Source organism: Microplitis demolitor, chromosome 3, assembly GCF_026212275.2.
Source record: "Microplitis demolitor isolate Queensland-Clemson2020A chromosome 3, iyMicDemo2.1a, whole genome shotgun sequence".
Classification (NCBI taxonomy): Eukaryota; Metazoa; Arthropoda; class Insecta; order Hymenoptera; family Braconidae; genus Microplitis; species Microplitis demolitor.
Genome location: NC_068547.1, coordinates 7,965,053 through 8,541,768, shown reverse-complemented (window position 1 = coordinate 8,541,768; position 576,716 = coordinate 7,965,053). Strand labels below are relative to the sequence as shown.

The 576,716-nt window shown below is 29.1% G+C and overlaps 33 protein-coding genes and 3 long non-coding RNA genes across 104 annotated transcripts; 20 read left to right on the top strand and 16 right to left on the bottom strand.

The window, feature by feature from the left end:
- Positions 1 to 102,962: 102,962 nt before the first annotated feature.
- Positions 102,963 to 200,878, bottom strand: LOC106693355 (homeobox protein abdominal-B-like). Of its 5 annotated transcripts, none has more exons than XM_053737145.1 (8): positions 200,411 to 200,878; positions 200,234 to 200,345; positions 181,121 to 181,188; positions 161,422 to 161,631; positions 124,633 to 124,725; positions 124,384 to 124,427; positions 118,341 to 119,366; positions 102,963 to 112,332 (listed from the first exon to the last, which is right to left on the bottom strand). In XM_053737145.1, the coding sequence occupies exons 7-8, from the start codon at positions 119,323 to 119,325 to the stop codon at positions 111,845 to 111,847; spliced, it is 1,473 nt and encodes a 490-aa protein (XP_053593120.1). In that variant the 5' UTR covers positions 119,326 to 119,366; positions 124,384 to 124,427; positions 124,633 to 124,725; positions 161,422 to 161,631; positions 181,121 to 181,188; positions 200,234 to 200,345; positions 200,411 to 200,878; the 3' UTR covers positions 102,963 to 111,844. The 5 variants fall into 5 exon arrangements, with proteins under 5 accessions (XP_053593120.1, XP_053593121.1, XP_053593122.1 ...); XM_053737146.1 differs by having other exon boundaries at positions 200,422 to 200,878; XM_053737147.1 differs by lacking the exon at positions 161,422 to 161,631 and having other exon boundaries at positions 200,234 to 200,878.
- On the top strand, positions 160,227 to 160,989 carry LOC103570385 (uncharacterized). 2 transcript variants are annotated; one of them, XR_008403375.1, is made up of 3 exons: positions 160,227 to 160,438; positions 160,510 to 160,737; positions 160,866 to 160,989. It is a non-coding gene; the product is annotated as an uncharacterized LOC103570385 (long non-coding RNA). The 2 variants fall into 2 exon arrangements; XR_008403376.1 differs by having other exon boundaries at positions 160,507 to 160,737.
- A 31,978-nt stretch (positions 200,879 to 232,856) lies between the features above and the next one.
- Positions 232,857 to 234,430, top strand: LOC103569668 (uncharacterized). 2 transcript variants are annotated; one of them, XR_548934.3, is made up of 8 exons: positions 232,857 to 233,066; positions 233,149 to 233,219; positions 233,295 to 233,403; positions 233,461 to 233,517; positions 233,596 to 233,774; positions 233,878 to 234,039; positions 234,120 to 234,242; positions 234,317 to 234,430. It is a non-coding gene; the product is annotated as an uncharacterized LOC103569668 (long non-coding RNA). The 2 variants fall into 2 exon arrangements; XR_548933.3 differs by having other exon boundaries at positions 233,149 to 233,403.
- A 3,114-nt stretch (positions 234,431 to 237,544) lies between these two features.
- On the bottom strand, positions 237,545 to 244,404 carry LOC103569669 (tissue inhibitor of metalloproteinase). 4 transcript variants are annotated; one of them, XM_053737218.1, is made up of 8 exons: positions 244,085 to 244,404; positions 243,074 to 243,200; positions 242,906 to 242,991; positions 242,591 to 242,805; positions 242,095 to 242,482; positions 238,498 to 238,765; positions 237,930 to 238,158; positions 237,545 to 237,845 (listed from the first exon to the last, which is right to left on the bottom strand). In XM_053737218.1, the coding sequence occupies exons 6-8, from the start codon at positions 238,731 to 238,733 to the stop codon at positions 237,699 to 237,701; spliced, it is 612 nt and encodes a 203-aa protein (XP_053593193.1). In that variant the 5' UTR covers positions 238,734 to 238,765; positions 242,095 to 242,482; positions 242,591 to 242,805; positions 242,906 to 242,991; positions 243,074 to 243,200; positions 244,085 to 244,404; the 3' UTR covers positions 237,545 to 237,698. The 4 variants fall into 4 exon arrangements, with proteins under 4 accessions (XP_053593193.1, XP_008545292.2, XP_008545289.1 ...); XM_008547070.2 differs by lacking the exon at positions 244,085 to 244,404 and adding an exon at positions 243,393 to 243,582; XM_008547067.2 differs by lacking the exons at positions 242,095 to 242,482; positions 244,085 to 244,404 and having other exon boundaries at positions 243,074 to 243,383.
- A 2,517-nt stretch (positions 244,405 to 246,921) lies between these two features.
- LOC103569670 (uncharacterized) lies at positions 246,922 to 256,200 on the top strand. The gene is made up of 7 exons (XM_008547073.3): positions 246,922 to 247,310; positions 248,948 to 249,121; positions 249,184 to 249,386; positions 250,414 to 250,567; positions 251,179 to 251,447; positions 251,523 to 251,738; positions 253,553 to 256,200. Exons 1-7 carry the CDS (start codon positions 247,262 to 247,264, stop codon positions 253,604 to 253,606), a joined length of 1,119 nt encoding a protein of 372 aa, XP_008545295.1. The 5' UTR covers positions 246,922 to 247,261; the 3' UTR covers positions 253,607 to 256,200.
- Positions 256,201 to 264,652: 8,452 nt separating this feature from the next.
- LOC103569671 (protogenin) lies at positions 264,653 to 276,972 on the bottom strand. Of its 3 annotated transcripts, none has more exons than XM_053737337.1 (20): positions 276,159 to 276,972; positions 274,680 to 274,945; positions 273,685 to 273,829; positions 272,954 to 273,110; positions 272,069 to 272,140; positions 271,763 to 271,989; positions 271,542 to 271,687; positions 270,989 to 271,148; positions 270,623 to 270,907; positions 269,715 to 269,879; positions 269,440 to 269,631; positions 269,183 to 269,367; positions 268,524 to 268,665; positions 268,351 to 268,449; positions 268,122 to 268,275; positions 267,093 to 267,223; positions 266,650 to 267,015; positions 266,294 to 266,571; positions 266,116 to 266,220; positions 264,653 to 265,598 (listed from the first exon to the last, which is right to left on the bottom strand). In XM_053737337.1, the coding sequence occupies exons 1-20, from the start codon at positions 276,226 to 276,228 to the stop codon at positions 265,404 to 265,406; spliced, it is 3,540 nt and encodes a 1,179-aa protein (XP_053593312.1). In that variant the 5' UTR covers positions 276,229 to 276,972; the 3' UTR covers positions 264,653 to 265,403. The 3 variants fall into 3 exon arrangements, with proteins under 3 accessions (XP_053593312.1, XP_053593314.1, XP_053593313.1); XM_053737339.1 differs by having other exon boundaries at positions 269,715 to 269,876; XM_053737338.1 differs by having other exon boundaries at positions 272,069 to 272,137.
- A 1,950-nt stretch (positions 276,973 to 278,922) lies between these two features.
- LOC128667437 (E3 ubiquitin-protein ligase RNF8-like) lies at positions 278,923 to 282,861 on the bottom strand. Its single transcript, XM_053737336.1, has 4 exons — positions 282,559 to 282,861; positions 280,875 to 281,745; positions 280,138 to 280,512; positions 278,923 to 279,409 (listed from the first exon to the last, which is right to left on the bottom strand). The coding sequence occupies exons 1-4, from the start codon at positions 282,676 to 282,678 to the stop codon at positions 279,342 to 279,344; spliced, it is 1,434 nt and encodes a 477-aa protein (XP_053593311.1). The 5' UTR covers positions 282,679 to 282,861; the 3' UTR covers positions 278,923 to 279,341.
- A 141-nt stretch (positions 282,862 to 283,002) lies between these two features.
- On the top strand, positions 283,003 to 287,584 carry LOC103569720 (uncharacterized). Its single transcript, XM_014440471.2, has 5 exons — positions 283,003 to 283,183; positions 284,664 to 285,084; positions 286,308 to 286,478; positions 286,801 to 286,976; positions 287,048 to 287,584. The coding sequence occupies exons 1-5, from the start codon at positions 283,108 to 283,110 to the stop codon at positions 287,320 to 287,322; spliced, it is 1,119 nt and encodes a 372-aa protein (XP_014295957.2). The 5' UTR covers positions 283,003 to 283,107; the 3' UTR covers positions 287,323 to 287,584.
- A 5,858-nt stretch (positions 287,585 to 293,442) lies between these two features.
- Positions 293,443 to 298,825, bottom strand: LOC103569721 (uncharacterized). Its single transcript, XM_008547181.1, has 5 exons — positions 298,663 to 298,825; positions 295,539 to 295,703; positions 295,245 to 295,430; positions 293,614 to 293,895; positions 293,443 to 293,540 (listed from the first exon to the last, which is right to left on the bottom strand). Exons 1-5 carry the CDS (start codon positions 298,823 to 298,825, stop codon positions 293,443 to 293,445), a joined length of 894 nt encoding a protein of 297 aa, XP_008545403.1.
- Positions 298,826 to 303,512: 4,687 nt separating this feature from the next.
- Positions 303,513 to 304,427, top strand: LOC103569722 (putative ankyrin repeat protein RF_0381). The gene has a single exon (XM_014442466.2). It carries the CDS (start codon positions 303,513 to 303,515, stop codon positions 304,425 to 304,427), a length of 915 nt encoding a protein of 304 aa, XP_014297952.1.
- A 392-nt stretch (positions 304,428 to 304,819) lies between these two features.
- On the bottom strand, positions 304,820 to 305,930 carry LOC103569674 (uncharacterized). The gene is made up of 3 exons (XR_008403394.1): positions 305,860 to 305,930; positions 305,487 to 305,783; positions 304,820 to 305,032 (listed from the first exon to the last, which is right to left on the bottom strand). It is a non-coding gene; the product is annotated as an uncharacterized LOC103569674 (long non-coding RNA).
- Positions 305,931 to 306,034: 104 nt separating this feature from the next.
- Positions 306,035 to 308,119, top strand: LOC106693340 (uncharacterized). Its single transcript, XM_014440470.2, has 2 exons — positions 306,035 to 306,487; positions 306,591 to 308,119. Exon 2 carries the CDS (start codon positions 306,668 to 306,670, stop codon positions 307,349 to 307,351), a length of 684 nt encoding a protein of 227 aa, XP_014295956.1. The 5' UTR covers positions 306,035 to 306,487; positions 306,591 to 306,667; the 3' UTR covers positions 307,352 to 308,119.
- Positions 308,120 to 309,616: 1,497 nt separating this feature from the next.
- LOC106693357 (putative ankyrin repeat protein RF_0381) lies at positions 309,617 to 314,010 on the top strand. The gene is made up of 2 exons (XM_014440566.2): positions 309,617 to 310,093; positions 310,181 to 314,010. Exon 2 carries the CDS (start codon positions 310,210 to 310,212, stop codon positions 312,376 to 312,378), a length of 2,169 nt encoding a protein of 722 aa, XP_014296052.1. The 5' UTR covers positions 309,617 to 310,093; positions 310,181 to 310,209; the 3' UTR covers positions 312,379 to 314,010.
- A 7,065-nt stretch (positions 314,011 to 321,075) lies between these two features.
- On the top strand, positions 321,076 to 324,433 carry LOC103569675 (ankyrin-1). The gene is made up of 2 exons (XM_053737301.1): positions 321,076 to 321,315; positions 321,396 to 324,433. Exon 2 carries the CDS (start codon positions 321,413 to 321,415, stop codon positions 324,218 to 324,220), a length of 2,808 nt encoding a protein of 935 aa, XP_053593276.1. The 5' UTR covers positions 321,076 to 321,315; positions 321,396 to 321,412; the 3' UTR covers positions 324,221 to 324,433.
- A 1,127-nt stretch (positions 324,434 to 325,560) lies between these two features.
- Positions 325,561 to 327,316, top strand: LOC103569676 (uncharacterized). Its single transcript, XM_008547079.3, has 4 exons — positions 325,561 to 325,780; positions 325,882 to 326,421; positions 326,484 to 326,671; positions 327,065 to 327,316. Exons 1-4 carry the CDS (start codon positions 325,681 to 325,683, stop codon positions 327,113 to 327,115), a joined length of 879 nt encoding a protein of 292 aa, XP_008545301.1. The 5' UTR covers positions 325,561 to 325,680; the 3' UTR covers positions 327,116 to 327,316.
- An 88-nt stretch (positions 327,317 to 327,404) lies between these two features.
- Positions 327,405 to 329,729, bottom strand: LOC103569677 (39S ribosomal protein L4, mitochondrial). The gene is made up of 3 exons (XM_008547081.3): positions 329,294 to 329,729; positions 327,671 to 328,079; positions 327,405 to 327,599 (listed from the first exon to the last, which is right to left on the bottom strand). The coding sequence occupies exons 1-3, from the start codon at positions 329,615 to 329,617 to the stop codon at positions 327,454 to 327,456; spliced, it is 879 nt and encodes a 292-aa protein (XP_008545303.1). The 5' UTR covers positions 329,618 to 329,729; the 3' UTR covers positions 327,405 to 327,453.
- Positions 329,730 to 333,745: 4,016 nt separating this feature from the next.
- On the top strand, positions 333,746 to 349,659 carry LOC103569678 (serine-rich adhesin for platelets). Of its 3 annotated transcripts, none has more exons than XM_008547083.3 (11): positions 333,746 to 333,994; positions 339,243 to 339,480; positions 339,562 to 339,664; positions 339,755 to 340,757; positions 340,842 to 341,320; positions 341,440 to 341,552; positions 343,741 to 343,866; positions 343,940 to 344,050; positions 345,866 to 346,032; positions 346,861 to 346,990; positions 347,640 to 349,659. In XM_008547083.3, the coding sequence occupies exons 1-11, from the start codon at positions 333,986 to 333,988 to the stop codon at positions 349,031 to 349,033; spliced, it is 3,873 nt and encodes a 1,290-aa protein (XP_008545305.1). In that variant the 5' UTR covers positions 333,746 to 333,985; the 3' UTR covers positions 349,034 to 349,659. The 3 variants fall into 3 exon arrangements, with proteins under 3 accessions (XP_008545305.1, XP_008545306.1, XP_008545304.1); XM_008547084.3 differs by lacking the exon at positions 333,746 to 333,994 and adding an exon at positions 338,751 to 338,796; XM_008547082.3 differs by lacking the exon at positions 333,746 to 333,994 and adding an exon at positions 338,967 to 339,175.
- Positions 349,660 to 350,843: 1,184 nt separating this feature from the next.
- LOC103569679 (ribosome biogenesis protein SPATA5) lies at positions 350,844 to 356,592 on the bottom strand. Its single transcript, XM_014440613.1, has 7 exons — positions 356,517 to 356,592; positions 356,095 to 356,296; positions 355,106 to 355,291; positions 352,994 to 354,387; positions 352,051 to 352,311; positions 351,136 to 351,950; positions 350,844 to 351,049 (listed from the first exon to the last, which is right to left on the bottom strand). Exons 2-6 carry the CDS (start codon positions 356,276 to 356,278, stop codon positions 351,630 to 351,632), a joined length of 2,346 nt encoding a protein of 781 aa, XP_014296099.1. The 5' UTR covers positions 356,279 to 356,296; positions 356,517 to 356,592; the 3' UTR covers positions 350,844 to 351,049; positions 351,136 to 351,629.
- A 1,724-nt stretch (positions 356,593 to 358,316) lies between these two features.
- On the top strand, positions 358,317 to 361,264 carry LOC103569680 (uncharacterized). Of its 2 annotated transcripts, none has more exons than XM_008547088.2 (8): positions 358,317 to 358,429; positions 358,607 to 358,723; positions 359,257 to 359,360; positions 360,177 to 360,390; positions 360,472 to 360,525; positions 360,599 to 360,741; positions 360,831 to 360,988; positions 361,167 to 361,264. In XM_008547088.2, exons 1-8 carry the CDS (start codon positions 358,393 to 358,395, stop codon positions 361,222 to 361,224), a joined length of 885 nt encoding a protein of 294 aa, XP_008545310.1. In that variant the 5' UTR covers positions 358,317 to 358,392; the 3' UTR covers positions 361,225 to 361,264. The 2 variants fall into 2 exon arrangements, with proteins under 2 accessions (XP_008545310.1, XP_008545309.1); XM_008547087.2 differs by having other exon boundaries at positions 358,317 to 358,465.
- A 54-nt stretch (positions 361,265 to 361,318) lies between these two features.
- On the bottom strand, positions 361,319 to 362,156 carry LOC103569682 (uncharacterized). The gene is made up of 3 exons (XM_008547089.3): positions 361,977 to 362,156; positions 361,776 to 361,903; positions 361,319 to 361,676 (listed from the first exon to the last, which is right to left on the bottom strand). Exons 1-3 carry the CDS (start codon positions 362,050 to 362,052, stop codon positions 361,530 to 361,532), a joined length of 351 nt encoding a protein of 116 aa, XP_008545311.1. The 5' UTR covers positions 362,053 to 362,156; the 3' UTR covers positions 361,319 to 361,529.
- A 4,543-nt stretch (positions 362,157 to 366,699) lies between these two features.
- LOC103569683 (cell adhesion molecule Dscam2) lies at positions 366,700 to 428,089 on the top strand. 38 transcript variants are annotated; one of them, XM_053737598.1, is made up of 29 exons: positions 366,700 to 366,851; positions 369,834 to 369,944; positions 373,919 to 374,100; positions 374,420 to 374,558; positions 376,255 to 376,416; positions 386,239 to 386,388; positions 390,881 to 391,004; positions 398,711 to 399,147; positions 399,232 to 399,488; positions 399,581 to 399,893; positions 401,775 to 401,861; positions 407,537 to 407,740; positions 413,573 to 413,692; positions 413,838 to 414,011; positions 414,080 to 414,376; positions 414,442 to 414,803; positions 414,863 to 415,234; positions 415,360 to 415,834; positions 415,908 to 416,177; positions 416,428 to 416,659; positions 416,747 to 416,923; positions 417,549 to 417,715; positions 418,073 to 418,315; positions 419,479 to 419,646; positions 420,928 to 421,068; positions 422,295 to 422,485; positions 422,561 to 422,909; positions 423,474 to 423,531; positions 425,269 to 428,089. In XM_053737598.1, exons 2-29 carry the CDS (start codon positions 369,857 to 369,859, stop codon positions 425,351 to 425,353), a joined length of 6,024 nt encoding a protein of 2,007 aa, XP_053593573.1. In that variant the 5' UTR covers positions 366,700 to 366,851; positions 369,834 to 369,856; the 3' UTR covers positions 425,354 to 428,089. The 38 variants fall into 38 exon arrangements, with proteins under 38 accessions (XP_053593573.1, XP_053593537.1, XP_053593540.1 ...); XM_053737562.1 differs by lacking the exons at positions 376,255 to 376,416; positions 390,881 to 391,004; positions 401,775 to 401,861; positions 407,537 to 407,740 and adding exons at positions 382,729 to 382,899; positions 395,368 to 395,491; positions 408,969 to 409,262; XM_053737565.1 differs by lacking the exons at positions 376,255 to 376,416; positions 390,881 to 391,004; positions 401,775 to 401,861; positions 407,537 to 407,740 and adding exons at positions 382,729 to 382,899; positions 392,574 to 392,697; positions 408,969 to 409,262.
- Positions 428,090 to 429,722: 1,633 nt separating this feature from the next.
- Positions 429,723 to 430,490, top strand: LOC103569723 (uncharacterized). The gene is made up of 2 exons (XM_008547184.2): positions 429,723 to 430,013; positions 430,071 to 430,490. Exons 1-2 carry the CDS (start codon positions 429,723 to 429,725, stop codon positions 430,488 to 430,490), a joined length of 711 nt encoding a protein of 236 aa, XP_008545406.1.
- Positions 430,491 to 440,510: 10,020 nt separating this feature from the next.
- Positions 440,511 to 450,942, bottom strand: LOC103569685 (uncharacterized). 2 transcript variants are annotated; one of them, XR_548936.3, is made up of 8 exons: positions 450,242 to 450,942; positions 446,580 to 446,803; positions 446,308 to 446,452; positions 444,801 to 444,923; positions 444,389 to 444,577; positions 443,887 to 444,138; positions 443,639 to 443,683; positions 440,511 to 443,078 (listed from the first exon to the last, which is right to left on the bottom strand). XR_548936.3 is itself a non-coding variant. In XM_008547127.3 (8 exons), exons 1-7 carry the CDS (start codon positions 450,387 to 450,389, stop codon positions 443,644 to 443,646), a joined length of 1,113 nt encoding a protein of 370 aa, XP_008545349.1. In that variant the 5' UTR covers positions 450,390 to 450,942; the 3' UTR covers positions 440,511 to 443,078; positions 443,639 to 443,643. The 2 variants fall into 2 exon arrangements, 1 of the variants encoding a protein (XP_008545349.1); XM_008547127.3 differs by having other exon boundaries at positions 443,887 to 444,130.
- A 2,363-nt stretch (positions 450,943 to 453,305) lies between these two features.
- Positions 453,306 to 456,144, top strand: LOC103569686 (UDP-glucose 4-epimerase). Its single transcript, XM_008547128.3, has 6 exons — positions 453,306 to 453,722; positions 454,140 to 454,390; positions 454,464 to 454,577; positions 454,783 to 454,959; positions 455,027 to 455,207; positions 455,315 to 456,144. Exons 2-6 carry the CDS (start codon positions 454,142 to 454,144, stop codon positions 455,662 to 455,664), a joined length of 1,071 nt encoding a protein of 356 aa, XP_008545350.1. The 5' UTR covers positions 453,306 to 453,722; positions 454,140 to 454,141; the 3' UTR covers positions 455,665 to 456,144.
- Positions 456,145 to 456,971: 827 nt separating this feature from the next.
- LOC103569689 (patj homolog) lies at positions 456,972 to 483,293 on the bottom strand. 4 transcript variants are annotated; one of them, XM_008547133.1, is made up of 16 exons: positions 483,187 to 483,293; positions 482,961 to 483,094; positions 480,068 to 480,447; positions 479,433 to 479,548; positions 476,370 to 476,512; positions 475,921 to 476,159; positions 474,301 to 474,435; positions 473,710 to 473,868; positions 472,034 to 472,207; positions 471,563 to 471,785; positions 469,471 to 469,772; positions 461,697 to 461,915; positions 461,421 to 461,594; positions 458,398 to 458,559; positions 457,654 to 457,887; positions 456,972 to 457,408 (listed from the first exon to the last, which is right to left on the bottom strand). In XM_008547133.1, the coding sequence occupies exons 2-16, from the start codon at positions 483,010 to 483,012 to the stop codon at positions 456,989 to 456,991; spliced, it is 3,132 nt and encodes a 1,043-aa protein (XP_008545355.1). In that variant the 5' UTR covers positions 483,013 to 483,094; positions 483,187 to 483,293; the 3' UTR covers positions 456,972 to 456,988. The 4 variants fall into 4 exon arrangements, with proteins under 4 accessions (XP_008545355.1, XP_008545357.1, XP_053593494.1 ...); XM_008547135.1 differs by having other exon boundaries at positions 482,925 to 483,293; XM_053737519.1 differs by having other exon boundaries at positions 482,961 to 483,293.
- LOC103569688 (uncharacterized) lies at positions 458,566 to 461,077 on the top strand. Its single transcript, XM_008547131.2, has 4 exons — positions 458,566 to 460,376; positions 460,464 to 460,597; positions 460,675 to 460,848; positions 460,921 to 461,077. The coding sequence occupies exons 1-4, from the start codon at positions 460,266 to 460,268 to the stop codon at positions 461,051 to 461,053; spliced, it is 552 nt and encodes a 183-aa protein (XP_008545353.1). The 5' UTR covers positions 458,566 to 460,265; the 3' UTR covers positions 461,054 to 461,077.
- Positions 483,294 to 484,210: 917 nt separating the features above from the next.
- Positions 484,211 to 490,481, top strand: LOC103569690 (TNF receptor-associated factor 6-A). Its single transcript, XM_008547136.3, has 5 exons — positions 484,211 to 484,373; positions 487,918 to 488,048; positions 488,240 to 488,549; positions 488,931 to 489,073; positions 489,798 to 490,481. Exons 2-5 carry the CDS (start codon positions 487,942 to 487,944, stop codon positions 490,375 to 490,377), a joined length of 1,140 nt encoding a protein of 379 aa, XP_008545358.1. The 5' UTR covers positions 484,211 to 484,373; positions 487,918 to 487,941; the 3' UTR covers positions 490,378 to 490,481.
- Positions 490,482 to 490,959: 478 nt separating this feature from the next.
- Positions 490,960 to 503,650, bottom strand: LOC128667232 (homeobox protein SMOX-1-like). 2 transcript variants are annotated; one of them, XM_014440568.2, is made up of 3 exons: positions 503,375 to 503,650; positions 502,505 to 503,296; positions 490,960 to 492,775 (listed from the first exon to the last, which is right to left on the bottom strand). In XM_014440568.2, exons 1-3 carry the CDS (start codon positions 503,397 to 503,399, stop codon positions 492,300 to 492,302), a joined length of 1,293 nt encoding a protein of 430 aa, XP_014296054.1. In that variant the 5' UTR covers positions 503,400 to 503,650; the 3' UTR covers positions 490,960 to 492,299. The 2 variants fall into 2 exon arrangements, with proteins under 2 accessions (XP_014296054.1, XP_014296053.1); XM_014440567.2 differs by having other exon boundaries at positions 502,505 to 503,650.
- A 915-nt stretch (positions 503,651 to 504,565) lies between these two features.
- Positions 504,566 to 516,166, bottom strand: LOC103569692 (coiled-coil domain-containing protein 43). 7 transcript variants are annotated; one of them, XM_014440571.2, is made up of 5 exons: positions 515,179 to 515,591; positions 513,985 to 514,170; positions 513,416 to 513,801; positions 512,883 to 512,990; positions 504,566 to 504,584 (listed from the first exon to the last, which is right to left on the bottom strand). In XM_014440571.2, exons 2-4 carry the CDS (start codon positions 514,147 to 514,149, stop codon positions 512,918 to 512,920), a joined length of 624 nt encoding a protein of 207 aa, XP_014296057.1. In that variant the 5' UTR covers positions 514,150 to 514,170; positions 515,179 to 515,591; the 3' UTR covers positions 504,566 to 504,584; positions 512,883 to 512,917. The 7 variants fall into 7 exon arrangements, with proteins under 7 accessions (XP_014296057.1, XP_053593492.1, XP_008545363.1 ...); XM_053737517.1 differs by lacking the exon at positions 504,566 to 504,584 and having other exon boundaries at positions 512,001 to 512,990; positions 515,179 to 515,206; positions 515,300 to 515,590; XM_008547141.3 differs by lacking the exons at positions 504,566 to 504,584; positions 515,179 to 515,591 and adding an exon at positions 515,893 to 516,166 and having other exon boundaries at positions 512,001 to 512,990.
- Positions 516,167 to 516,300: 134 nt separating this feature from the next.
- Positions 516,301 to 519,947, top strand: LOC103569691 (tRNA pseudouridine synthase Pus10). The gene is made up of 7 exons (XM_008547137.3): positions 516,301 to 516,567; positions 517,575 to 517,688; positions 517,791 to 518,104; positions 518,349 to 518,554; positions 518,612 to 518,737; positions 518,802 to 518,994; positions 519,149 to 519,947. The coding sequence occupies exons 1-7, from the start codon at positions 516,424 to 516,426 to the stop codon at positions 519,597 to 519,599; spliced, it is 1,548 nt and encodes a 515-aa protein (XP_008545359.1). The 5' UTR covers positions 516,301 to 516,423; the 3' UTR covers positions 519,600 to 519,947.
- A 736-nt stretch (positions 519,948 to 520,683) lies between these two features.
- LOC103569693 (cytochrome b-c1 complex subunit Rieske, mitochondrial) lies at positions 520,684 to 523,540 on the top strand. The gene is made up of 4 exons (XM_008547143.3): positions 520,684 to 521,036; positions 521,217 to 521,369; positions 521,465 to 521,642; positions 523,046 to 523,540. The coding sequence occupies exons 1-4, from the start codon at positions 520,829 to 520,831 to the stop codon at positions 523,329 to 523,331; spliced, it is 825 nt and encodes a 274-aa protein (XP_008545365.1). The 5' UTR covers positions 520,684 to 520,828; the 3' UTR covers positions 523,332 to 523,540.
- Positions 523,541 to 523,598: 58 nt separating this feature from the next.
- Positions 523,599 to 529,705, bottom strand: LOC103569694 (protein cueball). Its single transcript, XM_008547144.2, has 6 exons — positions 529,465 to 529,705; positions 527,904 to 528,119; positions 526,999 to 527,800; positions 525,521 to 525,838; positions 525,126 to 525,408; positions 523,599 to 524,815 (listed from the first exon to the last, which is right to left on the bottom strand). Exons 1-6 carry the CDS (start codon positions 529,544 to 529,546, stop codon positions 524,744 to 524,746), a joined length of 1,773 nt encoding a protein of 590 aa, XP_008545366.1. The 5' UTR covers positions 529,547 to 529,705; the 3' UTR covers positions 523,599 to 524,743.
- Positions 529,706 to 531,247: 1,542 nt separating this feature from the next.
- On the top strand, positions 531,248 to 533,382 carry LOC103569695 (anamorsin homolog). Its single transcript, XM_008547145.2, has 5 exons — positions 531,248 to 531,507; positions 531,632 to 531,948; positions 532,708 to 532,849; positions 532,943 to 533,055; positions 533,182 to 533,382. The coding sequence occupies exons 1-5, from the start codon at positions 531,360 to 531,362 to the stop codon at positions 533,287 to 533,289; spliced, it is 828 nt and encodes a 275-aa protein (XP_008545367.1). The 5' UTR covers positions 531,248 to 531,359; the 3' UTR covers positions 533,290 to 533,382.
- Positions 533,383 to 548,585: 15,203 nt separating this feature from the next.
- LOC103569696 (zinc finger protein chinmo) lies at positions 548,586 to 564,840 on the bottom strand. Of its 5 annotated transcripts, XM_008547149.1 has the most exons (8): positions 559,782 to 559,908; positions 559,600 to 559,705; positions 555,557 to 555,770; positions 554,749 to 554,969; positions 553,361 to 553,605; positions 551,610 to 551,857; positions 550,274 to 550,549; positions 548,586 to 549,083 (listed from the first exon to the last, which is right to left on the bottom strand). In XM_008547149.1, the coding sequence occupies exons 3-8, from the start codon at positions 555,675 to 555,677 to the stop codon at positions 548,851 to 548,853; spliced, it is 1,344 nt and encodes a 447-aa protein (XP_008545371.1). In that variant the 5' UTR covers positions 555,678 to 555,770; positions 559,600 to 559,705; positions 559,782 to 559,908; the 3' UTR covers positions 548,586 to 548,850. The 5 variants fall into 5 exon arrangements, with proteins under 5 accessions (XP_008545371.1, XP_008545368.1, XP_008545373.1 ...); XM_008547146.1 differs by lacking the exons at positions 559,600 to 559,705; positions 559,782 to 559,908 and adding an exon at positions 564,541 to 564,840; XM_008547151.1 differs by lacking the exons at positions 559,600 to 559,705; positions 559,782 to 559,908 and adding an exon at positions 563,799 to 563,887.
- Positions 564,841 to 565,835: 995 nt separating this feature from the next.
- Positions 565,836 to 570,652, top strand: LOC103569697 (polyprenol reductase). Of its 3 annotated transcripts, none has more exons than XM_008547154.2 (6): positions 565,836 to 566,377; positions 567,062 to 567,243; positions 567,830 to 567,978; positions 568,203 to 568,391; positions 568,978 to 569,273; positions 569,695 to 570,652. In XM_008547154.2, exons 2-6 carry the CDS (start codon positions 567,062 to 567,064, stop codon positions 569,785 to 569,787), a joined length of 909 nt encoding a protein of 302 aa, XP_008545376.1. In that variant the 5' UTR covers positions 565,836 to 566,377; the 3' UTR covers positions 569,788 to 570,652. The 3 variants fall into 3 exon arrangements, with proteins under 3 accessions (XP_008545376.1, XP_008545375.1, XP_008545374.1); XM_008547153.2 differs by having other exon boundaries at positions 565,836 to 566,400; XM_008547152.2 differs by having other exon boundaries at positions 565,836 to 566,990.
- An 89-nt stretch (positions 570,653 to 570,741) lies between these two features.
- Positions 570,742 to 573,901, bottom strand: LOC103569698 (tumor suppressor candidate 3). Its single transcript, XM_008547155.3, has 8 exons — positions 573,280 to 573,901; positions 572,965 to 573,140; positions 572,724 to 572,841; positions 572,515 to 572,655; positions 572,264 to 572,404; positions 571,580 to 571,730; positions 571,153 to 571,318; positions 570,742 to 570,996 (listed from the first exon to the last, which is right to left on the bottom strand). Exons 1-8 carry the CDS (start codon positions 573,367 to 573,369, stop codon positions 570,981 to 570,983), a joined length of 999 nt encoding a protein of 332 aa, XP_008545377.1. The 5' UTR covers positions 573,370 to 573,901; the 3' UTR covers positions 570,742 to 570,980.
- Between the last annotated feature and the right edge of the window lie 2,815 nt (positions 573,902 to 576,716).

The window sequence follows — 576,716 nt, the reverse complement described above, 5'->3', positions numbered from 1 at the left end:
ATGCGTCGTTTTAACACAAAATAATCAAGCAAAAGAATTTAACTCACGGGATATTTTCACTAAGCAACTTTGTTGCAAAGTATTCAAAATAAGTATATATAAAAGATAATATGTTGAACACGCAGTTAATATACTTCATAAATAACTTTATTGTGTTATTTTGGAAGCTTTGCATACATATATGTTATTATTAAATGACTTTTGCTTAAAAAAAACCTAAACGATCTATAAATTACTGAAATTTTTTCAGAATAAAGAAAACAAAACGCTTCTGGAATACCATTTATAATGCATACATTTATATTTTGCTGACGGGGCTGTGCAAAAATCAAAAACTTTCTCGAGAAAGGAAAGAGGATAAAAATTTTAAATAACTGTAAGTATAAAATTATATCCTGAAGTAACTTGGCATGATATCCACGCCCTACACTGCTTTTTAGCTTATCTTCTCTCTTAATAATTTTTTTCTTCACTTTAATCTTCACTTCTCATTCGCAGAGAGAGTTTAGTCCCCACAATTCGAACAACCGGTCCATGGATGCCCTCGAGGAATCGTGCAGGCCGTACACTCGCCGTTTCTAGAGCCACATGAAGGCTCATAAATATTCTTGCCCGTTTAAACCCATAAAGATACCGCTCGCAGCGTGCAAGGGTTATTTTTATTTTTATTATTTTTTTTTATCCGTCTAGCGGTTTAAAAAAATCGTCTGCATTGGCTTACATATATAGTGAGCCAAAGGACAGAAGACTTGATTGTTCTCATTCTCAATCTTTTAAGTTCATTTAGAATTTTTAACAAACGTTAATTGTGAAAAATATTCAATCACTTTACTGTGTTCCAAATTTGTAATAAATTTCGTGATATTTTTAATTTACTATACAAGGTGGTTAATTTTTTTTGTATATATATTTTATATGGGGGGGGGGGGAAAACTAAATTTTCGGAGACTTAAATATGTTAAATCTTTTTTTTTTTAATTCAAAGTGAACTGAAAAAATTTTCAGCTGCCGCAAAAAAATAAATTTGTTTTTTTGTGGGCAAAATGGGCATCCCCTTAAAAAGGTGAAAACAAATTTCTGGATATTAAATAAATTCGATCAAATTAAATTTTCTGCTAAATAATTTACATGAAGAAAAATTACATTCCACATAATTATTGGATGCGAAGAAAGAAAAAAAAAATTTAATAGTTTTTATCATAAAACAAAAGTTGAAAATTCTTCGACTGACACTCGATTTTTGAAAAAGTTTAACTACTGACTTTAAATTGGTAATTTGATATTTGTTAATCACTTTTTATTATTTACTTCAAAGTAACAGATTTAAGTCAGTTTTAATTTCAAAGGAGATATTTTTGAAAAAGCAATAATATTTTGTTTGAAGTAATAGATTAAAAAATTATTAAAAGTTGATTAAATTTCAAAATTATAAAAATTGTAAATATTGTAGTTAATTACTGAAATATACTTGAAGTTATCTGACACTGTGTTCATTTATTGTAAATCGATAAGAAAAAAAATTCAATTTATTTCAATCCATTTTTTTGCAAAAACAAAATTTTTCGAAAACGGTGGATAAAAAATTCAAAATAATGTCGACTTTATTTACCATACACGGAAAAAAAATTATGGGAATGGTTCCTATAATTTTGTGACATTTCATCCTCTACCAGTATAGGAATGTTACCCATAATTATAGGAATATTTCCTATAATTATGGGAATGGTTCCTATAATTATAGAAAAGGTTCCTAAAATTTATGGGAATACTTCCTATGATATTATAGGAATCATTGCTATAATAATATGCGAATCGTTCCCATACACGCTATAAAAAAGTGGTAATACTTGCCATCTTAACGAAGTAACTATTCCTATCCTTTCATGTTAATGATTCTCATTCTTTTATGTTAACTATTACTATCGAAGATAGTAAGCATTCGTATCTAGATAGTAACCATTCCTATCTGTGATGACAACCATTACTACTTAAGAAGGTAAAATTAAAAATCTTTCAGACATAAGAAATATTACGATCTAGATGGTAACTATTACTATCGGCGGTAGTAATTATTGATATCCAAGAAAAGAATAGTTTACATAAACGCATTATAATGATTATCACATACACGATGGTAATCATTCCCTATCGCAAGATGGCAATAGTTAGCATTTTTTTTTCAGCGTGTACTTTTACAGGAACTATTCCTATAATACTATAGGAATAGTTCCCATAATGGTATAGGAATGGTTCCTATAATTTTCTTTCCGTGCAGTCATTTTGAATCTTCAAAAACCAAACTCTTTTTATAAAATTTCAGGGCTACTCCATTTTGTCCCTCTCTCATTAAACCATTTTTACCACCGCTACACCAGCGTGACTTCATTCTAACACCGTTTTTTTACAATGTAATATAAGCTAATTAAATAGGCTAGTAATAGTTTGACGATGTCATGTTGTTGGTATCGATGACGGCGCTCACAGACGGCAATCGAGACATGAAGGGCAAACGTGACTGCCTTCATTGAGTTTACGATCAGTAAAGCGTAACTTTATAGTTTGTGGGGTCGTTTGCGTCTCTTGACGTGTGTAGATACTTGAAAGAAAACAGTCTGTCATACCGGCTCACTATTTCTTAATGCGTTCACTGTTAGACTTCAGAAGCTATGTCTGCTACAAAATTCAAAATTTCACGTCTTGGTATTTATTTTTAGCTAAATAATTGCTAATACTCCTTACAATATATATTTAACACAAGTTAACATCGTCTAGATGCAAGACCAAAAATACATGCAATTGTTTTTTTTGCGTAGATCATATTAATGGAATATATTCATAGTCATACAAATATGACCATAAGAAATTTCAGATCTCTATTTTTGGTTGCAATAAAGTATAAAAAAAAAATATTTATAAATAAGAAATGACTAAAATTTTTCGACAAAATTCAACGACAGTCGGTTTGAATTTCTTAAGGTTGAATTTTTTTGTCATGTTTAAAAACTCTACCTTCCTGTTTGTAACCAAACCCTTTTACTGTTGGGCAATAAAACTCTGGAACCCAAAGAGTTGAGGGAATACTATCGGTCGTTTCTCAATTATTCTCTATTGACTGATGTGTCCTTCATGCAGCAATACCCTGACAATTACGAAAAATTTTTTTCTTAAAAATATATATAAATTTCTTTGGACAAGAACAAGTGTATAATAATAATGTCTAAAAAAAAATTTATTTTACCTGAAAGGAAGTAACTTTAGTTCGCTTTGATAATGTAATTTTTTTTTAGTATTTTTTTTTTTTTTTTTTTTAATTAATTTGATCGGTATCATGCAATATCAGTGTAAAATATGTTGAATGTAATTATAAATTATAATACTAGTAGAAAGTGTATCATTCATGAAAATCTAATGTTAAATTTTTTTTTCAGCCGGTAATTAAAAAAAGACCCCTTGGACATAAATTAAAATACACGTACTGTGTAAAAAAAATTTTGTTCATCGAAATTTAGATCTGAACAACACGAAACTCAGAATGTGACACAATTATTACTTTTATCATAAATTTGCTACAGCAATTTTTCGTCTAGTAAATCCGTATCGATTCTAAAATTAATTTATTATTTAATTGAATTGGACTTGGGATGACTTTGATAGAAACTTAACTAAATTTCGAAATTCTGTATGAATAGAATTTTTTTTACACGAATCATGTGTATAAAGAGGTGGGGGGGGGGATTATAAAAAAAGACAACGTATTTGAGTCTCCAAAAATTCAATACTTCTTCAAGTGCCCCCCACCCCTATATAAACAAGACTTTTAATTTATAAATTTAAATTTGTTAAAAGAAGAATATTCTTATTATGCGAATTTTTTAAATTTCACGTGAAAGTATATCGCAATTTTAGTAACTAATTATATTAAATAATTGAATAATTATCGGAAGTAATATAGTGTCATTATCAGAAAAATGGTGGCGTTAGTCGATGGAGGCTTAACGCGACTGGTTCTTGAAAGACCAATATAATTGCGGTCTGCATAAACTGGTTTCACCAGCGCAATTCTCTTGAGAAAATAAAACCTGTTGGCAAGGACATTTATACGGAATTTTTCATCACTTTGTTATAATTTGCGTAAATGTTCAAATTGAAAATTCTTCTTATTATTGAATAAATATACTTCGATGAGAATGAATTTCTATCCAAAAAAAATTTTTTCTAATTTTATCATAAATTGTACCATTACTTTTATGTTACTGATTGGATTTGTGATACACAAAAAAAAAGATTTTTCGGTTCAAAAAATTTTTTCGCGCTTCAAGAAAATTTTTAATTGACTCAAGAAATTTTCCGCACTATAAATTAAAACCAGTAATTTTCTTGAAGCGATAAAAGATTTTCTTGTGTCAAAAAAAGTCTTTTTGAGTCAAGAAAAAATTTCTAGCTCTGAGAAAAATTTTTTTTTCAATTCATTATACGAAAAAAAATTCTTATCTCAAAAAAAAAATTTCTTGACCCAAAAAAATTTTCAATTGTCCCAAGAAATAATGTGCACTATAAATTGAGATCAGTAATTTTCTTGGAGCGATTAAAAATTTTCTGGAGTCAAGAAAAATCTTTTTGCGTCTACAAAACATTTTTTTTTCAATTCATTATGCAAAAAATTTCTTACGCCAAGAAATACTTCTCTTTCGCACAGAAAAAAAAATTTCTTGACACAAGAAATTTTTCACTTGCTTCAAAAATTTTTTTTGCACTACAAATTTAAGACAAAAATTACTCCGTAGTCAAACTCTCTCTATTTACTTCACTTGCGAAGTAATAAAAAAAAAAATTCGGAACATCGAATGTCGGAACAAAACCGGATTAAAAATTCACTTTAAATGAACTGCTGATTTTTTACAGCAAATTAATTAATTAATGCCATTGAAGTTTCACTTGCCTGTAAGATTTGACAATTAATTAAAAAATTAACGAGTAAGCCAAAAAAACTGGACACGTATGAATTCGCAAATGTCCACCCAATGTCTGCGTCTGTTTATATATGACGCAATTTTTCCCTGTTTCTATTCGCAGAAAATAATAAAAAATAATTGTATAAGTAATAAAATTGACAAGTATCTCCTAGTTATCTCTACAGATATCTAACACACGTATAGAGCGATTCAGTTCAAAGCAAAAACAAAAAAATCCAGACAGTAATTGAATTCCTCGAATTATCAACCGTCGGGTAGTTTAATCAGACCATCAGTTTCATTAACTCCAGAAAACATTGTCCATGTATAATAATAATAATTGTTTGGTAGTTAAGCACTTGACAGCAAGCCTCAAATCTTCGGCTTACTTCTCTTCAAGTACTTTGGTTAATTTGCTTTGGGCACTAAATTTGTTGGCGGCATCTGCGAGAAATTCCTACTACAAGATAACCAATAAAATAATCAGAATTAATCAACCGCATTATCCCACACAAGTATGGCTCTTATTCACACAAACGAAATATCCTGTGAATATATAATATGTATATATATTTACTGACATTGATCGCAATTTAAGATAACTAAAGTTCTGCAAATTATGATCGAAAATAATCTTATGTATTTTTGTTACTCAAATAGTGCCAAGCAATTATTTTCTTTAATCAAGTAAAGTATAGTTAGTTTATTTGAGTATTTTATTTACTTGCTCAATGCTGAGAAAAAAATTCGAGTTTGTCAAAAAAATATTATTAGATATGACTTTTTTATAAATAAATATTTTTGCCCTCCCTATACAGATAAAAAAGTTGATTTGATTCAAGAGAAAAAATCTTGAACCAAGAATACTATTTTGGAGAAAATGATTTTCTCGAGTCAAGAGAACAAATTCTTAAGCAAGAAATTATTCTTGGTTTAAGGAAATTTGTCTTAGTTCGATAATTTTTTTTCTTGACTCAAGAAAATCATTTTCTTCAGAATGATATTCTTCGTTCAAGATTTTTTTTTAACCAAATCAACTTTTTTATTAGTGTACGATTCAAACCTAGACCAAATACGCGAAACTTATGACCTACACTGAAAATAAGGATTTCTTGGTTCAAAAAAATTTTACTCGCCTCAAGAAATTTTTTACTTGACTCAATAATTTTTTTTGCATTTTGAATTGTAAACAAAAATTTTCTTGAGACAAGAAAAAATCTTAAGCCAAGAAATTTTTTAATTGACCCGAGATTATTTTTGCATCATAAATTAAAAACTAAAATGTTCTCAGGGCGAGAAAAAATTTTCTTGAGCCAAGAAATTTTTTAATTGCCTCAAGAAAATTTTTGTCTTCATTTCTTAATTCAAAATTTTTCTTGCTCCAAGAAATCCTTTTTTTGTGCACGCAGAAAAAACAGTTATCTTGAATCAAGAAAAATATTGTCTTCCGAATTTTTTTCTTGATTCAAAACAAATAAAACACTTGATTCAAAAACTTTTTTTTAGTTCAAGACAGTAAATTCTCTTGTTTCAAAAAAATTTATTTTTGGAACGAAATTGAAAATTTCTTAATTTAAAAACAAAATTTTCTTGCTCCGAATAAATCATTTCTTAAATAAAAACGAAAAAATTCTTAACTGAAAAACAGTTCCTTAGCTAAAGAAAATAAGCGCGTGCAGCCACGGTGGCTTATTGGAAATCATGTTTTTAATAAACTCGTAAGTTATCCATCGATGTTTGTCATTTTAAATATTAATTTACACAACTAAACAATAAAATTTAAATATTTAATAGGTTATAGTAACAGCTCTCGAAAAATTTAATATATTTTATATTGTTACCAATACCAATGAGAAATTTCATTTTGTTACAAAAATAAATTTTTTTTTTAGTGTTATAATTTTTTTCTAATTTTTAATTATATCTTTCTTCAATAACTTTTTTTTATTTAACCAAATAATTGTTTTATTGAAGTTTTCAATTATAATAAATTTGAAAACGTATCAACTAAATTGTAAAAATATTTGCTTACCAAGTATTTGATGCTTCCAGAAATTTATTACTAAAGTGCAGCAATAGTTTTCTTAAAATACCAACTATCAATTTAATCTCTGAAAAAATTACTTATTTCAGTATTTATGGAAACGAGCAAAATAATTACTTGGATTCATTTTTTTTCTTAGTGTAAAAAATTAAAAAACCTCTTCTCAATTTAATAATTTTTTTAACTTCCTCACAATCCCCATTATTTTTTTAACTTTACAGATATCGCGTGCTCTTTAAGATAAAATAAATAAACTTCAAATTTTATTTTATTTTATTTTTGTAATACGCACCGTGTTATCCGTTTTTATTTATGTTTATTTTTGTACTTCGCCCATTCAAAGTGACCTTCTCCATAACATATTTAACTTTACTCGACACTTTCAAATAATCTCATGTTCAACAAATTGACTACACGAAATTCAAAAGGTAAAAGTCAACTCTGAAATAGTTAAAAATTTAAGCTGTGTTTCGAATTAATATATATAAATTTATGTATGCAATTGAAAGAGTCTTACGGATGAATTATTGCCATGAATATATTAAATACTCTTCTCTGATATCCAAGTATATATTACGGGCCACATATTTTAAAATCACCGAGTGCAATACTGTGCAGGAAAATAACAGTTAATCATATGGAAAGTGAGAATACAACCGCAAAGAATTTTGAAACTTGTGGCTACATAATCGATCAGACCTTCGAGATGAATTACGGCAATATGTGGTCGAAAAATTTTTTAAAGAAAGTGACATACTAACATTGTAAAAAATTTACAGAGTAAACGCGAAATAAAACTCCTCGGAAAAAAATCCCAATTTTTTACAGTGAATATATTTCGTCTTCCGAGTAAATATACTCTTGCGTATAGTTTTTGAGAGATTATTTTATGACGATAACAGCATGGCTCAAAATTTTGACGAAAAAGAACAGAGTTCTTTTAAGTCAGCTCTGCTTTATTAGTTCACGTGATGGATATTTCAAGAGAATTTTTAAAAAAATTTTAAAAAAACATATTTGAGAAAATTCTCTAAATTTAACTTAACTTAGTTGCGCTTTTCTAGAACAAGATGACTGACGGAAATGCGGTTGGCTTGAAAAAAAAAGTAACTCGGACGAATGGAATGGGATTTACGATCCCTTTAACCAGACCAGACTTGTCTGCACTCACATGTTATTAGCAGCATATATCCACTCAAGAATATATATATATATATATATATATATATATATATATATATATATATATATATATATATATATATATATATATATATATATATATATATATATATATATATATATATATATATATATATAGTCTTCTCACTCTTTTTATAGTTAAATTTCGCCAGTCTTTGGAATTCATTCAATTTTTTTTTTTTTTTTAACTTAAAAGACAACTTTTTTGAAAAACTAAAGGAAAACTATAAATAGCCATGGACTTAAAAAAATTTGTAAATTCAAATTTGAGTAACAATTTTGAATACATGCATTATATTTTCCTCCAAAATTATGCTTTTGTTTTTTTAAATTTCGTGAAAGATTAATATTAGGGTGTACCCATTTTGCCAGCAAAAAATGAAAATTTTTTCTATTCGCTGTATTTCTACCCCCCCCCCCCCCCCTTCATTTTTCGATATTAAGCAAAACGAGAGGAAAAAGTGTGAGAAGCTTCTAGAATATCAGAGTTAAGTAAAAACTTTTCTCATCTCCCGCTAATCTTTAAAAATACGAAGTTGTTCGAGTGGGTGGACTTTCTTAGTGGAATATAACAGCAAACTTAGATATCAGGAGTGAAGTATGCATGAGTTTTAGTCCGACTATATTTAAGAAAGTTATAAATCCCAGTACGAAGAGTTGTTATGTTTCTTCGAGAAAGTAATTACCCACTATAGAAGCTAATCATACTCTTATTGCACGACTCGGTGCTGCACTACCCTTTTAGAGCTGCCCCTTAATATATAACTTCTCATTGTGTTCTGACTGCTTTCCTCTGTCCTTTTTTTCATGTTATTACTCTAACTTGCAACGTAACTCTGAATATTATCATACTGCAACAAGAGCATGTGATTAAATTTTACAATCCTCTGGATTCTAATCGAGAAACGCCACTGGGAGCCAAGGAAATAAAATGTCTTCTTTATGTATCTTTCGTGTTTGCACAAAAAAAAAAGTTTTAACTTGTCGGAGAAAATGAGACTCGAGAAGCTGCAGGTTGACGCATTTAGTTTAATTTTTCGCGGTATTTATATGCAAATTGTTAATTAAATGTACGGCAACTGTCCAATATACACTGGAAAAAAAAAAATGATATATAATAAAAGAAATCGTGTTTGTTTTGTGAAATAAATTTGGACCAGGTGCAGAAGAATATTTTTATAGACGAAAAAACGAACGAGATGCATTTTCATAACCCGAGAACAAGTTTCAAGTTTTGAAAATAGTAATCAAAAGAAAGTGAAGCTTGGGATATATGAGAAACCCAAATTAAATAGGGGAATACACTATGGGCGGACGATATCGAACAGCTGCGCGCGCAATTTTTAAAAGATGAAAAAAAAATAATACCAAGATCACGATAGGAGAGACGGAGATACTGTTTCCTCCATCTATGAATGTATTCATGATGTGGGTCGCAGCAAAACAATATCATTTTTGAATACTATGTGTGTTGTAAAAAGAAAGTATTGATTTCTTTTTGAAAATTGGAATAATATGAGACATCATTTTTGTGTCCGGGTTTAAGCAAAATTAAATGCCATTTTTGGAATAAAAAATATTTAATTTTTGTAAAAAAATGCATGCTTTTCCAAAAAAAATGGAATGAGTTGATCAGCTGAGATTTTGCAGTCACATAAAAATTTGTAGTACAAAAATTTTTTTTTAGTGATCGTTACTTTATTGGCAACTGGAAAAAACTAAATCTGAGGGAAAATGTAACGATTTTGGAAAACGAAAAAATTTCTTTTTTGTTTAAATTTTCATAATTTCCCGGGTTAAAAAATTCGATCTGTTTTAAATTAAATAAAAATTTTCAGATTGGTTTTGGTCACCTTTAGATCACAATAATACTTTTCTCTTTTAACATTTTGCCAACTCTGTTTTTATCCAGACCAAAATCAGAATTTTTCTGTCTATTATTTTTAATCTGTGTTTGATATTTAGATGAAAAAACAGCTTTAAATTTTCATAAAAATTCAAACACAGATCGACTGGTTCAAAAATAGACCAATTAGTACAAATTCATTCTAGATAACTAAAATCAGAACGAATTTTTCAACCTGGGTATACTGTAAAAAACTGGGAATGAATTTGGGGTGAATACCGATTTTGTTTTAATTCCAATTCACTTCCAATCGGAGTTTCGGAGTTTAAAAAAATCAATCTGTATACAGAAAAAATAGGGATTTTTATCAATTCCATTCACTCCGAAAATAAACTCCTGATTTAATCCGCGTTTACTTTAAAAATTTTAACAATGCAGTTCACAAAAATTGAAGCTCATTTCAACAATCGATTTATATAGCGGTCCATATTACCTCAGAATCAATTTTTTCTACGTTTTAATGAAATAATTTAAATCGCTTTTAAAAAAAATTTTATTGCTGGAAATTGTAAATTGGCTCAATTTTTTTTGTCTCAAAAATTATGTCTCATTTTGCCCCGGTCCCTTATATAATACCGTAAAAAATTCCAACTTTTTTTTTTTAATAAAAAATTGAACATGTGATTTAAAATTTTTGACGAAAGCAGAAAATATTTTTTTTGAATGTCGTCAAAGGAAAATATTTTTACAACCTATCGAAGATATACGACAAAGTCGAGAGAATATTTTATTTCGCTTAAAAAATAACTACATAATAAACTTAAAGACCCTTTCCTAGTTTTATAACTCTTTCCTACGTAAATATCCACCTGGTAAATCCACCCCGAGCCGTCGAGGATCTATTGCCCATCCTTGACAATAAAACTGACCAAAAAGGTTTGTCAAGGACATAGATTAGGTGCAATAAACCGATGCTATGCCTGAGCCAAGTGTTGCAGCAACAGCCACTTCAGCGAGCTATTGATGAAAAAAAGAGTTTTTCCCTTCTTTTCTTTACTCCTTTCGTTTCTATTAAGAAAGGGGTAAGTAAAATTTTACTGTTATCTACGAAGGATCGTACTCAAGGCTAACTGGGAGCCTAGCAGTCGCAACAGTCTTGGCTCGTTACCTCAAGGTTTCAGAAGAAGCTCAGAAATTTATTCCTCAAGGTAAAATTGTTTGAAGTTACTAAAAATCACGTGCTCTGTACAGAATTATTATTTAATATTCAAGTTCGAGGTCAGTATAATTTACTTATTAAGAATATTAATTACCATAAAAATGTAAGAAAAAAAAAGTAATAATTACTGTTCTCTCGAATAGTTGATATTTTTTAAAACGGCTCATAAGTATTTCTGATGTGAATAAACTGAAAAGGGTTATCAGTATGTATGCCGGTGATCCGAGAATGCGAAAACTGAAAACATAAGAGCTGACGTGGGCTGCACTTTTAAGCAGTATGTTGTAGAGAGTCTATGTAATGAAACCCGGAGTTTATTATAACGATTTTAGAGGACAATTTACGCTGTACCATTATCCGCTGTACATAACCACGGAGTACGGGAGCTCATGGTCAGCACGATATGTTGCTCGAGTGTTTTCATACCGATAACTAAAGCCTGTATTCTATATCTTGTAAAATATTTTAACATCTTGGAATTACAAAAAATTTAGTAAAATATGTTCATGAAGGAGAGAAATTTACGGTAACTATTACAGTATATCATAGTAATGGTTACCATAAGTTATTTTGAAATATCAATTGAGGGAATGGCATCTATGCAAATTGTAGTAATAATTTCTAATTGTATGGGTTTTATCCGTCATCATACGATATCGGAATAGTTTCTTTAAAATTCTGAAAAAATTCCTATAATTTGTTATAGTAAAATTTACTGTACTCATACGGTAAATGTTATTATTCATTATGGTAATGATTTTAATAATTTTTAGTAAAAGTTATCATAATATACGGTAATTATTACTATAATAGTACGGTAACTATTACCATAACATGTGGTAATAGTTACTATCTAAAAATTACTCATGGTATGGTAATCATTATTATATCATGGTAATGGTTACCATAGTGTCATAGTAATCGTTACTCTACTATTATGGTGATCTTTATTATCATAGTATGGTAATTTATACTATGATTTGTGGAGGGTATTGGCATAATACATGGTAATGATTATTATAATACTTCGAAATTTATCATATTATGGCCATAGTTATCGTTCTATTACAGTAATCGTTACTATCTTATTATAGTAACCATTACCATAATAGTATGGTAGCTTTTACTAAAAACTATAGAAATCATTGCAGTACAACATGGTAATGACTACCATAACATTTCAAAATTCCTATCATAGTAATCGTCATCATACTATTATAGTAACAATTACCATACACAGTATGATAACTTTTACTATAAATTATAGGAATCATCATTAGAATATATGGTAACGATTACTATATCATGGTCATAATTGCTATACTATCATAGTAATTGTTACCATATTATTATAGTAACCATTACCATAATCGTATGGTAATTTTTACTATAAATTGTAAAAATAATTTCCATAATATATGGGAATAATTTTTATAATATATGGTAATGATTGCCATAGCAGTAGCATGGTAACGATTACCAAAGTATTATGGTAGTTGTTACTATGATGCATAGGGTTAATTCTTCTTGTACGTTTCTAGAAACCGTTCCAATGTGCATATAGAATTTATTATTATGTGACTATGAGAACTATTCCCATAAGTATGAGAATAGTTTCCATAATTATCGACATACATCCCATAATTTCTAGTAGTCATTACCATTTCCTTATGGTCAATATTTTAAATCCATACTAAGAACAGTTACCATATAGTTATTTTCTCTTTATTTTGAATTGAAAATTAAAAATTTCATATCCACAAAATGTGAATATAGAAATTTTTAACGATAAAGCTTTCCAACAATCGATATCATCAATTAATCAAATTCAAATTGTCAGTTATTTTCGATTGTCAAAACAATCATTTAAATTTATCGACTCCTTCGAGGAATAATATTAAGAAATTAAAGCACATGCATGTGGGGAAGTCAAAAGTAAATAATTTTTACGAAAAATTGATATGAATGACTTATATAAATTGTTTGATATATGTAATCATCAGTTGACCTCTTACACACGAAATAAATTCGCATGACCCGAAATATGATTTTGACTGATCACTTATTCTGAAAACTGATATTCGTTAAGTATGAAATCTTTTCTCAGAAAAAGTATCATAAATAATATATAAACATAAAAAAATATATAAGCAGTTTCGTATAAAGATCATCTACAGGAATTACATCACGAAAATAAATTTATAAAATCAAATAGTTATAGATAACTCGTATTAGCTGCGCAGCTCTTAAAATAGATAATACATTTTGCATGTAAAAATAAATCATATATTATATGCTTTTTATACCGTAGAAAAAAATGTTTACGTAATGTAAAATTAAAAAATTTAATTTTAAAATATAATCGTAAAGTAAACATCTTTTTCATGTCTTCACCCAAATATTCGCGAATGCTTTCGATATTACATTAGTAAAACAAGCATGATCGCAAGAATCTCGTGGAAAACAAAGTTGAGAAGTAAAAACTGTGATATGACAAAACAAATAAAATTAACCCTGATGTGAAAGCTTTCTCAGCTATCAGTTTTCTGAGTCATAAATAAAGGATATAAAAATAGTGTATTGGGAAAAATATGTTATTTTGATATTTTTAATTATTTTAACAATAAAATCACAATTCATAACCAAAATTGCATTTTTAAGAATATTTGTAATTTCAATTTAATTAAATTTATCAATTTTACATGTACGGAAAAATTAATTTTGTCTGGAATGTTATAGTAAAGTCAAGCGATGTTGGCCACCTAACGGAAATTGAAGTGAACACATGCAAAAGTTACTGAGACCATAGAAAAGTTTACGATGGCTGTATTACAAATTACTGTGACCATTTTTAAATTTTACTCCCAAAGGTAGTTTTAGAAAATATTAATCATAAAATAACGCAGACTCAAATCGCGGAGCGAATTACTAATACAAAGAGAGGTTAGGTCTTTTAGATTTCGAATTTATATTGTGGACGGAAATAATCACGAGCGCCATCTGCATAAACTCCTGCGAATAATTAAAAAAAATTCTGAGCAATTGTCAATGAAAACTTGCACGCTTGTGAAGTCAAAGAAATAGATTTTTCATTTTGCATCATTAACAAAATTTCACTTAGTCACAAATTATCACATGCCGTATTTCTCATAAAAAATTATTTTTATCAAATACAGAGGAAGGGGGACAAAAGGGGGTAGGGTAGGTAAAACGGGGTACCCCAAAAATTTTATAAAAAAAAATTTTATTTCTTTAATGTTTTTTAAACATTCCACAATCACTTTTGTAAACATTATTGAGTAATATTTTGAATATTTTATGTTAAACTTTTTCAAAAATCGAGTTTCAGTCGAAAAATGTTGATGACTTTTGATTTATGATAAAAACTAATAAAAATTTTTTTTCTTCTTTTACATCCAATAATTGTGTAAAATGTAATGTTTCTTTATGTAAATTGCTCAGAAAAAAATTTGATTTTATTTAATATGCAGAAAATTTTTTTTTAGACTTTTTTAGGGGATACCCTATTTTGCCCGCTTAAGTGAAAACTTTTTTGTTTCAACGGCAACTGAAATTTTTTTTTTACTCCGCATATCATTAAAAACAAAGAGATTTAACGTATTTGAGTCCTTGGAACCATAGTATTTTCCTAAGTACCCCGCTTTGCCCCCCTTCCCCTAAATTTATTTAAGTTTCAAAATTTCAGAGCGGAGTGAATTTGGATTGAAATAAAATCCCGATTCACTCCCAATTTTTTACAATATACTTTCATAAAAAAACCAAAAAAATTCAACTCCAAAAATATTTTTCCTCAAAAATGACCAATTACTTGGCATTAATATTTTTTTACACTAATAATGTTTTATAAACAATATTTTTATTTCTAAATGACTGAATGAATGAAGCCGTTGTTCTACGACCAATAATATCTCGTGTTTTAAAATTTCTCTCTGTTCATTTATATTTAAATTTAAATTCCCATGTTTAATCTACACACTCCTAGAGTTTCAAAACAATATAACGTCCACATGTGAGTAATCGCTATTTAAATAACTTTGTAAAATTAAATATACGATTGCACAGAACATAGTAAATGTTAGTAAATAACAATACGAATTACAAACTGTTTGTTTCATAAATACAATGATAAAAAATTTCAATTTTCAATGCTTATTTGTCACTTCAGGTGTAAAACTTTCAGAAAAAGGAGTTAGTAAACCTTTCATTTATATTCTTCGTATATATATGTATGTATAGTGATATTTATTAAATGAGTAAAATAGAAGACCCTTCAAAAAAAGTTTCGTTATATACTGATGCATTTTTAATATACACTTTGCGTATGAAATTTCAAGACAGTACACAAGAGCAAAATTTACCACGACCTAGCACGTAGACTATTACATATTTATATATACGTACGTACTCATACAGAATATGTATGATCACATTTAAAAAAAAAAAAATCTTTGAATTCAAAAATTCAAAAAAAGTAAAAAAAATTGTCATCGTAATTAAATTTTAATTTAATTAAATACTCAGTGTAAGAATTTTTTTTCAAAATAAATTAATATGAAAATTTTTTTATTAAAAAAAAAAATGGATATCATTGATGGGATTGAATTTATTTAATCAAACAAAGATTGGGCGGATGCTGTGACTGTATTTTTTTGATTAAATTGTCTCCTTGAATTTTCATTTCACTTCAGAAAGAATTTTATCTGAGAAAATTCGATTTGTCTAGAGTATTGAAGAAAAGAAATATCCGAGAATTTCTGAGGTATGACGTCGAATATCGTCCTTTCACGATGTCTGACGAATTGAATAAGTTATTCGGTGGCTTCGTCCATTTTTATTTGGGGTGGAGAAGAGATCTCACGGAACAGACGATTCGACGGAATGAGAAAGAAACTCAGCAAAGCTGATACGTTTGCGTATGCCAAGGGTGTACGCGACTATGATGTATATATAGAATATATGTATACTAAAGAAAAATATACAGAATGTTTAGGCATACAGTGGAGGTTTACTCATGGGAAAAGGTGCTTGCTTTACTCGCTTTATATGTCAGACCGTCGGAAAGAATACACGCCCTCAATAGCCTTCTGTATATGTATATTTTTTTTTTTTTTATTTCTTTTTTTTATATTTACGTAAATACGAATGTGCTTGATATTTATTTCATGGCTTTAACTTCTGTCAAAATAATATAAAAAAAGACGAGATTATAAATATTTAGATTTTGAATTAATTTTTAAAAATTAGTTTGCTGGAGTAAAAGATTTTGAAAGTTTTAATTTTCAAATTTGACATTAAATGAAATTTTAACTGTTGATATTTTTTAACGAATTTTGAATTTTTCCAAAAAGTGAATTTTAATTATTAATTATGGAAGGGTGGGGCCAAAATCAATAAATCCATGAAAAAAAAAAAATGACACGATTTCAATGCAAAAATTCACTATATGATATGATAAGGATTCAATTTTTCAGAGTCCAAATTGATGAAATTTTAATTTTCCAAAATAAAATTGCCTATTATTTAAATTATATAAAAAAAAAATTATCATAATTTTATAATTAAAAAAAAAAAATATGATATATGTTTTTTTATATTCAAAGTTTTCATTTAAATATTAATGAGAATAATTAAAGAACCACGAGATGCGTCATATTAATTATTATCCCCTTATATTATATCACTAATTTTTTCTTATATTAATGATTATTCTAATTAGTTAATTTCATTGGCTGGCTCATTAAAAATAATAATTTATTACAAATATAATATCCCGAAGGATTATTGCATTACATAAAAGAGAGGATGGTTAAATAATAACGAACGCAGGATAAATCCGAATGTCGCCATGTCACAAATTTCCACCCCGCCCATCCGTGTTCTTGACTCATAAGAAATTTTTAATTGATTCAAGTGAGAATATATCAATAGGTTGAAAGCCGAAATTTAAATGTCCACTTCAAAGTATAATTAACAAACTCCTCAAAACTTTCGATCCATTTTTTGGAAAATCAATTTAAGTAATCGATAAATTTCGATTTTATAATCGATAGATTTCAAAGTTCACATCAGTGTTCGGGTCAAAAAATATCAAATCTGACGTTTTTTGACTTGAATGGATACTAAGTAGGTCAAATTAACCAAAAGCAAGCCAGATTCGATTGCATTTTTCATCCATTTTTAACTTCATTTTCGCTAACGACCCACTTAGTATCCATTTAAGTCAAAAATTTCAAATTTGAATTGATCTCAGTTTAGATGACTTTAATTTAAGTCAAAAAAGTCAAACTCCAATTATTATTTTGACCTGGAACAAACTTCTAAATTTGAGACTATTCTGATGTCATAAGTTGACATTTTTTGGACCTCCAAAAAAATTCGACCTAATCTCGTTTTTGAAATTCTAATAAGTCAAAAATTATTCATAGTCGATTTGAAATTTTTTTTTCTTTCAACATTCAAACCAGCAGTATTCTCAAAATCGCATACTCAGATAAAAAAAGGTTTTTACTTATGAATTTTAGTCAAATTTCCAAAAACGCTCAACTCGAAGTTGAGAAGTGTAAGTTCACTGTTATAAATTTTTTTGTACCATTTCCTAATCAATTGTTTTCCACAAGCATTTTTTTGCAAAAAAATGCTTTTAAATAAAATTAGCATAAATATTTGGTAAAAAAATATCAAAAACTATTTGTATATATATAAAATATAGGTAGCAATTTGTTAGCAGAACAAACATGTCAAATATTTTCTTCGAATAGCACGCGAGTATGGAGTATCACTTTTTTTATGTTTTCTTTTCCTAGTCAACTTTATGGTTCAACTATAGTCTAAAATATGATTTTGAAAAAAGCCGACGGCAGGGCTTTCAGTATAAATAATTCAAGACACAGCTGTCAAAATTACTTCTACGAATAAAAAATTCTAAAGTAACAGATAATTAAAAAATAAATTTATAAATAATATTCACTTCCCCTTTTTAAAATTTTTTTATGCCTACAAAAATTCGAGCTTCAGAAATAATTTCTATGTAATTGAGCAATTCAATGAATTCTTGTATTTGATATTTCGCTCGAGTTTTTTTTTAATATAAAGTTGTATAGAATGTACTCATTTTCTCTAGACAATCGGCTGTTTCTTTCAAGTCTTCAAGTGCCTTCATCAACAAAATCAGCCCCATGTGAAGTGAGCCCCTATCGATACTAAAGATACCTTGATTTAATTTACTAAGAAGTTTCTTGAGTCTGAAGTATTTACGAATAAACTGAGGCAGGCTATAAAGAAAGGGAAAAGTAGAATAAACCCATTAAATTTGAAATAGGACTCAACCATGTTTAATTAGAAGCTAACTGCTTAATCTAGATATATTCTACCCTCAAATTTTCAATTTGTAATACTATACATAATATATATCTAATTACATAAGTACCTGGGTCAAAAAAATTGATCTGTTTTAAATCAAATAAGTTTTGTTATTTGTATTCAATTTTACTTTCTTTTTTTTACTTAATTAACATGTGAAATTTGATCTTATGCGCGCAAGATTTCTTATTTATACTATTCTCTAATTTGTTTTCAATAAACAGTGGCTTTGGGTGCCTTTAGATCAAAATCCGACTTTTTCTGTCTATTACACGGAGAAAAATGAGCTCAAGAAATCTACGAATTTTTATTATGCAGTCAACCGAATTTGAAACTGAAAATTTTGACAACTCAACCTTGACAATGCAGGAGCAATTTTCTATAAAAATAGTTTCGATTTTTAAATGCTTTGTAACTTTTGAATATATTTTCTCGAGCAATTGCTGTAAAGTAATTGTTCAAAATTCAAATAAATTTTTTATAATTTTAAATAGGGGTAGGGGGCAAAGCGGGACACTTAAGAAAACACTACGATTCCAAGGACTCAAATACGCTAAATCTTTTGGTTTTAATGATATGCGAAGTAAGTAAATAAAAATTTCAGTTGTCGTTGAAACAAAAAAATTTTCACTTTGGCGGGCAAAATGGGGTATCTCCTAAAAAAAGAGAAAAAAAAAATTTTCTGCATATTTCCTAAAATTAATCAAATTAATTTTTTTTGTGAGCAATTTATATAAAGAACCATTACATTTTATACAATTATTGGATGTAAAAGAAGAAAAAAAAATTTGTACTGGTTTTTATCATAAATCAAAAGCCATCAACATTTTTCGACTAAAACTCGATTTTTGAAAAAGTTTAACATAAAATATTCAAAATATTACTCAATAATGTTTACAAAAGTGATTTTGGAATGTTTAAAAAACATTTAAAAAATAAATTTTTTTTAATAAAATTTTGGGGTCACCCCGTTTTACCTACTCTACCCCCTTTGGCCCCTCTTTTCCCTAAAACCAAAAGATTAAATTTTTTTTCTAAAATTTTGAAGAATATCTAGTTTTTCTAGAAAATTTTTTGAAGAACCATAAGTTAAAATAAAATAGGTCTTTAAGAAAAAAATCCAAAATATTCGAAGTTTCTTTTTTTTTAAACAAACCTCTTAAATTTTAAAACTATTTTGTAACGATAACATCATATTTATACAGATTTTACATGAACTTTCAGTAAATGTTACATAAAACAATAATGTATAATCTCGAGAAAAAATATGTGATTTTTGCATAATTTTATCTGCTAGTCACATTTTTCATTTGTTGAAATAACAGTCATAAATTCACACAAATAGCATCTCTTATCCACAACTATTACAGAAATATAATCACTAAGGATACCTCCAAAGTAACTGACTCTTGTCGCCATCTATCAGAAATCCAGTTAACCCGGTCATGAAGCCCGACTTACACGATGATATCTATAGCACAGGGGCTGAATATACCCCACTTATCTCCTTCTATCATCTTAACTATTTTTTTTATTTTCGCGCTTACATTTTTCTGTGGATTTAAATAAATTCGAGTGTAATGTCTATAAAATAGATTCACAATTCAGAATTTTTATTATTTATTGTATTGTAACAATTTGAGATTGCAACATTTGATTACAATAAAGTAAGTAGCCGTCATGAACGTAATAAAAATGCTCATGAATTTTTTGATGATACTTTAAAGAGTTTGGAGGCATATAAAATTATGGATTTATATATTTTGTGGTATTTAAAAAAAAAAACAATTATTTTGAATGCATAATTGTTCTGAACATGGAGTATAAATTAAATGTTCTCATCATGTGAAAGTAGACAAATTTTCTCCGTGAAAAATTAACGTTAGAATTTGCGTGTATGAATTTTTAGTAAGCAATTGATTATTTGACGAATTTCGTCGGATAAGAAGTGAACAAAACCAAAAGTGTAATGAAGGGAAGGTAGAAAAATTTTTGAATAATTTATAATGTAAAACTACGCGGAGGATCGATCCAAATGGAACCGGCCCTGATGAAGCTGAATGGCGGAGGGGAAAATTTAACGGTGATCGATGCAAACCTGCAGGACTACAACACGGGTCTCGCCTGATCCATCCCACTTTCGACCATTATCTCCCTCCATCGGCACGTTTACCCCTCGAACCCCTTAGAAAAACGGCAGATCTCAAAATCAAGTCGGCTGTCTCGCAAGAGATGGCGCTACGTATCCTGTGAATAGACAAAAACCTTTTGACGGAAAAGTATTGTCCTAGTATTTTTTTCTGCTTGTTTTTTGATATGGAAAATTTTATAATCTGTATAATGTTATTAGAAAAAAAATATTAGCTTAGAAATTGTGATAAGTTATCTTGGTATGGTGACTAAAGAAATTTTAAACAATATTATAATTTGAAAATTCAGTAAATTTTTTAATAAATATCAATATATAAAATCATGGAGCAGAATTCAAAATCTATCGCTTTTCATATTCATTGAATTATTTAAAGGGAAATATAATGAATATATGATAAGTCGTAAAAATTATTATGTGCAAAAATATTCACAGAAAAAAAAAGGTTTTCTCGGTGAAAAAAAAAAATTTCTTATCCAAGAAAATTTTTGCATCATGCATTGAAACCAAAATTTTCTTAGGGTGAATAAAAAATTTCTTGCACAAAGAAAATTTTTGTTTGCAACTCAACAATGCAAAATATTTTTTGAGCCAAGAAATTATTATTTCTGTGTAGTTGGGGCATTTCACGCGAATTATGAACGCACGTAAAGAAATGATTTACAAAAATACGATTCTATTATACTTAATTTTCAAAACAGGATCAATTCCCCAAAAACGTTTTTTGCAGAAACTATTTGTTAGTTTACTTATAGAAAAAAAGAAAAAAAATTTCCAGAAATTCGGTCTGACATTAGAATTTCGATGTCTGTATACTGATCGATAGTTGCGTACGTGCGCGTCCTGACCGTCACACTGTCAGGCAGGAACTTAAAACCAGGCAGCCAAAATTCATAATTTTTAGGTTTCTGTGTTAGAAAATATTTAATTAGTCATAAAATGTCATATGTTACTTTGAACATGAGTTTCTGTCCATAATGTCCATTATAAATTTAGAAGCGTGTCAGGAAATGAATTAAAATGTCCCAATTGTCGTAAAATGTCCTAATTCTCGAATACTAATTTAAAAAACACATTCAAAATTAAACAAAAAATTTTCTTGCGGCAAGAAAAAATTTTTTACGCCGAGCAATCCTTTTTTCCTGGGTACAAAAATATCAACTTCTTTTGTTAACTTTTTTTCCGTTTTTCATTCGTCGCTGTTTTTTTATATGTCGTCTTATTATATTTTATTGGAGTGAGAGGTAATTCCTTTCAAGACGTAACAGAGTGCGATTTTAAAAACTAATCCACAATTCGAAATTTGAAACATCAAATAAAAAGTTTCTTGACCTTTAAAAAACTTTAATTAAAGACAGAATATAGTGACATTTTTATTTAAATTCTAATTTAAGAAATCTCATTTAAGAAAAATTGCTTAAAAAATTACCATCTCTTACATAATGAATATCAATAAGAAACTTGTCATTCGTCTGAACATTATAAAAAAGATAAAATTTACAACACACTAACTATAATTAATTTACATTTATATACTGTAAAAAGAGCGGTGTTAAAAATGAACTCATTTTAACTCCGCCCGGTGTAAAAATGAAATTACACTGGTGTAGAAGGAGTAATTCACCGGTGTTAAAGTGGGGTAACTGGTGTAAAAGCGGGGTAACCGGTGTAAAAGCGGGGTAAACTGCGTCTGCTTGGAGAATGAACTTTAAAGATAATAAAACACCAAAAACGTCAGGTCTTTATGAAAATTAATAAAAAATATCATTTATTAACAAGAATAGTAATCGATAAAGTAAAAATATTTACAAAATAAAATATTTTAACACCCGTAAAGAATATCTACACCGGCGGCGGCGTTATTTTAACACCAGTCTAGAATAATTACACCGGTGCCGGTGTTATTTTAACACTGGAGAATTCGTTTTAACACCGGTACAGAATATTTACACCAGCGGCAGCGTTATTTTTACACCGCTTTCGGTGTTGAAATTTAACACCGCTGATTTTAACACCTACACCGCTTGGACTTACTCCGGTGATTTTTTGCAGTATACTATTGGAATTGGTCGCAAGATTTACGTCACTGATAATCCGATCCACGACAAAAAACACACTATGGTGATTTATTGTTGTAGATGAGAACGTCACAGAAGCGTTGAGATGTGAGTGCAATAAATAAACAAAGTTTTGTCATCGTGTATTTTTCTAATAAGATATTGTCTGATAAAAAAATATCGATATTTTAGTAGTTTTTACAACTATTAGGAAACTTCATAGATTTCGTTCTCATAATAGACTTCTTAATAAATCAATCACTCGAGTGATCGATCTCTAAGAATGCAGTAGTGAAAATCATTCTTTTGCAGTGAATATTCACTTATTGCTAGTGAAAACTATAACATTATTTAAATTAGTGATATTCTTCTCACTACACACTGAAAAAAAAGTCGTAATATCCCCCATCTTAAAAACTATGGCGTTATAGTGATGCCGGACCATGTTGGCCATCTGTCAGAAATTGACATAAACCCATGCAGAAATTACCATGACCATAGTAAAATTCACAATGAGTCTAGTAATTTGTGACATAATCGTTGTAAATTTTACTGTGGCAATAGTAATTTTTGCATGGGTTTATTGCGATTTCCGTCAGGTGGCTAACAAGGTCTAGCTTTACTATGACACCATAGCTTTTCAAATGAGAATATTTTCTCTGTGTAACTTTTTCTATTGGAGATGGTAACTATTTCTAACTGAGATAATAATTATTACTACCTCAGATGGCAAAATTTACAATTATTTTATGTATAATAAATATTACCATGTGTATGGCAATTATTACTTTTAGCAACAGTATATATTACTATACCAAAAAACTAATTAACATATAAGCATGATAACTATTATCACATACACTCATTTTATACTGCAAGGTGGTAATAGTTATCGTTTTTTTCAGTGTGTATCATGCCTATATGTTAACCATTCATTACTCGTCCAGTAATACTTATCATTGCTAATAGTAATAGTTACCATATAAATGGTACTATTTCTTGTATCTAAAAAATTTGTAAATTTATACTATACCCATACATGGAGTGTCAAGTAAATATTCCTAGGGAGCATAATAATGGTTACATTACTCTATAGTTTAGGTCACGCCACTCTCATCTTACTGCTTATACAAACTATAGAGTAATGTAACCATTACTATGCTGCATAGGAATATTTACTTGACGTTTCTCTTCGTGTGTTTATTATATTGACTGGATTACTGTTCTACACATCAATCGTTACTGTTTATTTTTTCATTATGTATGGTAATTATAACCATACGATCTAGTAATTTTTACCGTAATTTTAGGATTGTTCCCATAGTTACGGAAACTTTTCTCAAAAATTATGGAGGCATAGCCCATAATTCCTAGTAATTATTACCGTGACTTTATGATGTGACTCTATAAAGTTCTGCAAATGGTTTGCAAAATATTTTAATAAATTTTCAACTAATACTAATTTTAAAAGAAAATTTAGAAAATAATGTTCAGTTGTGCTAAAATATATTGAGTGCATTCATAAATAACAAAACTATGTCGTTATAACTTCAGAACGTGTTTTCCATTTTCTACTCTCAGGTCGCCCGAACTTTCTATTTTTTTTTTGTCGTCCCCGTAGCATCTGTCCTTTTTCGTCATTATCTTAACATTCTTTCGCACTTCTTTGCTCATCGAAGGCATCAAAGTTTTCTCCACCCAAGCTCTATAACCCAACGACAGAACACACTTCTGCCTTATTCTATTCATGTCAATGGTACTTGCTCGTTCCGGGGATAACGAGAACGGGGAAAAAATACAAGGGTAACCAATCACAATGAAGCTCTTCTCTGACTTCCATCAACTCACGGAAAAGTTGTGACAATGTGTATAAGTCACCTCGATCTTTGTATTTGTATTTTAAACATAGGAAAAAAAAATTTTTTAAAATAACTACACCAAAGCCTTGTCAATTTGAATATTTATCACATTATTAGAAATGAATAATAATTTTTTTTTTTTTTCGAAAGTTGAATTATTAATAAGCTTACCCATAAATTGCCGAGCCATATTGGTCAGACGTCTGCTGAATACCTGTAATATAGAAATAAAAATTTATGAAAATCTTCATTAAGAAAATAACTTACGTAAATAAAATTTAGCTAGTGAAGTAAAAATAAATTAGAATAACACGGAAATCAATAAAAAAAAAATATATATATATATATAATATGTAATAGAACTTGAAAGTGTGTCAATAGTGTCTTGTACTGGGAGATTGCCTGGCAAAAACGAGTTACCGAATGCAATCGATTATACTGACGTTATCAACGGGCACCGATAACTGAAACTCGGCGGTCATATCAAATAATGTAACCGCATAAAAAAGAAGAGTGATTTGTGCTCTATAAAAACTAATAAGTTTATGAAAAAAAAATAATTAATAGAATTGTTTATTGATTTGAATTTTTCTCATTGTAATTGTGTGCCTACAGAAAAAGAATCTTAAATCAAGAAAATATTTTTGAAGACAAACGTTTTCGGGAACCAAGTCAAAATTTTCTTGAGCCAAAAAAATTTGTCTCGATCAAAGAAGATTGCCACTTCATACGAGAAAATTGAGGTTTTCAAAAAAAATTTCTTGTATCAAGAATATTTACCTTCAGTCAAGAATTTTTTTTCTGTGCAAAAAAAAAGGATTTATAGGTACAAAAAACTTTAACTCGCCCCAAGAAATTTTTTGTATTATAAATTGGAAACAAAAATTTTCTTGAGGAGAAAAAAAAATTTGTTGAAGCAAGAACGAATTTTCTTGAAGTAAGAAATAAAGTCTTGAAGTCAAAAAAAATCTCTTGAAGCAAGAAAATTTTCTTGAAGCATGAATAATTTTGTTGAAGCAAGAACGAGAGAAGAATTTTCTTAAAGTAAGAAAAAATGTTTTGAAACAAAAAAAATTTTTTAAAGCAAAAACAATGTTTTTGAAGCAAAAAATTATTTCTAGTCTCAAGAAAATTTGTATTTCCATTTTATAATATAAAATTTTTTTTGCGCCAAGAAGTTTTTTTTTCTATATATACTTGGCATGACTTTTTTTTACAGAGAATTTGTTCTCCATTGGATTAATAATGTCCGTTAATGATAAACAAAACAATCATTAAAGCGCCTTAAACATCAATAATTTTAACAGCTCAATTTTCTACTATAAGCAGAAAAAATCTTGTAATTTTAAAACTAAATTATTTATTATATTTTTTTCATGTTAAGATAAAAAACTCATAATTTATTTTCATGTTTATTATAATTTTTGCACGTTATAATTTAAAGATGAGCAAGAAAGTAATTTTTTTCTATGATATTTTATGTGTCGTAGAGTCAGCCATAATGATACTACGGTCTTCAGCTAGTCTACACCTACTACACCTGCACTCCGCCTTACTAAATTGTAAAAAAAGAGACAGCAACAACAGGTAATGGAACTTTGTAGCCAACTAGTCATTTTTCATTTTGTATTCTTTAAAAGTAAATATCTTGAAATATACTATTATATTTTCACCCTCGATTAATTCTCCATAGGAAGCCACCATATTTTCTATCGTTTTTCCGTTAAAGCAAACGGTAAAATTTAATAAAAAAAAAAATTCTGTCGCAAGTGTTATTTATTTGAGCGATCACAGTTTGGCGATAATTATTTTTTTTAAAGAAATTTTTTATCGATCAATCGTTTCGTTGTTTCTGAACCTGGAAAATGTCAATCATCCCTCAGATAACTCGGAAACGGTTAGAGAAATAACTCCTAACAAGTTACGAGGGAATTTAGTAATAATTCAATTAACTTTAATAATATCACGTCAAATTACCCGTATCATAAAAAAAAAGATGGTCGATCGTCACAAGAAATATATTTATTAAAATGGCGCGAAAAAAGTGACTGTTTTATTTTTTTCAATGTCGAATGAAAATTTATTCGTTTAACACTTTTTGAAAACCCTTTCCAAAACTAAGTTCGATAAAAAATTTTTAAGAAGTTGCTCCTAATTTTGAAAATTTCAAAAATGATCGAAATTTGGATTTTTTTTTTCCTTGTAACAAGAGGAAATTTTTGGCCAGTTTTGGATATTTTAAATATTTAAATAAAATAATTTGCAAAAGATGCAATGACACAACTAATTTTTTTAATTTTTTCGAAAATACTTTTATCACAATGGTAAAAAAAAATTTGATTTTGTACTTTATTATTAATTAATCGAAGTATTAAATGTCCAAAAATGAAGAAGTGGCCACAAATGGTACTTCTACTTTATATCTAAATTTTTAAACTTCGTTAAAGAATTTTTGATATTAATTTATATGTAAAATACTTAGAGTTAAGAAGGTTCAACCGAATCTAATGTGAAAAAGATTTTCCAACTTTAAGACTTGAAACTTAGTATACATGTAAAGAAGAACTTTATCTATGTATTGTCAAAATTTGAATATGATCCACCGTCTAGTTTTTAAAAAAAAAGATTTAAAAATGACGTTTTTAAAGTTCTTGTACACAGGCTCTTATGGCGGACAAGCTTCCGTCATGACTTGTTCGATGATTTTCATTATTAACCTCTCAAGTTTAAGAAATAAAAAACCACATGCCATAAACTTGAATATTTTTGGAATATGATAAGATTTTAACAATATGGTGTTACCGTTGTAATTGTTTAAATAATTCAAGTAAAACTTCATTATTTAATCTCGTTCATCGACAGAGATACATATTATTGAGGGTTTGGCAACGTCGCAAAAGCAGCTGAGTGAAAAAACAAAGATAGAAATACATTAATAAGAGGGACGAGATTGCAAATAAATTTTTCCCGCGTTAATTTGAATATCGGTGTGTAAGAAATTAGAACGCGCGGTTGCCAAATTTTTTTATTAAATCATATGAGTCAAAAATAACCAAGTAATTTCATTACTTTCTTTAATTAAATAAGTATAATAAATATTAATTTATGAATTAGTTATGGTATTATAAATGAAAATAATGAATTTTCATAACTATAAGGAGAACTTAGCAAAAAAAAAATCCAAACACTACTTTGACTCACTAGTATCGGTCGAACCTCCTTAATTTATAGAATTTTTTATAACTCAATTATTATGATTATACTAAAATATAATTTTTTGAAAAATAGAAAAAACCTAAAAAGGAATTAAAAACAAAAGTATGTAAATATCTTATTTTTTTTGTCTTGGTTTCTACTTTTATTTCTTATGATAGAAATTAATGGCAAAAATTCGAAAACGTTCAATATTAAAGGGTCGCAAAAAAAAACATAAAAAAAAGAATGCATAGACGAAAAAAAGGACAAAAAACTATTGCTGGCATGGCCAAGACAAAAATTAGAAAAAGAAATCCAAATTTCGATAATTTGGATTTTTGAAATTTCAAAATTTGGAGCTAGCTCTTAAAAATTTTTTATCGGCTTCATTTTTGGAAAGAAGTGTTATGCGTGATGGATTAAAAACAAAAATTTTGTTAGGATCAGTAAAAATTTTTTGAAGCAAGAAATCCTTTTTTTCTGTGTAATTAAAAAAAATTGGCATTACTGTAAAAATGAATATGTTCTTTAGTCAGATAATTTTATTTTTTAATAATGTGATTAAAAATATTTTTCATACGAATAAAAATAAGAAAATATGTGTACTGTCATCGTGGAATTATCAAGCAATAAAAATATCTACTGAACCAGTCATTCTACAGAGAAACATGAAAATAAATTGGTGCAATTGGGAGGTCTTTCATGTGTTGGGGATAACAGCAGTGGGCTGACGCAGACGCATTTCACTTGGAGTGAAAATTACTCTACAGCATACCTGCTTCCACATTACCGTCACAATAAAAATGTTTTTCTAATTTTACATAAAACAAGTTTACATATAATGGCAAAAGTGACAGCAACATTTTTATCATGATTCAATTAATAATTTTTAGATTTTGCAATTTAAAATCATATCGTAAATCCAATTGATTTTAAAGAGTCAAGAAATATTTTATTGCAATAATAGATTTTTTAAAACGTAGACGAATAAACCTATTAACTTTGAAAGGGTACTGAGATCTGAAGCAAAATAAGTATCATTGTCTAAGGAATTTTCTCAGTTGAACGTAACTGTTGTTGGAATAGCGGCAGGATAAAAAAAATGAAACTGCGAACCGTTAGGTCGACTTCATTGTTTATTTTTTGTCTTGTTTCATCAGTTGTGTTGGTTAAGAAAATGGGTGAAAGCAGACTAAGCGAAATGCGAAACTATTTCTGAGACAAAAGTTTGTTGATTTCGAAATTTTTACAGAGAAAAAAAGGATTTTTTTGTTGCAAGAAATATTTTGCACTGTACATTGATGATAAAAATTTTCTAATGACACAATGAGAATTTTTTTCTTGTAGTAAAAAATTTTTTCTTGTTCCAAGAAAATTTTTGCTTTCAATTTATGATGAGACAAAATTTCTTGAGACGATTAAAAATTATTTTTGCCAAGAAATCCTTTTTTTGTGTAGATACAGTTTGAAGAAAAGAACGGAGCAAGTTGACCAGTCTGATCAATGCGGCAAATTAAAAATTTTCAAACAATTTTTTTTTATCACTATGGATTATTTTACTCCAACATCAACTTTTTCGGCTCTCAACATAATTATTCACTTGACGATTATTTTAGAAACAAATTTTTTTATGGAAAATCTTAAACTGGCTGTAATTGTCCTAGTTGAAAAACTTAACCCATTTTTTATTCAAATCGTGACAACAAATCTTTAAACGAAAAAAAAAAATGTTCCTATTTCAAAAATCTAGCCATTGCTCACAAATATAAAAACCAAACTGTCAGACATCAAATTTTTTAATGCATCTACATGTGTAAAAAAAAGTGTTGACTATCCTAAACTTCAAAACGTGTCAAAACGATGAACTTTTTTTGAACCTTTTTTAAACTTCTGAAAATTCAAGCGAGAAACTAATAAATTTCCTAACACTATTAATAGATGCTAAGACAAAAAATGTTCAGAAATTTTTCAAAATCAGTTTTTTCTGAACGTATTTTGCACTGAAAAAAATAATGGAACCCATCACTTTCAATGTAGGGTCAAGAAAAGCTTACAAATGAGTCGAAAACGTTAAATTGTAGTAATAAGTCACTTGTTTTTTTTTTTTTTTTGTATTTTCAGAAGTTTAGAAATTGTCTTAAAAAAGATCGTGGTTGTGTCTTGTGTCACGTTTTGAAGTGAAAACTGGTCAACATTTTTTCAACGATTGTTTTACCCGGGCATGGTCATGTAAAGTTCTAAGGAGCCATTTTTACACGAAAATTTTTTACAATGAAATTTATGATCTAATATTTACATGATTATTTACTTTAATACTGAATCTCTATTTCAGATACAACTGTTATGAAATACGTAGTGTATGTATAATACAAGAAATAGCTTACCCTGCAGAAAATGAATTCCGGATAAAAAAAAAGTAATACATCGGCGTTGAAAAAAACTCAAGAAAAGTTGAAGAAGTGCTCGACGACGCTGATCAAGCAAACCACTGCACCAACTCGTTGCTGAGCTGAACCTCTTATAAGTCAGTTACGTACCTGTACCGTGTGTGAGCTTTATTACTACCAGATACGCTAGTTATAGACTTTTACGTCGCTTATCGAATAAAGAACAGCATTTTTTTTACCCTAGTTTGAAAAGCCCTCCCACCAACATGCAAAAGTATAATGGTATAAATTTGCTGATGGACCGATTGTTTCATACATATATATATATGAGATAAATAAATAATTAGAGCAGAGTTTCATTGCTGCTTATGATGACTGAACTTTGTTACAATTAATAAATTTTAATTTTTTAATCTACTGCTTCAATTACTTGAGATTGAAATTAATTTTTTTTTTAAATTTGTAAAAGTTAATTAAAATTGTTATTATATATGACACTTGTTAATAAATAAGAATGAATAAATAGAATATTTATAAATATTTATTATTTATTATAATAATAATAATGATAATAAGAACAATATCAAGTATCTGTAGTGGTGTGAGTGGTTAATAATTAACCTGCTTGCCAACGGCAACGACTTGTGCTCAATCGAAAAGTAATTTCTTATCAGTATACAGAAAGCCAATTTAATTGAATTTGTCCAGGCGCAAACGTAAACCTCGTTATTCGTATGTAAGATTATTCAAGACTGTACCATGACCTAAGCATTAATTTTTTCCATTCGACGGTTAGATTTCCTTTTTATTACTAATCTAAATTAAACTTGTTGATTTTAATAAGAAATCTATTTTTAAAAAATATAATCACTCATGATATTATTCACTTTTTTTTTTTGTAAGGAAGAGTAGGGCAAAATAAGCTCCTGTAAAAAAAGGACTTCTGTAAAATGCATGCAAGCCCATTTTGCCCCCATAGGCCCATTTTACCCTTCTCTATACGGAGAGGAAACTATTCCTAGTACGTTTATGAAATATCAACCTATAGGATTGTGGTAATAATTACTGGGAATTTTAGAATATACGCTCATTTTCTGGGAAATTTTTCTATAGATTTGGGAACAATTCCTATTATTACGGCAAAATTTCCTTTCTTGTATGGTAATGATTACCATACTCATAAGAATAATTCCCGTTGGTCAATAACAATAATTCCTATATCCACATTAAAATGATTTTTAGAATTATATGAGAATAACCCCTAAATTTCATGGGAAACATCCTCAGAATATATGTGAAATATTTCTATAATATCATGGTAAAAATTTCCATAATACTACAGTAAACATAACCGTACAGTATAGTAATGATTACCATAATATTTAGAAATTCTTATTTGGACAACAATTACCGTAATAGTATAGTAATGATTATCATGATAATATGGTAATGATTACCACAATAGTACAGTTATGATTACCATGATAGTATGGTAATAACTACTACGATAATACAATATTGATTGCCATTATAGTATGGTAATGATTACTAAGATAATACAGTAATGATTACCATGATAGTATGGTAATAATTAGCATGATAGTATGGTAATAATTAGCATGATAGTATGGTAATAATTACCATTCAATATGGAAATACTTTCTATAATGTCATTATAATAGTAACCATAATATTGTGGGAGTGCTTATTATACGAACACGGTAATAATTACTGTCTTATTATGGTAAGTATTTCTAGAATATGAGGAATAATTACCATATAATACAGGAATAGCTCTTATAATATCATACGAACAATTACCATAATGTTATAGTAATGATTACAATACTATCAAAAAACATTTACCACAAGCACAGTAATGATTACCATAATTCCATAAGTTATCTTTCAAGATTGTATAGAAATGAAATTCATATAAACAGGAGTGATTATCGTAATTAGTATGGGTGTTATTCTTACAATCAGTATTAGAAAAAATGTTCCCATGTAATAGTAACCGTTCTTATAAAGTATTGTAATCATTATAGTAAATTTCTCTCCCTGTAATTAAAAGTTAGAAAAAGTTATTGTATATTACGAAAAAGAATTAATTAGAGAAAAACGTCAGAAATTATTTTACCGGTCTCAAAATATCGAATTATCCTGAAATTACTACCGAAATGAGTAATTTTGATTGTGAAATTATTAAAGGGAAAAAATTAAACTATTTTAGTGACTATTAACAGCGAAGAAAAAAAAAGTATAAATAACAGAACAGAAGGTTAACGACAACAAAATGGTCTCAAATGACCTCGTTAATGAGTTGAACTAAATTTTATTGACGTGCTAAGTGCGATCCTAATGAAAATGTTCTCATAAACACTGTTTTATACTTTTTTTTACATTTACAACTGTAAATATACTTTAACCACAGTAAGCTTTTATCTGAATAATATCTGTTTGTTTACAAAATATTATCTATTTATTATCTTCCAAGTACCATAAATAAAATCTTTATCATTAAAGTGTATTTAATGACAAATGTATTTATATTTATATACCTTTTTAAATACTGCACGATTTACAACTTAATTGCAGTAATAAATCATATATTTGATTTTTATATTATTTAAGTTGATGTCCGCGTAAAAAAATTTACTCAGCAAATGTTCAAAAGTGATGACGATATTGAACTTGAAAACATGCCATAACGAAATTCCTTTGAAATAATTGTGAATTCCTGAAAATGTAATAATCGAAACACAACCCGTGTATGAAACAATCGTCGAAAAAAAGTTGGAAAAATTTTTACTGTTCAAAAATTCGAAACGTGACACAACGACGAACTTTCTTTCAACGTTGTTTAAATTTTTGAAAACTCAAGGGAAAAATTGAGGATTTTCCTGAACATTTTTTGTGCAGAAAAAATGAGAAAATTTAGAATTTTTAATAGCCATTTAAGAATAGACCTTTCCAAAAAAGTTCATAATAAAGAATTTCAAAATTTAAGACAATTCCGAACTTTAATTTGATCATTTTTGATACATTTAAAAAACTCAAGAGCAAAAGAATGTCAATTATTGGATCTGGTCTTGAAAAGTTCTTATAAAGTCAGAAATCCTTTATAATTGAGTTTGAAATCCATTTTTAATTTTTTGAATACCAGCAAAATTTTCGAATTGAGTATTTTCGCTTATAAAATTCAGGAAAACATGCCTGGAAAACAGTCAGTTGGAAGTGTTTTCTACTTTTGAATGTTTTCAAAGATCAAAAAATTTTCAATTCATTAAGAATTGTTTCAAATTTGGAAATTCATGGTAATGTCCATTTTTGGAAAATTTTTTTAATACTTTTTCAAAAAACGTTCGCCATTGTCTCACATTTTGAAATTTAGAATAGCCGCTTTTTCAAAATTTTTTTTTTTTCACAATTATACTTGACTAAAATTTATTTTTTCTTATGTGAATTTTGTTAGTCTCTATTTTCAAAGCACATCCTTGAATTTTGTAAATGCATAAATTTTCCAGAAAAGGTCAATTTTCCCTTTTTCCTGAATATTGTTTCTAAACATGAATTATGAAAATTTTCATTTATTCAAACAATGTTTGCCTAAATTTTTCGGTCTACTACTGTATCTTTTCTTGTCTTTTCTAAAGTACAAAATCATTAAAAAAAATTTTTCATTACGTCACGTCTTCAATTTCAATAGTGATCAATTTTCTAAAATTTTTGAACGACATTATGTACACAAATATTACTAATTACTTTCTACACTAATGTATGCAATAGAGATTCATGTCGAAAAAATTTTGACATTTAAGTAAAAAAAAAAAAAAGTTGAATTTTTGCAAAAAAATGTCAAGTGAAAATTACAGATTTTTTTTTAAATAATAAAGTGAATATTGAAAAAAAAAACTATACATTTACTATGATCTATATACAGAGTAAAAAAATACAAACGAGTCCTTGGAACTGACGAAATGGAAGTCGAGTGTTTACTCCCGTGTTCTTACGTAATATCAGTCGTAATATTGGGCTTGAAATTGAGCTTTGCTCTCTTAGTTCTCCTGGGAAATATGGAGCAATATGTATGGTTTGCTATGAGTGTTCTAGCCAAAGCCATATATCCCGAAAACCGTCTTTTTGTCCACCTGGTATCTTATTCTTCAGTTGACATTTCTCACAGCACACTGATATACACGTGCTTTGTATGTATGACAGTATCAGTTTTATATGACTCGGTTGGATTTAGTTGGATTCGTGATTTCGTCCGTCGGATATTTTTGACGTTGGTATTTCTCAAGACACAAATCTCGTCGCTACTTATACTTATGGGTGACTTATACTTTTATTTAGGTAAAAATACTTTTTATAATATCGGTAATCAATAAGAATTTATACTTCATTAATACTCTAATCATTTTAAAGTGTCTTATTACATTTATTTTAGTCATGTCTGTATTAATTTTCCATTTAAATTCAAAAAATCTAAATGTTGAAATATTAACATATTACAAGCTTGCAAAGGAATCAGCAAAATTTCATTCTAAAGATTTATAAAAATACTGTAACCGAATATTACTTTAGTAGTGATATATATGTATATATACATGTGTGTAAAAAAAAAGTCTGACGTCGAATTTCCAAATGAGACAATTTCGAACTTTTGTCGAATTTCTGTAAAACCTCAGTATTGATAGAGTCATGTGGGATAAGTCTATGCAGTGGGTAAGTGTGCGCAATTTCGGACTGAAATCCATGGGTTTGCGCACACTTGCCCCACATAACTATAAACAAATAAATTATAGAACAGAGCCAGGAAATGGAATCAAATTTTTCCAAAGATATATTTTCAGAAAATTTATTCATTTCTTATTGATCGATCTAAAAGTTTCGAATTTTTTTATTTTTTTGAAATTTTTCGAATTGGAGTCTCAGAAATTATTAAAATTTACAACATTTCAATAAATCTCATGAGTTTAAGTTTGAAAAAATTAAAAAATTTCAAACTTTCACACTGATGTTAATGGAAAAATTTCTTAAAAATTTTAATTTTTGACCAATTTTCGGTGCGATTTTTTTATATTTAAGAAATTTGGTTAAAAATATAGAAATTTTCGGTAAACGTCTTCTTGCAAAATTTTTAATTCATCTTTTAATTCCATCCTCGAATTTTTTCGAATTTTTTTCGAATATTTGTATGTTTGTATTAATACTGAAATATCCTTGAAAATTTTTTATTCCATTTCTCGATTGTATTCTATAGTTTTTTTGCTGGTATTTCTATTAGTGATGAGATTTTACAAAAGTTTGAAAAATTACGACAGAAATCCGGAATTGTTTCAAATTTTGAAGTCCAACATTGAACTTTTTTTTACACTGATATATATGTTGAATAAATCTATACTGATAAAGACAAGATATGCTGGGATTCAAGGCGCCATTTTATCCAAACGTGACCTTCCTTCAAATACGAAAATTTGGACGTGTATACTTTACACAAGTATGAACTTATATTGGATAACTTTTTTATTCGTTTGAGCAAAATTAATCCGAACGATTAAATTACAAATAGAGCATTCGTGTTAATAAACTTTTTGATTTAAAATTATAATAACAAAAGATTGAGTGATATAATTTTTCGTAACATTGATAACTACCACAGATTAATTTTATTACTTTTTACATGATCATTAAATTAATTACAAAGTCGCATACATTGGAAAAATTTGCGGAGTACTTGGATTAAATCCGGTGCGGATTTTATATGAAGTATATGATTTTGTATTTATTTAATCTCCTTTGAGTTGAATTGACTCCGAAGGATTGGAATAAACTTCAAAATCACTCTGCTGAAAAAGAACTTCCTTTTAAAACCCGATTTTTTACACTGATGTCGTAAACTTATTCTTAATATCCTTAGATTAAAAATGAGAAAAAATAATTTTGTTAACGAGTAGATTTTTGTGATAAGAAATTATTTTATTACAAATTTGTAGTAGTCATCGTTTGATACAAGAAACGGTTTTTTAGTTGAAAAACAAATTATTTTAGGAAATAGAACACTTGTAATTTTTTTAAGATTGAAGACATTTTTTGGGCATTAGAATTAATCACTTTTTTAATATAAAAAGTAATTTCTCTGGGTTAAGAAATTAATAATTCATTGATCCAAGACATTTATTTTTTCTTAATGAGCAAAAAAAAAAAGATTATGAAAAATTATAAGTATCAATTTCTTCATATATATAGGTATAGATATATATGTAAATTTTGAATAGTACTCTTGTACTTTTTAATAGACAGCCGCAAATTTTTCAACATAAGTTTTCTGTTCCTACACAATGCAACTCATTTTTCAAAAAATATTTAATGAAATTTTTAGAATTTTTTTCCAAAAAACATAATATTTCTTATCCTCTTTACTAATGTTCTCAAGAGCATCAAACACCGTCGGTTACTGATTTCAAACGAAATTCGGCACGTACCTACTGAATAATTGTCTGAAAATTTTATTTCTTATCTTAATTAAAGTCTGCTCATTAAAAACGCATAATTTTGAAGATAATAGAAAATCACCTCGGAAATTTTCCATGTGAACGAGATATTGTTCAATTTTTTTTTTTGTCTGCTTGGAAATGAAAGTATTTCTTGTACAAATATATATTTTAAAAATAGACATAGATACAAGTTTTCTTTCAGTTAATTCCGAACACTGGATAGTGAAAGTGAGTTATAACAGAAAAGGGTAAAATACCCGTTAGGAGAAAATGTAACTCAAAGGGTTGTGCTCTAGCTGTTGAAGTAAGTCAAGTGTTAGCGGTGAAAGCGGAACCAACTCTCATAAAAATTCATCTTATTTATTTCAAAACTGTATACTTGGAAAATAAGGTGATGTCTACAGCAACTGTAAGTATACGTTTTTGTGGGTTTAATTGCAACTTTTTTTTATGCGCTTCGATAGTAAATGAATGTCAATATAATCTTTACAGAACCCGGGTAATATTTGACTGAAATCATACCATCTTATTCGAAGTCACCTAAATTCGGCCAAAATCACACCGAAATTTGATTATTCGACTGTTTCTAGACCTCATTATCGGCCAAATTTCGGACTGGCTAATTTTCGGCCCCGTGTTGACATCTTGGGTATTTTAGTAGCTTTAAATTTTTTTTACCTGGGAAAGTAGTCGTTCATTTTTGTTAATTATGTTAATATCAAATTCGAATATTGACAAAATATTATATATTATAGTTTGCAACTTATTAATTACCATGAATTATTATATTTTAAATTAATGAGATTATTAAAAGTAATGATTTTATATAAAAATTACAATAATTTTGAGTAAAATTATGGAATATTTGTGTGAACTAAGTAATATCACAAGGACACATGTGTTCACTAAATTGTGGTTACAAAGTGGTATAAAATATGCAGATATATATGTGTATACATAATTCAGTAGATACAAGTGTCTATGAGCTTATTTAAACGTAATGGTAAAGACTTAATGGTATAGCGAAATTTTGACTACGGTAATTATTATCCGCAAAAAAAAAATTTTTTGGCGCGAAAAATTTTTACTTATCCTAAGAAAATTTTTACTCACCCTAAGAAATTTTTATTTACCCAAAAAAATTATTTGCATCATGAATTAATAACAAAAATTTTTTTGAAGTGAGAAAAACTTTTCCGAGGATGAGCAAAATTTTTCGAAGGGTAAGAAAAAATTTTTTAAACAAAAAAGTCATTTTTTTCTTTGTATGGTTGTCAATTTTTCAATAATTTATATATTTATATAAATTTTTGAATGTTATATTCATTTGAATTTCATTGAGTTTGTTATGTTAATTTTGAAAATTAATATTTCATATATTTATTGCTAATTATATGTAAAATAGTCATTATATATTTTATCTTTTGATATAATTTATGTACCAAAAGCCACATCGCGTAGATAAATAAATGAATATGTACAGATATGTGAATTAATTTTAGATGAATTTAAGCAAATCCACATCATGATTTGTAAAATAAATATGCATTAAAAAAATTCGGTATTTTATGTTTTTCTCTAGAGAAGAAAATATGTAATGTAATTTGTGGATATATTCGAGTAATAAAGTTACTACAAACTATTCCAATGATACTAAAAATACGAAAGGTTTTCCTGTAATCCTTTTTTTTGAATCTTGGACAATTTTCCATTATTACTCTGGATAGAAAAATAAAATATAAGATAATAAAATGTAAGATAGCAAAAGTATATTCAGTTAGAATCAAGAAAATGTTGGAGTGGTAAGTGGATTGAAGTCTTTTTCATATTTATTGAACAGAAAAAGAACATAGATATATACATCGATATGGAGGTTGGAAGTCGCAAAAAATAAAAATCAAGTGGAAGAACAAATAAAATGAATTTTTCATACTTATGGTATTTTTTCATAAGGAAAATTATCCCGCGTAAGAAAAAAATGTTCAAAGCTCGAACATCGAAATGTGACACAATTTCGTATATTTTTCGAACATTTAATGATTCGATTTTTTTTGAAAAGAAAATGTTTTATAAAAAACTTTTTGTATTTTTTTTTTTTTTTTCGAACTTTTAGTTTTGATCAATTGATTTTTTGTCTTTTTTGTGCCTTGTAAAAAAATTTCCTTAAAGGCAAAAATTGTCATCAGTATTTTTTAAAAATGTAACTTAGTATTTTTTATTATATGTTCATGCAAAAAAAAAATTAGGCAGCAAAAATTTTTAACACAATCATTTTGATGTTAATTGAAAAACCGTCAAAGTGAAATGGACATAAATAAAAGAAAATTTTGGACTTGGAAAAATTTAAAGAATTAGCAAGAATTAGAAAACTTCTATCTACACGGAAAGAAAATTATAGGAAGTATTCCTATGTATTATGGGAATGGTTCCCTTAATGGTATAGGAATTGTACCCATACTATCATAGAAATGGTTCCTATATATTATAGGAACCATTCCTATACCATTATGGGAACCATTTCCATAATACTTAGGAATACTTCCTATAATTTTCTTTCCATGTAGAAGTAATTTTCACACTTTTCTCTGAATTAATATTTTCATGATAGTATAGGGAGCATTCCCATAATATTATATGAACCATTCCGATAATGGTATGGGTATCATTCCCATAATTATGGTTAACATTCTTATAATTATGGGAACTGCTCCCATAATTTATAGTCGTTATTCCTATACTGGTATAGGATGAAATTTCACAAAATTATAGGAACCATTCCCATAATTTTCTTTCCGTGTATAGAATTATTTCACAATTTTATTCCGGAAAATTTCAATCGACTGATATTTGAAAAATTTATGAGCCCAATAAAATATTATATTTTTAAATTTTATTTAGGCTATGGAAGTTTAAATCACAGCTCTTACTACTTTGCAATCATTTCATCTTTCCAACACTACTTTGAGGGCATGGAGATCAAAATTACAGTTTGACTGCGAGCGGCAAGTCTGATAACAGAAATATTGAAGGTATCTAGTCTCCACATTTCTGATTTCGAGTCAAGATCTCATATATTCATATGAAAACTTGGTCCAAAAATTAGTAGTGAACTTTGCCATTTTTTTTTTTTTTACTTATTAGGGGTGAAAGGGGAAGGTGTTTGGTCAATTAAAAATTTTTTAATCTATTATTAAAGTAAATCCAAAAAATTACACAACTGTCAATCAAAAATCTGAAGAACGTTTTTTCTCTACTTTTCGAAAATTTAAAAAAAAAAACACATCTTAAAAAATGTTAAAAATTTCTGACAAAAAAGAAAATAAAATTTGAATCGAGGAAACAAAATATCAGATTACTATTAATTAGATTCGTAAAATTCTGAATTTGTCGTTAGAAGTAAAAAAATTGTTTTGCCCTTTTGTTATGTTACTAGAACCTTCGGATCAATTAAAAATAAAAATTTGTTATTTTATTCTAACCTTCAATACGAGGAATAGGGGAGACCGGGGCAAGACGGCCCACTTAAGCCGATTATTATTCTTTGTGGTTTTAACCATCAAGTCAATTTACTCTCGTCCAACTTTAACTCAATTCACCAAAATTTTGGTGAAGCTCTTGAAAAAAAAAGTTTTTTTTTGGAGGCAAGACGGCCTCCTCCGAAAAAAATGAAAAAAAAATTTTTTCGTTTTAATTGTAAAAAAATTTCCCGCATTATAAATGTTTATATTTTTTTCTTTAACAACTCTATTTACTTTTATATTACTCGAAATAACCTTTTTTGATATATTACGAGTAATTTGTTCACTTCTGTAGAAAAAAATGAGTGTTTTAATTTTTTTCCAAAGGATTGTTACTGTCTCTCCTGTCATGGACTGTATTCGGAATCAAAAGAATCATAGATTCAATGTCAAAAATGTAAAGAATGGGCTCATGATTCCTGTGCAGGAGTTGACGAATATTTTTCCGATATGTAAATTTGTGAATATTGTGAAGATTAATTTATAATACATTTAAATTAAATTTAATATCTAAAAAATTATTTTTGTAACATTTTAATAATTAATGTTGTTAATTTTATAAATATATTATTCATAATGTTACATATAATAATTATAATTGTTCTGTTGAATTCTATAACAAATTATATGAATAAATTAAAAGTTATTTAATAAAAAATAACTTAATTGATTAATAATTATTTTTCTATTGAATAAAAAATTGATTATCGGTATTTTTAACTTTTTCAAATGCTCTATTTTACTCTAAAGCCATAGAATTAACCAAAAAATGATATTTCTATTAAATTAATCATGACTAGGTTATAATAATATGAAATATATTATTTTTAGAATTTTTGAGTGGTTCATTTTGCCCCTAGTTTCACTTATAGGGCTAAAAATGAGTAAATAATCTGAATTTGTGATAATCAAAAGAAAACAAAAAAAAAAATTTTTAGTTAATTTTTGAGGTGGGCCTTCTTGCCCCGGTCTCCCCTAGTTGACTCTTGATCTGGACTAAAATCATGACTTGGTCGAGACATTTTAGTCACAAAGTTTCTGCCAGAGTGAGAGTATAGAGATGGAGGATGGCTTTCATTCGAGCCAGCACACAACTTTGCTTCGGGCGTTGTCTGTAATATATAATAAGGGTCATGAGAAAAGAGAAGAGATGAAGAGAAGGAGGATCTCATCTCATTCGATACGATCCCCACCTCGTACTCATCTCATTTCTTTCTCTATCTCTTACTCTGATAGTTCTGTTATCCTTCGTCTAAAAAGGGAACAAAACAACAGAAACCAAATTTTATCCATACCCACGAACCAGCCGTCTTGTCAAATTTCATTTCTTTGCGACAGTACTATACATCGTCGTTGCCTCGACAGTACTTTCTTTACTTTAGGACTTTGTAACAAACATGATTTCAAATAATATCTTTGCTTATATACAGTGCAAATAAAATTCGGTTGCTCAACAAATATTTTCGTCTGCCACCAGCTGGTATTAAGCCAAAACATATTGAGGTTTTTTATATATGATGTATGTGAAATTTCTCAGCAATGGATTTAAACTTATAATGGAATCAATAAATTTAAAAAAAAATATGGGAAAAAAAAGAATTAGTAGAGTACTGTTGAAAATTCTACACGAAGAAAGAAATATATATAGGGAACTGTTCAAAATATGAGTTGGAATTACTAGATTTGTACTGTAAACTTAATAAGAACGTTATTGAAATTGTGTAAATTTTATCATTTTCCATATTTTATTTTATTTTAGGGGAGGGGGAGGGTTAAAAGTGTCAGTCGAAAAATGTTTTTCTTTCTTTACATCCAATAATTTAATTCCGTATGATGGAGGGTGGAGTTGGATTTGAAATTTTCGAAAAAATCAAAATATACCTTCGAATAACATCAAAAAGGATATGGCACTCGTTATAAAGGATATAGTGTATTTTTCATGTATATCTTGACATAAAAACAAGAATTTCATATTCATATTTGTTTAAAATATTAATTATTTTTTTATGCGAAACGTAATTTTTCTTTATGTAAATGGCTCTTAAGAAAATTTAATTTAATTAAATTTATTTAATTTCCCGAAATCTTTTTTCTACACCTTTTTTAGGGGGTGCCTATTTTGTCCGCAAAAAATGAATAATTTTTTTTTAAGGGCAGCTGAAAATTTTTTCTATTCAATTTGAATTAAAAAAAAAGTATTAACGTATTCAAGTCACCGAAAATAGTATTTCCTGAAGTATATACCCCCCCCCCTCCTCTATTTAATAATTTTTATTATTTGAGTATAACAATAAATACAAACTACATTATTAAACTTTACTATATGTTTAGTGAAATTGACCATCCAAAATAGTAAATTCTTCTATTCACTTTAATAAATTTAACTATATTAGAATGGAATTAAATAAAATTAAATTTTTCAACTTATTTATTATTATTGTAATTATTTATGGCATGTGTATAAATATTGGTGTCAATTTTAATATTTAAATATCAATTGACTTGACCGAGATTCGAACCCTGATCTCCCGCGTGTGAATTCTGTCCTCAGTCTACTAGTCCGTAATCTCCTTTGAACGAAAGTCTCTGAACTTGTCATACATTTTCGCATACGTTATCGCTACCAATTGTTAATTTTATCGATCTGTTTCGAAAAATTACAAACCTTTTAGTAATTTTTAGTTGCTCTAATATTTAATACTACGATATTCATCTGATTTACAGAAATTACTATAAAAATAGTAACTTTCCATATTGCATAATAATGATTTATAAAATAAATCATGAGTAATAGATTATGGCATGGATTAGTTCTAGTATGAGCCGACAGGTTGCGCTGTGTCACAAGAAAACAAATGAGAATCTTAGCGCTAGAGCGAACCGAGTCTCTAAAATGTTATAATATTTTCGAGACTCCTTTTCTTCGTGTAATGGACTAATATAAGATGAAAAATTTGTAAATTTTGTAAAATTTATGTTGTGGATAAAAATAAGTTCAAGATACAGTCGAAAATTTTGAAAAAAATTTATTATAAAAGATGGGGATTTAGTAGGTTGACAATAGTTATTCACTATGAGGTAATTGGTAAAAGTTTATGGCAACAGGTGGCTAGTGGACCGCGATCGCGTAACTTTATGACAAGATCCAAACGAAATATATACTAGTATTTTATTTGTTGATCTCAATAGCATAAATTATAACTTGAGGTTTGTAAATAATTTAATATAGGTGAGGGCCAGGCAAAATGAGGACGGTAGAGAATCATTTACTTTCTTCATATTAATACGATAGTAGATTACACTTCGATTTCAAGGCCGAATATTTTTAATTAACGTTAACAATAATTTCCATTCCAATAATTCCATATAATTTCCAATAACAATAATTTCCATACCAATAATTCCATATAATTTCCAAAAAAATTCAAATGACAAAAATTTCATAAGAAATATTTTTTGTAAGACAACATTGTTTTTTATATATAAGGAAATGAAGGCGTCAAAAGAAAAATTTTTTTCAAAGCAGTCCTCCAAATTCGGTGAAAAAAAAAAAAATGGTTTTTTTCATCGTCAATTTTTCATAAGTTTCACACATTTTAAAAGTGTTTCAGCATCACTGGCTACCCGAAGCCCGGCGACCCACCGTTACAAGGTGATAAAAAAAAAAATTCTTTTGTAACTTAGTTTTTTTAGGGATTCAAGAAAAAACAGAATATTCAGGATAAAATAAGACATCTTAGAAAATGTAAAAAAAAAAAATAACCGTTTTTTTCTTAAGAATTGTTTAGGGGTTGGCATCATAACCAGCAAATATTTTTTTTTTTTTGAAATTATTGTTAAATTAAATTGAAATGAATACAATTTCAATCCGGTGCTCAAAAAAGATGATAACTTACTTGAGTAGACTATCTTGCCGCGATTCTCTCTAACACTGGACACCTCAGTTCGCTATAAAATAATTAAACCCGTTTTGAAAAAATTAAAAAAAAATCATTAAACTTTTTCGATTTCTCTTTTGCTCGGCTCTTCCTGAGCAGCACTCAATAATTTCAATATAATGTTAAAAAAAAAATTACCATTTATCGAATCGCTTAATTTACGAATACTGATAAGTTTACGAATTCTTATAAGAATTTCCAAATTTACTAACTTTTGAATAAAAATTCAAAACTGAATTCACGGCAGATATTTAAAATTAAGTTTTTTAATTTATTATTAATCTATATGGTAATATAAATTATAATTATCAGACTCTATGCAATTATCCTTTTGTATTATAAAATAAATAACGTATGTTATTTAAGCACGAAGTAGCGGCTAGCCGACTTTAAGAAATAATTTTTTAGCTGCAGCATTTCTTTAAAGTCACGCACATGTCTTATCGATTAAATTTATGCTCATACACGACGACGTAATAACATAAATTTATTCGCGTCTTCAGAGATAAATACATATTTTCTCTTTTATTAATAAATGATAGGACTATACAAGTTTATATGGAGAAAATTAAAAGAAAAGAAGATTTAATTAGCCGGGGTAATAAGGGGCATGTATTGAATGGCAGTAAATTTTTTTTGAGAATTGAAATTCAAAAAAACGGAGGGGGGGGGGCGGTAACCTAATACATTGAATTTTTTTGTTTTGATGATATTCAGAGGGAATAAAAAATTTTTCATTTTCTGAGGGCAAAATGGGGCAACTCTTAATAAAGGTAAAAAAAAAATTTCTGGAAGTTATTTAATTAATTAATTAAATAATAATAATTAGTTGAAAGGGGTAAAGCGAAGTGTTTAAGAAAATACTATGGTTTTAAGGACTCAAATCGAGGACCCTCGTTTATTTTTACTAGGGATTCCCTAAAAAAGACGAAAAAAAAAAATTTTCTGCATATTCAATAAAATTGATCAAATTAAATTTTTGGTGAGCAATTTACATAAAGAAACATTGCATTTTACACATTTATTGGATGCAAAAGAAGAAAACTAAATTTTTACTGGTTTTTATCATAAATCAAAAGCCATCAACATTTTTTGACTGAAACTCGATTTTTGAAAAAGTTTAACAAAAAAAATTCAAAATAATACTCAATTATGTTTACAAAGTTGATTTTGGAATGCTTAAAAAACATTTGAAAAATAATATTGTTTTTATAAAATTTTGGGGGTACCCCGTTCTATCTACCCTACTCCCTTTCGCCTCCCCACCTCTTCCCCTAATTAAATTTCAAAATTATAAAAATTGTAAATATTTTAGTTGATTACTGGAATACATCTGACGTAAATTGATACTGGGAATTCTTTTATTGTAAAGTGATAAGAAAAAAATTCAAATTAATTTCATGCCATTTTTTTGCAAAAATAAATTTTTCGAAAACATTGAAAAAAAAAATTTTAATTTTTTAATTATATTTACAAAAATGATTTTGTAATTTTTATAAAATTTTAGGGGCGCTCCATTTTGCTCCCTCCCCTATCCAGTTTTGCCCCTCCCTTATATTAATATATTATGAATATGCGTATAAAGGCCTTGAATATAAGCAATTCTGCTGATAATAATGGAAATTTCAGCGGTTATAGCACAGCGGCATCTAGAAGCCGATGATTGAAATTGATCGTAGAAAGCAGTTTCGGTTGACTGGTCCATTCTGCTAATGGTAACGACCCAGGGCCAGGTTTGTGTCTCAACTAAGGTTCTCTCTGCACCACAACAAACCAGGCGTGGTTATTCTATTATTCCATACTCAGGGCGCAACGATTCTCGCGCAAGATATTGTGCTACACCATCACTATTTTACTAGCGCATGCGCAGCTGAATGTTTACCCATAGGAAAACTTTCTGACTGGGAAATGAAATTTGTAAAACATAACTAAAATGTCAATAAACTGTGGGGTAGTGGTTGCTATGATCAATTAGACTGATGTAAACATATTTATTTAGATAATCATCAAATATATACTTAAACGTACCATCATGTAGTTAATTTATGAGCGAGCTAATTAAGACGGTTTTTTTTATATAAATAAATATCACAATTTATTGCAAGGGAGCATGTTAGCCCTTATGTATATTGTAGCAATTTTTAAATTTGTAACTTTTTCTGTTATTTTTATATTTATGTTTTTTTTATGATTTTGTTTATTTATAGAAAAAAAATATGACTAAATATTTTAAGAATATGTAGGTCAATTGTTGAAAAGCAATTAATATAGATCACGTTGGTAAGTATGCGTTTAGTAGAATAGTTTTCGAGCTCTTTATTACCGACCAAAATTTATTTGAATTGGTTCCAAATTTTATGAGTAAGAAATTTTAAAAAAAAATTGACAGCATCAATTAAGAGAATGGACTTATCCAATAATATTTTATTATCATTATATTTATTCGCAGAAAATAAAATAAAATTTTCCGGGTCAAATTTTACTGTTTATTTGATGAATTTAATTAACGAGTAAAGTTTAATAGTTTTGTTGGTACAACTTTTTAGTTAGACTATTGTCAGACATGTTTTCAATAATTTTTAGTCTGGTTTTAGATGCGCCTTAAGAAGGTTCTAAAAAAGTTCCGCATGTGGAACTTCAACATGAGACAGATTAGAACTTCGAATGGAACATTTTGAAACGTTAGAAATTTTAATGTTAAAAAAAGCATTTATGAGCAAATTTAGAGCCAAAAAAAGATATTCTTGGAATTTTTCATGGACACTCAAAAAAAATTCCATAATCACAACTTTTGACTTTTTTTTGGAGCTTATAAAGACGTCCTATAAACATTTCAAAATAGTTCCAAAATCACCACTTTTTACTTTCTTATAGACTAAAATTTCATTCCAAAATATTCCAAAATCACTACTTTTGCATCATTTGTAAAACAACGACGTTCTAGAAACATGCTAAGATAATTCAAAAATCACTAATTTTGAATTTTTTATAGAATGACAATAAACGTCCATAAAAAATTCCAAAAAAGTTTTCAGAACGTCCTTTTTCGACTCTAAATTTGCTCATAAATGCTTTTTTTACCATTAAAATTACTGACGTTCCAAAAAAGTTACATTCAAAGTTCTCATCTGTCTCATGTTTAAAAGTTCCACATACAAAACTTTTTTGGAATTTTTTTTTACACGGCATCAAGATCAAAATCAAAATTTTTATTTATAATATTTTGCAAATTTTTGTTTTTATCCAGCCCAAAATCAACACTTTTCGGTCTATTATTTTCAAGCCTATTTTTGATGTCTCTAGATCAAAAATGACTTAAAATTTTTAAAACGGACAGATCAACTATAGTTCAAAAACAGATAATTACAGACCACTACAGTCAAATTTAATTGTCGGATTTCATTAACGCTAAACTTCCTCTCAATTTTCACCCCCACAACGAGCTTCGATGTCTTCCACCCGATGCTCTAAATTAGTATATACAAAATTAAAACTGTCTTAAAGTTGGAAGTTCACTTTTGGCAACCTTTTCAGAGCATGTTTGGACCAAATTTTGTTACACAGAAATGCTCTTAATAAAACATGCGTTTTTGGTTTTTTTTTTTTGTTGTCTGACACATCGAACATAACTTTAATTATTAGAAGTTGTCAAGGATTCTTGAAATGCTTTTCATAATCTGGCCACCATTGAGATTTGTAAAACATTTGGAATTTGTTAAGTCCTTGAAAGATTTACAGGAAAATAAAGAGCAGAGAAAACGTCTACGAAAATAAGATCTTTATAGCTCATGTAAAAAAAATAGGGTAAATTCTTCAAGGAAGGGCAAAAATATGAGAATATTTGTGATATTTTTTTCCAGATGCTGTGACAAAATAAACACTTATAAAAACATAATTGTTTTTAACAAAATATTTTTTCAAAATTAAGAATCTTCAAAATTTATTATCGTCTCATTAAATTAAAAAAAAAAAGCCGACCGATTTTTTAGAATTTTCGTTTGAAAAATTTTTCCAAAATAAATAAATAAAATGCATGCTTTTTTTTTCAAAAAAATGAAATTTCACTTCTGGGCACGCATTTTTTTTTTTTTTTATTTTTTACTCTAATCAAAAAAATGTTTTCATATTTTTGAAATAAAATGAATGAAACGTTCGTATTCCGATATTGCAATCATTCAGATTGAAAATTTCGAGATTTGTCCAAAAAATTAATTAATTTAAGAAAAATATTTTCTGTTGTTCAATAAATTTTTTAAAATAAAAATTATTCATTTATATGTATTAGACTTTTTTCATCTTGAAATATTTTTTGCTTATTTGTTCTGACACCATTTTTTTTTAGTCTCTATTAAGGACTCTCGGTTCATTTGGTTACACTGTAACACGCCCATCTTCTCGTTCATAATCGACCACCCAGCAAAATCTTCTGCAGCCACCTAATCTTCATTATAATAATTACAAAATATATTATAAAAAAATTAAACTTCCGCGGGAACTTAAAAAAATTCGACTTTGTATCATTTTGCCATTAAAAATAAATTTACTTTTTTAATTACAAAATTATACAAAACGTCAACTTTGTAGCATAAATTTGCATTCATTTAATTTTTTATCTAAATAGTATTTTATAACATAAAAACGTAAGTGCACTTTGCGATCACATTAATAATTTATAATCTCCTTTATTTATAAAAAAAAAGTAGTTCAATTTATTCAAGGTAGTAAAAATTTTTCCTCCCCAGAAAATTTTTACTTGCCTTAAGAAATTTTTCGCATTACGAATTGATAACAAAAATTTTTTAGAGGCGGGAAAAAATTTCTTGGCTCAAGAATTTCTTTCTCACCTCAAAAAATTATTTTTTGTTCCAAGAAAATTTTTTCTCGTTCCAAGAAAATTTTTTGTTCTTAATTTATAATGCAAAAAATTTTTGAGGGCAGAAAAAAATTTCTTGGCACAATAATTTCTTTCTCATCTCAAAAAATTATTTCTTGCTTCGAGAAAACTGTTGGTTCTTAATTTGTAGTGCGGAAAATTTCTTAAGCCAAAAAAAAATTTCTTGAACCAAGAAAAAATTTTTTTGAGCGAGAAATCTTTTTTTTCTGTGATAGCTCTGAGATAAAAAAACAAAACAAGTTGGTCCATGTGACGATAAACCAACGATTGCACGTGGGCAAGAAGAGTCGTTGACTTGTGTTTATTACTTTACGGAAGCGCTCTTTAAAAACGCATTGTGCACTTTTATGGGACAACAATTATGCCCTAAACTCTTAGTAACTCCCACTTTACTTTACATACCCAACCAATTATATACTACAGCTAGAATGTGTATCGACATCCCATATATTAACCACATGAATTATGTATTTCATCGTAATCATGTATCCGCACATGCGCTCATTACGCTCATTATTCATTAATATTCCAATGTATTACTATATTTAAACTTTTTATTCGATATAACCTTGAATATAAAATGAGGTTCAGTCAACGATTAAAATATTTCTCTGGATTTTATTAAAATACAGTCCAAGCTCGTTATAAGCAACTTCCCCTATCGCGCGATCAGTAGCAGAATACTAACAAATGGAATGAAAATAAAAATGTCGATCTACTGCTTAAACATTATAAGATTCTATAAAAACTATGTGTTAGTTATTACGGAACTTTAATGTCTTTTGTATTTTTTTTATTAATTCTCCAGGCAAGGTCGAAGGAAAAACATAAAAGTCTTTTTTTATTGCCTACGCACGACACTCTACAGGAAGAAGAAAAAAAAATTGTACAGTTACTTTACAGTACTCAAGAGCCGAAAAATATTTAACCCTTTACGGCAATATTTACAAGGCAACACCGCGAAAAAAGGGTTTTTAAACTCTTAATTTATTGTTGAAATGGCATTGTCGTAAACGACAGCTATAACAACAACACGAAAAGTTTTAAGCGAATGTTCATTCAGACTTGGACAGTCTCCGTGAAAGTATATACCGAGTTTCTTATATTTATATTAATTATACAAGTGCTTTGATAAGTTTTTCCAAAAATCATACTGGAGAGAGGTGGGAAAAATCAGGACATGAGAATTTAAAAATTTTTGGTGTAAAAATGGTCCCGAGGACTTACACCGTGTCCATAGCGTAAATGACGCTGTGAATTTTTTTCGGTGTGAAATATCAAGCGGTGCACTTTTAACACGGTGGAAGTGTTATCTCTTACACCGTTTACGCTGTAAAAAATTTTTGGACTCAGTGTAGTGTAAATGACGGTGTAAAAATTACACCAAATATTGTGTTCAATTTAGCCGGTGTAAATAAAACATTTTAACATCGTCAAGTAACACGGGATGGTGTAAAAAAGCTGATTACACCGTATTAAAATTACACGGATAGATAATTTACACCAAGGATTTTTTACACCACACGGTCGTATAAAAATCTCGAGGATTATTTTTACACCAAATTTTTTGCGTAAAATTTACACCATCAATGGTGTAATCGTTATAATTCGCACGGCCAAAAATTTAACATTATCTGTCATGTAACTTTTCGGTGTTTAAAATTTTTACACCAAATTATTTACCCCACGTGAACTCTGAATTTTTTCTATAATGTATCAGAAATTTATTTTGATCATTCATTTTTTTTTATGATTCAATTTTCGTAAATTGTCGGTGTCAACTTATAAATATATGTAGAACTATAAAAAAAGTAAGTATTGTTTTAAATAAATAGAGTAATAATATTCTATATTATATTTTTGACGTTTACTCCTCAAAAAAATAATTTTGATCCTTTTAACAGAAAAAGTTTTAGCGACTTCCATCATATCCTTTCCTTACTATTTCTTACCATCATCCCCTATGTAATGTTTTCAACACGTCTATACATGGTGGCGTCATCCAATCCATTTTTATCCACCAATGCGGGAAAAGGCATCAGACCGCAGCATAGTTTAATCTATAGAAACGTTAGGGAGGGGTAGTTTAGTCTGGAAAAACGATAAAAGTAACGGAGAATAAAAATACAAAGTGGTAAGATGGATGCGAAAAAATAAAGTTGAGGATATGATGAGAGCAAGTAATGAATGGTGATGGAAGGGTGTGGTTGTTATTTTCATTATATTTACCAACCGGAATTTCATAATGCACTTTTTTACGCATTACATTATTCACTGTCGTTAGTACATAAAATTACGCTTGAATTAAAATTCAACCCTATGTACTCTACATGTTTTATTAATTGCGTCAACATATTTTTTGTCTGCAATTTTTTTTTAATTATAAGGTAAATGACCTAGTACCCAATCAGGAGACTAGTACTAGATCACTACATATATTTGTATATCTATATTTACTAATTTTACTAAATATAAATATACACATACAAATACATGAGTGATGGGTTACTAGTCCCCTGATTGGGTACGGGGTCTCAGATTTTACTTACAATTAATAATTAACAACTTATTTGAATGCATACAGAAAGAAAGGATTTCATGGGGTAAGAAAAATTTTGAGTTACGAAATGAAAACAAAAATTTTCTTAGGACTCCTCTCTAAAAGTGGATTAGCGAAGTTTACTAGCAAATTGTGAATATTCACTAATTCAGTTTTAGAAAGAAGAAAAAGTGTTTTGACGCAAGAAATTTTTTCTCGATCCGAACATTGTTTTCTTGACTCAAGAAAATTTTTTCTTGCCCGAAAAAAATTTTAGTTTTAAATTAATTATGAAAAAAATTTCTTAGGGCAAGTAAAAATTTTCTTGAGGTGAGTAAAAATTTTTTGCTCCGAGAAATTATTTTTTTCTGTGTACTGACTTTTATCTGGAATCATGAAGTTTTTTTTCGGTTAGCTAATTAAGCACGAAAACTATTTTTTTTTCCCATTTAATTTGAATAATTATTATTAAAAATAGTCAGGTTTCAAGACAAAATAATAAATACTAATATCGTTGTACAATATTTTATTATAACTGCATCGAGATAAGAATCAATTGATAAAAAATGAGTATCTTTTGCAACTGGTTTATTATTTTTTTTTCTTTGTTTTTTTTTTTTTTTTTTTTTTTTTTTTTTTAAATCTTGCGTAAAGAAGATTGACGGTTCCAATTTCTTCTCAAGATGGGTGATGACATTTTTATAAAAACTGACACTTCATAAAAAATAATAGACTCTACTCTAAGAGATTACTATAATATACAATAATATTTTCTTATCTTCTTCTCAAATGACTATCATTAAAATATGAAAGAAACAACTTGCGAAATTTTAATACGACATATCCGGGAAAAAAAAAATAATTTAGATGGAATGATATAATTTTATTGACGTAGAGCTGTACTCAGCTTCATGCTGATCATAAATTTTAATTTTAAAGAATCTTTAGTTATACATTGGGTCCCAAAATTTCTTCCAAAATTAAAATAAATGGATTTTTCATACACTGTAACAAAGCTGAGGTAAGTCCAGGTGGTGTAGGCGTTAAAATTTTCGTTGTTAAATGTAAGTCTCTTCCCCCCCCCCATATAGTTAACTTTCATTACTTTTTTTTACAACAATATTTAAAATTTTAATGCTTCTTACCAAAAGAAAACATAAAAACTTGAAATAAATAAAGGCTTAGATTTAAATTTTGATGGGAAATTCAAATTTATAATAAAAAATTTCAAAATTTGTGCGAGTCTATATATATATTATATAATATAATATAATATAATAAAAAAATTATATGGGGGATTGGAAGTATTGACCGTAGTGTCGACGCGCGCATGATTTCCGTGAGAACTAAACACAAGATGATCATCATGGCGGTACCGCAACCCAAATAGAGTAACATGTAAGCCCAGTGACTCAAATCAATTTGCTACATAAATTGACAGGCGTAATTTTACTTAGACTTCGAGACATTCGACCCGCATCCGTCCGCTGCTTCCTCTTTAAGCTCCACCCGGTTTCCCTGTTATTATTTACGATTCAAAAATCTTAGAATGGCTTTTTGTCTTAACTTTTAAAACGTTCCGACGGATCGTGGGATATTTAAATAACATGACAGCTCAATCCATTTTTAGTTTCCTATAATTTACCATTACGAAAATTTGTTTATTTTTCCATCTTTACTCGGATATAAATAAAATATTCGTATTACAAAAATACAAATTTGGAACTTAATGAAGTTTTTTTTTATTTTTTTTTAGAACAAAATTTAAAACGTCTTCCGTAAAATTTTTAAAGAAATAAAAAATATATTTTTTTTTCATAGCTAAAGTTTATTGAAGTTTTTCCTTGGGAAATCTCGTTTTTGCGACCATTCTGTTCTCCTTCTGTAGAGAGTTTTCATATTGGAACCCAACGATCCACAAAATTACATCTCGCGTCTGGGTCGGAGTAGTAGAGAATATTCTCTGCAATTTGTTGTCACTTCTTTTTTCATTACATTGTTTATTTTTACATATATATACATACGATACAAAAATACACGAGTGGATGCTGTAAGAAATGAAAGCTCTGAGTGTATTAACCCGGAGCATGAAAGTCCAATCATAGGGATGATGTTCTTTCGTTTAGATAGAGCTCATTCTTTCTTATATCCTTGTTCTTCATACAGCACTTTCTTGGAGAGTGTATTAGATTGGCTCCGAGATACGTGACCTTGCTTGAAAATCAGCTTCATTTTCAAAAGCTCTCTTACCGTCGAGGTGACGTCGCGAATTCTTATCCACTAAGTTACATTACCTTGGAGAAAGTACATTTCCACTTGAGTATTACATCTGAAATTACGCTCTGCCCGAATAATTTTCATCCTCTTTCGTATAAAATCGGCTTTGTCAGTTTTATTTACTTTTTCACTCCCTTTGCTTCAGACACGGTAATGAGCTTCTCATTATTTGGAATTTTTTTTGTCAACTGTGCAGTCATTTTATGAACAACATTTTCTTGATCAATCATCAGGAATTAGTGCAATTTTTTATATTTTTATATAAAACGGGAGTAAATTGTAACCCTTTCCTTATTTCAAAACGTACCGTGTAAAGAAAATTCTAAAATAACAAAATTTTGTCATTTTCATTTTCACAAAGGACTGAATTGGTCACTAGTTGAAATTCACTGATTAGGACAAGTTTGACAGGTAATAGAAATTTTTTTAATTCAATTTTGGCAGACTTTTCTATTCACAAGAGGCAAAATAATTCAAATGTACATGGAACCATGACCGCAACTATTCAGGGAAAAGTTTTTTACAACTATTTGTTGCAGACCAGTGCAGCCAGATCGTGCGATATTTTTACCCCGTCCTGCCATTACACTCCATGCTGTTTCACCTCGGGAAGGGGTAAAAATATTGCACGATCTAGCTGCATTGGTACAGACGAAGTACAATTTTTTTAGAAAAAGCCCTTCCTTTAAATTTTCGAAATTTATAAATTAAATTACAGAAAATCTATTTTTTCCCGGATAAAACAATTTGGCCGACAATACACCGAAAAGGCTGAATTTAGCCGAAGTCCCCGAAACGACAGGATTTTATTCAAAGAGACCTAAATTTGGCCGAAATCTCGCCGATGCCTTCAAATTTTACTAGAGTTCGAAATTTGGCCGAAAACGTCTCGAAATTTGATTATTCTTAATAAACAGGTCGAAAATCGGTCTATAAATTAAGTCGGCCTATTTTTTTTTTGGCCTAATTATGGGCCATTTTTCGGCCTCGCTAATTTTCAGTCTTGTCTTCACTACCTGAGGCTTTTTTTGGCCGAAGAATAATTTTACTATTAATGTGGCTTGAAAGTTTTTTACCTGGGTTACAGTTGACTAGTATAAAATTTACTAGGTATTGTGATTATAAAGTCCTTTAAGGAACGTTTTGCAACCCCCCTCCCCACCCCCTAACTATTTGTCATCTTATCTATATAATTTAGAGTTGTTTCAATTTTTACTCAATTTGATGTGATTATTTCTCTATAAAAAGTGAAGATTTATTTATTTATTACATAACATTTGTGAGAGAGCAAACGATTTACCAGTTTTTAATCTCAATGACCTTTACTCATGTTTTTGAAGCATAAAATTTTTTTCTCAAGGAATACTAAGAGTACTTTCATTAGTAATAAACACAGTAATGACTGTTACTCCAAATGATTTAAATTTTATCGGCTTGAGTAAATAAATGTTATGTGGTAATTCCGTTTGACGTAATCCCATTAAAATGTCATCGATGTCTTCAAATCATTTTTTTTTTTCTATATCTCTAATTCAAAGCATTACGAGAATGAACTTTACCCCCACCAAAAACTATCTCTATTTATTTTTCCAACCTCAGAAAATATTTAGACCAAAAAAATATTGCGAAAAACAGAAACATGCAAAGGATATTCAAGTTTTAAACTTTTTTATTATTTGTTTTGTAAAATGTAACGAAAAGTTCCATCAATAAAATGAGGAGTTTTATTGAAGCAGTGGTCGTTTGAAAAAATATATGTGTAAAAGTTAGATGTTTATTTCAACTGTGAAAAACAAAAAAACTGCAACATTGTCTCGGACTGGATGACGTCTTACTAAAGCATGTGTAATGTGTAGTAACCGATGCAGATGCATTTTTCCCTGGTCTCATGTCCGAACTGGAGGCCATTCCGATTCCAACGACCTCACCATAAAACGAGTTTACGTAGACCATGTCCAGACGTATTTTCTCGATATTACAGTAAAACGATATTTTTAAAAATTCAAATTATTACATAAATAGAAAATATTTTATTTTTAAATATTTCACTCATTCAATATATAAATCTGTAAAAATATAATGTTATTTATTGGTTGTATTCAAATCCTGATATTTTTTTTCCGCATGGATTTTGCAAAAAATGTTATCAATATTTCGTTCGCGTAATTTTTGATTCGGTTTTAGGAAATTGGTGGGTCCAACTAGATTTACTTTTAGAAAGTAGTACACGGAAAGAAAATTATCGGAATGGTTCCTATAATTTTATGAAATTTTCTCCTATACCAGTATAGAAATAACGACCATAAATTGTGGGAGCAGTTCCTATAATTATAGGAATGTTACCCATAATTATAGGAATAGTTTCTATAATTATGGGAATAATATCCATACCATTATGGAATGGTTCTTATAATTATAAGAATGGTTTCTATTATTTATGGGAATACTTCCTATAATATTACGGGAATCATTCCCATACTATAGGGACGATTCCTATAAATTATAGGAATGGTTCTTATAATTTATAGGAATAGCTCCCATACTATCATGAAAATATTAATTCAAAGAAAAGTGTGAAAATTACTTTTACATGGAAAACAAATTATAGGAAGTATTCCTATGTATTATGGGAATGGTTCCCGTAATGGTATAAGAATTTTACCCATACTATTATAGGAATGGTTCCTATAACATTATGGGAACCATTTCCATGATACATAGGAATACTTCCTATAATTTTCTTTTCACGTATGCACCCCATTTCGCGAAATGAGAGTAGTTTTTTGGTTACCTCATGTTGCCTCTGATAAGAAATCTTCGCTTTAAAACCTTAAAGTCTTATCATAGATTTTTTCAATATAATTATAATTTATGACGTGACAAGACATGAAAAAGACGACTTTAAACAAGAGTAAATCATAATTGGATCACATCTTTTTCAATAAATAATTGGTTTGGTCCAAAATAATTGATGTTGTTTAGACGAGATAAGGAGGAGTAGATTTCGATTTTTGACGTTATTTATTTACTGTACTATTTTTTCTCATCTTTGTTTTTTTATTATCCTTTCGGGTCTTTCATCGAATCCACATTGGTATGATTGGATACCCGACTGCTTCCTTTGGCCCAGAGCCAACTTTCATGATTAGTCCGGTGTTTATGTGTACATTCTTTATATATATGCTACTTCTAATATTGTGAACTTTTATCTACTTCCCGCCTTTGATATCATCTCGCTTTACGAACGTATTACTTGCGTGTTTATACAGGGTGTCATGTACATTTATATCTATATACTGTATATACTGTATAAATGTTGCGTGTACACGGAACATCTGTCTACAAATAACGTGGATAAAGTATATATATTCAAGAAAATTGCATGTTAGATCTTATATGGGATAACGCCTTGATTTTTCTTTAGTGTTATTGTTATTCATTACACCTCTAGTTTAATTATGTCGTGTCTCTGAAATTGATTGCTCTGTCACGTTAACTAGATAATTAAAATTATACAATTATTCATTAACGATAACTTTAGAAAATTCCATTTTTCTAATTACATATATACATTGTTCCTAAATATTTGACTTCAGTTGAATAATTATATGATTTCATCTGTGTCAGACATATTGTCTGTTGCTGGATATATATATATATATATATATATATATATACAAATACAGATACTATATAAACTTTTTTTCTTTTATGACCCGTAGGGGAGTATAGGAAATGAACATTGTCATTCATTTTCGAATAATATCGGTTATGTATTTTGGATTGTCTATTATTGCGATATAATTGATTAGAATTTCAATTAATTATTCACTAAATAACGAACAAAGGTCAATAAAAGGTCGAACAGAATATTAGTTGTTATTTTTTTATTAATTGATGAATATAGAGAGCATTATGGTAATAGAAAAATATTCAGTTGGCGTTAAAAACAAAAAATTCATTTTTGCGGGTAAAATAGGGTACTCCCTAAAAAAGGTGCAAAAAAAATGTGGGATATTTTGAGTCATTTACATAAAGAAACATTTCATTTTACATAATTATGAGATATAAAGAAAGAAAAAACAAATTCGTCGGTTTTATGCCCCGTTCCCTATATATACATAGGGGAAGGGGGGGGGGGACAAAACGGGGTACCCCCAAAATTTTGTAAAAAAAAAAAATTCTACATTTTAAATGGTTTTTTAAACATTCCAAAATCACTTTTGTAAATGTTATTGAGCGTTATTTTGAATTTTTTTTGTTAAACTTTTTCAAAAATCAATTGTCAGTTGAAAAATATTAATGACTTTTGTTTTATGATAGAAACTATTAAAAGTTTGTTTTTCTACTTTTGTAGCCAATAATCCCATAAAATATGATTTTTTTTATGTGAATTCCTTGCAAAAAAGTTTAACTTACTCAATTTCAATTAAAATCCAGAAATTTTTGTTTTGTATCTTTTTTAGGGGGTACCTCATTTTGCCCGCAAAAAAGAAAATTTTTTTTTAACGATAACTGAAAATTTTTCCTTTTCACCTTGAATATTATTAAAAAAAGAGATTGAGCATATTTTAGTCCTCAAAAACTTAGTATTTCCTTAAGTACCCAGTTTTGTACCTCCCTCACCTATATATAGCTTTTTCATATGGATCATACTATGAAACGATTAATAAGTCTAAGAATATTTTGGTGACATTAATTTAATAAATTTTTTTTAAGTAAAAAATATTTAATATATTAAAATTATAAATTAAAAAAGTTCATACTACGGATAAACTTTTAAGAGAAAAAAAAGGAAAAGAACCGGAAGTTCAACGCGAGATAAAGTTTACTTGTCCCCTGACAATTTTGCACTACCTTTTTAAACTTTTCCTCTATTTTCTATGAACTCAATCTTTTAAGGATACGTTCAAGATAAGTTACAAAAAAAAAAAAAATATCTTTGAAAAATAAAATGCTATTGGAATACGATAGCAAATACATTATAAAAGGTTATTTTTTTCTCTATTACTCGTATCAATTTTTTTTTTTTTTTTTTTTTTTTTTTTTTTTTTTTTTTTTTCATGAATTACTATTGATAAAAAAAGTCAAGGGAAACACGATGAATATTTTAAATTTCTTTAACTCAGTAAATATTTGGACTCTGTAGTTTTTTTTTTAAATTTAAAAAGCATTGAAATAAAAATTAAAAAAAAAAATCAAGAGTACTGTGAACTGACGATAATAAATCGTGACAAGAATAATCTCTTGTCCAATAATGTAACAGAGTAATGTATTAAAAAAAAAAAAAAAAAGGCTAAGCCGCTACAAGGCCGAATCTGATTCCACGTGTTTAGAAAAGTTGACCTTTTTTTTTTGCATAGTTCAAAACTCGCCGTCGAGACTTTGACCCTTATGCCCATAGTCCACGAGAAAAACCGTTCGGCGGCCATAAACTTTTTTTGTTTGGACTTTTGCCTGTACTGCTGTTACTTGGAAAACACAGCAAAAAAAAAGGGTTAGTAAGGATTAGGAAAAAAAAAAGAATAATCAGATGGGACAAACTTGAGACTCAAAACATCGTAAATTTTTAAATCTGCTGAATATTGTAAACTGTGAGGAACTAATTCTAGGCACCATAAAATAATTTAGTTCAAGGGTAAATAAAAAAACTAATTCTCTAGAGTACAAATTTTTTTTTCTCAAGTTTCAATGTGTGGAAAGGGTTTATTATTATGTACATAGCAATAAATCATACATAAAATAATAAATATTATATTCTATGAAAAGTGAACAACAAAAATACATGTTGAAACTATTCGATAAATTTTGAAAAAATTCGTATCTATAATGTGATTCCTGATTAAAAACTCTAATAGAATCCGATTGGAAAATCATAATCGGACTTAATTGGAAAGTTCGGAATGAATCGGATTGAAAGTTAATCGAAAATCAGAAAAAAAATGATTATTTTCCGTTTGAATCTAATTAAAAATTTTTAGTCGAATTTAATAGAGAAAATAAAAAATATTTTTGTACGATTGAAATTCAATCAATTAATCGGAACGCTCCCGAACTTTGATTGACTGATTAAATCTGATAGTTTAAATCAGATTCAGTCAGAATTTTTATTCAGAAATTTATGTTTTACTCTAGACAAAAATTGGAACCTTCTTTTAAGGGTTACTCCATTTTTCCCGCAAAAAATAATTTTTTTTTTATTTACTTCAAATATTATTAAAAAAAATTAACTTATCGAATCCTTGAAAACTGAGTATTTTCTTAGGTACCTCGTTTACCGCCCCCTCCCCCCTCAAAAGTAAGTCATTGCTTTAGATGTTACGATATCGTTTAATGTGAATTTTTCGTAAGTACTGACATTTAGCGAATATTCAATTAAAAAAAAAAATTAGTGTATGCTCCGGATTCAGTAAACGTAAACCCATTTTTCTGTTATGGATTCTCAAATAAATAAAATTTTCTACTAATTAAATTTATTTTTAAAATTTACGCGGGTAAATAAAATTATTTAAAAAATTCCAATGGCACATTTGACTCCAAAAAAAAAAAAAAATTAAATATATTTAAATTGAAGTATTTGGTACTTAGCCGTAAGAAAAATAACCAAATTTCGTCTTTTAAGAAATTGTTTAATTATATATTAAATTTATTCATATATTTAATTATTATTTATATATTTAATATATTTAAATTAACACTTGGAATTTTAGCGATTTCACCTGAGATTAGTTTTTAAATTATTTATAAAATGAACATACGCCAAATAAATTTTTTTTACAACTTAATTATCTGAAGATGTCGCCATCGACTTGTTCAATTAGTATAATAATTATAAATTAAATCAAAATCTTAATTAACTTGATTTTTGCGAAATTCAGAAAAGTTCACTTTAATTAATTTTGTCACCAACAATTTTAATTACCGCAAAATTTATCAAAATTTTGTTAATACGCTTCTATAATAACACCCTTATAAAATTATTTTTTCGATATAAAAATTTGGATCTTTAAAAAAAAAAAAAAAAATTATTAAAAGTCGACTCAGTCGAGAATAAAATTTTTTTTTTTATAAAAAAAATAAAATAACATAAATAAAAAAAAATCATAAGCGTTTTACTAACGGACAAATTAAATCATAGCGATAGACGTTGGTTAAAAAATAGGGGTTAATTATTCAAGATTAAAAGTGTCATTACAATAAAATAAATAACATTGATAGTTAATTTATGCATTAAAAAACATAAAAAGTTACAAACCGATATTTAATCCCTACAACGAAGAGACTAAAAGAAACAAAAATTATTAAAATGAAACAAAATTCCGTGGTCATAAAATGTATGAGAATCAGACCTCACAGAAACAAATATAAAATTATGTGACATATATGTCTTGTTTGAATATTCGCTATTTTAAAAAACTTCTGCGAACTTCAGTCCAGAAAACTTTAGCGATCAAAGAAACAATTTTATTCCTGCACACATCAGAGGTAGTTTTTACAATGTATGACCAGTATTCATTGAAATTGATGTCTTCCACTATCGCGACATCTTTAGCAAGTGGGAATTTTTTTTACCCGTCATTTTTATTTTTATTCTGCTTCTGACAACTCGAGCGTTAAAACATTATAACTTTTTTTTCTTAAGGGTGCGGCTTTTTTACCCTCCGGAATTAATGTCACTATTGAAGATATCTTTATTTTAAAATACTTGATATTTATAGAGTTATTAAGTAAAAAGATAAAGTGTATTACAATTTAAAAGACTTTTTTCATTAATACATTTTTGAAGAAAAACTAAAAAGTTTTTAATTCAAAAATAATTTAGCTCACAAAAAAAAAATATTATGTTAAAAACGGTCCATGTTAAATTTTTTGTGTCAATTATCTTGTATTTAATCAATACACTGGTTTGTAAAATTCGATCTGTTTCAAATTGAATAAAAGTTTGAAATTATTTTCATTCAATCTTACTTTGTATTTGAATTTAATTAGCATGTGAAATTACTCAAGCTCTGATTATAGTCTTTCTTCTTTAGACTATTTTCAGGCTTGTTTTCTAGAATATTTTGGTTTTAGTCACCTCTAGCTAGATCAAAATTGGACTTTTTTCTCACAATATATTGCCAACTTTTGATTTTATCCAGACCAAAATTAGACTCGCTGTCGATTATTTTTTCAGCCAGTTTTTAATCATTTTTAGATTAAAGGCAGCTTGGAATTTTGATAGAAACTTGAAGACAGATCGACTCGTTCGAATAAAGCCGAGTTAAACTAAAATTAGATCAAATTTTTTGACCCAGGACATTTCCCTGTATTACTGTGAAATTAACACAAATAGTATGTGTTAAAAAATAACACAAATATTGTTTGAACCCTTCCCCACACACAGATTAGTTTGATTTTAACACAATATTTTTTATCGTGTAGAACTCTGTTGATCTAATCAGATAGCATTGTATTTTTTTACACTGATAAAAAAGTTTACTTAATTCAAGAGCGAAAATTTTGAACCAAAAATTCCATTTTGAAGAAAATGGTTTTCTTGAGTCGAGAAAAAATTCTTGAATCAAGAGAAATTTATGCGATCCAAGAATAATTTCTTGGTTTAAGAATTTTTTCTCTTGAGTCAAAAAAATCATTTTCTTCAAAATGGAATTCTTGGTTCAAGATTTTTTCTCTTGAATCAAGTCAACTTTTTATCAGTGTATAAATACATTAATAGTGAAAATATTGTATTGTAAAATACTATTATCGAAAAAAGTATTAATCACTATTTTAACTTGATATTGTTTATATTGCCGTCATAAAAACAGTGAAGAAAATTAACGAGAAATAAAACTCAGTAAAATGAATAAATTATGAGGGTAATAATTCTGTTAAGACAAATTACTGAAAGAAGCTACCGAACTTTAAAACCTGAATATTTATTACTAATTAAATTTAACATGTAAAAAAAATCAAAACTAAAAATTTTTTTCAAAAAATCAAACTTTACTTTCTATTATTTATTTATTATTTATTTATCATTAATTAATTTTTTTTTTTTTTACAGACAAATGAATTAAATATGAAGAAAAAAAAAATCATTTTTTGTAAAAAATGTAGAAATTTTTATTTATGATCCAGGTCGAGTATCTGTATATGAATATAATGGGATAATTATAAAAATCACGAAATCAGTTTTGATAAACAGCAAGATCGATAATTAACAAATTGTGTAATTCGTTAATATTTTATAATATTAATTTACTTATGTAGTACACGAATAAGATATTAAAATATTTATTAAATTACAGAAGCAACTAGCGGATGACTTCCAAAACTTAAACTATAAAATAAAAATGGTCCCCTCCTGCCTGCACGAGATTTATATCTACATAAGACAAGACGATCCGTCGGGACGGGAATCTGCGCAACCTTAGCTTCAAATATCCACTAGAAATTGACGTTCTCATAAACTTATAAGTTTCTCGTGCTCTAATTTTATCAAGAGTTAAATTTAACTGCAACTAAGAAAATGCATTTGTACAAATAAAGATATAAAACTAAAACTTTTATAAAATTAACGTAAAAATTAACTTTTTTTCAGCTTTCATCTTTTTTCATTGTCATGGAAAACTTAATTATGAACTAATTTGGGATTAATATTTTTTTAATTTTAATAATTAGCGAGTAATTATTTTATTTATCGCAATAATTCCCGGAAATTTACATAAAATCTACGAACGTGAGATCAAAAAAATTTCAATGATTGCAATCACTTAAAAAAGAAAAAAAATGAATATAAGATTTGTGGTAATCTATTTGTGTGATCAATAAATATCATAATTAATATGAAATTAAGAAAATAATGAACCGAGCTGACAAGTAATTTTCGAAAAAGTGCAACCGGATCAGCCATCGTTAGATTTCTGCAATGGCACTGACATTTATTATCAGAAAATGCAATTTTTTAAAACCATTTTTGGTTCCTTTACGAAGTCTCGATCATAAATCGAGTAATTTTTGATGAGGTGTGGTAATGATGAACTAATTAAGTACCCAGACAGCCACATCGACGGAATAAATTTTCTGTGTCAAGGCCTTCATATTGCAGCTGTAAATTGTCGCTAACTTTCTGGGGGCTGACGCCAACTTGCAGCCAATAGTAAGATAGTCAAATGTTACCCTCAACTTGACAGCCCATTGACTGAAACTGTTTTTTTCGTAACTTAATTGCGGAGAACTTGTGGCTTTTTGGATACAGCAATTTAACCTGCTTAAAATAATTTTATTTTTAAAAACCTTTTAACTTCCCATTGTTAATTTTAATAGAGTTGCTGATTTTTTATCTGCTCCGTATAAAGATTAATTTATTTTTTCTAAATTTCATATTTATTTTTAATTTTTTAAATATTTGCTTTTGTTCTTAGGTATCCCTAGTTACCCCCTCTCCTTTAAGTGGCTAAGCGTCCGACTATAAATATTCTGAACAGGTTGTAGATTGGACAATTTAATAATAATTGCATCAAGTTTTACCTTCTTACCGGTATTGCATTAAAGTATTTTTTTTTGCTCATATGAGTCTACGTGTCACAATAAAAAAAAAGTGATCTCACTAGAAAATAAATTATAATGTATATACTGTATATCGCTTCCTTGAACATTTAATAGAATTCCAATAAACCTTATTCTCATATTTTCATTTAATCTTTAATCTTATAAAAAATTTTTCATGTACAAGACATCCTGGTAATTTTATTTTAAGAATACAAGCTTAACAACCAATTGAACATGTTTTGAGACTGGTTGGTACGGTCATATCAAGATAAGCCCTTCGGTTCTCATTCCCGGTTTTTCGCATAAATTCTCCAAGTCCAAAGTAATGGTAACTCGAATATTGCAACATACTCGAGTTAAGAGGAATGCAGGTGGAATGGAATATCATTAAAAAAAAAAAAAGAAAAAAGAGGCAATTGAGGGTCGAGTAAAAATAGAATATAGCCGCAGCACCGCTGCACTGCGACAATTCAAATTTTTTCATAGCTGTCGCTGTACCATGACTGTGAAGAGCAAAAAAATTTACCGATCGCAGCACTATGCAACTGTGACATTTGTAAAAATAAATCCTCGAAATACTTGAAGAAATCTATAAAACCATAACCACTGCACCACAGCTGCACAAAATTAAATAACGATACTTTACAACCTTGTCGCGTCTGAATTTTATGAAGCTCTGTCTTATGCGACCAAGTTTTTTTGGACATCAGTTACCACTTAGGCCTAATGTTGTATCTCGTCATGATTCAACTGAAACGAATACTCTTCTAATTCTATTTGCTCGCACAATAACTTGTCAAAGATCATTCTTAATCACGGGTTACAGTTTTTGAAACTTGTTTCCATTCGAAGTTACGACATCAGAAAACATTAGATGAATTTCGAAGTAAATCCTACTTATATTTGATGAATCTGTAAGAAAACCAGCAAACCCTTAGAAGAGTAAGCTTTAGTATGTGTTGAAATAAGTTAGTGAACGTCTGGAAATTTTGTAGTCGGAAAACTAATTTATATTGTATTTTATTGAGCTTATCCTAATTGCACTTATAAATGACAATAATATGTATATTAGGGTGGCGCAAAAAAACTGACTATTTTTTTTTTTCGATCTCGCATGAAAATTTGTTGGTTTACGATGTTTTAAGAAGCCTCTCCAAAAATCAGCTCGATAAAAAATTTTCAAGAGGTCGCTCACGAATTTTGAAAATATCAAAAATCATCGAGATTCGAATTTTTTATTTCAAAATTTTTTCTTTCTCGTGGCAGCAATAGTTTATGTTTGTAAAATCATGACTATGCTGAAAATTTGAGCCCAAAATTCAAATATTTAAACGGCGCTCAAGAATTTTGAATATTAACTGATAATACATGAAACTAATAGTTCAAATTAGTTGTCGTATTTTTTTATAACTCAATTATTGTCATTTCAGTAAAATATAACTTTTGCATAACCAAAAATATACGGGAAAGTCTTAAACAATAAAATTTGGTTAGTTTTGAATAAGCAAAAAAACCTACAAAGTGAATTAAAAAATAAAAAAGTATGTCAATAACTTATTATTTCTATTTCTCGGGTTATATTTTTATTCATTGTCCTGCTAATTGATGGTGAAAAAATCGAGAAGCTTTATTTTTAATATATAAAGGTCGCTCGAAAACGTCCAACAGACAGCACTCGGAATCATTTAAAATTCTTGAGCGAGATTTAAATATTTTAATTTTGGGCTTAAATTTTCAGCGTAGTCATGATTTTACAAGTATAAACTATTGCTGCCACGAGAAAGAAAAAATTTTGAAATAAAAAATTCGAATTTCGATCATTTTTGATATTTCCAAAATTCGTGAGCGACCTTTTTAAAATTTTGTATCAAGCTGATTTTTGGAGAGGCTTCTGAAAACATTGTAAACCAACAAATTTTCATAAGAGACTCAAAAAAAAAATATTCAAGAAGCAGCCGCTTCATGATCGTAAATGAATAAAGTAATCTAAAATATATTTGCAAAATGAATGCATGCATGCATTTTGCAAATACGCTTCGGTGGTACTGAGAATATATGAGGAAGTGAATACTCAGTATACGACGGGATTTTCCGCCAAACGGCAATGGTGCAGATACCATGCAGCTATGGTGCAGCAATCAATAAGAATTTGTATCTTTTAATTTAAATCCATAAATTTTCATTTTTTCTCGGGGTAACTTTCAGTAAAGATAAATACTGTTTTACCAACCTTAATTCTGGATGTCTATTTCGTAACTTGTCTTGATCAGGAATCCTATAAAATTTGTATCTCAATGATGTTTTAAACTATTAATGAATACATAAGAATTTAACATGTTCATACTAGACGTGTCTATTGATGCAGAACGTAACAAATGTCTTGGATGTGCACTAAAATATCATTAAATTATTGGATCATTATTTATTCCATGAGACACATAGATAAGTTATATTACATATGACCAAATTTACAACGATATTTTATGATATATCAATTAAATGAAAATAATAATTGTAAACTTCTCTAGAATTCCATAGATTTGTTTGAGAAATGTATATGCACTTTTAGTCACAAATTAACATAATAAAAATCACGTGGTCACTCATAACATGGGATACATATGAGAAAAATGAAAGCGCGTGCGCAGAAAAAAACACGGGTATTTGTATAGATGTCACTGCGGTATTTTTAAGCATACGATTCTACATCAAAGTATTATATCTATTGGGATGGTCGGAGGCAAGACGACAGCAAACCAGGTAGTGTCTCTCAGACTGATGATATTTCACTTTTTCTTCTCCCACTGGTCACATGGCTACTTACGAATGCACGCATAAACGTCAAATAGTATTGACTCCACATGATCAGAATCGTAAAGTAGTTGAGGTATAATTTAATATACATTGAGAGCCAAACAAAATGATAGAAATTTTACTTTTTAGTAACCACAAATTAAAAATTCTTATTCTTAAAAAAAAAATTAAAGTTTGATTTTTTTTTATGGACACAGAAAAAAGTATTTCTAAGCGCAATAAATATTTTGCATAAAATATTTTTTTTTTTTTAAGAAAACTAGAAAATTTCAATGAAAAATTATTTTACCCAAAAAAAGATGAATTTCTAGATATTTTTGTTTTTTAGTAAAACTCAAAAAAATTTTAAAAAACTTTATAAAAATCGATTCAGCTGTTTGAGTTCTCCAAAGAGAAACAAACATAAACAGTCACATATATTTATATAGATATACTAAAATATGTACATAAACACATACTCAAAATACACTTCCGTTTTTCTGGCTTTGCTAGAGCGGAATAAAAATAAAAAATGTAAACAAAGGTCGAGTGTAGTAAAAGATGCAAGTAAAAATAGCCAAAGAAGTTCAGCTATTGGATACGAAAGTTGTCTTTATGAGTGACCCAAAAGCTTTGGCGCAGATATCGTGACCCTGGAACTACGTTTTCTATACATATAAAAATAAAGCCACACCGGCTGGTGTAAAGATACTGTCGGCTGATGTTACAGTAGCGCAATGGAAGGGGTTTTATGAGTATGCATCTTATGTACTCCAACGTATCTTCAGGGGAAACCGCTTTTCAAGAAAATCCCACGTGTATAAGCTATTCTTTTTCTTTTATTATATTTTCACAACTAGCTTGTACTTGTTTTTAAATTACCTAACTTCTAACTCATACAACGACAGCTGATAAATATTGTTGTATTTGTAACATGCATGCGTGTGTGTAAACGGAATTAGGTTTCAAAGTTCAGTCTCTTACATAACTTGTAGCAATAGAATTTACTTAGAAGAAAAGAATTTCTTAGCAAAAGAAAATTTTTGCATATTAAAATTAAAACAAAATTTATTTTAGAACTAGAGTATAATTTCTTGGTGCAAGAAATTTTTACTCGTTCCAAGAAATTGAGGACGCGGATTTTCTTGAGGCGAGAAAAATTTTTTTGAAACAAGATATTAATTTTTTGGGGCAAGAAAATATTTTTTACACCAAGGAATTTTTTATTTTATGAATTGAAAACGAAAATTTTCTTGAAGTGAAAAAAATTTTTCTTGAAATAAGAAAAAAATTTCTTGCGCCGAGAAATTTTTTGCATTACGAATGAAAAAGGAAAATTTTCTTGAGGCGAGAAAAAATTTCTTGTATCAAGAAATTTTTTTTTCTGTGTATACAGAACAAAATAATTTCTTGGCGCAAAATTATTTTGTATTATGAATTGAAGACAAAAATTTTTCTTGGCTCAAGAATTTTTCCTCACCTGAAAAATGTTTTTCTTATTCCAAGAAAATTTTTTCTCATCCCAAGAAAATTTTCGTTTTCACTTTATAATGCAAAAAGTTTCTTGGGTCAAACAAATATTTTCTTAGAACAAGAAAAAATTTTTTGCGGCATGAAATCCTTTTTTTCTGTGTAGACACTAATAAAAATCGACCTTAGCAAAAAATGAAATTTACATAAATTTGTATTCTTCTAGTGCAAAATTGGATGCCATTTTCACAGGAAAAAATTTATTCTCTAATCCATAATTTTGTTAATTACGGAATTTTCATATTTTCGATATACATTCAATATGTGAAAACTTGATCCAATTGAATATTTGTAATAAAGATTTAACAGTATAAATTTTAATAATTTAAGATAAAACCTATTTCCAATCTAAAAAAAATAAAATAAAATAAAATATGGGTAATATATATGAAAATAAATTTTATTGCTCGATTAAAGTCGATGCAATTCAAATTATTAATGCAAGCCTGAAATTTTTTTAATGTCTCATCTGCTCTGATATCTCAATGACTTTACCCCCTTAATGTAAAAAATTCATAAACTTATTTTTAAAAAATAATTTTCAGTAAAAAATTACCGTTCAATAACTTTTGTTAGTAAATCAAAGGAAAAACAGGAGCAATTATTTTAAATAATTAATTAATAAATTTGACCTTCAGTAGTTATGCCTTGAAAAGAGTAGAACATTAAGAATACTGTCGGTAAGTCAGTAGACTATTAGAATTATCGACGTACAATCGTATTGGTTTTTTTTTACTACGACAGTTAACCCGCGAAATATTGAAACGCGCGTGCGCTATTCCCTAAATTTAATTTTATCCACAAAAATTTTTTAAAATTATCTTTCAAATTTCAAATAAATTTTAATGTATTTTTTCTCACTCTATATTCATTAATTGTCATTATTTTTAATATTTATTAAAATAACTGTCATCTAGTTTATAATAAAAATACAAAAATTGATCAAATAATAATAATAATAATAATAATAATAATAATAATAATAATAATAATAATAATAATTATGATAATTATAATTAATAAAAATAACAATTGAAAAATAATTAAATTGACAAGATTTGTAAATTAACAATAAATCTGTTGTACCCAAGATATTTGGGATGCTGCAGAAGACCAAAAACTGGAGAAAGAGAGAGAAAGTTGAAGTGGATGGTGGGAGTAATTCTGGAGAGATGTAGGGGAATTCCACAGAGACGGCAGCCATGATACCTCCAGGACCAATTGGAACCTCGTGTTGTACAGTAACATAATAATGGCTGCGAAACCCCGCCCACTGAAAACTCGGAGAACGTAATGCCCATTGGACACAGGGGTGTTAAAAGTTTTATTGTTGCTTACTACAGTAACTCCCCGCTTATTTCCCACCAGGTCTGGACCACGTAAATCGTAAACCGAACTCGGCATGTGCCCTTGCGATTACTTTCTGCTTTGCGTGCCTCCTAGTTGACACCCTTCGAACCTCGTAAAATTATTAAATGTTCGATTGATCACGTGCTAATAATAATTTACATTGTAGAAGAAAAGTAAAGGGGACGTGAACACAATTTAGCACTCGAAAATTTTTAAATTTGCTAATAAATTATTTAGATCATGTATGATACGTTCAACTACTTTTTTTAAAAATTTTATGTTAACCTCTACTCCTAGTGAGGGTTTGTCGAAACTCTGATTTTGGATGAATTTCTATTGAAAAAAATTTAGAAGTAAAAGTGAAGTTTTACAATTTAAAAATTTTGGCAGTGAGGTCATTGAAAGATTGCAATTATTTGAAAGGAAAATAATGATTATTTGTTTCATCGTAATCCTTATAATGCAGTTGACTGCTTTTATTTCCCGAGGAGAAATTTTACTTTGTTTTTCATTAGGTTCGAATCCCTGCGTTCTTAGGAAAGCCTTATTTAGCACACATTCAAAAAATCCAAACCCACATCTAAACAATGCAGCCTATCCGTGAAAAATGGTTGCACATAGAAATTGGCAATATGTATGACGATGAACCCCGATAGGAAAAAACTATAGGTCAAGACTTGGACCAGATGTGGGCAAGTCTTGAAACGAGCCTTGGCTGAGCATTGGTCGAGTGTTGGTTCAAGCATTGGATGATAACAATGGCACTGTTTACGGTAAATAAACGTGCATCTTTGTCGTCTCAATGTACGCAGGTACAAGTCCAGGAGAGGAAAGGCTTCTTTTATGAATGAACTCTGTCTAGTAAAGTATATTCTTTCCTAACATATACAAATATTAATTTTTTCTTTCTTAAATAAAATTTTAAATTTTATTATAACACCATAGTATTTCAAACAAGAATAATTTCTTCATGTACACGGAGAGAAAATTATGGTAACTGTTACAATATATTATGGAAATGGTTCCCATAATGCATGGTAAGAGAGACCGGGGCAAGACGGCCCACCTAAGCCGATTATTATTCTTTTTGGCTTTTAACCATCAAGTCGATTTACTCTCGTCCAACTTTAACTCGATTCACCAAAATTTTGGTGAAGCTCCTGAAAAAATTTTTTTTTTGGGGCAAGACGGCCCCCTCCGGAAAAAAATGAAAAAAAAATTTTTTTTTAATTGTAAAAAAATTTCTCGCGTTATAAATGTTTATATTTTTCTCTTTAACAACTCTATTTACTTTTATATTACTCGGAATAACCTTTTTTGATATAATACGAGTAATTTGTTCACTTCTGTAGAAAGAAATTGAGTGTCTTAATTTTTTTTCCAAACGATTGTTAATGTCTCTCCTGTCATGGACTGTATTCGGAATCAAAAGAATCATGGATTCAATGTCAAAAATGTAAAGAATGGGCTCATGATTCCTATGCAGGAGTTGACGAATATTTTTCCGATATGTACATTTGTGAATAATGTGAAGATTAATTTATAATACACTTAAATTAAATTTAATATCTAAAAAAGTATTTTTGTTACATTTTAATAGTTAATGTTGTTAATTTTATAAATATATTATTCATAATGTTACATATAATAATTATAATTGTTCTGTTGGATTCTATAACAAATTTTATGAATAAATTAAAAGTTATTTAATAAAAAATAACTTAATTGATTAATAATTATTTTTCTATTGAATAAAAAATTGATTATTGTTATTTTTAACTTTTTCAAATGCTCTATTTTACTCCAAATCCATAGAATTAACGAAAAATGATATTTCTATTAAATTAATCATGACTAGGTTATAATAATATGAAATACATTTTTCTTTAGAATTTTTGAGTGGTTCATTTTGCCCCTAGTTTCACGTATAGAGCTAAAAATGAGTAAATAATCTGAATTTGTGATAATCAAAAGAAAACAAGAAAAAAAAAATTTTGTTAATTTTTGAGGTGGGCCTTCTTGCCCCAGGGGGGCCGTTTTGCTCCGGCCTCCCCTATCCGGTTTTTTTGAAATGTTGATAATAGGAACGGCACCTATATATATTATGGTAATCATTCCTATAACTATGGATATAATTCCTGTATGGTATCGAAATATTTTCTATGGAATTATGGTAATCGTTGCCATGTAACTATGATAATGGTTACCATAATATTATAGTAATAACTCCCATACATTATGATAATCGTTATGGGAATAGTTACCATAATATATAGGGTTTATTCCCATATACACTTAGGAACCGTTACAATATGGTTATAGGAGTGGTTCCTATTTGCTTATGGAAACTATTTCTATGAGTGTGGTAATCATTACCATGATTCTTCTACATGCCATATGTTCCCATACTTGTGGGAACTTTTCCCAGAAAGTATAGGTCTGTATCCCATAATCTCAAGTATTCATTACCATAACGGTTTCGGGTGATATTTCATAAACGTACTAACGGTTACCATAATTTTGTCTCCGTGTAATAAATTGAAAACCAAAATTTTCTTGGGTCTATAAAGGATTTTTTGGTGCAAAAACATGATTTTGCGCCACTCAAGAAATTTTTTTGCCCCAAGAAAAAATTTTATTAGGGTGCGAAAAATCCTTTTATTCTGCGTACTCTTCACAAAGAAAAAAAATAATTGACCACGAGACCACTCACAATAGTTTGTAGACTAGAACAATACTAATAGTCATATCGCTGATGAGTCAACAGACTCGCTCTATTTCTTGTAATAGGTTTGACGGTAAATTCCGTTATTATTTTGAAAAGAATAGCAACAGCTAAGATAATCATCACCCATAAAATATGAAAGAAAATTAAGTATCTTGATCACGACAAATAAATTATGTGAAAAAATGACAAATTTCTAGATTCGAAAATATTGAAAAAACTTTCAACTTCTGAATGTCAAATTTTGAAAATATTTATGATCAAAATAACAAAATATTTCGAACAAATAAAAGCGATGATAAGTTATTTCTAGCTGAGAGTGGGCACACTGAACTCTTCGTGCTTTAAGTGCGCAATCATAAAAATAAAAAGTTACAAAGAATAGTCTATTCCCAGTTGATAATTTATACAAACATCCAAGGCAAATGACACTCGTCATATTTTTCAATATTGGATGGATCAGTATATATACAACTTATAACAGCAATTACTTTGATGAGTGTTTACTTACTTTCATTACAGTAGTTCACTTACTAAATTGCATATTTTACTGCCATGTTATTTCTGTACAATTTATTATCTTCCTAATTTTAGTTTTGATGATACGCGATAAACTCACTACAATGATTTGCGCGCCATAGAAACTAACAGGAAAAATACGTACTCCATCATCGGATAACTATTATTTTAGCTGGCACATTCTCTGTGAACCTAACTGTGTCGTGACTGTCTATGCAATAATTTATTACTAAATATATGTACAATATATGAATCATATTTACTCTTGTTACTTTTGTTTGAATAACTTAGTGTCAACAATACCCCCTATCATGTAAAACTTTTTTTTTATGTATTTTTAAAATATACTATTTCATTACTAATGAAGTGAAGGGAGGGGGGTCCAAAATTTTAATAAAAGAGTTTGTTTTTAAAACGTTTCTTTTGTAATTCCAATATCACTTTTATAGGGGTGGGAAGGACACAACGGGGTACTTAAGGAAATACCAAGTTTTCGAGGACTCAAATACATTAAATCTTTTTATTTTAAGATATTCAAAGTAAAAGAAAAAATTTTCAGTTACTGTTGAAGAAAAATTTTTTCATTTTTGCGGGCAAAATGGGATACTCGCTAAAAAGATAAAAAAAAAATTTCTAAATTTTAAATATATTTAATTAAGTTAAACTTTTTTGCAAGTAATTTACCTGAAGAAAGATTATATTTTTCATGATTATCGGATACAAAAAAAGAAAAACAAATTTTTAATAGATTTTATCATAAAACATGTATTTGAAAATCTGAACTGTTTATTTGAAAATCCAAAAGTGAGTATTTTTAATTCTATACGATCGTTATAATGAAATTTCAAACACAATTGTATGTGTTTATTGCGTTATATACAATGTTTTGAAAATTCATACAATTTTTTTAACAGTGTATGGTTACATGGAAATTAAAGACTATTAGGTATATAAAGTAACAAAATCTTCATTGATAAAACTTCAAAATTTTGTAAACTGTCATCAATTCCTTATAAACAACATCATAAATTTTTTTTTTTTTTGATTAACCATTGTTATATTATAATATAATATAGCGGGTAATTATATTTTTATTTCTTAAACGTTTAAAAAAGTAGAAGTTAAACAGATGTTTTAAAGTTAAATCACATTTTAATATTTAAATCACTATAAAACTATATTATGTTTATTAGCATTATGCTATATCATATTTAATACTGTGTACTGTCAATGATGTTCAGTTCAGTCACAAGTTTTATTTACTTTATATTATCGAGGAAATAAAAACTTAACAACAATTAAGTCTGATGTACACCGCTCACATTACTCAAATTTATTATATATTTAACTAATTAGTATTCATACACAATCCTTGATTACTGAACGCGCAGCACGTCACGCGCAGAAATTTCATATACAGATATTTGAATTTTCAAATAAGTATTATGAAATTTCAAATGGAATTATTAAAATTCAATGTGTCTCAGAATTTTCAATATTTGCTTTGAAAATTTAAAAAACAAGTATAAATTTTAAGTACGTTTATTAAAATTCATATTCTTTTTCTTAATTTTAAATACCAGCTTGATTATTAGATTACGTACATTAAATTTGAAGCTTTTTTTATTGAAAATATAATTCAAATATCTAGTTATGAAAATTCATTACCTTTTGTATTGTAATTTTCAAATTATTTTTTAGAATGTAGTACAGTTGAGTGCGAATAGAGAAACAAATGAAAACGCTTCCTAACAAAAAAGATTCAACGTATTTCAATCCCCGAAAACTTAGTATTTCTTTAAGTACCGTGTTTTGCCCGCTCCTCCTCCCTTAGCTACAAAAAACAACAATCGGAATTTCAAACTAGCAAACTTCGCCACGATTTTTTTTATGAACGCTCGTTTGTTGTTTCTTCGATACGACTTCGGAGGGATCTACCAGTAGATATCTTAAACTCTCGCAATTTAGAAATTTTTAAAAATAAAATTTATGATTTTCTATTCAAACTCAAAGACCGTTGTTATTAATTAGTTTATTTCAATATTTGATTTGATGACGACTGTGTAGTACTCAAGTGATAATCTTATGTATAATTCTTGTCACTCGCCTTTCATTGAATATTCACTGGTTTATTTTTAGCGAGTACTCTTATTTTAGTCCTCAAATAAGATGCTCATTATTTATCAAACAATACCACTTTCTCTTCCATAACCAGAATATTTGCAATACTTTTTCGAAATACACCATTTTTGTTAAATTCAACAAAATATTTCCTACGATTATTGTTAAAGAACAATAGTATAGTTGAAATACCAACCGGTATACAAAATAACATTCTTCAATTAGATACTTTGCTCTATAAGCCCCTAATTGGATTGCAACAAAAATTTTGTAACAATGATTCCATTCATAGAACAGAATACACGGATGACTGCAGCAGAACAATCTACGGTTATTATGAATATTAATACGCAATATAATCACTTCAAAATTTGTCAAGTACTGTAGAATCTAGTGATAAACAATGTCTCTCTTCAATATCTCACTTCTCTCACAGAAGAAATTTTGTCTGCATAGATATAGTGTATGAGAGAATGAATAGAACGTTTGAAATCGGTTGTAATCACAGAAATAACTTTCTCTAAAAAAAAGACAGCGTTTGTCTGATGATGCCGTCATCTGTAGCACTATCCAAATTTTAAGCTGTATTCTAATCTGTGTAAAATGTATGGGTCTATTGTATGGCTCCGGCTGTATAATTTGCAGCAGTACGGTAAAAAGTTTGAATAGTTAGTTGATACTATCACCGTGCAAGTACTGTTATTTATAACCAGTAATTATTTCCGTTATCAGATGTTTTCAACTTCCCGCCATGAAATTGAAAATTTTCAAAGAAAGGGAAAGTATCGATTTCTAGCCAACGTTTTGAGGCCCTAGGACGCTTGATACTCATCAAGATTTAGATTTGACTAGATTTCAAAGTCGATCGGTCGATTAGTTCACGAGATGCGAAAAATAAAAAATTTGTTTATGAATTTTTTTTGTATAACTCGTAAATCGCTCAAATTTGAATCAAAGCTAAGCCTCAAAAAGCAGGTTCGATTGCCTCAAAACACGTGCAAATCAGTCAACTTGTCTCAGAGATATCGTCGGACAAAAATTACTTTTTTTCAGCGAAATCGAATTTTTTTTAACTCGAAGAGCCCGAAAATTTACAAATATTCGCATTTTCGAACTCGGAATCAGTGGGAAGTTTTGGGGTTGGCCCACAGAGTCAACCGCTTTTCAAATTTTTTTTTTTACTTGAGAACAGTTTTTAAAAGAAGTTTCGGTCAATTTCCAACTAAGCTACATTGTAATATAAAATAAATATCATAAACTTTCATTAATACAATTATTTAAAAAAAAAACGGACATTTATTAGTTAAAAAAGCTATCACTGAAAACGAATGGAGATAAAATCTAAAAAGTTGCATGGTGATTTCTTTTAATATGCAAACAAAAAGAAATAAAAAGATCAGCATCCACATCAAAATATAGTTTGTTCAGAGTCTTATTGGGTTGGCATTGAATGGCTCATGTATATAAATGGACTTACCACAGTGGAATGCAGTCAATGTAGTAACTTCTTGCGGTGGCCATGTTGCTGCTCAAGTGACTGCGTGCGGTTCTACGCATGATTTAAATTTCATAATATAACCAATCCCGTAATGTCCGAGATCGTCGCACTGTCAATAATTACTTGTTAAAAAAAACACACTATTTTGATTATTATAGATAACATCACTTATCATCTTAGATAAAAGCAGCTTTTTAGTAAAAGCAGCCGGTCCATCGAGCCGTAGGTCAGGACTGGTGAAGTCTTGGTTGAATAAATGTATCCCAGTCGCAGCGCCGCCAGGGCTTGAGGAAGATCCATGATTATTTACGAGTTTCACCCTGGCAGTAGAGGCTCGCGGAAAAGCTAAAGGTGTTGGGATATCGCAGAATAGTGTTGGGAGGTAACCATGTGCTCGGTATGACTCGTGGATATCACTGCGCTTGCGTGTGACCAAACATATCCTGATCCCTGTACATGTATTACACACAAAACAGGAATTTACTTCCCCTCATGTGTTCAGCAACACACAAGAGATGAAATACATCATAAAACGATGTGGAGTCAACTGTTACAACCCCCGCGCAAAGTTACCCGCGGCTACTGTATTGGTGGACCCATCATCAAATGGGAGTCTCTTTACTTTCATGTATGCGACTTCTGTCCAAGTCTTATGTGCATCATAAGTCTTTTCTTGTAGACACTGTCCGTGTCTACCTGTGAAGGTATACATATATTCATGTGTACGTGAACTTGTACGGATGGTTCGTACCAAGGGAGGATGCTCGGGATATTGAAACTTCTTACTTTCCACCAACATCTTTCCCCCTCCAACATCAATGTGACTGAAGAAAATGTCACAGAGGTGTTACATGCGCACTTGGTTCTGTCCAACCTGCACACATTTATTCTCGGAAAAGGAATTCTTGCTTTTATCATAATACAGCTTCCCGGCTGTCGTGATGCTCATTAATGATTTCAAGATTGGAAGTGCAGCATAACGATAACAGCAAATGGGAATAAATGGACCCGATTTAAAATATTGAGCTTCATTTAATCCTGCAATGATGATGAATCTAAATTAGACTTGAATCGGCATCAAGATTAGAACTCATGGGCCAACAGAATTCAACAAGTCATGGGAAATTTTAAGTCTTACAATCATTCTACTCACAGGTAAGTCGCACTGTGTTCCGGGTGGCGCCCAAAATTTTCTGAACGTAGCTTAAAATTGTCTCAATATACTGGTATGGTTATTAACTATATTGGATCTAGATACTAGTACTGTAGATGGTTCCTTAAAGTCTTCTCAGGAAAAGGGGAAGAAACCACGTCTTCTCTTGGACGAATGGTATGTCGATCAATAAATGGAATCGGTCTTATAGGCAAATCCTTTCCAAGCCGACATAAGAAATTCTATGGGTTTGAACTCGGTGGCTGCTGTTTCGGTCCCACACACAAAAGAATCCTAGATCTGATGATTGATCTTTGGGTAACGCTAATAAAGAGCTTATGCCTCATCCTTTCAGAAAAAGGATACTCGCAGCCTGACATGGAATGCCTGCAATAGGTAAGGAAACGGCCTCCTGTAGAAAGGAGATGGACTTCGATCCCGTTACATTAATTAATTACATATGGCTTCGATGGCAAGATTTTTTTCTCTGTTCAGATCCATAACCGGGCTGTTATTGCCAATAAATATTTATAAAAAGTAATTAAAATATAAAAAAATTTCACCGTCAATTCTCAAGTCATTTAATTTCCAAAACTTCCAACCGGAAATTCCAGTCAGCAGGAGTCTGTACATTGTCTCGTCCTCTATACTCCATTCCCTCTTCTTAAGGGAATTCATGGTACTTCAAACACTGGGTTGTGGTATGTATGCATGAGAGAATATCATGTCGCGAGAATCCTGATTTGCATAAGAAATACCTGTGATAGAGACATAAATCCTTTAGGACCATGATCACACATCAGTAGAACCCGCCCAGGTTCCAAGATACAATCAAGAGGAGAACGAAAACGCATCAGCAATCAAATATTAAACCTTTGTGTTGCAGCGTCAATAGAATAATTTAAACATGTCCTTTGTGTGTTTATGAGCATCCAAGTAATTTGGCGCAACTTTGTAACGTTGAAGATTTGATGCACGTCACATCTATCATTCTGCATTACTTTTCTAGACTTGTTTTGAGTTTATACTGGTTACAATCTAACTTGAACGTCTCATCCTTACGATTTTATTCGTATATTAAAGTGTCACTTGTTGATTGGTGCCATAAACTCATAATGTGTACGCGTAAATATTAACACACGAGAACGTGATAAAGTTAATGAAATTGATGTGAGACTAAGAACAAGTTCAATGTCCATATGGTTGTATATAGTACTCGGTTGTTTATTTGTGTGATTCATGAATATTCTGCTTGCATGTGTAGATACAATAAATCAATTTTTTACTTTTAAACATATAGTAGGTACAACTTTATTTTATAACTCATTACTGGATAATTTATTGTAGCGACAATAAAAATTTAATTCATCGTATCTGATTTGGTTCGTTTATCGAAACAAAAATTTATTAATTTGCGCAATTAAATGGTGGATAGAAGGGGGGGGGGGCAAAATCGGCTCTTTGAGGAAAAAATTTCAATATTCTTAATTTTTTTTTCTAGTTAAACTGTTTTTAGTACACGTATTAGTGTTTAGTATCAATGTGAAGTAACGATGACATAAAATAATTGGAGATGTAAATATGGGGCAAAATGAGCTCATTGAAAAAATTTGTAAATGATTATTTTTACTGAATTTTACTTTACATCAGTTGCTAGGCAAAAAGAAATCTCTTTAAGAAAACGAGACTTGGAATTTCTTATGAAGATCAAATTTACTTGATTCGATTCTTTATGTGATGAGATTAATTTTGAAACACGAAGAGAAATTTATGGTAACAGTTTTAATATATTATAGGAATAGTTCCCATAACGTATGGTAACCGATTTCTTTGAAATACCGATTATACGAACGGCACCCTTACAAATTATGGTAACCGTTCCCATCTACAAAGTTTTCATTTCTATATGAGATGGGAATAGTAACTATTACCATGATTTCATAGAAACTATGTCATTATGGTGATAGTTTCTATGTTATTATGGTAATAATTATCATACATTACGGTAACCATCATTATACATAATGATAATGATTAACATACTATCATACTAATCATTACCATACTACTATGGCAATCATCACCTTCATAACAATGTAATCGTTACTAAAGATGATGGTAATGGTTACTATAATATAAGGAATTTCTAATTGCTATGGTAACCATATTACATGCTGAAAAAAAAAATTGTTAACTATTATCATCTTGCAATAGGGAATGATTACCATCTGTATGTGATAATCATTATCATGTCTTTATGTTAACTATTTGTTTTTCGTATAGTAATATTTAGTATTGCCGATAGTAATAGTTACCATCTAGATGGTAATATTTTTTAGCATTGAAAAGTTTTTGATTTTGCCTTCTGAGATAGTAATGATTATCATCACGGATACGAATCGTTACTATCTTGATAAGAATGCTTACCATCTCCGATAGTAATAGTTAACATAAAAGAATGAGAATCATTAAAATGTAAGGATGGGAATAGTTACTTTGTTAAGATGGCAAGTATTACCATTTTTTCTTCAGCGTGTACGGTAACAATCACTATAGTATTTTGGCAATGATTCCTATACATTATGGTAATCATTACCATAATGAATGGTAATATTTACTATAATATTATAGTAACGGTTACCGGGATTGGGGATAGCCCGAATTGCCTGATGACACCCATGGTACCTCTAGAAGTTAAAAAAAATTTAGCAAAGCCTATTTTGTTTCTTATAATTTTTACTGATCAAAAATTCAAGGTCTCTATTTTGTCTTTCCCCTTTCTAAAAATATTAAAATTAGTTCATATGAAACCCGAATATTGAATTTTTTTTTATTTAAGAACGTTGTATACAACAAGTTGAAATTATTTGAAGCATAAAATGCAGAGACAAATATACTGTATCTAAAGAATCTAAGGAAATAATTTTTGAACGGCATCAGTTGACCTACTTTCACTTAAGAAATCCTATCTAAGAATAAATTTTAAGAATGCAAAAAAAAATGGTCTCTGAACCGTCAGCCCTTTTGTGCGGGTTTAACAGAAAGCAAAAGGGGCTGGTGACCACTGCCTATATTTATTTTGGTTTTTAAAATTACTCAGGTATTCTTAAAGATTAACCAAGGGTCACTAGAAGGTTAAGAAAAAAAATTGTATGATAAAAAAAATTTCAATGTCTGAAAGAGAAAGTGGTTTAGAAACTACCACTTTAACATGGTAAATTGTTTGTTACATTCGTCCTGGTTTAGGACAAAAAATTGATGGTTCCACTTGGAAGCAGACTAAATACCGCGTTAAGAGTGAAAGTATTGGTTCTTACAATAATTTCTAATTGATACAAAACGTATTAATATCGCTACTTATTAATCAGTCGATTTATATGTTCCCAGTTTTTTTTTTTTTGAAAATTTTATTTATAAATATTAATTGAAATTAAATTTCTTGTTGTACATCGAGATTTAAAAAAAATGTTTTCGTGTTTTTAAAGTATTAATAATTTTTAATACCTGCTTATTGTGTTAAATTTTAACACAGGCTGCTTGTGTTAGATTTTAATACAGGCTACTTGTGTTAATTTTCAATATATCCTATTTATATTCATTTTTAACACAAAATTCGAGTAATACAAAAAGTAAGTTTAACACTGTTAATTTTTAACATAGACTATTAGTGTTATTTTTTAACACCTGTTACAGAAGGAATATTACCTTTTATATTTTATTTTAGTATCAAATATTCATTAAACGATTTATATATTATGTTGAGATTATCAAATGTGTTAACAATTATTATTTAACATTTAACTATTTTTTGATGGTGAACAATGTTATTATTAGAATCAAAATCTTTAAAATATCACGTAGTATTTCACATTATTATTTAATGAAGATCTGAAATCATAACTACGGCGGAGGGGGGGGGGGGGTAAAATTTTTTGACTGAAACGCTCGATTTTTGAAAAAATTTAATAAACGAAATTCAAAATAATTCTGAATTGTATTTTCAAAAGTGGTTTTATAAAATTTTGGAGGTGCCCTCCTTGCCCTCCCTCTCCCCTATATTTTAGTAAATGCTAAATTTAATATCAATAATTAAAATTTTTAAATTAAATCGAATCATAAAATGTTGGCTTCATTTTGATTCTTCTAACAATTTTTCCCCGATTATCGATTAAATTTTCAACATAAATTTTGTCTTAATTTTAAATTAACACTTTCAAAGTATTAAATAGTAAATCAATTAAAAATTTCCAAGTAACAAAAAATTTAACACCGACCATTTTTAACACAGACACAATATTTTTTGCTGTGTACTGCCCGTAGTGAATTTCTCATCCAAAAATTCTGTATAGAATTGATAAAAAAAAATACTAAACAAATAACGAGGTATTTATAAAGATATATAGAATGCGATTTAAATATATAAAAATATAAAATAATAATTGCTGGCAAAGAGAGACAAGTTTGCGCATGCGGCTGCAGATATTAAGAGATAATACAGTGCAGCAGATACACATCTGGCGATGCGATAGTCAGTAGATCGGAGCGATGGGCGGCCGTTAGCTTTTTTACGATCCGCAGCCCAATCGATACTTGAGGATCCCTTCTCCCAAACTTAAACACTAAAGTTACTTCTGGACCTTTTTCTATCTTACTCATCTTAATAAATTTTTTTTTGTAAAATCTTTATGAAATTGCTCAGCCGACATGACACACGGTAATGATTAATCAATTAACGTCCCATTTACTCAACCCCGTGTACTTAAATAATTATATAAATATTCTATATAATAAATTTTCTAAGCCATACCAATTACGATGTTGAGATTTTTCAGTTTATTAATCGTTAAATATTTTATTTGACACTGAAATAGTTTAAGAAGCTGTTAGAGAACCCCATAAGTATGCCAATCATTTAATTATCTTTTTTATATAACATATAATGTTGCAGTTTTATACTGATACAAGTGGAAAAAAATCATCTGTTGGCAGACATCTTGATAAAATGTCAGCATTAAATTAACTAATTAACTCTTGTCGTTACTAAGTAAACATATTTTTTTTAGTTCGTTAACTTGGCTAAAAATAAATGTATGACTTCCCTATCGAGAATTTGAAGTAGCTGATTGTCAGTGATAATGACAGTAGTCTTTTTTTTTTGCACTTGAAAAAAATAAAGAGACAATCAAGTGAGACTTTAAAAAAATATTGTCTGTATATTTTCTCAGCCGCGCTTATTAACAGTGATACTATTGGCAGATTTTTAAGTGAGATCTTCAAGTTAAAGGGAAAAGGAGCTATAAGGTGAGACGCTTATGACGCGGATTTAATCGTAAGATGAACGGAGGAAATGAATCCTATCTAGCTTACGAGATAAAAAAGTCCACTATAGTGATTTTTTTTTCTGTGAAATATTTAATAAATTGATTTACTAATATTTTGAGAATTTTATGTAAGAAGACGTAATACTCGATTAGGTACTAGTACCTGGTCATTCTATGTATTTGTATATCTATACACTGTCAAAAATAGGGAGTGAATTTGAATTTTATTTAAGTCTTCATCCACTTTAGGAAGAAATCTGTTTTGCGCTCTAAACATGAATTAGTGAATTGAGTGAATATTTACTAATTCAAAATCCGAATCGAGCTACTTTTTGAAATTAGTGGTTCGATTTGCAATTTGAATTAATGAATATTCACTTATTTTCGCTTATTCATATTTAGAGAGTGCATTCACTACAAATTTAATCCGCGTTCACTTCGAAAATTTTTTGCAGTGTATTTACGAATATAGATATATACAAATACATGGAGTAATTAAGTACTAGTCCCTGTTTGGATTTTAGGTATTTTACTTTGCAGAAAAAAAAAAGATTTATCAAAGCATGAAATTTTTCCCGGTTAAAAAAAAAATATAAAATTTGACTTTTTTGATTTTTATGGACACTAAGTAGATCAAGTTAATCAAAATCAAGTGTACTTTTAAGTTGATTTAAAATCGAGTGTACTGCTAAGTTAACTCACTTAGTATTCATTTAAGTAAAAAAAAGTCGAATTTGATTTTTATTTTTTTATTCGAAAATATTTACTCAAAAATTTTTCGATATGTATTAAAATTTGATAACCCCCCGGTCGATTTTTGATAAAATTATATATGGAAGAAGTTTAAATAAGCCTTTCATTAAGATCGTTTTTAGTCAATACCCCTTCCCCTTCAACTGTTATATCGGCACTAGAATTTCATTAATTAATTTAAAAAAATTAAAGCATTAATTGAAAAAAAAATATTAGAGTTGCAATTTTACCTAGATGTAGATTTTAAAAAACTCACACCATTATCAATTAGAAGTCACACAGAATGTAGTAAAAATAAATTTAATTTTAGTAAAATTTTCTATCAATATTTTATATTCCAATTTTCAAATTTTGCAGGCCAAAAATTATTTACCAAATTTCGTTTGACTCCTAATTGAAAACAAATAATTTTTTTTAAATCTCTATCTCGGTGAAATCGCAACCACGGTATCCATTTTTAAATTAATGCTTTAATTAATTAACAAAATTTTACAATTATAACAAACATTTGAAATTTTTTATTTAAAATTTTACAATTTTAACAAAATTGTAAAAAATTTGCTTAATACCCATGACAGTTGTAAGTAATTTTATATTTTCCAAAAGTAGGGTGGAGGGGGGCACTGCCTGACAATGCTTTTAATTATTGATAAATTTTACTGATAACCAGCATACTATTCTCTCCGTGTAAACAAATCATTATTATTATTAACATTATAAAAAATTTAATTAACGATTTTGATCCCATGTTTATTTCGACCAACAAAAAATAAAATAACGCAAAAAAAGGATTTCTTGGTCCAAAAAGTTTTTACTCGCCATAAGTTAATTTTTGTCATTTGAATTGAAGAAGGAAATTTTCTTGAGCCAAAAAAAATTTTTTGAGTTGAGAAAAAATTTATTGCGTCAAGAAATCTTTTTTTCTGCGCTAAATTTGAATATTCGCCAGCTCATATTGTATGCACATATCACTTAATTTTAATCTCAATCAACAACGCCGTCAAAGTACACAAAAAAGTTCCATAAATCTCATTATCTGATGTAATTAGTAAAATAATACAGTACTTAGAGCACGCGATACTCGTTTGTCAACTACAAAATAACAATAATAATAAAAAAAAAAAAAAAAATAATAATAAACACTTACCTCAGCCAAGTGATTTGTCGCGTACCGCTTGCCATTTGGTTTCATTTTACATACACTGACTACCGAGTTACATAAAAAAATCAAAAAACAAACAAACAAAGAACACATTGAAGAAAAAAAAATAATTCCTAACCTCAGACGATCAAATCGATAAAAACACCAGCTGTTTATCAACACTACAATTAAACCGCGAAAGCATCAACGAGATCAATTGTCCACATAATTGAGATTTCAGATCTCGGCAACTAATTGTCAGTTTATCAATACCGCAAGCACGCGAGTGTTTAATCGAACACGTGTCCACATGCACACGTTAAAAAAATAATCTTTCGTTACTCGACCCTCTTTGTTTTTTTTTCTCACACACACGCACACATTCATTTATACTCTCAATACAACAGTCGCTTGATCTCTCTCTCTCTCTCTCTCTCTCTCTCACTCTCACTCAATCTTTCTCTCTGTCTTTCCCTCCCCCTCCCAACGACTCCTTTTGGAGCGGCTGGTATGCAGGACAGTACGAACTCCGAGGATTACAATGATCTCGTGACTGTTAACCGACGTACAACACACGACAACTTGGGTATTCACTTAATAAGGACTCAAGGGTACTCGTGGGTTTTCTCGCGAGTGAATTTAACCATAATGTAATATATGAAAATCCGTGGCGGCTGTATCTTTTTTAAAAGAGATGAGGATGGCAACGTTCGAGTTGGGTTCCATACGCGACGGGTTTGCTATACTATAAGGTAGTAAGTGAGTAAGAGGCCAGACCCCTACCGGCGCAGTCGTACATCTTAGTATTATGGGCAACTCACATTGGAAGATACGCCATCAAGCATAGCCCTAGCGAACCGAGAACCGAGCGGACGAACGAGCCAACGATTGTAAAAGTTTTAGGGACACTTTGCGAACACCCACCCCCACCCTCTCCGCCGACGTATTTACCACCACGGTGATGTTTCTCCCGCTGATACTACGCTGGCGACATGCAGCCCATCTTTTTCCTTTACATCTGACACTGTGCTTTTGTCTGGGTTTTTATTCTCACTCCCTTCTTTAAGCGGTTGCCGCAGTTGCTGCTGATGCTGCTGCTGCTACCGAGGCTGTTAATCGTCGCGACCTCTCCCTTTCTTCCAGACCCTGCGACCGCGCCCTAGCTCTCACCCTTTTACCCTCAATTCTCAACTCATTCTCCTCTGTCTTCATACGGAAATTCGAAGATCTTCATCAATCTAATCAACAGACTTAACATGCAGATGAGATTTTTTGACTAATGAAGAAACGGCGAAGAAAAAAATTTTAATTATCGGTGATTATTTAAAAAATAATTTTTTGAATAATTGTCAGATTTTTTTATTATTAATTGAATAATAACTCGGTTTAGTTTATTAAAGTAATTTTTCGTGCAGGGGACCAGTGATCATTGGAATGATATGAAAATACGCGAAACGATAGGCTTCTGTACGGTGGCGCCCTCAAATATTACTTTGCAAAAATTTTTTACTGCACGTAAAAATTAATGGAATAATACGAGAAAATTTTTATATGACATTTTTACTGTGATCTATACTTATTTTTGTTTTAAAAAATAAGAATTTTTTGGCGCAAAAAATTTTTACATGACCTAAGAAATTTTTTGCACTATAAAATTAAAAATAAAAATATACTAGGGGCGATAAAAAAATTTTTTGAACCAAAAAAGAATTTCTCGCGCCAAGAAATTTATTCTAGTTCTAAGAAATTTTTTCATAATGCAAGATATTTTTTTAAAAAAAATTTTTAACTGAAGGATTAAATTCTTGATTTGAAAAAATTTTCTAGATCGGTAAAAAAAATTCATATTTTGATTTAAGAATTTAATTTTTGAAGCCAAAGAATTTATTATCTTAAAACAAAAACAAATTTCGGATCAAATTTTTTATTGTTTTAAAAAAATTGTGAAAATAATATTTTTCTTGACTCAAATTACTGTTTTTTTTTTTTTTTTGTGTATTTTACAAAAACAATAGAGACATTCTTCGATGTCATGACTCATTTTTAATTCAAATTGACCGTACTACCCCAGGTATTTTTATAACACAACTTAATTGAAGACAAAATTTTCTTAGGATTAGAAAAAATTTTCTGACGTTAGAAATTTTTTTTGCTCCAAGAAAATTTTTGTTTTCAATTCATAATAAAAAAAATTTTTGGGGTGAGTAAAAATTTCTGCGCTGAGAAATTATTTCTTTCAGTCTAGATAAAATTTTTTGCTGTTATTTTAATTTACAATAAATTCTTGATTCTCAAATTTCACAATCTTCTTTATATTTATTGTTCTCAATACACAGAATTCTACAATATAAACGTACGTTTTAGCCAATACGAGTCTCTAATATATCGACTTTAATCCAAAATTATACTTTATTTATTCATACTTTTAAAAGATTACTTCACACTAAAAATATTTTTTATCCACCCAAATTTTTTCACTACAGAGATTATAACTAGAATTTTAATTTAATCTATATAAATACAAAGTATAAAATAATAATAATATTTTAGTCACAACTTATTTTTATGTCAGCCATTAAAAGAATAATTAATTGGCGATTATCGTTTTTTAAATTCATACGAAAAAAAAATTCATGTCGAACGTCGATAAAATTTTCTAAATGAAATTATTACTATTTAATGAGTTACTTAAATAATGCCAAGCAATTATTTTCTTCAATCACATAAAATAATTATTTTATTTACCAGCTATACATTAACTAGTAATATATAGGATTACTTCACATTTATAGTAATGACTTCTAGCCCATTGTGGTACATAAACTGTAGTAACATCTACTAGTGTTATTGATAAAAACAACTCCTTGGTAAATGACAACTGGGTTTCCTACTACTCCACATCATAGTTTATAATTTTTTATCATTAATTTATTTATTAAATATATACCAATTGATATTTATTATTTTTCATGGTATTTAAAAGTTTTAAAAATTTTTGAATTTATTTCATATTGTTCGCACAAAGACTTTTTAAATATATTAAAATAGATTCGTAAATATACTGTCAAAAATTTCCAACAAATTTTACTATGGGTGCATTGTAACCCCGGACCATAAGAAAACTGGTACAAAATTTATAAGTATCCCATAGTAAACGGTATGCGCAGATGACACGATTGGGACCTATGCGCATACGTTTACTATGGGACACTTGTAAATTTTGTACCAGTTTTCTTATGGTCCGGGGTTACAATGCACCCACAGTAAAATTTAATGGGAATTTTTCACAGTGTAGTTAATAAGAAATTTCATGTACTAAATTTTTGAAGTACAAACAATACAAGCACGTGATTATGAAGGTTATAATTCACACATTTAAAGATGGAGTAATTATAACTACAATTGTGGCGCTAGTATAACCACACACTGAGGTAAAAAATGGGAGTAAATTGTACAAATTATGCACACAAAAAAAAATATTGCGCTCACCACTCAACGGTATCGTGATATTCACTCTTATCGGTTGGTTATACATTGTATACGGAAAGTCTTGGTCTATCGGATCGTGATTATCGCGATCCAGGCGAATTCCGAAATCATAAGATCGTTTTGGTATAATAGCGATCCGTTTTGTTATAATAACTATCTTTTAAATCATTCCGTTAACGATATTATGAGTGGTGGCGCTTGAGAAGTAGATCGCGATAATCACGATCCGTTTTGGTACGATATGGATACGTTAACTGACGATCACTATACATTTAAGTATATTCACAATCCGTAGGATCATTATAATAAGTATCTAGTGTATCATTCATATTGGTATATATATTGTGATAGTATCAATAACTCAAATAGCTGATATAAGGATCTTACGTATTTAGCATATCGGTATTTATTATCGTGAAAATTAAGAAACAATTTAGTACTAATCACGATACAACTGTCGTTCTCCGTTGGTGAGCGATAAGCGCAATATTTTTTTTCCGTGTGATATTGTGTACTCCAAAAATAGCAATGCCAACAAATTGTTATAAAACTGTGTGGTTAAAGAAACCATGGGATGAGTTTTCCATATTACATTGAGTTGTAACTGAGCCTACAAATTGTTATCTCAGTCGAATAGTAAATAGAACTACTGCCGTAGAGATCAATCTTACAGTGTCATTTATGCTACTAGATTTATCGATACGATGACTACAAAGTATAGTTTAATAATTACTAGTTGAGTGTGGTAAATTTAACTCCAGCATTTTTTTACGTGAGAGATAAAAAATAATGAAATGTAGAATAAGCCATTTTTGTTTGGTATTATACGTTTAAAATCAAAAGGTTTTTAAACAAACCCAAATTAAATAATAGCCCAAGTGGGATTGGAGCTTGACGTCAGGTCAAAAAAGTTCACAAGGACGATTTGGATGGCTGGTGAAAATATTACAGGCGGTTCTACCCATCCTTCTTTTTATAGACCGCTCCACCTCCTCTCGTCTCACCTTCATCCTCTTCAGATACTGCTCCCATATACTTATCAATTTATGCCTAAATATATTAAATATATGCTGATACTTCGGACAATGTGTGCGATCTCGTGGATACGCTTATTCACTTCTTATTCATTTTATATATATTTATAAAATATGTGTGTATACGTACAAGTTTAAATTTTGAATGTGAGGTACAGATCTACATTGTAAATACTGGTATTTTGTCCGACCTCTTCTAAGAATAGAGGCTTATTCTCAGTAGAGAGGAGTACAAAATTTCTCAAGAGCGTATGGTTAAAACCAGCAGATTATTCAAACGAGATACAGAATGAGAAAAAAACGAGCATACAATAAAATGGAGAAAAATAATATTTTAAGAAACGGATTGTCTGGTTCTTTTTGCTAATCTTTTGTCAAGGTGGAAATTATTTTTATTGTTTTTGAAAGACAACTAATAAAATTTTCGGTTAAATTTATCAATAGCTACGGGGTTTATTTGGATTAAAATATAAAGTTTTTTATTTGGTCTGTCACAAAAATATTCGAACTTCCCATGTAAAAGAAATTCGTTCCAAAAACGTTCCTGACAGTGAGCTTCCGAAATTGAATTCTGAACTTTGAGTTTAACATTTTTTGAACTTTAAATTAATTAGAAGTGTAAAAAATTTTCAACTACACAGTAAAAAATAATTTGAAAATTAAAATACAAAAGGAATTGAATTTTCATAACTAGATATTTGAATTATATTTTCAATAAAAAAAAGCTTCAAATTTAATGTACGTAATTTAATAATCAAACTGGTATTTAAAATTAAGAAAAAGAATATGAATTTTAATAAAAGTACTCAAAATTTATACTTGTTTTTTAAATTTTCAAAGCAAATATTGAAAATTTTAAAGCATATTGAATTTTAATAATTCCATTTGAAATTTTATAATACTTATTTGAAAATTCAAATACTTGTATATGAAATTTCTGCGCGTGACGTGCTGCGCGTTCAGTAATCAAGGATTGCGTATTAATACTAATTAGTTAAATATATAATAAATTTGAGTAATGTGAGCGGTGTACATCAGACTTTATTGTTAGTAAGTTTTTATTTCCTCAATAATATAAAGTAAATAAAACTTGTGACTGAACTGAACATCATTGACAGTACACAGTATTAAATGTGATATAGCATAATGCTAATAAACATAATATAGTTTTATAGTGATTTAAATATTAAAATGTGATTTAACTTTAAAACATTTACTTAACTTCTACTTTTTTAAACGTTTAAGAAAAAAAAATATAATTACCCGCTATATTATATTATAATATAACAATGGTTAATCAAAAAAAAAAAAATTTATGATGTTGTTTATAAGGAATTGATGACAGTTTACAAAATTTTGAAGTTTTATCAATGAAGATTTTGTTACTTTATATACCTAATAGTCTTTAATTTCCATGTAACCATACACTGTTAAAAAATTGTTTGAATTTTCAAAACATTGTATATAACGCAATAAACACATACAATCGTGTTTGAAATTTCATTGTAACGATCGTATAGAATTAAAAATACACGCTTTTGCATTTTCAAATGAACAGTTCAGATTTTCAAATACATGAATTTGAAAATTAAAAAGAAAGTGTCGAAAATTAAAAGCAAAGTATTTGAATATTAAAAAAATTGTATTTAAAAATTCAAAACGAAGTATTTGAATATCCAAAGTGTTCAAAAACATGCATTTTCAATTCTATATGAAATTACCAATGAAATTTCAAGCACAAATGTATGTGTTTATTGCGTTATATACAATGTTTTCAAAAATTCAAACACTTTTTTAACACTACAGTGTAAATTTTTCTACGAGTTCGTATTTTTTTTTTATTTCTTAAGCAAAAATAATTTGGGTTGACAATTTTGTGAGTTCATAATTTTTTTCAATCACTCATTTTTTGACCTATTTTTGAATACGGAAAAATGAAGCGACAGTGCAAATTGCCGATTGCCCTCGCCGACGTTTGTTTTTTATATTTTTTTTTTCATCATGAATTTAAAAAAAAAATTTTTTTACATTTTATTTACAAATCTTATTTTATTTCGGTTTTTACAGATTCAAGAAAACAATTCAAATAGGAAACATATGTAAAAAAAATTTTCTATTTTAAATGTTCAAGTGGCTGCACTACTCGAGATGATCAACTTCCCCATTTTTCTGTGGACACCTAAAATGAGAATTTTTAATAAAAATAATAATTTTTTTTTTTTAATACTGCTTCATATATCACTAGATTTTTTTCGATAAGAATAAGTGCAGTAGTGAGTGAATCATGACTAATGTTGAAATAAGCTGTAAATAGAAAAAAAAGTGATAAAAATTAAATAAAATTCTTCGAAAATGATAGGGTTATTTTTACCACATATTTATCAGTAAAAATGATTGATTGCAGTAATTGTTAATTATTTTATAGCAAGTGCTTGCTGTTTTTTTGTGCAATCGTTAAAATAAAAATAACACAATAATTAATATTTTATATTTGTCACGAAAACGAATTTTTGAAGAGGTTCTGCATCTGAACGCTAACATATATCTATATATAGTTATTACGCTTACAATAATCGGGTGATCAAAATAACTCATTATGAGAATAGAGAGCCACTAAAAATTAGAATGCGATCAATTAATTATTGAAAGTTTTGAAAATAATCATTCCAACTCGTGAAAAAATCATCATGCACGATTATGCAAGTTCTATTTTAAGTTGCATGGAATTTTTCTAAGTCCCAAAAATAGTCTGCTTCAATTGTCGGCAAATTTTTGATCTATTTAATAAGAATAAAAATTTTTCGGCGTAATTTCGGCCAAATATTTTTACCCGAGTTCGTGTATATTTATGATCTAATTATTTAGAATTTTATATTTACGTTGATATTATCAGATCTATTCAAATTAATGTAGATCTTGAATCAAAACATTTTTTCCAATTTTTCACAAGTTTTCGAAATCTCTTTTATAGTGGAAATTGTTGTGATATATAGTTTCATGATTTTTCTTTTTTTACTTTCGGACTACGCAGATCTATATAGATCTCAATGATGTCAAAATTAGATGTAAACAAAATACGGGATTGATCATGCCCTAATTTTTGGAGACTTTATTGAGACAAAAAAATTGACGTGAGAACAACATATTTAAAAAGTAGGGGCATTATTGTCACTTCAAGATATGTATCTAAATATATACGGGAGTTATAGACACCGCGGGGTTCCAAAAAAAAAATTAAGCCATATCGATTTTAATTATTGCCCACAATTTGTTTTTATAGTTTTTTTACTATTTTTTTTTTCTTTTGTAAGTTTAATCACCTCGTTCTATCTTTCTTGGAACATTAATTCTAGGTGACATATATTATTATAAAATACTCAATGCCATGTGACAACATTTTACATGATATACGTAAATTCCATTCTTGTTACTCTCCCTTTATTAAGTCTTGAAATAGTTTTCTGCACACGCGGTCCTCATTTCCATTTATATCTAATCTTAAATCTCTCTTTTTGTCTACACCTTATTCTTTATCTAAACTTGACACAATTTTAGTTCTTAGTATTCGAAAACTAGACGGTCTTTTGTTTCTCTAAGTGAATTATATGTAGAACTCGCTATTATACATTATATATTAAATTTTTTATTTTCCCATTTTTTGAGGGTACCCATTTTGCCCACAAAAAATGAAAATTTTTTTTTTAGCGCAGCTGAAAATTTTTTCTGTTCACTTTGAATTAAAAAAAAAGATTTAACGTATTTGAGTCCGCCAAAATTTAGTATTTTCTTCCCCCACCCCCTCCCCTAAATTAATTTTTAAAAACATCTTTAGTTCAAATTATTGTCTCATACATGTAAATTACTCGAAATATATCATCTTTACCTATTTTTTTCAAAGCTAATATATATATTATATATATTGTAAATATATAGATGAATGCAATTTCTGAAATAGACTTTCGAGCTGTTCATTCTCATTGGCTGGAGTTATTTTATTTTTTTTTTAGTTTATTCTCTTATCTACCTTCTACTAGAATTGCTATCACTACAAGTATATACTGCATATATATATATATATATATATATATATATATATATATATATATATATATATATATATATGAAACGCGCAGACGCATTTTTCAAATGGATCACTGAGGAGTGGGATAACTTAAATAAAAGTAAACGATCCGTTGCTACTCTTTTATACTTTCAACTCCCAAAGAGTAATCGTAGTAGAAATGTGTATGCTTCACTACGTTTTACTCTTGTTGAGTACACCCAATACGTTTACTCGGAGAAAATACACTGAAATGACCCGGCCCCACGGCAAATCGGACAAAAGAGGGGGACTTTAGAGGGTAGCTGCTTACCCTCTTCACCCTTCTCGCCAGCTCAATTTCATCCAATATCAACTTGCCAGTGCAATTCAGTCTGCAAAATAAAATTTAAAAAAACTCACTAGTCTTTTTTTTCTTTGCTTTCATTTCATAAAATTTTCCACCAATGACAAAATCTAATAATACTTTTAGATGAAAAAAATGGAACAGTGAGTCAGTCTTTACGTACATTTTAAGTTGAGGATATCGGCATTTTTTATCCCTGTACGGAAACTACCAGAAGTAAAAATGGTCCGTAATGGTGGCAACTAAATGATATTTTTCCTAAACAGAAAACATGTAATTTATTCAAAGTTTGAAAAAAATGCATGTTTTTTCTACATGATAAAATAAAAAAAGATAGAAACAGATCTTATGGGAACGGTAATTTTTCAATTTTTTTAAATGCTACCATATAGATGTTACTCTTTAAAAATTAGTCGATGAAATTCACTTCGAATTAGTGAATATTCACTGGTTGAATTAGTGGCATACTTATATCTGCAGAAATAGTGACTATCCACTAATTCGCATTAAATTTCACTAATTCATTTATAGAGAGTATCATTAGTAGACTTCCTGATTTTTCATTTTAAGAAAGTAACTTTCTTATAATGAAAAATTATTCTAGTTTAAAATTCTATGGTAGAGGTAAAAAGCCTGACCATGTTGGCCACCTGTAGAAATTTAGATAAATACATGGAAAAATGACTATGGCCATAATAATTTTTTCATGTGTTTATTTAAATTTCTGCAGATGACCAACATGGTCCATATTAGATAAAAAAAAATTTTAATTATAGTTCAGTAATAAATTAACATACGTAAATACATAAAAATTTTAACTGCTTTCATATTCGCAACCTTACATTAATAGTAAATTGTTTGACATGTATAGAGAAAGCGGTGACTTACTCGATAATCATTATGTTGAGACGAAGGTTTATGCACTTGAACTCGCTACGCACCTGCTGTCAGCTTATTAATTATATTTCACATTCATCCTCATGAGAACGCTAATTTTTATCATTTGTTTTCTCATAATTTAAAAAAACTTTCTTCCTTCTGAACAGATATTGTTACTATCAATAGTTGTAATTAATTTATTTATTTTAAACAGTGTCTTCGGCATACCTGCGCCGAAAGTTTCAATTCCTGCCCTGTTTACAAGGAACAACAGTCGTTCTTGTCTTTTATAATAAAACAAATAATAAGAATTAGCGCATTCGCCATTTTTCATAAATAACCAGAGGCAGAAATTTGAACCTTCATTTGCGTGTTTGCCGCACTCACCTTTGGCTCAGGTAACCAATTATACACGCGGGTTGTAATGTCCCACTTTTCGACCTTGGTGTGTAATATACTAATTCTTCCCAAGGGACGAAAGAAATTTTTTTCTGCCTGCTGACTGAAGGCATTCGCAATTTACACGTCTGCTGATATTTGTGCAAGGCATTGTATTGAAATTAGTTTGTTTCGACTGGCTGTAGAGACACTGAAACTTGGAGTTTCGATGCTGATATGAAAAGATTATTGCTAATTGTGAAGATCGTTTATAAAAACATAATAATAATGTTCATCGAATAGAAGTAAAGTATAATTAGAAAATTAACTTTACACTCAGAAAATTAAGTAATTGTGTTTATTATGCTAAATTTTAAATTCCAATCATCTAGAATGATTGGAACGTTTTTCAATGCAAAAATATTTAGTGTTATAATTTTTTTTAATAGAATTAATAATTATTGGATGATACCTTCTGCAATAAATTTCGTAACAGTTACTATCAGGATAGTAACAGCTACCATCAGGATGATAACAGTTACTTTCAGGATGGTAATATTTACTATCAGGATGATAATATTTACTTTTGTAATAAATTTCGTAACAATTACTATCAGAATGTTAAAAATTATAATTTCTGATTGTAACTGTTACCGTCTGGATTACAAATATAACTATTTAGAATAATGATAATAATTAACTCTACACGGAGAGAAAATTATAGTAACAGTTACAATATATTATGGGAATGGTTCCCATACTCCATGGTAACTGGTTTTTTTGAAATGTTGATTATAGGAACGGCACCCATATATATTATGGTAACCATTCCTATAATTATGGATATAATTCCCATACAGTATCGGAATAGTTCCTATGAAATTATGGTAATCGTTACTATGTACCTATGGTAATGGTTACTATAATATTATGGTAATCGTTACCATAATATTATAGGAACAGTTACCATAATATTATGGGAATAGTTACCATAATATTATGGTAATGGTTACTATAATATTATGGGAATGGTTACCATAATATTATGGTAATGGTTACTATAATATTATGGTAATCGTTACCATAATTTTATAGGAACAGTTACCATAATATTATGGGAATGGTTACCATAATATTATAGGAACAGTTACCATAATATTATGGGAATAGTTACCATAATATTATGGTAATGGTTACTATAATATTATGGGAATGGTTACCATAATATTATGGGAATGGTTACCATAATATTATGGTAACCATTACCATATACGCTTAGGAACTGTTACAATGTGGTTATAGGATTGGTTCCTATTTGCTTATGGGAACTATTCCTATGAGTATGGTAATAATTACCATAATTCTTTCACATGCGATATGGGAACTGTTACTATAATGATAGGAATTGTTACCATATTTATGGAAACCTTCCCAAAAAGTATGGGTCTATATCCCATAATCCCAAGTAATCATTACTATAACGGTATGGGATGATATTTCATAAACGTACTAGGAACAGTTCCTTTAATTTTTTCTCCGTGTAGTTAACATACAGGATTGTAACAATTATCATAAGAATGGTAAATATTACCATCTAGATGATTTATACAATCATCTAGATAATACTTACTACTATCTGATTGATGGTAGAAATTTTTACTATAACTCGATAGTAATTCCTATTATTTAATTTTCTGAGCGTAGTTTGCTCTGATGCATATCTAACAATATTAATTACAATCGTATAAGTCATTAAAATTTTATTAGAAAAAAAAATGACATTCATTAAATTTCAACTTTCAAGGAAATTCTTTTGTCAGTAAATTAACTAATTAAAAAAAAAGTATAAATTAATTTTTATTAATCATGTAATTTGTTAAAATTTTGAGATAGTGGATAAAGTTCTCCATTTCTGTCCTTCGTTTATGTGCTTGAGTTACTCAATTGACAAATGGCTCACGCAGGACAAAGGGTATATATTTAAAACTCTCAGGATTGGTCGGTATTGAACTAGACAGGTTTCAAAAGGGGAAATACTCTTATGAATATTTCATTTGTATATTTTTGCATGCTACATTATACACGAACTACTTCACTTTGGGGCCGCCTATCTATTTTTTGCATCCATATATATACGTATTAATATAACTATAATATGATTCAATCACTCGACTCCATATATTTTTCACACGATTGATCCATTTATTATTTTTGTTTTTTTTTCACGTACATTTATATTCAAATGAGCTTAAAAAGGCGGAAACAAAGCTTTTATTCAAATCATATATATAAAATGGATGTTAATCCCGTTTTATTTCAATAACAACATAAATTTCAAAAGGAATTTCCAGAAAAGTCGACAACTGTCGTGGATAGAGCAGATTTAGAAAGCAGCTCTGCGAAGATTTTCCAGTTTTTTTTTCCTCTTGCCAGAAGTAGTTCAGTTGAAAGGATGATGAGCGCAGCTGTGAAAGGGATACTGCTTTAAAATACAAGTGTAGACTACACAGAAACTCTAATATTTGTCATTCGTTTGTCGGTTTTCAGTAGAACGTTTCTAATTTTTTTTTTTTTTTTTTTTTGATAAATGGAAAGCTAAAGGTTCGACGTAAATTTCGACCAAATGAAAAAAATGCATTTTTTTTTTGTAAAATGAATACCAGATGTACAGCCTATACTTGTGTGTATGTTATGACTAACAATATTATTTTATTATTTTTTACAGCTTAAATAAACGAATTACGTTAATTAATTATGCAGAAGATGATAAAATAATTTAGATGCAAGTTTTACTGCAGAGATTATTAAAATTATTTTTAGCTCATCATTAAATAAAGTTTCTACAGAGGTACATTTGGCATAGAAAAATTATAGTACTTATAATTCAATATTAAAATAATGAAAATATTGCCGTCGATTATGGTAGGGGAGACCGGGGCAAGACGGCCCCCCTGGGACAAGAAGGCCCACCTCAAAAATTAACCAAATTTTTTTTTTCTTGTTTTCTTTTGATTATCACAAATTCAGATTATTTTCTCATTTTTAGTCCTATACGTGGAACTAGGGGCAAAATGAACCACTCAAAAATTCTAAAAAAAAATGTATTTCATATTATTATGACCTAATCATGATTAATTTAATAGAAATATCATTTTTTGGTTAATTCTATGGATTTGGAGTAAAATAGAGCATTTGAAAAAGTTAAAAGTACCAATTATCAATTTTTTATTCAATAGAAAAATAATTATTAATCAATTAAGTTATTTTTTATTAAATAACTTTTAATTTATTCATATAATTTGTTATAGAATCCAACAGAACAATTATAATTATTATATGTAACAATATGAATAATATATTTCTAAAATTAACAACATTAACTATTAAAATGTAACAAAAATACTTTTTTAGATATTAAATTTAATTTAAGTGTATTATAAATTAATTCTCACAATATTCACAAATGTACATGTCGGAAAAATATTCGTCAACTCCTGCACAGGAATCACGAGCCCATTCTTTACATTTTTGACATTGATTCCATGATTTTTTCGATTCTGAATACAGTCCATGACAGGGGGAAATTTTTTTACAATTAAAAAAAAAAATCTATTTTCATTTTTCTCGGAGGGGGCCGTCTTGCCCAAAAAAAAAATTTTTTTTCAGGAGCTTCACCAAAATTTTGGTGAGTTGAGTCAAAATCAGACGAGAGTAAATCGACTTGATGGTTAAAAGCCACAAAGAATAATAATCGGCTTAGGTGGGTCGTCTTGCCCCGGTCTCCCCTATAAGACCTTTTTTTCTGTTAACTTAGAGTCTCAAGATTAATTTATTTTTACTTAATTAAGCAGCTTGTTGTATTTTCAGAGTAAGGTAACATTTCAAATTTTTACTCTTTACGCTTAATTTAGAGGTGTGTTATTTGTAGAGATTTGCGAATAGTATCTTAATTGAATAAAATTATTTAAATTCCCGAAAAATTTGAAGTATTTGTAAACTTGAAAATTATTTCAACTGTTCATCAGATCTTGAATTATTTGTCTGGGATTCGAACATTTGGTTCGAACTTTGAACATGATATTTTTATCTAATTTGTGATATACATCATACATATATTATAAAAAATTTTGTACACTGATACACAGATAAATCAGATTTTTCGAACAGTACTTTAGAAATTCAGGATTAATTTGATCATTTCGAAAATTTTTTGATGATTTGAAAAATAATGAGCACAAAAATTGACAGATACTTCAAAAGTTCACGAATTATTCGAAAACTAACGAATGGGAATTTCTACATAAATTTCGAAAATTCACAAATAATTTGAATATTTACGAATAATTAGAAAATTTAAGAATACTTCAGAAACTTGCGAATGCTAAAGTTTGCAAATACTTCGAAAATTCACGAATGATTCAAAACATTCAAAAACTTACGAGTGCAAAAATTTACAGATACACCCGAATAATTAAAATATTTCAGAAATTCGTCAATAAACCGAAAACTTTCAAATACGAAAATCTACAAATATTTAAAAAATTCACAAATAATTCGAAAATTTACGAATAATTTGAACTTTACGATTCGAATATTATTTCAACACGAATAATTCGTAAGCTCAAATTATTTGCACATCCTTTATTATTTGTCATGTAATGTTTCAGAAATTTCAATTTTTAGCCAAAGCTATAAATCTAATGAATAAATAAACATTTATTAAAATTAATTGTCTTATAAAATTACCCTCTAAAAATGAATTAGTAAAATTCACTGCAAATCAATGGATCGTCATTACAGTACTCGCGAGTTTCTTCCGGTCCTCGGGGATGTTCGGAAGAAAATCGAGAAAAGGTTAAAAGGCGTGGTAATTGATAGTGGGGATACGTCTGTCTAAATGTTTCGTGTACTTGTACAAGAATAAAGGATCTTCAAGAACATAGTGTAATATTCTAATATCTAATATTTATCATTTAACTCAACATATCAATATGTGAAATATAGTTACAACTATTTTGATTTGTATCCATTGTAGAATTACTAACATTATTTGAATTATCGTTACAAATATTAATTGAAAATGTCTTTAGATTGTTGCTTTCATCCAAAGTAATATCAAAACTGTTATTAACCATTTTTTCACTACGAATTTCTGAAAAACTCTTCTTTAAAATGTTAATAGCTATTTTATTTGGTCTTTGGGTTTACTTAATAATGCGAAAGTAGCAAGAACACAAGAAATACTTTTTAATTTGTTTTAAATATATCTGTAAATTACTGGAATACGGAAAAATGAAAAATAAAAAAATTGTACGTTGTAAAATAAGTTACATTCTTAATTCCAAAGATTAGTCTGTTAAGATCATAGTTTGTCAATTATTAATATTTTTTTGAATTTTTGAGTACATTGCTTACTATACACTAACACTAACATACTGTACACGGAAAAAAAAATATTGCGCTCACCACTCAACGGTATCGTGATATTCACTCTCCTCGGTTGGTTATACATTGTATACGGAAAGTCTTGGTCTATCGGATCGTGGTTATCGCGATCCAGGCGGATTCCGAAATCATAAGATCATTTTGGTATAGTAGCGATCGGTTTTGTTATAATAACTATCTTTTAAATCATTCCGTTAACGATATTATGAGTGATGGCGCTTAAGAAGTAGATCGCGATAATCACGATCCGTTTTGGTACGATATGGATACGTTAACTGACGATCACTATATACATTTAAGTATATTCACAATCCGTAGGATCCTTATAATAAGTATCTAGTGTATCATTTATATTGATATATATATTGTGATAGTAGCAATAACTCAAATAGCTGATATAAGGATCTTACGTATTTAGCATATCGGTATTTATTATCGTGAAAATCAAGAAACAATTTAGTACTAATCACCATACAACTGTCGCTCTCCGTTGGTGAGCGATAAGCGCAATATTTTTTTTCCGTGTAGGGTAAACCAGTATAAAAAGGGTTCTGCGGGGGGAGCTATAAGGCAGTTAACTTAGTAATGACATAAAAAAAGGGTCAAACGGAAGAAAATCAAAGCGGAAGAAAATCGCGAGCCTACTGTATTTCTACAGCTATAAGTATACCACTAATTCAACCAGTGGTATACTTATCGCTTTTTTCAAGTGAATATTCACTATTTCGAAGTGAATTTCATTGATTCATTTTTGGAGAATATTATTCAAATTTCATCAAAGTTAAAATTATTATTGAATTAATTGACAGTTTTACCCATCTTACGAACACTTAATCCACAAACCTCTTCCAAATATAATTTATACCCTTCTCGTCTACAATTTTTATACATAATCATATATGACAAATTCTTTTATATATGTTACATAAAAACAAATAATTTCTATATTAGATAAATTATGTCAAGTAAATTTTTATCCGTTAAAAAAACTGTTTGTCTATGAAAATGAAATTCCTTAACGTCATTTTTTTTTTGCTGTCGATAGAATAATGCAATTGTATGAACAATTTTTTTCACTAAAAAAAAATTCTGTTATTAAAAAAATAAATGGAGTTGAATAAAACAAAAATATCTTAGCACACATATTCTAGACTAAATAAATATTCGTTAATGTTTTAAGTACTCGATGCTCTGGTTGTTTTATACACCCATCAAACGATGTGGTATCTGCAGAGTATATTCGAATTTATTAGCTAAGTTCCAGAAAAAAAAATTAAAATATTTTTATTCGGTGTCAAAAATAGGATTTTGCATTTTTTTTTTTTTTTTTTTTTTTTTTTTTTTTTTTTTTAATATATATATGATAATTAAATAACACAATTTCAATATTGTTTCTATAAGATCTTCATTAATGCATGAAGAATCGATGAAAAATTTCGAATGACCAAATTGCAGATAAGACTACTGGTGTTCGTCATCGTAGAAATCTAGACCAATCACACTACCGATGACGTCTTCATTTCTCGTAATAAAAAAAAAAGAAAAAGTTTTGATTTTGGTAAAAAAAAAAAAATGTAAATTCTTTTATATCTAAAGAAAAAAAATTATTTTTAAAACTGAAAAAAACGATTATTAATAAAAGTATAGACTTCTTTTCGAAATTTATTTTAAAGAAATTAAAAAATTAAATTATTTTTAAAAAAAAAGTATTTAGATTTTTATAATAAAATGTATACTGTAGCGTAACTTACCTTCCAACTTACGTCAAATAATAACAGGTGTCAGCTGATGATTTTTCCGAAGATTCAGGAGAAATAAATTTGAAAAAAAAATTAATTTTGCTTTATTTAATTTCTTACCCTTTTAATTCTTCTCATAATTATTCAGCAAAAAATCTATATGTTTAATTAGATTTACTATTAATATATCATAGATGAGATAATGCCTTTATTTACAAAGATCCACGTACATTTATACATATACATTATTCAGGAAAAACTAGACAGGCTGATGAATATCTTAAAGACTTAAAGACGCTTATTTATTAATTATTAATTTTTTTTTTATAGAGTACAAAAAAAAACTGGTTTTCGCTTATTTTTCTCTCATTTCTTTTTCTGTTTTTCTTCATTAATATTATTATTTAATTTATTAATTAATTAATTTTGGACATGAGTTAAATGAGTGTACAAACGTTCAAGGTCGATCAAATCAATGTACCGATGCGTGTTTATTTTTTTTATTTTATAAATATACTCGCGTGGCACAATGAAGGTCCGACTCTCGGGTCGTAATTCGTAATATTGCATACGTGTGACGTCAACTAATTTGTCACAAGAATTATTGATGATGACGCAATAAGGTCGCTTGTCAGGAGACTTTTTTTTCTCTACTTCAAGTTCATATTATTTTTATAGTTATTAGTTATTATATATTTAGCTCTCCGTTATTTAACGTGTTGGAGTATTCAGTTCACGGTTAAGTGAAAAGTGCATCAGCCAAATCAAGTATTTTTTTGAAATATCATTTAGATAAACAACTTTTAGATAACTCATTACCGAGAATTTTCAGGACTTGGGAATACTTTTTTTAACTTTAGTTTTTTTTTTATTAGGAACTAAAATGGTGTAATTTTTGAGAACACTGTAAGAAATTCTGAGTTGAAGGTGTGGTGTAAGTTATTTGGTGTAAAGATTTTTAAAATCGCTGGTGTAAAAGTTAAACGATGTAGTATTTAATTTATGGCCATGTGAATTATAATAATCACACTACAAATGGTGTAAACGATAAGACTCACACCGTGTGAAAAGTGAGCAGCTTAATATATATCACCAAAATAATTTCACACCAAAGAAACCGTGAAAAATCCCCGGGAACCATTTTAACACCAAAAATTTTTCACGGTGTAATGAGGAATTTTTTCAGTTCAAAATCTTTGACTATATTTTTTGACAATATATACGATCGGAGTTCACTACATCAAATGGTGTGAAAAATAACACCTACACCGTATTAGAAATACACCGCTTGATGCTTAACACCGAAAAAATTTCACACCGTCCATGCACACCAAAGACATAGTGTAAAGTCCTCAAGACTAAAAATTCAACACACTAAAAATTCAGAACCGTACATTTACACCACGAATGTTATTTTCACACCAAAATTTTTTCACGGTGTAATGAGTAATTTTTTCAGTTAAAAATATTTGACTATATTTTTTGACGATCTATGAGTTTTAAGAACATTACACCAAATGGTGTGAAAAGTAACTCCCAAACTGTTAAAAATACACCGCTTAATGTTTCACACCGCCAATGCACACCAAGGACACGGTGTGGTCCTCGGATCTATTTTCACACCAAAAATTTAACACCGTTAATCTACAACACAGACACCATTTTTACACCAGTAATTTTTTACAGTGTATGTCTCTAATGAAGATATTTAAATAATTTTTATGCATATGTTTTTTTTTATTTTTCGAATTATTGAATTGTTTATTATTATTTTTTCTTATTTTAATAAAAACTAAGCAGATGAGATTCTTAAATATAATTTTTGATGAACTTTCAGAAATAAATACTACATTTCTATACAAAGTTGCGGTCTGCTGCTAATTAATAATTAAAAAATTTTAATTTCAAATCGTGACAAATCGTGGGATTTAATTGATCTCAAGTAAACTACAATAAAACGCATAATTCTTTACTCCGTTTATTTTATTTGTTATTTTGTAATCCATTTTATACTTTATAGTTTTTTAACTTTTTTTTTTTTTTTTTTTTTTTTTTTAAGAGAGAGTAATTTCATTTTTTAAAATCCACGCTTAGGCTGTACTTTGGCACAAATTAAACACATTTTTATTATTATTGCACTTGGATACAAGAGTGTATACGTCTCATTCTTTATTATTTATTTACAAATAGCATCTAAACATCTGTTAATTAATATAACTTTATATAAGCCGAGAGCCAATTAATACAAAGATACTAAGTACCACTTATTGCAAATTGTTACAAATAGGTAAAATTTTTTTTTTCTTAATTTAATCCGCATTTTATAATTATAATTAAATACTTACAATTATTAAAAAATGATAAATCTTTTAGAAAAAAATTTTCTTCAATTCTTATTTTCACTTTATTAAATACTATATATAATTATATATATTCATAGACTTGCCTAAATTCGTATCTAGAGGGTTTTTTTCCTTTTACAAAAAAAGAAGCGTTATGTTTTCCCAATTTTAAAAACAAATGCAGAGAAATTAACTATTAGGATTTAAATATTATTAGGGTACACTGAGAGAAATTTATGGTAACCATTCTTAATACGGTTATGAAATATGAACCATAAGGTGACGGTAATAATTACTTGGAATTATGGGATGTACGTCAATACTTCCTGGGAAATGTTTCCATCTATGGGGAAAAATCCTATGTGCTAAATTTCCTATATTGCATAGTAATGATTACCATACTCATGGGAATAGTTCCCATAGGCAATAGGAACAAATTTTCCGTCCATATTGGAATGATTCCTAAGAACATTTAGAAATAACCCCATAATATATGGTGACGTTTAATATAGTAGTATGGTAATGATTACCATAACATTTAGTAATCCTTTATATTATGAGAACAGTTACCATTATAGTATGGTGACCGTTACCATTCTACCACAGTAATAGTTACTATTATTCTATGGTAGTCATCACCATTATTCTATGGTAATTATTACCATTCTACAATAGTAATCATTACCATACACGATAGTAATCATAACCATTCTACTTTAGTAATTATTACCATTTTAGTATGGTAATCTTTACCATTGTACGATGATAATCATTACTATAGCGTGTAAAAACTATCGCTATAATGTATGGTAACTATTATCATAGTAGTATAGGTATTATTTCTATAATCGATAATTTAAAGAAATCTATTCCTATCTAAAATGGATACCATTCCCATAAAATATTGTAATTGTTACCATAAATTTCTCTTTATGTAGGTACTACAGGAAATTAGGTATGGTACTAGAAGTAGGTATGTGTTAAGTGTTTGAATAGGAGTTATTATTAACATAATAGCTATCAGCGAATGAAAACAGTATACACATTTAATAACACGGTTTTTTTTAATCACCATTATAAGTAAATAATTATTTTTTTATCATCATTCTTATTCAATAATAATTATCACCTTTAATTACTACCGACAATAATTATTTAGGATGATAGGTACATACAAAACAACACACAATTAAAACAATAACATAATATTAACGTGATGTTCACAATAATAATAATTAATAATAAAAATAATATCAATAATAAAAGTAACTAATAATAATAATAATTAATATTAATAATCTTAAAATCTTATTAAACATTGTCCGTAACATAATCATCACTAATTACGATGGTACATAATTATTCATTTAAATTAATTTATATAAAAAGCATCACTCTGACTGATTTATATTAATCCGTCGACTTTAATCAACCATTCATACTATTTTTATAATTATTATATTTTTATTTTCGATGCTTTACACAGAGACAAATTTATGGTAAAAATTACAGTATATTGTAGGAATTATTTCCATAACGTATAGTAACAGTTTTTTTTTTAAATATTGATTATAGAAACGACACCGATACAAATTATGGTAATAGTTCCTACGACATTAGAGTAATCATTCCCACACTATTATGGTTATCTTTACCATGTATGATGGTAATAACTACCATTATATTATAATAACTATTACTATAATATTATAGTAACCATCACCATGTGCTATACTAATCATTACTGTAATGTATGGTAAGAATTACCGTAATAATATGATTATTGTATATTACGGTAATCATTACAATATATATTAATGATACGATTATGGTAATCGTTACCATATATTACAGTAATCACGACTATAATATATGGAAGTCATTACTGTAATAGTATCATTATTGTCTATTATGGTAACTATTACCATAGTGAATGGTAATAATACTATTATGGTAATCATTACTTATATTACAGTAATAATTACTGTAATATATGGTAATCATTACTGTAATAGTATCATTATTATCTTTTATGGTAACTATTACCATAATGTATGGTAATCATTACTATAATATATGGTAATAATTGCCACAATATACGGTAAAGTTTACCATAGTAGTATGGGGACGATAGTCATATGTACTTAGTAACAGTTACAATATGAATATAGAATCTATTCCCATGTAATAATACGAACTATTCACATAAGTATGGTAATCATTACTATAATTCCATTACCATACGATATAGGAACTATTACCATCATTATAAGAATTTTTCCCATAGTCAGAAAACTTTTGCTGTCATTATGGGCGTATGCCCCATAATTCCCAGTAATTATTACCATAACGTTATTAGTTGATATCATACAAACTTACTATAAATGGTTACCATAATTTTCTCTCCGTGTATACAAGGTTTTAAACAGCACCTTTTTGACATATTCATTTTTTTCAGCAACAATTAAAATAATACACTTTAATTAACGTTCATTAATTATTTTTTATTAAATTTCAATACTACCAAAAAAAATTTTCGAAGCACAGACCTTTGAAAAATTTTTCGCGCAATGCAAGTGCAAGGTACTCATTCAACACATATATATAATTATATATAGGCCATAATAATAATAATATCTACATACTCACATAACAAAACAGATCATAATAAAAATAATTTCAACAGGCTCATAATTTTAAGGCCTTTCTTTTGCTAAATTTAAGTTGATCAGCGTTTCGAATTAATTAACTAGTATTTAATTTTTAAAATAAATATTAACAAGCTTACAATCAAAAAAATAAAACATTTTAATTTTTATTTGTTAATTTAGCAATAAATTTAAAAATAATAGTAATTACTATTTCACCGGGATGTTTTAATTATAAATAATGAATTGAAAAATAATAGTGTGATTAGCAAAAAAAAAAAAAATTCATTCGAAACGACGGTCAATTTACAAAATTAATAGAATATTAAAAAAAAAAAAACAGACATTTCATCCTATCAGAGATCTAATGAAGCCGACGAAAAAATTAAATTCTTTTTTTTTATTTCCCAATCATACAACACGTCAGTCACCTCTTAATTTTGGCAATTGTTACAAAGAGAGCTCAAAATTTTGAGACCTAGTTGTAACATTAAGTACAATAATAATTAATCCAACGACCCGTCACGATTCGTTATTTATTTAATGTCATTTTCCAATCTAATATTTTTACATAGATAATAATGTGTCAATAATTGAAATTTTATTTAACAATAATCACACATTCCTTGGTAGATAATGAGTATAGTTTTTTTTTTTAACTGAGTTAATCGAAACACGTGTGTATGTCTCAAGTCATATCTTATTCGCGTATTACACAAAAATACTCAATTTCAATAAAATTATTTATTTTCTTCTCGTGTTCAAACAATGCGTTCCAAGAATATTCCAAAAAAGTTTGACATATTGAACTGCTAAATTCGGAACGGATTTTAACTTCAAGTTGGTGATCCTTCTGGCGAACCTGAATTGCGGTAATTTACGGTAGTTGAAAGTATTACGGTGTTTACGGTTAAGTCTCGTAATTTACGGCGAAAAAGGGCGATTTACGCTAAAAATATAACATTTTACAGCAAAGTACGATATTTTACGGTAAATTTGCAGTAAGATGGGATACTTTACCGTCAAGTGGAATATTGCACTGCAAAAACTGTGAAAATAAAAAACTTGCGGTGCTTGCGGTAAAAATGCCTCAAAATCATGATAATTTACCGTAACTCACTATTAAGTACCGCATATTACCGACATCCCTATAAATTGCCATAAATTGCCGTAAATTATGCTGTATCGACGGTCAATTACGATAAAATGCGGTAAATTACCATAATTTGGAACCGCCAAGGTCTGACCTCAGTAGACAATTACCAATTTTTGAATTTTTTTTCGACAAATTAATTACAAAAAAAAAAAAAAAAAAAACGAAAAAAATACACATGTTGAAACTTTTAAAAACTATGGATACAATTTTTTAAAATATTTCTTTTCTTTTCTGACTTATTGTTTTGAAAAAAAATCATAAATTATTGGACTTTGGCTAATTTCAGTATTTTTCAAAATTTAACTCTTTGGAACTTTTAGGATTTCAATAATAAAAAAGATAGTTAATTTAAAAGTTTTTGCAGGTAAATTTTGAGTCAAATTAGAAGATCCTACCGGAATTCTAAAAACGTATAATATGTCTCTTTTCCTTTTTTTCATAAAGACTTCAAATTAGAAATTTTTGAACTTTTCCTGAACTCAAATATTTTATATTGTTAACATCTAAATTTGAAAAAAGTCAAGATTGAAGTTTTGATCTGTCTCAAATCACGAAGTTCTACATGTCAAACTTTTTGGAATTTTTTTTTGGAACTGAATTTTCTTCGAACGGGCTTACATGAGTGAATGGTTACTCACAATTGAAGGCGGCTGGATGAGATAAGCGATAATTTATCCAAATCCTTAACGGTAACATAGAATCTACAGAATCCCAGTCAATTTTAAATAATTTTTTTTCTCAAGTAAAATTAAAATTTTAAGTAAAAACATCGATTAGTTTTTTTTAGCTTATTAAGACCTTGAAATCCTATAGATCCTTTGTGACCATCAAAGATAAAATTTTCATTTTTAAATTCGAAACTTTTTTTAAATTCCACACAATTCAAATCAACGAGATAATTACATATTTATTTTATAATAAATAGAGTCCAAGTCCTGAATCGATAATCCCTTTATTCATCATCACTTAATTTATTGAGTCATCATTTGCTGAATTTTTTTTTCTACCTTATCAATCTTATGACTTACGGGTCAATATATTTAATATATATGCGCGTTAAAAAATTAATGCACACAAAAGTTTCATTGAGGGACTCAAGGGCTCGATTAGGCAAGACTAATTTTTTTACCTCTATAGTTTATTTATAATTTATTTCCTATTCCATTAACTATATATGTATATGTGGAGAAATACTATCTCGTTACGAATTGGACAGATTTCTCAGTAGGGCCTAGCATATTGTGCTACATAATTGACCCATCCGATATCATTGCAACATTTTTATTCTCTCTTTTATATGCACGGGTCAGAAAATTTTATCTCTTTTTACATCAAATGAGAATTTTAAGCCATTTTTGTTTCTTTTTACTTTTTATTCGTTTCTTATTAACATGCGAAGTTAGTTCATACACAGAAAATAAGGATTTCTTGGCGCAAAAAATTTTTACTAGCTTCAAGGAAATTTTTCTTGTCCTAAGAAATTTTTTGCATTATGGAATGAAAACTAAAATTTTTTTAAGATTACGCAAAATTTCTTGGTTCAAGAAATTTTTTTTATCTCAAGAAAATTTGTTGTTGGCTCAAGAAAATTATTTCTTGCACTAAGAAATTCTTCGGATTATGAGTCGAAAACAAAAATTTTCTTGGGGTAAAAACAAAATTTCTTGAGCCAAGAAGAAATTTTCTTGAGGTAAGAAAAGATTTCTTGAGGCATGAAAAAAATTCTTAAGCCAAGAAATTTTTTTTTATTCTCTAGGAAATATTATTTTTCATTTCATAGATAAAAATTTTTCTTGCGTCAAGAAATCCTTATTTTCTGTATACTCTTCTTTATTTAGACTATTTTCAGACTTGTTGTCAACATTTTTTCGTCTGGTTTCGATCACCTCTAATTCAAAATCAGAGTTAATCCATCAACTATTTTTTCAGCTTGTTACTAATCTTTAGATCAAAAATAGCTCAAAATTTAATAAAATCCCAAAGATTGACTAAAATCCGACTAAATTTTCTGACCCGCGTAAAAACAAAAACAAAAAAAACTTTTTAACAAAATTACGAAAGACAAAAACTTAATAATAAGACAATATCGGCAGGATATACAATTAAATATTGAATTTAAAAAAACAAATTAATAAATAACAAAGCTCAAAGTTCAGCAAAAAAAAAAAAATTACTTTAATAACGAATGTAAATAATTTTGTCTTTCACTTTATTTATAATTCATGCCAATCATACTGATTTATTTCTTATTATACTGTCTCACTTACACATAGTGTATAGCAGTCAAAAAAATTATCTATCATTATTATTATTATCATAATTATAATTATATGTCCACTCGACACAAGTCTCTTGCCTCACTCAGAATAAATATCATCGAGTGTCCGTGTACTATAACTTTAACGTATTAATGACATCGTATATTTATTATTTATATATATTTATATATATATGTACCTGTTTAGTGTAAATGTATACAAGTACTGTCTTATACAAATAACGGATTCTCTGGGAGTTCTTGAGTCCTGACGTTCAAAGTATTAACAACATCACGGTATATTTTAATCCGCTAATTATTTATTTAATGATGATTGTTAATGATCAGCATCTCGGTGGTTAAGCGGCAAGACCATGGGTGGACTGATGGAACAACATTGTGTGCTGATGAGCCGCCATATGAGCCAACTGATGAGGATGATGAGAGTGAACAGCTGGAGATGCGGTAACGGTCGTCGTTGCGTGCGGAGGCAGAGCTGTTGCAAGTTGGGATGCTTGGGTTGGATGGAAACTGTGGCTCTGGCTGACTGCTGCAGCTGCTGCGGCGGCTGCGGCCGCAAGGCCGTGAGTGTTTAGGCTGCCACTGCTGTTGCTGTGGACAGAAGTCGAAGTTTGTTGCGATTGGTGACCAAAGACCCCAGAGAAGGCCACGGGTCACTGATGATGTTTCGCCGAGCCATTTGCATGGTGGGTCTGGCTGACTTGGACGTGATGGCTCGATGGACCATGAGTACTTCCAGGATGATGATGATTACCGCTGGCGGTGCCGTGATGATTCGCATTGTTTGCACTGCTGTTATTGTTGTTGTTATTGTTTTGCTGGGTTTGACGCTGACTATTTTTTTTGTTTTTCATCCGTCGATTTTGGAACCATATTTTGACTTGTCGTTCGGTTAAATTTAAATTACGCGCTAATTCCCATCTTTTTTGTTTTGACACATAGGCATTAAACAAAAATTCTTTTTCTAATTCAAGAGTCTGAAATTTCGAGTACGGTTTACGTTTCTTTCGCACTGTCACTTGGCCAGTCCACTCGTGAAGTGGATTTCCTCCGGTGCAGCTAACGCCCATTCCAGGTACACTCACTGGCATGCCCAATGTACCTGCCGGAAACAAGGAAGATGGGGAAGAACCCCAGATCCCTTGAAACAATTAATTTTGCCTCAATTATATTTATAAATAATTTAGTATTTTAATGCTTTATGTATAGGGGAGGGGGGAGGGCAAGAAGAAGGTACCCATTTTGCCCGCAAAATATGAATTTTTTTTTTTAACGGCAACTGAAAATTTTTTCTATTTACTTTGAATATCATCGAATAAAAAAGATTTTAAAAACAGTATTTTCTTCAGTAACCCGTTCTGCCCCCTTCCCCCTATATATAATAAAAAAATACAACAGGAAGTTAAATATATTTTTAAAATATAAGTAGTCTTTTATTGAACCATTAAATTTTATAGTATTTTTATTTAATTACTTGACAAGTTCCAAGTGTCATTGATATTTATAAATATATATTTAATGTTTGATTTTATTATAAATGGGTAAGTGATTAATTAAATTAATTTGTATTTAATTATTACGAGGAAAATATAATTTTTTTTTCCATTAATACTATTAATAAAAGTAAATTATGCTAAAATGTATTGATGTTGCGTCAAGTCAGTCAAGAATAAAATATGAAATCATTAGACCCGTTTTAATAACCGTTGAATTTTTTCGAATCCTTAGAAAATTTTTGTATCCAATTTGTAATGCATAATTTTTCCCGCGCCACAAAATTAGTTTTATCTGTATAGCATCTACAGAACCCGAATCAATTTTAAACTACAAATATCTCTGTAAATATTGAGTTATTCAAAAAATGACAAGATACCTTTTTTGTAGAAAATTTAACGTTCAACAAAAAAGATATCTTGTAATTTTTTCAAAAACTCAATACTTACAGAGATATTTGTAAAAAACCAATTATACTTTTCTTTCGATAACTGAAATTTCCGATGGAAAATTTGAATTTTTATTTTTAAAATCAAAATTTTGTATATCAATTCTATGTCCGAGTGTTTCCCAACAATTCGCTATCAAATTTAATCGAAAACATTGAAAATCAAGAAAATAATCTATTTTCATACAAATTCGCTTTTTACACTTTTTTTCTCACGCAAATTAAAATGTCAAGTAAAAAATCGATTAGTTTTTTTTCTAGCTGATTAAGGCCCTGAAGTCCTTCAGATCCTTTGTAATCATCAAAGATTAGATTTTTTAATTTTTTAATTTAATGACTACAAGAAAAACATATACTTTTTTTTCTATTAATAAGATTAATAAAAGCAAATTATGCTAAAATGTATGTGCGTTGCGTCAAGTCAGTCAAGAACGAAATGATTGCACGGTCAACTCGCGCTATGATATAATTGGACCGGTTTTACTAACCGTACCGAATATTTCGGCGAGTTGTCTCCCTTTCATCGGACGGTTAGTATCCACATACACATACAAGGCAACAATTTCTATATATACTTTACTAACACTACACTTTATTTTACTCAATCTTATACATTTTATATGTCAAATAAAGCCATGATTATTTTTTTTCCGAATAATTTCCGCGAGGTAATTAAATAAAACCAAAATTATGTTCATGGGATCCTAACTGCAAATTACAAGAGTCAATAATAATTTTTGATTAAAAATTTAATGAAAAAAAAAAGAAGTTAATTAATAAACTTCATTAATCTGGTCAAGTTCGTTAATTAAATGACAGCTTAAATAAAATCATCGTCAATGTCATCAAAGCAAACTTGTCATGTCCATAACAAACTAAACTGTCGTTTTATTTTTTTTTTTGTAATTTCAAAAATTTCTATCCTGCTTTCTCTTGCATGTACGTCAAGTGCGTGGTATTGCTCAAGCGGGATAAATTTATTGCCCAGTAAAACGTGGAAATATGCAAATTAATTGACAAAGGTCAGGATCTTCAAACGAGCTAAATATAGACAAGAGCTAAAAATCAACTGGTCAACAGGTAGGACGGCCTATTCGATAGCTAATGAATTAATTAACGGAAAGTTCATTTCAATTTATGCCAACTGCTGTTTGAGCAAAACCTTTTCTTTAATTTTATAAGATCAATTAAGCTGATAGTTCAATTCAAATACTGATATAAGCTATAGAAGATTTGAATAATTAGCATCTGTTTTATGTTAATAAGCTTTCAAATTTTAATTTGAATTCATTGACGAAATTAGGATTATTTTTAATCATTAACTTTTTTGATAGATGGTTATCTCTATCTGAATATTTATATATGCACATATATATGACTTCGTGTGTACATATCGAAGTTCAGTCACCCTTTAATTTGCAAAATAATCTTTCAAATATTCTAGATAAAAATTTGTTATTTGCGTAAGTGAATAAAAATATGAGTTAAAATTTTAGTAATACACAGAAAAAAAGGATATCGGCGTAAGAAATTTTTTCTTGCCGTAAGAATATTTTTTGCAATTTTGAATGAAAACTTAGTCAGCTTGGAATAAGATTTTTTTTTTATTCAACCGACATAATATATGTTTCTTGAAGTAAGAAATATTTTCTTAAAATGAGAAAAATAAATATTTTGCCCCGATATATAATCAATTGTCCGAAAAGTAAAATATTATTTCTGGAAAAATAATTTATTTTGAAGCGAGATGATTTGTGACTCGAATCAAGAATTAAAAGTATTCGACTCAATGGTAAGAAATATCTTGGCTTAAGTATTTGTTGTGTTGCAGTAAGTAAGCGTGAACGTTTGAACCAACAGCAACTGCGCTCACGGTTCAACGCAAAAATTCTCTTGGGAAAGTTAACTGTACTATACTGAAGTGGCGGTAGTGTAGACTCTACATTGTACAGTGTGCTGACTGGATATGGGTAAAGTGAACAAACTTTCAGGAAATCGTCGGGTAGTATAACTGGTAAAGTTCTCGCGTGATGTCGAATCAGTCTGGGTTCGATTCCTACCATGAGCAAACAATTTATTTTTCTCAATTCGTTCATAAGCCATTTAATCGAGAGAGTTTATTCCTTATGTTCTCTACTGCTGTATTGTGATGTTCTAAATATACGCATACACTTTCCTGCTTGACAACATTTAATATTTATATTAGGTTAAATTCACTGGAAAATATAGGTCGATATATTTTTTCAAGTAGTCATTTATTTTCTTGAATCGAGACTATTTTTTTTTTAAGTCAAGAAAAAAAATCATTAATGGGAGAATTTTATGTCTTCCGTTAAGTAAATATTTGCATGATTCAAGAAAAGTTATGTTATTAAGTTAAGATTATAATTTATTTAAATCAAAATTAAAATTTTCTCATTCCAATAGACCGTTGTCTTGAGTCGATAATGTGGTTTTTTCAAACTGAGAGTAAATGTTCTGCCACGCAAAAAAAGTTTTTGGTTTGAGATGTTGATATATATAGTGACAATTTACTATACTCACCAACCAAGACAGAAAAGTATCTTGTTTTGATAGTTTTTTTTACTTGATTAGAAACGAAATAAATTTGACTTAAAATAAATATTCTTAAACCAAGATTATTTAACTTAAATTAAAATTTATTTTTTTTTGATACAATTTTTTTATAATATTAGTTGAAGAAAATGTTTTCGGATTAAAAAATCCCAATTACTCAGCCCAAGAATAAAAAAATGAAGGCAAAAATTATCTTGGGCCAAGTCAACCTTTTTTTCTGTGTAATTAGTAATTTTTATTATTTGAGTATGCGCATAAATATAAACTGCATTAGTAAACTTGACTGTATGTTTAGTAAAATTTACTATCCGATATAGTAAATTTTACCATATTAGAATGGAATTAAATAAAATTCAATATTTATAGTTTTTCAACTTTTTATTATTATTGTTATTAATTAGGGCATGTGTTTTAGTATTAGTGTTAATTTTAATTTTTGAAAATCACTTGACCGAGATTCGAACCCTGATCTCCCGCGTGAAAATTTTGTCCTCAGACTGCCAGTCCGAGGTCTCCTTTGAGCGAGTCTCTGAACTTGGAATACATTGTCGCATACGTTATCTTTACAAAATGAAAATTGTTAAATCGTGTAATTAAAGTCTTCGTGTGTACATGATTAGATGGTACATACTGGGGCTATACGCGGTGTTTTTTGTTATCATTTGTTAAATCGCAATTACAGTGTAGTCTTTTCAACGTTCAAAACAAAGGACTTGAAATTCCTGGAATCAGTTACAGAATCACGGCAGTAAACGCCAATTATTTTACTTTTTTGTAGAAATGAGAGGATCTAAAGTTTGAGAAATTCCATTATATCTTGAGAAATAAGCAAAATATCAAAAATATACATCAATACATTTTTGTTGTACGTCAACGGATAAACATTTTTTAGTTGCAAATTTTTTCTCTAAAACTAATAACTTCACCGTAATTTCGACTTTAAGAAAAAAAATGTCAAAATTTCGCAGGGTAAATGACAGATTTTTATTCAAAAATGAAAAAATTATTTTGCAAATAAAAAAGTGACTGGATTCCGAACACTGCACATCTTATGTTTAACTTGTCGGTATATATATATATTCAAAGATTAATTTTTTGCAATGAAAAAAAACCCTGTAATTTAATTGTAAAAATTTAAAATGAAAAATCTAATTCTGTGGTTGCTACTAAAAAGTAAGGAAATAAAAGAAAAAAAGGCAACAATAATTTTTAACTTGATTCGAATAAGAAGTAGTGACTCGAAATATTAACATCGAGATAGAAGAGCCAGCATAAGTTGAATGAAACGGTGCTTCTTTACAAGCAGCTCGGTGAATAAACTCATGATATTTCCGACGTAGCGGTACGAGCGTCAGTCCGGCATCATAAATCTTGAAACCGAGAGATTGCAAGCTGCGCAGAAATAATGTTCTTCCCACTTTTCTTTCTCTTTCTCCCTCTCTCAATATTTTTTTATCTTTTTCTCGCAACAGCTAAATATAACACGCATGCGTATTAAACCGCGTAGGACATAAGAAGAGCGCGAAAAGAAAAGGCAGCTGCCATCTGTCGGTATGAAAATAAACCAAAAGAAGTTGCCTACTGCTCTAAATATAAATCTGATGTAAAATTCAATCAATGAAGAAGTGAGATATAAGAAAAAAAAATAATGATAATAAAACTTTTTCATCTTATAACTTGGTCTCGTGAAATGACTTTTTGCTTCTAAGACAAAAGACACTTAGCCAAACAAGTTTGTGTGTTAAATAAATGTCGGTCAAATAAAACATTACTATAAAAATAAGACTGTTAGTAAAAGATAACTGAACCGAGCCTACGGGTCATAGTACGGATCAGCTGATTGAAGGCGCGCGCCCAAGTTTACGAGTTACGGTCGTCAATAAACCTGACGCTGTTGATTGCAGTCTGTGACGTTTCACGAACTAGTTATAGGAATCCCATGAGTCATGAAAAATAGGCCTTCAAATTTTTTTCTATTTATTAATAATACACAAAAAAAAGGATTTTTTGCCTTAAGAAATTTTTACTTGACCCAAGAAATTTCCCGCATTAGAAATTAAAAACAGAAAATTTTCTTGAAGCAAGAAATAATTTTTTGAGGCAAGAAAAAAATTATTGAGCCAAGAAATTTTTTGCACTATGAATTAAAAATTTTCTTGAGGCAAGAAAGAATTTTCTTGCGCCAAGAAATTCCTTTTTTTTTGTGTTAAAAAATTACTTGACTTAAGAATTGTTTTCTTGCCTCAAAAAATTTTTTCTTGCTTCAAGAAAATTTTCTATTTTCAATTTATTACGCAAAAATTTTCTTGAGGCGAGTAAAAATTTCTTGAGTCAAGAAATCCTTTTTTCTGTGTATTAATGATGAGAAAACTATGAAATAAATAAAAAACAAAAGGATATAGGGATAACAGACCAGCAATTACTAATATGACCACCCATGTTCAGACTATTAATCAACGGTCAGATTCTTCATGAAGTACTAGTTTAAGTTATGAGGAGGAAAATCTCAAAGTTTATGACTACGGTTATAAAGCTATTGGTGGCCACGCGACGAGGTATAATCCTGGTTTTCAGTTATGAGCATTAAAACACAAAATAAAAAGGGATAAGAGCAGAGTGTTGATGCTTACCTGGTGTCGTGTAGGGGCTGGATGCAACGGGTTCAGGTGCTCCATAGTTTCTGAGACTTCCGTATCCGTCATGTGGGAATGCACTCTCGGCTGCAACCATAGCTGCCATTCTCCCTCGTTCGTCAGGTGCCGATGAGGTCAGATACGACACGCCAGCTTGGGAATGAGGATGATGGTGGGACGTATCAACAGAATGATGATGCCTGGCACTTGCGTACGGAGAGTAGTTACACCAGCTCTGAGAAAAACTCTGATGGCCAGTTGAAACTGTTGGGTCAGTAGCACCAGCTGTTGAGGCAGCAGAAGAAGTTGCTGCTGTACCTCCGGTACTTGCTGAGTTGTAAGACTTGTAATCAGAGTTCGTCGCACCAGTAGCTGCTGGCCCAGAACTTGCCGTTGCTGGAGACCAGAAGCTCAGAGCACTACTGGACTTGCGACTATCTCTCGACGATCCTATTCCGGAGTCCGCCAGGTTGTAATAAGTTGGGGGGTTAGTACCCCCGTACGCTTGGTGATGATTCAATGCGTCTGCCGTGGCAGCTGACGAGTGGTAAGCCTCTTGAGGGTTGTGAGGACTGTAAGAAGTCCAACCAGCCTGTGAACCTGCTGAAGACGAATGCGAGTGCCTGATGACCCCCGTGGTAGTTCCAGTGACACCGGACCCTTCCACGCAATTTACCTCACCGTAGGTGGTCCCGGCAATGGGCGTTGCGGTCAATCTTTTAGCTGGAATGTGAAGTGGCCCAGTTGCACTGTTGCTGGCAACCGAAGAAGCGCTTGGAGATGTCGAGCTTGCACTGGCTGTTGGGGCAGGAGCTGATGCTGTCACAGAGCTTGGTGCACCAGGTGAACTTGGAGTCGTTGCTTGCTGGTGGGATCCAGGTGTTGATGTTTGCTGTTGGTGTTGCTGGTGGATCGAAATCAATGACGAGGCTGGTGGTGGAATCGGCGGCGGACTTTCTTCGTAGACGCCACCGTTCATCATGGCCCACCAGGTCACCCCGGTGGAATTTCCCGCTCCGGTGGCTGTACCCATCGGTGTAATAGAGCCAGGATGCCCAACGCCGGAGCCGCATAGCGGCGCGGCGTGAACATTGTCGTACAGGGTCGCCGTTGAGCAGGACACGTGTTCGGCGATGGTGCAGATCGTGATTGTAGAATAACGACACAGTTATTCCGACGTTCGCGATTTATTATTGTCGTCGTAAAGGTTAGTTATTTAGTTGCAGAGTATTGTCATCGCCCGAATTCGTATGTTCATTAGTAATCCGAAAAAAATGAAATGTGAGATCGGTTGAGAGGGAAGAAAAGTGACAGAAGAAAAGGATGGATGGGTTGTATAGGAGTGAGAAATATCGAAGGAAAATAAAAAGAGATTATGTGTGGGGAATGAACGTCAAAAAGTAGGGGTACGATCCGATACCCGTCAAGACGCGCGTCCGTGTGCGCGTATGTGTATGCGCAGGAGTAGTATTTGTGTGAGTGACCCCGCGTAGCGCCGCAGTAGACAGGTGGAAGGGTGGCAGTGGAGGGGTGGAAAATCGTAGCCGGGGATAAAAAAACGATTAAAATGGGATAGGAAAGGGTGAATCGAGATTGACAGAACGCGTGGATAATCCCGCCAAGAATACACGGTGATAAAGTATTTGACGTGTTGTCGCCCACGTGTTTTATTTTATTTTATCCGTAACGATTTATTGTTTATTTTTTCAAAGTCGTAGTTGAGATGATCCAGATGAGAAATCCAGTAGATGAAAAGGTTGTAACAGAAAACAAAAACACAGCACACTTTGGCATCAAGTTCTTAACGTAAACTGTTTAGCTTAAAATATGCAATAAATTGTGACAAAAAACACTTGGCAACATCAAATACATTTGATAATTTAATTATTTAAATATTAATTATTCACAATATTCAATATTTATAAACTAATTTATTTAAAACTAAAATACTAAATCCTCTTATAAAAATTACAGAAGTCACGCATGCATGCGTTTCTTCTTTCAGTGATCTATCTTTTGCAAACTTCATCATAAAGTTCACTTTTTTATTATTGCACACCTCGATCACGAAGCGTCACATCAAGTCGTGTTTATTTTATTCTTTTGTATCAATGTCTCACTTTATCACTGACACATTTGAATTTTACCGCAGTTACAACAAAAAAAAAAACCATAAAACCCAACCCTTTTTTTTTAAATATGAAATCCCAGTGACCGAACTTATAAGCGATACTGGGAATTGCTAGTGACCATTTCCACTAAAACCGTAGCCTCTAGTACTGCCCTACTCTTTTTCTCTATTTATGTTTTTTTTTTTTTTTTTTTTTTTTCTATAGGTCCGCTGTATCCCTTTTATGACCTTGTTCTACGGTAAGCAGGTAGAAGACGGTATAAATAACCATGGGGTCTTGTGACCCTAGGGGGTTTTTACAATTTCACCTTCTTAATGTAATTGACAGTAATGCAAAGGAGTCGCGCACACGCGTACGTATAGGCACACATATGCAAGTTAAACCCCCTTTCTTTTCGGGTGGCCGCGCTGAGCCGAACTGAGCGACAACTGAGCTCTGGCAGTCGCGCGGAGCTGACGAACGAACGACCCAAAAAACAACATGAGCGCGATCTCTCGGTAACTCGACAAACTCCTGTCGCTTCACCCCCACCTCCTAGTCGCGGTTCCTCGCCTCCCCTTCGCCCTTGCGAGGTGATACGCGAGAAACGCGGATCGCATGTATAGTGACGCTACACTACGATACTATCCATGCATTTTATCCCCCGCTTCTGGACACGCGGCCAATCTTATACGCGTTTCACCTCGCATACCTGTCTCTCATTCCCGTTCAACGTGACTAACATACGTCGCTCTACTTGGGTTCTATTGACTGTTGTTCTGACGCTTAGAAGTAGTTGCCGGAGGACGTTTTTAAAGCAACATTTAGATACAAAGTTTTTGTATATATTTGGCTATAAAAAAAAAAAACATTAAGATAACAAAAAAAATATTAATTATAATAGATATCTATGACGTTGTGGAAGGTCATTTATTTATACTTAGTATTTTCGATTACTGTCTTAACAAATTTTACATTGCGCTTAATTACTTTCATTATCAAAATATTTATTAAAGGGAGAGGAGGAAATGGGGTATCTCCAAAATTTTATAATAAAATCACTTTTGTAAATATAATTAAGCATTATTTTGAGTTTTTTTTACTTTTTTCAAAAAATTTTGTTTTTGCAAAAAAATGGAATGATATTAATTTGATTTTTTTTCTTATCAATTTACAATAGAAGAACTCAGCGTCAAATTATTTCGTATATATTTCAATCATTAACTAAAATATTTAAAATTCTTGTAATTTTGAAATTGAATTAACTTTTAATAATTTTTTACTTTATTATTATGAACAATGTAGGGGACGGGGGAGGGGGCAAGACGGGGATCCCCGAAATTTTATGAAGATTTTTAAAAAATTCCAAAATCATTTTAGTAAATATAATTGAGCATTATTTTGAATTTTTTTTACTTTTTTCAAAAAATTTTGTTTTTGCAAAAAAATGGAATGGTATTAATGTGATTGTTTTTTTTATCAATTTATAATAGAACAACTCAGCGTCAAATTATTTCGTATGTATTTCAATAATCAACTAAAATATTTAAAATTTTTGTAATTTTGAAATTTAATTAACTTTTAATAATTTTTCAATCTATTACTTTAAATTAAATACAGTTGTTTTTTTTGAAAATATCTTTGGAGTTAAAACTGACTTAAATCTTTTACTTTGAAGTTAATAATTAATAGTGATTAACAAATAAAAAATTACTAATTTAAAGTCGGTAATTAAACTTTTCCAAAAATCGAGTGTCAGTCGAAAAATTTTAATTACTTTTGTCTTATGTTAAAATCTATTAAAAATTTTTTTTCTGCCTTCGCATCCAATAATTATGTGAAATGTATCTTTTCTTTATAAGAAAATTTAATTTTATCAAATTTGTTCAATTTCCAAATTTTTTTTTTTTTATCTTTTTTAGAAGGTGTCCATTTTGCCTGCAAATAATAAAAATTTTGTTTTAACGGCAGCTGAAAATTTTTACTTTCTAAATAGTCCATTTTACCCCACCCCCTATAAAAATAATTCAAGTACTAGGTAATTAAAAAAAATAAAATCATGTTAATTTTGAGTGAGATAAAACTATCAATTGTGATGGCAGACGTTGCATGCTGAACAATACGCATAATATGTAACACTTGTACATGGCAATACATACATAGACGTATTGTGCAGTCTAAATCTCGGTACTTTTATGGGCACTAAAGTAAAACGATCTGACAACAAGTGAGGGCAGCACGCCTTGGTTTGGATCACGCGCGAGCCACGCACACGCAGCCTATAATATTAGTTCAGGTGTAATGTAAAGACATGATATGACAGTTGCAAAATGATATGAGTTACCAAGTCAATTTTACCTCAGCATTGTGTCTATAAGTTTTATAGATTACAAGAAGAATGGAGCCTCGAAAATAGAGCTATAAATTTTTTAATTGATGTTTATAAATAATTCTGAATTGAATGAGAGATAAAGTGTTTTATTCAATATGACGGCAATATTAAATATCTCGACAATAAAAAAATTTATTGAAAAATTTTATTGACTTTTGAAATCCTTCTAACAAGGGTCTAAACTTAATTTTTTACAAATCATTAATAGAAAATTGAAAATTACAATGGAACGGAAAATTTTTTTTTAGCATAAAATTTAACAGAAATTTAGTTTGAGGTTAAAATTTTTTATTTTACAAAATTATTTTTCTGAATGAAGTTTTTGAATAAATTGATACAAGAAATTAGAAAACGAGGTGTTAAACAAAAAAAAAAAATTAATTTATATCAACTCGTTACTAAGCTTGATATGAAAGTGAAATAATCGGGTTTTGTTCCGACATTCTCTAATACTAGTGATTTAAAAAATAAACAAATAAGACTATCGCGTTTAGCGGGTGCTGTTACACAGAAAAAAAAAAGGATTTCTTGGCTCAAAAAATTTTTTCTTGCTCTAAGACAATTTTTACTTGGCTCACGAAATTTTTCGTACTATGAATTCACATCGAAAAATTTCTTGTTGCAAGAGTAAATTTTCTAAGAAAAAGAAAAATTTTTTTGAGCCAAGAAATTTTTAACACGGGCCATTTTTAAAAAAGTTACCCTATATTTTTTACTGTGTATATTAATTTAATATGAAAATGATGAAAAATAAGTCATTTGAAATGTGAATTCGATTTTTATTAGTGGAAACAATTATTTAATTTTTTATCCGGGTGAGTGTGTAAAAGAAAAGGGTGGGGGCAAACAGGCTTATGAAAAAGAAAATCTTAACAGTTTTTTTTTTACTGGTTCTATTTTTTTAGAATCCCCAATGAAGTGTTCGATATCGAAAGGATTCAGCTATGGGCGAATTTAAAATATGGGGAAAAATGGTTCTGTCTTAAAAATTAAAAATTCTCTGTTTCTAATGAATTGCACTTCATTTTAATCACTGGCAAGCATTTGATAACGATATGACTAAGCCATAAAAAAAAATTTAAAAATGTGGGACCACATGAGATCTCTAGAAAAAATTAAGCTCGATAAATTTCCACTTAAAATTTAATTTAGTCTTTTTTCCCACCATAAAAACAAATATAACATAGAAGTTTGTACTGAAAATTATATTCCTTAAAAGTTAATCTTTATAGAGCCCAGATATATTATTCGGTTCAATCTTGTTGATGTCAAATTTTAAATAAAAATTTTTAAGCTAACATCAGAGTTGACGATTTTTCATTCGGAATTTTAATAGGTGGACTAAATTTCCCCTTAACTATGTTGCGCCACAGTTAAAAAAAAAAATTAGGACTCCTAATTCACTTATGGATTTATTTTGCACCCCCTCTCTTTCCCCATATTAAATTAATTTTAATTTATCTAAAAAAATAATTTAAAAATTGCCAAGTATTTTCGTCATATATTTACTGACTGAATATTCAATATTTATACTGACCTTGTATACCAGGCAGGGTTCCTTGGGGAAACACGCCAGACAGCCTAGAAAATGGTTAAATAATTTTACATATAACCTAAAATTACTGATTTAATTATTTTTGTGATTAACTACAGATGAAACTACGAATTAATAACTCGAGACCAAACTTCAGGTTCTACCAAAATCTTTTCTTCTCAGTGATGTTAGTATAAAGTCTAACTAATTTGGTTGTTAACAAAAGCTTACTATGGTAATATAAAAACTTACCTTCTGCAGAGCTCGAATGGGTGAAACGGTTTCTCCACCGTTCCGAACACTTTGAGGCCTTTTGTTCACAAGTTTATAAAATGAAACGTCGGCCTGAAAATATACAAAGAAACAAACATAAGTTAGTCATTTCAATTTTTCAATACTTATATTTACATTTCTAGCATATAGAGGTGAGGGCTAAGGGTTACAAAATAGGCTCCAAAATTTTATAAAACAAGTCTGCTTTTTTAAACTATTTTTCAAATATTGCAAAATCACTACTGTAAATATTATTGAACATTATTGTGAATTTTTTTTTGTTACATTTTTTCAAAAATCAGGTGACAGTGAAAAATGTTAATGACTTTTGTTTTATGGTAAAATTATTAAATTTTTTTTTCTTCCTTTGCATCTTGTAATTACCCGGGAAAAAATGTTTTTATGAAATTTGATATTGAAAATTCAATTTTATAAAATTTTTTAAGACTTTCCAGTGAAATTTTATACAATTTCATCTAATTCAATAAAATTTTACAAAATTATAAATTTTCATAAAATTTTACCAGACCATTTTCAGTGTAAAATTTTATAAAAACATTTTTCCGGGTACGTGAAATGCAATTTTTCTTTATGTAAATTACTTGTAAGACGATTTAATGTCATCATTAAAAAAAAAAAGATTTCGCGTATTTGAGTTGCCAAAAACTATATTTTTTAAGCCCCCCCCCCCCTCCTCCCAAGACACTTTACATAGTAATTTAGTAGTATTCGAATAACGGCTTCAAGTTTGATACATGTAGTAATACTTGCATGTACAATCAAGGGATATAAATTTCTGTATCATATAAAACAGTTTATGGGCTAACATCTTAACGTGAGAACACAAACTCTCCTATGTAATTATCTACCGAATTATCATTAACTTTTTATCAAATTATAAAATTTAAACCGGATGATCATAAAATGTATATCATATTTTTTCACTCATACAATAAATAAAATATGATTTATTGCATGTAGGGGAGACCGGGGCAAGACGGCCTACCTAAGCCGATTATTATTCTTTGTGGCTTTTAACCATCAAGTCGATTTACTCTCATCCAACTTTAACTCAATTCACCAAAATTTTGGTGAAGCTCGTGAAAAAATTTTTTTTTTTGGGGCAAGACGGCCCCCTCCGAAAAAAATGAAAAAAAATTTTTTTTTTAATTGTGAAAAAATTTCCCGCATTATAAATGTTTATATTTTTTTTTTTTAACATCTGTTTTTACTTTTATATTACTCAAAATAACCTTTTTTGATATAATACGAGTAATTTGTTCACTTCTGCAGAAAAAAATTGAGTGTTTTAATTTTTTTCCAAAGGATTGTTACTGTCTCTCCTGTCATGGACTGTATTCGGAATCAAAAGAATCATGGATTCAATGTCAAAAATGTAAAGAATGGGCTCATGATTCCTGTGCAGGAGTTGACGAATATTTTTCCGATATGTACATTTGTGAATATTGTGAAGATTAATTTATAATACACTTAAATTAAATTTAACATCTAAGAAAGTATTTTTGTTATATTTTAATAATTAATGTTGTTAATTTTATAAATATATTATTCATAATGTTACATATAATAATTATAATTGTTCTGTTGGATTCTATAACAAATTATATGAATAAATCAAAAGTTATTTAATAAAAAATAACTTAATTTATTAATAATTATTTTTCTATTGAATAAAAAATTGATTATTGGTATTTTTAACTTTTTCAAATGCTTTATTTTACTCAAAATCCATAGAATTAACCAAAAAATGATATTTCTATTAAATTAATCATGACTAGGTTATAATAATATGAAATACATTTTTTTTTAGAATTTTTGAGTGGTTCATTTTGCCCCTAGTTTCACTTATAGGGCTAAAAATGAGTAAATAATCTGAATTTGTGATAATCAAAAGAAAACAAGAAAAAAAAAATTTCGTTTAATTTTTGAGGTGGGCCTTCTTGCCCCGGTCTCCCCTATAAAACTGTTTTGATTCAAAAAATGCTTAATTTCGAACCATTTTTTATCATAATTAAGTTGAAAAATTTCAATAGAAAAAATTTAATAAAAAAAAGTGTAAAACTTTAAAGTAAAGAAAGCTTCTGCTAATCTTAGCAATACGAAAGTGATTGAATTTTTCAAAGCAGCCCAAAAGTCGCAACCCTCTCTGGGTTAAAACGACTACGGTATCTCTTGAGGGTTTGAATAAATTTATGGGCCACACCCGAAAAGTTTGGGATACTACAAAAGTATAAGCATGGAAAAAGTATAAAAAAAAACATATATTGTCAGAAATGAAAAAATTCTGTATTATAATTTATATGTAAATTTTTTTTTTATTTCAAGATCAAATTTAAGTCATAAAAAATATATTTAAAATTTTTTATCAGCAAAAAAAACATTTGGATTTTTTGACTTTTGGTATTCGCAGTAGAGTAAATATTCGAATCAATAGTAAAAGTAATGAAATTATAATACTCGAATTATGCGGTAGAGACTTTGGTTGGAAAAATTTAACGGTTAACATGCGAAAGCTTTCGGGTATCTGTCCTTTTTTCTGTCAGTATTTTCTTTTACTGCAGACGAGTGGTTGAGAGTAGTTCTATATATTTTATTAATATATATAATTTGGATCCTATTTCATGGAAGCATTAATTGAACTTATCATGCATTATATTACATTTACGTTATTATTATTTTTTTCATAGTTTTAATATTAGAGCAATAAAAAAAAGGTCAATGAACTTCAGTTCTATCAATTTATTGGATTAAACATGAGTCAATATCGAAATACCTATTAATATACCGATGGTCTATTAAAAATTTTAAAAATAATTTATGTCTTCTAGGTTTTTAATTATTACTGAAAAAATATGATATACTTCTTTAGAGTATATTTAAATTATACAATATATTTCTGTTAGGTTTTAGATACTTTTATACAGACTGTAAAAGAAGGTGTTAAAATAGAGTTATTTTAACAAGGGTGTGGTGTTAAGATGAATTTACACAGTGTAGCGATTTTATTGAACCGGTGTTCAAACGGTGTTCATAAGAAGTATACATTAATTCTGATTGGAGTAAAAGAAGTTGAGTAAAAGTGTTTTTAGTTCTACGAAATAGAAAAAAAAAATAACAATAATATTTTATGGAAGCCACTAAATTATTATTAATTGAAATAAAAATTGCAAGAGTTTTTTTCTCGACCATAGAAAAGTTTTCTTTTCAATTCGTTTTCAAAAAATTTTCTGGAGGCAAGTAAGAATTTTTTGTGCTAAAAAATCCTTTATTTTTGTATACAAGAAAAAAAAGAAACATTTTTTTTTCTATGTTGGCATAGTAACCACTACTTTATGGACATAGGAATTTTTACTATGTTAACATAGAGAAATGTCTCACGGAAATGTAGGAAAAATCACTACGTTACACAGGGAATTTTTCTATATTACATAGGAAACGTTTCTATGCTAACATAGTAAAAAATACTGTTTCAACATAGAAAAAATTCCTACGTTAGCGTAGGAACTGTTTCTATATTAGCATGGTAATAATTAGTATGTTAAAATACAAATAGTTCCTATGTTAACATATTACATTTTCCTATGCTACATAGGAAAATTTATTATGTATGCTTTCCTTTAGGAAATTCTACTGTCAACATAGTAAAGTTTGCTATGATACATAGTGCATCTTCCTTTAAGACATTCTACTATGTCAACGTAGTAATAATTCCTTTGTTTCCTTAGGAATTTTCACTATGGTAACATAGGAAAATTTATTGTGTTGACATACAAAGTCGAATTTCTTAAAGGAAAATTTAGTATGAAATGTAGTAAGTTTTCACTTTTTACATAGTATGTTTTCCTTTAGAAAATTCGACTACGTCAATACAATACATTTTCCTATGTTATCGTAGTGAAAATTCCTAAGCAAACAAAGGAATTATTAGTACGTTGACATATTAGAATATCCTAAAGGAAAATGCACTATGTATCATAGGAAAATTTAATACGTTGACATCGCAGAATCTCCTAAAGAAAAATGTAGTTTGTAAAATTGTAAATTTTTCTATGTTACATAGGAAGTTTACCTACGCTACATAGGAAAATTTACTATGTTACTTAATATATTTTCCTTTAAAAAATTGTAATATGACAATATAATAAATTTTCCTATGGTATGATAGTGAAAATTCCTAAACGAACAAAGGAATTAATACTATGTGGACATAGTAGAATGTCCTAAAGGAAAATGCACTATGTATCATAGGAAAATTTAATATGTATAATTGTGGACATCGCAGAATCTCCTCAAGAAAATTGTAGTTTGTAAAATAGTAAATTTTTCTATATTACATAGTAAGTTTATCCATGCTACATAGGAAAATTTACTATGTTACTTAATATGTTTTTCTTTAAAAAATTCTTATATGTCAACATAATAAATTTTTTATGTTAGCAAAGGCAAAATTCCTATCCGAACAAAAGAAATATTACTATGCAACATAAGCAAATTATTTATTTTTTTTGGCGTACCAGTGTTCTTTTAACACCGTTTTCGGAATTAAACTTGACATCTAGGTCACGTATTTTTACACTGTTTTTTTTTAGATTATTGTATATTTGTCTGTTACTATTGTAAATACATGGATATTTTGACTGATATTAAAATCGATTAAAGATTTTGAAAAAAACTCATAAACACGCCTAGACATTTTTGGTAATTGTGAAAAGGTGATGAACGAGTGTCATCATTCAAGTGCCAGTAGAATCGACGAAGAGTGTAAATTTATTGCCGATAAAATCAGCTGGTATTTTACGATCGGTATATATATATATATATATATATATATATATATATATATATATATATATATATATATATATATATATCTGTATATGTTTGTAAGCGAATATCGGTTTCCGCTTCACTTGAAGGATATTAAGAACGTGTCATTAGCAACTTGATAAGTGTGGGAAACGGCAATAGATAATCATATATATGTAATTTTATTTATCTTTTGTGCTATATTTTATTTCTATTAACGGACTAAAAAATTATCAATTCTAACTTCCGTTGCAGAAATTTTAAATTTTCAATCGGACGTAAAAAACTGCTTTTTATATCGTAGATTTTTTTTTTTCAAACAAATACTATTTCTGATAAGGAAAAACAATTCTAAGAAATATTTGTACATTAAAGGATAAAAAAAAAATCTTCTTATTCTCCGTAGGAAAGCAGATAAGTTTCACTTTACTATCTACTGTCTTCTGACAATGAAACGTTAAAGCTTTTTCATCCCCACAACTTTTTTTTTATTCCGCGCGATCTCAATTCGTTTCACGAAAATCAGTAACAATATCCTCGTCAATGTAGTCTTTAATATTTCTGTTTATCGAAAATCTCCACAATCGGCGACCAATAAAATGGGTTTAATTTTGTACCTCTATTATGCGTTTCTTCTTCCAAGTGATTGTAAAATATTTACATAAAATTATTTAAAAAAAAAATTAAATAAAATTTTCTTTGACTTATATTTAGATAGATAAATATAAAAAGTAGCAAGAAAACCCTTTTATATTGACATAAAATAAAAAAAAATCTTATTTCCTGAGTAAAGGGCAGAATTAAAACGTATTCTAGTCAGGAAATGGTACGGGGGTTGTAAGTAGTCTTAAGATTGGACAGCTGAGAGAAGTTAAATGTTCAAAAGAGAAAGAGAGAGAGGAAAACCTGAGAAATACTCTATAACGTAAAAATGTGAGTGTGTTAGTTGAAGAGCAAGAGAGACAGAAGATGATGGAAGCTGGGTCCTAAAAGTTAAGGATATGACGCGTGCCAATTTCAACGGGGCGTTGAGACGTCCAAAGACTCTCCTACTTCTCTTTATCTCTTCTTCTTTTTCTCTCTTTTGTTCGTTACATTTATTATCTCTTACTTGTGCGCACCCTCGAGAACGTGCTTTCTCTACGGCGTCCGGGCCAATCCGAGATCACGATTTCTCAAACCAGGTTTCTATTCCAGCTCAACATGGCAGTATTCTGTGTCTCTATGCTATACTGACACCAACTTAAACATTTGTTATAATAACTTTGGGCCAACATATATAACTTTCATGTAATCAAAGAAATATTCATTACTTAAGCGAAAGAAAAAAAAAATAAAGAATTCTTGAATTACTTGAATTCCTTTAGTGAAATTTATTGTTAGCAGCATTTACTATGAAAAAACGTCCGATAAAAATTACATGGTTTATTTTATGGAATATTTACCTCAAAAATTACTATGGAATTTTTTTATGATTACACTCAAAAAAAAGGAACAATGACTAATGTAATCATGCTGTAACTACAAAAAAATTTATAAATATTTATTTATTTCATTTGATACACAGAAAAAGAAGGTTTTTTGACACCAAAAAATTTTTACTCGACCCAAGAACGCGTTTTCGGAAACCATGTCAAGATTTTCTTGAGACAAGTAAATTTGTCTTGATCTTGAGATTTTTACTTCGTCGTCGAAAATTGAGGTTTTCAAGAATATTTTTTTGAATCAAGAATATTTAAATTCAGTCGATAATTTTTTTTTTGTGTACAGACATGACTGTGATATTTTTTTATCATTTGTCTGCACAGAAAAGAAGGAGTTGTTGGCACAAATAATTTTTACTCGTCTTAAGAAAATTTTGAGTTGCTCCAAGAAATTTTTTGCATTATGAATTTTCTTAATTGAAAACGAAAATTTTCTTGGATCGAGAAAAAATTTTCTTATCTCAAGAAAATTTTCGTTCGCCTCAAAAAAATTTTTATTTGAAATTCATAATGTGAAAAATTTCTTGGAGCAACTCAAAATTTTCTTGAGACTAGTAAATTTTTCGTATCAAGAAATCTCTTATTTCTGTGTAAAAATTTTATTTATTTAAATATCAAGTTGAAGAACTGTCAAAATTCGATAACGAAATTGAAACTCGAATAAAAACTAAACATCCATGAGAAAAATATGACAAATGCCATTAATCGAATGAATATTCACTGTCAGCACACTAAAATCTCCCTGCTTTCAAATATTTTATGTGTGTCATAGAAATAATGTCTGAAATCGTAATATTTTTCTATATATGGATATTATGCTCAGATATTAAGTCCTGTTATCCCTTGACTCGAAATTTTTCCCAAATTATAATTATAAAAATGAGACGAAATCAAAATTTAAATCAAAAAATCCGACACCCAAAAATTAATATAATTTTTTTAAAAAACATCAATCGCTGTATTTATATGAACAAATTTATAAATTTGATATATTTTGTCGATAGGACTTTGAATTCATTCTTTATATTTATCTGTCATCGCTTCTTTGTAAATTTACTTAAATTTTTCAAACCGAAAAAAATACTCAGTATTCTCAGCGATGAGCTGTTTCAACTAAAACTGAAATTTATTTTTCTCAAAAATACTTTACGAAACATATTCTGTGTCGAAGGAAAATTTCTTGGAAAATAATATCTTAAATATGAGAAACAAAAACTCTCATTGAATTATGGGCTACATAATAAAAATAAAGGCACAGGATTTAAAACAACCGTTGGTCGAAACTGTTTTTCCTGAGATGAAAAAAATAAAAAAAACTTAAAGGTCACAAAATTATGGTCCACGCGGTACATACAAATAATCCACATGCTATATAGATGACGGTCTATTTTTTGTGACGTGATTTTTTCGGTATAAACATGGTAGAATCCAAGGGTCTCCTCGGTTGTCATGGGAACCGACATCAGTTATACTGAATTTCAATTTCTTTTGTCTTTTCCTTCAGATGTTATGTCATATTTTTTTTTTCTCTTAGCAACTTCAATTTCTCAGACGATTTCGAAGAAGTGTTTTTTCAAGATTTCTATCTAACAAAATCTGAAGACGGTTGCTTTTATTTACTTATGTTTCATTTTTTTTATTGGGATGACAAATTTGAAAACAAGAGATAAATTACAATAATAATCATCAAGTATCTAAGCAATTAAAAAAAAATTTAATTATTGCTTTACTAATTACAGTACATGAAGAAAAATATACAGGAGACTTTAGTTTAAATTATGAGATAAAATTCCTAAATTTATATTGTAAACTTGAAACACTATTAAAAAGGTGTAATTTTTACTGTCTCGAGAATTTAATTTTTATTTAGGGGTAGGAAAGGCAAACTCTGGTACCCCAAAAATTCTATAAAAAAAAGTTCGTTTGTAAAAATATTTTTTAGAAATTTCCAAATCAATTTTGTAAATGTAATTGAGCATTGTTTTAAACTGTTTTTGTTGAACTTTTTCAAATATCGGGGGAATATACCATTTTGCCCACGAATCAAATTTTTTGTTTAACAGCAACTAAAAATTTTAATTTTGTATTTCCTTCAGTACCCCCCCCCCCTATCCTAAATTTAGTAATTTTTATTATTTAAGTATCCCTTTTGATACACTGTAAAAAATCACCGGGGTAAGTCCAAGCGGTGTAGGTGTTAAAATTAGCGGTGTTAAATTTCAACACCGAAAGCGGTGTAAAAATAACGTAGCCGCCGGTGTAAATATTCTGTATCCGTGTTAAAACGAATTCTCCGGTGTTAAAATAATTCCGTCACTGGTGTAAATATTCTAGACCGGTGTTAAAACAACGCCACCGCCGGTGTAGATATTCTTTACGGGTGTTAAAATATTTTATTTTGTAAATATTTTCACTTCCTCGATTACTATTCTTGTTAATAAATGATATTTTTTATTAATTTTCATAAAGACCTGACATTTTTTGTGTGTTTATAATCTTTAAAGTTAATACTCCAAGCAAACGCAGTTTACCCTGCTTTTACACCGATATTACTCCGCTTTTACACCAGTTACCCCGCTTTTACACCGGTTCTACTCCGTTTTTACACCGGTTACCCCACTTTAACACCGATATTTTTAACACCGGTGAATTACTCCTCCTACACCGGTGTAATTTCATTTTTGGTAAACCAAGTCTAAATCAAGTTTTATTTTTGACCCGGGTATCCACTAAAATATATTTTTCTATCTAGCATAGTAAATTTTCTAAACTATTAGAATGGAATTAAATATTTCTTAGTTTTTCAACCTTTTCATTATTGTTGTTGTTATCTATGGAATGTGCACTAGACTAGTGTTGATGTCAATTTTAGTATTTAAAATTCACTCGACTTGACCGAGATTCGAACCCTGATCTCCCGCGTGCAAGTTTTGCGCTCAGTCTACCGGTCTAAAGTCTCCTTTGATCGAAAGTCTCTGAACTTGTAATACATTTTCGTGTACGCTTTCTTTACTAATTGTTAGTTTTGTCACTCTGCTTTCGAAAAATTACAACTGTTTAGTAATTTTTAGTTGCTGTATAATATTTAATACTACGGTATTCGATTTACAGAAATTACTATACAGATAGTAACTTTTTTATATCGAAAAGTATGTAATACACACTTTTAATTAATTGTTATATTTTTACAAAATGAGAATCATTAAATCGTATAAGAATATGTATAACTCACTTTTTAGTAATAATGAATATTCTTTCAGTAAAAATTGATATTTTATCAATAAAGAATATTTTAATGAAATAGTAATAAAAGTAATGATATAGCAATTTTTCAGATAAACATTTAGTATTAATTACCATCTTGTAATTTTTACCGTATATTTGGTAACAAATAATGAAAATAATGCAATCAATGATTGGTATTAGTATTTCTTAATAAAATATTTTATAAATATTATGATATTTTCGAGACTCGTTTTCTCCAGATGTTTAATTTTTACTATAATCAGTATAATTAACAGAACAAACATGCGTTGTAAGCCACACCTCTGATCATTAAAACAAATCGGAACAACGAAAAGCAATTTTATTAGTCTCTAAATAGAGTCAATTTCCTCTTTAAATTTGATATCAAAGTATCGGTCAATGACCTTTTTTTATCTAACCTTGTTTCAAGTCTATTAAGGAATATTGCGTTCTTTGAGAAATACGTCGCAGTGCTCAAGGTAATTTTAAGACCATTTTATATATGTACATAATATATTTCATATAAGTACATACATTTATGCTGGAAATACATACATATGAAATACTATCTGCAAGTCAAGAGGGATAAAATGTATATCCAATCTAAACAATATCTTCTGTTCGTTTGACAAAAAATTCCATAAATAATTCAACAAAAACATCTTTATGTTTTTAGAAATATAAAAAACAAAGACATGAATTTTTTTTTCTTAGCTGTATTATCTCTTATATATATATATATATATATATATATATATATATATATATATATATATATATATATATATATATATATATATATATATATGTGTGTAGGTGGATATTTTCGTTTTTTTTTTTTTTTATGACGAGTAGTGTACTATTTATATATAAGATAACATTTCTTAGTAAAATATTTAAAATTTTATTTTTTATATTAAATGATTTTTGATTTTTTAGGATTTCGCTCAAAATTTTTGATGACAGGGAAAAGAAGAAAGTTATAAATTTTATTGAGTGTCAGCATTAGAAGCGTTAATTATTTTTAATAATGTTTGTGTTATAGAAAAAAAAATGATTTTTTTTTATAATTTTCTGAATCATTGGACTAGAATTTTTCAATAGATAAAAATTATATTTATTAAAAACCAAAATTAAAAAATTTTGAATATGGACATGTTTAAATTTGATTGTATTTTGGACAAGTGAAAAATTATATGTTAAAATAAAAAAAAAAATACTATTGTTAAGAAAAAATTTTTTTGACAAAACTTATTTTTAGTTATTCTTTTTTTTTTTTTTTTTTTTTTTTTATTGATAATTTTTTAATTAAGACAACAAAATGTTTTAACAAAAAAGACTGATACTTTATTTGACAGCTAAGCTGTTAATTAATTTTCAAGAAACATCTTCAATTATTTTTTTTTTTAGCAAAAGTCTCATTTTTAATCAATTTATGATTTTTATTTGAAATTATAGTATTTTAATTTTTTGTAATTAAAAATTTTTAATTTTGTAAACAAAAATATTTAGTACTATTTCTGATAAATATTTATGTTTCCTAGTAAGATTTCTCTTGAATTTTTTTTTGCTTAAAGAGAAAGTGAAATATTTACGGGGTTGAAAAATATATATAAGTTCAGACAATCCGTCGGTTTCTCTTAAATGCGCGCTCAGTTGATTCACATCTGCCTAAAGTAGAAGTTATCTTAAAATAAATATAGTATTATATTAACAATATATAAAGATATATTTTGCTATTTACATTAAGTTGTGAAATTATTGTATTCTTGATAAAATGCTTGTATCTATAATATATATAATGATCTTAATAATATATGTCATTAAAAATTACATACACTGGAAAAAAAGATAGTTTGGCTTAAAAATGATTTTTTTTCAAGCCAAGACAACCCAGAAATTTCTTAGTTCAAGCAAAAAATTCTTATAGTTCAAGGAATCAATTTTTAGTTCAAGAAAATAAAATTCTAGGGTTCAATGAAATTTTATTGAACCGAGATTTTTTTTCTTGAACTGAGAAAATTTTGTCTTTCCATCTAAACTGCAAGAAATATTATTGAGCCAAAGTTGCCTTTTTTCTGTGTAGAGTTAATTTAAGTGATTGAGTGTAAAAGTATAACATGAAAAAATATAAATATTATCAATCATGAAAAATTCATGATAGTGATGAAAAAATAAGCATCAGAAAATTACAAAAAAAATAGTGTGAAGAAGTGCATGGGCCCCTACAATTCAAAGTTGTAGCAAGAAGCAAACGCCCGTGGGTATCCTTCAAAGATCGACGGGCCGCTATGCGTCCATAAAATGATCATAAAAAGTTAATTTTACGAGTGGCATAATATATTTGCCACTGCTAGAAGAAGTGACGTGAGTTGCAGAGTGTAATTTTGTAAGGGTAATGACACAAATATCATGACTTCTTTGATCCACCAAAATTATGTTCGATTTAAAAATAATTTATATTGAATTCGTTCTATCGAACAAGTTTTTAACAAAGGTAACAATATAATTTATTTGATTTAACGCATACCTATCGTTTTTTTTATACTATCAAAATAAATTTAACGGATTATTTTTTTTATCTTTGCTGATTTTAATTTCAGTGAATTCATTTTATAAAATTTTGTACACTTCAAACGCGAAGTGACGTAAATTCAAGCCAAAAAACTCTGATCCAAATTATTTGTTCGACACTGAGTCTCAAATTTGGGAATTCACTGTATAATAAATGTTTTTTAAATATTTTTGTAACAAGTTTCTTTTGATATTTGTCCCGGGTCGAAATATTTGGTTTGATTATAGTCAATTTAGGCTGTATTCAAACTAATTTGTCTGTTTTTGAACCAATAGATCTGTCTTTAGAATTTTATGAAAATTTTAAGCTATTTTTGATTTAAATCCGATAAAAAACAGGCTAAAATAAATAATAAATATACGAAGAGAATTTTATAGCAAAAATTACCCATAAAGTTTCGTAGTGTAAGGACATCTAGCCAGTAACTAAATTTTTACTATGCTGTTAGTAAAAATTGCACTTCATTTACATGCTATCGAGTAGTCTTTTACAATTTACATGGGCAAAATTTAGATATTTTTTATATGTCCTCACAATATTATATTTTTTGGGTAATTTTTACTAAAAATTTCTATGCGTGTAGAAAAAGTCTGATTTTGATGTAAAGGCGACCAAAACGTGACTAAGAATAGTCTATATAAGAAATAGTACAAACAAAAGTTAAGATTCATATTTGATTTAAAACAGATCAAATTTTTCGACCCGGGGTCGTCAGAAACATATTAGCTGCCCAATTTGAGAACACCGTAACTGACAAAAAAAATTTTTTTGAAATATGTATTGGATCATGTTCACAAGACTCCATTAGAACTAAAGATACCAAATAATCTATTTTTCAAAATTAGTCTCTTACTGTGTTTTGAAATTGGGCAGCCGATACTGCTATAAAACAATGAGCTTCATAATCATATTTTCGCATTTAATACATCCTTAGCTATATTGATGTCTCAACAGCATTGTTAAGTATTTTATGATCAATTAAGGGTAAACGGCATTATATGAAAAGGCATATTATATATAAAAGAACCCGAGTCAAAATTAAAAAAGTAATTTGAGCCTCCAAATGCTACATGAGGGTAAGGAGGTTCAAATCATCTTTTTAGAATATGAAGATCCATGCATTAAAAAGGTGATTTAAACCTATACGTGGTAACTTTGTCCACTTTTACCAAGTTTAGGTTCAAATCACCTTTTTAAAAAGGTAAAACAAGCCTCCAGAGCCTAAATTTATAGATCGAGAGACTCTCATCGGATCGCGTACAATTGGTAAAGAAACAGAAGGGAAAAGGGAGCCACTAATTAGAAATGGCCACCATGATCGAAAAAAATTTGAAATTTAAAAATTCAAAAAATAATTTCTTAGTAATAAATGTTTTGTTGTGAGTTGAAAAATAATAAAATTTAAAATATTAATAATAATAGCTAAGGTTATACAAGTAGGCGTTCGAATAGAATAGTACCGTCATTCGAAATTCGAATTGAATAATTAGAGCCTTTGACTTATTGGTATATGATTAATTAATTATTTTATGTGAACAATAAATGCGAATGATGTATTGGACAACGGAAACTGCCAAAGAAATTTAAAACAACGACTGAAAAATAATCTGCTGCTGCCGGGATTCGAAACCAAGACCTAATGAATATGAAGCACAGCCACTGCCGCACTGCTACTCGGACGCTCACGATCAGTTGGAAATATCTTTACGTATTTAAAACGCAGATATTATTATAACAATTATGTCATGCTAAAGAATTAAGCTCATTCGAAGTTACAGATTAAAAGTATGTAGGGCTTGGAGGGTTAAAACATCTTTTTAAAAAGGTGATCAAGTCCTCCATGCGCTTCGTTTAGGGTATTGAGGACTTGAGTAGCATTTTAAAATATATAGTAGGCCTTAGAGGGTTAAAATACCATTTTAAAAAGGTGATTTACTCCTTCTTAGGCTACTTTTAGGACATCGAGGACTTAAATAACATATTACATTCAGCGGCAAGTCCAACATCAAAAGAACTGAGGCTTTGGAGGCTCAAACTACTGTTTTAATTTTGACTCGGGGAAGGATATAATGATCTCTGGTTACTCAAATACTCTAGTAGGCCGGCATTCTCCTGATCAAATATAATATAGATATATATGTATATATATATATACATGATATATATATTTATAAATCCTGAATATCCAGTACCTGCTGGATAGTAATTATACAGGAATGGTTGAACCAATGAAAAATAATAAAGTTTAGAAGAAAAGGATTGCAGAACTGGCTATAAGGATGACCATTCGGTCTCCGTTGATGGGTGGTCCGGACACGCACGATTCTTGTCATTTGAAATGACCGCCACGTCGACAAGATTGCGGATTGAATACCTTTGCCGATTACGCCTTTTCTATGTTATCTATTATTCGAAGTATACTTTTAAAAATAAATCCTTCATATGTGTACTGACAATGGATATATATACATATATATACTTATATATAAAGTAGTAATTGTAACAACATTTTGTATCAATAAAATTATGCTTTAAATCATAATACAGACTTTCGAAAAATTTCGATGAAAATAAAAAAAAATAAGTGCAAGATTTATTGACTTAACTCTTGACAAGTAAAAGAATATCAATAAGTAATTACTTGTAATTACTTTTCTATTGATAATTGATTTTAAATTAATGGTTCTAACAATAATTAGTGTCATTAATGATCTACAGATAATATTTTTTATTTTTTGTTAATAACCAGCAACAAATAATGTTTTATTTTATATAGTAAGTACAAAAAAAAGCATTGAATTTTTTTAAAATTAATAGATATACCGAAAAAATTTGCGGAGTAAACGCAGACCGAATACGGAGTAAACGAAGGGTGGATCCGAGTTGGATGATTTTTTATTTTTATCTTTTGATCTTATATTGAGTGCAAAAGTAATTACGAGCTCTCTCTGCATTAATAAAAAATTTTTGTTTGTTTTGCATCCAATAATTATGCAAAGTAAAATTTTTTTTGTAAAAATCACTTATAAGAAAATTTAATTTAATTACCAGAAATTTTTTTTTCTCCTTTTTTAAGGAGTGCCCCATTTTGCCCGCAAAAAATAAAAATTACTTTTTTAACGGCAGCTGAAAATTTTTTCTATTCACTTCAAATATTTAAAAAAAAAAACGCAATATTTCCAAAGAACCCCTGCCCCCCCCTCCCCCATCACTATATAGGAGAGTATAAAACGTTGAGGCGTTTTGATAAAAAAAACTTGCTTACAATGTATATCATTAAAATAAACAACAATAAAAAATTATCATGTCAAATCATGTTTTATGTATAAAAAAATATATATGTTCCAATTCACAGATTTTTTATTGTGTGTATATTTATTATATGATTATTAAAATTTTACCATGTAAATGTTAATCATCGAAATCGTTTTACATTTGAGTTACACAAATATGTCTCTTGAAACAGGTGCAACATAAATGCGTAGGTGAGTCTATAGACTGAAAACATTAGCCACTGGTGATCGAGAGTCTTGCGTGAAAGGCCTCTTAAGTATTTTATGGGGTGGTCAACGTAATTTGATGGCCCATAAAATCGTTTAGTTTCGTTTGTTTTTCCTCATTTTTTTTTTCGTCACTTTCAGTTTTGTTTAATGTTATTTATCTCCAGCCTAAATTTTTTAAACTCCATATAGAGGAGTCTGGATTTTTTTCAAGTGTAAATATTGTATCAAATTTTTTTATTGTCTTTTTTTACCACACAGTAATTTAAATGTTTGTTTACTGATGCTACTGGTAGTAACATATATATGTATTTATATAGCTCATAAACGAATCGAGATTTATGAACATTTTTATTGTCTTCTTAATTGTAATATTTTAAAAATAAATATTTTTTTTTCTTGAGTAAAGTTGACATCAAATATGTGTTTGCATATTTAATAATTCTTCAAAAATGACATTGTTTAAAAATTAAAATTTTTTGTGAAATAATGTAGGAAAACTGGGGCAACATGACACCAATTATTAGACAAAAACAAAATTTATTTTTGACATTGCCGCCAATTTTTAATTTTCAGTTAAAAATAATACTTTACGTTCGTTATCTAAATTATTTGATTGAAAACCGCAAAAACGGGATTTGAGGTAAAATGGGCCATTATGAAACTTTTGTTTTTTCATAAATTTCGTTATCGAAATTAGGTTCAATTGTCATAGATCTACGAACAATTTAGCCTACAACTGACTTGTTTAATGGCCCGTTTTACCCCAGTTGAACTTTTCTCGGTTATCAGTAGAATATTTTAAATAACGAACAGAGAAAAAAAATTTTTCAGTGGCTGCATTTTCTAAACTGTCCAACTTGCCCCGCTCTTTTTTACGAACCGTAACTGGAAATTTGTTAACAAAAAAAAAACTTTGGGTTTAAAAAATGGTGTCGCATTTTTCTCCAGTTCGTGTATAAGCAAATAATTTATGCAATTGAATAAAAATGTCAATTTTATGAATATTATGCATATGTTACACTACACATGTTTCATGACCGTTGCAATATCAGTAATGAAATCATGGTGGCATATAGGAGATAGTAAACAGGAAATTCTAGGTAGCGGCCAACGGGAATGTGTGATTCGTCATGATTGAAACAAGGAATCAGCTTGACACAGGAAATGGAAAACGTGGTGGAAATTGGAAATGTAATGGATAACAAGAGACGAAGAGGAAGTAGGTATCAAATGTATGCATGAGAGAGATAAATTGACAAAAATAAGACGAGACCTTTTGTGGTTGGAGTAAGTATATGTATATGTATCTATATATTTATTACTGGTGATATTAGAGGCGTGTCATGAGTAACAGACGGAAATTGCGAGACATTATTAGTCACTCATGTTTTTCGTTTAACGTCAACGTGCTTTTTGAATGAACATATTTTTACCTTTTTCTACTACGGAATCAACGGAGAAATAAAAACAGGGATAACTTCTGATAAAACAGCTAATAAAATATGTTAGTGATGATCTAATTTTAGAAAATGAGAAATAGTTAAATAAATGGCTACTACATTTGTTTTAAATCCAAGTTATTTTGCTCAAAATTAAAAAAATTTAATACAAAGACTACTTTAGCATTCAGCGGGGTTAGAAACTTTGACAATATTATGTGTTGTCGTCATATAGAACGAAGATTCAAAATGTGTTTATAGCTAAATACATATGCATAGCAGTTTACAGCGTATCAGACAGAGTGCTTCGAAGAACTCATTACCCCACGTCGAAGGCATTAGCATATTTAGAGACTCATTTTACCCTGATATATCCTACGATGCCACACCCCTGTACACAAAAGAGAATAGGGCGTATCGTTATTTCCTTAGCCATTTTGAAAACTTAGTATATAATATGCATCTTATATCGTGTATTATAAAACCTCTCGGTAGGAAATTGAGTGGTTAAACATTTATGGATTTCTTCGATAATTTATTCAAGTAATTTTTTCATAAAAAGAATACCCATAAAAAAAGTACACAGTAATGTTGGCAACGAAAATTTTTTTTTTTAATTTTTAATGTGATTTACACTAAAGTTATATGGCTAAGGTTCCGCTTAATGAAAGTTGGGCAAGACTTTTAAAATTAAGAATGAAATGAACCCTTTTCGAAATTGACAATTCAAATGAATGAGAAAATTTTATAAATGTGATGGTCGCATTATTATCTTTGACTTGACGGAACAGAGGATGGCAAGCTACGGCTAAGAGTTTCAGATGGATCTGAGTCATTAACAAAATCTCACCCCAAAAGCGACAATCAAGCTTAATGAATCCACACCCTACTTAATCCTTAAACTTTTACATTTCTCTCTGAGTCATGGTTTTAAATCTTTCGCACAATCTTAAGCTCGACTTTAATCAAATTTGACCCCTGTTTTAATAAATGTTTTTTAAAAATATAATTATAAACTTACACTGTAAAAAATTTTTCTGTAAAAATGTCCCCCAAAAATTTTACATGGTGTACACTGTAAAACCAAGTGTGTAGTCAAAATTTACACACTTATCAAATAACATTAAAACGCCTTAAGCACACAGAAAAAAAAATTGACTTGATTCAAGTGAAATATTCTTGAACCAAGAATACTAGTTTGGAAAATTCTATTTTTTTTGCTTCAAGAAGTTATTCCTTGGCTCAAGGAGTTTTAGGATTCTTAAATCAAGATTTGTAAATGTTTGGTTCAAAAGTATATTTTTTTTACACAATCTATTTCTCAAACCAAGTAACAGATTTACTTGGGCGAAGTTAAAATTTTGACGCCAGGTGGCGCCTCGATAAGTCCAGCGTATTTACTTGTTTTTCTCAATTTTCAGTTAGTTTAGTTGGATTTGAATTGTAAGTTTATAACTATGTCTGAACATCAAAACATAAAACTCGCCGTTAATAGTTATTTGTGTTTAATGGATATAAATATGAATAAATTTCGCTATCATAATACCAAAAGTAGTAAATAATTACTGTGTTCAAACTTTAAATATTTTCACAGTAAATGTACTTAATTGTCAATGTTTATTTACTGGGTAACCTCAAATTTTCTATTATTGAAAATGTAGTCATTGAACGAAAATATTATTTAAATTTTTAGCATAAATAATTTTTATTTTTTTTTAAATAAAAATATGGATTCAATTTCCAAATTAAAAATTAGTAAAAGTAACTATTGTAGTAATAAAATATAATAAAAATAACATCTTGATTTAAAAAATGCGCCATACTCAAACTAAGTTGGTATCATTCTGTGTCAATATTATCGGCCTCAAACCAAGAGAAAAAAATTCTTGGGAAAAATAAATATGTATCTTGTTTGAACACAAAAAACGCTTCTTTCAAGAATAACATTCTTGAAAGAAAAATTTGTATTCTTCATTGAAGAGTTATAATTTATTTATTTAAGATTGAACTTTTTTTTTTAATTGAGAAGTTGAGTTGCTTGAAACAAGAATGATATTTTGAAGAAAATAATTTACTTGAACCAAGTTAATTTTTTTTTCTGTGCAATCTACTCTCTAATATCGAAATAGTGAAAATCACGTGACAATCACTATTTGGCAGTGAATAGTCACTTATTGCTAGTGAAAAGTATACCACTATTTGAATTAGTGATATACTTTTCATTAGCAAACAGTGAATAGTCACTATTTTCACTATTTCAAATTTAAGAGAGTATAGATATTTAATACACCGAGATACGTGTTTCAAATGACTACAAAAAACTATAGATTCGCTTATGGCCTTAAAAATAGAACACATTTAATTTGTGTTAAAATAATACGTTTGTAACACACTTCTCTCTTAAATCTGAAATAGTGAAAATGTGACTATTCACTATTTACTAGTGAAAAGTATATCACTAATTCATATAGTGGTATACTTTGCACTAGCAATAAGTGACTATTCACTACCAAATAGTGATTTTCACTAATTCGTTTTTAGAGAGTTGGTTTTAGACTGATAGTATGAAAAATTCTCGGTGTAGATTTTCCATCCGTGTACTTTTTAAATTTAATGAACGTGTACAAATTTTTGGTTCAATTTTTTTTTTCGCCGCCATTTTGTTATTTTTGCACGTACGTTAAAAATTCTAGTTGAACCGGTTGCTAGTGATCTATTGAATTTAAAAATTCAAAAATTTTCTGTTTCAGATTGTCCATTTTTTAAATTTCAACACCAAGCGCAGATCTACCTACTAATCGAGGCATTGTATTCGAATGATGATTTTGTATGTTAAAAGTGTATAAAGTGCAAAATAAAATTTTTTTAAATGTATATAAATAGTATATTTATTAAGCCTAGCAAACCCTACATGTATATCTTTATTTATAATCTCATTAAAAATTTATAGAAAATAACCTTTTTCTCGAGCGCTCAAAGTTGAATACTGCCTTAATGCAACGATCTAGTATTGCCAAACTAACAGTTTATTCTGCTATGATATACTTAATTGTCTCATTAGCAATACTCTACTCTTAAATTTGAAACAGTGAGAATAGTGACAATTCACTGTTTACTAGTGAAACGTATGTCATTAATTTCAACAGTAGTATACTTTTCACTAAAAATAAGTGACTATTCTCTGCGAAATAGTAATTGTCACGTGATTTTCACTAATTCGTTTTTAGAAATGCTTCTGATAATTACACTCTTTTTCAGTATTGCGTTAAATTAGATTAGTTTACAAATGGTATCAAATTGAATGAATTTCAGGATTTAAGGATTACTTACATTAGTGCAATGTTAAATTCCATTTAACACAAGACCATTTATGCATCACTTCCACCGCACGTTAACTTTAACTTGTAAACAAAGACGAGTGAAAAATTGCTAATCATTATCTATTTCAAAACTCAAATATAGACATAAATTTATCACAATATGCTACAATGATCTCAATTTTAGAACAATAAATTTCAATAATTTGGTACTTTCACACAAATTATTACCACCCGTGGTATTTTCCTTCACTGTCTATTCGAACACTGAATCAGTTGGTTATTTTAAAATGAATTTGTTCTTTTTCTATACATCTTTCAATTGTACGATACTGAACAGTCATCACATAAAAATACATTGAAAGCAATAAAAATTTCTAAAATTTACCCTGCAGGTGTTTTTATTTTTAGTTAATTATTATAAAAAGTAGGGAAAATAATATTTTCAATAACAAATTAACCTGGAGACAATAAAACTGAAATATTTACCAAAAAACAAATAATAATAGATAATGACGCAATGAATCTGAAGGTTGTAATATAAATATAATTTTGATACAGGCTATTAAAAACCAATTACTTAAATTCTAAGTGTCTTCAATAGCTACAGTTTAGTAGATAATTCAATACAGTTCATGATAGCAGGTTAGACGATTAGCTTTTTTGCTTCGCAATCTATATATATATATATATATATATATGTATATATCAGCGAAATAGCTATGAAATGACGTAACAATGTGTTTTCACACTTGTTGCATTTGATTCATGAATATTATTTTTTTTATTTCGTTAAACTCACATTAAAAAGTCATATATTTATCATATTTATTTTTGAGATTCTATACCCCAAATACGCAAATTTTGTAAAAATTTTTAGTACAACTTTTTTTTTAGTGTAATCGTAGTTTGTTTGGATTGAAAGTTCGAAGTGTAAAAAAATTCTATTTTAAAAAAAAAATTTTTTGATATGATTGTGCAATCTATTTTGAAGAGTTGAAAAATAATGTCTTTTTGTAACTTATCTAAAACTTGAGGGGATAATTGATAAAAGCAAGTGAAAATAATCTGGTAAACGATTGACCCTGCAGACCAGCTCGATAAATTTCGTTCGTTTTCGAACTCGAGCTTCCCGCCAAAAAAATATATAAATAATATATATGTTCCATACAGCTAATGCATTGATGCATATATGTCACATATATATTTTTTCGTATGGGTTATAAAATTATATCATTCACGGAAAAGTTATTCTTTATGCAAAAATTACTATGACCATAGTAAAATTACAATAATGACGTAATAGTTATATATTTTACCATATGGTCATGGAAATATTGCATGTGTTTAGTTCGATTTTTTCAAGTGGCTATAACATGGTTCGACTTTACTTTGACACCACAGAATTTCAAAAACGAAAAATTTCTCCGTCGCTTATTTCAAGAGTGAAACTTTTTTCTTTGTCACATTCAAGTCGACGTCATTACCGTCCTTGTTGCACTCGCACGATAAATGAAAATTTTGACTACTTGTTAAACAAATGACCATTTTTTGAAAAATGACAACATAGATTCTTAAACTGGTGTGTAATTTGGGGAAAAGCTGGGACAAAAATTACTGTAGACTCTCTTAAAAAAAAAGTCAAGAGTAAGGTGGGGGAGGGGGTTACTTTTAGGTTCTTATATTTTTTTTAAATCTGATAAAAATTATATGTTTTTATCATTTATTCACAGATATTAAATAAAAGTATACTGATATTTAAAACTGGCAGTTTGTTTTTTATGCTTAAATGTTATCTGAGAAAAAAAATGTTAAAAGTAAACCTTTGCATGAGAATGAAAAACAATAAAAATGAATGTACAATACAAAGGCTTGATATAACATAGGATAAGAATCAAATCTTTGGGAAAAAAATTAAGTTTGAAACCTTAATTTTGAGATGGAATCGTGAGCGGAATAAAAAATAATTTCAACTGTCGGTTTACAGTAAAATATATATCAGGATCATGAACATTAACGTTGGCTGTTTTTTTGTATTTAAATAATAACTCGGAACATATAAATGTATAAAGCAAGAAAAAAAATTTCAAAAAAATAATTGTTGTTCAATTACTATTACTTGATTGTATTTATAAATAGTTACTCATAAAAAAGATAAAAAAGTAAAAGTATAGACAAGAAATTTTTTTTCATTGCAGTTAATAACATAAGTGGTAAATAATTTTGAATCATAAAAATAATATGATATTTATATAGCAGTTACTACCTCAAGGTTTGGGGGGATTAGATTCAGTGTTAGCTCCATCTCTTGTAAAGAGACTAAACCTTTTGCGCACTGTTACATTTTTTATTATGACACTGAAGGTAGAAAGTCAAAACCGTCGGTCGGTAAAATATGAAAACACAAAGATAATCTACTATATTAATTTTTTGAAATTCATTTTGGTAAAATATTCTAATAATATATATAAGTTAATAATGACATGAAAGGATGACTATTGTATTAAAAATCATAATATTTTCCTGGGGTTTTGGAACATCAACATTTTTTAACGCATGCAATTACTGTAAAAAACATAATTTTATGTGATAACATATTTTTTTTTTTTTTTTGCAAATTCGAATTAATTTTTATTGATGCAAAATTATGTTTCGTATATGAATATATGTACATAAAGACAAAAAAAAAAATTATTCATGAACTGAATTTCGAGTCGAATAATTTGTCAATTTTAAAATCCCAGTTTTCGAATTATTTGTAACTTTTTAAATTTCTTGATTATTTTAGTCAGTTATATAAGTATTCGATTGTTATTTAATGCAAGGCAAACTTTTGAAAGTAACAAAAAACAATATTTTCGTAGATTCGTGTCTAAGCTGTATTTACCTCTAACGTAAATTCAAATTATTTGAAAAACAGTTTCAAGTCGGATAAAAGAAAATTTTGAAATTAATCGTAAATTTCCGAATAAATCGAGAATTAACAAAAAATCCAGAAAGTTTCGAATAATTCGATTCGATTTGATGCAAATAATTCATAAGTTTGAACTATTCGCATACCCCCAGTATTCAGTAATTTTGAAAAGTCACTTAGATAAAGATAATTTATAGATATGAGATGATTTAAAAAAAAAAATTTTGTGACAATTTTTAATAAAATTTAAAATTTCACCAGAAAATTTAAGAACAATATTAAATATTGCATAAATTTAAATGTGAACTCGAATAACTTCTGAAAGACTAAAGTCATCAAAAAATGATAAGATACTTTTTTTGTAGAGCGTCCAATTACTTACAAAAGTTTTTTAGTAGTTTGTCTGTATGACATATTATTAGCTAGTTATAGGGATTAGAAGCGAAAAAAATTATTCCTTTAATATTCGCATGGAAAATAGAAAATTAATATGAATATGAAGCTCCCCATTAATATAAATATTAAGCTCAAATTTTAAAAAGGGTATTTTTTATATCTTTTTTTTATATTTTTTATACCTTAATTATAACTTATAACTACATATAGAATATGAAACAAAAAAATTTTCATACATGTAGTGTTTTATGTATTATGCAAAATATTATAGAAAACACATCGTTAATTAGCAGCAGTAAACTTTCAACACTAACTGCAAGCATTCATGTATGGAAATTAATTGTAGTCTTTTGTGTAACTCCATAACAAAGTAGTTATTAGGTACTTTAAGCTTTGTTTTTTTTTTTTTTTTTTTTTTTTTGGCAAAGCTTTAACTTTATTAGTATTTATTATTTTCTCGGGGAAAATTTCCGTAATATTTAAACAGTACTGTTAGTTTAATTAACCCTGTAATTACTGCAGTTATTCATCACTACTCTAAATAATGAGACTTTATGTTCGAGACTTCAGTCTGAGACTCATATATTTTTTTGTGAATTATGATTATTATTATTTACATTTTTTAATCTGTGATTTTAATATGATTTTAGATATTTATGAAACTTATGATTTATTTTAAAGCAGATCTAATTTTTCGAGCCAGAAGTGTCCTAGATAAGTTCTAATAAAGTCTTGAGGTATTTCCTAAAAGATATGTGTCAATGACTTTTTTAATAAAATTTTTAGAGTTCCATAAAAATACAGATCACTGTCCCTGGCAGTTTACGAGCAAAATATTTCTGACCATGAACTCTTCAGAATTATGGATTTTCTTTACAAGGATAAATATTTTAACTTTTCTGTGGCTTATAAAATTTAAGATGAAAATTTAATTATTTTGAAAATTTTATTTAAGTTGAGTTAAAAAAAAAAAATGAACTCCAGAGAAGTTGGCTGTTGTAAGTATATTAATGAAAAAAAGTCATAAAATGTCAAATGGTTCTCCCAATCTAAAGTGATCCGTAGAAATCGTAAAATTTATCTCACTTAAAACTATTTATAAATGCACATTAATTAATCTTTTGTTGCTAAAAATAATTATGTGTTATCAGTGTCTGGTATACAGTACATCGTCCGGTCCTTTATCTTCTTTCTAATTAAAACTTTTTTTTCTTTATTAATGTCCAAGTTTTTTAATTAACCTTATATCCATAAAATTTCTAATAATTTTTTTAAACCGTCAAACTGTACACTAGTACGAATTCGAACCAGCTAAAACTGTGAAAAGTAAAATATTTCTGTTTTTATACTATAAAATTTATAGACAAAGTTTGGCACAATCCACGCTTATTATTATTTTGATGCATTTCATGAAAATACTCCTGTGTTTTTACTATGAGACTTACAGACTTGAACTTTGGCACAAATGTTTCTCACATTCATAAGCCCTTTCAAATTCTAGAATCTGCCATTACTGATATTTTTTTCGAAAATCAATCCTGAGGAAGTCGTACGGCCGTATTAAAGATAAAAATACTCCCATTTTCGTAACTATAAGATCTAGAGGCTTGAACTTTAGTATAAAATTTTTTAGCTTACACACAAGAATTTACCATTAATGGTATTTCTCCAAAAATTATTTCCGAGGAGGGTCACGCGCAGGTCTCAAATTGAAATTTCTGTTTCAGAACTGTAAGGCATACAGACTTGGACCTTGGCACAAATGTTCCTTGCATTCATAAGAAAACGCTATTATGCAGTATTTTTCTGGAAATCAATTCCATGGGTTTTGCGTCAGGGTCAAAAATGAAAACACTCCGATTTTTTCAACTTTAAGACTCACAAACTTGAACTCTGATGTAAAAAAGGTTAGGAAGAAATAGGAAATTAGGAAATTAGGTATCCTGTCCCAGTAAACACATTGACGTAAATTTGACGTCAGAGTGACGTTACGCTATGTCATAATTTATGTAAGATATAAGTCACGAATGAGTCAGGTGTGACTCATTATTTCACACTTTTTTACGTAAGATTATGATGTAAAACTAATGACGTATACATGACGTAAATGTGATGTGTGACATTCCATGACGTCAGTATGACATGTGGGTGATCTCAAAATCATCAATCCGGAAAAAATATGAAAAAAAAAAAAAATTAAATACCGAATTTTTGATTTCATTATTACCGCGTGAACGCATTATAAATTCAGAAACATGAATTGATAGCAGTAAATGATGAAAAAATCCTGGGCGTCTGCTGGGTTCGAACACGGTTCCTCTTGGCTGGCAGTCCTGAACGTTAATCACTGGTCCACATCACGAAAGATCGTCTTGTGCTTAATTGATGTATTTAGAGTGAAATGCCGGTAAAGACCGAGTTCATAAGTTTTCGTGATGGATTTTTACAAAATTAAAAAAAACTCCATGAACTTATATGATATTTTATAAAAACAATATTTGTCGGCCTCGATGATAATTATAAAAAAAAACTACATAAAAATTTATTGTTTCTTCAATTTTTTTAATTTTCTGTTGTGATATGAAATTTAAATAATCTTATATAAAATTTTACGAAACATTAAATAATTTCACAAAATTTTATGAAATTCAATTGATTGAAAAATTGCAATACTACACTTTACAATCTTAATATCAGAAAAGTTCAAACTGTCGTCACATTTTCTTTTTTATCCTCAATGATATTTTCGGTATATCATCTAAAAAAATAAAGTCAATTTTTTTATACTCACGCTAATGTTTTAGTGTAAACGTCTGAAATCTATTATCGAGCTTATCGATTACTTTGGCCCCAAAAATGTTCGACATTTAGTTGTTATTTTTACACATTTACACATTTTTGAAAATTCATTCTATGATTGTTTTATTTTAATAAATAGATGATAAAAACACTATGACTCAGAAATTACATCAGCATTGCATAAAATACTGACTTGTCACTGATGTAAAGATATGATTTAAGAGTGACATCCATATTACATACAACCGTGATTTTGCTACTAACATAAATGTATGATTTTTTAATTACGTCATTATGATATACAATAATGGCTTTATTACTACGTAACAATGTGATGTAAATTTGATGTCAAGCGTACGTAATACATAAGTCATAACTGTGACATACAAGAGTAATCCTTACATCAATCTGACGTCAAGCGTACGTAACACATGTCATAACTGTGACGTCATACAAGAGTCATTCTTACATCAATATGATGTCAAGTTTTTACATCATATTAAAGCCATGTAGAACGTCAGATTGACATAAAATTTACGTAAGATGCCGTGACATTTCTATGACCTACGTATGACGTCAAAGCAAGGTCATGTGTTCACTGGGGTACACTTATAAATATCTATTGCTATTTTTTCTAAAAGCAACTACGAGGGGGTTTGGTCGAAATTTTCAACATTAATATAAATATCGGAATATCACATAATCTACGCAGGTGCAGCTGTGGGTGACGGCCAGTTTAATAGGATTTTATAAATTGCAATTTCAAAAGCTACATTGCCTGTCTCTCTCTCTCATTCAACCCACTAAAAATATCAAACAGATAAAAAAGCAATGCTTATAGATCAATACTTATAAATTTATTTGCCAACTAAAAAAAGAAAATACATAAGTTTAAAATAATTTATTTGTCTGTACCGACTAGTTCTATTCATTTGAAAAAAGTCAGAAAAGGAAACATTGAATTCTTAGCAATTTAAGCTATAAGCTGGTATAGCAGTGAATATAAACTGAGCGAATGTCAGACGGCTGCAACATCAAGTATCAACAATATTGCTTCGGTCCCTCAGGTTTTTTGACACTCAAAAATAAAAAAAGTCAACAAGGTTAGTCTGATCGGCAGTATTGATGCGCATGTGTGAAAACCGACGATACTTCTCGGTTCTCTCTTTGAAGGAATTCAAAATGGCGGTTGGGCTGGACGGTATATTTACATCAGAACAAGCAAGACCAGCTCGGTGGTGTCTCGTAACTTATACGACTTTAGCTCGACATCACGTGCCAGCCATGTTACTTTTAAATGCAAGTGTACATGTGAATATATATAACAATTAACAAGGACGCTTATGCTCTCGATGAACGGCCGTGTGTACAGTATTCCACCTTGTACATTCTCCACGTCCGGGTGCAACGATCGCTAATTGTGTTTCAATATTCAAATATCTTATCGCCATTTTTTTTTTTTTAATAAAATTTTTTTTCTCATATGAGCCCTTTTATACTTTTAATTTTTTATAATGACTATTTCGGAATTTAAATTTATTGCTAAATAATGAACATGGAAGAATATCCAAGGTACTTTTTTTTTTTCATTGCATGAATGAAAAATAAAAAATCAAAGTAGTGGCTGTAAATGCTGGCAACCAGTTTAAACTGGACCCGGTTTTAATCCACGCGAGATACTCGTTCTTCTCGCTGAATGGTAGTCTGGTCTACAGACTTGTTATTTGTGTGCTTGGAAATAGCACACAGCATGGAGCTAGAGACTCGAAGGTATTATACCTCTCCCACTGTAAGGATAAACACGTACGGCATCGACCGACGGCAGCCATACTGCTCACTCGTTTGCTATGTCTACTCTTATATGGGTACCTGATGAGCAAACATTTTTTACTATTTGCTACTGTCTTTAATATTAATGACAAAGTGTATGTGTACATACATACAATTATGTTGATTTAGTATGTTGACGCCTTATTTTTTTTTAACAAAAGTTTCACTGCTCTTGTTGAAGACAAATTAACTGCAGGCCCGTAAACGTTCGAGTGAGTGAATAAATTGTTAATTTTTTTTTAACGTAAAGTTTTTTTAACTTTATCTCTATGTCTGCATATGATTTTAATGAATACTATTTCCCTTTAAAGCTTTCGATGCAAAAGTTGAAAAATTTTCGCTACATAGAGAAAAAGAATTTTTTTACGCAAAAAAATTTTTCCAAAATGAATTGAAAAGAAAAATTGTTATTAAATACCCGCTTATTGATATAAGTAATGAATGAATTTCTTAGTTTCGTCTGACAATGCATGCTTGAACTACTCAAATTTCTCCAAAACTCGATAAACTACTCGAAATAACCACCATATTATTAAGTTTTCCAGGTAAAAAAAAGAAACTTAAATTTCAGTGAATTCGGCCAAAACCACCCGTGTAAAATTAAAATTTATCTGCAAAATTCATAAGATATTCTGCATCATGGACGTTTCGCTTGTGAACCATAGTCAGAAATATTAAACAGTTTTTTTTTAAGAATACGTTAACTCCAGAGAAAAAAGCACAAGTTCTGCAAAAATTATGTATCGCTGGTATGGAAATCATACTGAAATTTTCCGAGGAATTTTCGTAGAATGTGTTTCTTTAAGAAACTATACTTATGGAAGTTTTAAATTATATGAACATTCAATACTATTTCCCTTTACAAGCGCAAAAGACTCTATTAAAAATCATAATAAAATTATGATATGAATTTTCGGGGTATATGCCTTCAAAGAAATATTGGGGTATGATTAAAGTATATTATTAATATAGTATTTGGCATCGAAATCACAGAAAGTTCGAAAAAAATAACAACAAAACTCTCCTATGAGCTTCTATAGAAAATATGTAGATTATAAGCAAAATCTCCACTTGCTAAAAAAGTGATATGATTTTTTCAGAATTTTCGCGGTACTTGTAATTTTTTTTTGAAATTAACGTGTTCTTCAAAAAGACTAGTCAATGATCCCAACATCTTATGGATTCTGCAGCAAAATTTTCAAATTTGACTTTTTTTAACCTAAATGAATACTAGGTAAATCAACCGCCAAAAGCAAGTCAAAAATAAATGAAAAACACATGTTTGACTTCATTTTGGCTAGCTTGACTTACTTAGTTATCCATTTGAATCATAAAAGTCAAATTTAAGATACTGTTTGGGTTGCTATTTGTTGAAAATCTTTGGTACACTGTAAAGTTTTTTTTTATTTATTGAAGGAAAATCGAATATTTTTGGTCCAAATTTTCATGTATGTATATTTTGCCAACGCAAGAAAATAAAAAGGGATACTACGCGAAGAATAAAATGAAAATGAAACACACGTTTCGCAACCGTAAAAATCGCCCACACTACTTTGTATAAACGTGATGATCCTTCGAAACCTTCCACCATTTGTATTTAAAACATAGCAGTATCACATAGCTCTGCTAGCAGAATTCCGCAAGTTAATATAATCCACCTACACAAATACACAGTACTCATATTACTTTTTGCATAAACTTTCGAAGCCACAGGGTATACACTATCTCTGGTATATCATATTGGCTTGAAAAGCGATTTCAAATTTACATCCCGGCACTTTTTAGCCCGACGTTCTCTTTATCACTCTTTTTACTTCACAGTAACGTTACTCCCTATCGTTTTCATAAATTTTAAGCTTCACTCCGTTAGTTGTTTTATTCCTCTTTTTATCGTTAATTTTCCTTGAGTTTTTATTCCGAAATTGAATTTTTTTTTCTCATGTTTACATTAAATATTTATAATCTTTTAGTATTCATATATTGATCCATTAAATATATACTGCTGTAAATATTATATATTTATATTACAAATTTGTACACAAATATTTATTGTCTTAATAGACAGAAGCATCATACGTGACATAAAAAATAACTTAATTTCTAGGAGTCAAAGAAATTTTTTTCTATTTTAATTGGGCTTTTCACAAAAATGCTTAATAATGAATTTATTCTATTATAAATAGAAAAAAATTTTTGGCCAAAGGAAATAATTTGTGATTAAAGAATTTTTTTTGATCGATACGGAAAATCAAAATTTTGTTGCATCAAGTAAAAAATAATTATTTGTTGCAAGAGATATTATTTCTCAATATTAACAGATATTTTTTTGAAGAAAAATATGTAACGTATTTGTAGCAATGTTGAATTTTTTCGTTTGTATAATTCAAATTTTCAGGAATAAGTACCATTTTATCACCGCGGCAATGTCAACATGCTCTAACTACAAAAAAGCTTTTCGAGAGAAAAATTACATATGGAGGGGAGTCACAATGCCGGGCAGTAGTAGCAGTAGTTCAGAGCTCGCCGCAAGATAGCGCCTAATTGTGCGTGCTGTCCCTGGTAAGAAACATACTGTAGAACTATTAAGTGCCAAAACTGAGAGCAACTTTAACGTATCTAAGGGATTTTCTGAACTAGTGTTTCTCTCCAATTTATTACCTGGCTCAAATCGTGTATCTATTTATTACATTAAGCAATTACAAACCAAAACTTAGAAAAAATAATATACAAATATTTTGTTAGGTCTAACAAAAAGACAGAAATAATCTAAAACACAAGCATTAAAATATCTAAAGCGAATATAGTTTGAGTTCAGTAATAAAGTAATTTCCAACTGAAAAATTGAATTTTGATGCATAGAATCCTGAAGGATTTTTAGAAATTTTATATATAATTACCCAACCAATTAACTTATAAACTAGGATTCAATTGAAACACTCAATATGATAAATATAAAAAAAAATAGTCAAGCTTACAATAATATAAATAAAGTTGAAGTGCATCAAATATATATAATTGTATAACCACATATACTATTTCAAAAGATGAAAAAAATATTAATATTGTTTTGCGTAATAACTCTTCTGCTTACACTATTTTAGCGGCGCGAAATTTAGTTCTATTTTCTGTCATATCTGTGATAATAAAGCTTACTCTGCATTCCATCACGACATAGTATCGTTTCGTAAATTTCTCCATCTGAGGGATGAAAAGATTTATCAAAGAATAGATTTTCTTGAAAGAAAAGTCGATTTTTGATTAGAATAGGAATCGACTTTTCCATCCCTACTCCATCTGTAATTGATCCTAAAAGTCGTGACTTAAAATTCTTTATATTTTGTAATGGTTGATCCACAATATAATAGAAATACATTATTGTTTATAGATCAATTAATGGCATGAAATGTGACACACGCAGAGTTCTAGAAAGTGAATCATTAAATGTGAACATGTACACTGAGAGAAAAGTGCTTAGTAACCTGAACTATGCAGCGATAGATATAAAAATATAGTCTCCCTAACCAATTTTTATTGTTACTGGAACTATGTACTAGTGTGAATCAGCACGGAAAAATAGTTACATTAACTAAATTTAAGAAACCATTTTTGCCTTATTATGGTCACTACAAAACTTTAATCATTTTAAAACAAGACTTAGTAGTGAACACAATATAATCTTTATCGTTTGCTCAATTAACATAAAATAGATACAGTAACTACGTTAGCTTAGTGACTGTGTGATAGTTGGTAGAAATAATTTTAATAGATGACACAACTAAGAATTTAGTTGTCGTCTCATACAATATCATTTATTTAGTTCCTTTTACTACTAACAAAAGTATCAACCGTACTATTTCATGTTAGTTCTCTAAACAGTCGATTTCTAGTTAATTTAATAATTATAGAATATTTCTGCTGACTAGTAATCAAATTTAAAAAAAAATTCAAAAGAGAATATCGTTATAAATACCATTAATATTTAGTTTCCCTGCCTCTAAATTGCATTCCTAATGCCAAAAGTGCGTATTGCAAAACATAAGCCAAAGAAGCGTATCAAACATTTTTTTTTGCTTATCAGTTCCGAATCGTTAAACATGTGGAGGTCGATTAAAAAAGTGAAAAAAAAAATTTTTTTATACCAAAAGGGCGTGTAAATATTTTTTGTTACTTAGATAATTCCCTCCAAATATGTGGGGCTTTTGAGCCAAAGTCGTAGCGTATTTCGCCGTACTTGAAGTCGTGGCGTATTTTGGCTCAACTCAAACCAAGTTGACTCACAGGTTTCTTTTTATCAGTGTGTGTAGAGAAACTCAAATTTGAAAGCCGTGTTTATAAGTTTTCATAACGTACAAATAAATAACCTTATGAGTTAAAGAGAAACCCTTTATAGCAAAATAATCAAACAAGATGTTTGAATCGAAGCAGTTTTACGATTTTCATATTATAAAATAATTCCAGCTATTAATATTAATCCTACATATATTTTTAAATTATGTGCTGTTTTTGAGAATTATAAATATACAGAAAAAACAGATAATTTGAATCCTGAAATTTTTTTAAAAATCGATTCGGGAAATCAAAATTTTCTTGCCCTAAATAAATAATTATCTTGAAATTTTTATTTTTAATTCAAATATTTTTTCTCAAGTTAACATATTCTTATGCTTAAAGCGAAGAATTTTTACTTGTTTCAAAAGTTTTTATTTCTTAATATTAGATATTTTTTTGAAGTAAGATATATGAGTTTTTGTAACAATCTGCACTTTTTTGTTTGAAGAATATAAAATTTATCGCAATGAGTACTATTATTTAACGCAAGAATTTTTTATGCTACAACCAAAACAAAAAAGTTGCTTAAACTAAGAGATAAAAGTCACCAGAACAAAGCAACAACAGCGGGAGTAGTTTGGTGCTCGCCACCAGATCGCGCCCACCTTTTGTATAGTGTCCCTGGTAAGAAACTTATTTCAGAAGTATTATATTCCAAGCTTGAGAACGATCCTGGCATAAATACTTCTCTGTTATCCGACAGAGTGACAAGAATCATTTTTGATTGTAATATAGTATATACTAAATTACATTAAGACATTAATATTTAATATTAATGTTTCCTAAAATAATTTTTGTTATAATAAAAAAATATCAAGTACGTTCAATGTGAAAGAAAAAAAATTTCTAAATTTGTCACGCAAATATTAGCTAGTAAATAAAAAAAAATCCAGTAATAATGAACCAAAATCTGCAGTACAGATCGCTAAATAATTTTATTTCTTGCAGTACTAAATCATGGAAATGGTAACTATGAATGTTTAGTTACAATAAGTCAAATCAGTACATTCTCAGAAAGTTCGATTTTCTAGTGTGTACATCTAGACACAAATACTTATTCCTACAATTATAAATGATTTGAAGAAATAAGTGTACATTATTAACATCACTATAATTTCATTGCTCATTGGACTAAGAATAAATTATTTACTACAATATAAATTATAGTTATGTTAACTTTATCTTAGTATATGTAACTGAAAATAGTAAGAATGACTATGTAGTCGAAGATTACTTTACTATGGTGTATTAGTTACTGAAACTGATTTAGTTTAGCTGAGTCGTCTGTGAACTACGATTTCTTAGTTCAGAAAACCGATTTTTTCTCTCAGTGTAAAATATATTAACTTGACCCGCATGCTGGAGCATGTTATCATTAAAGAAAATGATGATGATATTTTTATTAACTCGACTATTCCACATACAATTATAAACCGTTTTCTTAATTTTCTTTTATTAATAATCGGTTAGAACTAATTGCTTTATAAGTTTACGATTTTTTTCAAATTATACTTTCAACTTACACAGAGAAAAATGTTGGCTCAAAACCTACCAGTTTTTATTATGCTGTCGACCAAACTTGAAACAGGAAGGGAAGCATCCAAAAAATTATTATGCTGCATCACAACTATTATAATGTATAGAAGTAATTGTTATTAAATCTAATTGATAAGAGTCTCGTGCGTAGTAAGTATTATGATATAGCATAATAATTTTTCGTATGAGCATAATAATTTTTGGATGCTTCCCTTCCTGTTTCAAGTTTGGTCGACAGCATAATAAAAAAATGTTGGGAAATCCAAAAGTGCACACCTCAATCGCTCATTTTATTTTTACTCATTACATTTATTATATAATATGAATGTACTTTTCTTTATTATGGATTTTTATTCAACTTACAAATTATCAATTTGATTTTTTTATTTTTTATTTTCAGTTTAATATTTTTTTACTAACATTTTTTTTAAATATCCCGCCTTTTGTCTTAGATGTCGCTCTTTTTTCAAACATATTGGTGCGCTAGTGCTGCCACCACTAGGTGATAGAGCGAAACAATGAACAAAATAATAACAACAGTAAAAATAGCAGCTAAATTTTTCACGAATAATCAGTTTTACGTTTTTAATTAATTACAATTAAACCAAAAAGATTCAGATAGTGATTTTCATAAGGGTTCTTATGATAAAAAATACAAAGACAATAAAAAAAAAGTTAGGCCGATTAATGGTGTCTATCGGGAGTTATCGTGTTTACGAAGTTTCATACGTAACAATTCACAGCACTGGTTTCTTGAGTTAAAATAATTTATTTTAAACTAATAAAATAATGAATTGACTTAATGTTAGGTTCAAATTGTTCCTTAATAAATTTTCTCTATGCTAGTGTACAATTTTACCTATCTTGGTGTAATTCAAATAGGGTAGAGAGATTTTTATGTGAGTAAAATAGTCGAATGAAAGAAACCGTTCATAAAGCACCCTCAGCGCTTTCGCGCTTGAGGTGTGCAATTGGTAGGTTTTGAGCCAACATTTTTTTCCGTGTAGTTTTCGTAACTACTAGAATTCTCTTCAATTTTAATTTTTTTTTTTTTTTATAAAAAGATAACGTGAGTTATTAAACGAAATATATTATCTTATCAACTCTGAACGCTGCTATTAAATAATTTCATGTAGACAATATATCAACTGACTTACAAGATTACTTCAAAGATACTACAAAGTTATATCACGAATACTGCAATATATTCAAGACCAAAATACCACAAAAAGTATATTGTATATATACTAATGACAAAGAACCAAAGGTAGATATATCGACTGCTGGTAGCAAGGAGTATAAATGCTGAAGTCGCAGCGTCGGTGACCACAACAAAGTCATAAAAAAGAACCCAAACTTGTCACGTTGCTCGTTGGCTACACGCGTGTCTTGGCCAACTACGTCTCCCGCTTTTTGCAAAAAAAAAAAAATACGCTAACTTTTTATTACGACTTGATAACTTTAAGTTTGCGAGAACAGATAATGTAGCCAACGAAAAAATATTTTACTGATACCTTTATGGCATTATATTTCAAAAAATGTGATAATACTCGAATTCTCTGGGCAGGCTTTTGATACTTTTTGGTGTTCGTGAGTTTTTTGATCTAAATTTAAATTATCAATTTTTTTATCTGTTAACGTTATTTTTTTTATCATAGCAGAGCTATTATCTTGAAGAATGAAGTTGACAATATACGTACATCTCAGTGAAGTAAATTTTAGTAATCATAATATTATGATACGAGTATTACTGACCGAGAACAAAAAAATATCTCATAAGCAAAAATACTGTTTTCTCCACAGCACAAAAAAAAAGTTATCTTGAGTCAAAAAAATATTTTAGAAGTTTTTTCGGGAACCATGTCAAGATTTTCTTGAACCAATAAGAGGTAAATAAAGCAGATTTTTTTTTATTTTCGCCGCTATTTAGTTATTTTTGCATGTACATTAAAAATTCTAGTTCAGCCGGTTGATAATAATATATTGAATCTGAAAATTTACAAATTGTCTGTTTCAGATAGTCCATTTTTTAAATTTTAACACCAAGCGCAAATCCACCTATTGATCGAGGTGTTGTATTCGAATGATGTTTTTGTATGTTAAAAGTGTGTAAAGTGTATAATAAAACTTTTTTAAATGTATTTCATTAGTGTATTTATTAAGCCTAACAAACATGTATATCTTTATTCATAATCTCATTAAAAATTCATAAAAAATAACCTTCTTTTCGAGCGCTCAAAGTAGAATACTGCCTTATTAGAAATAGGGTGATCCAGTAAATGAACACGACTAGTAAATGAACATTATTTAATTTTGACCTCCAATATATAGATATATTTAATTGGAAACTTTTCGAACATCAATCCTTATTTTGTTATATCCTTCTATATTAAAATATTTAAAAATATGACCTTTCATTTACCGACTAAATCACTCTATATATCTTTTATTCAACAAGATTACTTTGATTGCATGTGGCGCGAATGCCAAAGATTTAAATAATAAAAAATGGTCATTGAGTATCTCAAAGTGCAATCGGCAATATAAATGTATATTACAAAAAAGTAACTCACCTTGCGGCTGTATCGATGTCGCAGATGTCGCTGTGAACCAACGAGACAATTTTGACCGTGTCGTTGCTTTCGCCGTCGTTGTTTTGGGTTTATTTCCCAGGAATGTTCAGGAAGAAAAACAAATAGGATTTCGCAATCCAGTTGGTGTCCCTTGAAGTGGGACTCAATAATCCTTGCACAGCTAGTCCATACTCGGTGCCTTTTTATCCACTGAAACAACCAATAATCGTTCGATTCGTGTTCCAAAATAAATGAAAACTTACACGCACGTACGGACATCGATTAGAAGAGCAACTTATCAGTAAAATTGTCAAGTTATTCATCTTTCGTACTCCTTACTTTCTTTAACTCGTAAATAAATGACATAAATATGAAAAAAGTAATACTGCTATTAATTTATTATAATCCTTGCGCTGTCATATTGGTTTATAATTTACAAAAACACGTAACTATGAAGTTGGTTAAAAATAGTTGATAGAACTAGGACACGATGAAGTCTATGTGCGTCCGACGGCCACCGAAGAATTGCAATGTCTTGTTTAAATTAGAAATGTCGCACAATTTAACGCTCTTAACTAGAACACGGCTCATAACTTATGACAAAAGTATGTTACTTTAAATTCAAACATTTGCAACAACATTAAATAAATAATAATAATAATTTAACAAAAAAAAAAAAAAAAAATAATAATAAAATTAAAGCTGCTGTCTGGCAATTTCGTTAGATTTTGATAGCATGTCCTAGCTTATCAGATCTACAAAAACGTCTCTATTGGTTTTCTTGGTCTTTTTATTATCGTCCGTCCATGACAATGCAATGCAAATGTGAATGAAGAGCTGGAACATAAATTTTAGTGTCCTTGGAGACCGTGTCGGAGATTGGTCACTGGTGGGAATAAACACTAGTCGGGTGACATTGTGAAAACCTCACTGTTTTAACGATTCCCTCACTTCTATCGACGATATCTGATGATTATTTAATAAATTTATAACTCAACTAATTGCTTTTGACAGCTAAATAAATAAAAAAATTCTGAAATAAAAACAACACTAAGCACTAGGATTCTCCGAACTTGATCGAATCGGTCTAAGTACACCAGAGTAACGAGTGAACTTGGCGACGATTTAAATCCACGGAGTCACTTATTTTGTCGCGTGCAAAAGACCGTAAGCTTTTGAGCCCCCAATATTGTGACTCCCTTAGAACTGGTTGCCATGCAAGGCAGGCACTACGAGCAGTGAAACAGAAATACACTGGTGGACTACTCACCGTTGGTTGCCAAAGCTTGGCAGCACTACTATACTCGCGACCACTACACGCTAAGGTAGAGAATCGGTTGAGCATGTGAAAGACCGAGTAATAAGTTTGAATAAGAGAGAAGAGAGAAAGAGTTAAAGAGTCAAAGAGTGAGAAAAGAGTATAAGGAAGAGACAAAGAACGACAAAGAAAGAGCTGCCAAACGGCAACCAACGAGAATTACTATGCTGGAACTATACTGAGAGCAAGTAGCGAATGCCTCGATTCGCTTCTTCGAGACACGCAGAGGCGAGTCCAAGCGAAACAAGTGCCAGTAACGTCCTAAGAAATAACTGCCTACGTTTTTTAGTCTTATTCCCTCTCTACCCTTCTTCCGTATATTCTCAGTATAGTATTTTACTTATTCAGTTCTTTTGCTAAAAGAGCGAAAATTCAATTAGACAATGCTATACTACTGGATCACTATTTTTGATCTCGATATCTGGCCACTGAGTGGATTCGCGTTTGATAACGGGGAGGTGTAGGCCGTTTAGCACGAAAACGCATCTTTTTTTGAGAAGGAAATGATGTTGGTTCTGGCGCAAGATGAAAATATTTTAGTATTAATGGAATATTTATTGGAATTTATGTTTATATTTAACGATAAAAAGATATGTTTTAGATGAGGTTTAAAAACTAAGCTAAATTTATTTTCGGTACAGTTGACATGTAGCATTTGAGGGACATAAAATATAAAAATCCTTGAGAGCATAAAGCTGCATGAGACGGATCATGTGTGAAGATACCATAGTGACGGTATTTAAATTGAAAGCTTGGATGGTTTTATACACTGACAGATATAATGTGAAGGCTATGAAAATGATAAGATGAATAAAAAGTTTAATAAATTTGGTAAAAATAATACATATACTGGTGTACGTATGCCAAAATACAAATTATCACAAAATTTATGTTGGAAATTCAAACGATCCCGGGTAAAAATATTTGGCCGAAAAAGCTGAATTTGTCCGAAATCACGCCGAAAACAGCCTAAATTTGGCTGAAATCTCGCTGGTCATATAATTTCATTGAAAAAGGTCAAAAGTTGGCTAAAAACACACCGAAATTTTATTATTCTTAATAAACAGACTGAAAACTGGCTGATAAATTGAGTCAGCCTATTTGCGGTTTTTTTTGGGTCTAATTATCGGCCATTTCTCGATCGAGCTAGCTTTCAGCCTTGTGTTCATTTTCTGGGCCATGTTTCGACCCCTTTTCGGTCGAGAAAAAATTTTATTATTATTTTGGCTTGAAATTTTTTTACAAATAGTCTGTGTTAAAAAATAACACAAATATTGTGTACATTGCTTCTAACACACAGATTACGTTGACTATAACACAATATTTTTTACTATATACAATAAGGTTGTAAAGAATAAGTTAATTCGAAAATTCTAAGCGACTTAATTTCTCAATAACGAACTCGAATCTGTCACTCAAAATTTTATTTTCTCTGTGAAATTGAAGAATTACATTCCGAGTCATATATATATCAATAGTATTGTAGAGTTGTTGGTAAAACGATTCCAGTAAAGAATGTTTTAAGTTTCTCAGCGTTATGAACCTTCATTTTGTATTGGTTTTTTATTGTTGGATACAGTCTAATGCAAAAGAAAACAAAAAAAAAATGTTACACCGGAAAAGAGATATAATCAAACGTAAAATTGAAAACAAAGTAGTTTATATAGTTTTAGTGTCTCAATTTGCTATTTTTTCTTGGAATCATTTCTTTTTCACCTTTACTTTTTCTATATTTGTTAGAAACATAATTGTCTGCAAGTTCTTTCAATTTTTATAGCTCATTGATTTTTATGACAAACAATATTGTCATTCTATATATTTATTTTATTATTAGTATTCATTCTATGAAATTAGTTGACTTTTGTATTATAATCAAGTCCAATTGGTTTTCACACGGAACAATACACGGAGAAATTATTCTTGTTTGAAAAGCTATAGTGACTCAGTGAAGCCGGAACACTTTGGCCTACAGAAATTGAAATAAACATATGCAGAAATCACTAGAGGTCATGGTAATTTTTTCATTCCTGGGAAAAAAATTTCGAGCCAAAATAATATCAAAATTATTTTTTTGTCAAAAAGTGATCGAAAAATGACCCGGGTCGTGAACACAGGACCAAAAACTAGCCAGGCTAAAATTTGGCTGGTAAGTAGATCTAGAAAAATGGTCAAAATTCAACCGACGACTAGGCCTAAAAATGGCTGAAAATTTTCTGTTATACATTGAGTTTCTAGAAATTTTTCCAATTTTTATAGTTTTATTTGAAAAAAAAAACTATGGCCAAAAATAGGCTGACTTAATTTTTTGGCCTCGACCAAAAAAAATTTTACGGTCTCGACCAAATATCGCATTTTCGATGTATTTTTGGTTAAATATTTTTACCCGAGTAATCATTATTTATCAAGTTTTAATGCTTTTTTTTTTTTCACTTTTTATAAAAACTTTATAAACTTGATCTAATTTTGAAATAAGTTTTTCTTCACATATAATTATTATGTATCTTTTAAAAAGCAATCTATTAAAAATTTATAGATCTATCAAAAGAAAAAGATATATCTTTATTTTCGTTAATATACAAATGACTTGTGTTGTAAAAAGAACATAAATTATAAAATTTAAGGAGGGAGATCATTACGATCGTGAGATAGATTTATGGATGTTTATCAACTGAATTTGCAACAAAGTTATATTTTCACCTCTACTGATCTTCGACATTAAATGAAACAAAAAAATTACTCGGTCAAATACTAAAATAATTTTATGCAAATACTTATCGATAAAATTGAGAAACGGATTATCAGAAAAAGCCATAAATTTATTCAACTTGTATTCAAGCCATCGTTTTTCGAAACCTTGTAATATTTGAAATATTTCCAACTTATATATATGTCCCTTAATAAATATGATTGGCCATATTTACGATGAACGATGAGACGTCCCTAATCCAACCAGCAATAATAATCCTCACACCATGTATTTCATACGCACATAAAATAATCCTGTCTACTTTCATTGCTACAAACTAATCTCTTGATATTGTACCTTCCTCATATAACCTTAAGATTTTTCAAGTAATTAAAACACATAAAAAATATAATTAACAAAGATATTACACGAAGAAAACGAGTCTTGAAAATATTATAATATTTAATATATTTTAGTAAAAAATACTAATGCGAAACAATAGTTGCATTATTTTTATTAATTGTTACCAATGTATGGTAAAAATTACAAAACAGTAATTAATACTATATAGAGGTTTATCCGAAAAATTACTATATCATTAATTTCATGACTGTTTCTTTGAATTCGTTTTTGATAAAATATCAATTTATAGAAAGAGAATATTCAATTATTATTAAAAGTTGAGCAATACATTTAATTATAAGATTTAGCGATTTTCGTTTTGTAAAAATATAAAAATTAACTGAAAGTGTGTACGAAATACTTTACAATATGATAAAGTTACTATTTGTATAGTAATTTTTATAAATTAAATACTGTAGTATTAAATATTAAACTGCCCCTAAAAATAATTAAACGGTTTGTAATTTTTCGAAAGCAGATCGATAAAATTAACAATTAGTAGAGATAACGTATGCAAAAATGTATTACAAGTTCAGGGACTTTCGTTCAAAGAAGACTTCAGATTGGCAGACTGAGGACAAGATTCGCACGCTGGAGACCAAGGTGCAACTCTCGGTCAAGTCAAGTGAATTTTGAATACTAAAATTGACACCAACACTAATACACATGCCATGAATAATAACAATCTATATATCCTACAAAAGTGGGTGTTATGTGACTGCTTATAGTCGTCATGGCAAAGGTTGCTATGAATACTGTTGCCATAGCAACGGTAGCTATGGAGACTGTTGCCGTAGCAACAGTTGCTATGGAGGCTATTGATATAGCAACGGTTGCTATGGAGACTACTGGCATGGCAACGGTTGCTATGGGGATGGTTGGTCATGGTAACCGTTGCTATGAAGATTTTTAATAACGACTTTTTCAAGAGAAGCGTGAAAGGTAGTTATCAAAATATAACAAAAGGTAAAAAATAATGGGCACGTGTCAGCGCACAAAAGCCTTCTAGTAATAATAAAAAGTTGAAAAACTTATAAAAATTTAATTTTGATTTAATTTCATTCTAATATAAAAAAAAATTACTAAGCATAGGAAAATTTACTATGTCGGATAGTAAATTTCACTAAACTTATAGTTAAGTTTACTGATGCAGTTTATATTTATTTCCATATTCCATGGATAAAAATTACTGAATATAAAAATCAAATTCTCATGAATTTAAAAATTTTAACTCATATTTTTAACTAAAGTTCCCTACATTTTTTTCTCCGTGTATCGAAATAAGTGATTAAAGTCACGAAAATTGTCACGATAAAGAAGCTAACAAATCTTCAAAGCATAACTTTGTCACTAGCGACTCGAAGTATAGATATCTTTGAAAATTAAAAAAAAAAGCAAACTTATGTATGCTCGGGAGCATTAATTAAGGCCTTTAATTACTTTATTTATGATACTCATTTATTTTCTATTTTTCGTCTTTCTCATAAAAAAATTTCTGGACCAACCCACGATTAAGTCGATATCTTAATTGGTCGAAGTCTCTTCTAAAAGCCGGTTCCATCATGGTCGCCATCAGAGTCTTCCCCTAACCATCGCCCTGTAACACCCTCACATTTACCACTTCGGAATTCTCTCATTTCAATCCTGTTCCGTTCATTCCCATCCTACTCGAACAAAAGAACCAAAAATTTTGACAATCTCATTAACAAAATTCCTCTTCGTCTCTTTTCTCGAATTTATTTAAATAAAAAAAAGTCGATATTTTTTTTACTGAGCATTTGTAATATTCGAATCTTAATGAAGAAATAATGAGATAAATTAATTAATTATATTTTTGAATACTGGATACTTAAAATTTTAATATAAACTAGGCAATATTTATAGTAATTTTATGCTATCGACACACGAGTATATTTTTGAGTTTAAATACTTACATATGTTGGGTTGGAAGTAAAGATTGAATAAAATTAAAATTTGTGTCTGACGACTGCTATAAAATGTAATTTTTATATCTATTAATGTTCTCTCATGAAAACAGCAGAGGCATTGGAAATATTTTAAATAATACATGCATACAAATTGCAGAATCTCACCGATGTCAAGTAATCGATGATATCTATAAAAGATTTATAAAAACTTGATATTTTTACAGCAGTATATCGAGAGAATCTTTTTTTTAAATCTCCACTGGAAATTTTTCTAATATATATGTATTTTATATAAGATTATTTTTTGACAACTCGGCTGCCTAATTTCAAAAGACAGTAAGGAAAAAATTTTTCAAAATCGATTTTTTAGTATTTTTAGTTCCTGCAGTAAAGTTTTCTGAACATGATTCAATACATGTTTAAAATTTCATTTTTAATTTCATTGGTAGTGGCTGTGTTTTGAAATTGGGCACCCGAAACTTATATGGTAAAAAATCGGGAGTGAATACGAATTTTAATTAAACCCGAATTCACTCCGTCATTCGGAATTCCGGAGTCAAAAAAAAACAGTCTACATATGGAATAAAAAAAAAGTTTATTTTTTCAAATGAGTGATTTTTGAGTGATCTGGATTTTATTTCAATCCACATTCACACACAATTTTTTAAAGCCTATACTTATTGGTTTTTTTTCGAAAAATCTTTTATTAAATTTTTTTTCCTCATCTCGTATCAAAATAATTTTTTCCCATTTATGGGTTCTATAGAATATATGTCATTTAAGAATAAAATCTAGTAGCAATTATAATATTAGCGCATAGGGGAGGGGGGGGGCAAAACGGGGTACCTAAAAAAATACTAAGTTTTTGAGGACTAAAATACGCTAATTCTTTTTTTTTTTTTTAATGATATTCAAGGTAAATAGACAAAATTTTTAGCTGCCGTTAAGAAATAAAATTTTTATTTTTGGCGGGCAAAATGGGATACCCTGAATTTTAATTGAATTGTTATCAATTAAAAATTAAAATATTATTTTCGAATATTTTTAGTGGCCAAATTTGCCCCAACTACAGAAAATTAGCCGAAAAATGAATTAACATATTAATTTTTTTTAATTTGACGAAAAAAATTTGATAAAATCAATTTTTCGATTTTTGGGCTGGACCATTTTGCCCAAGGTGTCATGCGTAGAGCTCAAAATGCGCAAATATATCGGATGTATAGCAATTAGGCAATTTTTTTTTTTTTTTTTTTTTTTTTTTTTTTTTATAAAATTTTGGGGGTACCCCGTTTTGCCCCTCCCTTATATTTATTTCTAAAAAATTTATTCGGGATTTTTGAGTTTAAAATTTAATCACCACATAAAAAGATTTATGAATATTATTTATTACTTATAAAGCAATAACACGAAAATGATGGTTAACCAGTGAATAATGAATAATTGTTAAGACACCTCTATTACATTTATAGTGGTAATTCGAAAACCCATATCGATTTGTCTTAGATGCATAACTATACTGTATATGCATAAACCTCTATAAGCAGGTCTACTTTACTCTCTACTGTTTTCGCCCGAGTAGCCGACCGACGATGGATGGTAGCCGTCAAAGCGGGGGAGAACATAAGAGCTCATAAATGCGAATTTAAGAGGTGCAATAAAGGCACGTTGAAATCGAGAGTAAAGAAGCGAGTAAGGTTTTGTGTGCGCGTGCCACTCGTGAAATTTTCACGCTTCCTCGTTAATATCATCTATAAGCTTCAACCCTTTAGATATATAGCAACTATTCCGAAAGCCTTTAACTTTTATTCTTTACTGATATTTATTTTACAATTGCTGTAATCTTCAGTTTCCACTTCCTCTTCCATCGAAATTAAATGTCACCGTGATGGGTGACCTCATAAAATTCAATGCCATTCTTTAGCTACAAACTCTCCCTTTTCGAGGTTATGTCAAAATTCCAACATTTTTCCCTCGGTGTTTATGTTCTATTGTCGATACACGAATTTTTTACCTTGAATTCGTTACATTATAGTTCATAACTTTATTTCCAGTTCACTTAACTCCAACGTTTTCGATAATAAATGGAACTTTTAGAGAATCGAAAATTTTTTCGAGAAAAGTAGAATTCGAGTCTATACCATAGATTTTTACAACTTTATAAATAAAATTGAATCTATTATATGTTGAAATTCATACAAGTAGACATGGATATATATAAGGAAAGGGTGGGCAAAACGGACCATCCTAGAAATGTTTTTTTTTTTCCAAAATTATTTATGACGGTCTATTTAAGATTCTTAGTATAATTTCTATACCATTTTAAGTGGCCCATTTTGCCCACATCCGCTTACAAATCGTACGGATTATTGTAAAACTGAGATCTTCCTGAATTTAATGCGATCGGACTGAGATTTATCTTAGTATGAAATTAATCATTGAAATCTCTATTATATGTTTGCATACATATATTTATAAGTTAATAACTTAATTTTCATTAAATTAAATAATTTAGTGAAATAGAAATAAGTAATTTATATCATTGTACCAGTTTTTTTTCATTTTGATACTCAACAACTCCATTTCACGAAATTGCTTTAGTTGAGTTGGTCATAAAAACTGTGACAATATGAAATGAAATTTCCCTCATAATAATAAACCTCGTCATCAAGGTCATTCGAACAAACAAATAATATCTTTTTGTTGTTTACATACTGAAATAACATAAAATATTCTCGAATAAATATAATTCGACATACTTGTATATATCTCTTATATTAATAAGAGTTTTGACTATTATCATACATTTTATAGAGAAGCCCGAGGTAAAATGAGATGCAGGGGCAAAACGCAATACTATTTAAAGACAAACAAAAGTCAATATTTATGTAGGGTAGAGATCCCGTTTTTGGCCACCTGAAGGTAATTAGTGCCAGTTTTGGAAACTTGAAAAATTTTAATAAAATACTTTGTAAAAGACGTAATGATAATTCATTTTTAAAATGTGTTCAAAGATACTCTGAGCCCACTAGTACAATGGATATCTTATTTAATACTCGACTAATTACTTTTGGATCACCCAGAGTATACATGTGGATTTCATTGGGTTCCAATTGGGCATGCTCGATCGGGAAATCCATATGAGGACCCAATAAAAATCCAAATTGAAAATCCTAATCGAAAAGAAATCAAATTATTGTTTGAGTTTTATCTTATTAGGGCTTGAGTTGGGCTTTAGTGGAAAAACCCAACGTGAAAATTAAAGAAACCATTGTCATTTTTCCCCATTAGGTCTTGGGTAGGACTTAAGAAGGATTGACTTGAAAAAAAATTATTGTCAATTTTTCCCCATTAGGTTTCAAATGCGACCTTAGAGAGAAACCCCGATTTGGAAAAAATTGGGTATTATAATTTTTCATAAATTAAAATAAAGTATTAAAATGTTTGAAAAATGGTGCAGTTGCCACAAATGGTACTTCTATTCTATATTAATTATTTGATTTTGGAAACTGTAAAAAACTGACTTTCAGGTAAAATAGGCTACTTGATAAGAAATAAAATCGGATTGTTACCTCTATTCCATTCTTTCTTACAAACTTTGACTAAGAATTTTTGCGAACAAAAAAAGACTGGTGTTTTTTCAAAATTACTGTCTTCACTTGCTTTGAGATTTTTTTAAGTAAGCTTTCAATAATTGATGATGTGAAAAAAACCCGATCTACGTAAATGATAATTTTTTGAATTATTTATAAAAAAAGCTCATTTTTTCTATATCTTTAAAACAATAAAACTAATAACAATAATATAGCTGTATTTACTTTGTTATGACGGTAGTTTCAAGTAATTAAATAATTGTGAAGATTAGTACAATGCAATAGACTGTTTTATGGTGAATTTTATGATATAATGAATATTATTGTAACTATACTTATACAGTTTAAATGTATATCATTTACAAATTGTAATTATTATATTTTCTACTTATATAAATATAACTTTTATACATATTTTACTGCATACTTCATTATATTTATAACGGTACTCTAGATACGATCCCAAAAATTTGAACTTCGGTATTGATATGAAATAGATGTCTCTTTCAACGACTAATTGATTTTTAACTATATATAGTCAATTAAAGTCTTCAAGGTACCGGATTTTTAAGATGAATATAGTGCTGAATGATGTATCTTTTAAGTAGAATAGTTCAATGTACAACAGCCATCTAAGATAGTAGAGATAATATATAGTGACCAAAAACAAGATGTTCAAAAATTTATGAGCTGCAATCGAGGACAAATTTTTCTACTCGAGATGGGTCAATTCATAGAAAAAATTCTACTATTCCTCGGAGACTAATCCTGAGTAGGTTTACAGCTTGAAAAATATCATCTTGGGATTGACCTTTGGGGATATTTTTATTTTATCTTAAGTACCAACATCAATTTATATTTTTTCTACAAAGCTTCAAATTACTTTTGATCGATTTTACTTATAAGATTATTTTGTGAAATAAATATATTAAGTAATTTATGATGTATCGTTACGTCACTGTTTCTGTGGATTGTCACTATTTTTATAGCTATAAGCAACACTTATTCAACCAGATGGTTTTCAGTAGTGCATATTCACTAGTTGATTTTTAGAGATAATGATCAAAAGAAGCGAATGTCCATTCAATTAGATTGATAACTGTGCTATAATAGTATAATATTATAATCATAAAACTAGCATTAACTACGCCTATATCATGCTCATTGTCATCGTTATAGATAAATTAACTTATTGTGTTCTGTTCAAGTTTTATAACTTGTACATTGCTTTTAATCAATTTCTAATGTTCAACCCATTAGTTATGATTATAGCAGTTATCAAACTTACGGTTGTTTTCAACAATCACACTTTGGTTAATCAAAAACTGACACTCGAGTTTCAAAGTCGATTTCATTAAAGTTAATTATTATTTACGATGACTAATCACAATTAATAATGTGTCAAATTGAACGTTATAAATGTAATAAAGTTTTAAAGGCATGATTAATTTAAATTATAAATAATAATGAGGAATTATTATTGAAAAAAAAAACCATATGAAAATAGCTTTATCAAATTAATATAAAAAATAAAATTTTGATTAGTATCATTAGTCACATCCTTCAACTGACTAACGCGTTTTTTCAATTTTTATAAGAAACAATTTCAAGTAAAAAAATGAAATATATTTATGATTTTTTACTTTAACGTTTGTTTGTTAGATTAAATTTAGATTACGTTAAATTTTTTAATAATTGTTATAATAGGGAAGGGAGCAATACGGGGTACTTAAAAAAATACCAAGTTTTCGAGGACTCAAAAACACTAAATTTTTTTTTTTAATGATATTCAATGAAAATAGAAAAAAATTTTCAGTTACCGTTAAGAAAAAAATTTTTTTATTTTTGCGGGAAAAATGGGGTACCCTCTAAAAAAAAAAAAAAATTTCTGGATGTTAAATGAATTTGATTGTTAAACTTTTTTGCAAGTAATTTACATGAAGAAAAATTATATTTTGAATTATTATTGGATATAAAAGAAGAAAAACAAATTTTTAATATTTTGGAATGTTCAAAAATTATTTAAAATATAAAATTTTTTTTTTTACAAATTTCGGGGTACCCCGTTTTTCCTACCCTACCCTTCTTTCCCCATATGCCATTAAAATAAATTTTAAATTTGTGAAAATGAAATAAAGTGATATATTTTATAAATTATCCTCCAAGTGAATAAACTTATGATAGTTCAATTAATCCTCGGAGTATACATCTCCGAATAGACCGGAGTCCACACGTGGTCAAATCGACCCCACTTCACTTTTGAAGAGTTATACCTCAAAAACTATGCGTTTTATCATAATGCAGGTCATGAAGTTTTTTGTAGGTAAAACAATGCTCTTCCCAATACAACTATCATTATTTCGAATTAACTAATTTTTACCGGTGAAAAAATTAATTAAAATCAAACCCAATTTGAGAAATATTTTAGGATAAAAAAAATTCTAGGGTCAAAATGACCCCCAGTGTACTCCAAGGGTTAATACTGTCTTTGAGCGAGTAAAGGGCCTCTTACGTTGGTCAAGAACTAGTATAGATCACAACGTTTAGTGAGCGACTATGGGTCCACTCACGAGCTTACTTCAGAAATTAATAATAGTTAATTATTAAGATTATTGTCAAAATTAGAATTTTATTCTAACATTTACAACTAAAAAAAAAATAACTATAAAAATAAAACGATTTTTCATTTAATTTACCAATTTATATTGAGTAGTTTAATCTCACTCCAATGAAAAGTGAGCGGGCAATCTATGTAAAAATTTTTCATTGATGAGTAAATAAAAACCACAGAATTCAGAAAATTTTATTCCGGATTTTCATTGATGTTTCCTGCCGGTACCTTAATATTTAAAATACTATCGGAAATGACTAATATTAAGCGGTTATTCTAATGGATATACTGTTGCTGCTATCGAGACAAGATAATTTTGAAATTAAGTTGATGTATAGACACACATAAGTGCACTTTCAAAATATGAGAAAAATAGTCGTCATAAGAAAAATAATTTACTAACAAAACCTTTTAAATTTCCAGCTTCCAAATTTATAAATATGTTGACTACATTACTAATTCTTTGAATTTTTTAATTTATTTTTAAGTGTTTTCTTGAAATATCTTAATTTACTGAATAATAAAATAATGGGTATATCTTAAAAAATAAAAATATATTAGTATTTTTATGAAATGTTATTATTTTTGTTTATTTCCTGTAGCATTAAACATGAAAATAAGAGAAGATTACACTAAAATCAATTTAAAAGCCGGTGAATTTTTAGATTTGTAAGTGAGTAGCGCACTTAGCAGAAGAACTGAGGCGTCTAATGGATGTGAATATATCGTTGTAATAAATTTAAAGCTGCAAAAAGCGCAGTCGGCATACAGGAAATGGAAGGGAAAGCGAGTGGTAGAAAAAAAAACCATTTACTCGTTTACTAAGGCTAAGTTTCAAGACTATAGTAAAGAAAAAAGTATAAAAAGAAAAAGAAACTTGGATTATTTCTCTGGAATAGCAAAGATAAAAAGAAAATCTAAAGGAAAACCTGTATGTTAAAGTCGTCACGTTTCCGGTACATATTGGAAGCCATCTTGGACGTAACCTACCAATCCGAGCAGCGTAAACTTGGATCCCTACGTGGTTGAGCCCCACCCGAGAACCCGGCAGGATCAATACTGGGAAGCAACCCCCGGTTACACCCCCGACCTTCAGCAGTTCTCCCTTCTCTTATTATTTATTCCTGGACAAGGAAGCGAACCCTGGGCAAGGGCAAGGGACGCGTGCCAGAAATTTCGATGCGGGGCAGATATATACCATGCGGGTGAATAGCCCACCCACCCTTTTTATCTGCCTAGCCCTAAAGAGAGTTATGGAGTTTCCCACAGAGCGACGGGTTGAGCTGACTCGGGCTGCAGACAGAGGGATGTGGATTGAGAGGATCATTATTATTCATTGAGGCAAAAGAACCCCTTGGTGCCGTGGTATACATTCTTACAAGTTCCACCAAGTGAAGGTGGAAGCATAAATTCAGATAATCAATAGGATATATTGCTTTTTACACAGTTGTAAAAATAGATTATTTTTGGCTGCAGCATTTTAACTATTCTATAATAATAGACGATACATTGTCGCTGCTTATCTTTCAAAATCGTTCAAATATTTTATCAAAAACAATATAAAAATAATGCACTCTCTAAACATGAATAAGTGAAAATAAGTGAATGTTCACGAATTCACGTTTAGAAGCATGACTAATTTTTTTTAGCGCATAGCAAAAGTGACTTCCTAGATAAAAAAAGTTTTTAGGACTAATGATTGATTTCTATAATTGCTACTATGAATAAACGAGATCAATTTTTCAAATCCAAAAGTTGATATTTGAATTATGACTGTGAGATAAATACAGTATGCATTCGAACAGAAATTATCAGCTAAAACAAATACTAATTTCGATTTTTAAGTATAGAAATTCTAGTTAGGCTTGCCGAAAGACCAATTTGGACCGAATGAGGCTTTCCGAAATATGGCAAGCCTGATTCGGACCTTATTCCGGCCTCATGATAAAAACCAAATTGTGGAAAGCCAAATTCGAACCTTATGGTATTTGCATGAGAAAAACCAAAGCTCGAAATGCCAAAAACATTCCAAACTTGGTTGTTACTGGGAAAAGGTACTTCGGTTTCCGAATTTGTGCCGAATTCGGCTTTTCTAATTATGCAGAGGTATCGAAAGTGCGTTATTTTCGTGATGCGAGCCTTATGCGGTTGCCTCATTTGGCGCGAACTCAGAATTCGGCATGCCTAATCTGAAACTAATAAAAAACGAACTGAAATTTCTGGTCAGGACTTTGGTACTCATTATGAAAATTCACTTATGGTATCTGTAGTCATACTTTGGCAAAAAATATCCAGTAAAATTTGATCAGGATCGCCGTCTGAGAAATTCTACATAAAATCTAGACTCAGTTTTCCGAGTTCAAAAACAGTGGAAAGGTTTGGGGTTTTTCTGCAGGGTTAACTGTTTTCAGATTTTTTTTAAAAAAATTTAAAAAACGCATATTAATCAGTCAAAGTGAGCGACTAATGAAACTGATCGAGTTTATACCCGGGTCAAAAAACAAATTCTAGTTTAGTCCAGTTAGACTGAAATTAGATGAAATTTTTCGACCTGAGTAATTATTCAACAATAATTTGAATGGAAGAACTCATAACAGACAATATAGAACCTGTTGTATATAAAATGTTAAGTATTATATAGACTTATATATAAACATAAGATTTTCAGTGAGTTTTTACATCAACAGAAGTTAATGTTGTTGTTTTTAAAAATAAAAAAATAAAAATTAAAGATTAGATATACGTATGAAAGGAAGCATAAAGAAAAGAGAGGCATGTGGATATTCAAAGTAATGTCGAGGCAGCCGCATATGGGAACCGCTCTTTGATTATCCGCTGGTTCGTATAATAACAAGTTCATAAAGACGTCTGGTGCGCATGTGCGCTTTGAGGCCAGTCTTACTCACACGCATTTGAATAATGCAACCATTTACATACTCAAGATGAAACTGAGTGAGAGGTAAAAAATATCGTAGAACCGAGATCAAGAAGGAAAGAAGAAGGATATGGTCTGTATTCCAACACCGACGCCACAACCAAGGCAGCCATTTCCGTTGCCAAGCTGTCCCTCCAGTACGCCCATACAGCAGAGCTAGATCAGGTCTTTGCCTTCCTGTTGCAGAGCTCTGTAGTAAATATATATATACGTATATATATATGAAGACTTGTGTATACTATATATTTACTGGAAGACATCTTATTTCCAACAATGTTTCCTCTCCGCTTCTCCAGTGGTCCGCCCGTAAATTCTCATTCCAAATCCCGAGACTCGTATAAAATATCTGTATCCCCACTAACAGCAGATCCACCTTTAAATCCTTCGTTTTTCTCAGCCGCTATTGGTGTTCGCTCGATTTCTGCTTACACAGCATGAGAAAAAAAATGTTCGATAGATCGATGAACTTTCAGAATATCCTTACGTTCTTTTTATTTTTTATTTTTTATTTTTTTTTTTTTTTTTTTTCAAGTATTATACCATAGATCTATTTCTATTTTCTTCTGTATGATTTTATCCTGTCAGATCTATGATGCAGACAACAAATTTTTAGTAAACGGGAAAATTTTTATACAACGAAGATCAATGGCAATACATTTTTATATTTAATGTAATAATATTTCAGCAACCACTGAAAAGTGTATAAATGTATGACCCTTATATTTTATTCACTTTTTTTTGAGGCCATAAACACTTTTGAGCCTGCCTTTGTGTGAATTTAAAGAGTGCATTAAATATTTAGCTATAGCTGTTACAAAGTATATACATATTTATGATTTTGGTTTTTATTTACCTCCGATAAAACAAAAATTGAAAATCGATTATTTATAGTGTTGATATATTATTAATTTTCTGATCCAAGTAAAAAAATTTTAAGCCAAAAAAATAATAAAATTTTATATCGGTGGAAAAAAAGCCAAATAAGGTCTAAGAAGTGAACACGATGCCGAAAACTAGGGTCAAAATTTGGCCTATAACTACACCGAAAAAAAAAGGAATTTTTGGCGCGAAAAACTTTTACTCGCCCAATAATCGACCAAAATTCGGTCCGTTTCATAAGAATTCTAAAATTTTGCCGTGTTTTTGGCCAATCCGCCCTGCTCCAATAAAATTTTCTGGCTTCGTCGTGATTTCGGTTTAATTTAAGCCTCTTTCAATAAAATTTTATGATTTCAGCCAAATATTTCTGCCTGCAAAAATCTACAAGTTGTTAAATTTTCATTCAATTTAACTGACAGCAATAGAAAAAGTTACCAATCTTATTTCCTAATCATAAGTTTTTTGAAGATAATCTATACCAATTACATTGTAGACAATTAACTGCGAAATAAATGTAAAACTAAGATCAGGAAAAACTGCATTGTATCAAAAGTGTTGAAAAAAATAAAAAAATCACAAATTTGCCCGTATCGTGATTTTGCAGGGTAATAAATCAAAGAGCAGGAGCCCGCGACACGTGAGTCGTAATATTTAAGTTAATAGCTCAGTATAATAAAGTTAATGGCTTTATGATAGCTGTTGGAGAGATGAGAGTACGGACACATCGCATTCATGCACTTTCTACAACGCTCGGCGCTTCTTGCTCTTTTCCCACTGAATGCTTTATTCTACTTTAACTCTTCCATACAAAGCAAGATATGCTTACATACAACCGCTATAGTGCTCTCTCTTACATATATTTGCCGGGTTACATACAGCCGACGGGTCCAAAGCTATTGTCGGCAGAAAATTTTACCGTTTCGCGCGCTCTCGGAGACCATCTGTACTTTCGTATATAATTTTAGCTATTATATATAATTTCAGCTAAAATATGCTAATTATGTAAAAAGATTAACGCATTTGTTAGTTGGAATCCTTTCTTTTGATACATTTCCGTAATTGTTAAGTTGAAATTTACCAGAGAATTTTCTATTCTGATGCAAAATCCATCAGGTCCAGAGAATTTCTTCAGAACTAAAAAGCTTTTACTGTGAATACATGTCACCTACAGCTTAATTTTTACCATACACTTCATTAAATATATAGTATTTGATCGCATGTATATTACTGAATGCCGTTTTTGCTGAACACATGTTCACCGTATTGTAAGAATCCTGAGTCGAAATTTTAGTCTTCATTTCACACTATTTTTTGGGTTTTGCCCCTCATTTCATCCTCAAAAGAGCAAAATCCATCGAGGATCCATAGCAATTTTGGAAAATTATGAGAATTTATAAGAACCCATATAAAAATTCACAAGAATCTATAACGTGCCAAAAGTCTCCATGGATTCCTATGATCAAGTTCTTCAGCTAAATTTTTATTCATTCGCCCTATAAAACGGATTCCCTAAAATTAGTAGAAATCATTGATGACTTAAGGAATCTGAATTAGGCATTGATAGGAAAATATATAGATCTCCAAAAAGCCATGGACAAATTTATGATTGAAATTATTTTTCATTTCAAATTTCTCATGTGAAAACATGAGAAATCACAACAGACTTGAGTTATATGAATAATTTTCACAATGGGGTAAAGTGAACAGTACATGAATTAACTAAAAATTTTCGAAAACTTCAAATGGATGCTATATTTTTCATTTTCATAATAGAATGATAACATATTTTTCGACATTTTTGGAACTCACAGAGGATGGGATGGAGTCTAATAATCCTGTGTAACCCCTGATTAGAAAAAACGATTTATAACAGTTAGAAATGATTCAAAACAATTCAATTTTAGTACTATTAAGATATACATTCATCATTGAGTAAATCATATCTTCTTTAATCAAAGACATTTTGGAAAAGTCACTACAATTTTTTCTCGTGAGTAAAAATTTTTTGCCAAACTCATTAAGAATTGGGGGTTAGTCATAGTGCGTAGAAAACTCAGGTTTTAATCAGGAATTTGAGATTTCATTCTACCAAATGAGAATGAAAAGTTTCTATTGGTTTCAAAAATATGTCAAATTTCGATTTTTAGAATCAGCAGGAGTTAATAAGTGTATAAAGTATGAAAATTGTATTTTTGGGTCCACTTAAGAAAGTCAAATACTAAAATAGGTCTGTATTCAAGTATGTTTAAGCGAAATTGAATTTCGGCTCGTAACTAAAATAGTTTATCAGAAAGTACACGTTGATATAACTGACTCAATAATGAGGAAAAGAGTAATTAAAATTCCGTCATAAACGAAATTTATAAAAATTCGAACATTAGAAACTCTTGTGGTGAGCCACCCCTTGAACTTTCAGCTAAATCTGAGTTCGACGAAGTTTGAAGATATTATTAAACTCCACGTGTTCTTTTCGTAAAACTTTAAGTACAATAAAGTGCAATAAGTGTACGAATAAGTACCAGTTTTAATAGAAGAGTCATATGAGTAAACATATATTATTGCTGTTCAAATAACGAAGCACACTTTTCACAGCTACTTAACGCGCGTCCAATAAACATGAAATATCACGACAATAAAACATTCTGCTTGGTAAAATGGGGGGAGTATGAACTCTTAATAGCTCTGTACTCATCAGTAACAAATTCGATTTTGAATTATTTAATGAAAGAATAAAAATTTTCCAAATCGTCACAACGTGAGAATGTTATTGTAGAAATATGTATAGTTTTGAACTTGAAATTTTCTCAGTTATTACCCTGCCTTCTTCGTATGACACAATAGTACATAATATTTATTATTCATCAATTTTCAGGGTAGAAGTACTTGTTTTGGCCACTGATCTATTTTTGAACATTTAGTCCATTATTTTAATTAATGAAAAAGTATATGAAAAAACTTCTATTGTATTAGTATAATGAAAGTATTTATCTCTGAACATATTCTAAAAATTAATCATATCATTGCGTATTTTACAAATTACACTGAAAAAAATAATCGATAACCGTTACCGAAAAATCGGTAACTTCAACCGAAAAAAATCGGTAACCGTTACGGATTATTTTTTTCAGTGTATGTGTTATTCAAATTTTTAGTGTCAAAAACTGGGCAAAAATCCTCTACCCTTAATTGAATCTTGAAAGTTTGAATGTAAATCAATTAATGCGAATTAATACATTAATTGATACTTTATCAATGCAGGCTTCCAAAATATATCAAATCGAGAATTTTTAACAATGATTAAATAACGGGTTGTGGGTTTTTGTTTATAGGAAAATTTTGAAAAATCTTACCTTGAAAACATTCTGCTAAGAAGCTGGAAACATGCGATGAAGAACTTCATGTCTGCATACATAAGATCCTGAAACAAAAAAAATTATCATATATCATTTGTTTGTATAGAGGATAAGAATTTGGAAAAAATTTTATACATTATAAATCGAAAACTAAAATTTTTTCGGAACAAGAAATAATTTTTTGGGCCAAGAGAGTAAATTCTTGCGCCAAAAAATCATAATAATCGTATTATTGGTATTTTTTAAAACTAAAAATATATCATTAAGATTAAATTGAACCAAATTGTTCATTTATAAAATTCGTCTAAAATTCACACGTGGAGGAGTTAAAGTTAGTTAATATCAATACCCATAAAATTATACAAAGTATCAGCACAATTGAATTAAAATAAGTATTACAAAGTCTACAAAATGATCATCCGGTAATTTGGTACTTCCTTTATAGGGTTTCTCATTCATATTCGACTAAGTGTGTTTATTAGCAAGACAATGGTTTGAGTACTCGATAAGCAACACCTCGTAAACCATGCTTCGACGAGCGTATATAGACCACTATATACAATACCTCGGTCCAAAGGTACCAGTGTACCATAATGGTTTTAACACAATAATGCACATTTATTACCACCTTGGTGTTCTAATAGTAAAAGGGTAAAATTATTCTACGATTTCGTTAAATTTTCAATTTTCGGGAATCTCATAAAGAAATCCAGGTCAAAGTGAATCACTTGTTTCATTAAGTCTTCGGGATAAAATGAGACCATTTTTGAGGCAAAATAGATTTTCGTTTACTAATGCTTAGTTACCGTTTTGAAAAAATAGGGGCAAGTTGATCAGCCCGAACTGTGTGGGAAATTTCAAATTTTCAGTGAACAAAACATTAGTTTTTTTAGGCGTTTGGTCTCTGAATTATTTTATTGAAAATTGACACTTACACGGAGGTAAAATCAGTCACGATTGTAGAAAAAAAAACGCTATTTACCAAAAATTGTACAGTGGCCGCGATGTGTGGATTGATCAACATTCCCCATTTTTTTTACATTTCGTAATTAAAAATTTTTTTGATAAGGAACGATTTTTAGCCGTTTTAAGAATTTTGGTTCAGACTATCCTATTTAAATGAAATTCAGAACACATTCGAAATTACAGCGCAAAAAAAACAACCCCAACCCCTATTTACTTCGTATTCAAAGAAATGTTTTTTTTTTTGACTCCATAACTCCAGGTAACGAAGTAAATTTGAATTTCAATAAAATCCGAATCCCTCCGAATTCACTCCCGACCTTCAGTCAACAAATGAAATAATTGTTAAAAATGTAACAGATTAAAGATTAGAAATTTAGTAAGAAATTTTTATGAACTCTTCTATTTCATACTTCATTTACGAAAGCCAATAATCTAACTTAACATATTTACTTTATACCCAATTTGTAAATAAATATATTGTAACTACTCATTAATATTTATATTAATATTTTAATTCAAAAATAAATTTTATTTGATTCTGGCCATAGAATAAAAGTTTCAATATTGGTTACAAAACACATTTTTTTACGATGATTGTAAATTTATAAAATTTTATGTTAAATGAATTAAGCTTTTATTTTATTACTTAAATTTACATTTAAATGGTATTGGAAGAAATTTATAACATATGTTGTAAATAATTAGTCAAAGTTGTAGAAAATTGTCTTCATCTTTTTTTTTTTTTCAAGGATGTTCAATAATTATTATGTCTAGATAAATAATTTCTTGCAAGTGTAATTAGAATAAATACTATTACACCAAGAATAATGAGCATGTAATCAATCGAATTAAAAAAAAAGGAATTCTCTGTTTTATAACTTAATTTAATGTGTGAAGTGGTAAAATGTGATGTGTTAAAATAAATTAATTTAGTTAATAATAAATTAATTACTGTAATAATGTTATATGCGCAATAATCAAACGAGTTATTACATCCGCTGAATTTATTTACAAAATATAATATCTTTCTTATTATGCAATACATATGGGGCATTCCACGCCAAATCGGACGTTTTCAAAAATTTATTTTTCCAATTTTCTTAGTTTTTGGGTATTTTTTAGTACCCCTCAAAAGAGGCGAAAAGCGAGTTCGAAAAAGCGACGAAACTGTATGACAAACGTTTTTAATTATTTCCGTGTTCTTTTGAAAATTTTATATTAACGATTGTTTCATGCTTTGCGCTTTTTCGAATAATTGTATGGAATTTTTGAGCTCCTGTAATGGTCTTAGCTGTATTGTATAGCAAGTCTAATGTTTCTTTAGCTTCGAAATAGCTGCTTCTTAATAAATAAAAACGTTAATTATAACTGCTCATCAATAGCATCAACTTTTACTTACTGCTTTTAAATCCCTACTCAGAACGAAAAAATATTGAAATCAATTTATGATATGCAAGAAAAACAAGTATATAGGGTCAAAAATCGGAACTGATAATCATTTATAGCGAAGAAAAAATTATTTCAATTTTTAAAAATCGAAAAATAATAGTAATTATGGAAGACCCACTACCGGACAGGGCTTAAAAGTTAAAGAATGGATAGAAGTTTAAGATAGAAAATTTTCAAGATAATCAAAGGATACATCTTTTTTTTAAAAACACTTAAAAACTTAAAATTCAAAAATCTCATTAAAAACATTTCGTATCTTTGTTTTAGATTTTTTTCTAGACACTCAATTTCTTTCTACAGAAGTAAACAAATTACTCGTAATATATCAAAAAAGGTTATTTCGAGTAATATAAAAGTAAAAACATTTATAATGCGGGAAATTTTTTTACAATTAAAAAAAAAATTTTTTTTTCATTTTTTTCGGAGAGGGCCGTCTTGCCCAAAAAAAAAAATTTTTTCTCAAGAGCTTCACCAAAATTTGGGTGAATTGAGTTAAAGTTGGACGAGAATGAATCGACTTCATAGTTAAAACCACAAAGAATAATAATCGGCTTAGGTGGGCCGTCTTGCCTCGGTCTCCCCTATATGGAGAAATCTAAAGAATATTTATCTACAATTACATGCTAATGTTATTGTATAAAATGTGGGAAACAGATTTTTATGATTAAAGTTTCTTTGCAAACTAAATCAGCAATCAAAATACACCTTTATCTCAATTACCGATAATTTCGTAATTTTAATGGAATATTGCTATCATTAATTTTTCTTCTGTTGATCTCAAAACATAACTTACACTCTCATATTCCAATTAAAGTTTATTTCCCTTCTTATGAACAGCATTTTAATACTGGTTGATTAATGCTGCAGCATGCTACACCGGTGCAAGTTCATTTTAACACCATTTTTCAAAATTTGATTTAATTGTAATCAAATAAAGAATCATAAATTATTTTTGGCACTGCCTATTCGCATCGCGATTTACTCGGTCAAGTATTCGACGGCCGTCGCAAAACGTCAAAGAACCGCAATTTTATCCAAGACCGCCGGACCAAATTATCGAACAATTTGAATTCTAAGATTAAGACAAAATACAACCTTTCATTATTCAAAGGAATCATTTTTTTCATACTTCAATTTATACTTTTTTTTTACTTATTCTTATTGCCCGACTCGTTTTTTAAAAAAGCATTTTTTCAAATGTTCGTATGAATATAAAAAATTTGGTATATAAATTATCACATTTTTGAATTTAATTTTTTCAAAGACATCGGAGATTCAAATTAAGTGTCCGCTCACGGAGACGAAAAACTCGAAACTGATCCGCCAATAACTCCGTTCTATATAGAAACTATAACTTTAAAAATACAGGGGAAACAAAAAAAAATCAAGGATCTCGGGCGATTGTTACAAGTCCTTGGATCTGGATTAGTTCCGACTTGTGTGTTTGTAGGGAAAAAATTGGAGTATTTGCCAGAAGGATTTCTTTTTATTTAAAGTTAAAGCGACAACCGGTTAGATTCCCATGTTTTCACCCAAATTTTAAGGACATAACAAAATAAAATAATATTATATATAATGTATATATATATATATATATACATATATAGTCTTATTACATATTTTTAGTTTTAATTGTTTCAGTAAATATATAAATTTTAGTTACAAGTCAAATTTGAACAAACAATTAATCTCATTAATTTGAAATCCTGTATATTATATATTTATTAATGATCATTTTTTTACTTGAAATTTTTTTTTATAAAAATTATAAGAACACATTAATCAGTTAAATGAGCAAGTTATGGTACAGATCGGGTTGAGAATTTTTGCCTTAAATTTTAATCCAAAAATAATGGAAAATTTCAATTTGTTTGAAATTTCAAAAATATATGACGCAGATCAATTTTCAAAAATTAAAATAATTAAAATATTTGAATGAACTCCAATTGTCTATTTTTTCATAAAATTTTTGAAAAATTGCGGTTGTCCTTTTTTTTTTATTTTTGTTTATATATTTTTTTCAAATGCTCTAGATTTTGACTGAGGAATAAATTGAAGGTTAAAAAAATAGGCTTCTTATTCTTTTATTTACAAAATCTCTGAGTGTTTGTAAAATGACCTGAAAGATGAAAAAAATGAACTATATTTACACAAAAAATCTCTCTTTGCGGCAACACTAATCCTATTTGGTGCAAAGAATCCTTTAAATGACCTCGATTATAAAAGGCTTTGAAAAGGTTTATGAAGGTCATCCGTTTTCCGATTTTACTTGAGACTTTTGTAATATTTAACGAAATATTCATTACATTGTTTTTTTAACGTTCTCAAAAAATATTTTTCTCTGTATATCTAAGAAGCTTTATTTATTTGGTAAGTCTATAATTTATCACCTGGATAAATAAAAGTATTTGTATACATAAGTTAAGTAGATAATTTATGTATCAAATGGATTAATTTTTCATGATAAGTAATGAATTAAAGATTTTGAGGCAAATATTTATAAATTTTTCAAAATAAAGAAGGCTTCGAATTATGAAATTTTTATAAAAATCATTATGTAGAAAATTTTGGACTCTGCAAAGCATAAAAAATTATGTCAAATACAAGCTAATATATATAAGGAATGCGAAATATCTGGGTAGTCGATAAAAATCTTAAAATCGTCATAACTGAAGTTTATTTTATTATCACCATAAAAAGCGAAGGTATTTCGTGATAATTGCATACACAGCACAATCTGGCTATAAGCAATTGCTAAGGGTTGTACGAGAAAAAGTTCTTGTAAATATTCATCCCCTTCTGCCCAATTTTAATTCAGCGATCCCCAAATTTATTTGTTATGTGTGACCCCGAGTAAAAAAACAAATTTTAGTTTGGACCTCAAAAAATTTAATTTCTTTGATCTTTTATTTAAATTTTAACGAAGTTCTCAAAATCCTCAAAAAATAAATGATCGTTTTCTGGACTTTTTCGAGCTGAAAAAAAATCTGAGTACTTACAAAAATTTATATTTTAAAAATTAAGGCCTATATCTAGAGCAATAATTTTTTATATTATGAGGATTTTGAGGTCCCGGCAAAATTTTTTTTATAGACTTACCACTTTAATTAGCCCTTAATTATGTAAAATCGCCCGTAACTACAACATTGAGGCCTAAACTGGAATTACTTTCCACACAGTTCTCATAATCTCCAAAGTCCAACTTGTCCCTCAAATACCTCACGTAGTATTTTGAGGTTTGAGCTGGAATTTGTTTTTTGACTCAGGACGGGTTTATTTTTTGTGCTAATATATATACATAATCTCTTACTATAAATAGTGTTCTTTTCTCTCTATTTTTATATAGTGTATTTATTAATGATGACTAAAGTTCATATAAACATTTCTCCTAAATATAGATTTCTTGAACTTCATTTATAGATTCCATAGTAAATTAAGGGTTCCTTCATTAATCGTACTAGAAATTTTCGAGAATTTTAACTCCATTCATTATATTGAACCGCTTTTTCAGATTTTTTGTTCAAGTTCACTCTTAAAAAAACACGGCTCGCTAACGAAATGATTAATTTGATTGCATACATAACTTTTTACTTGATTGTTTCTTTTAGGTTATCATTAAAAACTTTTAATAATTACATGACATTGGCAATGAAAACATAAAATTTATTTCTTCTGAAATTTCAACTTTATTATTAATATATGACATTTAATAACTCTACTTTATATACATACTTAATGTAACTAATAAAATATATGTAATATTAAAAGTATACTTTATAAACTATAAAGTTTTATTAACTATTACTTTATGGTGGTATAAATTAAAATACTATTTTTTACATTTAATTCATCACATTGTTAGTCATATATACCCTCGTTTTAAATTTCTGGTGCGTGCATTAGATCCATAATCTATAATATTTTTTATAAACATTATTTTTTCTAACAAAAGTTAAGTTATTTTTCACTAAAAAGTTCCCCTAAATTAATTGAATGCTACTGGAACTCAGTAAAAATTTTATAGACTTACAAATGAATTATTTTGGAGCATCGAAAATAAAAAACTCATAGTAAAAAACTTAACAAAAAATTTCTATTAGTGTAATGAAAATTTGTTAACAACAAAATTTTCCATAAAAAAAATGTTTTGTCTAAATGTATGAGAAAAACGTCACTTTATAAAGGGGGAGGGGAGCCTTTAGAAAAAATGATATATATAATATAAACGTATGACCATTTTGCCCCTGAAGGATCCGCTCCCCCATACACGAAGAAATTATTTTTCTCTAAAATGCTATGGCGTCATAGTAAGGCTGAGTCATGTTGGCCACCTGATGGAAATTGAAATAAACACATGCAAAAATTACTATGGCCACAGTAAAATTTACAATGGTTACACTAATTTGTGAAATGATCGTCGTCAATTTTATTATGGTCATAGTAATTTTTTCATGTGTTTCTTCAATTTCCGTCAGGTGGCCAACATGATCCTCACTATAAAATCGTAGCATCTCAAATAATAATAATTGTTCCATACACGGAAAGAAATTTTGTTTAAAAATTACCGTTAACTTCACTGTAATCGTCGGACAAATGGCACGACCTAATCATTTGTCGGTAAGTGAGATAATTATTAATTTTTTTTCAACAAATTTTACCGTCGTCTACTATAAATTTTATGAAGTTTACCACAAAATAAATAAATTTTTTCGTAATTTTTATTTCAAAAATGCTAATAAATACAAGCGCCGCGTGATGTCTCACGATTACAGTAAATTTAACGGTAATTTTTAAAGAAAATTTCTTTCCGTGTATATTTTGTAGAAGAAAATATTTTATATCTGGAAAAACATTCACTCTATGCATGAGTTGTTATCATTACTTTCGATAATGCTTCATTTAATATCACGGTCCACAAGATTTTCATAGTCAATCGGAGTTCAGACAAGGGTTGTTTATTTTTTATCTCAAAACGTAAGTATCGATATATATTCAAACGATTTTATTAAGCATATATACTATAGTACACTTGAAAAATCAAGAAAAATCAGCAATACGTCAAATTATACAAGTTGTTTTATCACCCAGAAATGCAATGGCTTCTTCTCTTTTTCCGTAATGACCACATAATAAATCATCTCATACAATGTCATTATATACTTCCGGAATAGTACTCTAATTTATAGATGGCGCCTTACGTCCCATATTTCGTGTTCCCCTTTTGCATTGACAAATATAAAACTCGCTCATGCTTCGCTACCGGATCTTTTCATTGTCTTGAGAATTTTCTCAGCCGTCATGCTTTGTCGAGAAATTCACCCTTAATGTTATTCTTCAACTAACATGACTGTATATACGTATAGATAGTCTATCAATAATGAATTTTATTTCTTGTCAAATTGTGCACTTTAATCGCGAAGCGTCGAGTAGTTTTTCATTTTCGATATTGATGACCGTAGGTTCAAAAAATAATAAATAAAATATTGAAATCACTCGGATTATTATTGGAATTCACAGGCAACTTCATAACCAATAAAAAAATTCGAGTTTGCTTCAGAAAAAAATTGTCCTGGAATTTTTGTTTATTATGTAAAATATTATAAATGCCAAATTATTCTATCCGTTCGTTTATTTGAGCATAAGAAAGGGGATAGATGCGGCTTCTTCTGAAGCTGTAGGGGTAAAATAGGCAAGTATTTGAAGCATGTTTAAACTTTTCATTCTCGCATTCTTGATCAGCATAATATACGACATCCGGGTGTTGATAGAATATAAATAAAAAATTTCACTTCATTGACAATAAAAGTATGAACCCCGGCGGGAACGGCAGTAAAGTTTTCGGTAAAAAATGTATGCTGTTTTCTCAGAAAAATATGGAATCTGCCTTTTATTCCGTCGCTTACTCACTCAGTGTAGAATTTAATTTGTAATTTGAATTAAACTAAAAGTTTTTAAATAAACCGTTCGAATCTTTGGTTGCATTAATAGACAATTAATATCCTTTTTCCAAACCACCGCCATTTTAGGAAGTTGTGTAGGAAAAATCGGGGGGATGCTCGGCTCTGTAGCCGGAAATGTCATGGATTATAAATTTTCTCTCGTTGCTGGAGACGCCCTTTTCTGTCCCCTATTCTGTGTGGAGCAACATCCTATAGGTCTCGACATTCAAAGCAGAATAAATATAGCAGATATACGCATACGCATACATATCTTTATAAATACAGTGAAGAGATATGGAGAACATGTGAATACAATTATAGCGAAGTTGTTGTAGATGACTCTTGAAAACTTCAACCCCTCGTTGGTCGTATATCAAAATATGATTCGCATTATATGCACTCTCTTCGACAAAAGCATTCATGAATTCCGTTTTTTTTTTCACCTCGGGTTAAACCGAGGAAAAGAAAATGAGTCTGGAAGACGAGGAGAAGCTATGGAATTAAAAAAGGAATAAAAAGTTTAAAAACGAAAAATAAAATAAAGATAAGAGCTCTGAAAGGACAGTGGGCGGAGTGAGGCTCTGTAATGAGCGCTCGAAGGAGAGTGAGGAGCAAGGAAAAGGATGTGAAAGAAGAGGTTAGAAACCATGAGGAAAACTCGTCGAGTCTTGCCTTTGGCGTCTCTCTGGATATAAGCGACGCTCGACGAATATAAGGAGATATGTGATCGTAAAAGTTTAAGCGAACTTCCCTAAGAAAATACGGATTACGGAGTAGCCAAACACTCCGACGGTCCGTAGAATTCGCTTGGAATCTTATTATACAGATATAGGACAGGGTATACTGCTTTTGGTTTAATCAAAATAATTGACCTCACATAAATTAAACAACTAATGTATTACCATTAACAACTAATGTACACCATGCAAAAATTTTTTTGAGGTGAATAAAAATTTTTCGCACCTAGAAATTCTTTTTTTTTGTCTACGATATGTAAGAAATTATTGCATGCATATCTGATTGAAAATTATGTTTTTTTGCAAAGAGTTATGGACATGTCGTTAAAATAAAACTGTATCGAATTCAAATCTTTTAAAAATTCAAATTCACCCTCTCGTATTGTATTAATTATAAACATCCACGATATACTATAAATATATATAAATATATAGCTGAGGGTTACTCAATTTGTGGTTTGAATCCTTTCCCTTGCGACACATCAACCCTAACAATAACTCCTCTGTTGTCGGTAAATATATATGAAGGGACTCAACGGCGACGAGGACGATGGGAGGGCGCGACCATAAAGTTCCTGTATTTAATTTACTGAATAATTGGAATCAAGCCGGCTCATTTGTGTCTGGGCTGGTATTAGTTCCCTGGCGACGCTCTACATTTAAGGTATATATGAAATCCCTGGTGCAATTTCTACAGAAGATATATATAGTCTAGTGCAGTGAAGCTCTCATCCCTCACTATCTCTTGCAACGATTCACAGGCTAGGCGGCTAGTATGCGAACGCTTGATGAGAAGATTTCTACGCCCTCGTAAAACCAACCCCCGCTATTTTGTTCCTGAACATTGCAGATCAGCCCTTCAGTCACTCTTCCCCTTTCTGCACATCAAACGGGAGGGTTGAATCGAGATAGCTAGGTAATGGAAGACCCCGCTTCCAGCTACGAGAAAAGGGATTAATGGAGGATTGCCAAGGAAAGACAGACTATGTGGTAATATATATAAAAAAAATTTATTTTACTCTCATTTGATGAGTCTGTTTGAAATTATCGACCCTACTTTTAAAAACCTTCAAGTAGATAGAATAAAAAATTTAGATCAATTTTTTAGTATAGCATAAAAAAACGATTTGTGCTTTACTTGAATAGTGAGAAAAACAATTTATATATACATGTAATACATGTATATAAAAAAAACCTTTCTTCATTTTTATTTCTAACAAGGAATTCAGATGCATTTGAAAGAATCATCAGCATATATTTTGAAGGGACCAAAATGCAATTTAAACTTTGAAAACGAAGTGAAGGGGAACTAATCCTGGAGATATATAACCACTGGTACCAAGAACGTACATACAAACACATCCATACAAAAAAGGGTGGGGTAAGTTTGTTGGCATACGCAGGCGCTGACCAGAAATCGATGGTCGTTGCTTACTGGTCTGTCCGCTTTGGGTGAAAATTGTCGACGAAAACAACCAAAAGGAGAAGGGAGTATCTGAGAAATCTTCTGACAATTTATATATATATATATATAGGATTCATTTTATATCAACGGAATGCACAATAAAATTTAAGGGCTGGATTCCTTACTGAAAACAAAGAGGAATTGGTGTAACCGAAATACTGAAATCTAAAGAGTTAGAGTCTTATCAGGATGAGGGATTTTACCTCTTTCTATGGCACATCAAAAATGTTACAGTATTTTCAAGTATTTTCGGTTAATTACATCGAAAAATAATTGTAAAAAAACTATGAATTTAATTCTTTACATAAGAATGGACTCGATATTAAAACCTACAGTTAATTGATTGTAGATAATTTTTTTTTTTTTTTTTTTTCTAACACAATTTTCGAAATGTACAGAAAAAGACTAATAGATATACAAAGAGATATTTCCTACAATGGGGATAGATAATCTTACTGGTGGGTAACAAATGCAGGTAACAGTCCGATAGGCCGAGAAGCAGATATACGGAGATGGGGTCCTATAAATAATGAATTGTTGGGTAACAGACTGGCCACCATGTGCACAGTTGGAAAATTACCCTGAGCTTGAAGTAAATGATGGTATCTATGTACATCAGGTAGAGTACTGACAATAACTAACTACGACTGAGCATTTAAATGTTTTGTAGTATTTAATGGGCAATTCATACCATGACCGGATTACTATTTTACACTACAAAATTGCCTTATGATGATGAATGGTTCTTTCAGAAAATTGCGCAAATTAATTTTTCCATAGTCCATCTGACATACCACCCAAAAGCGGAAATATTAAATAAAGAAAAGCTATTAAAATTTAATACAGAAGTAAAATATAAACTGTTTTTAATTTATGCCAGTTAATATTTATAAATCATAATATGATACACTGTTTTAAAAAGAAGGTTAACTCATTGAAAACGGTGGATACCGTACTTTTATGAAATATTATGAATGTATATGTATATGCATTGTAAAAAAGATAATTTGGATATGATAAATTAAATTATTGAGAGGCTGCCGATTCCCTTTTTAAAACACTTCAATAGAATCCAATAAAACCAAAGAATAAGAGAAACTAATAAAAATTAATTAGTTTTTGATGAAATCTTCGGCAATTTTTATTATATTTTATCAGAGATTTTTAATGGAACCGTATAAAGTTAATCATATTTGGCCATACATGAAAATTGGCTATACATGCTCCACATATGATTCATATTTGCCCTTATCTAGAGAATGTATGTTTCATATTTGCTTCTATGTAGAGCATATATGCTTAATTTTTGCCTATATGTAGAGCATGTATGCTTCATATTTGCCCCTATGTAGAACATGCGTACTTTATATTTGCCCATTTAAAAAGAATACATGCTTCAGGGTCGCCCATTTGCAGAGCATGTATATGCTTCATTTTTGCCCATATGTAGAGCATATATGCTTCATATTTGCTTATATATAGAGCATGTATGTTTCATATTTGCCCCTATGTAGAGTATGCATGCTTTATATTTGCCCATATATAAAGAATACATGCTTCATATTTGCCTATTTGCAGAGCATATATGCTTGATTTTTGACCATATGTAGAGCACGTATGCTTTATATTTTCCGATATGCAGAGCATTTATCCCTCATATTTGCCGATATGCAAAGCATGCATGCTTCATTTTTTCCTATATGTAAATCGTGCATGCTTCATATTTGCCCACTATCTGTTCTATGTATAATTCATTCACGGGTAGGGTTATTGACACTCAATCAATTATAAAATCCAAAATTTTGAAAATTATATAGATTCTTTAAAATATATATGATGTAGAACTATTGACTATACATGCCTCGTCTACAATATATCGCTAGGAGATGGAATAAATTTCGAATATCTCTTTGTCCGGTATTTAGGAAAATCAATACTCGACTGCAACGCCACTTGGTACTGACGGGAATTTGATGTAGCTTGTCACCAGAATGACGTTACCGGTACAGAAAGAACATCTAAAAGTTAAGACTAGAGAGTGTCAATTCTTCCTTACCATCCAAGGACTTTACTACTGTTACCCTGATAGCCAAGTTGGCGAGAAACTGATGAGAAACTTGCAGCCGCAACTGGACACCAAGTTGACCGCCAACAGTTGGTACCTCCAATAGTTGATAGACATTTTCTGAGAATGTTGGGGGCAAAAGTTGTAAATCCAAAAATTTGACGGTCACTTTCTGAGAAAGTTGGTGGCAAAAATTGCTTGCAAAAGTTGGCAATCATAAGTTAATGGTAAGTTTCTTTTCAATTTCCTCAGAAACTTGCATTCCAATTGCGGCTCCATACTGGCGCCAACTTTCTGAGAAAGTTGGCGGTAACTTGTAGCCAAAAGTTGCAAAAGCTGACATTGTCGATAACTTGTCGTCAAGTTGGTCGGAAACTAATGAATGACCAACTTTTTCACGATCAACTCGTATTATCAGGGTACTGGAGAAGATAAAATATCCTGTAGGTAATAATAATGTCTAGGTAATAGAAGATAATATCATATGGGCAACTATCCTATGAATTTAAAAAAATTCTCTAAATTATTAACAATATTGTTTTATTAAAGACTTAAATTATTTAAATACTGAACGAAAATTTCTGTACAGTGTGGTTAAAAATTTTGTTAAATACGAAAAATAGTAACATATAAATTATGAAGAAAGTAAAAATTTCAATTACCACAAACGATATTAAATCAAAATCGTATTAATAGCTAATAATATATATAACAGTAATGAAAGTTTAATGGTAATATAATACCGTTAAATTTTGAAATTATGAATGTACGAAACTATTATTCATGACCATGTCGTGTCATTAAAATCAAATATCTGTAGGTAACTGACATCTTATCGCTTAAGTCTCTCATAAACGTTTGTTACCGTTTAGATTTATGAATGATAAAAGGTGTGAATTGTAACAATAAAACGTGTTTATTTGTGATGAAAATCTTATGTAAGTACAATTTATACATTTATTATGCTAACACTTGTTAAAGAAAAGGTAATTTGTGGTTGAGTATCAACAACTCTTGTAGATAACATTGGGCTTTACTGTATCATCATAAAGTATTGAAATATTTTAATACCAGATAAAAATTCCAAAATTTTCAAACGAGGGTAAGTCAATATTTTTTACATAACTTTTATTTTTAAAATTTATGTCATTATATTTTACATGCGACCATTGTTATTTTTTGTAAAATTCAAGACTATTGATGTGTGCAAAATACTGATTGTAATAATTACCATTTTAAGCGTTTTTTTATGAATAATTTAATTCTAAGATCTAGAACTTTTTATTACAGATTTTAAAAAATTTGCAGTTTTCCAAAATATGTTGTGACGATTTAAAATGGGTGATTAAAATCTACTGAATGAAAATTATAATAAAATCTATTAGGACGTAAATTTCAAAACTAATTTCGTGAAGAATTTAAACTTTGTTAATAATTTTGCAAAAATCAAAATCGGCAATACCAAAAAGAAAAGTTGTATCCATGTGTCTGCACACTACCATATTCACCCGGGATGCGTGCGCACTTTTCCATGATGGCCGCGGTATTTCTCCTGGAATATCCGGTTATCGTCCACGTCAACTGGGCGGAGAAAGAGCTCAGATAGTTCGAGGGCAAACCGGTCGGAAACAGGAAGGGATGAACGACTATGGTAACGGGATGCTATTGGCAGAATTTCCATGGGGCGAGGCTGTGTAATCCGAACCATCATGATTACGGCCATCATGGATTCCAATATGGTTGATGAAATTTCTATCAATAAATCTTAGATCTTGGCAAAATTGCGATTTCCAAAATTCTGTTGCAATAAAACCAGATACTGTGACTACTAAACAATAATCAAATTAAGCAGTTTTTTGTATATTTCAGTTACACAAATGTGTACGACTGCATTTATTCTTTTTGTACCTAATTTCGACGTGTTCCTAGATCACGTGATAAGTGTCCATAAAAGGGGAGTTAAAAAGACATCGACCTTTGAACATTAAATGCATAAGCATTTATACTGCCTGGTTGAAATATCAAAAAACTAAATAACTAACAAGCATGAAATAAATTAAATCTGAAGCATGTTCATGTACTGAAATAAAAAGTAAATGGAAGGGTTAAAAATAATTCCTTGCATACTAACTTTATAAACTTATAAGTAGGGCAATCAGAGCACGACGGTCTACTTAAGCGAATAAATTACTTCTTGTGCACAAGAAAAAAAGATACTTTGGCCGAAGAATATTTTTTTTTTTCATGATACCAGGATCGAAACTTGAAGTTTCAGTGTCTCTACAGCTAGTCGAAACAAATTAATTTCAAGCTGATGCTGTAAACAACTGCTAGAAAATTCGTAATTCACAAATCCCTTCACAGCGGGCAGAAACATGCATGTTGCTTCCCTTGGGACGAAACAATTGTTTCTGCCCTGTGCTAGTTATAATATTTAATGTTCATTTGCAGCCTCATTACTCTCATTTGTTTACTTGTCACTTCTGTTTACTCATTTCATTTTTTAAGTGACAGTTTTAATTTACCAAATAAAATTACTAAAAAATGAGTGAAAATAATATTTTTGTATTATTTACTACTTAATAAGTGGCTGTAAATCACATATTTCTCATTCTCTTACAGTTCTCCGCATCATCGGCTTGAAATTAACTTGTTTCTTACTGGTTGCTGACACTGAATTTTGAAGTTCCGATTCAGGTAATCATGAAAAATATAGTGTGTAACTCAGGATAAAACACGATTTCAGACTGTGGGTGATGTCAGCCCTTGCCTGTGGCTCGGGCAGCCAACCTCACCCTAGTCTGAAATTGTCTTGTTTCATCCCTTGTCACACAATATACTATTGACCATCACTACACCAAAAGTTTAAATTCCTGCACTGTTATTTGACGGGGAAAAAAACATTCTTTTCTCTAATGGAAAAAGAAATGATAAAACATTGGCGCATGCGCCATTCTTTCCGTAAATAGAGCCAAAAATTTACACTCTCAGTTGAAGATCTGGTGAAAAATAGTGAACACATCACAGAGGAACGCAGGATGTCCTAATTAGTTTTTGCCGACTTCCCCTTTGATTTGAATAGGCAAATATACACGCGGGCGAAAATGTCCTACATGGAAAAATTATTGTTATTTGAAAAGCTATGGTGTCATAGTAAAGCCGGATCTTGTTGGCCACCTGACGAACACATGCAGCAATTGCTATGACCATAGTCAAATTTGGATTAATGATTACAGTAATTTGTGATATAATTATTCAAGTTAAATGCATTTTTTGAAAATGGTCATTTTAAAACATCTGGAATGTTATTGAAAAAAAATTACACACTTAAATGAGCCATAGAAGAGACAATTTATTTATCTTAGTACGAACAGCAGTTATCGAGATAAATCATACAATTTTTCAATAAAGGTAACTTTTTATATGAAATATTTCAATTTGTAACTTCAAGACAATAACATATCAAGTATTGTATTTTTATTAAAAAACTCGGGTTTCATGAACTTCAATTTTAACTCTATGATTTTATTAAGAAATTAAAAGTGCATCAGTGATTCTTAAGCATACATTAAACTTGAAATAATTTTTCGACGGACTATAAACCATAAATGGGGTAGTTAAGAACGATATATAGGGTATTATTATTAGAATCACTTGACTGTAATAAACATTTAATGTTCCGATACTCGGTAGTAGAAAAGGATTTATTTCTATATTCAATAAAATTTATTTGTGGCAACTAAAATTCTAATAATTCTTTGAGTATTATTCATAAATGCACAGACATTTAAATTCTTCAAAAGTATTTTGTACATATATTTGACTACAAGGTATAAAAGGATCAGTAAATATTTTATCTTATCAAATTAAAACTGACGAATAATTTGTGTCAAATATATAGTACAGTTAATGCGATTGTAAATATATTTTAGTGTAGATATACTTTTTATTGCTGCAAAAATATTATAACTAGAATAATTCTTCATTAAATGAGGGAAGAAAAATCTAGCAAAAATTCCTTACATTGACGAAATATTTTTTCTATAATTTATTTGATAGGTCTCAGAATTTTAAGAAAGTCAGACATCATGGCCGTGACCAAAAATTAAAAAAAAACATTTTTTTGCGATATTATTGCGATTATTCCAAAAATTGAAACACTACTTTCTAAAAACGAATTAGTGACAATCACATGATATTTGACAGTGAATAGTCACTTATTGTCAGTCAAAAGTACTCTGTAAACATGAATAAGTGAAATAGGTGAATATTATCCACTAATTCTAAGTACCAATCGAACCACTTTTTAAAATAGTTAGTAAAAGTTAGTAAATATTCATCGATTTCACTTATTCATGTTTACCAAGTATACCACCATTTGAATTAATGATAAGGTACCGGTGGGTAATAAGGCCTAGTTAACGGAGATTTTGAATAAAATCGAAAATATTGCATTTAATTATCGAATTGTATCATTAACATTTATTTCAATACATTAGCCATAATATGTAATGAAGTAATGGTAATTTTTACCATAAGCAAACAAAAAATTATACTCTTACAAAAACTATTCGAATAGGCCTTATTTTACTACGGTATAGGGTAATAAGGCCTACGGGTTAAACAAACTGGAATAACTTAAATGTGCTTATTAAATTTGGTGTTAGAGATGAATCATCATTTAAAATTAGTAAGAATACTTTTTAAGAATCAGAAGACTAGATTGTTTTCTATAATTTCTTCTGCGCTACGACAGAATATAACGGATGATGAAATATAGAAGACAGGGAACGTGGTATTGGGCCTCTATAAATTTGTCGTAACATCTCTATGTAAGGCCCTTCTTCTAGAGTAGTCTTTAGCGGAGGCGGTTATTTTAAATATCGTTTCTGTCACTTAAGTCTTATTACCCGACAGGCCTTATTACCCGCAGGCACCTTATACTTTTCACTAGTAAACAGTGAATAGTCACTATTTTCACTGTTTCAAATTTCAAAGAGTATACCATTGTAAAATCTGGGACAACGAAAATGAACATCACATCAATTTCAAAAAGGCATGTGTAATGTAAATAAATGACTTTTTTCCCATGATAACGATATTAGATAAATGTCTATACTCTCAAGTATCACAGAAGTGTGAACATATTTAACACTACTAATTTGTATTTCATAGATAAATTGTGCGCTTATATCACTTCCTAACCGCTGAGATTTTGGTAACCTTAAATGAATGTAGACTACTAAAAAAGAACCGGTGTATAAATTCGCGCGATCCCATCAATGTTGAGGTTATCGGAGTTAAATTCAACCTCGTAGCGGTGTTAACATTTTTCTTGGTATTAAGTGGTGTTAAGAAATAGTAGTCTTATTTTTGGAGTATTGTAGAACTCGAATTGTATTCCAAATATACCAAACAAAATTTTTCATTGTTTCAAAAATGAATAAAATGAGAAATTTACTAATTTATTGCGAAATATTTGGGCACAATTATATGTTAATGTTATTGTATAAAATATGGGAAATTGATTTTTATAAATCGAAAGTCTCTTTGCAAACTAAATCATCAGTCAGAAAAATAAAACAAAACTATCAATGATTATTTTATCATCTTTAAATAATTTTTTACCTTATGAAAAAAATAACTATAATATTGTCCCTAAATATTTCATTTGATAACTGATCAAAAATTTCTACAATTTGTTTAGTTTGATAAAAGTCATTGCTTATTTTACGGATAATAAAATCGTTTTTATCTTCTCGGATCAAAATATTTGATCTAATTTTAGTCTAACTAGACTGTATTCGGACCTTGGTTTGTTTTTAAACTAGTACTTGATCTCTTTTAAATTTTATAAAAATTTTAGGCTGTTTTTGATCTCAAGACGATCAAAAACAGGCTCAACAAATAATGGATAGATAAAGTCTAGTTTTGGTCTAGATGGGAGCTAAATTTGGCAAAATATTATAAGAAAAAAGTTCGATTTTAATCTAGAGGCGACCAAAACCAGACAAAATTATTGAAAATCATTTAAATAAGGAAATACACGTCAAATCTCGATTTAATATAAATAAAAAGAAGAACTGAATAAAAATAATTAAAAAATTTTATTTGATTTGAAGCAGATAAAATTTTTTGACTCGGGTCAATTTAACGATAATTCCATAATTCAAATGAAATATTATTATTAAAATACAAACTCACACCCTCATATTCTAATTGGAGTTAATTCACTCCGCAAGTACATCGTTTTAACACCGATTCGATAACACCCTTAACACCACTAAATGATTCCATTTTACCACCGCTTTTTTTGCAGCGTACATATTACTAATCTCAATTTATTATTATTTTAAAAATTCAAACATGTCACCCGGTTTATTGTGTTTAATTATTTAATTTAAATAATTTAACCGATGGCTATATTTTTACAGTTACAACTAAACGTATGCAATAACTACATTTAATAAAATTATATTCTTAACATACCTCATTCTCCCATGGTGTTGACACCTGATCTTGTCGCTCACATCCGTAATTAGCAGAACAAAAAATAATAACTGTCTCACAAAAATATCAACAGCTCATTAAATAAAAATGCCTAGAACCACACAGAAAAATGTCGTTAAGAAATCACTTCTTATTAACAACAATTCAAAAATCTACCATATAATTACGCTCTTCTTCTCCACAATATTGACATTCAATAAATGAATCATCACATCAATTACATCTTGCACCAATTTATTTTACATTAACAATTGTCTCAAAATTCTTCACTATATTCTTAGAAGTTCATTAGTAATTACAAGTAATTAAAACTTTTTTTGAATTCTACTGTAATAAATAATTTTTTCTTTGCAGAAACAAAAAAAAATTTTCTATTATTATTATTTTTATTCAGAGAAAAAAATCTCCGACACTCACTATCGGCAACACGATGGCGGTCATGGGGTTTGACGTAGGGTTCGAACGTGCCGCCAACAATGTGTGCGATAGATACTCTCTGAACGCATAACAATGGACCAAGATTGTAAAAAGGCGCTCATGGTATCTGAATAGTACACGACGAGCACTGAGTCGTCACTTAGTAAAACGCTTGCGACGGCGCATAACACCCTTCTATTTCTTAAAAAAACTCTTGATGCGCCGTCTCCACTACCCCCTCGCGATATAGTCAATTCATTTTATCTGTCCCACTCTGCTCACTTCAACCTCCCACGCTTCGCAGTATTCCATTCGTTTTGCGAATTTGTTCCGCCAGTCGCGTTCGCGAACACGTTTATAAGACCAATCTCTACTAGCTAACAACTCCCCACTTTTTTGTAGACCATTGCGTCATCCTCCCCACTATGTTGCTTGTGAGTTCTCTCATACTGATGCTATACCACTACCACTGCTGCTACATCACATGTGTGCTTCGGTAGAAATGCCTGCATGTCACATTATATGTGGAGGACTAAAGTAAGATCACTACTACTGGCATATACGCCAATGGATTTAGCGGCTCCGATAGTTTTGTTGAATAAAATATGTGTAGGCTACAGGGATGGTTAATATTTCAGAGTTGGTATAAATTTGATGCAAAATTATTTTAATGTACAGGGAAAATTTTTTTTTGGTTAAAAATTTTGATGGTTTGTAGAAAAGTATGGGGTAAGTTGACTTGATCAGAAAGTGCGTTTTAAAATTTTTAATGGAAAAAATTTTTTATTTAAATATCGCAGTCAATTTGACCTTAGTTTCATTTTCTTACAGTTTTGAATAAAAGAAAAAAAAAATTCCCCAAAAATTTGGGAATCGTAACCAAGTGGAAGGAAAGGCAAAATGGACACCGTAAAAAAAAAGTTTGAATGTAGTATTAATGTGAGCAAATTTTGATCCCGACCCCCTACACAACTTGATATTTCACACGAAGAAAATTTAAGACCGAGATACCAAGTCCTCGGGGACCACTTTCACACCAAAATTTTTTTACAGTGTCTTTAAATGTCAAACGTTCAAATTATTCTTATCGTGTAAGCGGAATTAGAGTTGAACGTTTATACACAGAAATAAAAATTTTTTTGGCGCAAAAAAAAAATTTCATTATGAAATGAAGACAAAAATTTTCTTAAGAATGAAAAAAAATTTTTGGCGTAAGAACTTTTTTCTCGCTCCAAAAAGTATTTTCTTGGCTCAAGAAGTTTTTTTCTCGTCCCAAGAAAATTTTTATTTTTAATTTATAATGCAAAAAATTTCTTAGGACAAGAAAAAATTTTTTGCACCAAGAAATTCTTTTTTTTTTATGTAATTTCTTATTAATAATTAAACTCCATAAAATATCGAATAATTAATCTGCATACGGAAAAAAAAGCTATCGAGACAAGTCAAAGTTTTCTTGATCCAAGAGAATTTGCTTTGGTCAAAGAAAATTTCTACTTCATCCAAGAAAATTTAGGTTTTCAAAAAAAATTCCTTGAATCAAGAATATTTACTTTCAGTCGAGAATTTTTTTTTTATGTATGTAATTTGTCCATGCAAATTTACATGTCAATTTAATTTGTATTATAAAAATTCTTCAGAAAATAAAGTATATGACTCGTGTACTCTTCATATAATAAACCTATATAAAAAAAAAAAAAAATAAACATGGAAAGTAAAAGGACGAATTACTTGTTAAGAGAAATCGGTACTCTTCTTGACTTTGTATAAAGGAATCTTCGCCATTAATCTTGAAGAGGCTATCACGAATCATGTGTAAAAGAATTTTATGTTTATAATCGAGTGAATCGCGAGAACGAGCCGATTGAGGTGGGTCATTTCAACATTTACTTGACCTCTTGAAGTGCAAGGTGCGGCTCCCACGCTATATTGCTACATATAACTTGAGAAATGTGTCGAGTATTTTTTTTATACCTCATGAGCCATATACCTTTTAAAATAAATTCAAGTACAAGTTTATTTTGTATAATATCAAAACATATATATTTATCTCATCGTCATGATTTTTTCTAAAAACATTTTTCTCTTTTATTTGATTAGCTTTGAAAGTAAGATTTTTTTTCGTTTAAAAATATTTATGGTGTCGAAAAAAAATGGGGCAAGTTCGTCACCCCGAGAATATCCCGTGTAGAAAAATTAGTTCAAAAAAGATTGCAATAAAGTTCCGCATGTGGAACTTCTAAACATGAGACAGATTAGAATTTCGAATGGAACTTTTTTGGAACGTCAGTAATTTTGATAGTAAAAAAAAAGTTTTTATGAGCAAATTTATAATCAAAAAAGGAGGTTCTTGGAACTTTTTTGGAATTTCTTATGGACACTCCAAAAAAATTCTAGAATCACCACTTTTGACTTTCTTATGAACTAGAAAAATTTTTTCAAAAATATAAATTCCAGAAAAGTTCCATAGTCACCACTTTTGACCTTTTTTTGAGCTAAAAAAGACGTTCCAAACAACAAGCTTTTAAAAGCAGCTAGCATTTGTGAGAACTAAAAGTTAATATGAAGTAGGGGTAAAAGTAACTACTTTCAGGCTAATTTCAATATCATAAAATTAGCCGGCGTCTAATAATTTTTGGGTTTTTTTTTAAAAACGATAAATTAAAAAAAGAAAATTTAATGTTCTACATATGCATATTTTTAGTTTTTTTTTCTTTTAATTTATTTGTTGAAAAAAAAAATTCAAACATTTTTAATTGTCTACTACAGAATCATAATTTAATGATGACTTTTATTCACGATTAGTGATATAGATTTTTAAAAATCGACTAATCATTTATTTTGATCGAAATTAAATCAATTTTTAATGGAATATTCCAAAAAAAAATTTTATAAAAAAATTTACATTTAAGATTTTCACGAGAACCTTTCAGTAAAACTGAGTAAAAATCGATTGGCAGACGAGGTTATTTTCTGGGCTGTGCCCGGGACTCAACGCAAAACTGTCAGCGCGTGAGCAGACTTTTTGCACCATCCCTTTAATTTTATACAATGCATTAAAAGACTAACGTCTACTTTTTATTATTATTATTATCCCATAACAGTCTTTATTAAAGTGTAATAATTAATATTGACACTAATAACAAAATCATCAAGTTAAAAACAGTAATTACTACACATGTCATGTATTACTTTACTAACTGGGCGTTAAAATTCCACTCAATGTTTGATGCAGAACGTCAGTGAACAGAATTAGTAGTAGTGGGTCTAGTCTGAATATACATTGAGAAACATTACGGGGATCCTACGACGGCCTAGAGTCGTTGTTATATTTATCGAGATACTCAAATACATTTTATGATCTATTAAACACTACGTCAAAACGTTTCATACCGGCCCAAAGCAATACAGTAAAAACCTTTGCAGCTACGCTTAATCTTGAGAGTACAACAAATATACAAACAAACTGATTTCATGTCATATCGTGATGACTGATTGAATTTAATCACCCAATAACCATCGAATAAAATTAATTGTCATCGAACGTCATATTTTTATTAATTAATTAAATTTTTACAACTGATCATAACTTTAATAGTAAAAGGTCATTTTTAATTTTGACAATGACATCAATTAGAGCAAAGAATTAGATCTAAAACTCGACGGGATCCCGTGTAAAAAAAAGTTCGAATGTCGAAGTTCGAAATTTGAGACAAATTCAAATTTTTATCAGACTTTTTCGAATTTTCATATCGGTGAAAATTATTAAAAAATTGTATATTTTGATCATTTCTGCAAGTCGATTTTTTTGTAATTCTGAAAAAGTTCGAAAACATCAAAAATTTTGAACTTTCATACCGATGACTCATGGAAAAGTTTCTTGAAAATTGAAAATTCTTATCATTTTTAAAAGTTACTTTTTTATATTTGAGAAATTTCGTGGGAAATTAATAAATTTTCTTAAAATATTCTTGTAAAATTTTCATATCGTCATCTAATTCCATTCCATAATTTTTACATATTTGTAACTCTATTAATATTGAGGTATTGCGAAAGTTTGAAAAATTTCGACGAAAATACGAAATTTTTTCAAACTTTGAAGTTCAACAGAATCTTTTTCGAACTTATTTTTTATACAGTTCGTTTTTTTTATTTTCAAAAGAAGTGTAAATTTTTTTTTATCCATTTGGAAAATTTTAAAAATTGCATATAAAGTATAAAACCCATTATCCGCTCACTTTTCATTGGAGTGAAATTAAACCACTCAATATAAATTGAAAAATGAAAAGAAAAATAATTTTATTTTTATAGTTATTTTTTGTAGTTTTGAATATTAGAATAAAATTTTAATTTTGACAATAATCTTATTAATTAACTATAATTAATTTTTGACGTAAGCTCGTGAGTGTAACCATGGTCGCTCACTAAAAGTTGTGATCTACCATTTCTTGAGCAACACATGACCCGTCACTCGCTCATAGACAATAAAAATTGAACTATCATAAGTTCATTAACTTAGAAAATAATTTATAAAATATATCACTTTATTCAATTTTCATAAATTTAAAATATATATTAAATGATACATAATTATATCAATTAGTGAAGAATTTAACGCAATCTAAATTTAATCCAACGAACGGACGTTAAAGTAAAAAATGGCTGACTATGCGTAATTTTGAAAACAGTCACATAATTCTAGTTTATAATAAATTTAAATACTCTGATCCATTATATTCTAATATATTTAGACTCACAAATAATTATTTATCGATGATCACTTTTTTACTTGAAATTGTTTTTTCAAAAATTATAAAAATGCATTAATCTGTTAAAATGAGCAACTAATGTCACTGATCGGGCTTAGAGTCTTCTACTTGGTGTTCTATTTTAATTTTGCTGAATGATTGTCTTGTCAATAGTTTTGGTCAAAGTATTTTTTCTTTTTTGGCTATAGAGTTTACCCGGAAATGATTTTTAAGCAGACTCAGAACGTTGAAGTTCTACACCTTCATTTTTTGTTTAAACGACCAATTAGAATACGTGCGAACAACCTGTTTAATACCGTTAACTCATGAGTTTGTAGATATAATTCATTGGTCTTGACCAAGAAAGAAATTTAAAATACGGACATCCGACGGATAACGTTCACTTGTCGACCTTCCACCTGTCAATTAACACCAAAAATCTTCTTACAAGTTTAACACTTTTACTATCAGTATTATCAAATATTTTTATAAAATGTTTCATTTTTCACAACAATTAATAACAAAATTTTTAAATCTCAATATAATCACAAACTGAATTATGAAATCTATTTTTTTTTGTTTTGTAATTTTAACTCTTACATAATATTTTTTTTATCTCAAAACCGGCAAAGTATAAAATCATGTCAAAGTGGTCGGTCCTTATGACGATTGAAATTTTTTTAAACCTCAACACTTTGAAGACTTTGCACAATCTGAGGATTTTAGCTCACCACAAACTGATGCTTCCTCATTTCCCATTTTTTTTTCTTTATTTCTATATTTACGCCTTCAAGGATTATTTCAAGGTCAGGGAAACTTTCTGACGGAAATGAACCAAGATGTAAAGCAAAGTATTTTGTGGTCAAGTTGTCGGAAATATTTACCCCGTGGAACTAATTGTCTATTGACACAGATGGTGACAAACAAAAAAAACGAAATCTAGTAAAGAATAGAAATTTAGAGCATATACTTAGGAGCCTAAAACCATGTCGTTGTGTGGACAATATCAATTTATCGAAATTTAGAACGGGTTTTTGTTTTTTTTTTTTTTTTTTCAAATCATGTCATCTAAATTGTGTTTCTATTTTTTGCTAAAAATTTTTTCTTTTAATTATTTATACAAAGAAAAAAAAAGATTTCTTGCCCTAAGAAATTTTTTGTATTTTAAATTAAAATTGAAAAATTTTTTGGGGCAAGAAATCTTTTTTTCCTGTGTATAAAAAATTCAAAGGAATCAGTTACTGTGTTCACTATTTTCATATATGCCCTTGAAAAATGAATCATAACGATGTACAAAAAAATTTTAAAAAACCGTTCATAAAGCACTCTCAGCATCTTCGCGCTTGAGGTGTGCAAAAAAAGGGTAGTTAAAAAAAGGATTTTTATTTTTGAAGGATAAGAAGTCAAATTTTATTTCAATTCGTCCATCTAAAAATAGAAGAGCTCTAAGAAATCAAAACGTCGAAATTTAATGAAGACTCGATTTTCAAAAATCGGATCAAATCCGATGACTTTCCTTTTTTTGAAAATTTACAATTTTCATAGCGGAAAGTTTCAAAATTAATTCGGGTTCGATCATTATTTTTTTCACAGGATAGAAGTGTTTTGTATTAAGCTATGAAGTGAAAACAAAAATTATCTTAAGACTGGAAAATATTTTTTTCTGCCTAAAGAGAATTTTTTCTCAACTCAAAAAAATTTTTATTTTTAATTTATTTTTTCTGTGTGAATTAACTGTTCTTAAAAAAAAAAATTGAAGACTTAATTTATTCTACAGTAAAAATTAACGAATACTTATAACACTAATTATCACATGTCACGTTGAGTCATAAAAAAATAATTATAAAAAAAAAAAATAAAAAAAATTTATTTAAAAAATGTTAATGTCTGAGCTTGATTATGTATTTAAAAACACATAAATACTTAAAATCATTGATATTCACCAATTAAAAAAAAATGCTTTTTACCGTCTCTTGTAAAATTTATTTTTTGAGGGTCATACATTTTGAAACATGTAACAATAATATTTTAAGATGCTTAAAAATAATTTTTGTTCAATCTTCGCTAGTAAATATTCAAAATAAAGTTGTAAATTAATTTTATGTATTCCTAAAAACTTCGAGGTAATTTGATACTCCAAATTAAAAAAATTTTTCGAAAAGAATATTAAATATCATGGTCTTTTGTTTTCATTTTATATATATATATATTTGATATCACTGCGAGATTAATATCAATTTCAACATGAAATTAGTGTCATTAATTTTTATAAACAAGGAGCTTTCACAAACATATAAGTGTAAACCATTTTAAATGTATGAAACGTGTTAAATTAAACATAACATTCTTTATTATGTTTGTAAAGTTTTATGGTAGTTAACTAAATTATATATGTACTAAATAACTATTTAATGGAAGTTAAATGTTATTTATCTATTTATTCATTGCACATAAAATAAAATGGTATAAATTAATTTATTTAAATTATATAAAAAAAAAAAATAAATAAACTTGATTCAACTTTTATTGGCTCCATGCACTGTAAAAAATTTTTGGTGTGAAAATGGTCCCCGAGAATTATATATGGTGTCCTCAGTGTGAAATTTTTTAATGTGAAACATTAAGCAGTCCTGGGTCGAAAAATTTCATCTGTTTTAACCAAATAGAAATTTTAAATGACTTTTATTCAACTTTGCTTTTTATTTCTGTTTAATTAACATGTGAAATTTAACCGAGTTTTGTGCGTACTCCGTTTACTTAAACTGTTTTCAATATCTTTTAGTCTGGTTTTAATCGACTCTACACAGAAGGAAATTTTTTGTGAAATTGGTCCCCGAGGACTTTCCATCGTTTCCTTGGTGTGAAATTTTTTCAGTGCGAAACATCAAGCGGTGTACCTTTAATACGTGTAAATGTTATTTTTCACATCATTCGGTGTTATCAGCTCAAAACTCATACATTGTCTGATCATATGATCTGTAGTTAAAAATGACCCAATGCTGTTTTTAATATTAAAATTGATTAGTTTAACTTTACCTTCAAAAATTTTCAACTAATTTTCCTAATAATGATTGAAAAAAAGTACAATTAATAACTGAACCAATAAAAAATATAATGTCAAGTATTTCCAAGTGAAAAAATTACTCATTACAAGTAATATTGTATTCAAAAATCTAATCAACTATAGAGCATTTTTGGGCTTGGAGAGATTTACTGAATATCTCAATGATACAGACTTTTGTACTGAAGCGGGAGCGTGTATGTTTTCAGACAAACCTATTAAATATAAAGGAATCGAAAACTGCAGGGTTCAGAAAAAAATTTCGTTACAAATATTAGTCAAAAAAAAAAAAAAAATGATTAGTAACAATATGAAAATATCTTGTGTATATATTGAATAAAAAAATATATAATCTTTCACATTGAGAATCATTGTAAAAGTAAAATTTACTATTACTCACTTTGTTCTGTGGAAATTGAAGAATTTTTTTTGAACGTCGTTTTATCCGCTGCTGAAAATTCAGATCTTTAGACACTTAACAGTTAATGAAGAATCTTGAACATACAAGCAATGCTGATAGTGATAGCTAAGAATAGAAACAAAGAAAAGAATATAATCGATTAACAAAATGACAAAATGATGATTAAAATTAGAGTCAATTTTCTAAAAGAAGAATATAATTGGATTTATTTATGGGAATGCAGACTTAAAGATAATTAAATAAAGTCACAGACTCACGTCATGCAAACTGGAAATGGGATGCACGTTAGTAACCAAGCCGACGGATCTGGGGTTTCGCGGTCCCTTGGCGTCCTTTCTAAAGCGTCGGCGTCGTTGAACTTTCCAACCCCTGCGCAATATTTGCAGCGCACAAAACACATCCCTGATGGTCCGGGCTGAATTTTGGGAGTGGATAAAAAATACAGACGATCAATGTCAACATTCGTATTGTAATCTTAAGTTTCACTGTTAATAGAAAAATTTCAGAAAATGACTAAAGGTTTTATATTTTGTACGTGTAGGGGTAAAATGTTTTCCAACATTGGCATCCCCAAATATTACAGAATTTTACGATTTCAAAGAGTGAATTTGTTTTTTACTACTTTAGAAGTAGTAAACTGATCTAAATAAAAAGATTTTTGAAATAATTGTTGTTGGATTAATTACTAAAGCAGTAATTTGATATTAATATACTTGAAATACTGATCACTTTTTATAGTAAACGCATATTTTACTATCCAGGGTCAAAAAATTTGATCTAATTTTAGTCTCACTATACTGTATTCAGACTAATTGGTTCGTTTTTGAACTCGTTGATCTGTCTTTTAAATTTTGGAAAAATTTTAAGCTGCTTTTGATCTAAAGACCGTAAGAAACAGGCTAAAAAATAGAAAGAGTACGATTTAGGTCTGGATGATAACAAAATAAGGCAAAATATTTTGAGAAAAAAAATCTGATTTTGATCTAGAGGCGAACGAAACCAAGCTAAAAATGATTGAAAACGAGTATGAATTAGGAATAGTATACATCTGTGACATACATGAGTATTGTGGTGATCTTATAATAGTTAGTTACTTTAAAAACTATATTATTTACTTTAGGAGCATGATCGATTGATAAGAAAATCGTACGGTCGAGCTATTCGTAACTATTGGATTGATAGATATATTTTGTACGTTCGTCTACAGTTTATAGCACGTGTTTACGGTTTTATGCTTGATCATAAAACGAAGAATATAGTTGGATGAACCAGCGATATGTTGCTTTATATATATATCTACTCTGCTGTACATGCAAGCTTTTGCTTATTCTAGTTACTTCTAAAACAAAATTAAATGACTTTACTAGAGGGGGTGGGAAAATAATTTTTATCACTGTATTTAATTTCATTTACTTTAGATTTTACCAAACCTAAAATATCTTTTACAAATAATGTAAATTTTTAATATTTTATTTTTCAAGAATATTATGTATAGAGACGACCGGGGCATGGTGACCCAAGCCACTAATAATTTTTTTGGACCTTTGAGCACCGACCACAAGTTTTTTTGATCTATCTCGAACAAATCCATTATAATATTCCCATAACTAAAAAAAAAAATCGGGGATACGACAGACCCTTTCCAAAAAATTATAAAAAAAAGTTTTCATTATCAGCTGGTTACATAATTTTTGAAGATCATTTCACGTGTAAATGTAATGTTTGTATTTAAAACCCGGGCTTTTTTTAGTTGAATTCCGGATATAGAATGAAACCAAATTTTCGAAAGTTTTATTGATCAAAGTTTTTAAAAACACTTCTTCTTTGTTAATATTATAAAAAAATATAGACTAAAATTTATAATAGGATGAGAGGTATTTATATATAAATAGAACTGCAAAACGTAAATATGGTCGGTATGTCCAATAGTCGGCTTAAAGATTTACAAGTATATAGCTTTTCGCTTGTGATCATAAAACGTCCATTTTCAGTTTTGACGATCGAGAATTGTACATAACCGACAATGTAGCTGCAATAGCTGTACAAGTATAAGCCTTACAAACTGTAGGAGGCATATAATTTTCCCGTAAATGAATAAGAATAAATTGGATACATGAACCAATGGTATTCTTCAGACCCAAGATGCTGCTAAGCAGTCTCACGAATGACGATGCCAAGAGATCGGTTTCAAAGTACACGAGAAGTTTTATGAAGCCTAATTACAGAGTCCTTCCGACCGCCTCCTGCCAACACCGACGCTCTAGGTGTTCAACAAAGGTTCGACTTGTTTTTTTTTTTGCCATATTTTGCAGCATGACTAAGAACAGGCCCTTTAAAGCACTTAAATATTTATTGAACAGGAATCTCATTTTAAATTTCCACTCAAAATTATTGTTAGTATCATATAATTATACACAAGAAATATATTGGTTCTATAAAAAGAAGCCAATAATCTATAAATTTTTAGTAAATAAGAAATGTATATTAAAAAATACAGTTTATGTATTTTATCAGATATGTTGCCGTATCATGCCATGATTACAAAAAAAATTATAACCTTCTCTTAACAGAAAAAAATTAATGAACACTGCTGAAAATGCATTAGTGCGTTGAATAGTATTCTATTAGTGATCGTTAGTAACCATAAAGACTCTGACTATTGAATCCTATAACACTATTGAATGTTATTAGTGTCGGGTAGTGTTGTATTAGTGATCATTAGTCGAAGTACTAATGGATCTTGCAACACTATTGGAAGTGGTATAGTTAGTTTTGAATAATGTTTTATTAGTGTTCAATAATAGTACTCTCTGGCTAATGAATCTTGCAACATTGTTGGAAGTGATTAGTGTTGTATTTGTGATCTTTAGTACTCTAGTACTGAGTCTGGTATTATTGGAAGTAATTAGTCCTAAATAGCGTTTTTTTGTGTTTATTAGTAGTCTACAGTAAATCTTAGAATATTACTGAAAGTGATAAGTACTGGCCAGACTTCAATAGTGATCATTAGTAATTCGAATAGTCGGTACTACTCTACTGTGAAATTCAATTTAATGACACTAAACGCACTAATTGCACTAAACACACTAATGACACTTAACCATTGGTGCGCGAAAGATTTAAACCATTAGTAATTCTCATTAGTGCTGATGATTAGTTTTTTTCCGTAGTCCATTTCAGCCCCCCCCCCTTCCTTCCACCATATTGTTAACGGGAATTTTGTAATAATCACTTTGAAAAATTTTTTATTCAGCTTAGATATTGAGCATTATCATTAAATTTACTTTTTCTCGTGATTGAAAAAAAAAGGATAACAAAACAACAGGATGTGTGCGTATTACAAGATAATAAACCACGGCATTAATTGGAAATAAAATCTCGAACCTGAAATAGCAAAAGATTCGGCTCTGCATTGTTCGTATTCAAAAGTTTCAGATGCAATGAAATGGCGGATAGTTGAAACTAGTCACGTAGAATAAGGTAAGAAAAATAAGATACAGCGAAAGAGTCAGTATCAGAGTATACTCACTCATGAATAAGGGATGAGCAGACAAGATCCTGGTAGTCATGGCTGAATGACAACGTCTGACTTTGTATCATTCTCTAGTGCAAAATATATATCAGCACTGAAACATATGACAACATTGAAGCTTCGGTCTTCAGGTTATATGTCGTCGTTAAACTAAAATAAAATTTCTTCTGCCTCTTGACTTTCAACATCCTTTTGTTACTGTTTCTGTTTTTTTATACTTTTTAGCCGTAAGACAGACACATACACACACCCGTCATTATAAATCTATATCCGTATGTCAGAGCATGATTCTCAGCCCAGATTCACCGTGTATAATGTCTCAATATGTACTTAAGTATCTGCTGGACAATGAAATGAGTATAAAACAAATTCTCTACACGGATTCTAAAATATACATTTGAACATTAATATTTTTAGAGCCATAGTTGATGTGTGATGTATATTATACAATGTTATTTATGACATATAAAACGGTTTGTCCTGCTTAATAACGCAGGCAGGTAGCAAAAGGAATAAGTATTTCGCCTCAAGGACACGTTATCCTGAGTCACGCAAAGTAATTTCCGTGAGTGGAGTATCTCATACACGAGCAATAATTTTCCGAGTGAATTTTCTTTCGAAATGACATTTAAGTGCTCAAACATCTCTTGTGATTTTATGACTCTTTTTTAGCGACAGTCTTATCAATCAAATAAAGCGCGCCAAGAGGGGGGGGGGGGAGTTTACGTTTTAAGAGAACACAAAAATGACATCGAGTAAATCATGGCATTGCGATGACGTGTACTAAAAAAAACATGATTCTATTAGTGATACCATTAATGACTCTGCTTCACTCTAATATTTATTGAGACATAAAATATTACTTTTTTTTTCATAATATTATCGTTACACAGTTAGAAGATTGGGGTTGAAAAAACGTCAATTATATTTGATATAGACGTTTCTCACTCGTGTTTGCTCGTCAAGGGTAGATCTGGATGAACAAGAGGACGGGCCAAATAAACGACGAGGGTGAATGAGAAAATATTTGTCTGGAAGAGTCTTCGCATGGCCGGATTTGTATATTCAAGGGAAGTTATGATGGCGACTGCGAGACGATGAGGGACATTAGGGGTGTGCCCCGGATATTAGCCAGAGTCACGAGTATCATACTTACGTTACCCTCTTGTGAAAGAGGCGGACTATGACGATGTACCATTTCCCTTTCTCTTCTCCTCGTTTAATGTCCTGATATATACACATATAGATGGACATGTATCCAGTTATATTATACGTACTTGCGAAGACGAGAAATGCCATCATGTCGTTCCTCAACATCCCTTTTTGTTCCGCTTTTATTCTTTCACTTCTTCACCTCACCTCGAGTTTCCAGCTCGATAAATCTCCTGGTGCGTTTATATTTCTTGCTTGCCAGAGAACGCAAGAGAGCAAGCGCTGGCGTTATGGATTTGCGGGGTGGATTCTGTAGAACCTCCATAGTCGTGGTGTAGCAAAAGACCATTCGTAATACACCCAAACGGAGGTACAAGAGTTTACGAGCTATATAGCCGACTGTTATTCATCAAAAATCCCGAAGCAAGAGCAGGTTTCAAAGCATCATTAAATGCTATGAGAAGAACAATTGAATTTTTGAGTTTAGCTTCTTGTGGTTGGAGATTTAAATTTGACAAGTAATATATATATTTTTTTTAGACACGGTGAGAAATTAAGTGACAATATATAGCTCGAACATTGTAGTATAATTTATTCATTGTAAATTTTTAACGACTTTCTACATAACGTTTTATGATTATAAGTATAAAGTTATAATATATCAGAACAAAGTATATAATGTCCAAATATCTTATATATTTTCTATAGAATTTTAAAGATTCTTTCCAATATTTTTTTACCAAGAAAACAGATATACATATCTATACTTATAATATATACGAAAAAATTTTTATTATAACGCATTATTTATGTCATTTCAGATTATATGATATTTAAAATTTTTCATAAGTTGAACACAGACATATCAAATCAATGTTATATTATATATATTCACACACACACTACTCTACAAATAACTCAAACTAATTTTTGATTTGAAAGTTAAATACATATTTTTATTTAAAAAAAAATTTATTTATACTAAAAAATAAAATAATATTTTTGTTTAATCAGCACGTTTTTAATTATAGAAAATTTAAGGTTACCCAGTAAATAAGCATTGACAGGTAAATACATTTACTGTGAAAATTTTTAAAGTTTGAACACAGTAATTATTTACTATTTACTACTTACTACTATCTACTATTTACTACTTTAGGTATTATGATAACGAACTTTGTTCCCATTTGTATACCTTAAACAAAAATAATTTTCAACGGCAAGATTTATGTTTAGATGTTCAAATTGTGAATTTGCAATTCAAAAATAACTACAACTAACCGAGAAAAATAAGTAAATACGTTGTACTCATCGAGGCGCTGCCTGGTGTCAAAATTTTTACTTCACCCAAGTAAATCTGTTACTTGGTTTGAGAATTAGCTTTATTGTGTGAAAAAAAAAATGTACTTTTGAACCAAGTATATACAAATCTTGATTTAAGAATTCTGAAACGCCTTGAGACAAGAAATAAATTATTGAAACAAAAAAAATGGAATTTTCCAAACTAGTATTCTTGGTTCAAGAATGTATCACTTGAATCGAGTCGATTTTTTTTTCTGTGTACACACATGAACGTCTCTATCTGAAAATATAGTCAAAATAGTTTCCTAAGACCTCAAAATTTTCGAAAATCGGACCGAAATAAATAATTTATTTTTTTTGAAAAGTTTCAATTTTTATAGCGAAAAGTTTAAAAAAATGTCTATTAGTATACGCATATATCTCTAAAAGATGTGATTCGAAATTACAATCTTTCATTCGATGTACAATAAGTAGCTTCATATTTCTTATTTTATGAAATCAACATAAATTTCATATCTAAGTTCACTGTGCGTTAAATATGAGAGTTAATCATGTTTGTGATAAGACAAGAGACGAGACATTATTCGCATTCTGGATACATAACTATATATATGTGTGTGTGTTTGTGTGTGTGTGCGGTTTGTGTATATATATATATCAGCACTTTACTACGAGAAAATCTCTCTTATCGATCCAAACTCACCCTGAATTATAATTCTACACAGACATGCACTTACCCTGGAATATTGACATACCTTTAGAACACGGAAATTGTCTCCTCTGAAAGCCGGGTTTATGAGTATCATAAACCATAAAAGTGGCCATTGACAAGTGATTTGAAATGTAAACAGTTGGGTACTAGAAACTAGAAGAGTTCGGGATCTTCAAAAACTCGCTGCCAGAAAATTTTAAAATAGTCTAAAAATTGTACCTATATTTATCTTTAGTCCTTTAAAATCTACTAAATTTTGCTTCTAACATTGAACCCTCTTTGATTTTTCTATTCCACAGTCACTTCAATAGCAGCAACAGATATAAAAATCAACAAAACTTAATATTTAATACTGACGCCTATATATCAATATTTGTATTCATTTGCATGGAAAAATTGTGATTTTTGAAAATGAATTATGATTATGCTTATAATTATAATATTCGTCATTGGAAAAGGGAAAAAAATTGTATCCAAGGAACTTTTGAAATGGGGGTTCAAAAACGATTTTTTACAGAAATAACTCAGTATTTTCTATATTTCGTTTTTTAGAGCAAATATATAATACAGAAAAAATAACTCTGAAAAAACGGAAAGATTCCTCTTGAGTTAAAAAAGAACCCAAGACAGGTCTGTTGACCTTAATTAGTTTATTGCTGTGGATTATGCTATGGTTTACCGTCCATTGTGTGACGTTTTCCTTTTTCTTTTTCAGTAGCATTGTTTGAAGACTATATAGATATACCCTTTATTTATGTTTAGAAACTCGAGTAAAGTTCTTTTGTGTGTAATTCAGCACCTGAATTTTGTGGTTGTGGCATAGATTTACGTGATTTTAGTGACAGGGTGAGTGTTATTGTAACTGTAGCTTGATATGTAGGTCTAATTTTAAAAGCATGTTTTAAAGATCCACGAAAAGATATCAGTTTAGTTTTTTTTCTTTTTTTTTTAATCAATAATATAAATCTATATGATCTGTCTGTAAATTTGATTCAATATTAGGGTGTGCGAATAGTTCGAAATTACGGAATAATTAGTATCAAATCAAATCGAACTATTCGAAATAAACTGTTTTCTCAGTGCACTTATTACAAAAAAGTAATTCCTTGAATTTCTTTAAACAGAAAGATTTAAGGAATGGTCATAAAATATGAGCGCGTGGTGGTTTAATGATTTAACCCTGAAGCCATGGCAGCTCAATATACTTATACAAAAGAGTACAATTTAGCTGCAGAGTTGCATTACGGCTGCAATATATTTACACGTGTATTTACGACTGACCACTTTACTCGTTTTGTTTTACACTATACCTTTGTAACAAAGGAGAAGATAATTCTCAACGTTCTTTGTTACCAACGTACTTTTCACATAATGACCGTTTAAATATACTTGGAAACTCAACTAAAACAATAAATAAAAATAATAATAATAAACAAAATTAGGTACAGTTTAAATGTCATTAATAATCAAATTGTTATTTTTTTTAACTGAAAATTTGAAAATTAATTCAATCTGATACATAAATATATGAATTGACACAATGAAAGACACAGGACACTACAAGCTTATAAAAGTTTGTTTTTTGTTGCTTCTTCTTAATTATTGTCCCAATTGGGCCACCTTATAAAAGTTTTAGAAAAAAAAAAAACTATTGTTTTTATTATTTTTGATCCTTTTTATTTGACATGCTCCTAAATTTTTGGTAATATTTTTATAAAGGCTGTTAGTTTCTGACGCATTTACTATAAAATCTTATTTATTCAATTTAGTATAAAAAGATTTTGTATAATATTCAGTATTTAAAAGGTGAATTATTTTCTTAGCGCCCTCTCTCTCTCCCTTAAATAATAATACTATAAGGACAAAAAGTTAAAAATTCTGTGTTATTTATTAAAGGATTCTTGCAATAAACTTATATTACACAGCATCATATATTCAGGACGACGTACGCAATACACCCTCGTAATTCATGCGTGGCCATAAAAAGCTGTCTGTCACAGGTGCACCCTCTGTACATAAAGGTTCTCATATTCTTCCGAAATCGATACCCATCGCTGCTCGTTTCCGATTTCACGACAGGATTCCCATTCGATGTAAATTAAATGCAAGCACATACATATACATTTATTTCCCGCTGATATATGCACAGACATATATGTATATATTATAAATAACAAAAATACGTAAGAATGCATGCACAAAAAAAAACGAGTCGTGAAAATATCACTTTTAGTAAAAAATAGTAATGCGAAATAAATAATCGCATTATTTTTATTATTTATTATCGAATATATAGAAAAAATCACCAAATGGTAATTTATACTATATGTTTATCTAAAAAATTGCTATATTATAACTTATAATACTATTTCATTGACAAAATATCAATTTATACAAAAAGAATACTTAATTATTACTAAAAGTTGAATAATATATTTCATTATACGATTTATCAATTTTCATTTTGTAGTAATATAAAAATTAATTAAAAGTATGTATTAAATACCTTACCATATGAAAAAGTTACTATTAGTGTAGTAATGTCTGTAAATCAGATGAATATCACCGTATTAAATATTGTACAGCAGCTAAAAATTACTAAACGGTTTGTAATTTTCCAAAAGCAGATTGATAAAATTAACAATTGGTAGAGATAACGTATGCGAAAATGTATTACAAGTTCAGAGACTCGTTCAAACGAGATTTCGGACCGATAGACTGCGGTCAGAATTCGCACGCGGGAGATCAGGGTTCGAATCCCGATCAAGTCGTTGTTTTTAAAAATCAAGATTGCCACCAATTTTAATACCCATGTCATAAATAATAAAGAGATGAATAGATTTTCTGATTTTCGAGTTATTTAAAGTAAATATTATTTATGTTTTTCAATACAGTCAAAGTCTATTAAGTCGAATTTCATTAACTCGGAACTTCCCCTCAATCTTGACCCCCACTATGAAGTACAGCATGCATGTAGATGTCAGAGCGCATGCGTTGTAGTTTACTCTCTAAAGGAGGTGACATTCGATAAGTAGGAATTTCCAGGAAATTTCCACTCTTCCGTAGACTCTGTCCGAGTTAATGGAATTCGACTACTTAAAAATTTACTCGACTAATCAATGTCGCATTAATATGATTTCTGAAGAAGACTAACAGCTTCCTCGTTTATGAAAAATTTAACAATTTTACTATCACTTAAAAAATGCATAATAAATATAAAATTTTCTATAAATGTTCTAAGTTTTTCTACTTAATTTTATGAAGTAGTTTACATCTAAAATAACTTTGAATTTATCTTTCGAAAGTTAAAATAATTTTAGAGATTCTTTATGTTTTTTATCATAACCTTTCAGCAGCACCGCGATTAATATTTCACTTGAGAAATCTCCAAGTGCCATTTAATGGATTTTGTTGCAAAGCGCGAAGCCATTCTCACTAGCTCCTTAAGACTTTATGTATCGTTATAAGGGAATAGATCCTACCATCTTGTGGGAGTACTTCTGGGATAAAATAACGATCCGAAGGAGTATCTCTCCCTTGGAAATGAATCAGGACCAAAAGTAATCTGGGCTTAGAATCCGGCGCGCCACTCCCACGTGTCTGTTAGCTGATGGAGTTTGTATGGCTAAAAAGGAATGATCCCACCTACAGATATTCTCTCAGGTTGGAGCTGTACCCTCACGAGAGAGATTCGAAGACCTGTTTTCCTCTCAGTCAAGAGCACAAATCATTTTTAAACCCGCGTAACGCCACTCCTCTTTAATGGTTTTACCTCATACAGTTGAACATGCAAACGTTTTTAATGCTGAAACCCAACAAGATCAGTTTCATCTTGAATCTACTTATACGTCTTATCTTCCTTCACATCCAATTTAATTTATAAAATACAATCGTCATTTCTTAAAATATATACGACAAAAAGTTTCTTATCTACAGCTTATAGTAACAAGGTCTTTTTTATTTATTTTTTTACTACCAAAATTATAATGTTGACTTTTTTGAAAAAATATTAATTTCTGAGGTAATATATCTATAATCAAGATTTATTGATAAATGTGGGGAAGGATGGGACAAAATGGTCTAGAGAGGGGGGGGGGGTACCTCCAAATTTTACAAAAGAAGTTTGTAAAAATTCTTTTTTCTTTCGCTGCATCCATTAATTAGGAGAGAAGGGGGCAAAATGAGCATCTTTAAATGATTCAAAAATATAAGAAACCCTTGCAAAGTGTTTACGATTGTGGTTTACTTTCAATTCGTCTAAAATAAAAAAATTTTCTGAACTTAAATTTGAAATTGATATTTTTTTCAAAGCTATATTGAGACGAGAAACATGGTAAGGGACTGAAAGAAGTAAAACAATACTTAAAACAAGAATCACTGATAATGTAAGCCCTTTTTTCTTAAGGGGCCTATTTTTACCACTCATTTTTTGTGAAATTTAATTTTTCTTCAGGTACATAACTTATAAAACAATTTGATTTAACTAAACTTATTTGATTTCCAGAAATTTTTCTTTTCGCCTTTTTTAGAGGGTACCCATTTTGCCCGCAAAAATGGAAATTTTTTTTAACGACAGCTGAAACTTTGTTCTATCCATTTTGAATATCATTAAAAAAAGAGGTTTAGTGTATTTTAGTCCTCGAACACTTTGTATTTTCTCAAGTACTCCGATTTGCCCCCCTTTCTACTACGAGGTTATTTTTGAAAATTTTTTTTACAGTATGTAATTTATTTGATAGTTACCCACGTTTAATTATAACCATGACGGTAGTTATTACAAGACGAATGAAATACGTGAAAACCGTAGAAAATGTGAAATGGAGGTAATAAACGGATAAAAAAACAAAGAAAACGACCAGTTAAATGTTTGGAAACTAGCAGTGTTGGTTGTGAGCTGATAATAGGTAGACGGTAAGTGGCCTTCGCGATTCCTTTTATCGGGGATCCAATAGGCACTTTATAGTATCATCACGTATAAATGTAAGATAACGATTCCAGAAGTTTGTTGGAGGGTATACTCTTGAGAGGATCGTCAGACGTTACTTAACGAAAATAAATAAAAAAAAAGTTGTATAGCAAAACGAAAAATACTGATTTTACTTTTTATTATAGTCAATAAAATGAACGGACGCGAAAATTAAACCCATCAAAAGTCACCAAACTCAAATGATATATATAGAATTGTTTTACTAAAAGTGACGTTAACAGAAACTGTGTATTTTATTACTCTTTCGTATATATTTTAAAATAGTATGTTGTGTGACAAGGGATGAAACATAACGATTTCAGAACAAGGTGAAGTTGGCCGCCAGAGCAGTAGGCGGCCGACATCACCTATAGTCTGAAATCGTATGTCATCCAATTTTTCACATACAATATATTTTTCATAATTGGATGCAATGGAACTTAAAGTTTCAGTGTCAGCAGCCAGTCAAAATCAAAAGTTAATGTAAGACTACACGAAAAAAAAAAAAAAACTTAAAAAATCATTGTTCTAAATTGTAACCTGGAACCTACTGGGAGTTCAATATAAGAAATTTTAGCAAAGATCGATCTAGTGTAGATCCAAAGATCTTGAAAAAAAAAAGCTCTTAATAACTTGAACATCAGAGGGAAGTCTTTTAATACTTCATCAAATAAACATTTTTTCAAGCGAGTTAATGAAGGCAAAGAAGCAAGAAAAAATTATCATAATATTTTTCTCCATTTTATTTTTTCTAAAAACATTTTTCTACTTTATATTGATGAAATTGTTCGTTTCTTTTATTTGAGTTTATATTTGCGATGGTCTTCTGCTACTTTGTTATAATACTTCATGCAGTCCCACCCGAACTGAGCTTGGTCGCGACACTGAACAGTGACACTACAATTTCTATACCATTTTCACGAGTCTTGCGCATAATATACTTATTATTCTTCTTCTGGCATTTTTAAAATGTAACTTCCCGGCGAAAAAAATTTATATAAAATTTGATATAAATGCTTAGATAAAATTAGATATGAGTTTTGGTTTGATCTAATTTTACAATGTCATATGTAATTTTATATAATGATTGTATTACATACAAGATTATAAGAAAATAAAACAAAATACATAAGTTACAACTTCATAGATTAGTTTTGATAATGATAATTAACAAATGACATATAATATAAAACCAAAAGAATATATTCCACAGTGTCTAGTCCGCCGGAAAGAAAATGTGTGTCGGCTCTACTCAAAAGACCAAACCAAAGAATTTTTGAACAACAAAATTGATTTAAAGTTAGAGTAATCTCTGCATGAGACTTCGCGAAGCTGCTTTCGAATTTAAGCTAGTCAAATACATTGATGGTGTGAACGAAACAATTTTTTTTTAGGACCTAAAACATACTTTTAGTTTATATAATATGAGAAAAATTAATCAAAGAAACTTTAATATTAAATATTAATGTTTCAATATAATATCGGATCCACTATATTACCATCAAATAAGATACGTGTCATTGCTGGACACCAGAGAAATATAAAACCCACAATTGTTTTAATGTTCGGAATATAATACTTATGAAATGTATTTCTTACCAGGGACACCGCAAGTGGCTGGGCGCGATCTAGCGGCAACCTCCGAACTATTCCCGCAGCTGCTGACTAGAACCAGTGACTTCCCTCTCCTTGATGTATATCTTTTCTCTCAAGAAATTTTTGGTTAGAGCAGGCGAAGCTGGCAAACATGCGAAATGGGACGTCATACCTACCTCCGCGGTGTGTATGCTATTTTTCACCAGATCTGTACCTGAGAGTTTTCATTTTTGCTTCTGTTTTAAGGGCAGGAATTTAAACTTTCTGTGCATATATGGTAAAAAAGAATCAATTTCATATCTATTTATAATCCTAAAATATATATGTGCAATAGTTATTAATAGTTACGACTATTACAAGTGTAAAATTAAAAAAAAATTATTTTTCAAATTTTATAAACTAATTTGTAATTTTCTTGTTTATTATCGAATTTTTAGCCAAATTCGATAGATCATAAAAAAAACAACAGCTTTTATTTTTTACTTTTTTTCAGAATACGATTAAATTGAAGGCTCGGAATTTACAAGATTTTATTGTGCATTAATAATTAAATTTGCTAATTATTTTTTAAAACTCGTATCCATCGAATTATTTTATCTTTCGTGATCAGCAAATATATTTAATATATATTTATAGTATATCCCTCCATCACTATTTCTTTCTATAAAGCCAAAAAAAAAGATAAAATGACAAGAGTCGATATCGTCCATTTTTACAAAACTCCTTACAACCGACTGTAGCATTTATGGCCGCAGAGTGAATATTTATGCTCGAATCACGATTATATATACACATGAGGAGAGAGAATATATATAGACAAGCGAACGTATATCTGTAGATGATGGTTGGCATAATGGCCGCAGGCATATGAATGATGCATATCCAGACTCCCAGTGTACATAAGCCTGTTATTATTGTCCACGACCATCATCATGAATATGCCCGAAACGGGAGATACTGAAACCCGAATCAGGCATACATCAGCATAACAGACCACACTATATAATTGTTGACTGCATGCACTTCTGCCTGCAGAAATCCTTGATGTCAAGGCTGCTATTATATTCCATTCCGGTATCTGATACTCACCTTGCTGACGCAAGTTCACCGCAGAACTGTCTTCAGAGGTTGCCTCAGTGTGCAACGAGACAAAAAACGCAAATGTCCCTCATATAATATCGTGAAACATGGCTAGAGCGAAATGAAACACGTTCATAGCTTACGGATAGGATCTTATAATATAGCATCCCATATAAGCCACGATCCTAAATCACCTTTGACTACCTTAATGGGTGGAGCCACATAAGGATGGGAGAAACAAAAAAAAAATGAAGAGAATCGATGTAGAAGATAAAATAAAATCCCTCTAATAGTAAATCTAGCGACTTGACTTGACTTATTTTATCGCCTTCATTTTTGGTGTCTCAACGAGAAACTGAATGTCAGTTTGACGTATCTTGCAATATTATGTTGCCTTATCCCAAAATTCCTTTTTTTATTACACCTATGATGGCATCCCATTGCTTTATGATAAAGTTCTCTTTTTACCAATAGATCACCTTCATACTTGACATTTTTAACTAATTTTATTTTATTTTATTTTATTAGTTTTTTTTTTCTGTCTATAAAAGTTTTTTAGAAATATATAACGTGACACTTGATAAAACATTTTTTTTTTTTTTTAGTTTTTTAAATAAGAAAAAAAAATAAACTAATACTTCCTTCGTATCCCTTTGACGTGGCCGAAAAAGGTTTTCCGCGTGTCAAGAAGTGAAATCTGTACCAACCATGAATTTTTTACAGCTCCCGAAACCCCTACACTTTCCAGAACAAAATTCCATCACTCTGAATTTTTCTTCACATAAAATCTAGGATGATTTATTACATCCGAGTTACTCTCGTCAGCAATCCGGGTTTACAATGGCATACAGGGGATTTCAATCTCATATATATATTCTCTATTTGTGCTCACCAAGTCTAGCTTGTAAAGAACTAATATAAAATTCAAGTATGACTAATTTATTTTTTTAAAGAATACAGTTAACTAACGCTCTGTTATTTCAAACTTTTACTGGGCATAAATTTTTAATTGATAAAATTTTATAACATGTCCTACATAAAAAAAAAAAAAAAATATTCAACACTGATAAAAAAATTCAATAAGAAATTTTTTTTCAATAAATAAAGGGGTCGGGGGGTGGCCTCCAAAATTTTATAAAAAAAGTTTTTAATTTAAAATGTTTTTGAAATATTTCAAAATCACTTCTGTATAATTGAGCATTATTTTGAGATTTTTTTTTACTGTTTTCAAAAAATTTTGTTTATGTAAAAAAATATGATTCTGGCTAACAGACAATTAGTAATTTTCGGATCTTTTTTTACAAGTAAATTACAAAGAGAAAAAACAAAAATATGCACATGTAGAAAATGTAAAAAACTACAAGTGCAATTTTTTCAAATATTTTTTTTTATAATTTATTGTTTAAAAGAAAAATCAAAAAATTATTAGACGTCGGCTAACTTCAGTATCATAAAAAATAGTATGAAATCAATTTGATTTTTTTTTCTTATTACTTTATTAGTAAAAGAACTCAGTGCGAAATTACTTCAAATGTATTTCAATAATCAACTGGAAAATATTAAAAATTTTTTTGAATTTTAAAATTTGAGTTACTTTTGATAATTTTTAAATCTATTACTTTAAAGAAAATATAATTTATTTTTTAAAAAAAAATTTCTTTGGATTAAAAACTGACTTAAATCTTTTACTTCGAAGTCAATAATGAATAATGATTATAGGGACTGCAAGATTTTGAAATGAATGGTTCAAATGTTTGGTATTACGGCGAAAATATTGGTCTTATTAGAAAAGTTTTCAAACAAAAGTTGTAGGAAATCTAATTTTCTAAAAAAAATATCCCATCAGAATTTTTTATACGGCCAATATTTTCACCGTAATTCCAAAATTAAGATTCATAGTGAATAATTCAAATTTTTGATAATTATGAAAATTTTTAATTTTAAATTACGGCTTTCTTTTTAGTCCTAAAAAAAAATTATATGAGACATTTGTTTTATAAAATTAAATTTCCTACAACTTTCACTCGAATAATTTTTTTATACGGCCAATATTTTTTTCGTAATATCAAAAATTTGACACTATTATTTATTATTGGTTGGTTTTAAATTGAAGCAAAAATCCTGGCCCTAATGATTAGCAAATAAAAAATTACCAATTTAAAGTCGGTAATTAAACTTTTTAAAAAATCGAAACACTCAAAAAATGTTAATGACTTTTGTTTCATGATAAAAACTATTAAATTTTTTTTTCCTTTGCACCCAATTATGTGAGATGTAATTTTTCTGCCCGTAAATTATGTATAAGAAAATTTAATTTAATCAAATTTATTTAATTTCCAAATTTTTTTTTCACCTTTCTAGGGGTCTCCATTTTGCCCGCAAAAAATAAATTTTTTTTTTAACGGCAGCTGAAAATTTTTTCTGTTCGCTAGATTATCATAAAAAAAAAATATGTAACATTTTTGAATCTCTAAAATTTAGTAATTTCTTAAGTACCCCCCCCCCCCTCCCCTCCCTATAACAAATACATTTTGTTTTGTTATTTAATTATGCTCTGAAATGATGACATTAAATTATTATAATGTTTTACAGTTGTAAACTTAACTAGCATTTTACACATGATTAAATGCTCATATTATCTATATAATAGTTGCCATGAAATTTTAATACGTATCTCCAACTAATATTAATGAGTCGTTCTGTTGGTGTTAAAATAAAAATGAAGGGTAACACTTATGTCAAAGACACAATAATATTACGCGACTGACGATTGTAAAAGAAACAGAGGATAAGTTTAAAGTATCAAGAGAGAATAAGAGGGTATATAATATATATGTTACTCGCCGTCGGCGGCTCATGTCTCATTTCACGTGTTAATAAATAGCCACGTTATTACTGGCAAGCTAATTCCTCAGTCACTCTCTTCATTTAACGAAGCCAATTATGACAGACATAAATGTAAGCGTTTTAATAGTTGTGTACATAAGCGCACGCGTGCAAACTTGCCCTCTACTCTGTCTGATGCCATATGAATTAACACAAGTAACCGATTTACACAAAACATAATATTTTGCCGTTTTTACTGGACTTTAAGTGAGTGTCAATGCAGTAAACTACTGTGCGATTTCGGCATAATCAATTATATGTTTGTATGTATAAATTTGCACATATTACATGTTTATATATTAAACATGCATGTTTTGTATACTGAACCCATATATGGGTTACAAAGTAAGTATAACCATATATGGTATACAAAGTCGCCGAGCTTCAAAATTTTCTCATAGATCGGCCGATGCCTGGGTTGCAATAATTGTTCAAAAAATCGCTAATTATACTAGCCCATGCATGGTAAATCATTGACAGCCGTCTTATTGCTTATATGAAAACGGCGCACAATTAACCACCGTTTGTTGGCCAACGGTTTGATCGAGTGCTCTTAATACCAAGCTTTGGCCAATGATTGATTGTCACGATTGGCCAATGCTTGCAACTGCCATGCTTGGCATACCGTTATCATTCGATATTTAGCCGATCTTCGGCCGATGCTTGAAAATTAGCAGCATTTACGACCCAGTAATGGGTCGATTTTTTTTTTTCGTATGGGAATCGCTAAAAAATCTTTTTTTTCTGTGTATAGTTGAACTCTAAAAAAAAATTTTAATCGTAATGAGTTAAGGCTGGTTCAACGAATTTTTAAATTTTACTTTTCTTTTAATTCATTAATCAATTAAAATTTAGGAATTTTTGTAGTTTCCGAAAAAATGTGTAAGACAAACTTTTCGGACGATTTTCATCATTCGAGTGACGTAATTTTTCAAAGCGCAATTAGAAAAATAAAATTCAAAAATTCGGTTAGAACTGCCCACCCTTAAACGGTTTTTGTGGGTTTGAAAGATTAATTTTCGTATAAACACTGTTTCGATCTTTAGAAAATTCAAAGTATTTCTCAATAACACGAAGAAAAATATGAGAGCCGCAGTTTCTCATGGGAATTTCAAAGAATTACTCTGTGAGTTCATAAGACCCGATGAATCCGGATGTATTGGCTGTAATATTTGCTCCCCTGGTTATCGCACTGTCATAGCAAATACCTTCAAACAATCAATGAGATTTAAACTCATATTCTGTATATTTGACTTTTGCTGAACTGAAAAATATATTTAAAAAGGTATATTTTAAAACGTTATATTTAAATAATGACAGTATCCAATTTTACTAAAAGTCAAAATTTCGTTATTTTTAATTTTTCAATTATTATTGACATCTCAATATTTATTATGTTGTTATGACTTATGACAAAAAAATTGTTTTGTTATCAATCATTAGTTATATATATTATACAGAAAATGGAATAACTGATACAAAATAGGAAACTATTTTCGATAATAACAAAATTTGTTTCATTAGAAATCATACATTCATAAACTACCATGGTATGATCATTTATTTAGTTACATCATAATTAATAATTATGTAAATACCATTAGTTAGTGATAGAATTATAATTAGATAATATAGTAATTGTCAGCAAATATCTACTAGAAACCATTTACTTCTTATATAGAATATAGAATATTATTCATTCCTTATAAAAGTCTTGTTATTTCCTGCAGGAATAACTCTGATAGCAGAGTTTTTGGTCAGAAAGTTGTTGTCAATTTGTTGTGATCAAGTTGACGACAACTTCAGCCTTAGTAACTGTTGACTACAAATTGTTGCTACCTTTCCAGACGTCGACAATCTTCTGCCGCACTTGCCACCACTTTTCTGGAAAACTGAAGGCAACTTTCAGTCAACTAATAGGATGTCAACTTTTGCAAGCAACTTTTTCAGAAAGTTGGCGTCCAGTTGTCATCATCTTATGGAAATGCTAATTTTTCCGGCCGACTTGGCGACAAGTTGCAGCATTAGATTGCGCGTCGCTACCTTGCCATCAGCTTTTGGCGATCAAGATAGGGTAGCATCCACCAACATTACCTGCTGAAGGACACTGCAAGACTTTTTGGTATGCTGGTAAAAACAGATTTTCTTTCGCAGCCAGATTCTTTCACAGATGGCAGTGATGTTAAATTATTAAAAACACCTTCACAAAACATATCGAGGGTTTTCTGACGCAACCTCGTATCTCAAAAACTGCTACTTTTCTGGAGAGACAAAAAAAAACGTTTTATAATGAACTTCTAGCTTTTTTTATTAATTTTTTTTTCAAATATAAAAACGATATAATATATAGTTTTTAGAAGTTCATTATAAAACGTTTTTTCGTCTCTCCTGAAAAGTAGTAGTTTTTGAGATACGAGGTTGCGTCAGAAAACCCTCGATATACGAATTTATAAATATTTAAAATGCATTTAAGATAGGAATATACCTAGATATATCTAACTAACTCTAAAAATTTTCATCTATTATTTTTTTTTTCTAAACTAAAACATCTATTTACTATAACATAATAGTACCCTGATAACCAGAGTTTCTGATCGGAAAGTTGGTGTACGTGAGTTGCGACCAACTTGACGATAAGTTGTCGATAACTTTCAGTTCTTGTAACTGTTGACTGCAACTTGACTACAAGTTTCCCAAAAATTTAGCGACGATGTACTGTCGCAACTTGTCGACAACCATCTGAGAAACTTATAGTCAACTCATTATCAGACTCAAATTCAATGTTTGAGTTTATATCAATGTAATAATTATTCAAGCCTTCAATATCCAGGGATAAGTTCATATAAGTATTTTTAGATTTCGTTAGTCCTAGTTTATTGAATTCATTCCATATAATTTTAGAATTATTAGCAATAGCAAACCTATTCAACAAATAATCTGCCTTGTTTCTATTTACCTAAACCCGATGAAAATCAATGCCCTTTTGTGCATAAACCTAATGTGCTGCATCAAGCAAAGAAGTAATTCATTGAGATATTAAGAAATTATTTCACACCAAATTTATATATAAAGATTATAATCTACAAAAAGAAAAAAAAAGGACAACAGGTCAAAAACACTTAGTAATTTTTGAATTTTTATTTAATGAAATCAATATTACAAAAATTGAAAAACTAAACACATGCTCATTTTTTTTATAATTTATAGCCATGTGGCGTCACAAGGTGCTTCTGCACTAATGAGAATTGTCAGAAGCAGTTAATAAACATACGTTATGAAATCTTCAGTACAATTGAGGAAGTTCGAAAAGGAGAAGTTAGAATCCGAGTCGCTACTCTAGTGTACTCTAGTAATCGTACTATCACTGTATTGTACATTATCTATAAACATATAAATAGACTTATATTTAAACTTAGATTTATCGTTTGTAACATAATCATACAATTCAAATCAATAAAATTTTTTCTCATTCTGTCACTTCAAATATGTAATATAGAATATACTGTATTATCATCAAAAGAAGCACTGGCCACTCTGTCGGATGAAAGAGAAGTAGCCGTGTCCGAGTAGTTCTCAAGTTTAGAATATAAAAACTCTGAAATATATATCCAACCAGGGACAGCACAAGAGATTGAGTGCGATCTAGCGGCGAGCACCGAACTACTCCCACTGCTGCTTCTCTTCTTCGAGTTCGATGACTCATGAAAAACCTTTATAAAAAAAATATATTAAAAATACATAAAAACGACATAAATATATATAAAATATATATAAAAAATAAATTTTTAATAGATAACTTTTGTCCGATTATTGTATATATTTAAAATGTAATTTAAATATTTTTAACATATATTTCAAGGTGTATAAGAAATACATGTTTGAAAATATATAAAAATTATATTAACAATATGTTTCAAATACATAAATATATATAATATAGAAAATATAAAAAATATATTTTGAATTTAACCAACAACATAAGAAAAAGAGAATATAATAAAATTATATGTACATGTATTTTTCATATATTCTAAGATATAGGAAAAGGGAAGGCTAAATAAGGTACCCCCAAAATTTTATAAAAAAAAAATTCTATTTTTTAAATGTTTTTTCAACCTTCCAAAATCACTTTTGTAAATATAATTGTCCATTGTTTTGAATTTTTTTTGTTAAACGTTTTCAAAAATTGAAAGTGTCAGTCAAATAATGTTAATGACTTTTGTTTTATGATAAAAACCATTAAAAAATTTTTAATTTTCCCTTGCAGTTAATAATTATATGTGAAATGTAATTTTTTTTTATGCAAATTACTTACATGAAAATTCAATTTAATCGAATTTATTTAGTATCCAGAAATTTTTTTTTTCTTTTTACTTTTTTTAGAAAGTACCCACCCTATTATTTACCCGCAAAAATAAACATTTTTTTTTTAATGGCCTCTAAAAATTTTTCTAATATTTACTTTGGATATCATTAAAAAAAAAAGATTTACTGTATTTGAGTCCTCAATTACTTAGATTTCCTTAAGTACCCCGTTTTGCTTCTCCCATCCTTTTCTTAATATATTTGAGTTACATTTAAAATATATAAAATATTTACGAAAATCAGCTAAAAATTAGCTATTATAAATATATATTTTTTACACATATTTTATATAAATTTATATAATTTTTATGTATTTCTACTATATTTTTTTCATACTAAAAATATATATTTTTTATATTCTAACATTTATTATTTTTATAAATTTTTTTCACAGAGGACGTTTTAGGTAATAAGAAAGTGATTTTTATATTTCATCAATGCGCTTAAATATTCTAAAAATAATAAATTTCGATGAATTTTGTTTTAGTGCTTTCATTAACTCTGGATATACGCAATCAATAAAATATTTAACTTCTTCAATAACAAAAGTACGTTGCAGGTAGCAAATAAGAAGCCATATGAAAATGAAATAAAATTAAATCAGTGGCACTAGTTCATTGTGGCCTGAAGGTATCCAATTAGTTCAAGGTCATTTGTATTATCATTGAGTAAATCATCTGATTGACTCACCACTATGATACACTGAGGAAAATAAAAATTTAGTTAAGACAATCGCATGAAACTTTTCATCGACAACATTTACAAAATCCATTAAAAGAAATCAATGATTTCCATTAAATTAAAACAGTACTTTTTTCAAATTCATACTTGTTTTTATTACATGCATAGATGACTTCAGTACCATCTCTCATTTTTTTACCGTAATCTCACATTTTATTCCATCAAATACATCGTTTTTGACAGAAATATTTCTATAGTAAGTCTAAAACCGTAAAGTCTTTTATTCAAATCTCCCTATGGACTTGTTTCAATTTCCATGTTTTTGAATCAATTGAAATTCAGTTGACTCAAGTGGGGAAAGACCAAATACGCAGCATATTTCAGATGAAAACACGATTTTTTTATCAGTGCACTGATAGAAGAATTTGTTAACATTTAAAAATATTTCTTAATATTTAAGAAATCTTTTCTTGAATATCATTTCTATGTATTTAACAATTTCTTACTATTTAAGAAAAGATTTCTTAATAGTTAAGAAATAATTTTTTAAGATATGATTTGTTAACTATTAAAAAACCATTTTTTATAAATAATTTTAGGTACTAAGAAATCTTTTTATCAGTGTAAGAATCAAAAAACTGAAATATATTTTAAAATCCATGCAATAAATTGTTTGAAATATATTTCATAGTTAAAAAAAAACTTTTGTGTATACTCAGTTTAAAAAAATATTTATATTACAACACTATCTAACCATGACGCCTCATTTTTCTTTTCTAGTTCAGTGTTAAAAATTGAAACGGAATTATTGGACCTGGTCATGGTGCTATATATTATTTAGTATACCAAAAAATGAAGCAGCCAAGCGATTCCAATCACAGCATACAAACTTTAGTGTTACCGTAAAATATTTATTGCACCACTGACCTAATATTATTTGAACGCAACTTATATAAGAAAAGATCGTACCTTTTCTATATTATGCGTGAGTATTTTTATTGCTTTATTACTTTTTCGTGAAGAATTTTAAATTTTCAAAAAAAAAGAAGTGATATTCATGCAAAATTTTTTACTTGACCATAGATGTACATTTATTTACTTTGATTTGAAAACGAGTTAAAAATCCCTTAACGTATACTATGATTCATTTTTTGTAACGAGTTTTCTTAATGAAAAATATTCCACTTCATTTAAATAAATGGTCCAATGGGCGCTAGGACACGGTGGGGCATCACTGTAAAAAAATTAATCAATTTTCTTAACTTTTATTATTTCCGCTGGTTACCGCGTCTGTCATTCTCACTTTTCGAAACAACTCCACGCACAATTTTACATAATAAAAAATAGAATTTTATTCAAATACTGTTTTTTGTAAAATGAATCTAGCATCCGCTTGTTCAAATAAAAACTGTCAACCCAATAAATTTGTCTATTTTTGTTACATCGATGAAAAAAAAAAAATTTAATATGATTATATAGCCATAGAAAAATTACTCATAAATTCATAATAAAATTGTTCCTGTAAAATCTTGAAGTTGTGCAGTAATTCATACTAAAAAAAAGTTCATTAATATTATAAAATGATAATAAAAAAACAATTAATGATTAAAAATGGAATGAGCGATGGAGCTGTGCACTTTTAGAATTCTCGACATTTTTAATAGTCATATCATGACGAAATATTTAATTATCTTTGTTTCAAATACTAAGTGACTTTTTATCTAAAAAAATATGAAATCGATATCATTTAATTAATTTAAACTATTAAAGTATATTGCGACGCCATTACTTTGTCTTTATTCAGTACTGAAGCATATAGGACAACAACGCAAAATATTCAATTTATCATCGAAGTTATAACAAATCAAAGTTAATCCCATGCATGAGGGAAAATGAGTAAGTAAAATTATTCTAAATATTGAAAAATTAATAGCAACCTTACAAATAATAAATGATCGATATGTTTTTTATCCGGCAGATAATTTAATTATTAAATCAATAATAACTCTGGTAATATTCTTCGACATTTCGTTCCTCGATTTTCACTCGGTAAAAATTTCCATAATGAATTTATTATTTTTATCAATTGATTATTTAATTATGTGGTAATTTAAAAATATATAGATTGATAAACGTTCATCGTCAACTAATGGCGTCATAATTGGACCAGATACTCCAGTTTACTTAGACTAGTTCAGACTTTAGACAGATACTAGTTCAACGTTATGTAAACGTAAGTTTTAAGAAATAATTATCATCATTAAATTCTAATAATGTTTTATTTTATTAGAAGTTTGAAGCATCCCCTTCCTACAACTACTATTATAATCCGGAAAAAAATCAAACGGTAAGTATATACTAAATTATATAATTTTTTAAATAAAATAAAATAAACTAAACTCATTATTTTTTTTTTCCTTTATAGACACATTTTTTCCGAGAGTATTGGTAATTATTGATTGGAATAATGGAATTGGAAATAAAACGCAAGAGCAAAATATTCTTAATGAAGTATTGGCGAAATGGAATAAAGTCGATAAATATTTTGAACAACTTGATAATCCCAAAATAAAATTGGATATTGCTGGAGTCGTCATACCGACAGTAAATTATTAAATTTTTTTTATTTTTTATCATTGTTATTTACTATTTCATGGTCATAATTATTAAATGTAGATTATTAAATTTTTTATTGCATTTAATTAAGCGTCAAAATGAACACGTCAAGGAACGTTGAAGACTGTAGATATGACTGTCAAAAAACGAATAATTTTGGTGCTAAAATTGGTTCCAATAATCGTCCACTAGGAAGAGTCATATGAAATAATTATGTTTTTCCGAAAAGCGCAGCCTACATTATCGCTTCAATGTAAGAATTCTGTGTGCAGTATTTAATTTATGTATTTAATAATTTTATTTAGGGATAATTATATTTTTTTTTGTCCTTAGACTGGGAGTTAACAGCGATAGAGAATTAGGATGTGAAAGTGGTCATATAGTGGACGCTAGCCAAGCTCGTGATGATGAAACTAGGTCCGAGTGTTCTAAAAGAGCTTTTAGATCGATGGTCAAGTAAGTGGTTTATTTTTAATTTTTCGATAGAATTTTAGATGTTGAAATTTATTTGAGAACTATTTTTATTGCAGCAACAACAAATACACTTGTTTACATCAAATAATTGATGATGAAGACGATTACGATTTGTAATATGTAATTCAAACTTTTAAATAAAATTTAGTACTTTAAGCAAAATTATATAAATTTTGATGAATAATTATATCCTAATAAAGAGTTAAAAAAAAAAAGTGTTAACTTATCTAAAGCTATCCGTACTTTCTGCGTTGTTGCACTTTCACCTGGAAAAACTATTAGAGAGTCGTCGAAACATCTCAAAGTACAAAAACTGCATTGACCCTAACAGGTAATTGGAACCAATTCGACACTTACCCAGGGTGAAATTTATTTTAATTCCATTCGATATAAATTACTCATTTTTAAAATGTATTATATAAAAAATACAATCATTTTGATTTATATAAACAACAAATATTGAATTGAAAAAAACACTTTTTATGTGAATTGACGCGCGTACAATTAAGAAAGTCAATTTCTTTAATATTCCGTTGAATTTTCGTCGAAAAATTTGTAATATTCTCAACTTATGTTTGATTTTGAAAAATTTTATATTCATTTTTTTTTTTTTTTTTTTTTTTTTTTTAAATCTACACATTTTAACAAATATTGTTTATCCGAAAAAACTTAATTAATAGTTTTATCTCGTTATGAAATATTTAATTACCTTCGTTTCAAATACTAAGCGATTTGTCATCTAAAAAAATATTGAATAGCTATTTAATTAATTTCAATTATTAAAGTATTTTGCTACCCTAGCCTAAGGCTGAGCTCGAGTTGAAATGTCCTTTTTTTCTCCCTTGGTGTTTCATATACTGTTATGCCTCAAGAAAATTCTTTCTCGCTCAACGAAAATTTTTTTTTCCAGACAGTCCATCGGTCAGATTTAAATACTTCAGAAATAATTCAGACAATTGACCTTAAAAACTGACTAGACCCGCATGAAAAAGCTTTATATGTGAAAACATATATGAATATTATAATGTGATATATTGTACAATAGATAAAATAATATTAATATTTTTGCCGTATTAATATATGATAATATATTGAATAAAAATATATTGCTAGAATATATTACCAATATATTTATCAATACATGACTTTTTTATGTATGTTTTACATATATATTTTAATATATCTTTTGTTATATTGATATATTATATTGAAAGTAGTATATTAATTAATATATAGTATTTTTTATATGTTTTCCAGTACATTGCAAAATATATGGTTTCCAGTATATTGTAAAATATATAACACTTTTTTTACTTTTCTTAAGTTATTGCGTTAGTTATTCAGTAAATGCAAGATCAATGAAACAAAAACAATAAACTTGACTTTTTTTTGTGGAGTTGTGTAGAAATTGAAAAAATAAAATTTCAATATATTGCGAAAAATATAAGTTTTAATATATTGGAAAAATATAATTCCAATATACTGCGAACCATATATTTAAACATATAAATTCTTTTATATATAATCAATTATATAACGACCATATACCACTAATTATATGGGTCAAAATATATGGAAGTATATATCAAGTTTATTATATTATACTTATAAATTGTATATATACTATCCATATATGGCAAAAATATATTGACCATTATATGAGATAATACATATAGAAAAATACACAATATTATATATGGGTAAATATATTATTATAAATATATAATTCAATATATGTAAAAAACATATATTTTTCAATATAGATATTCTTGCCGCTATGTATTTATCACATATTCACCATATATTTTTTATATACTTTTAACAATATATAGCTTTTCCATGCGGGAATGTAACTAACTCACAATTAACCCCTTCTCTCTAAATTTGAAATAGTTAAATTTCCACTGTTTTTTCTAGTGATCAATTAATTCACTGGAAAAAAGTGAATTTTATGTATAAATAGTGAAAATTTTAATTTTTACACAGTAGACTTAAAACATTACTTTTTAACAAATAATTATCATTAGAACTATTTACTACTACTAATTACAGCGAATTTCCTTGTTTTCATAAGAGTTGATACTCATCATCAGTTCATTGAGTAAATATCTCTAAGCATTGCAGATATTCCAGAGTACGATTTTGCAAAAATTGGACAGATTTTTATTTAAAATATAAACAAAGTAAATCCGGAGACTAAAATATATAACACTGAAGATTTTAAAATAATCTTCTGAACAAGTAAAATTTGTTATATATTTAGAAATTCATAATATATAATAGCGAGTAGTCATCAGGATCCATTTTTCCTAGAAAAAAATATCCACCACGCCCATCGCAGCCATAGTTTCACTCGAATATAAAGAGTATCCCTAGCAACAACTTCGCAAATAAAATGTTCGGAATGACTTTCTACTCGTTATAGATCCAACCCTCATGCTTTTCACCCTTCGTAAAATAGGATCGAAGAAACATTAGAAAAGAAAGTTTAATTCATGACGGTCCTTTCTGTCAGCATTTCTTAAAAATGATCATATGGTAATTGTTTTTTTTTTATTAATCTCTTGAGAATAATGCGTCATATAACTTCATGATGACATACGATAGTTAGAATTTTTTATTGTGCTATATTTTTGAATTCAAAAGCAAATATATAAATAAATCTTTAATGGCAGTTGTAAATTAAAATGCGAAAATTTCGTTGCGAATACATGACGTAATGAGATATTTAAAATTTGAAAATAATTTAAATGGACTTATTATTCTTATGTTCAAAGCCATTTAATGATTGCCGCCAGAACTGCCTGGGTCGAATTACAAATTGAAAACGACCACATTCTTGGAGCGAGAATAAAATTTCTTAGAACATGAAAAAATTTTTTGATGAAGAACTTGATAAAAGTAAATTTTATGACCACAAAAGTATATTGGGTGGTATAGCGAGATCAATTTCTGGTAGTTTGATTACCTACAGCACTATGTATGGATAAAAAAATTTTTTCATAAAATAAATTTATAAAAATATGGTAAATTTAATCTGACAGAAATGTGGACTTGAATAAAAATTTTATATTTATTTTATCATTTAAATGATGTGAAATTTGTGATTCGCATGGCTGAACCCGGAACAAAGGGAACATATAATAAAGTTATAGGGGCATTTTGGGCCCTTTAAAATTTGAAAATAATTTTAGTATAATTATTGAATGTTAATGTTCCCGAAATTCATAAAAGTTGAGGTAGACAACGAGTTAATAAGTTTTTGTGGTTTAGATTGAATTTTTATTTTCTGTACTCTTTAATTACATCAAACATCTGCACAAACTTGGGATAATTGATTTATGTCAATTACAGAAGATATGCTTTAAATTAAATATGAATATTAAATATATGCTTGACATAATTATTTTTCAGAAAATCATTAAATTATTTGCGATTTTAGCCTGACTGCCCCTGTGCTTGACGGGCGCCTGCAACATAATTACGCCAAATAATGCTCCAAGCTTTGTTCCAGACATCGGAATGAGCTTGATTGAAGTTGGGCTGGCCGCACCTCAGAGTACTGATGAAAACGTCTTGGACAACCTGAAATGTTATTATAAATTCAACGATTAACTTGATTAAAAAGAAAAAAGTTAATGTTATTATTAAATAAATGAATAAACGTACGTCCATATCCTTTTGATTGTATCCGGATGTTGCAGCGAGGTATGGCCATTTTCTCCAGAGATCTACATTACTTATATTCTCCAAAATAATAGAGTGGATAAGATCACTCAATGCATGAGTGTAGTTAAATGATACTTGTCTGAATTCTTTATTATTTAGCAGACAATAATTTGGTATATCCTTAAATCTTCGGTACTGTTCTTTGTACTCTGGATATTTCTCGAATAATCTAAATTCAAAAACCATAAATAAGTTTTTTGTTACCAGGAATTAAGGATAATTTTCAGGGTTTAAAAAGCATGAGGACGAGGTAGAGCGGTAAATTTCTGTTAATTTGAATACCCACATCACTAGGTTTTGATAAAAAAAATTTAACATAAATTTTATGTATATAAATATATGCTATTTTTAATCGGATGCGAATGTGAGCTTGTGGGTACTCAAACCAACGGAAATATGTTGCTTGCAAAAAGTATGACGTTAATTTTACGAATTAATTATAAAGATAATGGCAGTGTGCTGATATAAGGATATTTAGTATATTTTTCAATAAAAAAAAAATATTTACGCCAATAACCAGACGGTACCAAAATCTACTAGTTTGTTGCCTTGGGTGAAAAATCCTGATGATAGAATTATGCTTATTTCAGCAGCAGTTAACCGAGATGGATTTGGTGTAGTGACATTTAGATAGCCATCACTTTGAGATGAGCTAGCACTTTCTGCTGAGCTTTGGGCATTGGTACTTATTAAAGTATTTGCTAAGACTCCAACGAAGAGGACAAATAAGAATCCAGCGTACATTTTTATTTAGTCACGTGACACTGATACGGAAGCTAACAATCAAATTATTAAAATTATTATTATTATTATTAATAATAAAAAAAATGAAAAGATCAAAAACAGATCAAATACTACAATTAGACTAAAATCAGATCAAATTTTTCGGTTCGGGTAGATCAAAAACAGATTAAAATTTTCATAGAAATTCAATAAGAGACCAAGTAGTCCAAATACAGTCCAGTTAGACTAAAATCAGATCAAATTTTTCGACCCGGGAAATTTTCAATCAGCCTTTAAATTTAATTTTGTAATGGTGAAATTTTCAATTAAGAATTTTACAACCCTGCCGACGAAGTTGCGCATTTACTTACATATTGACAAACTTTTCAAAAAACAAACTAAAAATAATAGACATGTGATTTTTCTGCCGAAAAAGACTGTTGTTGGTCTAGAGAAAGACAAAAGTTGGCAAAATATTATGAGAAACAAAATCTGATTTTGATCTAGGTGACTAAAACTAGACTAAAAATTATTGAAAACAAGTTTGAATATAGTCTAAATAAGGAATAAGTACACGCAAAATTCGATTAAATTTTACAAGTTAAATACAAATAAAAAGTGAAATTAAATAAAACCAACTTTTCATTTGATTTAAAATAGATTAAAGTTTTCAGCCATACTTCAAAATATTTGTATTAAAGTTTTAGATATTGTTTAGTTTTGATTTAAAGCCGTTGAAGAATGGAAGCATCGCCCATAAGAAGTTTTTAGAAAACTCGTGATAATATTTTATTTTTACGCAACAATGTATTTCCAAAAATATTTTTTTCATTCATGAATACCAAAATTATGCATGAAAGGCAATGTTACACATGACCGTTAGCTTACACAATATTGTTCTCAACAATTAACCGACGAATTCATCTGAAATTTTATTCTATTCCCGGTTATAAAAATTCCTGTTAGCTTGCAACTTCTTACAGTAGCATTTATATATACTCGGGCAGCAGTAGCTTGATTTACAACGGGGTAATATATGATACCTTGTTACATTTATAAAAGGAACCCGACAGAATGTCTTGAGTCAGCCTAGAGATGGTATATAGTCGAAACGTTCGGCATCATCTCGCGAGTATGCCGTTTTATGATACAGGGAGAAGTTGAAAGATATACGATACGGACGTAGGGCACAGGCCTTGGGATGCTCGTAAAAAAGTTTATTAGAAGCATTGGGGTGAGATTACGATCAGCCAGCCAATGCAACCATTTTGCCAGGGGATATTAAAACATGCCAACCAATCGACGTTTTCTTTTTGACGCACCCCTGCGACCTGCTTTCTACAGAGGGTATCCGTGCACTTTCATCCGCATCATAAGAAATGTAATGGCGGACATTTGTGATCTGCTTCGTTAAATATTAACGACGACTACCTCCAAATTAATCTTGTTAAATAGATCGTTGAGAGCATTACAGACACCGCAGTATAACAGATAACGATTTTATCACGTGATACCACTGACTATATTGTTATATCACAATCCGCTATGACTCTTCTATGGGCCAATTATTGAATGACGGTTCATTTTTTCACTGATACTAAAATTTATTTAATGAAAATAACAAATAACAGTTTTATATTCATTTTATACACAAAACCTATTAGTAACTTTTTTATTTCAAAATATATACATTCTTTATATTCTGTTAATTTACACTTAATAACTACTATTTTCAGAAGAGTAATATAAAAAAAAAAAAAACAACCAAATAAAAAAATAAAATTGAATAGGGAGAAACATGATAAATTTTTAATTTTGAACAAAGTCATAGTAAATCACTGACAATTAATAAAAATAGTATATTACGTGAGAAGGGGTGAAACAAGACGATTTCAGTCGAGAGTTAAATTGACTGATCGAGCCAAAGACGATTATTAGAAGTATTTAAATCCATGCTACTGCATTTCGAATATACGAATTGATTTTTATTAATTTAACAGTTTTTATAACAAAATAAAATTTCTGGTTGGTATTGATTAAAATATAAAATTCCATGCAGGAGCTGCCAAAGTCGAACTAAGGGGCCCTCCTTGTCCTAGCACTGGAGAACTTAGCTTTGGAACGCCTAGACTGGCTCATGCTTGGGTCAAGAATGGTTACTCAATCCTGGCCATTCCCTGACTACGTAAAAAAAAATATAAAATAAATAATAGAGAAAAAATAACTTTTACAAAAAAAAAAATATATTGTTGATCAAAGAAATTAATTTATTGAAAACTTGGGATAAAGTTATTTATTAACTGAAAAAATTACAATTATTTTTTTTATTAATTATGTTTGAAAAAAAAGTTTACTCACAACAATAAAGTGAAATATTTTAAAAAAAATTATGTAATTTTTTATTGAAATTCAAAATCAATAATACGGTAGAAGTACCATTTGTGGCCACTGTTCCATTTTTGGACATTTAATACTTTATTTTAACGACCAAAAAGTAATAAAAAAATCGGTCTATCGGTTGACCCTGCGGGCCAGCCCCAAAACTTCCCAAAAACTGTTGTATGCTATTGTTTTAGGAAAAAACCGTTTTTTAGCATTTATTTCTCTCACGATATCTTACGAACGAATTAACCGATTGAGATAATTGAGGCGGCAATTGACGCGTTTTATTAAGTTCTAGAGCTGATCAAATTTTAGAATTGATCGGATGAGTCGCTTCAAAGATAATCGAAGAAAACCGTTTTACACCATTTCTTTCTCGATCGATTTCTCTCGAACGAATAAACCGATTGAGATGGTTGGGACGGCAATCGACGCGTTTTATTGAGTTCTAAAGCTGATTAGATTTTGAAATTTATCGATCAAGCCATTTCTGAAAAATTTGCAAAAAACTGAAAAAAAATTTTTTTTTTTTGTTTTTCTTCCATATCTTAGAGTCTATTTGATTAATCGATTTGAAATTTTCGGAAAAGTTGACGGCCAACAAACTCCTTTGATTGCCACCTCAAACATGTTAATCGGTCAGTTCATTAAAAAGATATTAAAAGTTTATATCCATACACATACACACACACATACATACAGACACTCGGACATCCTTCTGTAAATAGTCAGAATAGCTTTCTAGGACCTCAAAACGTCGACATCTGATGAAAACTCGATTTTCGAAAATCGGGGTGAAACTAATAACTTCCCGAGTTTTTGAAAATTAATAATTTTCTTAGCGAGAAGTTAAAAATTAAATTGTAATGGTGTATTCAAAATGTCTCCAATGACATTTAAAAAATTAATTATGTCTTTGCGTATTTTACTAATCATATTGTTTAAATTTTTAGTGTCCAAAAAAAAACTGGTTCTGAAGTAGCCAAGACGGTACATCTACCTTATATACGGCTGTAGATTTACGGCAAGCTGGAACGTCCGTTTGATGTTAACATGCAATCAAAGTGGTTATAAGGATGTACATAATCTTAATGTCATATTTACATCACAAATTTGGCGTCCCATTTACATTACAATTTATATCATCAAAATGTAAAATTTGCGTTAAGTTTGTTATGTTACACGTTCTCTACATATGATATCACTTTTACGTACGTTAGTGTGATCACTGGGTAAGTACTGACCATCGTAATTATTAATTATACTTTTTTGATGATAAAGTAGTTTTTTAATGATAAATTGAAGATGGAAGGAGAAAATAATATCACGCGTTATATCACTATCTCCTTTCATATGGTTAGTACCAGTTATTCGTTAGGACAAAATTTCTACAACCAAAAAAAGATCGACTTGATTCTCACTAATCAGAGCAGGAATTTATACTTTTGGTGCAGGTATGATGAAAACAATTTTAAATTAATTGATTGTATCTTTACCTTGAACTACAATTTTTTGGTATAAAATCACGAAGATTTATTGCATCTGAATTTAGTAGTATTGAAAAACATTCACTAATATTTGGCTGTCCATCAATTATACGTCCCCCGATAGTTTCAACTGATCTTCGTGTTAGTGCAATGCTACACATGTCATTAATTGAATATGATGTTATCAAATTAACCTTAAGAGCATCGTTAGCCTTATCAGTAGCCTACAAAATTAATTTTGACTTTAAAAAAAGATTCTTTTTTATTTATGTAACTAAACTTTTATTATTATATGCCACATATTCGTTAATTGTTTATATTTACTTTATAAGTTTCTAAAATCTTGATTTGATATATATGCCTAGACATATGTTCCATATATCCAACATCTTCTACCTCCATTTCAATAACTGCAACAATATAATAATGTTTATATTTCTTTATGAATATTTTTTATCAATACTTCAAATTTATAATAAATATGTAAAATACCAAAATCAGACATGCAAAATATATCAGCCACTGACATCTCCGAACAAGTACATCCATTAACAACTTCAGCATAAAATGTTAGGAAAGTTAATAAAAATAATGCGACAAAATTTAGTGAAAGGTTCATCTGAAAGTTTAGTCCATAGAAAAATTATAATATATATTCGATGACACTTGACTAATCAGAAAGGATTGTATTTTAATTTAAAATTTTGTGAGACGGATTTTATCTATTTAATGGTGTATTCTTCAGTATGAGTTACATGAATTATATATTTTATCCAAAAAAAGTTGTAATAAAATATATAAATTTTTGTACCTTTCAGTTGTAGCTGAGTATTTTTAAGAAATTTACGGAAGTAATAATTATATTTATGACTAATTTTTTTTTTATTATTAAAACTAGATCGCAGAAGAAAATTAAATATGAAATGATCACAGTCCACTTTTGTTATAAGACTGTCAGGACAGTAAAGAAAAAATTTCTTAGAGCGAAATCCCCCTCTACTATGCTTGATAACGTTTTGCGTGTGAACCTTGGAATAAGACTATTGATATTAAACAAACTATTTAAAATATATTTAACGTTTCGTTATTTATTTATTTCATAAGCAGCTAAGAAATTAATTTACGATGATAAAGAATGATATTTATTTTCATTGGTCAATTTCTTACGAGCTGATATTATCAAATCGACACAAGAATATTTAACATTTTGAATAAAGTTATTTAATGTATATGGGACATTCCACGTCAAATCGACGATTTTGGAACCCGACTCCTTTAGATTTAGACGAAAATTTTTTCTCTTTTTCTACCCTATCAAAATCATTTCTCATAATTTTTTCAAATTTTTTCACCCAACCCCAAAAAAGTTACGAATTTTTGAAAAAAATGGCTTTTTTTTTTTTAATAGCTATAACTTTTTCAAAATTCGACTGATAGGGACATTTTTTTTTTCGAAATTTTTGTTTTTAAATGTACATGGAAAAAAAAAATAGAACTGGTTACCATGTCAGATAGTAGTCAGTGCCACCTGTAGAAAAAAAATAAAGATAGCAGTGGGTCTTATCTACGTACTACGTAGTACTGGCTACTCTGTGAATTGTACTCAGCAAGTACTGCAGCAGTAATTAATTATGTCTTACGATATTTACATCCATACTGCATAAGTTTGGGCACCTTGTGATTAATCTTATGAGGTATATACCAATACTCTAGTTACTTTAGTTTGTGGCTTGCCGCTAGTTGACACACGTGAATTTTATGTACCGACTATTGACACCCGCTATTTTTAAATGATAATTAAGATTTATCAGTCTAAATCGATGATTCTGGGGTTATTTAGACTATAAATAACCTGAAACAATTTTTAATGATACTTACATTAGAACTGTATAGGGAAATTCGTTTATAAAAATACGATCTCTCTAAACGAAATTGTTAAGAAATTTTAAACATTCTAACGATGGTGGTCTACTCGGGAAAATAATTTTTTTTCACAGCGAATAGTTTACACCCAGAAATAAAATTGAACGATTTTTCCATTTAAAAATATCGAAAAATTGATAAGAAGTACTGAGCAATATGATAGAATAATCATTCATACAGTTAAGGGAGGGTGGGGCAAAGTGCAAAGCTTCATTCTGATTATCTATAGCTTTAGCTAACGCTGAGGAATACAATCTTGAGCCTTCCCCCAAATAGTTTGTGGCTCCCGAATCAGTTAATATTCAGCTGCTCGAATATCATTGTTTTGAACCGCTGTATATAACGGGTTTCTTCTCCAAAATTTTTTAAAATCAGATATGTTGAAAGCATTTACATTAGCACCACAATTAATTAATTTTTTTACTATTTCGAAATTTCTATAATGAACTGCTGCCAAAAGAGCTGTTTCATGGAAGCAATCTGCCTAAATCTCAGTCATAGCTTTATTTAATATAAGATAATCAACGAATTCTACATCAGACATTAATACCGCTCAATGCAACATCGTTATACACATGTCATTTGTTAGATGTATTAGTGCACTAGGGCAAATAATTCTGCTTTTCACTTTATTGCAGTATTTTTCGTAGATCAATCGGTCATTTAAACATTCACTGGGTAATGGATTAATCCGTAAGTTCTCCATTCTTGTTATCATTGCAAATTAATAAAAGATTATATTTTCTTCAAGATAAGTAGAACAGTGAATTTATATTATTGTTAATAAATGTATAAAACTTTTTTTTAACTCACTGTAACTTTACACAATTTTAACAAAATATTTTTAGCTACTTAGATGATCTTACTTTGACCAGAGACTACAGACGACTGTCCCAGTATAATTTGTCAGCCTTTCGATATGCATAAAATACGAACCATTGTTATCAGATTGTCATTAGGCAGCATAGGTATTAAAATTAATGATCAAAAAATGCTATTTTGCTTAAGCCTATTAGTCGATAGTTAGATATATTATAGCAATTTTGAAATAAAGTATATTACAAGAATAGCTGAATAAATATATTCATAAATATTGTTCTAGGGGCATAGCTACGTCCCTATCCTTCAAATTTTTTCACCCATGATTATAAATGTATTTTTTAAATTAACCTCAGATGTAAATCATATTATATATCTAAGAGGCATTGAAAAAATTTTAACTTCTCACTAAATTTTCCTGAACAAGGGATCAACAAATATCGATTGTTGAGTTAAATTGAACGAAAATTTATCAACATTTTCATGTGCCATTAGATACTTGGGAATTATTTTCAAATCAAAAATTTTTACTACGATAAATGCAGATCTTACGCACTTTTTCAGATATCAAATCTGTTTTTTGGCTGTTAAATTACATATATGGGGGGAGGGGGGAAAAGGGTAGAGTAGGCAAAACGGGGTACCCCCAAAATTTTATAAAAAAAAAAATTTTTTTTTTTTTTAGTCTAATTACTATAGATCCGATATATTTGTGCATTTTTACCCCTACGCATGACACCTGGAGCAAAATGGACCAGCCGAAAATTATGAAAAAATGATTTTTTCATATTTTTATCGTCAAATTAAAAAAAAATTAATGTATTAATCCAGTTTTCGGCTGATTTTCTATATCTGGGGCAAATTAGGCTGATAAAAATATTCAAAAATAATTATTATTTTACTTCTTTTCGCGCCTACGGGTGATGTAGAAACGATTTACGGCGAATAGATCCCCGAGAAAGAAGTTGGAGTCGTATTGACTCAATAGTTCAAAAATTCAACATTTTAGGTGCCCGTAAGTGGCCGAACTGGTGATTTTAAACCATTTTTATCACATGAAGTCCCCTATGTAGGCTTTCTTGTGGTGTTAAATCCTTTCACGGTTTTTTATTTCAACGCAGGAGATCAATTCCCTCGTTTTAAATCGTTCAAAAATTTATTTGCCCGGAAATATCTTAACACTATTTCAGTTTACTTCGTTATCAACTTTCCGAAAGTTTTATCTTCGTATCTTCCGCCTGAAATACTTTACCGCGTGCGCACAAAATATATACAGAACAGAGTGAGTCGCTTGGAAGAGAAAGAGCACCAGACACCATCTGTCTCTTTATATTGGAACGGCTTTCACTTACAAGGACTGACCATATAGAAGTATTACATTTATTAATGTAAGAAAAAATTCAAAAAATTATTAGACGTCGACCAATTTTGGTGTCATTTAAAAAAATCGTTTCAAAAAAATAAAATCATTCATTTTTTGATAATTTAGAGTTTAAATTTTAAATTTTACAATCGAATGAAAAATATCGACAATCGATTGTTCGAGTAATCGATTCCACGTTACAACACTAGTCCAGACTCCAGACTGTATGGTTTCACATCCACATTCACATGTGTTATGTGCGCATACAAGCAAACACACAAATTAAATGTCGACTTACACATTCTTACATCTTATCAAATTTATTGTAAGCCAAAGATCATTTCAACCGAAGTTCAATCATTAACAGTTACTTGCTAAAAAAAACCAACTGTCACATAACATATTTTACTTAATTGTTTTGTTTTGCTCAAACAATTAACATTTAATTGTAATAATATTTAAAGTTTTAACATCAGACAACAATTGTCTGGACTTTAAGTTTTTTTGTCAGTTTACTGTAACGTTTTAAACGCATGCCGATAGTGACATTGTTAAATGATAATTGATAATTCAGAATGGCAACTCCCACAAACAACCGGAAACCTGGAGTTATAATTTTAGGAGGTAATTTATTATCAATTTAACAATACAGTAAATTTTAGTTTTTTTTCTATTGTTAGTGGACGTTCAGGTCTACGTATTTTTATTTGTTTTTATTTATTTAATAATTTTATCGGCCTGAGATTTATGTCCCCTAAAAGCCGCAAATATTTGTATTTGTATAAACAAATTTATTTGTTTAATTATTTGATCGTGGAACTATGTCACAACAACTATAAGAAAAATAAACATCAATTACAAAGTGTCCAATTATAATGTATATATATTTATAAATATTCTGATTGAAAAATCTACTTTATCACTCCATTATTATCAATAATCAAACTGTAATTACATTTATTTAAGCTAAATTTATCAATGAGAAATTAGATATTGAATAAAAACTAAATATTATGATAACGCAATGAAAAAATTATATTACAAGAAAAATTATGTAGCACAATCTGATTTTTCAAGATCTATTAACTGATTATAGCAACATCTCTTAAATTCCGCAAGACTTCCTAGATAGCAAAATGATGTCTTGATGAGTTCTGAATGAGTTAAAGAAGTCTTTAAGAAGTTCTCAAGATGTCGAACGAGCCACCTAGCGAACTCTGTAAAACGCCTTTAAAAAGAGTTCTTTTTTTTGACTTCGCACATAAAACCAGTTTGAATTTACCATAGCGTCTTAAGGAGCTCCTAATTTTGACTTCATAAAGAAGTTTAAAAAAAGAATCGTTTAGTCGTGACAAAACTGACATCTTATTTATAGAGTCTTCAAGAACTCTTAATTAAGAGTTCTTAACAATGACACCTTTAAGAAGTCATTATAAGACTTCTTGAGGACGCCTTCAAAAAGACCAAGTAAAGAAGTCATTCCGACTTGAATGCTGTCTGGGTTGAGGCTGTAGTAATATGCGGCGGTGAGGAGTTCCAGAAAGCTGTGCCCAGAATAAAAAAAGAATGCTGGTATATGGTTGTCCGCGAAATTATATACATATTTATTAGCTCTATACAAATAACAATATAAAAGACATTCGTTAATACATTTATATATGATCATTTTCAAGAAATAATCAGTAACAGGCAGATCTGAATTCTTGATAAGTATTTAGTGCAACCCCTGTCAAGAAAATCCATGTGGGATTGTATGAAAACCCATAGGAATTCATATAGGGAAGTGGATTTATGTAAGAATCTATGGCAACCATGGGTATCTGGATTTCCATATGGGAGCAATGCTTTTTATAACGTGACGCTTTTTGTTAATTTTTCTAATTCCTAATCGGTAGAAAATTCCCATATAGACTTTTGCATGGTGAAGATCCCCATAAGAATCTATATTGGGATCTATGGTGAACTCCTATAGGAAACCATATGGGAATCCATCCGAAAACGACGTGGGAACTCACATAAGAATCTAGGCTAAATTTCTTGATAGGGTGATTTCTGGTGTCTAAATAGAGACTGCTCTGTTGACCTGCTGTAAACTACCAAAAATGATGGCTTATTTTGCCTGGATTTAGCTTAAAAATATTATCAGAACACCATATCTCAATTTTTTCAATGGCACCATCAAGTTTAGCCGCTGTTTGATCTTCTTCAACTGCGTATGTATTAATAACATGATAAACTGGTATTATTTTTTCTTTTTGCAGGATGTGGTTTCATTGGAAGGAACCTCGCGGCTTACCTGATTGAGCAAGAACTAGTTTCATACATTAGAATTGTGGATAAAGTGCCTCCACAGACTGCTTGGCTCAATAAAAAACATCAATTAATATTTGAAAATCCACTAATTGAATTCAAAAGTGCTAATCTAATAAACCCTGGTACAGTATTTTGTTTATTTAATAATTTTATTAAACACATTTATTATTATTAAATTTTTTAGTTTCGTGCCAAAATGCCTTTGTCACTGACAATCCCATTGACTACGTGTTTAATTGTGCGGGAGAAACTAAAAGTGGCCAAACAGATCCAGTTTACCGAGAAGGTATCTATAAATTAAGCATCAATTGCGCTCAACATGCTGTCAAACTTGGAGTCAAACGTTTTGTTGAAATATCATCGGGGAATATGAGTTCATCAGAAAAAGTAATAACATTATTTTTAATAATAATATTTTATAAGTAACGCAGGTTGACAAAAATTTAGGGTTATTATTTAGGTTTACGAATGATTACAGTTATTAAGTTTTGTAGGATTATTTTATTTAATAATTATTTTTCGACCCTGGAATCGAGATTTCCTAAGGGCCGCAATATACAAAAGTTTTACAATGTATAGCATAAAAATTATTATAGTAATCACATAATCATACATAATTCTAAAAGTGCATCTAAATGATATCTTTCTGCAGAAAATAATTATAACACTCTGATCCAAATTCTTTATAAGTTGCCATTGACGCAATAGATGATGGCAAATCATTCCATACTCGGATAGCAGATAATAAAAATGAATGCTCATATGTATATGTACGACAAGTCGGTTGTTACATCAATTTGTCGATGTATATAAGATGTGGAAATTCTTCCGCAATATTTACATAGGAATCTATAGAAATCCATGTAGGAAACTATGAATTTACATTAAGATCCATGGGGATCTGCATGTGAAAGTATGAATTTATATAAAAATCCATGTAGGAAATTATGGATACCTGGTTTCCCACATAGAAAATCCACATGGAAAACTATGGAAATCTGCATTCCCATATAGGAAATTTCTATAAAAATTGTATACCCATGATAAATCATGTATATAAATCCGAATAGGAATCTGAAGTAAGCTCCCATATGGACTTTTGTATGTTGTGGGTTCCCATGAGAAATCATTGTAACAATTCATATAGTAATCTAAAAAATTTCCCAATTGAATTTTTACAATAGTCTGAATTCCCATGGAAACTATGTAAGAATCTACATTAGAAGAAACTACATAGGAATTTATACAGGATTCTTATGGGAATCCATTCGAAAACGCGATGTAGGAACAAAATGTCAAAGCTGCTGACATATCAATATAGTAAAAAATTACTATAAATAATTATTTTTGTCGGACTCTCTCATTCAATTCATTTACTTTTACTTTAATTTGTAATAAATAATTATAATTCTAGGCTCCTCATAAGGAAGATGACCCAACCGATCCATGGACATTTATTGCTAAACATAAATTACAAGTGGAAAATGATTTAAAAAATATTCCAGGACTTAAATATACAATACTCCGTCCAGCGGTTGTTTATGGAGTAGCAGATAAAAGTGGTCTAGGTAAATTGATAACTCATAAGTATTAATATTTTCAGTATATATGCGTACATTAGGAAACTGTTACCCGGTCAGGGAACTCGTACCCGATCAAGGAACAACTACCCAATCGGCTACTAATTCCCTGATCAGGAACTGGGTCTCTTACGTTAGCATTTAAAAAAATTATAAACAAAAAATTATTAAAATAAAGTTCATTTCATAAATGCCCGATGAAAAAAGATTTTATACAATTGTATAAAATTGGATAGAAAAAATGGCCCGATCCAATTGTATACAATCGTACATAATTATATCTAATTGTATACAATCATATACAATTGTATATATTTTGTATATAACTACATACTGTATTCGTATAGATGATATATAATTATATACAATTCTATATAATTTTATACAAATATATACATTTGTATATAATTTTATTATTCTTTTTTGCATTTTTATATAGAATTATATAAGATTGTATATAATTATATAAAACTTATATAATTATGCATCAGCTCTATCCAATTGAATATAATTCATATATAACTGTATACAGTTATGTAAAATGTTCTTTCATCGGGTGATCTACACGTAATCAATTAATTGAGTAAATAATTTATCAGCTCCGCGTCTTGTCGTTGGCGCTGTTTACAAACATTTGGGTGAAATGATGAAATTACTCTGGGGTCCTAATCTTCACATGAATACTGTCCATGTAATTGATGTAGCCCGAGCATTGTGGCATGTAGCTATCAGAGATGATACAGTCGGTCAAGTTTACAATTTAGTTGATGAAGGAGATTCCACACAAGGATCTATAAGTGCCATGGTTTCGGAATTATTCAATATTAATCATGACTATTGGGGTACTGCTCTTTCTACATTAGCCAAAGTAATTTTTCCCCAGTTAAATTTACTCCTAAAAAATTATTACAAGTATGATTTGATAATTTATTGTTATAATTAGACGGACATGAGTACGGTCGTTGAAGAAGTCAACGACAAACACATGGGTCCCTGGGCAGAAGCTTGCACTAAAGATGGTATAGAAAATAGTCCTTTGTCGCCATACATTGATCAGGAATTGTTGTACAACAAACATCTTTATTTATATAATGGAAAGTTACTTAAGATTGGATTTAATTACAACTATCCAAAAGTTACCAAGGAACTATTGAAAGAGGTATTTTTTTATATTTCTGTATATTTCGAATTATTGATGTGTCATTTTTAATAATATTTGGCTCGATATCCAAGTAACACAGAGACAACTTTAAGATGTCAAAAATATGTTTTAAAATGACAAGACTAATTTTTTTATCTCAAAGCTGTTTTCTTCTCAATAAGACGTACAAACTTTGGTCCCAAGAGTCAGAAAAAGAGTCAGAAAATTTGTCTTCATTTTCCCGTCCTAAAAAAGTCATTTCAATTAAAAAATTAACATTTTGTCGTCACTCATGTCAAGTTTTTTAAACAGATATTTCTTCAGTGATAAAAATTTCTGATCGCTTTATTAACATTTTGGTGCCTTATCAATATGTCAAAAAACAGCTTAAAAACTGATATTTTATAGATGTCACAGCTAAGTGTGTTACTTGGGTGGTCACGTTATTTAAGTGAACTTTTTACATTATTTATCATTTATATTAAGCCCTGGTGAATATGAATTACGGTAAATTACCGCAGTTAATAGTATTTGGAAAAATTACAGTATTTTCGGTAAACGTACGGCAAACGTGCGGTATTTTCACCGTTGATTTGCAGTGAAAGGAACGTAATTTACCGGAAAATTGCAGCAAGCTTGCAGTATTTTGCTGTTAAAGTAAGATATAGCACTGAAAAAACCAAAATTAATAAAAACATACAGTACTTCTAACAAAAATATCACGAATTACGATAAATTAACATTACGACGTTACTGTAACTTATCATAAATTGCGACAGCTTTGCAAAAATGGTACTGTACTTTACGATAAAATATAGCGAATTTGAGTCATTACAAAATTTTGCGGTAAAAATGCGGTAATTTGCAGTGGAATTATGCCGCAATTTGCCGTAATTTACGGCAAATTGTGACCCTTTACCGCAAATTACGGTACTAAATTACGGATACCGTAAAGAACGGTAATTACAGTAATTTACCGTGATTCGGATCCACTAGAGAGTGATTGATTAAATTTATAGTACACTGAGAAAAAAAAATACTTTTATTAAGAACATTTATTTGATACAAGAACATATACTTGATAATTTTCAAGAATATATAATGTTGTCTCAAGAATTTCGTAGAATTGAAGAAAATAGTTTTTGTTTACTCATAATATAATATCAAATTCATATAATAATAAAAATAAATTTGATACTCTTTTCTCAAGAAATTGATCATTAATAATAATAAAATAAATATTTTCAACGGATTTCTTGAACCAAGAAATTCTTGTTTGGAAAATAGTATTTTTTTTCTCAGTGTATGCCTGATGATTCCGAATTACGGTAATTACCGTAAAATACGGGGGTTTTACGGTAAATTTGCTGTATTTTACGGTAATCTTTGGCATTATATGGTAATTTATGGAATTTTCCTGCGATTGTCGATAAAATATCATTCTTTTGCCATTAAATACCGTAACTATTCCGAATCTCGTAATTTACCCTAATTCGAATTTGCCAGGGTGACCCTGGTTAAAAATACTGATTGAAAAGAATTAAGAAGCGGTCACTTCATGCAAACTGTATATCTACATATATAAATGAAAGAATTGAAAGAATTGAAAAGAATTTGAATTTCATCATTTTCAATTCTTTTCAATAAAAATTTTTAAACAGGGGATGTATCTTGTACTTGACGAGGAGTGTTTTCAAGATGATAGTATGACAACTTTGTCATAAATTTAAAATGCGCGCGGTTTCTAAAATATAAAACTAACGAATAATATTATATGTGATCCTCTTACCTTTTAATTTTCTATAAATAATTTACCAATTAATTTGTTTCAGATGCTCGATGATTATGTTTCAATGAAAATTTTTCCACATTCATTAATGCTGTAGAAAAAATCCAAGCTGCCAATACTCGACGATGCAATAATGACTAATTCAATAAGGCCTAGAATTATAAATTTTAGACCCTTAAGTCTGTCATAGAGATAAAAATTTTCACCTCGTGCCTAATATTCTTTCGGAATCATATATTAGATTAATGCGTTATGTGTCTCATTGATATTTGGCTATTTATTGACATTTATCCCATAAATTGTAATTATAAAAAAAAAAGTTATTAACTTTAAAAAAGACATCACGTTACTAAAATTTAAAAAATTTCAATTTAACTAATTTTAAATTAGTTAGTTATTGAAAATTAGGTAATGATACATATTTATATATATTAGCAGTCAATTTCCATTGAATAAATACACATTAAAAAAAAGTCTGCTACTGTATTGTGATAAACACAGGAACGCACGTACTTAATAATATTAATTGCCTGAAAATTCGATAGTTTTATTAATTGTAATTAATTGTGACTGGATACTAGTCAGGATATGAGGCCTAAATCAAAGTGAATTCAATTAATTTGATGGTGTAAAATAGACATAACGTTCACTAGGCATAATAATAATATTAGTGTATCTATTTTTTTTTTTAGACAACAATCTACTTTGAATAAGTCGCGCTCCTAATTCCAGGCATATGATGTATGTAGGTCTAGTATTAGATCTAAAAAAAAATATAAATTTTTATTTTTGGGCTCAATCGCTTAGAGATGGTTTGGAATAAATATTTTGATAATAATAAAAATTAAAACGAAAAAGGCCTATAAATATACATCTCTGATTGGGAAATTTGGATCGGAAGGTTCCGTATAAATCCAATTGAAAGTTAATCGGAAATCGGAAATTTAATAGGAAAAATAAAAAATAATTATTTTCTCATGGGATCTGATTAAAAAATTTGTATCTGATAATTGGAAAGCTGCCAAGCAATTCTGATAAAGTGTTTGTTTCCAATGGAATCTGATAGAAATTCAATTGAATCTCAATCGGATTTAATTGAATTTTATTGGAAAGTTAATCGGAAACAAAATTATTATTTTCTGATCGATTCTGATTAAAAAATTTCTGTTAGATTTAATTGAAAAATAAATTTATTATTTTCTGATAAAATCCGATTCAATCTAATTGAAAAATCTTATTCGAATTTAATTGGAAAATTCTAAATGAATCTGATTAGAAGTTAATTAATATTGGAAAAAAATTAATATTTTTTTATTGAATCTAATCTAAAAATTTTAATGGGATTTAATTTAATTGTCATAAAAATTAAACCCGCGAATAGGAATTTAATTACAATGAAAAAAATTAGTCAAAAGAAATTTTGAAATTTTCCAGTGATTTTTGAGTCTGTATTCAAGTGAAAAATGGTCGTATCGTGAATTTAAAAAAAGGCATTTTGTAGGTTAAGATTCTAATTTTCAGATTTTTAGGTTAACAATTTTTGGGAATCACCTGTCGCTTTAGAGTCACGAAATTGATCAAAAACAAAATTTGTTCATACGCCTTTTGTTCATTAACTAAAAAATTGAAAATAAATTAATTCTAAAACGGCATATATTTACTGTTATACGCTATTTTGATAATATTTTGAATTACTTTTGATAAATTTCGTGATTCTAAAGCGATAGGTGAATTTAAAAAAATTATGTCTTTTTGGTATTAGGGGCGCAAAGTGCTTTTTGCACTATTTCTTAAATAGCGTAATAAGAATATACAATGTCTTATTTTTTTTTTAAACTTTTTAAGGATTTTTATAAAGACAGTTTACTTAGCATTCCAATTTTAATATAAAATACTTTTGACGTGATGGAATAGGTTTATTTATGATAGTAGATGGAAAAATTGAGTACAAATAGTATTATAAATGATGATTGAATTGTTACTAAAATAAATTTCGATAACATATTTGCTGTTGTTATACCGCCAAGTGAAGTTGATTACACAATAAATAAAATTGTTATTTTAACAAAATTAATAATTAAATAAGCAATATGCTAATTTTAAATTGTACTGACAGACGATCTTCCTCAATTTAAATTATTCTACTATTTATTAAAAAACTCGTGTTAATATTTTAGGTATGCTACCATATTTTGATATTAAATTTGCTCATAGATAAACTTAATTTTGTGTTTTCTTTTAATACCATTTTTTTTTGTACTAGACCTGCACCGAAAGTTTAAATTCCTGTCCTGTTTGGTGGGAAAAAAGACATTAATTTTCATTGCTATAAAAAATCATAAATAACATAAATAAATAAAATTCTTATAATTAATTAAGAGGTCTTATACCCTTCAAATAAATTGGTCAAAAAACTTTCAGAAAAAAGGAGTTACCCCATGTGGCCTGGGTGAGGTGTGGCCGTTAAGGGTTAAGACATAAATATTTTTTAAAAAAATAACATTTTACGGTCTTATTTTTTTTATTGAATTATCGCAACAATACGGTGTCAACAATATTGTTAAATATTTCGTATATTGTTTTTATTTTAATACTTGTTTTTTTTATTTTATTTTATTATTTTTTATTAAACAATAAGATGATGCAATGAATTATACATGTAATATATTAAAATATATACTTTCAATATTTTGTTACGCTTTTTCACATTACTCAATTATGATCTTAACAGTCGTACATATTTTATATATATATATATATATATTATAGAAATACTAAATTATTTGAATATAAAATAATAATAATAATAATAATAATAATAATAATAATAATAATAATGGAATTATGAAAACAATTATATTAATCAACGGTGAAATAATAGTATATTATGTGACAAGGGATGAAACAAAACGATTTCAGACCAGTGTGACGTTGGCCGCCGAGCCGTAAGGTGCTGACATCACCCGCAGTCTGAAATCGAGTTTCATCCTGTCTCACACCATAAATTTTTCATGATTGCCTGCATTGGAACTTGAAGTTTCAGTGTCGGCATCCAATCAGAAACGAGTTAATTTCCTACCAATGGTGTGATTAACTATTAACGGATTGGAGTAAAATTTGCATGTTTCGGACTGTAAAGACACTGAAACGAAGTTTCGATGTTGGTATCATGAAAATAATTTTTTTTTATTATTAATGTCCGTTTGGTTAACAACTAAAATTAATCGCCGCATAATACATTTATGGCTTAAAATATACTCGGTTGAAAAAATAATATTGAGGTAAAAATGATTTTATTAAAGTCTATTAATAATAATAATTACTATTATTTATCGCTGCTTAGTTATTATTATTTTTAATTAATAATTAAGTAATTAGTATTGACCCCTTTTTTATACTTATATATAAAAAGAGTTATAAAAACATTGTGGAGGTATATTCGTTCGACTAGAGTCGCCGTACGATACAATTAATTATTCGAATATTATAAATAAGTAAATTACCAGGGAGCGTTTTTTAATTATTTTATTTTATTATTTTTTTTTTTTATTTTGTTGCTTATTATCTATTTCTCTTTTTTTAATAGCGCAGTGTTCGATAAATAATCATTAATTAAATGCGATATAAAATTGAATTTAATAAATTACAAATGGTTTTATAAATAGTTATAACTGTATGTATAAAAATGTACAAAAGCTTCACCGTTATGACTTTACTGTCTCGGGTAAAAATATTTGGCCGAAATCTTGCTAGAGCCGTATAATTCTATTAGAGAAGACTAAAAGTTGACCGAAATTGCGTTTAAGCTGTAGAATTTCATTAGAAATAGTCGAAAACTGTCAGAAATTACGTGGAATTTTATTATCAGGAGACACGGTAGTATCTCGCGCCAAGCACACGTTCAAACACATGCGTATGTGTGAAGTGTCATGGCGCGAGCCTACTGTTTCTTAGTAGACAGGCCTAATTGTCGGCTATTTTTAAGCCTAGCTAGTTTTCAGCCTTGTGTTCTCTACCTGGGCCCTTTTTCGGCCGCGAAAAAATTTTAATATTATTTCGGCTTGAAATTTTTTTACCCGGGTTATTACATAGAAATCAAATGTATTCATTATTTTTTTACTACACAAGCTAATTATTATTTTTTAACATAAAAATTGATATGGTTTATTTACAATAACGGTGGTAGGATATTAAATTATTTAGATAAATAAATAATATATAATTTTATTAATTAAAATGCAATAAAAATATATAAAACAGTTTTTAAAAGCAAATAAAAAAAAATTTAAAAAGGTTTATAACTTTTTATTTTTTTTATTGCTTTGTACTTTTGAGTAATGTAACACCTTAGATCCTTAATAAACTATTTTACCATAAATATATTCAACCCGGCGACTCTGTACAATGAGTTGCAAAACAAAAAAAATATTTTAATGAACTATCACATCCCTTATTTAAACAATCCAATGTGTTATCATTCATGTTTATAAAATCTGTTGGTAAATTTATAAAAACTTGAAAAAAAAGAATTATATGCGAACTTAGTGCGAGACACTACCACGTTTTCGTATTAGTACTACGAAATTATATTTCAAAATGATTTTTTTTGATACATAAAAAAAAAGTTTTTATTTTTACAACCCATTGATAAATTTATCAGAACGTAACAAAATGATGCGCATACCTGGCGCGAGATGCTACCGCGTTTTTAGATTTAAACTATGAAATAATATTTTACAATAATTTTTTTGATACATAGAAGAAAGTTATTATTTTTAAACTATATTTTTATAATATGTTGATGAATTTATAAAACCTTGTAACAAAATGATGCGCGTACTTGGCGCGAGATACTACCGCGTTTTTGTATTTGAACTACGAAATTTTGAAATAAAAATTTGAGTATTGGATTATTTAAACAAGGGCAATAAAAATGTTTATGTGTTGAATGATTGATGATTCATTTTTTTTTCTGATGAAATTTAAAATATATTAAATTAAAATATATAATAATTATTATTAAAATAATATTATTTTCACAAACATTTAAACATAAAAAATTTTTTTTTTAAATATGACCTGAGAGTTGTACATCTGGTGTTTTAAATACTACTATTTATACGCAATATATAAAACTACAAAACAATTACGCCGTTACAAATAATACGATTCAAACAGTCTGGTAAGCGTAGAGTGATCTTTTTTTTTTCTTTTTTTTCTCATTAAAACTTGTCATACACTACTGATAACATTCAGAAAATTTCTATACCAACGCATGGTTATTACAGTATGTATAAATCAGACATCAAAGCCATTTTATGTAACTTATGCCCGAAAAAAGGCGCCGCTGTCTAAAGTCAGTATAAAATTTTATATTACAATAGAATCTTTTCTGATTGGTGAAAAGTGTCATATAATATATATTAAACAAATATATTTTAGTGAAATGGGCGGAGTTTATCCCTACTCAATGATTCAAGCCAATAACGAATCTATTACTTGCCCCTTTTATGACATCACTGAATTTAGCTGCCTTATTAACGTGACCAAAATCCCTAGACTGCGCATGCGCGATTTAATTAATCAGCACACGTATGCGCAGAACAGAGCAACGTCGGCTGAATTTAATAACCTTACATATTTCTATTAATTGATACTTTATAAAGTGAATGATATGAAACAAATTATCCAATTCCATAAAGTCTTAATATTTGTTAATAATAATTAAATAAATTATTTTTCTAACTCCAACTGCATGACACTGACTTTAGACATCTTACGCCATTGTTCTTCGTGCATTCATTACATTATTTATTGTTTAGATCTAGTGACATCGAGTATTATACTTTCATGTGTTGGCAACACTCAAGTCGCTTGTGCCAGGAACCCCGCATTCGACTATAATACCGATTACACTAGTATAATATACTACTTTATAATGACTTTCCTAGTGGATCCGAAGAACGGTAAATTACAGTAGTTTGCGGCAAAATTTCTATGTTTTACGTTAATTTACGGCATATTACAGTAGAATGCGGCAATTCGCGGTAAAAATGTGGTAATTTACGGTAGTATTGTGGCATTCCTACCGTAAAACAATGAAATACTTCTTTACGTAAAAATGCCGTAATTGTGCAGTAAATCTGCACATTGACGGTGAAATACCGCAATGTTACTGCAAATTTGCGGTAAAATACAACACTTTTACTAACAAAAATAGCGCACTTTTAGCGAAAAATATCGCAGAATTACCGTTAATTTCCGGTTAATCATCATACCTTTGACGTAGCATACCGCAATTCACCGTAAATACAGTAAGTTACCTCAAAATACCGGATATTACTGTGTTTTCTGCATTTGACGGTAATTTGCGGCAACTTACGGTAGGATACGGCGATTTGCGGTAAAAATGCAGTAATTTGTGGTATTTCTACCATAACACAATGAAATACTTTACTTTACGTCAAAATATCGCAGTATTGCCGCGACTTCAATACCGTAATTTACCGTAATTAGGATCCACCAGGGTTATACGGGTAAAATATATTTTTCTAACATTCGGTTGGTTAAGACGTGGGAGTCTATGACAAGTAAATACGTCAGCGTGAAGAAAAATAAAAAAAAAGCTTGTTTATTATAAAGTAAACACGACTGCATAATCTTTAAAACTTAAATTCATTATTTAACATACTTTACAATATAGTAAAATAAAAAAAAATTTATATTAATATTAATTATTAATAATTAATTTTATCCAAGAGTAACTTTTTTTTTTAATTTTTTGCGTATAAAAATAATTTTGAATTAAACACTCAAATATTCACTGATGAGTTGCTAATTTTTATAACTATAACTATATATAATTATAATAATAGTAATGAGTAATGAGATTGATAATATTGATAGTAATAATAGTAATAATAATAATAAAAAATTAAATAAACGGGTGATTATTATTATTATTATTTATAATTATGATTAATAATGAACAATATTTTGCTGCCGTTATTATTCCAGACTATTTACGACATAGTGACAAGAATAGAAATATGTTAAACGTTATTTAATAACAAAACGTTTATAAAATGAACTACTTTTTTTATCATGTTTGTAACAATTTAATATATTGTTAATAAATTTTGAATCTTTCATTTATTCATTTATTTTTATTTTATTTTATTTTTTTTTTTCAGGTATCTTTTATACTATTCATTAAATAGGAAATTAAAAATCGTTACATAAAAATAATTGAAAGATATCTCTGATTAAAAACTCCAATTAAATCCGATTGAAACTGAATCGAATTTTTCAAAAATTCAATTAGAATTACCCGGGAAAATTTTAAGTATCCAATTAACTTACGATCAGATTTAATCGGAAAATAATAATTTATTTTCAATTGTTATCCAATTGAATCCAATTGAAAAGTTTTTAATCGAATTTTATCAGAAACTAATAATTGTTTTTTCGATTAACTTTCAATTGGTTCCATTCGAACTTATTGATCTAAATCCGATGGAACCTTTTTAATCAGTTTAAGTCGAATTATATCGGCAAATAATAATTTATTCTCAATTGTTTTCTGATTTTAATTTTTTTATTAGATTTAATCGGAAAATGATAACTTTGTTCCGATTTCCGATTAACTTTCTATCTGATCCATTCGGAACTTTCTAATTAAATCCGATTTAAATTTGTCAATTACATTGAATTAGATTTTATCAGAAAATAAAAAAATTATTTTCTAATTGGCTGCCATTAATTCCGATAGAAATATTTTGATCGGATTTTGTCAGAAAACAATAATTATTTTTTTCGATTAACCTTCCAATTTCCGATTATCTTTTAATTGGATTCATTCGGTACTTTCCGATAAAATTTTATTGAAACTTTTCAACCAAATTGAATCAGATTTCATTGGAAAATAATAAATTTATTTTGCGATGAATTTTCAATTCGATTAATTCGGAATTTTCCCACTTTCGATTAGAATTTTCCAATCGGATTCAATCGAAATTTTCAATCAGAAATAGAACTAGAATAAATGATAAAAATTCGTGTAGTTTTAATCATAAATAAATCAGTTATGTTTCTCTATTGTTATAAATAAAAAAAAAATTGATATATAAATAGTATGTATGTTAAATAAATAATCATGTAACATCAGTGCGTTGTTTAAAAAAAAAAATTGTACAAAATAATAATAAGTTTTGTTGATTTAAATGTTATAATGATTATTGGAGTAGTTAAATAACAAAATATGACAATTTAAATAAAATAATCTGTATAAAAAAGTAACTATTGCATTGTATTGTTGAGGATCATTGATAATGAAATATATATCCTGACTCTTATTGTAATATATAAGTCTTTTGTTTTTATGGGAAGAATATTTAGAATGTAACAAGTGGTCTATTGCAATAAATGGATTATTGTAATAATGGAATTAAACAAATTATTCATTGAATGTATCAAGTAATAAATAACAATTGTATCAAAGTATGAATATAACATTGACATTTTTTTTTTAAATGCTTCAAACTCTAGACATCTAAAAGATATAACTTAGTCTATATCAGGTACTGAAATAGGTTTTCTGTCATGGTAACATACGCCAGTCAGGTATGTGGTCTGGGTTCTATCCGTGTAAAAAAAAAGTTCGACACGACCATCTTCGAAATTTGAGACTGTTTCGAAATTTTGGAAAATTTCAGTTCTGATAAAAAAATAAAGAAAGGAATTGGAAGATAAAATGAGAATTTTACAAGGAGGTTTCCAGGAAATTTTGATTTTCTTACTAAATTTTAAAAATTTAAAAGTCATTGTCAAAAATGGTCAGAATTTTAAATTTTCAAGAAATTTTTCCAGGAGTCTTATCAGTTTGGAAGCTTCGGAATTTTCGATTTTTTTTAAGCTTTTTTAGAATTGAAAAAAAATTGGAATTTAGTTCCGGAAATGACCAAAATTTACGACTTTTCAATGAATTTTGTAGACATGAAAGTTTGAAAAAGTTCAATCGTCTCGAGCTTTTTTAGAATTGAAATAAAATTTTATTTGAGTCGAGAAAATGACAAAAATTTATAATTTTTCAATAAATTTTGTTAAACTTAACCTTCGAAATTTTCTGTTTTTTCAAACTTTTTTAGAATTGAAATAAAAAAATTAATTTGAGTCACGGAAATTATCCAAATTGTTCAATTTTTCAATAGTTTTTGGCAATGAAAATTTAAAAAAGTTCAATTTTTTCAGCCTTTCTTCAAACTTTCAAATTCCTAATAACTACATAAATATCGTGAATTTCTATCACTTTTGCAACTCAAAATAGAATTATTTTTCATTCCAAAATTGTTAGAAAAAGTCAAAAATTCAAAATACCAATTAGTAAGTAAATAAATTTCCTAAAAAAAAATTTGAAAAATTTTCATTCCCTTTCCCAATTCTATCCGATAATATCTTTATTGATTTTTCTACTCCTGGATTTTCCAAAAGCGCGAAATTGTCTAAAATTTCAAAGTCCGTCATCAAATTTTTTTTTACACAGATACAAATTATTTCTTCTTTGAATTGTTTATTTTTAAATATTTTGTTTTGTTTTAATTGTTATAGTGGACTAATCAAATGACATTTGAAAACCGTAGGTAATAAAAAACTTAAATTACAAAAAAAAAAATTATCCGACTATGAACGTAAAGAATACTTATTATTTATGTCAAAAATAATGACAAAAGTTAATCTAATTTGTATCAATTTACGTTCTTATTTTTTTTTTAATTATTTATTGTTATTATTATTACTATTATTACTTAGTATGATAATAATAATTTATATCATTAATTACTATTATTATCCAATTATTATTATTTAATATAATTATTAATTTACGTTAATAAAAATACGTTAATTCAAATTCTTTTCGTTCATAGTTATATCCAACTTACTAATAATCACAACTATTAAAAAATTCGATAGTAATAAATTTAAAAAAAAAAAAAAAATATATATATATATATATATATATATATATATATATATATATATATATATATATATATATATATATATATATGTATATAAAATTAAAATATTAATAATTATCTAAGCTAAAAAATTCTAATAAAATTAATTACCATTTAAATTTTGTTCAATTCAAAGAAGTATGTAATTACAAGTGGAATGTAATATTTTTAATAATAATAATAATAATAATAAAAAAAATTAATTAAAAAAAATTATACCGCTAATTATATCGATCGTGAATTAATGAAAAGGACTCTTCGGTGAAATCTACTTATTAACTTTTTTTCTTCTTGTTTATTAAAAATAATGAAGAAAATTTTTAGCTAATTTATCGTTTATCGCAAACAACTCAAGAGATTAACTAAGAAAAAGTAGTGAAGTGAAATTTTCAAGTTGATTTTTAAATTATGAAGGTAATTTTTTAATTTCATTCTTTTTTTTTTTCATTGAAGATCAAGATAAACGTTTTTTGATCAAATTTTATTAATAAATCAATTTTTTTTATAAAATAAGAAAACTGAAAATTTTGATTTTTTTTTAAATTGTAATTTTTTTTAAAGAAATATTTTTTTAAAATTATCAATTATTTTTTGAGCGCAACAAAAAAAGTCACACAGTAAAAAAAGATTTCTTTGTGCTAAAAAATTTTTACTTGCCCTGAGAAATTGAAAACAAGAATTTTCTTCAGGCAAAAAAAAATTCTTTAAGACGAAGCAAAAAATTTCTTGCATCAAAAAACTTTTTCTAGTTTCTAAAAAATTTTTCTAAAAAATTTTTTGTCGTCAATTCATAATCCAAATTTTTATCGTGCAAAATTTTTCTGTGTATAAATGAACGGTTTCAGTTTTTTTGATTTTCCATTAAAAGTCATAAATTTTATTATTTTTTTTCAATGCAAAAAAATAAATCGTTGATTTTTTTTCAAATTTTCAAGTTTAAAAAAAGTTCAGCATTTTTAGATTTTGAAGTAAAAAAATATTCCATCTTAAATAAATTCTTTTGAATTATCAAAAAAATTTTGTATTTAAATAGATATCTTCTAAAATAATTTCTTCAATTATCGAACTACCTTCAGTATTTTTTTTTTTTTTTTTTTTTTTTTTTTTTGTACAAAAAATATATTTTTTCATTACGAATATTCGAAAGTTATTTCTTGTGTACTTGTTCTTAATCAATCTCTTAAATTGTAATATTATGTACATTGTATTTTATTTGTGAATCATTAATAATCTTACTTAATTTTACTTAATTAATCGAACCTCCAATATCTCATTTAAACGTGAGCAATCATCATTTCTTTGTTATTTTGTCAATCATCATTTTTTTTTAAATCAACTTTTCGAGGCACATAGCTCGTAATACACTTGAATTTGTATTCAATTGCGCTTATAAATCCAAGCGCTACCGAATTATTATTTTTTTTTTTTCTTTTCAATGATAATTATATATACGCTTAATAACAACTATAATATATAAGCAATTTGAGATGAAATTTTCAAATTTCACATGATTTTTTTTTCTTATTTTCTCTTTTTTTTAAAAAACTATGATACTCTTTATATGCATGAATAAAATGATTCTTTACATCAGGTGATTTTTTTTTTTTTTTTTTTTTCAATAGATCACGAACATTTTTTTTATACCCAATAATTTTTTGTTTTTTGATTTAATTACTAATGATCGAATCATGTTCTCATACTAATCTTTCCTCAATTTGTAATTTTTTCAGGTAAATAATTTTAGCGTAATTAAAAATATTGTTTGTTTGTTTGTAATAATATTGAACCTACCTTATTATTTTATACAAACTTTAATTAATGTCGCTGTTATTGTTCATTGGTGTTGCGGTTGTTTGAGCTACGTACTAAAAATTGTCTTCATCCATTCGGCTCCAACACAGGAATCACTGGCGGTATTATTTTCTTTGGAGTTGACACTGGACAACCGAGATTGTTATTTAAACTGGTAGAGCTGTTGTTCAGAGTACAGTCGATTGTTGTAAGCTCGGTGATATTCAAATCTTCATCGGACCTGGACTGTTTTTTTAAAACTGGACTATCGCTTTGTTTGTACTGTAAAGAATAAGATAATTAATTAAATCTTAGGGACGATGGGGTGAAATTGGATACCGGAAAAATTGAAAAGAAATTCGTTTTTTTAAACACTTAAAAATGGTGTGCCGTCAACTGATCCCAACAATTTTATACCACGACAAGTAATCCGTTCAAATTGACCCCATCGGCATATAATTAAAAATGATAAAGATAAGAATTTTAAAGATGATGATAATGAAAGTTATGACAATCTTGACGAACCTGATGAATTAAAAAATTCGTTGTCCGTTGAACCAGTTGTCAGTGGGATCAATTGTCTGTGGGATCGATAGTCTGCAAGATTAGTTATTTGTGGGATCAATTGTTTGTGGGATCAGTTGCCTATGGGGTCATTTGTCTGTGGGGTCAGTTGCCTATGAGATCAGTTGTCGATGGGATCAATTTTCATATGATCACTTGTAGGGTATCAGTTGTCTGTGGGATCAATTGTAATGGAACCCATAAAAATGTGTACTTAATGTAAAATAATGATTACTTGTATATTTTCCGTAATATGTAAATCTCGATTTTCTTCATTTGAATTCCAAGAAGTCAAAAGCGGCTCTTTAGCTCCCGTTTCGATACCATTTGCCAGCGTACCCTATTTCAAAACAAGTATTTACATTATTTGAAATTTCAAATTTATTTAATTATCTATTTTTAAGTATTTTTACTTTAGTGTCTAATTGTGGGTTCGTCGAGGTCGGCGATGATGGACAAAGTACCGCCAGTTCAATTTCATTACAACCAATTCGATTGTTGACTTGCTGACTCACTGAAGTCGATGATTGTTCAATACAACACGTAGTACTATTTCTTGAAAAAATACGATTTTTAAATGGCTGAGCACTTTCTCGAAGTGATCGTGAGTGTTCCCATTTTTTACGACAGTATATACTACACAGGCTTATCAGTATAAAGCAAATACTTATACCCACACCTAATATGATACCTAAAATTCATAAATAAAAACATAAATAAATTACAATCATCTGTAACAGGTAAAAATATTTGATGATTTATAATTTACCAAGACTTTGATCCGGTTTTGATTTAGCTGGTGGTTTTTGTTTGTCTGATGAAGTAGAGGTTTTAGACAAACTGACTCCCGTAAATATAAAAATAGGATCAGAACGTCTTCCATATCCAGCCTTAGTTGCTGCTTGTACCATAATATAATAACGTTCTCCCAGTGGTAAATCAGGCAAAATTACAGAAGTTTTGTTTCCAGGTACAGTCATATTACCCCACGTTAATGTGGAATTTATTAAGTCCGATGAATAATAAGATAAAAAATATGATAATATTATTCCATTTGTTTTGCTCGGCTCCTTCCAAACCACACGTATTTTTGTACCATTTTGAAAAACTTGCACTTCTTCAGGTTTACCAGGGACTGAATTTAAATATTTACTTTTAAATTTCAAATAAATTAATGGTGATACTTTTAATTTTGATAGAATAATTACTCACCATCTTCACTTGTATAACACTCGATGCTTTCACTAAACTGACTGCTATTTAAATCTTTTTGTAACATTCTTACTTTGAATCGGTACAATGTAAATGCTTTGAGTTCACCAATAATTGCTTTGGTATCATTCCTGAAATTAAATTTATGTTCAAACCATAAGTCACATAGAATCCATAAACTTCCGGTAATATTAAGCTTCAGATTTTTAAATCTAATTCTTTCAAGTTTAAACTTCAAATATCTCAAAAGCTATCAAAATTTCGAAAAAAAAGTTAGAGACATTTTTTGTAGGAAATTTAACATACTACAAAAAAGGTATCTTGCAATTTTTTCTATAGTTGAATATTTACACAGATAATTGCAAAAAACGATTAACACTTTTTTTTAGAGTGAAAAATTTATTAACTTTTTTACCAAAATAAATAATGAGATATTTTTATTAATTATACGATCAATTATAATCAGTTCCTAATAATTTGCCACAAGATTTAGTTATAACTATTGAAAATTATAATTATTTTAAATAAAAAATGTTTTTTTTTATCGCAAATTAAAAATTGTAAAGAAATCGATCTCTAGAAAATTTATTGTAAAAATATTAATGTTTCATTCCATTTTTACAATGGAAAATAAAAAATTAGGGGATGTTCTTTTATGTGAAAGTTAAAAAAAGTCACATTGTCAAGGTTTTTCTTAAAAATTTTCATAATGTGATTTTTCTTCACATTTTTAGGCTTTTTTTTTTAATTTTTCATGAATTTTATAAAAGAAAATACTAAAAATATAAAGAAAAATTACATTATGAAAATTTTATTGCATATATTTATTATCCGATTAAATCTGATAAAAATTCGATTAAGTTTCATTTAAATTCAATTGAATTTAATCAAAGTTTTTATTATTGTTTTTTTTTTTAATTCGCTGTCAAATATTTTTTATCCTCAAAATTAAGCAGAGCTGTACTTGTGCAGTAACCAAAATTTTAAATAATAATACAACAATTAAAATCTAATAAAATATATACTCACACAAAAACACATTTAGATAAATTATAATCTGGATACTCTACTGGTTCATAACAAACTTGATATTGATCTACACTAGTTTTATTTATTACAGTCCAAGTTAATTGAATTGATGATGGTGATAATGGATTAGCCTCTAAAGCTACAGGAATATTACCTGTAAATAAAATAATTAATCAGTAATTGTACCCACTAACTTATAAACGATGTCAACGAACGTTAATACACTCACCAGATTCATAATAAATGGATTTTATAATTTTTAATATACAATCACTGGACACTCCTTTAGTAACGATACATAAGCCCACTGTATAAGAAATATTTGGTTCTAAAAAATAAATTTTAGTACATGATAATTTATATTAATGAAATTAATAACGGTAATTAAAAATTAAAATTTACCGAGATTCGTAAATAAATACTCTGTAGAATTTTTGTCCAATAACGCAGTAAATAATTTATCACCGTTGACAGATTCGCAATATATTTGCCATGAGTCGAATTTAAATGTTTCAAAATCGGCCTCTTTTATTTGCCATTTCATCTGTTAAAAATAATATCAATTATTTGTTTATTATTTAAAAATTATCGATTAAAAAAAATCTTAGAAAATATTCCCCACTTTTTACAAATATTCAATGACTTTTAACTGTCACATTATTAAAAATTTTATTAATCATTGAAAAAAAATTAAATCATTAATTGAAAAAAAAAAAGACAGAAAAAATTTTACTATATAAATTTGAAAAAAAAATTACTTACAATTTTTATTAATTAGAAGTTAGACGAAATTCGTAAAATTTCAGTGAAATCTTTATTGAAATTTGAAATGTCAAATATTTTGGGCTAAAATATATTTACAAAATTTGATTTTACTCCTAATTAATAAAACTTGTAATTTTTTTTTTTTAATTGATAAATAAAATTTTAATATCACGAGTCATTAAATATTTTTATAAAGGGGGGGTCAGTATTTGAAAATGACCTTAATTTAAAAAATTAATATTATAAACTAGATAATTAGTTGGTAATTTAATTAATCAATAGGTAAATAATAAAACCTTTAAATGAGAAGCATTCATGTTGATCATCTCAACATCCAAAATATTTCTAATGTTGTAATTATCAGTATCAACAGTAGGCATTACGACTGTGTTCCATCCAAGAAGAGATTCACTGATATTCGGCCATCCTTTTTCTGTTCTTGCTAATACTCGTAAATCATATTGTGCTCCTGGTAATAAGTCTGCAATAAAAATAAATAATTTATATAATTAATAACAAACTTAAATTACTTATAAAACAATCATAATAATACCAGTCAATAAATGATGTTCAACATTAGCAGGAACAAAAATTACTCGATACGAAGGATGTTCATGAAGCCTCCATTGAATTTTGTACTCAACGACAGCACCCCTTGCTTCTTTTTTCGTCAAAGGTTGCCACGTTATGTTTAATTTTGTAGAACTTAAAACATCCACAGTTACTTTTGGCGCGGTTTTTGGAACTGAATATTCAAAATGTATTAACAATATTAATTAAAATATTCAGATTATATTTAAGTACATATTTTATTTAGTAAATACAAACCACTTGGCGCAGTAGCACACACAATTGTGGCTGATTGATCACTAGCTCCATGATTATTCCAAACCCTCACGTAAAATGAATAATTCGTGTATGGCTCAAGAAGTTTTGTTACTTCAACGGACGTTGAGTTGCCTGGTTCTGGTGAAACTTCTTCTTTTCCACCTTCTTAAATTTTAGAAAATTTATAAAATAAAGTTCCTATAATTTGAGGTAATAGTTTTGAACAAAAAAAAAAATCATAAAAATACAGTCTAAAAACTGATTAGAAAAATGTTTGAGAAAAAGTTAGTGGGGAATTTGGTTTTTTCTTTTTGAGTAAAAAGAACACGTGCCTCAGGACGGTTATTTTTCGATACAATTGCGGTTTTTTTTAAATATCTTATGAAATATGCAGATTAAAAAAAAAATCATAGGAACAATTTTGTAGAAAATGAAATTCTTGACAGAAAAGCTCATATTTATTTTTTTTTATAAAATGTGTATTTATCAAGATATTTTTAAAAAACATTATTTTTAACATTTGTAATAAGATCTAAAAAAAGTTTTTTTTTAAATATCTTGATAAATACACATTTTATAAAAAAAAGGAATGTGACCTTTTTTGTCAAGAATTTCATTTTCTACAAAATTGTTCTTATGATTTTTTCCTTTAATCTACATATTTCTTGAGATATTTTCAAAAAACTGCGATTGTATTGAAAAATAAACTTTTATCGTCTAGAAACAAGTATTTTTTTTATTTAAAAAGAAAAAACCAAATTCCCCGTACATTGTTTCACTGGAAGTTTTTTATAGGGCGCTTGAGAAAATTTAATTTTTAACGATCGCCCTAATATACATGAATGCTTGGATACTGGTTCTCTTTCCTTAGTACAATTTATTATATATTAAATATATGATTGATATACCTTCAGGACTATAATGAACAGTGTAAGCAGTAATACTAGAAGGTGGCAAAGATTGTGGTGGAATCCATGAGATAGTTATTTTAACTGGTGATGGCGCGTAACATTTTAATTCAGTCGGGGCAGCAGGACTATTACGCGACGCGTTAACTTGTAACCGACCAGCGGCCCAAATTTCTCCGGCAGAATTAACAGCCACACACTGATAATCACCAGAGTCAGATGGTACTGTAGCTGAAATCGCCAGCTCCACTTTATTATTCTCCTTTACATAAATTGTTTTCCGTCCTAAATTAAAAACATTATTTTATATTTCATATTTTAAATTATAAAAATACTATTTGTATTTTTCTTATGTTCAATTCTTACCATTAACTGTAATATTTTCCGCATCTTTGAGCCAATATATAGTTGGAGTTGGTACTCCATCAGCTTGACATTCAAATCTAGCTGTTCTACCATTGGGACAATTTTGATTTATTGGTTTTTTAATAAACGTTGGAGGAACTGTTACATCTACAGTTATATTCTAAAATAAATAAATTAAACATTAATTAGTAAATAGTTTTAATTCAAATATTTGACCAAAAATATGCAGATAAATGTTTATTTTTAATAAATAGGCCATAGTAATTTTTTTCTCTTTAAATAAAATTATAGGACTTGGAAAAATTTTATGATACTAAAGTTAGCCGACGTTTAATAACTTTTGAATTTTTTTTCAAGACGATAAATTATAAAAAAAATTTTTTGGAAAAATTACACGTATAGTTTATTTGATTTTCTTCATGTGCATATTTTTAGTTTTTTTTTTTGTTTGCAATCGATTTGTTGAAAAAAAATCAGAAAATTTTGAATTCCGTTAACTTCAGGATCATGAAATTAAATGCAACTCAAAACATAATATTATTTAAAAATGTACCTGAATCTCCATAGCGCCAGTGACAACATTTTCTACGGAACATAGATAAGTGCCAGCATGAAAAATGCTGACATTTTTTAATTCGAGTATACTGATACCGGTAGTTGAGTTAAGAAGAATGCGAGGTTGCGCTGAATTGGCTCCATCTTAAATATCAACGTACGTTCAATTAATAAAATTATTATTTCTTTTTTCAATTTGAAAGTAATTATTTTGAATACCTGAACGTTGTGGTACAAATGACCACTTTAAAAATGATAATGGATTACCAGATACTGCACAAACGAGAGTAACATTCGATCCATTAATTAAAGAATAATTATAATAACTTTGTGGGAATAATGAGGCTGGAATGTTTGATTCTTGTAATTTTATTTTTGGAATAACTGTCAGTTTTGCCTCTTTGCTTTTTTTGGTTTTTTTAATAAAATCATTTGTAACTATACATCTAAAAAAATATTTTACATTTATTATTTTATTATCAAATCAAAGATAATGTTAATAAAAAAAAACTTCATTTATTTTACCTATATAAGCCAGCGTCAGACTGTTTTGTTGAAGTTATATAAAGAACACCTGGTGGTACCATGATATATCTACTAATAATAATTATTTATTTATAATCAAAATCATAATTCGTAATTATATAGATGTGACGTTTCATCTATTTTTGAATTTCAAAAATCGAACAATTGAAATGTCATCAAAATTTGTTTTTACTCTACTCAGTAGCGGATTAATAAAAAAAAAATTTCTCGGTTATTGTAATTTAAAAATCATAAAAATGATTTATAAATTTTTTATTTAAATAATGGTGGTAATGTAATTTAGTTGTGTATTATTTTGAATACTTTTTATGATAATGAATTTATCCGATGTCTAATACTTTTTGGATTATTTTTTAAAGTGATAAATTTAAAAAAAAAAATATTCGAAAAAATTGTAACTAAAGTTTTTTTAATTTTCTAAATGTGCATTTTAAAAATTTATTTTTTTGTAATTGATTTGTTAAAAAAAAAAAACCAAAAATTGTAGATTGTCAATTTCCGGATCAATTCTTTTTTACACATTAGTTTTTTTTTTTTGTCATTTTTGTTTAAAAAAAAATTTTTACTATTGAATGAGCAAGTAAATTGTGCACGTTCAAATTTTCCAATTTTTTCATACTGCGCATGAAAATCAGAATTAAAAAAAATTCATCGGTCTTACATTTTTTTTTTTATTCAATTATTTTGTTTCAAAAATAATTTAATTAATTCGCCAGAGTAGATTAGATAAAAAAAATTATTACGAAATCTTAATTTTATTTTTTATGACCGAATATCAATAGAACCTCACTTCTATGTAATTGTTTGATAATTAAATCAAATGTATTTATTGATTTTATGAATAAATAGTAAATCGATCCATACTTTGTATTATTGCGATCTGATAATAAAAATCTTCCATTATACTGCCATGTAATATTCGGAGGATACGGTATACTATCAATTAAACAGGATAATCTAGTAATTTCTCCTTCATGTACCGTTATATCATTAGGAGACTTCTTAAAAGTATATGAAAGATCTGAAAATAAATATTTCAATATATATATATATCAAGTTTTAAATATCAAGAATTCTTTGTTAAATAATCAAAGGTTCGGATTTACTTTTTTGGCGTCAAATTTTTTTATTTAATTATTTAAAAATTTAAAAGTTTATCTTCATCTACGTCATTAATGATTTCCGACCCTAATTAAATATCAAATGACAAGAAACTTTAATTAAAATTTTAGCCCTCAGTCTTAATATAAAATCACGTTGACAAGTAAAATATTTTTTTTTATTCAAAAAGTTTTCGTTTTCATGACTTTAAAAATTTTATTTGTGTTCGGATTAAATAAATACGTAAAATTGCGATTTTTACATGCAATTATTTATTATGAAGGTAATTAATAACAGATTTACTCGGAACTGCACTTTTTTTTTTTTTTTTTTTGAGAAAATTAAATAGGATTTGGCGGGAATTCAAAAGTTTAAAATTTTAAAAGAAAAAAATTTCATAATTATAAAAAATTAGTAGTAAAATGTAAACCTTGAGTAATTTAACATAAAATACTTCCTGTGTACTTTATAAATTAAATAAAAATCAATTATACCAGCAATTTGTATGAATACCGGCGAAGATCGTAAAAATCCTCCAGAAGAAGTCCGTCCAATACATCGATACTCGTGTTTTTTATACATATCATTAATCGTTTCGTTTCGTCCAATAGATTTTTGTGCCAATTGCAAATTTTGTTTCTATTACAAATAAAAATTTCATTAGTATAGTTATTAAATAGATTAATATTTTATAATAATAAAAATAAAAAATTTCTATAATTTAATTACACCAATTTTCAAATAAAAATTTTTTAAATCTTTCATAATTTTTTTGTTCAAATCTAGGCAAAAGTGCTAGAGAAAACAAGAATTAGTAGATTACACACCAAGGGAGGAAAGTAGGGCATTCAAAACCGTGTAATTATCTATCCCAGCCGAAGATGAGGGTTGGAAACATGCGGACGTCCTACCTCCCGGGGTGTGCACACGACTTTTCACCAGACCTGCACTTGAAGTTCGAATTTTTAATAATCGTGAAGTTAACAGACAATTAGAAATTTTCTGATTTTTTTTTTTTTTAACAAATCAATCACAAAAAAAAAAACTAGAAATATGCACATGTAGTAAATTGAAAAAACTATAAGTGCAATTTTTCAAAATATTTTTTTTGAATAATTAGCTGTTATAATATTATAATTTTGCCTGTTTGTGGGAAGAATGACGCATTCGTTAATTTTTATCATTCGTTTTCTGATAAAAGAACAGAACGACTTTTTTCCATTTAAACAGGGCAAGAATTTAAACTTCTAGTGCGGGTATGGTAAAAAACATCATACAAAAGACCCGATTATTGACGTAGTATCAATTCATGACAGTGCGTTTTTTAGGGCTCTCTATATTCCAAAGATTGAATAAAAAAACTCTTGGCTTGAAAAGATGTTGAAGGAAGTTAATAAATAATTCAATAGAATACCCTTCAGTAATTGTTACTCTGTTGACAATCGAGTCTTACCTCAAACGGGTATAATTATTTAAAATAAATAAGAACCTTGTAAAAATGAAGTGAGCCATTGTCGAGAATTTCGCATCTTGCAATCCCACATGGTAGTACTGGTTCGCCATTGTAAAGCCAAGATACATCGTGATTATTACTTGGTAAACAATTTAAAGTAACACCCTTTCTTCCCAGCACAACATATCCCCCGGGCTCAATTCTTAAATTTTGGCTCAAACTTTTACTTAAGTTTAAATTCACCCCATCTCGTTTCGATCCATTTTTGTTACCGTTTAAATTATTACCAGTTCCTTTACCACCTAAAAAATATAATTAGTTTATTAGCATTAAATAATATAAAAATTAATTTTTTTTATTACTCTTGATAATTAATTCAGGTAAATAACCGATAAATTGAATTTTATAATTTTCAGTAATTAAAAATATGATCTTTTTATCCACAAAAAAAAAAAAAGAATTTCTTGACAGAAAAATTTTGAGGTCTCAAAAAATTTTTTGCATTAAAAATTGAAAACGAAAATATTCTTGGGGCCAGCAAAAATTTTCTTAAGACTATAAATTTTTTCTAGTTCTCAAAGTTTTTCTTCATACTGAAAAATTTTATGACTATAAAGTAAGCAGACATTTTAAAATTTTTTGATTTTTTTTTAACAAAAATATATATTAAAAAAATATTTTGAAAAATTGCACTTATAATTTATGAAATTTTCGACATGTGCATTTTTTTAGAAATATTTTTTTTTTCATTATTTCTGCTAAAAAGAAAATTTTTTTTAATTTTAAATGTCTGCTAACTTTACGATCATAAAATTTTTATTCGCCCTAAGAAAATTTTTTGCTTTAAGAATAAAAAAGGAAAATTTTCTTGGGACGAGAAAAAATTTTCTTGAGCAAGAAATTTTATCGTCAAATAAAATTTTCATTTTTCTTTATAATTAAAAATTTTTACTCGTTCCAAGAAAATTTCTACTTCTCTCAACAAATTTTTTTCTACTCCAAAAATTTTTTTGCGCCAAAAAATTCTTTTTTTTTTTTTGCATGCGACCCAAACAATTCTTCCGAATTTAATTTCATATAATTACACCTAAAAAATACATTGACTTAAATTACATATAAAAATAATTCAACGACGTACAATAAAGTGAAATTAAAATAAAAAAAAAAAAAAATATGTATACATATATCTGTACAAACAGACGTATTCACGGAACCATAAGTATAAATCAGAATATGTCCGATGAATTTATCCACAAAAAAAAATTCATTGTTTGAATGACAGGTTGTCACCATCATGCTATCGATCGCGGGTGCGTGACGCAAAAATAACCTGCCCCAAAAAAATAAATTACCCATCACATGGATGCTACAAAATCCATGTAATAAAAACCCAATATTTAATAATATTTAAATACAACAATTAAATACCGACAGTAAATTATAAACATGCAAATCAGAGTAATAAAAAATTTAAAAAATTTTTAAAAATTTAAAAACGTGACTTAAAAAACCCACCTGCGGCGCAAACGGGCTCGAGCACTACTTCCGTAAACAAGATGCCGAACAAAAGCACCCGCGCCGCCATAAATCTGGGCTCATTGGCACCCTAATTATATTTTACCAACAAATTTTAATCAACAGGACACTGAAACTCCGCACCTTTATCACTATTTCTCGTGATAATTTACGCCGCATGTTTGACATCACCGTCACTTATTTTACCGATGGTTATTTATTTTTTTTTTTAAATTATTTATTAGCCTCGGTCGTAACTTGTATCGCGACTTTGAAACTCGCGATACTCTAAATCGCCGTTCCGTTCACCAAACACTCGCCCCGCGGACCACTAACGCGACAATCACGCCTCTGTACATTACATTCTTACTGTACTAAAAAATAAGTACATTAATTATATTACGCGACAATAAATAATTCCTTGGATATTTTATTTAGTCCGAGAATATTATTTTAAATTAAACACGTGAGTATGTGATAAAGACACGCGCGAAACTCGGAGAATATAACGCATTCACGACTCACGTTTACGTGTGTAATATAACTAAAAACTAAAACAAGTCGTTGAGTTGTATATAGTCTTTACAATCACACGCGATCGCGCATCTCCGCCTCTTTCCCCTCGGCGGTTCGCGAGTTTGTTCTTTTCTCTTCTTCTTTCTTTTACCCTTCTCCCGTATTCGCCAACATGAGCGCGCATATCGTTTGCGAATAACGTTTGCGTATAAAACAGTTTTCGCGCCAAAATAATGAATTATTTGAAATTCATTTTAACTGTCATTCGTTTTTACCAAAAAAAAAATGATTGTGAATGTAGCAGACGTCAGAAAAATTTAAAACTATTAAGAAATATAGTAAACAATTAGTAAAATAAAATTTTTAAAAAATGCGCATTTAAAAAATTTTAAAATTAATAAAGGCATTTTTTGTAAATACTGTTTTTTAAATTATTTACTCTATTTATTTATAATTTAAAATTTGTCTGATGTCTGCTACTTTCACACTTATGATTCAATGAGTGTGAATGTAGCAGACGTCAGACAAATACAAAATTATTAATAAATAGAGTAAATAATTAATAAAATAGTTATTTTACAAAATGCGCGTTTAAAAAATTTTGGAATTAATATGGGCATTTCTTAAAAATTCTATTATATTAATTATTTACTCTATTTATTAATAATTTAAAATTTGTCTGATGTCTGCTACATTCACATTTATCGGAGTTTGCAGACAATTAATAATTTTTGAATTTTTTATACAACTCAATTACAAAAAAACTAAAAATATACAAACTAAAAAAATAAAAAAAAAACTATAGGTGCAATTTTTTTAAAATATTTTTTTTTCTAATTAAAAAAAAATCCAAAAATTATTAGACGTCGGCTGACTTCAGTGTCATTTAAAATTCGCATTTTAAATATTTTAAAAAAATTATACAATTGACTGATATCTGTTTCCGTCAGCATCATTAATATTTTACGTAAACAAACAAATGATTGTATTATTGATAATTATCATGGATAAATCCATAATAAATTAAAAATTATGAAGAATTTGTTGACTGTAAAAACAACAAATATTATTATTGTACTATTTTATAAATTTAAAATAAAATATGAATATATTACATATAATATTTTTTTAAAACGCAATATTTCTTTAGTGATTCATCAAATTCTCGAGTGAAAATATTTATTATTTTTTAATTCTTATCGACGTATTCTCGTTGAAAAAAATAATTTATACAATTACTCGTTTATATTTTATCATGACATTATTTATATTACTTTTATTTTTATATATGATAAATTATAAGTTAAAAGATTATTCAATCTAAAGTAAATGCTATGTACTCGTTTTATTTTTTAAACAAATAAATATTATTCAATATTCTTTATTGCAGAAACAATAATATTTATTTAGTTTACACAACAGAATAATTTTTGTCTTTAAGCTCAAGAAGAAAAAAAAACAATTTGTAGTCTTTAATTATTATTATTACTAAGTACAGTAATTATTACAAAGCAAAAGATGAACAGAAAACAAAATTTCTCAGGTTTTTTTTTTAACATTTGAAAAAATTAAATGACCTTAAAAAAGAGTTTATTAATTTTCATTAGTAAATAATTATAAATTACTTATTTATTAATCATTTAATCGGTTATTAGAAAATTTTGTTGCAAGGAATAAAACAAAACGATTTAAAACAAGAGGTTAGAAGTCCAAGCTGAACTTGTCCTGGGGAGAGAATGAACTTCAAAGTCCCTCCACTACCGGTTATTTCTAAACTGCGCATGCGCAAGAAAAAGTGGGAGAATATTTAGTATATAGAAAACTCAGAATGGGGATAAAATCTGAAAACACCCGAGGTACACGATCTTGGGATAATTTTACAATTTATCGAAGAGATTTAAATTTTATTTCGTTTAACAAAAAAAATGGATTTTCCTTTTATGGGAAAAATGAAATAAATACGCGCGAGAAAATGTTCCCTCGCATAATGAAAAATTTAAACTTTCCATTGAAGTTATGGTAAAAAATTTATGCGCACCGTAAATAAAGGAAGAATACCCTAAAGTTGTATGTTTTGATAAATTAATTATTTTATATCTTCCATGATGGGATCATTTTAAATATTTCACTTGAAAAACTAAAAAAATATGTTAGTATAAAACTTTTATTCAGCAAATACAAATTGCTTTATTTATTCTAGTAATTATATAAGATGTTTCTTAGATGAACAAGTTTATTTTTTTTTAAAACGTAAAAGACGATAGCCTTCAAAATAAATAAATAAACATGCCGTATAAAATAATAATTATTTTCTCAAGATTTGAGTATTCATATTATTTGGCTTATATTTTAATAACATTAACGATAAACTTTTTTTAAATACATGTTACAAGTTGACTACCTATTAATACTTGTATTTTTTTATAATTTTAATAAATAATAGAACAATATAAAATAAATATTTCAGATAATTGATATTATAAAAATTTTGTCTTTCATAATATTTTTAAATTTAAATAATTTTTTGTTTTATGTCTAAATTAATATCGTCTAAATATTCCAAGAACTATAAATAATTAACTATTAATTACTTAATTGGCTTAATTATAAAATTAAAATGAAAGCTATAAAATTTTTCCTGAGATTTGTTTTGTTTTAATATAAAAATTACGGACGTCCACGCACTGCTTTTTTTCTTGGATTGATATTTCCAAAACCCATTTTACGGCACGCAGCTGAAAAAATGTAAACAAAAATATTAAGTACCCTAACGGATCCAAATTACCATAAATTGCGGCAATTACTGTAATTTGTCATAATTTATGGTATGAAGAATTACGGAATTTCAGGTCAAGTACAGTAATTTAGAGTACAAGTACGGTAATCTACCGTAACTTTGAGGCATTTCTGTGGTCTTTTTCCGTAAATTCCAGTATTTTGCAATGAATTGCGGAAATTTACCGTAATTCGGATCTGTTATGTGGCAGTCCTGATGTATTTTTCCGGGAATTTTCGGTAATCTGCCGTAATTTACGGTATTCTGTGAAAAATTACGGCAAAATACTATACTTTACAATAACGACGTAGTAATTGACCGTAAATTCGTGGCAATCATTTGGTATTTTTCCATGCAATTACGGTCAATTGCGGCACTTTCTATGCTACAGTATTCTAAATTACGGTATTTTACAGTAAATTGTGGTATTTTATACCAAATATGATATTTTGCGATAAGAGCGCGGTAATTTACCACAAATTTGCGACAGCTCCGCGGTATTTTCCGTAAAATTACGGCGTTTTTACCGTAAAGTGAAGTACTTTATTGTATTTGCGATAAAAAAAAAATTACTGCAAATTGCGGTCAAAATACAGTAAATTCCGGTGATTCCCGTAAATTGGATCCATCAGGATAAACAAGAACGTCATATTAAAATTATCAAAAAAAATAAAAGCTAAATTTTACCTTTATGCTGATTTACTAATTCTCTTCTACGTTCTTTGTGATGAGTAGACAGATCATTGACCATTTGTTCAATAAAGTTATCCAACACTAGTGATCTTGAAATTGTTGTAATTACTGCACGACAAATTGGACATTCACGCTTTTTTTTCATCCACATATATATACAATACTGGCAATATGTATGAGAACAGTGAAGAGTTACTGCTGTGACGAAAAGTTCTGAACATATTTGACACGTCAATTGTTCGTCCAATATGTTTCCAACTTTGTCAACTATTGCACTATTTGATTTGGATGAACCCGGTCGAATGTCATCTTTAGTCAGATCAATAGTTTCGAGAGATTCTTCTTGTGCTGCTATTTCAACTACGATAACTAAAAACCAAAAAATTATGATCTTTTCATTTCAATTTTTCGTAATTTGAACTTCAATAAGTGAACTTTTAGATTTAAACTAGACAAGTAAACTTATATAATTAAAAAAAAAAATCAATTCGGATTTTAAAAAATGATATGCTCGCAATTTTATCATTGATAAAAAATTCAAATTTCAAAAATGCAAATAAAGAACTTCCAAAAATTGTGGCAATTTTGTGAGAGCTCAAACTTTGACAGTATTTTTTTTTATTGTCTTGAACAATATTTTGCATATAATTTTGAAAAAATAGTCGATTTTTTTGGCACAGTCTACAATGTACTAATATAATTCTATATACAATAAATAAAAATATATATACCTTGTTGATTTTGTACAGTGTTTTGTAGTTGTTCAGCAAGAACAGTTTTTTCCTGCAAAGCTCTTTCAGCCTCAATCAATCTTTGTTCAAGTAAAGCTTTTTCATCAGCTAATTTTTTCTGGATATCCTTTTCTTTTTTCACCAAGTCATCAACGACAGTAGTCCACTCGGCATTTTGCTTAGCTCTCCATGTCGCCATATCATCCAACATTTTTTTCTCCATAGCTTCTTTTTCCTGTTTAGTCATGTCCAATGTCTGCTGCCATTTAAGTCTTTCAGCATCTAATAGTTGTTCAAATTGTTGTTTCTGAGCTTCAACCGTAGACAAAAGATGATTATAATTTTGTTGAAGTTGTGTTTCAATTTCATTTCCACTTTTTATTTTATCCTCAAGTTGTTTTATCAGCTCATGTTGCTCTTCACTTTTTCCTTCTGCTTCTTGTTGGCATTTTAATAACTCATCTAATCGAGTTTTCAATTCTTCTTGTTCTTTTTGTTTATTCATAAGCTGGTCTTCCATTTCTCTTCTCTTCAATTCCTGTTCTTCTGCAAAAGCTTTCTGTCTCTTAATTTCTTCATTAAAAACAGATTCATCAAGACGTTGTTTTTTAATCTTTGGCCCGTTTTCAATAAATTCTTTAACATAAAACTTAAATTTATTTGATTCACTGAATTTAATAAAGTCTCCTATCTGAAGAACCTGAGGTTTATCTTTATCTAAAATATCATCATTTAGCTTTGTTCCAGTTGAGCTTAAATTTGTAATGCTCCATTGTTCAGTCTCATTATTGAATTTAAGAATACAATGATTTCTTGAAATAAGAACATCAAGAATATGAGCATTGCAATCACGTCCCCTACCAATTTTATACTGTGAAAACAATAATTTTTTTAAAATTTGGTTTAAGAGTTTATCGGAACCAAGATTTTTTTTCTGGGCCTAAGAATATTTTTTGTAACCTTAGAAAAAAATATCAAATTTTCTCAGTTCAAAAAAAAAATGTTAGTTCAATTTTGAATCAAAATTTTTTTCTTGAACTAAGACTTTTTTTCTTGATTCAAGAAAATCTTGACTTAGTTCGAAAAAACGTCTGTCTTCAAAAATATTTTTTTGACTCAAGATTTCTTTTTCAGCGTTATAAAAAATTTCTGATGGTTTTGCCAATATTTTTGTGCCTTATCTATACACAGAAAAAAAAAAGGATTTCTTGGTACAAGAAATATTTTGAACTACGAATTGAAGACAAATATTTTCTTAGGACTGGAAAGAATTTCTTAGCACAAAAAAATTTTTCTCGCCTTAAGAAAATTTTCGTTCACAATTTTCAATGCAAAAAATTTGCATTTTGAGGCAAGTAAAAATTTTGTGAATAAATAAAAAATATTAACAAAAATTAAACTTTTAAAGTTAAAAAAAATTTTTATGCTGAAATGTGTCAAGTTTACGAGTGTAGCAGATATGAGACCGTTTAAAAATGTTAAATAAATAAATAAATATATGAAAATAATGAACTTAAAAAAAATACGCAGACTGATTTTCCAATTATCTAAACACGAATTTTCAATTTTAATCTACTTGTATTTTCTTTATTTCAGAATTTAAAAATTTTTGAAATTGCTAATTGCCAGTGACATTCATACTCATGTCAAATTAAACTTGTGCATATTTATTTAAATTACTCACATTATTTTTGTTGACATAAATATCTTGTAACTCGGAGTTTTCCTTGTCACACTTAACCAGAACGATCATATTTTCTGGTGGTATTTTGTTGTCATCATCGTTAGCTGATGTTGAATCCATTACTTTATATTTAAATTTCAAAAAATTTATGTCATAAATAAAATAATTTGTTTACTGCTCGTTTTTAACTCACGAGTCATAAATTATTTTATAATTTTAAATTATAACAAATAAAATGAAAATTAACTTCAGCGCAGTTTCTTTTTCCACATGTGATTGTTTACACTTTGCTCTGCTCGTAAAAATAACAACTAACTGCCAACAACTAAACAGTTGAACACGAAATTTACGTATTGCGACATCACCCAACAACTAGGAGAGTTATTATATGGAGATTGAATTAATATTTACAGTTGATACTACAGTCGACTTTATCAGCTTCAACTATCGATAATTCCATGATGAAAGCATGGAAATGTTTTGTAATCATAAACATAACCTAAACGCTCTAAAATTTTCAAAAATTATAAAAAAACATTTGTTATAAAAATGGATATTCCATGGAATCAATTGAATTTACAAAGGCCACCAACAAGTTCCTGGAAAACAACATCAGATAAATTTGGTAAAACTTAATTATTCATAAATAGCACGATAATTAAAATAGCAGACAATTTTTTAATTTTTATAAATTACTTGTAAGCAAAACAAAATTTTTCGAATATGCAGCAAAGTATTTTTGTAATCCTAAAGTTCGCAGACAATTCAAAATTTTCTGATTTTTTTTTCAACAAATCAATTACAAAAAAATGAAAACTAAAAATATGCACATGTAGAAAATTAAAAAAACCACAGGTGCAATTTTTTCAAATTTTTTTTTTTTCTTATAATTTATTGTTGAAAAAAAAATTCAAAAATTATTAGTTGTATGTTAACTTTAGGATCATTCAATATCATAGTATTTTTTAGAGTTTTTAATGAGAGTGAATATAGCAGACATTAGACAAGTTTAAAATTATAAAATTTATAAAAAATGTACTCATTAATTTTTTAATTTTTTAAATGCGCATTTTTTAAAAATTATTTACTCTATTTATTAATAATTTAAAATTTATTTGGTATCTGCTACACTCACACTCAGTTTTTAATATGAAATTTTCAGTTGTTTATTTAAAAGAAATAAATTTTTTTACAAAAAAAAGAAAAAAAATGCATAAGTAGAAAATTAAAAGAACTACAGATGCAACTTTTTTAAATATATTTTTTTTTAACAATTTGTCGTTTTTAAAAAGATCAAAAAATTATCCGACTTCGGCTAACTGTAGTATTATAATTTACATTTAAAATTTATTTATTTAACGTCAATCAGCTTTACCCCGATTACACAAAGTGACACAAAAAAAAATATATGAGTAAATAGAAAAAAAAAATGATAAAAGAAAAATATTTTTGTAGTCTTTTAAGATTGGCTGAGAATAAGACAATTGTATTGCCAAAAAATTATTCGACGTCTGCTAACTTTAGTATCATGTTGACTTCAAGATCATAAAAAAGTTCTAAGCAGTAGCAATTAACGTCTTGCTATTCTATGGTGATCCATAAGCTGCGTAATTTTTAGTTGATTTCACGGTACGAAGACATTCCAAGACCAGGTATATCTGATAAGACCACACAGTTCTAGACTAGACTAGATTATGACTTTATAGCAGAAGGTCAAATCCGCAATTTCCTCTCGACTAGAAGTTGTAGACAGCCGACAATTTTTAAATTAACTAAAACTCTATGCTAATGTAAAAAAGTTTGAATAACTCGTATGAGAAACTTCTAAAATTTTTGTATGCATATTTTTAAGAACTTTTATAGTTCGTAATTTGTTTGTAAATTAAAAAACTTAGACCTCATCTTATTTCAGTTGAATTTTTATTAAAAAATTAGGAATTATCAGGACAATTATTTAAAAAATCAACAAAAATTTTATCCGTATGCATGAAAAAATTTGTCTTTTGAAAAATTGTCTGCTAATTTTTTCATCACATAATTTAATATGATAATTAAATTAAAACTAATAATTTATAAGTTGAAAATCAACAACTTTTTTTTTTTAGATACAAGAATTTTTGTAAATACATTAAACAAAATATATAATGACATAAAATCACAAAATATTTTATGCAGTGAAGCAACGATATTAAGTCGGTTAATATACAGAATGAAAACGAAATTCCGAAATGATAAGGGTTTGAAAAATATGGAAAAAGTAAATCGCGCGTTACTTAATTATTTAAAACTGTCACTGGAAAATGAATACAAGTATTTAATTGACAATGTTGTAATTAGTGATACTGTCAGTTTACCTACGAGACAAATGCTCCAGTATGTTTTATCAAGAACTCAAGGATTTGCCAAATTGATGTGTAGAATTGAAAATGTTTCAAAATGTGCAGCGACATTTTTTAGAGCGAGAATTCAAATTGGACATGCGTGGACTCCTTCGACTATAGCTTATGCGGTTCTTTCAAGGATATGGTAGTTTTTAAATCTGTTTAATTATTTAAAATTTGTTCATTAGCGAGTCTACTAAAAGTAAAACTCTACAAAAAAAACAGATTTCTTGACGCGAAAAATTTTACTCTCCCCTAGAAAATTTTTTGCCTCAAGAAAATTTTTTCTAGTCCTAAAAAAATTTTTGTTTTCATTTTATAATGAAAGATTTTTTTTCGCCCCGAGAAAATTTTTTTCTGTTTCAAGGAATTTTTCTTATTATGAATTAAAAACGAAAATTTTTTTAAGACAAGAATTTTTTTGTAATCCTAAGAAATATTTTTCCTTCAATTCAAAATCTGCTGTAATATGTCTAAATAATTTCTTTCAACAAAATCTTGTCCGTTTTTGAAACTCTCTAATAAAAAAGTGACAGCAATAAAATCACTGCTGTATTATCACTTGTATTTGAAATCTTAACCACCGATAGTTCTAAATTTTTGATAAACTCAGAACTGACGATGGTGGTATTTATTTTTGGCAGTAATTTTATTATGATACTGAAGTTAGCCAACGTCTAATAATTTTTAGATTTTTTTGAAATCGACAAATCATAAAAAAAAAATATTCAAAAAAAATTGTACTTATAGTTTTTTAAATTTTTTACATGCGCATTATTTATTATTATTTTTTTTTTTTTTCAAGTGAAATTGTTTAAAAAAAAAATCCGAAAATTGTTAATTGTCTGCTAACCAGAATCATATTTTATTGTACTTATTTTTTACTTCAAGTTTTAAATACTGCAGCAGAATTTTACTTTGTAGTAGTCTCGCTTTTAATCAACGTTTTAGTAAAAATATTAATTTTTTTTTCTAATTAAATTAAATCTAATATTTAATTGATTGAAAATCAATAAAATTATAAACTAGTATTTATTTTTATTGACATTGCAAACAAATAACTAAATAAAATTTATAATAAAGTAGATTCCAAATGAATAATTCAAGTTTTGTCATAAGGAATCTCTGACTTATAATGAATCTCATAAATATTTTAATGGAAAAAATTTTATCATTTTCAACTTTAAAAAAATTACGAATTTCCTATTGGTTTCTCTTTTTTTTCAAACGAATAATTATTTGAAATAGATGAATAATTTAATAGAAAATACCTGGAGTATTATTTTCATTGGCTAAAACAAATTAGAACTTGGATAATTATTTGCATACTTATTTACTTACCCCACATTAAATGACTTTTTTTTTTAGGATACTGTCTAGGCATCTGGTAAATAAATGTTGTATTTGGTACAATAAAATATATCCATTTAATGAAAGATTGGAATTGGTTGGGATTCAGTGGATGCCTTCAAATTATTCTTTGCCAGCAGATTTGAAACAATGGCTGTCTTTATCGTGGACTGATGAGCCGATTCAATGGTAAATTTCAAGAACATTATAAATTTTCCGTGAATAAATTAATTATTAACTTTAATTTTACTGCCGTTTTAAATATTTTTATTCAAGTGGGAATAGAATTAATTGATAGCAAAAATCGATCTTGATAATGACGAGTTTATTTAATTTTATTTCTATTTAAAAGTTATCGTGCACAGAAAAAAAAGAATTTCTTGAATCAGAAAATATTTTTTGCAAAACATTTTTTGGAAAGGGTAAAAATTTTTAGCACCAAGAAATTCTTATTTTCTGTATGCAGTAAAATAAATCGAGTCTTGGATAAAATTATTCATTTTTTTTACAGTTTACCAATAGATGGAAATTCATCTGATTCCATCTTTAGTTTGATTAAACCTCAAGATGAATTAGCCGATGAAAAAACTGATGACTTATCACTCTGTGAAAATAATAACTCTCAAGAGCAACCAAAAGAAGTTCACGAAAATGAAGAGATTTCTTTTCCTGCAAATGATGTTGGTGGTAAGTTTTATTATACATTAAAATTCAAAATATGAGAAACACTAATAGTTATATTTTTATATTTATTTTAGTTCCAATATCACGTGAATCTTTTTTATCAACTCCGGAAGTCAAAAAATCATTGAAGAAATCTAAGAAAATAAATATCAAGAATATTAAAACAGAAGATGATTTAAATTTACTACTGAATCTCGATTCTTATCCAGGAATGGATAAATTACAGTGGAATATCATGAAGAATACGATAAATAAAAAATTAATGAAAATTAAAAAATTTAAAAAAGAAGAGAAAAAAAAACTTTTACTAGAAAAAACAATTCGATTGATAAAAAAAAACTTAATCTGATATATTATTTTTTTTTTTTAATTGAGGTAAACTTTAATTGTTAAATTTTTTACATAGCTTGTAAATATTTATATTAAATTTACTATAGCATAGTAAATAAATAAAGTATATTAAATAAAAATTTATAAAAAGTGGGCGCGCGTTAAAATTTAAACTTTGGCGCACACACTTCGTAGTTTGTTAAAAATTTACTCACAACTTGCTAAAAGAAGTATGACTTAAACAAATAAAATTGCATATATACCGATTAATTTATGTGATCTTTTATTTGTTCAGATGGAAAAATGTTTTTATTAAATTAAAAATAAAAAGTTACATTCAATTGTTTTGAATATTTCATGTTTTTTATTTTTATAACTTAATAATAAACTCTAAAAAATGATAAAATGAATTCATAAATACAATATTCGATGCATTATACATTATTAGATGGAAGCAGAATTCATATTAGACCGTGACAAAAATATCAGTTATAAAGAGTCAGACAATTTATGAATCATAATAAAATTTCGAATGTTCAGTTTCTTCGGATGGTACCAACCAGAGTTTAAATCCCAGGTTCGGTGCTCGTTTTCTTAAATTATTGAAGCAGCATGCACGGAATTGTCGAGTTCCACATATCGGAGTACATTCCCGGCCGCACTGATCACATGTTAGTATCCCGCTACAGTTCCACAGCGCGTACACTAAATTTAAATGAAATTTAAATTTTAATAATTAATTATATCTTGTATATTTTACATATATATGAAAAAAGGGAGGGGGAGTACTTAAGAAATTTCTTTTTTGATATTCAAAGTGAATAAAAAATTTGAGTTGCAGTTAAAATTTCATTTGTTGCGGGCAAAATGGGCACCCCCTAAAAAAATTGAAAAAAAATTTCTGAAAATTAAGTAAATTTGAGGAAATTAAATTTTCTTATAAGAAAAGTTAAATTTCACATAATTATTGAATACAAAGGTAAAAAAAAAAAAATTTTAATAGTTTTTATGATAAAACAAAAGTCATTAATATTTTTCGACTGACACTAGATTTTTGAAAAAATTTAACCGCAGACTTCAAATTGGTAATTTTTTATTTGTTATTAACTCCAAAGTAAAAGATTTAAATCTTTAATTAAGTTTCTTTTAATTCCAAAAAAGATGTTCTTAAATAATCAATCATATTTTGTTTAAAGTAATAAATTAAAAAATTATTACTATTTTCTAGTTGATTATTGAAATACATCTGAAGTAGGGTCAGGATTTTTGCTTTCATTTAAATATAATATTTATTAATTAATTGGGTCAAATTTTTGATATTATGGCAAAAATATTGGTCTTATAAAAAATTTTTTGCAATAAAAGTTGTTTAAAATTTAATTTTATCAAAAAAATTCATTCATTTCAAAATTAAGGCAAAAATTTTGTCCCTAATCTGAAGTAATTTAACACTGAGTTCTTTTATTATAAATAGATAATAAAAAAAATCAAATTGATTTCCTACTATTTTTTTACAAAAAATTTTTCAAAAACGAATACAATTTATCCGATGGATTAAATATCTCCGGACTAAATACTCGATAGCTAAAATATCACCAACAAAATATTTCATAATATAAATACTTTTAATAAGAATAGTACGGTACCCTTTTATCAGAAATGTTTAATATATTTGCACATAAAATTTGAGTGTGTGATATTAAAAATAGATCAACACATTATTTTTTCACTTAAAATATGTTTTTCTGAATAGGATTTATTGACAGGATATTTTGTCACAAATTTTTTGTCTATTGAATATTTAATCCGGGGATATTTTGTCTATCGGATAATTTGTATTCGGATATTTTGAGCTAAAAATCGTGCTACCATTTTACCCACCCTTCTCTTCCCTATAAATTTATATTTTAAAAAATTACTATCAAAATCAAAATTATAAATTTGAATTTATTAGAAATCAATTCTATTATTATTTATAAGACGTTAATATTTAAAAACTCCGAATGAATGAATGCCAATTATGTAATTATAAGTTTTCTCATTTGGTAGTCAAACGTCGCATAAATTTCATTATATTTTCCCGGCACGCTTATAAAGTTATTTCTCTGATCTTAAGGCGCTAACTTTTAATCCGTATCCTCTTTAATTCTTTCATAAAAATACCTCATTAATGTATAGTAAAAACAAAATATTATATTTATATACCATAATAAATTACTTCATTTAAATTCATATATTTTTTAATGAGTAACTAACTTTACTAATAAATTATTTTAATTGAAAAAACTACTTTTTAAAATATCAAATCACTCAATTCAATTTTACATACAAAACACATAAAAAAACAAAATGACGAATTTTTATTTACCAGCAATAAAGATGATCATGTAGAGTCGGCTCATCTTTAGTCTAGTGAAGAGAAACTTTTCGTTGACAAAAATTTGCGTAAGTATCTGAAACATTTAAATTAAAAAAAAGTTAGAAAATCCAACTGTACACAAGTCGTTCATTCAAAAACTAAAAAAAAATATTAATAACAATAAAAATATATATGTATGAAAAAGAAAAACGTATATATTCGTTAGCAATTGAAAAAAAATTGCAGTGTAAAAAAGTAATGAATAGATAGCGCTCTTGTATGCAAGATGGCAGCTAATTTTTTTTATGAACTGCCAGTTTTAACTTTTTATAAATTACAATTAAATAAAATGAATTTGGATGATAATTTTTAAAATAGTTCTTATACTGAAGAATTAAATTGTAAAAAAAAAAAAAAATACTTCAATCTGATGTAAATTTTTCAAGTTATTGTGTTTACTAACGTCCGTACATATCGACGCGCATCACATTTTTTTTCACAACTTTTTTTTTTCAATAATTTTTATTAAAAAATTGACTTCACATTGTTTCCTGTGTTCATTAATAAATTATATATTTTTCAAATGATTCGAATTTCGCTCTACTTGATCATCTCTGAACGAGTAAATATATTTTTTACACGAGGAAATCAACTAGGACCGAGTAAGCGTTAATAGAAAAACATTCATTGCTTCGCGATTGAAGTGTGCAAAAAATAAAACTATAAGATAAAGTAATTTGAAGAGTAAATAAAAGCGATGAAACAGTCATGTTATACTTAAATATAACATTCTAAGTATAAAATAAAATTTATCAGAGCTTACCTGCTCAGACGAAAGTCAAGTTGCGAGTGTCGATGCAGAAGAGATTAACCAGCTCTTCTATCAACTCTTCATAACTTTTTCCCCACTTTCTTATTTATATTCATCCCCTTCTAGCTTCCTATCCGTTGACTTTCCACCTACATGATACAGTTTCCAAGTTATTTAGTGGCTACATTATTTCATCCCTAAACCACTTGATTTTGCGCATTCACAATATCACTGATCGTGTATCATCCATGATGTGCATATCATCTTGTAGATCATTTATTTTTCTTGCTACAATAGCTTTCAAAAGGGAAAAAAAAAATAACATAACAATTGACCGCTAACGCAACTGACAATTTATCATCGCATTTTTAATGAATATGCAACAGGTCTACACTTAGAACTTGGTTTCTTTTAATTTTAAGTTTCAAATTACGAATAATTACACTTTTTATAAAATTAATGTATTACATTTTTATTCAATTTATTATTCTTTTTGACGTCATAATAAAAGTTTTGTTTTGTTTAATAAATCTTGTGCAGTTTCTCTAGGCGCATATTTCTTTACAAATTATATGTTCAAATAATTTTTAAAAAATTAATTCCATAGTTCATTCAATTGTAACTTAATTTCCAAATCGATTATTACAAAATATTAAAATATACTATGAAAAAATAAATCCAAACAAATTATTGATTGAGAAACAGTTTCTTGGTTGAAGAAAAGATGTCAACTCCTAAAAATTAAATTTTTTGAACGAAAAAAAGGTTACTTGGGCCAAAAACAACGAAAAACTTCTTAGCTTAAGAAATGTATTCTCTCTTCGAAAAGTTGATGTATTAATTTTTTTATTTTCTTGTTCTTTATCTGAAGATCTTTTTGTTGTTTTAATTCGAGAAAAATTATTCATGTAACCATTAATATTTAATAATAATTTCATCATGGACTATAGAATATACTTTAGTACAATCAAAAAAGGTACTTGACACTCTGCCAAATGACAGAGGTGTACTTGAATAAAATAGTGTTGAAATTTCGAATATAACCGTTCTGAAATATATTTCTTACCATCGACACCACAAGTGGTTAGGCGCAGTCTCGTGGCGAGCATCGAACTACTTCTAATTCCAGACAGCATTCAAGTCAGAATGACTGTTTTACTTGGTCTTTTTGGAGGCGTCCTTAAGAAGTCTTACAATGACTTCTTAAAGGTGTCATTTTTAAGAACTCTTAATTAAGAGTCCTTGGAGACTCCATACATAAGACGTCAGTTTTGTGACGTCTAAATTTGTTCTTTTTTTTAACTTTTTCATGAAGTCAAAATTAGGAGCTCCTTAAGACGTCATGGTAAATTCATACTAGTCTTATGTGCGAAGTCAGAAAAAAGACGTTTTACTGAATTTGCTAGGTGGCTCATTCGACATCTTAAAGACTTAAAGTCTGGGACGACTTTTGGAACTGATACCAAAAAAAAAGGGTAATTTGGCAGCTAAAATAGGATAGGGTGGCCACAAAAAAATGATTTAAAAATTCCCTGATATTTGCCGGTTCTCCGGTGAAGTTTTTAAAATTTTTCCCTGATTTTGAAATTTTACTCTTATCATTTAGATATTCAAAGTTTTTATTATATTTTCATTTTCAATAATTAAATTTGATAATTAAATCATGCGACAAACCATAAAAAAGGCAATAAAATAAATTAATATTGCCTACTTTGGATTATTCCATGTTAAAAATGTGTAAGTTTAAATATTTAATAAAAAATTTTAGGGTTCAAATAAATTCAAAATTCACTAGTTACAAAAATTAAGGGATACTTAAAAAATTTCAAATTTTTTAGTGATTTTTAACAGTTTGTAACTCGAAGGAAAATGGTCGTACAACAAAAACAAAAAGTCAAACTGTAGCTTCAAGTATCTTGTTTTCTGATATAGTCTTGAAATTTTTTTACTATGCACGGTTCCGGAGCAATCATAAACCAATCATAATTATCGAAAAATATTTATTGAAGCTCGCAGACCGTTTTTGAAGACGAGCAAAAATTTGGTAAATTTATTTTTCGAGAATTTTCTTAGGATTACTCCGGAACCGCACATAAAAAAATTTTAAGACCTGATCAGAAAACTAAACACTTGAAGCTACAATTTGCCTTTTTTCTTTTTGTCGTACGACCATTTTCCTTCGAGTTACAACCTGTTGAAAATCACTTGAAAATTTGAAATTTTTTAAGTATCCCTTAATTTTTCTAACTAGCGTATTATTGAAAATTGTAAAAATTTTTAACTGTCACAATTTAATTACCGGATACTTTTCGAAATTCCCTGACATTTCCATGATATTTCCCGGTTGCATTAAATTCCCTGATAATTCCCGATATTCCCGGTTTGTGGCCACCCTGAAGAAAGTCGATTTTTTGAAAATTTTTAATAAAAATTATTTCTAAATAAACTTAAAAAAAATATTTTTTTTTATGACACGCCCTAATATATATGTATTTAACTATCTATAACGAAAAAAATACGACTCATCTACTCGACTCAATCATTAATCTATATATGTTTTCCAAGCATAACTATAAGACATAAAAAAAAAACATTATTCAATCTGAACACAGCTATTGTTAGTAATTCAAAAGGTTGAATCTAATTTTCAACTAAAAAAGTCATCACCTCATTATATTATATTAACTTGTATATTTTCTATAAACTCTAGATGAATAAAGACAATTACCCTCTGACGCTTGTTTTCCGATCAGATCGATATATCGATTAGACCCATTGCTCAGTGAAACGGAAATACGCCCCGACATTTCACGATTCAGTAGATTATACAGTTTATTGGCTTAAGACTTAAAAAACAATCACAACGTTTTATTTCTGTCCATATATTTTTTATTTATTGCTACAGTAAATTAATTAAAACTATAAATATATTTCTTTATCTCAAATAATTGTCTCTATATTTTTATTTATTAACTATTAAAAAATGTAATTAAAGTCAGTACGTTAATTATTGTTGTTATCAATGACGAAGAATCTTGAACCACAGAATTTTTTTCGAATCCTTTGTCTGCAATTGGATAAAAAAAATTGATAATAATTTTAATTAATGATATTTATTAATATTAAATAAATATACTTACTGTAATAATAAATCAATTTTTCCCGTTTTCTATATCCCGTCCCAGGTATTGTTATTTCGCATTGAATAATTGACGGATTTGAATAATTTGAAACTATGGCTTCTTGTTTTATCCATGGGTACTTTCGATAACTCTCTATACGAATACTCCGGTTGTCTAATTGCTTACCGTCAACTATAATAGTCAAACTAGGACTAGGACGAGCACCTTTCGCAATACATGTCAAATTTATGTGAGTATTGTTGTAATAAACAGCATAAATACTCAATTTATGATCGGGAACTGTAATAATTTATCGAAAATTAACAATTTTATTACTGATTTAAAACTATAATTTACATGGTAAAAATTTGCCGAAATTGAGTAAAAAAAAAAGTGTGTTAAATATTTAACATTTTTTGTGTTAATTTCATACACAGAGAAAAATGTTGGCTCAAAATTTACCAACTTTTATTATGCTGTCGACCAAACTTGAAACAGAAAGTGAGCATCCAAAAATTTATCATGCTCTTATGAAAAATTATTATTCCGCATCACAATTATTATAATGTATGAAAGTAATTGTTATTAAATCTTATCGATAAGTGTCTCGCACATAGTAAGTATTATGATACAGCATAATAAAAATTGGTAAGTTTCGAGCCATCATTTTTCTGTTTTGTGATGTTCGATCAGCTCATTTTCTCTCTAAACATGAATAAGTGAAAATAAGTATTCACTAATTCGTGTTTAGAGTTTAACACAAAAAATGTTAATTGAAAAAAAAGTAACATTTATTCACCCTGATTAAGAAAAATGATTTGCTCTATGTTAAGTGTATATCTATGTATTAGTCGATTCAAATTTTTTAAAATCATTTCAAATTGTTTTGAATCATTCCAAATCATATTTCTTAATCAGGGCAGTATTACTGCGTAGATAACAGTTTTAAATATAAATTTAACACAGAACGCGTGTTAACTCATTAAACACAAAGAATATGGTAAATTAACCATAGTAACTTCTTAAGCTTACGTATAGGGAAGGGGGAGGGGAATCGGGTTACTTGAGCAAATACTTAGTTTTTCGAGACTCAAATACGTTAAATCTTTTTTTTTTATATTCAAAGAAAGTGTCTATAACTATCAAAACAACACAAATAATAATGTTAAAATAATATAAATATTTATATAAAATATTGTGCTCACACAAAGTTTTGTCGCTGATTAAAAAATCTAATTTGAAATGATCTGAAAAATCTAAATTATTTCATATTGTATCATATCATAAAATTATAATTTGAAATAATTCAAATAATTAAAAAGTCTCAACTTCGAATTATTTTAAATCATAAAATTATGAACCAGAAATTGCGATATTATTTTCTAATTTGATTTAATTTGAAATGATTCGAGAGATTAAACCATTTTAAGTAATCTCAAATCAAAAAATAATATTTCGTTGTTTTTTAATTCAATATGATTTAAAATGATTCATTCCAAAATTTATACTCGAAAGCAAAATAATTCAGACAATTTTGAATGATTCAAAATTATTTAGAGTTACGTAATCTCAAATCATTCCAAATTAGATTTCTTAATCAGGGGTGTTAATTTTAACAAAATTTTTACTGTATTTAAAATTAAAATTACCGTAAACTGTCATTTTTTTCGATTCTGTGATATCTTCGAGAATAGTACTAACACTGCAAGTATAGACACCAGTCATAGCAAGATTTACTTTTTTCAATCGGATAATTGAACGTGAATATGGTTTATTAATATTTTCTGGTAAATATTCAGTTAGACCGGAAATTATACCTTTGTCTTCGGGTGGCACTGCACAGTTAAATAATGAAAGTAAACGAAATATTTAATGTAATAAGACATTTTTTATGTCAATATAACAAGAAAGGCCAATTAATATGATAAAAAATAAAAACTGACTTGGTGGGATCCACTGATAAATTTGGTGCAAATCATGGAACCATTTTACAACTAGACCATTTTCTTGTTTTTCTATTTGGTAAACACATAATAATTCTACTGGTCCCGTTCCGTTGTGTATTGCTACAGGTAATTTTAATTTTGTTATTTTTACTGCATTCTTTCCTAAAATAAATTATATCGTTGAGTAAATTATTAATTTATTAACACTATTGTTATTTAATAAATATATAGTTTTATTAATAAACCAGAAATTGTGATGATTATAAAAAATATCCTGGCGATTAAGATTTTCCATGAAAAATACCTCATAGTCAATTGTCGTTAATCACTAAACTGATGGGTTTTTATCGGTAGTTGTTATGATTCTGCGCAATATCATGTTATGTGTTTATAAATTTATAAAATAAGAAATCCGAACGCCGGGTAGATGATTTTTTTATTCCTTCAATTCCCTTTGGAGTGAATTTCACTCCGAAGGGAAGTTTTGGAAAATATAAATTACTCTCTTAAATTTGAAATAGTGAAAATAGTGACTATTCACTGTTTACTAGTGAAAAGTATGCCACTAATTCAAATAGTGGTATGTTTTGCATTGGCAATAAGTGAATATTCACTGTCGAATAGTGATTGTCACGTGGCTTTCTTTAATTCGTTTTTAAAAATCCTCTATAAAGAAGTAGTGTTCTGATCGATTTCAAGAGCTTGACTTTAAAATGGAAATAACTAGAAAATTATGCCGAGTTAGAAAAAACTTTATCAGAAATAATTTGTAGAAAATCAATTTGTCTGCAAAAAAGATTTTATGACATTTTATAAGTCTGATAGTTTCACCGGAAAAGTAAAAATATATCGAAATTTACTGTAAATTTGACTTCAAGCTCCAATAACTTTTGAACAGATGAATTTATTAAAAAATGATAAGAAACTTTTTGATAGAGCTGAGTCTAGATTTTTTATAAAATTTCTATGGAATTTCTTAGACGGCGATCCTGATCAAAATTAAGGCATCCGATGACGTTCTCCCAAAAGACTTCTGATACCCTCGAAGCCTTTAGGCTCCATCAAACGCAATAGTTTTGATTAAGATCTCTGTTTAAGTTAACTTTGTTAAAGTTTGTAGAAATTTTTTCTGTATATTATTGTGTTAAATAAGCTGTGTTAAAATGGACATTTTACAACCCATCAGAGTAGGTATTATTGGTAATAACTAAAACCTCGAAACGTTGGGATTGGAATAAAAACAACAGTAATAACTCATTATTTTTAATGTATTATTTTAAATAATTATTGTTTTTATTTTCCCCATAGTTCATTCAATCCGAATATTCCCAACAGAAGCTATATTACTTTATTATTTATGATTAAATCAAGACTATTTTTAAAAAACATGGTCTCGTACATAAAATTTATTTTTGTCATAGAATAAAATTTTATCTACTCAGAAAACAATTAAAATAATTACGGCTACTAATATATATTTAGTATCCCATTATTAAAGCAACTCAATATCGATAAGCTGGAGTACTATTACAATTAGAAATTATTTTGAATGTGAACTGTTTCAAATTATTTTATCGTTGTCGAACCAATAAATTGTTTTGCTAAATAAAAGATGTTTCCAATTATCAAATTCGTCAATACAATGCTACTAATTACATTATTCAAATTACTATTTGTAACGGAGGTATCATTAGGGGGGATTAGTACCAATGTGCTTATCAATAGATTCATATGTAAGTATGCACACCAAGTATGTTCCATAATTTTTTTTTTTCATTTTTTGATATTATCCAAAAAGTTTATTGTTTAACTTGGCAACATCCCAGTTACTCGATTTTTTGCGATTAGCATATTTTTTGAAGTATTTTTTTTTTATTTTACAAAATATGTTTGACAGAAATATTTGTACAAAATACACACCATAGAAATTACTATACTTACTTCTTATAAATTAAAAATTTTAAAAACAGTTTTTTATTTGTTTATTGATAGTGTACCGAAGATGACCAATGCTGTTCTCAATTTTGTAACTCCCCATTGTATCCTTTGCCCTCAACCTGCTCCTATTCTAATTCACATAAAACTACAATGGATTTCAATAGGATTTCAACATATTGGATGAATTAATTACGGATGGAATTAGTGAAAGTTTTAGATAATATTAAAATTTGTGAAAATTATAGAACCGGTAACCGAAACTATTAAAATTTTTTTTGTTTTATTTTTTTTTTTTTTTACACAAATGAACAATGTTAAGACAACATAAAAATTTATGTAAAATGTTGTTCTAATACATAATTTGTGTTAATTTTTAGGAAATTTTTTTAACTGTGTAATACATCATAAATATGTAATGAATTTTTAAAAAAGTAATTCACTATCAACTAATATTGTTCTTTATACATCGATTATAATTTTAAGAATAAATTATACGCCTGATCAATTGTGTTAATTTATATGTACACTTTGTAAGAAGACTCGCTGTATTATAGTATAATGAGTACTATAAATGAGTACTAGTAAAAGACAACCAACAAGCGAAAGGTCTAGCGTTCGAGTCCAGAATTCGGCTTTGAGCGGGCAAACAATAAATTTGGGGAAAAACTTGAAATAAAAGGGGAATATATGTTGAAAAACAAAAAAGAATTAAGTGGGAAATCATAAAAGAAAGGGTCGAGAAGTGTAATATATAAGAGTGGGCGTTCAAAAGCATACACTGGGATACGAAACAATAACTATTGTTTGTCAATTTCATTCACGAAGAGTAGTAATAAAACAGACTTGTTATAAGTTGGGCAAATTTCATGGAAATTTAAAAATTGTGTGTATATTTTTAAATTAATAGACACAGGATTTTAATATTTTAATCTGATAGAAAAGTCTTTCACATATTCAGTGGTCTATTTTGTAATTTTCTTTTTTATTTTAAATATTAATCCGGGTAATTCCATCGATTCTGAAAACCCTTAACTTTCCTTCAGATATAAGTAAGGTTTGTGTTCTTGTTCAATCTCACAGAATTCACGAAAATTCTCTCTCTTGATCCTCTGACCCGTTTTTGACTTGAGCATCAGCTTTCTTGTATGCAAGAAAATTCACATAGCTGAATTGGTTTTTTAACGTTTGGAATGCTTCATTCCTGACATTGATGAGCTCGTCGCATTTTTCGTTCCATCAGTAACATGGAGGAGAACGTTTCTCCATGTGAACATTATTATTTTCTCTATTTTTGTTACTCCACTTTGGCATTGGGGTAGCTTGGTCAATATACATTCTTCAATCATTGCTACAAACATCGCGTATCTAGCTCTACATCTAAAGGTTCCCAAGCTTTTAAGTAAATGTGTTATAATTATATTAAAGATAATTCATTTGAATAATCATGTTCAAAGTGACACATACAAAAATTTAAAATTAACAAGAAAACTTTTACATTTTGATAATTTCGTGACTTGATACATATTTTTTAATCTATTTTAAAAACTGGTGAGTGAATTTGAATCAATTTCAAAAAAAGAATTTCTTTTCTTAAAGTGTATTAACTGTTTTAAATAGGCATGTACTACAATTGGCTGCTTATGCGATGAAAAAAATTTCATGGACGTATTTAAAAAAAAAAATGATATCATTACTGAAATAAAGGATATCAAAGATGGGCTAAACACGCACTAAATGAAATGTTTAGTGAATTTCCTCTAAATACCTCCGAAATCGATGAAAAATTAGATGTTTATAAAGATGCTCAAAAATCTTGGAGAAATTTTCAAATATTTGTCATCGCTCAAATTAAATCGATTATTAATTGCCCCATCATGTTAAATATTTTGGAAAACAATGAAGAACGTGAATTTTTTAAACTCATTGAAGATAAAAAATACATCAATGAAAAAATAAATGATCACAACAAGCTAAATTAATCGATTGATTGATTAATCAAACTGTCAAAGCATTTTTTGTATTTATAATACAAAACATACACTGAGAAAAAAATTTTCTCCTGACAACTAAATTTTAGTTATGACAAGAAAATGATTTGATTGCCCATCATATATTTGGTCGTTTTAACTAAATATTTTATAATCCACCAACTAAACAATTTATTAGAAACTATAAAATATTAAGTAAAGATAATTACGCGATTAGTAGCAAGCATAAAATAGAATATTTATCTAACAGTTAAATAAATGTTCAGGATAAACATTAATGTCATAGTGGAATATAGGATATCCCTGTATTACTATTGAAAATTTTCATAACCCGTCCCATAAATGCTTCAAGCTGAGAATATAATAATTCTGAAAGAAGTTTCTTACCAGGGACACTACAAGTAGTGGGCGCGATCTAGTGGTGAGCACTGAACTACTCTCGCTGCTGCAGCCTAACATCATAACTTTTAAATCAATAATCATTAGGTTCAAGTATATATTTATCAACCTCGAACAAATATATATATTTATTCTAAATGAATATATTTTTTTGTGTCTAAGTAATATTTATTAGAGTTAATATAATATAATTGCTTTAGATTTTCATAGAAACTGATTTTATGTATAGAAACATCTCAATATTCACCATTGGAGACTCATTCAAGTTTCCTTATTATTCATCACTTTAAACTCAAATTTTTATCGAAGAGATCAAAGAAATGGACCGAACAAAGTATCGATATTCATAATACTTCATATTTTGAAAATATTTTATTTTGTTGTAAGTAAACTTTTTTTTTCAAACCCGTGAAAAATTAATCATACATGGCCATACATGGTCATGCATGACCATACTTGGCTATACCAACTTTTTTAATACAGTCATGCATGTCTATATATGAACCATACAAGGCTATGTATGGCTATACATGGTTTCGTATGACTGTATATGGCCATGCATGACTGTATTAAAAAAGTTTATATGCCCACGTATGACCATATGTGAACCATATACGGCTATGCATGATTCATTTTTCACAGGATGAGCGTTCGAGGCATGCATTCCCGTGAAAAATAAATCATAAATGGTCATGCTCGGCCGTATATGGCTCATATATAAAGCATATATGGCCATACATGAAGCATATATGGACATACATGGACATACAAACTTTTTTAATACAGTCATACATGGCCATATACAGTCATACAAAACCATGTATGGCCTTGTATGGTTCATACATGGCCATGTATGACTGTATTAAAAAAGTTTGTATGTCCATGTGTGGCCATATATGCTTCATATATGAGCCACATACGGCCATGCATGGCCATGTATGATTCATTTTTCACGGGAAGTTTTAAAAATTATACATTTCAGTCAGCTATTTTAAATTTAATACTTCTATTTTCATACTTAATTGTAAAATATAGTACCCAGTAATTTTATAATTTATTATTAAAGAAATATTCTCATAAAAATTTTTTTCAAGCCGAAGTTCATATTTACAAATTTTTTTGAATGTTATTACTTATACTCTATTAAAAGTATGTTTTATTTTCGAGAAAAACAAAGAAAAATAAGTTTTTTAAAATTTAATTCAATTTAATTTCTCGCTACATCTTAATCCCATGTTGAGTTGTTTGTTATAATTTTCAATTAAAGCCAAAAATTCTTGCCCATCTTTATCCCTTAGAATATTCATAACAATATTGCAGTTAAAAATCTTTTTAATTTCAGCGACAACACGTTTTTGCCGAATTATCAAAGTTTCCTGCGCTTTCTCATAACTACCGATTTTATTTGCTATCTCAATGACGTCAGTTTCAGAATTCAAATAAAGTTCGGTGATGATGTCTCTTGAACGTTCCACTGCTTTTAACCCTGTTTGAATTGACTCTTTTTTTTCGTCTAATTTTTCCATAAAGTCTTTTGATTCACAGATGCAATTGGTTACTGTGCATGCCTAATTATAATACAAATAATTAATTAATTATGTCACAAATAAAAACAAAGTTAATTAACACTTCAGCGATTGCGCTGTAAGGTAAACTCACATGTACACAGAAAAAAAGGATTTTGGAGCGCATAAAATATTTTTTGCACTTTAAATTAAAGACAAAAATTTTCTTAGGACTGAAAAAAATTTTTTGAAGCAAGAAATGATTTTTTGAGGCAAGAAAAAAATTTTTCGCCCCATAAAATCTTGTTTTTCTGTGTTTAATTTGATTCCGCAAATAAAAACTCTCTATTCACTCGAATGCGAATGTGATTTATTTTTTAAACTCCAAATTTCCAAATAACGAAGTAAATTCAGACGAAAAATTTATTCCGAATTTATTCCTGATTTTTTATCGTCTACGAAAAGAATTTTTCAAATAAATCGACAAAATTGAATGAGAATAGATCATGTAGATGACTTTCGATACCGTGACCGAGAATATTTGAAAGTTTAGTGCGATGGCAGCAGAATTAAAATATTACTTACCATTTTTATAATAGATAGATAATCCAATAATATTTTTAGATATTCCTGTTTATATTCGCTCAATCTGCACAAATTTGTATGAGAAATGAGACTTGAAAACTAAAATGATGTCGCTTAGGCTCTCGGCCACATTATGTCCCAGGTAAATTTCCTCTTTTTAATTCCTATAACTTATAACGATGTCCCATACCACGTGATGGGAGTGCATCGACGTCATAAGTCCAAATCTCAAAATCCTTAGCCAATGTTCAGTTCTTTCACTTATCATAATTACGACAACTCATTTATAAAAATCTACCGATATCTCCATTATAATTGCATTTTAATGATAAATACTCTTAAAACTAAAGGCTTGAAAATTGAAAATTATCATATAGCTCTCTTCATATTTTTTCATGAATTCGTAATTACTTAATTTTTTTACAAATATATATTACAAAATTAGTGTTTTTGAGCTAAAAAAATTTTAATTCATAATTTTCTTGAATTTTACCTTTCAAATATTTGATAAATTATTATTTCAAATTATTTGGAAATTTGAAAAACTCTTACGATCGCATTATTGTGCCTTTTAGGACAATTAATATTAACCAGTGTCCATCTACAACTCTTATATACGGAAAAAACTGATTCCCTGGTGTCAGAACTTTTTTTTACATTATATTAAAAACAAAAAATTTTTTGAGACAAGTAAATATTTCTTGCGCCAAAAAATGTTTTTTTTTTCTGAGTATTACGGACTCGACCCTGATAAAACTAAACGATTTAACACTTTTGCAATGTTAAATGCCCATAAGAAGGGTGATTAAAAAATATATTCAAAGTGTTCAAAAACATTAAGAAGTATTTGAAATTTTTTTTTTCTAATCCTTTTAAATCGATTCTTTTAATAAGGGCCGCTCGTGCATGTGAATAGGACCAAACTATACAGTAAATGACACATAATTTTACAATAATTTATCTAAAATAAAAGTCATTTTCAATAATAAATTCAATTTTACAAACATTTTTTTTCATTCTCATGATTTTAATCAAATTGTCTGCCTATAATATAGTATATTGCGCGGCAAGGGATGAACTAACGTGATTTTTGACAAAAAGTTGACTTTCCGAGCTGGAAACTTCAATGAATGTCGCAACGCATTCATTTTTTTAAATGGTCATTGTCTATAAAATTTTTCTCAAGTTAAAATTTCATTAAATTTTCAAAAATGATTTTTTCGCGGGAATTATATATCAAAATTTTCATATAATTTAGAAATTGATAAAACTGTAGATCGAATGCGCAGAAATCAATTTACTATAATCCATAATTGTCTATAAGATAAGAAGTATACTAATTAGTAAATTTTAACCTCAAATAAATTTTCCAAGTGAGTCGTTAGTATTCGTTTTACACTTCCATCACTGCACAGCAAAGTGGTAATGTGAGTAAAATATATGGTGATCAATAAGTAATTATATTTTGGGAAAAATAATATTTCTACAAGGCAAAAAATATATAACTAATTATATATCTGAGTAAAAAGTGTATATTTGTCCATAATAAATTAACCATGTCGACAAATAGTTTGAAAAGTCTATTCACTTCTTCTATTCGAACTGGCAATATTGGAAAGTTTCGAAATATAATAAATTCAATAAATATATCTGACCAAATCACATCAACTGGCTGGTATACGGCATTGAAAAGAGCTCTAAAGTACAAACATTTCAAAATAGCCAAATTGCTTCTTGCGAACCACGCCAACGTTTTTAAAACTTCTGATCCACGCTTAAATCCGTTGCTTCATTACACTATAAAAATTGGAAATCTATCAATCGTCAAACTACTTTTGGAACGAGGTGCTGATGTTAATTCCGAAGAATCAAATGGTGTTACTGCACTTCACGTTGCTGTTTTACATCAACATTTGACAATTGTTCAGTGTTTATTGAGAGAAGGTGCGTTGGTCAATTTGAAATGTACTTTGCCTGACAAAGCTGGTTATACAGCACTTCATTTAGCTTGCGAAATTCCCAATGATGACTTTGCCAGAGTATTGTTGGATAGTGGAGCCGATGTCAATTCAAAATCAGTGGACGATATACAGCCAATTCATATCGCTGTTTTATGCGAAAATAAAAAAATTATTCACTTGCTTTTGGGTCGTGGCGCAAATATTAACTCTCATTACCAAGACTATAATATACAAAGTAGATATTTTTATCCACCGACACTATTGAGTTTTGCTGTTCAGACTAAAAATTTAAATGTTGCAAAAATATTGATAAAATATGGAGCTAGTATCTATGCTCAAGATGACAATGGGAAGACTCTATTGATGTATGCAGTTGAAAATAATGACATAGAAATGGTGAAGCTTCTCTTGAGCAACGGAGCTGCTGTTAATGATTTTGACAATGTGGGAAGAACGGTGCTCAATTTACTGACTTGTAATAATACTTTATGTAAATATAACTCTATTTAATCATAATGTTAATTTAAGTCTGATTGTTAAAATGGTACAAAGATTTGAAAAAAAAGAAATCTTTTTGTTTAAAAACTACTATTGTTAATAGATCAATTTATCATATCATGATATAAATATGAATGTAATTCGAGTTTTTAGGAGCCAAAATGAATGGAGATTTATGTAACAAATAGTAATAGAAATTCTTCACTATTTATTTTTTAATTTCTGATACATTATAAATTCGAGTTATTTTATATTAGTATCCTGTATAATTTTTTTTTTCTAAATCAATTTCATATAATATTTGTTCAAAATATTATTGATAATTAAAATATTTGATTTATATTATTTTTTATGTTAAAAATTTACTATAAGAATTTTTTTAATTCAATACCGAAGCTCATTCTCTAATAATTTTTATAATTTAATTTTTTTCGATAATAAATTTGGATTTAATAAAAAAAAATAAAAACTTTAATTTTAAATTAATTCAAACAATGGATTATAATTTTTACTTTATAGCAATAGACAATTTAACGTCAACTGGATAAGCGAGACTGATTATTACATCAGGAACATGTTATATCAGGAACATACACTTGCTGCATTTTCTTGAGGTTCTAAATAAAATTTATGCATTAATTCAGCAGTTAAACTCTTTAATTCGAGCATCGCAAATTTTTGTCCTAATAAAAATAGCCAACAGTAGTTTCATATTCTTAAGATATTACAGAAAATATTTTTTATAATACTTTATCAGGGTAATGCCGCGAGTAAATAACAGTGAATGCTTGAATTTTCAATGTCTAAATCATCGAGCAGAACAATAGTAAATTTCAAATCAGAATTTGTGCATACGCTGATTGTTCCCGCGTCATAAGCCTTAAATTAATTAGATTTTAACTGGCCACTGACATTAAAACTGGGATTTAATTCAAGTAATAATGAAAAATATAGTGTGTAATAGAAGATGAAAGGTTTCAGTCTTCGCGTGGTGCCAGCCAAAACCATCTAAGTATGAAATCATTCCTTGTCATAGAATATGCTATTATTTAATAAATAGAAACAAAATACCTATCCAATTATGTGGGTCTGCACTGAATGAAAAGTACTGGCAAAAGCTGCGTATATTCGAAATGTCCCCTTTCTAAATCTGTAATGATAGCTCTCATTGTTGTTGTTAAAGTATTCATCTGCTCGACGATTTCTTCGAATATCACTAATGTGATATCAGTCAGGTGATAAAAATGCATATTCAAAAGTTCCCAGTTCCAAGCTTCTTCTGATTGTTCGGACTAATCTCAGCAGATTTATTAATTCCAAAATCTCTCGAAACGCCATTAGCGTGTTTTGGGCCGCTGCGTTCTGATCCTGAAAAAAAAAAACGAATAAATTTTCTAATAAATTATAGTTAATTATATATATTGAAAAAAAAAAAATTGGAAACTTTTTAATTGTCGGTTAACTTCAGGATCATTGCTGAGTATGATTATCATAGAAGAATGTACCTATATTAATAATACAATATATGAATATTTTATCAAGAATGAAACCCAATGTTTTGAGTGCTTATCATTAGTTTAAAGTTTACGTCATACAATCGTGATCTCGCATGAGTTATCGTATTACTGTTTATACTTTATACTTCATATCGTAGAATACATAAATACGCTGAGAGTCAAGAGCATAATAAATAATATATAATACAATCATCTGATAAAAAAGTCTACTAAAATTTCTCTCCCAAATCCCCACCATTAATTTTAGTAGAACTCTTTCATTGCCGTAGGATGATTTTTTTTTCTTAATTGTTTTCCCGCAAATTTATGTGTAAAATTGTCCCAACAAAATCGTGTACTTCGGGTAGTTTTGGTTTTTACTCCCACTCTGGGTCTTCTATGTACTAAATATTCTCCCACTTTTCCCTGCGCATGTGCAGTTTAGAAACAACCAGTACTGGGAGAGATTTCCGATGTTCATTGTTCATTTTTTCTCTGGCACAAGTTTATTTACGTAATTCACTTTCGACTTTTTAATCTGCTGTTTTTATTTTAACAATTGAATTAAAAACTAATGTATGTTTACTTAATTAATAAATTAAAATAAATGTTATTTTAGTAATTAATTTTATTTAAATCACGTATTAGTATTGTAAAATAATTGTATTGTATTTTTCAGTTGGGGTCATTGTTGTAATTGTCGGCAATTGTTCGCTTAGTTTCTTTACAATATAAATCATTCATATTTTTATAAAAATGAGCGATGAAAAAAATACAAACCTTACAAAATTTTGTGATGATGGATTACAAAATGGTGGTATTCAAAACTACAAGGCATTTATTTATGACGTAACACTAAAAATTTTATTTGATGGCGAATCAGTTAAAAGTTTTTTCGACGTCAATGAAGCGTCAATGGCTACCATTATCGGACAAATAATTCATAAATATAAGAAATGGGGTATAGCGAGTGAAATAATAATGATTGATCTAATAAAACGGGCTGAAAAATTGCGACCTAATCGAGAATCTTTTCCAAATAAACCACCACCACCACTGAAATGGGAGACTATTCTTCATGCTAAAGGATATTACTGCGGAAAAGAAGTCATTGGAGAACTTCCTATTGTTTATGACTGTCTCTCATACATGGGATTGATGGAACCACTAAAATCTTCGTTGATACCAGAGCCGAAACACTATTCGATGGTATTGAATTACTCGGCAACATTTTTTTTAAGTCCCGCATTGCAAGTCGCCAAACCTTATTATCAAGCCCGCGGATTCATTTATCAAAATGCACCAACATCAAATATTGACTTTCGTAAATTTTGCAATGTTATTGATTATGAAAATCCTTATAATAATAATAAAATATGGGAAGCATCATTGAAACAAATTTTAATTTTAAAAAATCTCAAATATGGACCTCAGCTTTAATAACTCTTTTTTTTTACGTCATTTATGTTTGTAGTTAATTACTATTTAATATAGAGTTTGCATACACAGAAAAAAAAAGATTTCTTGGCACAATAATTATTGTGTATAACAGACATTTTGTTAGAACTAAAAAAAGTCTAAGTCTTGACGCAGAAAAGTTTTCTTTTCAATTCATAATACCAAATATTTTTTTGGACGAGTAAAAATTTTTGCACCAAAAAATTCTTTTTTTTTCTGTGACAAAAATATTTTTTAATGAAACTTTAAATTCGAAATTTAAAGACCAAAAAAATTATATAAAATAAAATTTTACTAAAAGTAAATATTTTCAACATAAAAATATTTAAAAATATAATAGTACATTTTGATGACTAGAAACCAAAGTAGTCTAATATTAAAGTACACAGAAAAAAAGGATTTCTTGGTGCAAGAAATATTTGCATTATAAAACAAAGACAAACTTTTCTTAGGACAAGAAAATTATCGTTTTCAGTTAATGCAAAAAATTTCTTAAGTATAAATTTTCTTGATGTGAATAACGATTTCTTTTGCCAAAAAATCCTTTTTTTCTGTATATTGTGTCTCTGGACTGATACTTTATTATTTAAAAATTTTCTTCTGCGGCAAAAGTAGAGCATTATAAATTAATAATTTTTATAGTCTATTGTTATTATAATTATTTAGAGACTATTCGAAAGCAGTCTCCTCTGATTACATTCTGAAAATAAAAAAAAAACATTAAAACCTCTAATCTATATTATAAAAAATAATATAAAATAATTACTATATTGCTTTGAATTTTTTAACAGTATATGTATTAATAATCTAATTTAAATTTAAAAAAAAAATATGTACTCAAAACTTGATGCTAAAAAATATAATTAGCATGCATATTACGATTATAACTTAATTATAAATGAAAGAATTTCATGTTAAAATACTAAAGTTTTGTAAAAGTAATAATTTTATAAAAGTATTTTCTTATATGTTAATAAATATAATTTTCAAGTATTATTTTAAATAAAAAAAAAATTTTAACGTGTACTTATGAATAAAAAAATTATTACACATATATTTTTTAATGAGTGTAAATGTAGCAGACATCAGACAAATCTAAAATTATAAATAAATAGAGTAAATAATGGATAAAATGAAATTTTAAAAAAATGCGCATTTAAAAAATTAATAAGTGCATTTTTTATAAATAATATTTTGAATTAGCTATTATTTATTAATTAGTTACTCTATTCATTTATAATTTAAAATTTGTCTGATGTCTGCTACATTCACACTCATATTTTTTTATTATAAATTGATACTGTAATCGATGTAAAATTTATGATGCTGACATCTGACAAAGTACCCAACATCTGACAATTTTAGTGTTTTTAATTATTAAGTTAGTAGTCATCCGAAAAATTTATAAAAAATCTACACAAAAAAAATTTTGAAAATTTTTTCCATGCAAATTCTAAAATTTTTGCCTGTCAATATATTTATTTTGTTCATTTTAAAAAATGACACTTATGATAAAATCTGCTATGGGCAGTAGGGACAAATACTGTCAAAAAATCAAAACAAGATTTATAATCCATAACTGTCAATAATTGTAAGTCTAAATTTATACAATAAGGGGCAGTCTTTCAAACTGAGTTAATTTTTATCCGGGTTGTGCTTATCACTGCTAGTATATCTATATATTATTAATATATAGATATACTAGCAATATTAATATAAACCTGAATATAAATAAACTGGGTTTGAAAAACTGGCCCTAACTAAACATTTTTTAACCCTTCAGACCCTGCGTTAGAGCATCGTAAAAAACAGTATACCCTTAAGACAAGAATTTCACACTTCGGCGCATGCCTAATCCCGCGAAAATTTAAAACTTAATAGAAAACATCAAATAAAAAGAAATATGCGCATACCCAGTAATGACGCAATTATAATTTATTTGAATATTTCTAAAAAATTTCACAAACTTAAATGTCACTATAAACTGTATACTTACTTTTATTTTTGAATTTTGTATGCAATGACATATAAAGGCTGAAAAAAATGGCGGTAATGAGATAAAGTTTCATTTCTTAAAAAAATTTTGAATTCAAATCTTAGATTCATGATTTTTTACAGATTTTCTTAGACAGTGGTCTTCATTTTTCATATACTTTCTATAGAAATTTTATATAAATCCTTAGAAATTTTTAAATTCAAAATTTAATTTTTGATTCAAGATCTACGGTCGGTAAGTAGGAACGTCAACTTGATTTGAATCATCAGGATCTGGGAAATTAATTATCTGTATCATCGAGAATCTGAATATTTAAGATCTGAATCATCGGAATCTGGATCATCAATAAATCTGCGTCATCGAGATCTCTATAATAGACATCCGCTTCATTTACTCTTACCCCGATCATCTAAAGTCACATCGGATAGAGCAGCGTAGCCTGTAGTGGGGGTCAAGAATGACATGTTCCGAGTTAATGGAATCAAACTTAGTGGAATTAAACCGTAAAAGGTAGAGTTTTATTAAAAAATACAATAACAAACACACATAAAAAATCAAAATTACTTTTTGTTAATTAATTATTAATTCGTCAACGTCGTTAACAAAAACCCATTGGTGACATTGTATTAAAATACATAATACTTGCAATAACTGAACTGCGTAAATGTTTACAAGTTTTTAATAACAAAAAGTTTAAACTTTAAATAAAAAATATTAAATGCCTCAAAGTGAGTAAAAAAATTACATATCTAATTTTTTTTTATTTGTCTCTTTTTTTTTTAATTTACGCGCCCGTATATTTGTTATGGTTTTAGGTTAAAAAACCTAAAGGAATCATATAAAAATGATGTCATCAAAAGATCCCAAGTGGCGAATGCTAGTTAACGCTGTACACAAAGGAAATGTTAGGCGGGTTAAAGATTTAATTGAATCTTATGGTCTCAATAATATTCCAACTTGTTGCGATGGTTACATTTTACTCCGAGATGCTTTGCAGTACAATCATTCTGACGTTGCTAAGTTGCTTATAGAGAAGGAGGCTAAGATAGAGAGTAAAAGTAAGAAATTATCAAACACTCCGCTTCATTTTGCAGTAATAAATGGAGATCTTGAAGTCGTTAATTTACTTTTGGACAGAGGCGCCAGTATTGTTGCGAAAAATGGAGACGGTAGAGCTCCGCTTCATCATGCTGTTGAAAAACAGGACATAGAAATGATTGAATTGTTGTTAAAACGCAAAGCGTTTATCAATACAAGAGACGATGTAGGTCAGAGTCCACTTTGCATAGCTGCTGAGAAAGGAAATTACCAGATAGTTGATATTCTCTTAAAAAATGGAGCGTTTCCTAATTTTTTACACACCGTTCTATACGGACCCATTGACACTCCGTTGCATTTAGCTGTCGATAGTGGGAGAAAGGACATAGCCGAGTTACTGGTGACAGCAGGAGCCATAGCAGATGTCAGAGAATCTAATGGTTGGACGCCGCTTCACGTTGCGGTTCAAAAAAATAACGAAGAAATCGCGGAAATGCTGCTGTCATTTGGCGCAGATCCTAATGTCGATTGCGACAAGGAACCATATGAAGGCTACACGGCATTACATTTTGCTTGCGACCTGGGAAACCAGGGAATGATCCAAGTTCTGTTGAATGACAGCCGCACGAATGTCAATGCGTTGACTAAAGCAAGAAAGTCTCCGCTTGATTTTGCAATCAGCAAAGGATTTCAAACGATAATTATTAAATTGTTGGACCGTGGATCAAACATTTTCATTGACGGCAGCGTTAGAAAAACGATTCTCGATTTAGCTGTGGAAAGAGGATACAAGAAAATTGTTGAACACATAATCCAACACTGCGTTGATTACAGTACCGGTAGTTCGATTTACTCTAATGTCGTTGATCTCGATGATGACTGCAAGTCGAAGAAAAAATTAAAGATAAAACTTGGGTATACGTTCAAAGATACTCTAGATCGAATGGTTTTCCATTTACTTTACGTTGCAATAGATAAAAATTACTGGGAAATAGCTGAAAGTTTTCTTAAATACTCAATCTCGATAAATAAAATAAGCAATTTGATAACCAGCAAAGGTTTCACTTTATTGCACAAAGCCATTAAAAATAAACAGGAGAAAATTGTTAGCTTGTTGATAAAATATGGCGCCGATGTGAGCGCGAAAGATGAAGACGGCAATACTCCATTGTCGTTTGCTATTCAAAATGACAATGCGCTGCTGACATCTCAGTTACTTCTAAGTCTTAAACTTGATGTAGCATTCAATACTGCTGTGCTAAATGATGCTGTTAGAAGAGGATCTATAAATGTTGTTAAAATATTAATTGAGCAGCATGACGCTAATGTTGATGCAACTGACGTTTATGGACGAACGGCATTGCATTATACTGTTTTGAATGAAAACGGTGGCTGTACTAACCCGAGTCCTGAAGATGATGAAAAAAAATCTGAAATAGCAGCACTGATTTTGTACCAAGGCGCTGATGTCAATGCCAAGACACCGGAAGGTGAAACGACGTTGCATTTTGCTGCATTGAAGGGATACCCGAAAGTTCTTAATGTTTTACTGCAGAATCACGCGGACAAAAATTGCACTGATGAAAGCGACATCACGCCTCTGCATACAGCTACGGAAAATGGACATAAGGATATTGTAGAAATTTTGTCGCGAATGGGAGCTGATCTGGATGTACAAGACGTCGATGGTAGAACGGCTCTACATATTGCTGCTGCTGAAGGACACAAAGAAATCGTTGAAATCCTTTTGAAGTACGGGTCTAATGTTACTATTTTCAATAGTTTGAATGAAACTCCCCTTGACTGCGCTGCTAAACGTATTCCCACTTCTCAAGATAACGATAGTGGGGTTAGTGTTCATAAAGAGATAGTAAGACTTTTAACAGAACATGTTAAGATTAAAACAGAAGTAGAAACTGATGTTGACACTGATGGGTCTGATACTGAAGATTCTTTTATGAAAATGGCGGATTAAAGACTTATATACAGAAAAAAATGATTTCTTGTATCGAAAAATTTTTTCTTACTCCAAGAAAATTTTTTTTCTTTAATTTCTAATAGAAAAAAAAAGTTATAAAAGCGAGTAAAAATTTTTTGCGTCAAGAAATCCTTTTTTTTTTGTATAACGATATAATTAAAATAGACATATTAATAACGATAAAAAAGAGTATTAATGTTAATTGCTAACAGTATATATTATCAAGAGTATAACCGGTTAAATCTTGTAAAAGTTTTATTATTAAATAATTTATAATGAACTTAATATTGATGAACAAACTTAATTTTCATTTTTTATACAGTCGTTAATGATACTTATTTAAATATTAATCATTACTTTGCATATCGGTATTTCATAGAAGCTACTGGAAATAATAATTCGTGATCTCTATTATTAATTAATTAATTAATGAAAAAAAATACCGGTTTTGGATAGAAGTAGTATATTACGCACCGAGGGAGGAAAGTAGGACATGCTGGCGCACATGTAATTGCGTACACAATAAAAATTTATTGGCGTAAGAAATATTTTGCATTATGAAATGAAGAAAAAAATTTTGGTTTCAATTTATAATGCGAACAATTTCTTGGCTCAAGTAAAAGTTTTCTTAGGGCAAAACATTTTTTTTATGTGTACCCAAGAGAGCGAGGTTGGTAAACACGGACTGGGATGTCCTACTTACCTCTGTGGTGTGTATAAAATTTTTCACCAAATTTGTAATTAAAAGTTTAAATTTTTGTCTGTGGAAAGAATCTCGCATGCGCTAATTTTTATCATTTAGTTCCTCATTAAAGAAAAGAAATTCTAAACAGAGCAGAATTTAATATTTCGGTGCAGGTATGGTGAAAAATATATAAAATTTAAACTCTGATCATTACTCGCTAATCAAAAAATTAATATATTGCAGTACATGATGTTACGTATTTAAAAATTTAACGTATCAAACTTTTTTTTTTTTATAAGAAGTCAAAACTATAAATAAAAAACTTCAATTCCATATTTTTTGTTAATTATTTTTTTATATAAATTTTGCAATATTTTTTTTCATAATATAAATCTCTTATGGATTCACATTTAACTTGAAAAAATGTAAATAAAAAATTATTCTTAAAAGAGGATTTAGAGTTAAATAAATTGTTGAGTATTGAAGAACATATTTTTAACTTTATCAATTGAATTATAATTTACAAGACATTGTCAATTAAATAAACCTCATACGTGATCAGTTGTGCCAAAAAAATATTTTTTTAAAACTCGGGTAGTTTTGAATGTACCGAATATCTAATTTATGGTGAATGTTTACCAATTATTATTTTTCAAACTAAAGATTTAAATCTGTACATTTTTTTATTTGAGACCGTAATTTTTTACGACTTCGTGTATTGCAAAATATGTAAACTTTATAGTTGAAATATTTGGCTATCAAAAATGTTATTATTATTATTATTATTTTTTCAAATTAATTTTAAAAATCATAAGTTTAAAAAATAGTTTTTTTTGGCATACTAAAATATATTATTATAAATCTCTCATTATGTATCTAGTTTATGATAATAATGATATTATTTGGTGTAATTATTAGTAATAAGAAAAAACGAACTTGCTCAAAAATACTGTACCATTAAAAATATTCTTGTACACTGAAAAATGAAAATAGAAAAAAATTTTTTGTAAAAACAATATTTTCTTCAGTTCTAAACTAATAATAATTATTATATTATTAATTTGATATCTGAGTTAAAAAATAATTTTCTCGACAGAAGATAATCGAAATTTATCCACATTATTTCAAAAAGAAGAAAGGTCAGCATATTATAACCTGAATTTATTCAATTATTACACAGATCTCGAATATCCACCCAGGAAACCAGAGTTTCAGCTCAGAAATTGAAATAAAGTTTTAAACATCTCGATGACATACAGTATTTTTAAAAAATTTCAGTTTTAAACTTTTTAGGTCTCATATACGTAAAATAACATGTAAATTTAACGTTTCATAAACGCTGCTATTTTATATCAAGCTTATATGTAATTTTACGTGTGGGGGAGTAAAAAATTCAAATGAAATTTTTTCTGTGTATTAGACATCATCGAGATGTTAAATTTTTGAGTTAAAATCTTGATCATCTTGAGAGTTCTTATAGAAGTCAGTTTTTGCAACCTTAATTTTTGATCACACGTTTTCAAGAAATGTCTGCTTTAATTTGACTGTTGGTTGAGCGCAACTGGCAATTTGGGATTTAATGAGTGATAATTCATAATAATTTATATTTGAATTCATAATTTGAAATATTATATATTTCAACTAATAGGTCTAGTTTGTGATTCTCCGCTAGGTGGCCAAAACGACATAACAATCTCGAATGTATAGCGAGCGATAGAGTAAATAAATTCTGTTTCAAAACTAACGATATCATGAAACGATCGAGCTAATACATTGTTTCATGTAATTTAACTTGGACTATTTTATATTCTTCCTCTTCTTCTGTAACATTGCCAAATGTATACTAAAGATACTGCATGTTGGTTTTTAGTGTTTGGACTGATATATACTGCTGTTGGTATCTATATTCTTATGTATTATATAGTACTTGACGCCTATCCTAATTTGTTGGGAAAGAGAAATTAATTAATAGATTGATAAAATAAAAATGATATATTCGGTGGTGGTCAGCAATTAATAAGATGATAAAATAAAACTTATAAATTTAGCGGTGGTCAGCAATAAGGTAAATGTCCCAATACCGGAACGATTTGATAATCATTATATTATATTTCAACTCGTACGCGATGAAACTAAATAAAACTTTCTTCATTTGAAACCTTAATCTTTCAGTTAAAAAATAAGATATAAAATAGATTTTAGAAAATATTTAAAATATGGAAAAAAAAAAATGTTAATTAGAGCAATAGTCTCGGATTCATGACTTTTTCATGTCTCTTAATGGTTTTTCTAAGAAATCAGTCAATGATCTTAAGCTTATAGAAAATGCATAGAATTACTTTTCAATAATTTTTTTTTTGTATATGCATCTTGAATGACATAAAATTCAAGAAAACATATTAAAAATATGAAAAAAATAGTATTATTATATTAATTTTACTGTTCGTCTATTGGTACACCAAAATGAACCCGTGCCCAGTACCGGAACAGTCAATCATATTAATGTTATCGATAGACATTAACGGTGAGTTTTATTGACTGGCTAAATCAAGTACAATATTATTACTGGAGCCCTAATATTTAATGCAGCCCTCGCGGTTTGCGAAATACCGGAATTATACGGTATAAATACTGCATAAATATGGTATTACTCGAGTTATTTTAGCCAGTTTTTTTACCGCATTATTACCAAAAATTTACGAAATAAATTCCTAATATTTACGGTAATAAAACAGAGAAAATACGGTATTTTCACAGAATTAAAACAGTAATTATACAGCATATTCATAGTATATTTTCGGCATTTTTGTAGCATCAAACTGTTCTACCCGTAAAAAAATTTATATATAATTATATAAAATTTTATTCAGTTATATACAAAAAATCATAACTTTGAAACTGCTGCATATTAAAGGCTCAAATTTTCAGAGAATTTTTTTTTCAATAGATGGAAAGACTCCACAAAATTTTAATCAAATCGATGAGGGTCACCCCGTAAAAATAACTTTATTTGGTGAAATGACCCATATATAATATTTTTATCCCTATTAATAAAGATGTTTACACAAAATATATATATATATATATATATATATATATATATATATATATATATATATATATATATCACGTAACGTTACATAGTTTATTATTTTAAAGTTGACAACCGAGGCGTATTATTTTAAAGAAACTTTGAAACTTGAAAGAAACTCGTCCTAGTAATCATCTTTAGGAATACAATTTGAAGCACCCTCTGCATCATCCAAATCTTCAATGAATTGGTTTTCTATGACTTTGTTTGTGCAATTTATGTCGGTGCAGTTTTTGTAGTTTGGTCTAGTTGCACTCATAATAGCATGAGCAATTGAAGTGATTTTTTTAGCAGAAGCTTCTTTATCCCTTTTCTGAGTTAAAACAATTTTTTCTAAAAGCATTATTAGACTTGTTGGAATAACGTCTTTTATGCTATCGCTGCTGAAAAATTCACTTGCTGACGGATAACATTGTAGTTCCTGTTCACTTGCGCGTATGTCTTCACGAATATATTGAGCAGCTAATTTTATGACTTCAGACTTTTGCTCGGCTTCACCTTGAGTTGGCAAATGACTTTTAAAGAAATCCTTTAGAATATTATCGCTAAAACTTTTTTAAGTAACTATTGTTTTGAGTGGACCACGTCTAGTAAATATAATGTTGTCTCTGAACTTGTTAATTAAGATTTCTTTGATCTATTAATTGGATGGTAATGGGTTGCCCATTACTTGTTGAAGATTTTCGAAGCTCCACTGACAATCTTCATTACTTTTAAGAAATTCAAACAATTTTTTAAACTGGGCAGAAAATTTAGACTCTCCATCAGGTTTTGTCTTTTTTTCATATTCTCGTTCTCTGAAGAACCGTTTAGAACAGTCGAGATGGTATTTCGCTCCCACTGAAGATAAATCCTCAATATTAATGATACGTGCTAAAACTTGGGCCGATTCTTCATCACTTTTCTCACAAACGTTCATTAGGCGTTCTCTCATTGGAGAATTTGGCACCATTATACATATCTTACGTCTTCTGTTCACATTTTTTTTTCGATTGTTTGTTCACAAACTAAGCCGCAAATGAAACATAATTTTTTGAAAAAAAAAAAAAAAAAAAAAAAAATTTTTGATGTTGAGGCTTCAGAGTTCAAGGATGTTTCATTAAGTTTTCTTCTTTTTGCTGCTGTAATATTGTTTTTACTAAGATATTTTACATAGCAGCTTTTATGTAGAGTGAGCACTTCCGCATTAAGCCATTCTAAGTGTCTATCATCTTCGATTTCTTGACTGATGCCAATTAATTTTCGGATTCCCAACTTTTTCACGGTTGTTTTAACTTGATCGATTCCATCAAATCCTACACCACACATGTTGCAATTTTCCTCTTCCATTGTTCAGAATATTAGCAATATAATAATATTATACACAAAAGTTTAATTCTCAAACGATTTCAAGTTCTATGTTTGTCTACAAAAGACGATTAATTGAAAAATTATTCAGTTAAGATTAAATGCACAAATATCTAAATTAATATTTCTCGAAATAATATTAAAATTTGTATTACTGTATTATGAAAATTTTAAAAACACGTGGTTTGGTTCACTATAACACAATCAACGATGCAAAGCACATGAAAAAGATACTCAAACTGAACGGTAAGAATCCTAATTGTACAATTATCAAAAACCTGTATTTGTATGAGCGCATGCGTGTAAAGCCAGAGAAACTAGGTTTGCTGCTGGCGTTGATTTCGCTACCTAACTATTCTGAGAAAAAGGGAGCCTCAAGGGCACAGTATCATTTCAACTGAATATAATGCACAGTTGCATTAGATACAATAACTTCTCTAATGAACTAAGCAATTAAGTTGTACTTATATTTTATATTTTACTTGATGACGAATATTTCAACGAATATAGATAATATTAACAAAAGTTAATGAAATATTCACTTAGGATAATAAGTCAAACGAAAAATCAAGCAATTTAAACTCGTGCGAGCACATACGAGGGTCAACGCAGTGGATAACATCAAAGACTTAGAATCGGAAGGATGTCGGTTCGAAACCAACAGCCACCGTGATTTTTTCATCAATTTAATTCATATACAGTTCTTCTAAATGAGACTCCTTATACATTAAATTACAATTCGGATTTAATTAAAATTATATTATTTTTTATCTTTCGCATTTTAATATTTTTTCTATACCAGGGATGCCCTAGTGGGATCACTTGGGGATTTCCCTATTGGAGCCCAATAGGTCTCACCTAAAAATTTCTAGTCGGGCACCGAGCTCAAACAACTGTTAGACTAGCAAAACACAGATTTCACCGAAAAAAAAAAAAAAATGTTTGTCCGACGATATCGTTGGTGGAACGAATGAACCGATTCAAGTGTTCTTGGCGGCAATCAAAAAAGCGCACCAAGCCTTAAAACTGATTACATTCTGAGGCTTCGCGCGAGAGCTATTGGCCTCGAAAATGGCCAAAAGTGGGCGAAAATGCCTATTCTGGCTATTTTTTAGAAAAAAATATAAAATTATGAAGTTATAGGGCGACGATTGCTCAGGTGAGTTAAAGACCACCCTCTGTCCTAGAAAATTTTTATTAGCAAGTTAAGAAAGCCTTAGATTCTAAGTAGGAGAGCTGTGACCTTCGAAAATGAGAGCTGCAGCCCATCTTATGCCAGTTTTTGCCACTTGTAAAGTTTAAAACGAAATAATTTGTAAATTATCGAAGAGGAATCGTCAGTATAGCACCCTCAGCGCTTTCGCACTTGAGGTGCGCAAAAACGCAATGATGTACTTAAGTTTTTGAATGTGTTTGAAGATACTTTTATCAGATTCTTACAATGGAATCTTCTTTAATACGTTTTTCTTGATATTACAATAAAATATTAAAGGTCAAAAATGGAGTAGCTGCCACAAATAGTACCTCTTTTCTATATACAGTCATTGAAAGAAATAACTTTGCGGGTTAATGATGACATTTGTATCATTAAAGTTCAATGATAATCGAAATAAGCAAAAGATTCTAGAGACAACTTTAGAGTAGAGCTAATAAACAATATTAAATTCAAATCATATTCAAAAAATTTGCTGGTACAGTAGGACCTCGTTATAAGACTATTAGTTTCTCTTTCAAACTATCGCCATATCTGTTTTATAAAAAAGACAAAATGATAGTCTTATAGCGAGGTCCGACTGTAATACTCGGGCAGCCACGTAGTGACTGTAGGCTGGTTGTATTATTTTATTAAGTTCGAATGTTATTATTATTTTTTTTACCATAATTTTTACTCTAAAGTAAGTTCAATGTTATTTTTTTCTGTGTAAATAATGAAGTTATTTAAAACTAACATTAATCAATTTATCAAAGCGACGAAAGTAATTTTAAAATATGATATAAATATTGATTACTAATTTTATCAAACTTATTGTGAATTTAACAATGAAATCATTTATAAGTGAATTACAGACGGACCTCGTTATAAGACTATTTGCTGTCTTTTTTATAAGCCAAGTAACACGATCGTTTGATAGAGAATCTAATAGTCTTATAATGAGGTCCTACTGTAATCATAAATTTTTTTCCGAACATATTTTATTATTTTATGAAGTGTTGAAAATTATATTTTTTTTTATTTACTGCGATTACGAATTTAAATTATTAAAGTTTTCAAAGTTTGGAACTATTTATCGGTGAGAATGTAAGTAGCAAATTATTGAAAAATTTTAACTATTGTTGGTAATGAACTGAATATTTCATTTAAAGTTTTAATAATGATTGGAAAGAAATTTAGATAGCAGAATTTTTATGAATTGAAAATGAAAAATATTTTTTTTTTGTCATTGTAATTTCAAATTATTGAAATTTTTATATTTTTCATTTTATTTAATGATCATCATGATTGTTTTTTTATTTTTAAGGAAAATAAAATTGACGATGTGATTTATTCAAATTCAATTGATCGTCAGGATGCCAAAAGTTATGAAAAATATAAACAAAAGTAATTATGTAGGCAATCGAGGCAATTATCATGATTGCGCCAAATCCGTAGACACACCACATTTTAAAAATGTAATGCCAAAATATTATAAAACAGGAAAAGATATCAGATAGATTATAAAAAATATGAAACTATTTTATGATTTGGTTCCATGCTTTCGGAGACTCGGAAATTCAATTTATGCACTCTATGCTTTGCGGTTCATCAGAGAACTTTTTAATTCCTCGCCACCTAGCGGAGATTCGGGTACTAAATTTATAATTTTCATTCAACTATAATAGAAATTAGAAATTACAATGAATTCTGATTTATAAACTGATCAAATTACGGTAAATTTATAATTTTTTGAAATTTATTAGGAAATCATAATTATAAAAATTATATTGAAAGTTTATTAACATGAGTTTCTACATGGGAAAAAAAATAAAAGATAATAGTTTCATAGAGAAAATTTTAAAAATTCTGTAAATAAATCTATAGAAAATTAGGAGTTTTCATTTACTAAGAAAATTTATTGACAATCAGATTCAATTTACCACATAAGAAATTCTATAAAAAAAAAGTCTGTAGAAAATAAGGATTTTTCACCGTCTAAGAAAATCTATAGAAATTCTATAAAAAAGTTTGTAGAAAATTAGGACTCGTCATTTTCCGAGAAAATCCATAGAAAATAAAAAAAATTCCATAAAAAATGTATATAAAAAAACAGAACTTTTCGAAGATTAAGAAAATATATGAAAAAAAATAAAAAATTCTCTAAAAAATAAAGACTTCTGACCACTTCAGAAAATCTGTAGAAATTCTACAAAAAAGTTAACAAAAAAAAAATCTTGAAGTCAATATTTGAATTCACCATTTTCTTTTTAATTTAAGATCTACCGTAGGTAAGTAAGAAAGTCAACCCGCCCAAAATATTCTTAAAATTTTTTTTTTATTATAGATGGCATTATATTCGATTCTATCGATCGAGGATTTACCACTAGAATTATTTCTAATTTTTTCTTTTCTATTATTGTTAACCGAATACTCCTTATTTAGAAGAATAGTTATTATTATTTAAATATCAATATAAATATTAAAAAATATTCGAAACCAAAATTGATAATTCATTATAATAAATCAGCATAAAAATTTTATCTGGATTAATTGATTAAATTATTAAATCAAATGAAATTAATCACAATAAATGATTAACTAAAATTTAAAAAAAAAGTAAGTTCGAATTTCATTATATAAATTTATATATACTCTTACATGAATACTTAAAAAAAAAAAATTTCATATATTTTCAGGTTATTCCAAGACCACAATGTCAGGATATGATTCCACGTGGCGGAATCTATTGACAGCAGTCCAATTGGGTGATTTACCTCGGGTAAGAGAGTTATTGAGAACAGAAGATGAGTTATCTGACTTAAGTACTTGGACAGATAGTTATCTTTTACTTCGCGACGCAATAGCAGATGCAGAACTAGAAATAGTCGAGTGTCTTTTAGAGAACAATGCTACAGTTAATCGCCGAAGTAAAAAAGCAACAGACACACCTCTTCATCTAGCTGTTCACATTGGAGACCCTGATTTACTCAATTCTCTATTAGACAGAGGCGCGAACGTAACTGCAAAAGGTAAATATAAAAAAACTCCAGTGCATATCGCAGCCGAGTATTCAAAAGTTGAAATCCTCGAATTATTAATCAGCAAGGGGGGTAACATTAATGACAAAGATCAGCATGGGTTAACTCCTCTATGCTGGGCTTTAAAAAAAGGGAAATTAGAAATAGTCGATTACATTTTGAACCACGAAAATTACGACGGTAGTTTATTTAATCACTCATCCAAAGAAGCCGACACGCAGTTGCATTTTGCTGTTACCAGCGGCAACGAGGAACTTGTGCGTTATCTTATAAATAAAGGTGCTCAAGTAAATGCTCAAGGGATCGATTCAAAAACTCCGCTTCATATTGCAGTGGAAGAGAATCTCGAAAAAATTGTCGAATGCCTTTTGGACAATGGCGCTGATGTAAATTACACTTGTAGTTATTGTGGGGAGGAAGAATGTACAGCTTTGCATATCGCTGCTGATAAAAGTAACGAAAAAATATTAGAATTACTTTTAAATAAAGGTGCGGACATCAATGCCGTCACTGCTAATGGTATCAATCCACTGCATGTCGCTGCATGTAGAAATAACGTAGAGTGCGTTAAAATTATTTTAAATAACAATAGAGATGTAGATTATTTGAACAGAACGACCGCTGATGAAGGATTCACTCCACTGCACTTTGCTTCTATTTTTGGTTGCAATTATGTAGCCGATTTTATTTTGAATATGAATGCTGATATAAATATTTTGTCATACGATAATTCACTGCCTATTCATTTCGCCGTTTCTAAAGGACATGATAAAGTAGTCGAGCTTCTCTTAAATCACGGCGCTAATGTTGATTCTTTGTTTGACAATACGTTATGCCACAAAACACTTTTATTCACAGCAGTAGTGAACGGAGATTTGAAAATAGTCGAACATCTCCTAAAATTTTCACCTGATATCACTTGCAAATGTAATATTGACTCTTTGAAAGTCGCACTTCGTAGTTTTAGTGACAAGTCTAAGGGAATTGCCGAAGCGCTGTTGGATTACGGATTCAAACTTGACTTTGATGACGTCGATAGCGGGCAGTTGATATACACCGCAGTAGAAAAAGGACTCGTGGGTATTGTCAAAGATATTATCAAAGCCGGTATTGATATCACAGAACTACGAGATTCGACGTTTCTATCTCAAGGATTTACTCTTTTACACAGCGCAGTAATAAACAAACATTTGGAAATAGTTAAGCTGTTGATTGACAAAGTTGACATCAATACCAAAGACGGATTCGGATTGACTCCGATATCTTATGCCGCTGAAAACAATGACATTGATATGGTAAAATTCATTCTAGACTACAATAATCTCGATGATATGTCGAAGTGTCAGTTATTGTTTGGCGCGACGAAGAAATCGAGCAAAGAAATAATCGAATTATCTTTACAGTACGGTATTGATGTAAACATGACTGATGAAAGAGGCAGAACAGCGCTACATGTTATTGATTTGGGTAAATATGAATCCCAAAAAGAAGATTCTGCAAGAGGAGAGATAGCAAAGTTACTTATAAGTAAGGGCGCTAATGTCAATGCCAGGACAAATGACAATGACACGGCACTGGCTTATGCTGTCTTGCATCAAAACCCGTATGTTGTTGAAGCTCTTCTGTTGCACGGGGCAAATATTGATCATTTGAACTCGTTTGGTGATACTTTGTTGCATATGGCGGCAATAAAAGGAAAGATTGAAATAATTCGACTACTTATTCAACATGGAGTTGCAGTTGATAGTCCTAATAATAGAGGGGTTACGCCACTACATTTTGCGGTGGAAAATAACAATGAAGAGGCTGTGATATGTCTGATAGAATATGGCGCTGATGTTAATTGGATTAACAAAAAATCCGGTCGGACGGCACTTCATCTTGCTGTTGAAAAAAATTTATCGACTATCGTAAGAGTTTTATTGAAATGCGGCTCTGATATCAATATTGTCAATTTTCATAATCAGACCCCGTTTTCTTACACCACTAATGCTAGTTGTCTTTTTGAAATTATTCAGGTACTCAGAGAACATGTCATAAAATTAAAATGCGCTAATTTTAAAGTTAATTGTAATGATCTTAATTTAGTTGATACATTTATCGATTCAAGTGATTTCTACAGTGATTGTATGAAAGAAATTGAAAGTATGGGAGTTAAAATTGTTGACAGCAATAAATTGACGTATAGGCATATTTTGAGTAAAAGTATTCAAAAGTTATCAATTTACTCTAAAAATGTTGATATTTCGAAGAGATTGGAATCAGATGATACTAAAAATACATTTCCACTCTATTACGATTTGTTGATAAATCGGTTTAATGAAGGAGTAAAGCGAGAAAAGATATTGCAGACTCTTTATGATCATCTGGATGATTTATTTCCGAGAGTCTCTTATAATTGCATTGATGAAATATTTTGCTATCTCTCTAATGATGATTTGAAACTGTTGAGGAAAGCGTGCAATCCAAATAATCAATTTTAATGCTGGTAATTAAAATTCTATTAATTGAATTAGGATTAATTATTTTTTATAAAAATATAGTAATCCATTTATAAAAATTAATTATAGAATCGAATGTGATTAGTTTATAAAATTTTATATTTTTATATTAATTTGATTTTGGAATAAGATACCACGAAAACACTCGAAAGTTATTGAAATTTTTTGTGATAAACATTTTTATTTTGTTAAGATTTTTTATATCATATATAAATATCATCATATGTATCAGTAATAATCAATTTAACAATAAAAAGTTTTCTTAGTTTATAACAATATTGTATTGTATCATGTTCATATTTATTTATATTATTATTATTACTGATACTAATTAATAATTGGAAAAAAAAAATAGTAATTTTTCAAAACTTTTTCAATGTATTATTCTCTAAACAGAATTGTCTTCTGATAACTGCAGCTTAACCCAAAATAGACTTTTTTTTTGTATTAAATTATTTTCAATAAATTTTTTTAAATAAAAAGTTGACAGGAAGTGTCACCTGAAAGTTATAGACAAAAACCTGAAGAACAAAAGTTACTTTAAAATTGACAAAAAATTATGAGAAAATAAATTTTAAGAACAAAAGTTTGCTTCTAAATTAACGTCAACTATTTGTACATTCAAGTTTTTGAATTTTGCAATCAACCTACGACTAATTTGGCTGTCAGTCCAGATGATCATTTCATCCGCAAATTGAAGTATATTTGACGTCAAAATTCCTACAATTCGTTTGTGTGTGCAACAGTAGACAGTAACTTGTCAAGTTTAATGCAACAATATGATGTCAATTCAGCGCAGGGCAGTAGCAAAAATTTTCCGTCAAAAAGTTAGTGTCAATTAGTTGCGACCAAGTTGATGACAGCTTAACTCTGTAATTGTTCACTACTAATTGTTGCCAACTTTCTGGAATATTCAAAGGCAATTTTCCATCAACTAATAGAATGTCAACCTGTCATAAAATTTTTAAAACAGTTAGCATCCGTTTGTTAACTTGACAACAAGTTGCAGCAGTATACAGAAAAAAAGGATTTCTTGGCGCAAAAAATTTTTACTTGTCCCAAGAAATATTTTCTTCGTAATTTGAAAATTAAAATTTTCTTGGGCCGAGAAAAAATTTTTTGAAGTGAGAAAAAATTTCGTACGTTAAGAATAAATTCTCTTTTTCTTAGGTAGGTTGTTGCTAGCTTACCATCAGCTTGACTATAATCAAAGCGCGCGAATCTCGTTCAAATTTAAATATCAACTGTCGGTCACAAGTCGACATGAAAGGAGAGAAAAAAAAAATACGTTCGGAAGCCGGTAAAATTTATAGAGGGCATTTTAATAGTACGACTGTTATTTTCATACCCATTGAATCAGTTTGACTGTAAACAACAACGTGTTTTATTTTTCCTCAGTAATAAATAAATTTAAAAATATTATTTAAAAAATATATTCAAAGATGCCTCATAAGTCAGACGATCCTCGCCAAGTCCTGGCTGTTTTGAATTCACTGGGATTTGTTGGTATCACAGCAGAACAATTAAAAGCATTCATGAAAGGTAACGGATTCCCAACGTATTTATTAAATGATAAATTTAAAAATAATAATTATACTCTCTGTTGTTTTTTTTTTCTAATCATAAATATTTTAAATTTTTAGATTTAAAACTTTTACGTAAAATAAAAGAACGTGAACGTCGTGAGCAGCAAGAAGAATTAAAGAAAAAAATTTTTTACAAACATCAAAAAGCATTGGGAGTTATGTTAAATGACGTTCCCAATGATAATAATAATTCATCAGATGATTCAATTGTTAAAATAAAAATAAATTATATCTCGGAATCGGATTCTGATGATAATGAAGATGATAAATCATTGCAATTACGTAGAAGGTTTGAGTCTCCAAGTCCTCATAGAAGACAAGAGAAAAGAGTGAATGGAATAAAAAAAATTCAATCAGCGAGATCTGATAATAGAAAAGACCGAACACCTGAAAGACCTAAAGGTTATCGTGAAGAGAAACGTAAACCGAATAAGGAAAATGATTCACTTCCAGAACGAGCTGCCAGTGCACCTGAATTATCTGGACAATTATCACGACGATCAAGATCTAAAAGTGTTGCCTCTGACTCAACTAAAACCACTGGAGGAATTCTAAGAAATTCTTCCAGGAGTTTGTCTCGAACGCGACCTAAAACATGTAAATATTTATTTATTTTTTTTTAATTTTTATTGTGTATTAATTTTTGTTGATGATTTCAGTTATCAGGCCATGGAAATTGCAGTCAGAAGCTTCACGTTTTCCACAAAAATCTAAATCAGATCCTGTGATGCTCTATCACAAGTATCAAAAAGAATGGAAGCAATTTTCGTTTCTTCAAGATAATAAACATGCTAACGTTAGGTGGGCGATACGTGAAAAAATGCTCGGTGCTGATCCAACACCACGGGTAATTTTTTTATTTTTATTATCATTATTTAATGATTCTGAAGTTAGTTGACAGATGACAAGTTTTTTATTTTTTTTTAACAATTGAATTTAAAAATGAAAAAAAAATAATAATGCACATGTAGAAAATTTTAAAAACTATAGGTGCAATTTTTAAAAATATTTTTGAAATTTTTTTTTTCTAACGAACCAATTATAAAAAAACATTAAGTAAAAATATGCACCTGTAGAAACTTAACAAGACTATAAGTGCAACATTTTTTTTTTTATAATCTATCGTTTTTAAAAACAATCAAAACATCATCGGACGTCTGCTGAATTCAGTATCATATTATTTAATATATTTCATATATTGTTAAAATTGTAATTAAAATATAAATTATTTATGTTCTAGCCAATTTTAAAAAAATCCGGAAGTTCCATGAGTGTCAAAAAAAGTCCATGATTTTTACTACAGATCATTGTAATTTAAAATTGAAATTGTTGATGAATTTCGATTTTTTATCTTTAATTACTTAAGATTGTTGAAATATCTTGACAGTATTTAATTTTTTTTTAATTCATTAATTAAATTTAATTTTTAAATCTGTGTAAAAATAGATGCAATAAAATAAACTTTGTATTATAATTTAAATAAGTAATAAAGTAATCACTTCGAAATAAGTAAATAAGTAATCACTTCGAATGCATTCTCAATTTTTTAGTGTGTAGGCAATGAAATTATTATTATAATATCTAGTAAATGAAAATTATTATTATTATCTATAAAATGTTTACAATTGTTTACGCTTGACTTAATTTGAATTTCGCTGCAACAGCCATGTAATCAGGTCTGTTTAAATGGTATAAGATTTTACTTTCAATATGACGAGTAGCACGTTCCGTTAAAACTAACGTCGAGTGTTTCAACATACTATAAACGTTTAATCCTAAAGAAAAAAAATTCTGGTAATTAATAATGAAAAATTAAAAATTAATAAATAATTAAAAGTAATTTTACCGTAAGCTGGCATTAAATTAACGTGCTTAATATTATCAGTAGCAAGAGTGATGTTTTCAGGCATGATGTCTTCAGAATCGACTATAAGTACACTAGGTCCCCAATTACGTTCCTCAATTAATGCTTCGATGTACTTTGGATCGTTTGATGGAATATCAAGATTATTAACGACATAAAGATCATCCTGGGCTAATTTAACAGACAACGCTGTTGTTAATCCATTGACTCGTGTAAAAAATGGAAGCATGTAAAAGTGCGGTGTTGGAGATCTTGGACCATGAGCTACACCGCCGCCTTTGAATAATGGCGAATTAACACTTCCATGACGAGCACGACCTAGTCCTTTTTGAGGCCATGGTTTACGACCACCACCACGTTTTTCAGCTCTGTTTTGTACGTGTGCATAATTCTATAAAAAAAAAATTTAAATTACTCGATACAAATTATTCGTAATTAAGTTTTCACGAGTATTAATTTTATTATGACGCTGGTGGTAGCAGACGAAACTTTTTTTTTTAATGCAAAATTAAATGCTGACAGAAAAAATATATTAAAAATCCATCTAAAGAACTTTTAAAAATTTATCTCAATAACCAGTGATTTGTTAATGAAAACACAAATTTTCAGATGTCAGATACTTTCAGTATCAAATTATTTTGACAGCTGTTAAACTTTCAGACTGACGATGGACAAAGTTATTAGACTTTTCTCTGATTACACGAATAATTTTCTTATTAATTTTCCAAGTTTTGTGATTATGAACAAAAATGAAAACAATTAAAAAAGTAGTTTTAGATAAAAAATAATTAATAATTATTGTAATTAAAATAATGATACTAAAGTTAGCCGACATCTGATAATTTGTGGATTTTTTAAAAAATGTTAAATTATAAAAAAAAACATATTTAAAAAATTGCAGCTATAGTTTTTTTATTACTCAAAAATTTTATGACCCTGAATTTTACAAATTAACCATTTTCGTTTTTTTTTTTTTTAATAAAAATATACACATGTAGAAAATACAAAAAAATTACAGGTGGAATTATTAACAAATTTTTTTTTTTTTTGTATAATTTATCGTTTTACAAAAAATCCAAAAATTATTTGACGTCGGCTAACTTCAATATCACACAATTTTTTTTGCCTCAGGAAAATATTTTTTTTTTCTGTGTAATATTCTACACGTGCGCATTTTTTTTTTTTTTTTGTAATAGAACTGATAGTTCTGAAGTTAACAGACAATTACTAATTATCTTATTTTTTTTTACAAATCAATTACAAAAATTCAAAAAAATGCACTTGCAGAAAATAAAAAAAACTATAGGTGCAATTTTTTAATTTTCTTTTATAATTTATCGTTTAAAAACAAAACATAAAATTATTAAATATCAGCCAACTTCATTATCATAAAATTATGTTAAAAAATTACAAAAATTAAAAATTTTTTACTACTTAAAGAACAATTCGAAATTTCAAATTATTGTCCTTAGAAATCAGAATTTTTTGAACCGGGAAAAAAATTTCTTTTCCAAGTCAATCGCCACTTTGAATTTTATGAACAGAGTCTTATAACGAATGCTAAATAATTTAATTAGTGTAATTAAAAGTAAAATAAATACTCACGACAAATCTATACATCCTCTGCCACCTGACATTTTCAAACAAAGTATCAACTCTTGGCTTTTCAGCAAATACTGCCGGATGCAATGTCATTAATCCTAATTTTTTTTCCTTAATTGTATCTAAATTATCAATCCAAACCTGACGTTTTGTTTGATATATTTGATGTTCATCTTCATAATTAATTGTTGATATTATTGGAGTAATTGGAGTTTCGGTTTTAACTTCAACCTGATTATTATTTGCACTTACAGCAGTACAGAAATTGGATATTTGACCAGGATATTTTTTAAATTTTATCAAAAAATTACGCACAATTAATGACATTTTTATTTATTTATTCAAGTTGAATGTAATTTTATAAACTTGTTAAATTTTTTGATGTTTAACCTAAAAGACAATTTATAAAAATTTATTGATGCGCATGTGTTGTGTAGGTTCAGAACACACTCGGGTAAAATCGTACCAACACAACAACTTCGGGTGTTTTCGGTTTTTACTCCCACTCTGTCTTCTATGTACGAAATTTTGGATTTTTTTTACTTAAAACTTAATGATAGTGAAGTTAGCCGACGTCTAATAATTTTTTGATTTTCTTTATACAGTAAATTAAAAAAAAAAAAAAAAAATTTGAAAAAATTGCACCTGTGGTTTTTAAAATTGTCTACATGTATATATTTTTAGTTTTGATTTTTTTGTAATTGATTTTTTGAAAAAAAAATCCGAAAACTTTGAATTGTCTGCGAACTTTAGGATCATAAAACTTTTCAAAGTCATTTTACAAAAAGAAAAATATTTTATTTAACTATTAGAGATATAAAAAATTTTATTAGTCAAATTATTTTTTAACAATTAACTCACTCGAAGTAATTTTTCAAAATGTTCAAGTGGCAGAAAATTGAGAAAAATAAATTATGATTCAGAAGTTAGTAGACAATTAGCAATATTCAGATTTTTGTTTAAGCAAATTAATTACAAAAAAAAAAAAAAATCTAAAAATATGCACCTGCAGAAAATTTTAAAAACTACAAGTGCGATTTTTTTCAAATATTTTCTTTTCATAATTTATCATTTAAAAACAAATCCAAAAATTTTTAATTGCCTGCTAACTTAAGAATCATAATAAATTAAATTAGTTAACAAAAAAAATTTTTTAGATATATTTGCCATAAAGAAAATCCACAACAACAGTGCGAACAAGAGCTACAGCAGCAACAATAAATTAAGCCATGCTGCATTATTGTCTACGGAATCAGTGGATCCGTAAAATCAACAACCCTTTTCGGTGACGAAGCGAAGAATACACAAGAATTCATACTATGCTGGTTTCCGGATTCCAGTGAAGAAGAGCAACATCCTCTTCACCGGCATATATGTTATTATACTTTGATATTAATATTAAGTACTTCTTGATTGCAATTTTATATTTCCCATCAAAACAACACCAGAACATTTTTCTGTAAATTCCGAATTTCATCACTAATCAGCTAATTATTGTACCAGAAGAGGTCAATACACATTCTTGTTCAAAATCAAGAGCTTTAAAAAAAAAGTCTCTTATCATTTTTTGATAAATTCATTTGTTCAAAAGTTATTGGAGCTTGGACTCAAATTTATAGTAATTTTTTTTAAAAAGTTAAAAATAATATAGTTAACAAGAATATATTTTAAGTACATTATTATATTTCATTACAGTGTCGCAGAATTTTCATTTGAAAAGGGTGTTCATGATTTGGTCCGTTCGTCGACCCCTACGATCAAATTATCTTCAAGTGCCTCATGGGATACCTTTGAGTTGAAGAACGTCATTACTCAGTTTTTAATATTTATCTCGAATATTTCAAATATTATTGCTCTGACCTGTCAAAACTCACTCAAATCTTGATTTTGATCACTGACATTGATTTCTGCCTCGATACATTTATTTCATTAAACATAATCGAGAATAAAAATTTAAAAACCGCTTCTTCATTAACAATTTTCAATTTTTAACTTGTCAAACTTTAGCAAAAAACGCAGCTTGGTAGAGCTTGAAAGGCTCATAAAAAATAATCGCAGTTAATAGCATTTTCGAGCTCGAAAATATCTTCACAGTAATGTTTCGAGTCGATAAAATTTTTTTCCGATTCATTTTTTACGTTCTGTTTTTAATTAAAATTATTAAAAAATTTATGAAAACCTTTTATACAGAAAATTCAATTTTCTACAAATTTATATCGATACATTTTTAACATGTTTTTAACAGTTTAGCCAGAATTTAAATTTCCACGACAAAAGTTTATGAGGATAGTATGCAATTTCGTCTTCATTGAGGTTTCCAAGCAGGTCTCGTGTGTTTTGTGTACTGTTATTCCCGCGTATGCGTGATCATTTTACCCACGTTTAAATATCTATTCACCAACAACGATAGGATTACCACGATGTAATTATATTTTTTTTTCTACTCGTAGAAAGTTTGCGATAGTTCTGGAAAGTGGTTTTTACCCTGGGAATACTATACAAAAGAAATGAAACTTTTATATTTATTTTTATTCATTACAGGTTACAGGCATCATTTTTTAAGCAGTCCAGCCGATGAAAGTTTATTTAAATTATTACATCTTCGAACGCGAAGTGGAGAGTTCGTGTTTTGCAGAATGCTGTCACCAAATTTCTTTTAAATTACGAGAGCGATGAAAATGATTAATCTAGAAGATACAGTAATATATAGATTCAACAAAGGTATGAAGAAACTTTAAATTTGTTTGTTCCAAGGCTACTTACGACATAGTCGTCTACTTAATGCAATCAAAATGTCTAAAAATTACGTTCGTTTTAGGCTTATCAACAAAATTAAATAGCCAACTCAGTCAGTCCACTTTGTTAAGACGTTAATTTTTTAAATTGCCCATATAGTCGTCCTTTATTACAAAGATCATAAAATCAATACTAGATCATAGTTAGCTGCTGTAACCATTAGAAATTTTACTGTAGAAGGGAAAAAAATTTTAAATCTATTGAAATTAATGTGGATTTAAAATTTTGTTTAATCCAATCTTGTAAAATTTAAATGACTTTTTCTCGGTTTAAAATTTCAAATAATTTTTTATAAATTTTATTCTATTAGTTACTACTTAATATAAAATATATTTTATTTATGAACACAAGTTAATTTACAATATATACTAATTAAATAATAACACTTATTCATTTTATTATTAAATTTTAACCTTTTTTTAATAAAATAAATTCTGGTTTAAAATTTTAAGAATTATTTTTTTTCAAAGTATCCAATAAGAAAATGAAATAACAAACGTGTTGAAATATGAAATTGTATATTACATATATTGAAAAAAAATATATTTAAAAAAAATCAACTCAAGTCCTATCTAATCGTATTAATGATTTGAAAAGTTAAAAACAATTAAAATTTAATTTTATATACTAATTTATTTATTTCCGATAACAACGATATCAAGTAAGATAATATGTCTGTAAGTAAGAATAAATTATTTGTCAATGGGAATATAATTATTCTAGGATAGTCATCAATGGCCCACTCACATCGATTGGAATGGCTTAAACATTCTAACCGTGCTTGAACGAGTACTGATAACTATTTCAAATGACTTTGCTGTCCATCATGATATATAATTTAAACTTAAACATTATTTATAGGATTGTCCTTTCGAATTTTTCTTCCGGTCAATGAGTTACGCAAAATATTTTTTGTCTATAATATTTATTCAATGGAACCAGTAAATGGTACGACCGTTATTATAAAATTAATATTCAGGGCTCATTAATGAAACAAATTCATTTCTATCGGCCAAAATTTTAAAAAAGAAATTCAAAGAAAATTATCGTTTCCTTCAATTGTCTTTAGAATTGATAATTGAAAAATTTAAATGACTTTAAAATATTGAACTTTGTATTTACAAAAAAAAAAATTTTTGAATTAAGGAAGTAATTAAGTCAGGTCATCAAGTTATTTTTCTATACATAAGAAGAGAATTTCTTGGCGCAAAAAAAAATTTACATTATGAAATAAAAACAAAAATTTTCTTAGGAGTGAAAAAAATTTTTCTTATTTCAAGAAAATTTTAGAATTTTGAATTAAAGACAAAAATTTTTTAAGAACTTAAAAAAAAATTTCTTTACGCAATTAATCTTTTCTCACCCCAAAAAATTTTTTTTTGTTTTAAGAAAATTTTCGTTTGCAAAAATTTTCTTGAGGCGAGTAAAAATTTTTTCGCTAAAATATTTTTTTTTCTGTGCAAAGTTCAATACTAATAAAATATTTATTTAAATAAATAGTTAATTGTTTACAGTTACTTATGAATAGAAAATGTTAAAATTTATTAACGGAATATTATCAGATACTACAAAGGGAAAAGTGATATAAAACTGGATAAAAGCCCCTTCCTTGGTGGATAGTGACGCCCCCAATGACCGCGCCGTTGATCAATACGGCGCTCAGAACGACGCCGGTTCATCGAATATCCCCAACAAGTAAGTTACTCAGTGCAATTGCTGTTTACTTGCTGTTTTAATAAAAGTCTGAAATAAATATAATAAATGTATAATGAATAACTGTTTATTTTGCTTATATAACTATATATTAAAGTCGATGAGTAATTAAAGTATACACTTGAAATTTAATAAAACAACCCAGCATATTGTGAATAACTATTGCGGAATTGACCCACCCTCAGAATGGCGAAGGTAAGTCTACATTTTATTATTCATTATATTTTAAAATAATATAAAATGTTGATAGTATGTTCGTATATTAATTCAATTAATTTGTTCTTACTAAAATAATTATTCATAATTTTAAAATTAACATTGAATATAAATAAAAAAAAATGTTCATTGACCTGAAGTGCCTGAAAAATTTCCAATGAAATTCGCTTATTACAGTGATTTTGTAATTGTCGAGGCATGCGCGTGTTATTTAATCTGTCAGAAGCTCAACGACACCAAGAAATAAAATAAAAATAATAATAATAATGGTGCTAAAATAAAAGCAAAAATATTGTCAAGTCCAAGCACTGATTATTAAAACTGACAGCTCTTTTATTTATATTTTTTATAATCACGCTATTTGACACATGCAATGGTGCGTATTTTAGTATAATATATATTCAATTAAATATCGCGTCTAGTTAATGTAGTATGTAATATAAGACCAGAAGACAAGAAAGTTTTAAAAATAAGTATTTGTAAAAAATAAAAATTAGCGAATAGGAGTTGGATAGAATGATCGATCGAGCGAACGTGCTGGCGTATCATAGATGACCTATAATGTAGATCTATGAATATATCTATATATCTATATATATAAACCAACATTGCATACATATGACACTTGTGTATGAATGTATTGTATATATTTATATACTCGGAGAAAAAAATATAGGAAACTTTATTCAAAATTACTAAATTTATACTGTTAACAAAAAATTTTATTGGGGTATAACTTTTACATATTTAGTAATTTATATTATTTGAATATACGAATAAATATAAACTGCATTAATAAACTTGACTATAATATATATAAATATATTTAGTGAAATTTATTATCCACAATAACAAATTTTATTATATTAAAATAGAATTAAATCAAATGAAATATTTATTAGTTTTTCAACTTATGATCATTATTTAAGACACGTGTTCTAGCGTTGGCGATATTTTTTTTGTTTAATAATCACTTGACTTTACCGAGATTTGAACCCCGATCTCCCGCGTGCGCATTCTGTCTTCAATCTACCGGTCCAATGTTTCTTTTTAACAAAGTCTATGAACTTGTAATACATTTTCGTAGACCTTATCTCTACGAATTGTTAATTTTATTAATTTGCTTTGGAAAATTTATAAGTTACTTAGAAATTTTCCAGTCACTGTATGATATTTAATACTACGGTAATCTGATTTACAAAAATTACTATATAGATAATAGTTTTTTCATATTATAAAATATTCAATACTTTTGGTTGCATGCATAGACAAAACAAATTTTTTGGAGCAGGAAAAAATTTTTGCACCAATAAATATTTTCTAGTCCTAAGAAAATTTTGTCTCCAATTTATAGTGCAAAATATTTCTTCATGAAATAGTAATAAAAGTAACAATATAACAATATTTCAGATAAAAATGTAAAATTAATTATCATTTTGTGGTTTTTATTATATATTTAGTAGTAAATAATAAAAATAGTGCAATTAGTAATTCGCACTAGTATTTATTACTAAAATCTATTAATATCATTATTTTTGAGACCCGTTTTCTCCATGAAAACTTTGAAATTTTGGTCAACTATAAAAAAGTAGCGCTTTGAGTCGTACTACATCGTGTGATTGCCAAGTCTTTATAAATTACATTAATACTCTGTACTGAGCTTACGCATCGCTGCTTACGATGGAACAAACGGTGTAAGTCGCGGTTAGTAGCGAAGGTCGTGCTGCTACAAACGCTTCGGACACTCGGGCTTCGACATTACTCCTCCAACTACTTAGCGTTAATAACCAAGTACAAGTAGAAATCAGTGTTTACTCGGTGATGGTCAGCCAGTCTAGTCAGTCACATTTAAATCCCGCGGTTTATTTATATTATTCATAATCGATATTTTAAAAATATTTCCTTGAATAAAAGTGTAAAGTTATCGTCCGTGATAATGCACAAGGAGACTTTACATACTGACATATAGATAGACAGTGTCACTGTGAAATAAAATACTCAGTGCAATGCAATGTTGAGGCCAAAAAGCAAAAAACATGTGGTGGTTTTTAACAAGTATATATAATATTAAGTAGTGTAACTCTAGTTGCCGAGTCGACAACACCACGTTTATATTAGTTTATTTGTGAAGATGCGACGTCAGGTCAATTACATAAGCTGGAGCTTCATTAATATAAGTAAATATTTATATATTCATATTTTAATTACTTAATGATTATAATTATCCGTCGATTAATTTGTTTACACAAAGATAATATTGTTATTGTATAATTTTAAATTTTAAATTTCGACCGAGCTTGGTAATATACTTTTGTTTATTTATAGATTATCTATGTTTATATATATAGTAAATGTATATATTTTTTTTATAAGTAATAATTGTACTATAAATTACGAAATTATTTAAGTATGCTAATGCGCTGAGATTCCGAGTGCAAGCGATGTTATGAGTGTGAGTTAAAGGTGGATATTTTAAATATACATATTTTCCTCTCATACTTGTATATTAAAGTTACCGCGGTTGTTGCGGCCATTGCTTGTGCAAGTATCAGAAAGAGCGAGAGAGATAAATTAAACAGGTGGAATAATGTATTGATAAGGTGTAAGATGACATAAAATCATTAGACTTTGGTAGAAATTCATTATAATTGTTGACGTGTCCAAAGTATTTTATTTATCAATGTCTTTCGACATATATTTATTTTTAATTTCTTATCTTTTTATTTTTATATTATGAGTTATTTATTTTAAAAATATTTTGAAAGATAATTTATATTTATAAATGTTCAATTTCTAATAATAATAATAATAATAATAATAATAATAATAATAATAATAATAATAATAATAATAATAATAATAATAATAATAATAATAATAATAATAACATATGTTTTAAGTTTCCGTATTGTTAATTGTAGTTTAATATATTTTCTTAGTGTGTATAATGATTTAAAAAACACAAATTTAAAATGAATAGAATGAAAGACGCGTGCGTGCGAGACGAGTTGAATTAAAACGTGTGTGCGTGCGGATTTACGGACTGATGAACGCACATCAGAATCTCTATGTAATGTGTACTTAATAACATTTTAAATTGAATGTACTGTTGATTGTTAATACATATAGATGTATTTACACGTATATCAAGTCGGTGGATAGTTAGAATTATATCCGGTCAGAAATCATTGTCAATAAAACAAAGTGAGAGTCAAGGCTTTTAATTAGCATCAATAACGTCTTATTATAATTTTTAAATTATTTATCGTATTGACATTTGACTTTTTTTCTTTTTTAAATGACTTTATAATTACTTTTTTTTTCACTGTAAAGAAGGCTACTAAGTAAGAATAATTTAATTATGAAATAATATAAAAAAAATGACATTTGATTGGATACTCTCATAAAAGAAATATATAAATATATATAAAATATGTATAAAAAATATATTTTTAATAGTTATCTTTTGACCAATTTTCGTATATATTTTAAATGTAATTTAAATTATATTAAAGATATATCTTAGAATATATAAAAAATACATATATGAAAATATATAATTTTATTATAATAATAATCATTCTTTATTTCAATGTATAGAATACACGAGTACCTTTTTACATTTATATATATATAATTTTATTATATTATTTTATGTATATTCTTGGTTAAATTAAAATATATTTTTTATACATATTTTATATATATTTACATATTTTTAATATTTTTTTTATAAATTTTTTTATGATCCTGAGGTTAGCAGACAATTAAAATTTTTTGACTTTTTTTTGAACAATCAAATTTTAAGAAAAAAAAATCTAAAAATATGCACATGTAGGAAATTTAAAAAACTATAAATGCAATTTTTTTAAATATTTTTTTTTTTATAATATATCATTTTTTAAAAAATCCTAAAATTATGTGGGCTAATTGTAATCCTGAAGTTAGCAGATAATTAAAAATTTTTGAATTTTTTTTCAACCAATTAGAGATAAGAAAAAAAAACTAAAAATATGCACATGTAGAAAATTAAAAAAATTACAAGTGCAATTTTCTGAAATATTTTTATTTTTATAATTAATCATTTAAAAAAAAATTCAAAAATTAAACGTCTGCTAAATGCAATATCAAATTTTTTCATGGGGGTACCCCTGATAATAATTGTTTGACACATAAGACGGCTCGTTTTTGTGTCAAGCATGATATCTATGATTACAATAGATAAGAACATAAGTAAGCATAAGACACACGAGTAGGCCGATTCATTCGTGTAATACATCACAAGTTAGAATATAACGGAGTAAAATAAGAATAAGAATACAACGTTAGGTAGGCGGAGTGAATTAGCACGAATTACCGCCTGCAATTGAATGAAATCGTGTTAGCTCTCATCATACATTATATACAATATATATGTAGCCTACTTATTATTCATTTAACGATGCGTCTGCTGTTTTAAATTCTTACATACTTTTTTTTTATAAATAAATTTTGAATTTTTCAAAACAACAACAGAATAATCAAAGCGGGGAAATATTTAAATAAAAAAAAAAAAACATGGTAATGCAGGTACTTGTGGCAAACAATAGATTAAATCGGCATGACATAAGCATTATTATCGACCTTGTTTATTTTTAATTCATAGAATTTCACGGCAATGATGCGTGTAAAGTATAATGTAATGTTTACAAGTAATATATATGGTAGGATATGTGATTGTAGAAAGCCGTTAGTCGTGAAACGTCGATTGACGAGGCTAACGGCCGTTGTTTAAATCCATGGTAAATTTATACTGTAACATATTTATATTATATTGGATACCAGATATATAAATATATTCATTTTATATACATCTAATTTGAGTCTAAGTAGAATTAGATAAAGCGCATGCGTTTTATGTGCGCGCGTCGGGAAGTTTAAAGTACAAATGCCCTGAATCGCGTAATATATACCTCCAAGTTAAATTAATCTAAGCCAGTTGGCCAGGTTATCGTGCGAGCAAATGAACTCTACACACGTGACTGCAAATTCGATATATTTATCTTGTAAAAAATTTAACAAACAGGAAGAAAAATTTTAATTTTTATTCAAATATTAGCTCAGTAATTAGTGTTTTTTTTTAATTACTATGATAATTATGTATATCTGATTATGCTGAAGGTGATAGTAATAAAATGGGTCAGTGTTGTTAGTAATTAATGTAATTGTTAATTTTTATAATTTACAGAACACTGGTGAGAGCAGAATACCGGTTTCTCGGGTACCGCGTCCGTCTTTTTTGTTGAAACCCAAGATTGTTGGCCCGTCAAAACATACTCCCATTATAAATCCAGGCCCTGATCACAAGCGAAAATCAATTATCACAGGATGTTTTTCTCCGATTGATCCTGATGAAACTATTTTATTGAGAACACCTAGAACATGGACGAGCGATAATAATTATACATCAACATCATCAGATACAGGTTTTACAAGTTTTTATATTTATTTATTTATTTATTTAATATTTTCATCCTCGAGTATTAATTGGATACTTGTTTTTATAGCGAAACGCTCTGACACAATATTTAAATCACCTGGAGTATGGAATCCTGATAGTAATTTACAACATGATTCACCATCACAACGAAAGGAAGATAAATACTTTAAGTATGTTAATTATCACTTACCAAGATAAATACTGCCATTTTTTTTCATCCGCATAATTAATAGAACTTTCTTTTTCTTTTAAATTTCTAGTAAGTTTTACGATTCATCGAGTATGATCGATGACATCGGAAGTAGTTGTCTAATTGACTCGTCATCGAGTAGTACATTTGATGTTAGTGGATCAAGCTGCTTGAATACATCGCAGCAGTACTTGGTGCTGAACAAGCAAAATTCGTTCGAGCATGACGAGAGCCTGGGAATACTGACGCCTGACCAAATGACCGACTTTACAATAGCATTGGGTTGCTCCCGGACGCCCTCATATGAAAATCTTACTGGTTCTAGAGTTGCTGTAACCTCATCATCTTCGTCACGCGCTTCCAGACCTACAAATATTCCATTTGTGGTTGATGTTGATGTGCCGGGTAATTTTTGCGAACGCTCACCGTCATTAGAAGAATTACCACTTGATGATTCAAAGCCACTCGACGTAAAACTTATTATTGATCACCAAACTGCCAATAACACAACAACAACAGCAACAGCAACCGCAGGAATTTCAAGCGTTGCAGTATCTAATGCCTCTTTGCCAATGAGTTTTGTTACTTCGGTAACAAGTATTACAAGTCTTGAAGCTGGTTATCAAGGTGACGGTGAAAATTCTCGACCCGCAAGCCGTGGTCCAGATCCACCATTAGTTTTACCAGATAATTTACCGGGTTCTTGTCAAGCTTGTCGACTTCAAGACCCTATGACTGATTCTGATTTTTTTACTGAGAGTGACGCAGATGCTCATGAAGATATTGGTAGAGGCGATCGTCGTGCTCAAGTGATTGATGGTACACTTTTCTGTGCACCAGCTGGTCGTCGATGTCCGAGCTTCGCTGGCGAAGAAATGGACTCAAGTGGAATATATTCAGATCTTGATAAGCGGCATGACGAACGTTATAATCTAGAAGAGCCATTAAGTGAAGATCAAACTCCTGATACTGCAAATACTGGTGATACCCCCGATACTCAAGTCTCTCCTAAATCTCGGTTATCACCGATTCTTAAACCTGAAGTACCGCTAATTATCACTAATTACTTGCAGGTCATTATTTTTAATTATTTTTAATTGAAACTAACAACTGTTGATACTATTTATTATTATTATTATTATTATTATTTTAAACAGGTACCAAAGAGTCCAGAAGACATGTCTATAGAAGTAACCCCAGAAAAAAATGAAGTTACGGTGATCCACGTAGCAAATGATAGCGTTGAAAGATCATCGACTCCAAAATTAATAAATAAATCCGATTCAACTGGACTTAAGAAATACAAAATGCCGAAAAAAAATGTTGCATCTAAAATAAAAGCCATGATTGAATGTGGCGTCAAAGAGGACGTTAAAGAACCACGTCGGGTCTCAAGGTCTCCAAGAAAGAGCGGCCGATGGGACGCGGTTATGAGCAAAATTGAAGCCGGTAAAACTGAGCAGCGAACGAGACCACCTCGGAAAGAAATAAAATCGCGAATTTTACAAAATCTTGTAGCAACATCTTCGTCTTCGTCCTCCTCATCTACATCTTCATCTTCTGCTGTCACTGTCGCTTCCGCAAAACGTTCGCCCGGCGATGCAAATAATAACAGCAATGCAAATAAAGACAAAAGGTATTTTATTATAAATATTTATTTTACAACAATACCGTAGACAAATTATTAGTTAAATTACCCCGAGATCAAGGGTCAATAGGTCTCATTAAAATTAATTATCATTATTATTATTTAAGGAGGACAAGAATACGGCAAAGCAATGCATCGCCTACCCAAGAAACTGCTCGTAGTTCAGTTCGGAGTTCAATGAGCGATATCAGCAGTGCTACAAGCAAGGGTACAGCATCCAGTAAGTAAATAAAAAATAAAACCCTGTTACATAACTCGTTAGAAAAATAACACGTTGTCGTTAACTATATAATATCTTGTAAAGTATTTTGCCCTCTCGCGATCCATAAGATATAATATGATGGCTAGTCTCCAAGCCCTTCGGTTCTTCTCGGCGATGCTCGTGATAGCTCGTGGAGTTCCAAGTCTCTTTTGCTGTGCGGTGTTCGGCGGCATGCGCTTGGCTGGTCTGTTCTTTACGTTGAACGATTCAGTCATCCCGAGTTTCCTATCCAGGTCACTCGAGTATTAAATCCTTGGGACTCGGGGATCAATCGAGTTCACTGAGTGCATTGTCACCAATTGACCAGTAAAAAATTTATATTTCACATAAAATATCATACCATCAGTTAAATAAATTTTACTAGTTAAGAAAATGTGAGATCAATTTATTATGGAGACAGAATACAGGCTTGTTCAATAATAGATTGGTGCTCCAGTTGTTTAAATTTGAAATAATAACATAAACTACTACTGTATAGTTTAACGTCACACATACAGTATAAGACGCAAGTGCGAATAGGTCAACGGCATATACACGTTTATTTCCGGCATTGCTCCTTCCCTCAATCTTCCCGTTGGTTCTTTGTTGTTAAATCCTTCTCCACCACCGCTAAACTCTTTACCGTTGGTTTCATACCCGGTCTCTCCCTCCAATTCTCCCTGTCCGGGAGACAGGTGTAGCACCTGGTCGCCACGTGCTTGATCTGCCAAGGCCGACGGGAAAAGGGTGTACCAGAGATAGCATTCAGTTCTGTGGTACCACGGTGTTCACTTCGGTTTTATATCCATACCCACATATGTTCAAAAATAAACTCTAAACTCTGCTATGTTTGTTTATAAAATTTGTAATAATGACAATTAGTTTGGAGTAGTTAAGTATTTGAGTCAAGTGATTTAAATAAAAAAAGAATAAACAAACCGGATATAATGATCTTAGTGTTGATATTTTAATATGATGTTGATGGTGTGGTGCAATGCGACATATGCGAGTTATTCAAACGAAAAGACCAAAAGAAACAGGATGAGAGAAATTTCGTGCCGTGAAACTAAACGAATCTGTCAAGCCATTGGGTGATTGGCCGAGCTAGATACCTGTACAAGAATTTGTCTCAGAATAGGCACCAAGGGCAGCTACAGACAATGTAGGCTATTGCTTGTAAAGCTTCGTGGCATTGGCTCGGAGCAAATTCAACGGTCAAGGCAATTAGATGTCCGATTATTTAAATTTTATCTCAATCTAACATAATTATTTTGTTATTATTGTTAAACTTTCAAAGTTTTTTAATAATATATAAATATTGTTGATGGTCAGTGGATCATTTTTTTATATTAGAGATAATAGTTTTTACCGGTACCGTTATTATGGGACAGCAGGGGTCGAAGGGCAGAAGTGCCCCAGTAAGAGCTGACTTAGTAAGAGAATCAAAAATAGGACTCGGAAGTTTTAAACGAGGTATAAAATATTATAATGTATTTATTTAATTTATGTCGTGATATTTTTTCAAAAAATCTTACGCTATAAACACCGTTATAATATACTTAAGAAGCTAAATATATATATTTATCCGCAATAGAGTAACTTTTCAACAACCTGAAATCTTTCTCATCGAGGTCGTCTATTTTAATATTCTGGCTTACAGTTTAGCTACACACGAGTATCATTCAAATTTCCTGTTTATTTTTCATTGGCACTTAATGCCGGGCTCCTTCTTTTTATCTGTTTAATATTTTTCATCAGATTATTATCGTTATTTTACGGGTTAAATGTTTGGCTCAAAAGACTAAATTTGTCCGAGATAAAACACAGAAAAAAAGAATTTTTTTATCCAAAAAATTTTTACTTCCGCCAAGAAATCCTTTTTTTTCTGGGTGCAATTTAATCTAAAGTGGCGTAAATTTGGCCGTAGAATTTTATTGAAAACAGGCCGATAAATTGAGTCGGTTCATTTTTAGGCACAGTATTTTTATTTTATTTTTTTTAAATAAAATTATAGATTTTGAAAAAAAATTTAAAGCAACTTAATATAGAATAGAAAGTTTTTGGTCATTTTTTGGCCGTCATTGGCTAAATTTCGGCTGATAAAACATTTTACTAATTTTTTAGCTCGAAATTATTTTCCGTTTTTCTTATTTTGAATTTATTTCAGAACGATCACCTGCTAATATTAATCAACAGCGAAGAATTGTTAATGGCCGAGGTAGTCTTAAACAAAATACACTCAACAATGATGCAAAAAAAGCTTGTACACTTGATTTATCACCACTTAATCTTGGTCAGTATTTAAACTTTTATTTTTAAAATAAATTTTATTTTTTATTTTTGAATATTTCTTTGTATATTTATAGATAAAAGCCCAACACCTATTCGTAAATCATCCTCAATAAGAAGAGCAACAACTCTTACTAATGGTGTTGGTGCCAATGAAAAACAACAAAATGGATCTGGATTAATTAAAGGTGTGTAATTAAGTTATTATTATATTAATAAATAAATTTATGTAAATGTGATGGTATAAATTTTGATCGTGGGAGCATCTATTAATCGTGTGAAATATATAATCGTCCTTATTATATTTCCCAGACTAAAAAATTTAAATGCATACATCACATCATACTCTGAGACTCGGTCGGACGTTTTCGGTACAATACGAGTGGGTGGGTAATGGATAATATAGAATATAACAGGGTCGAGTAGGGTAAAGGGGACGTGTTGTACAAGCATGTTAAATTTTATGAAATCTAACCAAGTATATATAATTTTGCTGTTGAGTTAATTCAGTCAAACCGCGTACGCCGTACTACTAACTAACTTTATATATTTATATTATATATGTATATTTTCAATTTATAAATTACACAGAAAAAAAATCTTGTTGCGCAAAAAATTTTCACTTGAGAAATTTTTCTTATAAATTGAAAACAAAAATTTTTTTATGCGAAAAAAAATTTCTTGCGCCAAGAATTTTTCTTTTCAACTCTTAAAGCAAATTAAAACTTTGCACTGAGAAATTTTTACTTAAATCAAAGAACAAAAATTTTCTTGGGGTAAAAAATTTTTTCCAGTCTTAAGAAAATTTTTATTATTAATTCATAATGTAAAAAATTTCTTCTGCCAGGAAATCCATTTTTTCTGTGTATCATTCTGACATACGTTTGCATATAAACGAGTATTGCAACTTTCGATCCTTTTTGTCACGCCATTGCCTTACAGTTACTGAAACATTGCTATGCAATTGATATACTAGTAACAGATTACTTCCGGTAGATGAGTTAGTGTATCCTTATCAATGCAGTACTACGATTTTTTTTTTGATTTATTATTTTATTACTCATAATTATAAATAATAGTTTTTTTATTTTTATATTTATTTACGGTCATTTTAAATTTTGGCCTTGGGTATCGCGTTAAATGAACTGCGAAATTGGTATTTCCGGTTATTAAAATCGACGAGTTGGTGCCTTACAACTTATTTATAAATAACTTTACACAAATTACTTATTTTTATTAATTTTATTATTCATTGTGCAAAAAAAATTTTTGTTTCAAAAATTTTTCCAATTTCTGTTAAAAAAATTTTTTTTTGTATTTATAAAAAAGTGTTTATATTTTACATTTTTAAAACTTTAAATTGAGGAATTTCAAAAAAAAAGTTAAAGATTAAATAAACCGGGAAAAAATATTTAAACTGTTGAAACACGGATACTTTTTGTAACATTTGTAAGTAGATATTTACCATATTAACATGTTTACTTAACGTCTAGTGAGTAATAGGGCGATAGCCTAGTCGTAGATACTGAGGAATTTAATAAAATTTTTTTCTATTATTTACATACGACATATAAACTTTCAATGCAACCTAAATAGCCTATATTTAAAATAATTGTAAGATGATTTCAATGAAATATATAGACGTTGGAAAATTGATTGGTCGGTGCGCTTAAAGTTTAACTACAAATAAGTAGGGATAAGTCTTGCTTTAAATCCGTCCGGGTGTCTTTGTAAATTTGGCAGATTATCAGCAGTTTGTCGCCGTACCGTCGAAGAATAAAATTAAAACGACGTAAAAATGAAACTAAAAGATTTTTTTTTTAAAATCATTTTTTTTTTAAATAATCTATATCGTATGTATTTTAATTAAAATAAACAAATAGATATTTAATATATATATTGAAGTGATTGTTTGTTGTACCAATATATACTATGACCGATGAGTAACGAAAAAATAAGTGACTGCGAGTTATCAGTGATGGCATTTGTTGAAATTATTACAGATCGCATTATTAAGGAAACAACTGCAAGTCCTGTTATTTCACCGAGAGTAAAAAATATTGAAACTCGTCATCAAGAAGCACAAACTACTGACATTAATAATGAAGCGAAACGTACTGATGATATTATTCAAGCTTTATGTATTACCGTACAGTATTTAACGCAACAGGTAATATTTTATTTTTTATTTTTTAAAAGTAAAACTTTAGTTTAATTTTTATCTAATGATTTTTTCTATTGATTATGAAAATTTAAGTTTTTAAAATTAAAAACTGTCGGTTATTGAATCTTAAAGATTACATCAAGGTCTAGATGGAGATAAAATGTTTTTTTTAAGTATCGACCAGATACTAATGACTTTTTTAATTAACGACTTTTGAGGTGTATTGTAAAAACAATTGAATACACTATAGTATGTTTTATTTCCATTAAATATTTAATAGATGGTTGTACTGTTTTCAGTTTAAAATTCTGTGGGATAAGAAATTTTAAAAAGTTTTTAAATTTAAATAATAGAAAAGGTTGTAAAAAAAATATGGATTTATAATAAGACTAAAGTTAGCCGATATCTAATAATTTTTAGAATTTTTTTTAAATAATAAATTATAAAAACAAATATTTGAAAAAATTGCACTTGTAGCTTTGAAAATTTTCTAAATGAGCATATTTTTATTTTTTAACAATTGATTTGTTGAAAAAAAAATCCAAGTGTTAATTGTCTGCTCACTTCGAATTATGGATTTATATCCTTTTAACAAGTTATAATTTATTTTACAACGTAATTAGTGTAATTTTTTTTTTGACTGCAACTCAACAATTTTTTTTTTTTAGTACCGTAATTATTTTAGTCGAAAAAATTAAATTATACAATAAAAAAAAATTTTTTTCGCGCCCAAAAAAATTTTTTCTTGGCTCAAGAAATTTAATTTTTTTTTATGCAACAGTAAAAAAAAAATTTATTTATTTAAATTGTTGATATTTATAATTGTATTTACAGCTTGACGACTATGCAGCGATGACCCAAACAAAATTATATAATTTGAAAAATGCTTATGGAAATTTGGAAGAGACACTTGATAAAGAGCGACGAGACCATGAAAAAGAAATTGATGAACTTCGTATGCGCTGTAAGTATCAAAAAAATAATAATAATATTATAAATGACAGCAAAATTTTTTTTCATTAATTGTCAATTTTAAGTTTTATTAATTACAATTAAGTAAAAAGAATTTTGGTAATTTTCAAAAGAGTTTTTCTGTTCAACAATTCAAGAGTAAAAAAAAAAATTTTTTCATTGTGATATGAAAAACAAATTTTCTTATAACTACAAAAATTTCTCGGTGTAAAAAATTTGTATTTGCTTCAAAAAATTTTTTTCTTGTTTAAAAAAAAATTTTGCTTTCAATTCATACTGCAAAAAATTTCTTAGGGCAAGTAGAATTTTCTTAAAGCGAATTAAAATTTTTCGCGCCAAGAAATTCTCTCTCTCTTTTTTTTTTTTTTTTTTTTTTTTTTTTGCATTGCTTTGCAATTGAGTTGTGCAAAAAAAATCTTTTATACTTTTTAAGTAATATGTTGTATATATATTTTTTCTAATAACATGAATTTGACTATGTTTTAAAAAATAAAAATTTCTTAAAAATTATGAAATTCGAAAAAACAAGAAAAAAGATCTCAATAGTAAAAGAGAAAATTCTGTTTTTAGAAAATATTTTCTGGAAATAATATTATTATTTATTATAATTTGTTTGTTAATTAACATTATATATTTTTTAGTGGAAGGAATTCATAAAGAACGAATAAAAGACCTTGAAAATGTACTGCAAGAAGAACGAGATGAATTTCAAGTTCGGCTTAAAACATCATTAGACAAATTGGCAAGAGAACACGAAGTAATAATAGACAGATTAAAATCCGAGCAAGAGTTGGAAATAAAAGCTAAAGAAAACTATTGGAATAGTAAACAAGCAGCATTAGAATCATTAGATATTAAATCAGAATTAGAGTCATTAAAAAATGAGTATGAATCTCTTAAATTAAGTATTAAACCAGTAATGTCATTTAAAAATACTATGATTAAAAAGTTAAAATGTGAAATTGAAAATTTAAAGCGGCAAGTTAATGATAAAAATAAATTGGAAAAACGTGTTAAAGAACTAGAATATCAAAAGGATAAGGAACTAAAAATATCTAAGGACATCATGATTTATTCAGATAATTCGCCATCGGAAATAGAGAGTACGCCATTGAGTAGCGACCAGGTGGCTGTTCTTCGAGCCGAAATTTGGTCCCTGAGATCTGTTTTAGAATTACGTAGTCAGGAAAATTCATCAATGAGAAGCGAAAATGATATGTTACGCCGTGAAGTCGAAGGTAAAGAAGCACTCGAGCAACGGGTTGAAACTCTCGAAGCTCGATGTGAAGATTTGAAAGCACAATTACAAAGTAAAGAATCTTATGAACGTCAAATCGCTCACGAGAATGAAATATTGTTGGGTTCATTCCATGAAATTTCAAAACAAAATAAACGTGTGACACAAAAAAATGAAGAACTCCAATGGAGATTAAGACAAAAAAGTGAAGTCGTAAGTGTTCTAGCAAACCAATTAGCGACACCAACACAAAGACTATCTAGATCACTTGGTCCAGAGCACATCGAGCACTCGATAACAGCGGAAAAAAATTCACCCGCTACATCAAGTTCCATGATTAAATTTATGGTACACAAAGGAGATTCAGTCTCATGGACACTAGAAATTGATGAGTCTTGTGACCCGTTACCTAACGCTGATTCCCGGCCAGCTGTATCACGACAACATTCACTCAGAAGAACACCAAGAAAGTCACTGGACATCAGAGCACGATCCAAAAGTGTATCGACAACGGACGTTGTTACCAATAGCAGTGACTGGACACCCAATTATAATTCTACCCCACGTTGTGCCCGTAGAAGACCACGCAGTGACCCTTCGTCCAACGCTATCGTTGCTAATCCACCGCTGGTGTCAGCCAATGAGGCTAATACTGGTCCCAGACCTCAAGAAGCCGGTGGCGAGGCCATGATTTCTGAGGAAACTGCTTCTGCTACAAGTAGCGAAGATGAATCATCAGCCAGCAGTGATCTTCCGCGACTACCTATGGGCTTTGATTGGAACGATTCAGTTGAATAAATTATGCACTTAATCTTCCACCAATTCAAAAGAATTTCTTTTTTTTTTAATTTTTCATTCATTTTCTATACAAGAACTGGATTTAAAATTTTTTTATTCGCCCGAGTGCATGTATTTAGTCTATAACTTTTCATTAATTTTTTAAATTGAAAAACCACCGGGAAAAACGGGCAATTTACGGAATAAGTTTTTTTCACATTTTTCATTTTTTTTCTCTATAACATAAAATACGAAAATAATTTAATAAAAAAAAAAAAAAAAAAAAAAAAAAACAAGTTATTTTTTTATCGGGTTTGTATATATATGTCATCAAAAGTTATGTTTAGTTATATTTTATATGTAAATATCACAATAATTTTTATCTTTTATTATTAATTAGTTTATTATTATTATTATTTTATTAATTTTAAGTAAAATAAAATTAAAAAAATATGATAATATATTAATTAAAGTCTAGATGTTGCTCGAATAAAGATATTTATACAAAATAGTAATATATAAATATATATAAACTTTGTCAGCCGTTTATGTTTAAAATTTTTTCGATGTGTATATCAGAGATAAAAATATAAGCAAGCAATTAAGTATAAATATATATATAAATAAATAAATATAAATATAATTTATGAATTTTTCTATGCGTGATAATAATTAATTCTTATTATGATAATAAAACAAATTATATATTGATTTATTATTAATTATAAAATGATCTCTGATCAATTTTTGTCGCTAATAAAATGATAAATTTATGTCGTAAAATTTGGCAGTAATTAAAATATATACATATATAAATATAAAAGAATTTAATATAACAATCAAGCAACAAAAAAAAAAACAAAGTATTAAAAGATGAGAACTTTGTTTTCTCTTGTAAATGTTGAAGTGTAATATAATCAACTTAAAAATAAATAAAAGGAATAAAATAAATATATAAAATATGTTGTTTTTTATTTTATTTTTATTATAACAAAGCATAAAATTATTTTTAAATATCTTTTAATGTCGGTTTTATACTCAAGTGTGGGTTTGGTGGCACGAGCGATCCCTGTCGAATTCAAATTACGGTATTTGGAAGAATTTCGGTAAAATATGCATATACACGGAAAAAAAATATTGCGTTTGTTGCTCACCAACGGAGAGCGACAGTTGTATCGTGATTAGTACTAAATTGTTATTTGATTTTCACGATATGAATGAAACACTAGATATTTATTATAATGATCCTACGGATTGTGAATATACTTAAATGTATAGTGATCGTCAGTTAACGTCATATATGCATATATGTAATACTCCTATATGGTCAGTCTCCATAAGTGGAAGCTATTCCGACGAAAGGAGACAGACAAATCTCGTGCTTTTTATCCTCCGAGTGACTAAGCGTGTTCTGCGCATCGTTTGTGCGCATGAAGGAAAGTACCGCGATTTGAATAAAATATAAATAGTGAGAGTATTACAGATACTAAAAATATTTTGTAAATTAAATAGACAATTAAATAATAAAAAAATTGAAATTTAACAATAATAAAAATATTGATCTTTCATGTATATAAATGTGTATTTTATAATTTATTAAGTATTTTTTACATGATAAAGATTCATTAATGACTGCTAGATTCACACTTATTAAAATATGAATATTTTAATAAGTGATATTGATAATTTTTTTTTCTTTTTGTTTGTTTTAACTTTAATTAGTTATTTGAATATTTTCATCAAGTAAATTTTATTCAATTTTCTTAGAACTATAAGTTCATTTGTAAGTTACAAAATGATTTTTATAAGTGAAGAAATAAAGACCAAAATAAATAATGATAAATGCAACTTTTATTTCTAAATTAACACAAAGATAACACAGCTCCTTAATTTTTTATTGATTATGAAACATTTGATTCACAAATATCATCAGTTCTAAAATGTCTAGAACATATATAAACTCTGTTTAGATCATCGTTTTCCGTTAGTCCACAAGCATTTGACCACTTAGTGCGTAACTCCGCATTTTTTGGAAATCTGAATTTATTAAAATTTAAACGACATTTTTAATATAAAACAATAATTATTGACTTTAAAAACAAATCATAATTGCTTATACTTACTTATGCAATGGAATATTATCAGCTTTAGACGCTTTTCTGTCACATAAATAACACGAGTGGACCATTTTTTAATATATATATTCTTAATAACACAAATGTCACTTAATTATTTCACGTATAAAATTCGAAAAATTTAATTTTCTTTTTAATTTTAATAGTAAATAAAACGTTGAGGAAATTTATAACCGAAAAAATTGTTCTGTGTTTATGTCTTCACTACCGTTATTTTAGAAAATCTTCAAGCATGCGCAGAGCGGTCGAAGTATTACGAAAGAGAGAGAACAAATATTGTCTGTACCGTAATGTTGTGTCACGCTTCCTATACCAACTGACCATATAGGAGTACTACATATATGGCATTCGCGGGAAATATTGCGGTATCTTTACTGGAAATCTGTGATAAAGTCATAAATGACTGATGAAGTTAGAAAATTAATAATTTATTTTATTGCACCATGAGCGTTCGAGGCATGAACGTTTGGATTTTCAAAATTTTAGTTATCAAAATCATCGTACAGCTTAAGAAGTTTTGCAGTAGTACGTGGTTTAACTACTTTTAATCCTTGTTCAAAATGGTCTTTTGTTATTGTTTTAGCATCTAAATTTTCTCGTAACGCACTCCTTGCAGCTTGATTACATACTGCTTGAATTTCTGCACCAGAATAACCCTCAGTTTTTTCTACGAGATAGTTAATCAGGACACTTTCATCTATAGGCATTTTTCTAAATTTGATTTTAAATATTTCTTCACGAGTTTGACTATCTGGCAATGGCACTTTTATAATTTCATCAAATCTTCCTGGTCTTAAGAGTGCCTATAAAATTAATTAAAAAAACATTAATTAAGTATTGATTGAAGCAAAGGAAAATGTTGACAAGTAGATATGTATGGTTATAATTAAGATCGATTATTACCTTATCTATACGATCAAGTCTGTTAGTAGCAGCGAGAAGTGTAACATTTTCTAATTCAGTAACACCATCAAGTTCCGTTAATAATGTTGTTAAGACACGTTCCTGTACATTGCTGCTGGCGTTGTCACTGGATCTTTCACCACCGATAGCATCGATTTCATCAATAAACACAATTGATGGCGCAACTTCTCTTGCTCTACGAAATACTTCCCGTACTGCTTTCTCGGATTCGCCGACCCACTTTGAAAATAATTCTGGACCCTAAAAAAAATTTTTTTTATCCTTTAAATTTTGAATTCAAAAAATCTCAATATAGTGCATAATTTTTAAATAATATAAAATACTTTTAAGTATTACAAAAAAATTTTCTGGCAACTTTTCTAAAGTATTCATACTGGCAAAAAATATTACACTTTTTATTTTTTAAAACTTAAATTTTCAATAGAAAAAGTTTTTTTCTTTTAATTGTAATAAAATATTTGCGATACAAAAAAATACTAGAAATTTAGTAGTTTTTGTAAAAATTTTCTAACTTTAACTGAAAATTTTTGGAACGTGTTTTCAAATTTCATCATGAAATATTTTTCATTTTTTTGAAAAAAACTAGGACAAAAAGTAATTTGGAATTATTTTTGAAAAATTTAGAAAGCTTCGAAAAACTTGATGTTAAAAAATTTCTTAGGATTTAAAATCATTTTTTTTTTGTACTTTCTCAATCGTTCATTTTTCTAAACTTTTTATGAATAAATGAAAAATTCAAAGTAAACTTTGGTAAAACACGCGAAAAAAATTAAGAAAATTATCGAAAAAATTCTTAAACCGGCCAGAGATTCTAGTTTACAATTTTCAAAATTTCTTTCACGAAAGATCTTCCCAATATTTTTGCAACTTTTTTTTTACACGGTAATATTGATGAATAATTTTACATTAAAAAAAAAATAACCTTGACGTTGATAAAATTGAGTTTGCTCTCAGTCGCCAAAGCTTTAGCGATCATCGTCTTCGAACAACCCGGTGGACCATACATCAAAAGACCTTTCGGAGGCTTGATTCCTAATTGTGAAAATGCTTCCGGATGCTTCAGAGGCCACTCAACAGCTTCTCGTAAGCTCTGTTTCAATGATTCTTGACCACCGATGTCAGACCATTTGACATTCGGCACTTCAATAAAAATTTCTTTCATCGCCGATGGTTTGACTGACGTCAACGCGACATGTAAATCACTAGCGCTCATAGTTACATCTGAGTCAATATCAGAAACTTGATGCCGCTCGATAGCGGGGATCTCAGCTTCGGAACAGAGCTCACGCAAATCAGCAGCAACAAAACCATGAGTTACAAATCCTATTTCATTCAACTCATCATCAGTCAAAGTGTTGGGAATTTTCGACAATAGTTTTTTTAATATCTCACAGCGCATGTATGGAGTAGGTGTAGGAATTTTCATTTCACGGCCAAGTCTACCAGCGCGCCTCAATGAACTGTCGACAGAATCAAGTTTCGAAGTAGTCGTCAGCAACAAAGTACTCAGGTCTGACTCTTGCAAATCATCAATTTCTTGTATCAAAGTTTCCAGCAATTTGTCTGCTTCAGACGAACCTTTTTTAGGACACAAGGTATCAATGTCTTCAAGAAATATCACACTTGGAGGTTTAGCTTTTGCTTCGGTGAATAAATCCACTAATTTTCGGCTTCCCTCATTTGAATATTTGCTGTTTATATCACTAGCGTTTAATAAGAATATATTGACGTCATATTCGGACAATATGGCATTGGCTATCGTTGATTTACCGACACCGGCTGCACCACACAGTAAAATTCCCTTATTTCGTCTAACGCCTTTTAAAACTGCCTTTCGCAATACGACATTAAAGATTTTACGCAATTCATCTAAAAATTTGTCATAACCCCCGATGTCAGCAGATGTTATTTTACTTTTTTCTTTTACTGTTAGATTATTATCACTGTCATTCACTAGTGTCCATTTTGTATCAAATAAAGATAAGAAAAATTTTGATTTAGACTCTTCTATACTCATATTGTCTAATTTATTAGCGAGATCGCTGCTGAAGTCATTTAATTCTGACTTTTCATCGCGATCTTGAGTTATGTTGACTATTTTAAATAGTAAATTTTTACCGTAATATGGAATGTGGATACGATTCCCAACACAAAAAACTTTTCTTTCATTAAATTTTCTCAGCATCACTTTCATTGCAGGTGTTAGTTTAGGTTTTGATTGCTCCTTTATATATTCGACTGCTATTTCTTTAGCGAGCAACGGTTGGTGTAATCTTTTTACTTTTACTGGACCACTCACTTGAGATATTGTCATTGCTGTAAAATTATCATAAACAATTAATAACAGTAATAAATTATCAAAGAATATTGAATAGTTCTTATGTAACTCATGCCGAAGAAGACGTCGCTAACTGGCTAAAGTCACCCGCATAAAATTTTATATTAAGATACTCTCTGATTGATCAAAAGTGTCATACATGTTTAATCATGAAATGGACAGAGCATGTCTATACTCGATGATTCAAGACAGTAATGAATCTATTGGCTTTATCACTTGACGACCGTAGATCTTAAATAAAAAAAAGATGGTACATTCAAGAATTTCTACATTTTACGGAACCAAAATCCCTAGACTGCATATACTCATTAAATTAATCAACGCACGTATGTAGCAATGTAACATTAGCTGAATTTTATGACCTTATTATATCTCCATTAATTGATACGACATGACACCAAAGTTGACGTTTTTTTTACTGAGATAAATTTTGTCCAGCGGATGCTATTTAACAAACTATTCAATTCTATAAAGTAGAAATATTTTTGAATAATAATCAAGTAAATTATTTTTCTAATTCTGACTACATGACACTGACTTAAGACATCTAACGGCATTTTTCTCTATGCATTCATTACATAAACTATTGTATAGATTTAGTGCCTCAGTAATAATCCCCTCCTACGATCGCGAAGCTTGAGTATAATACCGATTTCAGAAGATGTATATTTATTGTTTATGGATTATTATATTTACCTTTTTGTGTCAAACATACACTAGTTAAACTTTTGTCATCAGTGGGCCAGGCAGTCTTAACTATTTCATCAATTTTGAAAGTTAAAATTACTTGGTCACCAATTGCAATCTGACATAATTCTAATGCAGAGTGAGACATAAAAACCAGATCATGTAAATCTCGTTCTGTAAGATTTTTTGGAAGCTCTGAAATAACATTTTTTTAATTATTAATGATAATAAAAAAATTAACAAACTGTGTTAATAAAAATAGCCAACAATTGTTTTCTTGTTTTTAAATAGAAAATTTCAATGTCAATAGGAAAAGAATTTCATTTTTTTTGTACTTGATATTATTCAAAAAACATGACATGAAATTCTTCTAAAAATATATGTTTTTTATAATAAACATCAGAGTGCAAAAAAATCGTTTTTTTTTTTTATAATTTGACATTTATGTTATACGCACTTTTTAAATTACCTATAAAAATTATAAAAATTGAAGTTTGTTGAAGTCTCACAAGAATTAAAAATCTTGAAAAAATAAAAGAAAAAAAAACTAAGACTGATCTTTAATTTGCTTTCATGTTACAGAAAAATTTTATCATTGAAAAATTAAATCATCTTTTAAAATATGAATTGATTTTTAAAATATGAATTTAAACAAGTACACAGAAAAAAATTCAGTAATTATGGATTAATTATAAATTAAAATTATAAATAGGGTAAAAAATGAATGATAACTGAAAAAACTTTTTTTTTATAAAATTTTCAACAAAAACATCAAAAATATGTATTTTTGCACTTTATAAATTGGATTTACCAATAGAAAATAAAATTTTCACGAATCAATGAAATCATATTCGTAAATGCGCCGAAAAGTAGAATATTTAAAAAAAAAAAACTTGATAGTCGCATAATTTTTCGATTTTTTATGTCCAAAAATAGGTGGAGCTGTGATTGTAAACAATTACCATGATTTAAATACAATAAAATGTAAATATTTGTACCTTTTGAACAATAAGTACCGATAGTACTGTATAGAATATAATTTTGTATATAACTATGAGCCCAGTTATCATTAGACGGAGGACATTCGGATTCATGGAAACCCGCGTCTTTCTGTGAAACCGTTGATTGACATTTGGAACATGAAACCCAAGGTGTGGATAAACTCCTTCTTGATTTCGACATTTTTACAATTTATAACACCTGTAATTTTAATAAATAATTGAAGTTTCATTCATGTAAATGTAAAAAAATATTTAAATATTAAATTTGTAAGTATAACCTAAAAATTCGAATCGTAGACTAAACTATAAATATTATTACAACATTATTTTATTCGACACATAATCAGATTGACTGTTGCAAAAAAACATTAATTTTTAAAAAATTTAAAAATATTAGAAAATAAAAATTTTTAACATACCTGTCTGTCAAACTTTAAAATATATTCAAATGAAACCAACACGTGGGCAGCGTAGGCTTCAATAACAATAACATTGCCATGTGTTCTAGCATCGAATTCGATTAATCGAGCAATGGATGATTTTGTTTCGATTGTCGATACTTTTTAATCGATTGTAAAGGATTCGATCGATCGATTTTAATTTTTAAAAACGATTTTCAACATCTGTTTTTTTAAAAAATAAATTTCATTTAAGTTTGTTATGAAAATATAAATCTTTTGTTTCAAATTTGGAAATATTATTCTTCGTTCGAGAAAAAAAAATATAGTAGATTAATTACCGTAACATACGGCAAGTAATCGCAATTTGCGGCATTTTTACCGTAAGCGGCGCATGCTTTTTTATTTTTATATTTCTTTCTCCAACGATATCTCTCGAACCAAATGAACCGATTAAGATAGTTCTTGCGGCAGTCGATGCAGTTTATTGAATTCTAGAGCTAATTAGAATTTGGAATCGATTGATCTATAGTTTTCTTGAGAAATTTCAAGAGAAACAGGAAGAACAAATTTTTTTTTTCGAGACACATACAGACATTCGGACGTCAAAACGTCGACATCTGTTGTAAACTCGATTTTTGAAAATCGGGGTGAAAACAATAACCTTCCGAATTTTTTTAAATTTGCAGTTTTTTGCTGCAAGTGCTGTGATGGCTACAAATGCAGTGGCGGAGAAGATTCAGGAAGATAAAAAAGTACACGTTGATGTCAATTGAGTTAACTCTGGTCTCGGAAAATAAAAATAAATAAATTGTATCAAATACATGCATAAATAAATATTATTACACAATAATAAAAAATAAGTAAATTGAACCGTGAAAAAATCTTTTTATTAAAAAGAGCCGCCCAATCGAAAAAATCAATGTACACGGAAAAAAAATATAGGAAACTTTGCTTAAAAACATGAGTTAAAGTTATTAAATTCGTATTGTAAATTTAAAACACTATTAAAATAGTGTAATTTTTACTATCTTGTAAATTTGCGCAAAATATTATTGGAGGTGACAGTTTCATTCCATATGTTAATTCTATTAAATGTATAGGTGTACACTGACAGAAAATCTATCTTGATTCAAGAAAAATTTTTTCTTCAAAATGTGATTCTTGTTTCAAAGTTTTAATTGTTTTAATTCAAGAAATAAATTGTTCAACCAAAAAATTTAAATTCTCGGATAGAGAAAAAAAATTATTCGTTTGAAAATTTTATTCTTCAATGAAGCCTTTTTCATTTTGAAATAAAATACTAATATATTTCGTTTAATAATTTCATGCTCTTGGATTATTTACAGTGTGGCTATCAGGGAAAATTGCTCTCTGTTATGAAGGAAAATCGTGTTACAGAGTGAAGTCAATAAAACGTAGTTTGCTTACAACTCTGTCAGCAATAGCAAGTGTATCCATCTATACTCATAAATTTATTTTCAAACGTAAGATGTTTCGTATACAATAATATTTTTAGCCCTCATTTGTGGCATAACTTTGTACGAACATCAATGGTGTGTTTTACTCTTTTTCCATTCATTTGATTTATAAACGCATATTGATTTCTCTGAATAATCTAGACTTAAACTGCTCGTCATTGGGTATAAATTTCATATTTGAAAGTGGAGTTTCTGGCGCCCTAGCTAATGTGCTCTCAAGCGTTAGCCAATGAGATGTTTGAATCAATGGCGGGAATTTAAAAAAAAGGCTTTCAATTTGTGATGAGTGGCAGCCGGCGATAGTCTAATTGGAGATCGCAGTATGTGAAGGACACTTGTATTCATCCTACAATATTTTTAATGTTTTTTGTTATTATCGATCAATTAAATATTTAAATCGACTCATCGATTAAATTATGACGAATACAACAGGATATTGTTTATTTAATACCGGTTTGTTGATTGTGTACATTATTTATCTTCAATCTGGTTAGTAGTGAGTCATAATTCTTCCAAGTTATTGGCATTGAGCAATGAATTATTAATTATTTTAATTTAAATATCTCTTTTACAATTCTATGTGAATTATTATTTTTTTAAATATTATATTTTTTTTTTATTTACTTTTAGTTATAGCCGAAAGTAAAATAGAAAGTGCAAGTGATTTGGACCGAGAATTCGCAGATAAACCAACGCGTTCTTTCCATTGCTGTGCAAGACATGAAAAAAAAGTTGACGTTGGTTACGGCAAGTATTTGAATTACCAAAAATTTGATTATTTTTTACAATAAAATGATTAAATTTGTTTCAAAATTAAAAAAAAAGAGACGACATTAAGGTGGACCTACTAGCGAAATTTTCGAATTTAAATTTTCTAAGTACGTCTTAAATTATTACGTCGCTCGAACGATGAAAATCTGAAAAATTGAGTCTTTTGCGGGAGCTATAAAAATTTCTGCAATATAATTTGATTATTAAATTAAAAGAAATATAAAATTCTAAAGTTCGGTTAATATGGCCCAGTCTTGATGCGTAGTATAATGTGTCGAAGTTACACTGAAGTTCATATAGATTCATTAAAACCGGATGTATGAAGCTAACAGCTTAACTATCAATATCAAATTACTCAATTGAAGCGTGCGACGTAGCTTTACAACTTGTCGTTGTAAAATTGGTCGTCCGGTTTATTTTAAAACATGTTGCCCTTCTGTATCGACACACACAGTAATGGCCTACTTTTATTAATAATTATTAGCTCATTAGTATTTTAATATTTTTAGGTGTATCAGGTGAAGTAATATCTATTGACTCAGGACAATGTAGGAGAGTTTGTCCTCGTCATGCTTCGGATGACCCTGGGGATGTTAGCAAACCGGCTGTACAGGTATTATTTATTTATATTAATACTATAATTATCGAAATTTGAACTTTTGTTTTTGCCGGTTGAAAATTTTCTTTGCAGTTCAAAGGAATTGATCGAAATTATTGATAAGACGAGATTAGTCATAAATTTTAAAAATTAAAATCACAACTTTTTAAATAATTAAAATTTTGCAAATATCGATTTGTCAATTTTGTAATTTTCCGCTAAGAAAATTAAAAATTTATAAAAAAAGGAAGTTATTAATTTCGGTCCGATTTTCAAAAATTGAGTTTTCATCAGATGTCGATGTTCTGAGGTTCAAGGAAGAGATTAGCCTAATAGATTCCAAATTATTTGAAAAATAAAAAAAATTTCTGTAGGGTTTTCTTGCATAACTCGTTAACTACTCGATCAATTTGTCTTAAATTAATTCAAAGCTAAGTTTCAAAAAGTCTTTTCAGTCGATTCGTTTAAAAATTTTTTTTTTGCGGAAAGTTTTGGGTTTGACCCACAAGGTCAACAGTTTTTTTTTTCACTTCACCACGTGGGTGAGCGGTATAATCTTTTTCTACACTAACTCAGAAATCGGAAATTTTAGCCGAATTTTTCTCTTAAACAAACGAATATTATTAAAAAATTAAAGCGCACTTTCCTAGATTAGACCGTAGTGCATTAATGTGCAGTCTGTAGTTTGTACTTAGAGATGTTGTATCTAAGAAAAACTCTGCCGGAAATATCAGATAATTTCCGTTAAAGTTCAATGACAATTATTTAAAAAAAAAAAAAAAAAAAAAAAAACAAAGTCATAAACAGAACATTTATATTTAAATTTATTAGAGATGTTCACCCCGTTCACAATGTCATGCAAGATCTTCACGAATGGAGAGGATTTCAACACTTCAAGGGGTTAAAATTGTTGAAGTCATAGATAGCTGTGACTGCTGGCATGAATCACGATGCCGACGAATATCTTTTGAACAACTGGTACATGCAGGGACACCTTATCAAGTGGCTATGGATGTTGGCCTTTGTTTGGGAACGTGTTCAAAAGGTTGTATTTTCATTGAAGGATATTATTTTTTTATGTTTATTTATTTACATTTATACTTATGTCTGTTAAATGTTTAACCAGCATTAGGTTGTCGGCCTCTCAAAAATAGTACAATAAGTATAAAAGGACCAAATGGTTAGTGATGATTAGAATTTTAATTTATTGATTAATTTCAAATAATTATTTTATTTATGATGTGAATTGTAAGGGGATGAAGTCTATCAAGTGATCAGTGAGTGTGGGTGTGCTAATAATTGCCATCGAATGGACCGGATTGAAAGTGTTCTCGACTACAGTCAACTTGAAATTAAACGAGGCTCCAATACGAGTGATGTTAAACCAATCGTTAGGGTATAGTTATCATATATTTTATATATTCATGTTATATAAATAAAAATTAACTTTTATGAATATGATATTTATTTAAATTTATATTGTAGCATATAAATGTAGGACACTGTGATGGATCATGTCCAGGAAATCGAACGGAAAAAACTTGTTTGTTACGAGATAAAAAAAATCCTACAAGATGTTTAGCAGGTTTATATTCGAAACAATATAAATGTACACCCGTACGATTTAAAGTACACGAATATAGGTAAATAATTCTTTTTTTTTTTAACAATGTGCAGTGAAAAAAATTTTCGGAGTAAATGATATTCTAATTATTCTATTCCCTTTGGAGTGAAATTTAAATCCTTACTCCTGATTTTTGCAGTAAATGACACATAAAAAAATTTATATTAATAACAATTATGTGTAATTTTTATTTCCAGAACACGAAGAGGCTTAAAGAGAGAAATTATTGAGATTACATCTTGTGCTTGTGTATGAGTATAAATCATCTGTATAATATGATATCTTTTTAAAATATTTATGGTGAAAAGGTATAAAGCTGTACAAACAAGGTCAACTTTTAAACCAAGAGTTATTTTACGTATGAACATTTATTTTGTTTTTTACCTTGTATATAAAAAAACAATTCTCTTGATTGGGTGTAGCAATAATGATAATAATAATTTCGTAACATCATTAAAAGAAATAATAAAGATCATTTCAAATCTCAAGGTCGTCCTCGGGATTGTTCGGAACCACGTCACTATCTTCCTTCTTTTTCGTCAACTCTTTTCTTATTTTTATTAACTTCGCTGTACCACATAGGGACGAGTTTGAGGTATAAAGAAATCTTTATCGTTGGTTGAATCTGTCAAATTTTTAAATTTACTGCCAGCACTCAGATTTTCAATAATCGAATCCTCATGGTCTTCGATCGGTATCACTCCGTTCTAGATAAATAAGAAAATAAATTTTCATTTATATAAATTAATAATATTTATAATAATAAATAAAAGAAAGAAAAAGATAATTTGATATTTAATTTATGCCTCAACAATTTCTTCGTGAAAAGCTTCAGCCAATGCAGGATTTATATTCTGCAATGGTTCGTTTCCGTGTCTTATGTACACTGCAATGTAACCCGGTTTATTATTTAAAATTTGAATTGGTTTTGAATCTGTTGAAATTTAAAAAAATTTAACAACAATTATCAATACACTGAATAAAAAATTATGAATATTAGTATATACTTGTATAGTCACTAAATAAAACAATCGCTATAATTAATAAACTAATTGTTGATAAATTTGTGTTAATCCGAGCCATTTCTGTGGTAAAACTGTAAGCGAGTCACTGAAACTTTTGTTCAGATTCAGCAGACGTTTATATTGCAGACGGGATGACCGGGCTGGTGGCCTTCTCCTTCCATACTCTTGTCCCATATTGCCGGCAAAAGTATTATAACTACCTTTAGGCTTCATTTTATGTTACGTCTATCAAAATCAAGATAAAATAGGAATCACCGGACATCGTAGCCTCTAGGTATATTCAACCTGCATGAATTTTTTATTGATGAGATGATCATTTATTAATCGGCATCCTCATCGGTATTTATAGGATTGACGAATTGCTCATTCAATTTATCATTAATTATAATTATATTCACTTTTTTGATACCTCATTATTTTTTATTGCTCATAATTTTATTTTAATGCTATTTTTTTATCAATTATTTTATTACTTGGAAAAATACAAAATTTTAAAATAATTTTTTTAAGATTCAGTCGAGGAAATTTTTTAATTCTTTTTTAAAGAATTTTTTGAAAGTTTTTTTTTAATTTAATGACATGAGTATTGCAATTTATTGAATTGAATTTGGTCTAGTTAGATGTTATTGAACTTTATTAGATTCATTATTGTTCAAGTAGATATAATAATATATATAGATCTAATGCAATCTAGTAAGATCTACTTGAATCTGACATAATCTGCCTATAGTTATTCAAGTATACCAGGGTAAAAAAAAATTCGATCTAAAAATTTTCCAACAAAAGTTCATTTTGGTGAACTTGCAAATTCGAGACAAAGTATGAACTTTGAGATGGTGATTTTTGGAACTTTGAAAATATTTAGGAACAAAAAAAATTTTCAACTGAGTACTTTTTAGCTTTTTTGGAATTTTTTACGCAAAAATTATTCGACTTGAAAATTTTACTGGTATGAAAACAAAAAAAAAATTGTCAAACGAATTATGAGCTTTTTTTGATGTTTTACAAGAACTTTTGAAGAACAAGATCTGGAAATTTAATTTTTTTAAAGTTCCAAAAAGGATCAACTCAAAGTTCAAAATTATCTCAAATTTGGAAATTGACTGTTGTGAATTTTTTCAGAACGATATTTTTTTATATGGGTACTATATTGAGTTGCACTTCCCCTACCAAATATATTTAATTAACATAATAATTTTAAGACAGATATTAATTTTTAACTTCCCGCTAAGAAAATTGAAAAAAAAATGGGAAAATTCAAAAGTGTACGACTTTTAATGCTCATTTATTATGAAATAATAAAATAATAAAAAAAAAATGGCAGGAAGCACGAATAAATGTAAAATATATACAATTTTCTTTCATTAAAAAATTTTTTTTTATTATATTAGCATGTTTTTTATAATTATAAAAGGACTTACTCAAAATATCTCAATTAATAACAAAAAAACTATATGTAAATAAAAAAAAAAAAATAAAACAAAATTGAATTGAAAAAATTCAGGCTTACCAATTAGCAATAATACAAAAAAAAAACATGCTATTATTCCTACTATGGTGATTTATTATTATTATTATTATTATTATTATTATTATTATTATTATTATTATTATTACTACTATTGCTAACTTTACTATGAATATGATTATTATGAATGAATCTTACTTTTCAGTAATATTATGAGATTGTACGATGCGAGTGTATGTATGCCCGACTGAGTAAAAATTCTTCCCGAACGAAAGAAATCAACGGGAAATGGAAAAAAGGCAAATTTCGTTCCTGACCCTGGTGGAAATTTTTTGTACTTCTGTCTTAAAAACTCAATTCTAGAGTTCTAAAGACTTTTTCAGAGTTCCAATGACTTTTTAAGACAGAAGTCCGAAAAATTTCCACCAGGGGAGTGAATCGTTTAAAGATTTAAAAGATTGAAAGAATTGTGAAAGAGGACGAAATAGACGAAATAATATGAGAGATTAAAATTCTTCTAAGTCTCGAGCGATAAAATCAAAAGGAATTGAAAAATAATAATTTTATCGAATGTAAACGTGAAATGAAAGAAAAAGAATGCGTTTAAGAGTTTAAGTAAATACCAAATACACGGAATTGCGTCGGCCGAGCTAACTACACGATACTTACGCGGGCGCCGATAGAGGGCGACGGAATTTATTCTTTTCGCACTTGCGACGGTTAAGCCAGGTAATAAAAACGATGGGAAAAGCTCGGACATGCAACCAACATTACATTGTATTTGTTGGATTATTCTTTTTCCCTAAATAACACATTCCCTATTCTAGTCAAACTACTTAATTATTTTGTAAAAGGACAAAAGATTTGCACAAAAGTAGATTAGAGTTGGTAAGTGGATGTCGTAAGCCTATGATATAAATAGGTACTGAGAAGGGAGACTTGTTCACCGTAAAATAATACAAGTGCTGCCGTCAAGTGTCAGCATGTAGATTAAAGTTTTATTAACTATAATTGTACTAGTATATATGTGTACGCTTGAAAGATTGATAGCATCATCAAATTTAAGCAAATAAGAAAATTAAAAAAATACAAATAATGAAAAAACCAACCTCGTTGTTTCTCTGTAGCATTATCGCCAATTCTCGCTAAATACCTGATATAAAATAGAATAATGGAAGCAATAGACCTCACTACTGCTAGAACGCGGATGAGAAGTTCCATTTAATTTTTTTGTTTTTTCATTTTATCTTCTTATTATCCTCCGACATAATTTTCGAGGCCCTTTTCAATGTAAAATAATAGAAAATACTGGAGGAAAAAAATTTTTAGTCTTAGAATAATCTCATACCCATGTGTCTGGAGTATGTCAGGGAAGTCTAAGCAATCATTTTTGTATCTTAATACAACTGTATTGAATTAAATAAAATAATAAATTTTGTTCTCCAAAAATATTTTTTAAAACCAACGAAAGGATAACTTTAAAAATAGTTTCGATTATTCCATTCACTGACATAAATGATTTCTGGAGTACTATTTGTTACAAAGGTAGAAATTTCTACTATCTTCCGAGTTAAATATTCCAGTTGGTAATATTTTCAGAGAGGTTAATGTTTTTGAATTCAGTTTTGGAGCAATCATTCCATTATTGATTTAATTTTTTATAGGAAATAAATTACAATAAATAAAACAACAAATATCTAATCTATCATAATTAATGTTGTTAGTTATTCATTATTATGATCATTACATACTACTATATATATTTTTTTTATGAAAAAACTTTAGCAATAAGATATATATATATATATATAACTTTATTATCATATGTATGTCGGCGGCTTAATGTAAGTCAATGACTGTTAAAAAAAAATAGCGATCAATACAACAGCAGTATAACGCACTTATCTTTCGTTGACTTCCCTTCGCCTAAAATAAGCTCTACGTATCACACATGATTCCTTCATCAACACAAATGAATCACCATATACATTTCCTCATATTAATGATATCATCGTCATATTCTGAAACGTGACTTTCATGCGAAATTAACAACCGATCAGACTACAATAGTAATCAGTTATTACTTACATATAAATATAACATAAATTTTCACACGTATTGCAATGTAATTAATGGTAAATTTGTAATCAAAAAAATTACTTGCATATCTGATTTGAATTTTTAGAAATTTGATTTGCTAGAAAAATTGAGTAAAATAGAAAAAGTCATCTGGCATCGAAAATGGAAATAGATTTCTCATTATTTATTTATTTTAAAGTTTTAATACATATATAATTAAATTGAAGATTAATTTTTGATGAAATTCGAGGTCAAAAACCGTCAATGAGTAATGGAATTTTAACTATGATACAGAAATCAATCGTGTAACTTAAAACTTTTAATCAAATTTGAACAATTATCCTAAAATTAATATTTTCTCAGCTTTGACGTTCTTATTAAAAATGAAAATAGAAGCTTGTTTAAAAATTATTAAAAAAAACCAAAAAAGCAAAATTTTTCATTAATTTGAAAATTTGAAATTGCCACCATTTTTTAAAAACTAGACATGTTTTTTAAATTTTTGAACTGGATTACGATAATGGCCAAAAAAATAAGCACGGAAAATTTCATAATCATCTGTCAAAATTTTCACAGATACAATAATAAAATTTTTACCACAACACAAAAATCAGTCATACAACTAAACTTTTATAAAAATTGAAAAAATTGGGTAAAAGATTTACCCAACAAGTCAAAATGTTTCCATTAAAAAGTTATTTAATAAAAAAACCACAGAAGCAAAATTTTTCGTCAATTTCAAAATTTCAAATTGCCACCATTTTTAAACTAGTTCGCGGATTTTGCTCATCTTTGAACTTAACCGGCATAATTCTCTATAGAATAAAACTGCCGAGTTTCATTAAGAATTGTAAGAGCTATTGTCGGAACAAGGCGCCAAATATTGCATTTGAATGAACTTTTGAACTGATGATATTTTTGGAACCTACTCAACTATGAAATTCTTTGAAAATTCCACCATGAGGTCAAATGCAATAGATAGACTTCTATGAAATCTACTGCAAATGATTAGAATGTGAGTATTTGTAGTAAAAAGTATAAATATTAATTATCGTAAGCACTAGGATTTACTCCCACTTCCCACGCGTCGCGACTGCTGACTCCCCAAGCGACTCGAAACGTTGAATCTCGCCTTATTCGAGCGCTGTCGTGCGATCACTACGGTCGTTTGCCCCCGTCGCGGTTATTCATCTCGTTTAAAAAATCTCTGTGGATTTAAAACAATATTACCTAAAACCAATTGCGAATTATCGCTATTATTAACGTGCTATTATTACTAGAGTGGTTTCATCTAAGACTTTGGTCAAAAGGTTTGTTTGTGAAATAATAATATATTTATTATTTTATAAATTTTGTGCTTTATTAAAGAAGATTATTTATAGTGCGTTGTGGGGTGAATACACGTGTGTGAATAATAACCAGTGTGCTTTGCATTTATTATCTGGATGTGCATATAAAATTTAAACTATAATACTGTTCAAGTATTTATTTAATTGATATAAATAATTTTGAGATGAATTTGAAATTTCGATATCAATTAATTTGACATAATATTTTTGAAAAATGTTTTTGAATATTTAACAAAATTAACAATATTTTTCTGTCAAACTTGTCATTATTGATTATCAAAGTCAGTATTAAACCGGCGACTCTGTCATATCAAAATCCGGGCGGGGTGGCCATGTGAGGTAGAACTGCTTTCCAAAAGACGCCCCTACATAAAAAAAAACAGCCAAGGAGCAAAAAAAAGTCTAAGACCTTTAAATATTTGCAGCTGCTCAATAATAACCGTAGAAAAAAATAATATAATTTTTGGGTCCAGCAGACAGGCCTCTTTTTCTACTCTCTCTTTCCATCTTCTCGGCTTCTTTTCATTTTCATCTCGTTTTTTTTACCATCTGTCATTCCCACGAGAGAGTAAATAACTCGTTTCTCGTATACACATATAATATATTATCTCAAGTGTCCTTAAGTAATAAAGTTAAATAAAATTAATTAATACTATTTTACAATAACTAATTGGTGGATTAAAAAATTACTGTTTCCGGTTTAAAACGGAGTATTTTACTGCTAAACATTTAACATTACTCGTTGCTAAATTCAGACACACATAAGTGCCTTTTGTATTTTTGGAGTAAAGAAATTGAACAGTTGCTCGCACGTTGCTTTCAATGTGAAAGAGAGCAGGTAGCAGCAGTACTTCTACTATATATATATATATATATATATACATGTATAGATATATATTGGAGTCTAGTTTTTCAGGTTGCTTTTGTTGAGGGCGGTATTTTGTCCAGTACCGGCCCTGATGTTTTGTACGCCTGCGTCTGAGATTATCTACCCTTGTAAAACTACCCCATTGCAGCTGTCTACTCACAACAATGCCTTTTGACTAAAAAAAAAATTTATATTTTTAAAGCGAACTAAAAATTCATTCTTCTATTGGAACTATTTTTCCATTCAACAAAACGCCGATTTGAGTTTTCGATTTTTGTAAATCGATTAAAGTTTCGTTAGAGCCAGTTATTTTTCGAAATATATTTTGGTTCAACTCTGGTTATTAATAGTAATGTCATATAGTCAGCCTTGATACGGTCCTGAAGAGCACGTCCTATATGACACGGGAGGCAGATGCACGGTTAGCAAGCTCTCGGCGTTGGCGATCAATAAACCCACAGCATGAGCGAGAAACTTCACCGCCGCTCTTTTCGACCCCCTTACGCCCCCACAAGCCCCTTCATCTCGACGGATTCTCTTCTCATCTCATTGCCGAAACCCGCCCCCTTCTTCCGCTCTTATCCTCTGCTCGTTCACGTTGGCCACGTTATCCAACACGTGCACACACCCTCATATGTTATATATATATATATATATGTTACATATTTTATTAAAAAAAATCTAACTCAACATCATCAACTTCGATACCTTCATCTCGTGGATACAACCGATATTTTATTTCCTCTGAAACAATTTTTAGCATAAATAACTTCCCATTGAAAGGAAATGTATAACGGAAAAATTTTCACTCCATTAATATTTATTTTTAAATTAATTTTTAAAACCAACATATTTTTTTTTATTCTTTTACGTTAGAAGATATAATAAATTTCGGAGTAAAAAAAATTAATTTATTGAGTTGAATCATCCAAGGTTAAGATGACGATCTCAAACTCGTAGAAAACTGTGGGACATGACAGAGCGAGAATCACTTTTTCTTTTTTTTTTTTTTTAATATACATGTACAAGACATGAGAAAGATTGGCGACCAAGCATCTTATGCTCGATATAATCACGTCATTCTATCCAACAACATGAAATCATACAAATGTTGTTGGTATATCATGTGGTAACAAGCTGTTAAGATAATTATGGAAAAAAAAACTCAAATCTATTTTATTCCTAAAAAGTTCAAGTAAAAGTTTCATATTTTTGTTCAGATTGAGTTTTGGAATTTTTTTTTTTTTTTTTTTTTTAATAAAGTCTATTATTTCATATAAATTTATTTATGTTGCCTGTGATCACAAATTAAAAATACCTAAAATTTGGAAATTTTCAAAATTCTATTTTGAGTTGCATAAAATTTTTCTGTCCCATAATTTTATTTGAAAAAAAAAAAAACTGTGGTCGAAATTAGACCGATTCAATTTTTAGCTAAATATCGACCTATTTATTAAGAATAAAATTTTTCAGCCAAATATTTTTATCCGGGTACAAATTACAAATTTTTAAGTAAATCAAAATAAAGTTTACAAATAATTCAAATCAAATCTACTATGAAATTTGTCTAATGATGTAAAATTTATAAATAAAAGTAAACTAATAACTGACCTAGAGAGGGTATCAATTTAGGTGATAAAGGCGCCTAGAGCCTAGATATGATAAATTGAAACAATCGAAATTAATTACCGGAAGCAATAAATTTACGTATAATAGACTCCTAATATAACGGATTATTTAAATCACGATATGTCCTATTGAAAAATATAACATTTATTGTTTGATTATATCTATATAGTATATATATGTACGTAAGATATGAAATTTTCTAAACAGCATGGTAGATAATCATTTATAAGAATGATCTACTTTAGCAATATGAGAGTTTGTAATAACAATAATGATAATAAGCAAATGAGTTTAAATGTCAGTCAAGATTAAATGAATGCAAAGCACATAATCTAATAAAGTGCATTATAATTAATATAATTGTGTATTTTTAGTGTTTATTTATTTAAAGTTTGATAAAGTTTTGTGGCAAGTGTTTTTATCACGTGTATTTTGTGCAACTACAGGTGTACTGCTTGCCCAAACTACAATGGGCCTACTCAGGATGTTACGAGAACCACCAGGAGGGCGTGATAGTCTTATCATGTTTCTCATGACTTCTTTTATATTTTTTAACCGTAAGTTTTTTTTATTGACTTTTTTATCACCAAGCAAAAAAATTTCAAGCCAAAAAAATAATGAAAATTTCTCTTGGCCAAAGAAGGCCCACATGGAAAGAAAATTATGGGAAGTTTTATATTTTTTTTTTTTGCAAAATAGTGCAGAAATTTTTTTTTAAATTTGAGATTTTATCGACATTTTAATATTTTTGCTAAATATGAATTTTTTTTTTCAATGTTTGAATTTTTGTTTTTATATTTAATAATATTTCTGTGTATTGTAGAAGTGATTTCCACAATTTTTTTAAAATTAATATTTTCATGTTAGTATGGGAACTATTTCTATAATATTATGGGATTGATTCCCGTAATGATATAGGAACTATTCCAATTACATTATGGGAACCATTCTTATAATTAGAGGAACCATTCCTATAATGTTATGGGTATCGTTCCCATAATTATCGGAACTATTCTTAATAATTATGAATAACATTCCTACAATTATAGGAACAGTTCCCATAACTTATGGTCGTAATTCCTATACTGGTATAGGAAAAAATTTCACAAAATTATGGAAACCATCCTCATAATTTTCTTTCCGTGCAGATAGTAAACATAAGGCCGAAATTTGGCCAATGACTAGACCCTAAAAATGGTCGAAAATTGGCCGACTTAATTTATTAGCCAAATTTCGGAGTATTACCCGGGTGGTTTTAAATATTTTTATAAGATTATTAAAACCAATTTCTATTATGGTGAAGTAATGACTAAAGAATGCAATACCGGGTATATTATTATTATTAAAAAAAAATACATATGTATCTTATTATCTGTCTCGTCTTTTCATATGTTTGTTGTAAGGTCAACAGCTTAGGCTTAACCCCAGCATTTTAAAATACTAATTTTTCATTTCGTTGTACAATAACATTGTTGTCAAGTAAAATAAAATTTAGTTATGGATGTCAATGAAATAAAAATAATCAAAAAACCGTTACTGTGTGAAAATTCAAAATATATGTTTTTGAAGAACAAAAATGAATTCATGTGCGTAGTAGTTTTTTGTGGTTGAATAGGAATTAAAAGACCCTTTAGTTTTGTATGCAGGAAGCATTTCGAGTGTTTTTTTGTTGAAGGAAGATTAGTGTTTTTAGGGGGACGTTACAATACATTACATCAGCGAGGCCCTCTTGCTTTTGACAGTTTTAGTTGCCATTCATTCTGTAGGATGTGATTATCAAAAGTGTATACCGGCATGCACGTGCTTGGATATAATTCTCTTGAAACTGATCGTGATTAGGTCAATGAGAAGAATTAATTATTGATAGTAATTGAATTCATTGTCAAGGATTTCATTTGATTTGCGCGTACATTCACCACATTATTCATCTCGACATTGATTACAACTGGAAATCATGACTCTATAAAATTATAATATTTTTCTACTTGGGTACGCGAAATAATTATTGTTGTTTCAATAAAAAATGAGTGGGGTAATGGGTTTTATTCTTTACTTTTATTTAAAACGATCCACATTTATTATTTGAAAACAAATAATCACTATTCAGACTCTTGACATAAATTTCTAGCACTGCACCATTTCTGGCGCAATTTTTTAAAGAAACTTAAATTAATTGAGTCGAGTTTAATTCTTCAATTAAACCAATTTATGATAGAAAAGACAAAATGACAGATTGACTCATATTTTTCAATAAAATTTTAATAGAACAATAGTTATAAATTTACTACTTTGACATAATTATTGACCGATGATAATTAATACTTGATTATTAACTGAGATGATAAAAATTAGTGTGCTAGTAATTCTCATTAAGAATAATTAATACCTCAATCATTGTTAGAAATTAAAAAATGGATAAAGCGAAAATATGCCGTTTTAGTTTTAATGAGTTGCCGGCAAGTGTCCTAGTTTTTGTGAGCACAATCGTACTTCACTAATTGATTGCTGAATGTTTAAATAATGAATTTTAGACTAATGAGTTTTGTGGATTGTTTTAATAATAATATACTAATTTAAATACAATTTAATATTATTGTCATAGTCGTGAATTTAAAATCGATTATGATTATTGTTTTTATGGTCATCCTCATTTAAAAATTGTTTGTATTAAAACTTTGAATCGTGAATTATAAATTAAAACCACGAATAAGCTTTGACCTCATTCTAAAACCGGTCTTTTCTTTGCATCAGTGCCTTGTTGTACCATTTCTTGTTTTTATTTTAAATTTCATATCATTATCTAAAAAAAAAAAATAATTATATATTAGTTTGTTTACAAGTTATTCCTTTAGAATCAAAAGTTTCTCCTTATTTACTAACATTGTTAAATTATTAAGAAAAAAATTCTTTCGTTTTTTAATACAAAAAAAATTTTTTGAGTTTGCTTGTACTCGAAACTGAATTTTTTTTATTAAAAAAACAATCAAGAGCACAATATTCTAAAAGTTGAAAAAGTTTATTAAAACTCTTGAAAATTCCGAATATTGTTATTTTCAAAATTCTGGATGAGTTATTAAATAATAATATTACTAAAGTGTCTCTTATAACTTTATAACCATAGCTCAAATATCATCTGTTCATTTGACAGTTATGATAATTAGAAGTTTTGATAAGTACATTGCTTGCTAACTTGGAGGAGCACTTTAAAATTTTACCCATTTAAAATACATAAGTCTGGGATGTCTCATACAACTTAAAGTAATACTGTACAGATTAATGCATCGTTAACTAAATTCATAATTTTTCCCCCTACCGTTAAAAAGTAGTATTTTAGATAACTAGTACTCAGTTTAAAATTTTGTGTTCTTGTGTATAAAAATTCAATGTTTAAATATTTTGTGTCAATTATTAGACACCATCAAGTGTAAATTTAACTAAAGTTTAATGTGTTATTTGATCTTAACAAATTTTAAACCTGTATTATAGTTTGACACAAGTATAATGTGTTAAATTAATATAAAAAATTGAGTGGACCGATTGGGAAATATGATTTGTGTTAAATTAAACACAAATTTTTCAACTGTGAATAGTACTCGATGTCATTAATTGTCTACGATATTTTATATAATGATTGCTTAAAATTAAAACGTCGTTTAATTTCTAAAATTGACGTCATGCAGTCATAATTATTCTGATATTTTGTCCCCTGATTAAAAAAAACAATTTGGGATAATTCAAAACGATTTGAAATGTTCTAAAACATTTTGAATCGATTAATATATAGATATATACTTAACATGGTGAAAATCATTTTTTTAAATCAGGGTCTTCATAAAGATCAATGTTTAATCATTTCATCCTAAATACTCTATTTTTTTAAAAGTCACTTTTCATTACCCGAGAAAGAATGCTTATAGATATAATCATATATGATAATATATGATCAACGTGAACTCGTATATGATCTCATATATAATCATACATGAACAGATATGATCATATCTGAACATTTTTCCCCTATTCGGCTACAAATATGACCACACATAATCACACATAACTTCATATATGAGTTCATCTGTAATCATTCATGACGTCATGAATTATATGTACGCTCATATGTGAACAGATATGATCATATCTGAGCATTTTTTCCCGGGTACTTATCATTATACAAAAAAAAATTTTTTGGAGTCTTTCGTGCTTCGGATATCTTGTATCACTTTGAAACTTAGTCAGGATATTAACTTATGAAACTATGACGATTATAAAAAAATTTTTGTTATAAAATTTTTGAGGTGGCCCGCCATGCCCCAGTCTGCCTTATATTGCTATATTTATCATTGCTTTAAAGTTTTCTTCAATAATAGATTTCACAGAGTATACAGAATAATATGATCATTTACAATATATATGTAACAAATCATACAGGTAGATCGTTGACCTATAAGCTCATTTGTTAGATTAAATATTAAATATAAATTGATAATTTGTTATCTCAACAAATTATAAATCGTCGGTCTATTATTTGCAGTGGTACTAGCCGAGGATGAACTAATGGGACCAGTATTTGTGAAGGAACCCCCAAACCGTGTGGACTTTTCTAATGGAACTGGAGCAGAGGTTGAATGTCAAGCGAGAGGAAATCCCCAGCCGGATATTATTTGGGTTCGTGGTGATGGTACTGCTGTTGGAGACGTTCCTGGATTACGACAGGTAATTTGTTGATTTTATAGAGCAAACCGCATATTATTTTTGGTTAAAAAATTAAATAAAAAGAGCTTACAATAAGGAAACTTATTTTAATAATAAAAAATAAAATGGGTCAGTAAATAAATCAGTGGTTAGAAATCTCGGTCGGGTCGTCAACCCGGAAAGAAAACGCGGTGTTGTAGTTCAAGTGGCTGTCGACACTTTGCATCTCTTTGGTGGTCGGTTTATGATCTACAGCCTTAAGCCGCAATTTATTAACATTTGCTGGATAGAGTTGATGAGATACACACGACAATATACTTATATACTTTATTGCTTGCAGGTGTTACCTAATGGAAACCTTGTATTCCCGCCATTCCGAGCTGAAGATTATCGCCAAGAGGTTCATGCTCAAGTTTATAGTTGTCTTGCTACTTCACCCGCTGGATCCGTTCATAGTCGAGATGTTAACGTTCGAGCTGGTAAGATTTTAATTTTCAAAGCATTGTTATTTCAAGCATATAATTAGTTTTTTTTTTAAATTACTCGAGATTATATATCAGACGTATTCTCTTCGATCCGTTATAGAATTATTTTACTGAACAAGTTGTAATTTTTCGTCGTTAAAATCTATAAAAAATCAGAAAAAGTTAAAAGTTGTGTGGAAATATCAAAGGGTGTAGAAATAAAAAATTTTTTCGTCAATATTAAAAATAAACTCTATGCTGGGGTATAATGGTTTGAAAACTATCGGAACGTTAAAAATTGTCCAACAGACACGTTCATCCGTTTAAGATATGATTTTTATTCTATTGCTTATATTTATAGTCTTTTATGTAGAGGAGGGTGGGGGATAAGACACTACTTTTTGAATACAAATTTTTTTTGTAAATGTTTATTTCCATTTTCTAGGAAAAATATGGGGTGAGCCGGTCACGCTAAATATTGACCTCAAATAATTTATCTTGTTTATTATCTGATTTTATTACAAATCGGCAAAAAATTTGACTTGAAAGTAAAATATACTTTAAAAAATATTTTTTTTTTTTAATGTTTATTTGAATAGAAATTTATAATAAAAATTTTATCTCACTTTCAAAAAGTACATTCACTTGACCTCAGGGTTTCAACTGAGTTAGATTACTTTTCTCGATATTACACATTTATGAGAAATTTCCTTTCAGTTTTATTAGTTTCAAAGAAGACCTCATTTTATCTTAGAGCATAGAGTTGGTACTATTTATATATTTTTAAAAGTAGCCTTTACATCCCATGTAAAAATAAAATTTCATCAAAGCTTATTATTTATGTTAGTACATATTTTCACGCAACATTGACCCATCGACGAGGCATATTAAATCTAAGAGAATACGTAAAATATAAATAATTAAATTTTTACAGGATGTTAAACGTTCCTTCATTGTAATCGAGATACTTCCGTCGTGCTCAGACACATAATTCGTATGTGCATTCACGCCGGAAGTACCGATATTGCAGCAAAGACTTGTCAAGTATGCAAGCTATACTTGACTTTCTGTTCATAAAAGTGTTGTTTAATTTATTACATTCAGTCAGGATACAATACAACTATTTATTTACATATCGATTGATTGTATCTCCAATAAATTAAAAAAAAATTAGGGCTAATTATCGTAGTCTTAACGCAATAACGCGATAAATATTTACGGGTTGAATAAATGAAATTTTATTAGCAGATTAAAAAAAAAAACTGACTCGTTCAATGACTCAATAATTCAGTAATTAAATAAATTATAAGGTCATCATTGCGCCGCCACCGCTACTGCTGTTCTTTAGTCACAGTACCTATTTGTAATTATAATGATAAAAGTTTAATTATTTTTTTAGTTTTCCATCAAATGGAGTTTAAAAATAAATTCATAAACTTTTTTAACTCTATTAGCAATGCAATTAATCTTTTAAATAAATATATTGTCGCTGCATTAAAATAAATTAAATTCTTCTGTAGTAAAGTAGTAAAAGTTTTAATTAATCGATACAGTTTAAAATTTTTTTTGTTCAATAACAAATAGGAGGTTTTAATTTGTGTTAAATAAAAGTACTTCTGATTGTGGAGCAATAATTGGAGGTTGACCTATAGTTTATGTTTTTTTGAATTACGACACTAGATTAATTAATTTAAATTTATTAATAAAACAGTGGTGGCGCAATACTACGATACTGATGTTAATAAGGAGTATGCGATCCGTGGAAACAGTGCGATTCTCAAGTGCGTTGTCCCTTCATTCGTTGCTGATTTCGTCAAAGTTTTGTCCTGGCACACAGATCAGGGCGATGAATTCGTTCCAGGAGATGATTATGGTATTTTTAGTTGCCGGATTTTAAATTAAATTTCATGTTATTTACGAAAACAAATATCTTGGGCAGATTGGTTTTGTTTATTACTAATACTAATACTAATATTCATATTTAATTCAAATAAATACAAAATTTGATAAATTTATACCACTTATGATAATCGTGTAAAAAATAAGACGCGAAATCTTGAAAAATTTTTCAAATACTTCTTTTGGCGCGTCGAGAGTAAAATTTAAAGTTACGAAAATGCGCGCGCACCGTAACGAAAATTTGAAAATGGTTTTTTTTTCTATACTGACTCAGAAGCGGCTTAGAATCTGAAATGTTTATACTTTATATTAAATGTAGAAAAGGAAAAAAAATTCTAAAAAATTTTAAGTATTTTGTGGTTGAAGCCATCGAGTAAAATTGTAGAAATGCACGGGAAAAAGAGCAGATAAAAAAATTGAACTCATATCTGTATTTTTTACAGTTTCCTATAGTAGTAAAGCGCTGCGACTCTAAAACTGTAAAAATTACATTTTTATCCTAGGCATAACAAATATTACAGTTTCAAACTCGATATTGTCCAGCTCTCTATAGTAAACAGATTTTATAAACTTAAAATTTATTCTAAAATTAATTAAAATAACATTCTTGATCGTTAGTATTACTATTCTGTATAGAAGTGTTCTTCTTAAGGTATAGAATTTAAAAATTATAGTGTGAGCTGTGATTTTTCTCAGATCACTCATCATTCTCGACAATTGATAATTCACAGTGTAATTTTTATGTTGTGAATAAATAAGAAGTATTATTTCAGAAAGCAAAAAATACATAACCAATAAATCTTAATTTTTATAGTTTCACTTATCAACTATTAATTTTCAAATAAAGCAAGAATTCAAAATAAAAAGTAAATAATGCTTTAAAGATTTATTTAACTAAAATTAAATTCTGAACTGTAAAATTTGCTGCTTAAATTTATATTAATTTTACTACTATAACAAATTTCTAAAATTACAGTTTAAGCTTTAATGTTTAAAGATTTTTGCCCCGAAGGCCTGCTTCACGGTAAAAATGTAATTTTTCAACTGCTCTTTTTTCCGTGTGATTTCATAGAAAATCAAAAATTTTGAGTATTTATCCAATATTTATAGATTACACAGTGATATTAACTTGAATAAAAAAATTAAATGGAAGAGGGGTATAATGAGTCATCTAAAAATTAATTGCTAATTATATATTTTTTATGATTTTATTCACAGTAATTTTTTTTTTATTTTATATGATCGTTTGATATTCACTTGACTAAAGTACCACACTAAAGATCGTAACGCGCAGTGATGAATAATTTTACGATTTTATGCGGCAACTTAAACTCCAAAAAAATTAAAATTTTTTTGAAATTTATTTCTTTTCTAATTTTGATAAAAAATATGAACATTTTTTTACATATCCATATCATTTGCATGCGTAACAAAATTTCTGTCAGTCACGAAAAAAAAAATATAACTTTTAACGTGCATACATAAATACCCATACTCGCTTTTTTTTTATACAGACAATTAAAATTTTTTTTTAATTTTATAAACTGTTTTTTTAAAAAAAGTTTTGATGATGTAAAAAAAAAGTTGAGATAAAAACAAATAACAGAGATGAGTTTCTACCCTTTACTTGTTATATTTATTAGTGTATTAAAGTTCATGCGATTGTATGTCCACTGGAACTGTATGCACGTCTCGCGTTAAGCGTCTCGTTAACATTAGTGTCGTTCCCAGCTCGTTATTTCTGTACCCGTGGTCTATGTACCGGTTGAAATAATTATGTTCATATATATGTGTACATTGACTAAGTGGTGTCGTGTCAATTTTGTAAGCTCAGTTATTATCATTAATATTAGTATTATTATATGAAGAAAAAAATAAAAAGACAATATGAGATCAAGATCATCATATGTGTAGATGTAACGCATGTCATTCAATCTGCCCACGATCCTTGTTCGGATTAAAGACACGATTTATTATCTTTTACTGTTATCAAGCTTGAGAAGCTGTCGTCAACGTCTCATTTAGATTGGTTTATTAAATATTAATTATTATTATTATTATTGATCTAATTTTATTTAATATCTTTGCTACTGTCGTGACGGACTCGGTAAACTTTTCAGAATTTAATAAAAAATTTATTTGCGTGAAAGGCAGCGTAGCCGTGGCTCTGGTAATTGATAACGTTCATCGAGTTAACCTATTTCTCAGGTTCTAGGGCAATTTAATTATTTGTTACTGAAGTTGCCAGGTGTTTCAAGTCTCTAAGCAATTTACTTAAAATTGCCTGGCTAATAGATCTGCCTTTTCAAGTGAAAAGGCTTTGATTATTGAATTTCAGATAAAATTTACAAGATTTCGAATTTAAATTTGTTATTAAAAGCGTATTGTAGAATTTAAAATCAGAGGAAACTAAAAATTATTTTTAAAAAACATTTTATTCCTGAGGATGAAAAAAATTAGAAATAGAGGGGGTAAAATGATTATTTCTAATGGCTGTCTTATTTGGTGCCGCCAAAATATGAAAATTTCAAAAACAATCTTTTTTTTTTCATTTTTTAAAGGAAGCTATCGTGTCCCTCTTTTTCAACTTTGAGCGAGCTACAAAATAAATTGTCAAAAATGTATTTTTTAGTTGATCGTGATAAAATATGTCGGTTTATTTAAATAATAAACTAATAAAATCCTTAGGAGAGCCGTTTTATTTTCTCTCTCTTCAATAAAAATGAATGTCAATTGATTGAATAAAATGAAAAATATCTAAAACACTTGTTATATATAAGTAATTTAATGATCGCGTGTTAAGAGTTTATAAATTGTTTGATTGAAGTCTAGTTAGTCTTTAAACAAAGTCGCTGCGACATCAAATGGTCTGACTATATTTTATATTTTAATTATAATTACAATCTTAACATATATATCATAATGATAATCATACAATTTATTAAATTTTATGATATATGATGACATTAATATGAGATCATTACGTTTATAAACGCGTTGCAGTGGTTCATCAGTATTATCAATCTGAAGTGAACAATGAATATGTAATTCGTGGTAACTCTGCAATCCTCAAGTGCAGTATACCGAGTTTTGTCTCGGAATTTGTTCAAGTAGTAGGCTGGCAAGATGATCAGGGCAATGCGTTTAGTCCTAATGAAGAAAACGGTATATAATACATAAATATATATATGATAAAAAAATTATAAATCGTAATTAGAGCACACTGAGGGCAGCAGCATCAACGTCAACGATTTTTTATAAATTTAAAAAGAATCTAAATATTTAAATTTATTTTAGTTTCACAGAGAGAAATTTATGGTAATAATTACAATATATTATAAGAATTGTTATCGTAACTTATAGTAACCAGTTTTTTTTTAAATATCGATTATAAAAATGATAAATATATAAACTATAGTGACCATTTCTATCTATATACTTTTTATTCCTATAGTATATGATAATAATTACTATACTATAATAGTAACTGTTACTACATGTTATAGTAACCATTGCCATAATAATGTTATAGTAATCTTTACCATATATTATGGTAATAGTTACCGTAATAGTATGGTAATTATTACCATGACATTATGTTGAACATTACTATGGTATTATGGCAATGACTCGTACACGGAGAGAAATGTCAAGTAAATATGCCTATGCACGGTAATAATTACAATACTCTATAGTTTGTGTATAAGAGCGACGTGACACAAACTATAGAGTAATGTAAATATTACTGTGCTGCATAGGCATATTCACTTGACATTTCTCCATCTAGAAGTTATGGGAATCATTGCCATAATATCATGGTAATTATTACCATATAGTATGGTAATAGTTACAATGATATAATGGTGACCATTACCATAATATATTGGAACATTTACCATAATAGTATGGGAACGATTACTATAGTAGTATTACCATAATGTATAGGAATTATTCCCATACGCACCCAGTAACCATTATAATGTAATTATGGGAACTATTCCCATGAGTATGGTAATCAGTTACCATACAACATAGGAATTATTACCATAATTGTAAGAATTGTTCCCATAGTCAGGGAAACTTTTTTCAAAAATTATAGGCGTATAGCTTACATTCCCTAGTAATGGTTACCATAACATTATGGGTTGATATTTAATAAACTTACTAGGAACGGTTACCATAATTTTCTCTCTGTGTACATAATTATCATTATTTAAATTTAAAACTAGTAATAAAGCATAGTTTAAAATAAACAAATGTATACAGTTGTGGTCCAGTACTACGAAGCAGAGGTAGTATCTGAATATGTAATACGTGGAAACGCGGCGATATTAAAGTGCACCATACCAAGCTTCGTTGCCGAGTTCGTGAGTGTAGAATCTTGGGAGGGAAGCGATGGCTCGAGATACAAACCATCTACTGACTATGGTATCTCTTCCGCATACTCACGTAGTGATTTTTTTTTCTTCTTTGGTTCTCCATGCTTTTATTTAAATTTTTAAGTGACAATACCGTTGCTTTGTTAATATAATTATACATATTACCTATAGAGAACGTAAAAGCGGTGGCAGCGACGACTAATATTTGTACAGCATAATGATGACATCTGAAAAATATAAATTAAATCTAACAATCGATTATTTATTATTGAATTATTTATATATTTTGAAATAAATTTTGTTCAGTTGTCGCACAAACTTATCAGCCGGAAATAATGACTGAGTACGTCATTAGAGGAAACAGTGCGATTCTTAAATGTAGCATCCCTAGTTACATCGCCGAATTTGTGAGCATTGAGGCTTGGATTCGCGAAGACGGAGAAGTTTATCTTCCTGAACATCAACAAAATGCTAAAACTGGTCAGACATTACGATTTGTCAGACTCGAATTTATATAATTTTTTAAAAATAATTTTTAATATAAACAGGCCATAAATATCTAGCAAATAAAGTAACCGAATTTGAAATGAACGAGCAGCAGTTCTCATATTAATAATTTAATTAACATTATGCTCGTATGAGCAGTCGTTTCGCAGTTCTTCGTGACGGAGGCCGAGAACGAGTATGTTATACGTGCAAATAGCGCAATAATGAAATGTAAAATTCCAAGTTTCGTATCTGAATTTATCTATGTGGATCAGTGGATAGCTGACGATGGTTCAATTTATCGACACGAGGATAACGATTATGGTAAACCGAGATAATCGACTGATGGAATAAAATATTTCAACAATCCCTAGTGGATCCGAATTACGGTAAATTACCGCAGTTTACCGAAAAATACCGTAATTTACTGCATATTTGCCACTTTTACGTTAAATTACCGAAATTTACGGCACTCTGTCGTAATTTACGGTAAACTATCATATCTTTTACGGTGATTCTTCCTAATATAGTAAATTACGGTAAACCCTACAATTTTACGGCAAATTTGCGGTAGAATACCGCCCTTTCCGGTAAAATACCGAAGTATTGCCGCAAATTTTACCGTGAATTGTCGCAACTTTACTGCAAACTTTCCGTAGAATACGGCATTTCGTCGTAAATTACCATAAATCACGAGGAATTGCGGTAATTTGCGGCAAAGTACTGCTGTAGCTTACGGTAAATTACGGCAATTCGTCCAAATACCGTAAATTACAGTAATTTAGGTAAACTACGATAAGTTACGGTAATTCGGATCTGCTAGGGATCAGTCTATCTTTAATAAAATAAATAACTCAGCAATTACGAAATTTGAAAGAAATCCTTTTCTTTTGTATAAGTTGTTTAAAAAAAATATTAATAACCATGACAGAAAATAATAAGCCGGGCATCGACATCAACGTCTTACCTAAAAGTATTTTTTTTTTAATTTTTCATTTATTTTTATTATTAATTTTTTCAGTTGTTCAGCAGTTTTATGAATCTCGAGTGATTGATGAGTTTGTTTTGCGTGGTAACACGGCAACATTAAAGTGTCTCGTGCCAAGTTTCGTTGGGGATTTTGTTGATGTTATTGAGTGGATTGCTGACGATGGCACTTCTTATAAAACAAATTCTCGGGAAGAGGAGGGTAGGATAGGACAAAATGTTTTTAAATTCTGTACTCATCTTATGAATTATTAATAACGGCGTAATCAGCGGTGGTCAACGATTTTCACTATAAATAATAATTACTGTCGTTAAATTAGTTCGGTACACTGTCAAAGCTGTCAATATAATTATCAATGACTTTTAAATAATCAATTTGTTGTCATTAATTTTATTTAATTAATTATCTGGTGATTTAACAAATAAAATTTCAGTTGTGTCACAATATTTTGAAGTACAAGTGTACGATGTCTTTGCGATTCGTGGTAATGCTGCGATATTCAAGTGTCAGGTACCGTCATTTGTTGCTGATCATGTTGATGTAGCTGGTTGGATAGATTCCGCCGGGGGAAATTATCGGGCAGATGATGAACATATTTCGTACGGTAGGATTTTATGTCGAGGATTTTTTTTTCTTTTTTGTGATGATGAATATCATGTTGAAACACCTTTTGCTTTGAAAATGGTATCGGAAATATTGAGACAGGATACTAGTATACCTGACCGTGATCCTCACAGACCATAACATCATACCCTGATCGAATATTAAAAAAAAAAAAAAGGGAAAATGGTGTCTGGTTACAGTGGTCGGGCAGCGGTACGCAGTGAACGTGATGGATGAACACGTTTTACGGGGCAATGCTGCAATAATCAAGTGTCACATTCCAAGCTTCGTTGCTGAATTTGTAGAGGTCGATTCTTGGGTCGAGGACGAGAGCACGGAAATATATCCTAAGCCTGATTACGGTATTAATATATCATTCAACCAAGACATTTTTACTTTATGATTATATACGCTATATATGGAGAGAAAATTATGGTAACTATTTTCAGTATACATTTTTGGAATGTTAACTTATTACTTTATGGTAATAATTACTTGGAGTTTTGGAATGTATACCCATAATTCCTGAGAAAAATTTTCATGACTGGAAAGAAATCTTATTATTATGGTAATGATGATCATATATTACGGTAATAATTACCATATCTTACAGTAAGCATTACCGTATATTATGGTTATAATTACCATATCTTACGGTAATAATTAGCATATCTTACGATAATAAATATCACGTCTTACGGTAATCATTATTTCAACTTATGATAATAATTACCATCTACTACAGCAATGATTATCATTTATAATGGCAATCATTACTACATCTTATGGTAATGGTTACTGTATATCACAGTAACTATTGCCGTATATTATGGTTATTACTACCACATCTTTTCGAAATCTTTACCGTCTACTACAGTAATTCTTATCTCACCTTATGGTAATCATGACCATTTTTTATAGTAATAATTATCATATCTTTTAGCAATGATTATCATATATTACCATACGTCATATAGTAATCATTACCATTTCTTATAGTAATGATTATCATATATTACGGTAATTATTACTATACACCTTATAAGTAATTATTACCATAAATCTTATAATCATTATCGTCTATTATCGTAATCATTACTATAATGTATGGTAACTGTTACCATAATAGTATGGATGCCATTGCTATAATCGATATTTAAAAAAAACTTGTTACCATACGATATAGGAACCATTGTTATAATATATTGTAATTGTTACCATAAATTTTTCTCCGTGTATTATGTATTGTTATTATTATTATTAGTATTATTGTTATTATGCATCGCGTATCGTCTCAATTTCCGTTCGTGACTGTTATGATAAATAATTCTTCATTTACACGTTATATGAGTTATTATATTACACACTTGTCTTTATTTTTATTAATAACCGAGACTCTTGCTTTCTCTCTTTAATTTCTTTCTCTCTTTGGATTTCTTTAAATTTTTGTTTTATTTTTTTATTCGTTCTTAAAGAGCGTCCGGTCTTGAGGGTTTGACTTTCTGTGTGGGTGTTACTGAGCCGATCGAACAGACTTTAAAATGAAACGGGATGAGTCCAAGAGACCAAGAGAGAAAGAAAAATACGGATAAAATGAATACTTGGTATAAGATGGCTTGTCAGAGCCAGACACTCACGCTTGGATCGATGTCAAGCTTTTCAAATGCAAGCTTAGATAACAATTCACTGATAACATGGTAAATTGAATGTAAAAAACTCAAGGGAGAAAGTATATACTATTTGTTTTTTTTTATCGACAAAAGTAAAAGTTTGTTTATTATTTAAAAAGTATAAATAAATATTTAAAATTTTTATTTTATTGATGTGTGATCTTAGTGAACTGAGATAATACATTCGATCCGGCCGTCCGTCACGCGATGAACTTTGCGCACATTAATCGATAAATATAAAATTAGTTTAAAAATTATAAATGCGATATTTTATTAATCGCCTATTTTCGTAAGACGTTGACTGCCGCTGCTCGCGCTGTTACAAAACCATTTTCCCATTTTTTTTGCTTTTATTCCTGCATAATATAAAAAAAATTCCTTTATTAATTCCTTGCACTTATTGTTGAGTTGTTTGTAAAGTTAAGTAGTGTCGGTTGTAAATGGCACTTACCAATTCAAAGATTGTCTTTAAATAAGTAAACAATTTTTTGTTTTTTAAAGATCAAGTGCCACTTTCAACCAGTTGATGCATGCAAAGAAAAACAATAAATGATTAAACTATATTGACTTTCAAATAGAGAAAATCGATTCACAATTATTATCTTTATTGATTCTATAAGTTTATACCAGCAAGTTTTCTTTTATAAACCAATAAGTAATAGATCCATTACCCGGTCACTTTTCATTGGAATAAGATTAAACTCCACTTAATACATATTTGAAAATGGATGAAACGTCACTTTTTCTATAGTTACTTTTCGTATTTTTTGTGTTAAATATTATAATAAAATTCTAATTTTACGAATAATCTTGATAATTACTTATCATTAATTTTTTAAATAAATTTATTAAGTTGACCCATAGTTAAACACTAAAAGTTGTGATCTATCATTTCTTGACCAACATATAGCTTTTTACTCGCTCAAAGACAATATTAATTGAACTATCATAAGTGTTTTCATTTAAAGAATACCCTATTAAATGAAACGATTTGCATTATTAAATGCCCATAAGAAGAGCGATTCAGAAGTATACGAAGTATTTAAAAGCATTAAAAAGTATTTAAAATATTTTTTTTCTTATCGTTTCTTTTAATAAAGGGTAATTTATAAACTATATTGCTTAATTTTTTTTTTTTTTTTTTTTTTTTTTTTTAATAAAAATTATAAAAACGCGTTAATCAATTAAAGTGAGCGACTAAAGGTACCGATTGGGTTTAGGGTCTTTTACCTTAATTTAATATAATAAAATAATTCCTTTTTATATATCAATTTAAATATGCATTTATTAATATTTAATATTCTTTTTATTGTCAATTCAAAAAATTACAATTTATTAAAAATTGATAAAATTAAAAACAATTAATTCTAAGTATATTTTTGAATAATTGTGAATCGATGTCTAAAATTTGAAACACTTGAAGATAAATAAACTTTGTTGATTAAAAATCAATGTATGACTTGAGTCATAAGATGATTTATTTCTCTTCCTAGTTTATTTGTATCAAATTGCTTGATGGTCTGTTTATCTATAAATAATTGTCGGATTTATTAATATCCTGGACCGACATAACTGCATGCTTTTTTTGCAAGGCTTTGTTGTTTACTTTCATATATACTTAAGAAGTTAATAAACTTTTGACTAATATTTTTTATCTGGGTTTGTAACAGATGGTAAATACTTGGTATTGCCTTCTGGCGAATTGCATATCCGGGATGTGGGACCTGAAGATGGTTACAAAACTTATCAATGCCGAACTAAACATCGTCTTACTGGAGAAACTAGATTGTCAGCTACCAAAGGACGTCTTGTCATCACCGGTGAGTCAGAGTTTTACTCTGCTTTATTTATTCTCTTATTTTTTACCGCAACAACGACTCTGACTAAATATATTTTAAAATTTTATTGATATTTTTTTCATAAAATTATATGCGATCAATGTATGAGAACATGGGCCAAAATAACAAATTTTAAAGATCAAGATAAAAAATTTTTTTGCTTGAATTTTTTGTACTCATTCAATAAATATCAAATTTATTTTGATAATTAAATTAAAAAATCAACAATTAATTAACTTTATTTGTTCGACACTTATGTAGTTTGTGAAAAAATTCATGCAAAAAAATTAATTTGTTTTCCAATACAGGCTCGCTTTATCTCAGTTAGTTTTTGATAAAAATTATGCAGATTAAATTTTTTTTTTTTTGTTATTAAAAATTTTTAAGTGGCTAGAGCCAGAGTTGACCAAGTTGCCCTGTGTTTTTCTATAAACCATAACTAAGAGAATTTCTTTTACCAAAAATAATTTTTTTGTTATAAAAATATTTTTTTATTTTGCTCCAAGTTCTGGTACAGTATAAAAATTATTTTATAAGTACATAAGTACAAAACATACATAATGTCAGAGTCTTTGATGCTTGTATTAGTATAAACACTGTGATACTATAAACCATTAATTTAAAAACTTTATAACAGAAATATCAAAATTATAATTTTAGATTATGAGAAAATAATTTTTTGTCTTAAATTTATAATACAAGATATTTAAACAGTAACTTTGTCTTGTATTTTTAAAAAAAAACATATAGAGTTGGTTTTTAAAAATTTTAATAAATATATATTTACAATATAAATAGTCTCAGTGTTTATACTACAAATGCCGACAATTGGCACGTGTCGACAAAGCGACATCGATTTTATGTGTTATTATGAAGCGACTTTACGCATGAATGCTACAAACGTGAAAAAAATAGATGCATCATCGGACACATGTTTTATTATATATTTTTAAAATCAATACGCTAAGAAATTAAATGACAGTTGAGAAAATTAAATTTATAGATAAATGTCAATGTCAATAAAAAATATCAACATAAATCGATATCGCTTTGTTGTACAAAATTAAATTAGTACATTATAATGATATCATAGTCGACGAGCTTGGATCCGATTGTCAATTATCAAAATTATAAAAATGTTAATTAGGTAATTCAATAAAATTTGATTTATTTATTTACGAGCTATTATGAAAGATAAAATTTTTATAGTAATATTAAATTCAATAAATAAAGAAGATTCTTCCATTGTGATAGTTGAATAGATGAATAGACTGAAAAGAACTTCTTGACATAAGCATCTATTGAGTTCGTACTAGTTGTCTAGTAGTCTAGTAGTCTAGACTATAAGAAAAAAAAAATAAATTGAGTCAATACCGCGATGAATCAGAGCGTGTATTTCGGGTATTTTATAATTTATTTATGGACCAGGCTCGTTGACAATCACCTGAATGCTGGGACAGGGTACCCCTGCGGGCACGCGCCACCGCGCCTGCTTTTATAAAAATTCATTTCTTTTTATACGCGAACGTGTCACTGCGGCTCTCTCGCGATCTCCTGTAATTTATTAAAATATAAATTAAAAACATCTCGAAACTTGTTCTTGCATTCTTATCTTGTTTAATAAACATCCACTCAATATATTATTTATTGTGTAAGGTAAGTTGCGCTCAGAATTATGCCAGGTACATTGGGATATTTAGAAATAGTAGATATATGTAATTCAAATAAAAAAAAAAATATTACACAGAAAAAAAGGATTTCTTGGCGCAAAAAATTTTATCTTGACTCAAGAAAAATTTTTGTTTTATTTTATAATGCAAAAAATTTATTGGGGGCGAGTAAAATTTTCTTGGGGTGAGTAAAAATTTTTTTGCATCAAGAAATTATTTTTTTTTCTGTATACTTTTATAAATTTATTCGCTATTGGAAATGGATAACGGAACAGGAAATTACTAAGAAATATATCAAAAGTATGTAATGTAACTAAAATATATCTAGTGATATTGAAAAAGTGAACGCTATCGTGTGATGCTCGATACAGGGGTTCCCCGTTCCGCCATCAAACAAGTAATTTTTATATTCTATGAGAAAAAAAAAAAAAAATAAGTAAAGGACGTTAGAGAGGAATGAAATTCCTCGATGGTGCGTACAATTTAGAACCACTTGGGAGCGCTAGGCCAAAGTTCCCGACAGTTGATGATTCAAGAAGTTTTCGTACTACCATGGACGGTTCTGTAACGTTGTTATGCCCTGCGCAGGGATTCCCCGTTCCCATACACAAGTAAGTCAATTATTCGACTTCCTTTTTTTTTTATCCCAACGTGATTGTTGTCGCTTCTCAGCTTTTAAATATTATTTATTGATGCTACTTAACCACAATAATCAATTTCCGCTCAAAACTGGTAAGCGGGGCGCAGGACCAAAGTTTATGTCGTGTACAAATATTGACTATAAATGCTTTTGAAAGAAAAAAGTGATGAATATTTAAAAATATACTCTCTAATGGTTTTTATAGACATCAAATAATTATTATTCATTGGGAAAAAATTTCATTCATTTGTTTTTACTGCTTTTTTATTTGGTTGTTTTATATGACGAGACAACCTCGGAACAATGGGTACTATAAAAAAAAAAAAAAAAAAAAAAAGAGATTGTGTATGTAGAGCGTCAAGTCTTGAAAACAATCACTACTATTTTTTTCTCTCTGTTTTCTTTTAAAATAGAACCCGTCGCCAGCACAAAGCCGAAATTCCCGATGACGGAGAATTCGCGTACCTACACGGTTCGCTCGAATGAACCCTTAACACTCTTTTGTCCAGCCCAGGCATTTCCCGTTCCAGCTTTCAGGTATATAAATAGACATTTTATTTCTCATTTGCGAGTGAGAACGAAAAAAAAAAAATACTAAATAAAAATCATCATAAATTCAGGTCACGCCTTAGCATACTTCGTGTGAATGTCTTATTCGTTGCTTCTTGCTTACTCTTGCTTCTTTTTATTATTAAAATACATATATATTTATATCATCTTATAGCTATCTTTCTTGAATTATTATTATTTTTTTTTCACATCGTATTCCTCTGCTTGATTTCATAAATTATTCCGTATAGAACCTGTCGCCAGTGCGAGACCAAAATTTCCGATGACGGATACATCGCGCACATATACAGTTCGTCTTGGCAATAAGCAGACACTTTTTTGTCCGGCTCAAGCATTTCCCGTTCCAGCTTTCAGGTAGGATCATATCTATGACAGATCCCTGAATCCGCTTATCAATTATCATTCAATATCTTATCACTTTATATAGAACCAGTCGCGAGTTCCAAACCAAAATTTACCATGACTGAAAAACTGAGAGCTTACACAGTTAACTTCTATGAACCTCTAACACTCTTCTGTCCAGCCCAAGCTTTTCCTGTTCCAGCTATCAGGTAAAGACTAACGAATTCAAAATAATTCGTATTCTCTTTTTATTTTTCTGGTATTATCAAAACACTACAGAACCTGTAGGAAGTGCTCGGCCGAAATTCCCAATGACTGACACAATGCGTGCATTTAGTGTCCGTCAAGGTCACACGCAGACTCTCTTCTGTCCCGCCCAGGCGTTTCCTGTTCCAGCATTTAGGTAGAAGAATCGATTATTCACATGTCTCTTCGATATTTTTTCTTCAATTACAATACAAGAGAAAACAAAAACAAATTATTTGATGCATGAATTCCGGCCTCATAATATTGTTGCGTGTATTTTATCTTCGACCTTGTTTTCACATCCACATGTCCGTCCGTTCTCTTATATACTTAGTATAGCCTTTATATTGTGTAGAGCCTGTCGCAAGTGCCCGCCCAAAATTTCAAACGTTGGCTGATTTACAAGCATTTCGAGTGTTGCTCGGTGGCGCGATGACCCTCCTCTGTCCAGCTCAAGGATTTCCCGTCCCCTCATACAGGTAAATTAATTATCGTTTATTTAAATCAAGTTTGTTTATTATAAAACCGTGCAGAACCGGCGTCGAGTACCAGGCCACAAATATCCGGTCCGAGTGATCTTCTGCGATTCGCAATTTCTGTGGGAAAAGGCATCACACTTCTTTGTCCCGCTCAAGGCTTTCCAGTGCCTTTATATCGGTAGGTTATAATCATATGCCATCTGGCAATCAATGACGGACTGTGAAATTTTTTAAGGGACCCTCTTCCAGCATCAAATACTTTACCAATTTCTATAACTCTTGTTCACTTTCATTTACTCTCCAGAACCTGCATCGAGTTCGAAACCTAAATTCCCTTCAGTAAATGATATTGGTGTCCGTGTTTACAAGGATTCAAGTTTCACAATGCTTTGTCCTGCACAAGCTTATCCAGTTGCTACATTTAGGTAGGTCGCACTTTCAAGATAACAAAGCCCTGTCCTGGCACGGAATGTATGATATTTATCATTAAAAGTTTTCATTTTAAATTCCTTGGGTATTTATCGCAGAACCCGTCGGTTTAGCCAGACCAAAGTTTTCGACAATAGATAAAAGCCGGACTTTTGAGACGTATGAGGGTCGCGGTGTAACTCTACAATGTCCAGCTCAGGGGTATCCTGTCCCGCTTTTCAAGTAAGTCGAGTCTTAAATTTATCGTTAAATTGACTGCTGTTGATTTTTATCGCTTGCGAAAACTTGGTAATTTATTTACTGTATCGATTCGACATAGAACCCGTATCGAGTACAAAACCAAAACTAACTTCTCTGGATGTTAAGTCAACTAACCCTAGCATCTACGTGTATGCCTCTACAACTCTTCTTTGTCCAGTTCAAGGGTTTCCTGTACCAGCCTTCAGGTAAATTCATAAATAGGTTTTATATTCCTACGGATATCATCAATTTGTTTTTTTTTTTTTAACTTTCGGGTAGAACCTATGGCAAGTACGAAACCGAAATTCTCAGGGGTTTCCGTGAGAACTCTTGAAGTGACTGTTCGTTCAAACGAGGAAATTGCCACGCTTAGCTGCCCTGCGCAGGGGTATCCCGTACCCTCATTCAGGTATGCATTGGCTGGTGGTTAGTCATTAAATTCTTTTATTTTCCTCTTAATCTCAGAGCCTGTAACCAGTGCTAAGCCAAAGTTTCTCAATGCTGATATAAAGGTATTAACGCCAACGTCAATGTCGACTTCAGTATCTTTGACTTGTCCAGCTCAAGGATTCCCGGTGCCGATTACACGGTTCGTGACTCTCTCAATATCCTATAATTAGGGTCTCCCTGTCCCACGAAAAGTCGTCATGCTAGTTTATATTTTTAAATTTATTTAAAATCGTTTCCATATTTACTTAGAACCAGTATCTAGCACGAAACCAAAGTTTACAAATGACGACATTAAAGTTGTGAAACCGACTACAAGATCTTCCGCGGTGGCGTTGACATGCCCGGGTCAAGGATTCCCTGTTCCTATCGCACGGTTGGTAGTTTCAAAATTAATTAACTTTTTAAATGAATTTAGAACCAAGTTCAAGCACTAAACCGAAGTTAACAGTGAATCGTAAAATCGAATTGGTTGAGGCTCGTTTAAGTGGATCAACAACGCTTATGTGCCCAGTACAGGCGTACCCAGTAGCGCAATCGAGGTGAGGCTTTTAAGATTTACCGCCTTCTGATCTTACAGCCGAGCTTGAATAAAAGCGATTACACGGATATCTGGGCATGTAGCCAAAGTATCTGAGACGGGTAGATTGTAGACTGAGCAAAATGTTTTCAGACAAAAGAAAAAGCATAATTTTACTTAAATGCTGTTATTCACACGTCGGTCATTAACTTGTTTCAAACAACTTACTTGTGAGATTTTAAAGATAGTGGCAATGTAGGCTAACAATCGTGTAGAAGACTTTACCCGCTTAAGTATCCCTGTCCCCATTTTTTATTCTTGTCTAAAGAGCATTTTTTTACACACATACATAATCACTGAGTGATCGATAATTTATTTAGAGCCAAGTACCAGCACAAAGCCTAAGCTCCCAGCTAATCGTAAACTTGAATGGTGGGATGTTCATTCAAGTGACACTGCAAGCTTAACATGTCCTCTGCAGGGTTTCCCTGTACCCATTTATAGGTAGGAAATACTTTTAAAAATAATTCTTTGCTATCAATATCTATAAGTGGTCTATCAATTTATTTACTTTAATTATTTAGAACCTGTGGGTCTCAAACCGCCGTCATTTTCCAGTGACGATGATTCGCGTGCTTTTTCTAGACGAAAAGAGACACATGTTGCTCTTATGTGTAATGCTCAGGGTAGTCCGGCTCCATCAACAAGGTAATCTTGTAGTTATGAGTTTTTTTACTTCAATATAAATGTTTAATGGGTTATCCTGTCCTGGACTATAATTTATTTACTTACTCTGCTCATTTTATGATTACTTTCGATATTTTATTAACTTTAATACAGAACCTGTTGGACTAAAGGCGCCAAAGTTCGTTAGTGAGAATTCTCTCAGCGCGTGGACAAAGCGTGCGAAATCACAGATAGCATTAGAATGTTACGCTCAGGGAAGTCCTGTTCCGACAGCGAGGTAACACGTTCGTTGATTATGTAAATAAAATAAAAGTACTCTTTTATAAATTTGTGTGAAAGTAAAGCGTAAAAAAAACTAGTAGAAGTAGGTGTGAAAGTTTATGTCCAGTCCAGCCGTTGTGGGAAACCCTGTCTCTTGCGGTTAATGAATATTCCATAGCTTTATCGATTATTCCCTTTTTTTTTCTTTCGTTTAAACAGAACCTGTTGGTCTGAAAGCTCCGAAATTTTCGAGTGATAGTTCATCAAGTACTTACACAAAACGTCGAAATATTGACATTGCTCTTCAGTGTAATGCTCAAGGCAGCCCTCCTCCAATTTCGAGGTAAAAAAAAAATTTCAAATGTTACTAATTAAAATACTATTGCTGAAACGAATACCCTGTCCTGGTAATTTTTATTTTGAACCGAGGTGTTGAGTTTTTAATGTCTATATAGAACCTGTTGGACTCAAAGCTCCAAAATTTTCGAGTGACCTTTCATTCAGTGGGTACGCAAGGCGTAAGGGTTACGATATTGCTCTTCAATGCAATGCTCAAGGCAGCCCTCCTCCGAGTGCGAGGTAAATAAAAATTTAAAGAACTACTTCAAGATCGAATTAATAAAGTTAATGACATTTAAATCAATACCCTGTCCCGGTAGTTTTTCATTTTGAAACAAATTGCTAAGTTTTGAATGTCTATATAGAACCTGTTGGACTCAAAGCTCCAAAATTTTCGAGCGATAGTTCATTCAGTGGTTACGTAAGACGTAAGGGCTATGATATTTCTCTTCAATGTAATGCTCAAGGCAGCCCTGTTCCTATTTCAAGGTAACTCATTGACGGTATCTTTTGTTAAATAGTCAGTACTTATTGATTGCGCATGGGAATATTTGATTATTAATTAGAAATGATCGTGTATTCAATAGGGACCCTCTGTTCGTCTAATTCTGTCTTAAGTAAATTCAATTACAAACCTATTAAATTCAAATTATGTGTCATTTTCGAGTATCAAAATGAATAAAACAATTTACAGAGCCCGTCGGTGCAAAGTCACCATCTTTGTCGTCAGATGACTTAAGTCGTACAATAGGGAGACATGAGGGTCAAGACACCGCGTTGGTTTGTGCCGCCCAGGGGAGCCCTGTACCTGTTACTAGGTAAATAGGACACTAATTATACACATATGTAGTCATTTTATTTAACGTTCAGAACCAGTTGGAAGTAAAGCTCCTTCCTTCTCTGGCGATCTAAAGATTAATCTGTTAACTCGTGAGAAGAATGAAGCTCTTAGTATTTCCTGTAATGCCCAGGGACATCCAGCTCCAATAACTAGGTACGCTAATTAATAATTAGATTTAATTTTACGATGGGGACAACGGTAGATTTAAATAGTTGATAGATAATAATAGAGCAGGGGGCCGCATGTGACCTTGTTCGACGTCAAGAGGGAAGTGACGGTTCTCAAATACTCATATTTAATTTAGAGCCTGTTGGCAGCAAAGCCCCCACCTTCCTCGGAGATGTCAAGTCATTTTTCTTTATACGGAAGGAAGGCTCGGAAGTCGGTATCTTGTGCAATCCGCAGGGGCATCCGATTCCAATGATCAGGTAGAATATAATATTTTATAAAAAGTAATTGTCGAAAAATATACTTTAGAGCCTGTGGGTAGTAAAGCTCCAGCGATAACAGGAACCTTGAAAGGTGGTTGGATGAATCAAAATTCAAAGTCTAGTATTGTGATGGCGTGTCCTGCTCAGGGATATCCCGTTCCAGCCTTTCGGTATAAATCATTTTATGTATTTCACTTTATATAGCACGTTTTATTGCCGTTATATTTGATCGTGATCGTAAGTTCTTGTATGACCCGATTTTTTAGAACCCGTTGGAAGTAAAGCACCGGCGTTTACGGGAATCATTAAGGGATGGTGGATACAAGAGAGAGAAAAATCGAGCGTAGTGATGTCATGCCCAGCGCAGGGTTATCCTCTTCCTAGTTTTAAGTAATTATTACACTTATTTCTTTTTTTTCGTTATTTTTTGCTTTATTCGTGATGATAGAACCAGTTGGTACCAAAGCGCCAGCATTTACCGGTGAAATGAAGGGATGGATGGTTGAAAAACTCAAAGATTCTATTATCGTAATGCATTGTCCTGCTCAGGCTTACCCTGTACCGGCATTTCGGTAAATATAATTTTTTTAAAGCAATAAATTTTCCTAAGAGCGACCTCGTTGCTATAGTCATTACTTTTGATAGAACCTGTTGGTAGTAAAGCTCCAGCATTTACGGGTGATATGAAAGCGTCATGGTGGTTGGTCAAGCGCGTAAATTCTACTTTAGTGATGCCGTGTCCAGCACAAGGTTATCCGGTACCCGCATTCAGGTAATTAATACAGTTTGTGTTCTAAAAAATCGCTTGTGTTTCATTAGAACCAGTCGGTAGTAAAGCACCAGCTTTCATTGGTGAATTAAGAGGAGGTTGGAAAGCTAAAAGTGCAAATACAAGTGTCGTGATGTCGTGTCCAGCTCAGGGTTACCCAGTCCCTAATTTTCGGTACATATATTTCTTTCTTTATATTTATTTTATTTATTATTCGTAATAATTAGAGCCCGTTGGAAGCAAAGCTCCCTCAATTCAAGGTGAAGAGGGCAGTTCTATGAAGCGACGTGGTGGCATTGACATCGTGATCCCATGCCATGGTCAAGGTTACCCTGTCCCTTTGTTCAGGTAAATCATGTTGCTAACACGCTTCATGAATTTATTAGATCCGGCTGGTCGCGTTTCACCAAAGTTTCCCAAGTCTGCTAAAACAGACTCGTTCGAGGTATTTGGTGGGGTAGAAACAAGTCTTCTGTGTGATGCACAAGCATTCCCTGTACCAGCGTTCAGGTTTGTTCTCAAATGATATTGATGGATCGTAGTAACATTAGAGATTATTAACAGAACCCGTAGGAACTAAAACACCCTCGATTCTCGGAGAAAAGGGCAGTTTGATGGAAAGAAAAATCAATAGCAACATAGTTATATTGTGTCAAGCGCAAGCTTACCCTGTACCAACATTCAGGTAATGATAATTTCGATAATTTGAATGTTCGAACTTTATTAATAGGGCAGCTCTATTTTCGCATTGTTTTCAATACACTTAATTTCGATTATTCGGCATGGGTTTAACGTGTAATTTGCATCATGTTTTATCAGATCCCGCTGGAAGAGTCGCGCCAAAGTTTCCTAAATCAGCCAAGATAAATTCCTTCGAAGTTTTAATCAGCACTGAAATTAGTCTTCTATGTGATGCTCAAGCCTTTCCTACTCCTATTTTTAGGTTTGTTAATAATAACTTTCTACGAGGATACTATATATTCCTAATGTTTTTGTTGATGTGCATGTTATACAGAACCGGTTAACGGCGCGAAGCCACGAGTTGCATCAACCGCCAAATACGATGTCCTTGGAAAGTCCCTCGGGGCGACAGTGACGATGTTATGTCAGGCGCAGGGGCACCCTTTACCAAATTTTAGGTATAGTTTTTATTAATAATATGAATTTCATTAGTTAGTACCTCTTTAGATATTAATTGTATTAGTATAAGAGTAGTTTAATTGAATTTTAACGATCAATACAAACTACTTGATAGAACCGGTCAATGGCGCGGCTCCTCGGGTCTCTGCTACAGCTAAGATAACTGTCTTGACGTCATCCGCAAACTCGTCCGTTACTATGCTTTGTCAAGCTCAAGCGAATCCTCTTCCAACATTCAGGTATGTCTGCAATGACATAATTCAAGATGTTTAATTGCCTTTGATGAATTTTTGTGTATCCTATCCCGGTATTCAGAGACTAAATTGATGTGGAAGTTATCAATTAACTTTTCATTGATAACCAAATTATTGTAGAACCTGTTGGCAGTGGTCCTCCTCGTTTGCCACCTAGATCAAAGTTTGATGAACTACTAAGACCTAAGGGAATAACCGTAACATTACTCTGTGAGGCTCAAGGAAGCCCAGCGCCTTTCTATAGGTGAGCCTTTATCATGTGATTCTAAAGACATCAATTTGTTGATGAATATCGTCGTCTACGCAAAGTTTACTTCTCTCTCGGGTGCAACGGCCGAATATTAAAACCGTAGTTTCTATACTCCGAGTGTGTAGACTAGGAGAAAAATATAGTTTAGTCGTAGTATATCCACTTTCAGACTCTCGACCCTTCTATTTTATGTATAAAATTTATGAGCTTGTGTTGCTATAACTTACTACCACGTAATCTTTAATAGATGATTATATTTCTGTATGTTTTTAATGCAAATATAGAGAGCAATAAACTATCTAGTATCGTAGATTTTCTAATTATTTCCACGTCGGATACACTGATACGCTATTGTCGGATATTTCTGAGCCTAGTGATGGGGTTTCGTTGAATATTCGTGACAAGGAAGTCAATGGGATGAAGAGGATGCTTTCAGAATCACAAACTGTCAAGTTGAAATCTTTCATTAAGAGTTCCCCTGCAGTGTCATTCAGGTTTCTACTGATTTTACTCCCGTGGTATCCTGTCCCATTAAATATGTCCTCGCGTAATTTCTCATTAACATCATTATTATTATTTTATCGATCTATTGCTCGGAAATTTACAGAGCCAAGCAGTAATGTAGCCCCTAGAATAGCAGGGGAACGATATGAGGGTGGTAAACTCATCGACGTACCCAGATCTGGTATTGTGGCATTAGATTGTGCAGTTCAGGGGTCTCCTGTTCCAGTTACAAGGTATATTTATTAGGCAATTTTATCGAATTACGGAGCAGAATTCCCATTAGTTACCCTTCTTACAGAGGGAAATGTCGATATTGCGCCTCGTACCACGGGGAGAAAATTTGAGGGAGGGGAAATTATTCAGACGTTTCAGGGACAAAACGTGGCACTCGGTCATTCGCTTCAGTCACATCCCCCTCCAATCACAAGGTAGTTTTATGCTTTGTTATGTCCTTCCCCTTTTCTTCCGCATTATTATGCTATGTAATACACATCGCTTGAAATTAATTTTTTCTCAGAGCATTGCATGCCTTTTATCTGTTAATTTAATTTGCATACTTATTTTTATTGCCTTGCATGACTGATTTTATTACTCTACTACACTAAAGGATACCATGGTGACTGAGATGACTTCTTGCAAGGTACTGTACTATTTTTAATTTCATCAGAATTAGTCATAAGTTAATGAGCTGAGAGATAGAACTGCAGAAAGTGTAAGTAAATATGATAAAGATTTTTTTAAGATAAGATTTAAAATTAATTCTTAACAAGTTATTTAGTGATAGAGCTGTAAAAAGTTAAGATCATAAAGGGCCAGGAGTAGGTACTCGTAAAGTTATCGGTAAACGAGTTTTGACCCTTTTACTTTCAGAACCATCGGGTCAAACTGCACCAAAGAGTACTGGGGATGGTTTGAATAAGAATCAGGGTGTTAAAGGAGAGCCATTGGCGCTTGCGTGCGCGGCTCAAGGATTTCCTGCACCGATATCTAGGTACACGCGCATCTTATCGCGTGTCGCGTAATTCCTCTCTTTTTATTACCGCATTTTTTATTTATCGCATTTGCTTTATTCATCCATAATACATGATTCCAAAAGTCTTTAATCGTAGTTCAGATTAATGTCATCAAATGATTCGTGTCGTGTATGAAAATGATTCAAATAATAGAATCGTTTTAGGGAAACTGTTTGTCATTAAGATTCGTTTGATATTTAAATTTCATATATCGTAATATTTTGTGTTGCAGATGGTACAAATTTATCGATGGTACAACACGTAGGCAACCAGTTCAGTTGAATGAGCGAGTACGCCAAGTCAGTGGAACTTTGATTATTAGAGAAGCACGTGTTGAAGATTCTGGCAAATATCTCTGCATTGTAAATAATTCCGTTGGTGGGGAAAGCGTCGAAACAGTTCTTACCGTCACTGCACCACTGGCTGCTGAAATTGAACCCAGAGTTCAGACTGTCGATTTTGGCAGACCTGCAACTTTTACTTGCAATGTACGAGGAAATCCTATTAAAACAATTTCGTGGATGAAAGATGGAAAACCTTTTGGTCATGAAGATCCCGTGCTCAGAATTGAAAGCGTTAAGAAGGAAGATAAGGGAATGTATCAATGTTTCGTGCGAAATGATCAAGAAAGTGCTCAAGCGACTGCTGAATTAAAACTTGGAGGACGATGTAAATAAATTATTTAAATTTTTTGGTTGGATTTTCTGCGATTAATTTGTTTATTGATATACTCTGATAAATTTTTGTTAACAGTTGAACCACCTCAGATAAAACAAGCCTTCCAAGAAGAAACTCTTCAACCCGGACCCAGCATGTTTCTCAAGTGTGTTGCAAGCGGAAATCCAACTCCTGAAATTACCTGGGAACTTGACGGCAAGCGGTTATCAAACACGGAAAGACTACAAGTTGGACAATACGTTAAGGTCAACGGTGACGTTGTATCTCATTTAAACATCTCAAGCATTCACACAAACGACGGTGGACTTTATAAATGTATTGCAGCTTCAAAGGTGAAATTTCTTATCGTCATTGATCTTTGCTACATAATTTCTTCTGTACTTCCGGTTGTTAATAATAGATTATTTATTGATAACGACTAAAGGTTGGATCAGCAGAACACTCAGCACGTCTTAATGTTTACGGTCTTCCTTTCATTCGTCACATGGACAAAAAAGCAATCGTCGCGGGAGAAACTCTTCGAGTAACTTGTCCAGTCGCTGGTTATCCAATCGAGAGCATCGTATGGGAACGAGACACCCGCGTACTGCCAATCAACAGAAAACAAAAAGTTTTTCCAAACGGAACACTCATCATCGAAAACGTAGAACGACACAGCGATCAGGCAACTTACACATGTGTTGCACGCAACGCTCAAGGATACAGCGCAAGAGGAACACTCGAAGTTCAAGTCATGGGTAGGCACAATTTTTTATTTTACATTTCTCTACCATTTACTCGGGATTAAAATTAAATTGAAAATTCTAATTAAATTCATAAAAATTTTCTTTATTGATTAATTTAAATTTCAAATTCGAAATTTTTGAAATTTCTTTTAGATTCATTAGAAGTTTTGTAAATGAATTCAAATTATTTTAATTACTGAGTCGGAAAAAACTAATTTTCAAGTTTAATTTTTTATTAATTACCGTAGTATAATTTTCCGAGACAAAAAAATAAATTATTGGTTAATTAGTAACGAACATAAATTATTTATTGTTTATGTACGTTATTAATTAAGCGTCAGACAAATAGATGACAAGAAAGACCGCGAAATGACATTAAAATACGAGAGTTTGACGTTAGTTCTCGTGGCTTCAGGCCATATTGCAGGCGGAGAATCGTACAGTGTATGTTCAGCAACCGAATAATAAAATTGCTGCGGAAACCCACAGAACTCATACAAATAATCTAGAAAACTGTTTCTTTTATGATTACCAAAAAAAAAAAAAAATAAACAAGTTCTTAGAATAATTGTTATGGTTTTTTTTAAACATAAATTCAGTTAACTATGTTTTTCTTGTCATCTATATTTATTAATCTTGTTATTTATTATTCAAATTTTTTCAGCTCTAGGTAAAATTAATTGTTTTATTGATGAAATGTCATATTTTGTGTGTAATTATATTCTATTCCAGCAATCCCTTTAGTAATATGATAAAACTGTTTCAACCGTGGGTTAATATTTAAGCGAGTATAAATAGATGAGTAAAACTCAAACGTAGATCGGTTGAGTACAAAAGCAAGGAAGCGGCAGGTGGGCACGTATTTCTCGTAGCACCTGCCGTGATTTGAGAAGCTGCTTTCCCTTCTTCGTATCCTGTCCATATACCTGCGGGCAGCTGTACTACACATATAGAATTACAGACTCTACAAGTCACAAAGAAAACAACTCGAGAGTGCCACAGGCTCCAGATCGAAAGATTAAATTTTTTCTCGAAAAAATCGATAACTCTATTAGATTTGTTTCATAATATCTAATCGTTTTCTTCAAGGTTCCATTAATTCAATAAATGCTAAGTATTTCTCGCTTATTGATTATAATGAGTTACATGTTATAAATAATTAATGAATTGCATTATCGATGGGAGTAATATAAAGCTATATATATAAAGAAATAATCGTGACACGTACCATATGATCCCTTCAGTGCCACCCACGGTACAACCATTTGCGTTCACCAAGTTACCAATGAATGCCGGAGAGTTCGCGAACCTGCAGTGCATTGTGCCAACTGGTGACTTGCCTTTAACTATACGCTGGAGTTATCCCGGTGAAGAAATGGGCGGTTCATCCGGTGTGATCGCGAAGAAGGTCGCGGATCGTGTTAGCATGCTAATGATATCTTCCCTTACTGCTAAACACGCGGGAGATTATGTTTGTACTGCTGAGAATCTTGCTGGGACATCTTTCTACTCCACACCCCTCACAGTAAACGGTTCGCGGATTCATCTGATCGAAACTATATAATATACATAAAGCTTGTTGTATTATATACTTTTTATTTATTTAGTTTTCTAAAAAAAAATCTCATTTATTGTTTTATTATTTGCTTTCGATCTTATGATTCGAACTCTGCTTGTTATAAATTTTATTTGCACGCATTGAATCCTCAGTTCATTATGCTAGAGTTATTTATTAATAAAGTGATGAAGACGTCGGTTATTACTTCCTTCTGCAGCTGCTTTTCCTGTTATCTTCCTCTAATTTTTTTTTTTTACGATATTCGTTGACTTTTATTATTTTTATTTTTCTTATAATTGATTATCGAATAAATAACTCGACGGTTATATTCGCAGTCGCGCCACAAGTTCTTCAGTTCTCATTCGGTGAAGAACCTCTCAACTCTGGAGAAATGCTTTCAATTTCCTGCACAATCATCAAAGGTGATTTGCCGGTTAAATTTTCGTGGATGATCAACGATCGGCCAGTTAATGACTTCGATAGTAATGACATAACAATTGTTAATAATAAAAGGGTCAGCTTTCTGAGCATCGATAGTGTGTCAGCGAGACATGCTGGAAAATATAAGTGTGTCGCATCAAACGCGGCCGGATCTCACAGTCATATCGCTCTCCTCGCGGTCAATGGTAGATTACACGAATTAAAAAGCTTATATTTTGTAGATTTAATATTTTATGTTGGATTTTCGCTATTTTGTGTTGTCATCGTTGTCTGATTAAATTTATTTTTCCTTTTTATTTGTATTGAATATAAAATCTACAAGCTATGTCGTCAGCGATAAATGTAAATTTAATTATATTTTTCTCGTAGCTTTACTAAATAATTAAGCATGACAACGATGACGTATATTCTATTTTTCTGCAAAAACAATAATTACACTGGTCGCGCGGGGACTTATTGGCTATTTGCATCCTGTAATAATTTATCGAACTCGTCGCTGATTGCCGTATGTAAACGTCTCCGCCGTCCAACACACATTTGAACGAGACGTTTCGAGTTGACGGGAACGATCTCAATGGTTTGTAATTTGAAATACACATCGCTTCGACATTCTTTTAACACACTTATATCCTCTACTTCCTATTTGAATAATAATATCCTTAATGAAATTCCTTACGATAAAATATCGATAATTGCTCGGAAATTACAGTGGCTCCACAGATAGCTCCATTCTCATTCGGTGATGAAGCGGCAAATGCTGGAGAAATGGCGACTGTTCAATGTGCTGTAATAAAAGGTGACCTACCGATAGACATCGTTTGGTCATTGAATGGCATACCAATTGAAAGTGATTCTACAAGCCCCGATAGTAATCATCAGCATCGTGATATTGCGGTGAGAAAAAGTGGCAAAAGAGCTAGTACTTTGACTATTGAATCAGTGGCAGCGCGTCATGCTGGATTATATTCTTGCAGTGCGAGCAATAAAGCTGGATCAACTTCTCATTCAGCTGATTTATCTGTCAATGGTATGCGAGTTGTTCGATAGGATACCTTAGGTCACTTGCATGATGACGTGCAAAGTATAAAACACGCAGAAAATAGCCTGACGGTTCTCCGTGGGTGATGCATGTATTGGTTATCGAGTGCGTGGGCACTTACTTTCCCTTCCTACTCCATCGGTAGCAGGTGGCTAAGCGTAATTGTTATTCCATCGGTATCGAGTAGGTGGCACTGAATTATTTTACTGGTATATTCAAGTTTCCTCATGACATTTTAGTACTCTTTATATTTTTTATTTCTATCTTTATTTATTTATTTGTTATTATTTCCGAATACAAAACAGTTTCACCGCGAATTGCTCCCTTCGAGATGTCTGATAAAGCAGTAAACTGGGGAGAATCTGTCTCAGCTGTATGCACTATCGTAAGTGGTGATGCCCCATTGGAAATATCATGGGCTCTCAATGGTGTAGTTATAACAGATGACAATCCTCACATTTCTGTGACAACTACTAAACGAAATAGTCTTATATCGATTGATTCCGCAAGCCCGAGTCACGCTGGAGAATATACGTGTGTTGCGTCTAATGGAGCTGGTAGTACAAGTTATTCAGCAGAGCTAACGGTCAACGGTAGAGAATATTTCGTTCTTTAATTAAATGCATATATAATATTTCATTACTTTTTCTTTGGTGTCTCCTGTCCAATCCTACCCCGTGTCATCTGAATTATAGTGGCAAAGCTCAGTATTTTTTTTTAGTCTGACAAATAAAATTTTATTGCTCATCAAGATTAACGATATAGATATCTTTCAGTCGCGCCTCAAATTGCACCGTTTACGATGGCTGATGGCCCGGTAAACTGGGGCGAGTCAATAAGTGTCCCATGCTCTGTATTAAAAGGTGATTTACCAATTGAAATAACGTGGGCACATAACGGTGAGCCAATTCGTCGTGATCGCTCTGACATTAATATTGTCGCGACAACAAGAAAGAATAGAATTTTGAGTATCGATTCAGTCGCGGCAGGTCATGCCGGAGAATATACTTGTTCGGCATCCAACATCGCTGGTGGAACCAGTCAATCTGCAACATTAGCAGTTAATGGTACGTGTTCAACACTCGTACCTCCCACAACTTCCTTAATTTAATTCCTTTCCTTTCAAGCAGCCTTGGGGAATCTGACTCTAAAGACGATAATGACGCAAATGAATCGTTAATATTTTGTTTTTTAACTATTTTAACATTTGTTTGAATCTCCTCAATAGTCGCTCCTCAAATAGTGCCCTTTGTTATGGGCGATGAGCCTGCAAATTGGGGTGACGCAGTCACAGCAACCTGTACTGTCTTCAAAGGAGATTTTCCAATTACGATTGAATGGTTTTTGAATGGCAAATTAATTACTAAAAATTATCCTGATATCACAATAAGTGGTACTAGTAAACGTGTCAGTGTGTTGACAATTGACACAGTATCAGCAGATCATGCAGGGGAATATACATGCAGTGCTAGCAATATTGCGGGTGGAACAAGTTATTCAGCATCTCTGGCAATTAATGGTATCTATGATACGTGAAAGCATTTTTGATAATTAGTAAACAGTTCGCCAGGTTATCTACGAAATTTTTCGGCTCTCCATATCCTACCAAATTCACCTTTTCATAATAACTCTATTTATACTACTGTTTATTCCCAGTCGCACCTCAGATAGTACCCTTTGTCATGGGCGACGAACCCGCTAACTGGGGCGATGCGGTCACCGCTACCTGTACGGTTTTTAAGGGAGACTTTCCAATAGACATTGAGTGGTTTCTTAATGGCAAAAAAATAGCTCACGATCATCCGGGTATCACACTTAGTACAACTAAACGAGTTAGTTTGTTAACAATCGATGCAGTCTCAGCAAGTCATGCAGGCGAATATACATGCAGTGCTAGTAACGCTGCTGGTGGAACGAGTTATGCCGCAGCTTTAACTGTTAATGGTACAAATTTCACAGCATATTATTTTTTTGTGCGTCAGGTTTTCTACGAGACATTATCATCCTCCTAGTCTATCCATAATCACCGTTATTATCCCTCTATTTGGCTTATAAATTTATTTATCTTTAGTCGCACCTCAAATTGCTCCTTTTGTAATGGGAGACGAACCCGCGAACTGGGGAGATACGGTGACAGCAACGTGCACTGTCATAAAAGGCGATCGGCCTATTGAAATTGAATGGGCGCTTAATGGTGATCCGATTTCTCATAATAATTTTCCGGACATATCAATCGGGACTGGGAAAAGTGTCAGCCTCTTGACAATTGACGGAGTGACAGCAAGACATGCTGGAGAGTATACTTGTTCCGCAAGTAATGCCGCTGGTGGTACAAGCTATTCTGCATCATTAATAGTTAATGGTACTTAATATATATATCAACGAATAGTAAATATAAATGTGGAGCTATGTCTGTTTTTAAATTATTTTACGACAATATCTACGAAATTTCCTTTCATCCTATCGAAACAGTACGTCAGGATAGTTTTCCATGAATAGGGCATTTACTTTTATTTCAGTCCATTTTTACTTTCACAGTTCAACCGGGAATCGCAGCTTTTACTTTCGGAGATGAACCCGCGAATTGGGGAGAAACCGTTACTGCAACTTGTACTGTTATCAAAGGAGACTATCCAATTTCGATTGAATGGTCGCTAAATGGGGAACCGATTTTTTCAAATAACCCAGATATAACGATAGGCAGTACGGGTAAACGCGTGAGTGTCTTAACAATTGATTCAGTATCAGCGCATCATGCTGGAGACTATACTTGTTCAGCTAGTAATCAAGCCGGTGGAACGAGTTATTCAGCATCGTTAGTTGTTAATGGTATATCTTATTCGACAACTTGACGAAATTTTTATGTGACATTTGTGTATAGGTTTTGAACTAACAAAACGGCTTTATTTTTTTAATATTCCCCGGATTCCTTTAATTTCCATTTAAATCCTATCCATAGTTGCTCCAGAGATCGCTCCGTTTGTATTTGGCGAGAAACCATCAAATGCCGGTGATACAGTGACTGCACCCTGTACAGTATTGAAAGGTGACTTTCCGATAGACATTCAATGGGCATTAAATGGTCAACCAATCGGGCAAGATCATTCAGATATTACGATTGTTAGCACAAGTAAACGGGTTAGTTTGTTGACTATTGATGGACTCTCAGCAAGACATGCAGGAGAATATACTTGCACTGCTAGCAATGCTGCAGGAGGGACAAGTTATTCATCATCATTAGCAGTAAATGGTACAAAAAATCATAATTTCTGTTCCATTTAAAACAATGAGTCTAAGAGTTTATTGGTTAGCACGAGACGTCTCCTTTATCCTCCGCAAAACTTTGAAAATTTATTATATCACTTTTCCTAACTACATCCTTTTATCTTCTTTAATAGAAGTAAAGTAAAAATAATAAATTAATGAGATGAAAAGAACAAAGTAGTTTAAAGTTTTAAAAACAATCGATATCGAAATTGACAAGAGGGATAATAATGCCATCGATACGTCTGTGAACTTTCGTTTCTACAAGCACATATTTTTTCTTTTAGTTCCACCACAAATAGGTACAATAGCATTTACTGATAGTCCAGCGAATTCGGGTGAACCGGTGTCTGCAACTTGTACGGTTTTAAAGGGTGATTTTCCAATGAAAATATTGTGGCAACACAATGGCCAGCCGATCGTTAATGATCAATCAGATATTATAGTAAATACAATAAGTAGGCATATGAGTGTTATCAGCATAGAATCAGCTGTAGCAAGACATACAGGGGAGTACACTTGCATTGCTACAAATGGGGCTGGTGCTGCGCGCCAATCGGCGACTTTAGTAGTCAATGGTAGGTTTTCGGGGATTGTTTATCGAGTCTTACGCCACAACCGCTTTTGAAAATACAAAATTTGCTTTACTTAAATTTTTTTTAATCATATATGTAATGGTATCAGTAATCCAGCGATAGCACGACCGCTTAAACCCTACTCTTCCTCATCATATGGTACTAAAAAAAATTATGTATACATATTCTAATCGTGGTTATCTATATCTTAAAGTTATAATTATCGAGTGATTTTGACTTATGCCTGTTGGATTAAAAGTTTCTCCCCAGATAGCGCCTTTCATAATCAGCGAGGAACCAGCAAATTGGGGAGATACAATTACTGCAACTTGCACGGTACTGAAAGGCGATTACCCAATCGAGATGGAATGGTTTCTCAATGAAAAACCGATAAAACGCGAGCATACTGATATAACCATTGTTAATACAAGCAAACGTGTCAGTTTGTTGACTATTGAAGCTGTTTCTGCACGGCATGCAGGAGAATATACATGCAGCGCCAGTAATATTGCTGGTGGAACGAGTTACTCTGCACCGTTGGCTGTTAATGGTACAACATTCAAAGCGATTCAAAATTTTCGAAGCCTTTAAGAGACGTGTTGCTTCACTTAGTCCTTATAATTCCATATCCTTTGAACAACAATACATCCTACATTATTACTTCTTGAAAACCTCTGATATACTATTACAGTCGCGCCACAGATAGGCCCATTTTCGATGAGTGATGGTCCAGCAAACTGGGGCGATATGGTATCAGCTACATGCTCTATTGTAAAAGGTGATTTCCCCGTGGAAATAGTATGGCGCCATAATGGCAAAGATATAGACTCGAAAAATCCAGATATCGTAATAACAAGAATCAATAAACACATGAGTGCCATCAGCATAGAATCTGTCGCGGCAAGACATGCGGGCGAGTATATTTGCGTCGCTACCAATCGAGCGGGCAACGTCAGTCACTCGACAATCTTGGCGGTTAACGGTATTAGTAAAAAATTTTTTTTTAGTTATTTTTCGTTTGTCATTAACAATTTTGTGTCAACTCTTAAGTTAAATAAAAAAAAAAAGGATGCACGCATCATTATTCGCATCTGCACTTTTTGTGTTTAACCGCTAAATCACATTATCATTTATATCCAATTCCTTTTATTTATATTTTTTAGCGTTTACGTTTTTAGGTGCAGCCATGGACGCAGTAATAATTTTATACGTATATATTTAAGTTATAATCCTCATTCAGCAACGTGCGTTAAGCCAAGCCCTCAGTTGTCCCACAGATCCTCCCATTTACATTCGGTGACGAGCCTTCAAATTCGGGAGACGCGGTATCGGTAACCTGTTCTATTTCTAAGGGTGATCTACCCTTGGATATCGCTTGGGCATTCAACAGTGAACCCTTGAATCAACATCGCACTGACATCACAATCACGGGTGGCAAACGTCATAGTATGTTGGCAATTGACTCTGTAGCTGCAAGACACTCGGGTGAATACACTTGTACTGCATCAAACAAAGCGGGAGCCTCAAGCCACTCTTCTGTGCTGGCTGTCAACGGTATATAGCAGTCAAATGTCTTAGAATACATTTTTATGTTCATGTTATGTCCTTTCTTAATTGTCCTCTCCATATTTCCCTCTTTTCGATCACTATATCGCGTGTTTACGAAAAACGTCTTCCGCGAAACATTCCGACGAAAAACGACTGGTTTATTTTTATTATTTCTATTATACAAATTATTAAATGCCTCCGTGGATTATATTCATTTTCAGTAACTCCGCAAATTGCACCTCTTGCAATTGGTGAAGAACCAGCAAACTGGGGAGAACAGGTATCCGTAATCTGTAGTATCCTGAAAGGTGATCAACCAATAGAAATCCGTTGGAGTCTTAACGGTGAACCCATAACCCGTGAAAATCATCCAGATATAATAATAACTAGAACTGGAAAGAAGATTTCCCTCCTTAGCATTGATGCTATAACCGCACAGCACGCTGGAGAGTACAGTTGCGAAGCGAGTAATCAAGCTGGTTCTACCAGTCACTCCGCAACACTTTCGGTTAATGGTACAGTTGACTATAAATATAAGTGAACCACAACAAAATAGTACGGACGCAAACGATGATGAGATGTTTCCTAAAAATCAATGTAGCATTGACGAACCTACACTTACCTTGAATTCCTTACGTTACTTTCATTAAATTCTTTCATAGTCGCTCCGCAGATTGCGCCTTTCGCCATCGGTGAAGAACCAGCGAATTGGGGAGAACAGGTATCCGCCATGTGTAGTGTCCTGAAAGGTGATCAACCAATAGAAATTCGTTGGAGTCTTAACGGTGAACCCATAACACGTCAAAACCATCCGGATATAATAATAACTAGAACTGGGAAGAAGATTTCCCTTCTTAGCATTGATGCTGTAACTGCACAGCACGCTGGAGAGTACAGTTGCGAAGCGAGCAATCAAGCTGGTTCTACCAGTCACTCCGCAACACTTTCGGTTAATGGTACAGTTGACTATAAATATAAGTGAACCACAACAAAATAGTACGGACGCAAACGATGATGAGATGTTTCCTAAAAATCAATATAGCATTAACGAACCTACACTTACCTCAAATTCCTTACGTTATTTTCATTAAATTCTTCCATAGTCGCTCCGCAGATTGCGCCTTTTGCGATTGGTGAAGAGCCAGCAAGCTGGGGAGAACAGGTATCCGCAACGTGTAGTGTCATGAAAGGCGATCAACCAATAGAAATTCGTTGGAGTCTTAACGGTGAACCCATAACCCGTGAAAACCATCCAGATATACTGATAACTAGAACTGGGAAGAAGATTTCCCTTCTCAGCATTGATGCTGTAACCGCGCAGCATGCTGGAGAGTACAGTTGCGAAGCGAGTAATCAAGCTGGTTCCACCAGTCGCTCTGCAACTCTTTCGGTTAATGGTATAGTTGACTATAGATATTAATGAAACAAACGATGATGAGATGTTTCCTATAAATCAATGTAGCATTGACGCACCTATTCTTACCTTAAATTCCTTACGCTATTATCATTAAAATTGTTTGATAGTCGCTCCGCAGATATTACCCTTGAGTTTTGGCGATGAACCCGTTAATGCCGGAGATTTAGCATCGATTCAGTGTGCAGTGAGCAAAGGCGACTTTCCTTTGGAAATTACCTGGATGTTTAAAGGTCTTCCAATTGGACCAGATCGTTCAGATATCATAGTATCAGGTTCTGGTAAACGAGTAAAACAATTGACAATCGATGCTGTAGCAGCAAGACATGCCGGTGAATATACATGTGTTGCCTCTAATGCTGCTGGTTCCAGTTCTCATTCAGCGATACTGGATGTTAATGGTATTAAAATCATAACGTCTAAATTGATAAATAATTTAATATTTCCATCCTTACTCCCTTCTGTACCATCAATACCTGGAAATACCGAAAATAACTTTTACTTAACGGCGGCAGCAACGGCAAAGGGATAGTTATTAGTTAATTTCCACGCGAATTTCTTGCTATTATTTTTTTAATTACAGTTATTCCAAAATTATTGCCATTTTCATTCGGCGAGGAGCCTCTTAACTCGGGTCAAGTAGTAACGGTGCCGTGTGCAGTGACCGAAGGTGACCCACCTTTGAAGCTTCGTTGGATATTAAACGGTCATACAATATCACCTCACTCAGGAATATCTGTTTTGGATCTTGGCGGACGAGGTGCCATACTGAGCATAGGATCTGTGCAAGCAGCCCATGCTGGGACTTACACGTGTATTGCGGAAAATTCTGCTGGAAGGCATGAACTTTCCGCCGATCTCATAGTCAATGGTGTGCTTTAAACACGCTTCCCTCGATTCTTTAAGTTTATCTCGAAATATCACATCGCATCTCAGTTTATATATTTATCATATTATGCTTTTTTTTATTTATTTACATCCTCCATATTTTTTACATAAATTATTTTACACCTTTTATTTTAATTCCCTTCTTCCAATACTTGAAAAAATTTTGTTATTCGTACAAATGGACCAGAAGTAAAATTCGTAAAAAATATTTTGTTCGGGATATTTCAAATGGATTATAATCGATGTCCACAGTTGTTCCACATCTCCAACCTTTTTCCTTCGATGAAACAAATTCCGGTGACCTGATAATCGTTCACTGCGCGGTGGTAAAAGGCGATACCCCAATATCATTAAAATGGTTATTCGAAGGACGTCATTTAGAAGTTGGTGAAGGTATCAAGATTACTTCATTAGGAGACAGAGTCTCTGCTTTGACAATACCGGCTGTAAAGGGAGAACATGCCGGAGAATATGCTTGCGTCGCGGACAATCCCGCAGGTCGTGCTAGACACAGCGCACATCTTAAAGTCAACGGTATTTAAAATTTTATAAGCAATCGCGATTGTAATTTTGCATTTGATTATATAATAATTGGTGGTAAACTTATATATTAAATCCGTCGTATATTTGCATTGGAATCCCGTATTTTATGTTATACTATTGTAATATAAATATATAAATGTATTATTCTATTAACGAGTGATTGGTAGGTTATTTGTGCTTGTATTTTACACAAACAAACACTATACATAGGATCTTTATCTTTAGTAAACGAATAATACTAATCAAATAGAGAGTTTCCGATATATTTATCTTGATATCATCATTGAATTTATAGCTAGATTAGCAAAACACACGTGGGCAAGATACCATGCGTCCTAGTTCCCGACTCCGTCGTAGATCCTTTTGATTTTAAATTGGCCAAGTAACAAGAATATCAACTATATTTTTGCATATACATATAAAAAAATGAGAAAATATTATTTAAAAATAGAAAAAATTATGATGCCTCTGTGATGATGGCAAACATGTCATCCAAGACATATCTGCATTATATTGAATTGCAGTACTACCTCGGATCAGCCCATTTGACTTTGGGGAGCAGCCAATCTATGAGGGCCAAGCAGCACAGCTCGCGTGTATGGTCCCGGTTGGTGATACACCTATCGAAATAAACTGGACCCTTGATGGAAAACCTCTATCTCCATCATTGCCACACAACATCGGCAAGCTTGGGCCACGAACTAGTATTATGCTGATTGAACCAGTGACATCGCGACATGCCGGCACTTATGCTTGTGTTGCTGCAAATCCCTCAGGAAAAGTCATTCATGAATCTACATTACGTGTTTACGGTTAGGGCGTTGTCTACTGAAAAATATGAAAATCGAATGAAAATACCTAATAATGAAAGAAAAAAAAAAGCTTCTTTTTACATCTGCTTCGTACGTGTTCTCAAGGAACGGAGCTTTCTGGAATCATGATTGAAGCTATAAAATGAAACATTTCGCTTGAAATATTTATCAATTCCTTGACATGTTTAAACTATTGAAAGATGAACTTGTATTCTATATATATATATTTATAATATTGCGGATTAAACCTTTATTATTAAATGAATCAACATGCCCGTTACATAAATTTTTTTATTTCCTGCCTGAGTGCGAAGCTGTAAATCGTTTATTTTGTCTAAATTACCTGCTGATAAATGATCGCCATGTCGCAATATATATTCCCTTGTTTATTATTGTATCGCTCGTATATTTTTAACATTAAAATATATATTCTTTATTTATTTAATTATTATTCTTCCCTGTTGTTTGTCTCTATAATTTTACACGTATTTTACCAGAAGATGACATGGCACAAGCTGCGATACCTATGGCTTTTCGCGACAAGTTCATTGAACGTATCCTGTCTGTAAGGTATTTTGTGCTTTAAGAATTACCAAGTTCGGCTTCTTCACAATTTAAATCTTGATATTTGGCTGTTGCGCGATATCGTAGAATTATTTAAATATAATTACTGTGATTTTATCAGATCATCATTAATCATTATGTCTATATACCATCGTGTCAGGTTAAAAACCAAATATTAAACATTCGTTTGAACAGGTTCATACTTCCATATGCTAGTATTCGAACTGTTTGTTACTAGCGTTGCCACTGCTTTGTTTTTTGCATTTAAATTTTAAAAATGCATTAATTAATATATTAATTTATATATAACTCAGATGACGCTCGTTTTCAATCAGGCTTACATCCGGTTTTTTGCGCTTCTCGTCGTCATACGCGGAGTCGATTCATCCCCTTGTCCTCTTTTACCATTTCATCGATCTTATGTCCTAACAATACACGTTGCATTTCCTTTATTAACCTTCACCCCAACCTTCCACCACACGTCTCATCTTTCGTTTCGTAGATACCTGTCGTAAAATGCATGCTTTTATTTTCATTTATTTATATTATTTTTTTTTTTTTTTATAAAATAAAAAGTATCATAAATTCCTACAGGTGCATTGATAAATACTGCTGCCACGTGTACCAAATATATATAGCTTTTAAATTTAATGCATGGAAACATAGCTCACTCAGAGCTATTTAATTTTAGTCTTTGCGCTATAAATATGATATATTATTTACTAACATTGGTACTCGATGGTTTTCCTAAGTAGAATTCTTGCATGCAAGCAAAATTTTTTAGCGAGAGCAAAATGCTTTGTATGTGCATGTAATTAAAACAATAAGAGCAGCCGACAAGATAAATTATCTGATCATTGATAAAAGAAAAAATTTTTTACATTTTAATCATAATGTCATTTAACTTTCTAAAAGTCGCAACGATCAGAAAATTATAATTCGATGTTAAATGAATAAACATCGAAACTTGTGGACTGCTTGACGTTTAATAGAAATTGTGGTTAATTAAAAGCAATTAAATCTAACAGATTATTTTCTGTAACAGTACCACCCCGTTGGATCCTTGAGCCAACCGACAAAGCATTCGCCCAAGGCTCAGATGCTCGAGTTGAATGTAAAGCTGACGGGTTCCCTAAGCCTCAAGTTACATGGAAAAGGGCTGCTGGTAAAGTCCCACTTTAATCAATCATACAGAATCTTCTTTGTTTAAACCACGTAAAAGCTCTTGAAAGCCAAAGAAGATTCTAACTTTTTTTTGGTTGACGATTATCTTTAAATTCTGATATCTCATGGTAAATTTAATATTTAAGGTGATACACCCGGTGATTACACTGACCTGAAACTCAACAATCCTGATATCAGCGTTGAAGACGGCACTCTATCTATCAATAATATTCAAAAAACTAATGAAGGCTACTATCTTTGTGAAGCTGTCAATGGAATTGGTTCAGGCTTATCTGCTGTCATTCTTATTTCTGTTCAAGGTATGGAATAAAATATTAATCACATGTTGATTAAATAATTTGATTAATTGATTAATGAATGAATTTAGCACCACCACACTTTGAAATCAAATTGCGCAATCAAACTGCACGTCGAGGTGAACCCGCAGTACTACAGTGTGAAGCACAAGGCGAAAAACCAATTGGCATTTTGTGGAACATGAACAACAAACGGCTAGACCCAAAGAGTGACTCTCGCTACACGATCCGCGAAGAAATTCTTGCTAACGGTGTCTTGGCAGATTTGAGTATCAAAAGAACTGAGAGATCTGACTCTGCATTATTTACATGTGTTGCTACAAATGCATTTGGAAGTGATGACACCAGCATCAATATGATCGTTCAAGGTTCGTAATAAAATATTAAAAGAATAAAACCGAATATTAACTATTCGTGATATTTTTATTTTCAGAGGTACCTGAAGTTCCGTATGGTCTTAAAGTATTAGATAAATCAGGACGATCTGTACAACTTTCTTGGGCAGCTCCATACGACGGAAACAGTCCCATCAAACGATACCTTATTGAATATAAAATGAGTAAAGGATCTTGGGAAACTGATATTGATCGTGTTATTGTACCTGCAACTCAGCAAAATGTTGCCGGTGTTTTCAATTTGAGACCAGCTACAACTTATCACCTTCGTATTGTTGCTGAAAATGAAATCGGTAATTCTGAACCATCTGATACCGTAACAATTATTACTGCTGAAGAAGCACCATCTGGCCCACCAAGTTCTGTACGAGTTGATGCTCTTGATCAGCACACACTCAAGGTATATAAATAATATTTTAAAATAAATAGATTCGATTATTTATACTTATAAATTTTTAGGTAACATGGAAACCACCCCCACGCGAAGACTGGAATGGCGAAATTCTTGGTTACTATGTTGGATACAGGCTCTCAACTTCTGAGAAACCTTACATGTTTGAAACTGTTGAGTTTTCAAAAGAAGACGGCAAAGAACACCATTTGCAGATAATGAATCTTAAAACTTATACTCAGTACAGTGTTGTCGTTCAGGCATTCAACAAAGTAGGCTCCGGACCAATGAGCGAAGAACGCAGACAACATACCGCTGAAGGCGTACCAGAACAACCACCTCATGACACCACTTGTACTACCTTAACATCTCAAACTATTAGAGTTTCTTGGGTATCTCCTCCACTTACGGCTGCCAATGGCGTTATTACTGGATACAAAGTAAATTAATCAATACAATACCCTCATAAATAATTATTCTATATAAATTTTTCGAGAACATATTAGAGTATATATTAGTTATATTCTTAATTTAATGATATCGAATTTACTGATTAATTTTTAAGGTTATTTACGGCCCATCTGAAACATGGTACGACGAGAACACAAAAGACACTAAAATTACATCATCAAGTGAAACAATTTTACATGGACTTAAAAAATACACCAACTACAGCATGCAAGTTCTTGCATTCACTTCTGGAGGAGATGGAGTTAAATCAGCACCAATTCATTGCCAAACAGAACAAGACGCACCTGAAGCTCCGATCGCCATCAAAGCGCTAGTTATGTCTGCTGAATCTATTCTTGTATCATGGCGCCCGCCAAGTCAACCCAACGGAGTTATTTCCCAGTACACTGTTTACACTAAAGCTGATAATGTTGAAGAACCAGTCAGTCAAAAGGTACCACCAAATCAATTAACTTACGAAGCTAAAGGATTAGACAAGCAACGGCGCTATGATTTCTGGGTTGCTGCTAGTACTAATATCGGTGAAGGAGAAGCCTCGAAAATTGTTTCATTGGCACCAAACATTCGAGGTAATTATTAAAATTTAAAGATCTACTTAGCTATTTAATATTGTTCTTATATTTAATTATTTTGTTGTTTCAGTTCCAGCAAAGATCGCATCATTTGACGATAAATTTACCGCGACTTACAAAGAAGACGTTAAATTACCGTGTCTGGCTGTTGGTGTTCCTGCTCCAGAAGTTGTTTGGAAAGTTCGGGATGCAAAACTTCAGACAAGTGATCGCCTAAGACAATTACCAGAAGGATCTCTATTTATTAAGGAAGTTGATCGTGCTGATGCTGGAGAGTATTCTTGCTACGTTGAAAATTCATTCGGTCATGATACTGTCACTCATCAATTAATTGTTCACGGTTAAATATTTTAATCATTTAATTATTTTTATTAAGAATTTTTAAAAAATTTTAAGCTCAGTAGCGACTAAACGTCATTAAAAATTAACGACATGTAAATTTCGAATTGAATTATAATACTTGGTAATTTAAAGTTAATTAGTTTCTGTAATTTGAAATATAAAAAAATGAAAGAGTTTTAATAAAAAAATTAAAAAAAAAACTAATAGATTAATTAGTAATTTTGATTGTTTTGTTTAATATCATGCAGCACCGCCGCATTCACCACAAGTTACTCTCACTGCTACAACTACAAACTCATTGACAATGAAACTACGACCACATTCAACAGACAATGCACCAATTCACGGATACACTATTCACTACAAACCCGAATTTGGAGATTGGGAAACAGTTCAAATAAGCTCGACTGCCCAGAAGTATACACTCGAGAATTTATGGTGCGGATCACGTTATCAAATTTATGTGACTGCTTACAATGGGTGTGTAAATTTATAATTAAACTAAATTATTAATCAAATTCAATTACAATCTGAACAATCTGAACTTATTAAATTATTTTTAAACAGCATTGGAACCGGTGATCCATCAGACATTCTCAATACTCGTACTAAAGGATCAAAGCCAATAATTCCCGAAGCCTCAAGATTTATCGAAGTATCAACCAACAGTATAACTCTTCATTTGAACGCTTGGTCTGACGGTGGTTGTCCCATGCTGTACTTTGTCGTCGAGCACAAAAAAAAGTGAGACAGTAAAATAAATAAATATTGGTAGTGGTCTATAAATGGGGCTCCATACATTTTTCAACGTTCCAAGTGCTTACATTAAATTTTCTACCCTTAGTTTTATCTATAACACAAGAGTAAAAAATTTATGAAAATTACATGAAATCCTATAAATTTTCCAAACTTGTAATTATAATTTTTATATAATACCGTACGATGGGCCATGGAATTTTAAAGGTCTAAGAGCTACAATAATTTTGGAGCTCTTGTAATACTTGAAAATCGACATATTTCTGTTATTTTATCATTTTTGTCGGTAGACAATAGCTCGTCTAACATGAATACGCAAGTAGTTTGGACGGTATTGGTCTTATTCTATTACTATGGTGCTTAACGAAGCCCGCAACACAGTTCTAACTCGGTCTGTACTAGTATAAGTTCAGTTCAAGGCAAGAGTACGTTGGCACAGTCTTACTGATGAGTTCGTTAACGTACTTCAAGTGTATAACTATAAGTTATTAGTGCTTACAAAACTCATAATTTGGCGAATATACCTTTAATCTGCCGATACACAATTGCTCCGATTATAGACTATTACCTCCATATTTGAAATAAGTAATTAATTAAATTAAAAATTTATTAGACACCAACAAGAATGGAACCAAGTATCAAACAATGTAAAACCTGGGGGCAATTTTGTTGTTCTTGATCTTGATCCAGCAAACTGGTATCACTTACGTGTAACGGCACATAACAATGCTGGATTTGCTGTTGCTGAATATGAATTTGCGACATTGACTGTAACTGGGGGTAAGTATTGAATGCTTTTGCTTACAACGATTCCAGAAAAAAAAACAATGCATTATTTAAAATGTTTGAATGGAATCGTTGCCTGGTGTTAATGGTGACTGGAAGTATCAATAGCATAAATATTTTTTGTTCCAGGCACCATTGCACCCGCTCGCGAGCTTCCTGATGTTAACGGTGGCAGCAACGACGAGGATCCAATGAAATCGTTTATGACCAACTTAAATTTGGTTGTCCCGGTGGTAGCTGCACTTCTTGTCATAATCGTTGCCGTCATCGTAATTTGTGTGCTCAAAGGCAAAGGCCATGGTTCCGGTGATAAAGGTGTGTAAAAAATAATTGTCTATTATTTTTAAACAGGTACTATTGCACCACCGGTAAGAAATAATGCTGGAACTGAAAATACAGACGTAAGACATCTTTTCCCATGGTTACCGACTTGGTTGAATATCAATGTCATGGTACCAGCTGGTGCTACTATCGTCGTCGTAATTGTCGGTATTATTGTAATTTGTGTTGCGATGTCAAGAAGAACTCGAGGTCCCGAGCAAACTCGGCTTCGGGGTATTCCGTCAGCGGATGAGAAATATTATGAAGGCCAATGTATTAAACTTTTTAATCTCCACTATTTATTACACTACCCAGATAGCAAAATGATGTCTTGATGTTCTGACTGAGTTCCTATTTATGATTTGGACGTCTTATTAACATCTTAAAGAAGTCTTTAAGAAGTTCTCAAGATGTCGAATGAACCACCTAGCGAATTCAGTAAGAGGTCTTGCAATAGTATATTACGACATTAGACCAGAAAGTTGAACTTCCTGGCGGAAATTCGGCTTCGCCTCGGCTTTCATATCACATATGTCAGGGAATTCAGCCTTCTGGTCTAATGTCGTATACTATTTTTCTTGTTCCTCAGCCGAAAGTACGTTGAATTAGTTAACATTGCGAGGCGAAGCCCAGCGGAGAAGGGCGGGGGGAGGCGCCTAACTTTTGCATTTAAAAAATCTGTATGTGCATTTGTTTTAATTTTGACTTTTTTAACTCTCAAATAGTTTGTTTGTTATTGAAAAATCTCTGTATATTTGTTAGATAACTGAGTCATATTAAATAAGCGCACTCCAGTGACAGCTCTCTGGACTGCCAACCTGCCACAAAAACAGCTTTTTCTGGAGTGTAATGCGACCAGAAAGACCGTACTTTCGGTTTAGAGAGCAAGTAAAAGAGTTCTTTTTTCTGACTTCGCAAATAAGACTTCAGTATGAGTTTACCATGACGTTTTAAGGAGCTCCTCATTTTGACTTCATTTTGACTTCAAATAAGTTAAAAAAAAGAACACATTTAGATGTCACAAAACTGACGTCTTATGTATGGAGTCTTCAAGAACTCTTAATTAAGAATTCTTAAAAATGACACCTTTAAGAAGTCACTATAAGATTTCTTGAGGACGTCTTCAAAAAGTCATATAGCAGTCATTCCGACTTGAATGCTGTCTGGGTATTTTTATAATAAATAACTTTGTTCTGGTAATTATACTATTTCACGGCTCCACACATTTTTTAAATTTTAATAAAAAGAATTGAATAAATTTTTATGTGAAATCAGCAATACATTGCCGATAAAATTTATCCAAAAGTAATGCGTACAAAATTTGGTAACTGCTGGTTAAATTTAAGTGGAGCCGGACTTGTGAATAATTGTCACTATTTTTTATTGATACTAAAGAACGAAAAATAATGAACTCTTAAATATAACTTTTCTTCCAGATGACGTCGTTTACCAACAGACTGGTGTAGTAGGTGCGACATTAGACAAACGTAGACCAGACCTCCGAGACGAACTTGGTTACATTGCCCCACCAAACCGAAAACTCCCACCGGTACCTGGTTCTAACTACAACACATGTGATCGTATCAAGCGAGGTACAGTGATAAGTAAGCCATCATTCCTCACATTCCTAGATCATCATGTTCCATTTATCTATTTAGATGTTGTATCGATCGCACGATCGTTTTTTCTTTTAATTCTTTTTATTCAAATTTTTATTTCATCACTAAATTTAATCAATAAGCTGAAATGACAGTTGAAATTTTTTTTTTAATCATGATTTGTTATTTATACACAGAAAAAAAATTTAACTTGAATCAAGATTTTTTTTTTTTTCAAATTTGAATTCCTGTTTTACGTCATTCTGGTTTTTTAATCAGAAAAAATGTTTGCTTGCATCAAAAACAAGAAAATTATATGTGCATTTTATTCTTTGATCAATAGCGCGATATTGTCCCCGTTATTTCCAGCTCTTGGCGGCAACTTTATCATACTAACACATGTACTTTCCTTTTTAAAATAAACAAATGACGTCAAGATGACTCAATTTTTGACACTTCGATTTAATTTTTAAAAAACACTGACTTTGGCGGCATCGAACTCGCGTTTTCAATTGGAAGTCATCTCTGCTATTCAATTTTTTATTCTCTAAGCAAAAAAATTTTTCTTTTTAATTGAACAAAATTATACTCGAGTCAAAAATTCAAGTTTATCAATAGAAGAAATTTTTTCACTAATCAAGAAATCATTTTTAAGAAAAAATAGTTTTGGGTCAAGTAAATTCTTCTTGATTCAAATTAGTTTTTTTTCTGTGTATTGATTAGAATCATTCCTTAAAGTTTATATTGTATATAATGCAAATAAAATAATTGTCAATAATTATGACCATACGGGCATAGGCAACGCGAGGTAAAGTTGTCCTTTTTATGCTGATATACATATTATATGTTATTATCACAATCAAATATAATCCATTCATATATTTGTATAATTTTATTAACGCGCTAGAAATTAGGTGCTTTGCCACCTTAATTTATTTTTGCTGAGTTAAAATCATCACTGCGTTTACCCCAAAGATATGCATTGGCTACTTTTATTTATTTTCTAAGCTTGCTATATCCTTTGCGTGAACCAAGACTTGTCGTTGCTTGATCTTGACGTTTTCATCTCAAAATGAGAGAAGCCAAAAAACGTTAATATTGAATCAAAGATTTTGAAATCTTCCGCGAAATTAATCACTGGCTTTAATCGCTCAGTGCCAGGATTGAGTTCTTGTGCTGAACGACTAAAATCGTGAATATTTATATAAGAACCGGGTCCTTGGGTCTTAACCACTTGGTAAACGCAATTGGATTGTGATAGTCGTTGTGTAGCATATGTTGGTACAGGTGCAACAGGCTCCTTTAGAAGTCATTCAACATGGGATCCAAGAAGACACATGTACGAAGAGTTATCACACTGTGCACCTAACAGAAGGTGTCCGCCACCACCACCACGTATAGGCAGTACGGATGCTCTTTCCCACAGAGGTAGGTAATTCGTTATCGCGTTTCGAAACCGTCGCATCATCTTAAGAGTGCAGTCTTAATAGAGCATCGAATACTAATATTATAGACTAATAATAACAATAATATTTATATATAACTATGTATATTAACGTGCTTGTGCATATATATAATGGAATTTATCATAGAATTAACCCCTATTAGTATTTCTTATAATGTATAATTAAATATTTCAAATTAAAATAACTGAAAGTAATTTAAAAAAAGAAAAAAAATTGATTGTGATGAAATTCGAGTCATTTTCAACTGATCTACTTGCTGACTGATGTTTTACGGAAATCGGAGCAGATACAACACAAGTTCTGTAAGTCCTTAATGTTTTCCGGTGGTCATAACAGTAACTTGTTGCACGTCCGCATGGGCTACTTTTAATTTATTAGTTTTACAACACAATCATTTTCATCTATCACATTCTTCACAATAGTTAGATACCGTAAATACTTTTTTTCTTATACTAAATTTTTTTTAACATTTCTTTGTATCTGAGGTAGGTGATGATTACATAGAACACAAACAACTAACAATTTTCTCCATGTAAATATATAGTTATTGTTATTAATATATTTTTTATTCCATTGTATTATATCATATTTTAATTCTTTTTAAAACAAATTTTTTACATATATCGTAACTAAAATTAAAATGGTCTATAAGATTTTTTTTTACTTTTCAACTGTCTAAAAAAAATAGATAGTTTACATACAGGGAAGGTCGGGATCCGACAGCTCATCTAAGCGAATACATAATATCTTACATTAAACGAATCTCCAATGTCTCAATATTTTTTATACAACAAAAAAATTCACTTCTTTCAAAATTTTATTTCTTTACATTTCTTTTTTTATTACGGATTTTAAATTTCGCTCCTTAATTCCTAATAAACTTTTAAAAAATAATTTATTTTTGTTCTCAAATTTTGGAAGTGAGCCATCATACCCCAGATAGCTCGTATCACATTAAAATTTGGAAAAAAAGTCAAATGTATGAATCCTTGATGATATAAAATTTTTAGCAAATTTAGAGGGTGGGCTGTCATGTCCCGGTTCTCTTCTACACTTTTCTTTTTTTAAATCCAAATTTGTTAGTTTACATATGACCTTTTAGTTTTATCGTTACGTGTAATATATTAAAAACTATAATTAGTGTTGATAAAACCACAGTATCTACCCAGCTTAATAATTTGACTTCAGGTATGGAGGATGAAATTTGCCCGTACGCAACATTCCATTTGCTTGGATTCCGCGAGGAAATGGATCCCACTAAGGCAATGCAATTCCAAACCTTCCCACATCCTGCCAATGGACATTCTGGAACAATGGGACCACCAGCTGGTCATCCTACAAATGTTTCTGCACACAGCCGATCTGGGTCACAATCAATGGTACGAATTAATTAAAAATAAACATCTTCATTGGAGAAAAAATTTGAAAATAAAAGCAAATAATTATTTTTTTAGCCACGACAAAATGGACGTTACTCTCGAGTACCATCACAAGGAGGACAGACAGTATTTTCGCCCGAGTATGATGACCCAGCTAATTGTGCACCTGAAGAAGATCAATACGGTTCTCAATACGGACAATACGGAGCACCATACGATCACTATGGATCTCGTGGTTCTGTTGGACGTCGTAGTGTTGGTTCAGCTCGTAATCTCCCTATGTCTAACTCTCCTGAGCCACCACCACCACCACCAAGAAATCACGACCCAAACAACTCAAGTTTCAATGACAGCAAAGAAAGTAATGAAATAAGCGAAGCAGAATGTGATCGTGATCAATTGCAAATGAATCGTAATTACGGTGGTAAGTTATTGGGTTTTTTTTTATATTGAAAATAATAATTTAATTACTATCGATTTTTAGGTCCATGATCTGTTAATCGATATATTTATATAATTATATATCATACAGAGCTAGTAAGCTCTATTAAATTTTATAATTAATTTAATTTATGTTAATTATTATGATAATTGCACATTCTCATTAAACAAAAATTTTTTATTGTCAAAATATATAAAATTTTCAGGAAATACAATACGGAGGACGTAACTAACAAAACTCACTAACAATTATATGTTTATTAATTTATAATTTTTAAAATTGCATGCATTATACGTGTGAAAAATATATATAATAATTTTATATTATTTATATATAATTAGGTTTTACCAATAACTTTTTAGAGCAAAAGTAAAAAATATTTTATTTTTTATTTTAAATTTAATTTTTACAGAAGAAGACTATAATAATAAAAATATCAGCATTATATGTTTTATAGCTTATCATTAGCATGATATATATGTCATGGTGAAAAATCATTAATCGATTTAATGTGTCAATCGGTTGGTGTGCTTTTTTATTTTACAGTTAATGCTCGTGGCAAGGATGGCATGTCCACTGAAGAGATGCGCAAACTTATCGAGAGGTCAGTAGCGCTCGTCTGGACAAAATTAACCTCAAGAAAAGTCCACCATAAACCGCTTTTTTTCAAAATTTTTCCATTCTATATAATTTGATATCTATGGGGTTTCAAAATACACCCACTGTCGATCATTGGTTTACATAAAGTAGTAAAGCCAAGATGCAACTACTTTATTTTTGATAAACCTTCTAATCAGCTTCAATATCATTGCATTTATCACATGTATATAGTAAAAAATTTTTCATATTTCAATCAACGGTTATAATTATTTTATATTTATTCAATGAAACTAATTCGAGTTACAATTCTCTTAAGGTCATATTCTGATAATCAGTGCTGTTAAAGAGACGTAATCCTCGTGGATCCGAATTACGGTAAATTACCGTATTTTACAATATAACCGCAATTTACTCAAAATTTACCGTAAAATGCAGCCTTTTACCGTACATCCCGGTATTTTGCCGCAAATTACAGCAATGGGACCGCAAATTTTCGGTAAAATACCGCAGTGATGCCACAGTTTTAGGTGCATTGCCTTAATTTAATAATAAATTACCACGATTTGTCGTGAAATGCCGTAATTTACCGTAAAACCCGTACTTAACGGTAATTTCCGGGAAAATTGCGACAGTATCGCGGTATTTTATCGCAATATACTGTAATATACTCCAAATTTTCCTAAAATACGGTATTTTACCGAAAACTACGGTATTTTCTGTAGAATACGGCAGTATTTCCGCAAATTTTGCGGCGAATTGTCGCAAGTTACTGAGAATTACCGTACTTTTTGGTATTTTGCGGTAATTTCCAGTTATATTGCGGAATTCACCGAAAATTGTCGGCGATCCTGCGGTATTTTACCGTAAAATACCGTAATTTACTGTACTAACCAGAATTGTCGTAAAATACGGTATTTTACCGTAAACCACGGTATTTTAAGATTGGTATTTTTTATTCTTATACTTTAAAATGAAAAAATTAATCAGGAATAAAAATATGAGTCCTTGTGGTTCCCCTAAATTTTTAACTGCTTAATTTTATTTGTTTAAAAAAAAAATTAGAATTAAATTATACAGAAAATAAATTTTTTACTGTATACAAGAATACAATCAAGTCAATTAAAATTTTATACTATAATATAACATTTCTATTGTTTCATGACTTTTTTCTCAGGAAGCCGTAAGTCTGCTAACTGACCATAGCATTTAAAAGATATAATTTGATTGGCTTTACATAAAACCATTAAGTAGAAAAACAGCAAATGCTTGTGCGGATGAAATTTTAATTATTTTAAATTAAAAAAATAAAAATCGAAGTATATCTTTTGAATTATAAAACTAAGCTTCTTTATTTTCTTCATCACCATCATCTAGGTTGTGGATTGTGGATAACCCCTAACAAGGAGCGAATGATTCATTGCATGTGTTTATAAATTTCCATATCATGTGTGCACATGGAGTGTGATTAACAAAAATTAATCATAAACATTTTCATCGTAGAATAATTATTAAATTTAGCTATCAGTAAAACCCGTATGCAAATAAATGCTCATTAACTAACGGTCTTGGTGCTGGTGCTGTCGTTCCTGCTGCTATTCATCATTCCCTTCGCTAATTTATTCTTACTCATTAAAAAAAAAACATGAGCCTGTAAAAAGCTAATTCACTATTGGTTCATTCAAACTAGCACTGATATTTAACTAATAAATATTGTTGACATATTGTTTTAAATTTGTTATAGAAACGAAATCCCCAGCCGGCAAGCAGCCGCCACCCACGGGAGTCACGGGGGACTCCTCACACCCTACGATACTGTGGCAGTGTAATCTGTAAATTAACAGCAACAATCAACATCCCAGTGATCTTTCATCGTCTTCAATTAATTCAATCAATCAACAATTCCCTCCTACTGCCATAAATTAAAAAAAAAACACACGCAATTATGAAGAAATGCGTTATCCGGCAGCTAATTATAGCTGTGGTCCCTTTGCAACGACTTAACATTTAAATTATATCCTAATACTCTTACTAGATAGGTTTCGTTATCATGTAAAAATTTATGTACAACGTTTGTGATTGGTATTAACCGCAGTAAACGTGACTATGAGTCTTTACGGTTAAAATTTGATAGTAATAAATGATAGCTTATCATTAAAAAGAAATAAAAAAAAAAACGGGAGGAATTGAAGACAATGAAGAAATGAAAGAATTGAATAAAATATTAATTTCAAAAAGGTAGACTCGTGGTCATGTTGAAAACTAAATGACCGAGCTTTTTTGTGAGATAATAAATTGTTTTATTATTTCCGTCAAGATAAAAAAAAAATAATTAAAGCTCAATAAATGTTGATTGACAACCAAGTTAAATATCAGGATTAAATTACTATGATATTATAAAATATAGTTATTTTATGTTTAAATTTTATAATTTTAATTATACAAACAGTGATGATTAGTTGCTCGTTCATTGAGTCATGGTTGTGCCACACTGCCGCTCCCTGCAGGCAAAAGTAAAAAAAAAATGTATTATGTTTTTTTTTCTTATAATTTTTTTTTTTTTTAATTTTACTGTTGTTATTATTTCCGAAACGAAGGTTGTGTCCCCCAAGGATTGACGTAGACATTAATAGAGTTGCGTCTATAAGAAGTTAACGAAAATCAACGCGGGCGCCCCGTAAGATGATAAAGATAATTTTTAATACAAATTTAAGTAAACTTTTTATTAAAAACTGCTTATTATCGTCGTCTTACCGCACATGTTCTTCCGTTGCATAAAATGTCGTGCATATTATTTAAAAAATTACAAACAATTATATAAATTTAAAGCAGGGAGAATTATTTTATTTCTATGTCGAATGGATCTGGTGTTATTAACATTCTATGAATATATATATATATATTTACGTATTTAATATTAAACTACATACATATGATATATACTATACGTACTAATTCAATATAAAACATAAATATGCAATGTGACGACGATGTATTAGAATTAAGGGCGCAAGCGGTTGAACGCATATACAATGATATTAATATATATGTATTTATATATTAAATCAATGTATGTTGATAGACAGAAATAGAATCCAATCGTGAGGACAGATAGTCGCGAGAGCAAGTACTATTTTACTGTTAATAAAGAAAACCGTACGGCTAAGAAATTATTAAAATTTAATTGTATTATCAAATAATTTATTAAGAATTTTTAAGATAAATACAATTATAAAAAAATTTAATTAATTGGAATAAATAAAATCAGTCGATTCCCATTAACTCGGATGGTTGATTAACGGAGGTGCGGAAATTTCGAGTTATCGAATGCCCCTTCTTTTCTAAAGAGTAAACTACGCGCATGCGCACTTACATCTACGGAACACTAGGTCGGAGTGGGAGTAAAGATTGAGGGGAAGTTTCGGGTTAATGGAATCTGACTTAATGGAATTGGATTGTGAATGTCTTTAAAAAGCCGTGTAATGATGGTGTATAATAGTTCTTCTCTCATAATTCCTTTTAAACAAGATAATTTTTCTTAGAATAACTAAGTCGTACAGTAGAAGTAGATTGCATTTTTTTTCTTACGCCGAAAGTGAGTCGACCGGAAAACTGCTGATGCAGATGATGCCGTTAGACGAATGCCGAGAAATTAGGAATAAAAAGATTAATTATTTTTGTTTTTAATTATTTTCAATCATTAAAAAATAATTTTGTGGTAAAAATGAATAGAAAAATTCCTTATTTCTCGATTCGGTCTTGTCGTACTCTACTCATCAATGTGATTTTAACGCTATGCAAATTTTTTTCCTCGTGTATGTGTTACGATCGTATATCTCAGATATTAGCTATGTCTTTATATTATAAAAATGATAATAATATTAATGATAACAATAATAATAACAATAATTATTATAATTATGACACCATTATAAAACTATTGTAATAATATTAATAATACTAAAATATTTAAATATTATATTATATAATTAAAAAAAAAAAGAAAAAAAAACAAACAAAATATGTAATAGGTATTACAACTTAATCACGTGCGATGCTTGGAAGCTTTTCACTCGTTGTTATTATTATGTTCTTGTGTTATCGTTCGTTCCATATAAATAATCATAAATCGCGAGTTATATAATTAAACAATATATAATATAATATACGTAATAAATATCCTTATGCACGGCTATATAGTTGATTCGAGATCCATTCAATGCAAAATATAAATTAAATATCTTTCATTAATTAAAATAAATAGATGTAAGGTTTAAAACATTGTATTTCCGACTGATTTTTTTCTTATTTTTTTTTTTTTTTAAATATCACACGCTTGCTTCGTATTAATTTTATTAATTAGTAATCTTTTTATACACAAGTACGCTTTGTGCGTATTTTAAATAATAAATTTTATTGTTATAGGTCGCAGTCTCATTTCGTATGTCTTATATATTTGTATACATATTATCGAAAATTGATTCATACATAAATTAATGTAATAATTAATTCCTATTGTTTATTTTACTGTGGCTGCGAAAATTTATTATTCATGTTTACTATATAACCAGTGCCACTATTTTATGTTTTTATACCAAAGTTGTAACGTCTAACTTTACGTTAAATAAATAATACATAAAAAAATATCATGTCTTTTTTTTAATTATTCAGATTATAATTATAGAAGGGACCGAAATTACTTATTCTATTATTATTAATACAGAAATATATATTTTCTGACCATCATTAATAGTTACATGTCATGAATTCATATTTGAAATTCATGAATGACATTCAAAAATTTTTTATTTGAGGTTGACTTTTCAGCATAGTATTAATATTACAGATAAAAATTATCGCTGCTGCAAAAGAAAAAAAACATCCAAATTTCGATTATTTTTTATTTTTAGATATGTTAGTCTTCTGTGGCAATATTGGATTTTTTTTGTTTGAAAAAAATATAATTTTAAGGAATTACTCTCCGTTTCACGCAAGAATTGTTTGCTTTAACCAAAAAAAAAGTTACTTAAACCACGAGAAAAAGTATGTATGGAAGAGGGGAAAGTCGCCATTGCTGGACAGAAGCAGTGGGAGTATAGTTCGATGCTCGCCACTAGATCGCGTCCTGCCACTTGTGGTGTCCCTGGTAAGAAATATACTTCAGAATTGTTATATTCCAAATTTGAACACAATATTGGTATTATTCAATTTCATTATAAATCTCAATTAAATCTTCTTGACACCTGTCAAAATTTGTCATGACGTTTGATAAATTTGATCTCAAATAGCTTATCAAATTATTTTGAGAATGAATCGTAGGGAATGCTTTTTTAACATTTCCACGAATTTCTGTAATTTCACAATTCATAATCTTATAATAATTTTTATAAACTAAAATGAAAAAAAAAATTTTCTGAGTTAAAAAATGGAACGACCGTCGGCAAAGTTTTTCACTTATGAAAATTTATGAATTTTAATTCATCGAGATGAATAATAAATTTTAATAAATAAACCCGACAATCCTTAACGAAATAATTATCATTTTATAAATATCATTTCTGACTTGATAAAATGAAAGGAAATTGGTTAATGTAGTAAAAATTGAAAAATTTTATATTTTAAAATACTTATACGTGTACACGCTAAGTATTTTATGTCAATTATTACTATCTCATGATGGTAAAATTAATTAATTAATTAATGGAAAAGAAAGTTGTGCATCATTTCTCTGTTCGTCATATCAAAAAAAAAAAAAAAAAAAAAAATGATACAATCTCATTATTTCAATATATTGAAAAAATTTGTATTAGGTTTTATTTATAAAGTTCAGTAAATATTGATAATATCATCAAAATACCTATGAATTAAATATTCATGGATTTTGAACTAAGTTAAACCTAATGATCATGGCATTAAAGGGCAGAGTAACAAAAAAACCATAAAAGTATAATTATTGAGTCGGGAAGATCGTCACGGAATAATACAAGATATGAATTATTTATGACTTGGTGAAGAAATAAATAACAATTGTGATAAATTGATATTTTTTAATGATAAGTATGGTTTGAATTATTTAGATACAAATAAAATTTAATTGAAGAATTAATCCTACGTATTTTTATAACTCTTGATTATACATGTCGACTTTCTGCGATTATTAGTTTTTGAATTACCTACGAAGTTAAAGCTTTGTTAAAAATGAGAGTTAAACCAGTGATACTATTACGTGTAATAAAAGTACTTGGCGAAGTATCAGGAATTTGGCCAATTTTTGACTCACAAGTGTCGATAAGAGTTATAAAGGAATTAGTATGGTTTGTGTCGATAGTTAATATCACATTGATAATAATTCCTACGATATTACGTATACATAAAGATATAAACGAAAATCAACCATTAAATGCACTTCATTCTCTAAGTGCACTGCCGGTGTATTCAGAAACATTTGTCAATCTTATAATATGGAAGTATAACAAGAGTCAAATTCAGGTAAGCAACAAACAAAACAATTAGGAAAAAAAAAATGTAATATGTTTTTATTCATAGGGATTATTAGTGGAAATGTTTGATCACATAAAATCAGTAAACGGCAGAGATAAAAATATTTTAAGTAAATCAATAAACCATCACCTGCCTTTGTATATATTTGTGGTAGTATTTTGTACAATAGCGTGTGTTTCTCATCTAAGCGTTCCGATTTTTACGCCTAAAAAATTATTACCTTCCATAGCTTATTATCCATTTTCTATTGAACAATATACAACCACATATTACTTAGTTTACACTCAGCAAGCGATAGCTAATTTACAATGTGGATTACATCACACTGTTCCTCCAATTATAATCGCAATACTATTGTCTTATGTAACAGTAAAACTAAAAGTACTATCATTAGCATTAAAAAATGTTGACAATGTTGATCAGTTCAATAATTGGATACGACAACATCGAGATTGTATACGGTAGAATCAAAAATTGAAAATTAAACATTTAAATTATAGTATATATTGCTCTCTTCAATGTAAACATTTGTCATTACAGATATTTTGAGCAACTCGATAAAACTGTTCGTGTCATTATATTTAAGAGCTTTGTCATTATAACATTATCAGTAATTTTAGGGGGTATTAAGATCGTACACGTAAGTGTTATTGGATCTACAATAAATTATTGAGTTGTCTAGAGTAACTAAAATAATTATAACATTTCAATAGACTTCAAGTATTATAGAAACAACGAAATTTTTATTTATTGTCATTGCTGGTTGTTTAGCAGTTTATGTATACATTCCTCCGGCAGATGATTTACATGAGCTTGTAAGTTAGACATATAATATATGTCTTTATATAAACTACTTCTATTGTACTATTTTTAATGTTTAACATATGATATTTTAGAGTGAAAAAGTATCGTGGTCACTATATGAATCGTCATGGATCGATAAACCAATCGTAATACGGAAATCGATAATTATAATGATGTGTCGATCCCAGAGGCCGCTTACTATTTCTTTCAGAGGTATCATACCTGCTTTGAACAAAAATTTTTATTCTACGGTAAGAATAAATAACAAAGTAGTAATCAATTTTTTCAATGAAAAAAGAGTTGGGGTGATGGCAAATTAGCCTCTAATTTTTCCCATTAACGGTAAAAATAAAGCGACATAGAGGTGTCACAGGGCAACATGAGTCTTTTGGCGTAAGATAGGGCCCCATAAATGTTTTGCTAACCAACAATACATTTTGGAAATATTGAGCCCTTAATTTTTTTTCTATAACATATTACTGAGTACATATTACGGAATCTAAAAACAATAGATTCAGTGGAAAAAAATTCTGGTGATTCGCTTTTTTTCGTAAGAAGCCCATGCGCCCCACCCCTAATAATTACTAATGATTACAAAAAAATCAACATTTATATTTGTATTTTTTCTAGTATTTATCAGCTGCCATGTCATACTATATGACGTTACGTGTTTTATTCAAATAATGGCATTGACACGGGAAATAAAATCTTCCAAAATTGAAGACGGTAAGTTCTTTTTATTATCCGTATCGATATACATTTCTCCTCTCACATAGGTACCATATTATATTTGAATCAATTTCAGGTTAAAGAGCTATAAATTCGTATTTTATGCAGATGACTATACTTATCCTGTAACATCGTTAAAGTTGATCATGGTGTTGCGAAAATAAATAAAATTACTGAAATAATTGTATTATAATGTTTTGAAAATGAACTAAAGTTAGATGCGTCAGAATCCAATGCTGTAATATTTGAAAGTATGCATAAGATAAGTAATGATCTGTATGCGTCAGTTCCTAAAATTGTAATTGGAGTTAGCCTTAATTATTTAACAACGATGAAATATTTGAGTGTAATTCTAGATAGTACGCTTTTATATCTAAAAAAATATCAGATATTTGTAAAGGCAGTATGCCTATATTAGCAATTAAAAATATATGATCAAATTTTCTATACTGAAATTAAAACAAAACTTATTGCTACAAGGAAAGAAAAAAATGGGAATTTTACCAATTTTACATGGGGAAAATTCCTTTGTTAGCATTGTAAATTTTACTTTCCCATCATGTGAATTGTTGCTATGTCACATGGTAAATTTTCCTTTGTAACATAGGAATTATTTCTATATTGACAATGTAAATTTTCCTATATCAACATTGGAAAAATAACTATGTTACGTGAACGAAAAAATTCCCATGTTAACATTGGAATCGTTCCTATGTTAACATTGGATTTGTTCTTATGTCAACATGGAAAAATTTCCCATGTTAACAAAGTAAAAATTACCATGTATATAAAAGTAAAATATTTGAAAACTGATGGTTTCAAATTTTCATAACATTAAATATGGGTCAATCGTTGATCTACAAACCGTATTTAATGGCAAGTTAAATGCATAAATTAAAAAAGAATTTAATTGCAGAACATCAATAATTATGGCACCTTTTTAATTAAAGTGAAGTACAATGATAGTAAAAATATTTCGTAGCTCTTGGATGTAATCTGTTCGAAGTTCATCTGGTTTTAATTTGTAATTTGTTAAGTACAATCAAAATTGATTAATTCGTTGGTGCTACAAAAAAATTTTAATTAAATTACCCAAAATTTTTTCGGAAGCTTTGAAATTATATTTTCGTAAATGTTAAAACCTTCACATATCCCTATTTTATCGCTTTAAAGCTTAAATAATAAAAATAACCAAAATATTTGGTATTTTATCTTCTTGTGGACTTTTCCCATGCAACATAGCAATTTTTCCTATGCTGACATGGGAATTTTTCCTATGTTGACATGGGAATTTTTCCCATGCAGATATGGATATTTTTACCATGTCAGTATAGGACTTTTTCATCTTATCTTATCAACATGGGAAAAATTCCCATGTCAACTTAGAAGAAATTACTCCAGGAGCATGGGAAAAATATCCATGTCAACGTAGGAAAAATTTCTATATTGCATGGAAATTTTTACAATGGCAACATGGAAGATATTCCTATAATATATGGGTAAAATTCCTATAAAATATGGTTATATTTCCATTTTTCCTTGGTAAAATTTACCATGTCGATAAAGCAAATTTTGTCATGTCAACATTGGAATTTCTCCTAAGCGAAATTGGAAAAATTCCCATGTTATTCTTTCAGTATACCCTAATTTTTCCTTTATTTAATTATTGTGAAGTTATGTACACAGGTATTACAAGGAGCACATTGCAATTGTTTGGAGATACGATAGTTTTTTCAGAGCTAGAGCTACCTAGAGGTAATATAAGACAGAAATTACCTTAGATTACCTAGAAGTCATCTTCTTAAATATGAAAGATCATTTACATAGTATCTGTTACATGAGTTTGGAACTTATTAACACCTAATTGTACGAATGTTCAAGCGTTTTGCGAATTCAGTGATGCTCTCTATCGACACTTTATCAAACCCAAAATAATAATGAATGACAGGGATACTTAAATGAAACGAAATTTAAATGTAAGATTTGAGCAGTATATCAGAGTTATCAATAAGAAAACACACACATCGGTCCATATCGTTTGCAGTGAAACAGAATAATTTTAAGTCGGTGAACTATTAATGCATTAATAATCTTTTGCATGCAACGCATGATTTTCGTTTTAAGTCTTACAAATATTTTTAGATCTATTGAAAAACACAATCACAAACCTTCAGGACTATCTGTAAGAACTTCAGAATCTGTATGGAGTTTCAAATCTTCATGAAGCTTAGATAAATTATTTTATACTTTTTAGTCTGTTTAATTTATCCGCAATGACACTAGCAATAGATTTGAATTATTTATGCAGATGATAAAGATTCATATTTTTATTTGTTAAATCTGTCATTAATGATTGTTTTTTTTTTGTTTGTTTCATGGACCATCTATCAAGTCGAATATATCATTAAGACTTCAATCCATTAACTCTCCATATAAACAGCTTGCTACCGATAATTTTATTTCCTGGAGAAAAATATTGTCTTCTCCAAGAAAAAAAGATACAATCTCATTATTTCAGTACACTGACGTAAATGCGTATCAAGTTTTATTTATGAGGTTTAGAAAATATTGATGATATCATCAGAATAATTGTAAATTAAATATTCATGGATTTTAAAATAAGCTTAACCTAATGATCAAGGCATTAAAGGGTGGAGTAACTAAAATCCATAAAAGCATAATTATTGAATCGAAAATATCGTCACGAAATAATACAAGATATGAATTATTTATGAATTGGTGAAGAAATAAATAACAATTGTAATAAATTGATATTTTTTAATGATATAAGTATGGTTTGAATTATTTAGATACAAATAAAATTTAATTGAAGAATTAATCCTACGTATTTTTATAACTCTTGATTATACATGTCGACTTTCTGCGATTATTAGTTTTTGAATTACCTACGAAGTTAAAGCTTTGTTAAAAATGAGAGTTAAACCAGTGATACTATTACGTGTAATAAAAGTACTTGGCGAAGTATCAGGAATTTGGCCAATTTTTGACTCACAAGTGTCGATAAGAGTTATAAAGGAATTAGTATGGTTTGTGTCGATAGTCAATATCACATTGATAATAATTCCTACGATATTACGTATACATAAAGATATAAACGAAAATCAACCATTAAATGCACTTCATTCTCTAAGTGCACTGCCGGTGTATTCAGAAACATTTGTCAATCTTATAATATGGAAGTATAACAAGAGTCAAATTCAGGTAAGCAACAAACAAAACAATTAGGAAAAAAAAAATGTAATATGTTTTTATTCATAGGGATTATTAGTGGAAATGTTTGATCACATAAAATCAGTAAAAGGCAGAGATAAAAATATTTTAATCAAATCATTAAGCCATCATCTACCTTTATATATATTTGTGGTGGTATTTTGTACAATAGCGTGTGTTGCTCATCTATGTGTTCCAATTTTTACGCCTCGAAGACTATTACCTTCTGTAGCTTATTATCCATTTACTATTGAACCATATACAGTCACATATTACTTAGTTTATACCCAGCAAGCCATAGCTATCTTACAAGCTGGATTACATCACACTGTTGTTCCAATTATAATCGCAATACTATTGTCTTATGTAACGGCAAAAATAAAAATACTGTTACTAGCATTAAAAAATGTTGACAATGTTGATGAGTTTAATGATTGGATACAACAACATCGATATTGTATACGGTAAGATCAATAATTGAGAATTTAAATTTAAATTAAAGCATATATTATTTTTTTTTTTTAATATATACATTTATCATTACAGATATTTTGAGCAGCTCGATAAAACTGTACGTTTCATTATTTTTAAAAGCTTCGTTATTATAACGGTGTCAGCAATCTTGACGGGTATCAAGATCGTACATGTAAGTGTTATTGGATCTGCAATAAATTGTTTAGTTGTTTTAAGTAACTAAAATAATTATATCATTTTAATAGACTTCAAGTATTATAGAAACAACAAAATTTTTATTTATTGTTATTACTGGTTGTTTAGCAGTTTATGTATACATTCCTCCGGCAGATGATTTATATGAGCTTGTAAGTTAGACATATAATATATGTCTTTATATAAACTACTTCTATTGTACCATTTTTAATGTTTAACATATGATATTTCAGAGTGAAAAAATATCGTGGTCACTATATGAATCGTCATGGATCGATAAACCAATCGTAATACGGAAATCGATAATTATAATGATGTGTCGATCCCAGAGGCCGCTTACTATTTCTTTCAGAGGTATCATACCTGCTTTGAATAAAAATTTTTATTCTACGGTAAGAATAAATAACAAAGTAGTAATCAATTTTTCCAATAAAAAAAGAAGTGGGGTGGGGACAAATTGGCCTCTGATTTTTTTTTCTAAAGTATAAAAAAAATTGTGAAACTCTTGAGACAAGATAGGCCGCCATAAAAATCTCTATCACCCACATAAATTTGGGACATATTGGGCCCATTTTTTTTTCTCATAACAGTGGAAAAGGCTCAGTCCTTTTACATTTTTAATCGGTTTCGGAAGTTATGTCTGTTTAGCCCCCTTTTTTTTGTAAAAATATCAAAAAATTTGAAGTATTTTTTTCAGTTTTCATTTCTTACAGCTGAGTCTTATAAGTATTGAGTACGTATCCAGAAATCAAAAAATAATTAAATCAGTGACGATAAAATCGCGAGATTTGCTTTTTTCTTGAGAGATCTATTTACCCCCCCCCCCCTTACTTCCCCTATATAATTACTGATAATTACCAATAAATATATGTACAGTACATTCATATTTATACTTTTCTATCATTAAGTTTTTATATTTTTTTTAGTATTTGTCATTTGCCGTATCCTATTATATGACGTTACGTGTTTTATTCAAATAGCACCATTGTAATAGGAGATAAAATTTTCTACAACTGAAGACAGTAAATTCCTCTTATTAATCGTATCGATGTTCATTTCTTCATGTACAGTGTGGTATTATGTAATATTTTAATTAATTGATTTAAGGCTAATTTTCTATATTGTTTTTCTACGCACTGAAAAAAATAAAAATTGCAATACCTTCTATCCTAATAAAGTAAATATTTTCCGCATTACATGTGACAGATTCTTATTCTTATTCTTTTTGAATTGGGTCGTCTATTAGAGGGCTATAAACATTTATTTTATGCAATGTCCTATTGATTTAATTATCATGTATCATCCTTGTACTCGATTCGTATATATAGTACTAGAACCATATTTCGCCGAGGTGATATTCGCGGAGATTACTTTCTGTTGCCAAATAATAGTCTTGTTAAATATGACGAATCTTTCATTGTCACAGCAATTAGAGTATGGAATTTTTTGCAACCAAACTTTGGTAATATGCCGACATTTATTGTTTAAAAAAGCGTTTTTAGATTGTTTACTTGAGCAAGAGATAAACTGATGATTATATATATTATATTTTATTATTTTAATGTCATATATGTTAGATATATATTGTATTATATATATCATTCAATATACCTATAATGTAAACTGATAAATTTGATTCTTGAGAACAGTGTTATTGAAATTGTAGAAAGGAACATAAAATACTAATAATGAACAAAATGTGTATGTTATGCTATATATTTGTATGTAGTTTGGCCTTGATGGCCGCAAGAAGTCATAACTGGCCAAATAAATTATTTTATCTGCCTATCCATCTATCTTTCCTTAAAGTTGATCAGTGTATTTGCGAAACTGAATAAAATTATTTAAAAGATTGTATTATGGTGTATAAGTTTTATTTATAAGGTTCAGTAAATAATGATAGTATTTAGCATAATACTTATGAATTAAATAGTAATGGATTTTGAACTAAGTTTGATCTAATGATCATTAAAGGATGGGGTAACTAAAAACCATAAAAGTATAATTATTAAATCGAGAAGATCGTCACGAAATAATACAAGAGATGAATTATTTATGTCTAGGTGAAGAATTGAATAAAAACTATGATAAATTGGTATCTTAATGACAAGCAGTGTATGAATTATTTAGATACTTATAAAAGTTTAATCAGAAATTTAAAGAATAAAATTTAATTAATGAATAAATGCTGAGTATTTTTATAACTTTAAACTATGCATGTTTACTTTTTGCTATGATATTATTAGTTTTTGAAATACTTTTAAAGTTGAAGGTTTAATTGTTAAAAATGAGAGTTAGGCCGGAATTTCTATTACACGTGATAAAAATACTTGGCGAAGTATCAGGAATTTGGCCAATTTTTGAGTCAAAATTGTGGATAAGAATTATAAAGGAATTATTATGGTTTGTGTCGATAGTTAATATTTCATTGATAATAATTCCTATGGTACTACGTATACGCGGAAACATATACGAAGGTCAACAATTAAATGCACTTCATCCTCTGATTGCACTAACGGTGTATTCAGAACCATTCGTCAATCTTATTATATGGAAGTATAATAAAAATCAAATTCAGGTAAACAACAATCAACAAGATTTTGATAAAAAAAAAATGGAATATGTTTTTATTTATAGGGATTATTAGTGGAAATGTTTGATTACATAAAATTAGTTAAAGGAAAAGACAAAAAAATTTTAAGTAAATCAATAAACGATCATTTGCCTTTATATATGTTTGTGGCTGTGTTTTGTACAATAACATGTGTTTCTCATGTATTCGTTCCAATTTTTACGCCTCAAAAATTTTTACCTTCTGCAGCTCATTATCCATTTTCTATTGAACTTTATACAACCATATATTACTTAGTTTATACCCAGCAAGCTATAGCTAATTTTCAAGCTGGATTACACCACACTGTTGCTCCAATTATAATCGCAATACTATTGTCTTATGTAGTAGCAAAACTAAAAGTACTATCATTAGCATTGAAAAGTGTTGGCGATGTTGATCAGTTCAATGATTGGATACGACAACATCGAGATTGTATACGGTAAGATCAATAATTGAGAATTTAAATTTAAATTATAGCATATATTGTTTTTTTTAATATATACATTTATCATTACAGATATTTTGAGCAGCTCGATAAAACTGTACGTTTCATCATTTTTAAAAGTTTTGTTATTATCACGGTGTCAGTAATCTTAGGGGGTATTAAGATCGTACATGTAAGTGCTAGTGGATCTACAATAAACCATTTCTATTGAGTTTTTTAGAGTAATTAAAGTAATTTTATCATTTTAATAGGCTTCAAGTCTTATAGAAACAACAAAATTTTTATGCATGGTTATTACTGGTTGTTTAGCAGTTTTTGTATACATTCCTCCAGCAGATGATTTATACGAGCTTGTACGTAGGAATATATGTCTTTACATAAACTACTTCTATTGTGTTATTTAATTAATGTTTACTGAATAATATTTTAGAGTGAAAAAGTATCATGGTCACTATATGAGTCGTCATGGGTCGAGAAACCAATCGTCATACGGAAATCAATAATTATAATGATGTGTCGATCCCAGAAGCCGCTTACTATTTCTTTCAGGGGTATTATACCTGCTTTGAACAAAAATTTTTATTCTACGGTAAGCATAAATTACAAAGTAGTAATCAATTTTGACCGATGAAAGGGGAGGTCGGAATCGGACCAAACGAGCCTCTAATTTTATTTTATGACAGTAAAAAAAAAGCGACACACAGTTGTCACAAGGCAACGTGGGCCTTTTGAGATTATAAAAATTTTGCTAACCAACAATCAATTTGGTGTATCTTGGACCTTTTATTTTTTTCATAACAGTGTGAAAAGCTTAGGCAGTAAAGCCAGCATAACATTTTTGTAACAAAATATGTTTTCCTTTTTTTTAATTGTATCCGTCTAGCTCCTTTTATTTCGTATAAAAATAAATACAAGTTTTTTTCAGTTTTCATCTCTTATAGTTGCGTTATATTAGTATGTACTATGTATCAGTACTGAGTACGTATTCAGGAACCACAAAATAATAGAATCATTGAAAAAAAACTCGCGTGATATGCATTTTCTCTCAAGGGGTCCATTTGCTACCCTCCCCTATATAATTACTAATGATTACCAATAAGTATATAAGTACAAATTTATATTTTTCTATCATTAAGTTTTTATATTTGTTCTAGTATTTGTCATTTGCCGTATCGTACTATATGACGTTACGTGTTCTATTCAAATAACACCATTGTAATAGGAGAGGAAACTTCTTACAATTAAAGACACCAAATTCTTCTTATTACCTTTATCGATGTCCAATTTTCCTTGTACAGAGGCATTATGTTATATTTCCATTAATTAATATCTGGATAGATTTTTTGTATTATTATTCTACGCACTGAAAAAATGAAAATTGTAATCTCCTATCTTAATAAAGTAAATATTTTCCTCTTTACACATGAAGAATTCTTATTTTTTATGCCACCTTTTCCTATTGTATTAGAGATGGCAAATGGAGCATCGGAATAGGCGACTTACTTGTTTGGGAAAAGTTGTAATGGTATTGACCTCTCTAATTTCAGTATTGATCATCAAAGCTCAGTAGTTTTCCGTGAGTTCGGGTTATTGAAAGGTGGCGCAGACTGTAATTTCCTCGATTGAGGCAGTTTCAAGTGTCAAAAGATGGAATAGTCTATTTTACCCTTGCTTCTCACTGCTTTATCGTGACCTCACGTCATTGGGAAGTGGTTCAAGCTGTCATTTCTCTTCTATTAAATCGCGATTTATGTGTAGTCATTGCTACAGTCGTATAAATTACCATTTAACTCACTTTTACCTTACCAATTTTATGAACCAATGATGAATACCTATATCTGTCATTAATGAACATTGAGACTAAAAACATAAGTAATATATTTATTGTTCTGAAGATGAAAACTCATACTCAGTATTATGTATTTTTTAAAAATAATAAGATATTAAGACAATACTGTTTTATATTTTAACAAATTATTGTTACATTTTCTGCAAAATCAATGTATCATTGCATACGTATTCTAGTAAGGTTTTATTTGACAATGTATAATTTTAATTTAACAATATTTGGATACATCGGAATGTTTAGTAAACAAGTATAAAATACTCTTTAAACTTTATTTTAAATTTCAAGTCCGTATGATTAAGGTGTATATTTTCTGTCTTACACTCATAAAAATTATCTGTTAATATGTTTGTTTCTTTTATGAAGATATAGTCAAAAATAGTCGATAAAAATGCAATCGTTTATAGTCATATGGACGATTAGATGCACTCAACTGTTCATATTCCAATACTTAATCATCACTTTATATATATATAGAAATATATATATTAAGGATGCTTACGTCTTGCGAATTTTGAATCTATATGAATATTTCGCTGCAGATAATAAAGAAAATTTCTTTTCAAATTTAGGCGCTTAATTTTAATTTCAAAAGGTCGCGATTTATTTGTTAAGTTTTTCCATTTGAAAAACATTAGAACAGCACGTTTTACAAAAAAATACCTACTCTGCCATACTTTTTTGAAAAATCAACTTGTCCTGAGCTTGTAAAAAATTTTGGTTGTTGCTTATTAAAATTTAAGCTATCGATTTCAATGAAAAAATTAAGAGCAAAAATTTTGCACTGCACTCAATACTTTATGAGAAATATATAAGACTTTTCAATAATTCCAACTGCTTTGTTTATTTTTTCAAACGCTTTTTCTTGGAGATTTTAACCACTATCCAATTTTAGCACAATTCGTCACAAATCAAATTCTCTAGAATCTCCATAAAATTTCTGCCTCTCTAAACTTAACAAGATTTTCTTTATAGAGCTAAAAGTCTTTCCCCCACTACAATTTTCCGCGGGGCCAATAGAAAAAATCTCAGTCGTAGAAAATTCAAAATTCTCTAAGTGCACCTTTAATATCATGTACACATAAATCCTAACTTAGATAATGAGCGTTTAAAACTTAAATTTAGGTGATAATCTAATAGATTTTCGAACATTACGCATACTACTGCGCAGACCTGTGCACATAAGAGATGACTGTCGGTACGGTGGGGACAAAGGATGTGTTAAATTTATAGGATGGTCGTGAACAAAACGTTTTGATGGAAATTTTATGATTTTTTGTACTTGGTCTTTTGTTTAATTTGTCAGTTATATTAATGTAGGGTGATATGTTGATGAAGTTTTTCGATTTAATGCATTGATTAAAGTGCCGATAGTCGACGGGTCGCAACTTCTATATTTTTTTTTATTTAATAGCCATTGGATATGTAATATATAAATACTATAAAATTTAGCTGAAAAAGTGTAAATTTTATCTTATATTTATTATATAGAAGATTATGAATCGATAATAGAAATTTAATGCTCACTAAAGCAGTCTTGTATTTGTTATAACATATAAAACTTAGATATGTATTAAATTGTAAGTATTTCTAGTAAAGTCTTAAAGATATTTATTCGTAAGTCGATAGTTTAAATAGTAACGACTCATAATCATGTTTTAATGTCAGATATCTCATAATCTGAAACCGTTAAAAATGCAGCTGCTTAGGACAATTCCGAAGAGAAGCTTAAAGACTGAGCCCTATAACAAGTTGATAATTAAAATCACGGCTGAGTAGAAATATTTTTAATAAAAAAGTAACGTTGTTATAATGTTTTTGAAGCAGGAAAACTTTAGATATAAATTTCGACCTTTTAAAATTTAAATCAAGAGCCCAAATTGGGGGAAAATGTTTTTCTGCATTGTCGACAAATAAACTTTTATATAGACTGAGAAAAAAAACATATTTGTAAAAAAATGCACTAAAATAGGTACATATATATGTATACAATGTATGTCAAAAGTACTAGCCCAAACATTAGAAGTAAATAGAAAATGAAATTTCAGGACAAAACGTCTTTTACCATTTTTTCACCAGACAAACAGGTTATTAATTATTAAATGATACAATTAGCCAATCAGAAGCGTTCTTTAGCAAGAGATTGTAGAGTAGAGGAGATTAATTGCATTAATCATTGCGAGAACCACTGAATCACAGCTAAGTGCGCTCCGTTGATGCTTATTGGTAGCCTCTTTCCCTACTCTACTCATTCTTGGTAAAGCTTCCTCCTGATTGGTTAATTTTACCGATTAATGGCTGATTACTTGCTCACTTAGAGATAAATTTGTAAAGAACATTTTGTCTTGGATTTTTTTCTCAACCTACCTTTAAAGTTTGGGCTGGTACTTTTGGCACAGCCTGTGTATGTATATATTTATATATGATGTAACGAATTATGTTTGCTATAGTATGTTTGGTGAAAATTGATGCATTATCGATTAATATATTTATCACACTAGATAATTATTGTAAGTAAAACAGTCAAATTTTCCATTCAGAGAAACTAGTATTCATTTTGTGGATTATAATGATCTATTTCTACGTCAATGGCGCTGATGATTACCAACAATCGTTCTTCAGCATCTTAAGTAGAACTTGTATCGATTATCCAAAAGGACGGTGAGGGCACATCCGTTCCTTCGTCCACCCTGCAAGCTTAGGTAGGATCTGTCTCTGTAAATCAGAAAAAAATACTTTTAAAACAAAAATATTCGCTTTGTGGTTACAATCAACCCGAATGACTTTGGCTCAATAAGAATGACTTGGTTCAATAAGAGAACACTTGGACACTTTATCAAAATTTTGTTAAGGTTGTTATAAGTTTTTAAATTTAGTACAGTCGAATTCCCTAAACTCAGAACTTTCCCTTAATCTTGATTCTGTCTCTCACTCGATGCTACACATTTGTATGAGTCTGTGTATATTTATGTGGATTATTAATGTAGATATACGAGCGCATGCAATGTAATTTACTTTTTAGTGTCGGAACTTCTAGGAAATTTCTGTTTCTCTCTAGATTAACTGAGTTAATGGAATTCGACTGTAATATGTATAATTTTCGTTAGTGGGTACTTGAAGAGTAAAATAATTAGATATTATTTGACCCCTCAATGGGTCCCAACTTGGACTTTATTAATCAATTAATTGAAAATGATAAATTTTCAGTTTGTCACAGTCATTTTATTAAATAACGAAAATTACTTCCTGTAAAGTCAGAACTATAATCATCTTACCTTAGTTACACGAACCATTCTTCTCGTTGGCTAGATGAAATGTCACTGAAAACCAAATGATTATCTATCAGTAATCAATTCCATGTCTTTATTTTTATTATTGAAATTAAAAATTAGTGTTATCAAATTTGAGTTTATAAAATTGAACAAATGCCACCTGGCAGCCAAAATAAAAAGTCGATTTCTCAAAAAGAGATTTAAAAAAATTTTTGGGGGGAAATTTAAAAGGGAATTCATAATAGACAAACCTGTCTGATCCGTGAATTTTTACTTTGCCTGGCAATAGAGACGAACCCGAACTTCGCTGCGCCCGAGCATGAGGCCTGCAGGGTGTAGCCAGTTTCCCGACCGTGGTAGAGTCGTTACACCCGTTAATCCGATTCCCGTTCCTACATGGTTGAAGTTGATCATGGGATCGAGAATTTTTATTGGCTCCTTTATTTCCGTCATATTCACCGGCACTCCATTGTTTACCCCGTTTGATCCGTACATCTGTTGCACTAGAACATCGTAAAAGACATCAGTCTTGTCACATTTTATTAAAGTTACGTATCAAATTGCGTGAACTATTGTTTAACATATTTTTATTAATGAAACTGTTTTTTAGGATAATCAAACAAAGTTGTAGTTGAATCATAACAATACTATTCAGTCTTTTTTTTTCATCAAAAGTTACATGATACTATTCAACTTTTAATTGATTATACCTAAATGATAAAGTGCGATAATGTATAAATCGTCGTAACTCACATGGGAAGTTAACTGGAGTATGAGCTCTTACGGTGAGTGTATTATGTAGATGTCTCGGTACATCAGTTCGTTTCCGACAATAGTAAAATGTTACTCCACTGATAATACTCAATATGATGATTATGACGATAACAAAAACAGCTGCGAACCACGTTTGTTCGATTCCAAGGATCGTCGCAGTTTTTGTATCTGAATGAACAAAAAATTCTGATTAAAACATAAATATATTAGATTGTTTTAGCTTCACCGCTTAATGAATTCTATTTCTCGAATTTAAAGGTACTCTTGCAAAAAATTTCATCGAGGTTAATTTTTTTTTTAGTCTCTCAGTGTTAAATATTTATAAATGAGATTGACAACTTTTGAAAATGAGAGATCAGTTATAACGTATGTGCATATATAATTTACTCACCGGTACAGAGCGCTGAAGGAGCTTCATCAGATTCATCACCGCAGTGATTAACACCATCACAAACAAGATCCTCGTCAATACAAAATTCATTCATAGAGCATCTAAAATCCTTACAGGTGTGCTCTGAAACATAGAGTACTGTATAAATGGATAGTTACCTCAACACTTACACGTGGTTTAACCCACTCGAAGAAAGTTCCTCAAACAACTCAAGCTTAACATGATAAAGCTAATTTTTCTATATTATAAGTGCAATTTTAACTGAATATCATAGAAATCTAATACTATCTATATTGTTATAAAAATTTTTCTTATGTTGACAAAGAGATTTGTACTATGGCATCACAAAAATTTTCTCTGGTGAACATACGAGAAATTCCCAGTTTTTTTTTCCGCGTGTGCAACTTTATTTGATGTAAGGAAAAATTTTTAACTCTAAATATTTCATATGGAATTTTATGTTCTAAAAAATGACTCAAATGCTTAAGTCACAACAACCAACGATTATAGAGTTATGTCGGTTCAAAGTTACTATTTTTACAGAAACCCACTTTTGAACGCCTTAAATGTTAAATCTATGTTTTTTTTCAACTTCCCGCTAAGAAAATCGACGATTTTCAAAAATTTCGGGAAGTTATTGTTTTCACCCCGATTTTCGAAAATCGAGTTTTCATCAGATGTCGACGTTTTGAGGTCCTAGAAAGCTATTCTGACTATTTTCAGAATGATGTCCGTGTGTGTGTGTGTGTGTGTGTGTGAGTGCGCGTGTGTGTGTAAACTCTTTGTAACTTTTGAACTAATGAATCGATTTGGATGGTTGAGGTGGCAATCAAAAGAGCTTGTTGGCCATCAACTTTCCTGAAAATTTCAGATCATTTGATCGAATAGACTCGAAAATATTTGCGAATTACGAAAAAAAAAAAATTTTTTTTTTAGTTTTTTATTGATTTCTCAGAAACGACTTATACGATCGACTTCAAAATCTAATCAGCTCTAGAACAAAATAGAACGCGTCGATTGCCGCCTTAGCCATCTCAATCGGATAATTCGTTCGAGAGTTATCACGGGAGAAAGAAATGGTGAAAAACAGTTTTTTGCGAATATCTTCAAAACAACTCTACAAAATAATTCCAAAATCTATTCAGATTTAGAATCTATTAAAACGCATCAATTGCCACCTCAAACATCAAAATTGGATTATTTGTTCGAGAGATATCGTGGGAGAAAGAAATGCTAAAAATGGTTTTTTTCGAAAATAATGGTATACAAAAGTATTTTCGAAAGGAACTCGAACACAGCGGGAAGTTTTGGGGCTGGCCCGCAGGGTCAACCGATAGACGAATTTTTTTTATTCGCATTAGTATTATTTGATATGTATTCCTTTTTACTTGTAAAATCTTATTATTTAATACAATTAAACTATTTTTAACAAGTGTTATATTACAAGTGCATTACAAATTTTCTCTTGTAGTCCAAAATCCAAATTAAAAAAAGTTAGTATGCTCACTTGGATCTTTTACTGCTGTGATGACTAGTCGAAAACCATTCGTATCTGTACCCCAAGCATCGGTAACATATTTTAATGTAACGAAATTTGTGCGCGTATAAATAGCACCGACGCTTATATGCGTGTTCCTACACGACAGATCCGCCTGATAATTAAAAGAAAATTAGTAAATACTATGATAAAAAATTCACATCAAATTTTCACAATCGTTCTATAGGATAACTCAAAAGTGATACATTGTCTTAATGTATAAAAAATAGTTTGAATTGTACCTTAAAATTGCTGACAGCATGGGCGCCATCGTATATAAATAGATGGTCGTTGCAATCGAGTTGAAGTTTGTCAAACCTTAACATGAATCGTTGAAGAATACTGTGGGTCTGAAATGTTATCGCACAATTCAAATTGTGTTCATTTTGCGATGTTAGTACAGCACCATCGATTTTTCGGTACAAATCTCGTAAGAAATGATTTTTGCAAATGACGCCAAGTTTATCTGTAATTAATAAAACTTGTTATTTCAAGCAAAAGAAATCATGCGTGGTCGAACATATAATTCAAATCGAATGAAACTCAGACACTTAAAGTTTAATTTGTTGCCTTTGTTTGTGGGAAAAATTACGCATGCGCTAATTTTTATCATTTGTTTTGTCACAAAAGAAAAGAAAGACTTTCTTCCCTCTAAACATGGCAGGAATTTAAAGTTTCAGTGCTGGTATGGTGCAAAATTAATTTGATTAAAGCTTGAAGGTACTATCGGGCTTGATGAGCACAAATATGGGTTGACAATAATGTTTTCAAGCTCAAGCGGTTTTCAGATTTTTATATTTATAAGGAATGAATAATTTACCATATACTAAATACTAATTTCATTAATGATATTTATTTAATCAGTAAAAGTACATTTTTTTTACATTTGTGTTAATTGATTTACATCATATATTTTTGACATTATTCGAAGTATATGTATGAGTTAATAACATTATCTTAAGTAATAAAAATTTTAAAATTTTAATTGTATCATTATTTGAATACAGTACAACCTCGTTATAAGTTACTTCCTCTCTATTTATTTTTGCTCGTGTCAAAATACTACCTCCACTCTAGTTCCACGAACGCAGTTTTTCGGTTGTCGTGAAGAGATTACTTCTGCAGTCCTTTTATAAGTTAATAAAGTATGTGCGTAGATAAATGACAAACAACAACTAACTTATACAAGGACTGCGGATACAAACACGAACACGATGCATACATATGCAGAAACTGAGCGATCCCCGAGTAAATGATAAGAGTAGGGGAAAGCCATTTCCAAGAAATTTTTCTCCTACAGCCCCTAACAGTAACTTTTAATCAGGTTGTACTGTAATTGATGAAATATTATTAAATCACTAAATGAAATATCGTTAGTTAGATTTCAGTAATTGGATCGATTAATCTATCTTGTTAACTGCTGTTGCCTTACTGTCAAAGTTGCCATATCCTCCTGCAAGTATAAGTATTTCCGTTAATAAATGAAGTATTTTGATCAGCATCTGCTATGGTGATGTTTCTGGCGCCATTACCTCTTCCTTGTACCTCAGCGGTAGCCTCTTGATCTATCGGAGAATTTTCATAGTCGGTATTAGAGGGATTAGAACTACTAAAGTTGTTAAGTGTATTATTTTGTTTAGCAATTGCTATATCCATATTGTCCTCGTTGTTGTTTCCGTTTCCTACTCTTGCGATGGCTTTTTGATGGACTAGAGAATTTATCAAGTGGATAGCAGAAGGATTATTGTTTCCAGCCTCATTTCTGTTAATGTACGAATCGTCTTGGTAACCATTCGCTGTGGCCAAATTGTTGTTGCCTTCTGCTGCATCAGTGATCACATTTTGATAGATCGGAGAACTTGCAGTGAAGAACTTCCATAACTATTAATATTGGTGACTCTATTATTTTCGTAACCATCTACTATAGCCGTATTATGAGCATTACGATTTCCTTTTCCTGTTAGAGCGCTAACGTTTTGATACACTTGAGAATTTGAAATCGAGATAGTGTAAGGCCGATAACGAGAATTTATAGCTGACACAGAAACAACTGTAGTAGCTATCAGACAAACAATTATGAAACGCATCTCGATTTCTTTGATTGGTAATGAAATAAATTAATTAATTATAAATCATAAACAAGTTTTTTTTTTTTAAATAATTATTATACTTACAGTGACAATACTGCTTAGATCAAGAAAGATCTATTTTACAATCCAGGATGATTATGAGTCGGTTATGTACTGTCTTGAATAATTTCACGCTCCTTATTTTTACACAGAAGTTAATTGAAACTACAAATATGTTTCAGCAAGCTATGGATTTATGTAAATTCAGATGTGTCAACAAATTTTTTTTGATTAATCAGTTGATTTTTTATTTACCTGCTTATTAAATAGATAAAGGAAGAAGGGGCAAAAACAGAGTACTCCCAAAATTTTATAAAAAAAGTTTGTTTTATAAAATGTCTCTTAAACATTCTGAAATCACACTTGTAAATATAATTGAGTATTATTTAGAATTTTTATTACCGTTTTTGTAAAAAAATTATCATTTTCTCTTATGAGAAAAAAACTAATGCATCCACCGTTTTTCCCGTAAACCCAGAAACAAATTAAAACTTTTGTGTGCATCTAATGAAATATGATATGCACAGCATGGAGAAAGGTAGGGTGCTTTATTTCAGTACTTGAAACCTCCATCTTCTGTTCGGATGAGTAATCACTCACATGGGTAGAATGACCTATTTTCCACCCTTGCTGAGTAATATACTATTTTCTGATTTAAAAAACGAGTTTATACTTTTTATTATATAAATTTAGAATACTATTGAAATAAAAACAATAAATTTGCTGAATAGTTGAAGAGTATATTTCATTTGTTTCATAAAATCGAAGAGTAGAAAAAGTTTGAAGAGTAGAAAATCACCAAGGACAAAAGAAATGGACAATAGCTTGTTCGCAACTGGAGTGATAACTGAAGATGACCATTTTTAGGTTAATAAGACAAAGTCGCGTGTCTTACCATTTTATCTTGGTCGCCCCTTAACCAATAGAGGGAACTAGTGCCACGGACGGACCTCTACAAGCCTACTTCATCTAAGGTCTCTATTTTTGAGATGAAAGAAATGTTAGGCCCACAGAGGTCTGGACTCGTGGTGGCGATGGTTAGACACCACGTCAATAGGGTGAGTTCATTGAACTCACTTCCGTTTAACGTCCACCTTTAGTCACTTGATTATATTTTTTGACTAAGGGTGTCACCTCGGAAAGAAGTAGGGGTATCGTAAAGCCTGTATGCCCAAAATGAGGAAACGGCCGCTATACAACAAAGTGAGCATACAATTAGTTCCATTACATTCATTAATTGTCGAAATTTTTTGTCTTCCACGCACAAACACACACATAAAAAATAGGCCGAATAGCTTGCTAACATCTCAAAACTCTGATGTTTGATGAAATATTGTACTGAAAGTTAAAACCTCACTTTTTTTATTTAAAATTTTCGATTTTTCTGTCGGTATTATAATAAATCGTTTGTAATAAAAAATTCGATTGAAATTTTTCGAAAAATATTGATGGGATTTCATGAAATCAGATCAAAAAAGGGAAATAAAGTGTCATGAAAAAGATAAAGCAATGTTAATTTGCTTATAGTCATAGCTACCGGAAACTATTTTAATATTCTTTTTTCTTCAAACGATTAACTGTAAAAAATGGTTGCTCGGAAATCGCTGATAATTTTCTTGAAAGTTTTAATTAATTTTGAACTTACACAAAAGCTTTAATTTACTTTACCTTTTCCATCACCTAAAAATCTATGTAAAAAAGTAAGCTATGGAAAAATGGCCGATAATAACCGGCCATAAATGTTGATAATTAACAAATACTGCATTAACACTTACATTGCTTTCCATGTTCTCCGGCAACTTCCCACGGTAATATCCAACAAATATAGAAAACTGTGAATATCATAAAAGTTATAACTTTTGAAGACTGCAATATCTTACATGTTCCTATAGAAGATAATTTCATCACTGATATGTTAAACATAGTTTATTTAATTATGTTGCTATTTTTTATTTATCGTTTTGCACTTCAGTGTCGAAAGATAAAAAATCGACTTTAACTACAAATCATCCTGATTTATTTAATCATAACTCCGCTATATTATCACCGTCATTGTTCGTGATTTATTACTATTTTCGACTACCGGTTATATATTACGAATATTTATTTAAATCAAGGCATTGTTTTACCGCAAAGGATTAAGTTTTCATTGATGAATTAAACAACTAGTTGGTTTTAAAACACACGAAAATTTCTAAACTTTTCCTTGCCCTGAATTCGATACTGATCACTTATGGCGTATCATTAAAATTTGATATGTTACGCAGAAAAAATAGAGCTTCATTTTGACTCATTTCTCTTTAATTAATTTTATAATACCACTCATTTCAAAGTATGATATTTATATGAATTTTAAAACGAAGCTAAATTACACGATATAAGTATTCTATGAATGACTAACACACACAATTTATCGTATCCAGCTGAGTTATCGCAACAACCACTAGCAGCTGCGTGCATTTATCGATCCACAAACTTCCACCTCTCTCATTTAAATACGCTATACAACAGAAGATTAGTTTATCACAAAAGCTCTTGGAAAGCCTTAACTTCTAGACTTGCGCAGTTTAATATCGTCATATATATTAGAAAAATTTATACTATAGACAATCATTAATATTTTGTAAACATTAAAAATTCAAACAAATTGACAAAAAAAAACCATAGATTTGAAACTTTTTTTAATCGGTTGCTGAAAGATACTCATATCATTCATTTTCTAACTTTAGTAAATTAAATACTGATTAAATTCACAAAAAAGACCATTTGTCTGCGAAAATAAAAGTAATTTTTTCATTATGTACACGGAGAGAAAATTATGGGTAACAGTTACAATATATTATGGGAATGGTTCCCATACTCCATAGTAACCGGTTTTTTTCAAATGTTGATTATAGGAACGGCACCCATATATATTATGGTAATAATCCCCATACATTATGGTAATCATTACCATAATATTATGGTAATTGTTACTATAATATTTAGAAATTATAATAAATTTTTTTTTTGTAATAAGCGTTTTTTTTGTATACTTAAAATTTTGTAATATACAAAAAAAAACGCTTCTTACAAAAAAATAAATTATTATCATTTCTAAATATTATGGGAATTATTACCATGATATTATGGTAACCATTCCCATACTATTATGGTAACTATTCCCATAATATTATGGTAATCGTTACTACAATATTATGGTAACGATTACCATAATATCATGGTAATAATTTCCTTACATTATGGGAATGATTACCATAATATTATGGTAACCATTACTATAATATGATGGTTATGTTTACCATAATATTATAGGAATAGTTACCATAGGGCTTATTCCCATATACACTTAGGAACCATTACAATGTGGTTATAGGATCGATTACTATTTGCTTGTGGGAACTATTCCTATGAGTATGGTAATCATTACCATGATTCTTTCACATGCGATATGGAAACTGTTACCATAATGATAGGAATTGTTCCCATACTTATGGAAACTTTTCCCAGAAAGTATGGGTCTATATCCCATAATCCCAAGTAATCATTACCATAACGGTATAGGATGATATTTCATAAACGTACTAGGAACAGTTACCATAATTCTCTCTCCGTGTATTCAATAAATACTTGCTAAATGTAAGCGCGACGATAATGATAAAAAATATAACGAAATTTAATGATGTAATTTGATGACCAATTCAGTTATCAAAACTAGGTGTGTACTCTCTTATCAAGAATCCTAAAGCTCTTCTTATTTGCAACAATATTTTTTGCAATACAGGGGATCGGACTCTACTTACCTGAGAAATCGTTGCTCTGTAAATTTAATTTTAGTTTGTTTTTATTCGACTAAATTGAAAAAAATAGTATTTTATCCCATTTTCGAAGGCTTTAGCTCTCTTGAGGATTCTGGAGTTTTCCTTATTTGCAACAATGTGTTTTTTAATGCAGAAGATGGTATTCTACTTACCTGAAAAGTTGTTGTTCTGTAAACCTTACGGTATCATATTTTCGATGATCGTCTTTCAATGTAAAATAGTGATTATCTTATAGAATTAACGTTGTAATTAAAGCTAATTGTCTGTTAAACTCAGTCTTATATTCTCTAGAAGCACGAAATCACAATATTATTTTAGAATTAAAAACGATAAATAAGTATTAAGCTTTTTTGAATCCTCTTTCATTCTCTTAAATTCTCTGCGAGGTAAAAATTATAACATTATTCTAGAATTGAAAAGAACAAATTAGAAATAAACTTCTTCAAATCCTTTTTTATTCTTTTGAATTCTTCGAGAGGACAGAAATTGCAAAATTATTTTAGAATTAAAAAGGATAAATAAGTATTAATCATCATTGAATTTTCTTTCATTCTTTTGAATTCTCCGCGAGAACAGAAATTACAACATTACTTTAGAATTAAAAAGGATAAGTTAGTATTGAAAATATTGAATCCTTGTTTATTCTTTTCAATCCTAAAATAATAATAATTTTTTCGCTTGATGGGGGAGAATTAAAAAGAATTCATTTTTATTTCGATCTGAATTCTCCGAAGAATTAAGAGTATTAAATATGTGTACTTTTTTTGAATCCTTTTTAATTCACTTTTTTAACCAAGAATGGTCAAAACTATATTTATGCAAGTAATGTTTATATTCTAACACGGTATTTTATCATAAGGTAAATTAATACCGTGAACTTTTGCATTAAAAATTTATTTATATGACAATATTTTAAAAGTTAATAGCTACTAGGATTGATGTTCGGAAAAGGAGCGCGTTGATGATCTTATGAAAAGTGGGGATGCACAGAAATCAAATGAAAGTTTTACAGTTATTTGTTGAGTATCGTTAAAGATATCCGAGGAATCTATCAGTTTGGTCATTATTTTAACCTGAAATAATGAACTGAAAATTTTGCCAAAGTTATTAGTTTTTTTTTTTTTGTGTGATTGAAGTAAATATGCATTTTTGATTTTCAAATATTTATTCAACTTATATTACGATTTTATCTCGTTTTTTAATATCCATTGAATTTTACCGGTTTATATGATATTTTTATGTGAAAAAAATTTAAAAAAACTTTACTAAGTGTTTTGGAGTCATCTGTTATGAGTGAAATGAGTTGTGCGTAATCGGAAATTAATTTTCGAGTTTGAAATCGTAAAATAATAAATTTAAGATTCAACAACTTGTTCGAAGGAATTTAACCTTGAGAAACTAGCAGTACCGTTATAGATCTTCAATCAAATTCACGGTAAACGTATAAACCTTATTCTGAGAGAAAAATAAAAAATCACCGGTTCAAAAAATTTAGTATTCCTAATTCTTGTTTCTTAATACAAGAACATTTTAATGCTTCACTTATATTTTCCTGTATGTGTGTGCGCATGAACATATATTTTCCTACTTTACAGCATTATTTATTGTAATATTCATAAAACAACAGAATCAGGCACGTGGCCTTCTTAGGACGGCAGCGAACAAGGAGAAACGTACTTTATCTCAGTCCTAGAAACTAATATAAAATAGTTCTATCAATCGTATAGTAACAGTTTCGGTTTCATTTTCACAAAAATATCTACCTATAATCTGACGTAGCTTTTAACTCTTTACTATTATACAATTTTACCAGTCCCTACTCCGTAATAATTGAGATTCGATAAAATTTCAGAAATGATGATAGATACAGGAGGAACCGTTTTTGTAACTGGAGGTGCAGGCTACATCGCCAGTCATTGTATCGTTGAATTATTAGAAAATAATTATCAAGTTGTTGCGATTGATAATTTTTCAAACAGTGTGTCCAGTAGGATGGGAGAGTCAATAGCACTTCAAAGAGTCGAAAAAATCACTGAGAAAAAAATACATTTCTACAATTGTGATCTTACTGACCGTGAAAAATTACAACAAATATTCAGCAAGGTGACTTTTTATTTCCTTTAATTTTTTTATTACATTCTATATAGATGATTAGTGAAAAATTTTTTTGTTGCAGCATAAGATCGATTGTGTGATTCATTTTGCAGCAATAAAGGCAGTAGGAGAATCGATGCAAATTCCACTCCACTATTATCGAAATAATATTATTGGTGCGATTAATTTACTTGAGGTAAGAAATCAATTATGTTGTTTAGAAAAAAAATAATTTCCCGGAAATAAAGACTGCCAGTTATGAAAATATTTGAATTGTCACGGTCGGGATGCAGCGATACTGCTGCTATATCCCGTTTTTATTCGGAAAATTATACAACTTCTTTCATAAAATTTATGTTGATGTGTGCGACACCTTTTAAATTTTTCTACGATGGTTTTAGGTAATGAAATCAGCACAATGCTTTCAATTAGTATTTTCAAGCTCATGTACAGTTTATGGAGAGCCAAACCATCTACCAATTACAGAAGCCCATCCAACTGGAAATATTACAAATGTTTATGGGCGGACAAAATATTTTATTGAAGAAATGTTGAAAGATATATCTCGAGCAGAAAAAGTACTAATCATATTTTTGTGGCTAATGATGGGAGAATAATGTATTATAAATTTTACACTCTTTATAGACTTGGAATATCATATCGCTGAGGTACTTTAATCCTGTTGGAGCTCACCCAAGTGGGATAATTGGTGAAGATCCTACAAAACCGTATACAAATTTGATGCCTTTTATCGCACAAGTTGCACTGAAACATAAGCCAGTACTCAAAATATTTGGTGGGGATTATTTTACAAAAGATGGAACAGGTAAGAAAATAGAGATTCATAAAAAACCAAGGAACTGCGACCATAATTACCCATGAATGATTTAAAACAGATGAGTGAGAAGACTAAATTTAAATATTTGTTTGTAGGAATTCGTGATTATATTCACGTAATGGATTTAGCTGCTGGTCACCTCGCAGCCATAACGAAATTAAAAAAAGAGCACTTACGACTGAAATTCTATAACTTGGGAACTGGTAAAGGTGTCTCTGTTTTAGAACTAGTAAAAACGTTTGAAAGAGTCACAGGTACAAATATTCCCTATGTCATATGTGGTCGGAGAGACGGAGATATTATATCAATGTATGCAGACGCTGAAGCAGCTAAAGTTGAACTTGGGTGGACAACAAAATATAGCTTAGAACAAATGTGTCAGGATTTTTGGAGGTGGCAATCGATGAATCCAGATGGTTATCGTTCAAATCAAATGAAACCATAAATCATATTTAATTTTTTAATCGACGTAAAAATTTTGATTGTTATTCATGAGAATAATTTATAATTAATATTGTGATATATATTCTTTCAAGAGGCATTTAATACTTACTACAAAGATATGGTTTAATAAATATATTGAATAAGTTATTAAGGGAATTCAATGGTGGCCAGTATAAATTAATTTGCTTATTTACCTGAATATCTTTCAATTTTCCAATACTTTACTACTTTCTTTTATATTTATATCCTTATTGATTTATTTATTCTTAGCACTATCACTTTATTTAAAAGCTGCTAATATTCCACATTTACCATTTTCATTCTTGCTCGAGTGATTTGGGGTGAAGCATAAGATGAAAAATTTACCTGACTAGTCACGTCCGACATGAGCGCCGGAACACTTGAACTCGGTATTGTCCAAAACAAAATTAATGATAAATATTAGACTGGGCCAAAAAAATCGACTATTTTTTTTTCTTTCAATACTGTGAAAATATTATTCCTAATGACCAAAAAAATTATTGTGCAAGTTTGAGCCCTTAATATTGATATTAAGAGGTGTATGGTTATGACTATTCGTTTTTTTAAAAAATTTCATTTTTTACCCAAAACTCGTAAATCATTTATCTGAAAAATTTGAATTAAGTTTATTCTTAAAGGTAATTGAATTCCCTACAAAAAATCTCTCGTAGTAAATTGACGTAAAACGAGCCGTTTTCTTGTAACCGAGCCTTAGATATTGATTTGTTTCTTAAATTCTTTGTTTCTATTTTTGATTTTTGTAACTACTAGAAATATTAAAATTTTTTCTAGTCAAGATACAATTTTTAAAGAAAATTTAATGCTCCACAAAAAAGGCCTCTTAACATTTTTTGATAAATTCACTCCTTCAAAAGTTATTCAAGGTTGAAGTTTAGTCAAAACGACTTAAATAACCTGAATAACTTTCGAAGAAGTGAATTTAGCGAAAAATCTTAAGAGATCTTTTTTGTAGAGCATTCAATTTCCTTTAAGAATATACATTGTTCAAATTTTTCAGATAGATGATTTACGAGTTTTGGGTAAAAAATGAAATTTCTGTCAAAAAACGAATAGTCATAACCACACCTCTTAAAATCAATATTTAGGGCTCAAAGTTGCACAATAATTTTTTTGGTCATCAGGAATAATATTTTCATAGTATCTAAAGAAAAAAATAGTCGATTTTTTTGGCCCAGTCTAATAAATATGATAAAACAATTAAAAAATATATTTAAATTGTGACAAAATACCTGAAAGATTTGAAAAATAAGATAATAATATGTTTAATTCTGTTTATAGTAATCTTATATTGTATTTGAATCAACAAGGTTTTGAAAATCATTTACATTATCGAATACTGTGACATGGATTAATGATTGAGAAGGTTTTGTTTGATTATTATTCATATAATAGTATTTTTTCAATTTTCTGTTAAGGACACTAAAAAATTTTTTGTGTTCGATATCATTCGAGTAAGATCCCGAACTGCTGATATAAAAGTAACAATCAGGTATGCGTGATGGTTTTGCGATGCCTAGCTGAACTTTTCCTTTCGGTGCTTCTTTTAACACTTTCACTGCTTTGTCTAATGTCGCATTCATTAAAAGTACGTTATTTACAAATAATATACGATCCCCAGGTATCAATTGTCCATTTGTTTGCGCCACACCTCCAGGTACTAATGAACGTACGATAATAACAGTTTCATCTTGATTCCTCGGGTCCTGGAAAAAGACAAAAAAAGAGATATATTTACATAAATTTTTTGTCATCTCTATTGTTGGCAATGCAACACTTGATTATTTCTTAAAACCAGTGTTTCTATTTCATATCGTACAATACTTATAATTAATTAAAATCGAGTAATGATTCTTTCAAAACATTGAAAATTTATTCTTGGTGAGAAGATATATTTGACTTTTTCATGGGATCTGTCCCAATTCCTTCATTAATAATATATAATAGATACCTGATAGTCTAAAACTGAAAACCCTAAGCCTTTTTCTCCTTTGATAAGTTCAACAATTTGAGGTTGCGTGTTCCACGTTGCCAATCCGGTTAAAAATTCCAATGAACGGGATTTTATTTTAGTTACATTGTAGTCAACTATAGAAGTAATACTTGTCAATGACCCTTCTGATTTAGCTTTGATAAGACGATCAGACAATGGTACAAGCTGCTGTCGTGAACTAGCAAGAATACTCTGTAACAGAATTATGGAAGAGAGTAAGAATGTATGGTATTCAGACAGTTTAATTTTTGCGAGGTTCTGATCGAAATATTATATAAATTCAGATCTATAACGAGTATTCATATTAATGAACGTTAAATGCCTGGTGCTTCGAATGAATTTATAATCCGGAATTCCATTTTTGGCAGTGATAGAAAATATAGCGACGAGTGGAGGTTGCAATCTAACAGTAAAAAGAATTTAAAAAATTTTTTATCTGTATCAACATTTATTAAAATTCTTTCCTTCTTAAAACTTACTGCAACCTTATCGTTTTTCTTTCAGAATTAGATAAGTGAACATACTAACTATGGTCGAATTGTACAATTTTTTTAATTTTTTAATATTTCAAAACCTTGTAGTCAAATCTGATTAATAACTCTTTTGTAGTCTATCTAAAGGACTTATTTTGAACAGGGACTAATAGTATTTTTAGTGATTTTGATGTCTTGAATATATTTAGTTTAACATTAGAATATTTACCCTTGTTTGAAAAGCTACTTGATCTTGAGCTACGTTAATGGGACATAAAGGTGTTTGCGCTGATCCTTTCCGCCCACAAACCATCTTCACATGTAAAGGTAATTCTTTCAAAATTGATACAACTTCGGTATGATTGGTTCCGAATAGATGGTGTCCATTAACCTGTAACCAAGACAGTTGGGCTTGAAATAAATGGATTTTCAAAAAATCTAACAAACTAATAAATTTGAACTAAGAATTTGATTGTATGTAATCTTCTTTAAAATAGACGGTTATCTATTTGATGTTTTCTGGCATTGTTGTCGCGAGTTCTATAAAAACTAATTTGAAACACCTTCACTCTGTTATTACTGAATTACGCGTAAATCAAGTGTGAATAATAAATAAAATTTATCAGATCACTTTTATGACTCAATTATGATCAACATAACTAAACTCAGAACCAGAATCTCATACTAACATCTCGCTATTTTGTAGAAACTAAGTAAGTTTTTATAGTATGTTTAGACTCTGATGAGTATTAATAATTTTAAATTTTAACATCTCTATATAACGACTAAACATGTCATTTTTTATTGTAACTGACATTTATAAGGTTTATACAGAAGCTGTTTCATAATGGTCTAGAAGTGGGACGTAGACTGGTAATTGGAATAGTAATGCTTATGACTATTGCAACTGTGCACTCACGAACTTAACAGTGGACCTCGAGAGATTATTGTTGGTTTTATTAAATAGCTGCGTACGTTTTGTATTGAAAATTAAGAGAGATGAGCATATATCGCGGCATCAACATCAATTGGGATGGCTAACACCTCATAGTCGCAGGCTACAGCTTATCTCATGCGAATTTTATAAAGCTTTATGTCTTATGCGACCAGGTCTTTTTGGGCACGAATTAGTCCTTAGGTCCAACATTGCATCTCGTCGAAATTTCAACAAGACGGATACTCTTCTAATTCCATTTGCTCGAACAACAACTTACCAGAAGTCATTTTTAACTACGGGCTGTAATTTTTGGAACTCGCTTCCAATCGAAATTACGACATCAGTAACTTTAAATGAATTTCGAAGTAAATGCTATTTGTATTTAATGAATCTAGATAATCAGTAGAGCTTTAATAGATTAAACTATTGTATGTGTTAAAGTGAGTGAGTAAGCGTCTAAATTATATTGTATTTTGTTGTAATTGTTATCGCTAATAATAATAACAAAATAATATGTATTTTGATATTTGATCACAAGGAGCAGCAGCTCCATGATTGTAAATAAATAAACTTAACTAAACTACATACTTTTGTATACAAATTATGTGCTCAATGTATTCTGAAATTCGTGCCCAAAAATTTCTAATAGAATTTAGCAAGGTTTTAAATTTCGACTCGGGGCTTTCCTTCACATTAACTTTCGTTTGAAAAGCTGATGTTATAATCAAAAAACATAAAAACATGATGAAAATAATTGACGTGTATTTACAAATGATTAATATTATTTATTAATTATTCGAAATAAGACGTAATATATCACTGTTATTTATTTATTAATTTATTCGACCTTGACTTAATAAGTGGAAGTTGTTTTTCGGCCATCACAAAAACTTGAAAAAATAAAGTTATACTAAACAAGATTAAAAATAATAATTTATCGTTCACATTTCTTATAAATATGAGAAAAGCTTTTTCTTACAAAATTATTAATAAAAATATTTATATTTTAATCTTATCTCATATTTTTGTTTTGCGTGATATATACAGGTGTGGCCATTAATACCTGGTACATTTAATTTTTAAACAGTCCTGCTGGTATATATACCAGACATTAATAACGACATCTCTATACAAGCTGCCGCAAAATAGTCTATAGCAAAATGCTGCACGGTGTTATTTATTTTTGCATAATTGCTGGAGCTTTTGGTGAATATGTGAGAAATGGTCCTTGCCCTGAGGTGAATGCTGAGGAACCACTTGATATGGACAGAGTATGTACTTTTTTTTTAACCAAAATTATTCTAAACTTATAAATTTGATTTTGAGTAGACAATGTACAATAATTTAATTTTTATCAGATGAGTGGATTATGGATCAGGTATGGAGAGGGCGATTATTATTCGGACAAAGCACAAAAGTGTGGGCAACAATTTTGGTCTTCACCTAACGATGAGGGTGTATCAACAATTGTTTCTACTAGCGTTTCGACTAAGTAATTTCATAATTTCAGCCTATTATTTTAAAATATTTTATTTATGTAAATTATTTTTTTAATATTTCATAAATTAGAACCAACGAGATGTTGAAAATTATAGGCGAGGTATCTTTGATTACCAATAATAAGGTAAGTTTCGATCACCATGTACCAATTTTGGGATTGACCCATCGAGAATGCAATTATATTGGCGTTGATTATGACAAGTACATAGTAGCTTGGACCTGTGTGAATAATGGAACTACGCAGTGAGTTTATAAAAGTGTAAAATAAATTTAAAAATTTTATTTATAAACTAATTGAAAATAATTATATTCCAGTACTGAAACCCCGATGATATTTACACGCGAGAAAAACCCAACTTTTGATGTTTTGAAAGTAGCGAGAGAAGTATACGCTCGCAATGGTCTTGAATTCACGAATGTAATCAGAGATAACCAAGATTGCTTTTAAATTATTGTTATTTAGTAATTTTGTGACTAAGCGTCATTATCACTTATGATCTTTAATTTTAATAAATAATTTTGGAAGTAAAAAAGAATTGTTATTAAAAATAATTATTTTGAGCACTCAGTTTTTTATAATAAATCTAGAATGAAAAATTTTTCAACTTCCCGCTATGGAAACTGGAAATCTTCAAAAAAAAGTTAATAAACTCAGTCCAATTTTCGAAAATCGAGTTTTCATCAGATCTTGATGAAATTCATCTTAATAATTATCAATTTCTAAAAAACTCACATATCAATGGCGATATTATTAACAAAAATACGATTTTTTGTTAATTACTGCGAAATGATAATGAGAATGATTTTTGAGTTACCTCTAAGAGCTCATCTCCAGGTCGAAGAATTCCACTGCCACCTACAGGGCCTTCTGGAAGTATTGACCTAATGTAATGGTGTGGCCGTACTTCTTCCCCATTTTCGACGTCAACTGTACCTTCTAAACTTATTCCAAGACCACTACCTTCTGCAAACTTTGTTATTTGTGCTACCTGTAAAATAACATTGCTAAGTTATGAAACGTTTGCTAGCCTATGAAATTTTATACATTTGTAAAAGTTAGTAAATAATGATAAAAAATGATTTCAACATACGATAATTTCTACATCTGATCCAACGATTCTATTCCATTTAGCTTTTATAGTGTCTTCTTTTTGTGATGTTGGATCACTAGAATCGCTTGAAAACGGCTCTGCAAATAATTCCTTGTCATCAACAGTTAATAATTGATCTTTAATACTATGATGCCTGGAATTATTGATCTTGTTTAATATATTGACTTCCGTTTCAACTTCAGTAAGAGTATCACCATCCTATAACATTATAACCAAATCAATGATTAGTTAGAAAATTATCAAAAAAAAAAACATAGATGTCAGAAGAATATTAGATTTTCAGATTTTTCTATCCTAAACTTTATTTCATAATAACAAGGTGACCCAAAAGTATCAACTTAAGATTCACGGGAAGCTACGTAATAAAACTCCGAAACAATGGTCTCCACAATTTTTGCCTTTGACGCACAGGTGATCAGTTTTTGATAAAAGAAACTAGTTACTTTGAAGTGCGCTTGAGCTGAAAAAAATAAAGTTCAAAATTTTCAAAACGATTAACAATTTCATAAGCCTATTGATAAAAAAATATAAAAGTTTCCATTTTTGGTGCTTTGAAAAACCCACATAAGATTCTATTCTTGACAAAGAATTGAGACCATTGGTTTTCTCGTATTATGAGCAATATTTAATCAAAATTTCAGGTTTGTGAGTCACCTGGTTAAAAATATATAAAATTTTGACATCTTCGCGAACCCCTATAAGAGTCAAGTTTCTAAAAAAGATTTACAACATTGATATTTTCGTATCGTAGATAATATTCATTGAAAATTTCAAGTTCGTAGATCTGTTGGTTGAAAAACGTAAAAATTTTCATTTTTCACACTCCTGCAAACCCCCATAAGAGTTGATTTTCTAAAAAAATTTGTGCCATCGATTTCTCGTATCGTAAATAATGATTTCAGATCTACAAAAGTGGAAAAAAGAACCACTATTTCTGTAATCTGATAGATGCTGCTGCCTAGCGTATTAGTGCAGTTTTTGCTCAGTTTGTGATAAATAAGTACTTTTTCCTCTTTTCATCATAAAATTTTTGAAACAAGAATTTTCACTTTAATGGCTTATGCCTAATTTTTTTATTGCTTTTAAATTCATTGACTTACCTTGATGCTGGAAGTAGATGTTATAGCTGTTAAATGATAATTTTATCTACTTTGCATATGCAAATAAAATCATTGGTTTAACTGATGAAGCGATTTACGCAATGAGTTATATTATCATAAAATAATTGACTATGGTGCGGAAAAATAACTTAGATGTTTATATTCCTTATACCCAAATTGATGATATAATTATATTCCGTCGAACTACAATTACATGTAGAATGTTACACAAAAAAATCTGATATTTTTTACATAAAAATGACTATTTCAGGGAGACAAACTAGAAGTAGCATAGAAATATAGAAATTTGCTTTCCAGTAAGTAAAAATTATAATTGCGTAATCGTATAAATTACTAACCCTCATCGTTTTTTTTTTATTACGGTTGAAGCATGGTAGATTAATGATGATTTTCCAGAAAATTGATAGTCACAACTAAGTCTGAGCATAGAGTTTTAACAAAGAAAAACCGGTGTTCTTGTTTCATTGTATCACTGCATATATATGGTCAATATTTAATATCCCATTGTCATTTCACAGTCGAAACATTGCATTTTAACGGTAGATATTGAGTTCGGATTTTTTATAAACGTATTTTCTACAACCGATTAAAGACGTATTTATCCACTAATAAATGAATATTATTAAAAAAAAAAAAACTAATTACGAAAGGAAAAAATGGATAGGAAAGAGAGTAATGGTCTTATTAAATTTTGTAGATTCTTAATTTAATTATGATTTTTTTATTTATTTAAAGCAAACAAGAAATTTTAGTATTAGAATACATGGAGGAAAAAAAAAATAAAACCTTTATAAATTTAATACGCGTGTTTGGCAAACTATAGAGGTATATGATATGAGACTTACGTCAAAGCTTCTAAGGTGTTTCGGTGCCGCTGCTGAGTTGGTCCACGCCATCATTGTAAAAAAAAAAAACGCAAAACCTCAAGTGGACAAAATAATTTCCAAACCACAGCTTTAACGACAGAGAATTCTTTGCGAGTCACAGCTACTAAGCAAAACACGAAGCTGGTGAACAGCAAAACAATTTTGGTCTCTTGCAAAACGACTATTTGCTTCCACTCTTGTAGTCAGAATGCTTTTTGCAAGTACGTCTGCCCTGATTCAGAAATGTAATTTGGAATAATTAAAACACGATCCAAAACAATTCAAAGTTGGCAAAATTGATTATATATAGGTGTACACGCTAGCATGGATTGAATCATTCCAAATTATATTTCTGAATCAGGGTGGTGACAAGGTGTCCTAGTAATCACAAGGAAGGATTCCCAAAATAAAAGACGGGAAATAAAATCAACTAATCAGGCAGTCGAATAGCAAAAAACACCCTATCACAATAGTACTATATCTTTCAAGTATAACCCAGCATATATAAACTATAATCGAGACCCGCCGTATTTGAAATCATTTAGAGGTCGAAAGCAGTTAGGATTACACGTGAAGCAGTCTTCCGTGCTATTGAAAAAATCTCTCTCAAATAAAATCAGACATAGCCGAAGAACAATTAACAAAGCTGAGATGATTCAATTTGAAGCTAAAAGACAACTTTTTTGGAGTATATATATTTGGAAAATACATATAAATCCTAACTTAAATAAAGGGCAACGGCGTGATTATAAAAAGAACAATGCTACAAATAGCAAGATATCAATTGGTAAAAATATTTTGCAACAGCTAAACCCGGCTTATCTGAAGGTGTCAAAACTACGGTTATGAGTAAAGTAAGCGAAGTTAGTTTTGGATAAAAGAAAATAGAATTTTAATAATTAGTTGAATTTTTACGCGGAGTTTAACCATATTGAAATGTATTCAATATTAAAGTACGCTGAAAGAGGCGTTGTAATTTCACTCAAAGGTGTAAAGCTTCATGAAATTAATCAAGTACTAGAGTATAAGGTTTTTTAAATGAAGAGTTTTAATGTATTTAATTAAAGATTTTTGAAAATCACTAGAAATTTATTTGAATTTCAAGAGCATATCAAGACAGATTGAAAATTTACTAGAGATATGTTCTCATTGTTTCTGAAGTATCGAATTTTAGATGATTGTGAAGTGATTTCTTTCTTCATAGGTTCTATTGTACTAATAACCTTACTTTTCAGTATATTGCAGTTCTTGTTGCGGGTGAGGAATCTGTAACACAAGCATAAAATTAACTAATTTACTATAAGGATATGAAATATATGCATTAGAAAGCCGAGAATACAATCAATATTTTGAAGTCAGTTGTTCAAAACATGTTTTTTTTTTGAGGATCAGACTTTTTTTTTATTTTCTTAAATGTTAATTAAAGAAATGAAAATTAATTAATTAACAATTTGCTGCACGTCATCAGAAAGAGCCTTCTCTCTAATTTTTATAGATGCTATCATAATGCCTAAAATATAATTCTAATCATTACAAAACAGCAGTTGAAGTAAATACTTTCTTGATAGTAAGTATTTGTAGATCGAAATGCTTGTTGCAGCATGGGCAGAAGAACCTTTATTACCTCTATTCTACTAAAGCTATATACAAATTAACAAAATATTACTGAATCACTCACTAACTTATCACGAGATCTTCAAAACTATAGATTTTATTGACTTGAAATTTAACATAAATTCCTCTCATGACACAGACAGCCATTAGAAGAACAGACTCTATGAAACTCCTATTCAAAATGGATTTTTTTACCTAATTACCATATTTCTCTAACGGTTTGTCCGTAGCAATGGTCGCTATATGGCAACGAATTGTCTTTAGGAACGGTTAATATGGCAAGGGTCTGTCTTCAGCCTTCTTTGAACTATATGAGGGTTTACGGAGGCGTAAACAATGAAAATTGTCAAGCTTTGTAACCAATAGACTACAGGCTTGAAACTTGAAATTACCATCACCTTAGATACGAGACAATCAATGGCGTAAACTATTTTTAGGAAATAGACACTTATGGGGGTTTGCGAGTCTAAAAGAAATGAAACTTATTACATTTTTTAGCCAAGAGACCTACAAATTTAAAAATTAAAATAAACGTAATGTTCATTACCTGCAATACGAGAAAATTAATGGCGTTAATTTTTTTCAGAAAATTCACTTTCATAGGGGTTTGCGGGAGCATCAAAAACATAAATTCTTACAAATTTGGACAAAAGGCCGACGAACTTGAATTTTTAAATGAATATTAGCTTACGATATGAATGTTCAAAATTTAAATTTCTATGTAACTTAACCAAGAGATCTGCCGACTCAAAATTTAAAACAAATATTTTCTATGATATGAATGAATGATTTTTTTTTATAAAATTGGTTTCAATGGAAGATCTACGAAAGTTTAAAAAACCTCAATAATTCGAAAAGTTACGTTATTGTTAACTTTTTTAATTTTTCATCATCGATATCTATTGAACTTATCGACCGATTTTGATGTCCGTTGTGGCATTCGACGCAATTTGTCAGCCGCTAACGCTCAAGAAGTTAAAGAATCAATCAGTTTAACCATTAATGGAAAGAAAAATATCGTCAAAATGAGTATCCGTATCGTCTTTCTGGCTATACGCTGGATAGTCAACTTAACGATACGCCGTATAGCCAATTCAGTTATACAGAGTATCCTCACAGTGGATCGTCAAAATGACGATCCGCATCCTTATTTTAGGCATTTCATGAATCACTGACATGACTATTGCGCAAACTCTGTATTTAGGCATACGGCAACCGAGAACGATGAAACACAGCCAATTTAGCTGTACGGATCCTCACACTGGCGATACAGATACCTATATCAACGAAAGTACATATCGTTACAAAGACTATTTGTCGTATTTTTTAATTAAATAAATCAATAATCATTCTAACCTAAATACATATCTTTAAATTAACGATACTATAGATTGTTAAATTAACATGTGAGTATTCTTAAATTAGGTATACGAATCGTTATTCTGACGATACGTCATTTGAGGATACAGTGGATAGTCATTCTGACAATATTTTTTCCTCCGTGTTCTGATGTTATGTAAATATAATCACATGCTGGACGTTTTGAAGTCCATATCTTTGAGATTTAAAGCAATGTTCTCTTTACTTACATACCAAATGTATAAGTTTATATTTTAATCTTGTAATCAATCGATTCACCATGAAAGGGTTTTTTTTTTGTTTACCATAAATTGTTTTATTATTTTATTACTAAATAAATTAGTTATTAATCAGTTATTTATTTCATCATATAATTGTGGTTTGCTAAAACACTAATGGCCGTACCGCTAACACCGTCGAGAGACAGAAAGGCAAACGGCAGTGGTGCCTACGATAGTTACCATTTGCGAGTAAACCAAGTGTCGTTACTTTGAATTGAAGGTGTACATTATTTATATTATGAATATGAGGACGCATTCCAAACATTTCAGTAAATAAAAATATGGCCATTTGCGTTTCTTTAGCGCTCGGAAGAATTCCATAAAATAAAGTAACGACTTTTCAAGTATTTATAATATGCTTTATAAAAATGAATTTCTTAGAAAAAAATCAGCAATAGTTTCCTTAAATAAAATTACATGATTACAGCTGAATTTAGTTAAAGGTCAAAAGAAATGATGCCTGATTCTTCATTGGTTATTTCAAGATTTATACAGCCTAGTATTGTTTACCCAGTAACTTGAAGATATTTATAGATCGATTACAATAGAGAACGAATCTATTAAAGTCGATCATGAAATGATCGATAAGCGTCCATTCGCACGTACAGTAAAGTACTAGTAGAATTGAAATAAGAATTAATGCGAACATAAGATACATCGAAAGAACAAGCCTTCAGGTGGAGGAAAATGGTGATTGAGACTCTCTATTGGAGAGAAGTAATTTAGAATTTTCTTTTTTACACATTTAGTGTACGAACTTACCGTAAACGGTATTGAGAAAAAACAATCTAAATATATATTTAGCTTAAACTGCGACCTTTACGAAATCGAATAATTCTAGCTTACGACCATAGTAAAACAACAGACTTATTTTTTTGTCACATTAAATCGAATTGTAGAGATTATCGAAAACAACATTATATCTGATTAAGGATGATAAACGAACCATAATGATAAGAAGGATAAATATTTAAATCGTTAATAAAATTTTTCAAGAAAGAACAAATCCATTACAAAATTATGAAATAATCGGTGTAATAGATACCTTTTAATTTTGTTTGATGACTTCAGTTTTTAGATTGAGTTCTCGATCTATAAAGACAAAAAAACAATCATTCTTAGTATTTCAATGATAAAGAATATTTTTAACTATCAACTCTGGAAATTGGAAATTTTCGGGAGGAAAAAAAAATATATCTGCGTCAAAGTAATGTTATAGGGCATATGTTGTTAAATATGTTAGTTTAGTTTAATAGATTAATAAATAGATATGATAAAAAAAATAATAATAATAATAATAGTGGATGCGAGCGTCATCTTGCAACAAATTTTCACAGCTTTCATCAAAGGAGACGAACCAATTCCTAGCTGGTTTGTGAAAAGGCGAACCGTGCTCATCCCAAAAAAGGGTGATTGTCTGACCCAAAAAACTGCAGGCCTTTCTGAATGCTATACGTAAGATTTTCACGAAAATCTTGAAAGACTGCATTTTAAAGGTAATAAACCCTGTGTAGCAGCAAATATATGAAGATCGTGGCAGCAGAAGCGGCCTGACAGATTAAAAATAAATCATTTTTTTTAAATATAATTTTGAGAATAACTCAAAACGTGATGTACCGATTAAGCTCAATTCATACAATTAGGAATTGATAAGCCGTTTCGAATACCGCGTCGAAGATCTAAATCGGTCAATCTGTTAAAAAATTATAGATTATTTACATATGTACATACATACACTCGGGATCATCTTGAAATGAGTCAGAATATCTTTCTATGATCTCAAAATTTTTAATTTTCTTAGTAGGAAGTTAAAAATTAGTATTTTAATATACAAGTTGTATCGCTACAGAATTTTTTACTTCTATCTGAAAGTTATAAAAACTTGAGTAAAATAATTTCTTTAGATGGAGATTTTTTTACCTTGAGAAGTAAATAGAAGAAAAAGTTCTTATTAACACAAACCTTATTTTTACGTTTAAGTAACGAAAATTTTAATTAAAAATTTTCAAACTGAAAAAGGAAAATTCTATTCATTTTGATTACGCACATTTGTTGGAATTGTTATCTATTTTGAATGCAAATCATAACATTTCAGTTTTATTTTGGTACTCAATCCCAATGAGATGATTTCGTCATTTCAGACGAATAAATAGCATTTTTCAAATTGATCGCTAGTTTAAAAAACTAGCTGTGTACTAGGAAAATTTATTTTTTTCCAAAGAAAAATTATTTACCCTAAGCCTGAAAGTAACAGTTTGTTAGTTCAAGAAATTTATTGTTACTTTAGAAACGTTTCTATAAGAGAATTAAATTTTCTAAAGACACAGATAAGTGTCCAAACTCTTGTTGCATTAACATGAGAGTTTACATATCATTTTTCATATTCCCATTTTACGTAGCCTACCTTAAAATATATCTATAAAAATAAATATAGCATAGAAGCGCATTCACTTTGCGCAAGTAAATCAAATAAGTATGCATATATATGCATATATGTTGCAATAAATCTTACCGTGCTAAAAGAGAAACTCGGTAAACTTGTAATAGATGGAGAATAAATTTGAGGTAGTTTGATTTCACTAGCAGCTATGGCTTGTTGCAGCTGTTCATATTTAGGCCCTCTGAGATATCTTTCGATGCACAAATGGACTGTGTTCCCTGTGTTTCTTAAAACTTCGACAGCCTCATGATTAGAGTATCCTTGTAGCGAATAGTTGTTAACTTTTACTATGCGGTCATTGATTTGAATTTTATTGCTTAATTCCGCAGCACTTCCTTTACTTATGCTTTTCACAAATATACCTGATAATTCCTCTGAAAAAAAGTGCATCTGTATTGTAACGTCAAAGTACAGAAATAAAGATGTATATATGTATATATAAAATATCACGAAGAGAAAAAAGTAGTTCCAATGGGGTCCCGTTTTGCCAAACTTTTCCGTTTGAGAGCAGCATAATAGTGAATTTGGTCAAGAACAAATTTTTAAATGTCAAATTTAAAAAGACATAAAAAATTTGTTCTAGAGTGACTTAGGAAAAAAAAACCCAAGAAATTTTCAATTTTACAATCAATTATATGATGTTTTCGATAAATAATATAAATCAGACCATAATAAATATACAGTATATTTGTCAGTTAAATATGTGTTTTGGAGTAGCTACTAGTGTCGCGTAATCATCATATATATTCGATATCAAAGAAATTAAAATATTATACAGAATATGGGTAAGTGATATGTTCCTTTTTGTAAATGAAAAGCAACTTTTACTTTTCCCAATGATGGAAAACGTCGGACTCTTTGGGAAAAGACTATAAATGTAAATTTTCGGTCCTCGAAATCACCGAGGTTATGTCTTAACCATTTCGCGAAGGATTTTATTGTTGGAAAAAATGAAAGTTATTACACAGGTAAATAAATAGTTGAGTTATCTTCTTTTAACTGTGCAACATTCCATGTGAGATATTTATTATTGTTTGTATCCATATTGTTAGATAAGTTAAGAAATTATTTTTCAGATCAAATTTTTGCGCGTCATCGAGTGAGCTATGATGCTGCCTCCTGGACCTAGTTTGACAAAAACAGAACTCCATTCCTATGTAGAATGGTAACCATTACTATGTTACATAGAAACGAGGATTTTTTAGCGTCGAGAGCCACTGGACAGAGTAACCCCCCCCCCCCCATTCTACATAGTAACGATGACTATGCTAGCATAAAAATGATTACCATTCTACATTGACGAGAGAGCTATGTAAATGGACAACATCACTACAATGCTACCTAGTAACGTTTACGATTTTTATTTATTTTATTTTTAGTAAATAAGGTTATGATAAAACAAATAACTCAAGTTACTATAAATAGATATATGTAGAAATTTAATTAATCTATTGAAATAATTAATATATTGCTCAAAAAAAATCATTTTGTGATAACAGATATATATTAATGACATAAATTAAAATATTTAATAATATACATCGCACATATACATGCATACACATATACACAGATTACTGTGCAAACGTCCGCGCATGTTAACTTCTTTGTCTCACTTATTAAACTGTAACGACAGCTATTTTAGCATGGAACTGAGTACCATTCTAGATAGCGATTTTTACCATTTTAGTTGTTTCAATGTAACATAGTAATCATTACCAGAAAAATGGTAATGAGTCCTATTTTACATAGCATAATTTACCATTGTACAAAAAATGAGTCTGGTTACTACATAGCATAGTAATCATTACTATTCGTTTCTCTCCGTGTATACTGGATAGTCTAAACTATTTATACTCAAGGAACTTATACAACTTCTGTAAATATCTTATGAGTCCTGTGAGGATACTATAGGATTTCTATAAAGATTTTATACAAGTTCTGTAAGAATCGTATAGAATTCCTGTAATAATTTCAAAGGGTCCCGGTAAGGATTAATTAAAATTATTTATTGTTACTTAGATGAGACATATGATCCCTCGTAAGCTATAAGGAATTAACTACAAACAATTCTCTTGCAGAAATAAACTATTTTTATGATCGAGTGAGATGATTTTAATTTAGCTCTGTTCTATTGAATTTTATTAGAATTTAGTATCATTACCTTTTTCACACACATAACCAGCAATCGTTATTCCGAGTCCACAGATGTCTTTTTTTAACTCGACGTTGAAGCGCTCCGTTTCAGGAAGTGAATTTTTTTCAATTATACTTTCACAAGCTTGTAGGTGACCTGTAGGTTCCTCTAATGTTGCTGATGGAATAAAAGGAGCAGCTTCGATAGGCAAAGGATTGCGAACAACTTCCATAATAAGTCCTGGTCTGGCCTGTAATAATTTCATATTTACAGAATTTGTTTTGCAAGTGTAGATTTTTGAAGAATTAAAGTGATTATTCGGTTTCCATATAATAATATTCAACTAGTTCAATTATTAGTAGATAATTAGCTAATATAATGTACATTCTACCATTAAACTATTTCATTTTAGTTTCTAAACATTTTAATGTTTGCATTAAGTTATCTAACTATATAATTTATATAATTCTTTAGAAGTCTTTGGGTCAAAATACTCACATGAGATTCAAAATCTGATTCTTGCTCGATTATATGCTTGTTGCCACTTCCTAATTGTTTTTGAATGCAGTGAATATTATACGTTTCTGGGACATTACGGAGTAAATGGCGATTCAACTCTTCAGGATCTCCAAGAACTTTTGTAGGGACGATCGGAGCATGACTTTCCAATGCCTGTAATCATAACAATAAAAAAACCTTCTAATAGCTGAAAAATTATTTATTTTTAACTTTAATCACAATTTTATAGAAAGTTTCAATAACTATTTTTTAATTTTGTAAATTTTTCAATTCGTTCCAACTTTTTCGTTTAATAATTTTGTAATGAAAAGTGATATATTTCAAGAACTTGTATATTTATTGAATCAATTATCAATTAATTTTAAAGACCAAGTTTGATATCATTGAGTGTCGGTTATTGCTATTGCATTATTTTTTTGTTGTTTTACACACTAGAGTGTTTTCAGTTTATTACTTACCTACCTGTTTGCGATCGCTTTATATACAAAACTATAATTAAAAGTGGAATTTTTGGTAGCTGTGCACAGTGTTGCAAACTTCTTAGGGAGCAGTGCAAGGCGCTTAATTTTATTCGAATTTAAATATGTTATCCTACACTTCAATCTATGAGGTACGTATGATTTATCGATAGAAAAACATTTTTGAGAGATTAAATTATTTTCAAGTTGCGGTAAAAAAAAGCTAGCTTTAAAGCTTTATATATTTAAAGTCAACATGATCGAATCGAACAAAAAGAAAAAACTTTATAATCAATTTTAAATTAAGACAACATTAACACTGAATTATTTGACTAGACTCGAAATTAGACCCACTTTCAAGGTACTCAGTGACGTTTGGAGTACAAATTGAGGGCCTTGTTGAGTGTCCTCACTATACCAATTTATTATAAATGATGACTAGATCTCAAGTATTCGTGCCGACTTACTCGCCCTTATGTACCCGGAGTTCTTATTACGTTTCATCACTTGACCACATCTGAGCTGCTGCTTGTAATGCTTATAATACTTACCGTGTACGGAGCTTGTGTACGATCAATTTAAAAAGCCCGAAAAGCTGTAACTTATTTCGAATGACGTGAAAATTTTTTTCACTAAAAATTGAGTTTTTGTACTTATTTTTGTGCCTACGAATAATGTAAAACCAAATTAAGGGTCATCGATCCCAAAACAAAAAGGTTGGTGCTGGGTCAGGTTCTAAAATAGTCAATTCTGTATTGCGAGCTAATAAATCTAAGCAGTAGATTAAAATGACAATCTTTCAAATTTGAAATTTCAAAGTTCATAAAAAAGCCTAATTGTTTACAAAGATTTGAGCCCATGGATTATTTTAGAAAAATTAAAACGTTTCATAAAATCTCTTTTGCAATTATTAATATGATTTTTTAGTTAGAACAGAGCAAACAAAATTTCAAAATAAAATATGGAAAAAGAAAAATTTTTTGCTTAAAAAATTTTTTTATCACTATTTTAATATTTTTTATTGAATTACAGCCTCTTTACAAAGTTATCACAAATCTCAAAAAATTTTGATGATTACTTTATCTCGATAAATAGCAGATATCAAAAAGACAAATAGAGATTAATTTCTCAATATAAACTTGAAGTAATTCTTTAGTGCTAAAAAACTATTAAAATAAATTGTTAATTTTTCAAGACCTGATAATCTGGAGATGTAGGTTCAATTGGCCGGGCAACGACAAGCCTCACGTGTGTCCCTGATTGCCGTAATACTGCAGCCACCTGCTCACTTCCCATTCCTCGTAAGTTGACATCTCCTATCTGCAGAATGTGATCGCCACTTTGTAGTCGATTGTCCTATAATTTTTCGACAATGATAAAAATCAAGTTTTTATTATGAGATCTGCTGTAGAATTAACATCAATTAATGAATAATCATTACAAAACAGCTGATTAACTCACGAATCCAATGCATCTGAGCAAGTGTCTTGTTTATAAAAATTGTGTGTTCAAGTTAAGAAGCAATGCATTGCAATAAATGAGATATGAAAGGCGCTATTGTTTCTAATACGCAGCCGATTTTACAAATGATCGCGGTGAGGAAAAAAGTATGAGTAGTCGGTGGAATAATTGAGTTGATAACATTCTGTGTGAGATGTATCGATTATACAAACAAGTAACTTTGCATAAAAAAAATTTTTATGAAAGCTTGAACGTGGTAGTGGTTTACCCAAGGACAAAGCCAGTCATTAGAGTAAATACTATAAAATGCTTGTTATGAATACGTACGCGATCAGCCACACCTCCTGGAAGAATCGTTTTGACAACAACTCCGGTACTTTTTCCTCCAATGATACCGAACCCAAGACCAGTACCATCGTTCACCAGATTCACAACTTCAACCTGTGCCCACTCGGTATTTAACTGAAAAAATAGAGTTGATTTACATTAGCACAACTCACTGATGATAATAAAAAATATCTTTTATATATTTACTTGGTTAATTATGAATCTACTTTATTTGTCTATGTACTGTACATATTTTGAAACCTTAATTCTAGATTAGAGGATTATTTTACCATGTGTTATATATTGTGGTGTCCGCTCAAAATATCACAAAAAAAAATTTCCCATACAAAAATAGACATGCGAAATTACCATAAAATTGAAATATTCAATGACAAAAATAACCATAAAAATGAAAACTATATATTAAAATAACTAGTTAACAATAACTGCATGCATTAATATCCAATCGATATGATATAAATCTGATATGAATAAATGAATGAAAAAAATTGATATGAAATGGTGGCAATAAGTTTTTATTACCAGCTTAGATATTAATTACAATGATATTATTGTGTCTGGTTATTTTTGTATGAAGTTATTTTTGTAAATAGTCATTTTTGTATCAGGTTATTTTTGACGAGTTGTTATTGTGATAGTTATTAAAAACAGGGTATTTAGGACTGTAACCATATATGGTATAATTAACTTTTTTAACCTGGAAAGTTGCTCTGATGGAACATGTTGGCTATGATTTTATAACTTCATGTATCGGTTTATAACAGAGCTAAATAATATTGCACACCTCATAACGCGAAGCGTTGAGGTTGTGCATTACACTCAACATGTCCAACTCAAACAATTTTGCAGACTTCAATTGCCTCTGATGCATTTATTTTGTATTTGTAAGATAATACAAGTACACTATTATCAAGAGAAATGCTTTAACTATCATATTCGATGTATTTGAAACACATATATTTTGTTTAATATTAAAAAAAATCTGATTTTAAAAAATTGTTCGTTGACGTCCGGATGTCTGTACGTGTGGATGTGCCACGATTACGCCCGAAAAACTTAACGTATCAGGACCATTCCTTTTTTATTAGCTTTAGAATTACACCGGATTATTTGCTATTTAAAATGGCGGTTCAATTCAGTGTCGTTTAATTATAATTAATAAAAAAAATATTGAAAAATACTGGTCAAAAAAGGTATATTTCTATGCTTATACGACGTTCAGCTTGGCCGCGTCGGAGCGCTGTTAGCCAGGCTGATAAATATGTACACGCATGCGTTGTATGTTTTTCATCGAACGCCAATACCGCGAAAGATTGAACTCTAAAATTCAAGTAACTAAAAGTAATGATAAAAAAAAGTAATAAAATCAATACCATTTATTTTTTTTTATTTATTTATTTAATTCTAATTTCTTCAGTAGAATATTTAAATATTTAAATAATAAACTACTTTGTATTTTTGAATAACCGTTATGAGGCGTGCACTTTTGGATTTTCCAAACTTTTTTTTCTTACAATCAGAGCACATTTCAATTGCAGAATTTATTTAATATGAATAATGGTAATACGATTATTAAAATATAATTTTTTAAAAACTTACTACCATATCCGAGACGGCTTTTAAAGGTTCAACAAAAACTGATGGACTCTTGTCGATTACATCTAATGGTGGTGCAGTTTTTTTGCTCGCATTTAAATTCACTGAAGATGAATACGACCAGTCATTTTCAGATATTCCACTGCTTTCAAGATGTTCACGGCATAATAATAATTCACTATCGCCAATTACAGCAGTAGAAGCTTCAGATATTTCATCCACACGTATAGAACATTCAACATCTAAAACATAATTATAGAATCTTATGAAAATTCATTAATTGTGATCTTTTTTTAAGAGTGTAAGTTGTTATTCTAGTCCCTAAGCGTGTTAGCTTGTGTAAAAATATATATAATGGAAACTTGATCATGATCACTGGGATTACAGTACTTTATCGTGTAAAATAAATCTGAACAAAAAATATTAAAAAATAAATAAAATAATCAATTTACCTGGAGTATAACAATCGATATTCGATTCTGTATTGCCTCTTACTTTCGTTTGGGCTGATATTGCTTGATTATGAAAAATATTCGAATCCAATAGCTGAACATCATCTGGTAAAATCCGATCAGCTTCTCTCATCTGCTCTTTACTGCAATATAATCATAACATAAATATAAATATCAAAAGTATATTGATAATTTTCATTTTGCATTGAAATATAAATTGGCTTTAGATAGATTTCATATAGATATCTGTCAATTGAAGAATTTTATGCCGCGAATTCTACAGAACTCAGACATAAGTTTTACTCTATCGAGAAATTCCAGAAAATATTATCAAGAAAAAAGTTTATTTATATGTATGACATATTTATCTACAACATGATAAATTGGAAATGGCCTATATTATATCCGATCATCTTTCAACTTTTCACTTAAAAGATTATAAATTTTCAAAAATTTGCCACGTTATTGTTTTAACCCCGATTTTCATAAATCAAGTTTTTAGCAGACGTTTTAGGACCCTAGAAAACTATTCTGACATTTTTAGAGAGGTCTGTACGTGTGTGTTTTTTTAAATTTTACATTTATATAGGGGAAAGTTAAAATAACCATTTTTATTATTACAAGAAATTTTATGATTATCGGTTGGATGAATAAAAAAATATCACGTAAAAAAATAACATTACCACATGATTAATCGACATGACATATGGTCTATCGTTTGCGCAATCGCATGTTTTTACGGTATCCTAGATTTTATCAAAATCGGTCAAGCTGTTCTTGAGTTATTAGAGAACATACGGATAGAGAGACAGACAATAATTGTAAACTTGGTAAAATTAGGATTTGCGGGTTAGAGAAATATTTAAAGCAAAATTAGATGAATTAATCGAATGTAAAAAGAGCCTACAGATTCTTATATGCATGTACTCGCTGTTACCCGTCATTTTATTTAAATTATTGATGTCGAAATCCCAGTAGTGACCTTTTGAACGTAAAATAGATAGAGTAAAAGCCCATTCATATAAACCCTATTAAGCCCCATAAGAGTCGATCTTATAAAAATAAATTTACACTATTGATTTTCTCACGTTACAGCTAATTTATATTCAAAATTTTCGGTCTATGGTTTTATGGCTAAAAAACGTGAAAATTTTGTATTTTAGGTGGCCTCGCAAAACCCCATAAAAACTGATTTTCTAAAAATAATTTATGCAATTGAATCTTTCTCTTGTAGCTAATATTGATTTTTAATTTCATGCATGTAGTTCTTTCGTTTGAAAAATGTAAAAATTTCTATTTTTGACGCTCACGCGAACCTGACTGAAAATCGATTTCTTTAAAAACATTGCCGCTATAGATTTTCTCGTATTGTAGCTAATATTTATTTCAAATTTAAAGTCTGTAAGTCTATTGTATAAAAATTGTAAAAATTTCACATTTTAAAATTTGAAATTTAAAAAGCATATGTACAATAAACTTTTTTTATAATCGTTTAATTTTTTAAAAGTGCAATCAAATTCATAGCAAATGATCTGTTGTTTTTTACCTCTAAGTCAATGTTATTTTCTCTTTATCAGAAGCAAATAATTTTTTTCGTGGCGGAACAGATTGAATCTTTTTGTTTGAAATATTAAGCTGGAGGTTTTGTAAAAATAAAATTTGTTGACATGTGAACTCATTTTTCTATCAATTTTTATAATTTATATGAAGAATCACTAATTTCATACATGGTCATAAAAATAATAAAATACACTTAATACACAAAATAAGTATGATTAAAATAAATTAAGCATTAGGAATGTTTTTAATTATTCTCATTTTGCAAGCTTTTGTCCATGAACTCCGAAATAATATTAACATCACAATGGTATTAAGTAAAAAACCGTAGGACACAATTTTTCGAAGCATGAATTCATTTTTCCGCAAAGTGAACTCATGACAGTTTTTATAGTTACTGACTACGTCGTATTAGAAATAAGCTTATTCGATATCACGCTTAAAACTGAACTTTATTTCGAGTCGCTAAACCTCAATCTTGTGTGGGCATGCGTTATAAAGTTACAGTGTTATCATGGAAACAAGTACCTTGCAAATGAAGGTCACTTTTTATTATTATTCCCACGAATTGTAAAAAAATCTTAAAACTATCTAGCCCTTCAGGCCAGCTTTAAAACTTGCCGCTATTTTTGAGCTCTTGAGTTAAAAAATTGTAGAACGAAGAGAAATAATAAAAAAAAGAAAAACAGAACATTTCCCCGAAAACAAAAAAAAAATTTTTTTTAAAAACAGACTATAATGTACTCTCGTAATTGAACATTCGCGTTGTCATAACAGGTTACAATAACGTTTTCAAAGTACTAATAGTATCGAAAACAATAAAAATGTCATTATTAAATATAAAAGATATCAGCAAAGAACTGATTGCTGCACCTGTAATAGTATCAAATGCGGTGGATCGATTCGCTGTCGCGTGTCATCCATTCAGTTTCCATCTGAATGCCGAACAAAATCTGTAGGTTACAAAGAAAATGGTTTTTCCTGAACCCCAGAAGACGGAAGAATAATTGTCGATGTATCAAATCGGAAAGTGAAAATTTTTGTAAAATCATAATATTTTTACAAATAAAAAAAAAACTATGCATGGCAAAATTATAAATCTGAGTACATTAATTTTATGATAGAAAACATTTATACCCGGAAAAAATCCGCCTGCATGAACCTGCATGACGATTTTTATACTTTATGATGTTTCTCAAGCATCAATTGGTTTCAATTAATGTCGTAAGATTGAAACCCTGTTTTAAAATATTGAATGAAAAGAATTAAAAATGATGAAATTTGAATTCTTTTCAATAATTTAAATTCTTTTGTTTGTATATATAGATACACAGTTTGCATGGAGTGACCACTTCTCAATTCTTTTCAATCAGTATTTTCAACCAGGGACCGTACAAGATAATTTAAAATTTTAAACGTACAACAATCATATTCTTCACCCGAATCTCAGTGTCGAAAAATCACAAATTTTCATAAAAATTTTTGAATTACAAAATTGTTTCTTACCATGCTGATATTTCATTAGGTTGAGTTTCTTGGAGAAAAACGAGGAAATCTTTATTTCCATTGTAAGACGGTCCAACAACTTTAGTATCGAGGCTACTTTCTTCAGGTTGATGAAACTAGAAAAAAATAAAAATTATAAGATTTAAAATTTTATAAAGTAACTCAAGCTCGAGGAGCTCGAAAATATTATTGTAAATATATTTATGAGCTCTTAAATGCATCGATTTTTTCGAGCTCGAAGAGATACGTCTTGCTTTGCACTGCGAAAATTATAAATACCAAAAATAATTTTGAAATTGGGTGAAAAATGAATATAAATAATTGATATAACTTTTGTGACCATATTTTTCCAATAATATCTCATACATACGCAAACAACATTCGCGCACACTTGCATACATAAATTTATACACACAAGGACTTGGGCATGATTTTGAAAATAGTCAAAATAGCTTTCTTGGACCTCAAAACATCGGCATTTGATGAAAATTTTACAGAAAAGTTAAAAAGATACTTGACAAATTTTAAGCTCTGAATATAAATATCAACATAAAATAACGTATTTCAGTCTCAGCGAAATCAGGGGTGACCACCTGAGATACCTTTCTTGTCTGTAAAAAATAGTAAAAATTCACCTCAATAGTAATTACTCCATCAATATCGGCTGAAGGCACTACTGGAACTCGTTGATCATCTACTTCACTGTTTTCTTGGTAAATTTCCTGACATCTAATGTCATTCACAGGTGGTTTTGTTAAATTGGAAATCGATACTTCTAACTGACCATTTGAATTGATGATAAAGTCAGCAGGTAAAATTGATGGATGCTGTAGAAATTGATTGTTCAAATCGTTTAACGAATCAAAAATCACAACAATATCATGGAATACTGGATCTTCAATCAGTGAAATCAGTAATTCAATGTCACTGATAATATTTTTATGCAATAGAACACTGTTTAAATTTTTAACTTGATCACTGATATGTCTCAAAACATGAAGTGCTGTTGAAATATCTATAGAAACAATCAAGATATTCATTAATCACTAAATCGAGTTACTGAAATTAATTTTAACAAGTTTTCAATTGTTAATATTTTTTAATACTCATTATTTCATAAAATTTATTATGATGGAATATACGTTTCAATTTTTTTTTTTTTAGATAATTGATTTGTTAATGTTTGTATTTTTTCTGATGCTTAAAAAAAGCGCACAATGAAAATTAATACTTAGTGTTCAGGCTGTAAATAAAGAAATAATCACTAAATACTTAAATCTAATTATAATTTATTTGATTTCAATGAATAACGACATGAAAAATTTTAGTCTAAAGGAAAAATTACACTTATGATTACTAGAAACCCACTAATAATAAAAATTTTGGACTCCTAGATCTCAAGACTATAATCTTAGGGTTTCAACTTTTTTTTCTGCTCTATGATTTTTCGGGAAATTATGGCTTGTTTAAAATGACCCAAAAACTAGACTTATTATCCTTTAATTTATGCAAGTATGCGAACTCAATGGATTGCCTTTATTTTTATTCTATTATTTTCAGAATTTCGTCTTGTTTAACTCTTTTGCTACTGCATTTCTCATCGTTTTTTCTCTAATTAATAAAAAGTAATAATCATTTGCCATGCAAAAGAAACAATAGTATTGGGATAATACTGTATAATTAATTAAAGTATATTTATTCTACATTAATATACAACCTGATTAAAAAATTCTGATTGCAACTCAATTGATTACAATGCAATCCGATTAATCGGATTTAATCGGTTAACCGAAATGCATTTGGAAGTGTTCCGAAGAATCGATTTAATTAATCAAAAATTCAAAAAATAATAATTATTCTAATATTTCTAATTATGTTTGATTTTTTTCGTAGGTCAATGCAAGACATGTCCATTCTTGAGCTCGAAAATTTATTTACAATACTATTTTCAAGCTCCAGGAGCTTGAAAATACTACAAAGTTTTGAGGTCCCTGATTAAAAGAAACGATTTGCAATGTTAAATACCCATAAGAAGGGCGATTCAAAAGTATTCAAAGTATTCAAAAGCATTAAGAAATATTAAAATTTTTTTTTTCTATTCGTTCAAAATCCTTTCTTTTAATAAGAAGTTAGTGTACAGGGTCAACTGTTTTCTAAATTTTTTTGTCTTAGTTATTGACTTGGTTGTTATGGTCAAAAATGTTATTACCTACGTAAGTATTGATTTCTTTTCTATCTATGTTTATATTTTTTAATTTTTACAAAGTAAAAAACAATTATTTGTAAGAAAAATTTTTCTATCAACATTTACTATCTCTTTAGTAGCGCCTGCGCACTTAGCTTCACTTTAGTTCGCAGACCACACGACTACGCGCTAGTCACAATATACATCCCGGGGGCATTACTTAAAATTTTCTTCGTATCCCTGTTTAGAAAATCTCATAGAATCCAATAGATCCTCATACATTCCTATAGAAATTTTATAAGAATGAATGAGTTCTATGAGAAGTGCTATAGTTAAGTATAGGGCCTTATACATACAGCTATAAGAATCTATCGGATTTTTTAAGCAGGGATGCATCAGTTATCCATTTAGCATAGAGATTAGTAATAGGAAAGCAGATGAAGATGTTTTTAAAACATTTTTATCTATCTACCTTTCACTGATCTCTTACAGAGTTTATACGTCGACACCTAAATAAATTTATAAAAATGAATAATTCAAAATTTCACGAAACTGACGCCTTCCTTTCAAAATCTTAATTTTAACTTGATTTAGAAATTAGTAAAAATACATCGTGTCAAAACACTGACGTCTTATTCATAGTGTTTTCAAAACCTCTTAATTGCATGTTCTTACCCTTAATAAAAGAAAAAATTTAGAACGATTAGAAAAAATAATTTTAAATACTTTTTAATGCTTTTGAATACTTCGAATACTTTTGAATCACCCTTCTCATGGACCTTTAACATTGCAAATTATTTCGAACCTATTCTTTTAATCAGGTTTAAAAATGATATTTTTAAGCCATTATAAGATTTTTTGAAGGCGCCTTCCAGAAGATATTAATCACAAGTAATTTTAATTTAGATTGGATGCTGTCTAGGTAATTGTAACTTATTTATAAATTATTAAATTAATATAATTATGAATTATACTTAAAGTACAAGTCATTAAAAAATTTTATTGTTTTAATAAACAAGTTACTTGTCAATAGAATACAATAAATGTTAGAATATGCAGAAAATGATTTTTTGTTTATTGAAAAGAAACAAACTTTAGAAAAAAATTTTAGATACATCTCAAATTTCTAATGTAATTTTTTTCTTTAAAATCTTATCAACCAAAAAATATTTCTCTGCTGATAAATTAATTAATAATAAAATTTGCATAAAAAATAATACTCTGTATTAGACAACACATGATGATTCATCTAAAAATAATTTCATATATAAAATAAAAAAAAAACGTTAAGATAATATTATAGATACCCTGCATTTATGATATATTATCTAAATTTTATTTACACGGTGCGTACACGCCTGGGTACGAATAGTCTTGTCCTGTCTTATCGATCATAAAAAATATCAAACCTTAGTAATTACATAAGATTATGATTTTTTGAATGAGTTTTAGTATAATACTTTCTGTGAACTGCAACCTTAAACAGCAAGCATAACAACAGTTATAAACCACAAGTATAACAATTTAAACAACTATTCGATACGACACAAATACAATCTTATTCAATACTTGGGGTAGGACGGGTAGGCCACACTTAATATTTGGATAGTAGTTAGTATTAGTCACTTAGTCAGTGTTAGTGATGTTGACCCAACGACCCAACCTCTCTATTAATAACCTCGGGGGGTATGAATTTTTCAGAGAGAAAACCCTCTCACTTTTTAGAGGAAGGTTCATGCAATTTGCCACCAGAGAGCATTCAAAATTGAAATATTCCCTAATAGCACAGTTTGCTTTAGCAAAAGTTTCCTTGAATTTTTCCTCAAATTTCCGTCAACTTCGGACTTTTCCATTTATAACGACAATTTGTATGCAACTTGCTATTGAATTTGACGTAAATTTACTGCCCGAATTAGAATGCAAATTTACTTCAAAAGTTGTCATCAATTCTCAGGCAAATTTTATGTCAATTTATTGTTAATTTGACTTGAAAAATTGTTAAGTATTTTTTTACAGTCAAATTGTAGACAATTTTATGTATAAATTTGCTTACATTCGTAAATGGTTAGAATGAACATCACCGACTTTTTTTTGACGTAAAAAGTTACCTTCAAATTGAAAAAAAATTAACCGCATATTTTTATTTTCAACTCTGGCTGTAAAATTGTCAGCAAATTTGGGCAGCTAATTTTCGGTAATTTCAACATCAAATTAACGTCAATTTCCTTCAATTCAGAGGAAAAGCTGCTACCAACCATGAGATTTTCTGACGTTTGACCATAATTTGAATATAACTTGAACCACAAGTTGGCTTCAGTCTGCTATCACTTTTGGAAGAAGAATTGACAACGAAAAGTGATTTCTGAAAATAGTGGAAGAGAAAAGTTGCTTTTATTTAAAATATTGATCAAAAGTTGACATTAACTAAGTGCACAACATAAAATATTCTATTGCCGTCAAGTTAACGTCAAATTTCGGCAGTAGTTTTCAGTAAATTTGCAGTCAAAGTGGCTGTCAGGAGTTGACATGAAATTAGGATAAAAAAGATTTTACAAATTAATGTAGTGGTTGACTCAGAGATGGCGGATAGATCTTCAAAATGACGTAAAATGCTTATTATGAGGTTTTTAATTAAAAATAAGCAAAATATAACAGTTTACAGTGTTTGGCAAACATTTCAGTGATTTCAGAAGTAGACCTGTTACATGAAAAAAAAATAAATATCTTATTAGCTTCAACTATCTAAAATTAATCAGGTAATTGCAGCAATACTAAAAAATATAATGTAATTATATATTTTTGTAGTTATCGCTGTAAAACAAAGTGATTAATAAATAATTGAATAGTTAGTAAAATAAAAAAAAAATATCAATCTGTCAGTTGACCCTGCGGGCCAGCCCCACATCTCCCTATTTTCGAGCTCGAGGAACTCGGAAATATAGTTGTGAATACATTTTCGAGCTCGAAAATGCGTTTGTATGACATTGTTTTCTGCAACGATATCTCTCGAACGAATAGATCGATTGAGATGGTTAAGGTGGCAATCAACGCATGCTAGTGAGTTTTAGAGCTGATTAGATTTTGGAATTGATTCATCAAGTTGTTTTTGACAAATTTAAAAAAAAATTAAAAAAAAAAAACATTTTTTTTTTAAGTCCTTCGACAACGATTTCTCTTGAACAAAATGAACCGATTTTGAAGACTGAAGTGACATTCGATGCGGTTTATAAAGTTTTAGAGCTGTGAAATTTTAAAATCAATTCATCGAGAACATAACAGGTTATCCAAAAACAGGATGGCCACGAACCGGGAAAATCGAGAATGTCGGAAATTACCAGGGAATTTTATGCAACTGGGAAATATGGAAATGTGAGGGACTTTTGAAAAATATCCGGAATTTTAATTGCAGCAATTGAAAATTAAAAAAATTTTCAATAATGCACTACTCACAAAAATTAATAACTATTAAAAAAATTCCAAATTTTTAAGTGAGGTAAATTCTAGCCCTAAGTGTTTAGTTTTCTGATCTTTAAATTTTTATATTATGCAAGGTCCCGGAGTAATCCTAAGAAAACCATCGAAAAAAAAATTTTGCACATTTTCGCTCATCTTAAAAAAGGTCTACTGGCTTCAATAAATATTTTTTTATAATTGGGATTGATTTTTGATTACTAATAATGAAAAACCGTCCATAATGAAAAAATTTCGAAACTAGACACTTGAAGCTAAAATTTATCTTTTTTGTTTTCATTGTACGACCATTGGAGTTACAGCTTGTTGAAAATCCCTTAAAAATTTGAAATTTTGTTAATATCCCTTCATTTTTGAATCTGGTGTATTTTTAATTTTTTTTTGAATTTTTGAAAAAATTTTATTTTTGGAATATCTCCAAACGCGCCCTATCGATCAATTTCAATTTTTCACATCTTTTAGATATTTACAATTGAAAATCGGTTCATCCGTTCAAAAGTTACAGATATTTACATACGTACGTACATACACTCGTAACATTAAAATGTTAGAATAGCTTCCTAAAAACTCAAAACAACATCTGATAGAAATTCGATTTTTGGAAATCGAACCGAAACCAATAACTTCCTGAATTTTTGAAAATTTTCATTTTTCTTTGCGGAAAGTTAAAAAAATTTTTTTTCGAACGAGGCATAAAAAGTACTGGTTTCTAATGTTTTTTAGGGTGCGTACTGTTGCGTGGATAAATAATGTACGGTGTCAAGGCCTCTCAATTGGCTTCAAATTCGCCTAATCTTAATAATAAGCGAGTTTTTGTGAGTTTATGCTGTCAACAATTAAAAAAATCTGTTTGTCGGTTGATTCTGCAGGCCAGCACTAAAACTTTCCGCTGTTTTCGAGTTCCTTGAGCGTATTACTTTTTGTATGTTTGTTTTAGTGTATATTTCTGTGTCAATCGTATATTTTTAACACATATGTAACAGTGCTATATAGCCTATCGGTATAGGAATAAAGAATGTACCAACACCATGGTGCCGATTGGATTCTCTCTTCTCCGGGACGCTTGTCCGTATTACGCATGCTTAGGAATTCTTTAAATAACAGTAGTAAGGACATCAACTTGGAGAATAATTTCTTAGTTACTCATAGTTTATTCCATTTATTTTTATAAAAGTACTGAAAATAAAAGTAAATGTTAATTATGGATTTTAATTACAGAACAATTTTTTTATCTATTAAATACATTTAAGCACCTATAGTTTATTTGAAATACACTCTATTTTACTGCGTATCCACAAACAATGCGCCGAACGGCGTTGGTCACCCGTAAGAGAAAAGAGCAGGAAACTCCATCTGTATCTTGCTACATATGTTGGAGCGGCTTCCATAGGACCATACAGGAGTCTGATATGATTTTTGTGCTCTTTCTCTTTCTCTTATGAGTCTTTAGCCAATCACGTTACAAATATTAACATTCTAGGATATACCGTACTACATATTAAAAATTGTAAATAGCGCATTAAATTTATAATTAGATAACTCAAAAATTCAAATTTTAGTTTTAATTTCTAGCCCTCCCGAAAATACAAAGTGAAACATTTTTTCTACCTTTTTATCCCTGAGTTCTAGGTAACTTAAGAATAAATTTGACTAAACTAGAGTGATTCTTCACGAACATGTTTAAAGTACAGACGTACTATTGAAAAAATTAATTTTTTGGAATTTTACCTCACTTGACGGTAAAATACAGTAGCAGTACGGAAAACTTAGGTAATTCGGTACATTGCCGTATTTTCCCGATAATACGTTATTTTAAAAATTCTAGGGTATGTAGGGCTGAAAAAATTGAGATTGTAGAAACACCTTGAATGTCAATCCTACGGCCCTCATATATTTCCGAATTTTAGGACCGATAAAAATTGAATATTCTAGCTGTTGTCACGTAAATTCTTACATGCGTGGTATACAATGACACGAAATAATAATTATTTTTCTTACCTGTTTCAAGTTTCTCTTAATAATTTGGTTATTTATTTTTTTGAGTGTTTAAATTTTATCATTGTTTTACCTAATAGTGTGAACAATTAATACACTGAGAGAAAAAACTGGTTTTCTGAACTATGAAAAACATAGTTCAATGAAGCCTCCACTATTACCCTCAGTTTAGATAGCTAATATATAGTTGTAGAATGTGCGATGATATCATAGTTGTTTTAACTGTGTTATATAGTTCAATGAACAATGACAATAACGAACTAACTAAGTAAAAAATAGTATTCTTGTTACAAAAAAATAATGAAGAAAAATCCTTAATTAAATTCGTCGACGACTTAAATGATGCTAAATTAATGAAATTATAATCGTACAATTGCTGAAACATTTGTGATTCTACTGAAGTATGTTCTGATAAATAATATTAAATAGTTACCACAACAAAACAAATGCTTAGTTGAAACTACTACTTTCAAATAGTTTCGGGCACTATGATATAGTTCAAGAAACTATAAACATTAGTTAAGATGGCTATTTTTTCATTCCCATCCCTTTCTAGTTACCACAACCATGCACTTTTCTCTCAGTGTAAAAATATTTTTAATACTAAATCAATGAGATTATATGAAAATTCTACTCCAAAACCAAGTGTATTGTTTTAATACACATCAAAACTATAGTTTTTTTCAGTCACTTAAAACGCACCCATTTCACGGTGTGTTAAATATCTATAGACTGCCTATAGCGTTTCAATGTTATTTAACAAGTGTGTTAATTTCTACTGCACACTTGGTTTTAGAGTATCATTATTAATGATATAAAATCATGCTTGTTTAGAGTTAACAAATTAAGGATAAAAATATGAAACCACGATTCGAGTGTCCGATTTGCTTGTCATGGCTTCAGGATCCAGTTCTTACTTCATGTGGCCATAAGTTTTGCTATAATTGTATACATAATTGGTTGAAGTAAGTTTAAAATTATATTTAATTTATATACTAAAATACATAGAATGTTTCATTTTAATATATTTCATTTTACTTTTAAAACTTGTCGTTATTTGTGCAAGCTTTAAATTATTTGTATTGATTTTGATAACAACTTAAAATTCATAAAAACTTCAAACCATTACATGAAATATAAAAAATAATTTTTACAGACGAGAAGGAGCTCGATGTCCTATCGATAGTCAAGTTTTGGAAGAAAATAAAGACATCTTTAGGGATCATTATACAAGCAGAGAAATATCTCAACAACAAATAAATTGCCTTTACGAGAATTTCGGATGTGATATGAAATTGTCTCCATTATCGATGCAGTCACATGTGATAAATTGCATTCATAAAAAAAATTTTAAAAGTAATGGAACAGTGGAAAATTCTACTGTAGTCAATGAATGTGTTGAAAATTTCCAAGAAAAAGATTCCTGTAACACGCATGTTGATGAAGATAACAATAATTGCTTATCAGTAAGTTATTACTTGTCTGAATTTTGAATTACATGATATAATACATTATTTGTTAAATCAATATTAGTAATCTACGCGCACTTGGAGAAATATGAATAGTTACAGTAACTGTACAGTTGACATGCCATGTTAAACATCCATTAAAAAACCTTACTAAACTACACTTGAGTTAAGGTGTTTCAATTACTGTAACTGAAAATTTCTCAAAATGTTGTTCTGTATAAAACCATATTGCCAACAAAAAATTTACTGAACGAGTCATGTTTAACTAAGTTAACTTTTAATTCAAATAATTTTATTTATATAAATGTGCAAAACTAAATGCCTAGAACACTGAAAAACAATTTAATGTAATAACAAAAATATTGTTTTTTGTTCTAGAAAATTGAAGATAGACTTTCCTCAATTCAAATGAAAACAGAAGAAACAAATGAAACTTTGATCGGGTCAGCTCCTCTCAATAATTATTCTAATAATGGCAACCTTGATTTTGAAAATATAAAAGACTGGAAACGATTAACCAAGTAATATAAACAGTTTTCTTTAATAGTTTAACAAAGAACCATAAGTCAATTTTTATTTTTATACTTGACAGAAAGTGAAGCTATAGAGTTAAGATTTGAATTTGTTTAAAAATTTATAGTTGTATAATTACTATATTTTTCGTTAAGATAATCATTACCTAACAGTAAATATTAGCCGTTCAACTGTAATCTTAATTCTATGGATCACTATTTTTACAATGTCAATTGCTTTTCACTGCACTTTTTCTTATTCTATGTAGTCAATAATTCTATCAATTTTTGATTGGTAACCTATTTTGTACATTTCAATAACTAGGAGTACAGAGTAGGGATATATCACGCCTATCATTGTTGAATATAGGGGAAGAGGGGATGCATTAGTCCTTTGAGAAAAATTAAACGTTGCACCCGACCAATCAGAAACTGCTAGTTTTCAGTGAAAAATTTTTTGAGGCTGATATTACACATTTTATGACGTTTACTTCGAACGTATATTATAGAAAGTTTAAATAGACAGTAAATACATGGTGTTTCTTTGATTACAGAAAATTGAAAAATTAATTCATTTTTTTTTTAACTGTTCATGTATTGCGTTTGATCTATAACTTTAATACAATATAAACAAATACTTTTCTGCAATGGATTTAAAATTATCTGTAATAAAAACTGTATTTTTTTATAATTCAAAACGCAGCATATATTAACTCAGTAAATGAATTTTCAGAAATCTTTATGAGAGGATAGTTACATTAGAACAATCAAATCAAGAACTAAACATCACGATTAAGAATCAATCAGCTGTTATCACATCATTACAAGAAGTAATAAATATGAAAGAACAAGAACTTTCTTCAAATAATCGCCATGGAATATTCATTTGGAAGATAAATTCATTCGAAGAAAAATTAAAAGAGATGCGATCAATGCCTTTGAAAATGTTTTATAGCCCGGAATTTTATACTCATCCGAATGGATATAAAATATGCGCTCGTGTTAATATTTCTTCAAAAAACTCGGAATTTCTATCGATCGTTATACATATGATGCAATCTGATAATAATGATTTTTTGGATTGGCCATTTGAGGGAACGATATCATTTATTCTTGTTCATCCGTTAGATTCAAAAAAATCTATCCGTGAAGAAACTTGTACAAAACCTAATTTAGAAGCATTTAAAAAACCAACTGAGGAATTGAATAAAAGAAGCTTTGGTTACACGGAGTTTGTTCCTATTAATGAATTATCAAATTTTTTTCATAACAATTCCTTAGTGTTCAGAATAGAAATAGCAAAAAACAAATAAATTCAAAATAATATATTATCTTAAATGTCTCATTCCTCGCGATGCTTAAGTATTTCAATGTCTAAGTAGAAAAATAGTCTTAAGGAATTTTATGTTTATAATTCTTTACATTCGTTATTTATTAATGATAATCTATTGATATTTGTTTCAATAATAAAAAAATAATTTTTTCATATAAACATTAATTTTTTTTATATAAACCTCGATTAAAGACTATCTCTAATAATAGAGAAGCATGATTTAAAGCTACTTGAAATAATGAAGTTCTTGGAAATTGTATTGAATTATACCATCATGATTCAAAGTTATACAAAGATTCGGAACTTTCAATTTTTAAATTTAAAAAATCGTGATTTAAAATTATCTCAAGTAATTCGAAATTCTCGAATACAAATACTTTTGAATTTTATAATTTATACCTGAGATTATCTAAACTATTACATTTTATAGTAATTTTTATTTACTAATTTCATAATTATACTTTATTAACTACATATTAAAAAAAATTATGGCCGTAACCAAGATGACGGGGAGCAATAAAATTTATTTTTGTAATGCATTATAAATTTTCAGTTGCAAGTAATAAGTTTAGTATAATAATAATAATTTTATTTAATTGCATGTTCTTACAGAATATTTGCAATTCGGTTACTACATATTTTACAATGCTTTGGTATAACTCCTTAATTTGAAAATCACAGTTGTTCCATTCATTCGTTATGTGTTTACACGTGTCTGCCACCACTCTCGCAACTCACTTTCTTATCCCTTATAATCCTTAATCCTATTTTCTACTAGTTCTCCTTTCAAAGTTTCAACTATCAGCCTATGCATGTCATTTGTCATTTTCCTGCCTATATAAAATTCATCAATAATCATACTATTTATTCATACACGATCATGTACGTGGGTCAGCATAGTAGAAATCAGCAAGGATTTATAATCGGAAGGATCCAGGTTCGACTCCAGCAATCCACCAGTATTGTTACATTTCTATTATATTTGTCCGCAAAAGAATGCTCCTTTCTCCCACTACTTGTCTCCTATGAAGGACATATATTTACACTAGAGCACATGCGCAGTAACGATAATTGTAGAAAAATGGTGGGGAAAAAAGTTACATTTTTTTGCGGACTGAACTATAATACAGCTCTGTAGTATTTATAATCTTACATATGATTGTATGCAATATTTACAGCACACGGACTTTAATTCTATTATACATAAGTTATTGACTACAAAATTACGATGTCAGTTTTACTTTAAGACGTAAATGTACCGGCGTCACTGTTACTTGAAAAACTTTGCATCATTACATCACTGCTTATAAGACATATTCAAATGAAGATTATGATGACGCATATTCGGTATATGAGTTACATCAGACTTTAACGTAAAGAACTGTAAAATAACAATTCACACACGAGTCGCACGTATCATTCGCTTCGTACCATAAAGTGGGGTACTGCGTGACGTCACTTTTACGCATAAGCGTTAACTGGGTAAGGGATAATCACTGGTGATTAATAAAACTTTATCATGGAGGATCATGAAATAATTAACGAGTAAATCAAATCAATAAAAATGAGTCTTCTATTATAATGTCTTTTTAATAAATAAATAAATACTGTAAATAGTGAACTTAAAATTAAATTATCAATTCAAACCTTTTATCAGAAGTGAATCTAGATATACAGATATTTTAAAAGGTTTCTTTTTAATTTTATTACTATGGAACACAAAAAGATAATACAGAAATAGATTCATTTATAGAAAAGTTTAATGGAGTGAATAATAGATTCATTTTTCCAAAGTTTCAACAATTACCAAATGTTTTTGTTTCTTTATTGGTTATCGCCCCACGTGCCACATTATTATACTTGTTCACAATTTTAGTCCTGAGACACTGGAGTTTAAAAATTTCAGACATTTTTATTCAACTCTTGAGACGTGGAAGGCCCAGTATTTTCAAGTCCCTCTAATTCGATAGGTGAGTTAGTATTACTTCGTGCACCACCAAATTGTGGATTTATAGTTGAATTTACATTGAGATTATCACTATGTATAAGTCCTTCTTTAATTCTTTTTTTTTGCTTCATCCGTCGATTTTGAAACCAAATTTTAACTTGTGTTTCATTGAGTTGCAAAGCTGATGCAATCTCAATCCTTCGAGCTCTTGTCAGGTACTTGTTAAAATGAAATTCTTTTTCTAATTCAGTTAACTGTTTGTTTGTAAAATTTGTACGCCCAGTATTGTTGAAATTAGTTAATAAGCCATTAAGTGGTGCATTTAAACAATTTCTAGGAGTGGATGATGGTGAAGTATAAATAGATATGAAAGCTGCACTAGAAGTTTCAACATGTCCGAGTTCAGCTTTATTTTGATTATTTTTTGAAGCTGAAACAGAAATCAAAACGAAAAGTTCAACAATACAAATTAAAGTATTGTTATTATTGCTAAAACATAAGGTCTGGGAACTATCCTTTATAATTAGCATAATGAAACAAATTTTATTATTGTATAGATGATACTACTATTTTTAATTAGTTTCTAAAATAGTTATACCATTTAGTTCATCGTGTCTTATCTTGACTAACTTAATTTATGAAAAAAAAAACCTGATTTTTGTTGGATATGGAACTTGCAAAGCAGAAAAAGAAATACATATACTGCAGACACCCCTTATTAAGAAAAATGATTTAATCCATGCTAAATGTATATTTATATTAGTCAATTCGAGTTGTTTTAAATCATTTCAAATTGTTTTGAATCATTTTAAATCATTTTTCTTAATCAGGGATCTCCTGAACCAATGTGAAATTTCGCATCGATATTTAATCTAATTTAGCTAATTCTTTCATACGTGACAAGTTTAAATAGCTATTTTAACTATTAGTTAAAGAAAATACAGTTACTTTGAACTAAAAAAATCCTTTCATAACAAAAAACCCAAAAAATCATGAAGTTAAATGAAATATCAGATAGTTTACGCCTAAAACTTATTGTAAAATTTCCAATTTATATTTAATATATTCATTATTATCTTTAAAAAATGAAAAAGTAAAACCGACAGCATGACGCCAATCGAAATTCATGAGCCGATGTTAACAGTGATATGTGAAGTCAATTAAAATGTTGACGGGCCAAAAGAACCTGATGCTCTTTATCTTGATAGTTTCTCATATGTCATGTAAGGTACGATAACCATTGCGTATAACTTGTTCTATGAATTAAATTATAACAATTTTATTATTATAAGTTATCAGAAATATATAAACAATCAACAGTTGAAAATGTACTGCAATATTGTAATTTAAAAACTCCTAATTGCTCATACTCGATTTAAATCAACCTGTAGCATATATTGATATATAATCTTATTTTATTTTATTTTATATACATCTTCTGTGATTAATTGATTTCTACGAAAACTACAACCAAAAATTACTATCTCATCAATGGATATTTTTTGTGTTCTAAAGTTTCGATAGTATTGTTTCATTTACTGTATTGATTAGGGGAGACTGGGGCAAGACGGCCCTCCTGGGGCAAGACGGCCCTCCTGGGGCAAGAAGGCCCACCTCAAAAATTAACCAATTTTTTTTTCTTGTTTTCTTTTGATTATCACAAATTCAGATTATTTACTCATTTTTAGCCCTATATGTGAAACTAGGGGCAAAATGAACTACTTAAAAATTCTAAAAAATAATGTATGAAATATTATTATAACCTAGTCATGATTAATTTAATAGAAATATCATTTTTTGGTTAATTTTATGGATTTGGAGTAAAATAGAGCATTTGAAAGTTAAAAATACCCACACTCAATTTTTTTCTACAGAAGTGAACAAATTATTCGTATTATATCAAAAAAGGTTATTTCAAGTAATATAAAAGTAAATACAGTTGTTAAAGAGAAAAATATAAATATTTATAACGCGGAAAATTTTTTTACAATTCAAAAAAAAATTTTTTTGTTCCATTTTTTTCGAAGGGGGCCGTCTTGCCCCAAAAAAAATTTTTTTCAGGAGCTTCACCAAAATTTTGGTGAATTGAGTTAAAGTTAGACGAGAGTAAATCGACTTGATGGTTAAAAGCCACAAAGAATAATAATCGGCTTAGGTGGGCCGTCCTGCCCCGGTCTCCCCTACATTTTATAATCAGTATTACGTTCAAATGATAGCTTCTATAACATTCACTTTATTAGTCGAAGTAATTATTTGATTGTTCTTTAATTGAATATATACTCACACCAAATATATCAAATAGACTAAAACATATAGTAGGCGAGATGATATTAAATTCTAAGACACGAATTATTTTTTATTTTTAACGGAAAAAAAATTTTTCAGGTGTAAAATGGACCCCTGCTCTTGACCACTTTGAGAGGTAATTTTGAAGTTCAATAAACTGACTATCGATATTTTGTTAAGCGACTAAGTGGATGATCATCTATACTTGAAAAATGCACTTTAATAATCCACATTCAAAAGTTTAAATTAATTTTCATGTTTTCAAATGACTAAAATTCAATAAAAGTACTATTGCTTATACATATTTTCGAAGAAGACTATATATTAGTTACAATCGAAAGAGCAGAAGAAAGTAAAAATACACGTGTTTTGGCGTTTGAAAAAAAGGTATACGTTCAATGTAAAGCTAAATAATCAAAAATAAATATTTAAAAAATTTATAAATTAGATTGAATAGTATTTTCATTTATCGGATCATGTGATACAAAAAGAGCTAAATATAATCAAACTAATTTCGAAAGTTTCGTATTTAAAATTCAAAATGGATCGAAAATAATCGGTATTTGTAATAAACATCATCATCAATGTTTTTTTTTTTCGTATTTTAACTGTCGATTTAATCTTATGTTTACCTACGCATTTCTATTGTAATATTATATGATTAAATTTCTCTATTCTAACCATCCTAAACATATATAAATACACCGTTACGTCATCAGTCTAGTTATCATATTTATTGACATACGAATAATATTTGCGCTATGTAATACGATTTGAGTTTTATCTTATTTTATAAAAGAAATTATAAATATATATATATATATATATATATATATATATATATATATACATATATATATATATATATATATATATATATATATATATATACATATATATATATATATATATATATATATATATATATTAAAGTGGCAATAGTTTTTTAACTTTCTTTTTATTTTGAAGGTTTACATAAAAAAATGTTAGTTTAAAAAATTAAAAGAGTCCTCTTCAACTTCCATAACTTTCAACTCTCATAATCAAAAATTTTCTAGAGGTTGCTCTAAAATTAAATTTTTTTTTTTTCAAAATCTTTGGTTCCTCACTATATGGAAACTCAAAAAAAAAAAATTGACAGATTTCTTGTGGCACTCTAATATATATTGAGTAAAATCTAATTATCTCTTCGATATTTATCTCGCGGAGCAAAATTTAAATATACATATAGACATCACAATTTTTCTCGTAGAATTAATGCCCGCAATTACCACGCGATACACGTACTTGTACTATCTATCGTTTTTATTCCAATCCTAAAACTACGGCCGCTTTACTTTTACTTTTCTGAAAATAATATCGTAGTCGTCCTTTTACTATAGATGAAAACAAGGTTCATGATATCATGAATGTATAAGATATTTTACTGGGACTATATACAGTGTATAGCAAATACTTTGCAGTAATCAATAATAATATAAGAATAATACACAAGTAATGAGAACTTATGATAACAAAATATACAAGATAAAGAGGTGCTTGACGCGCATATAGTTCTTAGGAAATTAGTGGTTTCAATAACTTAGCATCCCTAATTATTATTCTCATTTACTATCTCGAGATAATTTTAATAAGTTCAGTCAATATTTATTTAACTTCAAGTTATTTTTAAAATTTTAACTACTGAAGAATGAAGAAAGTAAAAAAATTGTACTGGTCAGTCGGTGGTAAATCCAATTGCTCGCTTGAATCTGAACACGCAACGTGCTTGGAGATCCCCTCGTCAGATAACCGTTGCTTTCACACGCACCTCCGAAAACATTTTTTTTTATTTTACGTAGAGAAACGATACATAGTTATTTTTATGAGGTTGAAAAAGCTTCTTAATTTTTCATTAAGCTCAAAAATATTTGATGATTATTCGATGACTTTAAATTAATTCAAAGGTAGTATTTGGTTTTCTTGATTCGTTTATACTCGATTATATCTATTCTATTACTGGAATAGGAGGGAGTGAGGTCAGAAATAGCAATTATTCCTTATATACATTTACGAAAACTCATCATTGCTGGTATTTTTCTGAAAATCAACTCCGATGGGGTTCACTGAAATTTTCAACAACAATCAAAATATCACATAGTCTACACAGGCGACGGCTAGTGTATACATATAGGAGAAGGAGGGCAAAAAAGAGTAGGGTAGATGAAACGGAGTATTCGCAAAATTTTGTAAAAAAAAAAAAAATTTTGTATTTTAAATGGTTTTTACGCATTCCAAAATCACTTTTGTAAATATAATCGAGCGTTATTTTGAATTTTTTTTGTTAAAATTTTTTAAAAATCAATTGTCTGTTGACAAATATTAATGACCTTTTTTAACTGCAACTGAAATTTTTTTCAATTTACTTTGAGTGCCATTAAAAAAAAAAGATTCAGTGTATTTGAGTCCTCGAAAACTTTGTATTATCTTAATTACCCCGTTTTGCCTCTCTCTTCCCTATATATATATATATATATATATCCAAAAAATTAAAGGAACAAGAAAATTTTATAAATTTTTTAGGGGTTTTTGGAAGGCTGCATTTTCATAAAAAATGATCATATCAAAAAAATAAAAAAAACAAATTGAAGCTCGAAATCTCGCGTATGGAGATCTTCTAGCAAAAAAATTTTTTGAGCCACTGTTTTTGAGTAATCATAAGGAAAAGCTCGAAAAAAAATTTTTCTAAATTGTTTGGTTTTGTTTTTTAGGTCTACGGGGCCGGGATTTTTTTTTTTTTTTTTTAGAAAAATCAATTCATGATTCGTTTAGGAAATTAATTCAGCTACAATTTGCTTTTTTTGTTTCTTTGTACGACATTTTACTGCTGAGATATCAGCCTTTAAATGAAAAAGGATCTTTTCGTCTTTGATTATCGAGATCGCAGCAACTAATGGTCGCACAGTAATTTTGAGGGCAGCTTTAAAAACTTGAATAAATCCCCCACAAGCCTCATTTTCTATTTAAAAAAAAAAAAATTTTTATCCTTAATATTAATTTAAGAAACCTATAAAAAATGGACTTTTTATGTTTTTTTAGATAATCAACCGCTGCTTTACGAATATTGCAAATTGTAGCTGAATTAATTTCCTAAACGAATCATGAATTGATTTTTCTAAAAAAAAAAAAAAAAAAAAAATCCCGGCCCCGTAGACCCACAAAACAAAACCAAACAATTTAGAAAAATTTTTTTTCGAGCTATTCCTTATGATTACGCAAAAACAGTGGCTCAACAAATTTGTTAGCTAGAAGATCTCCATACGCAAGATTTCGAGCTTCAATTTGCTTTTTTTTATTTTTTCAACAAGATCAATTCTCACGAAATTACAGCCTTCCAAAAATCACTAAAAAATTTATAAAACTTTCTTGTTCTTTTAATTTTTTGAATAAGTGTATATATATCTCAATAAAAATACCAAATATCCTATTTGTTGTCAGGTGGAAGATTAAATAAATTTTATTAACCTTGTTCAATTTATTTTTTAGACTTTATTTTGAAATTTCATATCACAATGTATATTATGAAAATATTAATTACTCTATTTATTACAGAAGTGCTACATTTATAATGCTGATCAAAATAATAGATTTTATCGCGATATTACTGTGTTCTGGAGTATCACGATAAGAATTACATTGGTTCCTGAAAGCACAACTGACAGGGTTTTCGAATCCGTCTGGCTTACTCTGTGTAACCACTATAAAACCAATAGTATTTAAAGAGATTACCACCGTAATCTTAGAATAGACAATTGATTATGAGTAAATGATCGTAATTTGATAATATTATTTCTTGAGTGTAAATTCAAATCATAACCCATCATAGTAAAAGTTTTCCACAAAATTATTCCATTTCCAGAATCCGAAACATCGAATGGTTGAAAATTTTCAGTTGTTTCTTTCGATATAATCATCACTTCTACATCCTTATCAGAGGGTTTGACAGCAGCACTTATAGGAACTGGACAATGACCAATCCACGAATCGATCAACAATAAACTTTCGAAAATCAACGTTGGAAAAAAATATGAGTTTTAGCCAAGTTTTGAGGTTATCTGAATAACAGAAATATAAATAATACTTATAACAATATTCAACACTATAGCATTTTGTAGAATAGTATTATAATTTATGTACCTGAAATGAGCTTTTCAATTTTATATGCGATTACACATATTTCGCCTGTGCTGAAAAGGGTTGATTCAACTATTGGATAAAATTTTCCTCATGGTTAAAGATCTTCCTGAATGTATTTTTTGTAGAAATCGATTTTAGTCAGATTTTCTCTAGATACCATACGATAAGCTTTTATAAATATTACTCACCGCTTTGGAGATACTTAAAAACAAGCATTTTTGAATCTCATTAATTTTTTAGCTTGCAAAAAGCCCATTTTTATCCATCAGTGTCAAATACATTCATACTTGCATCTATGGTAGCTTTAAAATTTTCCAGTGTGTAAGCACAAATTCTAACAACTATTTTTATATATGTTTCACCCTGAGTTATCTGATGTCCCCGCAATGTGTTTAATTGCCATACTGACTGTTTTACTTTCCACTTCACCAATATATGAAACAAATCGTAATTTGTTTTCGTGACTTAAAATTTTTCTCCATCAGTAGTTAATTCGTCATTAAGACAAAGCTCTGGTTCGTTAAGTATAGGTTTATAACCGGTGTCTTCTACTATCTTCACTTCCCAAGCTTCAAATGGATTGTACTTCAATATTTCACTATATTCAGTTACACTTATTACAGATATTAATATTTTTTCAAACTGTTCTTTAATTGTATGTTTCTTCATTATTTGAATAATTGTTGAATAATATTCATAAGTTTCACTCTATTTTTTTATTTACGAATAAATATAATAACACAACGTAAAAAACCGACTAAGCTCCAGAGATTATATAGGCCAAAAATTAAAGGAACAGAAAAATTTTAGAAATTTTTTAGTGATTTTTGCATAGCTGTAACTTTGTGAAAATGGATTGCATCGAAATCGTTAAAAAGTATTTTAAAGTTTCGAATATATCTAGTTTGAAGATCTTTTGATCAAAGCTTTTTAGCGCTTCGACTATCGCGCAATAATGAGAAATGCCGCGAGGCGAAAGTTTTCCAAATTTTTCTTTTCCTTTTAAAGAGCCCACGGGCCAAGGACATTTTTTCCAGCTAAACCGATTCGTAGGTCAGTTAGCAAATTTATTTATCTTTAATTTGCTTTTTTTCCAGCCTTTGCATGATAATTTATCACTGAGAAATCAGCATTCAAACGAAAAAGGATCTTTTTGGCTCTAATAATCGATCTCAGCTATACCAACGATCCCATACAAAGTCGCCGAGCTGCTCGAGCTTCAAAATTTTCTGATAGATCAGCCGATGCCTGGATTGCAATGATTGGCCAATAAATGGCTGGCTATACTGTTCTGTGCATGGTGAATTATTGGCAGCCATCTTTTTGCTTATAAAAACGGTGCACAATTAACCGCCGTTCGTTAGCCAACGGTTTGATCGAGTGCTCTTGATATCAAGCTTTGGTCGATGATTGATTGCCACTATTGGCAAATGCTTGCGACTGCCATGCTTGGCATACCGTTATCATCCGATATTTAGCCGATCTTCGGCCGATGCTTGAAAATTGGCAGCCATTCATGACCCAGTAATGGGCCGATTCTGTTTGTTTGTATGGGATATGGATATATTAAAAACTAATGAAAAATTTTGCATATGGATACATAAATGTATATAGGAAAAATATATGTAACCGAAAATTACAGAATTTTATTAAGAGGTTGTTTATATCTTGAATTCATATATATTTCTTTTTTAATTTTGAACATGTATAGCCCGTAACTTTATCCCTAGAGTAGGAATAACTCCTAAACTCAACAACGTCCCTAAAAAATTAATTTTTGACCCACGACGCAGTTTCGGGACAGGGAGGATAGTGAGACGAACAGAGAGGACTTAGATAATATAATATCTTCCATGAAGAATATAATTCTGTCAAATAAATAATTTCGCTTGGTTTAAGAACAATTTTTAAGAAATCTTATTCTTTGGTACAAGATATGCTTTTTTTTGTGTATATAAAAATATAATATATATTTCGAAATACAGTAAACGTATCAACCATCGAAATCGGATAATTTTTTAGGAGATAATATTGTTATCAAAAAAATTGAACTGGCTAGCCTGCAAACTCAACCGATTTTCAGATTTTTTGCCTACCATATTACATAAATATAATAAACATTATAAAATATGTGATAACATTAGCAACATGCAGGACTACGAATTCGTAGAATTATTATCTAATGTCGTGTTTGTCAGGAGCGATATACCATATGTCTCGTTACAGAAACAGTCGAGTATACCCTTGTAGGAGAACAAGTTTTGACGACGGGACCTGTCTTGGCAAAATATTGGGCTACCGAGCCTCAGTTCGCCAGTTTTGGCCCGAGCCAGACAATCTTCGACTATCGAGACTTTTGGTTTACTAGGCTCGGCCTACGAGTCAATTTTCTATCAAATTTGTGCGAGTTCGCTAATAATTTTATTTGTATTTGAGTTCAAATAACTTCAAGCAGTAAATATTATACGGTTTTATATCATTTTAAAATTTCACATATCTTATGATTATAAGAGAGCTAAATAACAAATGGTACATTAAAATCTCCCGCTTCTATATGTATATCCGCGCAATCTAGTGGATTAAAGACTTGCCTAGCAGCCATAATACCAGGTTCGAGACCTAGCAAATGCAAAAAAAAATTATTTCCATTGATCTACTCGATTTCTCTATGTCCAAATTTACCTCCATATTTTTTACCATCACGCACATGTCTAACCATATGATTTTTTTCTTTTTTTTATTTATTTTTAATAAGTATATAGGTGCTTCATTATTTAGCTATAGTCTTGGCACAATACTGGCACTCAATATTGAGCCAATGCTTACACACTGAGAAATTATTCTCGTTTCACGGCAAAACATGATTGACAATAATTGTAGTTCAACTAATTATTTATGTTATGTTCAATAACTAATATCATTTCAATCAGTAAAATTTAGATTTTAATGTTTAAACTGCTATAATTAACAGTTAATCGTTGAAATATACTGCTTGAATATTTAAAATTACTACTTAAACCTTAAAAAACTACAAGACACTTGTCAAAAAAAATGCATCTGTTATATTAATTTTTTACGTTCTACTCAGTAAAATTTACTGAGATCTGGTCTAGAGGCGCTGTTGACGAGAATCTCAGTAGTATTTACTAATATGTTTTTTCCGTGTTGAAATGCTATGGTTTCATATAGTAAAGCCGGATCATGTTGACCACCTATTGGAAATTTAAATAATCACATGCAAAAATTACTATATGGCCATAGTAAAATTGAGAAATATATCAAAAATTAGGTGACCAATATGGTCCGGCTTTACTATAACACCATATCATTTCAAACGAGAATAATTTTTCCGTGTAGATGATGTAGTCTTGGCCCATTACTGATATTCAATATTGGGTCAATATTAAGATGCAGTCTGGGCATAATACTGGAACTTGATATATATTGGGCCAAGATAGAGCATCAGGCCTGACATGAAGTTATCGTCCCAATACTCAAACAAACTTGGCCCAGAATTAATAAGTATTGGACCAAGCCTCGACCCGTCATCATTTCCTACAAGGGTATATAAGTTAATGCGTATTGTTAATGTAACGATACAAAATACCTCTAAAAACGATATTTGTTTTCCGTTTTGAACTGATCAGATTATAACGGTACATTTATTTTCGATTCAAAGATGATAAACTATACATACCAATGGATTTAGAAATATTTCTTTTAACTTGCATCCACTTATAAGTTGGTATATGAGTTGATTGTTGTTGTGGTCTACAACAGAAACGATCTTGAGTTCGGTTAGGATATTGATAGAATACTTGATCATAATTTTTATTTTCTGAATGTTGGTGATTTGGACGAAATAACTTGAAGTCCGAATTTTTATCTTTGTTGTGTCCCATCGGTTGCCCAGAACACTCATTTTGTTTGAACACAGTCGATACCTGAGTACTTAATCGTAAAGTATTTTCTGATGATGAAACGTGATCATCATAATTTGATGGATTTGAAGAACTTATTTGATATCCACTATCAAAATGATAAGATTGACTAGATTGAGAGTGATTAAATGGTTCATAATCTGACTTAGTATTAAAAGGAAGTTGTATGGTGATAGTCTGCTGGTACATTTTTGACGAAATTTGTTGACTATCTTTTTGGTCAAAATTTTCCATTGGATTACAGATTTGATGAAATGAATCATTATGATATAACATATCTTGTTGCTGATGTTGACTATTTGAGTAGTTAGTACAATCTAAATTAGTGTAACTGAGACCATTTTCAGAAGATATTATAGCAGTACCTTCTTCGGGTTGTGTACCAGATGGTGATGCATAGTACATCTGAGATAAAACTTCAGAAGTTGAAATGGATTCCGTATTCATAAAATCATCAGATGACGTTGACGTGTATGGTATAACCGTCGATTGTAAATAATTATGTTGACTTGCTGATTCTGGAGGCTCAATTATCCGAACATTATCATCTGGAGTTGATAGAAGATGAATAGTATTTTGAAAACTATAATAGGAATCGGGCTTGCTATTGTAAGTCCCGTACATACCTAAGTCCATCCTCATCATCCTCATATTTGAATAATGACATTAATATTATTTTTTTTTTCTACTAACTTTTTCAAAGATCGTAAGCGTCTTCTTAAAGTTATTAGTTACACAGTGTATCATTTGATGATATAATTTTTGAAAATAATTATCACTTTTAGTTCACATTTTTAATATTATATATCGCTGTATAACCAATATAAATATAAATGTTTATTCATCACGGATCAGAGTATCGATGAGAACAAAAACAACTTATCATGACCGTTCGGCGTCAGTTCTTGACGTATACTGTAGCCTGGCGCAGGTGAGAACACTGGAGAGGACGGACATTCAAAGAACACCTTTTCGCCATGAATCCCCTTTTTTCATCTTTCTCTTGCTTCTTGGCGCACACTATATCCTTTTTTATCGCACTCCAGAGTAAGGCCCTCATTCCCCTGTGTAAATCAACGAAATAAGGCGTGTCTTGGTCACTACCACGTGATCATAAGTGGGCGTCAACAACCAATGAAAAAAACTGCATGTGTCTCCATTCAATGTGCGCGTGATGGATCGTACGTTCATAATAATTTCATTTCTTTTTATCTTCCATTCTTTAGTTGACACTTTATCGTATAATGTTAGTAACATACGGAAAAAATAATTTTTTAAAGCTGTTTCAGGCAATAGAAACATCTGTCAAAACGTAGAGAAATTACAAAAAAATGGGTAACTGTAATTCACTTGAAAATAAATACAATTACGAGAAGTAATTTTTATTATTCAGATTGGAAATTGGACTAAATAATTTTATGAATCATGGATCCAAGTACTGAAGCCTAGTCACTTTAAAACCAAGTGTAAAGTCAAAATTAACACACCCTTGCCAAATAACAGCGAAACGGCAAACGCACTCTCTAAACATGAATAAGTGAATATTCACTAATTCTGAGAGCCAATCGAACCACTTTTTGAAATTAGTGGTTCGGTTTGCACTTGGAATTAGTGAATGTTCACTTATTTTCACTAATTCATGTTTAGAGAGTATGTTAAAATAATATACTTATAACACACTTGGTCTTAGAGTGTGTATAGTAGATTTCAGTAAGTTGCCATGAAATATGTTTCGGGTCCACTAAGGGCTAACTCAATTTTTCATTCGAGTTTGAGAGATAAAATTTTTTTCTTATTCAATTTTGAGAATTTTCGTCGCTAACCGAAGCGCATTATCTGAAAAAAAATAAAAAATAATTTTCAAATTATTATTTATAAAATACAGTGTAAGGATTTCTTTTAGCGATATATTCGGATGCATTAAATACGATCAATGAATATGTTAATTCTATTCAGAAGTTGACTCAAGATACTTTTGTCATACCATGTCATGTCCCGGATCGATCATTTTCTATAAGTTTTAATAATGTCGGAATCGATATCGAAAGTAATTGTGGTTTTTTTTCATACTACGCTTTTCCCTTATTTCGGTCCTATATCAGACACCTATACAATCACAGAACGTAGGGGAAGTCCTCATGCATTTCTGCCAATACTACAATAGAGTCATCGATCATTTATACGAAAAGCTCTTGATTGGTATTCGAACTGAAAGAACTATAAGAAGTGGACACAACTGAACATGAAATAAAATAGATATCAAGATAGGAAAATGAAAAGAAAAATGAATCAATCAAAAAAAAAATAAAATAAACTGAAAGGCGTATTGAAAAGGAAGGATAAAAAGGAATATGTTAAATTTTTCAAAAAGTCAAATTTAAAAATAAACCATTTGGCTTCCGAAATATAGATTAGATTTAGCGTAAATTTAGAAATTTAAGATCTAAAGATATAAAAAATATCATAATGCATTATACACCGAGTTTCGAACAGATCTCAAAGTTTTGAAGTAAATTGTTTGGTATTTATAGAATTTTTTTAGAAAAAAAAGTATGAAGCTTATGTAGGATATGAAATTTACTACACACTCTCTAAATCTGAAACAGTGACTATTCACTGTTTCACAATTATAAGTATACTAAGTGGTATACTTATAGCTGTAAAATAGTGCATATACACTGTTTTTCAGTGGTTTTCACTGTTTCAGATATAGAGAGCAGAAAAAAAGAATTTCTTGGCGCAAGAAATATTTTGTATTATAAATTGAAGACAAAAATTTTTCTTAGTTCAAGAATTTTTTTCTCGCCTAAATTTTTTTTTCTTGTTTCAAAAAAATTTTTTCGTACCCAAAGAAAATTTGTTTTCGCTTTATAATACAAAAAATTTCTTGGGTCAAGTAAAAATAATCTTAGAACAAGAAATAATTTTTTGCGCCCAGAAATCCTTTTTTTCTATGTACAGAAAAGTTCTAATTAGAGTCAAATGCATGCAACCAATAATTCTCAAGTTACAGAGTTTGAAAAATAAACTTCAATAAAAAAAAAAAAAAATTGGCATAAAGTTGTCTTCAACACATCAATAGTTAATTCTGTCTACTTTCAACTGTAAACTTCGTGTCAAGTTCTCTTTTCAAGCTCAATGACTTAAGAATTATTGCCGCGACAAAAAATTGTGATGGTTGCTATACAATAACAACTGTAGTTGCACTCAAAAAAATCTGGTATGAGCGACTAGAAAAAAAATACCTCAACTGTATTTCTAGGTTGACAATACTAGTCGCTGCCTAGTAAAATCAACCATTCGAACTCAGTTCTGTTGACTGTACTATAGTTGATGCAACTAAGTTAAGATAGTTCACGAAACCCTTTTTTTCTCTGAGTGTGTATGCAACTATACTAAGAAATGCCAAATCCACCTTAGAGCAATCTCTACCACACGTAACGTGTAGTAAGACCAACTACCCTGATTAAACATCTGAATTCGAATTAAAAATTTTAATTCTGCTCAATTCTGTTATAATCTGTTAAATTCGGTAAGATAGAATTTAAAAGAATTCAAGAATTATTTTTGAATCAAACAGAATAAAACCGATTTAAAATTTTCGAATTAGTTTCAATTCTGAGTCCGAACCAGAAATTAGAGAATTATTTTCGAATTAAACCGAAAAGAATTATTTAAATTCGTTTCAATTCGGATAAATTCTGAATTAGACAGAATTCTTTTTTAAGTTAGGTACCGAATTAACAGAATTTATCTGAATTATATAGAATTAAAAATTCAGTTCTGTTTAATTCGATCGAATTCAGTTGTTTAATCAGGATACAATCATCAACCCTTACTACAATATCCCTAGTAGCTATCTCAGTCAAGATCTTGAAATCACAGTATATATAGATATAATATTTCCTCTGTATTTTCCTTGACTCTCTAAAGATTTGCTCCAGAATTGATCAATATTGCCACTACAGATATTAAGTTTTTAGTGTTGTTATTTATGTAGTAGTACATACCCTTTACTACATATATTAGAGTATAACCACTCTACTACACACTGTTTTATTACAATATCGTGGTGGTGGGAGAGAACTACAATTTCTTTTCTATGCAGGCGACTTTTCTTACACAGTAACCTCTTCAATATTTTCACATAGTGTATCTTTGAAAAACACTACGGAAATATTACGAGATAATATTTCTATAATATTTATTACGATAATTGACAATTAATGCTTTTATGAGATTCTATAAAATGATGTTTATTACAATTACATCAATTACGAATTTTCTATAAAAAATTCACAAAATATATACATATAACTTGTGCAGCATTTGATAATATTCCATCAAATATCCTCTGAAATACTTAAAATTGTCAGTTAGCTTTTGAAAGGAAATGTTTTCTATTTAAAGTTATTCGATATAGTTGCATTTTTTTAAATTTCTGTGTTATCTTCAATGACAAGAGTATTGCTCAAGTATTTAAATGTCGTGTATACATCTTTTCAAAAGTTGGATCCTTTGGAAAAATAGATATTTCTACTACTGTTGTCCATTGATCGTGTAGAACAAGTTACTTTTACTTAAACTTGTTTGTTCGATGAACAATACATTCCCGCCTTCTTCTGTGGCTTACAGTTTGCCTGCGCATCACAATACAAATACTAGTAGAAAAATTCTTCTTAGAATCTATGTTAAAGATAGCTTTCCAATAGAACTAAAGACAAAATAAGACTGGATCAAATCCCTAGTGGATTCATAATATAAGCAATACTAAGGAAAATAAAAATTTCCACAAAATTGACTCGTCTTATGCATTTTGATGTTTTGACAGTAGATGAAAGATACTACCAGACCATTTTTAAATGTATACACATAAAGGTCATTCCAACAAATTAAATTTTTTTTTTTTAAGTATGATCCGCGTGAATCTTTTTTAGAGTCTGTCGAGTTATTCTTCGCATCAAAATATAGTGATTCGCACTGAGGACTTGTCTCTTTTTAATATTAGGTTTTTTTGCAGCAGTGATTTTTTAAACTTTGACCATTTTAATGTGTAACCGTATTGTAAGATAATCCAAGTACTTCATCCGTCATAACTTCTCTGTAAAATCAATTTTGAATTTTGGTTTAGTGTTAAGCTGTTTTTTTTGCGGTATGCATTTTTATAAGTGACAAAATATTTTCAGTTTAGAGCTGTTTTTTTTTTTTTTTGTAAGATATAAGATAAGAGGCAGTACCCGATCACTTATGTATTTGCGCCAAGAAATTATTTCTACAGTCCTCAGAAAATTTTTGTTGTCATTTCTTGAAAAATTTTTCTTGCGCCAAGAAATGCTTTTTTCTGTGTACAATTACAACCACCAAAGCAGAGCAATTAAATTGAATTATTATATAATTAAATAATTTTTTTAAGTTACTATGTTTACATGTCAATTCTTCTATAAAATTTGGTAGTGAAACTACTGGAAATTCGCCGTGTACAGTAAACATTGAGATCGACGAACATATAAGTTACAACAATATAGTTATTATACATTGTTTTGTATTTCACTTCGCTTCAGAATTCTCATCCGTAACGAGAAGGTTTTCCCTAGGGAAAAATACATCAAGTGAGCAACATGTCTCAGTGACAAAAGAGAAACTGTACTGGGACCAGCAACCATGCTCGGTAATACATTTTTGTTTAAAGATCTGTATAAATGTTGTACAAGTTTGTAGTTACATTTTTTTACAAAACTCTATAATTCTTTGAGTTAAAATTTCTACAAGCTATAACTTTGTTCTGCTAATTTATTTGAGTATTCGAAAGAGTTTGAATATTTTTGTATAAAAAGATACATGACAAAAAGCTTTTTCCTCAATGGCAATAACACATATTATCTGTGTGGACACTTCCATGTCCATACTAATGCATAGTCATGAAATACGAAATACGCACGAAACAGAGGATGAGTAGTAGACTAATCCATCAAAACTGTCTATCAGAATTCATTATAATATTTTCTGAGGTTATAATGCTCATGTTTTTATAACATTATTTAGATACAACCCTAAGAAATTCGGTTATAACAAAAAATTATGGAAAATATACCTGGTATTTGAGTATGACTTCAGTATGTTTTTGGTATAATTTTGAAAGTATACTCCAACTGCTCCAACTATACTCAACCATACTTATAATTTTCTTGATTAAACAACTGAATTCAACGGCATTCGAAATTTTAATTCTGTTATATTCTGTCAAATTCTGCAAAACAGAATTCAACTAAATTGAAAATTTGAATTTGAATTAAACAGAATAAAACTGATTTAAAAATTTCAAATTCGTTTTAATTCAGCTTAATTCGGATTCAGAACCAGAAATTGGAGAATTATTTTCGAATTAATCAGAATTAATCCGAATAGAATTATTCAAATTCGTTTTAATTTGGACAAATTCTGGTTTTCCTGCCGAATTAGACAGAATTCTTTTTTAAGTTAGGTACCGAATTAACAGAATTTATCTGAATTAAATAGAATTAAAAATTTAATTCGGTTTAATTAGATCGCATTCAGTTGTTTAATCAGGATTGGCTACGTTTTAGAACTATCGATACCGAAATTCTTTGATTTATTAAAACTTTTTCAGAATTTTACAGACAAAGTCAAGCTTTTAAAATTTATATTCTAAAATGTAAACTAATTATCCCGAATTTTTGAAGATGACAAATATTCCCATTAGGTTTGGTACATCAATCAATTCAACTGTGTAAAATTACATTGAAAGCACTGTTCATTAATTGATTGTTGCTTTCTGTAGAAAGCAGTACTTTTAGTTATCACAATTCCAGCATTTGGATGTAATTATAATTCGTATTATTGCTTATAACTTGTTCACGTCAATACTAGATTTATTATGATTTCAATTTCAATTGTATTGTACATAAATAAAAATAATTAAAAATTCACAACAAATCTAACACTGTACATGTTAGTACCAGTTCGTACTGGGTCCCACATGTTTATAGACGCACTTTATTAGTGAGTTGTCTGACGAGCCTCATAACAATCCTGTCATAATTATCGTACCAGTCTCGCACAGCCTATTGTATTTTACTTTAACTTTATTAAGAGTTTTTTTTATGAAAAAATATTGACTTGACATGCAAATAGATACGATAATTACAATAGATGAAAAAATGATAGCTAATTTTTCAAAATTTTATCTATTTTGTAATTATATTGATGAAAATCTAAAGATTCGAGACAAAATTGAAATTTAAATATAGTATATACATTAGGGTGCTTCATTTGAAACGAACATTTTTTTTTCTTGGGACACAAAAAAAATTTTGTTATTTATGTTGAAAGAAAAATTCCCTAGAAATTTCAGCTCTTAATTTTAATTTCGAAAACTAAAACTTAAATCGAATAACTTTTCTTTTAAATTACTATATAACTTAGCCCGATTTTGAGCTATCATTTTGAAACTAGTTTTTATTGTAGAGTAACTGCTGCTTTTTAAAAGTGTATAAAATAGTTTTAGTCTAACTCGATCCATGTCGATTGTATCAGCTCCGAAAGTCAATTTTTTAGTTTTTTAATTTATTTTTATTAATAATGCCCAAACGGCTCATCTTACGAAAAATATGCAGAGGACCAATTTTTTAGGAAATTATGTCCTTTACAGAATTGCTCGTAACACTTATATTGCTAAAGTGCACTGTTCATGAGATACATGCATTTTAACATCTTACAGTAAAAAAAATTATAAGCTTAATATAGTACTAATCTTCACTATTAACAAAAATAAAAGAAAAAGTGAAAAATTAACTTTCGGAACTAATACAATCGACATGGATCGAGTTAGACCAAAACCGTTTTATACACTTTTTAAAAGCAAAAATTACTCTACAAATAAAAACTGGCTTCAAAACGATAGCTTAAAACCGGGCTAAATTATAGTAATTTAAAAGGAAATTTATTCGATTTACATGATTTTTAAATGGGAAAACTTCGATGCTCGAGAGGAAGTACTTAAAATTAAAATTAAGAGCTGAAATTTTCAGGGAATTTTTCTCTCAACATAATAACAAAATTTCCTTGTGTTCACTAAAGAAAAAAAATGTTCGTTTCAAATCAAGTACCCTAATATGGTGAAAATAAATAATTGGAGGATTTGAATTTATTAGCAATTGAACTTTTGTAAAAACTTTACCTCGAAATGATAATCCAGATCTAATTAGATCTGAAGGTCAACGCAAATGTATTTATTTCAAAGTTTAGACACCTTTATTAAAACTAATAAATCCGTTTAGATCTACTTAGACTCATGTAAATTAAATTTAATCTCAAATATTTTTGATTTTTTTTTTAAATCAAAGTGGTGACTTAAATCGTATTTTTTGGGCTAGTTACCACATAAAGATAAAATGAAAATTTTACTTTGAAAATTAAATTTATAAAAACCCCATAACCTTTTTAACGAGAACAAAAGGATATTTATATATCATATTCGCATTCAATGAGATAAAAATAAATGACATATTTTTTCTTTGACTGAGAATAATTTTCATAGAATATAGTAACACTTTACACTTATAATTTAAAATTTATATTGTAAAATTATCGAAGGTGTCAATAAATAAACAAATACTTAAATAAATAAATGAATAAATAAATAAATAATTGTTAAAGTATCAAGTTAAAATAAATTTTAAAATATTTCTATTTATGAATAATTATAAAAAGTAATTATTTTAAAAGAATACTAATTAGAAATATTAATAAGTGAAATATTAAAAATTCATTATATACTTATGAAAAGAAAACGCCATACGGCTTCTGAAGTAGAAGGTACATTCCTCAAACGAAATTTAAAAAATTTTTAACCCTCATCAAAGCAGTAAAATTCATTATATAAAATATTAACAAGAAATATTACTATTACTACATTTCTTTTTTTATACTTTCCCATTGCTGAAATATACTCAAGATTCTCCAATGTTTATCTCTGTAAAATTTTCCATCAGCATTTGTTCAATGATGATTGATGTTGATACTTGATGAAAGCATTCATCGGCCTCATACTCATTGTGTAGGTCGTAATAAATTACGAGAGAAAAGTTTAGATTCGATGCTTAGGGTACAATTTATTTATCTATTCATTTATTTATTTTTTCATTTATTTATTAAAAATTGTTCATTAGAGTACATAAACATTTCACATGGCTACGAATAATCGTAAAACAAATTAAAAGTTTTCCATAATTACAGACAAAATTTCTGTTAACATTAGTATACTAATTATAATTCGTATATATATAAGATTTACAATAATTATAATTTTTCTTATTAGAATGATCAGAAATTGTTTATAAAATTATAATATTGTAAACTGCTCGCAAAAATCGCAAATCATAATGCAATTTAAGATTCAATAAAAATAATGTATTTTTCCAAACTAGACTGATCTAAAATTGTTTGTAAAATTAAAATACTTTGTTTTTATATTACTAAAATTTGTATTGTAAAATCAAAATACTTGCAATGTAAAAATGATAAGCTAACTCTCGAAAAATATTTAGTGATATTACTATAATTATTTTGTACTATTCTAAGTCAAATACCGTAATGTTGTGTGTCTAAAACAAATACCGTAAAGTGTTGTGTAATAACTGTACCCAATTAGAATTATAGTCCTGACGATAAAAAAAAAAAAAAAAACGAAAGATTCTCATAGCTGAATCTACAAGGCCTTGACTATAGCACTTGATCGTAAAACTGATATGAGAATTTATGAGAACCTAATTGATTCTAAGACATTTTCTATAAACAGGGAGCTTAATATTTTACCTATTAGCTTTCAACTCATTTCTGGTAAAATTGCAACCGAAATTTTTAACATTAGACTTTCGTGTGTAAAGTCCCGGGTTCGAATCCAACTAAAGCCTGTGTGGTTTTTGATAAAAATTTCTAGTTCAATTGTAAATAACATTATTTGCATATCTGATAATCAGTAATCGGTTAACATTAATAAAAAAAAAATTCCACCTACTAATTTCTTCTAAAATTCCTCTAGCTGTCAAATGCATATCTACAATTATAATACAACAAAAAATCCACATGATATTACATATAGCGATGCTCGCTTACATGATTTCCAGATTATTGTGAATCCTTTTCAGATGTTACCTCCGTCGCTCTCCTTTCTGAGTTTTACGTTTTTCTTTCTTTTCATCTTTTAACTGCTTTTGTTTTTCTCTGTAAACAAGGTATATATTAATTCCAGCAGCATCGCTATGTTTTAAATCTATATACTAAAAAAATTTGAATTACATAGTTGGAAAAATGGTAGCGAATTACACATTCAAACATATATATGTGCAGGTCTGCAACGTCTGCGCGAGACAACCTCAAAAATAGTTATATCTCTTTGACTTAACGGAAAATTCAAGAAATCAAATATAATCAGGAAAATTAGGATAATTATTATTTTTTTAATTTTTCTTCGTCGATACCTTTTAATCTTTTAAACTAATCAACCAATTTTGATGTTTAACGCATCGCCCAGCGCAGTTTTTCGACCTCTAACATTTTTTAATGATTCTTAAAAAAAATTTCTGACAAAACGTAAGGGACTTAAGATGGTTTCTTTCTAACGAATGTGGAAAAGTATATTATCTTACCGATCTTCTTTGTCTTTATCTTTCTTTTTTTGGCTGTCTAATTTGGCTTTTTCTCTTTTGTCTCTTTCTTGTTGAGCAATATTAGCTGCGTTCATATTTTTTTCTAGGCCATCGTCACTTATAACAACAGTTTCTTGGTCTTCATCATCACTTTTTTCATCAACAGACATTTGACTGTATTGCGCCAAAACAGCTTCACGTATTCGTCGTTCCTCATCAGTATAAATTCTCTGAGTAGTTGTTGCTATACTTTGTGATTCTAACATTCGAGCTAATCTTACATCAACATCTTCTATGGGAGTGACTGTTTTAACCATGTCTTGTGTTGGAAGCCATTTAATCCATGCCGCAAAAATTTCAGCAACATGAGTATCGATATTTTCCTGCTATAAGAAAACTCTTTTTTAGAACTGTTCCTAAGCAAATAAGTGCATACAATAAAACAGTAGTGTGTAATTTCAATTTCAACGACATGCAATGTAGAATTATCCTTCTGAAAAAAAATATTTACTGCAATCTGAAATTATAAATCCCAAAGTCTTTAAATTATGAATATTTTTACTTCTTACCGTTATACCAGATAGTATACTTTGGAGAGCTTCAGTTTTTTCATCTTCTGTTTCATCTCCTTCCAAAATTCCTTTAATATAAGCTCCAAAAACTCCTTCATCGGTATTTAATGCTTGCAATTTTTTGGATAACCAACTGTCAAAAGTATTTATTGCAACATCCATTGTAATTGTATTGATTCGACTCTAAACAATCAATGTAAAATTAAGAAATACAATTTTAGATATAATTGTACTCTAATAGATTAAAAAAATCTGGGTATAAACCCTAATTATACAGTTTAAATGTACGACAAAAAAAAATGTCATGAAACGAAACTTGAATTCAATTATTCTTAAACTATTAGAAATTATTTTTAAAAACAAAATAAACCGCCAATAAAACCTAAATTAAACTCAACTGTAAATAAACTAATATTAAATGAAAATATTTGTCATTTACAAACATGAATACAGTGAATAAACCAGTTTTAAATTTTACTTAAACCAAATTAGAATTTAAATAATTCCCTGATTAAACAACTGAATTCGACCGAATAAAATTTTAATCCTGCTCAATTCTGTTAAATTCGGTAAGACAGAATTTAAAAGAATTCAATAATTATTTTTGAATTAAACAGAGTACAGCCGATTTAAAATTTTTGAATTGGTTTTAATTCAGTTTAATTCGGAGTCAGAACCAGAAATTAGAGAATTATTTTCGAATTAAACCGAATAAAATTATTTAAATTCGTTTCAATTCGGATAAATTCTGAATTAGACAGAATTCTTTTTTAAGTTAGCTACCGAATTAACAGAATTTATCTGAATTATATAGAATTAAAAATTCAATTATGTTTAATTCAATTAAATTCAGTTGTTTAATCAGGGTTATAAACAAGTTTTAAAAATTGAATTAACGCTAATTAAACTTTGCTCGAGGCGAAACCAAAATCAAAATGATTTTAAACGAGTTAGCTCATTTGGTAGTGAATGCTTCTAATGTTCTTCAGTTGACAAAAAGTTTTAATTCGATTTACTTACAGTTAGCAAATAACAAATAAACGGGTTTAATTATGGTTTTTTAAAAATTTTTTTTCCGCACAATTAAGTTTCTATTTTTAGTTAAAAATAGGTCTTTAAACTCAAGATAAATTTCGTTAAAATCTAAAATATATATATATATATATATAAAACAAAAACGAAATTAAACACCTCTTCAATCACTAGTTGAACCAGTTAGCTAGAATAACCAAAGTACACTTAAAAGTATTTATCAGAGAACAATGTCACATAATAATTATATGATATTATTACAATTGAAAAATATTTTTACTTTTAAAAAGGATATATGATTTTACATAAAAATCATGTTTGAGTTAATTGAAAAAGTCTAGTAGGTAAACATGGTCAATATTTTTATCAGTAACGCGCTATAGCGATATATTATTGACGTTTGTATTATCGCTAGTCAATTACAGGTGTCACTACTTCTTTATGAGGCTGTTTTTTATGGTGTCTATCATAGAATTATTTTAAATGAAAGTGACATATTTTTTTTGTTAAAAATTTATCTTTAAATATTTTGAGTTCAAAACACTACATCGTCACTAAGTGTACGACGAAAACATAAAATCGCTTACAACTAGAATAGATTTTTTGTTATAAAGTACTCAATAAATTATCATGATAGTAAAGTTAGCAGACATTTGAAATTAAAACAAAATTTTCTTTACAGATAAATAATAAAAAAAAAAAAATATTTCTAAAAAAATGCTCATGTCAAAAATTTCATAAGCTATAGGTGTAATTTTTCAAAATTTTTTTTAATATTTATTTTTTTGTTAAAAAAAATTCAAAGAGTTTTAAATGCCTGCTAGCTTTATTATCATTAAATTATTGCTTAAAAAAAAAGTAATCAACAATCACCAGCAAAAGATTTTTTAATGATGACAATAAAAAAATTTTGAAAATATTAACAGAGGAATTGGATAGAAAAAAAAATAATAGGCTGATATTTATTTTTTTTATAAATAAGCAAGCAATCAAAAAACGATTTCAATTAACCAACATTGACCGACAAATGACCGGAAAATGATTACAATTATATTAAATTGGATCCGTTAATAATGAAAGGCTAAGAGAGTAGAGAGCTCTTAAAGTCTCTCAAAGTCAGCTTCAAGCGTTAACGAAGGTGTCAAATACAGCTTTGATGACAACTATAAATTGTCATCAATTCGAAAATTCAACATGATTGAAATCTGCGGCCAGTATTTGATGGCAAAATGAAAACAAACTTTTACTGAGCAGCCCTGATTATAAGCTCAGTTAGTCAGAGAACTTCAGGTTGCTTCAGATTGATATAAAGATTGTAGTAAAATAAAAAAACAGCGGGTGTTTGCTACGATTTATATATTTATATTATGAATTAAAGATTGTTAAAAAGTAAAAATATTAATAATGAGTCTTGAATTTATTAATAGTATTTACTATGAGAGAGCTAAGTTGATAAATTCACTGGGATGCTGTTTACTTTGTTCTTTGAGGTTAAGCGGTATTTCAAAAAATGAGCATTTTCAAAATCTAATAACCAATCCTGATACGGTAAAATGCATTTTTTGTTTTTGTTTTATCCACTTACATAAAGTAAAGGGCCCATTTATTGACTTTTTATCAGATGTAGTTGATGTTTTAATAAAATATAAATTAGAAATTAAACTTTAAATGCAAAGAAATCGATTGATTGAATAGTTAATAATTACGAGAATTAAGTTTATAATTTTTTATAAAGCAGATTTTAAGAACAATCATTAACTCATTTAATAGAGTACACTGAACATTATTAAGATGTCAAAAAGTCTCCTTTGATTCAAATGACCGATAAACACTTATAATTTTCGCTCTGTTTGAGCCCAGTTATTATAATAGGCAACTCCACTGTCATACATCGAGCAATTTTATTTATTACATATAATATAATCAGAACTATTGCCTCGTTTCAAACTAGTTGGTGAAAGGTCTAACAAGATTAATAAATAATTAATGTACAAACTTTCTCTGTTTAATTGAATATTAATTATACCAGCCCACAAAATAAAAAAAGTGGTCTGTACTTTTGACCGGACCTACCTATCTTCATGTGTTTCGACGTGCTGAATCCGAATCTGGAGTCAGCTTTGCTCGTACACCTTCAAAATTTTAAGTAAATTGCAAAAAACCATAAAAATCGCCAAAAATTAGCAGTTTTGATAAGAAAAAAATTTATGGAACTATAGACCAAGTATGATTTTTATGTATTTTGGTCCGCTAAATCCAAATCTGAAGTTTGTTCAACCAAAAGCCATTTAAAATCTAAGTAAATTGTAAAAAACACCCTTAAAAATGGAGGGCTAACGAGCCAAATAAACTTTAAATTTATATTTATTTAAAGGTTGTTAAAATTTAAAATTAATAAAAAATTACAAGATAACTATCGATTCTAAATATAAATATAATTAAAAAAAAAACCATAACAGTCTTACCGGAAAAAATGCCACTCTCGCAACGGTTAATTTTTTGTGTACGGCTTTGTCTCAATTCTAATATATATTATTCTAATATGTTTGCTGCAGATAAAAAACATTTTTGAAAACTCAGAATTTGACGAAACGCCGGAAGAGCCCAAAACATGTATTATTTGCTTAGGAATACTCCAGAGTAAAGTTCAAAATGAATCATTAAAACAGGTACGAAATTTTTGTTTTTACTTCTTTAGTTATATTTTAATAACTTGATTCAGTTTTGATTGATAATCTACCTTGAAATTATTAGATTAATCTTTATTTTAGATTTCTGAAGCAATACGATTGAATGGTTATGATTCGCAAACGTTTACATGTGGACTTAATCTACCCATATCCATAGTAATAAGAGAAAAATCACTTTTAATGTACTTAACACAAAAATCCAAATCATCAAATAATCCACTAGAAGATACAGATGCAAAAAGCTACAGTGTTAAGGAAATATGGAAAATGCAAATGTTACCAAAAATTGAAACTATGACTTCAAAGCAGCTAACGACTTGTTCACTCGTATCTTCTCCTTTCACTGTTAATATTTCGTATACTTATTTAAATGATGAAATTGATTGTGAAAAATTGTAAGTAAAGAAAAATCAAATATGTTTATTTTTCTTGATTACTTACCTGATACATTCTCCGTGCATTCAACGTGCAGTCAACGTCAATGCATCAAGCTCAGGAAAACTGTTATCTGTTTAGGATTAATATGTTCAATAATAATATTTTACTGAGCACACTTTTTTAAGTGTATGTTAACAGTTGATTATGTAATTATTGAACGTAGGTTTCTTTTATTGTCACTAAGTTCAGTATTTATTTCAGAATAAAAAAATACGATGTTAATTCGTTGAAAATGAAAAATAGAAAACTAAAAGACGGTGGTTTTAGTAAAAGTACCATTGAAAAAATTTTGAGCAATATTACAGAAGAAGTATTTATGGACTGTTATTCTGTTCCACCTTCAAAACCGTCGGTTCACGCGATGATTGACCAAATAAATTGCTCTCGTGAAAGTCTTTTCATTGGAGGTTTGTATTTAATCTTTTTTTAGTTGATATTCTAAGTAAACAGACTTTTAATTTTAGGACGATATATTAAATTGTCTCGGAAACTTAGTCAAACTCCATGGTTCGTAAATGGAGAAAAAAAAATGGAAACATCTGTGCAAGACTTACTTTGTGATCTCATAGTAAAGTACAGCAAAGCTGAATGTACGTTATTATCAATAAAAGCTTGATGTTTTAAAAATTTATAAAATTATTTTTTGTTTTTCAGCTTGTAAATTTCTTTCGTCTGGTCGGGAAGATATTGATGTGCGGACAATAAATACAGGAAGGCCGTTCGCAGTTGAACTGATAAATCCGAAAATTACAAAGTTATCATCTGAAAAGTTTGAAGAATTAGTTGAAAAGATAAATAACTCATCAAAACTTGCAAAAATTACATCTAATATGAGAATACTATCGCCGTAAGTTTTATCATCTATTAATTTACTGACATTATTACAAAATATTATGCTGAGAAAACAAGTAATATTTATAAACAAGACATTTTAGAGATGAAAAGCACAAACAAACCTAATGAATTTTAAGTAGATTGCAGTATTTTCATTTTTGTTTTAGATTGGACTTGAAAAGACTCAAAGAAGGTGAAAATATTAAAAAGAAGTTTTACCGGTCATTATGTATTATCAAAAATTCTTTGGAAAATCCATTGAAATTCGACGATATTAATTCAATAAAAAATTTAAAAATAACTCAAAAAACACCAATTCGAGTCCTACACAGACGACCATTGGCATCACGTAATCGGATTGTTCATCAAATACGGGCCCGTTATTTATCACCAACGGAAATAAATGAAATTCAAAAAAGACTTCCGAATTTGGATTTACATAATTTGTGTATGAAACAATTGTTTATTGTTGATGTAAAAACACAAGCAGGAACTTACATCAAAGAGTTTGTACATGGGGATTTTAGAAGAACAAAACCCAATCTCTGTGATCTTCTCGGTGTTGAAATCGATATCGTCGCTCTTGACGTTACTGGTATCAATATCGATTGGCCTTAAACTACAATTCATTATTGGATTATATATATATTTTTTTTTATAATTATTTGTTACATTTTATCAACTGAATCAAAAAAAAGAATATGAAAACAGATCGATTTAATTAAAGCTTTAAGTCCCTCTTGAAATATTTAAAATAAACACATCATGACAGTTATATTCACTAGTTATTTTCATTCATTCCCAACTACTTTGAAATTGATTCTCCAATTTCTTTAAAAAAATATAAAACAAACATTATACTAATAGCGAGCTCAGCAGATTATATTCTGCAATACGAGTTTTGGTTTAAAATATCGCGCGATTCCTATAGAGCAAAAGTTTCCATCAATTTCCATAAAAACCCAAAACAAAAAAAAATATATTATAAAAAAAAATATTATAAAAAAAATATATTATAAAAAATATATTAAAAAAAAAATTATTATACTTATTATTTATTTACTTGAAAAAACAAAAATAATATTTTCAGTTTTTTAATTTTAGGTTGAACTTTACAAACGTATCTGGCAATAAATAATCGGTTTTTTTTTAATGTGAGGAACAAACTTTTATTTGAGGAGTAACTTTCTTTATTTTTAATAACTTCTACCATGTTTTTAATTTATCAACTTTTTCCAAATTATCAAAAAAACCAGCCTCTGGAAATTTATAGAAAACTGCGTTTAAATTTTTATTTGCTTTACTCTGACAATTTTTTACTGCATAAAATACTTAATTTTTGGACTTTTTACGTTCTTTAAATGTTCCAACTTCAATTTAAAATTTTAATTTCTTGATAATTTGTTTTTTAAAATTTATTGAAGATGTTAACAACATGTATTTATACTGTGTATTTACTTGACTGTTGTAAGCTATCGTTAGTTTGATCTTTTACCAGCAGACTGCGTGACCCAGTTACTCAGTTCCCAATATGAGATTTGAGCACAACTCGTTGACAAAAAAGTGTTGTCTGAAGATAGCTGAAGAAAAAAGTTGCTTTCAATTTTGACAGAAAGTTGACGTCGAATTGATGAATAAAAATTTTCAAAGCTTTTGTTACAGATGGCGTCGTTGTCAACGGGTATGGTCTCATGTTCTTTGCCATTCAGAGCTGTGTCGATAAATTATAGGTATATGTACGTGTGTACATATAGTTGTCGATGGTTCAGACGTAGTTAATTAGTAATTTTTTTGGAAGATACGCACCTTTCATTTGGTTAGATAGTATTTTTTTAATATAAAAGAAAATGAACGCAATATCTAAATCCGCGAATGTGAATCTTTTTCTAAAAGCAACAACTGCTGCTGTTTCAAATGGATCAGCGCCTATTGTCACAATAAACAAGGGCAAAAAGGAAAAAGTAGCTACGGCTCTCCCCGTTATTCCAAAAACCTCTTACAGTTTTTTTCAAAATGGTTTTATTCGGCCCATCAAATTGAGTTCTGGACCGACAGGTTAGTTACAAAAGTCACAATTAAATTTACAGTACCTGACCTTTTTTTTTTTTAACTTATAAATCCCAGAAATCAAAGATTATGTAATACACGTTATGATGCGGATTCCCAAATTAGCGAACGGTTATTCAACAAAAATATTTATCATAATTGATGTTTGATTAATCTTAATATTTACAGTGGGAACTCAAATTTCACAGCAACGTTTGTCTCATACAGACATTAGAGTACCAGACTTCGATAATTATCGAAAAGACTTTTTGAAAGATCCTACTATGAGATCAAGGGATTATAATGCGCAAAAAGGAAATTTTGGGTATTTTGTGGCAACAGGTAATTATTCATAAATTTTTTATAAAAATAATATATTTTATCAACGATTGGTTAGTATTAATTATTATTATTTTTTTTTATTAATTACACAAAAGGTACTACTCTAGCTACCGCCTATGGAGCAAAAGCTATAGTTTATGGTCTTCTCAGTTCAATGGCAGCTTCTGCGGATGTTTTGGCTGTTTCTAAAATTGAAGTAAAACTAAGCAACATTCCAGAAGGACAGAGCATGGTTTTCAAATGGAGAGGAAAACCTTTGTTCATTCGTCATCGGTATAATACAAGATAAAATACATAAATATATATACATATTAGACTGTCCAAAAAATCGAATATATTTTTTTTTTTTTTTTTTTTTACTTTTATGTGAAACGTTATTTTTAATCAATTCAAATCTTGTTTCAAATCAGAGTCCATTTCGGCTGCTGAATGGAATATTTAGAAATAGATTTGAGTAGTAGATCTTAATTAAATTTTCGAGAATTAGCGTAGGTCTAATTTTTAATAATTTAGACTTTAGACTTATGTTACAGTCAAAGTCCCATAAAGTTGTCATTATAAGTTCCCTAAATTTCTTCGTATTTTCTTCCAATGGAATTTTTACAAGATTAATCGAAATACAAGATTCTAGCACTCTGGCACGCTACTTAAAATTATCTATAATGACTTGAAGTGCATCGTAATTCGCATAGGGAAATATAGTCTGAGAGATATTAAGTAATTTTGGGTAGGTTCTTGAGGCACTTAGCAAAATTTTGTAAGAGCCCCTGAACAACCCCTAAAAAAGATAGCCGAGATCTGGCTGGAGGGTAGCGGCCCTCCGACAATCCTTGAATTTTTAAAAAAGGGAAATTTCCTTTTTCAAAAAATGTTTTTGAGACATTTTGATTTTTATATATTTTAAGTTAGGTATGTAAAGAATTGATATATGAAAAAGTCAGATCAATTAGTCGACACTTAATGTTAGCTAGACTAGTGAAAAATGGTTTGTAAAACAAATTCAAAAAATGTTTTTGAGGCACTTTGAAATTTTGGGAGGCTAATATTATTATTAAATATTATTGAATAAACCGCTGCATGGGCACTGTAGGTCATGTGGTCTTGCGAGAGCCAATCACGTCGTAGTAGTCTTGAGCGAGAGGCACAGCCGATATACGTTCTCTCTTGCACTTTAAGCGTTACATAGTGCTGTTCACATGCACTTACGCGATACTTTCACGACGATCTGGCAGATCGAAAGTTCCATCAAAATGATCTGGCTTTTTGGGATTATTTATTTTTAATTACCTATATTACCCTCCCAAAATTTCAATGTGCCTCAGAAACATTTTTTGAATAAGGAAATTTCCCTTTTCCAGAAATTCAAGGGTTGCCGAGGGGCCGTTACCCTCCAGCCAGATCTTGACTATCTTTTTTAGGGATCTTTCTTTTGCTAAGTGCCTCAAGAACCTACCCAAAATTGCTCATTAGCTCTTCTACTAATAGTTATCCTAGTAAGCATCTAGAGTAAGGATAAGAGAAAAAAGTAACTTTAGAAAATATTTGTGGCCAGAGAGAGTAACTTTAGGAGACTTTGATTGTAATATAATCAGAATTGAATATATTGAAATAATCTTTTTTCAAATTAAATATTTTATTATGTGTATGACTTAGTATTGAATTGAAGCTTTTTACAGGAGTGCTAAGGAAATAGAAAAAGAAGAATCAGTTGACGTTTCAATCTTACGAGATCCTCAGCATGATCGTGACCGAGTTAAACGGCCTGAATGGTTAGTAGTGTTAGGTGTCTGCACACATCTTGGATGTGTACCAATCGCAAATGCTGGTGACTTTGGTGGCTACTACTGTCCGTGTCATGGTTCCCATTATGATGCTAGTGGAAGAATAAGAAAAGGACCTGCGCCATCAAATTTGGAAGTACCAGCTTACCAATTTCAAGACGATGTAGTCATTGTTGGTTAACTTGATATAGATTAACTTAGTAAAGTAATTTTTACGTATAATATGTTCGCGATGCATTTCAATATGCGTCAGCATTGTAAGTTATATTTAAAATTTTAATAATACAATGTTTCAACTTATGACGGAAATGAGAGATTACTACTAACTTTCTCTTAAAGTGTATTATCTTAAATTGTACAATCTCTAGAATCAATAAATATTCAATCCTATTATCAAGTTAAAAATTTTTTTCATAACTGAAAAAATGAATTTTAATGTAAGATTACATCATCTTTCACAATAGCTAACCGCATAACTTTATTATTAGTTATTTATTAATTTATTTATGCATACTTATTGGCTCAACTATACATATTATGTACCTTCGGTATTGTAATATTTGGTTGATGTTTTTTTTTTTTTTTGGTCGTTTGATTATTGAGTGAGTTTACATTTATGTCATGCTATATCAATTAGAATAATAATACTAATAATAATAATAATATGTATATTACAATGTACAATATATATTTTAGCCTTATGAGAATACCCATTATTATTATTATTCAAATTTTGTCTTTTCGTTTTATTTTATTATTTTAAAATCTATAATTTGTTCATCTGAAATTAATATAAATTACTGTTTACTTCATATTGTATATTGTCTTATGGTCATTAGATGACACCTGTCCTATAACCAAATAAACTTAAATTATTATTACTATTAATATTATTATTATTATTATTATAGATTTGAAGAAACAATCGTCTGCAGTTGCTTGATCGGTATTAAAATTAAAAATATTTTTAAATGTGTAAAAATTAATGGTTAGATTGTAGAAAATTTTAACATTAATTTGTGTTACTTTCAGTATACATGTGTAAATTTTTCTACACAACCGACGTAAGTACATGTTAAAATAGCATAGAAATTAGTACAACTGTTCGTTCGTTTTTCACACAATTAGTACATAAATTTTGAGGGATTATTGTCATTCAACTTCGAATCGTTCAGCATGGTAAGTTTCTAAAAACATATATACAGCGGGAATATTATACACTAACTAAAATTATTTGTAGATACTATTTAAGTATTTCATAATATCATGTATTAATATATACATTTAATAAATATTCATAACATCTTAAACATAATGTATAAAATTTATTTTTATTTGTCAGCGAAACAATAAAAGTTTTTAAGTACGTTAATCATGATATGAATTTTTTTTCATGATTTTCATTAAGTAAAATAATGATCAGTTTTTCTCTCATTATAAGCATTATGCACGACAATCATTTCTTAGAATACATTTAACTTAGCAATAATACTAATAATAATAATAATAATAATAATAATAATAATAATAATAATAATATTTTATCACTGAATGAGGTATAATTTCATTTTTACAATAATTATTACACTTTCGTCAGCAATGAAATTTCCCTTTCATCTTCGTACCCTTCAGATCTGAATTTTTAATTTTAGGCTCGAAACAAGGCTGTAAATTAACAAGATAAAATTAATTAATATATTTAAATATAATAATTTAATTGCGATGAAAATTGATCAAGTTTTAAAAAAAGTTAAGCATAGGTGTATATGTTAATTCAACCCGCCATGAATTTATTGACTTTCGACTACTGAGAAGTTGAGCTTAAGATTATCGCTGCCAGTCGAGATTATTTGTAACTAAACTAACCTGGGGTTTAAAATTTTTTTATATTTATTGTTAATTTAAAAACTAAAAAACTTAATGTTATGCTCTTGACACAATAAATATTAATTTAAGTTGATACAATAATACTTACAGTTTCACAAATATTCATGTTGCAACAATCCTCAATCATTATTTCACATTGATCACTCGATAACTGAGGTCTTGATGTTAAAGGAGTAATACCCTTTCTACTCATGACAAATCGTTTCTTAATAAGTGGCCGACAACGGAATTTGTTAAGAAAATAACTTAGTATTACAATTAAAATTAGAAGTATTCCAATAATTACAATTAACACAACTGTTAATATTCTTGTCCAAGAATCATCAATAAACTTATCATTAAGATCGCCAGTGGAGTTTATTTCGGAACAGCTATAAATTTAATAAAAGATAAGATTATATAGAAATCAATCTTCATTTAATTTGAATAATTGTTACTAGTATGTAAGAGAAAAAATATTGTAAATATAAATTCTAGACTTACCGACATAAACCATCATCCATTTCTTCGTACGCAGAATATAATGGACTGGCACATATAATTCTACATAATTGCGTTACGTTGTGTAATTCTTCACATCTAATACCTCGAGAATATTTACATAAACATACTGCTTTATTATTTTCAATACGACATTCTCCTTCATTTAAGCAATAATTTAAGCATATGTCTTGTTCACATCTTAATCCTCGATGGGTTGAATGGCATTTGCAATTTGGTTTTCCATCATAAAGTATGCTGCACTCACCATGAATACAAAATCCATCACAAACTGATTTTTCGCAAAATGGCCCACTGTACCTGAAACATAAAGAAATGAATAAATGTCTACTTTCGTTAGTTAGGATAGTAGATCAATATTTGAGTTTAAAACAGTTAAAGGAAATGATAAACTGAATTGTTATACCATCGCTTGCTTAGTTTTAAAACACCGATAATACAATATAAAATTGTAGAAACTTATTAATTCTGCAAGTCTGAATCTCAAGTAATCTCGAAGTGTTTGAGTTTTTAAAAATACTTAATGTTTTAATTCACTAACCTCGAGATCATTTTCAACTTTCTGCTATGAAAATTGCAAACTTTCAAAAAAATGAGTTATTTGCTTCGGTCCGATTTTCGAAAATCGAGTTTTCATCAGATCGTGACGTTAAGAGGGTCCTAGAAAGCTATTCTGTCCATTTTCAGATGAACGTCTGCGTGCGTGAGTGTGTAAACTTTTTTATCAGACGTCTTTGAAACGAATCAATTGATTTGAGCGTTCTCGGTGGCAATCAAAAGCGCTCACCAAGACTTAAAATTGATTAGATTTTGGAGTTGATCTGTCATGTAGTTTACAAGTTATACGAAAAAATAAATTTTTTTTTGTTTTTAGGTTTTTTGCGTATAACTCAAAAACAACTTGTCTGATTCACCTCAAAATATAAACAGTTCGAAGTCTTGGTGAGCTTTTTCGATTGCTACTAAGAACGCTTGAATCGATTCATTTGTTCCAAAGATATCGTCGGACAAAAATGATTTTTTCTCAGTGAAATGTGTGTTTTGTCGGACTAACAGTTCTTTGAGCTCAAAGCGCTCAAAAATTTACAAGTAACAAGTAACAATGTTTTCGAGCTCTTTCGGGGCTGGCCCTCAGAGTTAGACGTTTTTCAGATTTTTTTTTAAATCAGTATAAATTGAAAAATACGAAAACCTATTGCTGTCCTGAAGATGCACATACATACCGCCATACATCGTCTCTAATCTATTTAAAAATTTTGAGAAAAAATTCGTTTAACTTAATGATGCCGACATCAGATAGGAATCCAAATTTAGCGTTGGTTTTTTATGTATTTTATTTATTTATTTATATATTTTTCCATATTTTGTTAATTTCTTTGAATGAGCTTCGAGACAGGAAAAAGTTTTAGGTTCGCGGATAAAGTAACGTATACGCCGAAAAATTTTAATTTTATTATTACCCAAAATCGCATTGACAAGTACTGCTTATAGTATTCAAGTGTCCACCATTTAAACATATTTGTGAATTTTTATTTATTGGCTCATTATGCTCTTCACTGCTCCCAAGCGATATACTATATTTTTCACTGTTATCATTTGATAAAGAATAATTAGAAAATGTTTCACTTTGTAAAGTAATACATTCAATATCAGCGATATTATCGTATGTCATTATTGATGTAGGAAAAGTATTTTTATTGTTATCACGAAACGATTTCCATTTTTTAGGAACTTTTACTGATTGTGTATTTTTTTCTACACTCCAAACAGCTTTATAAACCCAATCTGACCAGTAAATCCTAGAGTAATCAATAGCAATATTGAAAGGCTGTTGATGTTTTCCACGTATCAATAGCTCACGTCTGGTACCATCTAAATTGCTGCGTTCAATTTTAAAATTAATTCCTTCTTCATCATCAATCCAATATAATTGTTGAGATAAATGATCAACAGTTACTGCGACTGGTTGATATAAATCGTTGCTGATTATTATAGAATAGTTTGTCCCATCGAGATTTGCACTTGATATACTGGGATATGATGCATTGCTATTTGCCCAATATAATCGTTGATGACATATATCTAAAGACAATCCATGAGGGTTTTCATTTTTTAATCGTAAAATTATCTTTGGTGAAACAGAACCATTTAATGAATTAATATTCATTTTATAAATTACTTGTTTTCTACTGTCTGTCCAAAATAGGCACTGTGATGACTGATCATAGGCCATATCCATAACTGTCGAAGTATCACTTTTACCTATTATTCAAGTAAGAAAATTTATAATTATATGTATAAATTTATCATTTTGCTTTTAAGTATTAAGTATTAAAATGTTACAAAAGATTCGGAAATTTCTTACCGTTAAATAAAATATTCATTTCAGGATCTTTAGATTGTAGATTTTTTGAAAATATTGTTACTGTTTGATTACTTGAGTCACCAAGAAATAACGTGTGAGATATTTGATCGAAAGCTATAGCAGAAAATACCATTGAGTCTCGATTTTTTATGCGTCTCAATAAAGTGCCATTGTCAGAAAAAAAGTGAACTTCTGGACCGATTGTTACAGCAACATCTGATATAATTTTAAAAAATGAAATTTTATTAATTTTCATCCGATGAAAAAAAATTTTATATAACTGTATACAGTTATATATGAATTATATACAATTGGATAGAGGTAATGCATAATTATATAAAATTTTTATATAATTATAGACAATTATATACAAGCGTATATAATTATATACAATTATATACAATCGTATATAATTCTATATAAAAATGCAAAAAAGAATATATAATTATATACAAATGTATATACGTGTATAGAATTTTATATATTTATATATAATCTATACGAAAATATTATGTGATTACATGCAAATAAGATATAATTATGTACGATAGTATACAAATTAATCGGGCCACTTTTTCTATCCAATTGTATAAAATGATTTTTCATCGGGCATTCATAATTTCTGATCGAATTTAATTTGAGTCATTAATTATACAAATATTTATTTCGAAGAGGAAAAAAACATTTTCCCGACTATGTGCTGCAATGTTTAAAAAAAATCCCAGCAAAGTATAAAAAAATGCATATCAAATTTTCTATGATAAACTGATAACTTTTCATTATTTAAATATTTGCCATATTCAATGATTTATTATCAATACCTTCTTCAATTTTCAAAGACGATAAAAAAATCTTTTAAGTTTCAAAAAAATAAAATAAAAAAAAAACTGATCAATTAGAATCTTTGAAAATAAATCTTTAAATTTTTAGAGGTATAACGTATTCAGAAATCTATCTTCCGGCTGTCAGACGAAAATATTATATAAATGTTTTTTCTGAATAATTTTTGTAACAATATGTCCCACAGAAAATTTGCTGGCTCATTATATCAATTATACAATTCATAGCAATATATACCAGCAGCAACTACTTTTACACTAGCTCATTGGGAATATCTTAAATAATTTTAAGATTTTAATTAGAGTTTGTTGTAATCTATGTATAATTCTTAAAAAATTTCAAAGTAAAACATTTTTAAAAAATTTATAAATTCCAATTTGGCTTTAAGGAATTCTCCTAATAAATCTTTAAATTATTTTTTTAAAAACAATATCAGTATTTAATGAAACGACTGGTGCTATTTATCAAATTGGTAACAATTACATAATAAGAAAATTATAAATACTTGTACATATGAAATTTAAATTAACAGTATCATAAAGCAACTTTATTTTCTTTTCTTTTTTTAAATTTTTCCATTTAACTTAACTGGAAATATTGAATTAAATGATAAAAAGTGTATTTGTTAAAAGTGGCGTACGTGACAAATTGTATAACGTACATGGTAGTCACGACAGTAATAGCTTATTCTAAATAACTGATTTGTCATTGAAAAACTTACCCCATGACTTTGACAGGATTATATCGATTGATAATAAAAAAATAGCTGAAAATATAAAAGCTTTTGATTCATGAAACAACATGATTTATTCGTTTTCATTTATAAATTTGTAACTAAATTAACCTATAACAATAACACCACATGTTTCTTCTCTGACGCATAAACGCAGACTGACGTAGACTAACCAAACCAATGTTATTTAAACTTGAACGAAGCACGTGATAGATAAGACGATAAGAGGAAAGGTAAAATATGCAAAATAATAAGTGTAAATGAAATTCAATACGTTTCATATTCAATATAAATTCCTCACTTAAAAAACTTTTTTTCTTATTCACATCAACAATTGTTTTCTCTGTCATGAATAATTATAAATTTCATTATTAAGCACCAGCAACTAACTTGAAAAGAAAATATAATTAAACTAATCGATTATTAGAAAAAAAGTCCATTCGGTAATCAAAACGGAATTCACTGTTCATTATTTATTAAAAGTAAAATAATTACCCTACAACACAAATTAAAAAAATAAAAAAGTATAGCTTTTTTTCTCAGAGTTGACGTTTTTTTTTTTACATATTAAGAATAAAAGTTACCGTTAAAAATTTATTCAAATTAAAACAAAAAATAAATACGGTAGCAGAATTTTTCATTAATTTGAAAATTTCAAATCAATGCCATTTTTAAAATATATATATTGAGTATACTCAATCGACTTTAAAAATTTTTAAACTTGGTCAAGATAATTATGCCTAAGCAATAAGTATATGAAATTTTATAATTATTTGTCGAAAATTTTCAAAAATATAATAATGTGATTTTTATCATAACGACAATATCAATCATGTAACTTTGAACGTTTATTAAATTTTTAAAAATTCAAAAAATAATCGAATGTAGGCTCCCTGATTAAGAAAAATGATTTGCTCCATGCTAAGTGTATATTTATATATTAGTCAATTCAAATTGTTTTAAATGATTTCAAATTGTTTTGAATTATTCCAAATCACTTTTTTAAATTAAGGTTCTTTCATCAACTTTGATGTTCTTTATATCTAATAACTAATAATGTTTCTTTTAAAAAGTTATTTAACAAAATAGCGGCCGTAATTTGATAATAATTTTAAATCGCCACCATTTCCAAACTAGTTGATCGCATAGGCTTCGAACCCTTCGAACTTGACAGAGATAAAATTATCCATGAATGTGAATGTAGCAGACATCAGACAAATTTAAAATTATAAATAAAAAGAGTAAATAATTAAAAAAAATAATGTTTATAAAGAAGGAATTTAATAATTTTAAAATTTTTGAAATGCGCATTTTTAAAAATTTAATTTTATTAATTATTTACTCTATTTATTTATAATTTTAAATTTGTCTAATGTCTGCTGCATTCACACTCATAATTATCCATAGAATAAATTGCCAAGTTTCATGAAGAGCCGTTTAGAATTGCTGGCGCTATCATCGCAATAAGGTGTCATAGGTAAATATCTGAAAAAAAAACAAAAAATTAGCATCATTTAATTGAATGATAATGGCGGCGATGACTTTCAATCAATCAAAGTGGGTATCTTAGGAAAGACCCCGTAATTGATCGAAACTGATAAGCAGCGACAAGCCTGACTGTCTCCGATGTGATCTAAAGGGTTGCGTATTGCGGGAAAAAACAAACAGTATCAACGATTAACACGCAAACTTTTCGCAGTTAATTTAGCGTCAAAGTTCGGCTGTAAATTTCCGTCAACTTGCAGTCATGCTGGCCATCTGTGTGTGTTGTTACTACTACTATAGTAAACTAAATAAATAATAATTGAATAAATCCAATAAATCTTAATTGCAGAGGGTTGTGTACATTTGTATTTATTGCTTTTTTTTTTAAGTGAGTGATCATGTTTTCATTTAAATCTGAAGATAAAATTTTAATTATTGTTGATTCTAATAAAATTGATGACACAAATGAATTTATTGAACAAATTAATCAAGTTACCAATTTCTCTACTAAAATAACAGTCACACATCCACTTGAAATATTACATTGTACGTATTTATAACCAATTAATTTTTTTATTCATAAAAATGTAACGTCAATAATTATTTACGAGAAAATTAAATCATAATTAACAGGTATATCATACTAGCTATAAATATATTTTTTTTTTAGCTCTCAATGACTGTGGAAATTCAGTATTTGATTTAATACTATCCTTTACTTCGAATTTGAATTCATTTAATCGATTATTACAAGTTCTTAAACCTGGATGTTCAATTTTTATACATAAACTGGTAAATCCATCGCAGAAAGATGAAATCAACAAATTATGTGCCAAGGAAATCACTCAGCTGAAACTTAGTGGTTTCCGTCTTACTAATAACATTCAATATGATTTACCTTCCAAATGGAAAATTTCAAAACTTTTATCAAATTTCGATGAAAATTTAAAAATTTGTCAAGTTACAGCTGAAAAACCATCATATGAGGTTAAGTATCATTTGTATTAATAAATCATGTATAAAATCAAAGCACATACGTCAAAACTATATTGTTTTGCAATTAAATTGATTTAAAATCATATAATCGCGGGTAATCATAGTGTTGCAAATTCACAAACAAAAAAAAAATAAAACCGAGCTTAAACGGTGAAAATACATACCGTCAAAACATCGACGATACGTTATGTATCTACTGAGTTTATTTCGAATTTTCGCAGTTCTAGCGACACCGTGAAACCACTATTAAAATGTGGTTGAAACCCAGTAGAAATGCAGGGTTTTGTGCAGTCATGACATTAGATTTACACTGTTCTATTACATTTAAATTATATTTTCACTGTGATTCCACATTGATTTTATAATATTTGTACCATAGTTCAATGATAGTTTCACAGTTGTCCCACAATGATTTTATAGTGTTTTTACAGTGGTTCTACAGTGATTTCATAGTAGCTTCACAGTGCTATTATAGTGTATTTTTGTCACTCTAGTGTCACAAGTTCATAAATGGCACTGAATTTCCACCATGAAAACATCGTGAAACTACCATCGAACTATCCTGAAAATACTTTAAGGGTGTTTACACTACAAAAGCATCGTGTTGCCGTCGTGTTCTCACCATCGTGTTGAAACCGCCAAAGTGGTTTTTTAAAAATTCAAAAAAAAATTTTCCTTTAGCAAAATTCGTTTAAAGATAATAAACGACAATTTAACATAATATCTTCACGCAATTTTATTTTTAATTAGATTGGATCTTCTATGGTTTTACAATCTATAAAGAGTCCCACTGCTGTTTGGAAATTAGATAATATCGATGATGACTTAATTGATGAAGACAATATACTAAACGAAGAAGATAAAGAAAAACCGAACTCTGATTCTTTGAGAGGTATGGTATAAATATACTTTATTACATGTTTTTGTTAAAAAAATTGATATGAATCAATATAACAAGTTTTAAAATTTCTGAAAATTATTTCAGTATGTGGCACAACTGGCAAACGCAAAGCATGTAAAGACTGTTCATGTGGTTTGGCTGAAGAATTAGGTGAAACTCCGATCGGTTTAAAAAATGAAAAATCATCATGTGGAAATGTAAGTGTGACTAATACGTAACTTGACTACTTTTCGTTCAATTTGTACAGTTATTTGATTTATTTTTCAATCAATTATGACATATTTATATTGTTTAAAATATAACGTAATTTGTTTGTGATGTAGTGCTATCTTGGTGATGCTTTCCGTTGCGGTGGTTGCCCATATCTTGGAATGCCTGCATTTAGACCAGGTGAAAAAATCATTCTACAAGAAACTCAACAAAATTCATAATTAAATAATTTTCTTTGTATTGTTGCTTGATGGTTAAACATTATAACGATGTAATATAAAAATGATAATAAATATCAATCGAGAAAGATAAAATATAAATTTTTCATTTTCTTTCTATATATAAATATATATGGTTACGTGCGTTAATATCCCCGGACAAAAAATCCCTGTGATAAAATATCCGAAGAACATCAGATTTCGGTGACAAAATATAAAAAAAAAAAAATAGTTTTATTATTAAATTCGGTCCATTGCGTTTTGGGTCTAAGATCGGAAATTTCAGGGATGGCCTGCAAGGTCTATTGTTTTCTCTTTGCCTATTAATGCATCTAAATAAACAATTTTCAATGAATTAAAAACATTACTAGAGAACAATTATTAGCTTACTATCATGCTGTGCCGTTTTTTCACGGATTTTGTGTGTGTTTATTCGAAAATAGGCTAACACATAAGCTTGATACTGTGCTGTGCCCTTTTATCATGGATTTTGTATGTGTGTATTCGAAAATTAACCAACACATAAGCTTGTGGCACACTTTTACATTTAAACTTATTTATTAACAGGATTTTTAATAGAAATTTTGAACTATTGTGATATTTTGTCGTGGAGATGTTATGTCGCGGGAATATTAATGTGTGTCACCATATATATATTAGGGTGCTTCGTTTCCAGTGAAAGTATTTTTTTTGTTGCTCATCAAGCAAAATATTGTTTTTTATGCTAAAACAAAAATTCCTGCCAAGTTTGAGCTCTTCATTCCAATCCTAAGTACTTTCCATTTGATTTCCAAGATTTTCCATTTAAAATACACGTAAATTAAATTACTTTTTTTTTAACTTTCTAATACTCAGCTGCGTTTTATGATATCAACGCGGTTTTGGTCGCAAATTGTAGGGCATTTGGTGTTCTTCAAAAGTGCCCATAGTAATTTAGCTGTAATTCCAGCTGTTTCACTGATATCCGCTGAGGAAGTCATTTTTCGTATCAAATTGATCTTTACTGGCTTGCAGAACGTAAACCAATGAATGCATACCAAAAATGTAAATTGTAATTTTATAGTAAATTTTATTTCCTTCAAAAAAAGTTCTATGAATCAAGTCAATAAAGTCCATAGTTTCTGAGTTATAGGAATTTTAATAATTTAAAAAATAAAATAGCAATTGCCATTTTTTTTTAATAATATATTTTTTAAATTATTTAAAGAAAAATTTGACTTACCTTAATCTAATCTTAGGCTCCAACTATTTCAAAACTTGACTGTAATCGATGTAAACGTTCTCAGGGTGGTAGATCAGGAGGAAGGTTAAGCAATTTAAGGCTAGCTATCGAAATGAAAAATCAAATTAAAAACAAAATAAATTTTTAAAGTGTTAAATACTTGAATACTTTGACCGACATCAAAAGTCACAGGACAAAACTAAAAAAGAAAATCTCAATAATAAGGCTCATATCTCGATAATACAAAAGTATCATGTTATTAAGACTTTTTCTGTTTACACGTTCTTAGGGTCATTGACTGACAAGTCTCAGATAAAATATTATATATTTTTCTACAATTATTAAGAATATAATTATTTAATTGTCCTGAAAGCTTACAGTTAATTGGCCGATGCAAAACACAAAATAATTTCGATCCAAGTTTAAGTAGTTTCCAAGGGAAAGAAGAGCGCGTACATTTTACGTTACGGTTAAACAGTAGAATATTTTTTGCATATATATAAGAAAAAAAAAAAAAATAATTGACTGTATCGTTATTTAAATAAAACCACACGAGATGAAACATTTTTTAGAAAAATATTAGAACAGACATATTGAAATCAATGTAGAAGAATATGAACCATTTAGTATAGGGGAAAATACTTAAGCGATGACAAAGTAATATTTAATGTGGACTTCATTATAGCGAAGCACATGATTGTGAGTAAAAAATCAACTTATTAAGAAACATATAAATGATAACTTAATGATTATTAATTAATAATAACGTTTTTATTATATAGTAGGTAAACAATTTTTATTAAATATTACAAGAGTTTTGACAAATTTAATATAAATAACCAGATAGATTTCATTCAGAAAGTTCTTATTAATCTGTATTACTTCCTTTAATTTAATTTCATAAATAAACAGTAATTAATTTTCGGTTTCATTGACAGAAAAAATAAGAAACCTTTTTTTGTTTTTTGATAAAAATACCAAGTTATTCAATTCTGTTTGTTGACATTTCATTAATACTAAAAATAAAAGTCTTGAGTTTTAAAATTAATCATATTGTATGAAATCTTTAAAAATTGCTTCAGTAAATAAAACATTTATAATCAGAAACAAACGAATATTTTTTTTTTCTGAATTTGTATATACTTGGTAATTTATTAGTGTTACTTAAGTTAAAAATTCAGTGGATATTTTGATAATAATTACAATTAGCTATTTTAATCAAGACTTGTTTTCATAAAAAATTTGAACATTTGTTGATTTATTAATTAAACGTTGAATAACATAGGTTTTATATTCTTAAGAAAATTAAAATTTATGTTGGTAATAACAAAACAATAATTTTATAATTAGTATTAAAATAAAGAAGGTTCTTATAATTACAATAATTATAATTTATATTTTAATAGCCGTAGCAATTATAGTAACAGTAGCATTAATAGTAAAATAGTGAAAAAATAGCAGCAAGAATAACAATAATAAACATAGTAGCAATAATAATATTAATACAACTTAAAATAAAAACATATTAATGAGTATCGAACTCATACTTGAAATAAAAATAATAAATAAAATGGTATTTTTCACACGGCAATAAGAAGCCAGTGCGATTAAATCTCAGTATCTTTATTATAATTGTATTGAATATTTTTTAAACATACAATATTTTTATCACCAAGCGGGGCGACGATATTGGGACTTACTTATTCTCTACAAATATTTTTTTATTCAAGTTCTTTTATGTTATACAACTAAAGTGTATAATTGTAATCATTTCACAGATACTTATGTTATGTTATATATTTATATGAAAAAAAGCGTCCAGCGCATAGAAACATAAGTTATTGATAAATTCTGAATCCGAATTGCCTTTTAAAGGAAATAAAATTTTTAAAAAATAAAGTAGGATCATTACAAATGATGAATTGATAAATTTAAAAAAAGTTTTTTTTATAGTGTATTGCGATAAGCAGACAACTGTTTTTTATTTCAAGTTATACTTCTTTTGGCGCGGTGAGTAGAATTTTAAGAAATAACGGAAGTGGCGCCCACACAGTATCAACTCCTAAGAAGAGGACCAAACTCTGTTGTTTAGTTAGGAGGGAGGGGAGAAACGGGGTACTTAAGGAAATAATGTTTTCGGAAACTCAAATACGTTAAATTAGTTCTTATAAGTAATTTACATGGAAAATTTACGTTTCACATACTTATTGCATATAAAGGTAGAAAAGAAAAGTTTTTAATAGTTTTTCTCATAAAACGACATTTTTTCACTGACTTTCGAATTTTGAAAAAGATATAACGAAGAAAACTCAAAATAGTGCTCAATTATATTTACAAAAATGATTTTGGAATGTTAAAAATATATTAATAAAAAAATTTTTATGAAATTTTGAGGGTACCCAATTCTCCCCTCTCCCTGGCCGTTTTGCCCTTCCCACCCTTATATTCCGAACGGCACAAAAAAAAATTGTTGGCTTGTTGGATTTAAGTTAACAATTGATTACATGACAATAAATTATTGTCTCTAATTTAAAAAACAGTCAGCAATTCATAATAAATTTTTTTCACCATATCTGCGCCGAAAGATTGCATAGCTGCCCTATTTGAGGGAAACTAGTCTTTCTTATCTTTATGAGAAAACAAATGATAAAAATCAGCGCATGCGCTATTCTTCCCATAAATAGAGGTAAAAATTTAAATTTTCAAGTGCAGATCTAGTTAAAAATTGTACACATACCACGGAGGAAGGTAGAAGGAGGGTTCGAATACCTTACTTTCCTCCCTTGGTGTCTAATATACTATTTTTTTAACCACGCCAAAGGAGTATAACTTGTATTGCGCATACATGAGTACACACACCCACTTTTTTTATTTTTAACTATTAATTCATTTGAATATAACATAATACTCTTTGTGACAGCTTTCATCAAATATCGTTTATTAAAAAAAAATTATTAATGAAAAAATATATATTTGTATGATTAATATTTATATGAAAAAAATAAAGCTTTTAAATGTAAAAATAGTTTTATGTATAACAATTATAAATTTAAAAATCATAAATATTTCCTGAGTATGTATTAACTAACCAACAAAACAAATAAATTAATAAAAATAATGTAACAGGATTGATACCAATATTAATAAAAACTTTATCGACATTCTAAAAAAAAAAACAATGAAATTACGTAAATTATATGCTTGTGATTCATTCATTGAGATATAAAAAATATGAGATTCAAAAAATAGTAAAAACTTATTTTATATTTGAGTCTTTGTATATGCTTTAATATTTATTATAATCAATAGCCACGTAGTGTCTTATTCTGCGCTAACTATATTTTTATCTCTTTTTGTACTTAAAATCATGACTATTGCATTTATTGATTACTGTAGGTAGACTTATTGGCTATTTTATTGTGTAATTTGTACTTGATTTTCTTTACTCCTGAGAAAAGTAGTTGTGAAAAGGTTTACTTAGCGTATATTTGAAGAATTAGATGATCTATATGGACGCAACTGACAATGACTCTAATCTTGTTTATAATACTTTAAATTATTAAAGTATTAATTGCAATTAAATTACATTTTATTTAAACTTTTTATTCAATCTCAAAATTTATTTATTTATTTATTTATTACTGATTGATACCTTTTCGTTAAATGTCTTTTATTTAATTCTATTTACAAGAACTTTAATATGTTTTTATGACTTCAGTACACCCTGTATTATAATAATGTGTGAGGTAGTATTTGTACTAAGATAATGCAATATAAATCAATTAAATATTGACATATATTTTACAGTTAAATGTTGAATTTCTCAATTTCAACAAGTTCATTATTATCGCATTCACATAAGTGTTATGAATATTTAAGTATTTAACATTCTATAATAATGTAGTTGAGTAGTAGTAAATATATTATTTTGATCAACTATGACTGATGAAATTCATGTTTTCATCTTTTTGGAATGATGACTTATTGAATGCAATTTTATTTTAAAATGCTCATAAACAGCTATAAAAGTGAATTTAAGTAGTTTTATCTTTATTATTATTATTATTATCATTATTATTATTATTATTATTATTATTATTATTATTATTTATTTATTTATTTTTTTTAATATGCACTGCAATTATTACTTAGTATATATTATATTTATGTTATTCGATTTTGTACTATAAATCACGAGCGTGAAGTCATTGTCCCTTAAACCGAAGCCCCGCATTGCGACGACTTAATTACGACCACTAAGTATATTTGAACATATATACTTTACATATTTATTACTATCTTAGTATGTTTATATATATACATATATATGAGTTTACATATATATGTATGTATATATATCCTTTATGCAAATTAATATTTTTTCCATTTTGACTAACAATTCTTTTTTTATTTCTATATTACGGTCGATATTTTAAATCGACTTGGTTTCATTAACAACAAGTGACGATAATTTTTTTTATCATCTTCTTTTGAAGATTACACTTCATGTGTTCAAAATCATACTAAGGAGTTTATATTGTATAGATTACATAAATCTCCATTCACATTGTGATATACTGATAATAAATTTTTTTTATAATATTTATAATAAGCACTACTTATATTCAATTACTTATTGTTAAATGTAATTTAGTTCTAAAAATTAAAAAAAAAAAATTACTTTATTCAATAACATTTTTTTAAATATTTTTTTTTAATTTTAGTTTTTCGACTAATTCATTGTAATCGTAGAGTAATTATGTGTGAAATGCATCGTATATTAAATTTATAGAGAATGATTAAAATTCAGATACATATTATATAATAAAATGCAACATATTAATTATCACCGCAATATTCGGATTAACAAGGCATGATAAGTTGTCTAGAAGATAGTCAAAAAAATAAAATAAAATAAAGTAATAAAAATTATTTTTATTTTATTTACTCTAATTATCTCCTAGGCTTGTCGTCACCAATCTTTGCAAAACCGAATACATTAACTTCATATGCAGGAGAGAAGATTGGCATCAATACCATGCATTAAGGCCCATCGTTACCACTGAAGTTTAAATTGAATAGTTTAAAGTAAACTTTAGTCGTATCAATAAAACAAATTTAACCTAATATTTCTACTCATTTAAAAAAATTTCATTTATCTACAATTACAATTCATAATTGTTAGAATTGTTGACTATATGTTTGAGATTATACTACGGTAAAATCGATTTATATTGTGCAAATTATCGGACCTTTACTATCATCGTCAATATGCTATATTATAAGTTCTCCGATTCAATAATTTTTCCATTAGACTAATGGTAGTTATGAAATTATAAATTGTTAATGTCAAAATTTAACTCAAGCTGAACATGAAATAAACTTGATGAAGCCAGAGTGAACAAGATTTTCTTTCAATGATTAATACATTGGATTATCATTTCATAATTCAAAATAAGAAATCCATAGTTTTTTTTATTTCTGAATGCTATTTAATTTTTGTTTAAATGATGATAATTTTCCTATTTAAATAACATGGGTTTTTTTCCATTTAATAAATAATGTTTTTTCTAGCTTATTATATTAGCTATCCTACTTAATATTTCATCTCTACAATCACTCTTCAAGATGATAAATTTTAAATTTATCTCAAAGTTATTAAAACTAGTTTAGAAAGTTCATTTAACATGTTTCGGAGAGGTTCAATTTTCTTTGGATTATATATATGTTTAAGTATGCATATACTCCTTAGTTGACAATTATTTTCTACATTTTTTAACATTATCAGCGTTTACTCCAAAATATTTTAATAACTAACTAGAGACCTCCAAAAATGTAAACGTGATCAGATATTTAGAGAAAATTTAAAATGTTTCAAACTTTTAATATCATAAAATAAACTATACTTTACTTTTATACTATGCATTACTATTTTTATGATAAATAAAATAAGAAAAAAAGGTTTTGAACTTATAAAAAAAAAGTTTAATAATTTTTTAATTAAATAATGTCTTTAAATTAATTTCTATATTGCATCTCATAATTTTATTGTAAGCTTATCTCATTTTCATTTTTTATTTATATATGCATATCAAAGTTTTATTATAAACGTCATAGAATAAACACAAACAGCAGATATTAAAATCGTAATTTAAACAACTTTAAGCGATTTGTAAAGTTAATTGATCAAGTTTAAATTTTTGAAGGCCTCTTTTTCGGCAATAATTAAGATACGTTGGAGTGAGACATAAAATTAAAAAATGGAGGTATTAATAGTCTCTAATGTATATGATGCATGAACATCGGAACTGCTGTCAAGTAAATTTTTTTTTAATCTCATTGTCACTAATCTTGTATACATTTCATGAATTGATTTCTACACTCAAAGAAATATCAAGTTATTGTAATTCAACAGTTAACAATAAGCGATGTTGATTTAAACGTCTCAACTAAACGTTTTAATTACTGCAACTGGAAATTTCTCAGAGTGTAAAATTGCTAGCAATTATTTGCCAAAATTTTAATTTGTTTCCGATCAACAACATTCAGTAAAAATTTCTAAAAAAAATTCATTTTTTTAGAATTTTTAACTTTTTTCGTTTAGAATGCTCTCAAAAATTCAATAGGTTATCTTAAAATACCGGTCTTTTTAGAGTACATATGAGCTTTTATCATAAATATGTTTAAAGATCTCAAATCGCGATTTTATAGTTTTCATTAAAAGTAGCATAATTCAAAACTTTCTAGATTTTTTTAACTTTTTTTATGTGCTATAAACAGTTAAACCAAATAAAAATTTAATTTTAGGTGAATTTAAATTTATTGTTATCTAAATAAAATTCTTTTTATTTAATTTATTTAAATGAAAAAATTATCAATTGAGAGCTATTGTTCATAATTGAACGTTTGACTCCAGTTGAAAATTTTGTGTGTTTGTTGGTTATTAATTATTTAACATAGAACGATGTAAATTTAACTCATGTTTATAAGTATTTGGTAAATTTTATGTGTAAAAATATGATAATCATTATTAATATTTTACACTGTAGGGTGTTATTCTAGTAAAGTGAATTTGCAAGTTGTCAATTAACAGATTTAAAGTGTAGCTGGCTTAAAAAAATTCGAATATTTACTAATTTTACTCACTTATATTCCAATCTCATCTAACTATTATTTTTAAATTTACATTATATTTATTTAAAAATTAGAGTAAAAAAAAAATAATTATAATTTTTAAAATAATCCGTGTGCCGATAATTCAAATGCATGAATCACATTAAATAAATTCAAAGTAACTAGCAGCGGACGGGTTTCGAAAACACAAAATAAATTTTTAAATTACACATTCATTGTGTTTCATATTAAATACAAAACGTATGTTATTGCTTAACATGAATTGATTGTGTAAAATAAAAAAAATAAAATTTGAGTGGTCCGTTTAGGATATGTGTTTTTTGTTAAATTTAACACAAATTTTTCAACTGTATAAAACTAAAAATTGAATAAAACAAAAATAATGCTTCGAAATCATTATTTTGTTATATATACATTCGGGTGATTCAAAAAAAAACTTTAATTTTTTTTTGCTCTTACCCGTTTAGGTTGCTATTTAAAATTTAATTTCGCATCTAATTAACATGGAAAAATTAATTTTTTCATTGAAACTGTAATTACTTGTAAGCTGCTCAATATTTTTTGAATTCATGCATAGATCTTTAAAGCTGATTTCTCAAGCTTTCCAAAACCCTATGATGTCATAATTATCATAATTAGAACGCCAATTGAAGCTACCTGAAAAGTATCGATGTTGTATTTCAAAATGAAATCGTTTATTTACATTTTTATTTTTGTTAGCTCCAATTGGCGATAATTTTGACTTGTCATAGGGTTTTGGAAAGCTTAAGGAATTAGCTATAAAGATCTATTCATAAATTGGAAACATATTAAGCAGCTTATAAGTTATTACAGATTCAATGAAAAAATTAATTTTTCCATGTTAATTAGATGGGAAATTAAAATTAAATAGTGACCTCTTAGAGTTGAGCTAGAGAGCCCATCTTTTGGGAAGATTTTTTTCTCAGCAACCACTAACATTTCAGTGGGTAAGAGCCTAAAACAAAATAAAATTTTTTTTTTAATCATCCTAATATAAAAATTAACAATTTTCAGAGCAACGATGTTAATTATTCTTTATTTCATCAAAACCAATGTAATTATATTTAAAATTTAAATAAAACCTTATTGCAAAGTTGATTTTTTTTTTTCATATCAATACTATGATTTTAATATTTTCTACGTAATCCATTAATTTCTGTTAGTTCAAATCTGTTTTAAAATGATATATCATGGTTAGTGTTGGGCTTACATACAATCGGAAAATAAAAAAACATTTATTTGATAGAAATTTTGATTTTTCTAAATTTAAACCCGAAAAATCTTAGATAATTATCTGGTTATATATAGTAAACTTTTAATAAAATTATCCTAACTATCGCAATTTGTCACAACAATGTAACTTTATTAAGAGTTTACATATATATCTGTACGTATGCACTATTTAAAGTTAATATATTGCACAGTAGGTAGGCCAAGTCAGGCATAATAGGTCAAGCACACAATGTTTTCTGTACTCATGTTTGATGCACACACTAAGCATTCGCCGTTAGTTAAGAATACTGCGTTATATGGATATCATTTAGCCTACATGTTGTGCATTATACTCAATCCAACACATATCTGATGGTTCTGCTGATATACCAAATTCATTAAGCAGCCTCGATAGTCGTTTAGCGGTACGGCACAAACACGTGTTCGTTAAATTAAAAATTTAGTTTATGAAAATTACACACGAATACCAAATATTTATGAATCTAAATTCCGAAATATATTAGTACATCTTATCATATAAACATCCTGTTTCAAAGCGCTTTACTTTGATGATAATAATAGAGAATTTTCGTATTGTATATTTCGTTAGAGCTTCGACATTAATTTCAACTCTCCTTTTATTGATTTTCATTGTCCACTGATCGATAAACTACGTCATAGTGAAGAATTTATTTGTGAGATGGAAGAAATTATTCGTAAAAAAAAAAAAAAAAAAAAAAAAAAAAAAAAAAAAAAAAAAAAAAAAAATTATTACAACAATGAATTAAGAATTCAAATCACATTAAAATGAAATAATAATAGATTATTTTACAATCCTTTCTTTAAAATATTTTCACAAGTAATCCTAATTTTTTTCTAACTATTTTTCATATTAATCATAATTGAATTAAATATTAAAATTACGACAATATATTTGTAATATATATTATATTATATTATATTATGGATTCTTATTTATATATACCGTTTGAATTTGTGTATTTGAGAAATACCTTGTACTTTACATGCTTACGTTAACATTAATGATTTGTAGGTTCAATGATAGTAATTACGCTAGCTCATATAATTAGTTATTCCATACGGAGTTCTAAATGTAGATCTATGTCTGAAATAACTATGAAATATTTCTCGACTTTGTACTATAAGTGTATCAATAGTAATTCAATTAATCAATTTTATATAATTAAATAAAACAGAGTATTTATATCGATAAGGAAATTGTTAATAAAGTTATGCGCGATATTATTATTCAAATATTTTTAGTATTTTTTTAAGTTATAGTATAATTAAATCTTTACTTATTCACATTCACGCGTTCACATGCACAAATTAGTTCTTTCAAAATTTTCGAATCATAATGATCACAATTTACGGTTTACTTGATTTATGATTCAATAATTATTTTATATTAAATGAAATTTTTTAATGTTTTGCAAAGGAGCATGTATACATCAGACATTAAAAAAATCTGACTATTTTTTTTTCCCGAGTACATACTTTCAAAAGTTTCAGAAGAGTAAAAAAACACATGTTAACACTTCAGCCCTTAGTATTAATATTGAGTACTTTTTTATAATAATTTTCTACTTTCCATTTTATTGAGATTACGATTTTTTTTTTTTTTCAATTGACATTTGAATTTAAATACCTAAAGAGTATTTCAGAATATCGAAAACTCTGTAAGATATAATTTAACAGAAATAAAATTTTATCAGAAAAAACAAATAATATTGAAATATACCATGCATTTAAGTTTGACCTTGAATGACTGTGAAAAATTAGATTTATCATAAAAAGATAAGACACTTTTTTGTAGAGCATTCAATTCTCGACCAGAATGCACCTTACTCTCTAAATCTGAAACTGTGACTATTCACTGTTTCACAGTTATAAGTATATCAAGTGGAATACTTAGAGCTGTAAAATAGTGCATAGACACTTTTTTTCAGTGGTTTTCACTGTTTCAGATTTAGAGAGTAGGCTTATCTGTGGAATAAGCCATTATGGAGGTATAGAATTGCAAAATAAAAAAAAAATATTTCCCAACGTTATTTAAATGGGAAAATTATAATCAGGAAGTCTATAGTAAATATTAAGGTTTAAATGTTAATAGGCCTTTTTTTTTATTTTTCTTAAACTTTTGAAAGTATACAAGAAAAAAAAAATTGATATTTATGAATCACCCTTAACTTAAAATTTTGCATTAATATCTTCTAACTGATTTATAGGCATATATAGATGTATATATAAAGGGTTCACCGCGTGACATTTCCACAAAATTAGCACAAACTGCTACAACATTGTCTTTTGCATGTCATAATATGCAAGTTCACGTATTGTCTATCAAACAATTTTTAAAATCAGTACCTTACCAAAAACTTGTTATGAAAATTATTACATAGATTGGATTATGGTAGTATGATAATTCGAGCAAACTAGTTTTTTTGTATCAAAATGTGTAATACCTCAAGTAAAAATACATATAACAAATATATGCTACAATGGTATTTAAAGAATCTTTATCCTTATAATGATGGCGTCTTTTAATTTATACCGTAAATTGCAATGCCATTAGATTAAAAAATTAATATTTAAAACCTTTAAAGTAAATATTTTAATATTACAAGTTATGATTTCATTTATATTTTTTGAATTATTTAATAAGACAAAATACTAAATACATTTAATATATTCATAGCTATTGAATAATCATTTGTTCCCTGCTATTAAAAAAAATAATTATGAGGTAGTAATTGCATTTATGTATGGTGAATGTTAACATTTCTAAAAAAATTGTGGTAACTTGAAATCAATTGAAAAAAAAAAAACTTTCATCAATTGATTTGACTTTAATAAACATTCATTATAATGTTGATTGCTTGAAGTAATTTCATGAAATAATCATTAAATCGCCTTGCGTATTAATAAAACAATGTGGACAAAATAACCCTGATTAGGACAATATAACTTCTTTTCAGTTTTGAGGTTAAAATGGATAATATATTAAAAAGTTTTGAAATAATATAGTCCATATTGAAATTGTAAACCTCATAAAATTCGAGCGTGATCAAAAAATTTTTCGAGTACACTTAGAATTTATAAAATTTTTAAAAAACATAGTTTTTATTTTCCATTATTATTTCATCATACATATCTATCTATCTAGGTATCTATTTATTCCATCATTGCTTTTAAAATAAAATTTTTTTGTCCTTATTGCATTTGCCCAAAATTAAGCAAAAATACCAATATCAAGTAGCTGACTTTATTATTTAAATATCAAGTTGAAAAATTTAATTCCTTCAAATTCGTAAACTCACTTTCATTATTTAATATAAACGCAATAAAATCACAGTGTAAATATCGTGAATAGCATTCAAGAATACACTGTATAAATACGAAATTAATCGATTAATATGGTTTATCGTCTCACTATCAACGCGTTTAATTGAGCTTTAGAGTCAATTAAATTCAAAAATCGATTAATTCAGTATTTTTTAAAATATTCGGTAAAAAATGTTATTTACTATTTCTTTCTACAATGATATTACTAGAACAAATTAACCGATTAAAATAGTTTATATAGCAATCGAAATTGAAATTATGAATAAATACTAACCAAAATTTAGTTAGAAAAATACCGAGTCAATAAATATAAAAGATAATTATTATTATGATTTTTTAATTTCCACAAATTCTAAATGAGTGCTATAAATAATTTGATCACACTTAAATTTTAAATGATTTACTATTTGAACATTGATTATTTTGTAATAAGACAAATAAATTTTGAAAATGAAAGAAAATAATGATCTCTTACACAAACATCAGAAAAAAATAAAAACAAAATTTTGTTCAATTGTTTAAATGCAATCAATCATTATTATAATAGAGTGACTAGGAGTTATCAATTACCCGGCGATAACTATATGTGAAATATATATTTATATATATCTACTTTTATTTGTGTTCGTTTTTTATTTGATAAATTGTAAAATCTCATTATTTCAGCTAAATTTCAATATTGTGGTAATTATTGCAATGTAATAGTTTTTACATTATTTCTCTTTAGAAGTTAGTAATATATTATTTCAGTAACGCATAAAACAGTTTATAGTTATTGCTTGCTATAACATTAACAAAATGCAGAATAATGCAAAATTTGAAATATTTTGCTTTTACTTTGACCTTTTATAAAATCTAAATAGTAATCGATTAAATAACCGTTAAGTCTTTGAATGCGTATAAAAAGTTCCTTATCTGTATCTAATAAATTGACACTGTAGTAAAATAGTGTCCAATAACGTAATCACTCGAGTGTGTGATAAATTGGCGTTTGATCATAGGCTCAATATTGAATAACGGCAATATATTCAATTTTATATGACTCGTCATAAAGAAAATAAATATATATCAGATTTTTTTTTTTTGGCAATAAAAGTAGTCTATTTAGAATTATGGCAGTTTTGTGATCGATAAATATCATATATGATAATTATAAATGTGAAGACGTGGCATACTTTTCATATTTATAAACGACTGTTTAAATTACAATATTTTAGTGTCTATTTAACGATTTTATTTGCGAAGGTTTTCAACGGCTTTAACTATTATCAAAAGTATATAGAAATTCATCTTCTAACACCTTTAAAAAATAAACTATTACCTGAGTTATTTATTTTCTCACTCATTCCTTAACATTCAAACATTCGGTTACTTGAATTTTGACTATAGAAGCTAACTATTTATATAATTAATTATATATATTTAATATGAAATAGTAATAATAGAAATAATAATATAATAATAATAATTATATTCATCGTAACAATAATAAGAATAATTATTATGGTAATAACAATAATATCAATAATAATATTAGCAATGCACAGTTATTTTATCAACGGTTATTTTCTCATTATTATATGTTCATGTAACAATAACAAAAATATTATTATTATTATTATTATTATTATTATTATTATTATTGTTGTTGTTATTGTTATTATTATTATTATTATAATTATTATTATTATTATTATTATTATTATTATTATTATTATTATTATTATTATTAGTAGTAGTAGTAGTAATCTTCTTAGTATTATTGTTATTATTATTATTATTTTATTATTATTATCATTATTGGTAATATTATTATTAATATTAATATTATTATTATGATTAGTGTTATTATTATTATTGTTTTTTAAAATATTTATCAATTAGTCTATCAATAAAAACACGTTAATAGATTTGACCGTTGCACTTTCATTGACTAGTTCTGTATTTTGTAGCATTATAGTCCAAGGCAATTTACTTTGCTTTATAGTTTTTAACTTCAATATCTATACAATACATGAAACCGATTTCCCTCAGAAATATAGTAATCTATAACAACCTACGATGTATTTTACTAATGGTTTGTTTCAAACTGTTTCTTTTTTCTTTCACTCCAACGTCTAAAATTCTCGATTTTCATGCATTGATACCATCAAAGTAAATTGTAATAAATTGTGGTAAGAGATAATGATTATAATACGGTTTTTTTCATATGACTTTCGAATCAAATCTTCGATAGATAATTTTAAAAAGAAATGAAGAAAAAAAATAATGTGTTTATATATATATATATATATATATATATATATATATATATATATATATAAATATATAGATTAAGCGAAGTTTTAATTCATAAGATGAAATTAAAGTAATATATGTGTATTTCTTCTAAGTAACAGGTAACTGTAGTAATAATGAGAATAACTCATTTTAGCCATCAATAATAATAGACCATACGCATAGTTGCAAATTATACTCGAATGCAGGTTAATGCATTATAATACTATAAAAATTGTAACTTGAAAATACCATAAAAAACGAATAATGGTACAAACATAACATACTAGAAAGATTGCTTTATGCAAGTATAACAAATATAATGATGACTTTTACTGCGGTAATGTATCCGAAACTTGATGACTCGCTGTTTGAAAAGCTTTGATGCTAATTTCATTTTTATGTTCACGTGCTATATGTCTTCGTACAGTGTTGTTCCTGGTAAATGTACGTGAACAAAATGGGCATGAAACTCTAATACCCTGATGACGCTGTCGTACATGAGCACGCAAATTTGTTTCATATCCATAAAGACGATCACAGAAGGGACATTTTAACTTTTTACCTAAAATTTAAAAAAGTAATGTGTAACTGTAGTCGCTGTACAGAAAATTAATTATTCGGGTTCAGTCTGAATCTACCAAAATCGTTTCGAATTGCAAAATTTCTCTATCAGGTCGTTTAAAAAAACATTTATTTATGAAGAATTAAGTTTATATCCAAGTAATTATAAATATAATATTGTTTGCGCTATAGGTAAATGATTATTTCAAATAATTAATTTGCTTGAAGAGCTCAATAATACACGTAAATAGTTTTTTAGTAAAAATACTCAAAAAATTCAAGTATTGGTGAGATAACTCGATATTTTTAGAAATTATACTATTTACTTCAGTCATTTTTAATAAAATTTTATTTCAATAACCTCTAAAACAAAATATTTTAAATTCAAGTTTGTTCGGAAATATTCGGCTTTATCCGTTCATTCAAGTACTAATAGGCTAAAATAAAATAACGTATGTAATATATTAAGGGATAAACAAGCGTTTTTATGTACAACATCTCGTGAATTTTCTTTCGTTTTTATTACTGTTAATAGTGATCTATTGAAATAAATTGTAATTTATTTTATAAAATTAATATGCTTGTATTTCGTTTTTGCTAAGTGATTCCATGTATGATGAGTTTTTGAATGTACCTAACCTATAATTTTCCAGTTTTCGTTTTATTTAATTAGGAGGGTCAAGAAATCTTCAATTTGATTAATTTAAAAAAAAACTGTTTAACGTTGAAGGAAATCTAAGAGTAATTATTTTTTCAAGTTTTATTGTGTATTTAGATTTCGATCATGATTCTGAAAACCATCATAATTTTATAAATTATAAATAAATATGTGACCGAGTTTTGAGTTGGTCTGTGGATTACGGACGACCAAATGTGACACAAAATACTTTGCTTACCTTTAATTAATCTTTGACAAAAGTCAGGAACTTAAAACTATGATCGGTAATAACAAATCAAAATAAAAAAATAAATATGTATATATATATCAGTTGTTCACTTAATTCATAACCCACTCGAGTTACAGTTCAATAAAATGACGCAATACACAATTTGGTAAAACTGTACACACAGACACACAGTGGTCATTCTTTAAAAGAAAAATCTCATTACTAGATTTAGGCAATAAATTTGTTATAGTTATTTTAATATAGCTATTCGAATTTGTTAAAATATATATAGTATAAGACTTACCATCTGGCGTGCTTACAGTTCCAGCTTTATTTATTTTTGAATTCCATCGAGCAGGCGTTGTAGGTGCTGGGCTGAGATCTGGCGTAGGTGGATGAGACAATTGAACTGCACTCTGTTTAAATGATGTTATGTTAAGTTTATGTTCATTGACCAATCCATAATTAGTAGCTTCAAATCCTCTTCCGCCTAAATACACTTCTCCTGATGATTTTTCGACTAATTTATCAGAGCTCTCTCGATCAGTGACTATTACTGGTTCTTGTTTTATACGTAAATCTGCGATCATTATTATTTATTAAACTTATATGTTTATATTGATAAAAAAATAATCTATTACATCTTATGGGCTATGAAATTTTCTAATACCTCAGTTAAAAATTAAAAATTTTTTAACAAGGAATTTAAAAACAAAGTACGCATGTAAGTTTGTTAATTTCTATACATACTTACGACAATGTTTCATACTATTTGGATTTTATAGGAATAAGGAAAATGCTAAGTTTGCATTTTAATTATTTACTGATTAATTGCAATGTCTGTTTGACATATTACAGTGCACAGGGTATAGGTTAAATAAATGTTTTTCTAACTTCGCGCTAAGAAAATCGATAATTTTCGAAAAATTCGGGAAGTTATTGTTTTCACCCTGATTATCGAAAATTGAGTTTTCATCAGAAGCCGACGTTTTGAGGTCCTAGGAAGCTATTCTGACTATTTTCAAATTGATGTCTGAGTATCTGTATGTATGTATGTATGTGTGTATGTATGTAAACCCCTTGTAACTTTTTAACTAATGAACCGATTTGGATGGTTAAGGCGGCAATCGAAAGAGTTAGTTGGCAGCTTTCCTGAAAATTTTAGATCATTTGATCAAGTAGACTCGAAAATATTGACGAATTACGAAAAAAGAAATTTTTTTTTCTAGTTTTTTATTGATTTCTCAGAAACAACTTAAACAATCGACTCAAAAATCTAGTCATCTCTAAACCTTAATAAAACGCCTCGATTGCCACCTTAGCCATCTCAATCGGTTAATTTGTTCAAGAGCTATCGCGGGACAAAGAAATGGTAAAAAAACAGTTATTTGCGAATATCTTTGAAATAACTTAACCAAACAATTTCAAAATCTGATCAGCTGTAGAACTCAATAAAACACGTCGATTGCCACCTCAACCATCAAAATTGGTTGATTCGTTCGCGAGATATCGTGGGATAAAGAAATGCTAAGAAACGGATTTTTTCGAAAACAATGGCATATAAAAGTATTTTCGAGCTCGAAGATCTCGAAATTGATATTTGAATTGAACATGGCACTAAGAAATTAAAATATTTTTACCTTCTGCAACACTTTCTTTGAGATCCTCGTTATTCTTTTCTTCGGACTGATCTTGTTCGAGCTCTCGCTCCAATTCAGTTGGAGTATGAGGCGCTGTGTAGGAATGGGTCAAATTCTCAGAGGGGTGAGTAAATGTCGGATATACATGATTTTCTAGAAGTAATGGATGTGGAGCAGAAGCGGGGCGGAAAGTTGTTCCATCTCGTAAAACACTTACTTTTCCGGAAGCATCGACATCACTTGGTGATCTGTATTAAATTAAATGATTGAGGATTTAATATCAATTTTATAACAAGTAAATAAATTTTTATGTTGTACTTCAGAAATCTTGATTCTATCGGAAGTATAAAAATATCAATAAAGTGAGTAAAAAATTATTACAATACTTTTTGATAAAAAACGATTAACTTGGCCACATTATTGATGTATATTTGTTTAAAAAAAAAATGCACGTATTATTAAATATCGATCGCACATAAAGTGATCAAGGATAGGTAGAATTTTATTTATCTTCACTCACTTCATTGTAAATGAATGATAAAAAAAAAATAAAAGACTTTTAATGAGGGTTCAACTATAGCATTGCAGTATTAAAAAAATCAAAATTCATTCTATCGAAGAGCTTAATAATCTTTTGAACATTGCGAAAAAATTCCTCAATGCTTTCAAGAACTTGAAATCACTTGTTAAGCATTAAAATCAAATATTAGTCTTTTAGATTGTTGAGAAACTCAATTTTTGCACACTATAGGCGTAAGAAACTCAATTGAGATCCTCTAAAAAATATCCAACTGGACATTGAGGCAACAAACATTTAGTACTGGTTCTAAAAAAATTGAAATTTTAACTATCTGTGCAGGCAAACTTTACGATGTCATTTAAATGTGAATATTGTTGATGTTTAATTATGATTATAAAATAATGCATCCATTATGTTAAATCAGTATTAAATAATGTTTTTTAAAATTTTGATGCTGAGCCTTTTCTGATGAATATACAGCCCCATCATTTATCCCGGTGACTTTATTTTTTCAATCTGGTGAAATTTCTTTTCTTGCAAAATCTCGTCGGCTTAAAAACTCGATGGAATTCGTTTGAGTGATATTAATGAGAAAAAAAAAATAAAAAAATAACAGTTTACCTTATTTATTATAGAATACCAGATCTTTATATCCACAACCTGTTTTAATCAGTTCATAATTAATTGTAATTAGTTCGTTAGTTTAGAAAATATTATCAACAAAACATTTAAAAAATTATTGTTCTCTAAAATTTTTTCGAATAATTCATGTTTAGAGGTTATGATCTAATTCAAAACTCTCCATTTTACTCTTTGTCTTGTTTACAAACTTTTAGTTCTGTTCATATCCATGCGTTCTCAAGAATAATTATTATATAGAAAAATTAAAAAATGCATATTGATGAGCTCAAAAAAATAAATGGGCTTAAGAGTATTTTTGAGCGCAAAGAGCTTGAAAATGTATTTACAGTTGTGTTTTTTAGCTCCTTAAGCTAAAAAACAGTGACAAGCTTTGAAGCAGACCCACAGGGTCAATCGTTTTCCACTTTTTTTTTCATTATTCTTCAACTATATTTTACTGTGTTACAGCTTTTAGAGATTATTCAAAATTTCCAAAATTTTGGTAATCCTTTGCTTTGTTTCAATAGCATATATCAAAGTATATCAATGATTATTTCTATTTGGGTTGTCCAGTATAATTTTAAAGATAAGAAAAATACGAAAAAATCACCTCAGTAATCGTGTTCTTTTTTGTGGACTTTCATAGTAACTAGGAGAATGGTAAAGGTTTGGTACAGTATAATTTGATGATGGAGATGAAACTGAAGTCGCTTCTGTTTTCAAAACTCTACTGATGGCTTCTGATTCTAAAATCTCAGTGTTGTTACTTCCTGACTCAGTCATAACAGTATTATTTTCTGAGACATGTGTGTGAGCCACAGCCAATTTTTCATGTTCAATCGATAGCCCCTTTACCTGTGAGATGAAATAATAAATATATTAACAAAGTATTTAATTAAAAACAAATAAGTCGATTTTCGTGCAAAATTAATTACATATGGTTATATAGACTATAAAATCGTGTCTATGCTTGTTTATGTCGACATATGTCCTTACACACACCATATATAAATAGCTATATACGGGAGTCTTCATTTAATGAATTATATTTTAACAGGCTATAGAATTAAAAGATAAGTTCTACTTTAAGTCAAAAGAAATCAACTAAACTTTATAATATGTTCATACTTTGTTTTGTTTAGTTTAATAACAACATGAATCATTGGATAGTACTGAGTAGTACAGTAGTAAGATGTTCGGCGAAGTTAAATTTGATATTTGTTATTTGCTACTTGCTACTTGCTATTAGAAGTAGTCTCCAAAATATTGACGTCGGAAAATAATCATGGAAATGGTCATGAATTCTATGATTATTCTCTTCCGTCATAGCATTCTTAGCAAAAGTATAAATATTATATTCATAGTTTTAAAATATTATTTTTTTTTTTTTACAGAAAGTACTCAGTACTATCCTAGAGAGTTGCCACTTCTATATTGTTTTTTCCGTGTAGGTTGATATATTAGTATTAGAAATGGGTAGTAGGTTTGTAGAAGACCGATGTTTTCAGAACTAGAAAGTCGAACCGAAGGAGCCACTAATATGTAGTCCAAGAGGTGCAATCTATATTAATCTACATTAATCGTGCAATTTTTGAACAACTTCTCATGGTAATAACTCAGCCATAGTCGCTAATTTCACGGCCACAGACTCACAGGATTCATTAATTTGAGTTTAATAGATATTGTTCAGCCACATTCTCCATTATTTACTAAACGAGTCTGTGCAAACAAATGTCAATAATTATTCCAAAAATAATATTCTTTTCTTTTTCTTCAAATTTTGGAAGTTTTTTAATATTTTTATTTTTCAACAAGAAAACGGTAATTGTGCATCAATTGTGCAATCACTTCCATGATTTAAAAAGTTATTTAAACGAAAAATTATAGGATAAGGTACGGTCAATCGATTACGTTGCAATATAATATAGAAGAAGTGAAAAATATAATAATAGTCAAATTGCATAAGCAAATTATTACATATATAAAAGATATACAAACCTGCAGGTATTCAGCAGCTTTTAAGAAAGAGCTCAGTGAATCTTGGGATACATGGACTTCTCCACGATACATAAATTCGAGCAGTGATGCCATATTGTGAGCACTTGTTCCATCCAAGATTACAATTAATCCAGCTAAGGAATGAGGCATACCTTCAAAAAGCTCTTGGAAGTGTTTACTACATGCTGCCAAAATTAATCTGTGAGCTTTAAAAGTGATACCTGAAAATAATACTTCATTATATCGCTTCATTTTACGTTTCATACTGTTGAAAAAATTGGGAAGATTAATACTAATTCGTGCTTTGTATGCAATTACCACCAATGAGTTATCCCTTTTTGTTTGAAAGTATTTAGAAAAAAATTATTGTAATAAAAAATAAAAAAATAAAAATCTGATAAACGGTTGACTCTGCAGCAAGTCTCAAAACTTTCCCCTGTTTTCTAGTTCAAAAACATGATTGCTTATACGGTTTTGTATTTTTGAAGCTCGCAAAACAATCGTATTTTTGATTTGTGGAGTTCAAAAATATTTTTAACGAAGCTGATATTTTAAGCATTTCGAGTTTTGAATCGTATTGTCCAAGATATTCAAGAAAAGTAGGGATTGATGGCTATTTTTTTAATTTTCCGATAAAAATTTCTCCGAAACTAATTACTGATCGCGCTAATTTTTGCAGCATTAAAAGAGATGAACACTATCTCCTTATGGAAGTCGATATACAGATAAAAAATATATATTTTTTCTTTAGCTACTAGGCAGGTTACTGGAGAAAAAAAAATAAGTATAAATGAATATTTGAACTTACCTTCACAGAAAAGTGTTACATCAGTAAGACTCTCACTTTTGAAAAGATTCGAAAAAGCGGTAGCTAAATTACTGCCGAAGCTATTCCACTTAAGACAAAATTGCTGTTGATGAGCGTCCATGATATTATTATTTTATCCCAGAACTGTTCACTTTTGATATTGTCTCCAAAAGTCAATCCTTTTGTTGATCAATTGCACGATTAATTACTCCAACTGCACAAAGTAATTAAGAGTATATTATTATTTTTTGAGTCATTCATGTAGCTTACAAATATTATTCTGGAAATATGGTTTATTTAATCATTGTTTTATCCATTTTTTACTTTATGATTTCTTTTCATAGAGATAAATAAAGTAAAAAAAAAAAATCTGCACTATCGATAGTTCATTATTCATCAATTCTTATTATTGGATAAAAATTATATAGTGTATTAAAAAGTAATATTTTTGTTTTTGGAATCAAAAGTATTACTGAATGAGCCTTTCTCTGGTAAAAATAAGTTTTCTTCATACAAGAAAACTAGTATGATTCTTACGACAATACCGAGTTTCAATTTTGGAGATAAGACTCTAAATTGTTAGATAGATATATACCGGTGCCGCCATAGCTTGCATTATGATACTATGACGAATTTAATCATTTCTTCTGCAATTTATCGTGGTTACAGAGTGCATTAAAGATTGTGTAATAATAATTGAACTTGATTATAAATTACGGTACAACCAATTTATATTTATTTTCGTATAAATAATTTTAATTTTAGTAATAATAATAAAATGATATAAATAATAACAATATTTTTGCTTGCCAAGATGATGTTATTAATACTCTAGAATATCATGCTAATGTGCTCCTACTATCTGGTCATAAAGTATTGACCCCAAATTTAAGACATGAATAACTAATGTTTGAAAAAATCGCATTAAAACGGGAAATATATAGATCGGTAGATTAAAGTATTTTCTACTCCTATCCAAAATTTCATAAATCTGACAAATTTTTTACCCGAGATGTAAACAATTGAAAGTTGAAACGGTGGAGGGGAAAGGCACCCGTGCGAGGTAGCAGCAGCGGGAGTAGTTTGGTGCTTACCACGAGATCGCGCTCATCCACTTATGGTGTCACTAGTAAGAAAATTTTTTCAAGTACACTTCTGTCATTTGATGAAGTGACAAGTACCTTTTTCGATTGTACTATCGTTCATCTTATATTACATCATGATATGAATATTTAATATTAATGGTTACTTGAATAATTTTTCTCGAAATAAAAAACCAAAAAGTAGATTTCAAATACGGAGAGAGAATACGTTTCTCGGACTGAGAAATTTTTCGTTTTTATTGAAGCAAACTCGAAGAGCAAGAGAATTTTTTTATTGATCTAAGTGATCTTTTTTACGTTAAAAAAATTTGATTTTTTAGAATGAAATGACTTATTTTCTTATCTAAAAAACTATTTTTCAGTCAAGATTTTTTTCGTTTTTATTTAAGAAATTATTTTTTTTTTTTTTTTTTTGGAGCAAAAGAATACATTGTTTTAAAACGAAAAAAAAGTTTTTGAATCAAATGTTTTATTTTTATTGAATCAAAAAAAATTCCGAAGGCAATATTTTTTTTTGACCCAAGTTAACTGTTTTTTCTGTGTCCAAAAACGTAAAATATTATTATTAATAAGAAAATTTTTTATTAATTCTTTTGATTCATTTGTGTAGAAACTGAAACTCTATCATTTCGTAACGAATATTAAGTACATAATTTTGAATCACATGAGTAAAGATTAGGACTTTGATCTAAATATAATTATTCTTTAAAATTCGAAGTGGATGCTATAATGTTATGCATAAGGTTTGTTTCATTCTTTTAAATACAAATTTAAAAATTAAAATTATTCAAAATAGAAAAATCAATGTTTTTGAAGAAAAAAAAACAGTAATAATAACAATTGTAAAAAAAAAGAATATTTTTGAGAAAAACAAGAAACATTGATGTTTTGAATGATTTACTTTAAGAAAGCATTTAAGTAATTAATTTCCGAAAAAATTTACTCAATGTAAGTAACCCTGGTACGAGAAAACTTCATCATTAATAATTTTATAAATAGCTTTTAAAGTAATATTAGCATTATAAAAGTAACTTAATGCACAGGCAACTACATAACTTTTTAGATTAATCAAATCTCTATAACATTATTAAAGCATTGAAAGTTTTTCCTCAAAAATTATATTAATTTTTTAGGCTCTCATAAATTTTTAATTGATGTACTCGACCAAACGTTCTGTGAAGCTCTCAATTCTGTTTAGTATGATGCTCACTGCATCTAAATATTTTATGTCAATGACACTGAGATAGTTCGCATGAATAATGTAAAATATAGATTATTCCGCTTTAAAAATCTTTTCGTGCTATATCAACAGTCTATTAGTGATTTTAGAGAAAAATAAAATTAAGTAGAATATCTAACATTGACTATTTATAAAATTTACTTTTTTCACAAAATCGAAGAGCATATTTTTATCCCCTATTTTTTTCTATAAAAATTCATTCAACAATATTTCATAAATTTATTGATGAAATAGGAAAATTTGAGTATATTATATAAAAATTGTAATTTTTTTAAATTTTATAATATCATCTTGATGAAGTCAAGTATTATACTTGAAGGCTAAGCTTATCAATAACAATTGCATATTTATGTAGTTGTATAATCAATCAACGAAAATTAAGCTCAATACAAAAAAAAATTAGAATAAGACAACGAAATTCGGATAAAAATATTCAAGAAGAAAAGTTAAACAGCAATAAACTCGTAAAAAAATATTTGCTTGTTGTTTTCAGGAATATTCGACAAAATAAAAATTTTATTTGAGCAACTTATCATATAACTTTTTTCCTATTTCTATCCTACTTCGACTAATGGAACCTTCTTTTTGATGAGTGTCGCTGAAACCAACTAGTAGTGGCAAAGGTACTAGAGGGAGGTCTCAAGGTCATTGAGAGGCCGCACGCGCGGGTTTATCTCACAAATACATATATTCATTTAGTATGACATTCATAGTGTTGCAGCATTACACACGTTTGCACACAGGCACGTACTTCCTCTATCACGTCATCACTGACACAATCATGAATACCTTTTATATATTTATTCTGTGTTATTTAAACAAGTTGAACCACTCTTTTTTACTCCCACTTAATCAATACGTCTAACAGATTCATGACAACGATACTGTAAAATAAACTAAGAAAACTTAACTTCTATTTATCCAAGAATTATAGTGTAGTTAGAAATGAGATCTCTAACTTAAATTATTTTGGGTACTTTACTTGTTCGGTCTAATAAGATAAAATTATTGTTTTATCGATTTCATTTAAAATTAAGAAATTATAGGAATGTTTTTAGAAAACAAAAAAACATTAAAAAAACAAAAAAATAAATTATTTCCAATGAATAAATAGTAAAATTTTTAAAATAATCATTTGAATTTTTATGCATCATCTATAAATTTATTAAAAACTAAAATACGTTGAATAAACTTTTTAAACAACTATGTATTTGTTTTCGTGATCCATATTAATAATCCAAATATGCGGTAAATTTTTATCTTGTGATTGAGTCACTTTGATGAATAAAGAAATAATAATTAATTTTTATTGTACAGCTATGATAACAAAACAATAATAAAAACATCTTTAATAAAAAATAAATTAAAAAATGTATTATTATGTGATGTAAATAATAAATTTTACTAAAGATATTAATAATTTTAGTCTTAATACTGTTCTAGATGTTAACTAATTTATTCTGTATTTGAATTAAAGATACTACTTTTTCTGTTGACAATAGCTTTCGATAATGACATAAAATAGTCAAATATTACGAATACGGTAAAGAACATGGTACAGAAAATTATAATCATAACGAAAATAAATAATTGAGAATTAAGTATTCTAAGTTAAAACGGGCTTAAATAATTAGAAAAAATATTTTAAATATACTTAAAGTATTATAAGCAACATTAGGTATGATACATCAAAAACTTACAATGTAACTTGTAGAAAGTAATTTGCGCAACGGTTTACTCAATTATAAGTCAACACCTAACAACAATCACTGCTCTTGACTTTGTCAAATTCCACCCTGCACTGATCTTTATTTTCATTTAAACTTGGTCTTATTTATTTTTTTTTGAATTAAAAGTTTTCTAGCTTAAAATTGAAACTTACATGCCGCACGACCTGTTAACGGATAAACCAGGTAGTTTGAGCACAGGGGACAAAGCACGTGGACGCACGGGAAGCAGCGCCAGAAGAAAGAACAGCTCACGTCATACTTGAAGAGACGTAACGCGGAAGTATGCTGTGGCTATAGAACTGGTGGTCGGTCTTCAAATAGGAAGCATGGAGTTGGTCGAACATTTTGGTTGTATAGCTTAAAAGAGAAGGGAGAAGTAAAAAAGAGAAAAAACTAACTACAATCTAACTGTAATCTTACTCAAACACTGTTCTTTTTTTGTGTCCTCATTCGCGCTCAGTAACTACAATTAATACTACTGTTTGGATTTGAATAGCAAGCCGTGATTAGTTCTTATTTTCTTAAGTTAAGGAAAGATGGGTCCACTGAAGTTTTATGTTAATAATATTTCCATATTTTTACTGCAAATGTCACTTTACTTTCCTCAAAATATAGATTTCTCCATCAATATATGGTATGAAAGAAGAAAAAAAATAATAATAATAAGAAATGATCGCAATGAAAATTAGAATATGACTACAAATGCCATTTGAAAGTAGATTTTAGAAATACAATTAAAGTTGAAATTATTCATTGCCAAAATATTTAGACTTTAGGGTATTTAGTTTTAAAAGCAGCAAAGATAGCATTTTTGAGCTCTGAACTTTTTTTGTAAGGGACTGAATTTTTTAACGAAAACATCGCTTCCGAGCTCATGAAGCTTAATATATAAATTATTGTTTGACAGTTCACAAGCTCTTAAAGTTTGAAAAACTTTTTTTGAGCAATATTATTTCTGAATAATTTCATTAATTATTTAACATAAGAATTTGTGTATCAAATTTATCTTGTTTTAATCGGACTATAATTTATTACTTTTTTTAAGTTGTTATTTTTTTTTTTTTACCGAAATTTTTTCTTCAAATATTTATAATTTTAATAATTACTATTACATGTATTTAATTATTAATTTATCTACAGTTGAATATATCATCTATTGATGTAATAAAGTGTCAGTATAAACATAATTAAATATAGAATTTAATGAGAAATTTGGAAATTATTTCAAGCCTATTAAATAATTTAATGCTATACTCAAAGTAGTTTAGTCAATTATAGATATTTCAATTGAAAATAGTTTATTAATATTTAAAAATTATTAAAATTTACAAAACATGTTACAATCTTTATTAGACTTTTTGAAAAATTAAATTGTAACTGATGAAAATTAAAAATAATAATGAGAAAAAATTAGGAAAACGGTTCAGCTAAACAACTTCTATTGATTTCTCTTCGAACTCATTCGTTTCGTCTATGATAATCATTTACAAAAATTTAATAATTGATTGTTTATTAATCATATTTAATTTTTGATACTATGAAAGTTGAATATAAAAAATGAATTTTTTTCAAGTTCAAAAAGTTTTAAAATATAGATACCTTCATGGCCACTTTGGGACCAGCTTTAGACATTTAGGAAATTCAAATAACGTAAATTGTAAAATAGATAATGACACTATTAATTGTTTAAGTTTGTAGTAGATACTTTGATTAAATTTTTTTAATACTATTTCGTTTATTAGAATAGAGTATTGTGTTCACAAATGGTGCAGAGGTCGCAAACGACACTTGCATCCTACTCTCTTAAAATGAATCAGCGAAAAGTGCTCGAATCAGTGACTATTCACTGATTTGCAGCACTTTTCACTGATTCATTTTAAGAGAGTATCAATTCGCTATAGAGAATTTTCGCACACGAAAATGATGTACATATTAGGGTGGGTCAAAAAAATCGATAATTTTTTTATTGCTTATTACACTGAAAAATTGGTTGCTAGACACCTCTAGAAAATTCTCACCAAAAATAAGCTTTTAATTTCAATAGGAAGATCCTCTGCATTCCAGCTTCTGATTTTTTTCTCAGTTCAATAGAAAAAAATTCTTATTTCACTCATTAATTGATTGTACAACAAAACTTTTTATACTATTTTGTAGAATATTGAACGCTATACAAAAAAAGTTTTTTACATTTTGATCGTAAATTTCACAATTTTAAAAATATTGAAGGTTGAAGTTTGATTATTTTGAGAGACACATTTGTTTTTTGCTTTTGAATTTTATAAATCGTGAACGAATAAGGATTATGAAATAAGCAATGCATATTTTTGTAGAAAATTAATGCTTTACAAAAATGGTATCTTATGTTTAGTCAATTAAATCAAGCGTTTAACAGATATTAAGTATCAAACATTGATGCATACCGATCTTAACAGTTTTTGATAATTAATTTGGAAACTTTCAATTTAATTTATGAGTTTTGAGTAAATTTATACAAATTTAAGTTTTTACCAACAAAGAATTGCTTCGAACTATATTTCAAACTATATTTAAGGTAATTTTTTTGATGTTCTTTAAGCTTGTAATAAAAATTGAAATCGCTCTTCATTTTTATTACAAATTATTAAAGAATTATGTACGTAAAGATCGAAACGGTTTTCGCGCAACGAAAATGAGAAAAGTTTATGTAATTTGGCTGCTTAAAGGTGACTTTAGGGGTAATTAGGGGTAGCTGCAATTTTTGGCTGACATATTATCACCTGTGCGAACCATTTCAAAAATCTAGATTTAGTAGATATTTTACTTTTCACTTTGTGTTTTTATTTGTTTCGCGAAAAACGTTTCGATCTTTAAGTACATAAAGAATTCTCGATTATCTCTGAGTCTACTTGATCCAATAATCTGAAATTTTTTCAGGAAACTTGACGGTTAATAAACTCTTTCAATTGCCGCAAGAACGATTTAAATCAGTTTATTAGTTTAAAAGTTATAATAGGTTCACACACACATATACATACATGTACACATGCAGACACTCGGACATCATTCTGAAAATCGTTAGAGAAGCTTCCTAGGGCCTCAAAACGTCGACATCTGATGAAAAGACGTTTTTCGAAAATCGCGTTGAAAACAATAACTTCCCGAGTTTTGGAAAATTTATTTACAATTTTTTTAGCGGGAAATTAAAAAAATAATCTAACAACAAAATATGATTTTTAAAACTCAGTGATTTGGTATGGAATGATCCATATGTTAAACTGTTAAAAAAAAAAACCGACTATTTTCTTTTTCATTACTAGACTTAAAATTTCCTGCTCCTCCTGTTAAATTTTAAGCCCTCTAATATAAATATTGAGAGGTCGCTAATTGTAGTATTTTTCTTTTTCATTAGAAAAACATTAGAAAACTGTTTTTTCTAGTTTGGAATTTATTATCAGTGGATCATTGTATAGAAAAAGGCATAATGTATTTATGTTAGGAATCGAACGCCCTACAAAAACAGTTTCTTATCATTTTATGGCAAATCTAATTCTCCAAGAGTTATTCAAAGTCAGAGTTGAAATTAGTAAATTTGACTAATATTCAAGTTTTCCAGCGAAACTGTCCGACTTATCACATAATGTCATATCAACTTTTTTGTAGATCATTTCATTTTCCAAAAATTATTTCTAACACAGTTTTCGCGATTCCTGAATACTTTTTTGTTATATGTTTGTATTTGAAAGTCTATTGACTCCAAGAAATTGTGTTGCCAATTTTGATTAATATAATTGAAAATAATGGTTTAACTTAAAGTTACTCATCTATTCAAAAACAAAATTTTAAACTTGGCATAAACTTTTTTTAACATGTAAGGCAACATTTTTATTGATGAGCGAAGAAAAAAAACAACCAAAAGCGGAGCACCCTAATATATATATATATATACCTATTTTTTCACCATACCAACGCCGAAATATGCATTTTTGACTGTGTGCGGGAAGAATAGCGCATGCGTTAATTTTTATCATGCGTTTTCTCATTAAAAAAAAGTATGCGATTTTCTTCCTGCTAAACAAGGCAGGAATTTAAGCTTTTAGTGCATGATCAAAAAATTTCAACGCATGCACTATTAATCCCGCAAACAAAAATTCAAATTTTTAGGAAGAGATAAAAAATAATACACAACATACCTACCTCGCCTTTGACTCGGGCAGGCAATTACACCTACGGAATTTAATTTTCTACTTTCCGCTTTTCAAGTGTAATATACAGATTTTATTTTATTTATTTATTTTTTTTTTTAATAAAAACGAGTTCATAATAATTTTCGAATAAATGTTTTCAGGAATAATTTTAAATTTTTATGATAAAAATATTATTATATTTACGACAGTTATTATTATAGATTAAAATGAAAATTCTGTAATTGTCACTGTTCTTTTCATGATTACCGAATAACGGTAAACAAAGTAAATTTTGTACAAGAATAAAAAATTAGAGACTCGAAACTTCGTTTTTATTTTCTGTCCCACAATATAATATTAAGTGACAACATTGTCTAATTCATTTCATGTAATTCGAATAATTCTATCATTTTTTTTTCGTCGAAAGAACGAAAGTATCTACTATGAATTAGAGATATATGTAATTTTCATTATTAACACGTACATGATATAGAATAAACGAATAACTGTGTTATCAAGGATTACAATCGCAGTCAAATAATTATATTTAATAGTGACGCATACTCAAAGTAGTTTACTAGAAAAATGACTATTGACGGATATACGGCTAATCTTTTATTCTGTTTCACTAGCTAATATGTAGCATTCGATTAAATTATCGGAAAATAAAATGTGTAACTTTGGATAATATATAATAATTAATGCATGCTAATTAAATTGTTAGATATTTTTTATATATAATACATACTGTCAAGTTCATTTTAACAGCTAATCCATTAAGAATAGCCGGCAAAGTCTGCTACACAAAAAAATTCAACTTCACTTTTGTAAATCTCTTGAAATGTTGAATTCTAGTATCATTCAAAGTTTTTTTATTACTTGTAAGTAAAATTCAATACAATTAATCTATTATTCACATTTTTGGTGTTTTATTAAATATAAAATCAACATGAGTCAAGAAATTATAGTTCTGTAGTCTTCTGTCATTTCGCTAAACACTAAAAATTTTGTGTACATACACAGCGCTTTCTTGCGAAATAACAGTGCGTTGATTTCTCAACTACAAATGTATGAGGCTGAACTAGAAAATTTCCAAGCTACAAAGTAAATTCAATATCGACCCTAATACCCAACCAACTTCAGTTTTAGTTGACGGAAATCCACGGTCCAAACTAGACTTTAAGTTGACTGCAAAAAATTACCGTATCATGGACACGTTCTAAGTAAATTTAGTAATAAGTATAATCAAATACCTTTTTAGTATATTTATTTACTAATTTTATTGATAACTTATTATATACCTTGATAACTACTATAGCTGCCAATTGATGGAAAGCGAGTACCGAAATTTCACATCAAATTCATGCAAAGAGTTGGGTTGAACTAGTTGATGCAAACTTTCCGACAACTTTCTGTAAACTTGAAAAAACACTTTGGCTCTTTTTCTGCAACTTTCAAACCACTCTTTTCATATGATAGCAAAGTTAGCGGACATTTGAAAATTTTTAAAACTCATAAATAATGAATTCAAATGTTTATAAAATAAAAATAAAAAAATGCATGTCTAGACAATTCAAAATTAAGTACATGCATTTTTTAAATTTAATTATTTGATTTGTTTACTTTTTTCATATGTAATTAAAAAATTTTTGTATGTCTGTTACATTTACACTCATTCTTTTCATTAACTTGTTTTCCAGTAATTGGCGTAATACTATGCCAACTATTGAAAAAAAAAAGGATAGTTTGCGTTAACTTGTTGAATATTAATGAACTCTTTGCGGTTAATTTGTATTTAAATTAATTACCAAGAAATTAAAGTTGTTCAGCAAAGAGTGGGCACATTTATAGATGAATTATAGATCTAAATAATTTTAACATAAGGAATTTTATTATAGCCCTCAACAGCCTTAGGTGCCTCCACCTGTTAATCAAATAGCGAACTCAGAAATATATAAAAAATGTACATTTAGCGAGCTGCCCATTGTCCAGGAAGTGGCGTTAGCTTCGACCCTAGTAACCATGCAGGGCATATGTGATATGTTTATCTTTATTTAATATGTTAAACACAACAACAAAACATATTGTTGCTGTTAATAATTAGACACACATTGCAGCCCAATGTTGACCTTGCTTACTTTGTTTAATTCTGACTACTTAGAAAATTTTTCTCGTTTGCTATTTGCTTAATTTTGTTTTCTATAGTATTTTATGATGACAATTTAACAGGTTCTGAGTTTCTAACCGACATGATTTTCATTAAATTTATCCTCTCTGCTACCTTCATAAAAAAGTATCAGATACTATCAGTATTACGGTTATTAAAACCGGTTACAGCATGAAAATAAAATTTTTGAATTTTAGGAACTAATTCTCCTATGAACGGTTATCAGATAATTTTGTCCAAGCTTTTTTTTTTAAATGAAAGCTCTAAAAGCAAAATAAAGACATAGACCCGATGCTTTACTCTATGAACTAGCGAAGTGTACTTCAATTTTTTGATAACTTCCATTTATTTACGAGAAAATCTTGGAGAAAGTTCCCATTTACCGTACAAGTGCAACAATGATAGTACCGTTTGTCCAGTTGAGTACCAGTAGAGAATCAAGTAAAAACGCATCTTATGTAAAATTTGTTTCAAGTCTTTTAAGAAACGTAAAATGAAATATTTATATATTGTCGTGGGATTATAAATAAATACGTCGGTATATCCACTACTGAATCTGTCAAAAAAAGGAATAGAAAAAAAAGGATTTCGCAATTTTTTTTTAATAAACAAAATTTTTTTTCATATTGTGTTATTTTGATTCCAATATAAATTTCGTGACAAAAGGGAATAAATGTATTTGAAGCTATCAGTACAGTAAAAAGAAGAAAAAAAAAATATATTTATTCATTCATGATATTTTTTTAAGAGAAATGATTAAAACAGATTTGCTTGTTAAAGTGCCCTGATTAAAAGAAATGATTCAAAACGATTAGAAACTATTCAGAACGATTTAATTTTACTACTGTATAGAAATACATTCATCATTGAGTAAATTGTTTTGTTTAATCAGGATATATTCTTGATTTTGCTTTTTGTCCTTTTAAGAGTATAAATGTACAATAAAATATGTCTCAAGACAATTTGATGTAAGAAAATTTCATACTGGACTTGGGATAAAAATTAAACCTATCTAATATTACGCGCTTAAGGTGTGCAATAGTTGAATCTGATACATGATTCATTGGTATTAATTATTATTGTTTTTTTTTTTTTCATATAGATGGATTTGAATTTAATAAAATTTATATTTCTATGCTTTGCTATTGTTGTTGGAATAACTAGCTTCCTGATTCATTTTGATGAAAACTATCTACCGATATTTTTAAGAAGATCCTTTCGACACGGAAAATATGCTGAAAAAACTGGCCATAAAATCGTAGAAAAATTTGAAGTTCCTAAGAGGTAATTTAAAAAATAAATAATTAATAACGATATACTAAAATAGTTGCAACTATTAGATGATTTTAAGCAAGATAAAATGTTTACGTTCAGTTCAAATACTTTGAATATTATTTCATTTTCGAAAAATAATTCTTATAGGTTTAATATAATTAATTCGAAAGTCGACTCCTTATATAAAAAAAGGCCATTCTTTAACTGAAATGGAAGTAAATTTGACATTATTTATATTTATTTTGAAGCTTTCAGATAAAAATAAATTTTAAAAATAAGTTCTTTCAAGATGTTTTATACATTTGAAGGTCATAAAATTATACAAAAAATTTGAAAAATCGTTTTTTAGGAAAAAGGCGTTTTGTCTAGGTATATATAGGATAAATGAAACCCACCTGTTAGGTGTGTATTGTATACTCCACCTCAGGTGTTTTATTCGTTAGTGTTATGTTGGAATTGAAATATAGTAATACAGGCATAACGACGTATCTGCGAGAAGTACGAGTTGTCTTATGTCATATCGCGAAGGGGAACTGAACCATAAAACTTATTTTAACAAATTGTATATAATTTAATGTTGTATTATCATTTTCAGATATTTTTCACATTTTTACGTATTTGCTGCTCCACTGTCAACCACTGTATTGCTCCTATGTATTTACAGATATTTTTACTCGGGCAATCTTCCTGAAGTTATTTTTACAATTTTAGACATTTTATTCAACAGTTCTAGGAAAGCCCTTGGTAATTGAAAATTCTACTGTGTTTTTTCTTTTTTTTATGATTTGTTAGTATTTATACTAAATAATGAAATCCCAAGTTAAGGGATTTTTTATTGCTTATATGATCGAACGATATGAATAAAATAAAAAAATAGTTAAAAAGTTCGGCTTAAAACTGGAATTATGGTGTTTTTCAAATTTGATTATTCATTTTAATTACATAGATGATTTTTTAATTGTTTATAGTAACATCAGAACAAACAATTATAGCAATTACTATGATGACGATACAATGTTGGAAAAGATTATATGAAACTCATTGTGTTAGCGTTTACAGCGATGCAAAAATGAATATAAGTCATTATATGGTTGGCTTTATTCACTATATTGGGGCAATAACATGCATAATTGGTGAATCATCTGGATTTGTAAAAGGTAAAAAACTTGTCTAAGTATAGGTCATCAAAGTACTGTAAAATCATAAATAATTACAGCTGTAAATATTATATTTTAAAATGTAAAAATCCATTTAGAAAATTCGAATCAAATGATATTGCACACCTGAAACGTGATCTCGTTGAGTGTGATCTACAATCACCATAAAATTTTCAAATATTTCACTCACACTAAATCCTTGCTACAGTCTTTCAAAAAAAATTCAAGTAGGAAATATTTTATACCATCACACTGAAGATTGAAGGTAATAGACTGAGCTATAAATTTCCTGACTTAGTATGTAAATTTGTTTTAAGACATGTGTATGTGTTATCAAGTAGCTTTCGCTGCAACAGCTTCATGAAGAAGCAGGTAGTTATGAAACTTAAGACAAGTCTTGTGTTAGAATAAAAATAGATTGTTACACGAGTAATCAGGTCTTGAACAATTCAATGGTGTGAGCCCTAGTCTCAGTCATTATTGCCCAAAATTATGCAGTACGCTCCATTAATATTATAAAATAATATTTAAACCTCCATTTACACTTGAAGCTCAATATAAAATTTATTTAATTTTTTTTTTTCAGGTTCAGAACATAATTTTCACTGGAGTAAATTAAACAGTATTTGCATTATATCCGCTATGTTATTTTTATTGTCGTCCTATGAACAATTAAAAACTAATTTTATATTAGCGGATTTACGAAAAAACAAAAAAGGAGTGGTTGTAACTAAATCATATAAAATCCCAAATGGTCGATTTTTTGAATATATTACAGCGCCTCTTCAATTAACAGAAATTATTATGTATTTCACACTAACTATAATTCTTTGGCAGAGTTCATCATTCTATTACATATTTATCTGGGTTCTTGTTAATCAGGTAAATCGAAAAATATTTCAAATTCAAAAAAATTTTAACTTTGTTGATACTTTGGAATTATAGATTTAAAATAATTAATTTCATTTGAAAAAGATCTATTCTTACTTTTGAAGCGTAATAAAAACATTTGCTCATATTTTGTACTGGGCTTAAAAAATTTGATGTTTTACTTTTCCATATAAAAAAATGTACAAGCTAACATATGGCTTATTAATACAATTAATTGAACATTTTTTGAAATAAACACACTATATTGTCTCAAAAAGTACTATATAAATTGCTATCGGATTTTTGGTCACCTATAGATTAGTAGCCGAGCGAATACAGCTCAAAAATACTATTAGATTTATCTTGTTCAAAGTATTGTTAAATTGGGCGCCAAGTAATTGATCAATTAACAGTATATTTTGTTATTTTACAGACTGAAACTGCTATTTCAAGTCATCGATGGTACAAGAAGACGTTCAAAAATTATCCTACTCATCGTAAAATATACATTCCTTTTTTGATATAAACAATTTGAACATGTATTTTTGTACAATTTAAAGATAAAAATAAAATTACACAACCAATTTTCGATTTTCAGGTTAGCCCCAAAACTTCCCGCTGTTTTTTTAGCTCTATGAACTCGAAAACATTAAAGTAAATATATTTTTAAGCTCCAAAATACCCTTGCTCCTCTGTTTTTTATGAGCTTTTCAAGCTCAAAAGAGTTACGTTTCATGTTAAAATTGGGAATTTCAGAATTGAAAATATTTAATAACTGAGCCGTTTTTAAATATTTATCCACGATTATATTTAATAACATAAAAAAGTATGTTCAGACAGAAATCCATATGAGTGACCAAAGTAAGGATGTAAATGAGTTCTGGCTCATATTAAAGCGTTAATGTATAAAACATAAAAAAAAAAAAAAATAATGAAAACTGTGTTTTTTTAATTGTTTTGTTGACAATATTAATTGAATTGAAGAATGAGTTCGATTACATAACGTGGTAATCGAAAGAGACCATAAAGACAAGTTAATATGATTTTGAATACATTTTAGTAAATTATATTATGATTTACGTGGGAAAAATGACATAAAACGTTATTTTATTAAATTTTCGACGCCGATATCTTTTGAAATAATAAACCGATTTTGATGTTCAAGGTAAAAAACTAAAAACTAAACAAAAAACTAAAAAAGTAGATTTAAAAAATGTTAAAAAATCGAAACGTGCATACCTCGAACGCTGAAATTAAATTAAAAATATATCGCTCACATTTTCCATCGTGTTGATGTTATTTTGATGCAGCCAACTAATACAACATACTACACTAATAGTTTAAAATGACTTTATTAAATGAAAGTAAATGAGTGTATCTTACGTGCGAGCTTAAATCTGAATGTTTTTATTCCGTAACCAATTTTACTATGTCTAACTACGAATATAAAAAATATAATTAATAATAATGATTAAACAAATTAAATTATTACAACATATTTATTCTGATTGAAATTTTTCACGAAACAAGAATTCTTGGAATAATAGTGTCCAGATGATCTTTAAATTATTATGATTAACTATGAATTGTAATGAAAATGGTTGTTTTAATCAATTATTTCATTGATGAACAATTGCCATCTCTAACATTTTGGTGTAAATATGCCATTTTACTTCCAAAACAAATTTGAGATATTGCCAGTTACGCAAAGTTTACTGTTCATTTGAAAAGAAGACTGCAAAAAAATATGTTTATTAAGAATAATGAAATGAATGAAACGTATAAATAAAGTTGTGAATAATTGTATAAGATAAATACTAATGCAATTAAAAAAAAAAATTATTCAAATTTAAATAATTATTAAAAGAAAAAAAAAAATTTAAGTACTGACCTGTACGGATAAGCTTGTGCTTTATTTCTGAAAATAGATAGTAAAAGGCTGAAAAATACAGCGACTAAACCTAAACCGATCACAGCGAAAATTCGTCGCTTTTTAATATCACCTTTTCGACATGCAGCTTCTGTCATTAAAAGCATGCCTAAAATTACAGCTCCATCTAATTATATTTTAAGGAAAGTAATGTTTTACATAAATTCAAAAATAATTTTAATTTTGTTATTGGTATTGATCATTCATTAACAATCTTCTATTGCGACTACCGAGTAGAGATTTTATACGTTACGTTTGAAAGTTATATTTAAGAGAAAAATTTGCATAAAAATATTTAAAGATCCTCGTAAATCTCAATCAAAATCGATAGTAAGCCAAAGTTAGTCAAAAAAAAAAAATAATTAATGTTACACATTTCAAAGGATACTTAAAATCATGACAATATAGCTTTCCAAGACAAATTGACCTTGAGATGATCCATGTATATATACAATATTTCCATTTGCTGCCTTGTGAATAAAAGGAGGACCTCTGATATGATTCCACATTTGTCCAGAGATCATTGTAAGAGTAAAGAACTGAAAAAAAGTTCATAATATAAAATATTATCAATTCATTGAATTTCACATCATCATAAGGATTAATTTTAAATTATTGAGAAAAAATAAAGTCTGGAAAATTCAATAGTGCACTTGATTGCTTGTGGCATAGTGAACATTAATCGATTAAAGTTTATAAATTAAGACCGTGAAAATTTTCATTAAAAAAAATACGCTACATTTCTTAGACAATTTATTACCAAAAATAATTATATATCAAGAGATATATTTATTATGATAAAGTTTAAATGCAAACAGATATTAACGTGTGTTTTTTAGAGAACTTTTTTTGGGCTAATCGAGTATTTGTGAGGGGTTTGTAATTTTTTCTCGATGCTTTATATTTTGAAGGCATACGAAAATTTTTGTAATGCACACTAAAATTATAATAAATTTAGTGTTTGATAATAATTAGAGTTGATTGAATGTAGTGGTTCTATCGTTTAACAAATTACATTTTATATCTGTCAAATAATATACCGGGATTAAGTCAAGGCCTGTACTTTGCTTACCATAGCACCTAAACTCCAAATAGTTTTGTTATAAATAAAGTCCAAGTTATTTCGTCTTAAATATAAGAATCCTCCTATTAAAATTAATAACATGATAACAGCTACAGTGCCAGAATAATTAGGAGGTCTGAATACACGAATCTGAAACAAATACATATATATATACAAATTAGCTTTTTTTTTAATTTTTTAAATCACAGAGTTTTTTTGAATCCCTTATACATTGTTCAAATGTAAAATATATTATGCACCTGAATATCAGTTCGTTCTGAAATCCATTTTGCTATTGCTTCTGCACTAAATCCGATTCGTTGTATATCCATAGTATCGGCTGATTTAGGTTTTCCTTTTGCGGGAAAGTGTATAAACACCGGAGCAGTATTCAATCGCATCTATAAAATAAAGCGTTTAAGCAATAGTACATACTAAGGGGTTAATATAAAAATAATGAAAGTTTTACCATTTGAAAAACATCTGATCCCTCATCGAAATCGACAGTTGCAAAGAATAACTTGTTTGAATAAAATTGAGAATAGCGAAATGAGTTTGCAACTGTTATAAACTCCTCGTGGGCATGCCTGAATAAAAAGTCGTTTTAATAACCAAAGTATCAGTAATTAATTTTTAAAATTTTTTCAAAAGTATCTAGTATCATTTAAAAACTATAAATTAAATTAAAAAGTATTTATATTATTTATTACTGGCATATTTGACATTTACGCTGTGGTGCCATGGCAGTAAACATAACAATAATAGAATAATTTCTTGGTGGAGTCTTAACATATTCTTTAAATTTAGCTCCATTAAACTTAAAAACTGGCTTTTTCATAGCCATTTCAGTTAGTTGTTGAACACGATCTGACAAAGAAGTTTGTCCCTAAAAATCAATCACTAAATAGTAAAAACAATCCGTGAAATTGAACCATAAACATGATTACGGAAAATGTTATTTTGAAAATATAAATAATTATTAATATATAAAAATAAATTTAATTGATTGATTTTATATAACTTACCGGCTTTATACGATTTTGACCATAAGTAAAATCAATATTAAATATAAGTAAACCCATTAAAAGGAATATATTTTGTAGTTTAATATCCATTTTATGTTCTTGATTAGTTTCAAAATATATAATAGTCTAAATATTAAATAATTTCCTTGATGTATTTATCACTAATTCGACATTATTAACGATAATATGACCAACGTGGCTATGGTGACGTATTTGGAAACAAACCCACTATCTGCCACCTACCACTTTGACAGCGACATTTTTTATCATTTTTATAAACTTGGCGCTTAAAAATTAGTTTATTAAATTTTGTTATAAACAATTCAATTGTCTGTTTATTGTCCGTCAATGTTCGATATCATTTTTCATTTTTATGATGATAGTTTATTTTGAAAAAATTAAACAAGTTTTTGTTCTTAAGTTGGCACTTTCTCTTGCTAATCGATTGGTTTTTTTTTTAATTTGATAGATAGTTAATTTTTTTTATTGATTGTATGATTAATAATATTATTTGTCAGATCATTTTTTTTCTTTTAAATTAATTTTTTTATGGATTCAATTTTTTTTTTTTTAATTAGTCACTACTATTGCGTATGCGCAAAAGTAAAACAACTTTGAGAGGGTGCCGTGATTTTTTCCTAATGACGATAATATTACAGAAACAAATATTGTACCCTAATAGCACAGTTTGCTTGAGCAAAAGTTTACTTTACAAGAGTTTCCTTAAATTTTTCCTCAAATTTCCGTCAACTTCGAACTTTCCCATTTTTTACGACAATTTCTATGCAACTTGCTATTGAATTTGACGTAAATTTACTGCCCACATTAAAATGCAAATTCATTTCAAAAATTGGCTAGAAAAAAGTTGTCGTCAATTTTCAGACAAATTTTATGTCAATTTATTGTTGATTTGACTTGAAAAATTGTTAAGTATTTTTTTACCGTCAAATTGTAGACAATTTTATGTGTAAATTTGCTTACACTCGTAAAGGGTAAGAATGAACATAATCGACTTTTTTTTCGTAAAAAGTTACTTTCAAATTGAAGAAAAATTAACCGCAAATTTTTATTTTCAATTTTAGCTGTCAAATTGTCAGCAAATTTGGACAACAATTTTAGGTAATTTCAATATCAAATTACCGTGAATTTCAAGCTAAAGTGGCTATTAGAGTACGATCTTTTGGTTAGACCCCTGATAGCCACTTTAACCGTTAGTTAACTAGAAAATACAGCCGTAGTTTTAAAGCCAATTTAATGGAAAATTGACAGTAAGGATGTCAGCGTTAATGCGGAGTAAATAGTGCCCACAATTGTTACGTCCCTGCATTTGGTCTCATTGTCGTATATAGGGATCGTGCAAGAACTTTAGAGACAGCACTTTTGTCGAAAGTAGCGCACCCTAGTGTTTAATAAAAAAAAGTATCGTGATGTAAACATTGCAGTAAACAGTATGAGTTTTTTTTTATAAAAAATGAAAAAAATAATAAAATTTGAGTTTTTACCGAATAAAAATAATCGAGTCAAAAGTCAAAATAATAAAAAAGACAAAAATTATTTGAATCTGGTCATGTTCTAAATGTAATAGAAACCGAATACTTAAATTAGGAATCGGTTATATGTATAACCTGCAAAGTTGTCGCCCAAACCAGTGTTTCCAATGTTTACATAGTTACAATTATCGTAAGTATTTTTGACACTTGAATGTTATCCGTGCGGTGTTCAGTGAACTTTCGGGGAAACGATAAAATTTCACCTGTTTATTATTTTTATATGGCATATTTGGCCGCGAACACAACGCAATATTTTTGATGAAGACATCTCGAAAGTTTATTTTATTTAAAAAAAAAAAAAAAATAAATAATTAAAGACACTGAGAATGCTAAACTAATACTGTTTACCATCACTTTATTTGTAATTTTACTCAGCAGATGGCATAAAGGTCAACTTTCTCAATCCCTATTTGGTAGTTCAGGAATCCACCGCTAAGATATTTGTGGGCGCGTAAATTGTTCCTCCAAGGATACATACAATCCACCTCTTATCCCCCGATCGAATGTACATTCAAGGTAACCAGTACAACGAATACATTTTTGTCTAGTATAGGTTCGTGTGGGAAGATAATTAAAAAAAAAAAAAAAAAATTCAGTATTGAAAAAAATAAACTAAAATAAGAACTTAGAGATTTTTAAATATTTATTAAAAAAAAATATACTTTCGTATAAAAAAAAGTATGTACGTTTTTCAGCCAATAAATTACATATTAATACCTCTTACATGTTTTTTTTACTGTAGTAATTATAATTTCTAGCGCATATAAGTGCATTGTACAATTTAATAGAAAATGATGTCACTTAGAGGTCACTGTTATATAATCTCAACGTAAAATTTGTATTTTTTCATGACTTCTATGTGAGTATGATATTCAAATAACATTAGCGCTCTATCACCAATGTAATATGCACGTCACATTAACATCACATTTACGTTTATTACGTTACGTAAATGAGTGTAAAATTGTGCGTCACGTGTGACTTACGTTTAACGTAACCTAATATTTTTGGTTCGATAAATGTGACGTCTTCGTTATATTGCCGTGTTCACTGAGAAGGTAATCAGGGTCGTATAAGGTTATAGGTTGGTTCTAAACAGTTTTTTAAAACAATGAATTTATCAATTTTAATCTGTTCTTTATTTATTGAATTGTTACTGACATTCTATGAATTCAGTTTATTATTAATTATTTTAGGAATTTTATTTTCTTAAGACTATAAAATAACTTCACGTCAATTTATAGTTATTTTTACATCCTTTATTAGAAAATACGATTAATGACGATTAAAAATGTTTTAATCGTTTTGAATCGTCGATTAATGATTAAATTTTTAATCTTTTTAAATGGTTTTAAATCTTTATGCAAGACCAGAAATTGCTTTATATTATTTTACGATGAAAGACAATTCATGAGGATTAAAAATTTCAAATCGTATTTTCTAATCAGGGATAGTAATTTCGTTTCTGTTGTTTTATTTTTCAAAGCAAGACGAAATAGTTCTTGTAACCTTGATTAAAAAACTGGATTCGACCGAATTAAAAATTTTAATTCTGTTATATTCTGTTAAATTCGGTAAGACAAAATTTAAAAGAATTCAAGGATCATTTTCGAATTAAATAGAATAAAACCGATTTAAAAAATTTGAATTGGTTTCGATTCGGATTAATTCGGAGTCAGAACCAGAAATTCAAGGATTATTTTCGAATTAAACCGAATAGAAATATTTAAATTCGTTTCAATTGGGATATATTCTGGTTTTCCTACCGAATTAGATATAATTCTATTTTAAGTTAGATACCGAATTAACAGAATTTATCTGAATTATATAGAATTCAAAATTCAATTCTGTTGAATTCGATCGAATTCAGTTGTTTAATCAAGGAAT

What these genes read in the sequence shown, in the direction of transcription:
- LOC103569692 (XM_008547141.3), bottom strand. Translation starts at nt 514,149, where the DNA reads ATGGATGTTGCAATAAATACTTTTGACAGTTGGTTATCCAAAAAATTG. An exon ending in GTATACTATCTGGTATAACG is followed by an intron (nt 513,802 to 513,984) that starts GTAAGAAGTAAA and finishes GTTTTCTTATAG; the next exon opens with CAGGAAAATATCGATACTCA. An exon ending in GATAAAGACAAAGAAGATCG is followed by an intron (nt 512,991 to 513,415) that starts GTAAGATAATAT and finishes CCTTGTTTACAG; the next exon opens with AGAAAAACAAAAGCAGTTAA.
- LOC103569671 (XM_053737337.1), bottom strand. Translation starts at nt 276,228, where the DNA reads ATGGCGGCGCGGGTGCTTTTGTTCGGCATCTTGTTTACGGAAGTAGTG. An exon ending in ATTTGTACCACAACGTTCAG is followed by an intron (nt 271,688 to 271,762) that starts GTATTCAAAATA and finishes TTGATATTTAAG; the next exon opens with ATGGAGCCAATTCAGCGCAA. An exon ending in GGAAAATATTACAGTTAATG is followed by an intron (nt 270,908 to 270,988) that starts GTAAGAATTGAA and finishes TTTTTAATTTAG; the next exon opens with GACGGAAAACAATTTATGTA.
- LOC103569689 (XM_053737519.1), bottom strand. Translation starts at nt 483,012, where the DNA reads ATGATCGATAAGACAGGACAAGACTATTCGTACCCAGGCGTGTACGCA. An exon ending in ATGGAGTAATTACTATTGAG is followed by an intron (nt 479,549 to 480,067) that starts GTGAATTTTTAC and finishes ATTTTTTTCTAG; the next exon opens with TTTCATCAACCTGAAGAAAG. An exon ending in CCTAATGAAATATCAGCATG is followed by an intron (nt 476,513 to 479,432) that starts GTAAGAAACAAT and finishes ATTATATTGCAG; the next exon opens with TAAAGAGCAGATGAGAGAAG.
- LOC103569683 (XM_053737562.1), top strand. Translation starts at nt 369,857, where the DNA reads ATGGGCCTACTCAGGATGTTACGAGAACCACCAGGAGGGCGTGATAGT. An exon ending in CATCAATATGATCGTTCAAG is followed by an intron (nt 414,377 to 414,441) that starts GTTCGTAATAAA and finishes TTTTATTTTCAG; the next exon opens with AGGTACCTGAAGTTCCGTAT. An exon ending in GAAATATTATGAAGGCCAAT is followed by an intron (nt 418,316 to 419,478) that starts GTATTAAACTTT and finishes CTTTTCTTCCAG; the next exon opens with ATGACGTCGTTTACCAACAG.
- LOC103569693 (XM_008547143.3), top strand. Translation starts at nt 520,829, where the DNA reads ATGAACGCAATATCTAAATCCGCGAATGTGAATCTTTTTCTAAAAGCA. An exon ending in TGGGTATTTTGTGGCAACAG is followed by an intron (nt 521,370 to 521,464) that starts GTAATTATTCAT and finishes ATTACACAAAAG; the next exon opens with GTACTACTCTAGCTACCGCC. An exon ending in CCTTTGTTCATTCGTCATCG is followed by an intron (nt 521,643 to 523,045) that starts GTATAATACAAG and finishes AGCTTTTTACAG; the next exon opens with GAGTGCTAAGGAAATAGAAA.
- LOC106693355 (XM_008548098.3), bottom strand. Translation starts at nt 119,376, where the DNA reads ATGGGTACAGCCACCGGAGCGGGAAATTCCACCGGGGTGACCTGGTGG. An exon ending in CAGCCCCTACACGACACCAG is followed by an intron (nt 112,333 to 118,340) that starts GTAAGCATCAAC and finishes AATTGTTTCAAG; the next exon opens with GGATCTGGGGTTCTTCCCCA.
- LOC103569670 (XM_008547073.3), top strand. Translation starts at nt 247,262, where the DNA reads ATGGCAACTCCCACAAACAACCGGAAACCTGGAGTTATAATTTTAGGA. An exon ending in TGCTAATCTAATAAACCCTG is followed by an intron (nt 249,122 to 249,183) that starts GTACAGTATTTT and finishes TAAATTTTTTAG; the next exon opens with TTTCGTGCCAAAATGCCTTT. An exon ending in ATATGAGTTCATCAGAAAAA is followed by an intron (nt 249,387 to 250,413) that starts GTAATAACATTA and finishes TTATAATTCTAG; the next exon opens with GCTCCTCATAAGGAAGATGA.
- LOC103569685 (XM_008547127.3), bottom strand. Translation starts at nt 450,389, where the DNA reads ATGTTTAACATATCAGTGATGAAATTATCTTCTATAGGAACATGTAAG. An exon ending in CGGAGAACATGGAAAGCAAT is followed by an intron (nt 446,804 to 450,241) that starts GTAAGTGTTAAT and finishes TATTAATTACAG; the next exon opens with ATAAACTTGGCGTCATTTGC. An exon ending in TCCTTCAGCGCTCTGTACCG is followed by an intron (nt 444,578 to 444,800) that starts GTGAGTAAATTA and finishes TTGTTCATTCAG; the next exon opens with ATACAAAAACTGCGACGATC.
- LOC103569697 (XM_008547154.2), top strand. Translation starts at nt 567,062, where the DNA reads ATGGATTTGAATTTAATAAAATTTATATTTCTATGCTTTGCTATTGTT. An exon ending in ATCATCTGGATTTGTAAAAG is followed by an intron (nt 568,392 to 568,977) that starts GTAAAAAACTTG and finishes TTTTTTTTTCAG; the next exon opens with GTTCAGAACATAATTTTCAC. An exon ending in TCTGGGTTCTTGTTAATCAG is followed by an intron (nt 569,274 to 569,694) that starts GTAAATCGAAAA and finishes GTTATTTTACAG; the next exon opens with ACTGAAACTGCTATTTCAAG.
- LOC106693340 (XM_014440470.2), top strand. Translation starts at nt 306,668, where the DNA reads ATGAGCGATGAAAAAAATACAAACCTTACAAAATTTTGTGATGATGGA.
- LOC103569669 (XM_053737218.1), bottom strand. Translation starts at nt 238,733, where the DNA reads ATGTACGCTGGATTCTTATTTGTCCTCTTCGTTGGAGTCTTAGCAAAT. An exon ending in GGTACCGTCTGGTTATTGGC is followed by an intron (nt 238,159 to 238,497) that starts GTAAATATTTTT and finishes TTTTGAATTTAG; the next exon opens with ATTATTCGAGAAATATCCAG. An exon ending in ACAATCAAAAGGATATGGAC is followed by an intron (nt 237,846 to 237,929) that starts GTACGTTTATTC and finishes ATAACATTTCAG; the next exon opens with GTTGTCCAAGACGTTTTCAT.
- LOC103569677 (XM_008547081.3), bottom strand. Translation starts at nt 329,617, where the DNA reads ATGTCATTAATTGTGCGTAATTTTTTGATAAAATTTAAAAAATATCCT. An exon ending in AGAGGATGTATAGATTTGTC is followed by an intron (nt 328,080 to 329,293) that starts GTGAGTATTTAT and finishes TTTTTTTTATAG; the next exon opens with AATTATGCACACGTACAAAA. An exon ending in TAATTTAATGCCAGCTTACG is followed by an intron (nt 327,600 to 327,670) that starts GTAAAATTACTT and finishes TTTTTTCTTTAG; the next exon opens with GATTAAACGTTTATAGTATG.
- LOC103569690 (XM_008547136.3), top strand. Translation starts at nt 487,942, where the DNA reads ATGAAACCACGATTCGAGTGTCCGATTTGCTTGTCATGGCTTCAGGAT. An exon ending in TGTATACATAATTGGTTGAA is followed by an intron (nt 488,049 to 488,239) that starts GTAAGTTTAAAA and finishes TAATTTTTACAG; the next exon opens with ACGAGAAGGAGCTCGATGTC. An exon ending in GACTGGAAACGATTAACCAA is followed by an intron (nt 489,074 to 489,797) that starts GTAATATAAACA and finishes ATGAATTTTCAG; the next exon opens with AAATCTTTATGAGAGGATAG.
- LOC128667437 (XM_053737336.1), bottom strand. Translation starts at nt 282,678, where the DNA reads ATGGATTCAACATCAGCTAACGATGATGACAACAAAATACCACCAGAA. An exon ending in CACTGTACAAAATCAACAAG is followed by an intron (nt 280,513 to 280,874) that starts GTATATATATTT and finishes TTTGGTTTTTAG; the next exon opens with TTATCGTAGTTGAAATAGCA. An exon ending in ATTAGTAAATCAGCATAAAG is followed by an intron (nt 279,410 to 280,137) that starts GTAAAATTTAGC and finishes ACATTTTTTCAG; the next exon opens with CTGCGTGCCGTAAAATGGGT.
- LOC103569698 (XM_008547155.3), bottom strand. Translation starts at nt 573,369, where the DNA reads ATGGATATTAAACTACAAAATATATTCCTTTTAATGGGTTTACTTATA. An exon ending in CGTAAATGTCAAATATGCCA is followed by an intron (nt 572,842 to 572,964) that starts GTAATAAATAAT and finishes CTTTTTATTCAG; the next exon opens with GCATGCCCACGAGGAGTTTA. An exon ending in CAGAACGAACTGATATTCAG is followed by an intron (nt 572,405 to 572,514) that starts GTGCATAATATA and finishes TATTTGTTTCAG; the next exon opens with ATTCGTGTATTCAGACCTCC.
- LOC103569720 (XM_014440471.2), top strand. Translation starts at nt 283,108, where the DNA reads ATGGATATTCCATGGAATCAATTGAATTTACAAAGGCCACCAACAAGT. An exon ending in AACAACATCAGATAAATTTG is followed by an intron (nt 283,184 to 284,663) that starts GTAAAACTTAAT and finishes TTTTTTTTTTAG; the next exon opens with ATACAAGAATTTTTGTAAAT. An exon ending in ACTGATGAGCCGATTCAATG is followed by an intron (nt 286,479 to 286,800) that starts GTAAATTTCAAG and finishes TTTTTTTTACAG; the next exon opens with TTTACCAATAGATGGAAATT.
- LOC103569678 (XM_008547083.3), top strand. An exon ending in TTATCACTAATTACTTGCAG is followed by an intron (nt 340,758 to 340,841) that starts GTCATTATTTTT and finishes TATTTTAAACAG; the next exon opens with GTACCAAAGAGTCCAGAAGA. An exon ending in TTTATCACCACTTAATCTTG is followed by an intron (nt 343,867 to 343,939) that starts GTCAGTATTTAA and finishes GTATATTTATAG; the next exon opens with ATAAAAGCCCAACACCTATT.
- LOC103569722 (XM_014442466.2), top strand. Translation starts at nt 303,513, where the DNA reads ATGTCGACAAATAGTTTGAAAAGTCTATTCACTTCTTCTATTCGAACT.
- LOC103569694 (XM_008547144.2), bottom strand. Translation starts at nt 529,546, where the DNA reads ATGTTGTTTCATGAATCAAAAGCTTTTATATTTTCAGCTATTTTTTTA. An exon ending in AATCCTGTCAAAGTCATGGG is followed by an intron (nt 528,120 to 529,464) that starts GTAAGTTTTTCA and finishes AAATTATATCAG; the next exon opens with ATGTTGCTGTAACAATCGGT. An exon ending in AATGAATATTTTATTTAACG is followed by an intron (nt 527,801 to 527,903) that starts GTAAGAAATTTC and finishes CTTGAATAATAG; the next exon opens with GTAAAAGTGATACTTCGACA.
- LOC103569688 (XM_008547131.2), top strand. Translation starts at nt 460,266, where the DNA reads ATGCTGCACGGTGTTATTTATTTTTGCATAATTGCTGGAGCTTTTGGT. An exon ending in AACCACTTGATATGGACAGA is followed by an intron (nt 460,377 to 460,463) that starts GTATGTACTTTT and finishes AATTTTTATCAG; the next exon opens with ATGAGTGGATTATGGATCAG. An exon ending in GTGAATAATGGAACTACGCA is followed by an intron (nt 460,849 to 460,920) that starts GTGAGTTTATAA and finishes ATTATATTCCAG; the next exon opens with TACTGAAACCCCGATGATAT.
- LOC103569679 (XM_014440613.1), bottom strand. Translation starts at nt 356,278, where the DNA reads ATGTCGAAATCAAGAAGGAGTTTATCCACACCTTGGGTTTCATGTTCC. An exon ending in TCAATTTTATCAACGTCAAG is followed by an intron (nt 352,312 to 352,993) that starts GTTATTTTTTTT and finishes AATTTTTTTTAG; the next exon opens with GGTCCAGAATTATTTTCAAA. An exon ending in GACTTGATCGTATAGATAAG is followed by an intron (nt 351,951 to 352,050) that starts GTAATAATCGAT and finishes TTAATTTTATAG; the next exon opens with GCACTCTTAAGACCAGGAAG.
- LOC103569676 (XM_008547079.3), top strand. Translation starts at nt 325,681, where the DNA reads ATGCCTCATAAGTCAGACGATCCTCGCCAAGTCCTGGCTGTTTTGAAT. An exon ending in TCGAACGCGACCTAAAACAT is followed by an intron (nt 326,422 to 326,483) that starts GTAAATATTTAT and finishes TGATGATTTCAG; the next exon opens with TTATCAGGCCATGGAAATTG. An exon ending in GTGCTGATCCAACACCACGG is followed by an intron (nt 326,672 to 327,064) that starts GTAATTTTTTTA and finishes TTTATGTTCTAG; the next exon opens with CCAATTTTAAAAAAATCCGG.
- LOC103569675 (XM_053737301.1), top strand. Translation starts at nt 321,413, where the DNA reads ATGTCAGGATATGATTCCACGTGGCGGAATCTATTGACAGCAGTCCAA.
- LOC103569695 (XM_008547145.2), top strand. Translation starts at nt 531,360, where the DNA reads ATGTTTTCATTTAAATCTGAAGATAAAATTTTAATTATTGTTGATTCT. An exon ending in CTGAAAAACCATCATATGAG is followed by an intron (nt 531,949 to 532,707) that starts GTTAAGTATCAT and finishes ATTTTTAATTAG; the next exon opens with ATTGGATCTTCTATGGTTTT. An exon ending in AAAAATCATCATGTGGAAAT is followed by an intron (nt 533,056 to 533,181) that starts GTAAGTGTGACT and finishes TTTGTGATGTAG; the next exon opens with TGCTATCTTGGTGATGCTTT.
- LOC106693357 (XM_014440566.2), top strand. Translation starts at nt 310,210, where the DNA reads ATGATGTCATCAAAAGATCCCAAGTGGCGAATGCTAGTTAACGCTGTA.
- LOC103569723 (XM_008547184.2), top strand. Translation starts at nt 429,723, where the DNA reads ATGAGAGTTAAACCAGTGATACTATTACGTGTAATAAAAGTACTTGGC. An exon ending in ATAACAAGAGTCAAATTCAG is followed by an intron (nt 430,014 to 430,070) that starts GTAAGCAACAAA and finishes TTTTATTCATAG; the next exon opens with GGATTATTAGTGGAAATGTT.
- LOC103569691 (XM_008547137.3), top strand. Translation starts at nt 516,424, where the DNA reads ATGAGTCTTGAATTTATTAATAGTATTTACTATGAGAGAGCTAAGTTG. An exon ending in AAAGTACAGCAAAGCTGAAT is followed by an intron (nt 518,738 to 518,801) that starts GTACGTTATTAT and finishes TTTGTTTTTCAG; the next exon opens with CTTGTAAATTTCTTTCGTCT. An exon ending in AATATGAGAATACTATCGCC is followed by an intron (nt 518,995 to 519,148) that starts GTAAGTTTTATC and finishes TTTTTGTTTTAG; the next exon opens with ATTGGACTTGAAAAGACTCA.
- LOC128667232 (XM_014440567.2), bottom strand. Translation starts at nt 503,399, where the DNA reads ATGAGGATGATGAGGATGGACTTAGGTATGTACGGGACTTACAATAGC. An exon ending in AAATATTTCTAAATCCATTG is followed by an intron (nt 492,776 to 502,504) that starts GTATGTATAGTT and finishes TTTCTGTTTCAG; the next exon opens with CTTCAAAAAATAATCAAAAT.
- LOC103569686 (XM_008547128.3), top strand. Translation starts at nt 454,142, where the DNA reads ATGATGATAGATACAGGAGGAACCGTTTTTGTAACTGGAGGTGCAGGC. An exon ending in GTGCGATTAATTTACTTGAG is followed by an intron (nt 454,578 to 454,782) that starts GTAAGAAATCAA and finishes CGATGGTTTTAG; the next exon opens with GTAATGAAATCAGCACAATG. An exon ending in ATATATCTCGAGCAGAAAAA is followed by an intron (nt 454,960 to 455,026) that starts GTACTAATCATA and finishes CACTCTTTATAG; the next exon opens with ACTTGGAATATCATATCGCT.
- LOC103569721 (XM_008547181.1), bottom strand. Translation starts at nt 298,825, where the DNA reads ATGATTGAAGAATGTATATTGACCAAGCTACCCCAATGCCAAAGTGGA. An exon ending in TTATCAGTGGATCCCACCAA is followed by an intron (nt 295,431 to 295,538) that starts GTCAGTTTTTAT and finishes TTAACTGTGCAG; the next exon opens with TGCCACCCGAAGACAAAGGT. An exon ending in AAAATTGATTTATTATTACA is followed by an intron (nt 293,541 to 293,613) that starts GTAAGTATATTT and finishes ATCCAATTGCAG; the next exon opens with ACAAAGGATTCGAAAAAAAT.
- LOC103569696 (XM_008547146.1), bottom strand. Translation starts at nt 555,677, where the DNA reads ATGGACGCTCATCAACAGCAATTTTGTCTTAAGTGGAATAGCTTCGGC. An exon ending in AAGCTGCTGAATACCTGCAG is followed by an intron (nt 553,606 to 554,748) that starts GTTTGTATATCT and finishes TTCATCTCACAG; the next exon opens with GTAAAGGGGCTATCGATTGA. An exon ending in AAAAGAACACGATTACTGAG is followed by an intron (nt 551,858 to 553,360) that starts GTGATTTTTTCG and finishes AATTTAATACAG; the next exon opens with ATCACCAAGTGATGTCGATG.
- LOC103569682 (XM_008547089.3), bottom strand. Translation starts at nt 362,052, where the DNA reads ATGGCTCGGATTAACACAAATTTATCAACAATTAGTTTATTAATTATA. An exon ending in TTTATTTAGTGACTATACAA is followed by an intron (nt 361,904 to 361,976) that starts GTATATACTAAT and finishes AAATTTCAACAG; the next exon opens with ATTCAAAACCAATTCAAATT. An exon ending in TTCACGAAGAAATTGTTGAG is followed by an intron (nt 361,677 to 361,775) that starts GCATAAATTAAA and finishes TTATTTATCTAG; the next exon opens with AACGGAGTGATACCGATCGA.
- LOC103569680 (XM_008547087.2), top strand. Translation starts at nt 358,393, where the DNA reads ATGACGAATACAACAGGATATTGTTTATTTAATACCGGTTTGTTGATT. An exon ending in AAAAGTTGACGTTGGTTACG is followed by an intron (nt 358,724 to 359,256) that starts GCAAGTATTTGA and finishes TAATATTTTTAG; the next exon opens with GTGTATCAGGTGAAGTAATA. An exon ending in TTAGCAAACCGGCTGTACAG is followed by an intron (nt 359,361 to 360,176) that starts GTATTATTTATT and finishes TAAATTTATTAG; the next exon opens with AGATGTTCACCCCGTTCACA.